This window comes from Triturus cristatus, chromosome 7 (assembly GCF_964204655.1).
Source record: "Triturus cristatus chromosome 7, aTriCri1.1, whole genome shotgun sequence".
NCBI classification, from domain to species: Eukaryota; Metazoa; Chordata; class Amphibia; order Caudata; family Salamandridae; genus Triturus; species Triturus cristatus.
In genome coordinates, this window is record NC_140590.1 from 1,401,819,909 (window position 1) to 1,402,396,624 (window position 576,716).

General features: G+C 44.0%; 1 protein-coding gene across 9 annotated transcripts; it reads left to right on the plus strand.

Moving 5' to 3' along the window:
- Nucleotides 1–12,324: 12,324 nt before the first annotated feature.
- On the plus strand, nucleotides 12,325–465,002 carry BCAS1 (brain enriched myelin associated protein 1). Of its 9 annotated transcripts, XM_085619120.1 has the most exons (14): nucleotides 12,727–12,879; nucleotides 97,840–97,921; nucleotides 106,903–106,987; nucleotides 195,355–195,926; nucleotides 289,090–289,245; nucleotides 290,240–290,302; nucleotides 329,508–329,702; nucleotides 350,968–351,003; nucleotides 364,223–364,429; nucleotides 396,872–396,913; nucleotides 404,031–404,201; nucleotides 440,470–440,535; nucleotides 443,621–443,923; nucleotides 463,963–465,002. In XM_085619120.1, the coding sequence occupies exons 2-14, from the start codon at nucleotides 97,850–97,852 to the stop codon at nucleotides 464,035–464,037; spliced, it is 2,043 nt and encodes a 680-aa protein (XP_085475246.1). In that variant the 5' UTR covers nucleotides 12,727–12,879; nucleotides 97,840–97,849; the 3' UTR covers nucleotides 464,038–465,002. The 9 variants fall into 9 exon arrangements, with proteins under 9 accessions (XP_085475250.1, XP_085475246.1, XP_085475248.1 ...); XM_085619124.1 differs by lacking the exon at nucleotides 329,508–329,702 and having other exon boundaries at nucleotides 12,325–12,879; XM_085619122.1 differs by lacking the exon at nucleotides 440,470–440,535.
- The last annotated feature ends 111,714 nt before the right edge of the window (nucleotides 465,003–576,716 follow it).

The window sequence follows — 576,716 nt, forward strand, 5'->3', positions numbered from 1 at the left end:
CCTTTCTTCAGCCAACTTTCTCATCATTTCATCTAGTTGCGTAACAAACAACTTATCCTCCAAAAATGGCATATGAAGGGTTAAGCACTTTTGAAACTCTTCAAATTTCCAGAGCGTGATCAGCAATAGGCCCCTCTCAACTAGTGGTGCCCAGGTGAAAATTGCTGCTTGCCACAATGAGTCCAAAATTGTATCCAACTGGAATTGGGCAAGAAGTTGCCGCAGCCAAGCACATAGTGTGATGGGCTCTGCTTTGCCGGGGAGGCCGCTAGCCTCTATAGCAGTGGTTAAAGTGGGTGAGTTATGAGGGGTATGATGTGCCCATACTTTTTTAATTTAAGGAAAACAGTGCCTCTACTTTTTGTGAAAAGATAACCATCCCGGGATATTAATTCCGAGAGCTGAAATGCCTCATCTACAGTGTAAAGCAGCGATTCTCCTGTGCTGTGAAACAGAGGGAGGGGAAAACAGCTAAACAAGACTTCTTGCCAGGGTGTCTGCTGTCTAAAAGAAATGTAAATGTGCACAACTGGTCAATCTGCAAATGTAAAGGGTGATTAGAAGCCAATGATGGCTTTAACTAATGGAATCACTTGACACTTCATGATGACACAGATTTATTATTTTTTAATGGTATTGGAAAGGAGCTACAAGCTGAGCTGTGAAGTGTGTGCTTTTTAAAGGGGCGTAACACAAGCCCCTGTGCCACAGGGGCCTCTGTTATGCCCCTAACTATTCTCCACTGCAACAACAAGATTTAAATTCTGCTGCTCTCTGGTTCCAGACACAGACCTTTGCAGTGCATTATCTAATAGAGGTTTCATGAAGTACGATAGTGCATTACCAACTGATTAACTTAACTTGCATTTATTTAACACTTAAGCTGTATGTTTTTTATGTACCTACCTGAAGGTGAAAGACTGAAAAAAGTTACAGATTTTTTTTAGCCTATCTTTGACCCTGCCCCCACACTTACTCTGCTGCCCACATTGTGCACAGTATCACCGTTCCCTTACTTTTTTTATACACTTTGAACGCTGCTCTATAGCCTTAGATATAAAAACACCATAATATTACTTTCAAACATACTTCAAAATCCCTGCAGGCATCAATTAAGATTACGTTTTTGGGGACAAGCTGCAGGAAGTGCAAAGGGGAAGGCGGGCCTTTACCTGGAGTATAAAATAGAAGTTGGACTAATTCTTGGGGAAGCCAAACATACATGGGTAAATGCTGTTGGTTGGTAAAACCTCATTCTCCAGGACTGGGACAAGGAGCGATGTTGAGGAGGTAATGAAGCGATTACAAACCTTAAAAATGCTAAATCAATGCATCTGAAATGTAGTGGTAAGCTTATCTTTGACCTCTTAAATTACTTCTCCACTGTAGAACATCTGGACACATTTTATTGAGCTCCAAGGAATAGTACATTACTTTCAAGACATTAGCTAAGTTATTTACAACAAAACATGCTGTTTTACCATGTTACACCCTATTTTGAGCTGTGGAACTTAGAAACGGAAGGTAAAAGAGTTCTAAGACAAAAATTGAACTCTCTGGGATCGGTAATACCCCCGGAGGAATTATCCCCTAGGACAGTCATAGGAATGAGTACCTTATTTCTGACATAGGCACTCGAAGTAGGAGTGCAGGGTGCTGCAGCACCCCCAAAATAACTATGCTGGAGCTCAGAAGCTGAATGAGAAATAAAGATGACTTTAAATTTTGTGTTTATCCTGTCACTAATTGCTGTGCATTCAAGGACATGGGTCAAATATCAAGCCATGTCTTCTGAAAAATTGCTGCTTATTTGGAACCTGATGTTTACATTTATTTCTGTGACAGGGAAGTCAGAGGAAATCGTAAAAGTGACCTAGGTGACAATCTTGTGGGAGTACATCAAGTGAAAAGAAAGGCTGTAAGATGTCAGTGTTTTTCTAACACACAACATTTAAATACCTGTACATTAACAATACACATATTTCAAGATATATCAGTGATGGACCTGGTACCATTGGCGTGAGTTACTCTTCCACTTTTTACCTGATTGCCTCCACTGCTATTCAGTGCCACAGTGCAAGTGCTCCCTATGTTAAATTGATGTATTGATTAGTGACTCCATGATTGGGTTATTTGATTTACTTGTCAGACCCTAGTATAGTGGACCATGTGTGCCCAGGGCTTGTAAATCAAATGCTGCTGGTGGGCTTGCAGCACTGGTTGTGCCACCCACAGAAGCAGCTTGTAAAGTGTGTCTAAGGCCTGCCATTGCAGAGCCTGTGTGCAGTCTAGTACTGCCACGCTGACTTGGTAAGTGCACCCACTTGCCAGTCCCTAAACCTTCCCTTTTCTTCATTTCAGACACCCCTAAGGTAGGCCCAAGGGCAGGGTGCATTGTAAGTATAAGGTAGCACATGCCCTGGTGTGTGTGGCATGTCCTAATAGTGAATTACAGCCATTTTCGTTTTTCACTATTGCAAGGCTACCAGTCCCCATAGGCCAGAATGGACAGTTTGATTATAACATATTATAATCCTATTTGACCCAGGGAACATGGTAGAAATTCAAGTTTAGTATGCCTGAACTCAGAATGATAAAATACATCTTTTAGTGAAGTTGGATTTAACATTATGTGTTTGAAAATACCACTTTTACAAAGTAGGTATTTTCTTACCTAACCATCCAGCCTGCCTCTGCTAGCTTGTGTATTTTGTATCTGGTTTTGTGAGTGACAGTGGCTGGGGGACTCCAGGTGACAGGGTGAGTCAGCACAGGGCTGAATAGACCTATCTGCATGTGGAGTGGTAGGAGGAGTCAGCACCTGGGTCAGAATAGGGCTGCGCCTGCCTTCCACAATGCTGGCTCCACCTCCTATGGTGCGTCTGATGTCCCTGGCCCACCCTGCCAAAGGAAAGAAGGAGTCCTGTAAACAAAGTGCTCCAGGACTTGTTTGCTGGTTTGGACTAGGTACAGGCCCCTCTGCCTTCAGAGGACAAAGCATTTAGTAGCATAAATATGGGGACCCAGACCCCAAGACTTTAGATCACTTCTGGAACAACAAGACGAACCTCTGCCAAGGAAGCTGCAGGAGTAGGACTACCCCCCTGCCAGTGTGCTGTGTTTCTGGGTTGGCCTACAGTGGTGTCTTCAGTGCCAAGGAGAGGAGAAGGAACTTTCATCATCTTGCAGAATATTACTCCAAGGGCTTGAACTTGTGCTTGCCTCCTGCTGACGTCTCAGGGACAAAAGACTTCACCACCAGCTCCCCTGTGAATTTTCCCTGCTGGGAATTCTGTCTGCAGAAGCCTGCGTGTCGCTGGGAGCTGGAAGCGCAACTCAACGAAGAAGAAGCGAAGTTGCAGTCACAGCTGTTGCCGTCGCATTGCCGGAGAAGTGAGCCGCGGCTGCAGAGGTCGCCGCCGCATCACCAGAGAAGCTTGCCTTCGTCAAAGCTGTTACCCGAGGCATCACCGGAGAAACGTGTCGCCGCCGCAGAGGTCGCCATCGCATCACCGGAGAAGCTTGTCGCAGGGCCTGTTGTGGCTACAAAGTTACAGAGTTCGCTGCACGGCCGCCGGGCGTGGAGGCATCGTGTTCATGTCGTCCCATCAAGGGCACCATCTTATCGCATCGCACCGGATCGTCGCATCGCATCGAGGCCCCATCTTGTCGCATCGTAACCGGAACGCATTATGAGAACCAACGCATCACCTCCTCTCCGGTAAGGGCCAAGACACATCCCCTACTCTACTCAAGCACTGAGGCACGACACATCGTCTCCCCCGAAGCAAGGAACAGATGCATCTCCATCCCTGCAAACCTTTTGTTTGTTTTACGTTACGCATCCAGGTACTTTTGTGAGAACTTTGTCGCATTTATCATCAACTTGAATTAAGTGACTTCTACCATACTTAAATCTATTTTGAGTACAGTATTGTGGATTTTTGTCATTGTGGTCTTGTGTTAAGTCTATATAAAGAATACTGTGCGGTGTCCATCTGTAGTGTTTTTACTATATTACTGTATGTGTTCACAAATGCTTAACACACTGCCTCTGAGATAAGCCTGTCTGCTCGTGCCAAGCTACCAAGGGGGTGAGCAGGGGTTATCCAGTAGTGTAATCCCCTTTCCCTGACTTAGAAGCAAGGGTCCGTATTTGGTCAAAGGTACCTACCTCTGTTAACTAGAGATCCCCAGTTCTAACATTGGTGGTCAGCGGTGAGGATTTGGACTTGCATTTGTGACTCATATACAGTAATTGGTGTACACTACTAGTGAGTGCAGACCGAATGCAACCACATACTTTTAGGTAGAATTTTTTTTTTCCCTGGACTGTTATTTTCCCTGAGAACTGCCAATTCTTACTGCCATGAGCAGACCAGCATCTGTTGCATCTATGGATCTAGATTTTGAGGAAGAGAGGTTGAAACCTAAAATTTGAAACAGATCAAGCTTCTCTGCAGAAAATTGAAGTTGCTACCCCAGGCATTTCCAAAAAAGGTGACTACCAAAAGGCGCTGAAGGCCTGGGTAGAAGCAAGAAATGCCCCTGAGATGGTGGTGGAGCCAGCTGGGGGTGCAGATGGGCAGCTGGATAGGCCAGTGTTTCCAGCTAGGGAAGGTATACTGTCCCTGCCTAGCAGTAGCGTCTCTTCCAAGGACCTGTCCCCCAGAGAGCTGGAAGACAGGGAGAGAAATAGGGTGCACAAGCTGGAGATGGCTAAGCTTAAGATGGAGGGTCAGAGGGAAATAGCGAATAACAGGTTGTCCTTGGAGAAATAGAGAATGAGAATGGAGCATGAGATGATGTTGAGGGAGCTAGAGACCAAGGCAAAGGGCTTAGAGATCAATCCCTCTGGTGGCAGTGCACCATCTGTGTCTTCAGAAGGCAGGGTATATATCCCCAAGGATGTCATCAAAGATTTCCATAAGCATGAAGATATTAGGCAGTGGTTTGCAGCCTATGAGATAGCAATGTTGGCCCACCGGGTCCCTGAGAAGGATTGGGGAGCTGGGTTGTGGGGCCGCTTTGTGAGTGAAGGGAGGGATACCTTGCTAGACCTACCCAGTGAGAATAGGATGTCTTATGCCCACATGGGGGAAGCCCTGATGACAAGGTATAGTTTGACCCCAGAACTCTATAGACAGAGGTTCAGGAATTGTAAGAAGCTAGAGGCAACCACTTGGGTAGAATATGTATCTTTCTTTTGCAGAGTTATGGACGGTTGGGTGAAGGGTAGCAAAGTGGATACTTTTGAAGCGCTCTATGATTTGTTTGCATGGGAGCACTTTTCTGCTAATTGTTTTCCAGAGCTACACCTGTGGATTGTCTGTTGGGCAATGATTTAGAGAGCTCCCCTTGGGCTAAGGTGGAGACGAAGTCTCATTTGGAAATGTTGGGTCTACCTGAGAGGGCGTGTGCGACCACTCGGTCTATGGCAGCCAGTAAGATTGTTTTTCAAGAGATTCTGGAGCCTGAAAGTATGGCCCAGGAACCTGCCTTAAAGAGAAGAGGTAGGGGCTGCGGGAAACCAGCCCTCATTGTTCCCACGGTCCAGGAGGAGGCAGACCTTGAAGGGATGCCCTAGTACCTACAGGGGAGCAAGTTGCTGAACTGGGGGACCTGCCTGAGCTGACCCATTGGCAGCAAAAATGAGGCCCCTTCAGGGAGGAATATTGTGCAGAGAAGAGGAAGTGCCCTTCCCTTGAGGGTTTGCGGCAACAGGCCACAAACCAGGCAGCAGGTGATCAGTCTGGATCACATTGGATCTACTGGGAGAACGACCTCCTGTATAGCAAGCCCAAGGTTGCTGAGCCTGGGTCAGCCCGTGTGCTGGTGGTACCCCAGAGTTTCAGAGCCTTCCTACTGGGTTTGGCTCATGATGTGCCTTTAGCTGGACATCTGGGGCAGGACAAGACCTTTGAAAGGCTTGTCACCCACTTTTATTAGCCCCAGATGCGGAAGAGTTCAGATACTCATTGTAGGACTTGTCAAACTTGCCAGGCAAGTGGGAGAAGTGGAAGGAAGCAAAAGGCTCCTCTCCAACCTTTCCCTGTAGTCAGTACCCCCTTTGAACGGGTGGGCATTGACATTGTGGGGCCACTAGACCCCAAGACAGCTATGGGCAACAGGTTTATCCTGGTCTTGGTGGACCATGCTACCAGGTTCCCGGAAGCCATTCCGCTCAGGACAGTGACGGCCCCCGTGGTAGGACGTGTACTGATGGGGATTTTCTCCCATGTGGGGTTCCCCAGAGAGGTGGTGTCAGACCATGGTACAATCTTCTTAACTAATTATATGAAGTCCCTGTGGCAGGAGTGCAGTGTTACATACAAGTTCACCACTCCTTACCACCCTCAAGGTATTGGGCTGGTTGAGAGATTCAACCGGACCCTTAAGGGCATGATTATGGGTCTTGAGGAACCTATTAGTCTTAAGTGGGATGTCCTCTTGCCATGCCTTCTTTTTGCTTACTGTGAGGTGCCACCGAAGTCCTTAGTGTTCAGCCCCTTTGAACTGCTGTATGAACACCCGGTAAGAGGACCTTTGAGTCTGGTCAAGGAAGGCTGAGAGCAATATCCCAGGAAACCTCCCCAGGATGTATACAGTTACATGCTGGTCTTCAGGAACCAGACTAGTCATTTCAGACAACACGCTCAGGAGAATCTGGAAGCCAGCCAGGAGGAAATGAAGCAGTGGTACGATCAGAATGCCACTCTGATTGAGCTTCAACCTGGTCAGAAAGTTTGGGTCATGGCCCCTGTAGAGCCCTGTGCACTCCAGGACAGGTGGACCGGACCATTTGAGGTGGTGGAGCGCAAGAGTGATGTCACCTACCTGGTGAAGTTGCGGTCTCCTAGGAACCCTTAGCGGGTCCTGCATGTTAACTGCCTAAAGCCCCACTTAGAAAGGTCCGAAGTGGGCATGCTCCTAGTGACAGATGATGGAATGGAGGAGGCGACCGAGCCTCTTAATGACCTCCTGTCTGCAACAGAGCAAGATGGGGCAGTGGATGGTGTTATCCTCTTTGCCACACTGACCCGCAGAATGATTGTCATCAACTGTTGGGACAATTCACTGATTTGTTCTCCCTGGTTCCTGGTGTCACTGAGTGGTGCGTCCATGATGTGGACACTGGGAACAGTCCTCCTGTGAAGCACAAGGCTTACAGAGTGACTGACAGGGTCAGAGCTTACATCAAGGAGGAGGTCTCCAAGATGTTTGCCTTAGGGGTGATTGAGTCCTCTAACAGCCCTTGGGCCAGCCCAGTGGTCTTGGTCCCAAAGGCTACCACTCCTGGTGCCACACCCGAACTCCGGTTCTGTGTGGACTACCGAGGACTCAATTCAGTCACCAGGACTGACGCACACCCCATCCCCAGAGCTGATAAGCTCATTGATAGGTTAGAGGCTGCCCGGTACCTCAGCATGTTTGATTTAACATCTGGGTACTGGCAGATCGCCTTGACTGATGGGGACAAAGAGAGGTCAGCATTCTCCACACCAGTTGGGCACTACCAATTCCGGGTTATGCCCTTTGGGATGAAGAATGCCCCTGCCACCTTTCAGAAGTTGGTCAAACAGGTGTTGGCTGGACTGGAGGATTTCAGTGCCGCCTACCTGGATGACATTGCGGTGTTCAGCGCCAGTTGGGAAGAACATCTGCGACACCTCTGGGAAGTGTTGATGGCACTGCAGAAGGCAGGCCTCACAATTAAGGTGAGTAAGTGCCAGATCGGGCAGGGTTCCGTGGTGTACTTGGGGCACCAGGTAGGGAGCGGCCAGGTGGCGCCCCTACAACCCAAGATTGATACCATCCTGGCATGGGAATCCCCCCCAAGACTCAGACACAGTTGAGAGCCTTTTTAGGACGCACGGGGTACTACAGGAGGTTTGTCAAGGGGTATGGCAACATTGTTGCACCCCTGACTGAGCTGACTTCCAGGAAGCAGCCCAAGAAAGTGAACTAGACTGACACCTGTCAGAAGGCTTTTGACGCCCTGAAGACTGCCATGTGCACAGCTCTCGTGCTTCAGGCACCCAGCTTCTCAAAGGAATTCATTGTCCAAACAGATGCTTCAGAGCATGGTGTAGGGGCTGTTCTGTCACAGATTAATGAGGAGGGCCTAGAACAACCTGTAGCCTTCATCAGTAGGAGGTTAATTCCACGGGAACAGAGGTGGAGTGCAATTGAGCATGAGGCATTTGCTGTGGTCTCGGCACTGAAGAAGTTGAGACCATACCTGTTTGGGACTCACTTCTGGGTTCAGACAGACCACAGACCCCTCAGATGGTTGATGCAGATGAGGGTTGAGAACCCAAAGTTGTTGAGGTGGTCTATTTCCCTACAGGGGATGGACTTTACGGTGGAACACCGCCCTGGTACAGAACACGCCAATGCTGATGGTCTGTCCAGATTTTTCCGCTTTAGTGAAGAGAACTCCCAAGGGGAACTGTAGTTCTCCCCACGTTTCAGCTGGAGGGGACACGTGTTATACCTGTTACCATTGGCGTGATTCTCCCTTCCATTTTTTACTGATTGCATCCTCTGTTTTTTATATGTTTGCTGGATTAGAAACTTTGGGCACTGTGCCACTGCTATTCAGTGCCACAGTGCAAGTGTTCCCTATGTTAAATTGATGTATTGATTAGTGACTCCATGATTGGATTATTTGGTTTACTTGTCAGACCCTAGTATAGTGCACCATGGGTGCCCAGGGCTTGTAAATCAAATGCTGCTGGTGGGCTTGAAGCACTGGTTGTGCCACCCACAGAAGCAGCTTGTAAAGTGTGTCTCAGGCCTGCCATTGCAGACTTGGTAAGTGCACCCACTTGGCAGTCCTTAAAACTTCCCTTTCCTTCATATCAGACACCCCTAAGGTAGGCCCAAGGGCAGGGTGCATTGTAAGTGTAAGGTAGGACATGCCCTGGTGTGTGTGGCATGTCCTAGTAGTAATTTACAGCCATTTTCGTTTTTCACTATAGCAAGGCTACCAGTCCCCATAGGGCAGAATGGGCAGTTTGATTATAACATCTTATAATCCTAACTGACCCATGGAACAAGGTGGAAATTCAAGTTTAGTATGCCTGAACTCAGAATGATAAAATACATCTTTTAGTGAAGTTGGTTTTAACATTCTGTGTTTGAAAATACCACCTTTAGAAATAAGTTATTTTCTTACCTAACCATCCAGCCTGCCTCTGCTAGCTTGTGTATTGTGTGTCTGGTTTTGTGAGTGACAGGCGCTGGGGGATTCCAGGAGACAGGGTGAGTCAGCACAGGGCTGAATAGACCTATCTGCATCTAGAGTGGTGGAAGGAGTCAGCTCCTGAGTCTGAATAGGGCTGTGCCTGCCTTCCACAATGCTGGCACCACCTCCTGTGGTGAGTCTGATTTCCCTGGCCCACCCTGCCAAAGGAAAGAATGAGTCCTGTAAACAAAGTGCTCCAGGACTACACAGAACTGATTTGGACTAGGTGCAGGCCCCTCTGCCTTCAGAGGACAAAGGATTTAGTAGTATAAATATGGGGACCCAGACCCCAAGACTTTAGATCACTTCTGGAACAACAAGACAAACCTCTGCCAAGGAGAAGAACCAAGGAAGCTGTATGAGTTGGACTACCCCTCTCCCAGTGTGCTCTGTTGCTGGGTTGGCCTACAGTGCCAAGGAGAGGAGAAGGATCTTTCAAATAACTTTCATCTTGCAGAATATTACTCCAAGGGCTTGAACTTGTGCTTGCCTCCTGCCGAAGTCTCGGGGACAAAAGACTTCACCACCAGCTCCCCTCTGAATTTCCTTGCTGGGAATTCTGTCTGCAGAAGCCTACGTGTCGCTGGGAGCTGGAAGCACGACTCAACGAAGAAGAAGCGTGTCGCAGTTGTTGTTGTCGCATCGCCGGAGAAGCGTGTTGCCGCCGCAGAGGTCGCCACCGCATCACCATAGAAGCGTGCCTTCATCAAAGCTGTTACCCGATGAATCACCGGAGAAGCGTGTCGTCGCATCACCGGAGAAGCGTGTCGCAGTGCCTGTCGCGGGTCCAAAGTTACAGAGTGCACCGCACGGCCGCCGGACGTGCACGCATCGTCTTCACGTGGTCGCATCAAGGGCGCCATCTTATTGCATCACACTGGATCATCGCATCATATCGAGGCGCCATCCTGTCGCATCATAACTGGAATGCAGTACAAGAATCAACGCATCACCTTCTCTCTGGTAAGGACCAAGACACATCCACTACTCTGCGCAAGCATTGAGGCGCGACACATCGTCTCCCCCGAAGCAAGGAACCAACGCATCTCCATCCCTGAGAACCTTTTGTTTGTTTTGCATTACGAATCCAGGTACTTTAGTGAGAACTTTGTGGCATTTATCATCAACTTCAATTAAGTGACTTCTACCCATCTTTAAGTCTATTTTGCGTACAGTATTGTGGATGTTTGTCGTCTGTGGTCTTGTGTTAAGTCTCTGTAAAGAATACTTATTTTTATAAAAACCTGTGTGGTGCCCATCTGTAGTGTTTTTACTATATTACTGTATGTGTTCACAAATGCTTAACACACTGCCTCTGAGATAAGCCTGTCTGCTCGTGCCAAGCTACCAAGGGAGTGAGCAGGGATTATCCAATAGTGTAATCCCCTTTCCCTGATTTAGAAGCAAGGGTCCCTATTTGGTCAAAGGCACCTACCTCTGCCAACTAGAGACCCCCAGTTATAACAATCAGCAATTAGAAAAGGATTAATCAAGCACTTTTTATTGTAATTACGAAGTGTGACATAAACAAAGATTTTAATAGCATCAAAATAAATCAAGACACTACTTGGTGATAAATTATAAATAGTTGCTGAAACACAATTTCCACACATTATCATTTGTGAGCTGAATAGTTTTACTTGTAAACTACATGTCTATGCAGATTCTGTTGCCATTTTAACAGAAAATGTGCCGTCTGTAAATGAGAGTGCGTTAAATGCACCGCTGGCTACATAGCACACCCTTATCACCAGGAGCCTGGCTTGAGTGGAGTGTTTGGGGTGTTATGCCCCTCTAGTAAATGTATTTTGTGATAAATGGTTGAGTTCAGGTGCTTTCAGTTGGGTATGATGAGGGGTCTGTCGGATTTCACCAGGATTTTTGCTCACACAGACAAAAACGCACACACTCACTCCCGCTCTGTTTGGAAAGACTTAAAAAATGTATGGTATAATCACAAAATAATGTAGACACAATGGATTAATGTCCTGAGCAAAGGTTATCCAATATTCTTATGAAAAAGAGATCCACATCAGAGTTTGTGACAAGCTTCTTATCTTCTTTATTTTCTCTTGAGAAAATTCAACAGACTTCTAGCGGTACTTGACGTTTCCAGATTACTCGGCTAGCGTGATCTTATCTGTCTTATATGCGCTTGGCGTAACGTTTATGCCCTGAAGAAGTCTTTGGTTGACACCATTATAAGATGAAACACGTGTTGGCTAGAAGTCTGTTGAATTTTATCAAGAGAAAATAAAGAAGCTTGTCACAAACTCTGATGTGGATCTCTTTTGCATAAGAATTTGAACAACCTTTGCTCAGGACATTAATCCATTGTGTCTATTGAATGTAGAATTTTTGTTCAACACAAGTAGTGAAGGTGGATGGCCTTCACTTATGTCCTTCTGAGCATTCTATATTGAGAATTTTCACTATACGCAACTCAGCGCAAAACCTTTCCCAACGATCCTCCTGCTTTAGTGTCACAAAATAATGTGTTTTTTTCCACTTAGTACCCCTACCAATCCGCATTCCTCTCCCTTTCAGCTGCCCCTGAAGCCCCTAACATGCGCCCTGCTTGTATAACGTATTTTAACAGTATGTGCCAGCGTGAATTTTAGGGAATCTGAAGCTTACTCCCTCACAATCTTACTTACCAAGCTACACCCCCGCTTACCACTCTCCTTCTAAATGGGAGTGGCATATTTGCTGCAGTTGTGTTTTTTGTGAGATGCTTGAATTTTTCACAGTCCCTATGACTTCAGTGATGTAACATTAAAGGAAGCACCTTCCCTCTGATAATTGTTCCAGCACCACTGATTCCTGAAAGGAGAAACATGTAATGTAATAAGATTGTAATGCATATGAATACACCCAATGCCTGTATTATTACCCTTTCAATAAACAGGTCACATTTCAGATATATCAGCCTCATATCATTTACTTTAGGAAGGAAGTGTGACATTGATTATAAAGAGAGCACACAAAGGAACATTTGCATAAACAGAACTATGACTATTTTATGACAGAGAACGACCGTCAGCGAATAAAACCAATACCACAGTGAGCCATTTAGCATTGATTGGTGTGTTCTGAGCTGTCAGGTGACAAGGGAAAACATTGTAATGCTTCATTACAGTTTTTTACACATTGTTGTATTAGTGTAAAACACTAAAAATAAATACCACACTCAAATTCCACGGTAATCGACTTGGTAGAACAACTGGAACGTTTTCACTTAACGCTAGAAACACCGTTCATTTTGTAAAAAAAAGTTAACAGGACTAACCCAGGAACGGATACAAACTGGCTGTTTTTTTTCACGCCTTATAGTAAGCATTGGTGTGATAAGTTGAAACGCACCACCAGACCAAGAGAAAGTGTTTCTGTTTCAGCTGTAATTTCTGCCCGGCGAGCCCGTGCCCCACCCCTCAGTGTTTAGCGAACTACACCCAGTGCCTGGCTGGCCAGCAGGTACACACTGAGTTCCACTGACTCCCCAGACAGCCAAGACTGAACCTGACCGGGAAAGCGCTCTGCACTGCTCCTCGGACTTCTCGTCGCTGTAGCGCCTGTAGGTGGCCACAGCTCTCGAAAGAATCTCTCCCTCCTTGGAAAACACCTGAAAGGTGAGGTGCGCCGTGCGCGTTCTCTCTTATAGCGCCTCTCTTCCGGGAACGTAGTCTGCGTGGTGGGTCGTAAATGCGTTCATGTTACTTCTTACAGGAATTTAAAGTCATTACCAGTTTCTATCAATGCTTTTAAGGACAGGTTGGGTGAGTTTTTCCAGCGGTTTGGCGCAGTCAGTGAGCGATTCAAAACGTATGCGTAGCAAGAGCTGAAAAAAGAGCCAGACGTTAGTGTACATATGGCTCATGCATGAGTATCAGCGCATGTGTACAAAAGACTTTGACACCAGTGTTAATGTACAAATGGAGTGTGCATTTCGCGGCCAAGATGTACTATTGATGAGTGCAGGTGCTCGCGCGATGTAAATGTGATGCAAACAGTTGGGCCAATCACCTCAGTCATGCAGAAGAATTTTTTGCACCGAAATTTGATGCAAGTACAACTCCAAATGCCTTTGTGTAACACCAAGCCCCTACAAATCTATGCAAGCTGGGAGAAACGTAATACTGCAAGAATTTCCGTGTGTAGCGATTAATATTGCTCAAATAACACAGTTAAGATGGTGGATATGGAACGGTGTACTGAAGGGTGTGCCTCAAGTACAAAATTCACACAAGACACCAAGTGCTCACGTGCTCATCGTGGCACAAAGCTCAGCGTTGTCCTGAAATTGCATTTTTGCGAACACAGCTGATATTGTTATTGGGGCGCGACTCTTCGTAAATATTTCGTGGTGCCTTTTTTTCATTTTCCTTGTTGTGCTGTCGGATATTTTGTAAAATCTGATCCAGCATTCATACTATCTCTTAAACATATAGCTCACTTGTTTTAAGATAAGCCAAAAACATTTTGCCATGCACACATTTCCATGGCGTGTCCCCTCATTCCAGATTCCATTGATTGCGCTTTTGCAATTTTCCTCCAACATTTGGGCCGAGACATATCAAATGGATATGTTGCCCTTTCCTCACGCAGAGTGACGCAATCGTTAAGCCAGATTTACCAAGCCACGCAAAGCCACCTTGCATGGTCCTTCTTGGCCAGGGACGTAGCTTATTCAGTATGATTAGGGGCAGTGTGAGCTTCAGATTTTCCAACAATCAAGCTGGGACATCTTATTAAAATACATTGTATGAGAAGCAGGACTTGAGGGGTGCTTAAGAGACAGTGGAAAGAGAGAGGAGTGTGGATTGTTAGGAAGTACACAATATACTCAAAACATAGACAAGAGAGAATGTGTGTGTATTTGTCAGTGTGAGCATGTAAAAGTCCCAGGTGAAATCCGACACTTAACTTCACCCCACTGAAAGCGTTTGTACCCAACTATTTACTACAGAATAATATTTTTTTTTGGGGGGGTAACACCTCAAACAACCCCCCTGGAACTTCGCCCCTGTTCGTGGCTTGGTAAATCTGGAGTAATGCAAGGCAGCACAAATAACTGCCTTGCTGTACTCTGCGTCGGGAAGGCATTACGTGGGTGAAAAGTGGGTGTCGCCACACAACCATCCATGGTTTTTGCCTCATAATCATATTTTCCAAGAGCAGTAAACCCTGGGAACATATCAAAATTGTATGCCTTCCAGATCGAGGCGCAACAAGGAGAAATGTCTTTTGTTTTAAAATATATTTTCTAAGGATTGTTTTTGGGCAGGAAGGTGTCCCTTTCTGCCCAAAAACAATCCTGCCTGCTATGCAGGTACCCTTGCACCATTGCGCAAAGGTGCTGCTGTGGCAGCACACAGTGCACCAGCGCAGTGAGACAGCAGGACTGCTTCATATATTAGTAAATATGGCACATTGCTGCCCTCTCCATTTGATGCAGCACAGTGCAGAAAGTTGTTTTGCTGCGTTGCGCTCTGTCAAGTAATGAAAAAGCTGGTCCTCAGTGCTTACATTGCTGCAGTTTTGCACTGAGATTTCTACAGATGTGTGGATTGATAATTTGGTGCAAAATGGTGCTTTTGTACCTAACTGTCAGTGAAAACATTACATGCACACTCTTCAGGTCCCACAGATATCCATGCAAAACAGAATCTCAGCCACAGCGCTATATGTTATCAGGAAACAGTATTGCAAAATTGCCCTCACACTGGTGCAATCTATGTAATGGAGCCACCATTGGGTTCTCATTCGGAAACCCGTGGACTGGATGCAAAGTTTGCACTTTTTGTTGGAGGAACACATATGTGGTATATAAGTATGTGTTATTTGTGTTGTGCAAAGCTAGGCAAAGGGCAGAGTAGTGCTGTAGAGGAGCAGGAGTAAAGATACAGCACCCTTTCTATTAGTGAAAGTGGACTGTGGATGTAGTGTTCTTTAAAGGGGTGTGTCTTAAAGTCTTTCCTATACTGGAGCAGGGTTCAGTCAATACTAATTGATACAGAGATGTTGTTCACGATCCTGGGTGCATAGATGGAAAAGGCCTGTGGCCTTGTTTATTCTTTTTTTGCATTCCTTCATCTCCAATCTTTTGGCAACGTGGCTGCAAATGTGGCAAGAGCCACAAGAGGTGTTGAGGGTATCTGCCAAATAGGCGGAGGTGCCGGTCATGATAGCTTTGTAAATGATACAGTTGGTTTTGAACATCATGTATGGCTGGCAAGAGAAGCCAGTGGAGTTCCATCAGGCTAAGTATGATGTCATATTGTTGTAATCTCAGAGGATAGCTGTTCTTTCCTTGCTTGGTACAATCCTTTCCCCCCCCCCCCCCTCCCTCTCCCTTGGTACATTCCTATAGAGTTCACGATAGAATGTTGACATCTCTGTTGTGGAGAGTGGATGATTGGAATAAACAGTCTAGCATCTTACCTTCGTGTAATTTGCCTTCTTTCTTTGGACTACAACACTGGCGACGAACTGTGAAGGGGGCAGCCGATCATCTCCCCTTTGTGTACTCTCTCCTGCTTAAGAAAGATTCATCTTGAGAGGACTTTTCTTGTTCCCCCTATATAAGGAGATGTGTTGTAATCTCAAAGGATAGCTGTTCTTTCCTTACTTGGTACAATCCTTTCCCCCCCACCCCTCCTCCCTCTCCCTACGTACATTCCTATAGAGTTCACAATAGAATGTTGACATCTCTGTTGTGGAGAGTGGATGACTGGAATAAACAGTCTCTTACCTTCGTGTAATTTGCCTTCTTTCTTTGGACTACAACACATGTTTTTTCAAGCCCATGATGGTGAGTGCTGCAGCATGTACGATGCCCTGAAGAGGGCCAGTGTGCGGTCTGGGAGGCCTTGGGTTAGAGCATTGCCGCCATCAAGATGTGAGAGTTTGAAGAATTGAATCAGTTTTGAAACCCCTATTTCAAAGGATAATTTCACTATTTTTAGTAGATAGTGCTGGTACACATCTGTCTTGGTTTCCTTGGCAATATCTTTCTTGAGGATGAGGTTGGTGTCTAGAGTCATTCCAAGTGACTTAGAAGTGGTTGAAAGTTTGTGTTCAGACCCGTCCAGGGTCATGTCGTTGAGCCTGATTTGGACCAGTCATTAATTGTCATTCCTGGCAAATAGTAGGAATCCTTTTTTGTTGGTGTTGAGGTAGCTGCTGGACATCCAAGTCTGGATCAGCTGCACACTGTGGTCCCGATTCACTAAGGTAAACTTACACTTTTGTGTAAATTTCTGATTATTTGCTATTCACAAAGGGATTTGCGAGTAGTATCTTTACGAGTGTGGAGTCTCCATGCAGAATAAGATAAATCTTTTTATGTGTGGAGACTTCACACTCATAGATATACTACTCGTAAATCCCTTTGTGAATCGCAAACAATCATAAACTTACATGAAAATATAAGTTTACGTTTGTCAGAAAGGCTCTGCATTTTCAATATCTTGCGAAAGATCATGCACATAGATTCTGAAAGTTTTTATTGATGTGACAAAATAACCCCATATTTGACATTGTGGTGACCACTGATGCCTCCACCTGATGGCACCATCGTGATAAGAAAGCCAAACCGAACTTGGGTCACAACCTCTTGGGGTTCCGAAGGCATGCCACAGATAGGGAAAAATAAAAATCAGTTTGAATGTGTGCCTATTTTCCACACTACCTGCTATGTTCAATCATAACAAAAAGATTGCTAATGACAACTGAAGAAATATGGTCACTTGGCTATGGCTAAATTGCTGACTTTGGATCTGGGAATCTTGTTTCTAATCAATATTTATCCGCTTTGCTGAATATTTTTTGCCCCTGGGCAAATCAATAGTCTCTGTGTGCCCAAAACTGCACATGTGCAAAATGTAATGCTATTGCTAATATAAACATGTGTTATGTGGTTCAAAAGTGTTAATCCTTTCTTGATGTTCAAAATCATGTATTGTCTCCCATTAATATGCAGGTCCTTGCCTCCAGTTAGGTTCCTGAGATACATATCCCAAAGCAAACATTTTATTTTGTGATTGCATTTGAATTCATACTTGCATCCGATTAAATTAAATACTAGTTAAAATCTGGGGATGGAAGTTTTTATGCACTCTTTTTAACTTTCATGTATTTACAGGCCGATCGATAGATTAATTCCACTGAATTTCTGAAATGACATAATTCCATGTCTCTCGGGGGCAAAATAACTGTCTCACCCCAAATGAATGTGGTTTGAATGAGGAGTAACTTGTGCTGCTGAAGTTTCTGCATCCATTTATTACAGATGTCCTCTCTTTCGCACCTCTTTTCCCTATGTGCAAAATTTGCCGGCGATTACAAGTAAAAGAAATTGCACTATTTGTAATGCTGATTTGTGTACAAAACCTTGTTTTGTCTGAGTTGCCATTTCTGGCCACTCAGAATGAACCTCCTGGAATTTTGAGAGCCAGTGAGGGTTCAAACTTTGTAATATTAATGGTGCTGTATGTAAACACATTCAGGCTCTATAGCTGCAGTAGGACACAGCCTTCCTAAAACAGATATATTTATGGAAGAACATTAGTCATATGGGGGTATTCTGATGATGACCAGGGGTGCAGGGTGACCAAGTTGTTTAAGTAGGTAGAGGATGTGGTCTGAGGGCTAGAACTGCCAACTTTAGTGCTGGATACCAAGGTTCGAGCCTCGGGGTTGGGTCCACATCCTGTGATTTTGGGCAAATCACTTAATCTCCCTGTGCCTAATAAAAAAAAAACAATTTAATGAATGTGTCCTTGTGTAACGTAACCGGTGCGCATGTAAAGCGCTTCAATACCTTTGGGTTGAGTTCCCGCTATATAAATCAGCAAAACAAAAAATAAAGTAGCAGCTTCAGGTTGACTGAATGTTCTGAAATGCTGAATGCAGCTCAAATTTTACTAGTAGTGCGGTTGGCGAGGGTAATGTAAGCAGCCTAAAAAGTTAATGATTTTAGCCCTGTAACAAAGGCTGTTAAGGAGGCTGGTTTCCTTAGATCCTAGGACAGAGAGTTCCAAAACTTTGGGCCCTGGTAAGGAGAGAGCCCTCCCACCCATGCCTTTAGGGTGAACTCAAGGAACAACTTTCAAAAGTTGATCAGAGCTGCTGAGCTTTCTGGTGGTTTGTACATAGTGAGTATTTCCAGGCTATAGCTGGGAGCTCAATTCTTGGCACATGTGTAAGTACAACAACCTAGTCTCCGCTTCATTCTCTTAGACTGGAAGCCAGTGTAGGTGTTTCCTGGCCCCGGACACATGGTACTTTTCGGCGCCTTCCTGGATAAGTCTGACAGCAGAGAAAAGTTTGCTTTGTAAATGCTGAATTTGATACTGAGGTAGACCAGTGGAAAGACCATGTGAGTGCTGGAGCTATAAATGTATTATGGACTGACAATCATGGCTCTGCCGAAGTGAGACATTGATGGTGGAGCGGCCCAAGTTCATTTAGATGCTTGCAACCACTGGTAGTAAATAAACTGATTTGGGGGCCGGATTCACAAAGGGCCTCCGCACTCTTGTCGTGGCAGGGCATCCGTACTGCAATTACCCATTGCGGAGCCTGCGCCATGACTGCGGGGCCTCATCCACACTGCAGAGGATGGGACCCAAAGGGCCTTATTTATGAGGCCTTGCAACAGTTTTGCGCTTCCGTTGCGTCACTTTTTGTGACGCATCGGTGGCGTAAAACATGCCTCCTTTTGCGCCCTATTTACTAAGTGACGCATCTAAGCAGATGCGTCATTTTGTAAACCTCTGTGCTACATCATACCTGCCTCAGGTATAATGTATGCAGGGTAGGCGTTCCCACGTATGTAAACCTCGTAGAAGTGACGCAGTGAAATCTACTGGATTTCACTGCGCCACTTCTAGGGTGCAAATGAGTCAATATCTTACGCCTCACAGCAGGCGTAAGACTGACGCAGGCCCTTTCAAATGGGGCTTGCCCCATGTGAAAGTACACATTGCTGGAGGTGCGTCACTTTTGTGACACACTCCAGCAATGCGTCACTTTTGCGCCTACAGATACGTCAGAAATACTGACGTATCTGTAACTCCTTGCGACATGATGCGTCATACTGTAAATATGAAGCATCCATCATTTCGCAAGGAGAGCGCGCCGAGAAGTGAAGCATTGCTGCTTTCACGCAGCGATGCGTCACTTCTCATAAATGAGGCCCTTTTGTTTAAAGTCATGTCGGTATTGCACTCAAAAATCAGTTTTTTAGTTAAAAAGCCTGTCGCCACTCTGTCTTCTTCATTCTGAATTTTAAAATGTCTGTTGAAAGCTAAAGGAAGTCTCATTGCGCTATTTCTGAAGCTGGAATGCCCCCACACTTGTGCAGATAAAGTAGTCGACGCCGAATTTCAATGTGATAAAAAAAATCTGAGATGAGTCTTGTATTGTATGAAACCCTATTTTGTCAGTTAACGAGAACATGAGTGCCATGCGAAAGGGCTAGAGTTTGCCCCTGTCTCAAAATAAAAATACCGGCCATATGGGCATGTTTATAAATTCTGGAAGGGACAGGAGCTGGGCACTTTATTATTTTTTAATGTCACAACTCTTTCTCTGTTAGCTGTTATAATCCTGCCGGAATAGTTTAGACAGCTCTAAAAGAAAGTTATTCATACATTTTCCATTTTAAATTTACTTTTCAAAATAGAAACATGTCACCTTTTGATGATTTTCCTAATATTTTTACCAGCCGAGATATAAAAGCACTGGCTACGCAAGTAAAATATTGGATACGTACTCGCCCAAAGAAAAGGCACAAACAAGGACATGAAATTGCTCTGCACCGCCAGATCAACGGCGTGGCAAGCGCAGTTGCACTGGGGCCGACACGCCTGGGGGGGCCCATTGACCCCCTAATTAGTCTGAATATTACAGTTCAGCAGCCACGGAGCCCATTTTCTTCCTTGCACTGGGCCATATGGCACACTGGCTACGCCACTCTGCATCCTCTAATCGTTTGCTCAATTTCTCATACTGGCCACTTTGACAAACTAATTCTGGGCATTACATTAACCTAAACCGGCCTCTGTTTTTAGCGAGCAAAAACCAAAGGAAATGATGGACGGAGTATTGAACATTGCAAGCACTCACCCCCAGTCAACTGATCTGGGTGTGATCCATCACCGTGCTTTAGCCCACTCTGCCACCCCAGTTCAGACATGGCCATATGCAAATCAGTCTGACCCTGTGCCTCATGGGAACAGTCCAGCCCGAACTGCCAAGCCATGTCTTTCCTGGACCGGAAACAAGCTTCCTAGGACCGGTTTCTGGCATTTCAGCCGTCTTCAGCCAGGCTTGCTTGAATCCAGTGGCAAAGTGAGCAAGGGACTCACGTCTGAGCATACCCTGCCAACTTATGGCGAACAAAGCAAAAACCAAAGGAAATGATGGACGGAGTGTTGAACATTGCAAGCACTCACCCCCAGTCAACTGATCTGGGTTTAATCCATCACCGTTCTTTAGCCTACTCTGCCACCCCAGTTCAGACATGGCCATATGCAAATCAGTCTGACCCTGTGCCTCAAGGGAACAGTCCAGCCCGAACTGCCAAGCCATGTCTTCCCTCGTCCGGAAATAAGCTTCCTAGGACTGGTTTCTGGCATTTCAGACGTCTTCAGCCAGGCTTGCTTGAATCCAGTGGCAAAGTGAGCAAGGGACTCACGTCTGAGCATACCCTGCCAACTTTATTTATTTAGTTATTCATTTATAGAGCGCATGGTTATACCTATCGGTGTGTCCCCGCGCTGAGACATCCAGGAGAGTAGATCAAATAAAGACGGAACAATCGCTCAGAGGTTTTTATTCAGAAATAGCCATGTCTTCAGTTGACTGCGAAAAATGTGTTCGCTGGGTTCAATTCTCATGGTCATAGGTAGCGTATTCCATAATTTTGCCGCCAGGTACCTAAAGGAGCGAGCTCCAATTCTGGCTCTGAAAATTCTAGGGATAGTCAGTAAGGCCATATCCCTAGATCGTAGATCCCGACCTGGGGTGTATCTTGACACCAGTGACTGGAGGTAAAGGGGGCTTTTACCTGTCAGAATGCGATGTACATAACACATAGCCTTGAACAGAATTCTCTTTCCTATGGGTAGCCAGTGTAGGGTATCCAAAGCTTTTTTAGTATTTGTTCTCCTAGGGAGGCTGAGGACTAGGCGTGCGGCCGCATTTTGTATTCTCTGTAGTTTCATAAGTCCTCTCTTGGAGGCCCCCAGATACAGTACATTCCCATAGTCTAATTGTGATGTAATCATAGCATGGACTACGGTTCTCCTGGCTTTTACAGGGAGCAGGTCAATGACTTTCCTCAGGGTTTTCATTGCTCCATAACATTTTCCAGCAACTTTCCGTATCTGGCTGTCGAACGATAATTTGGAGTCGACCCAGATACCTAGATTCTTCACTTCTTCTTTAGGGAGAGGGACCTGTACCAATGTATCTGGCCACCAAGCCGAGGACCAGATGTTAGGTGTTTTACCGACTACCAGTACCTCTGTTTTGTTTCCATTCAATTTGAGGCAATGGTCAGTCATCCAGACTGCCACTTCTTCCAGGCATTCAGAAAAACGAATAGCAGCATGATCTCTATTTTGAGATAGTAGCAGAATTAGTTGTGTATCGTCAGCATAGGATACAATCGATACCTCATGCTTTTGTACACATTCAGCCAGCGGTCCCACATATATGTTAAACAGGGTTGGGCTTAGAGTAGAGCCCTGAGGGACTCCCTGTCTTAAAGGATGGCTGTCGGATATGTGTGCGAGTTGTGCTACTTGAAAGCTCTGTTGGGCTAAGAAGGAGGTCAGCCACTGAAGGGCGCATCTCCGTATGCCACAAGCCTCTAATATTTGTAGTAATAGGGGATGTGAGACAGTGTCAACAGCTGCGCTCAGGTCCAGCAGGATGAGCGCAGCTGTATTCCCCTCCTCCGCAAATTTTCTTAGGGCCTCGGTAGCCATCAGCAAGGCAGACTCTGTGGAGTGTGCCTTTCTAAAACCTGACTGCGAGGGATGAAGGATTGCGTTAGCATCAATGTGATCCACTAATTGTTTATTTACGATTTTTTCTGCTATCTTTGCAGTCAGCGGTAATAGTAAAATGGGACGCAAGTTCTCCAATACGGAGAAGTCCAGAGAGGGTTTCTTCCTCAGAGGTTTGACAATGGCCCGTTTCCAACTTAAAGGAACTATCCCAGTCTTAAAAGAACAGTGGATAAGTTCAGATATATATGGTAGGATCATATTGATTCCCATCATTATTTTATCAGGCCTTGCTGGGTCACGGGGGGATCCCGATTTTATTCCCTTAATCGTGACTATCAGTTCCTCCTGTATTGTGAATTCATTTATTGTCGTCCCCATAAACTCATCCTGGCTGCAAAGGTGCTGATTACATACCATTTGGGCCTCAGTCGGGAAGGACTCATATATCTTAGTGACTTTATCAGCGAAGAAACCTGCTATTTTATTGCAGATCTCTTTGGAGGAGGTTATAACTTCTTCCTCCTCCTTGTTTTTGAGGGATTTTAATATAGAGAATAATTCCTTATGGGAGTTTTCTGCACTATCAATTTTGTCCGTGTAGAAATCACGTCTAGTTTTCTTTATTAGTGCGTGGTAAGCTTTTAAATCCTTATTGTATTTATCTTTGGACACAGTACAATAGGTTTTCCTCCAAGTTCGTTCTGCTTTTTTACATCCTTTTTTAGCCGTGCGTAGTTCCTCGTTGAACCAAGGTGCCGTTGCTTTTATTCTCTGAGGGGTTCTAGTGCTCCAAGGAGCAGCTTTTTCTAAAGCCCCTGAAATCCAGGTTTCAAACTGCTCATTCGCTAGATCCATGTTATTGTCTAGTGTAGGCATCGTCTCCTTCAATGCGTGTCCAAAGAATGAGGAGTCAAAGTTTTTCCACTTTCTAGTAGTAATTGCCTCCTTAGCGGGTAGCGCTCTCATTCTGTGTGCTGGCACTGTAAACGGGACCACGAAATGATCTGACCATGGCACCGGCCAGGGTGCTCCTATTTCAATCTCCTTCGAGTTGGTAAAGATAGGATCTAATATGTGGCCTCCTTGGTGAGTATGAGATTCTACTTTCTGAATTAGGTTCAGAGTCAGCATATCTTTGCAGATATCTTTTTTTTCTTTATTGTCCATATCGTCAAAACTTATGGCGAACAAAGCAAAAACCAAAGGAAATGATGGACGGAGTGTTGAACATTGCAAGCACTCACCCCCAGTCAACTGATCTGGGTTTAATCCATCACCGTTCTTTAGCCCACTCTGCCACCCCAGTTCAGACATGGCCATATGCAAATCAGTCTGACCCTGTGCCTCATGGGAACAGTCCAGCCCGAACTGCCAAGCCATGTCTTCCCTGGACCGGAAACAAGCTTCCTAGGACCGGTTTCTGGCATTTCAGCCATCTTCAGCCAGGCTTGCTTGAATCCAGTGGCAAAGTGAGCAAGGGACTCACGTCTGAGCATACCCTGCCAACTTATGGCGAACAAAGCGGAACAAAAGGGGGTGGTGATGGACGGAGCATCAGAACCAAATGAAACACTCACACCCAGTCAACAGATCCGGGTTTGATCCATCACCGTTCTTTAGCCCACTCTGCCACCCCAGTTCAGACATGGCCATATGCAAATCAGTCTGACCCTGTGCCTCATGGGAACAGTCCATCCCGAACTGCCAAGCCATGTCTTCCCTGGACCGGAAACAAGCTTCCTAGGACCGGTTTCTGGCCATCACCACCCCCTTTTTTACCGCTTTGTTCTCCATAAGTTGGCAGGGTATGCTCAGACGTGAGTCCCTTGCTCACTTTGCCACTGGATTCAAGCAAGCCTGGCTGAAGATGGCTGAAATGCCAGAAACCGGTCCTAGGAAGCTTGTTTCCGGTCTAGGGAAGGCATGGCTTGGCAGTTCGGGCTGGACTGTTCCCATGAGGCACAGGGTCAGACTGATTTGCATATGGCCATGTCTGAACTGGGGTGGCAGAGTGGGCTAAAGAACGGTGATGGATCAAACCCGGATCTGTTGACTGGGTGTGAGTGTTTCATTTGGTTCTGATGCTCCGTCCATCACCACCCCCTTTTGTTCCGCTTTGTTCGCCATAAGTTGGCAGGGTATGCTCAGACGTGAGTCCCTTGCTCACTTTGCCACTGGATTCAAGCAAGCCTGGCTGAAGACAGCTGAATTGGCAGAAACCAGTCCTAAGAAGCTTGTTACCGGTCCAGGGAAGGCATGGCTTGGCAGTTCTGGCTGGACTGTTCCCATGAGGCACAGGGTTAGACTGATTTGTATATGGCCATGTCTGAACTGGGGTGGCAGAGTGGGCTAAAGAACGGTGATGGATCGAACCCGGATCTGTTGACTGGGTGTGAGTGTTTCATTTGGTTCTGATGCTCCGTCCATCACCACCTCTTTTTGGTCCGCTTTGTTCGCCATAAGTTGGCAGGGTATGCTCAGACGGGAGTCCCTTGCTCACTTTGCCACTGGATTCAAGCAAGCCTGGCTGAAGATGGCTGAAATGCCAGAAACCGGTCCTAGGAAGCTTGTTTCCGGTCCAGGGAAGGCATGGCTTGGCAGTTCGGGCTGGACTGTTCCCATGAGGCACAGGGTCAGACTGATTTGCATATGGCCATGTCTGAACTGGGGTGGCAGAGTGGGCTAAAGAACGGTGATGGATCAAACCCGGATCTGTTGACTGGGTGTGAGTGTTTGATTGGTTCTGATGCTCCGTCCATCACCACCCCCTTTTGTACCGCTCTGTTTTTAGTGAGGCATTTTAGTTAACACGTAGGACTCACACTGCGGATATATTTGGTAATTCGTCTTTCTGCATATACGCAAGAGTTTCCTGGTAGTACTGGCGCAGCAAAGTTACATTCTTACAACTGGTGCAAAAATGCGGATACGCCAGTCTCACGAGGTGTGACTGCGACGTCGGCAAGTATTAACTTACTCCACCTCAGAACAAGCGATCTTCTTTAAAATGCGTGGTTTGCAGCTACTGTCTGATGATACCGAATAGGCGTGTCATGCCGGGAGGATCCTGTGAAGGTAATCTGTCCTGGAAGCATAGACGGCCTTCTGCGCACCTGTCAAACTTGTTTTTCGAAGCGGAAATCATTATAAAAAGCTACCCTGCTGCGAAAGGTTCGCACCCTTTTTTCGCCTACGAACAGTCAAAGTCAGGCACTTGCTAAAAGCAGTTGTGAACTGCTAAATAGCAAGTTCTGAGATATGGACGCGTTTTGTGTATTAAATCACATGATTTAAATTTGAACATTTCGCCAAAGGTAGGGACGCTTCCCTTAAAATACATTCCTATTTGGCAGTGGTTAAGCAAGAAACAAAGGTTTATTATTATTGAAGATGTGGCCGGCCCAGTCACATGGCCTTTCAGCTTTTGAATGCATATGAAATTCTATATCATGTTAATAGTGACTTGATGGCAAAAACCGTATATGGGGTTTCATTGGCCCATATAAAAATCTGGGTTACTGCACACGTTACTACAAAACCTGCATTTGCACAATATTATAATTAAATGAATGTGCAGCATTTATACAGCACTTACTACCACAAAGAGGGGAGCAGAAAAACTCAATGATTCGTGTTTAGCTGCACAGGGAAAATAGACGTCTGTGTTTGAAAGGGCTTCAAATTGGCGCTCTAGTCTGGCAGTGTCATCCATCCCTCATTGTCTTGTGTGGCCCAAAATGCACTTGTTCCGCAGCAGCTTGCAGAATCTACTTGGTCAGGGCCTGTATGACCTATTCATGGGCGTTATATTTTCCATACTCAGAAGAACAGAAAAAGTAAAATACGTGTTTGCGGGTGGTGATGGCAAAGTGCCTTGGGCTTTTAGACTTCACTGACTGACTGATTACCAGGGCCGGATAGGCCATTTATTCCACTTGGGATTTCCCTGTGGGCTGGAGCCCTTGGTTGTCGGATTTTAGGGCCTCCTCAGTCATAACACACCAACATTTGCATGTTGGCACAATCTTTGATTAAAAAAGGCAGCAATGGTTGCAGGTCCGGGTTAGGGACAACGTATATAATTATTGATATTCTGCTGCAGGCCTGGATCGAATGGCACCATCATCTACAAACTGACCCAATCTTGAGTGAAACAACAAAAGTACTCACATGCTGGCCCCAACTCGAGCCAGAAACATCCTTGTTTGCATGGTGCTCCCATTTTTGGTCACAGGCCATTGGTACTCGCATGGTGGCTCAACCTTAATTCAAAAGGCATCCTTGTTTAAACACTGGTCCAATCTTGAGTCAGAGATCATCAGTGACTGCATGCTGCTTTAATTCAAGGGTCAAAAAAGATACGTATATATATCCAGTCCCAATATTGGGTGAAACGACATCATTATTCACATGCCCGCTCACCTTATGAGTAATCACACGCTAGCAGGGCCATTGGTCAACCGATAGCAGTATACGTACATATGCTGGTCTAAACTTGGATTAAAAGGCATTTTTATTCCTATACTGAAAGTTAAAACCTCATTTTGCAGAATTCAGAAGCGTTGACATAATTTTTGTGATTATTAAACAGAGCCTGAGCTCAGTCAAGTGTCACTGGGAACCAGGTGCAGCCCATGACACATTTGTAGTTTTGGCTTCTTTCTATTTTCAACCTCATATCTTCAGATACAGACCTGAGGTACGCCCTGATTTCATTTACATTCCATAAGTGTGACAGTTCTGTTGACTTTGGCCCAGATGTGTAGAATGCCTTCTGTGGCGGGACACACCTTATGATTAATTCCTATCCCTCTCATCAAGCTGTGGACTCTGCAGTTTTTCATAGGTACCTGCAGTACCTTTGAATTCAGAAATTGTTTATTTGGGTCAATTAAGACAACATATAAAATGATAACATCAAATTGAAACATTTTAACACAAATTATTCAAAATCTTACCTTACCTTTTTCACAATTTTATCAAAAAGTTTTTTAAAACTCTGCCATCATCAAGCACATTTACCAAAGCCTGTCATACAAAGATCGCGGGCTTGTTTCTTACTAAAACATTCCTATCTTTAAACAATGAAAACGAAATGCAGGCATAGGGTTTTTCCCGAGCTAAGCTATCTCTCATTCTAAGCACCGAGAGCTGAAGACATCAGTTTTTGCATGGTCAATGGGCACTTGGTTCCTGCAGGCTCACTTGCCAAAAACACTTACCTTCACACATATGCAGTTGAAGAAATCTGAATTAGGCACACTATTCATACAAGCACATGGGAGAGAACCAACATGTTTATATTTTGTATATTTTTGTGCCATCCATAATGGACGATTAATTCTCTCCTGCAACCACCAATGGTCACGTTTGATGTATGCTTTGTGTAAAATGTTATTCCGAAGTCTAGTTCTTGTTTTACATGGCTATTCTTCAGAAATCAGAAAAGGTTGATTGGGATGTGGCTCAAACGATTGCCAGTGGCTGTATTTAATGTAATCATTTCATCTATCACTTTGTTTATGATGGCCTAAGTGGGACTCGTATGTCCAGACATGGGTCCCATCCTCAATGTGCCACTGGAACCAAGCTGTACCTGGCTGATGAGTTCTAATAAGTGCAACACCAGTCCTCGGTTTCTTGTGTTCTGGTTCAGGGAGTACCTAGCCTGGCAGTTTGGGCTTGACTGTTCACATTGGGGTAGGGTCAAGACTGATTTGCATTTGGCTGGGTCCAAATTGAGGTGGCATGGTGGGCAAAAAACAATGGATTGGGATGCAGCTGAGCAATTGCAAGTGGCAGGAATAATTCAAGCATTCATCCATCACATTGTCTTTGATGTCCTAAGTGTGTCGGTTATGCCTAAACATGGGTCCTGTGCCCACTGTGCCACAGGAACCCAGCTATACCAGGCTGATAATTCCAAAGAAGAGAAAAAATGGTCCTGGGTTGCTTGTGTTCCAGTTCAGGGAGGATCTGGCCAGGCAGTTCAGGGTGAACTGATCCCATTGGAGGAGGGTCAAGAATGTTGTGCATAAGACTGGGTCCAAACTGAGGTGGCTTGATTGTCAAAAAAGAATAGATTGGGAAGCAGCCCGAGCGATTGCCAGTAGCTAAGATTAATTCAAGTATTCCATCCATCACTTTATTTTTGATGCTCTAGTGTGACGGGTATGCCCGGATGTGTGTTCCATGCTCACTGTGCCCCTGGAGCCAAGCTATACCTGACTGATGAGTCCTAATAAGGGCAAAATTGTTCCTGGGTTGTTTGAGTTCCCATTCAGGGAAGACCTGGCCTGGCAGTTTGGGCTGGACTGTTCCAATTGGAGCTGGTTCTAGACTTATTTGCATATAGCTGAGTGGAAACTGCGGTAGCATAATAGTAAAAAATGAAGATTGTGATGCGGCCCGAGTGATTGCCAGTGCCTGAGAATAATTCAAGCATTTCATCCATCACTTTGTTTTTGCTCCGTCAGACATCACTTGTGTCTTACTGAGAACTTGAGTGTCTTTTTCCAAGCAATTCAAAAAATGTTCTTTACATTCGAGAATTGTGATCTCAAAACCTCATTTAGAGTGTGGCAGAGCTGTAGCCAAATTTCATTTTTATTAGGGGTAAACATCAGGTTTACACTGGCCGTGCCTTCACTGGATATGCCACTTTAAATCCTTGTTCTCCTGGTGCATCCACCAAGTGGCTGCAAGGCCACAGTGAAGTTTGTCATGACAGAAGGACTATCATCACTCATCTTCCCTGCCCATTTCCACCATGCGAGGAATGGCTGATAACTGGGAGGGAAAATACAGATTGGCATCTACATGCAAGGAGAAACATCTCTGCACATTTGAATCATTTAATAATTGCCCAGCATCAGCAAAGTCCTGTTTTGAGAGTTTGTTTTCTCTGACTAAAGAAAATTGCCAACCCAGTGTTTTCAACATGGTGCCCTCTCAGTCTTTCTTCAGTGTTGTAAAGGAAGCTACCATTGCGGTAGCTACGTTTACATCATCTTGGACCTTGCTGCTCAGACAGGGGTTACTAAATAAGTTGGAAAATCGTACTCCTCCGTGGTAGGCCAGTACACTTCCACCAAGGTCACAAGTGAGTCCCTCAGTTTCTGGAACCTCTGTCCGCCTCTGACCATTTGGAATACTTTTGAAGTCCTTATTCTGATATTAGATGCTGATGTTCAACCGTTCACATAATAAGTCTATATTTTGCCTATGTTGAAAGTTGCATGTGTGAAGTGAAGCCTTCTAAGAAGAGTTGGCCATCGTGCATGAGGGCCAGAGGTGGGTACAGTACTTCACGTCAGTGACTATGAAATTGGCATTAAGACAACAGAAGTAGCAACATGAATTTATAATATGTAAGATGTTCACTTCAGCAAACCAAGGTGAAAACGACCACAGTTAATTAAAAAGAAACATTAACAATGTTATGAAGTTATGGCACATCTCAAGTATAGTTATTTTACCAAAAACACTAAACGATATTTACTCAAGAATGGTTGTATAAAGATATATTGGTGTTCACAATATCTACCTACAACAATCTTGCATCCACTGTATTGTCTACCACTATAACATCCTGGTTAAGTATATATCAGTAAGTGCAGATACACTATTGTCATCTCCATATCTACGTAACTTGACAATGTGTTGGGAGTCGATATACTGGATGTGATAATTTTATCACGTGATATATTGCATGTGATACAGTGACCTCCACTCCCATCATTAAGATTGACACTAAATAATTCTTACAGAGAAAGATATTGAAGTCACCTGAAGGTGCCATAAACTCAAATGCAAAGAGTTGTTTCAAAAAATGCATTAATCAACTAAAGAGAACCCTTTTGTTATAATTTTACATCCCTTTTACTTACTCATTAGATTTCGCCTGCACAGTGCTTTCACTGTGCTTGTGGAATCTCTTGTATTTAATATATTTTAAAAGGAGACTCTTATCGGTTGTCATAACCCAATTACTGGGAAGCACACTTTAACGATACTTCTACTAAAGCTGTTCACAAAGTTTAAGCCCCATTCACTGTCAAGATAAGATCTCTTCCCACGAAAAGGTAGACAGCGTCTAACAGCATGTCGGAATGCTTGCTTTTTACTACTTAGTTGAGTAAAGCAGAAGCTTTCGCCTTAGAACCTTTGTGACATTTCCTTTTCATGCCTCAGTACCTTTCTTTGCACTTTGCAGGCATTATTGGATTGAGTTTTTCAACTTAACCTATTTGGTCATTGTGATAAAATTCTAAATATTATAATAATCATTGTAGGTTAAAGTAAAGTTAATATACAAGGCCTATGCTATATTATACTACTAAACAGGCAGCCACAAGTACAGTTACCTTGCAGACAACAGGATCATGATTTGAATGGTGCAGCAGGTGCAGCAGCACCGGGCCCAAATGCTATCAGAACTCCACTAAACATATAATATTTCTATATTTGACTACTAAACAGGCAGTCACAATCGCAGTTACCTTGAAGTGAAAAGGGATTTGATTTGAATGGTGCAGCAGGTGCAGTAGCACTGGGGCCAAAAGCTCTAGGGACTTCACTAAACTGGATAATGGCTTAAATTAAAAACTAAACAAGCAGTCACAAGTGCACTTATCATGCAGACAACAGGGTCATGATTTCAATGGTGCAGCAGGTGCAGTGGCACCTGGACCAAAAGCTGTAGGCACCCCACCAAAACACCTAAAATTGCTATCTTTTTTTCCTAACGCGGTGCATTGGCTCCGGGCCCAAAAGTTGTCAGAACTCCTCTAAACATCTAATATTGCTATATTTTGCTGCTATTCAGGCAGACACAATCACACTTATCTTTCAGTTAAAAAGGGCTTGATTTGAATGGTGCAGTATTTGCAGTGGCACTGGGGCCAATAGCTCTAGGGACCCCACTAAATGCAGAATATTGCTACATTTTACTTCTAAACAGGCAGTCACAAGTCCAGTTATCTAGCAGGCACTGGGACCATGATTTCAGTCGTGGTGCTGGTGCAGTTACACCACGGCCAAAAGTTTTTGTACCTCCTCTGAACAACAAATATTGCTATATTTAACTACTAAATAGGCAGTCACAAGTGCAGTTACCTTGCAGGGACTAGAGTCTTGATTTCAATGGTGCAGCAGGTGCAGTGATACCGGGGCCCAAAGGTCTAAAAAAACCCTCTAAACACCAAACATTGCAATATTTTACTACTAAACAGGTAGTCACAAATGCAGTTATCTTGCAGATAAAAAGTAAAGCTATATTAAGAATAAAATATAAAGGAGGGCATTGACGAAGAGAGCAGAGAAGGATGAAGAATGGCAGACCAGACCAGACTGAATTTAAAGAAATATGTCCTTTTTAAAATGATAATCAAGAGGTTGATTCTCACAGAAAAATATTCTGACAGTCACTCTTTCATAAAAAACTGACCTTGTTTGCAAAACAAGGCAGATATACTTACATGGTTTGTACATACAATTTTCAAGAATAACTCTGTATGCAAAAGTTTATAAGATGACAAACTTTGCTTTTGCAATTATTGCATTCTGTCACCGCACATTTCTACCTTTTTACAGCAGTGATAACACTGAAAGCACTGCATTATATTTACTGTTTATCAGTTAAAGAACACCCTCCTAATAAATAAGGATATTAATTTATGTCTTAAATTCCAATAGCCTAGCTTGAAGGAGTGCTGGTAGAGAAAGTAATATTCACAAGCACTCTCATATGAATTAATATTTCAGCACCTTTGTTTGGTCCCAAACAACAACATAAAACATCAATTCCATAAAAGCAACTACTATCAAAGTTTTTAAGTGGTTGATTCCAAATGAAATTATAATGTTTCTTTGTGTTTTTTTGAGCAGAGGAAGTTCGGGGAAAATACCTGTACTGGATGGAGCAAAGCATCAGTGCTCTTCTCTTCTCCTTTGTAATATCTTTAAAAACACAGGAAAGTAACTACAACCATGAATAAGACATGAGGACAGGAGCGGCTGCTACTTGACCAGGGTGGTTGGGCGGGGCAGGGGTAGCAGGATGGGGGGGGGACGAAAAAGAAAAAAAAAGCACTTGCTCGTGACGGCCGGTCTGCCGCCGCCTTTCCCCCATCCTCTTCTTTGTCTCTCCATTCCCCCTGCAGGATGCAGGAAGTAGCAGAGAGCACCTGCCTCCCAGGCTCCCCGATAGCCAATCATAACGCTGCAATGCAGCATTGTGATTGGTCTGAGCGCCGTGAATTGACGCTGAGCCATGGAATTGGGCCCTGGACATGTTCTCCATGCAGGCACTAATGCAGCCTGCATGGAAAAGATGTGAAGTGCGCATGAATGTTTGGCCGGACCAAGAGGGCAGGCCAAACAGTCAAGTGCACTTAGGAGTGGGCACACCACTCCTTCCCCGCTACTCTGTCATCAGAGCAGCCCTGCCCCAAGTGCAAAGCTCCAGCCGAAGCAAACATAAAATAATAATATCACCAGTTATTATCATTTTATGTTTCCTTTACTTCACTACTGCACTGCAGAGGGGCAACGCTCCTCCACCTTAGCGGAGGAGCCGCCCCTGCATGAGGAACGCACAGATTGTAGGTGTATGTGTGTGGTTCACTGCATCCATGAACAAGACACGTCCAGGTGATTGGTGACTGGAGAGCATTAATATTATGTTGCTGAGTTTCTTTGGTGTCAAGCATGGAGGAACATGTCAGGATTTGCTTTATGGTATAGTGCTGAGTCCCTCTAAAATTCAGGACACAGAAAAACATTATTGACTCAGCCATTCAGGCATCACTTGAGCTATGACCACAGGTGCCCTGGCTTACTACAGCATTTGTTACTACTGGGTGTGAGGGCTAAAGCATTGACTGACTGGTAGCCAATATGAAAACTCAGGGTCATTTTTATGACAAAGTAACCCAGCGCAGTGCAGGAAGTAACCTTGCTGCACTCCGTTACAGGGCAGAAATTCGCCATATTTATCCCAATATTGTCCATTCCTGTAATTTCCCTAGCACTGGCACACAATGGGCTGCCTCGCACCAATGCAGTCACCCTGGCACCTTGGTGCTTGTGTTTGGGCCAAGGGGCCCGCATAAATATGCCCGAGAATTTAGATCCAGGCCGTAAGGAGGTGGGCATGAATGGAGATTTCATTGGGGCCATTGGAGCCGATCATAGGACGAATACTTTAGAGAACACCATACCGTATTTTCCACTTCCTTACTCACAAAATTAAGAATGCCCTTTGTCAACATTTACTTTGGATTTGGGTTTGGCAGGGAAGGAACTGGCAATGCCTGAGAGTCTAATGACAAGTCACTTCGGAGAGGGCACTGTCACTAAATTATATGGCATGTATCCAAAGTGAAGTTCTAACCACACAGTGTCATTATGTTATAACAGTAGGATTTATTTTCCAAATCACTGTTATAGCATCCCAAATCATGCTGATTGGGCTTCTTATGCTGTATGGCGTGTTAGGTGGACAGGGTGCGTAAAGCTCTGGCTAGCCAGCCAAGGTGAATGTTCACCAAAACCTTTCACTTGAGAGCAATAGAGAGCTCTCTGGATTCTGGTGAAAATCTAGAATGTCAAACAAATGGAAAACATTCCCTGCCTGTCATTCTCTTCTTCCTGTGATACTCTCTCCGTATAGTCAAAGGTCTATCTATAGAATGAATAGGTTCAGTAGAATAAGGATAGTAATTGTTAATACATGATACAGGTGGAATCGTGTCTCACAGGACAGATTATTACATAGGTGTTCTCTACATTAATTTAGGAGTAAATACCAACGTCAATCAAGCCTGTGACCTGCCAACAGCTCAGCTCTCATTCCAAATATATGAAAAGCGGAAATGAGTAAAAATTCCAGCCTCAATGTTGTCATTTACTCTTTATTGGTAGAAGAATGTTGTTATTTGCCACCACTTTATTCAAATGCTCCTGAGGGGAAAGCCAAGAAAATTGTCTTGTTAGACCATCTTGTTATTGAAAAGGTTTTCATATAGCAAAACAAGTCCAGGAGCTGGTGTCACAAGAATCTGGATGGCAAAATTAATGAAAAGTAGATACACAAAAAAAATTGAAAACATAAAGTCGCAAAGATTATGTTCCAAACTTACCGCTATGCATCCAACACCACAAAAGACTGCTAATGTGAACTTATCTTATCAGTAGAAAGGAACGGCAACAAACAATGAACAGGGCGAAATGCCATTTGTGTGCGCGCACACAAACATATACACCCCATTGAAACTAATGCTACCAGCAATGCCCCTCTTGCAGGGCTAAACTGGCACAAAGTGTACTTGCACCAAAGTAAACGCAACCTTGTGCATGCATATGCACAGAATCGCACAAAGCCATCATATCTGACACAGTCAGTCACATTTTTGCGTATGGTTTAGTTTGCATTACTATAGTTGTAAGAAATTGCTTTCTTGGTTGAGAAGGTTGGAAGCCTTACTTAAGCCACAACCACAATTCTTGTCAGGTTGAACCACAAAAGTAGTGATGTTTTATCTGGTGATTAACCCTCTGGTAGCTTGGCACACAGCTGTCAGGCTTAACTGATAAGTAATGTGTAAATTATTTCAAACAGTAACAAAGTAAAAACCCAACACAAGTAAAATCCCACATAAATTCAGAAAGATAGAGTACATTTTAATGAATAAAATGATAGCAGAACAACAAAAAACCCAACCAGTACAGCTGAAAATGATCGATTTTGTAGTTTTCAGTGAAAGTGGCACCTAACAGCACAAAGCGCCACATACGGTTATCTGGTCGCACTAGGCCATGGAAAAGTCACAAGTTCAGGCTGACTGTGATAGAGCGTGAGTCGGATACAGGAACCAAGTTAGTACGGCTGATGAGTTACCTTCAAAGTCTAGCGCGAAGAGTTCCATTTGTTTTGGATGAGGCCACAAGGAGCAGGCTAAGCTTTGCAGCCAGCCGTCGCTGTAGCATGAAGAGCAGGATGGACATTGCAGATGGTTGTCACATGAGGTTTGCGTAGGTTGCTGTCGCAGGTGCCAGAATCTTTGCACTAATGAGCCCATTCGCTTTCGCAAGGAGCCCAAGTTTCAGGATTTTCTCCTTTTCCTGCAGAAGAATACACGCTGATGCCAGCCAAGGGTCCAGTGCCTGGTGAAGCTACTGTTGGGGATCACTGACGCACTCCCACAGAAACCAGCAGGGCTCAGGCAGATCCAGTTACAGCAGGTCAGCTGGACAGTGGCAGGGAGACATCTGAAGCTTGTTGTGTCCCTGTAGATCACACAGGAAGTAAGTCAACTGATCATTGGAGTCACTCTGGTTAGCATGGGATGAACGCAAGCAGGCCCACTCTTCCTTCTCAGAGAGCAAGGCAACCCTTCAAGCAACAAGGCACTACTTCTTCAGTAACTTCCACAAGTCCAGGAATGTTCTGAAGAGTGTTTCTGGAGGTCCAGTATTTATACCTGGTAGTAGCCTTCATGTGTTTGGGGAGGACTCCCAGTCCAGCCCCACATCTGGCTCTGGAAAGGCATCCGCTGAACCTGTTAAGGCTCTAAACTGCCTCAGGATGACAAAATGCAGGGCAGGCCTGGTGTCAGATTCCTTTGTGTGTGCAGGAGGCAAAACTTTTGAAGTGTAAACAGGCTGTGTACAGCTTCTCCCAGACATCCTGCCAGGATGGCCCATCGTGTCCACATCTAAGCCCCCTTTGTATTACTGTCTGGAAGCTAAACACAAACCCAAAGCAGAGCCATTCACAGTCATGTGACCGTGGACACTGACAAAAGGCACAAATGGTTGAAACAAGAAAATGGCAACTTACTAAAAGTATCCTTTTCAGTATTCTAACTTAAAATCCGGCTTTACAATTAATGAGGATTTAAAATTACAATTCATTTGAGTGTAAACAAGTTACCAGTGCAAAAGCGGCTATCTGCCTGCATTCCCACCTAAAATCCTGGGCTGACGGGGTGGGACTTCACCCTCCAACATGCTTGTGGCCTTGGAGGAGGCGAGACAGCTAGTGCACTTCATAGAATTAGCCACATCCAGCAGAGAGGCTCCCAGTGCAGAAATGGTTCCCTGCCAACATTTCCACCTACAATTCTCTGCCCCCGGGATGGGACTCCCCAGCTTGCTTGTGGCCCTGGAAGGGGCAGAGACGGCCGGTGTGCTTGATAGCACGAGCCTCTGCCTGAGCGAAAACCAGGTCAAGACTGGGTCCGTCTTAGCCTGTCATTACCCTGAAGAGGCTGGGTTGGGAAACCACTTTTTCGTCTGGGCTCTAAAGTATTTATACATCCTTTTACCTTTTTGTGCGGCTTCCTAGTTGAGTGTAAATTGGTTTGTTTAAATTAATGAAAAATAAAAACTGAGAAACAACATTGGGGGAAACCAAATCACAGAAAACTAATTTTAAGGAAACACAGAAAAATCAAAAATTAAAGGAAATATCTTACAGGAACATTAATTTTAAGGAAAAACTAAAATTAAATTAAACTTGGGTGGGGTTTAGGACTACTGTTGGGTGTTTGGGTTCAGGGATGGGTAATGTTTAGGTTGATGAAGGGTTTTAGGGGTCAGGAATAATTGGCATTTAGGCATAGAAAGAGTTTTTTAGGGTTCAGAGATGGGTGGAGTATAGGGGCGGTGCGGGGGTTTTAGGGTTCATGGATGAGTGGTGTCTAGATGTTGTTACGTTCCAGGGATGGATGGAGTGTAAGGGTCTTGAGGTGTTTTATGGTTCATGGATGGGTGGATATTAGGGCTGGTGAGAGTTTTAGAAGTTCAATTATGGGTTAGCGGCTGGGGTGGTGAAGAGTTTTTAAGGTTCAGAATAGATGGAGTTTAGGGTGTTTTAAGGATTCAGGAATGGGTGAAGTTTAGATAAAAAGGGATTTTTAGGGTTCAGGGATGAGTAGTTTAGAGTGAGGAGGAGCTCTTATTGGTCATGGATGGCTGGTGTTTTAGGGCGGACATGGTATTTTATTGTTCAGGGAAGGGTGGAGCTTGGGTGTGCTGAGGTGTTTTATGGGGTAGGGTATGGTTGGGGTTTAGGCATAGAAAGGATTTGTTAGTGTTCGGGAATAAGTGGAGATTGTGGTAGTGAGTGACTTTATGGTGCAGGGATGCTGGATTTTAGAGGTAAAAAGGGCTTTTAGGCTTCAGGCAGAATTCTAATTTAGATATGGAGAGGGGTTTTAGGGGGCAGGGACTGATGGTTTTATGGGTTCTGAGGGGTCGGCAAAGGATGGCGTTTGCAGGTGGTGATGGTCAGCGAACTAAAAGCACCTGAAGTAATTATTTGACAATGTAAAAGACATAAATATAAAATATTGATCCCTGAAGTAAAGCACTGAAATAAATATCTCCAACAAAAGTTTCTGAAACAAAGACCTGCAAGCATTTCATTCATGCGTAAAAAGTAAGTATTCTAAAGCCAAGTTTGACCAAAAAGACATTCTATGGATTGATTTCCCTGAAAAGGCAAATGCCATTCATTCTGAAAATGTCCATTAAACAGTTTAGATGAAATGGTTTCTCAGTAATGGTATCCCATGAAATCATTTTTACAACAACGTAGCTAGACCTTTGGCATCCTATGGCGGTCTGTGTGTTTGCCGCCATGCCGCGGCTGCATGTAAAAGCGGAGGGGGGGTGCTGGCAATTCCTGCATTTGACACCCCGCGATGGCCACATGTAAGAGCGGGAGGGCAGCCTCCACCAAAACTCATGCCGGCTACCCACCCCCCCTTTGTTACGCGACTGCGTATTTCTATGAAGTCATATATAACCATGTAAACATCAAGTACTTGTCTGCTCCCAATACAAGTTATCACTTCTTAAATATATCAAGGTAACCCAGAATGAGTCAATGGGAGAGACGGCCTTACCATTCTGAAAAACAACTTTAGGAACTTTTCAATGGCAGGACATCTCAAACGTAAGCATACTTGTCCTATTTTTTAAATAGAATTCCCCCATGCTCTGTGACACGTTAGGGCTTACTTCAAGGGAGACTTATAAATACTGAAAAGGAGGTTTAGGCTTGGCAAACGGTTTATCATGCCAGGTCAAAATGGCAATGTAAGACTGCACTACAGGCTGCAGTGGCAGGCCTGAGACATGTTTTAAACGGCTGCTTTAGCATTTAATTTACAGGCCTGGGTACATGTAGTACCATTAACTAGTGACTTGCAAGTATTTTGTATGTACCAATTAGGTGTAGGCCAATTAGACCATGTTTGTAGGAGAGAGCACAATGTATTTAGCACTGATTAGCAGTGGTAACATGCACAGTGTCCTAATGCGAGCAAATACCATGTGGTAGGTTACAACGCGGTTGTTACAATGACCGCGTTGTTACCACGCGTGGCTTTACAACGCAAGTCGTTTCTACGACTTGCGCTAGATGGTGCGCAGGACTTAGGAATAGTATAAATTACTATTCCTACTCCATTTAGCGCAACAGCAGGGAATGTGTTGGGCTTAAAATCCAACACATTCCCTGGTGTTGCACGCTACCTAGCGCAAGTCGTAGAAACCACTTGCGATGTAAAGCCACGCGTGGTAACAACGCGGTCGTTGTAACGACTGCGTTGTTACCTACATTCATGGTAACAGCAGTGTTGTAAACGCTGTTTCCCCCTCGCACCATGGTCTGTGTCATCGCCACATTGCTGCCCTTTTCTTTTGACGCAGGGCAAAACAGCAAAGTGACTTGCTGCTCTGTGCTGCTCTGCGTCAAAAACTTGTAAATGAGACCCATAGTATTTTGTACTTGAATTATACCGTTTCAGAACAAAATATATGCTGGGCATTATGCACAGATCTTTGCACTATGCATGGCCTCAGGCAGCCTGATTGTGCACCAGACCTGCGAGAGAGAGCAGCAGTGCTCTATGAGAGTAGAGTAAATTATGCTCTGTGGTGCTCTATTCTTCTAGCGCAATGCAGCTCAGCAACTTTGGTCCACGCATTGTGTTGCACTAGATGTTAGTAAACGTGCTGCTTACAAGCTTGAAAATCTCTCACTCAAAGAAATCTTCAGAGACTTCTCCAAAGCCCATTCCTTGTCACTTTTCTCCTCTTCATATTAGTTTTTTGCTCCATGATAATATTTCTCCTGCTTTTTCTTCATGGTCTCTTTTCCTCATAGACTGGAACAAGCTTTGGTGCAAATGTATTACATACCATTTCTGCCCACCAGCTACTTTACTCCTTGGTCTTCCGAATCTTGTCCTCCTGCATACTGCAATGCACTGTTTTCATTATGTGCATTTTTCTGTGTTTTTTAAATAGTTTACAATAAGTTAATAAAAGTGGGAATGCTTAATTGGTGAGATGGTTGTAAGTGGTGGTCACCAAAGGTTTTCTGTGGACTGGGATTTATTTTTCATCATCAGACTTTGACCCTGACCAAAAGAGCGAAAGGAAGCAAATGGAGAAAGAAGGAGGAAGAGAAAGATGGGATACAGTGGTGAAGAATATCCTACAAGCAGCTAAAGATAGATAGCCATGAAGAATGGTGTATGAAAGAAGCATGAGATGGAATCAGGAAGACTAGGCAGTCTTGGTATCTGGCAACCCAAGCATTTGATAGTGCTCATGAGGGCTTTAAAAAAAACTTGGAGCCCTGCACTTATTTCTTTTACATATTAAGCACCGAAGGCACTCTATCTAAAAAGAAACTCTTATACTGAAAATGTTAGCTGATAAACAGTGAGTTGTATCCAGGGCTAGACAGAGGAACTAAAAGCAACCCTGGCAAAAATGCTAAGACCTGCCCGCTGTTTGTCACATTGCGATATCTCTCTCTTTCCATCCATCCATTCCCTCTTTCCCCTCTCATCTCCCTTTCTGATAACTTTCTCTTTACCTTTCTCATCCCTCCTTTTCTCTTTTTGTCTCTCCTGAAGTCGCCCTTTGCTTCCTACAATTAACCATGGGAGCTGGGAGTGACCCAGGACACAGGTTCAGCCCCTGCCCTAGAAACCGACTTCCAAGCTCTCAGTGGAATAAAAGACTTGGGGGCATATTATTTATGGCCAGCGATAATTATCGCTGGCCGTGCTTAGCGATAATTTAGTTATTGCAGGCTATCTCTGGAATTTATCGCCGCGGTAGCGCGTCATTACCAACGCGTTTCTCCAGGGCGATTCCAGAGATAGCGAGGTTATCGCCGTTTTGCAGGGAACATCGCTGGTTTTCCAGCGATGTTCCCTGCAAATCGGCGATAAACTTGCTGATACGATCCACAGGGTCGTATCAGCATAATCCACCCCAATGTTAGGGGTAGGTAAGTCTGCATTAGCAGACGTTAGTTTTTGGAGAAAACAGCGGTTTTCTTCAAAAACTAACGTGTGCTAAAATGCTGGGGCAGCCTTTTAAATATCGCGATGTGAACATCAGTGATATTTACAAGGTTGTCCTGTCCAGTGACGCTCACTTTGCATCTCATTAGAGATGCAAAGGGAGGCATTGGGTAAAAGGGTGCTAACATGCGCTAATGCATGTTAGCACCCTCTTGTTAATAGGGCGATAGTTTTATCTTCGCTTTTTTTGGCTTTAAAAGCCATAAAAGCGGAGTTAAAGCCCTTGTAAATATGCCCCTTGGCTGTACCCGTCTCTCACAGTGCCGATTCCACACAGGCAATCCAAGCGAGAATGTATTTCCAACAGAAAAGGAAATCAGGGAGCAGGTGCTTTAGAGCAAGGTACAGTGTGTACATTTTATGGGCTTGTGCTGCACCTAAACTGGACTATAACTCTCCACAAAAGTCAATACTGTGCATACTTCTGTGCGACTATTTGTAAGCTCTCTCTGAAGAGGGATGAGTACAGTGTCATTGTCAAACTTTCTTCATTGCTGGGTAAAAAACAATGCACGAGATGAGTGCTGCAAACATCCTTCCACAATTTGCACTATAGTGCACAAAAATGCTGCGTCAAGGACCTTTTTTGACAGCTAGATCAAAGAATGCAGCCCATTAGTATTGTGTATTTCCTCATCAAAATTGATAAAATGTTTTTCACTCGAGGCCTTTAGGGCCAGGTGTACAAACAGCAAGCCGCAAACAGTGGGTGCAATTTTTGCACCAAGGGCCAGATGTACGACCCTTACATGTTGACTAATAAATTGCATCGCTTTGCGGCTCGTAATTTGTGACTCGCAAAATGCAATTTACAACAGTATTGTATTGTATTGTATTGTATAATCTCTTGTAAAGCGCTATCTGCCACCCCACGGGTATCCTGGCAGTGTCTCAGACACTGTTGGCAATTCCTACTGGGGTTGCAAATTGCTGGCCTCATTAATATTCATGAGGCAGGTGCTATTTGCGACTCCAATAGGAATGGCTGGCACTCCCAGAGATGCTGGCCTGCTGGGGTCCGTAGGCCACCATGTCTTTGACTGTTTTTAATAAAGCAGTTTTTAAAAAAATGCATCCCGTGTTCCTTAAAGGAAAACGGGATGCATTTCAAAAAGAAAAATTTAACTTTTCTGTTTAATTTTTTAAGAGTAGGCAGTGGTCCCTAGGGCCACAGCCTGCTCTTAAAAAATATTTTCGCACACACCCACAAAGCGGGAGAGAGTCCCCTGGGGACCCCTTCTCATTTGCGAGTGGCTTACCACCTACTTGAAGTAGGTGGTAAACTGTGAGTGTTTTGCGGGTGCAAATGCTTTGTATATTCCATTGTGACTCGCTATGAGGAAGGGACGCCCCTTCCTAATAGCGAGAGCTGCAAACGCTATTTTGCGAGTCACCGACTCGCAAAATAGCGTTTGAACATGCCAGGGACCTTTTTTGCAGTTGCAAACATGCCGATTTCTTGTTTGCAACCGCAAAAAACGGCGGTACATCTGGCCCCAATCCTTTTCTTCCTGACTGTCATTTAATTTTGTGATATAACCTTTCTACTAATAAGTTACTTCATCGATTAACATTCACAAGGAGTTGTAGATCAACCAGCTTAACAAATAATAATCAGGAAGGCTGCTGTTTAGAAACACATATGGAAACAAATACAGGGATGGTGTGTGCAAGGAACTGTGGACCACCATCTCTGCTTTCACATTTCAAAAGTAAAAGTATTTTTGAAGCATCCCTTACTGCTTGTAGGTGCAGGTGCCACTTTAAAAAACTTAGTTCTAATTTGTGAAGACATGAAAGGGAGCAGACAAGTGTCCTCTGTCCCTGGGCCACTGGCTACTTCCCTTGCAGCCACCTAACATGTATCCCAAATGGGAAGCAGACCAACAGGGACAGATTTCCTGTTGCAAATCATTTGCCACCTCCTATGAGTTGTTGATAATTTCTCAATGATTTGTGAGTGCAATCACAGTCACAAAACCATTGACGCATACAATTTCAAATCAATAGAGACGATGCCAGCCTCCTCCCAACTACTATTGAACATTAGTCACAAAACCCATTTTGCGATTCTAAAGACCTTTCACAGTTGGAAAAGGGGTTTAGTTCAGAGCCAAAAACCATTTTGCATTTACAAACCATGTGATTTTGTGACCCGCAAGGTTTGCAACCACAAAATGGTTTTGTACATTTGTCTCTTAGTTCCTGATTTAGAGATAGGCGGACAGGGTACTCTGTTACAACAGTGACAGAGTAACCTGTCTGCCAAACCCTCAGTCCTCTTGTGCTATTTAGAGTTGGGCGGAAGCTAGGTTTAGGTCAAAGGAGTAAAATTTACTCCAATGGCATAAGCCTTCTTCCAACCACCCAAGGGAATGCTGGCCATCAGAGGGGAGTCATCTGATTGTCCACCCTATTTACCGCAGCAATCGGATGACTTTCTGTCACCACCAGAAATATCCTGGCAGGGAAGGGCAGTAAAAAACAGACCTCCACACCACAGGATCAAACTCCTATGGTGCCGGGGCCATTAGTTTTTCCAACAACAATCTTCTACTTCGGCAATATGTTTTTGGAAATGTAAAAACTTTACAAAGTTCGGTGTAAGTGCAGTCATCAATGATGGACAAACACCAAACTTAAAATTGACTTTACTAGAAACCGCTGTGATGGTGGTTTGTAAAAAACCCAGAGAGTTCATCTCAAGCTAGTGCCAAATTCTAAATTTGGCAGGCAGAGGAAAGGCAGGGTGGTGGATGTAAAGTTCTCCACCAACGTGACTGCTTTTACTCCGTCTCCCAAAGTCTAAATCAAGCCCTTAGTTCCAAAAGTACAGTCCCTTCACTGAACATTTTCCATAAGGCCGAGATTGAAAGCTTTATTATCTGGTATTTACGCGCTCATCATTTACACTGAGAGAATAACAGCATACTGTCTAGGGATGGATAAAGGTTTAACTACAGCTTCGTAGTTGGGCGAATTTGGGGAACTTCATATTTAATAACCACTTTTCCAGACTTAATCACTGAAGAACAATCCCGTTCACAATTAGTGACCCTGTCAATTTTTTTAAAGAAATGCACAGAGTTGTCAACCCCTAAGGCACTTAAGCTTTGCACGGTTTGAGGGAATATATTCTAGATGACTGACCTAGACCTGATGAAGAGAATATTTTTTTTGAAACAAAATATATTACAAACTGAATAATATTAGTTTGTTTCCCAGTTTACGATTATAAGTAATTTGTATTATTTTTCAGGTATCATGAATAAATCTGGTATATCAAATTGTGCAACAAGTGAACTATAAGATCCATTCAATTGCAAAAATAGAATTGTGGGCCAGATATACAAATCATTTATGCGGTAGTAAACCAAAAATCAGCGATTCTACAAAATTGAAACTAGGGTTTTCTAATCGATATTTGAAAGAGGTGTATTTAGGGCCTGCCTTCCAAATACCCAGTTGCAGTGATATGTATTAATGTTTGGCGACTGAGTTCCGGTCTTAAAACATCAGTATTTTACCACCATTATAAAATTGGTGGTAAATATTCACAGATGGCAAGGTGTCCTGATGTAACTTCTTCCCCTTTGATGATGTTAAAAAAATGTTTATTGCAGGCAGTGGTCCCACTCTTAAAAAATTAAAGCTAAGCATTTCATTTTTCCCTTAAACTCATCCTTTTTTCCTTTAAGGAAAACAGGCTGCATTAAGAAAAATAAAGATTGCTTTATAAAAAAAAGCATTCACAGACACTGTGGTCTGCTGACCCCAACAAGCCCCCATCCCTATAATGGCTATCAATCCTAATTACCTCATTATTATTCATGAAGTAAGGCGATTTGCATCTCAGTGGTAATCCGTAATTAAAAAACATAAATTTCATACATTAGAAATAGTGATTTCCTGATCCCAATACGAAAAAAATCATAATTTGGAAGTCACTATTCCCTAGTTTACTACATCTGGCTCTGTATATCTTTATTGTAACTCCCACATATGCAAGAACTTTAAAGGTGTGGCTATGAAGGATTTCTTTGACATACAATTTAAAGATATCCCATGACTCATGTTCCCAAGACAGTTTTAATGTAACATTTTTTCATTAAGTTAAGGTGTAGAATTACAGGTCTAAGAAACTAGTGTCTTGGTGGCACACCTGTTCTAATTTATGAATCACCTCTTCCAACATTCAATTGGTTCACCTCAGGCATTTATCTTACGCTCTAGGGTTCAGGCAGCGCTGCGTGAATATTAGCTAAGACGCACAGATTGCCAACAATTGTGCTGCATCCTATCAACAATTCAGTCCCCAAAACTAAATTTAATGTCACGCTATGGTTCAAAGCCTAAGGGGTTGGATGTATGTGTTATGTGGCCACGGCCTGGAACAGGGCAGCAATGTCCCGAGCGACCTCCGCCCGTTTATTTAAGGTCTCTGGCCACACCTGGCCAGAGAGTGATACAAAGTATGCGGGCCCTTCCGGGCCAAGGGGTTAGGTTCACTTCACGATGCAGCCACTAGACCGCTACAGTATGTACTTGAGGCATACATTCAAGTGAAACTTTCTTCTGATAGGTGACAGTCCAAGGATAAGTTGCATGATATGGGTAATGTTTGCGATGGTTAAATATGTTCCACTTTGAAAAACCACGCAATATCTCTCACAACCAACTTCTGTCCACTCCTGCACCTGTTTTTATTTGGCATTAGTAGTCTATGAAACATGAGTTCTCCTTACAGTGTCAGGTTTCAATGGTTAGGGGTGTCCGTCGATTCCTGTGTGTGTCTTTTATTGTGCTTGCAACTTAATGTACCCTTTGCATTGCTAGGGGTTGTGGCCACTTGGCACAATGTCATTTAGTACAGAGGTGGCTGGCACTTTCGGTGCAAATAATCTTTGGCAAGCGAAAGTGAGCCACTTCACTCGCCGATAAGAGATGTCTGGGCAGTCCATGGGACCCCATTTAGATTTTGTTTTGTGTTGAGCATTCCAGGCTTTGTCTGGTGGCCCCAAAGTGAAAATATTAAACTTCAGACTGCATGCTTGAAATAGGGAGTGCGGTCTTATGTATCTACACTTACGGCTCCCGCTTGGGCTTACGCGTAGAGTTTCCAACAGCAGAGCCAGGGATGCCACCGCTGAAACATGGCAATCCATCTGAATCAAAACAGAGGGAGCAATTTATCCATTTGATGGATATGGTATTCCACCATGTTTGCAGCAGAGCACCAAACTCTAGCTCAGGCCCTCTATATGACAACCAGTTAAATGCTATTTAAGGTAGCGTTACCATCAACCAATGGCAAAGCCAGTAGAGTTTTCACAGTCAGTCTCGTTAGACTTGTGGAGTCTAGTAATAGGGTGAGGGACAACCGAGTACAGAGGATGGGGCTCCCACTTTTTCTTATTGAAACACAATCCTGTTTGGTTAAACCGACTGACAGCTAAGTTGAGTTCAGTCAAGAGGGAAGGTAGGTTCTTGGTCGGATTTTCTATTATTACTTTGTTCTGCATTCTAAGTGTGCACCTGCAGCTTGTTTGCAACTGTAGATTGTGATTTTAATCCACATGCATTTTTTTCTTATCTCACTGAGGACCATTAAGCCGGCCAACGGTCAGTTATTAGTAGCAGATTTGAAGGAAGGCAAGAATCTTTCAGAGCATAAAGTGCTCCAAATTGGTGCCCCATTTACTTCAGGGAAAGAACATGGGATTTGAGCCAATGAGTACACTTAGAATTTTGCTTTGATGTTATTGCTGAGTAGGCCCAAGGGTTGAGGAACCCTTATAAGCAGTAGCACCATTTAAATTAATTCTGTTTTAATAACTTTCGGATAGAGATAATTCCTTTTTATCCATTAGCAATTGAGGCCCAGATATATTCTAATGTTTGATTAGCTGCCTAATTTCAATAAATCAATCAATCAAATGATCTTTATTTCATGAAGTGCATATTATCTATGAAAGATGCATGCAAAAAAAGCAATCACAATAAAAATACAATAGATCACATATTACAAATCCTCAGCCAAGTAATTTCATAAAACCTTTCCATAAGCAGCAGAAGCGGACATTAATAAAATCAAGTATAGCCCGTATATGCAAAATGTTTTTTGGCGCTGAACTAAACCACTATAAAGACGATAAAAACATAATTTTACATTACTTTACCTTAAAATAAAAAAAAAAAACGAATTTGGTATCAGAGAATAATACCAAATTTAATCAATTAAGGAACCTCTAAGTTGAAAAGCCGCAGATAAGAAGTAATATAATTCTCAGTACATTCCGCACTTCATTGTGTCTTCTGCCCTGCCTGGAGGCATGCTGTCCCTTGCCTGACCACTTCTCTGTCCTGCACGCCAGGTCTAGACACCACCCCTTATATATGCTGCTCTGTAGTTTCATTTATGTTGCCCCACTTTGGTGGCTGGGGATCCCCCACCTTCACCACCACAGGAGTATTCGACACAACTTAAACCTGTTAACTTTTTCAAAGGCTGAGGTTAGGTCCATTAATGCCAGATGGAGTGACCCAGGCCTGGCAAAAGCGGACTCACTAATTCTAAGATGTAAATTTAAACATTGATCGCTAGTGCAAGTCTGAGTCTAAAAATATACTGTAGATCGGACAACATACCGTTACTTTTGAACCAGAGAGAGAGCCTATTAAGAATGACCCTATCAAACCCCTTCACGGTTGAATCAATTAAAGAGATAGGTCATTAGCACTGTGGTGCTATTTTGTCCCCTTTAAAATACTGGAATGAATATGAATGTGAAACATGAGTGAGGGATTCAACCAGAAACTGCAGGATTAATATTCCATCAGATCCAGCATATGGTGGTCTACAAGGTTTCAGAGATCACGTTCCAAATTGTAAGACCCCTTAAAGTGATTCACACAGATGCCCAGATGAATATGAGAAAGAGCAAAACCACTGTCTATACAGTGAAAAAAGGACAGTTGACAATATCTTGAATTTAGTACTATTTCTCAATCAGCTCACCCTCAATAACTCAGCGCATGCCTCCTCCTTTATAGCAGATTCTCGCTAGTTAATCTCCATTTTATAAATGGCACTGCAGTTGGAAATCAAAGATGTATCACTGGGAAAAGTGCTGAAGTGCTGTTACTAAGTTTCTATGAGTGGTGAAACAGCGTCTATCAAACCACGTAAATTGATTTGAAATAGGGGACTGGCTACATTCTGATAGCATCATGTGATCAGTCTTTGGAAGTTTGGAATCTGCACTTAAAATGACTTGTACTGCTCAGAGCTCATCTAAACAGAGATCAAGTTCTGAGGGACACCTCAGAAAACGTTTATCCGTAAAATCCTCAGGGTCTATCTTTGACCAACTCAGTCTTCTGTCCTATTCTGCACATTTCTGACCTCTTTTGTCTAACTTACTACCCTACCCTGTTGAAACCCTGCTGAGCACTGGATGTGGTGGCTGCCATAGAAGGGGATGACATGGCTTGAGGACCTTAGAAATGCTTAGAAGTGCTAGGTAATTTCATCTTCTCACACTAAACATGTCATATTTGAAGCAATCCTCAAGGAGCAGATTCTCACTTACTCATGCTCTCTTGAGCGCAGCCAAGGTTGGAGAAAAAGTAAAGGGTGCTTTAGGGGATTATCTTTTCGGAAGTACGTCTTTTAAATGATCATGGAAATGGACAAGGAAAAGAAAAGTTTTAATCAAGAAAGGGATATGAATCCTTTCTTCCTCTCCCTTGTGTTAAATTATCATGGTTGTGTCTACTTCCCATGAACCCTCCAACTAAAGCAACAACACACTTTCAAGTTCAGCCTAATATTCTGATTACCTCACAGAGGCGTAACTTAGTTGACCAAGTACAATTTGATCCAGACTAGGATTCCCTGATACACAGGAGGAAACTATAGGTGAAGCCCACATTGACAGTGACCTTGATACCACTGTTATAAACATTCCCCTTATGGAAGAAAGTGAAGAGAGCCCTAACACCTCGATTATATTTAAGCAATTACGATTTACATGATGGTGTGTACAACCAACCTACAAGAGTCTTCATTCTTTCTTAATCAGGACCATCTGTCCTCTTAATTGATTAACACGATTGTTTCTCCATCAGCTAACTTCTACTCTGACATATCGATGTGCAGGCCAAAGGAAAGGCTGGAATCTGAGTTCAATAAATATATGATGGTGCAGGGAGCATGGACCAGGTGCAAAAGAAACAATTGATGGACAGAATGCTGGACAATGCAAACATTCCCTCCCAGTCACAAGGATCGGGATTTAATCCATCATTCTTTTGCTCACCACACCACCCCAGTTTGGACCCAGCCATATGCAAATCAGTCTTGACCCTGTTCCTTGTGGGAACAGTCCAGTCCGAACTGCCAAGCCAGGTCCTCCCTGGACCGGAAACAAGCATCCAGGGACCGGTTTCTGGGCATCACCCGTCATCAGCCAGGTTAGCCTGAATCCTGTGGTGTAGTGAGCACAGGACCCACGTCTGGGCATACCCTTCCCACTTAGGGTGACATATGCAAAAGAAACAATTGATGGGCGGAATGCAGGACAATGCAAACATTCACCCCTAGTCACAAGAATCTGGGTTAAATCCATCATTTTTTTGCTCACCACAGCACCCCAGTTTGGACCCAGCCATATGCAAGTCAGTCTTGACCCTGTTCCTTGTGGGAACAGTCCAGCCCGAACTGCCAAGCCAGGTCCTCCCTGGACCGGAAACAAGCATCCTGGGACCGGTTTCTGGGCATCACCCATCATCAGCCAGGTTAGCCTGAATCCTGTGGTGTAGTGAGCACAGGACCCACGTCTGGGCATACCCTTCCCACTTAGGGCGACATATGCAATATGGCATACACATACATGACCCCAGCTCTGGTTCAATACTACTTATAATGCTTGTAACTCTCATTATTGGCCCAACCAGAATTCGATAGGTTCTGAAGGAACAAAACATTTGCTGTGTGTACAGTACCATAAATCTATACAACATTTTTGGGATCTCAAATTAAACCAAGTGAAAGTGTCACCATTTATTATGTATGCCACAAGCATCACCATAAAAGTTTCACTCCAGCTTAGCCACTTTGTTTGGGACTTCATGACTTTAGGACACTATGTCACAAATAGTCCACTATTATGTTTCCGATAGTCGGAATGTCCCTATGAATAACATTCCCACAGTGTGTTAAAGATGGCCTCTGCTATGCCTGTGATAGCCAGAAAGACACTATAAGTGTCCACCGCAAGACATAGATGGGCCTCAATTATGCCTGGTATAGCTGTAATGTTGCCCTTTTATGCCCACATTATGTCGATGATGCCCCAATTTCAGGACTCTACTAGCCAGGACTTCACCCTAAATGCCCAGAGTATGCATGCATAGGCCCATGTTGTGTGAACAATAACCAAACTGCCACTTTGAGTGCCCTCAATCTATCATGGATGGGTCTCTTTGTATGTGTGATGTTGCCGAGATTGCCCACAAATAACAGAAATGGCTCCTAATATGCCTGTGATAGCCAGAATGCTGTCCAGTACATGGTCAGATTATGCCAGGGTTGACATGCCATATAGCAGTGTACTGTTGAACTGCAGCCACCCTTTTAGCTCACTGCACGGACATATGTTATGTACACACATAAATACAAATGCACACACTTGTACACTCACAAGGACATGTTAATGCATATTCCAAGCTGTGAATCTAGACTCCTGGTGAGTTTGTATATCCTGATCTATAGCCTCTTGGCTCCATGTCATCCTTAGGTTCTGAACGTTGTGGCAGAAGGTATTTGGAGCAGGAAGTTGCGGATGTCTGCAACAGCAAACATGTGGCGCTAGGCATCATTAGGCAGAGGAGGCAGAAAAGCCATGACTGTGGCTCACTGCCTCATCAGCCTGGAGGAGTCCAACAACCAACATTAAGTAGGCTGGCTGCTCAGAGGCCTAGGACAGTAAGGTCTGGGGGCAGCAGAAGACACAGAAGCACAGAGTAGCTGTGAACAGTGGTGCCTGGGATTTGTAGCAGCATCATTGTTTGCCTTGCGTGCCGTCTCTCGCAGATCCTTCCTCTTCCTCTCATTATCTTACCAGCTGAAGAATCAGCAAACTAGTGGATTAGGTAGAATCTGGAAATCTAAATTTAGTATGTATCAGGGCTGAGGGTGGAATTATAATTCCCAAGGGCCCGGTAAAAAGATTGGGACAAAATCATTAGAGTTTATCCAACGGGTGTCGATTCACCAAAATGCCAGAGGTAGCGAAGTGACATCATATTCCCTTTGACCTTCATGAAATCACAGAAAGTGATGTCATTGGACTCTTGACCCTTATTTTCACCAGGAAGTCATGTCACATCACCTTGACCCTGAGGACATCACGATAATTGACATTGTTGAAGTTCCATAAAAGCTGCATGATTAATATAACACATCCCAGGCAAATGTCTATTTTGAATACCACCTATATTATGATGCTGACATAATCTTTGAAAGTTCTGGCATGTGATATTTGCCCTGAAATTTAGTGAGTGACAAAGCACAGCCTCTGCTCTGGAGGTTCTCTCCCACGAGAAAATTTGAAAAGAATGGGGTCAAATACTGCCTTTTATAGCACAATTTCCAGATACATTTCCTAAAAGCTATAGGCTCTAAAAGAGCATTAATTACATTTTCAAATTCTTTCATGGTGTGCTGCAACACTCTCTCAAAGAGTTGACCCATTTTCTAAAATGTGTTATGAATACCATCATATATAATTTTTTTTAGCTCTGCTGTACCAGGGGTAGCATTTTATCATGGTGCTCCCAAATTCCATGGATGCCCCAAATATGGCAGATGAAGAATTTTCCCAGATATGCCATCCATATAGCATGAATGTGTGATGTTACTACACATACATTTACAACACGGTACTTTACATCGCATTTGTTTCAACGCAAGTCGTTACAACGACTTGCGCTGGAGGGTGCTGGACTTAGGAATAGTATGATTTACTATTCCAACTCCAGTCTACATACAGTAGGGAAGGTGTTGGAATAGTAAATCATACTATTCGTTAGGTTAGAGTGTCATCCAGCGCAAGTCGTTGTAACAACTTGCGTTGTAATGCCCACGATGTAAAGGCATTGCGTTGCAATGCCCGCGTTGTGAAGGATGTTTCCCATATATCATAGGTTACCCTTATATCAATAGTTGCCTCAGTATATGAGGGCCATATTTTGTTATGTTTTCCATACTCCTAGACCTCAGGTGGTCCTCCTTTATGCCAATTATTAACCCCATAGTGCTAGCACCAGCATTTTTCCACAGGTGCCCCATCTGCCAAGAATTACCTCTAGCATGCCATCACCAGTATTTTTCCATAGGTGCATATTCTGTCGAGAATTACCTCCAGTATGCTATATCGTCACAGATGGCCTCCATGCTAAGAATTGCCCCAAGTATTCCAGCACCAATATTTTACTATGGCTGTCTCTATAAGACAAGAAACACCTTCAGAATGCCGAGGACAACAACAGACTTGCAAGCTTAATGCCACATTCTCACTCACACCATCTCACTCTCACTCACTCACTCTCCCACTCCTTCTCACTTACTCTTAACCTCACTCACACTCTCTAATACTCCCTTGCACCCATTCTTATTCATTCTCACTCACTCACTTGCTGGCACTCATTCTTACTAATTATGACTCACTCATACTTACTGACACTCAATCTCACACATTCTCACTCATTACCTGTCACTGCTTTTCACTCACACACACATGATCACAAATGCATTCACAGTTGCTCATAAATCCACATGCTCTCTCACATAAACACACTCACCCTCAAGCACACACACAACATTCATTTAAAAGCATGTTTTGCTTACCTTGCCTGCTTCCAAAGGTCCCATTTCCATTACTTTTTAAATCTCTAATCTAATCATCACAACAAATGACCTTGTTATATTGGGAATGAGATACAGGTTCATTGACATCATTAATAATTGCTGTAAAGCATGAGACACCATACAGCACAATCAATACAGTACATTCCATTAAATGGTATGTAGTTATAAGCAGTCTTACAATAAATCATTATGGGTACAATAAATGTAGAATATTTTTGTATCATCATTAAGAACCTTGAAATGAGAACCTGGTCAATCTGTCATCTTCTCTGAGCATTTATATTCTGTGTTATCCATTCACAGTTAGTATAACACAAAATGGACAGGAAATAAATAGAGGGAAGTCCCTGTGTTGTTGGCACTGATTTTATCGCTTCTGGTTAAGACTGAGTCAGGGGTCGCATGTTGCAAGCCAGGGGCTGTACTGGGTGTAGTTTGTGGAGTTTCGCTACGTGGAACTCCACAAAGTGACAAGAGAACTCCGCAGAGTTATGCAAATGGCGGAGTGTAGTGCGAACTGCCCTTTGTGCTGGTCTTCCTGCCGCTCAGGTAGAAATTCTATGTGAGCAGCAGCTCGCACTCGAGAACTTATCCTTCGCGAGCGGGGAAAACACTCTGCTGCAGTACGCGGAGCGGAGTTTTCTGCACTCCACGAGCTCCTCGATGCGCAGAGTGCAGAAAACTCCACGAATTCCACAAATGGAGCGGAGTTTACCGCCCAGGCCCAGTCGTCGCAACAGTGTCACCTAAATGATCACCATGGCTTACCCATGCCTGCTCTGCTCCTGTTCTATTGGCCACACGGGACAAGTAGGCCAAATTTGTCACTCTCTTCCACTTTCCTTCTCTGATTCTGGGGGAACATTATCTCAAAGTCCTACAACTACGGCCCCCCTTGAGCATAACATTTTCACAGTTACTTTCACACAAAATGCTTTCCTGTTAGACAGTTGGAGGGTTATGTTTTACAACAATTCTGTCACGTTTTGTAAATTGTATAACTCCAAATTCAAAATCCTATAGAATGGAATTGAATTATTAAAGTTTAAATGGAGTGCGAATTTAAATAATATGTTTGTCTAACTTCATTGCAAAACATACTTAATCGATTTGTACATTTCACTGTAATAAAAAAATAGTCGTTTTTTTCCTAATTGGTTTGGTTGAAAATACATTGAATTCCTAAGTTATCCATCAGTTACACATAAAGTCGAGGCCAGTGCCTTCCTTCACAGCTGAATTCAAGCTGGCCTAACCTCAAAATGCATGCTATGTTAAATTTCTGATTATATTTCCACTAAAATCTATTCACAATATTTTTCTTATGTTCCTTGATAAACGATCAGCTGTTTAATGCAGATTGTCATGTATTGTATTGCGAGCAAGTCCTTTACTTTAATACAATGGCATATTTCATGATGGAAAGTCTTGCAATTTGAAGTGGAAGTCTAACATATGTTCAGCATACAGTAGAAAAAGTCTAACCTGTTCTTAACAGACAATGAAAGGGCATTGCCTTTTTCTTCTCTCAATGCATAAGATTTGATATTTTGAATAGTTTTGGGATCAATGAAGGAGATTCTTCATTCTAAAAAATTGTTATTCTTGAACAAAAAACCTATTTGCTCCAGGATCACAATCTGAACCTTTCGTTGTGCTCCGCATAAGGGCGCATGACTAATAATACTACTATTTTTCATGCAACGCAGCAAGACAATTTACTGTAATGCACTGCATGAAAGGGAGTTGTCAGGAACGCGACAATGTTTGTTGGTACCCACAATGACCTCCTTCGCCACAGATTCTTTCAGTACTGCCCTTTAACAGTGCTCCTCCAGTCTCAATAACCACTGTCCATCACATGCATTTCTTTTGTGTTATACAGTAGCAGCTGGCACTGAATGAGGCTGGACGGGCGGGGGGACAAAATAAATATGTAAAAATCACTTACCTCTTCCGCTGGCTGCATCACGTCGAGTCCGGAACCAGGAAGCACCCAGGCTTCCCATAGACAATCTCAAAGCTGCAATGCAGCATTGTGATTCGCTCCCCTAAGCCAATAAAAACGCTGCAATGTAGCGTTTTGATTGGTCTGAGTGCTGTGGATCGGCGCTCAGATAGGGACTGGGGGCCTGGGCACGTTTCCCACCAGACTGTGTAATGCAGCCTGGTGGGGAACATGTAAAGTGCACATGACTGTATGGCAGGCCCGAGAGGGCCCGTCAAACATTAATACACACTTGGAGTGGGTAAACCACTCCTCCCCTGTGCCTCCAGCCTCGCCCCACCCTAACTGAGCCCCGAAACTGCGAAAAAATAAAATGATAATAACTTTGTTATTATCATTTTATTTTTCCTGCTCAAAGAACAGTGGGGCGTTGCTCCTCTGCTTTAGCGGAGGAGCCGCCCTTAGCTTTAGAGCACCCCTCATACCATTGTAAGGAGTTAGAGCACTTTACATCAAACACACATTACACAGAGACAATGAATCATAAGTGCGTGAAGCAGTGTACATGAAATGTTACATCAGACAGAGGACTATATTGTGTAGGAGTCAAATGTCATCCATACTTTTAGCTAGTATAGTTTAAGAGTTCTTTGTCTGGAGAAGCCCAAACTCAGAATTTCTAACGTAACACAATGTTTGGAGGTTAGATTTAGTAATAAGAATTGAATTCTACCCAAATAAACCCTATTTTAAACACTACCATAATGAAAGACTAGAGGTAAAAAACACATAATGCTCTAACCTATACCTTGCAGCTTTCTTGTAGCACTTTGATGACAATTAATTACTCACTGTTCTATATCAGCATTTAAACTTATAAACTGGCGCTTTTAAAATTATGATATACAAGGTGCCCCACTGCCAAAAGTCTGTGCCCACTATGGTGGCACCGATCGCACCACTCTAATGCCGGCCCTGGCCATATCTACCAATATATGGAGTATTCTTGTCCTCTCCTTGTGCTGGAGTATTCAGTTCAGCCTGGTGCAAGGGTCACTGCAGTGCAGGCAGGATTATGTTTGTGTAGGAAGGGACACATTCCTGCACAAAAATAATCCTTAGAAGCAATTTCCACAGCACATTTAGAAAGAGGAAATAACAAAGAGAAATAAAGATATTTCTCTGCTTGCATCTCTGGTAGGAAGGCGTACAATTCGCACACATTTCCAGATCTCCCTGTGTTGGCAAATATGGGAATGCATCAGAATGCATGGGTGGATGTCTGGGAACACACACTCTCCACCCATGTAATGCTTCCACCACACAGTATAAGGCAAGGCAGTGACATGCGTTGCCTTGTGTTACACCAGATTTACCAAACCGCACAGGGCAATGCAGTGTGGCCCTGCGTGGCTTCGTAAATCTGATATTAGGTCTTATGTCACCATACGTCACCTTTCATGGCGCAAACGTGATGCAAAGCAATGATAAATCTGCCCTGAGATTTTTTATAGGTGTAATAAATGTTGCACCCCTGCAATTTTTCCCTTGTCGCTTTTGGTAGATTATAACTGATGAAATTTACGGGTGTGGTGCAGGGGAGTCTGGTCATTTCTAAGTCTTGTCGAATTAACAGTGGCAGGCACTGTTTTCCATATGAAATACCTTTCCTGACGATGAAGGTATTTACCACGTTCAATATATAAATCAAATTTATAACTGGGTCTCAAATGTCTTCTTTTTAGGTCGAGCATTCGAGACCTCTTATATATACTTTAGTATATACTTATTATATACTTATATGTTTATGTACTTTGTGAGCTCTGGAGATCAGCCCTAGGACTTGTCTGCTTCTGCTTTTTTTCTGTTCAACTGCCTCCATAGGAAACGGCCAGTAGAGGTCAGTAGAATACCAGGATTGCTTTCCGCTTGTTCAACTGCCTCGATAGAAAACGACCAGTAGAGGTCATTAAAATACCAGAATTGCTTTCTGCTTAGGGACTTTCTTTTTAAAAATTTTCTGGCAACTGCCTCTATTTAACTTTCTTGACAGAAAACGACCCGCAGAGGTCAGTAAAATGCCAGAATCAATTTAGCATTCTCTAGATTCCAGTCCATAGAAATTGTCTTCCACGAGCACCTGTAGACAATAATATCCTGATTGGCAGTCAGAAGTCACACTTACCAATGTTAGGTCACCTGAAAACTTCTAAGAAATACTGTCAAGACATTTCAGTACATTGGAAAGTTGTTTAAAGGGCAGTCTGCCATGAAAAATGTGCTTGGTAGCATCAGCAGCACCTGCTGGTGAGCCGTGGAACAATGTTTTGATTTTTTATGTTGAGATTTTCTGGACACCTGTGTTCTGCCACTGGGAAAATTATGCTACTGTCGCCCTGGGACACTTTTGGACTTATTAACCCCTTCAGCACGGCGCGGATTTCCGCGCCACGCTGAAGGTTCCGTGCGCGGGCGGGGCCGTGACGGAGCGGTTCCGTCATGCGCAGAGCGCGACCGTCGCGCATGACGGAACCGCTCCGTCACAAGCACGGAAAGGGTTAAACGAGGCTGCCCTGCAATGAGTGGAAGCACTGGTTTGTGATAGATGGGAATGTACTGCAAAATGAAAAATCAAACTGTGTTTTATTCTCTATTGGCTCTAGTGTTCTGCTAAGTGAAGTTTCTGTGGCTGTTGTCTGATGATCTGTCAGGAGATTGTATGACAATTGTAAGTTTACATTTCAGTTGTGCATTCTTTGTACGCTTTTATTTGCATGGGCGTGTGCTGAAGTATTTCTTTGGAGGTGCTCTTGAGTACCATTTCATACCCTTCTTTCATTTACATGTTGACGTTTTGTGAACCATTGCATCATTTTGTGTTGAATGTTTGTTAAATACTACAAATGGTACCAGTTCCTAAAAAAAGATAGAGGGACAGCAGCCTGTGTATCGTTGCAAGAAAGGGTAGGTATCTCCAAATGAGGAATGCGTGTGTAAGAGTGGAGAGTGGTACTCCTGTATGTGTTGTGCCCTCACACACCCTTTCAGGTGTAAAGCATCATCATGGGCACTGCTCCTCGTGGGGGTGGCGCTGCAGTCCCTCACGGGCCCTACAAGAGGGCTCTCCGTTGGAGATCTTTTAGGAGTTGCCGCAGTTGTGCATGTGGGTGTGTGGGCCAAGTGGTGATTGTGAGTGTTGTTAAAATAACCCATTGGTACCCTGATAGATTTATTGGCGAGTCCTCTGGGTTAGGTTAGAAACAGGACAGGGATGGAGATGCACTTTATGCTAATGGAGAGGGGATAGAGCAGATATAATCCCACTACTCTCAGTCCGTATAACAGTGTTCTTGTGATGTTTAAAAGTGAAGAGTGGTCGACATGTTTTGCGCTGTCATTGGCTCCCTAATAGATCCCGAAGCGCTTCATCAGGACTGTAAATAATAGTGGGGAGAGGGTAGAATCAGGGAAAGACGCCCTATATTGCTACCAAACCTTCATTGAGGTTGTGTGAACACGATGTGTTTTTGAGACACAAATTATGCGTGTACTCTGGTTCAAACCAAATGGAGACACAAAGGAGGGGAAGAGAAACAAAACAAAACATGCGTCATGGTGATGTAGGAAAATACGGTTGAGTACAGAAAATAATGATCATCGTATGGAAAATATCGACATCATACCATGCGGTGGCTATCGACGTACAAGACTGTCTGACGCGGCATGAGGATTGGGTAGAGTAGCTCAATATCTAAAAGTACTAAGGCTTAGGGCTTAGACTAGTACTAGTGTTAATAATGGCAGAGAGTTCAATGGTGGGCTAAGGCTAGGAAAAAATGGTGCTGAAGAGGTGTGGTGCTCTTGATAAGACCTTAAATGGGTGTACCTCTCGGAATCAGCGGTGAGGGATAGTGATGATACAGTTGTAGAAAAAGTATCAGCACATTTGCACTGTACATATGCTATGTCTTAAGGGGAAGATGCGTGGTGCAGTAGCACTGGCGTTGCCTAAATAAAAACATGTAGATAAAACATGACAGGGATTAGTACAAATCATGGGAGTAAGCAGTATGGCGTGGCTTCATTGTGGGTAAGAGCAGCTAATTATCTCAAAGTGCTGAGGTTATGGATCCTGACTCATGCTAGCATACATGATGACAGAGAGATATTGTAAGGAAAAAACGCAACTGTCGAGACGTAGTGCTGCTGATAAACCTATGTTGTAAAACGAGTGCGCCGTTCGGTATCAGCGGTGGGAACTATTGATGATACAGTAATTGATAAAATAGGAGCAATGTGGCATCGCACAAGTACTGTGTATTAAGGGTTGTATGCGTGAAGCAGCGGCGCTGGCGCAGTCTAGATACAGTGATGTGACTGCGATGTGAAACGGATTCATACAAGTCCTGATAGTGAGCGTGAGTGTTTGTTAATCATTTTGAAGACATCACTTAATAAACCAAAGGTAGTGGTGGAAAATGTGCTACTTTAGGGGGTTTAAAGTGATGTTCTGGTTTGTTTCCGAGACGGATTTACTGTTGATTGGTGTCCTTTGAGAGTTACTTAGGCTTAGTATGGTTCTCTGCTTCATGTTTGTATTTCTTGTTTTGCTGTGTTTGCATGTGTGGGTCAGCCCCTGTACTGGGGTGGTGGCAGTATGTGTAGACCATTTGCCTCCCACAGAATAGGAGACGTCTATGATAGCATTGCCTTTTGGGTGTCCTTCTACTCTATGAGGATTTCGGGCAAAGAGGCCTCTTTCTATTGCGGAGTGAGAGAGTCTGCTACAATGTTTTCTTTGTTTATGCATTGCTTCTCAAAGTGTGGCATGGTCTGATGCGTTTAAGAATTCCTGCCACCTCCACGATTTAAGTTGCTTGTTTGTTGTTGAAGTTCTAGAATGGTGGTAGAGATGATGGGTATAGTCAGTTTATGGCTCTCATAGTTGTAGGCAGACAGGTGTGTGGTATCTGTGTGTAGTATTTGATTTGTACATCAATGCTGTTCACATTACTGAGAAAGGGGGGATGTGTCTTGCTTCATTGTGTAAAGTGTCTAAGCTGTGTTGGGGTTGTCACCCCTTGGTGTGCAGTACATGGGATGAAGGTCCTTTGAGTGTTCTTTATTTGGGATTCCTGCTCCTGTGACAATAGAGTATCTTAGGAGTTGGTCTGAGTGAATACCTTCTGGAGGTGCTGTCAAGATGTGTAAGAAAGTCATCCTTTTTGCCCTGATCACCCCCATTTTTAGGTTGCGCATTCGAGACCTCTTGTATATACTTTAGTATATACTTTTATGTGTATGTACTTTGTGGGCTCTGGATATCAGCCCTAGGACATGTCTGCTTCTGTTAGGGGACTTTTTTCTGTTCAACTGCCTCTATTTAACTGTCTTGATAGAAAACGACCAGCAGAGATCAGTAAGATACCAGAATCACTTTAGCATTCTCTAGATTCCAGTCCATAGAAATTGTCTTCCACGAGCACCCGTAGACAATAATATTTTTTTCAAATCTTATATTTTCAGTGATATGACCACCGAAGACCTTGATTTTATATTAAAAACATAGCTTTGGACTATACCATTTCCTGGTGAAAGGCACCATTCCTCTCCATATGTTCCCATACCTGGCGTGTCATGCAGTTTGGTGCTTACTTTCCCTCCATTTTAAAGAACAGTAGATGTTTCAGAACCCAGGCTAATGTGCTGCATTGCTAAATACATATAAGGTCCCAAAGGCGAGACCGATTGCATTGCAAATGCTTGTTTTCTTACCAGCATTTCTCACTAGGTAATTACTTTAAACAAATCACACCCTCAGCCTCCTCAAACGAGTTTCACGCATTCTCATCTCTTTTACTGTTATTTACCTGTAGAATCCACACATTTAACTCTGCCTTCAAATCGTAAGTGAAGGCACAGTTCCTTGGATAATATTCCACTGCCATTCCTTGGTTTCTTGCTCTGCTACACCATTCCTGGCCATCCTAGCATTCTTCCAACTTCTTCCGATATGCTCATGCTGCTACCTACCTTTGTACTTTCTTTCTGAGAGGGGTATGCTATCCTTGGTGTCACAGATGTATTGAGTCCTGATTTAATTGGAAGCAGGAACATCTTCTCAAGATATACACAGTCAGCTTCATTGCTCGTCTTCCATACACTTTAAACATATAATATAAGTCAAGAATAATTACCCTATTTGACAATAAGACTATTTAGTTAACTTGAAAGGTTGTCTCTAGCAGTCCACTGCTGTATGGTGTGCTGCGCTATGACCCATATATCATTTGAAGCACGTTTAGGTAGTGCATGAATCACTAATCAATTATCAGACAGGCTGTGAAGAACACATACAAAAACTGGGCAGGGAGAGGGTTTGTCTCAGGGTGCGGGTCCATTCTACCATCACTGCCTTGCGTTAGTGTTTCCTACGTTTCATGAAAACGCAAACATGATTTGCTGCTGCAGAGAAATAATACTCCTCGGTACCGTGTCAGATTATGAAGTACTGCTGACGCTACTTGTAGACCTCCTCTTCCTCGTCACAGTCATTACTAACGAGTTGGGGAATCCACCCCGAGACACAACAAAAACTAAGAAGCAAGCTGTAAAGGCACACTCCCTCCCCCCAACCCCCCCCCCCTCCCCCGGCTGGGCGATACATAGGCTAGCATTCACAGCATTCCTCCTGGCCACTTCAAGCCACCCAGAGGCCGGATTAACATGGGGGGGGGGCAGATATTCATAGTGGCAGTGAGGAAGAAGAGAAGGACTAAGAGTAGTGAACATTAACAGTAAGTCATCAGGTAATGTGTGCAAAAGGTAAAGGGGTGGCCACCCTACAAATTTCAGCTAGAGCGATGACCTGCATTGAGCCCTGGACAGGGCTAAAACCATAAGCCACTTCCTCTGAATGTATTCAGGAAGGAGAACAGAGGCAACAGAATAGGTAAGTCCTATGGTGGACTTACGTTACGTTATCTGCTTTTTAAAGCTATCAGTTACCCTGAAGGGTGTCCTGGCGCTGGAAGGGAAAACGAGAAGTGAAACTGAAAAGGCTCAGATGTAGCCAAGGTTCTTAAAGGCTGATCATGCAATCCAATTGCATTGGTCTCCCACAGTATGTAATATAAAAATTAAAAAGGTGTAAGAATGCTAAATCGAATGGCACAACGGTCTGCGGAGTGCCTGAGGGCCACCAAACCCTTCTCACAGTTAAAGCTATAAAGTGAGGTGAGGAAGACCAGGTGGCTGCTCTTTACTGACTCCTCTTCTAGCACCTTAGGCCAGGACAAATATCAGGATAACCAAATATAATCATGCAGTTTTTAAAAGATAGCTTCTCCTGCACTCATTTCTTTTAAACCAGCTCTTTTGGGTTTTATGTTTTACATGAATCACATATCAGCACAAGAAAGGACATTGTGTGATTATCAGTACGTCATTAAGTACATCAATGAGGAACAAATAATGCATAAGAGTACAAAACACAAATACAAAATTAGCAAGCCTGATCTTGTCTTATGGATCGTGAGAGTAGAACGTGTTAGTGTTGGTGTTTGGGGGCACTCGTCAGCTAGTAATTTGCCTCCAGTCATGAGCATCTGCTTGGGATGGCTGGGGTCATGTAGTAGGGGTCCCTAGAAGGAGGAGCACAGTGGTAATGTGGTACAGTATATAACCGAGGCTGGGTTTTGGGGGGGGGCTGGTATCATTATTAGTGTTTGTTTTAAATGTAAGGAGCAGGTCAACTCATGAATGAATGAATGAATATTACATTTATAAAGCGCTAACTTAGCCCAAGGGCGTCAAGGCGCTACAGTGGACTGATGTGCAACAGAATACCAGTGCTCATACTGAAGTCTGTGGAAAGAGCCAGGTTTTCAAGGCCTTGCGGAAAAGAGAGTGTAACACAAGACCAGATAAACCATCAGGTAGAGAGTTCCACAGCCTAGCAGCGGCAGTGGAGAAGACCCTGTCTCCCCATCTAACCTTTTTATACCTGGGAACTACTAGAAAATTCTTGCTAGCAGACCTAAGCTGCTTGGTCGGAACATAGCGCTGAAACATCGCTTTAATGGCATCAGGGCCTAAGCCGTAGTAGGCATTATGGGTCAGGCATAGAGTCTTGAAGAGAATTCTTCGATCCAGAGGTAGCCAGTGCAACGAGATGAGGGAAGCTGAGACTGAGTGGTACTTCAGCAAATCCATCACAAGCCTCGCTGCAGCATTCTGCACTAACTGTAACCATCAAACCAAGCCCTTGTTAATGCCCAGATAGAGTGCATAACAATAATCAAGTCTGGACATTATCAAGGCAATCACTGCCTGCTTTCACGATGCAAACAAAAGGAACTGGGAGATTGTTCTAAGAAACCTGATTATCCCAAAATAGGTGGACACTGTTCTGCTAATCTGTAGGTTCAGGGATAGCGATGTGTCCACTATAACCCCCAGATTTTTTCCATGGGATACAGGTGATGGGCAGCTGCCCAAAATGTCAGGCCACCAGTCATTCGGCCATATGCCGTTTTGGTTACCAAAAATCAAGATCTCAGTTTTTTACCCATTCAGTTTAAGATAGTTTTCAACCATCCAGGATGAGACTGCCTGCATGCAATTTTTGAAATTTGCGGCAGATTCCCTAGTGCGATTGGTGATGGACACCATAATTTGTGTGTTGTCAGCATGAGACAACACCTCAAATCCAAAGGATTTCACGACCTTAGCCAATGGGGCAACATAGATATAAAAAAGTGTAGGGCTTAGGGAAGAGCCCTGTGGAACTCCACATATCAAAGGATTAGAAGCCGAGTAGAATTGGCCCATTTTCACTATCTGTGCCCGCTCACTAAGAAAGGAGGCAAGAAGCCCAAGGGCCATGCCCCCGATCCCTATCTCCTTGAGGCGTTTCACCAGCCTCAAAGGAGTCAGGGTATCAAAAGCTGCGGTAAGGTCAAGAAGAACCAGCAGGGTAGTATACCCTGCGTCAACCTGGACCCAGATGTTGTCAAAAACTGCCGTTAGCGCTGACTCAGTGCTATGATGGTAGTCCAGTAGATAGGAGCTAAGGTGAGAGTTCAAATATCTTTCCATAATCTTGGCTGGAAAGGGTATCAGAGAAATGGGGCGATAGTTTTTTAATTCCATAGGATCCAGCAATGGCTTTTTTAAAAGCGGTTTAACCACAGCGGTTTTCCAAGGGGTAGGATACTGCCCCTCTGAAATAGCTATATTTAGTACTGAGGTGAGGTGGGCAACAATGACTTCACTTCCTATTTTTAAAACCTTTAGGGGGCAAGCATCCAAGGGAGACCCAGAGGTAACTCCTTCTAGCAGGTGGTCTGTCATTTCAACTGAGATGCAAGGGAAGGTGAGTAGCCTCGGTTCATCTTCCATGGCTAATGAAACATTAGAGTCGATTTTAGGAAGAACAGATGTATCAATTTCAGCATTATAGTCCTCCAAGGTGGAATATATATCTGTGATCTTAGTGCGGAAAAAATCTGCCATTCTATCACAGAGTTCTTGAGAGAGATCAGATGATTCAGCAACAGGAGGGGAAATGAGAGAGTTGATAACATTAAAAAACTCTCTAGATGATTTATTTGATTCAGTAACCTTAGAATAGTACAGACTTTTTTCCTCAGCAATGGCCGCTTTGTATTCCTATTTATCTCTCTGCCCGCCGGCGCCAAATCTGTACGCCAAATCCTTTCCTGTTTGCGGCAGGATTGTCCCAGCCTTCTGAGTCTGTCAGAATACCATGAAGCGGAGGGTTTTGTTCTCCCTACATAATGTTTTGTAACGGGTGCCAAAGTATCCATGGCTCCTAGCAACCGTCTAGAAAGTTCATCTGCTACTAAATTAGCACCCAAGTGCTCAGAAAGATGAAAATTCTTAAAATAATTAGCAAGAGCATCCTTACTGATACGGCTCAGATTTCTCTTTTCCTCCCTCATCCTTTTGCCAGCTAAAACAGTGCTTGATGCTGAGGTCTGAAGTTTAAAGGGGATGGCATAATGATCTGACCATGAGAGAGGTATAGGCACTCCCACCTCGATCTGTGGATCGTTGGTAAATATGCCATCCAATATATGTCCAGCAGTATGGGTGGGGCTAGTGACCAGCTGCGAAAAGCCACAGCATCCTAAAGTTTCCAGAAGGGTTTGAGTGTCTTTACATAAAGATTTGTCTAAAATAAAATTAAAATCACTAAAAAATGTAAAATTAGGTCATGGAGCCCCAAACCTTTTCTTGGCTAGGGACACAGACTCAGCCTCTGCCCAGTGAACAACCATATTTTGGCACTATATAATTCCTGGCAGCAACAGGATTTTCCATTTCATTGTGACTGTATGCCAGCCCAATAGCAGAGCCATATCAATTAACTGGTTTACCGTATGCGGGTTTCTGGTGCTTATAGAGCTCTAGTATGCTGCTCTCCACATGATTTACTTCGTGGTGACCAGTAACCTGCGTGAGAATTGTGCAGACCTTGACCCAAAAGGTCTGTGCCAGGGGGAAATTCCAGAACATTTGTAAGATGCCAGCCTGTGGAGCGTGGCTACAAGGGAAATCTGGTGTATGCCCCCGAAGCCGTGCCCGTGGGGAGATTTTGTGAATCTGAGCCAGGGTCTAGTAGGCTCTATGTTATATTGTATGTACTGAAAGCACGCATTGTGAAGATATGCAAGTATTTTATTCCCCTTTTTAGGAGTTAGGGTACACCCTATGTCAAGTTCCCACTTCTGCTAGTGTTAATAAAGGATCTGCCATCAGCAAAATCCTTCATTGTGATCCCTACAGAACCTGCTGTGTATACACAGCAGGTCTCCATCTTGGGCATTCACCAGTCCCCGCAGCGGGGTCCCAGCCATGCTGGAAAGGTCCTCTGCGTCAAACAGTATGTGTGGGCCTCAATGCACAATAACTGCCCACGGCAATGCAAGTGAACTGTCCACCAGACTCACTGCATCACCGCTGGAGGGACAGCCACCTTTGCATTTCCTCAGGGGCCCAAGCAGTCTACAACCAACGTTGCCGACAGGCAGCCATTCAACAGCTGCAGCTGCAGGCCACATCCACTGAATGGCAACGGGGCCCACCTGCAGCCTCTCTAGCACCTCTTCAGAGCCGTTTCTTCATCCCTGTGCGTCACTTGGCACAAGAAGTCATCCCTAGAGCATGTTGCTGATGAAAAAAAGTTTGATGCTTTGCGGATTATAAAGGATTACGGGCCCCAGTAAGGAACACCACTAAATTGAGTCCACCATCTTGCGATACCCAGCCACCAACAACCTTCTCCATCACTCATACTGATAGCAATGGGACATTGACCTTTCCTGAGGGTTACGTCACACAATTCTGGAACTAGATATTGTCTTCAATACGTTGTAATTCATGGATTCTTGTAATATCAGCTCTTTTGTGGGATTTATCAGTTACTTTGGGGCCTCAGATGCTGGCTGATTGCCTGACAATTTGCCTAAGGCACACTCTTTGCTTTACTTCAACCTCAACTTTAAAAGTGATGTTGTTGTGGTCGGTCTGTGCATGTTATAGTGGTGGATCATGTAAGCATGCTATTGTACCCACATAGACGTCATGCATGCTGGATCTCTTAAACATATAACTTTACCTGTTTGTCATGGAGAGTGCATTAGTAGGAGTTCTGGAGCAGAAGCACCAAGAATGAATCTGTAGCCTATTGTAGTGCATTCAGGGCAGCTGAATGCCATTGGAAATTGACCCACCTCATGAACAATGAGGTGATCTCATTGAGCAGCCGGCAGAAAGGAAGCTTTTAGATTTTCAGATCTTCAGCAATGACTGCATGCCTGCCTGATTGCTTAATCTCCTGGCAGCTCATTCAGTACCTGCTCTTCTCTCTCTAGGGAAGGCTGAGCCTAATGCTCTGGGGAAAGCTGAGGCCGGCAATGCATCACAAGCCGAGGCTCTAGTTAAGGTGGTTTCCTGAAGTCTACCACCTCCTTTGTACCCTGGCCTTATACTTTGAGCCAGATGTGGTAGGAGGAGATCTTTTGTTCAGCATGGCTGGTCAAGATTTCCAGCCTCTCCTTAGAAAGCTGCAAGCACACATTTCCTACAATTCTTCTCCTTGGGCCATGGGAACCCTCGCATCTTACCATATATTTTCAGAGAGCCTGATCCATCCACTCGCTCGTCAGAGAATCCAGTAACTAACAGTCAAAGAGATAGGTGTGCAACCCTGCCCAACCACCCCAAAAATAACAAACAGTTGAACAGAACGGAAGGTTTCAATAATTCCAAATTAATCAAATTCTCCAAAGATCCAAGGAGTGTAAAGATTCCTCCTCCTAGACAATCACCTGATCACTAAGTTGTAATAGCTACCTTTGACAAAAATACAGGATCAGTACGAAGATCTAATCCATCCTTAAGGGTCCTGCATAACAAAATGCTCCGCTCTACTATCTGAAGAGCTATGGTAACAGCAACAAGGAAAAAAACCTTGAAGGTCAAATATTTAAAGCCAACAGAGTGAAAAAGTTCAAAATGCAGAAACTGCGGAACCTGCAGGACTAAAGGTAAGACCCAACGAAGAACAAGAGGTCAAGCTTCCTGTAGGGAACAAATCAAACCTTTAAGAAGAGGAGCCGAAGGAAGCTTTAACTCTTTAAGATTCCCCAAAGTACCACACAAAAAACTTTAATCACTGTGCGTTGGACACAGAAATTAGATGGAAAAAGATGCAACTTAATGCATTCAACAGGGAAATAAAAATGATGAATAATCAGACTACAGAAGATAGAGAATAGGAAGTGCACCACTTCTGAAAAAACACCAGTGATGATGACAAGATGTCAGAATAGCGGGACATTGAGATTTCAAACTGCCCTCACCAAAGGTGTTTCAGGAGACCCTGACTTTGCAAGTCACTCTCAACCACAAAACTGAAAGTGTAAACTCAGCCTTCTGGAAGGTACCTGGGAGGGGGGAAGGGGGAACCTCCAAGCTGGATATGTGGCTATGGATTAAAGGAGGGGGAACCAAGATCATCAAGGACAAAAATACACTACTACAATCACCTCAGCCGCCTCTTCTAGAATCTAGAATGGAACTTGAGGAATGAAGGAGAAAGGAGAAAATGCATAGGGTTGGTTATGTGGCCAGGGAAGATTCAGAATACCCTCCCAAGTCCCTTAGTTTGGAAGGTGAGAAGTAATCTGGGGATTTGAGCTTCATCTGTCTGGGGAGACAAAGTGTCCACAAATGGTTTCCCAAAGTATCAGCAGAGCACTGTGAATATGGCAGGACAGAAGAATAGGTCTTGATAAGTGTGATCACCTGTCAAGTTTTGACTGGTGTGTATGGTCACAAGTGTGACAGGTTGTCCACCTGGACATCATCCAAAGTTCTAAGGCAGGAAACCTTAGGTGACAATAGGTGATGTTTTGCCCAAATTCTAGCAAAGGAGCCACCAGGTTAAAATACCAAATACTGGTTCCTCCATTGACTGCTATATGCCACTCTCTCCTTGTTGTCTGACTGTACTAAAGCATGATGACACCTGAGCTGAAGCTGGAAATTCTGGTGACCAAGAAGCAGAGCTGAAGGTTCTTTATATCTTGAAGAATGTGATTTGTCCATCAGAGATCAGTGTCGCAGGGTCAAGAGGGACCAAAAGGTGTCACCCCAACATATGGAACTAGCATCTGTAGAGACCACCAGAAGCACCCTGAATGGAGAGGAAGCCCCAAACCAAGGCAGCAGGATCCATCCACTATTGCAAAGGAAACAGGATCCTTCCACCAGTACACCTGAAGATGAAGAGTCTGATGAATTGGGATTAGTGCCTCAACATCCTGTATTGCCATGTCCAAGTGATGATGGTGATGCAGCAGAAGTGGGCAATGAAGCAGGAGGACCAATGAAGTGGTGAAAATGCAAGAGGACACATGGCTCTAGACCTATAAGCATAGATGAGCTGGAACATGAGAACAGCTCAGCAAGGAATACATAGTTAATCTTATTATTTCCATCCGAAAAACAAACATATCCAGTACGATCTAGAAGTGAACTTCATTGAATATCTTGGCCTTGAATGAATGAGCTGACATAAAGGGCCAGGCATACATGAAGAACAATCAATCCCCTGAAGACCTCTACCAGGGACAGAGCCTGAAAAGGCAATTGCCTAGATAAGAGAACAGTGACAAACCATGAAGAAGAAGGGTCGCAATGGGCATCACCAGCTCCATAAAGACACACGGGGCCAATTCAAGGCCAAAATTCAAGACACAAAAGTCAGAATACATCTTCTGAATACGGAAACAGAGGTACCTCTGATGACAAGCTACCATCAAAACATGAATATTGTCATGTCTAGAGCTATCTATCTGGAAGTTCGATGGTGACCCCGTAAAATCCCTTCATATTCATAAAAATGGCCCATTGGGAGTTTCCATTATGAGCTCAGTGTCCGACTCTCTGCAAATCAAATATTCATAGAAATCCCTCTGTCTCCTAGAATAGAATTAAAAATGATTAGCTCTGTTTCCATGTTTATTCATTGGAAGTGGTGACACTGTTTGCTTCAGCAACAAAAATTGGACTGCATGATCCATGGTCAAACTTGATAGGTATCCCCCTTCATCAACTGAAAAACTTATGAGTCCAAAGTGGATCTCTATCATGCTTTTGCAAAATCATTACTGTCCTCCAACTGCCCAATTGTGGCCACTAATATAATATTCAGAACTGCTAGAATTGTTTTGGCAAGTAAGGCTTGTGTTTCTGAATAGAGCATCCTAACTCTACCTCCCTCTCTGTCACTTGGCAGGTGTTGGACTTGGCCCTTCTGGCAGGTTCACCCCTAAACTTTTTGCTTTTACTAGGTGACCTGGTGGTAGTGATTTTTGGTTTCTGCGCACTTTCCCTGTGTCTCAGAGTAAAGTGCCTGCGCACTCTGAGTGCATGTGGTGAGATAGGCCTGCCCTCCCATAGGAATGGCTGGTGAGCCTGGCTCCAGGAGTCTGGTTGGGTCTGCCCCAGTGGTGAGTGTGAGATTAGCCTGCTGATGGCTTGGGAGGAGTGCACCTTGGACCTGAATAGGGCAGGGCTTTCCCCACACAATGCTGGCTCCGCCCCCTGTGGTGCGACTGATGACCCTAGCCCTGCCAGTGAATAGAGTGAGGGGCTGAGCACATCAAGGGTGCTCCCCAACCAGCTGTGACTGGTTTTCCCCCTCACCCTGAACCAAGAACAAAGGGTTTTACAGTATAAGAAGGGGCTGTGTCCCCTTACAATTTGTTCTCTGCTGATCCTAACTGAGGGGGCCTGCTGCTGCTGCTGGGCGCCAGGAGAGACCGCCACTGGGGACTGCATCCCTGCCTGGAGGGTACTGTGAGCTGGCCCCTGGGCCCAGCCCTCGCCCCCTGCCTACCTAGGACTTTTCCTGGACTTTTCACCTGCAGCATCTGGGAAGCGCTGTATTTCTCATCCTACTGAGTGCTGTGTTTGTGCCCCAGGAGGCCTGCTGGGGGCCTGCAGCGCGAAGCTGCACAGTGTAGGGACCCCCCTGATCGGGATTGCTTTAAAGCGGGTGCCCACCCCGCGTTTTCACCCCATCGCGAATTTTATTAATAGCGGGTGCCCACCCCGCATTGTTGTGCTCGTTGGCGGGTGCCCACCCCACTTATTCCTGTATTTTAATTACGGGAGCCTACCCCGTATTCCTGCCACTGAGAACACAGGGCCGCCGCGCTGCCTGCGGCGACCCGGAAGCAGTCAGGGAAACCCTGATCGTGGGCGGGGCTTTTTGATGCGCCCCCGGAAGTAGCCGAGCCTCCCGTGAGCCGGGGGAGACCCGGGTCACTGCTACAAGAGAGGCGGGAGCCCACCCCGCTCTCACGACCGGAGAAGAATCCAGGCGGGGCTCCTGTGAGAAAGGTGGAGCCCCGCGTGGTCAAGTGCCGCATCGGAGGAGTACGGGAGCCCACCTCTTCTCCCACAGCAGGAACGAGAAAGTCCCGGGTCCCAGGAGGGGGCCCGGGCGAAGTGAAGTGCGTGCGGTGACTGCCCCACCGCCTTAGAGGAGAGCCCGCGTGCAGCTGCAGGAGTCCGGTGAGTGGGGCTCCACTCTGACCTTGTTGGGGGCGTTGGTAGTGAAGAGTCTACTGAGCGGCCCCCCGCCTGATAGGGGGGGTGCTCCAACGAAGGGGCAGTATTGGTTTAGAGCGCCTGTGGCGCTCCAACGTAGGGGGGCATTTTCTCTGGTGAGGAGAGCGGCCCCGGAAGGCAGCGGGCCGCTCCCACGTGACTGAGCTAATATTTGTTAAAGAGCCCCCGAGGCTCCAACGACGGGGGCAGTATTTCGTAGAGTCCAGAGGGACTCCCACGAGGCGCATTCGTGTAGAGCTCAGTGTAGCTCCAACGCTGGGGGCAAATTATTTGTTAAAGAGCCCCGAGAAGGCTCCCACGCAGTTTTGGGGGCATTCCTTGTGGTTAGAGCCCAGAGAGGCTCCAAGTGTGACAGATTGGTTCTAAAGGCACAGTGGTGCCCACGCTCATTTTCCCAGCTGCCCAGCACTTAGTGGGCAGCTGCCACGTGTAGGTTGTGCTCAGTTGCTCCTGGGCGCTTGGTGCTTTGCCTTGACTGCGTGCGCAGTCCGGCCCTGACATTGGGACACAGGGCGTCCTAGCCCCGACAAGGCCAGTTGGCCTAGGGACTGCCACAGGTGGTGGCTAATGTGAGTTTTGCGCTATTGTTCCTAACCTGCACCTCTGAATGTGTTTTTATGCGTCATGTGTAATGTGCTTATGCCCCTACAGGTATTGAGATACTTAGGTGGTTGTTTTTCTCCTAGTACAGGTGGTGCTAGCGAGGTCCTGATTCCCTGCGTGACATTTTCCTAAGGTGGTTAGGGTTGCGTAGGTGGTACTTACCTGTTACCAGTAGTTACTGGTTGTGTGCTACATGTGTAATTTTGTGCTACAGTAATTTTATATCCTATGTTCTAAGTGCTAATTTCTAAAAGTGCTAATTCCTGACAGTGGTCCATGTGGCCCTGTCCCCTGTACATATAATCCCTTGTAAATTCTGCCCGTGCCTGTTGGCACATTGTGAAGTGTGTGTTTTTATCTAATGTGTTTTGGTATAATACAAAGGCTATTTTTATATAATACCTTGTGTGGAGTTTCCTTTGTGGTGGGCCTTGGGTGTTGTTGCTGGGTGCGTGCGCAAACGCTTTACACATTGCCTCCGGGATAAGCCTGTCTGCTCGTGCCAAGCTACCAAGGGGGTGAGCAGGGGTTATCTTGGCGTGTAACTTCCTTGCCCTGACTAGAGTGGTGGTTTCTGCCTGGCTTTGGCGCAAGCCCTAGCCAACCAGAAATCCCATTTCTAACAGCAGGCAGTTGGCTAGTCTTCTCGAAAGCCACTCAATGGAGGATCCAGCTAGAATAGCCCGAGATAGAGGTCCATGGTGTTGAAGTAAAGGAGTGGAATGTTTATGCTCCTTGAACAAAACTGATGTATCTTTCCCTCCAGCTCCACACTAAATGCGATACCAAAGGGGATGATGAACAGAGCACTTGAGCAAATCAAACACTCACCCCCAGTCAACTGATCTGGGTTTAATCCATCATCATTCTTTAGCTCACTCCACCACCCCAGTTCAGACATGGCCATATGCAAATCAGTCTGACCCTGTGCCTCATGGGAACAGTCCAGCCCCAACTGGCAAGCCATGTCTTCCCTGGACCGGAAACTAGCATCCTGGAACCGGTTTTGGGTTCATAACCCTCATCAGCCAGGCTATCTTGAACCCAGTGGCAAAGTGAGCAAGGGAAACCGGTCCTAGGATGCTTGTTTGCGGTCCAGGGAGGACCTGGCATGGCAGTTCGGGCTGGACTGTTCCCATGAGGCACAGGGTCAAGAATGATTTGCATATGGCCAGGTCTAAACTGGGGTGGCATGGTGAGCAAAAAGAATGATGCATTTAACCCAGATCTCTTGACTGGGGGTGAATGTTTTGATTTGTTCTGCATTCCGTCCATCAATTGTATGTCAACACTAAATGGGCACATAACTTCAAATGGAGGACAAAAGACAGATGATTTATGGGCAGCGTCAGCATACCAATCTTTCAAAAGCAAATAATGACAAGCTACAACTGACACACCCTAAGTCAAAGCAGCACCCTTCTAGACATTTAAAAAAATGTCAGACAGAAACTACGCCTAATATTCCAAGGTCTATAACAGCATAAAACATTCCTTCCTTGAAATCAGACCGGTAAGATTGAAAGTGGTAATCCCAATTACTACCAGCCACAAGACCAAATTGAAGCCAGTGTACTCTTTCTTTGAGGACGAGTATTAGTTTTTCTTTAGTTTTTTTCCAAGAACAGAATCATCTGCCATGGGTGTATATCCCACCTGACCTGCTGTCAGCAAATGCACAGGTAATCCAGAAAAGAGTTCTCCGTGCATTTAGTAGGAAAGAGTTGTGCCATGAACCAGGGTAAATAAATCAGATCAGTGCCTTTCCTTTCACGACAGGCAACATTAGAGATAAAGAATAAATAAATAAATCCAACTTAGGATAGCTCTGGGATTGATACAGCAGAGGAGCTAAAGAAACACCTGGTTCATCAGGTAAAGAAACCCTATGTTATTCAGAATGCTGGACTATATAGTAAGAAGTAGATCTTTAAAAATATATTCACCCATCTAGTCATCAAGGGTAATTTCTCCTCCCTCTGAGAAAAGGACACAATAGGGGGGCAGTTTGAGTGCTACTCTCAGTCTTGAGTCAGGAATATACCAGGGGCCGAATTACAGAAGTGCCCCCGGAGGCGCAGTGGGCGTTAGGGCCCGCTTTGCATGCCCCCGAAGCACGTTGGTTTTACACAAGGTGACGCAGATGCTTGTGCATCCCCTTCTGTAACACAGATAGCGCTAGTGCACATAAAGCTCAAGTGCTATCACCAGAGGGTGTTCCCTATTTTAGAGAACCCCTTTCCCTATCCGCCTGTTCCATATTATAGAAGCGTGGGGCAGAGACAAAGAAGCTGTCAGGAGGTGCACTGCCAGTGTGCCATCTAAAAGCTGGCGCACTGTGAGTAAGCCCCCTGATGGCAGCCCTCTGGATGTGGAATAGGGAGTCCTATGGATCCCCTAGACATCCCCATGCAGGCAGGTGCAGTCATTCACTGCACCCGCCTGTAAGGAGATCTCTAATCCTTCTTAAAAGTGCAGGTGGGTTGGCACCTGCACAGTGAAATACAGAGCGGCTGCTTCAAAGTCGCTGCATTTTTCACTTGAATGCACTGCCCTAGGGGCAGCACAAGTTCGCAGCTTTCCTTGGGGCATTGCATTCAATATAATGGGGGGCACTTTCCCTGTTTGCACCTGTTTTCAGGTGCGCTGTGGCACAAACAGGGAAAGCGTGCCCTATCCATAATACGTCCCCAGGAGGTGTAATGGAAATTCTAGACTCTATAGCACCCAGCAAGATGAATGCGGATTGCATACACAACATGGGTCTAAGATTTCTCCTGTCTCGAGGTAGAATCACTACACTACATGAGCAGTGACTGGCTGAGGACGAGGGACGTCAAGGTAATAAAACATTTCCACAACTTCTTTTAACTCTTAGCCCATTTATGAAGAATTATTTTTGAATTTAATAATATTATATCCGAATCATTTAAATATGTCCACCTTGCTTATTATTATTTTGAAAATGGTTCAATTTAACACAGACTAAAACATTGTAAACAGCATTATAATTTTGGCCAGAGTTTAAATGTATCAATCTGCAGCGTCCTTGAAAGACGGTACGTTCTCAAAGTTGACCATGAAAATGGAAATTATTGCATTCTTTTCATGGTTAGAAAGAGCATAGTATACAAAGAAGCAACACAATGTTCCCCAGCAGTTGCCAAAAATATAATGAACACGAATGGGTGCTACAAATGTATTCTTTTCTGCTGTGTTTTTGCCAAAGCAGAAAGTATAAGCAAAATTAGGAAAACATATATTTAGTCAACTCGTTGCAAAAGTCACAGGACAGCTTCCCGAATGTCTTGAATACGCGACTTGTTAAGCCCGAAATTCAGAGCGTCCTTCATTTACACAAGGGCCCACAACACATTGTGACTTTGGGTACACTGTTAGCCAAGTGTACCTTTCTGCAGCTATGGTTTTTTCATATAAGTATTCCAGTATTATTGAGTCATGGTAAACCTGCGGATTGTCATTCATTAAAGCATTTTTATTATGTTGCATATTTTTTTTATTTTGGTTGCACCAAATTACTGTATGGTATTATGTATGTCTCTAATACCATTAAAACGTGTTATGCAGAGGATACAAAATGTACGTTATCTTATGGAAAAAAAATAAATCGTGTAGCTGGGCTTCAATAATGTGTCAAAAACTCAAAGTATAACAAAGACTCTAATTGAAAGAAACCTGTAAAAAGACACCGATCAGTAAAAAATGTCATCAAAAGCATCTAGAGATGAGTTTGCCTTTTAGGTAATTGATGGGCAACCACTGTTTACCTAGTGAATGTCTAGTACCTTATTTTGGGGTATTTTTTTTTTATAAAGAAATGCGTAATGTGTAATATGCTATTAATTACCATTATTAAGTGTGCGAAGGGCTCATGACTCACGAAAGCAAAGCCTCAAATGTGTCATGTCACTCCCCTCCTTCATCAATAGTAATAAATGGCATATTGCACTCTGTGGATCTCCCTGTATGGTTTATGGCTTGGCAGTTTTTATTCGAATACATGGTGTTTAATCTAAATCACGATGCAAGGGTTTAACTCTGTGCAGTTAGGAAAACAACAGCATAGCTATAGTTAGGTCAGTGTTCCAGTAGAAAAGTTTGTTTGTCTTTACTTTTGGCACCGTTCGATGTATCTGCACAAAACGTTCCCTAAAACACAGAACTTTCACTTTGAGCTCTTTATGGCAGGTGTTGTGCGCATCCGTCAAGCAGGGGGCAAGTAAATGGAGTGACCCAAAAGAGTTATTTCCCATTTTGATTCTCATGCGAATTTTTGATTTTCAATACAAAAAAATGGCTTAATGGAATGACAGCAAATTTGGCACAATGGTAGAATTTTACTAAAGAGTATTGCTTTTGTTGATCTAGTGTAAATCTGCTTATAGGATTTAAGGAATTAGCATGTCAGAAGATGCCTGGGTTGGCCATAAAAAGGTTACATTTTGGTGCAATCTGGAAAGTTAATTTACAGATCCTCTGTGAATTTGTGGATCCGTGGAAGATTTGTGACTCCACTTTAGAAAATAAAGGCTCTGTGTGCATTGCAGATTTCAGAATCCACAGATCCATTTCAGTTGCAGCCGCCATTGCCCAACATGGTGCACTGAGCATCATGTTGGATAAAAGAAAAAGGCCATAAGGGTATAGGGCAAGTCTATCCTGACCGCCTACTCCATGTGGAGTTGGGGCAATGGGACCCTCCTGGGATTAAATAAGAAATCAAAACATGATTTTAGTGGGTTTCACAAATGCTAGCCTCAACTTGTGGAATCTGGACATTCCTCGGGTCCCGCGGGCACTCCTGGGCATCAGGATTTGTGACGTTAGATTAGCATTCACTAACCTTGTAAAAAAATTGGAAACAATTAAGTATTTACAACACGAATTATGTGCTCTGTCAACAGCAGAGATGGGTGTTGGTTGCACAGGGTAGGGTGGGGCTTATGGTTTACATGGCTGTTATAGAAATGATTAATTATGCTCCTAAGCATAACCTGGACATTTCAGTTGTTTTTCGGTTTTAATTCATAACCTTTAGTACACATTAACAGCATTGTTTGGTAACTATATGTGTGTGTGTGTGTGTGTGCATGTGTAGGATAGATAGATAGATAGATAGATAGATAGATAGATAGATAGATAGATAGATAGATAGATAGATAGATAGATAGATAGACAGACAGACAGACAGACAGATAGATAGATAGATAGATAGATAGATAGATAGATAGATAGATAGATAGATAGATAGATAGATAGATAGATAGATAGATAGATAGATAGATAGATAGATAGATAGATAGATAGATAGATAGATAGATAGATAGATAGATAGATAGATAGATAGATAGATAGATAGATAGATAGATAGATAGATAGATAGATAGATCCGGCTTTATACCGGGACACAGCACTTTCTTGAATATCCGCCGGCTACTGCGCCTCATGCACAGTGCATTGTCCGATGCATTAGAACAAGTAGCGGTATCACTGGACGTGGAGAAGGCGTTCAAAACCTTGGGCTGGGACTAGCTCTTGATAGTCCTTGCTGAGAAAGGGTTCGGACCGGGATTTCTGGGATCAGTTCACACCCTCTATGCCATCTTCACAGCACAAGTGAAGACAGGACGGGTCATCTCAGATAGATTTGTAATTCGTAGAGGAACAAAACAGGGATGCCCGCTGTCCTCCCTCATTTTGGATTCTTTTGGTGAGATTTTTGGACTCCGCAAGAACTGGCATAAGTCCTGTGTGTTCCCCCTGTGCATAGACTGAATGAAGACCGAATGGACCACCCAGGAGTCCACCTACCATGGTGCTATGATACATTTAAATATCTAGGTATACAAATATAAAACAATGAAAGGGACCTCCGGGAGGGGAATCTAGATAAGGCTGTGTGTTTAATAACCCATCCTTACCTTACTAGTCCCGCTAGATCGGGTGGCAATGTCTAAAATGTTGGTCCTCCCCGACTGTTATATTACTTTGTGGCTCTTCTATCATGCTCCATAGGAGCTTCTTATGGGAGTTAAAAAGGCTGTTGCTTGAATTGATTTGTGGCTCGGGTGTCGTTGGGTTGCCCTAACAACAATCCAAAGCCCACTCGCTGAAGGCGGTTTAGAGGCTTCTCATTTTGAACTTTACTATGCTGCCGTGCAGAGGCCAATGACATGATTGTGCACACAGCAACATCCTGAGACTGTCCTGGTGTGCGCAGTGTTGCGAAGGGCGAGCACCTACACCTACCTGTCCGATCCTACCTCTCGCTCACTACATAAGCTTAGGCAGACGGTAATAGCTCGTACCTGCGGGCTCAGGTATGTACACTCCAAGGGTCCCATGCTTCCATATTCCCCAGTAATCATCATCTGTGATCTGCCTCTACTACACAGGGTGGCATAACACCTCAACTCGGCTCCTTGGAGCGACATGGAGCTCACACGGATAGGCGATCTCTATAATGAGGACACGCTCATGTCGTTTGAGAATTTAGTGGAGGCACACAGCTGGAACAATAGCCAGTTCCTAAGTCACTGGGTTCTTCAGAGAGTATTCCAAGAGACATGGAATGCAGATGACTCTGAGCCCCCCATTTCCCCAAAGTTACATACCCTCCTGTCTGCCACATGCACTCGTCGTGCCATCACGACCTTATGCACTGCGCTTCACACTCCCTCTGTTGATCACGCTGTGAAGGCACATACCAGAAGGAATGAGGTGCTCCAACAACCACTTACAGATGGGGCCTAGACTCATGCTCTCCAGATGACGAGAAGTGTGTCCCACAACCCTAGGTTCTGCTGTACACAGATTAGTTACATTCACCACACATATCTCACCACCCTATATTCAGCGCATGTTCCCGGCACTCTCTCCAGAGTGTCCCAGGCGCAAACTATCGAATGCAGACTTCTTCCACATGGCCTGGGCATGCCCCTCCCTACCACCCTCTTCTGCAAAGATAACAGCAATAGTGTTGGACATGGCAGCACATACTCTCACCCCCATCCCTGAATCATGCCTTCTGGGACTGCGCCCGAATGTAAAAGGTGATAAACATACACATTGTTTTATAGCCCTGGCATTTGTTTTATTTAAGCGTGGTATGGCCATGGCTTGGAAATCTCCTGCTCCTCGAGACAATGGTGGTTAGACTTTTTTCTGACTTGGACTAGACCTGAGGCACACACTCTTAGATTACTTCTCATGAGGGCCGACTCCCGCTTGGGAGGCGAGTTCTAGGAGACTTTCCTCAGCACAGTGGAAGCCGAATCTGACGGACATCCACCATAAATGACAGACACATTTGCCATATCTGTCAGCATGAGCTCACTGAGCACTATCATGTCCGCTCCATCAGGGCCAGGTTGGCGGGCACTGTTTCACACTTACATATCCTTCATATGCACCAACTCTACACAACACTCCGAGAGGGTACTACCCCACCCCCTGGCTGGAAACGATAACAAAACCAACACCTCCATAAGACACTCACTTCTGTTCCAACCTTCTGAGACGCCCAGGCAGGGTATAGATTTACCACACCCCACACCGACACATCCCTCTACGCATATGTGGCACGCATTCCTAGAGACCCACCTTGCACGGCGGGATATTGATGTGAGGAACACCCACACACCATGGATAGCTGATTAGGAAACTGAGAGATCTTGAACTGTTTTATTGTTTACGGTTATTTGTTTACTGTCTTTATGACCTGTTTTTCCCGACTATTGGCGTAACCAGAAAAGGGATCATCGATTGTGTTGCCCCAGTCTGGTATTTACTGATCGTGATGTGTCTATCCAATATACCCCTATCCTAGTCTTACAGAACTGTAAAGATGTGACAGGAGCACTGCAAATGACTACTGTATCAAACTAGATAAGCTGTCAATAAAAATATTTGAGAAAAAAATGTTTAGGACTGGGTTTCCATTCAAAATGCCTTTTTTGGTTCGCTAACAACTTTGGCGCAGTTTGAGGAATCTTCTTGAAACTTTCCACAAAGAAAGTTAATCCAACGCAGCTGCTTCCTGGATAGTTTTGGGGTTATCTGTCCAGAGGGAGTCCCAAAACACGTTTTTCCCATGCAATTTCCCATAGGAAGATTGAACAGTGCTATAGCCAGAATGGCTGACTGGGATTACACCAAACCTAGCAGATTGCTAGATGTTTTACCCAGATCCGCAAAAAATCCATGTTAATCCGGCAGTTCAAAAGATAAGATCTGATTAGCTGCCACACATCAATAAAGATACTTGCCAGACATTTTGGACTCGAGGACTCAGTTCCGGTGTCCTGAAAAAAATGGAAAAAAACATAGAGTTGGTGACAGGGTGGGGATACCATAATCTAATTGGCCTTGTGGGAGGGCAGGGCGCAGCCAAGAGGAAGTACTGCAGCAAAATATTTAAGAAAGGGAGGGTCACTACCCTTTTCTATTTGAATCCCTCGACGGTAGGCCAGAGCCTAGGGGGTGGTTGATTTATTGTTTTTGGGGGATGTGACCCCTCTTACTGAGCCACTAAATAGCCCCGGGGACCCCATCCCAGGGGCCTGCCAGTATAATTCTTTTTTAGGGATGCTACAGTGTTTTTGTAGTTTTGGGAAGCGGGTCATCATCTCCCAGGGCCTAATTGCAGGCATTGCCCAGGGACCCCATCTCCTGGGATACTGTTTTGTTCCCTGCCTGGGAGAGTGCATGTAGAGAACAGAAAGATAACTCCTTTCCTGTACTTTCCCAGGCAGGGAACCAAGGCTTACTCCCGTCCACCAGGAGCAGAAGCAAAAGCTGTTCGCTCTGGCAGGAGCAAACCAATGCTGCTGGTTCTTACCAGCATCTAGGGTGGGTGCTGACAGGGGAGCCGGCAGGGGATCAAAAGTCTTGGGCATCCCTATGGGACCCTCATCAAGAGGAGCTTTGGGTACCCCGGGTGGGACCTGGGCACCCACCAAGAAAGGAATGGGCTCTCCGTGCGGCCATTGTGGAAAAACATAGTCTGTGGGACCGGCGCACCTAAGTATTAAAAGAAACGAAATGCTGTCCCACCACTTCACTATGAAGCAGCATGGCCCCTTATACAGTATTCACTGCTCCCTCCCGGAAGCACCCCATAATGCTCTGTATGGGCTTTGTTGTTAAAACTGTGGTTGTTGTGGTGCCCCAAGGAGGGGCAGGGGCACCAACAAAAATTTACAAAAGTGTTGTGGGGGCTGCAAGAAGCACAGCAGGATCCCAGAAAGTTTTTTTTTAAACTGTAGGTTCCCTGGCTCATTGAATGTATGACCCCAGGAGAGCTCACCAATGTTTTTAAACCAGTACGAGTTAGACCTCTATGTTCTTCAGATGGAGTACAGGGACACCTTGTGGTGGGTTCTTTGGCTGCAATTTGTGGCCATAACAGTGTTAACGAAAGACTGAAATACACCTATATGGTTGTTTTGATTAAAAATGCTATATTTAAAATATTTCAGTGATGATAATTATTATTAGAATTGTCATGGGTGTACCTTGTAATTCTTTGGATTATAGTTATTGATAAAGTATTGTTGTGATTACTGACAAAGTCAACAGGTCTGCCTTTTATTTGTTGAGGGGCTGACCCTCTGATAAAGACAATAGGCCTGCCTTTTATTTTTTCGTGGTCCGACCCTCTGACAAAGCCAGTAGATGAGCCTTACTTAAAGTGAGATGCAAATATTGTAACTTTAGGTAAAAAAAAATGTAAGAAATTTACTGAAAAAAACGAATGTTAGAGTGATGTTATAGATATGTCTAGTGGCAAAATCTTACTTTACATTTTTTATAAACTCAGAAATTCACAGAAAAAACAAAGATTAAAATGACGTTATTGTTAGGTAAACATGTCTGTAAAAATGGAAAATTTTAACGTAGGTAACTATAACTCGTGCCCTTGTCATGCTCTGCTTATGAACGCACATATTATATCACTCATAAGATTTTCTATGACATCATTGATAACATCACTTATGGCATTTGAAATTGATGACAACACTGTGCAAATCTAATCTCTCAGACTAAAATTCTCTCTACATGAATGATCATTACTATAGCTCTACTACCTTCCCCCCACCAGTTGAGCCTCTTCGTCACTGTTACTTTCTGGTATGGTACATATGAACGCCTCTTCTCTTTATTATATGTCCTGCTAATTGTAATGTGTTTTACAGCCATGTGTCTAGGTCTGCAATATATAAATGTTTAGTAAATAAATACTTTATTAATTAATTAATCAATTCATTAATGAGAAATGCAGATAGTGCTGCTCAATCAGCTTAGCCAGCTCCAAAAGACAGACGTCTAACAGTAATCAATAAGTTCAAAATAATTAGACATTAAAGTGAGACGAACAGCACTTCAATTTTATGACTTTCACTAGGGTCATAGTCTGATTCTACCTAATGCAGAAACAGTTCTGGACTTTCGTGCACTATCAGAAAAGAAGAGAAGACGTGGAACAGAGATGAACGAAGAAATCTTTACAGTGAAATATAGTAAGCCCTGATGAAGCAAGATATTATTGTGAAAGAATGATTGTTTTTAAAATAAAAAGTAGCTTATCACAAAATTGAATGGTATTCTGAGTCTTTAAAACACAAAGAGCCACAAGACTTATTGGGATGTTATGAGCAAATAAACCAAAATCCTACACAGCGGAAGCTGCCTTGTAGAAAAGTACCTCATGAAGGGCCAGATGTATGACCCTAAATTGCGGTCGCAAACGGGCAATCGGCCCGTTTGCGACCGCAATTTAGGGCATGGCCATGCACAAACCTCATTTTGTAAATAGGTAAATTTTACCAATTTGCAAAATGAGGTTTGCGACTCGCTATTAGGAAGGGACTTGCCAAGGGTGTCCCTTCCTAATATCGACCCGTATTTGTATGTATGAATGTTTTGCGACCCCTTCCCCTTTCTGAATGGGTAAAAAAATTATTTTTAAGGGCAGACAGTGGTCCCAGGGACCACTGCCTGCCCTTAGAAAATGAAACTGAAAAGTTTTGTTTTTCTTTTTTTTAAATGCATACCGTTTTCCTTTAAGGAAAACAGGATGAATTTTTTAAAAACTGCTTTATTCATAAGCAGTCACAGACATGGTGGTCTGCTGACCCTAGTTGGCCACCATCCCTGTGAGTGCTAGCCATTCCTAATGGGGTCACATATTGCGCCTGCCTCATTAATATTAATGAGGCATACAATTTGCGACCCCATTAGGAGTCGCAAACAGTGTCTCAGACACTGTTGTACATCCCAATTTGCGAGTCGCAAATGCGACGCAATTTGCGAGTCGCAAATTGGTGGGTCATACATCCGGCCCAAAATCTTGCACAATACACTTTTTGACAAAAATAAGTATCATATGCATACTTTCTCCACAAGACCCACAAACAATGAGCCGAGTTTGTCCTGGGCATGTATGGTTGTTTCCACTCATTCTTGTAGGTATTTGATTAGAATAGCGTGGCCCATCATAATATTCACTGCAGGGAAGTCTAGAAGGATGAATGTTGCAGGGAGCTCCTTTTCTGGAGGGAGCAGTAGATAACCTCTGGCTATTGCCATTGTGGTTCATGGTATCCACAATGGTTAGACATCTAATTTGAAGTTATTGAGCAGTGTTATGGTTTCCTCATACTCCTGTTGTTAGTTTGTTGGAAAGTGGGTTATTAACAGTGGAAAATGTATATCTACCACTGGCAATAAGACCACCATCACAATTTAGGGTTCATTACAGGTCTTAGAAAAATATTCCCATGCTCAACCCTTGGTAGCCTGGCTGCGAGCAGGCAGGCTTAACTTCAAAGACAGGTACGTGAAGCATTTAAAAACACCAATTCAGTAACCAATTAAGACACAACACACAATAAAAATCCAACACCTATTTATAAAAATAGGAAATATTTTAATCTTTAAAATTCCACCACAATAAAAAAAAATCCAATGTAGTGAACTAGAGTTGGGAATTTTTAACGATTTAGCACTAGAATGCTTGAGACTTCTCTCTGACTCAAACAGCTACACCATACACAGGTCTGACCCTACTGGTCCTTTGACGACAAAGATTAAGATCATGGTCACAGAAGCACTCGGCAATGATTGGATAACCAAACAAGAGGCAGACTTCCTCGTGAATGAAGAACCAAGAATGCCTAAATTTTATACACTCCCGAAAATCCACAAAAACAGGACGCCTCCTCCTGGGAGACCAATAGTGTCCGGGATAGGGTCAGTATTAGAACCATTGTCACAATTCTGTGACTGGTTCCTTCGCCCTATCGTCCAGAAATCTGCATCCTACCTCAGAGATACGAAGGACGTCCTGTGCCTCCTCAGAGACCTCACGGTAGATTCGACCAACGACTGGCTAATAACCATGGACATAGAAGCTCTCTACACGAGCATACCACAGAGGCGCACATTGGAAGTAGTGGAAAACATCATCATAAATAGGGAGTGGGATTTCTTAACACCACAGCAGTTCGTGATGGAATGTGCGGAACTAGCGTTAATGGAAAACTACTTCGAATTCGAGAAAGTCATCTACCACCAGATCTCTGGGACTTCAATGGGGAGCACTTTTGCCCCTAGTATGGCTTGCCTGTACGTACAACAGTTTGAAGACGACTTCATATACAACCCACATAATCCATTCCTACAGAACCTGAGACTTTGGAAGCGCTACATAGATGATGTTCTGATAATATGGAATGGATCAGAGGAAGAAGCGATGAACTTTGTCCAGTGGGTGAACAGTAAAGATGTACACCTCAGGTTCACCCACACTATCAGCAAGAACCACGCTATCTTCCTCGACCTGGACATCACTATGGACAATGATGGTTTCTCAACAAAAGTGCACAATAAGCCAACGGATAGGAATAGCCTTTTACTGTACGAAAGCTACCACCCCAAGGCCCTTCGACAGAATCTCCCAGTTGGACAGTTCCTTCGGGTTAGGAGAAATTGCTCAGACACCCCTACCTTTGAGGAACAGGCATCCCACCTTGAAGAAAAACTTGCTGCCCGCCACTATCCCCAAAAAATGATACGCAAGGCCAGGAAACGAGCTAGGAACAATCCTAGAGAAGCACTTTTGGAGAATGTAACAAAGGAGAACACCAAAAGAACAGTATGTGTTACGACATTTACCCCTGCCTCTAATGCTGTACAAAAAATAATTAAGAAAAGATGGAATATTCTTAATAGCGCCGGAAAGCAGTGGGATCCTCCGCTTTTTGCCTTCAAACGGAACAAAAATCTGCGAGATCAACTCGTTCATGCCACTATGCCAACCGCAGAGGGCACGGAACAACAGAGGCTCTGGGATCAACCACGAGTAGTGGGACACTTCACATGCGGGGGTTGTATTTCATGCAAACTCACTTCTAACACCAAAGAAGTCGACATTGGCACAGATAGACCATGGCAACTCCGCAAGTTTAGCAACTGCAATACTGAGAATGTGGTTTACCTACTCAAATGCCCCTGCCAACTCCAGTACGTTGGCATGACAACCAGAAAGGTCAGGGTACGTATCAATGAACATTGCAGCACCATAAGATGCAAGAAAACAAACACTAAGCTCACACGCCATTTCTTGGAGAAGAACCACAAAGACACTGATTTGCGATGGACAGTCCTAGAGGTCATGAACAAAACCAAAGCTGATCTCTCAAGAGCTCTCCACATCAGAGAACAACGCTGGGTGTTCCGTCTGCGGTCCCACGAAAAGGGACTTAACGACGATATACCGTGGCTTCATCTGACAAGATGACCGCTCCACCTACCCATGAACACCTGGGCATCCCTTCTAGCACGTGGCAGTTTCCCTAACACACCATTTACTCCTCCTGTCCCTCTTCCTGCCTACCCTTTGGTTTTTGTGACCTTCATCGCAGGGATATCCAGCAAATGAGCATAGTGACAGGAGCACTTGGGCAACACACCATTTTTTCTGTGACCCCCTGGCTTGTCTGGAGCTGACTGACTCTCCATTTATACTGGGATATTTTCCATTATATACAGAGAGCAACGCAGAGGGCATGGTGTTTACTGTTTACTTTTTCTGTTGCCGTCAGCAACCGCCACACCCCCTCACGAACCCTCTTAATCAACGCACTCATCGAACGCTGCATGAATGACCTCTCACCTTTTATCAGGGTCTTAACGGCATACGGCGATAATTTCTCCCCTATCATGCCCCTCACGACTTGGGACGCGCACACGTGCCTGTGAACATTTTTACCACACCCCCCGGGGCACCTTAGCACATGTTGCTTTCATCCCCGGGTTTCACGCCGAACGCGTGCACCGCGTTCCCCGGACAACCTTGGACGCGCACGCCCACACGGGACCGCCTTCCCTGGGCGGATCCCCTGACTCGTTCCTTATTTGGGCATAAGACTCAGCCTGGACACTCCAATAGGCCCTCACAATCGGCCATTACCCAACCAGGCACTGCACTGCATGCGCCGCCACTACGATTATTCCGGACCCCGGATGCACCACAGCCGGAACTGCCGCACAGCCGTGATCACTCCAGGCTGTTTCCTATTTTTCCATTAAGCACGCTATTTAAACGCGCTTTGCGGTCTCACTCCCATTTTCGGGCGGACGAGGAGCAACACCGTAGGCTGAACACGGGACACCCTGCCTCAGATAGTAAGAGTACGAATGGTGGTTTCGCGCTGTTTTAACCCCTTTGTGGGTTCATTGTGGAATGATTGTGGTTCCATCCTGATTCCAGGCTCTGCAAGGGTCCACGTTCTGGGCATTTTAAGTTTGCTGACTGTTACGTTATTCTTCTTCTCTCCCTGTAGACTGAACAGGAGTGTCTCCTCCTTTATCCCCCCATGTGGCAAGTAGTCTTTCTGACTAGGGTAAGCCTCATGAGAGCACTTTTGACTCTCAAACATATTAGTGTACTCACGTAGAGTGGCACATGTCACGTGATTAGTCACTCACTTTAAGATAATTACGCATGCGTTTTTCTTGATACTTTTGTTTTTCACCTTTGACCTTTCTTCTACAGTTGTGTATACAGATACATTTGTTTGTTTTGCTTGTTTTCTATAGGCTTTACAGTTGGAGGCCATCTTTGTAGTGGAGTGTGGCCCTCGCCACACCTGCGCAGTGGTATTCTCTTGCCACGAGTTGGTAAGAACGGAGCCCTCTTCTTGTAAACCTAGGTCCTGATGAATGCCCTGGACCCGCTCGGGCCAAGAAGGCAGAAACATGTCGACCTAACACTAGACGGCTAGGGGACACCTAAAATACCCCACCTGCCGCTATTTGTTTTTAGCATCATATAGTTACTGATCACATTAAAAATATTTTTTAGTAACTATAATGATTTTTAACTTCACGTTCTACCCCATGGGCCCCCACTCTTTAGTTTAGAAGTGCATCCCTGTCTCCAGGTGTATGCCCGCCCTCCATCAAACGAAGGTTTTGGAGGGCGAGGACTGGCCGATGATGAAGCATGACACCAGGTGGTGTGTGAGGCCAGTCCGTCACTTTTTGTGAGATGTCCACACTTTACTCACAACTGTAGTAAGGTCACATCACACTAGGAGCAGCTTCTTGTGGTCAATAGTAGTATTGGAGGCCGCTAGCTCCTAGTACCCCGTGCCTCCTGTTCCCCCCCTCCACACTTTGTGGAGTTCTTCTAGTGATTGCTATTTATGTACAGCTGCCGGCTGTGGGAACACTATTGGGGTACCACTCCTTTAAAATAGGGTGATGTTCTGAGTCACGTATTCTTACGACCGGAACGAGCAGACAGACACTTCTACGTCTGCCTTTTGAACCAATACAGTTCATTCTAAAGTGTGAGATAACCTTTCACACTCTCCTTACCCACCTTGCACCATGGATACCGAACTCTCCTTCGGGGATGAGATCCTAGCGGAGATTCTTAACACCCCATCTCTCCTAGCAGAAACCATAGTCACCAACACGGTAAAAAACTCAGATGAATGGGAAGCCCTTTCTTCTAAGAAAAAAGAACAGATACGCACTGCACTACATGGTGCGTTTATGACGGAGTACCTCCGGAAAAACACAGCCCCGAGAGGTCTCATCGTCACCAACGAACCACGACTGTTCCTCAACAATAGAGAGTTCAGAATTAACTGGTCGAGCATTGCCTGGAAGTGCACCAAGGACTGGCTCATCCTCATTATAAACACCGCCAGACAGCTGGCAGATGCACTCCTGATTGAGATCCAACAGAGTGAGGGTAGACTCAAGGCAACGGTACAGCTTTCAGCCTTTAAAAAGAAACTGGAGGAGATCAACAAAGATCACTCCGATTATAAAGAATACCTCACACAGTCGAAACTTACTAAACTCCGTAAGGATGTACAAAAATTTAGTAAGGAAACTGTCTACCCGTACGTCACAGACGAACACTATGATAAACCAGCCCCTCAACCAACAGGGAGAAAACAACGGTTTAGACCAACACCCCAGAACTGGACGTTCAGCTCTGGAGAGGAAAGGAGTGACAGTAGCGGCGATGAGGGCCAAGGACCACAATTCCGGAAACCTATGGGTTATCACCATCCGATGATGCAGGGTCCACAACCTCAACCTCCACCATTCGGGTTTTGGCCACAACCATTTTACCAACCAGGATTTGGTTTTCCACATGGCCAACCGCCTTTTTTGTTCCAGGGCCGTGGCAGAGGGAGAGGACGCCAAAAACGAAGAAATACGAGGGTCCAGTGGGAAGATCAACCAGAGCCACAGCATGGTGTAGTAACCAGGAGCAGAGGGAGAGGAGAGATGCCCTCGACGAGCAGGGAGTAACCAACATAGTGAATATCAGTAAACACACACTCTCACAAGACGAAACAACCGTCCTTTCTAAAGGGCTGGGATTTGTACCCACACCCCGAAATGACCCCTTTGCTCTTCACACAGAATTGGCCCAATTCTTCAGGAAAATCAAACTCCGCGATTATTTCGGAGATGCTGAAGATACTACAGACGAGAACGGGAAGAAGTCCACAGGGCTAAGGAGAAAATCCACCTTCCAACCCCCGAACCAGAACATTTCATGTAACATACTTGCTTTCGAACAGGCCGTACTAAAAGATATTGAGAAGATTGATTTCCAGAATACTCGTGGGTTCGACAACCTTACGGGAAAGGAGCGCACGGCCCTCGCGAAATTGAGCAGTAATAAAAACCTAACAATAAAACCAGCTGACAAAGGGGGCGCCATTGTGGTCATGGATAGTGATATGTACAGAGAAGAATGCTTGAGACTTCTCTCTGACTCAAACAGCTACACCATACACAGGTCTGACCCTACTGGTCCTTTGACGACAAAGATTAAGATCATGGTCACAGAAGCACTCGGCAATGATTGGATAACCAAACAAGAGGCAGACTTCCTCGTGAATGAAGAACCAAGAATGCCTAAATTTTATACACTCCCGAAAATCCACAAAAACAGGACGCCTCCTCCTGGGAGACCAATAGTGTCCGGGATAGGGTCAGTATTAGAACCATTGTCACAATTCTGTGACTGGTTCCTTCGCCCTATCGTCCAGAAATCTGCATCCTACCTCAGAGATACGAAGGACGTCCTGTGCCTCCTCAGAGACCTCACGGTAGATTCGACCAACGACTGGCTAATAACCATGGACATAGAAGCTCTCTACACGAGCATACCACAGAGGCGCACATTGGAAGTAGTGGAAAACATCATCATAAATAGGGAGTGGGATTTCTTAACACCACAGCAGTTCGTGATGGAATGTGCGGAACTAGCGTTAATGGAAAACTACTTCGAATTCGAGAAAGTCATCTACCACCAGATCTCTGGGACTTCAATGGGGAGCACTTTTGCCCCTAGTATGGCTTGCCTGTACGTACAACAGTTTGAAGACGACTTCATATACAACCCACATAATCCATTCCTACAGAACCTGAGACTTTGGAAGCGCTACATAGATGATGTTCTGATAATATGGAATGGATCAGAGGAAGAAGCGATGAACTTTGTCCAGTGGGTGAACAGTAAAGATGTACACCTCAGGTTCACCCACACTATCAGCAAGAACCACGCTATCTTCCTCGACCTGGACATCACTATGGACAATGATGGTTTCTCAACAAAAGTGCACAATAAGCCAACGGATAGGAATAGCCTTTTACTGTACGAAAGCTACCACCCCAAGGCCCTTCGACAGAATCTCCCAGTTGGACAGTTCCTTCGGGTTAGGAGAAATTGCTCAGACACCCCTACCTTTGAGGAACAGGCATCCCACCTTGAAGAAAAACTTGCTGCCCGCCACTATCCCCAAAAAATGATACGCAAGGCCAGGAAACGAGCTAGGAACAATCCTAGAGAAGCACTTTTGGAGAATGTAACAAAGGAGAACACCAAAAGAACAGTATGTGTTACGACATTTACCCCTGCCTCTAATGCTGTACAAAAAATAATTAAGAAAAGATGGAATATTCTTAATAGCGCCGGAAAGCAGTGGGATCCTCCGCTTTTTGCCTTCAAACGGAACAAAAATCTGCGAGATCAACTCGTTCATGCCACTATGCCAACCGCAGAGGGCACGGAACAACAGAGGCTCTGGGATCAACCACGAGTAGTGGGACACTTCACATGCGGGGGTTGTATTTCATGCAAACTCACTTCTAACACCAAAGAAGTCGACATTGGCACAGATAGACCATGGCAACTCCGCAAGTTTAGCAACTGCAATACTGAGAATGTGGTTTACCTACTCAAATGCCCCTGCCAACTCCAGTACGTTGGCATGACAACCAGAAAGGTCAGGGTACGTATCAATGAACATTGCAGCACCATAAGATGCAAGAAAACAAACACTAAGCTCACACGCCATTTCTTGGAGAAGAACCACAAAGACACTGATTTGCGATGGACAGTCCTAGAGGTCATGAACAAAACCAAAGCTGATCTCTCAAGAGCTCTCCACATCAGAGAACAACGCTGGGTGTTCCGTCTGCGGTCCCACGAAAAGGGACTTAACGACGATATACCGTGGCTTCATCTGACAAGATGACCGCTCCACCTACCCATGAACACCTGGGCATCCCTTCTAGCACGTGGCAGTTTCCCTAACACACCATTTACTCCTCCTGTCCCTCTTCCTGCCTACCCTTTGGTTTTTGTGACCTTCATCGCAGGGATATCCAGCAAATGAGCATAGTGACAGGAGCACTTGGGCAACACACCATTTTTTCTGTGACCCCCTGGCTTGTCTGGAGCTGACTGACTCTCCATTTAGACTGGGATATTTTCCATTATATACAGAGAGCAACGCAGAGGGCATGGTGTTTACTGTTTACTTTTTCTGTTGCCGTCAGCAACCGCCACACCCCCTCACGAACCCTCTTAATCAACGCACTCATCGAACGCTGCATGAATGACCTCTCACCTTTTATCAGGGTCTTAACGGCATACGGCGATAATTTCTCCCCTATCATGCCCCTCACGACTTGGGACGCGCACACGTGCCTGTGAACATTTTTACCACACCCCCCGGGGCACCTTAGCACATGTTGCTTTCATCCCCGGGTTTCACGCCGAACGCGTGCACCGCGTTCCCCGGACAACCTTGGACGCGCACGCCCACACGGGACCGCCTTCCCTGGGCGGATCCCCTGACTCGTTCCTTATTTGGGCATAAGACTCAGCCTGGACACTCCAATAGGCCCTCACAATCGGCCATTACCCAACCAGGCACTGCACTGCATGCGCCGCCACTACGATTATTCCGGACCCCGGATGCACCACAGCCGGAACTGCCGCACAGCCGTGATCACTCCAGGCTGTTTCCTATTTTTCCATTAAGCACGCTATTTAAACGCGCTTTGCGGTCTCACTCCCATTTTCGGGCGGACGAGGAGCAACACCGTAGGCTGAACACGGGACACCCTGCCTCAGATAGTAAGAGTACGAATGGTGGTTTCGCGCTGTTTTAACCCCTTTGTGGGTTCATTGTGGAATGATTGTGGTTCCATCCTGATTCCAGGCTCTGCAAGGGTCCACGTTCTGGGCATTTTAAGTTTGCTGACTGTTACGTTATTCTTCTTCTCTCCCTGTAGACTGAACAGGAGTGTCTCCTCCTTTATCCCCCCATGTGGCAAGTAGTCTTTCTGACTAGGGTAAGCCTCATGAGAGCACTTTTGACTCTCAAACATATTAGTGTACTCACGTAGAGTGGCACATGTCACGTGATTAGTCACTCACTTTAAGATAATTACGCATGCGTTTTTCTTGATACTTTTGTTTTTCACCTTTGACCTTTCTTCTACAGTTGTGTATACAGATACATTTGTTTGTTTTGCTTGTTTTCTATAGGCTTTACAGTTGGAGGCCATCTTTGTAGTGGAGTGTGGCCCTCGCCACACCTGCGCAGTGGTATTCTCTTGCCACGAGTTGGTAAGAACGGAGCCCTCTTCTTGTAAACCTAGGTCCTGATGAATGCCCTGGACCCGCTCGGGCCAAGAAGGCAGAAACATGTCGACCTAACACTAGACGGCTAGGGGACACCTAAAATACCCCACCTGCCGCTATTTGTTTTTAGCATCATATAGTTACTGATCACATTAAAAATATTTTTTAGTAACTATAATGATTTTTAACTTCACGTTCTACCCCATGGGCCCCCACTCTTTAGTTTAGAAGTGCATCCCTGTCTCCAGGTGTATGCCCGCCCTCCATCAAACGAAGGTTTTGGAGGGCGAGGACTGGCCGATGATGAAGCATGACACCAGGTGGTGTGTGAGGCCAGTCCGTCACTTTTTGTGAGATGTCCACACTTTACTCACAACTGTAGTAAGGTCACATCACACTAGGAGCAGCTTCTTGTGGTCAATAGTAGTATTGGAGGCCGCTAGCTCCTAGTACCCCGTGCCTCCTGTTCCCCCCCTCCACACTTTGTGGAGTTCTTCTAGTGATTGCTATCCACAATGGTTAGACATCTAATTTGAAGTTATTGAGCAGTGTTATGGTTTCCTCATACTCCTGTTGTTAGTTTGTTGGAAAGTGGGTTATTAACAGTGGAAAATGTATATCTACCACTGGCAATAAGACCACCATCACAATTTAGGGTTCATTACAGGTCTTAGAAAAATATTCCCATGCTCAACCCTTGGTAGCCTGGCTGCGAGCAGGCAGGCTTAACTTCAAAGACAGGTACGTGAAGCATTTAAAAACACCAATTCAGTAACCAATTAAGACACAACACACAATAAAAATCCAACACCTATTTATAAAAATAGGAAATATTTTAATCTTTAAAATTCCACCACAATAAAAAAAAATCCAATGTAGTGAACTAGAGTTGGGAATTTTTAACGATTTAGCACTATATAGCACATAGAAACCTATAAAGCATGTTGGGACATCTGGTTGCGCTAGACCGGGTCAATGTCAAAGTTTAAGGCTGACCATGATGGATTCCTGTGCAGCTACCCCTCATGGTAGGTCTCGGTCATCAAAGTTTTTACCTTCTGACTTTGAAAATTTTCTGGAGCTTTACTTCCGGGAGACCCTCGAAGCTCTCAGCCAGTCTGGATTCGGTGAGGGTTCGCTGGCTTGCCTTGCGATGAGCTCTCAGTCAAACATTTGGAAATCCGACCTCCCGAGCACTCCAGTGGGACCAACCAGGGATCCAGGCCAGCTCGCGATTGAAGGTGGGCAGCTTGGCTCTTGCGGTGGGTCCCGGTCACCTTTTCTACGTTCGGACTTAGAAACTTTTACAGAGCTTATTCTGGCAGTGTCCATCAATGCTCTTCACCAGACCAGATTTGCTGAGGGTATCTAAATTCTCTGGGTCAAGCAGAAGGGCACTCCTGTCCAATGAGGTGCAGAGAAACACTCCAGGGTATGACCACATCCTCCAAAGTGTGGCACTATATCTTCCAAGAGAGTACTATTGTTCCAAAATTCATCATGGCTGATTTTCCAGCAGGGAGAGAAGAGCTGGCTAAACACACCTCCAGGATGGCTCATCTGCTCATTCCTTCCTTCATTCTACCATCTGGCTGGGTTCAAAGAGGAAAGGTGTAAATGAAACTGGTTTCTTCTGCCTGTCTCCTCCTTCTATTTAAGAATATTGTGTATGACCCCTCCTCCTGCTCTGGCATTCCTATATAGCGGAACCCTGCCCTCCCAAGAGAGCTGGCTAACCCCAGGGGCTATTTATCACCTCGTCAAAGTAGCCTGGCTAATTCACTTAACTCTGATCAATCAGGACAGACCACTGGCAGGTTTAATTTGGGCTTAGAGACAAGAAAGACTTATAACTGGTTGTCTGTAAATTTTAGGAGAAATTTAACAATACCATATTGTTGGATGGATCAATACCATTCTAGGAAGTCTTTGAATGGCATTTTTATGATTCTCCTAGTGAGATGTATTAGCTAGTAACTTATTGCCATGTTAACCCATGTGGCAGGGGATTTTCAATGAGAAAATGACTTGGGCCATTTTTCCAACACCAGGGTTTATCAAAACATCTTTCATAGGACTGTTTGTGTCTACAAGACCCCCCAACTGTGGAACACATGGGGAGACTTTAGGGGTTCTGAATACCTAAGAATATTTCAGATCCTCACTCCAAGGTGCTCTTAGCACAAAAGTCAGTTTTGTGAAACACTTTTTACACAATGTGGGGAGTGAAATGTACAATGTCACTATACCCAAGGCATTTAAAAGTCCTTTTTTGAGGGTCCTCCTTATAAATACCTGAACCCCCCCCCCCCATCTCTTGGAACACCTAGGGGAAACCCTGGGGTACCTAATATTTCCAAACATTGTACTTTATCAATTTGTGAGTGCCCCAAACCCCAACGTCGAGTTTGGGAAAAATGTGCTTTTTAACAGCAGTCCTGCAACACAGGGCTGCTTTTAACCTGACCTCAGGCTTCAGCAGTGCCCACATGTATGTGCAGAAAGGGCTGCTGGCTTCTAAACTGCCATGCCCTATTATATACCAGGGACTTAAAGGTAGTTTCAATCCCCCTGCCCTATTATGTAGTAGGGCCTTATAGGGGAGCTCATGCCAATCATAGAAGTACCCTAACTCACAGTGTACCCTAGTGTACGTAGGTGTTTTCACTGTATTCTAAGTGTCTCTTTCAGCATAGCACTGGCCCGGGTCCTGGTTAGGCAGAGCCCAGGGTCAGATCAGAGTCAGTTACCACTAGTACCAGTCAGCAAAAAAGTTGGGTGTGGCCAGGGCACAGGATGACTTTGCAACAGAGTTACATTTTATAATATGGACTCCTGGGGAATGCTACTTCTGCAAACAATATTTTGGGCACAATAGTCATGTCAGACAATATTCTGCTGAGGATATTCTGGTACCACACCCTCTGTCCAGGAATTTAAAGTAGGTTTGAGATTGTTCTGAAAGACAGGTTACTCTGTCACAAACGTGACGGATATCCCATCTGCTGTATTAGAGGTGCATCATATCCAATGGCACTTGTAATATGTCAGACGGGATATCAGTCATGTTTGTGATGGAGTAACCCATCTGCCAATCTCTAAATTAGGCCCATAGTCCGTTGGGGGTCTGTATTGGCTATTCACCAATTGTTTACAAATGCTAATGATATTTGGTGATGGAGGCTTGCATGAGGTATTATTCAGAATCTCTGTCAGGTCCAGTTCAATGCTTCAGATACATTTTGTTTCATCAGGCTATTGAACATGTTTCTGTTGAGCATGGCTCTGCCAACAGCATGGGCACATTTGTCTTGATTGGTACCTCAAGGATGAGGCTAAGTATAAATGTGGCTGTGTGTTTGGATCAAGAAAGGAACGGCAAAATGAGCTCCTGGCTGCTTGTGGTCAATACGAAGCATTTGATAATTTTGGCTTCAAAGAAGATTATCAGATCATTGCATGACTGTTGGGAAGTACCTAAAGTGTCTTTGGGGAATAATTTGTCCGAGATTGGACGATGTGAATCCATTCACTTATTACATTGTGCACCTCATAAATGTAGTTGGAATAGCAGAGTTTCTATGCCCTTTACTTGGACCTATGGTATTTTCTGATTTCAGTTGCACAGCAGATTTTGTAATCCTATGTAAGAACCTTTCCCATCTGCTTTCTAATTTCCTATTCAATATTTTATGTTTGGCATATCAGTGTTTATTTATTTACTGCATTTGTGATCTGTATCAACTGGCATTATTGTAATGGTGTTACTGTATGGAATAAGCTGGTGATTTTAAAATGGAGGCTTCCAACAATAAGCTTAGTATCCTCAAAGTAAAAATCAGTTGTACCATGCGACAGCATAACATACCAGCATGGCACTCCATGCCATACCACAAAGCAGCATAACATAACTTATAACATAACAGAACATAATTCATGTGTACTGATTTGCACTGGGGTATCAAAAGAGTTGAAGGTTATTTAGAAATATTCTCATGAGTAGCTTTTGAAAGGTTCTTACTGAACAGATATTTCCTATGTTTTGTCTTCAGCTGTTGGTAGAGATTAGGATCTTTATTTATAAAGAAATCATGCAAGTGCCGCAAATAAAGTTGGTGCATTGCATTGCATGAATGGGAGAGAGCACTTGCCTAAAAAGGTGCAGTGCTTTTTTGTTCACTCCTGACGCTGGCACACTTTAAACTGCATAGCACCAAAACAGACACCCTTGCACCACAGTGTAAGGGTGTCTGCATTTTGGTAAGCATCATTGTTGTGCATGAAGGGGTCCCTTTCTGTACAAAAACTATGCTTTAAGACATTTCCCTCTTTGTATATGTGTTGTACAATGCAGCACACATGCAAAGAGGGTCAATCAAGGAGAAATAAAAATATTTCTCCTTGTTACGCCCACATCGGGAGGTTGATTTTGGAGCAAATCCCTGCCCACAATTCTTTGTAGATAGGGATTTGCATCAAAATCTGTGTGCGGTTGCACAAGAGTGCTAATGCACCAACCATGAAATGCAAAGTAACACAAGGAAGTGTATCACTCAGCAACGTCAAACCGCTATACAGTTAGGATTGTATATAGCAAAGCACTTTGCATTGAGTTTACTATATATTAAGAAAGTAATGCAAACCTAATGCAAAGTCTGTGCAAATATGGGCTCTGCAGGTCTAGGGTCTGACCATCATTGAGTCAGAGAATGTCATTGAACTTCTACCTTGCACATCTGCTGCCTTTCTGTTGTCTGCTTTGTTGATCCAGATGTTCTTTTCTTTCAGCAACAGGAGTGAAATGTGTTTCTGTGAGGCTGTTAATATGAAGCTGTCCTTCAAAAAGTAGATTTTTGACGTGCAATTGACCACTGAGTGGTTGTTATTAAGACCGATGGATAGTGGGGTGAGGTTTTCTGGATAGTCCATTATATTAGGAACAGATGACCAGAAACATGGAAGTACAGCTATCTTTGTAATGCTGTAGACAACTATTTCTTGAAGCAATAATTAGTAGAATTGAGTTAGGTGTAACTCGTTGCATGGAGCATTCAGTTTAAATGTTGAGGCTTGGTAGTGGATGGGGTGTGCCTGCAGTGCAGGGCCTTAGTGATTTAACTGGAGCTGGTGGCTTAGTGGGCTAATGTGTCCATTATAGGGGTCTGTCTTCGTCCTCATGGTCACAGGTTAAAATCCCAGCAAGTCCACTCGGACTCTCATCCATCTCAGGTCAATAAAATGAGTACCATTGAGGTGGGTATCAATAAACATCTGTTACTCAGCGCATTGATATCTACTTGGGTGATACGTGCGCTTTACAAATACTCATGTTATTTTGCACATGTGAGCCCTTGGTTGGAGTGCAGCTTTGTCCAAACTGTGTACATTTGTTAATGTTGGAGAAAGGCAGGATCCACTAGGCAATCCGCTATTTTCTTAACAAAACGTCTTGGTCATGCAACTAGGAGAAGGCTTCTTTCTCTGGTTGGTTTGGTCCAGGAGACAGCATTCCAACCTTCTGCTGTAGCAACTCTTGGGGGTTCCTCACCTATGTCTGTAGCACAGATGGCCAGTGGTTTAGAAGCAGGCACACAGGAGAGGCCTCGCTCTGCTGCCTGCTCTAGTGAACTCAGAAAAGCAAAAATTAGTCAAAAGAGTCACTAGCAGATAGTCAAAATCCTTAGAATCGACTTTTTAGACCTGCCAATGCTCATTTGTTAATTGGAGGGAAGGTCGCCTGCCTCAACGGCATACATGAGTGAAAGGATGATGTCCAGCAGGAAACTATTTGAAACAAGTTACCTATTTAAAAAATAAATAAATGCAGTTTTCATTGATATTATAATATAAATATGGGGCTCAATGATCTACCTACATATTCTTTTTTCTTTTTTGTATTCCGCAATACTCATCTATGTAGTTATATGTGTCGACCAAGGATGATTCAGTCTGATGTTTGCCTTTATATTCGACAAGGCTTTGCCTCAGATTCACATTAAATGTAATTGTTTTCTCTTCATAGCTAAACGAATATGGGGAATGTGGAAAGCGTCCAAGAAAATACAGAGGACAAACATAACGCGGTGAATACAGACGATTATGAGGTATGCTAGCAGTGACTTTGCTTATTTATCTTCATGATGTTTAACATTGATGCAGACACGAAGAGAACCTGTTACTCTCTCAAGGAAAAGTCACATGGAGCATTAGTGCCTCAACTAACAGCATCTTTGATGTAAGCTTTCCAAGCCTTGAGTACAGCTAGGTTTTTGATTAAAAAGATATTCGATTTTATATCTATGTGTCCCAGGGAAACATTTCAGCACCCTCCATTAACCAGTGAAAATGATGCTTCCAAAATCAAATAAATACTATTTGTATACATTAAACAAGAGAAGGGACTGACCTAGTTTTCACACTAGTCATGGTGCTATTGGGTAAGGGTGTTTATTTGTGGTTTTCATGCAAATACAACTATCTTAGCACCTCTGTGGGACAAAAATGCACAAATTGGCTCGTATTTGGATATAATGGCTTGAAAGTCAAGAGACCTTATAGGTTACAAACATCCCTTCTAAGTTAATTAAAATTTCTGATCCAAATCTCTGTTATGAAAATATATGTTTAATATGACCGCATTTACAAATATTTGCTGGTGCCTTGAACATGCTGAAATTAAAAAGACTCAATGAGATGTGTTGGGAAATATCATGCATGTGGCTGTTGTAAAAATTATTTGAAGAGTATAAACTGGTTCTCTTAAAATATTACAAAAAAGTGTAAAATGTAATGAATTTTCTGCTGTGAAAATGTGAGTTAACGTTGTGTCACATTATGTAAAAATAAATCAATTTCTATCTGTAATAGATTTTAGTAAATTAGGGCTTTGTGGGAACATTTTCAGGAGTCCTAGGATTAGACCTACTATTAGACTCAAACTTGATCAACAAGTGCCCCCCCTCTAGCGCTTGACCCTCAGTGTAGCAATGTCAACTCCCGAACATTTAATCAGACAGGTAGCAACGGAAAAGATATCAGAATACAGGTCAAATCAGTGCAAATCGCACTATGCAGCATGCCACAGATCGCTGCTTATTTTTGCCGCTCGAGTAGATTTTCAAGCTGCAGCTTTCTCAATGTGAGCGTCAACTTTCTCAATGCGAGCAGTAGTGACCTGCCGCAACCTCCTGCATTGGGAAATCTTGTTGGGAGGCTGTCTAGCACACATTCTTTCTCGCTCATGCTCGCCAACTTAACACTGGTGAGCTGCGCTTGAGAACAACTTTGCCATGTGGTGGTTGTGGAGTTTTTGCCGAATCCCATGCTCCAAGGGGACACGGAGACAGCAAAACTCTGTAAACTCCTAGGGCAACTTCAACAGTGACAATAACTAAAACCATCATCCACACTCAACATTCAGAATATATACATATACAGATATATTCAATATTTGAGACCTTGTTTCTCAACATATTCTGTACATTTCCTGATTCATTCGATTTTTATAATGGCACTTGATTATTTTGAAAATTTTTCATGACTGAGCCTTGTCGTGTGACTTTCCTTTTGAGAGCAAAACGCTCGTTTTTCTGCATCTGGTCCGGCTGGACTTTTTTCAGAATCATAGGGCCCGATTCACAGAATTAACTTAAGACAAAATCCTAAACTTACTACTTTTGGTATTCACAGAATGCACTTACTACTTTTGGTATTCACAGGATGCACTTACTACTTTTGGTATCCACAGAATGGATTTACGACTACTAACTTTACGTCTGCACTCGTGCCGGAAATTCCGGCCCGGAGGCGGAGCTTTTGGGCCGGAGGCGGAGCTTCCGGCCTAGAGGCGGAGCTTCCGGCCCGGAGGTGGAGATTTCGGCCATGGCTAAATCTCCGCCACTGGCCGGAATCCCCACCTCCGGACCAGAAGCTCCGCCTCCGGGCCGGAAGCTCCGCCTCGGGCTGGAATTTCTGGCCCGAGTGCGGACGTAAAGTTAGTAGTCGTAAATCCATTCTGTGAATACCAAAAGTAGTAAGTGCATTCTGTGAATACCAAAAGTAGTAAGTTTAGGATTTTGTCTTAAGTTATTTCTGTGAATCGGGCCCATAGATAGTACCTGTATCTGAGGTGGCTTTTCCTGAAGAAGGCATTCCCATGCGGAAACGTGTGTAGAAACCACCCAGGAACTGCAATCGCTTCATGACACAGATACATGTTTTATATCAAAAGCCTAAAGACAAGGCCCAGTCATGAAAAATGTTAAAAATAATGAAGTGCCATTACAATAATCAAATCATTCAGGAAATGTACAGAATATGTTGACAAACAAGGTCTTAAATATTGAATATACCTGTATATGTATATATTCTGAATGTTGAGTGGGGGTGATTAGATGATTCTGGCGTGTATGTAGGTTGTTTACTTTTTATATTTGGAAAAAAGAATATAAGACTATCCATAAACACCTATTTTTGCATTTTTTCATCACACCTGTCTCTCTTAGTATTTACTTGCTGGTTTTGGATATTGTCATTGTTGAGGTTGCCCTAGGAATTTATAGTATGTATTATTTCCCTGCCTAGAGGAACTACCTATCAGTAGCAGGGGGCATTTATCTTTACACTCAAAACTCTGTAAACTACACTGGCGGATCAGAATATACCACCCACTCATATTGTTAAGGTGCTTTGGCACATGGTGCTCCAAAAAGGTATCTCAGTGTGCCTTGTTGGGAGAGCTTGTGTTTTTCTATGTACTGTTAGCCATAATGGAGTAAGTATTCATTCTCCACTCAAGTGTTTATTCTTCACTTCCTTCAGGCAGCCAGGTCTCAGTAACTTTGCAGTGCAAGTTTTATAATTTGCACTGTCCTTCCAAGTGCAACACCTTAGGGTATATCTGTCAGCCAATCCAAAATCGCTCCTCAAATGTGTGTACGGTATAGCCTACCAAGCACAGATGCTATAGCTCACCCCAGCTGATAGAGGTCATGCTTCATGCATCTGTGCCAGCAACCTCAGGTATGTCACAGCATCCCAGCACTAGTCAGTCAGTAATGCGTTGGGGTCTTCTTCGGGTGCAATCACAAAACCTTCCTCATAAACAAGCGGGTTGCAGTTGTGACAATCAACTAATGATATTGGTCTTCTTGTGGTACTTGAAGTTGCTTGTGAATCTGACCGCATTTAGGAGTAGTGGTCTTCCTAACACTTTGGCACTTCTTAGAACTAGATCACTGAATGGAATTCACATCCTGTTAAATTCTGTGGCACCCTCAGTCACAGATGTCAAGGCTACCTTGGGAAGATACATCTGGACCTCTGGACTTCAATCACCATATCTTAGGGCAGGTTGGGACACAGTAGGGGCATTACATTGCCTTATCTGTGCTTATCTGTTTCTTTTGAGCATCATTCTCCTCATGCAAGAGAATCTCCAAAGCCCCACCTGAACAGCTAGACAGCTCTTTTACTTAGAGAGGGATTTAGGCAGCCCATTTTGTTAGGCAAGTTGAATCATCCCAAGATTATAGCTATCGAACCAAGCAAGGGCAGTTGGCAGTCAGTCCCCCAACCCTGGAGTTCAAAGGTATCTCCCGGTCACCACTGGTGTGAGACTCCAGTCTTCTGGTCACGCAGTCTTGGCACACTGACTGGAAGTTTCAGACCCATCATTACTCAAGTAGAAGATAGTCATATTGTATTCCAGCAGTTCAGCTCTGTGACTAGTTCTGTCAAGTTCTGCACTTGTGTGGTTTCTGCTCAGACTGGACCAGCTATGGTCATTGATACAAGCATGAGCAGGGAGACAGGGGGAGCTGGGAGTCTCCTCTCAAGAGCAACCAAAATCAAAAGCACAAGAGCAAGTGAGACCTATTAGCCTGTGGAGGGTAGCCTCTCTCATAGAGTAACATGTCAAGAAGAGTCAGCGGGACTTCCGAGCTTCAAAGGGACCCTATGTCTCCATTCCTAACACCAGCAACACTCCTCTGCTTGATCCCTGGAATGTTCTGGTGAAATCCCTGCAATATAAACTGTTGTGTGTGCTTTTCGTCCAATGCTTCAAATAAGATACCACCTAGGTATACCTGATCCAAAAAATGACCCACTGTTGGCCACAGCGACATGTATCATTTGCACTTCAGATGTATCCTCTGCCCATAAGTAGTACAGACACATGCAATACCCTACATCATAGGTCCTCTCAAACATTTGCCCAGGGGCCTAATGTTTGGTCCGTGAGGAGACCGAGGGCCGTATTGTTGCCAGGAGGATGGCAGTTGAATGGCAGTAAGCCGGGTGTAGGGGAAGTGAAGCATATACATCTAGTGGCTGAACTGCACAATATGAAACCAGAAACCCTGAGAATAATCCTCGTGTCCCGCTTTACCAAATTGTGTGATCCTAGGCAATTGTTTTATTTCACTTTTCCTCCCTTTTCTTCATTATCGCATATAAGAGGATCTTGAAATACATGACTTCGGGATTTGCGCTGTACAAAACCTTCTCATGTTTTTGATTTAATAAAGTATAATACTGTTTATGTATAATAGGAACCCAGGCCACTCAAAGAGTACACATAACTACTGTTTTGCCTCTTAGTTCACTATTGCCATTGGTGTCAGGGTGGGGGGAAGAATGAATGCTTCTATATTCATGTTTGAAAACTATCACTTAAAAAAAAATACTTCTCACTGTACTCGTGTAATCTGATGTACTAAGGTGAAACAGTTTTACATGCTAATGAAATACACTTTTTGATTAGAAGAGACATCATATTTTTACACTTTTGCAGCAAAATATCTTAAAAATTACGGTATTCCTTTTTTTTAACAAGTATTTTTAGATGATTTTACCAAGAGTCAGAACGATTGATACATTAAATCATCTATATATCCAAACATTTGTAAGGCATCACCATACAGGTACACAAAGAAGAGGGGAAAAAAGAAAAGCAAGAAATAGAACAATGACAAAGCTAGGGATATGATAGAAAGAGAAAAATAGGTTTAAAGACAGGGATACATCTATACCATTCCAGATTAGAACTATGACAATTCGGTGAGACAAGCTATACACAGTGGAGGCGAAACCAGGTCCTTTCCACCTTTTTGATTGATCGAGGGACCCTGGCCTTAGCAACCGCTGCTTCACATTCATAAGTTTGATGAAGCATTGGCCCAGTGTTCTGTTATTTTTGGCGGTACAGGGTCGATCCATACCCTAGCAATACATAAGTGAGCACTGACTATTATAATCAAAATCAGAAAGCGAAGTCTGACATCCATTCCTAGCTTATAACACAATTTCCTTATTGTTCAAATTGATTTCGAGCCTCAGATGTGCTGATATCTATTGAAATAGGCTATCCTAAATTTCTTTGAGCTCGGGACATTCAACAAACATATGGACTATATCGGCCTCATAGACGTGACACTTGGGGCAGTATGACCGTCGAGGATTTGCAGATGATGCCCATTTAGAAATATGATCAGGTGTATGGTAAAGCATCCAAATTGCCCTAAATTGCTGTAGCTTAAGGCTAATGGAGAGCGATGACTGATCTAGTGTTGCAAGAGCAGTCTGAATCTCAGTAGCCGTGATTACGGTTGCAAGACGCTGACTCCACCTCAAAGCTAATTGCATACTGTTATCCTGGGCATGAGACACATGTTTCTGGTACAGTGTGCTTAAATTTATTGGAACTGTCTCCCATGAGGGCTGGTATTGACAGGTGAGGATTTCAGATATTTCTTGATCATTACTAAACTCACAACTGTGGAAGAGAAAGTTCCTCACCTGTAGATACTTAAAAAGATACCATTGTTGGAGCCCATGTGTCTCCTGAAGTGAGGCAAAAGTCCAGAATCCCTGTATCTCATACAGTTCCCCCAAGTTATGTACGTTCAAATGACCCCAAGCTTGCCCAATACTATCATTAAATATGTCCGGAATTGATGATTTACCCCATAATGGAGTATAAGAGTGAACTGCCGGTATGGAAAATTTTGTACAGATTTCACGCCAGATCCGAACAACATCTCTAATCAGCTAGAATCTGACATTCTTAAAATAGTTAAGCTCCACTAATTTGTGCATCGATTACCTGATCTCCAAACCAAGTCCAAGCTGATATCCGAGTGTGATCAGCCCAGATTTATTCCCAATCAATAAACTTGGAATCCGCACAGTGAATGAGGAAGTGGTATAGATCAGAATAAATAAAGAAACTTCGGCAGTATATTCATTTTGAGGATGTTACAGCACCCAAGGATACTTAGTTGAAGCTGATGCCATTGCCGAAGTTTGGCAATTAATGTTTTCAAAAGAACTCATAATTAAGCATGATAAAAGTTTCCACGTGACTGCTTAGCCATAAGCCAAGAAATGTAGCTGTGACTGTGGCTCCTATTAATGGGTTAAGTGATTTAAAAATAAGAATGATCTGTGTTTTTGATAAATTCAGTTTGCACCCAGAGAAGACAAAATGAAGGTGTTCCTAAAGTTAAGTTGTGCAAGACTCCCTGGTTACTTCCTTTCTTTAACATCAATTAACCTTTAAATACATGCTTGTCTTTTTATTTAACATCTTTTCAATGTTAGTGCTGAGTCAAGTAAACAGCAGCCCAGTGATGCTGTTGACCAGTGGGCTGCATAGAAGGGCTGCATGCACCCCCTGGGCCATACTTTGATGATCAGTGCTCTACATGGATGAACAAAGGAGCCAGGAGAAGATCAATTAGAAAAATGCAAGAGATGTCAGTAGCATGCTCTCTCAAACAGGTGATACGGAAATAAGCATGCCTGACAATTGTACTCACTTTGCTGCCACCTCTGTCAGTCCTCTGCAGCCTAATGAGATGACAGTAGTGACTGTCTTAATAAGAAAAGTGCACTTGATGTACCCTTCCAACTACAGATTCCCACTCTGAGTCTGACTTCATATCAATGGAAGGCCTCAGCGCACATGCACTGCTGAGGTCGGGGTCAAAAATATTGCAGCTTACTATGAGTACTTGAAGGCATGGGTGCAGTCCTCCAGAACCATGTAATGGACTTTTTGTATCTCAATAGGCCTTATTTAGATCCTGGCAGAGCAGGAACACCACTGTACATTGGCATTGCTCCTGCCTTGCTAAACTTATAGGGGCATATTTACTAACAAATCACGCAGTGCAGCAAGCCATTTTGCTGCGCTACACTGCGTGATAGGGAAAGGCAGGAATGTGCCATACTTAACATTGTATGACCAGTGGTGGCTGCTCCCAGGAAGCAATAGTGGGGTGGAAAGGGGGGGCCTAAACTATTTTTTTTTTTTAAAGATCAGTTACCTGCCGGCTGGCCGGCCGCTGCCTCTCTTCTATCCTCTCCAACCTCTTCCTGGCTTATGTATGAGCAGAAAACACCCAGGCTCCCCTACGCCAATCACAACTCTGAAATGCAGTGTTGTGATTGGTCAGAGCCCCGAATCAAATGGGGAATGGGAGTCTGGACACATTCTCCACCCGGACTGTAATGCAGCCTGGGTGAAGAACATGCAAAGTGCGCATGACTTTTTGGCTGGCCCAAGACGGCCGGCTAAACATTCATTCTCACTCAGGAGGGTGCCCACCATTCCTTCCCCCTGCGCTTCCCAGCCCTGCCCCACAAAACTGCCGCAGCACGGAAGAATAAAATGACAATAAAAGCGTGTTATTATCATTTTATTTTTCCTTTTTTGCAGTGCTGAAAGACATTGGGGCGACGCTCCTTCGCCTGTGTATGGCACATTCCAGTCTTTTCCCCGCACTGGTGCACAATATGCTGCCTAGCGCTAACCCAGGCACCCTTTTACCATGGTGCAAGGGTGCCTGCGTTGTAGGCAGGATTGTTTTTGTGCTGGAAGTGGCACCTTACTGCACAAAAACAATTCTCAGAGGTATTTTCCTCTTTCTAATTGTGATGCAGAACGCAGCACACGTAGAAGGAGGAAACAAGTAGGGAAATAAACATATTTCTCCCTGTTGCACCTCTTTGTGGAAGGCATACAATTCTGATACATTCCCAGGTGTACCACTTTTGATAAATCTGGGAAATCGTCAGAATACATGGGTGAATGCGTGGGAACACCTACTCTCCACCCATGTAATGCCCTCACCATGCAGTTTAACGTGAGGCGGACACTTGCGCTGCCTTGCGTTACACTAGATTTACCAAACCATGCAGGGCCCAAAGGTTGTCCATGCATGGCTTGATACATCTAATTGTAGGATTTGCGCCACCCTGCATTACCTTGCGTGGCACAGGGCAATGCCAAACCTATAATAAATATTTCACATAATTTCCCTGCGGTGCTTAGCGTCGGGGAACACCAGGTTTATGTAGCAGTATACCTCTAACCTGGTGGTCCACCTACTAAAGGGCAACCAGGTCACAGTGTCAGTCATGCCACTCTCTTGAATTTGGGGGCTACGGTAACTCATTGCCCCTGCCAATGTTCACCATGTGATGTGTGTTGTACATAAGCAGGGAAAATGCTAAATGGCCCCACGTGTAGGAACAAAACTCTCTACTTGTCGGGTCACTTGCTTTTTGTTTAGATGAAAAATGTTTGAGGAGTTGACACTTCAAACATGGTGCCCGCTGAGCAAACCTTCAGGGATGTAAAGGGAGCCACCTTTGTGTGACTTGCTTCAGAGCACAGATATCCCGGTCAGGCAGGCAGAGTCTGTAAATAGGGTGCATGCTCCTCTTATGTAGTGGTAGAGGCCGTAGTCTGTGCCCTCGGAGGACCAATGGACCACCCTCTAGGGTCTAAACAATGATCATAGTTATTTTTATGGCATTGGTGCCTTTCACATGTATTCCACATGACTTTAATTGGCAAACTGACCTCTGAACCATGACTAATTTTCTGAAAAAATACCCTGTTAATAATTTCAATGTTAAGGGATATAATAAGAATTGTGAAAACATGCACATCACTATTCTAATAAAATGTGCCTTTATTCTACATTACAAATATGTTCTCTATATATACTTATGGTATACATTACAAACATAAGCCAGACTAAAATGTATGATGCAATTTATCTTTCCCATTTAGATTTTATCTGAACCTGTTTGTGTTCAAAATGGACCTGCAACTCTCCAAAGTGCACCACCCAGCAGCTTTCAAAAAAATGACATAGGTATGTAACAAGACAAAGTTTTGCCTTCTTTCTTGACTTAGTTCACTGTAGGGAACAGCAAGAGTACAGAGGAAGTGAGGCAGAGATAAAGTGAGCAAGGGATGTGGGGAAGTAGAGCAAGGCTGAAATGAAAGGGGTGGATGAAGGGTGTATGGAAGGGAGGTTTGTGACTGGATGAATAAATACAAAATTGAGTTACATCCATAAACAGTACCCTCTACCGCTGAATATTTGATATACAGGATCATGATAGCCTGGCTGTGAAATGAGTTAAATGCAAAACTCAGAGCAATAAACAAGAAGCCTTAATAGAGGTGTCAAAATATGTCAGAATGGCATAGCTTGAATTGAATAAAACAATGGAACTGATTTATAATGATTGAATGTGCTCAGGCAAACATTCCATACAGAAAGACTCTCTACTAGAAATAGGAAACTGAACAGAATCAGAAACCTCTGGGCATATTTACAAACAAATGTTGGAGAACGGAGCTGCGCCAAATTTGGCAGCTCCACGCACCGAGATTTTGAAAACGCAGGGTTGCCCCATATTCACATGACTACGTTGCACCCCTGTGTTTCCCCCAGCACTGACATAAAAAAAAGCTGGCTAGCGGCAGCGCAGGCCCCCTGCCGCCATGTTGCAAGAGTGCCTGCAATGCAGGTACAATTGTTTGAGTGCAGGAACGGACAGTACACATGGAAAGAGCAAAAAACGAGTATAAATAATAATTTCTCCTCATATCGTCATTCTAGTGCCTGGCATTCAATGGCATTAGTTTTTAGTGCTGCCTCAACCTTGTAAATCTGGGGCAGCATAAAAAATAATGGGTGTTGCAGTGGAATGCCCACAGCAACATCCGTTAAGCACCACTTTGCCGCAGAGGATGACAACGGAAAGGGGCATATTTACAAGGTGGCATTAAGCCATGCTAAGTGGCTTCTAGCCACCTTGTAATTACGGTAAATGGCACTACGCCACCGGAGCATCAAAAAAGGTGACGCTCCAATGGCGATAGGGGCTTGTAAATATGCATCCTAGTGTTCTAGGTACTGTAAAGATGGATTGCATATGTTTGTGCCACACTTCTACTTCTTCTCTCCCAAGGAAATTCACATTTTAAATATGCAGGTTGCTGAAGTCAAGAACTACTCTTTATGTAGCGGTTTTGCATAACTTATCTGAATATAGTTTGGGTAAAGTATACTGTATAAAATATCCTACTATTGTTCTAATAGCTGAGAATATCTCAGTGTGTTCCTTTTTCCTTTATACCAGTTTGGCTCAAAACCAGGTTCATATGTAATGTCCAAAGTTCCATGTTGTCCTTTTGTTTTGGCCACTCTTATTTTACAAAACACACAAATAACCTCTCGGGTCTGAGCAACCTTGAACCATAGGCATGGATAGGAAAAATTTTGTGATTAAACTGTGTCTTAAATGACAGTGCCCTAATAAGGAAAGGAATCCCTTTTAAGGATGAATGCCCTCACTCACCAAAAGGTGACATGCTTCATCATTTGGGCTTTCTCCTCTCAGTGGGAAAACCTAGTCCCACTGAGGGCTACAACCACCGCACTGAGAGGTGGGAGCTCAGTGATGTTTTACAATTGTGTGGAGAATAAGGATGCTAAAATCCCAAAGAAGAGCACTTTAGTGATGTGAGGGCGCAGCGCAAAAAAAATATTTAGAAGATAGGTGAATGTGATCTAAAACTGGCTAGTGCTAGTGAACAACAATTTTTATTAGCTCGTTAGCCCTGCCAGAGATAAAAAACAGTGCAAAGCAGTAACTATTGAAAACTGCTTGATGACAAAGGTCAACATGTTTCAGCCAATAATCATCTCAAAAGTATGTGTGGCTTTCGTCAGGACCAAAAACAAAGGTGCTGCTAAGTGTAAAAAACGTGCACAAAAGTTGGAAAAAAGGAACCAAACCAGTTTATGCTCTTGCGGATAAAATCTCGCTGGAACTTGTCCAATCTGTGGGACAAATAAGCCCACCTCAACCTGGTTACAACTCAGGAAAGGGAGCCCCGCTCTTTCCGTCGGTACTCCGTCGTAGTACAGAAATTACATCTTTTGTGACAAAACCAATGTGACCCTTACTATTACAGAGACCATAGAAGCAGTTTATCTGGATTCCATATGTCCACACCATGGGGGCAATCCATAAAGGCATTTACAAATATTTAACTAAACAGAAACTGTTTCAGGGATTATTCAACTGTAGTAATGCAGTATAAATCAACATAAAGAAGTACAATATCTCATATGAAACAAACTTTCTTATCCCATGAGTCACCTTTTACATAATTCATTTAGAAAGTATAAGTAAGACAGTTAATATACCAAACTGTACTTGAGCAAATTTAAAACATGACATCAAAAGAGAAAATGAATGATAGTATTTGTATATAAGATCACAAGACGTAGACCTTAGATTTATAATGGAGAACAATTCAGTTCAGTTGTGACAGGTGGGGTATTTCTTGTCTATTTCAGGTAGAGGATCTCAGGGTCCTTGTAGCTGGCCCAAAACCTCAACTCAAAGCTATTCATGAATATGTGTATAGGTACTCATGTTGAACAACTTCATGTGCTCGTAAATGCAATTCTCAAAGGTATAGGAGTAGATCTTTGTCTATGCTGGTCCTATCTCTTAATGTCAGCTATGTAGACACACTGAAAGCCCCACGCAGTCCCTGAAAACAAATGCAGGTAAGCAAAGATGAAATCTCTCCCAATGATAGAAATCGGGGGAAAACATGGAAGATCAGTGCAGGAGAGAAACACCGGACTGAAGCTCAATCTCCAGTCCAGCATTGTCTCAGTTGAGGGAAGGCTCAACTATGTCTTGATATTGCAGACACAGGTTTGACTAACCCGACTGCAGGGAGGAAAGAGACAACTGGGCAGTATAGTTTACCAGTCAGTTGGAAATTCTTAATGCAGATACCTTCAAATACGTTACTGGTTTCAGCAGCGGGTGTTGCTTTGATGAGCATTACCAGACCTAGATTTCAGCTGACATGCCCAGAGACCCACAGTAAACAAAACAGTTAGAAGTATAGGGGTGAGTGTGAGAAGTTGGCCTGGTATATGCTGTTCACTAGTTAAAGTGTACACCTTGCACCAGTACAATTCGACTCTTATGGTAGTAGGTTTAAGACAACCTTTTAAAGAAAGATATCCTAGTGGTAGCTGTGGAGAGCAGCCTTCAGGCTAAGTCTTTAGAGGAATGTAAAGCAGCTTGTTTTACCTTATAATCTCTTGAATTACTAAATAAAAGGACACCACACAGGTATATATATATAAGGATATATATATATATTTATTACTAAACACACTCTACTAATCTCTTTATGAGATTAGAAGTCAAGGACATATGCACAAATCAACATTTCACAACAAGTTAAGCACAAAAATGGCTGGGGCCCTAGGGGTGTACCAGACCATATACTAAAAAAGAGACTTAGAGATAACGACTTGCAAGGGGACAAGGCCTAGGGCCTTCAGAAGTGCTGGGGCCTCACTAATCCACCCAAGGCAGGTAAGTAAAGGACCCACGAGAGACGCATGCAGTGTGAGAACACAGCCGCGGATCCCAATTGACTTCAATGGAGCAAGTCGCGATTGGAAATTTAGAGTTTTAGGATACTTCGGGAGAGTCTACAAGCAAGTCACTTACAGGGTAAGTAGTTCTAGAGCCAACACCCACAAGAGCACCGTAGTTACCTCACCCAGGGAAGCCGGGTGAATATGTGTCTTTTGGTGTCGGGTCGCGGCGTCGCTTTCAATGGGAGCCAAAGAAGACTTGCTGCTTGTGAAGACAGGAGAAGTGTCCGGTGGAATCCAAGGCTGGATTCAGAAGAAGGAAGACCTAAAAGCAGAGGGGACAGTGTTCAAAGGCACTTGGCAGTGACCCGGGGCAAGGAAGATGGATGCCCACAGTCGTCGGGTGATTTCAGGTGATCCATGGGTGTCTTGACTCTTCAGCCACGAGATCCAGGAGGCATCGACGACAACCAGGATCTGGATTCGGCGTGTCCCACAAAGTCTGCAGCTTACTGCAGTGTCGGTGACCAGATTGGAGCTAACAAGCCTTGGCAACAACATGTCTCGTGGAAAGTGTAAAAAGTCAGCGGTGCAGACCAGCAAGATCTGAGGGACTCACCCAGCAAGGGTAAGTCAGAGCAGGCCTGGAGAAACCAGGGGAGCCCTTTGGATTTGTAGAAAAGTCTTCTGGGGACCCACAAGCCAACCGGCAAGGGATTGCAAAGACGCCTTGGGAGGATTCACTCAACAGGGGCGCATGGTCACTCGGGACGGGGTAGGCCTCTGATGTTCGGTTGAAATCCTGCTGGAGCCTTGGACCACATGTGGCACGAAGCACAAGTTCGTAGAATGTCGTGAAGGGGTTGCACTCGAAAATAGTGCACGGTACCCAGGGATTGTGGTTCCTCGTCACTCGTGGGGTTCACTTGCCTCAGCGTCGCTGGGGACTCACGATGGCCTTGGAGAAGTCAGGAAATCCTCTTCTTGGGATGCAGGGACTTCAAACTCCAGTGGGAGCGGGAAAGTTTGTGACCGTTGATTGCAAGATTGGGTGCCTGCCAAGCAGGGGAGTCACTCCTTGACTCCAAGGGAGATTCTTCAGTCTTCCAGAGGTAGTGGAACGTCAAAGGTCCAGGATTCTTCTTCAGAGCGTCATCCAGGGATATCTAGTTTGCAATGGCAATGGTTCCCTAACTTATACTAGAAGGAAGGGAGGGACTAGCTCTATGACCCCATCTATGGGAGGGTCAGGGGAGTGGGTGGCTACACCCACTTCCCTTTGTCCAGTTTCGTGCCAGAGCAGGGGCATGTAGTCCCTGAGCCGGTTTGAACTGGTGTGTGCACAGAGAAGCCTACTGCTCCCCCAGTGCAGGACTTCAAAGCACTCTAGGAGTGCACCCACCCAGCCCCAATACACTAAATCATGTCTGGGAGGTGACCACACCTCCCTGTGACAGGATGCCTATTGTTGGGCCTCCTCCACTGTGAGTTTCGGTCATCAGTGTCTGTGACTGGTGGCATCTATTTTGTGATGCCAGGGCTCTTCAGGATTCTACCGCGTTTCCACAGTAGGTACATGTCTATCCCTCTAGAAGGGTGGGATCATACTCCCACACCAGTTACTGGTGTGGGGGTATGATTCCAAAGCATTTGACACCAAACACGACATGTTTCGATGCAGCCATCCCAGAGTTAGCATTTACCGCAAGGTTATAATGCACTTAAGAGTATATGGTTTGCCGCATTCACAAACAGCCCCAGAGAATAGACTCTGAGAGGTGCAGAGGGGCCCTGATCAGGCAGAGGCACCCCCTCACATGGAAACCAAGCACCCTTCCCTCAGGATTGATAGGGCCTGCCTTAGGGGTGACCGATAGGTTTAAATGTGTGTGCAGGGAGAGATATAGGGAACCTATATCTCAGTGAGGCGTGCTAACACTACCTCACCCAGGCTGCAGTAGCAGGCCTGTGGTGTCAGATTTAGTCTGCTTCCCAGGGGTGGCATAATACATGCTTCAGCCCCTGGTAGGCCTGTGAAGTACCTATGCCCTTGGTACCTAAGGTACCATATACTAAGGGCTCATAAGGTACAACAGTATCCAATCACTAGTGTACCTAATATGCACTCCAAGTTGTTTAGAGAGAACAGAGAGGCTGGGGCCCTGATTAGCAGGGTCCCAGCCAGACTATAGCCAGAAACCAGTGTAAACATCAGAAAAAAAGTGGGGGCAACATACGGTGCAGATCCTACTCTCCTACAGTGAGCAAAAAAGGAATCACACAAAATATTAAGCTCAGTTTTGGGTGGACTTACAGGAAAACCAAGGGGAACTTAAAGAAAGGAATACAATAAAAAGTGCAGAAAGGATAATGAGTGTAAATTGATACAGAAGCGAAAAGCCAATGCAACTAAAAATACGTTGAGAGTGGTCTTAAACATGGATCTGCCACCGTTAGGCCACAACAGATCCTAATTCAGTAAATGAGTAAATGAATGTCCATCAGTTAGCAGTCTAGTGTTCAAAATCAGACACGTCTTCCCTCATCTTCAACCCCATGTACTTTATACTGAATTGTGTGTCTTCATTTCGCCTGAATTCTGACATCTTATGCACAGAGTATTCTAACAAGAGTGCACAGAACTACTGTGGCAGGGATTCTGCTCAGGAACAGAACTATGCTTGGGACCATAGAACATCAGTACGTAGGGACTGAGTCACCATACCACCTCAGTATCCATGAGCCCGAGCCCGACTAGCTATAATGCCTCACTTGCCCTCCTCACCTTACCATGGAAACAATTGAATTGACACCCCAAAACACAACACTCTCGACCCTCTCAGGGATCACGTTAACAGGACACACCCTTTCGCTCTCTGACTCGTACTTCCACAATAAAATAATCAGGAGACACATAGGAAGTGTAGAAAATTTATTTAAACTATTGTGTTCTGAAATGCAGTATTTGTGCCACAATTAGATAACAAATACATACTAAAAATACTGTTAGCATGGTTAATAAACCATATGCCATGAAAAGCCCTGTCATGTTATAAGACAGAGTAGCCTAAACCTCCCTCTCCTTCTACTGAAGCTAAATGATTATATATCAAAGATCTCTGGGATTAGAGGCAAAACCCATACCTAAGCATACATAGATAAACGTTCTACATGTCAGCAGATGCAGTGATCTTGTTCTAGAACTCTCGCTCCATGTGTGTGTTTTTGGCTCCTGTGCTCATCTATATGACAAGACATATGTACACATAAACAACAGCAGCATTCTTGTGTTATGTCTAGGTGCTAGTGCCTGGCCAGAAAGAATAGCAAGGTAAATTGTTTGTTTAACCTTGTCTGTGGTGTTAGAACTAAACCCAAGAAAAGAATTGAACACAAGAAAATATGTGCAAGTTCTGTGTGAAAATACAATGTGGCACAAAAGAAAGCATGTTTATATAGTAAAGTGTGCAAAATGAAATGAGGCCTACAACATGCACAATTCAGCTAACATAGGGAAAACTACAATGGGCCACGGGGAAACCATTGACACTACTCCCGTGTAGTTTTATATTTAGGTGTAAATATAGGAGAGGTTGGAAAATGAAAGGGATATCAAGGTTGTCACAAGGCGCGGTATGCAAATACAAGAACACACCTACAAATGTGCAAGTCAGTCACAGTTCACAAACTTTACACCCACATCATCTCCAGTAGTAGTAGTGCCCAAACAGGCAAGCCTTGGTGTAATTCACACACCATGGTCAGCCTCAGGGACTGCAAGGGAATCAATCACCTGATACAGTGGAGTCAGAGAATAGGAATACCAGAACAAAAACATACACTGAAAAAATGTAAACAAATTAGCAGAAAAAATAGTCACATATTTTTAGACATTGCAAAAACAAGCTTCTTTACAAAAATTAAAACATAGAATTAGAAAGTTTAAAATATGTAAATTGTTAAAGAGCTTACAAAACCACAAGATTCATCTTAATTGGAACACTCTGTCAAAAGAGTGCACCAAATGCGATTTGCAATAAACTGGGCACCCTCCAAAATCATTTCATTTGTTGAGGTCTCAACAAATGAATGAAGAACATACATAACGAAAGTCATTAGTACATATCAATTATACTCAAATGCAAAGCATTGTATATCATGGAAATGGTGAACAAACAGTTGAAATTACACAGAAAACTATTTGTAGAAAGATAAGCATCTGCAACAGCCAGTAAAATGATGCAGAGAGCCTCACAGTAGAAATCACATACAGCAGGGCTTCCCAAACGTTTTAGTCTAATGACCCAATTTTAGAACGACCATCTTTTGCGACCTACCTAGCTTTAATGGAGATGATACAGGCATTTTTTAAATTGTAATTAAAGCATCATTTGGTAGCATACTGTCATTTACAGACAGAACAATTTTCATTAAAATGTCCAATTAAAATGTAAATTAGCAGAGACATACAGTTTTACTGATAATTTGTGAAAATCTGGTTTCAGTGAATATGCATTATTTGTGCACCTTCATTTGTTTTGCGCCTATTAAAACCATTGTTTCTATCACACGTTAGAATTACAAATCAATTTGCAAAGTTTTTGCTTTCCTAACTGTTGAATGTGTGCTGTTCATTTACAGGTATTTACATTATTCTGTGCGTTACAAAGAAATGGCATCCTACAACCTTTGCTTTCACACTGTCTGTATCCCAGCAATGTTGTCACTTAATTCACTTTACTTTTCTTTCTCTGACTGCAAAGTGAGGATTTTGTGAGCACCCATCCTAATTTTAAAAACATATAAGCCGCAATTTTTCACAGGACAATGCCTGACATTTGGCACCTTGTCTTTGAAGCTCAGCAAATGTGACGAGATAAACCCAAAATTGTAAGGAATCTGTATTTATTGCATGAACATTTGCGACCCCACAAAATCGTCTTGAGACCCCACAGTTTGGAAAACGCAAAATGGATACTAAAGAAACCAAGCTATATGACTCGAGATGTAACAACAGCTGTGGCATCGACCCAATATAATTGCATGAAAAACAAAAGGCATTAAAAATTGAATAAGAGAAATTTAATGATTAGAGGTGATGAAGAGCAAATTACAGTAATTTGAAGGCAGATATATATAAAGGTGATAGTCCACAAATATAAGCTAGCCATAAATACACTACTCAACTTTTACCCACAGAGAATTTTTGGTGGCAAAGATTTTATCCTGTTTGTAACCTGTCTCCAATGGTAAAGAAACATTTTAATAAAAGGCAGCATTTTGTCATGGTCCTCCCATTATTCTATTTGTATTGCTGGCTTTAGCACTCTGTGTGCTATTCCACTGACAACAGTAGTATATCATCTAAGCTGTGTCCCTAAACTCTATACTGTACAATGGATTTATCAATTTGGCTTATTTAACTCTCCGGTAACATTGTAGATGGCATAGAACATGCACTGATGACATAGCAGTTAAATGACAAATGGGGGCTTCAATGTATATTTAAATCTCCTGAACATGACACACCTATATGGGTGCCAGGATGGTCTGGATGGGCTGAATTTTAAAAGTATTGCAATGGCACATGAAAATGAAAAGTTTCTTGGAAATATAGCAAAACCTATTTTAAAATGTTAAGTCACCCTGAATGTGTGTCTTGCATGCCTAAAGTTCAAGGGGGTTGATATATGAAAACTGTGACACTACATATTGGAACTAGTTTGCAGTCGTAGTGACTAAATATCCTAAAACTGTTTTCACTGTGTAGGTCAAGTCAGACTCTGCATGATCGTAACAAGGTTTGTGCTGCACATTTTATGTTCCTTGTAGGCATGCTTGTATCATTTTGGAGGTGCCTGGCTCCGTTTCTGTGGGCGCCATCTTACACAGGGCTTAGTCCCTTTTTAATAATTTTATGTGTTCTCTGTCTTCCCCCTTGATTTGCCTTAATCTTGTGTCACCAGTACTCTCTTGCATCAGGGAAGCCTGAGGCTAAAGAGAGTGGTTGCTGGACCCAATTTCGAAATTTCTTTTACCCAACCTGTTTTAATTCTCCTTGTGCTGCAAGCTCTTCAAGCGCTGTGGTTGGGACAGGCCCCTCTCCATTATGGGCTACTTATTCCCCTGCACAGTGCATCCGCGCAGATCGTAACAAGGTTTGTGCTGCCCATTTTATGTTCCTTATAGGCACGCTTATGTCATTTTGGAGGTGCCTGGCTCCGTTCTTGTGGGTGCCATGTTGCACAATGCTCAGGACCTTTTAAATAATTGTATGTGTTTTCATTCTTTCCCCTTGATTTGCCTTAATGTTGTGTTATCAGTAGTCTCTAGCCTCAGGGGAGCCTGAGGCTAGAGAGAAATTTTGCTGGACTCCAGTTCGACATTTCTTTTACCCTACCTGTTTTAAATCTCCTGGTGCTGTAAGTGCCATGATTGGGACACGCCCCTCTCTAGAACGGGCTACTTATTCAACCACACAGCGCATCCGTGCAGATCTTAACAAGGTTGATGCTGTCCATTTAATGTTCCTTGTATGCATGCTCCTGTCACTTTGGAGGTGCTGGCTCCGTTCTTGTGGGTGCCATCTTGCACAGGGCTCAGTCCCTTTTTAATAATGTTATGTGTTCTCGTTCTTTATCCTTGAATTACCTTAATTTTGTGTTACCAGTACTCTCTTCCTTCATGGGATACTGAGGCAAGAAAGAAGGGTTGCTGGACCCCAGTTTGACAATTCTTTTACCCTTCCTGCTTTAAACCTCCTCATGCTGCAAGCATCGTGGTTGAGACACGCCCCACTCTATGACAGGCTACATTTTCAACTGCGCAGCTTGTCTGCGCAAATTGCAGCAAGGTTTGTGCTGCCCACTTTTATGTTCCTTGTAGGCAGGCATGGAGATAATTTAATGTGTTCTCATTCTTTCCCCTTGATCTGCCTTAAGCTTGTGTCACCAGTACTCTCTTGCCTCAGGGGAACCTGAGGCTAGAGAGAGGGCTTGCTGGACCCAGTTCAATACTTCTTTTACCCTACTTGTTTTAAAACTCCTTGGGCTGTGACTTCCATGGTTGGGACATGCCCCTCTCTATGACGGGCTACCTATTCAACCGCATAGCAGGGAGGCATGCAGCAGGTGCGCTGCTGGCATGCCTAAAATGTTTAAGCTACTCTAGGGACGACCTCCTGGCCATCAACATTTCAGGTAAGGCCTCTGTTTGCCCTTTGTTAAACGCATGCCTTGCATCTAATTTCTGCCAGTTTGCTTGTCAAACATGTAGCTTTAAGCTTTCATACTGTACTATGCAGAGCAAGGACTAGCCCTTAGCCTTGACAATTGCGGCAAAGAAAAGTGTTTGCCTTTCGATGGGCTCCAAAGCGACCTGTGCATTGATTAATGCCAGTTTGCTGGTAAAGCACAGCTTTAAATCTGCTGAACTCTTAGACACTTATCAGTTTGATATAGTATTTGTAATGGAAACTTGAGCTGATACTGGACCTGGACCACATTTAGTTGCGGGAGTGCCACCAGGCTAAACTACCTACAACCTGGATACACCAGCTAGGAAAGGAGGAGGCCTTGCAGCAGTCTATCCCGACTCGTATGCCGAACATTTTTCCTCAGCTTCCGTAGAGGAGTTTGAAGCATGCTGTTTCGACATTGAACTAACTAAAACTCTATCATTCAATGGACTCGTTGTTTATCATCCTCCTGGGACCAGATCTACCATTGTTCAAGCTATAAATCTTATCCTAGAATTCTTCACTCTTAAATCCGATTTTTCCTTACTTGGTGATTTTAACTTTCATCTAGAGATTCAGGTGAATTATGATTCCGGAAAATTAATTGATGCTATGTCCGGATTTGGACTCACTCAGATAGTAGATATTCCCATGCATGTGGCATGGCATACACTTGATGGTATTTTTTACTAAAAACTCTTTTATCTCTGGTCCTTCAACACTTCAGCTGACTTGGACCAATCACAGAGCGGTGAAATACAAAATTGAACATCCCGCCATTAACCCCCACAACTCTCCATAAGTCATCGGTCTATCATGCCTGGCATAAAATTCAGGAGTCGGATTTTAGCCGAATTCTAATGGGGTTCCACTTAGATGGGTCAGATGATATTGCTCCACAATCTTTGAACTATTCAAATTGGCTGAAATCTGTAGTCATTATCCTTGCACCTCCTAAATGCAGAACTCATCAAAGAAGCAAACCAACAGCGTCTTGGTTTAATGAAGAACTAAGGGCCATCAAATAAAATTGTTGATGTCAAGAGAGGAAATGGAAGAAGGAGTAAGACATGAAGGAAAAGGGAAAATACAGGCTTTATAAAGACCTGTTACTAAAAGTCAAAACTAAATTCTTCATCAAAGATTTTTAATCTGCCACTAACTCTACTAGAGAGCTTTTTCAAACAGCAGAGTGTAGCCAGGCCTTCTGCAACTCTCCTGAAGAAAGTGGAGGATTTCTTCAACAGATTTGCCACAAACAACTCTACAGGCCCCACGAGCGAGGCTACTCCATCTGCTTCCATAAAAAAAATATTTGTTAGAGAATTAAGGCATCTTACAGTAGAACAAGTAAAACAGGCCATTCTGTCCACTAAATCCAGATCTCCATTGGATCCTGGCCTACCATCTATCGTCCAGTTAGCTCCCAATATCGTTGCCCACCACTTGACCAAGATTCTTAATACCATGTTCTCTTCTGGACTTTTCCCTAAACAATGGAATGTGGCATCAGTCCTTCCTCTTATGAAAAAGCACAGCCTGAATCCAGAAAATCCGAATAGCTATTAGCCTATCTCCTGCATTCTTTTCCTGGCTAAGCTGGCTGAGAAGGCCATGAATTCCCAGCTTACCACCTTCATAGAAAACAACCAGTTGTTAAATGACATCCAATATAGATTTAGAAGTGGCGACAGCAGCGAGATAATGCTTTTTGTGGCCACTGGGGAAATCAGGATTATATTAGCTTGGGGAGGCAGTGCAGCCCTTATTTTGCTTGACCTGCCCGCGGCATTCAATATGGTCAATGATACTTTATTGATTGACCTTTCACAGGCTATTCGAATTAAGGATCCTGCCTTGGCACTGCTGCCTTCCTTGCTACCCTATTGTGTCCAATGAGTCTTCCTTAAAGAGTTTGCCTCTCACCCTTTTCAACTGCCTTGTGGGGTCTCTCAGGGCTCATCGTTAAGCCCAACCTTATTTAACATAAATGTTACCCCCCCCTGGCTAGCCTGATTAAGTCCTTTGGCCTTTCATTACTATCCTATGCTGATGACACACAGATAGTGGTTTCACTGTCCGACCGCAGCTAGAATAGAGGGGAGTCTTTTTGTTCCTGCTTGATTGCAGTTGGCAAGTGGATGGATGGAAAATTGCCTCAACTTGAACTCCTTTATTCAGCAACAATGCCTCCTTCTGGTCCCCGTCATGGTGGCTTCAGGAGCTAGGGCTGACCCTTTTGCCCATTAAAAAGGTTAAACATCTAGGCCTTGTAGTTGATGACAGACTGATTTTTAAAGACCAAGTCAGTTCAGTTACCTCTGCTTCCTATTACATGCTGAGAATTATAAAACAAATTGTTCAATTCATTTTCCCACTCCTATTAAAATTGTTTGTTACTGCACTGATACTTTCCAGGTAAGATTATTGCAATGGTCTCTTCCAGAACCTGCAAAAAAGAGATTTGAATAAACTTCAGGTTTTGCAAAATCCTGCAACATGGATGCTTCTGAATTTACTCAGATCTCATTCTGCCTCTCAGGCCGTAAGCAGGCAACACTGGCTTCCTATGAAACAACAAATAATTTTCAGGTCCCTCTGTACTTCTTTTAAAGCACTTCATGGTCAGGGTCCAGAATACCTAAAAAACAGCTTCAAACACTATGTAGCCAGCAGAACTCTGTGGTCTAGCTCACCGAACAACCTAGTCATCCCCTCTTTCGAATGCTCCTCTTGCGGGGGCAGGAGTTTTGACAGGTGCACTGCTGAAAACTGGAACAGTCTTCCAGAGTTGATATCCATGCCATCTCTATTGGCATTTAGGAAATCCCTAAAAACCTGGCTGTTCATAAAATAGTAGGTGCTTTCCAATCCTTATGCACTTTCAGTGCCAAGACGCATTCATGCACTCTACAAGTTTTCCATCATCATGAACAAGGCAAGGAAAAGTTAAAAACCCTAATTTATATCGTCAGCTGGAAATATGCTATCAAGCAGATTCAAAGATATTTTTCACTTACTTTTCAAATGTTAATTATATTGTCAAAGTCGATTTTTGATAAATTTACAGTAAAAGTAAATGTATAAACATGTACCTTTTTGTTACCTGTGCCAAAACTAGCTTAGAGTGCCTGGGCTGGCAATAGGTAGGAGATGATGTCAATCCATTACTGACATATTATCAGTGCATACAGTTTTGAAACACAAAATATTAGAAAATATATATTGTTAACAAAATTCTAGCCTTACCATACTTAACTAATAAAACCACAAATATTAAAAATACAAATATCATTATTAAAAATATAATATGTGAAAAATATTGATTCACAAATATCAACTACAATAATATCATCAGAATAATTACATTATTATCAATAAATATAAAAAAAACACTTTTTACATAAAACAATTATTTCAAATAAACATAAAACATTGACATTGTATACACATATTTGAATTTAAAATAAATATATTACATCACCAAAATATTTATAATTCACCACAGTAAAATAAATAAGCAGAAAATATTTGCGTTAACTACAAACATTTATACAACAATCTAAATAGTAATAAATATATATAAATATAACTATATTCAAAACTATCAAACTATATATCGAACATTATAAATAAAACCTAAATTAGCATTTAATTTTTAATTAGCAGATAACTTACTAAAACTAATCCATTGTCAAACCTGAAGGATCGATGGTAACTTTGAAATGTGTTCCAAACCATTTACTCTGATGTACACCATACATGGTGAATATCAAAACACATAAATCCCTTTTATAGAAGCCTACCACCATGTAAACAAAGCAGTACTTATTATAAACTCTTAAACTACATTAAACATAAAAAATAAATACTACCCACAATAAACAATCATAGACTCCGAACAAGCCAATATTAAAACCATTTTAAAAATGTACCCCCGCAAAGCCATACAAGGCAGTTACTACCATTTCAATCAAAGCATACGGAGACACCTTTAACAATCTACACTGAGGGCCTGATTCCCAGTAAGGCAGTCCTACCATGCGATTACAATGGTGGTTGGAGTGATCCTGGATCCCGCAGCAGTGGGGAAGGTGGCTGGGAATGGAGGTGGTGTGGATGCTGGCACCACCGTGCCTATTCCAACATGTTTTTTTGCCAACTTCTTCCTGGTGGGATCCTGCCATGAAAAGTTAGGCGGAAAAGCTGGGAAGGAGCCCCAAACAGGGCCCCTGCATGCCTATTCAGCTTTGGGGCTGGGAGCACATATTCTGCACCTCTATGTCTGCACTGTCATGCGTGCACTGTGGGCCATGCACGACATAGTACTTGACAACAGTGCGTGCATGACAGTGCAGCCACTGCAGTGCAGTGGCATTGCCTTCAGGCTCACTCCGTGAGATGAAGCATGCCCCTACCACAAGTATGTGGCTGACCCACTACTGGCCCGATGATAAACTCAAAATTCAGTGGTCGGGATGCCGCCAGCTTTGCAGCTTTTTCCTGACCACTGACACTGCTGCCTGGAGGTTTGACAGCTGAGGTTGGAATCAGCCCCTAAGTCTTGAATATTCTACCAACAGCCAATTTGCCTTTGAAAGGAAAAATAATGATAGCACTAGCCTGTGTTCCTTTTACAAAAGTAGCTAACTACTACAAGTTACTAATAGAAAGCACTTTCTACCAACAAAATGAAGACAAACTAAGCATCCAAATGGATTATTTCGAAGACACTTGGGTTGGCAGGTTGCATTGTTTCAGACACAGACACCAACCTAAATTCCAAGTACCATAGTGGAATGTCTATGACAGCACATTGCCACCGGAAGTCAAAACAAACAACGCAGTGGAAGTATGGCACAATGCCAAACCACACTAGAACAGACCCCGACCTGCAATCCATAAATTTATTTCAAAATCGGTTTTATTGAATTTTTGTCACAGGGTGTACAATAAATGCCATATTAGAACCACAAACGCCTTAAATACATTTCACCTCAGTATACAGATAGCTATTGACGGATACAGCTTTCCCATTAGGTCCATGGCGACTTAACGTTTACAAATGGCACAACTTCGTCATGGTCCGCTGGTGTCACATTCTTGTGAGGCTTTACAGTTAACCTTCCCGTGATAGATACAGAAAAAAAGGAAACTTAAATAGTCCTTAGAAAAATGTAATAACCCAACCTAAACTAAGATGTCATGGTGCTATCTCGAAAAGAAAAATTAGAAGGAGGAAGGCGAGCCCATGGGGGAAGCCCCCAGGACCCCACTCGGGTGAAATCTGCGCCAAGAGGAGAAATGGTCTAAGTGGAGTTGTTAAATGAGGAACAGATTGAGGGCCCTGAGCCGCGGATTACAAGCCAGCAAAGGAAGCCCCTCTGATAAATAGGAAACCAACGGGGACCAATTGTAATCAAAACCTTTCCTGGTATCTTCAATGATATCAGTCATGCGTTCCAGGGCTAAAGCCCTCCAGAGCCTCGAATCCATACATTTATACAAGCATTACCAAAAAAGTAAAGCTACCGACAACTACGAATGAAGCAATCTGTTAGCCAAACTGCACTCAAATTTAGCAAACAAAATAAAAGAATGTGCGGCCTGCTACAATTTACAGTCAAACTCTTCATAAATAAAATCAGTCTAAACATTGAGACTGAGAAAATAAAATAATATATAAATTATTTACATGAAAAATGTAAACCTCACCAATGAAAAAGTGCATAAAACAAACTCAATCCATCACGTTAAATGAAAACAACACATAAATCACACATTTCCAAATAGCAATCACATAATATTTACACAAATAATAAAATATAACATTACTCACCCAAAACAAATAGGAAAAATATTACTTACTGTTCTTTAGCTGCAGATCTTCCTCTGTATCAACGGAGAAAAAATCATAAACTCACCAAACAAAAAAGAAAAGATTTTCCACAAAGCACCCCCAAAAAATGCAAAAATGAATTGAATCCAATAGAGATGCCTCAAAACAATCCAAAGTATCTAGGAACCATTAAAATGTTTACATTTGTTTAAAAACAAAACGTTCCTGGAAACTCAAAAAAGAAGGAAATCAAAGTTAAACATATTTGTTTAATATAAATAGGGCTACCAGTTTTATGGTATTTATTTTTTTAACAATTCAGTCTGAATTTATCCATATTTGTCTTTTGGCCATCTTTTTGGTATTGATCCATATTTATTTAGTATTTTGAGAATAAATGGAGTCGTAAAATAGTATATTTCCACATTTATTTAACTGATAAACATGCTCTCATACTTTGATGCATATTGTGTTTTAGCAAATAAAGCAGCTAAATATAACAAAACACTACACCCATAGGTAAGTATTACCATTATATACAAATATATTTTAATATATGTCTGCATTTAAAGAAATCGCTTCCTATTTTTTAACTGCCCATATTGTCTTGTTGCTCAGCTGTTGGCCTGGAATTCATGAAGAACAAAATCAAGGGTTGCTCACAAGGAGCAAAGTTTTCTGTATTTTTCTGCTTTTAAAAATAAATACAGTGAGGAAACACATAGGGGCATAATTACAAGAAACTGAAGGAGCGCAGTGTAGCTCCAAATTTGCTAAACCTGCACTCCGTCAGTTCCCCTAGCGCTAGCGCTAAACCTAGCTGCCTATCTCCAACGCAGGCACCTTTGCACCATAGTGCAAGGATGTCTGCGTTGCAGGTAATGATTGTTCATGTTCACAAAGGTGTCCCTTCCTGCACATAAATATTCACTAATGGCGATTTGTAACTTCAATGTGTGCTGCTTTGTGCGGCACACATAGAAGTTGCAACTCATCATTATTTAATGATTGTTTATGTGCAGGAAGGGAAACCTTCCTGCACATGAACAATCTCTAGTGGCGATCTAGTCTTTCTATGTGTGCTGCATAATGCAGTAAATAAGGCAAAGGGCTTATCGCCACTATAACGCCGTAAAAAGTGGCGTTCTGGTGGTGATAAGTGCATGTAAACATGCGCCATTGTTTTCTGGCTGTATTTATCTTTAAAAATCTGTAAATTGGAAAAAGGGGAACCTTAATTATAAACCAAAATTGCTTTCCTTGAAAAAACACTGAAACTCGAAAGGCCTATAAGCCACATTCATAGACAAAAGCCTGTAAATTAAATAAGAAAAACAACTTGCAAAACACATTACAGTCCCACAAATATGTATTCTTTGCACTTAATCAAAATTAAAAAGGAATCATGACATAATGATACATTACTAAAACAGTGTATGAAACCCCAAAACTATACACTAGTGAAAACCACTATTATTAATACAACAAAATAGGCAAACAGCCCAAATAAAACACCCTAACTAACCTCTAGAACTCCCTCTACATCCACTTACTCTTCAAAACCCTTTAAAAATAAAATAAAAGGGAGTTACCTGTGCTGACGAACAGCAGCACCTTACTGCGGCAAGGATCCCAGAAAATAGACTCAAAATGACACAAATAGACCTCAAAATTGAAGGCAGCAATACAAAATATGGCTCCTAAATGAACTTTTCAAAAAGACCATCTCCCAATAGAAATGAATGGGAAAAAATTAAAAATTGGGGACTAAGGGGTCTATTAGTATGTCGGGCGGATCGCCACCGCCCGCATGGCGGTGGCGATCTGCCCAACATAATCCCCCGCCCACCTCCCATTCCCCCCCGCCATATTAAGATGGCGGGGGGTACCGCGGCAGACGAGAAGACCGTCTGCCGCAAATGGTTGAATATGGTGGCGGTGTCTGCTAGACACCGCCATCCATATTACGATGGGAGCGGGAAGCAGCCTTTCCGTTGCGGCGTTGCACAGTGCCTGCCACGTTCTGCATGCAAATGCGCGACATGCATATATTGCATTGTGGCGGGTGCTGCTTCCAGCACCGCCAGCCACAATGCAATGTATGTGGGATGCCACCGGTGCAGGACCGCCGCACCACTGACGGCCAGCCTAATAGGCCCCCAGATGTATTAAAAAAATTAAAAAACTTATGAAACTAATAGTATAAATTATTTACTATTATTTATTATATACTGAAAAAGCTTATGTTAAAATGATGCAAGTAAGAAATATTAAACAATGGAAAAAAAGTGGAAAATGTACAGCATACAATACTATTTAGATATGATTTACATTATTTATGAAATAATAAAATTGTATTACAGATGCTTTATTTGTCTATATATAAAAGTTTAATTTCAAGTTGAAATATATATGTTCAAAATTTAAAAATAAACATTAAATAAACTTTAAAAGCATAACTAAAATTAAAAAAATGTGTTACCTTTCCGTTCTAAGGAAGTATATATTTAATAATATCATTTCTTTCAAACATACAACTGTTTTTTTATTATACTTCTAAACACCAACAATACTAATTAAATAACATAAACTATTTCTACTACATACAAATACAAACAAAACAAAGGATTTCACACAAAAATGACAACATTTAATAACCACACTCCAATTTAAACCATTTTTAAGAAAGTATTGGACACTAAGGGCCTGATTATACGTTTGGAGGTCCACAGACAGCCAGCCTCATGGTGGCACGGCGGTGGCAGTCCAGCCACTGCCACACCGGCGGTCCAAACACCCCATTATAAGTTGGGTGGTCGGACCGCAATTGAACCACCACAACTGCCAAGGATCAGACATCCGTGGCTCTGGTGCGGTGGTCTTGACGCAGCAATATGCAGTGGTCCCGCCAGGCATATTACAAGTTTCCTCTCCAGTGCGGTTTTCATGGTGGTTCCTCCTCCATGAAAACCATGGACGAGAGGAAGCAAAGGGGGCCCAGTTGCCTCTGTACCATAGGGTGCATTCAGGGGGCACATGTTGTGCCTTCTTGTGTGCATGCCCCTCAGTACCTGCACGGCATGGACTGCACCAGTCCATGCCATGCAGGTACTGCCTTTGACATTCCCATTGTAGCAGCTATTTCATAGGCGCCACAATGGGAATGCTAAAGAACCACACACCAGAGACTTAAACAGTCAAGTTTCTGGCGGGTGGTGCGCACACAGGTTTGGTGATGCAGGAGCAGGGCGGCAGTGGGGCGGTCCCGCTCCTGCACCTCCAAACACAGAATCAGGCCTTAAAGGGATGACATTTTCTATTACCACTTCAATCTAAACCAATTTGGGGAAGGTGTTAGACACCAAAAGGGTAACATTTACTGTCCCCACTCCAATCTAAACAAATTTGGGAAAAGTGTTGGACATTAAAGTGTCAAATTTAGTATTGCAACTCCAATCTAAACCAATTTGGGGAAGGTGATGGACACTAAAGGGATGACATTTACAATTCCAACTCCAATAAATGCCAATTTGGAGAAGGTATTGCACACTAAAGGGGTGACATTTACAATTTCTAATTCAATCTAAACCAATTTAAAGAAGGTGTTGGGCACTAAAGGGTTGACATTTGCTATTCCCCCTCCAATCTAAGCCAATTTGGAGAAGGTGTTGAACACTTAAGGGGTGACATTTGGTATTTCCACTGCAATCTAAAAGATGTTATGCAAGGTGCTACACACCAAACATTTTAAATACACAATCAGTACTCCATACGCACACTTAGAGCCTCATTACAATGTCAGGCGGAAAGCCTTCTCCAGAATCTCCGAGGCCGTGTCGGAACGCTTCCAACCGACTTAGTCGGTTTAAAATCTGCCCAGCGGATTACCATGTTCGCGGTCGGATTGTAAATCGCACGGTCTTTCTGAATCTGTTCCGACGGCTCTTGGAGTATTTGTGTCGGTCGAACCGCATTGTCAGCACTACGGACAGCGTTTCCGACCGAGCAATTACGATGCGGATTTCCAACAGCCTTTCCGACTCAGCCTGTCTGACATGAAAAGGCTCTTGGAAAGTGACTTTTGGGGTCCCTGGCAGACCCCCCTTTATCCTGAGGCCTCTGGTTTAGGCCAGAGGAGGTACCTAAGGGACCCCTCCCAGTAAAACCCAGCATTGTGTGGCAGGCACAATGGGGTGCCTGCGACAGGGTGCAGGGTTTTCCGCACGCACCCGATTTCTCCATAGGAGCTTGTGTTGTCGGGCAGAACACAGGCTCCCATAGAAGTCAATGGGACTCTGACTAAACAGTGTTCGGTCGCATTGTAATCGGTCGGGGGGAACCGCCAACCGCGAGTCGGGTGGTCCCGATTCCGAGACGGTGTCGTGCGTAAAGTTTCTACCTGACATCATAATGAGGCCCATAGTTTTTAAAAAAACACACTAACCAAAACTATAAGGCTATATATTCATAATGAAACATTAACATATAAAATAATATTTTTAGATCTATTGATAATTAATATTTTTTTAATATACCATTTACTACCCTAATCTTTGAACCATTAAATAACATCATAATTCAAAATTAACAGTTATAAAATGTTAAGAAAATGAAAAAATATTTTACAATTACATTATAATTGAATTTTCAATATAAAAAATAAGAAATATTTTAATTTTGATAAAAACTATTTTTCCCAAAAATTATCAAGTTAGAATTTTTTATTTAAAAAATCATTACATTATCTTACTTTGTTAAATTTAATTTGAATATTTTTGTAATTTTTAAAATAGTTTTTGTAATTCAAATATTTATTTTATTGTTTAGAATAAAATATGGTATTTAATTTAATAAAATGTATATGTATTCGAATTTATTATAAATAATTATTAATTAACATTATTAATTTAACAAAATGCAATATAAAACTTTACAATATTAATGTACATATCATTAAAATAATGAACATTATATTTACACAAAAATTCCCACTTAAAATAAAATTCACCACCCTTTTCTCCTAGGAATCAATTATCCTGCTGCTAACAAATTATGAATCCATTATTTTTAGACATTGATAGAACTAAAATGACACAATTCAAATATGTCATAATTAATAAATTACCTTAGTAAAAACACAAATAAAAATGTTTATAAACATTTAGGACCCGATTACGCTGTCGGGCAGATCACAACCGACTGTCGGTTGCAGTCCGCACAACATCTGACATTGCGGTCCGCCCACTGCATTATGATGTGGTGGGCAGTGGCATCGGGCAAGGGGACTGTCCGCTGCGCTTCTGAAGGGCTCAAGGAGCCTATTGATGGGTCGGAACAGACCACAATTCCCTAATGATGGCAGAGCAAAGCTCGGCCCCGCCATCAGGATTATGATGACAGTTTCCAACAGCTCTTCCATGTAAGCCTTTTAGACATGGAAAGGCTGCCAGAAAGTGTTTTGGGGGGCCCCCATGGCCCGCAGCAATGGGGGGCTGGGTGCTACCAACTTCCTTGCACTGTGTGGCAGGCACTGTGACACACGGTGCAGAGATGTTTGCAAACATGCATTTTAGAATGGAAGATTGTGCTGTGGACCTTTTCCGCCCACCACACAAGTTTCCATTGTAAAATTCATGTTTGCGACCACCCTATGGGTGGTTGCATCATAATACCCAGGTCCGAACCGCCGACCTTATATCGGGCAGTTTCCATACACCTACGGCCCAATATCGTAAACAGGGCTGTAGAATCAAGCAAACTACAATAAATGACATACAAAATAAAACAAGCGATATGACATACAACGATATTGTCTAAGTTAATATTCATACAGCAATATTAAAAACAGCACTTAAAATATTATTTTCACCTTTGATATTCCTGTTGACGATATTTTTGACATCCCGATATTCTTGACACAATATTTTTGTACCACAATATTATTATTCAATATTTTGTCCATACAACAGGGACAGCGCCTCCGCACTGCCTACTAGCCTGTGTTCTCCTGTGTAATTTAGTCCACCTACCTGCCATAGGAACCCGAGAGGGGAGGATCATACGCCAGGCTCCCATCAAGGTCCATACAGTAATTGCAGAGATAAACAAACTGAAGATTTTGTCTTGGGAGCTTTGTAGGAAGAATCCAAGAAAATGTCCCACCGAGGATTGTTGCTTTACCCCTAGTACAGAACAGACTGACAGGAACTACTGAGACTTGGAACTGACCCTGTGGTCAAATGTGCTGCTGGAGAGCTGTAGGTTTGCCTGGACGTTTGGAAAGATGTAGGATGGCGGCATTGTAGGAAGGAATCAGCATTTATTTTCCCAACAGTCACAAGAGCTGTGAGTTGGAAATGAGAGAGGATCTTAGAGACGAACATCAGGCAGAGAGACTGGCAGCCATAAACAAATAAGTCACACGGTAGATGCGTTCTTCAACAGTAAGTACGTTAGCACAGGGCACCACTGATTAACCTCAATTAGCCTAAATTAAAAGACTGTATAAAATATGAGATGGGGGTTGAGTAAGACTAGACGAGGCCTTCTCTGTCAATTTTTGAGAGTGCTCAGAACCAAGTTAGAAAATTAATTCATTCAATGAAAAAAGAGACCCAGGGCACAATTATGTCAAGCTGCATTTGTTAGGGCAAGGAACAGAGGCACCTGATACCCACGTCATTGAGGTGTTTGGATAAAATATCAAGTTTTTAATATTGTGGAGAATAAATATTGTTAAAAAAGTATTTTAACTACCAGAATATCATGGGGTAGAATCCAAGCTGCCACAATATAATTGTTTGGGGTATATCAATATCTTTTTCAAGAATAGTGCTGTTTTTGATACTGTTTTCTTTAATTTAGTTGTAAAAAAATATTGATTTTTAACTAATTTAATATGTTTTAGCTCATATAAGTTAAAATATAGTTTGTAATTTTAAGTATTTTAGAAATTTATTTTAAAATATAATTTATTATTGATAGTGTAGTATTGGGTTGTTGGATTTGAAGTGAAATTAGGAGGGAAGTGGAATACATTTTGAATAATTTATATGCAATGCCAATTAGTTTTGTTTTGTAAATTAGTTATTTAATTGTTTTTTAAATATGGTTATATTTTTTATTTGTTATGGTCCTTATTTTAATGTGTTAATTTTAACATATGTTTTATTTTTATTATTAATAATAGTAAGTTACATTTTAGTAGCTGGCTATAGGGATTGTAGAGGAATTGGGTGGACTTTAATTAGATTATAAGTAATAAAATGTTAATGGTGATTCGTTTTTATTGTACATTAATCATTACATTTATTATTAATTTTGCAAATTATTTAATTTTTATGTTATATTCTTACTTTAACTTATTATTGTAATGTATATTTTTAATTTATTGTTAGCAGTAGTAAGTTATATATGGTAGAGCGTTGATGGATTTGTGGGCGAATAGCATGGGAAGTTAATTAAGTTATACATAATTTAAATGTAATAGTAATAATTTTTTACTGTCAATTAATTATATAATCTATTATGAATCATGCAATTTGTTTAATTGTTATATTATATTTTAATATTAATGTGTTAATTTTAAAGTATATTTTGATTGTATTATTAGTTATATTGTAATAGGTGGTTGTTGGGTTTGTAGGGGAATAGGTAGGAAGGTTAATTAAAATAAAATGTTTTTATGTTTATAAATATTTAATTGAATATGTATTACGTAAATGACTTATATTTTAAAATGTTGTTCAATTTTTTTAATATTCTTTAATGTTTACATTAATTTGTATCTGTTTACTATGCATGCATGTTTTAACACTGTGTATTTTGTGTTGTAGGGGAATAGGATGTGACTATATTAAAGTTATAATATTTTGTGTATTCTGCAGGGTCACTGTGCATACAAATCTCCCAGCACACTCTCCCTTCTCTCCTTCATGTGTACAACCTAAATGATTACTTGGAGACCATTAACTTTGCCTTCATTTCCAATTTCAGTACAGACTAAAGTTATGCAGCTATGATGTAGCACAGTAGCCCCACAAATTGATAGTGAAGGATACATTGCACTGGCTGTAGATATATGTAATATTTCCATTATTTACTTGTACCCTATCAGATTTGGGATTCTGGATACATGGGTGCACCAAAATATTGCAGTTGCTTCTACAATCAATACCAGCAAAGGAAAATGCTTTTAGACATTATTATTTCAACAATATAATAAGTTTGCAAAGGCGCCACCGAAATGAGCCCGCCATGTATTACAAAGCATAGTCCAATTGCATGCTTATGCTCATGCCTGAATATATCGTGCTGTATTCCCAAGAGCTCTGCCTATGAAAAAAAGAAACAAGTCATTTACTGCACAGTTTGAACTTCTCTTAGGGCCTGATTGCGAGTTTGGCAGTGTGGGAGCAGGACTGCCCTACTCCCGCACACCAAACCCATGGTTGAACCACCAGTCAGATTAGGAGTTATCTCCTGGTCTAGCGGATGGTTCTTTGGCGTTCCCATGGTGGTGCCTAAGAAATAGGCACTGAATTGGGAACGTCAAAATCAGGAGCTACACGGCATGGACTGCTACTGTCCATGCCATGCAGATACTGGGTGCATGCACACAGGGGGGCACAACATGTGCCACCCTGCATGCACCCCATGGCCCAGAGGCAACAGGGGACCCTCTAGAGCCCCCTTTGTTTCTTCTCCGCCACGGTTTTCATGGTAGTGGAACTGCCATGAAAACTGTGGCAGAGAGGAAATGTGGAATATGCGTGGTGGGATCGCAGCAGTACCACCAAGCATATTGCTGCTTTAAGACCGCTGCACCACCAGCAGAAATCTCTGATCCCTGGCAATTTCAGCGGTCCCAAGATGGCATGACTGCCCTAGTTGTAATAGGGTGGTCAGAAGAATGCCGCTGTCACGGTCCGTGAGTCTGGTGGTCCATGGACAGCCAGACAAGTAATTAGCCCCTTCTTCTTTCCTTCTCACTCATTTCTCACCTATGTCAATCTTACTGCAAGACATTGTCATTAGAGACAGGTGTAAAGCACATTCCCAGCTAGAACGCCATGAGGTCTTACAGAGTATAACAAGACTGACTCAAGCTAGAAGACATATAAAAAGACAAGAGGAGGCACCTTTGGTTTAAGGATGTTGACTAGAGGAAAGGGATGCGTGGAATCGACGGGGGACCAAAAGCAGCTGTGGCAAAATTTCTCATACCAGTCCTGCTCCGTTCCTCTCCCCGCTATTTCTCTCTTTTTGAATCAATGCATTGTCTCTCTCATATTCTTGCTGTCTGCACCCTCTCTGATTGCTTTCTCACTACCTCCTGCAATCCCTCTCTTTTGTCTCTCTTGAAGTCACCCCCTACACCCTCCAGCCACATTCAATAAATCTTGCAGAGCAAAGGAAAGATACAGAGGGATCAGCAGCCTTCTTGATTTTACACATCCAGCCCCCAATGACTCCAGGCCACCTGATGGATTAGAAAACCAGTCCAGTCCGATGGGATGAAGAGTTCTTAAAGAGGTGCTCTTATAAAATAGATTGGAAATTTATTTTTCTATCCTGGGCCCTGAACTTCTAAATCGCAGTTACAGACCAGGGGCCATATTCCAAAAAGTGTGCTGGGTTGCAAGGGGCATGTGTACCCATTTTGTGTGGCACTTTGATATTACAGAAGAGGCTGCAGATGCTTGTGTGGGCCCCTCTGTAATACTGATAGTGCTGATTCACATGGAGCACCAGTACTATCATAAGAGGGAATTCCCTCATTTGCATGGGGGCAAGGCAAGAAACTGTCAGGAGGCATACTGAAAGTGTGCCCCCAATGGCAGACCTCTGGAGGGGTGAAAAGGTGTCCCCTGTAACCCTCCAGACATCCCCTGGCAGTCGGGTCCATCCACTCACTGCACCCACCTACAAAGAGATCTCTAATCCCTCCTCAAAGCGACGGCAGAATCCTGCCTGCACTGTTAAACACCGAGCAGCTTTGTAATGTTATGTTATGTTAATCCAGCTTATAAAGCGCACGGTTACCCGGAGGTGTCCTGGCGCTGGTAGCAAATTCTTCTAAGAGCACAGATGGGCCAGGAAGATAGGTGACTGAGGAATACCTTATAGATTAAAAAGCCATGTTTTAAGTTGTTTCCTAAAAGCAAGTAGGTTAGTAGAGTTCCTCAGATTCCAAGGGAGGGCATTCCACGCCTTGGCTGCACCTGTTATGAATCTTCTTCCCCCCCATGAGGCTTTATTCGTGGAAGGTATATTCACCAGTTTAGCTCCTGAAGAGCGCAGGGTTCTCTTGGGGGCATACCATTTAAACTGGTTAGCAAAGAAGTCAGGCCCCTGACCATGCAAAGCTTTGAAGACCAAGCATATTGACTTAAATTGCACCCTTTTTCTGATGGACAGCCAGTGTAATCTTCGTATTTCTTTGGCTACCGATACAAATTTGGGGATGCCTGTCACCAACCTTGCTGCCACATTTTGCAAAATCTGCAATCTGTTTAAATGCCACTCTAAGATGTTTAAATAGAGCCCATTGCAGTAATCCAGCCGCAATAATACCATAGAGGATACAACAGTTCGCAGGCTGTCTTCTGGCAAAAACGGTTTGATCTTTTTTATCGTCTTGAGGGATTGAAAAGTGGCTGAGGACGTAGCCTTTATCTGATCCTCAAAGTTCAATTTGTCATCCACCATTATACCGAGATTCTTAGCCTTTCTTGTGGGTATGGGGAGACTGCCCATATCCGGTGGCCACCAGTCAGGGGTCCAGAAGTTGGCTTTGTTACCAAACATGAGGACCTCAGTTTTGGCTCCGTTCAGTTTTAAATAATTCTGTGACATCCAGGATTTGACTGTTGCTACAGTCTTGACATTTCTTACTCATGCCCATTTCTTGTCCTGGTAGTAGAGGCACTACAATTTGTGTGTCATCTGCGTATGATGTTAAACTAAAACCATGTGATCTAATCAAAGGAGCCAGGGGTGCCACATAAATATTAAAAAGGGTTGGACTGAGGGCCGATCCCTGTGGAAACTCCACATGGAAGCATAAAAGCCTTGGAATAGAAATTTCTTAAGGACACTATTTGTTTCCTATTTGTTAGGAATGCTTTTAGCAGCTTCCAGGCCTTTCCTTTTACCCCTACCTCCGACAAACGGTCCATCAACAGATCATGATGGACCGTGTCAAAGGCCACAGATAGATCCAGCATAATGAGGGCTGCATTACCTCCTTGATCCAGGGCTTTCCTAATTTCTTCCGTCGACTTGATTAAAGCGGTCTCCGTACTATGCCCTGCTCTGAAACCATATTGTGTAGGGTCCAATAACTTATTTTTAAAAAGAAATGTGCTCAACTGAGCTTTTATTTCTTTTTCTACTATTTTTGCAGGTAGTGGGAGGCGAGTAATGGGCCTGTAGCTAATCGGATCTTTTGTGTCCAGATTATTTTTTTTAGAAGGGGGAGTATTGAGCCCAACTTCCAGATGCTGGAAAAGTCACCTGAGTCAAACATGTTATTAAATAGTGGTGTCAGTATCGTAGCAATCGGTTCCAAGGCTAATTTGGCCACTGTCACCAGGCAAGGATTATACGCAGCCGCTCTCTAATTCACTCAAATGCACTGCCGCAGGGCAGCACAAGTTTGCAGTTGTCATGAGGGAAGTGCCTTCTCTGTTATATGGTGCACTCTCCCTGTTCATGCACATACCACCTATTTAAGGGTGCACCATGCGCAAACAGGAAAAGTGTGCCCTATGTATAATAAACGCCAAAATGTCTTCTTTTTTTCAAAACTTCCCTTATCTAAAACCCTCATCATTGTTTTCAGTAGGGTTACTCAGAATAATTTGTTTATAAACACTGCTCAATGGGTTGGTGTTTTTCTCCACCCACAGGTTTCTTTTTTATAAGTACATTTTTGATCTAACCTGTATGCGAGCTATCAAACTAATGTGTGTTTCAGTAGCACACATGTGCATCCAACGGTTCTTGGTGTATGTACAAAGATCTTGTTTTTTAACGTAATTGGATAGAGGCAGAAAATTCTGATGTTGTTGCTCGAATACAAATTCAAATCAGCTTTGAGCACAGAATCAAATTACTTCTACAAACCTAAAACCTCCTCACCAAACTACTCCCAATGTCAATGTTCACTCATGAAAACGACACACATGGGTACAGGTTGGTTTGTCCTTGTGTTTGATGTTATAGGTGTAAAGTAGATAGCTTTCAGGAAAACATCTTGTTAAAAGGTAATTTATTAGTAGGTACAAGTAGAGACCTACCACTAGCAATAAGGCCACCCACGCATTATACGGTCGGGTCAAGGTCTCAAAACATTAGCCCCTGGCTCAACCTTTGGTTGCTGGCTGTGAACAGGCAGGCTTAACTTAGGAGACAGGTATGTAAAGCCTTTAAAAAGACCAATACAATACCACACCAATTTATACAAAATAGGAAATATTTTTACCTTTAAAGTGACACCAAAATGACTGAAATCCAAAATAGTGACAACCGTAAATATGAATTTTTAAAGATTAAACACTTTCTAGTGCTTAAACACATATAGCACCAACTTGGGACGTCTGGACGCACTTGACCGGGACAAAGTCAAAGTTTGAGGATAACCTCATAGAGCCCTGATTGGATATACTAAGCGGAAGGCCTTGGTCAAAATGTAACCTTCAGACTTAAAAGACTTTTGTGGAGGATTTTCTTTCGACATCGTGCAGTCCCCTCGAGCAAGCCGATTAGGATGCAACAACACAGGATTGCTTTTTTTGAGGCCCCATCCAAATCCTGGAAGTATGGAGCTCTGGAGCTTTCAGCGCTATGAACCTGAAATCCAGGCCAGGTTGCGGCTGAAGGTAGTCGGCTTGACTCTAGACGTCGTTTTGGTCCCCTTATGGAGATTTTTCCAAACGTTACTCCAAACGTCTGGCACTTCTTTCTGAAGTTGACCTTGAGGGTTCAAAGTGTCCAAACCATAAATCCAAGGGTTTAGAAGCTCTGAGATGGTCCTTGGAAGTTTGGAGCTACAATTCCCACAATACACCTGTGTAATTCATTAAAAGTCTACTGGATGCACTCCCTTCCTGAGGAATTCTTGAGAGAGATGGTGCAGCGAAGCTCTGTTAAACTTTTGCTTTCAGGGAGTACATTCCATAATCCTTTTTGAAACAAGGAAAAGTCCTCAGGGATGTTGTTCAAAGTGTGCAGCAGGAGCAGCCCTTCAGATTACAATCCATTTGGGTGCAGACCAGGGTTCCAACAGGCCAGACCTTCTTCTCTTTGCAGTTTCAGGCACTAAATCTGAGTTGCTATGCTTCTCTCACATATTTATTCAATGATCTGGGATGACAAGCACGGGGTGCCCCTGTCCAATGAGGTCCGGGGTGCTACCCAAAAGCATGATAACTTCCTCCAAAGTGTAGCATATTCTTCTCTCACAAACCACTGAGCTTTAAAATTCAAGATGGAGATTTTCCTGGCTAATCCAACCTACTGGTGTGCCTCATTTCCATTAACACTCCCCTTCCAGACCTTCTGCAAATTCCATTTCTGGGCCTGCCATCTGGTTGGGTGTACAGAGTGAGAGGGGAAAGGCCTGGCTGGCATTCCTTACTGTCCTGCTGTTTTTGAAGCCCAGTGTGATTTCCTCAGCTCCCTTTCAGGCCTCTTCTGTGCCGAGTTCCCCTCACCAGATAACCTCTGTCACCATGCAGGCCACTTATCACCTCATCAAATCAGCTTGGCTAAGGCTGTTAAGGCTGGCCAATGAGGAGAGACTGCTAGAAGGCTGCCGTTTGGCTCACAGAAAAGAAAGTCCTATAACTTCACTTCTGTATTTGTTATGATAAATCCAACAATGGCAAGTTGTTAGATTTATCATTACCAATCTTTTAATGAGATTTGTAGCTCCTGTATAGCAATACTTATACTTAAATAAAATATTCCTATGTTAGCATCTGGAACATTGGGCCAGATGTGTCAAGCCTTTTTGCGTTCGCAAACGGGCCGATTCACAGAATTGGACCGTTTGCGAACGCAAAAATGCCTTTAGCGATGTATGAAACTTTTGGCGTTCACAATATGGGTAATTGCAATTTTTTGCGATTACCTAGATTGCGAATGCAGTTAGGGAATCGCAATTTGCCATTAGGGAATGGGAATGCGTTCCCTAAAAGCGAATCGCAATTTGCGATTCGCTATTAGGGAATGTTAAGGAATCGCAAAAAATGTTGTGATTCCTACATACATTGCATTTTGCCATTCCAAAATAACGAATTGGTAAAATTCGCTATTTCAGAATCTCAAAACCATTTCTTGATACATCTGGCCCTAAGTATTTACAATAAGCAGTTTTTCCCTCACCAAGACATATAAAGCATATTATGCCTCTGCTTATAGTTACCCCTGGGGCACCCAGAGGACACCTCAGGGGAGACCATACTGGTGACTTATATGCAGGGGTGGGCAGAAGTCGCAGAGTCTGCAGAATTGTTTAAAAACTTTGTGTGATTCCGCAGAGTTCTGCCCCCCTCTACTTAACATCTAAGTGAATGTTGAATGGCGGTCCATGCTTTGTATGCAAGACAATTGAAGCTTCTCTCAATGGAATGTAAATCTACCAAGGCTCTTCAAACCAATTAGTCAAGCATAATGATTGATGTAAATCAGTTTACAATAACATGTTATTTGCAAGGCTCACAGGCTTTACTAGCCAGAGTGCCCAGCATAGAATGTGCAACAGGTTCATATAATGATTTAGGCGTGTGTGAGGCTTGTGCCTGTTCTCTGGTAAAGGGTGCCAGGCGCTTGGCAGAACTTCACGAACTCCACCCAGGCCTACTCTTATTCTCAGCGGCAAGCAGCACTTGCTAATTAAATTTCCTTGCTGTAGCTGGTGCCTGACAACTGAATCATACCTTGCTCAAAATATGAATAAGTATCAGCTAATAAATACAGTTTAACACACACTACTAGACAGCCAAACTCACACCAGAAAATACTTTTTTTACACAACAAAAATTTAAACTTACTATTCTCATACAATGCCAAGTGGCATGTCATCAGACAACAGCCACAGAAACTTCACTTTAGCAGAGCACTAGAGCCAATGGAGTGTAAAACACAGTTTAATTTTTCATTTTGCAGGACATTCCCATCTATTACAAATTAGTGGTTCCACTTTTTACACGGCAGCCTTGTTTAATACGTCCAAAAGTGTCCCAGGGTAACAGTAGCATAATTTTCCCAGTGGCAGAACACAGGTGTCAAGAAAATCTCAACATTAACCCCTTCAGCGCGGCGCGGATTTCCGCGCCACGCTGAAGGTTCTGTGCGCGGGCGGGGCCATGACGGAGTGGTTCCGGCATGCGCACAGCGCAACCGACGTGCATGACGGACCCGCTCCGTCATGCGCGTCGAAGGGGTTAAACATCAAAACATTGTTTCACAGCTCATTAACAAGTGCTAATGCTACCAAGCACATTGTTCATGTCAAACTGCCCTTTAAAACAATGCTGAATATACTGAAATGTCATGACAGTATTTCTTAGAAGTTTTCAGGTGATCTAACATTGGTGGGTGTGACTTCTGACTGTCAATCAGAAAAATGCAAGTTATGCAGCACTGGCCTAAAATGTAGCAAGAAACTGTGAGCTACATAACTCCTGCAGACACATCAATTTCAGTATAACAATTACTGTCAAAAGTATGATGTTACAAAAAAAAGCATTCAAGCTGTAAATAATGAATCTCTTCAGAAACTCAGTGTGCATATTTTTTTTATGAGTATAGAAACAGTAGAACATTTTTCTACGGGTCTGATCAAGAGTTTGGCTGGAGGGGAAGGCCACTTACCATGAATTTCCAGTGCTTTCAACCCTTTAAATCTTGCCTATCTCACTACACATCCTTTCTCCATATCGTTCTGAAAACAGCTCAATGCCAATAGACTTTAAATCTCTATGTTTCATTACTTCCAAAATAGCCCAATCTTAGAAAGCTTCCACGATATCACTCTACAACCATGGCCCATAAAAACTCTCTATAGCCATGCTTCCCCAATGTATCACTGCTGCAATGCTCTCTAAAGGCACATATAACCATGCTCCCTCTCTGAAAATGGGTGATTAGTTTGGGAGGGGGGAAGTACTACCAACTAAATTAACACACCCTGGTTAGGTCACAAGACAGTTCTAGGTTAATCTCTGCTGAACCCCAGTTAGCAAGAGCACAAGCTGCAGGCACTTCTCCACAGAAATGTGTGGTAACTTAATCACCATAAGAGTTATGGACACAACACAAACAATTTACCAAATCAAATTTTAGAAAGCAAGCTAACTGTAATATGCAAAAAGGCGCAAACCTAGTTCCAGTCAGATATTGGATCTCTCAATTTTTAAGAAAGCAAAATGCAACAAAAAATCACAAAGAACCTATTGAAAGTCTGTCTTGTTTGTAGACAAGGACCTTGGCATGATTTTAGAGTGAATAGGATAAAGCGGGGCTCGGGTAAGCCTAGCCAGTCACATCAGTAAAGTGCTTGCTTCGAACCTTGACATGTTCTGGTTCTCAATGTCCTCGGGAGATGCCAAAGCTGGTGACAATCACTTAAGGCTAGACACGTTGTAGTTAAACTCACTAAAGTCTTCCATCTTTGTGCCTAAAACTCGAACTGGGACAAAGCAGGGTTTTCTAGTCTCCACTTTCGTTTCACTGCTGGGAAACTTTGCTGCCTCACCAGGATCTCAAGCTGTACCTTTGATTGGAGTCACTTCTTCTTACTTAGAATCCTCCAGTAGGCAATGCTTGATGTTGTAGCTGGGCGGGGGTCCAAGAGACTGATACCTTCCTGCTTAAGCATTTGCCTTTGTAGAAAAAATCTCAGAGTTGGGCAAACCTGGAAATCGTGCCTGCTAAAGATACACTCTCTATGATATCCCATGGAGGTAAGAAAAATTACTAAATCCCAAAAATTTCTTGAGGCTGGTAAAATGCAAACCTGGTTTTGCCTACATCCCCAGGTCCTCAAGGCAGTCTTCAAGACACCAGATCTCTCTCCAGATAGGGCTTTCTCAGGGTCCGCACCAAATTGATCATCTGGGCCATCTCCAGAACAAGGAGCCCTTCTGCATTTTGTGCCCTTGTAGCAGAAATGGTAATCTAATTACCTCTTGGAAAGCAGTTCTAGTCCATTGTAGTTAGAGTGAGGAGTCCTTCAATCTTCTTCACAAAGTAGTCAATTAGAATTTTCTTTCTTCTTGATGTTCTTCCTAATTGCAGGAAGGTTCAGAAGAGTTTGTAGTGATGCAATTGCCATATCCTGTGGTTGCCCCTGTGATTGCAGAATGCCATAAACCCAGTAATGGCAAGTTTACCACGGTACACCCATCTTCTTTTGCATCATTTCCTTTCACAGCTACAGCAAACCATCCCAAAGCTCCTCATGTAGGATAGCCCTAGCAGTCTACCTTTGCCAGAAGGGGTGGTCTCTTTCATGCAAATCCTTATTAAAATTAGGTAACATCCCATTTACATGACCTGCTAGTGTTTTTCCATCCTCCTGGGTGCTCATAAGGAATGCTTGAATTACCTCTGGGAGTGATTGGGTTTAGTCCACTAGCATGGCATTTCAACGACGAGATGTTGTGATGAGCCTTTGTGTTGCCAACTGTTGCTGTTCTACCCTGATGAATCATCCCTGCTAAGTGGTCACTGTTGACACCACATCAGCCTTCCTGCTCCCATAGGCAGGCCATTGTCCTCCAGCAGCCCAGTCATTAACACATATTCAGAGATGAGTAATGCAATCTCTGGAATGGAGTTACAAGACAAACTTGTTTTAAAACAGTTTGCTCTTAGGTAGTACAAACAAAATACTTATCAGAAATCTACTTTCATCATTGAAGTAGATTTTGTAATAATGCATGAAAAAGATTTATTTTTCTATCATTTTCTTAGGTCAATTTAGTACACTCCATTTCTTCACAATCAGGTCTGATCATGGAAAATGAAGTTTATTTTTATGTATTTTATTTATAGCCAATAAATAACACAATTATATAAAAGATCAGTCAGGTTGGAGCAATAACAACTCATCAAAATTACATTAGAGCAACAATTCTTACAAATTCATACATTACAAAATTAAAGCAGTCATCAAGGCATGAGAATAAATAAGAATAAAGAGGCTAAAATGTCATTAAGAATTCAGATGGTCTAACACTGACCCCCAAATCCTTACACCTAATTTGTGTTTACTTGTTCCTTTGAGAGAGTATAGGCTATGCTCAAGATTACAAATGGTGTACAGTCTTGCTCTCCATACTTCGAAGGACGGGGGTTCCTTCTGTAACCAGAATGAGGCTACGCATAACTGAGCCACAGCAGTTGCATACAAATCAGATACCTGCTGTGCTGCACAATTAGTCAGAGACTCATCTATCAGAAACAGTAACATCGCAGGGGGTGTAATAATCATTTCTGCACCAATTATATCAGTCAAAGAAAACTCCATTCCCCCGACTAATTGTCTTAACTAAGGGCACCTAAAAAACATATGGAGAATGTCAGCTTGATCGGCCCCACAGAGAAATCATTTATCATAATTTATTCCCCCCCCCCCCCCATTTAAACATTTTGGCTGGAGTATAACAGAGATTTAAAACTATTTTAAAATTCTATTCCTTCAAATTAGAAGGAATCAAAATCTTCCCTGCCATAGCAATAGATTACTGCAAGATTTCACCGCCTTGACTCAATCTGACATTCCAATTAAGATTTTTAGCCTCCAGATCATCCATATGAGTTTCAACAAGGCAGTTATAAAGGCTACCAATCCTCTCTCTCCATCTAATTACCTGGATCAAATCATTTTTGGCTAATGTGGCCTGATTTAGCTTTTGCCTGCAAAAAATCCCGGATATGTAAAAAACTTGAAAAAAATCAGTTTTAGGCAGCGAGTTTTTCCTGCCAATGTGGAGAATGGGAAAATATCATCTTTATCAAACAAATCCCCTACTATTGCTATCCCTTTTCATCTCCATCAAGCCATAATGATGTCCAAAAAAATAGAAGGTAATAAAGATGATGTAGAAGTGGGTGTATAATATCAAATCCAACCGAGCTGGAGGCATCTTCGATCCTGCTTCCAGGCCTTATTGGCCACCAAGAGAACCTTAAATTGAGTCTTCTTATAATAACTTGGTTCAACCATCTTAAATAAATATCTCTCTGCCTCCGGACCCAGCAACATTTGACATATGGATGTAGCCTCTGCCACCTCACTATTATCTTCACCTATAAGTAAGACCTGCATGTGCTGTAGGAAACACGCCCAGTAGTAAAATGTAAAATTGGGGACCACCCAGCCCACCCGGTTTCTGGGTAGAGTCAAAAATGTCATTGCCCTACGGCGTTTACTCTGACCCAAAATAAACCTAATAATTAGCCAGTCCTGTGGGTTTGTAAGGCTTAATTAGTTGTGACTTAGCTGATTTGTAAAAGTAGATTTCATACATGGCAACGCACTTTCATTGTCAAGCATCACTTGACATGTTTTAATACTGTAGAACATTCAGAGCACAATGGTGTTCTCTAAAGACATACAATTTAAACCAATCTGGGTGGTTCAACTATATGCCACAGATCACATATGACATTTATCATTTATGCCACTGGTACATTAGCTCTGCTAACATTTTCTTACTGAAAATTTAAATACACCAATTGGGAGTAGCCAATTTAAAAGTTCAGCTTTAGTGGACATTATACACTCATTGAAATCCGGAGTCAACGTGAAGAAAATCCAAGTAAGGCAAAAATTGAAAGGAGATCAAATAGAACAATGGAAATTTCTACAAAATCCCCTCTGCACCCAGAACCTGCAAGGCTTCACCCTGTGGTCCCTCTATCTAAAGAGGATGGGGAATTAGGTGTCTGGTAGATGGGGACACTATTGTCAGGTGCCCTATTTCTGTCCATCTTTAAGTGAGACTTTATTTTGAAGTATTTCAAATATTGACTCTGTGTACCAAATGAAAATCATTTTGAGCCATTCATACTTTTTGTGTTGTAATAATTACCACATCAAACAGGATTACATTAGTGGCTACCATATGCAAGAATACCAGCAGAAATGTAAAAAAAACTACAGCTTCAATGCCCTTAACACTAATGTATTCATATTATTAATAGGTAACCTAATCAACACATGATTTATCACTGAAATAGCAGCTTTACATATGTTTTGTTAATCCATATGGTTTGTTAATCCAACCATTTTTTCTAAACATCAGTTTATGAGGTGTAAAAAGGTATACATTTTCAACTCAAATACTTTTCAATTTTGATATTATTCCAACCAAGCAAAAGCTTCTAATTTAGTAATTGAGTTGGCTGGCCTGCACAGAGGATCTACTCATTGGAGAAGCCCAACTATAATTCATTATTTAATTTTTTTGTGGTGGTTCACATAGAGACTGGAGAAGCTGAAAGTAGGTGGAGTTTCCAGTTGTAATACCAGGGTGGGAATCACCAGTGAAATATGGACCAGAATTTCTGATTTCCTCTTGCAATTCCTCATTGAAAGGGACCACCAGGGTCCCACTTGCAATACACAGCATCTCCGCCCTCCCATCACTGTGCCAGTGCCACAGAGTTACACCACTGGGGGAATTGTCCGGCATTTCTCCTGGCTACTTGTTATGGTCCCCTGGGTGGTTATGTGTACTTATTGAGCAAATAATGACACCATTATACTGAATACTGTTCCCATTAACCTCACTTTTAAATATTTATCACACTTAGGATTTGATTTAGAATTTGGCGGACGGGTTACTCCATCACAAACCTGATGGCTATCCAGTCCACTGTATTTCAAATGCCATAGGATATAATGGACTCCTAATAAGAGACAGGATATCCATCACATTTGTGATGCAGTAACCCGGTGCGCCAAATTCTAAATCAGGCCCTTAATATTTTAATTTCTCATTAATAAAATTGGTCGTCTTTCCTTAATGTTTGGACTTGCTGCAACAGAGTAAATTGGTTAATTGGATAAAGCACGTAATATACATATTTACAAAAATATATAACGCACCTATGGATAAAAAGATGTAAATTATGGAAACAACAGCATCCCAGAGCAAATCGATTTTACATCAGTGTGTAAAAATAGGGAGTAAGGTCCACAAATTATATTTTCAATCATAGAACTTGGAGACAACACCCTTCTCCCTCGCACCTTGCCCTCCTCAGAACTGCTAGATCCACCTATAGGAAACACATTTTTAACGAAAAGGCAGCCTTTTTCCGTGCTTAACTTGATAGGACCAAAAACAGGCCTAGAGAACTTTTTAACATTGTTAGAAAACAAACATCTTCGGCCCCCATAGAGATGAAGGCGTCAATCTCGAGATGTGAGGAAATTGCCAGCTTCTTCTCAGAAAAAAATGCTAAAATTGATCAATCCTTCCTTCAAATCCAGGACCCGCCCAACCCCCAACTTACCTGCAACACTGCCTTCTACCTCATTCTTCCAACTTCCTGCCCATTCAATCCTCGCCAACTTCTATACCTCCTACCATACAACAACAAAAAAACACCTCCTGGCACAACTTCCGCCCCATGACCGAGCTCGAAGTCTCTACTATTATAGCCAAGCTTAAACCATCTTCACATACCAAAGATCCTCTCCCTTCGTCCCTAGTTCACAACCTTAACCATATCATCGCCCCTTATTGGACCAAGATCATTAATACCTCCCTTGCCTCTGGATGTGTCCCCGACTCCCTCCAACTCGGACAAATCACACCCATTCCTTAAAGCCTCACTGCGGACCCCAACGATCTTAACAACCTCTGGCCAATCTCTAACCTCCCACTTCTTGCTAAAGCCCTGGAAAAATTTGCTTTGTTCCAAATGAACAATCACATAAGTAATTTCAACCTACTTGACTCCCTTCAATCTGGCTTCAGGAAAGGCTACAGCACAGAATCCACAATGCTGAACATTGTTGACGACATCCACAAATACCTTGACAATGGTGAACCGTGCCTTCTCATTCTCCTTGACCTCTCAGCGGCATTTGACACAGTCAATCATGCCGACTGTCTCCTTGGGCGGACCTCATGGCCCTATCCTTTTCCCCTCCCTCTTCAACCTCTTTATGGAACCCCTCATCCTGAAACAAGCGGGAATCAACTATCACCTTTATGCCGACGACACCCAAATCTATTACAAAATTAAATCACACTCTGATATTCTCCACTTAAACAATACCTTGAATAAGATCCAATCCTGGTTCTACGCCAATCATCTTAAACTAAACCCTAAAAAAACAGAAATTATTCTCTTCTCACAAAAAAACAATCGGCTTCCCAGGTTTCACGCTTGATAAAAAGCTTGACCTTAAAGACCACATAAAAAACTCGGCCAAAGGAGCACTCTGCACTCTCCGTCACTTCAAGAATATCAAGCCCTTTATTCACTCTGATGACTTCAAATCAGTTGTCCAATCTTTAGTCCTCTCTAGATTAGACTACGGCAACGCTATCCTCACAGGAACCCCGAAAGTTCACCTGGCCCCCCTTAGAGCTGTTCTCAACCTGGCGGCCAGACTCATCATGGATTGTAAAAAATTTGACAACATCTCCCCAGCCCTGAAAGCCCTTAACTTGCTCCCTATTGGAGGAAGATGCTTCTACAAGACCGACTGCATCATGCACAAAGCCCTTCACCAACAAACCCCGCTTTACTTAACAAACAAACTCAAAAAGGCAGGCTGCACCAGACTGATGAGAAGCTCAAATTTGCTTGTCCTAGTCCCCTCACTTCTAAAAAAGAAATCCACCCAATCGCTCTGAGCATCTGGAATTCCCTCCCACTGGACCTGTGCTGCAGCCCCACCTACCTCAACTTTAAAAAAGACCTCAAACTCCACCTTCTCAACTTATACTGGGGTCCTTAATCCCCACATGGACTGAACTTTCTTCTTCCCCCTGAATCAATTTTGTCATTTTCTTTCCTTACTATCTTTGCACTCACCCACTGCTCATAACATTTCTCCCTTCTCAGACACTGACGTATACCCCCATGTATATTATGTTCATGTTTCTCTTCCTCTACATTGTTTGAAATAGCACGTTTTTTACCCTAATTCCTCATCTCGCTTATTTTTATATGTAATGTATTCGCATGCTTCATTTGCTATTCTGCTCAACTGTATTGCTCTGTTTGCCTGTGTTCATGTAAAGCGCTCTGATACCCCCCGGGTCTAACCAGCGCTATATAAAACCTTTCAAATAAATAAATGGTGCATGCATTAATATCCCTTGCACAGTGTTTTACATGAACATTTATCGCTAGGTACAAACACATTGCAAGTTCCCATGGAAACAGCGGAGTGAAGTGATGTTTGCACATATCTCCTAATGAGTGCAAGTGCTTAACAGTCACAAACAATATTTGAGGCTATTTAACCCTTTTGTCGAGGTCTCAATGACCCTGTAAATCTTTTTTTACTGCCTAAGATATTGGTAAATAAATGGCAGGGATTTTAAAGACGTGAACTACCGGTTTGTCTAGCAAATGTCGATAATGTCACGGTTTTCATGTGCCTTCTGCTCGGTTTTCTTCTTTTTTGTGCAAGCTCATGTTCAAGGGGGTAGCCAGAAAAATAAAAATGCCCCCCACTTTGAACCACACGGCCCAAAACTGCTAGCAAACTGAGGGCCAGATGTATCAAGCGTTTTGCCGTTCGCAAACGGGCCGATTCTGCGAATCGGCCCATTTGCTAACGGGAAAAAGCCTTTTGGGATGTATCATCCAAAGGGCATTTGCAAAATAGGTCATCACAAATTTTGCAAATGCATTTAGGGAATCACAATTTGCGATTCCTTAACTGCAATGCAGGAAGCAAGAAAAAATTGCGACATGGCTTTAAGGAATCGCAAATTACCACCAACTTCTAGTTGGTGGTAATTTGCAAATTCTTTTAAAAATGCACTTTTTGGCATTTTTTTAAGTGGCATGTGGCGCACCTACATGCCCTTAGGGCATGTAGGTGAGCCACGTGTACACATGGATATTTCAGGGGTGCAACAGGGTGTCCTTTTGGCACCTTGCACCCTTGAAATTGCATGCGCAATTTGCAAGTACCTATTTGGTACTCGCAAATTGCTAATTCAATCCCATTCATTCCTACTGGCCTCTGGGCCCATAGGAAAGAATGGGAAGGTATTCCTTAATAGCAATTCACAATTTGCTATTCGCTAGTAAGGACTATGTAGGATTCGCAATTTTTTTTGCAAATCCTACATACATTGTATTTTGCAATTCTTAAATAGCAAATCGGTAAAATTCGCTATTTAACAATCCCAAAAGCAATTCTTGATACATTGGGCCCTGAGAGATCTCAGCCATTTTGAAGCAGGCCTGTGAAAACTGTACCCACTCACCCATGGAAACAATAGTGTAAAATTATGATTTTACGCAGGATTTTAAAATAATTTGGCCAAACAGCTGCATGCTTATGAGCCTTTCTTTCTTTGTTTCTTCTTTTCTCCCTTCCTTCTTACATTTATGCTATCCTTTCTTCGGTGGCCTTTCTTTCCTTTAATTCTTCATTGATTTTTGCTCTTCTCTATATCTCTCTGTCATTTTTTCATACCTTCTATCTTGTTACTATCCTTCTTCATATCAAAATGTTGGTATTCTTTCTGTCTCTCTTCCCACTCTCTTTTCATTCTTTCTTTCTATCCTGCTTTGCTTCTGTTCATTCTTCTTTCCTTCCCCCTCTCCTAGTTACCTTTCTGCCCTTCTTTATTACTTTTGTTTTACTTCTCTTTCATGTACTCTTTTCATTCCTTAAATGTCATCTTTCTGCCCTTTCTACTTTCCTTCTTTTCATTGTGTCCTTCCTTCTTTAAATTTTCCTTTCTCTTTTTCCTTTGTATTGCCTCTCTTTCTTGTTTCTACCCATCTCTCATTAATAATTTCCATATTTATTTTTCAGTATTTCACTTTACTTTCCTGGTTTCCTTCTTTCATTCCCTTCTTTTAATTTTCTTTCATAATTTGGTTCCTTCCTTTCCTTCCTGCCACCCTTCTTTATTGTTCTTACTTTATTTAACTCTATTTTTATCTTCCTTTCCTTCCAAGTTGCCTCTCACTTATTTCTGTCACTGCCATCATTTATTTCCTTTTGTCACTTGTTTGGCCCCTTTGGCATTCCATTGCCCCACCCTACTGATTTGCAATGTATCTTTTTTGCTGCAATATTTAATAGCTTCGACTTTTATCTTGTAACTTGCAAATAACAGATAAAAGACAGTAACGGGCAATAAAAAACACGTTAAAATGGCCCACGCTGAAGCTGCTACTAGGCCCTTGCCCACGTTGTATACCACAACCTGCAACTGTGAGCCTCAGCTTTGCTGCACTCGTCTACTCATCACAATACCTTCAACAGAGCCATACTTTACACTCATGTGACATCTCAACTAATTCGAGAAAGTATCCATCCGACTTCTTTATTTTATTTCTTATTTTTATTTTTATGTGACCCACTCCTCCTGTCTTTATGCCAATATGTTTTCTAACAAGAGCCACAAATTACCCATAACGGGTAGGTAAGCAAGAAAAATCTCGACTTGGTACTCACTCCACATTTGCGTCTCTGGAGAGAGAGCACATGATTAATTAGAGTGTGTTTAATGTCTGTCATTATGAAAATTGGCAGATTTTCGAAGATATCCAAATAAGATTATCAATGTTTCTACATATACAAAATATAAAGTCACCACAACAGATCTTCTAAATAGATGCGAATAAACAACAAACAATTAAGTGACTATATAAAATTGTGATTGAGTACATGGGCTATGAGCATCGCTTAGTGGACACAAATAAACCTGCAACAAAAAAGGTGTAAAGTAACCATAATCATTGTAATGCCGCCATCATTTTAGTGCAACAATTCTTAACACTTATATGGCGTTAGTAAATAGCTACAAAGCAATGGGAGATTTACACCATGAGCTTGTGCCCTAAAGATTCAGTTGGCACCATTGCATGGAACAAAGATGATTTTCAACAGGGTGTGTGCCCTATGGGTCCTGTGGTAGGCGATGTAGGGGGAGAACTGTTCTGATGTCCTCACCCTGTCCCAAGATCCTCATGAGATGAGGACATGGTAAAGCTTTGTAGGTTCTGAGTGCAGAGGGTATAGTTGCCATGGTGTGTGCATACAGGCTCTCTAAATTGTCATTGTGGGGCAGATTTATTAAAGTTTTGCATAACCCTTGCTCCGCCCAGTGTAACGCAAGGGTGACACAAAGCCTAGATGAGATTTTTCAAGCCTCGCAAGGCCACCTTGCGTAGCCCTGTGGTGCTTGGTAAATCTGGAGTAACGCAGTGCAAGTCGTTGCCTTGTGTTACTCTGCTCTAGGGAGGCGTTCCATGTGTGGAGCGTGGGTGTTCCCATGCATCCCCCATGGATTTGGGCATATTCCAAGATTTACCATGAGTAGTTGACCTGGAAAGGCATCAAAATACTTTGCATTCCCAGGGGAGGTATAACAAGGAGAACGATCTTTATTTCTCCATGTCTTTTCCGCTTTCTGTGTGTGTGTGGCATTCTGGAGTACATGCAGAAGGAGAAAAAAGCCTCAAATGATTGTTTTTGTGCAGATGCACAAAGGTGTCCCTTTCTTTACATAAACAATACTGCCTGCAGCGTAGGCACCCTTGCACCACGTAGGCACCTCTGTACCATGGTGCTTGTATTTGCGCTTGACAGCCAAAAGCACGCCAGCCAAGGAGTGCGCATGGGTGTGCTATATCTTGATAGATATGGTGCATTTCTGCCCTCTCCTTTTCACGTTGTGCAGCACAACAAAATCCTACTCTTTGGAAACAACACCAACTTTTGGACCCTGGACTGGCAGCCACCAGATATGGGTCCAGCCCCATCCCCAGTGGAAAAGATGAGAAACCTGGGGGTCAATATTGTCCAAAAACTCTCCTTTGAGAAACAGATCAATCAAATAGCTTCCCTAGTTTTCTTTCTTTTGAAGATCCTGAGAAACTTTTTTATTTACATCCCTTCAAAAACTGATTATGTCTGCACTAATCTTGTCTAAATTGGATTGTTGTAATGGATTATATATCGGCTTACAACAAAAAATGGTATCTAAAGCTTCAGACCCTACAAAATGCTGCAGGCTGTCTCCTTTTTAGTCTCCCCAAAATTCATTCAGCATCCATGAAAATGAACAATATGCACTGGCTACCTATGAAGAAAAGGATTCCATTCAAGGCCTTGTGCACTGATGTTAGAAATGGGATCTCTGGTTGGCTAAGGCTTGCGCCAAAGCCAGGCAGAGACCACCACCCTAGTCAGGGTAAGGGAGTTACACTCCAAAGATAACCCCTGCTCACTCCCTTGGTAGCTTGGCACGAGCAGTCAGGCTTATCCTGGCGGCAATGTGTAAAGCGTTTGCGCATGCGCACAGCAACAACACCCCAGGTACAAACTGGCACTAGGCAATATTCACAGGGATATTATATACAGGACCAGGCCAATCTGGCCCTGGTCATAACCATTGGAACAGGTAAGTGAAACACAACTAATGAAACACCCAATAACTACTGTTATAATAATGACCTTAGGCATCACATTAGCATAACCACACTATGCATAAATACCATGGGCAATAATTAGCATAAACACAGTGTGCCTCAAACGGGAACACAACGCACTGAACCTGACTGGCCTCTCACAGTGCTCAAAATGCCCAATGTCCAGAATGTCCGGGCTGGCTGCACAGGCAGCAAAAGCAAAAGTGCGCAATGCACTGGCCTACACATAGCAGCTGCCCACTACTTGCTGAGCAGCTGTGCAGGTAAAAATGGGGGCACTGGCACTCCGGCGCCCTTAGTCCCCCACTGGGGCTCGTCCCAACAAATTGCGCACACGTGGCAGCTGCCCACTGCCAAACGGGGCAACTGGAGAAAAATTAGCCTTGGCACCACTGTGCCTTATGAGCCCCACTGGGCTCTTTATCCAAATACACCCATGTTGCAGCTGGCCACTGCCAAACGGCGCAGCTGGAGAAGAATGCGTGGGCACCCCTTGTGTCCTTAGAGCAACCACAATGGGGGGGTGGCCACTGAAAATGTGCCCTGACACACCCTCCAACCCAAAAGTAAAACACTGGGCCCCACTCACCGGCAGTCTCCTCGCGCTGGGCTACGGTCTTCCTCTGGTGCCGTCTCTGGCATCCGCACAGCGTTGTGAAGTTCCCCCATCACTGGGGCTCCTTTCTCGCAACGACGCTGAGGCCTTAGGAGGGCACCAGCAGTGTGCCTTGGTCGGCCCGCCTCTCCTCCGCCCTGGGGACACCTCCTTCTGCAGGTGCAGGTGCATTACAACACGTAGGCGGGGTGGGCTCCCGCCGAACTCAGGCTCTCCTTGTCAGCATACGCAGGGCTCTCCACGAGCACAGGAGCCCCGCTGGACCACACGCCAGTTCCGGCTGCACGCGGCAGGCCCCGCCCACAGTCAGGCGGCGCGGGCCTGACTTCCTGGCAGCGTTCTCCTTCTCTGCAGCACGGTGCCAGCCCAGTGATGTCTTAAAGGTGGAGGCAATACGGGGTAGGCTCCCGTTGTAAGTAAATATAGAAGCGGGGTGGGCACCCGCATCAAGCATACACAAACATGCGGAGTGGGCACCCGCTACATCGGACAGAAAGAAACCGCGATGCGGGGTGGGCACCCGCCTTCTAGGTACCGATGCGGGGTGGGCTCCTGCACGGTTTCCCGCATAAATTAGCGGGGTGGGCTCCCGCTTTGTTTTCTGTATAGATCAGCAGGGTGGGCTCCCTTTCGGATTCCAAAGCACACAGATGCAGGGTGGGCACCTGCTTGATGAATGGCAATTGCGGGGGAATCCCTATTTAAAATTCTTGCACCTCCGTGCTGCAATCAAAAATAGTCCAGGTCTGCATAAAAGCGCTCCCAGGCGCTAGGGGCCACAAAGTCTTTACAAATGCAAAAAGGAAGAGTCCTTGGTGCTTGGGAGACCCCAGCAAAGCGCAGCCAGGCAGGCCAGCATGCAGGGACCCTCAGGAAGCAGCAGCTGGGTCCCACGGCGGTTCCTCATGGCAGCGTGTCCCCTCAAGAACACAAGCACCACAAACACTGGGGTCACAGCCCCTACATTTATACACCCCTTTCCCTTTGTCTCACAGCACAGGGCTGGGGGAAAACGAGATGCAACTGGTTTGGGGGGAGCTTTAGAACACTTTGTTGTGCTCAGCTCCTCTCTCCATTATCAGGTGGGGGCTAGGTGCTCAGACGCACCGCAGGGGGTGGAGCCAGCATTGTGGAGGGAAGGCACAGCCCTATTCAGGTCCCAGGTGCAACTCCTCCCTCCCATCTACATGCAGATCTCCCTATTTACCACTGGGCAGACTCATCCTGGCTCCTGGAGCCAAGCACACCATCCAGCCCCTGTCAATCACAAGCCAGACATGCACTCCACATCAGGCAGGCAGACACACTGCGCACAGAAGTGCCAACTTCTAAAAGTGGCACTTCTCCACTAGTCACAATAAATCTGCGCACACCATTGCGCAGCATTTATTCTCACGAGTTCGCAAATACTAAACTCGACCCTGCACTCCTCTCACCCCAGGAATTACCATGGACACACATATCCCCCATGCATTCCTATGGGAGGGCAGGCCAATCTCACCACACGCACTCAGAGTGCGCACGCACTTTACACTGGGCCACAGTGCTAAAGTGTGCAGAGGCCAAAAACAACTAATATTAGGTCACATTAAAAGGCAAAAAGTTTAGGGGTGAACCTGCCAAAAGGGCCAAGTCCAACACAACTCCCTTCCAGCCAAAACGCAGGGCAGACCAATCACCACTGTGATGGGCTTCCCTGCTTGGGGCGATAGAACACGGACGCGGGCTCGCAACTGCAGGGACACCCTCCTGTTCTATGCCATGGTGAACCCATGTGGTCCCTTCTGTAAAAGCTGTCTGGAGCAACTGGGCTACCCCACTGGTACTCCCTAGCTGTCCGTGGCCAGGACCAGGCCCTGGGCCATCCAGATGTATCTGGTCCCTGCCATCTCACAGAGTGGGGGACAGTAACCCCTAGCACATAGTGACCATTCTCCACTCTACCCCTCATCAGGACAGTTCTAGACTGCCACCGATCCTCCAGCCGAGGGTCCGTACCCACAGGCTGACCAGAAGTCACGGGCGAGGCTCTCCTTCCCCTACCTCTTCTTCTACGGTTCCGCCCTCTCCTCCTCTGAGGGGCACCCTTATAACACAACTCTCCCACCAGTTCAGGACCTCTTTCCAAGAACTGGTCTCCCAACCCAGGGTTTAACCCCTCAGGTTGCACCGGGGTCAGAGGCGAGGACTCCCTCCCAATATTCACAGGGGAATTATATACAGGACCAGGCCAATCGGGCCCTGGTCATAACCATCGTAACAGGTAAGTGAAACACAAATAATGAAACACCCAATAACTACTGTTAGGCATCACATTAGCACAACCACACTATGCATAAATACCATGGGCAATAATTAGCAGGAACACAGTGTGCCCCAATCGAGGACACAATGCACTGAACCTGGCCCCCAGGCCAACTGGCTTCTCACAGGGCTCAAAATGCCCAATGTCCAGAATGTACAGGCTGGCTGTACAGGCTGGCTGCACAGACAGCAAAAGCAAAAGTGTGCAATGCACTGGCCTACACGTAGCAGCTGCCCACTATTTGCTGGGCAGCTGTGTGGGTAAAAATGGAGGCACTGGCACTCCAGCGCCCTTAGTCCCCCACTGGGACTCGTCCCAACAAATTGTGCACACGTGGCAGCTGCCCACTCCAATGCTTACGGAACTCCTCCTTGATGTAGAGTAAGGCATGCAGTGACTTGCGCTGCTTTGTCTTACTCCATATCTATGAGGACATGCAGAGTCATGCAGGGTGACTTTACAATGCCTTATAGGTATGGTTGAGACACTTGCACCACCAGAGCATCACAAATAGTGATGCTCTGGCAGTGCAAGCCTCTCATAAATAATCCCCAAAATATTCTGTACGTTTTTTAGGTCTATCACCATCAGGTCCTTACAAAATAAAGGGCAGCGTAAATGAAAATATATAATAAAAGTTGTTACTCAGTGAGAAATGCACTGTAGTACATTATGAAACCTCTGTTAGTTAATGCACTGCAGAGGTCTGTGTGTAACCAGAGAGCCACAGAATGAAATCTTGGTTGGTGCAGTGGATAATGGTGGCTTGTGTATGGTTGGAAAATGGGTTATTAGTAGTGGCAAATGTATATGTTCCACTGGCAATAAGACCACTAACACATTATAGAGCTCCATAAAGGTCTAAGAAAATTATTCCCATGCTGAACCCTTTGTCGCTTGACAGTAAGCAGGCAGGCTTAACTTCAAAGACAGGTATGTAAAGCATTTAAAAGCACCAATACAGTAAATAATTAAGACACTTCACACAATAAAAATCCAACTCCAAATTATAAAAATAGGAAATATTTTTATCTTTAAAATGATAACAAAATGAAACAAATCCAATTAGGGAACTGGGGGTATGAACGTTTAAAGATATAGCACATAGAAATATATAGCGCCTATTGGGACATCTGCAAAAGATATACAATTGATGGACGGAATGCAGAACAAATCAAAACATTCTCCCCCAGTCAAGAGATCTGGGCTAAATCCATCATTCTTTTGCTCACAATGCCACCCCAGTTTAGACCTGGCCATATGCAAATCAGTCTTGACCCTGTGCCTCATGGGAACAGTCCAGCCCGAACTGTCAAGACAGGGACATTTGGTCACGCTAGACTGGTCACAGTCATAGTTTTAGGCTGACCGCGATGGAGCCCTGCGTGACTACCCCGACCCCCTCGCAGTAGGCCTTGGTCAAAGTTTTTACTTTCTGACTTAGAAACTCTTATCGAGCTTTTCTTCCCGGGGTCCCTCGAAGCTCTCAGCCAGACTAGATTCGGTGAGGGTTCACCAGCTTGAAATGCAATGAGCTCCGGGTCAAACTTGTGGAAGTCCGACCTCCGGAGCTTTCCAGTGGAACACACCAGGGATCCAGGTCAGCTCACGGTTGAAGGTGGGCGGCTTGGCTCTCATGGTTGGTCCCGGTCACCTTTTCTACGTTCTGACTTAGGAACTTTTACATAGCTTTTTCTTGTGTGGTCCCTCGATGCTCTTCACCAGCCTAGATTCGGTGAGTGGTTGCCGGCTTGGGTTTCAGCTTACTCTAACTCTGGAGGTCGGATCTCTGGAGCTTTTCAGCGGAACAAACCTAGACAGCAGTCTGGCTCGCGGTTGAGGGACGCCGGCTTGGGTGGCTAGGTCGAGTTGGTCCACTTCTGGAGCTTTATTCCAAAGTTGCTCCAAACTGCTCCAAACTTCTGGAACCTCTTCCTGGTGTTCACCTGAAGGTCCAAATGGCTAAAAACGCACTCCAGGGGTCTGTTAGCTCCAAGATGGTCCTTGAAAGTTTGGGACTTCAGTTCTCACAATCCACTTGGACAAAACCCTTACAAATCCACTGGCAGTACTCCAAGCTGAAGATGTTCCAGATGAGCTCTGTTAACGTGTAGCTTGCAGGGAGTCCACTCTTTAGTCCTTTTTAAGCAAGGTAGTCCACAGGGCTGTTGTTCTGGATTGTGCAGTAGGCGCAGCCTTCAGAGTGCAGGGCCTGGTTGGTGCAAATCAAACTTCTCAACATGGACCCTTCTTCTTTCTTAAGTTTCAAGCAGCAGATCTGAGAGGTTCTGGCCCTCTCAGATACTGATTCCAAGTTCTCTGGGTCAAGCAGAAGGGCACTCTTGTTCAATGAGGTGCAGGGCAACACCCAAAATGTGTCACTATTTCCTCCAAGAGAACACCATTTCTCCAAAATTCATCCTGGCTGATTTTCCATCAGGGAGAGAAGAGCTGGCTAAGCATACCTCATGGATCGCTAATCTCCATAGTCTACCATCTGACTGGGTTCAAAGAGGAGAGATGTAAATGAAGCTGGTTTCTTCTGCCCGTCTCCTCCTTCTATTGAAGAATATTGTTTATGACCCCCCTCCCCCTTTTCTGGCATTCCTATGTAGCAGAACCCTGCCTTCCCAGAAGAGCTGGATAACCCTAGGGGCTATTCATCAACTCATCAAAAGAGCCTTGCTAATAAACTTAACTCTGAGCAATCAGAGCAGACCACTGGAAGGTTGAATTTTGGCTTACAGACACAAAACTCGTATAAATTATTGTCTGTACACTTTAGGAGAAATTCAACAATACCATATTGTTGGAAGTATCAATACCATTCTAAGAAGTCTGTGAATGGAATTTTTATGATTCTTCTAGCGGGAATTATTAGCTAATAACTTCTTGCCATGTTAACGTATGTGGCAGTGGATTTGCAATCGGAAAAATAATTACTTAGGCCATTTTTTCAACACCTTGTTTTATAAAAAACATATTTTATAAGAACCCTGCTTATATCTACAGGACCCAACCCTGGAACACCTAGGGGAGACTTTAGGGGTTCTGAATATGTAAACATATTGCAGATCCTCATTCCACAGTGCTCCTAGCACAAAAGTCGGTTTTGTGAAGCACTTTATCACAATGGGGGTAGTAAAATGTGCAATTTTACTTAACCCAGGGCATAAACAACCCATTTTATAAAGGTGCTGCTTATAAATACCTGACCCTCAATCCTTGGGACACCTAGGGGAGTCCCTTGGGGTACCTAATATGCAAGATTGTAGTTTGTCAGTTTTTAAGTGCCCTAAACACCAAAGTCGGGTTTGGACACAATTTATATTCTAAAAGCAGTTCTGCAACTCGGACTGCTTTTAAGCTGAACTCAGGCTTCAGCAGTGCACACATGCAAATGCAGAAAGGGCTGTCGGCCTCTAAACTGCCATGTGCTATTATATACTAGGGACTTAAAGATAGTTTTAATCCCCCTGCCCTATTAGGTACTAGTGCCTTACAGGGGAGGTCATGCCAATCATAGGGGTACCCTACCCCATAGTGTACCCGAGTGTATGTAGGTGTTTTCACTATATTCTAAATGTCTCTTTCAGCATAGCACTAGCCCTGAGCCGGGTTAGGCATGGACCAGGGTCAGTCAGAGTCAGTTACCACCAGTAGCAGTCAGAAAAAAAAGGTGGGCGGTGCCTTTGCCACATGTATTTTAGTGCTATAAGGTGACATCCTGTAACAAAAAGCACAGTGAATATGTAAGTCATTACTTTATAATTGCATTGCATTACACACAGTATAAGATAGACTGATACAAAATGTGCAAATAGTTTTATGATAAAATTGTACTTCCAAAATGTAGATTTTAGTAATACCAGGGCGTATGTAATGTTTTTTTTTTTTTGCTTAACTGTCTCTTTAATACCTCCTTAGGCGTATTAAAGCTGTGTAAATACAGTTATGATTAAAAGCAAGCACTTCACAGCCCAGTTGTTAACTCTTTGCACTACCACTCAAAACAAGCATTTGTAATGATATCGGTCTCGTCTTTGGGACCTTATAAGTATTTAGCTATGCACCATATTATCCATGGGACCACCTGCACTCAATTTTTAGTTAAAGCCCATTGCTATCAAATACCCCGTCTTGTCAAACACTAACTCCGGCCATCAGGCCAACCTATCGCCCACTTTTGCTACTATTGTCCACCTCACCACTGTATCTCCCACAAAACATTAGGCCAACCGTCTCTCCTGCTTACAGTCCCTTCCCTACCACCATCACCATTTACTAATCCCACACTAAATACTTTGTCAACAGTCTCTCCTGTTCAAATCACACTTCTGCCGCATCCACACCCTATGCACTAGGCCAACAGCCTTTCATGCGGATGCCACTCCCCTGTCTTCAATATTCCTCATCATGCTAAATCCATAGCAATAGCAACTTTGCTCATGTTACTTCCTTGACATCAGTAATGCCCAAGTTCCTCCATACCAACAATCTATTCTGATGACGTCACTCCCTGCCATGGCCACTGCCACCCTGCATGCTACTACACCTTCTAGCCACTTCCCTTACTTCCCTCCTAGCCCTCCGTACTGTGCAGGTTAGTATCATTGAACCCATGAAGGCAGCATACAGACCCCAGCCCTCACATTTTATACCTCAGTTCACGTTTGTAAAGAACTGCTGTTCCTGGGATCGGCTGATACCTGATATCACAATATCACCCAATTTCACAATGATGGAGAAAGCTTGCAATCCTGGGGGAATCTCCCACATTGCTAGGGGACCTCAGGCTACTGGAAGAAGCTAACACTGCCGGAAATTTTTTGCAATGCTAGGGGAATCTCACACTTATCTACTGGAGCAAGTTCAGAATGCCTTGGACAGCTCATACAGCCAAGAGAATCTTACACTTATGGGGAAATCTTAAACTCATGGGGGAATCATACACTCATGGAGGGAATCTCAAGTAACTGGAGGAAGCTTACACTGCCTAAGGAAGCTTGCACTGCTGGAGAAGCTTGCACTGCTGGGGGAAGCTCGCAATGCTGGGAGAATCTCACACACTGCTGGAGGAAGCTTGCAATGCTTATGGAATCTCACATTGCTCTGCTAGAGGACGTTCATTCTGCTGGGGAAGCTCATACTGCTAGAAGAAGCTTGCCATGCTCACAATTTCTCTCAGTGCTGCAGGAAAAGGACCATGCTGGAGAAACTCCCATTGTGGGAGCCCAAAAGATATGACAGAGGGAACTCGCGCTGCTGGATGACGCTTGCGCTGCTGGTGGAAGCTCTCATTATTGGAGTCCAAGAGCAATGGCAGACGAAACTCGCACTGCTGAAGGAATCCCACACTGATAGTGGAAGCTTGCAATACTGTGGGAATCTCACACATTGCTAGGGATGCTCAGGCTACCAAAGGAAGCTGGCACTGCTGGAGAAATCTCGCAATGCAGGAGGAATCTACTATTGCGCAAGAGAAAGTTCAAACACCTTGGGAATATCGCAGTGCCGAAGGATGCTGGCATTGCTTGGGGGTGCTCACACTGCTCTGCTAGAGTGAGTTCAGATCGCTGTGGGTAGCTCATGCAGCCGGGGTCTCACACAGTTTGGGGATTCACACACTATTGGGGGATTCACACACTGTTGGATCTCTTTAGCACTAATTGTAAACTTTTAGATGAATCGGAAATAGCTGGAGAAAGCTGCCACCTTTTAAGTCTTGTCTGGCCGTACGGATATTATGTTGGCATAAACATGTGGGTGAGGCACTCTCCGTAGCACACACCACACTTTTCAATAGCTCTGGAGGCCACAGTCCCACCTCGAACCCTTCTCTCGGCACCTGGGCTCTAGCGCTGCCGATAGCTTCTGTGCGCCTCGAAAGCCCGCCCCTTCACCGAACCTCCGACCTGGGCCTGTAAGATGTATGATGCTGCCACGCTTCTAAAGTGGATTCGCCTTGGGTTGGACAAACTGCTCCGAGGTCCATAAATTAGAAGCCGGCACAGTTTAATAAAAATGTGTTGACTTACAAGTGATTATTAATCAAAAGGCCAATAACAGCAGTGGGCGCTACCGAGGGGTGCGTGAGAGTGATGGGAAATCCATGGCAGCTGCTGGACGCATGCGTAAGATAGCTGTCTGTATCGTGCATGTGTTCTGGACAGGTCAGGCAAAATAGAGTGCGAATTCACCTAGCCAATCCCAGGACAAACAAGCATTTAAAATGCAATAGGACTCGTATTTACACGAGACCTTTTGCATTCGAAACGGAAGTGTGGGCTTTGAAGACGGCACGAACGGGAGGGGGGGTGGTGGGACCAGAAGTCACGGACTGCGGGAGCAAATAGGGGGAGGCAGGGGAACAAAACAGTTTTTAAAGTAAAGGGGCTGATAGCCACGGAAGGACAAAAATGACGACATGGCCGTCAGGAGGCGGGAGTAACAAGCCGAAAACCAATCAGAATGCAGCATTTAGGATTTCGACCAATCAAAAAGATAGGCGGAATGTGGATGGAGCTTCCCCGGCTATACTGTATACTGCATGCCTCGCAAAGTGAGCAACGCCTGCACTGCAACGCAACACTAGGCGAGACTAAAAGTTTGGAGTGATTCACCGGCTCCCAAGCACCCTTTATACTTGCAAATTAACTAATAGCGCACATTTACAGTTCATTCAGGCAAGCAGGCACCCTGTCACCAAAGCACAGTAGACTCAGCTGAAGTTTTTTAACGATCAAAATCGTCCACCCCAGAATGGCTGTCTTTTTCCAAAACAAAAGCAAAGGTTTTGGATTCCAGGCAAAAGTGAGGCTGGGGAATGCATTTCCCCCTTCCCAGCACTCCACAGCCAGTTTGAAGACCTCTGTACTATATCCTTATGTTCCTCAGCCTTGAAAAATATTGAGGTTCCCAAGTTCAGACTCACCTATTTGGGAGGCAAAAGCTTTGTGACCTGTACCGCTAAACTGTGGAATTCCCTTCCCTTTGAATTGAAAAATCCCCAGACCCTTTTACGTTTCAGGAAAGCATTGAAAACATGGTTCTTCTAACCTAGAGGCCACACTGTACCCATCCTGCCTTGCTGATCACCCCTACGCATCGCAGTGCCAAGATACCTTCAGGTATACGAGCACTATACAAAACTTTATAACATAACATAATAACAAGGTGGCTTGCTGAGGTGCATTGTGTGAACCAATAATAAATGTGGCCCTGAGTGTCTCCAATATAACTTTCCTTAATAGAGGTTACCTTTTTTATGCTGATGTGTGTAATTGACCTTGGAAAGTGTTACTGCACTTTATAAAGCGCTTTCCTGTGCCCAATACCTGACCCCATATGGCGAACATTGCAATTTATATCCATATCAATGATTTTGAAGAGGAAATTTATGATGTGTAATGCTATGCGTGAGATCAGGGACAATGCATGGCAGGGGTGAAAATTAAGATTTCATTGCTACTTTAATTTGCATAATTCAAGGGTAGTTATTTTATGTAATAGCAGTACGTCTTCAAAAGGTTTTGCCTGATAACAATGCCTTCTATTACAGCATTATCCTAACTGAATTTTAATGTATGCCTTCTAGTGTGCGAATGTATAAATGTTTGCTCAATTCAGTCTTCCTCAAACAGTAGATAATGGGTCCAATGCTTTCATTGTCCATTTTTTACTCCGCAGCATAGAATACCCTACACCATGCCCACATGTATTGAGAACATATCCTACAATATCTAAGGTTAAAGGAATACTTTGCGCATTGTTGAGCTGTCTAACATAAAGTCATTCATATGTAATATTAAATGCTTATTAAGAATCCTTTGAAAATACCTTCAAGTATGTTGCACCTTATGAAGAAAAGAGACGAAGTCCAAAGTTTAGAATGGAATTTATTTGTCTGTGGTCATGTCTTTTTGGTGGCACATGGTTCATATATTCCAATGTAGAAGGCAAGACATTTTACTATTAAAACACACATAAGCTTTGCAGGTTGTGTTCCTGGAGCACAGTTTCCATATGTGTGTGTTTGTGTTACTATCCTTGTGGGGACTTGAGTATGATAACACACTCACGCTGTGGGGACTTGATTGCACTGTGGGGACCTGAACCCAGGTCCCCACAAGGCAATGTCTTCTAAATGATAAAAAATGACTTCAAGAACACCTGTGCCAATTTTTACAACTTTTAAAAAAATGACCTTGTGGGGACCTGTGTTTCATCAAGTGTGTTTATATTTTTGCTCAGCTCTGCCCCTGTAGACAGGTAGCGGTACTGCAGTCTTAAACACACTTTGCATTTAAACACACTTTGCTCTGCAGAATCACATACTAGCAGCAGATAGGATAGACATTTGGGAAAGCTCAATTGCTTGTGTCTATCCAAGTATTTTTCATGCATATTAACCTTTCCTCTATTTATTAAAATAAAACTTTATTAATATGAAGCTATTGAATTTAGACATTTTGTGTCTGAAAATTGTTAGTGGTTTTATGAACATTGCTAAAGCAATTTGAATCAGTTTCAAATCCGAAAACATTTCACTATTGCCATTAGATGCAAATCTGCAATTAAACAATGATGGTGCTTAACACTGTAATTCAATTTAAACTTATATGATCTTGTTTTGCACATAACTAACAGGCATCAATGCCTATTGTTACATTTTACTGCTTTTACCAGGAATTCAGAGTCTTTATTTTGCTTTTTCTTTGTTTGGATATGAATATACACAATAGAATATGTTATTTTAAATGATGGCTGGATGAGTGAGTGATTTGGAGTTGCATTTCACAAAGGGCTACGTTCTTGCAGGCAGGGAACTGAAGCAATGTTATGTCAGGAGTACTGCAAAGTTAATTTTTACCAGAAAAGGCATGCTCTTATAACATTACTGAACTTCTTGGAATATATATTCAAATATTGTCATAATATGTGACTACATTTAAATCATTTGAATTTTTTTATTTAAAACTGTTCCTAAGGCTTTACAAATTAAAACAGTTTTTTGACATTCCAAAGGGTGGTCGAAGAACAATCAAATGAAATGGAGGATGGACCAAAATAGTTTTTTTCTCTCCTGAATTGGTGAGAAGCGAGGATTTATGTGACACCACATATGCTAACTTTGTATTGGAAATGGGTGAAGTGCAGTTATCTAGCAAGCACTAGGGTTTCTGATTTCAATAGTGCAGCAGGTGTAGTGGCACTGGGACCAAAAGCTCCAGGCACCCCACTAAACATCTAATATTGCTATATGTTATTCCTAAACTGGCAAACCAAAGTGCAGTTACCTTAAAGACAACAGGGTCATGGTTTGAATGGTGCAGGAGGTGCAGTAGCACCAGGCCCAAAAGTTGTCAGAACTCCTCTAAACACATAATATTGTTATATTCAACTACTAAACAGGCAGTTAAAATTGCAGTTAAGGGGCCTGCTTTGAATGGTGCAGCAGGTGCAGTGGGGTCAAAATCTCTAGGGACCCCACTAAACACCAAATATTGCTATATTTAACTACTAAATAAGCAGTTCCCTTGCAGGCACTAGGGTCATGATCTCAATGGTGCAGCAGGTGCAGTGACACCAGTGCCCAAAGCTCTAGGAACCCCTTTAAACACCAAACATTGCAATATTTTACCACTACACGGGCAGTCACAAGTGCAATTACTTTACAGGCAATAGGGTAATTTGAATGGTGCAGCAGGTGCAGTGGCACTAGGGCCAAAAGTTGTCACAACTCCTCTAAACACATAGAATTGCAATTACATCAATTAATTCAATTATTTCCCACTTTAATTTCATTTTTAAAAATGTTACTTTTAATTGCCCGCACTATACGACTAGTAAGAGCACAATATATTGTCTTTTTGTACACAAACAAGTCATAACACTTTAACAGACTTTCTGTAACTTATATTGTACAACTACTCAGCAAGCTACATCTTACAACGAAAAAACAGCTTATTATTAATCACATAGGTGAAACCTAATGCATTTACCAATGCTTGTTTGTTTTGTTTACATGTGTTTTCTTTCTTTCCACCTCTGAATTGTGTTCTGCTTCTTTTTCAAATCCATGCCCTCATCTGCTCTGTGTTTTTGTCATCCCTCTTCTTTCTGTTGCTTCTCATCCCTTCCCTTGCCACTGGTTAATTTCAATCACTGCTGACAGCAAAGTTGACTTCCTACCCCTGCCACTCTGCTCCTCTGTTGGTGTCCTGTCCCTCCTCATCCTGTTTTTAGGAGATCTTGGCAGCTGCGATTTCCTACCAGGCCACTCCTTTTCTTAAGTGTGCTTTCATTCACTTTTTAAAAATGTACCGCTCCATGGTGCAAATCTGCCAACCATGAATGGAAAGTTAAAAAAGAAATTGCTTATGCATGCGTTGTGACACATGCACACACATACATCATCACGTTGGGGCTGCCATAGCGTCATGATGCATAAATGCACGTGTGGTGATTTGGGCGCACACATCATAGCACTAGGTTTTTTGCCCCAAAAGAGGAGACCTATTGCTTTGCTTGTATTTGTTGTTTTTTATTTTTTTTTATTCTGGTGCTTGTGGGCCTGTAGTTGTACAGGAAAAAGGAAAGATAAAAGTTTCAGATGTGTTTGTGCGCTAATCTTAAATCAAGTTAAAGGTTCAAACTCATACAAAGTAGCTTACATTGTGTGAATTTCAAAAACAACCAACCGTTAATACAGGAGTTTAAATCGGCTTGTTTTTGAGCAACGGTTTACAGACTTTATAGGAAAGATGTTTCTTTCACTAGGGATATGCAATTAATTTTGTTAGGTGAATTCTATTATATTCGTAAACGTGGCTTGCAGATGGTAGTCGATTTTTGAATTGGGTTTCCAAGTCAAGCGATTAAGGTACCGAAATGTCTATTTCCTCTTTACTGGGAATGAAAGTTACCGCTCTGTCTTGGCTAGCTCTGCAACCTGAAACATGCAGGCAGTTGTATCCTGTTTGCAGCCCTCCAAGTGTACCTGTTGATGTGCAAGTTGAGAGCCTCGCCCTGGCCTCCGTTGTCATGACTATGGCCGAGGAGAGGTGTGAATGTGCTCTACCCCAGGATCAGCATAACAAAGGGCCGTGAGCTTGACTTCGCCAGCAGTGAGCGCCTTCCCGGGAAACACCTGCAGCAGGCAGCAGGCTCTAGTTGGGAGGGAAGAGATCCAGGGGCTGGTGTGTTGTCACACGAAGCTGTCTGCACACGAGCTTAGCATATAAAACACTGGCTTTTAGGTAAAGGTAATAGCCTTGAATTAAGTACGGCATATATGTTTGCAACATGCTTTTCTTTGAAAAACTAACTTGCTCAGAACTTTGACTCTCCAATGTCCAAGTAAAGCAAGGTATAGCTACATATATAACAACTTGTGATGGCTATTTTCAGTTTAGTTCCAAAACACAATTCTCAAATTTTAGTGCGTTCTCCACATGCAAAATGCTTTGATGTTGCAAGCTGCTCTTATCAAAATTCTAATTTTACACTAAATCGCTTTAAGTTTTAAAATGTTTAATGGTGCAATGACGGGCACAATGACAAGAGCAATCTGAACTTGATAAACCTAAATCAGAGTGCTACAAGAAAGGTGAGTGTTCACAAGCGTGGCGTAAGTAAAGATTTAGCACAAAAAACGATTTATTTTGCATTTCTATATGTCTTTAGATAGTTTATATACAAATGAGCATTCATAGCTGAAAGTATAGCAGGTGAAGAAAGAATGAATTATGAATTTTCTTAGAAGAATTTAAAGTAACAGTTTGGCCCTTGACACTTCAGTTTTAACAGTGTCTCCTGCGCTAAATATTTTTTTTTTGCACATTTGAGGAAGTCGCTTAATCTCCACTCTTGACTGCCTCTATATTCTACAAGTTCCTATCATATCCTTGTATCTGTAATTCTCTCTACTGGTGCTGCATGCATTTTTCCGTGTACAGCACCTCGTGTTTGGGAAGCTCCTTCTAAATAAAATTCTTCCCTGTACATTGTCCCGCAGTTCCTGGAAATTATAGGTCTGCTCTATTTACCGCAGACTTTAATTTTGCTGATGTTTTGCAATCAGCCATTGGATATAGACACATGTGACGTCATGGACACAGGGGAAGACTGACAACGAGAGACAGTGGAAGGTAGACATGGGAAGATATGGAAACAGACAGATGTAGGAAGACAGAAATACACAGATAAAAAGAGAGATTAATATAGGATGCTTGGACTCGAGTAGACATGGGAAAAAAAAAATTATGAAAAAAAAATCAGATAGGCACAAGAAGAAACAGACTTGAGTACTCACTGCCACAGGCATTGGACAGGAAGACACAGAATGAACACTATGGGAGGACGAATCACGAGGCAGTGACATGGGGAGATATAGACACAGAAAGCAAAAATGGTACGGTAAAAGCAGGAAAGCACACTGAAATGGGCATTCACTGCTAATGAGACAGGCTTACATTGACTCTGATATAGGGAGACACAAATATAGGCACAGAAAGAAATTAGCACTAACACAGGGACACTGTATCAGTGAAAAATAAACTATGAGATATGGCCGTAGGAGAGAGCAATGGAAGAGGGAGATGTAGCGAGGTCCGAAAAAAGATAGAGGTATGCGTTAAGACTTTCCTGGAGTTAATCGAAGAAGTTACAGCACCAAATGAGGAAGGCTGTTTCCCTGGTAAGTCTGACCATCAACTGTCACCCACAATTTCCTGCCATTTAATCTCACGCACACATCAGACTTGCACAGACTCCAGAACAAACCATACATTCCAGACTCTCAGCCATTATGTACCATTCCACTGCCAGCTCTACCACAGCAGATACCAGTGGCAGCTCCTTTGCTAAGGCGGAGGAGCGTCACCCCACTGCTCTGCAGCAGTTAAAGAAAGGATAACGTAATGTTATCATTTTATTTTGTCCTCCTGCTGTGGCAGCTTTGCGTGAGGGGGCGGGGCTGCAGAGCAGGTGAGGAGTGGTAGTACCCTCCTAAGTGTGCAATGCGTGTTTGGCCGGCCCTCTCGGGCCGCCCAAAACAGTAATGCACACTTTCCCTGTTCTCCAAGCAGGCTGCATTACATCCTGCTTGGAGAACATGCCCACCTCTCCAGCCCCTGGCTGAGCGCCATGTCACGGCGCTCAGACCAATCTGTGATTAGTCAGGGGAGTCCAGCTGTGCTTCCTGTTCCCGGAGTTGGACGCAGGAGAGCAGGAGCAGAGACACAGGACCCAGCGGCAAGGTAAATGTTTATTTTATTTTTAAAATTACATTACGACCTGCGACCCCCCCCACACGCCCACCCCACCCCACCTCCCGTGAGCCATGCCGGCCACCACTGGGAGATACAGACAAGACAAAGATATATTACTATAGGAGAACAATCGGTCATGGATATCAGTTTAGGGAGTCAAAAACTTTAACAGGGTTATTCACAAAGGTAAATAACACATGTAATTTACTTTTTCACTTTTGAGTTAGAACTTTTGGTTATTCACTAAATCTGAGTGTAAAGCTACTCTAAAGGGTAGTCCTATATTTCTTCACTTCCCAAAGAAGGGAGAGGAGCCATATTTACAAGTGTAAGGTGAGTTACTACTACTAAAAGAGAAATAGTAAGTCCAGCACCACACATGTTTAACTACTGATACTGCACTCACTCATTAGGACTGGTCTTCGTAGGAGGGACAGCTCTTGCACTTCACAACTGGCGTTATATAACAGTAATGGACAATACCAGCACTTGTCATGATGGCTGATATATTTGTGAACAGGATTTTCTCACAGTATTTGGGACTTTACAAGCACTTCTCTTCTGGAATTCCGTCCCATTTATGGGGTGTACCCATGGGACATGGCACCTAGTGGCACAACCAAACAGCAAAGCACAAATATGCCTTATAACCTTCCGTTATTCCACTCCCAACAGTACTTCCCAACAAAATTCATCACACATATAGATCCATTATAATGCATTAGACAGAACACTTCACATACATCCCAGACAGACGTGTCATATTGTCTGTTATGCAGTTACTTCTGTGAGACTACCTTTTTTCAGCTTTACCCCCACCTTTTTCCCCCAATTGTTTGACTGTTAGGTGCTGGAGTAATGACTCTGCAGTGCCCTGGATCCTGCTGATGAGGCCTTAGTGCATGTGATCTGATACATTTAATTGACTTATCCCCAAATGACATGAGGCAACTTAGTATAAATCCATAGTATATAATACCAGATGTACCCAGGGCCTGTAAGCTAAGTGTCCAACATAGTTGCCGCACTGATTGTGCCACCACAAGTGTGCAAAGCCCCAAACTTCCTTTTAATATATATGTTATCCCTAGTGCAGGGTTAATTAGCCCTAAGACTGGGTGGCTCATATTAGAAAGAAAGACATGGGTTGTGTTTTTACATGTCCTGACAGTAAACACCATGCATTGTCATTTTTACTGTGGAGAGGCTACTGGCCCTCTTGGCGAGTATGGAGTTACATGCGGATAACTCGGGAGCGCTAACTTCTAAATGCTACAACTAAATATGGTACTTCCATGGTATCGAAAGAAGAAGTGTATTAAACCCATGTTGTTGCTCAAGTCGAAATTAATGTCGCTAGTTCGCAAATGGCAAATTTAGAAAGTTACCACTTTGTTGCCCAAAGTTGTCCATAACCATTTTCTGCTGCAAATAGCTGTTGTCCTCAAGACAGATTCTGTTTTTATGTAAAGAGGTGTGAATGGCTCTCAGGAAGAGGAACAAAGGACCTGCCTAGGGAACCGGTGCGTCGTCCTCCTGGCAGGATGGCCAGAGTGGGTGTGAGCCCAAAATGACGAGCTTCAAAGGGGACGCCGCCTTTGAAGGTCAAATGGCAATCACTGTGAAGAGGCTGTTCTTTTGTTTTAGCAGACAGGCTGGCATCTCGTACATAATTCTCCCATATCTCACAAATATTAATTGTCTTTGTGCTGAATTGGCACCCCTGAAGGGTTGGGGAGACCCTGAGAGGGTTGAGAGCCTCCTGCTCCACAAAGGCTGCAGGACCCTGCGTTACGCCCCGGTTTACCAGCAGTACTAGTTTGGAGAATACAGAAGTGATGTTAGTAACATACGCACAAACGCATTTACCACCAACATATTGAGTCTAAAATAGTGTTGCAAAAAAAGTGGGGGGGAAATATTGTCAAGACAAAGCCATAATATAGTTTCATCATCAGGTTACCAGTAAAATCAGTATTATGTATTTAGGACAAGGGTTAGATTCAAGGTTATTCCAAGGCTTATGTTCAGGGCTAAGGGTTGGCTCAAGGGCTGCAATTAGGCTCCTGGCTTTGGCAAGATTCAGAGCTAGCTTTAGGTTCAGGGCTAGGATTAGATTCAGGATTAGTGTAAGATTCAGGGTTAGGTAGTGTGGTTATGTGTGGCAAGGAGGTCCTATATGTCTTCTGCATGCACGACGACAGCATGAACACTGCTCACTGTGAAGTGACTTTAGTTTGGTCTCCAAAAGGTAATTGAGATATGTTAAGATTCATTCTGTAATGTATAGGCTAATGTAATTTTCACGTACCAATTTAAAGAATGGTTGCTCAAACAATACTAGGAATGGCCTCTCTACCACACACTCCTTGTTCTGCATGGGAAAGATAAGCATATCTTATCCTTATGAGTATAATCCTTGTACTGTGCAAAATATGATTTTCTAAAACATATTCAAAATTCTTAGTCTAAGAAACAGATTCATATTTTGTTTATTCAGAATAGGTCTGGGCTTAAAATTCGGCTCCGCTCATAGAGTTTGTGGAGTTTTTCCCACTCCCCACTCCACAGTTCCAAAAAAACTCAGCGGAGTGGCATAGAGTAGAGTGGTATAGAGTGGCATAGTGCAGAGTGTTGTAGAGTGGAGTGGCACAGTGGCATAGTGCAGAGTGTTGTGGAGTGGCATAGAGTAGAGTGGCATAGAGTAGAGTGGCATAGAGTGGCATAGTGCAGAGTGTTGTAGAGTGGAGTGGCATAGAGTGCAGTGTGCAGAAAACTCCACAAACGCCGCGAACGGAGTGAAGTTCACCTCCCAGGTCCACTGATTTTACAGCACCGGACAAACACCCGGTGCTAAAAATCAGCACAGGCAGTGCGACGCATTGCACACGGGCGCTTGCGGAACTCCACGTAGCACCCCAGAGTTTTTTGGGCACTACCGCGAAACTCTGTGAACTCCGCCCATGCCTAATTCATAACAGCCTTTTATTCTGATATTTGTCAGTTCTAAATATATATTTTGTCTTCTGGTTTCATCTTAATTTATGAGCACAATCCTAATTTGAAAATTTTGTGCATCCACACAAATTGTAGGTAAATCCAGACTTTTTTTATTTATATAGTAGTGTTTAAGATTATTGAGAGCAAAAAAGTAATGAATGGAATGCTTAGGTTAACCTCAGTTTCTGTAAACTCCCCTGGATGGAGTGGAGTGGAGTGGCGTGGCGTGGCGTAGAGTGGCATGGAGTGGAGTGGCATAGTGCAGAGTGGCATGGAGTGGAGTGGCATGGAGTAGAGTGGCATAGTGCGGCATAGTGCAGAGTGGCATGGAGCGAAGTGGCATGGAGTAGAGGGGCATAGTGCAGCATAGTGCAGAGTGGCATGGCGTGGAGTAGAGTGGCATGGAGTAGAGTGGCATGGAGTAGAGTGGCATAGTGCGGCATAGTGCAGAGTGGCATGGAGTGGCATGGAGTAAAGTGGCATAGTGCAGAGTGGCATGGAGTGGAGTGGCAAGGTGGAGCAGAGTGGCATGGAGTGGAGTGGAGTGGCATAGTGCGGCATAGTGTAGAGTGGCATGGAGTGGAGTGGCATGGAATAGAGTGGCATAGTGCAGCATAAGGCAGAGTGGCATGGAGTGGAGTGGCATGGAGTAGAGTGGCATAGTGCGGCATGGAGTGGAGTGGCATAGTGCGGCATAGTGCAGAGTTGCATGGAGTGGAGTGGCATGGAGTAGAGTGGCATAGTGTGCCATAGAGCAGAGTGGCATGGAGTGGAGTGGCATAGTGTGGCATTGTGCAGAGTGGCATGAGTGGAGTGGCATAGTGCAACATAGTGAAGAGTGGCATGGAGTGGCATGGAGTAGAGTGGCATAGAATGACATGGAGTAGAGTGGCATAGTGCAGCATAGTGCAGAGTGGCGTGGCAGAGTGGCATGGAGTGGAGTGGCATGGAGTAGAGTGGCATAGTGCAGAGTGGCGTGGAGTGACATGGAGTAGAGTGGCATAGTGTGGCATAGTGCAGAGTGGCATGGCATAGTGCGGCATAGTGCAGGGTGGCATAGTGCGGAGTGGCATAGTGCGGAGTGGCATAGAGTGGAGTGGCATAGTGCAGCAGAGTGGAGTGGAGTGGCGTGGAGTGGCGTGGAGTGGAGTGGCATGGAGTGGAGTGGCATGGAGTGGAGTGGCGTGGAGTGGAGTGGCATGGAGTAGAGTGGCATGGAGTAGAGTGGCATGGAGTAGAGTGGCATGGAGTAGAGTGGCATGGAGTGGAGTGGCATAGTGCGGCATAGTGCAGAGTGGCATGGAGTGGCATAGTGTGGCATAGTGCAGAGTGGCATGGAGTAGAGTGGCATAGTGCGGCATAGAGCAGAGTGGCATGGAGGGAGTGGCATAGTGCGGCATAATGCAGAGTGGCATGGAGTGGAGTGGCATGGAGTGAAGTGGTGTGGAGTTTCATGGAGTAGAGTGGCATAGTGCAGAGTGTTGTGGAGTGGAGTGGCATGGAGTGGCATGGAGTGGAGTAGAGTGGCATAGCGCAGAGTGGAGTGGAGTGGCATGGAGTGGAGTAGAGTAGAGTGGCATAGTGCAGAGTGTTGTAGAGTGAAGTGGAGTGGCATGGAGTGGAGTTGCATGGAGTGGAGTAGAGTGGCATAGTGCAGAGTGTTGTGGAGTGGAGAGGCATGGAGTTGAGTGGCATGGAGTGGAGTAGAGTGGCATAGTGTAGAGTGTTGTGGAGTGGAGTGGCATGGAGTGGAGTGGCATGGAGTGGAGTAGAGTGGCATAGTGCAGAGTGGAGTGTTGTGGAGTGGAGTGTTGTGGAGTGGAGTGTTGTGGAGTGGCATGGAGTGGAATAGAGTAGAGTGGCATAGTGCAGAGTGTTGTAGAGTGGAGTGGCATAGAGTGGCATAGTGCAGAGTGTTGTAGAACGGCATGGCATAGAGTGGCATAGAGTGACAGAGTAGAGCGACATAGAGTAGAATGGCATATTGTGGCATAGTGCAGAGTGTTGTAGAGTGGAGTGGCATGGAGTGGAGTGGAGTAGAGTGGCATAGTGCAGAGTGTTGTAGAGTGGAGTGGAGTGGAGTGGAGTGGAGTAGAGTGGCATAGTGCAGAGTGTTGTAGAGTGGAGTGGAGTGGCGTGGAGTGAGTGGCATAGTGCAGAGTGTTGTAGAGTGGAGTGGAGTGGAGTGGCGTGGCATGGCATAGTGCAGTGTGTTGTGGAGTAGAGTGGAGTGGCATGGTGCAGAGTGGAGTAGAGTGGAGTGGCATGGTGCAGAGTGGTGCAGAGTGGAGTGGCATGGTGCAAAGTGGAGTGGCATGGTGCAGAGTGGAGTAGAGTGGAGTGGTATGGTGCAGAGTGGAGTGGAATGGTGCAGAGTGGAGTGGAATGGTGCAGAGTGGAGTGGCATGGTGTAGAGTGGTGCAGAGTGGTGCAGAGTGGTGCAGAGTGGTGCAGAGTGGTGCAGAGTGGTGCAGAGTGGTGCAGAGTGGTGCAGAGTGGAGTGGCATGGTGCAGAGTGGTGCAGAGTGGAGTGGCATGGTGCAGAGTGTTGCAGAGTAGAGTGGCATGGTGCAGGGTGTTGTAGAGTTGCATGGTGCAGAGTGGTGCAGAGTGGAGTGGCATGGTGCAGAGTGTTGCAGAGTGGAGTGGCATGGTGCAGAGCGGAGTAGAGTGGAGTGGCATGGTGCAGAGCGGAGTAGAGTGGAGTGGCATGGTGCAGAGTGGTGTAGAGTGGTGCAGAGTGGAGTGGCATGGTGCAGAGTGGAGTGGCATGGTGCAGAGTGGAGTAGAGTGGAGTGGCATGGTGCAGAGTGGAGTGGAATGGTGCAGAGTGGAGTGGCATAGTGTAGAGTGGTGCAAAGTGGTGCAGAGTGGTGCAGAGTGGAGTGGCATGGTGCAGAGTGGAGTGGAATGGTGCAGAGTGGTGCAGAGTGTTGCAGAGTAGAGTGGCATGGTGCAGAGTGGTGCAGAGTGTTGCAGAGTAGAGTGGCATGGTGTAGAGTGGTGCAGAGTGGAGTGGCATGGTGCAGAGTGGAGTAGAGTGGTATACAGTGGAGTGATGTAGAGTGGAGTGGCATTGAGTGGAGTGGTGCCACATGGAGGTTCGTAGAGTGGAGTAAAGTGGCATACTGTGAGGTAGAGAGGAATAGCATAGCGATAAGTGTCACAGAGCGGACTAAAGTGGTATAGACTATAGTAGAGTGGAGTGGCATAGAGTGGAGTGTCATAGAGTGAAGTGTTATAGAGTGGAGTGGTGTAGTGTAGAGGGGAGTAAAGTGTCAGAATGGAGCGGACTAGAGCAGAGTAGACTTGTATAGTGGAACAGAGTGTAGTTGAGTGGCAGAGAAATAAGTTGCATAGCGTGGTGTAGCTTAGAGTGGCATAGAGTGGGGTAAAGTGGGTTAGAGTGGAGTGGCGAAGAGTGGCATAGAGTGGAGTGGAATAGAGTGTCTTAGAATGGAGTGATGTAGAGTGGAGGGGTGTAGAATAGTGTTGTAGAGCAACATAGTGTAGTGTTGTAAAGTAATGTAGGAGCTATATCTTCCTCCGAGTCCTACGTTTTCCACCTCGACAACCTCAACACTGCCATCCTCCTCAAAAGCATGAACAATATCAGCCTAACCCAACTAGTTACCAGCCACACTCACAACCCATAACACATACATGACCCCATCTTCACGGCCAGTGACAGTCAAGTACAGTCATGTCACAAGCTCACCTAGACAGACCACACCATTATCCCCTTCGTCATCAAAAGACCCTCCCAGCACTTCCACCAAGCAGTGGACCGATGCCCTTAACACTTCCCACCCTGATACCACAGCAAACCCGGAACAGTCAAGAACCTCTTTGTCTAAATCACTGACTGTACCGACAGAGTCGCCCCCACCAAGCCCAGCAAATGCAAAAGATCCACCAAGCCGAAACGTTGGTACACCATGGAACTAAGAACCATGAAACGCAACAACAAGCAACTAGAAAGGAAATGGCGCACTAGCAAGGATTCCGCAGACAGAGCCACCTTCAAGACAGCCTTCAACCACTACCACCAGCTCCTCAAGGAGATGAAGAACAACACCCTGGCAGACCGCATTAAAGCCAGCCCAAACCACGGCAAAGAACTCTTAAACAACATAAGAGGGTTATCCAACCCCTCAGCCACCGAAATCATCATCACCCCTTCCCAGGAAATTTGTGACACCCTGCAAACTTCTTCCATGACAAGATCTCCACCATCTACAAAAACTTAGAACCCCAACTTGCCCCCTCTGACCTCATCAGCCACCTCGCTCCTACAAATGTGACCCCTGACCACCTACTCACTTCCTGGGACCAGCATACCACACAGAACACTGCAGCCCCCATGGACTACTAACCCTACCACATCTGAAACCGCGGGAGCAAGTAAATCAGCAGTAAGCTTACTACCATTTTCAATGCATCCATTGCCAACACCACCTTCCCCGAATAATGGAAGCACGCATAAGTCAAACCCCTTCTGAAGAAACCATCTGTCGACCTCACCAAACTCAAGAACTACCATCCCATCTCTGTGCTACCCTTTTCCCGCCCGAGTCCTCAAAAAAGCCATCAACCCCCAACTGGCAGAACACCTGGAGAATAACAATCTTATGGACACCTCCCAATCTGGATTTCACACAAACCACAGCACTGAAACTGCCCTGATCGCTGCCTTCTCCAACATCAGAACCCTCCTTGACCGGGGAGGAATGGCAACCTTGATCTTCCTCGACCTCTCTGCAGCATTCAACACTGTATCCCACTACACCCTAATCAAAAGACGTCATCCCATCAGAATCCAAGGAGATGCCCTTCAATGGATTGCCTCCTTCCTCACTGGAAGAACCCAGAGAATCTGCCTAGATTCGTTCACCTCGGAACTCAAGAACATCATCGGCGGGATCCTTCGGGGCACATCCCTCAGCCGCACACTGCTCAGCACTTACATGGCCCCTTTGGTCAATATCAGAACCCATGGACTAAACATCATATCCTATGAAGACGAGACCCAGCTCATCCACTCGTTCTAAGAAGACCTCACCACCACGAGGGCCAACATCTGCAGTTGTATGATGAGTGTCACAGACTGGCTGAAAAACAACTGCCTGAAATTCAACACAGACAAAGCAGAAGATCTGCTCTTCAGCAACACCACCTCCCCATGGAATGACTCCTCATGACCGTTCAAACTAGGACCGCACAAACTCCAACTGATCGTGCACACAACCTCGGCATCACCCTGGACAGTAAACTCACCATCAAAAGCCAGATCAATGCAGTTTCATCCACCTGCTTCCTCACTCTTTGCATGCTCCAGAAAATCTTCAAATGGCTCCCCATCAGTACCAGATGAACCATCACTCAAGTCCTAGTTATCAGCCGCCTGGACTACGGCAACTCACTCTACGCAGGAATCACCACTAACCTCCTGAAGAGACTGCAAACCATACAGAACGCGGATGTCAGACTCATCCTTGACCTCCCCAAATAGACCACATCAACCCTCACCTCCACTGGCTCCCAGTACAGAAGAGAAGTCAATTCAAAATGCTGATCCACGCCTACAAATCCCTACACAACTAAGGACTAGCATACATCAACCACCACCTGAACGTCCACCAACTCTGCAGACACCTGCGCTACTAATCCCTCTATCTTACACACAACCCCTGCATCTGCTGAAGCAACATTGAAGGGTGCTCCTTCTCCTACCTTGCTCCTAAATCATGGAATGACCTCCAGTTTCACTTCCGGACCTCAATCTCTCTCCTAGAATTCCCGAAGGCAGTTAAGACCTGACTGTTCAACTGAACCCACCCGAAGCAGCAAGTCCCTTTAGCACCTTGATACCCTCACAGGTGATTAACCACGCTTTATAATTCCTGCTTGATTGAGTGATTCATTGGCGTTGATTAGCTAGAACACCTCAGAAAAGTGTGTAGGAAATGGGAGCCACTTTAAATTATTGTCTCATTCACCTACATATCAAGAGAGAACCTGATTCTGAAAAATCTGATTAGTCACAAGAAATTAAATACAGTGATAAGGAACTGGAACACTATAGTGAACATGTTAGAGACTATAGGGGCACTAAAGGAATATAGGAATGAATCTGAAAAGACATTGGTGGAGCAATGTACTGTATCCAAGGAAGAGATCCTTCAAACCTTTTGGGTAGAATATGTAACTGAACTATTTAGTGTTCATAACAGCATAGCCCCTGTGCTCATATTTTACAGTTCTGTTTTTATTGCAATTAGGATAACACATTAAAAAGTGAGAGTGACTATGCTAATTGATTAAGGGAATTTTCTGATATCAGTAGGACCAGATGGCCAAAATAAAAAAGAATATAAAGCAAGCTCGTATTGGGTGCACCATGGTCTTAGCCTCACTTTTTCCGGTCATCGTAGAAGGGCTCCCTTGCACTGCAAGTGTGAAAGGGAGCACTATTGGTGCCTATATTTAAGAGGATCAATAGTTTAATACTTTGTATTAAAGACTTCTTGTCCTGCTATGTCCACCTAACAAAATATTCTCCAAGATACTCTATTATGAATTACATACTTGGATAGCCGTGAAGGAAATATTACCTTATAAATAGAAGACCATGTTGGCAATAGCACTCATGGTTAGCCAGAGCTTTACAGAGAATGTTGTTCCATTGCATAGTGTGTTTGTTAACTTTTCTAGGATGTGTGATTCAATATGGTCGCACATAGCCCATATCCTGGAGTTCTGAAAGGTGCCAATGCTTGTTTGCATTCTATGGCCTGTAGTCGTTTTTTGAAATCGGAAAATTGATACACTGCTAATTCTATAATCTAAATAATAAAACCATGATTTCATAGCATGCTCTTAGAGAGCCCAGCGTTTTTGCACTAAACTTCAGCTTTAAGGAGAAGCTTGCTACGATCTAGTGCTGAAATCGTACATGTAGCACTTAGTGCAACACATTTAAAGCGAGGTCGAAGTAATGCTAATAAAATTCATATTACAGTAGAAGTGCACGCATATTTTAGACCGTTCCCAGTGTGCATGTTTCGCAGGAATGCAAAATTAGTTTGTTTTAAAAAATATTAACAGATTTAAAGTAGCATGTCTTTTCTTTTCAATTTAAATTGTTCTCCGTTTCTTTCCCAAATTGACCTGATGACTGTGTTTAAAAGCAATTTGCCAGGTCAGTATATGCGCCCTCTCACAGGCCTAAGACTAGAAGTTCCTAGTCCCGTCACTGCAAACCCTTTAACATTACACTCGAAGGAGAACAGCTCTGTCTGATCCCTGCTCCATCCTCTGTGGCAACCCATCCCCCTCCTGTTGATGTGCAAGGTAAGGGCTTCCATTGTCATTCTTGTGGCCCAGGAAGAGGTGCGAACGAGCGCTGTCCCTGCAGCTGTGAATGGCAAAGGCGACCTTGACACTCCCGGCTCTAGCGGAGCCGCTTTAACCCCCTGACCCTAGTGTCTGTAGATGTCTCCCAAATGCAGTAACATCTCAGACTGGAGTCACCTTACATTAGCTAATAGCACAATTTTAAAAGCGAGTCATACTTTGCTGTGAAAAATATCTTCAAACCAGCAACTTGTGACATTCTTTACCTTATGTGATGAGGCTTAGCCCCACAGAAGTAAATCCCCCCCAAAACAAATGCATATTGCAATTCGATATGGTAATTTTTTTGCCATGGATAGCTCAGATTTAAACATTAATTTACGCACAAATGTTGACAATGTGCCAATATCTGTGTGTGTTTTTTAAACATGTCCTTTACAGTCTATTGGTCATTTATTCCATATAATATACCTTTTACACGAACACCCTATGAGTAGCACTTGTTTAAATCAAAAATCTTTCACATCTTGTGGTGTTCTGCTCCAAGGTCAATGACATAACTACATTTGTAGATGGTATCCCTGCCTTTGATAAAACGTTGGAAGACTACTGCTCAGATCATAACTTCTATTCTTGCCCATCTGGCATAATTTTTAGGTCTGGGCGAAACTGAAAACACACCATCGTAATTTGTGCAATTTTGGGAATTTCTTGTTACTCGAAATTCCTGAAACTATGCCATTTCTCAATGTTGCGTAAGTATGTGCTTTTGACAGCAAAATGTTACCATAAACATATGGAGATAACGCATATGGCCAGAACAAAAGCTGCTGTTGCTCTCTCCACCCGTGTTTTTATGTGATATTTTTCCATCGAAATATGTCCTTGCATCAAAATTGTTATGAGGACACATTTCACGCTAAAATATAGCGTTAAATGATGGATTCGCATTTGGCATTGTTATGCATTCATTTTTCTAAAATGTAATGTAATAACACAAAAGCAAATTTCGCATACCCCTCTCATTTTTCTCATTTGACAAGCTCTTTGCCCTGTGCATGCTGCCAATTGGATATCTAGGCTTCTCTGATTGTCCCCTTTCTTTGGTGTACATGAGCACAGAAAGCCATTGTCCTTCTGATTAGGCTAGCACTGTGTTGCTGACCATAGATATGTTGTATTCCTACCAATATTGTAATTTGTGTGCCTATTTCTCACAGCTCGTGCTCCATCCATAGGTACTACTCCCCAGAACAAAATAAAAGCACCTCTCTTGTGACTCACAAATGACAAAAATCACTTCCCACATAGTGTGATAAATACAACATTCTGCAAGCCATGCACTCCCTGATGGTGTATCATGCTACCCATCCAAAAATGTGCTTCAGAATCACACATGGGGTATGAAGCACTAATTAAGAGCTATAGTACCACACAATTCAATGATAGCAGCACCCCAGTCCTTACTACTGGGAGCAGGCTGCTATTCGCTCTTAACCCCGCCTGTGCCTGATACCACTGCACCTGCTGCGCTTGTGCTCCGTGCTCGGACTAGGATTTGGCTACAGTGAGCTCTTCTCCTCCAGTACTGGTGCCACTGTATCTACTGCACTAATGATAGCTGTGACCCGTGCTCTAACCTGGCAACTGTTTGCACTGTGATCCTAAGCTATCTGGGCAATGGAAGTGAGTTGCACTGGGCTCCTTACATCGTTATCCCTGGATTGACTCTACCTGCAGCATTAAGGTTAGCTCCATTCCTGTGCAGAAAGCATGCTGCAGACGGCCCCTCAAAGGTCTACGCCCCGCAGCCACTGCACCTGCTGCAAAAAGGCTGGCTGCATTCCTGTGCTGAAAGCATACTGCACTGGGCTCCTCAAACGTCTTATCCCCAGTGCCATTGCACCTGCTCAATCACCATCTCTGGGTTTTCCCAGCAGTTCTCTCAAACAAACAAACTTCAATAAAAGTGGTGATTGGTTATCCCATTCACATCAGTCACCATATAGATCTCTTTCGAACACTTACATGGAAAATCTTGAGGTGGCTCCACTAGGGAGCTTGTCTGTGTAGAGCGGAGTGGCATATAGTGGCCTAGAGTGTTTTAGAGTTGAGTGGTGCAGAGTGGCATGGAGTAGAGTGTAATGGAGTGTTGTGGAGTGGAATAAAGTGGAGTGTCATAGAGCGGAGTAGGGGGGCATAGTGTGAAGTGGCATAGTGTAGAACAGAGTGTCGTAGAGTGAAGTGGCGCAGAGTGGAGTAGCGCAGAGTGGAGTACAGTTGCAGAGTGTCATAGAGTGGAGTAGAGTGGAGTGGCATAGAGTGGAATGCCATAGAGTGCAGTGGAGTAGAGTGGGGCAGAGTGGCCTAGAGTGGCATAGAGTGGAGTGGTATAGAGTGTGATAGAGTGGCATGTGGCAGAGTGAAGTGTTGTAAAGTGGAGTAGAGTGCCCTACAGTTAAGTGGCAGAGAATGTCGTAGAGCGGAGTGGCCTACAATGAAGAAGCTCAAGTTTGACATCCTTGATGCCTTGCAGAATTCTTAAGTCCCGCTGCCGTCATTTACGCTAAGCAGGACTTGCAGAAAAACCCTTCATTCAACACAGGCATTAAAGTGCCAGAACAATCCATTTGGGGATGATGCTCAGCAGTGGGAAACAAACTTTGCAACGCAGCTGTTTCCATGCATGCCATTACAATGCAAGCGTTACAATGCATGCGTCATTACAACGTGTAGACTTTATTATGCATTTTTTTACTAGACATATGCTTTTACCACGCATGCCTTTACAACGAATAATGTGGTAAAGGTATGTATGGTAAAGGCATATGTGTAGTAAAAAATGGATACAAATGCGTAGAAACAGCCCTGTTGGTAGGCAATCCATGTTGATAGAGACGGAGAGACTCTTCCTCATTATAATGTGCACCACCCCCTCTGATGAGCTGCCTGCACGAGTCACGAGGAGAGAGGTGAGTGGGATTGGTCCTGGGGCAGAGGGCTATTATTTAGGGGCTGGGGTACAGGGGAGGTCACGCATAGGTAGTGTTTTAGGGTTTAGGTTTAGGAAAGGACTCAGGGCCGGGGGGGTCATGCAGGGGTAGTGGTTTAGGGTAGGCAAAGGGCTGGGGCCGGGGGGGGGGGGACAAGCAGGGGTAGGGATTTAGGGTTTGTGGTAGGGAAAGGGCTGGGGGCCGGAGGGCAGCGCAGGCATAGGGTTTTAGGGCAGGGAAAGGGCTGGGGGCCAGGGAGAGTTCTGTTGGGGTAGAATTTCAGGGTTTAGGGAAGGGTATTTTCTTTGGCAAGGTTGGGGGCCGGTGGTGGGGTGTGCCAGGGACAGGGTTTAGGGTTTAAGGTAGCGGTCAGGGAAATCTTTACTATGTGCATGCTTTTATCATACATGCTTTTACAACATATTTTGTTGTAAAGGCATGCGTGGTGAAGGCATATTGTTTGAAAAAATATGTGTGATAAAGGTTCAGGTTGTAATGGCATTTGCATTGTATCGCGTATGTGGTAAAGGCATGCGTTACAATGGAATGTGATGTAGCGTCATACATCCCTCAGCTGTAGTATAAGTGGCAGTTGACAATATGCTGATGTACAATCTATGAAATGCTTCTTCTCATTCTAATCTCTGAGGACTGATGCATCACTAGTAATATGTAATCTTTGGACTTTATACAATAATTCCATGACTCCTTATCCTAGAGGGACAAATATCACATCCCTGATTGAGAAACAAGTTAGTCAGATGCAAGGTGCCCATGGCATCATGTGCTAATTAATATCACCAGGTAAGAGCAGAGATGCCCCAGGTGGTAATGGAATTAAGGACACATGAGTGACAGAGTAAGGGCATTGCAGTCACAGCGATCCATACATATATTGCCATGCCAGCTGCAGGATTGAAGGTGGAAAGCCAGGTGTGGGTGATTTGTTTTTTTCTATAGTATATACCAAATGGTGGGTTTTAGATTGGAGGTGTTGGGTTTCTGCAGCTCTTGAATTTAGAATAGAGTTAACCCAGCATGTTTCAGCAGTGGTGCGGTGATCAATTCAGGAGCCACAGGAGTGGCCGCCCACCTTGGCTGTCAACCGAGAAGTGTGAGATGGCCTGCTCAGCAGCAATCAGCTTGGTGTGGCTGGTAAAGAAATGTCTAATGGTAGTCAGGTGTATGGGAAGTAGAGAAGTATCTCTATGAAAAGAAACTCCCACCACTTCACCAAACCTTCAGGTTAATTATGATATGGCTTTCTATTTACATACTTCTCTGACACCTTGTTGCCTTTGACACCCAGCAAATCTGTCTATTCTGTCTTCTCCCATTTTTCCAAACCCATGACCCAGGCCAGCCGGTCAGCTCCCAACTTTGGGCTGAACCTACAAGCCCTTGAACATGTGATACACCTTCCAAGCCCACCATGTGGTTGAAATTTGCTTGCCCTTAGCAGTTCCAGGTGTACTGAATGGAAAGATGGACAATTGTGGATTAGGATGGCATACCATTTTCTTTCTCTGGTGCTCCTTTGAAGCCTTAATTCTGAAGGCCATGTACCTGGTATTGATGAAAAGGCTTCGAAAGGCAAGCATGCATTTCAAACCAGACCTAGAGGCCTTTTTCAATGCATGTTTAAATTATAATTGTGTGCCTCTGAAGTGAAAAAAGCCAAGTTCCTGAAAAATGTGCAAAAGGTTTTAATCTACTCATCAACCTCTAATGTGCCAGTAGTACCTTTCCTATCAACCACTGAGGATCATAGGCAGGGCCACTGGAATTTTGCTATTCTGTGCCTTTTACCATAATTATAGATTTGCTGCTCTTGCCACATAATCCATCAACCTGGAGGATTTACTAAAAAAACAATACGTTTCCAGCACGAATAGGACAAAAGTTAATAAAAACACTGCCACGTCTCTTGCTGCGCAGTAGCAAGCCCTTTTTTGTGCAGTCACCTTTGTTTGCTGACTGCTGTATTTAAGTATTAATCAGACACTATTGAGGTGAAACCTTTGTCCACACAGTGTTACAATGTGTAAAAATAATAAAATAGTGATTTAATACTGCCACAACATATGCAACATTATGTCATATAATTTTCCCTTTCATGCTGTATAATTTATTCAACCTTGCTGCTCAATTTGGTCCGGATGCATTATTCCAGTGGCCCTGGTCACAGATGATGCAAAAGCAATGCAAGCAGGTGTAAACTACAGTGAGGATCAAATTTAGTGTGCCGAAATTCCTTTGAATGCTACATTTTATGCTACATTTTACATGAGTTTAACTGTTAAATCCCACTTCTATTTCATGTAAAGGCAGGCCTACTAAACTTACATGATCAGGCTTTGGGTGAAATCCTAGCAGCAAATGAACCCCAATGCAAACAATGGGCAAGCAGACTGTGGCATGAAACTCCATAAACGTAACTTGTAATTTGTGCTTTCGATGGCTGTTTGTCTTCACATAGCCATTTACTTGATGGTGTACTTTAAGTACGAATTTCATGTAAGAGACTGCTGTCTGACCTTTGTGCGTGACAATGCCCAGCATCCTTGGATGAGGTCGGTGGACATAAATATTGTTTTACTGTTTGCACAATGTAGCACTGTACACTTTCACGTAGTGTTCTACAGTCCATCTTTTTGGTACATTTGGGCTGAAAAGTAATAGAATGATTTGAATAATCAGTTCCTTTTTGGGGTTTTTAACAACAATTACAAACAAACTGAACTTTTTTTAACCTTTAGTAAATACTGTGCGCCTTTTACCCCAGGCATTTCTTACAGACTAGCCTTGCTGTTTCCTCCTTCGAGGTTTCCAATTTCTCCAGAATGTATTTGGGACAGCAGGATATGCAGGTGCTCCCAGGCTCAGTATCTGGACTTTAACCTCTGTGTCCTAGCCAGGGACTTTGAAACACAAAGAACGCAATCTGCATACATTAACACCTTCAAGAGCACGGCCTAGAAAGCTTTGAGTTGTTAATACAGGGATTCCTCCCTGCCTGAAAAGAGTGGAGGTTTTCATTTATTTTATTTTGTAAACAACTGCTTTGCAGTGCCTCTGCTTTCAGCGGGGGAACAACCTTTACAACGCAACTTTTACAACGCACTACCATTACAACGAAACTGTTACAACGCAAGTGGATTTACAACGCATGCCATTACAACGCAAGTCTTTACATCGACTTGCGCTAGATGGCGTGCTAACATTACAAATAGTGTAGTTTACTATCCCAACACCTTCCCTACTGTTAAGTGGACTGGAGTTGGAATAGTAAATTACACTTTTCTAATGTTAGCACGCCATCTAGCGCAAGTCGATGTAAAGACTTGCGTTGTAATGGCATACGTTGTAAATCCACTTGCGTTGTAACAGTTGTGTTGTAACAGCATGCGTTGTAACGTCATACATCCCTTTCAGCGTGACCCTGCAGTAATAGTATTTTTATAAGGAGCTTCATGGCACATTTTTGCAGCTTTTTAAAATTCTGTAAATAACAGGTTCGCATAATTTAATGATGAGAGAGGAAAATGAGGGAAACAACATTTAAGGTCTCGTTTTTCCCAGACGATTGCCATCTAATGTCCATTGTCCATTATTCATTTAATAACGGACAGCACTTGCCCGTACTTTCACAACTGTTGTACTTTTAAAAGTTAGCACGCTTTGGTGCATGCTCATGTGTCTCCGCTGTCCGTGTCATGTTACAGAATTTGATGCTCCGTAGTCGTAATACATGAAATAATACATATAGATATTTTACCCAGTGATTGTTCATTGGGATGGGTAGTTTCCCACATTTTTGCATTTTTGGTTATCAACAGCATTTGTGACTGAGCATCTTTGTTTCTATTCTTTGTGTCTCATTTTCAGCGGGGAGGGCTGAGTGCACTGGACTGAGTGCACTCACTTTGCAAATCTAAGTGGAAAAACAGCAGCCATTGAATTCTGTGATGAAGCCTTGCTGTTTGTTCAAACTTCATACACCATGAACTGCGAGTTTCCTTGCCATCCAATGACAAGGCAGGCTGGCATTAGAGTTCTGGGTTTTTCAGATAGCACTCACAGTTTCATCTTTAAACCAATGGCATTTTTGTCTACTTCAGGATGCACAGACAATGCTGGTATTGATTAGCAGCTCCGTAGTAGCTCAGATCATGAAAGGGAGAGGCTAGCCTATGATATTTTTTCACTGCTTGTCAATGGTGCGAGCTACTGTTTGGTTAGCAGAAGTTTAGTGGTTATCTAGTGGTGTTGTGTACAAAGTTATACCCATGATCCTCTTTATTTCTCATATTGACCCAGCTGCAGCCCTCCCACTGCCATGTTCTGACAACAGTAATAAGTTAGCCATTTGTAAACCAGGAGCCAACTGGCAATGCTGTCAGCAGGATCCATATCCTTTCAGTACAAGAATCAATCATGGTCTTATGGTCTTATCTAAGCCAACTAGAGAGTTTCACTGTGGATCCCTTCAGGCCAGAAAATGCAAGTTCTCCAATCCACAGCTGGAGGTGTTGACCAATGAGATTGTAAAGCACCACACACCAGGTGGACCACATTATCATGCTGCAAGATGTTGTTGTTGAGCATTAACAGGAGATCATGGCCAAAGTGGAGGACCCACAACCACATGTATCTGAAACTGTGAGAAGAGAAGGTGCATGCTAACCTCCATATACCAATAGCCCATAATGAAAGATTGGGATGCCAATACTTGAAACATGGAACATATGTACAATTAGCAAGAACTCTGGAAAGGGAAAATCAGTTTATGACTCATTACTTTATACTGCAATCCACGTTCCACAACACCTGTGATTAGTGCTTCAGGATACCCAGGAGGCAGCGTCTGTGTAATTTGTCAGTGGTAAAATATGTTAGAAGATGCCAGAGAACAGATACCTGGTCTCTAAGTGAACTGGCATGCAGGTTTCTGTTTCATAACAGGCATTGACAAAATCTTACAGGTTTCACAGTAAAATCACACAATCCAACATTGGTATGCAACAGATTGCCACTGGTGTTGTGCAGAACAACAGTATAAAGGAATGTTAGACATATTAAAAGATCTGCTCGTCAGCACAGGCCCTAGGCATCCCTATATGCACACCCTTTCAATGAATTTCATATAATGCTTGTTCCCGAGTACCACTAGCCATAGGTGCCAACATTACATGATGTGTAGATGTGCACTACTGTGCCAATTGAAATTGCTCCATCAGTGCTAACCATCAGGACCACACCTATGGCAAGCACCACTGCTGCCTCTGTACCTACCATCACTCATACCTTAGAGGCCATCAATCCACCACCTCCATGACTTCCACCATATTCAACTCAGCAACACCTACGAGTGTTGTACCAACAGAAACCACACAGCCTAAGCCACTGTTCAGAGCTCTGCCTTTGCTGGTAGCGGCCTCTCTACAGCAAACAATACAGTGCCCATTGAAACATCTGTAGAGGTTCAAGTTCAGATTCATCATGGGCATATAATCCCATTTCTACATGAAGGTATGGGGGAGGTGAAGGAGAGTGTTGAGGCAGTGGGGTTGTCAGATGCTCAGGAAAACTGGAGGTCACAACACCTCACAGCAGAGGAGCATACAGCTGTCACTTCTCAGGACGAGGCCCAATAACCTGCTAACTGAATGCAGGAGCTGACCAAATAACACTCCTACCTACCTTTGGTACACAATTTAAAAGCACATTTGCACTCATTATGATCAGGGACAACTTGTAGGGGCTGCTACATCACACACATAAGGTAGACTAGTAAGCTCAATGACACAGCACGCTAGAGGCACTTCACATTCTCCTAGACATGCTCTCTGTAATGACTGAGTGCATTCGTAATGACATAGAGTCAGCAGATATGCAAGTGAAACATCCACTGGCTCAGCTTTGAACAGTTTAACCAACCTTTTAGATATGAAGGAGATGGGCGTACAATGTATGATGCGCTTTACAGTAAGCAAAGCAGCATCCACCAAATTGCCAACATTCTCCTCACAGGCCTCACCATAGAGAGGAATTAAAAATTTGGCCTTTACGGCAAAACGTTCAGTAAATCATGGGAAGGCTACTCACAGCAAGATGGAATAGGCATGATTTATTTTTATAACTTTTGGTTTGCTGCAGTTACAGATCTTTAAACTTCAGAGGTGTTCATATGTTTTTTTGAGTGCACTCTTTATGATTTGTGTTGCAGGATATAGTTTGACCATTAAACCTTTATGCACCAGTGCACCTCTCTGCTGTTTAAAGGGAACAAATGTTATGCAAGCCTAATCTAGGTTAATTACCAAATATAGGAATAACACATTTTGCAGATTGTATTTTTTGGGTGGTTATCCATTTTAAGTAACTTTTGTCTCACCGGATATGCCAACTTGGTTCGGGCTAAGAGTACACCAGTGGACTGATGACGTGACCGAGTCAAGCCCCTGCCAGTCCTCTACAGGCACCACTCTCTACAGTCCCCATCACCTGTGCTAAATCCTGAGGCATCATCACAGAGTGTTAGAGCGGCACTTGTGAGAGAAGCCTGTCACAGGCAGAACAGGCAAAGACCCTGCACACCATCACCCAAAAAGAATGGCGATGTTCCTGTCCATTGGAACCCTGTGCTCTTTTCATACATTGCAGGTGGTAAGAAAACCTGCTCCAAATCAATTAATGCTCTGAATCCCACGTTTTATTTTATAGCAGGCTCTAAATCTCAGTTTTTTTATTTACAGCAGATGGGAAATCAGCGGCTGCTCCTCATAGTGGTTAGGTGATTCACACTCCAGATGCATGGTGAAGGCCCTTCCATCAGCTCTGTAGGAGGGTATGGATCCCTCCTTGCTATTTCTGAAGAGTTGGTAAAGAAGTCTTCTGGTTCTTAAGTACCATCCCTCCATCACCTGAGGTATCAGAAGATGGCAAGTGCAAACTCATGGTTTGTTGCAGATGGTATATACCCCTCTGTGTGCTCCAATGTGTCTCTTGTTTCATGGCTTGTTGTAAACCCCTATTGCCCCTTTTGTGGTATAGTGGCACAACAGACGCCCACAGTATAACAAACATTATCTTCATTCTGCAATGGCTAGCATGGCTTCCTACAATACGCCGTGGACCAAAACCATTATTGTAGGGTCTGATGCATCACTCAAGAAAATAAACACACCACCCTGCTCTTAGCCCATCACCCACCACACACCCACCACCAAACAGTCGGTACATTTATGAGAGAGCTGTCCATCAAAATTAGTGAAGAATGCTCTTAAGCACTGGATAGTCTTTTTATCAAAATCATATGATTCAGATCTAGCTGGACTATTTTCATTTCAGTTTAGTGAAGGACTCCTATCTTTAACAGGGTCACATGTTATGTTTTAATTTCCCACAAAAACGTCTATTTGCCTTTATCTGTTCCTGAAGAGAGGATTTACTATCCCCTTTGAGGAAGTCTAGTTGTATGCCCTACACACACTGACATATAACATTTGGACTCCTTAAACATGTTTATGCTGACATTGTGGAAGACTCCTATAATTAAGGGGGCATATTTTGAGATGTTTAGTCACACGAAAAAGACAGCTGTATGTAGGCTAAGGTGAAATTATCTACTCTTACACAACGATACCAGCTCAGTTTAGGAACTCAATTTGTTTGACTCATCAATGCTGTTGAAGACTCTTGTAGTTAACATGGGCAATTCTGGGAATGTGCTTTTTTTCATGAAGGCAGTGTTTAAGAACTCCTGTATTGCACCCAAATATGAAACTTGGCTCCCAAATTGATTTTTCAACTTTATTAAAGGGCACATTTTGATTTTGTCTCTATTCCCATTAAAAGGCAGTCATACTATGCCACTGTCAATGTGGTTGTTTTATAGTCTTGCACAAAATGACAATCAGGCTCGCTCTGGAAATACAGCTGTATGTTCCACTTATAGAACTTGTGCTCCCAAACACAGCAAATGTTTTAATCTTTTTGAATAAAATGTATGTCTGTACATACAATAGTTTATGGAGTGTGAGCCAAGGTAGCTCGAAGGAGCCCCAAGCGCAGGTAGAAGAAACACTCTGAAAGGAGAAAGAGCTTTGGGAGGAGATGCCCATTATGTTCCCGAATTCTAGACACAAAAATAACAAAGATGTGCCAGTCCTTAAAGCTATTTCTACAATGTAATATAACCAACAGGGTCAGAAAGAATTAGTGCTGGGAGGTTGTTACAATCAGAAATGTAGTTTTGTCTTCAATATGGAGACTAGTAGATAAGGTGGTGACTAGAAAAGAGAATGAGAACTCAGATGTTTAGATTTATAGGGAAGTTTGGACCTTCAGGGATGAAAACAGTTCAATTCAGTTATTGCTGCATTTGAAGTGGGATTATTCCAATCTAGCTCCCACAGGGACTTGAATACCACTATTATCACATCACATCATCCGATGTATATTTATAAAGCACACACTCATGCCTGGGGGTGTCTTGGTGCTGAATAACAATAGATTTTTGTTACCCAAGTCAAGGGTACTCATTTTATCAACCGTTGAAGAATGAAAGTCTAAGTGTGACACTAGGATTCAAACGTGTGTGTGTGTGTTCAAACACAAATCCCTTAAGTGGATATATTAGTTTACTAAGCCACCAGACTAATACTATCTATTTCTTCTGGGTCTTCAAAATAACTATAATCACACACATCACTGTGGAGACTTGAATAGGACTATAATCACACAATCACTGTATGTACTTGAACATCACTGTGTTCACACACTATCTCTGTGGGGACTTGAACATGACTATAATTACACACTATCTCTGTGGTGTCCTCTGCATCACTATAATCAATCGAATACTATCTTTGTGGGGTAGTGAACAAGACTATCATCACACACTATTTCTGCAGAGACTGTGGGAACACTGTAAACATACACCAACTCCGTGGGGAACTGAACATCTCTACAATTACACACTATCTCCGTGGGGACCTGGGAATTCATATAATCACACACTATCGATGTGGGGACCAGGGTATGTCTATAATTTCACACTATCTTTGTGGGGACCTGGGCATCAATATACATTCACTTTGTGGAGACTTAAATAAGACTGTCATCTCATACCATCTCTGCAGGCACAGCATCATATCTATCATAAAAGACTGTCTCTAGAGGGACTAGAACTCGACAGTTATCACACACTTTCTCTACAGGTCTACAATCACTATTTCTGTGGGGCATGTGGACATCCCTATTATCACACACTATCGCTTTGGGGACCTGGGCTTCACTAAAATCACACAATATCTTTGCATCAGAAGAGCATGAATTTAATCACAAACTATCTGTGCAGGCACCTGGACATCACTCTAATCACATACTACTCTGTAGGGACCTGTGCATTACAATTATAATACACCTTCTCCCCAGGAACTTCAACATTACTATCATAACACTATCAATATGGGGACTTGAACATGACTGTAATCACTCACGATCTCTGCAGAGATGTGAACAAAAATAATCGCACACCATCTGTGAAGGGACTTGCACATGAATATAATCACATACTGTGTCTATGGGGCCTTGAGAGTGACTATAATTAAATGCTATATCTGTGGAGATACTGTAATGCCACTATTTCTGAATGAATATTTGAATAACACTATCATAATACTTTCAATGTGGGGCTTGAATCTGATTATAATCCCACACTATCTGTGTGGGGATCTGGGCATCCAAGTAATCACACACTATCTCTGTGGGGATATGGGCATCCTTATACTCACACACTATCTCTCTGGGGACCTGGGCATCCCTATAATCACACACTATCTCTGTGGGGACCTGCGCATCCTTATACTCACACACTACCTCTGTGAGGACCTGGGCCTCCATATACTCACACACTATCTCTGTGGGGACCTGGGCATCTTTATACTCACACACTATCTCTGTGAGGACCTGGGCCTCCCTCTACTCACACACTATCTCTGTGGGGACCTGGGGATCCCTATAATCACACACTACCTCTGTGGGGACCTGGGCAACCATATAATCACACACAATATCTGTGGGGACCTAGGCATCAATATAATCATCTAATCAATCAAATACTATCTTTGAACTTAACTATAATCACAAACTATCTCTGTGGGACCAGGGCATTACTCTAATAGCACTATTTCTGCATGAACTGCAGAATGACTATCATCATACACCAAAACCAAACACAATATCTGTGGAGACCTGGGCATGACTATAATCAGACACAATATTTTGGAGGATTTGAACAAGACTATAATCACACACTATCTGTGTGGCAATTTGGGAATCCCCTTAGTGACATACTATGTCATATGACTTCAACATAACCATCATTACGCACTACGTTTATGGGGACTTGAAAGTAACAGTAATTCAACACTAGAGCTGTGACGAGCTGGCATCAATATAATCATGTAGTGAATATGATTATCATCACACACTATCTCTGTCAGCTCCCTAACATTACTATATTCTTGTGTCATATCTTTGGGAACTATTAACGCACAGACATACGAACATGATGCTAATTGGTGAAGTTGATCAAAAAGATCTAGGTGGTCAGATGGCAACTTGGCCACATTGCAGGATCTTCGACCTCTAAATTAATTTAACTGTGTTGTTTTCATAGTCCTTAAAGTTTGTGAGCACTCAGTAATAGGCTAGGTATCTGTGAATACCTTTCCATGCACTTGATATGCTATTGTTTTCTGCTGAAAAATGCGTTATCATCAAAATCCATACTCTCTGTGCTCCTAGAACACAATGAGCGACTCATATTTGAGTAAACTATCATCTAATTTAGGTACAGCACTGAAAAATAACATTTAGCCATTTGATTACGAATGTATTCAATCACAAATGATAATTATTAAGTAGGTCCCCGCAAGGATGGTAACACGTGTTCAAGTCCCCACAAAGATGGTTCTGTGCGCGTGATTAAATAACAACATATTTGCAGAATTGAAGCAGGATCCAGTACTATGAATTTTTTCTCAACATTTTTCTGTTATTGGTGTATTTTTAAAACATTGGGAAGTATTAGTCCCCACAAGGCAGGTGTTCACACATAGTCCCCGCAAGGATGGTAACACGTGTATGTGTGTGTGTGTGTGTGTGTGTGCATGCGTGCGTGCGTGTGTGTGTGGTGTTAACCGAAGACAGTCTGTTGTTCCGCCATTGCTTTTGACATAACTTTGTTGTCTGTGGAAACCTCAGGGCGTGAGGTGGAGTTCGCTGACAGCGTGGAGGTTGCTGTGTAAATACCTTTGTGTGAACTGTGGGTGTCACCTGGCTTGATGAATGATTCACTCTATTGGTTTTGGTTTAACTTATCTCAGATTACCTCCTTTCTAAAGTAAATGTGTCTGGTACAGTACAATATACATGATAAAGGTGTGTGAAATGTGCTGTCTGCTCTGAAACCAGGCATTACGAGGACAGCAGGCAAGTGAAAAAAATGCTTTTTAGCACTATGCATTGGTGGACGCCGCTGGAAACTGATATACAGCATAGGTTTTTTGCATTATATACCATTGCGTGCAAGCAGGTTCCTTTTTTAAAACTCAGTCCTTCAGAGCATTGAGCAGCACTCGAGGACATATCTTAAATAGAGCATTCATTAATATAGACCTCCTACTGTACAGATAGATCTACACCAGCCACCCAGTAACTTGAGCTGCTCGGGATGCACCCTGAATATTGACACTACAATATCGATCAGACAGAATATCAAGGTCAAAATATCGAAAATAAAGAAAAACAAGAATTTCTATACCTAACTCCACATATTAATCTTCAATGTACGTAGATGTGGAGTTAGGAATAGTAAATATACCCGTCCCTATCTATGCTTATTTTTTAATATTTTTTCACTCTATATTCTCTCACAGATCTGGGTCAAATCCATTCTTTCTGCATGCCATGCCATTCCAGTTTAGACCCAGCCATTTGCAAATCAGTTGTGACCCAGCTCCCTATACTAACACTTCAGCCCGAACTGCCTGGCCAGATCCTCCCTGGACTAGAAACAAGCATGCTGGGACCGGTTTCAGGATATCACCTCATATCAGCCAGGCTAGTTTGAATCTGGTGTGGTAGCGAGCACATGACCCACTTCTGGGCGTACCCTTCCCACTTAGGGTGACAAATTCAAAAAGAACAGATGATGGATGGAATGCTGATCAAATCAAACATCCACCCATCACAGATCAGGGTTAAATCGCCACACAATATTCCACAATATTTTGGGGTCCCCGTTCAGTAGTAGAAGCGTGCATCTGCTTATTCAGAGTCCTTCAGAAGAAGTTCCTGGAACAGAGGTCTTGACTGTTGCATAAATGGCACTGGTATAAGGGTCCATGCTGATGCACAGAAAGTAAGGGAAAAGATATGCTAAATGGCTTGACCAGTGAAGAGACAACACACCTTCCAAGGAGGCACCCTGCATAAGAATTACGCAAGGCCTCAGCACCAGTAGTCATGGCACAGTCAATTGAGAGGATGTTTTCAAATCTTCCAACTTTCATTGTTTATGGCCGCATTGTAAGTGTGAAATTGAGATCGGTCATAAATGCAGCACAGGGGAATATACTGTTACTGCAAACTAATGTTTTTGGCGCCTGATTCCAGAATTTACCACTGAAAATGGCGAATTACATGTGCAACACTCCTTGTGATAAGTTTAACTGCACAATATTTGCATTTCAGCATGTTTCACCAGGTGTTACGTAATGGGGGGCATGTGCACATGTTCGCAAAATCTGTGATCTCAAATCAGGTGCAGAATTCTGTGGGATTGGGTACAGGGTGATTTGAATATTCGGCAGTGGCGGGAACCACAAACAAAGGGCGGTAGGCTGGTGGAGGGAGTGCGGGAAGGGGAGCACGTGTGGGCAGCACAGGGATTTTACTAATAATTTTAAAAAAATAAGAACTTACCTTAAGCTGTGTCCGCCTCCCGAATCGTGTTTCATTGCCTCACGCCTCCTTCGCTCCTCCTGCTCCAGCAGACACTGGGACAGACTCCCTGTGCAATCCCCACCCTGCTCTCATGCTATGAGAGCAGCAAGGGGATTGGCCTGAGCAGGCTTAAAAGATGCTCCGCTCAGGTCAGGGAGTCTGTGGGGTTTCTACAACCTGTCTGTTTAATGCATCTGGGTTGCAGAAAGGTAAGTGTGCATGTGTGTTTGGCCAGCCTGACACGGCCGGCCAAAAACACATGTGCACTTAGAAAAGCACATAGCACTCCTACTCCCCCCTGTCATGCTCTTGCCCCGCCCCTCCCTGCATACGCTCCCTCAGAGCCGGAAAATGAAAAATAAAACGATGATAGAACATCATTTTATTTATCATCTGCTGGCTCAGAGCCAGTGGGTCGATGCTCCTACGCCATTGCGGAGAAGCTGCCCCTGATATTCGGGCTAGTTGATGGCGGGTTGATCACGGATATATGATTGCAATGTGAAAGAAAAGATGGTTGGCTGAGATGATGTGGTGGAGGATGTTTTCTTCTTATGTTCAACAAAATATTAAATGCTCCTACAGTTTAGGCTTTAATTTGGCCGGGTCCCTGCGTGTGTAACACCCGCCAGTAATTAAAAGCAGACATTGAAACAGGTGCTTAATAGATCCTATATTTATGTCTTTAACTTTGCAAGCATAAAAGCTGGTTGATTTCTGAAAAATGAATATGAGAAATGTTAGGAGAATCCATGTCAGTGCTAAAGGCCTGTGTACAGTCTATGTAGGCCCCAACTATTGTAGAGACCAAGAAATTCAACCTCAACCAAGAATCCAAAAGCTGTGGAAGTGATAATGTCCACACAAAGGATTGGGCAGGTGAGAGTTCACTGTAAGAGGAAGTGGGTAAGCGAAAGTGCAGGGTAAGCCAGTGACAATAAGATAAGGAAAGAATTGAGCTTCAAGTTAAAGAATGAGAAAAGGGATGTAAAGATGTGGGTGTAATGAACATACGGGTGAAGGAAGAAGCGTGCCAAGGGTGTCACTTCCTAATAGCGAGTCACAGGGGGATGCTGGGACCGGTTTCAGATTAAAGAAAGTGCGGGTACTCGGTACCGGACAGTACCTGCCCATTTAAAGCTCTGCTCTTGGTGTACTATTTTTCGTTCTTATATGTGCAAGAATTGTGTTCTGCTCTTCTGCTTACAATGTGTATCAAAGTGGTGCATAATGTACCAGTGGTAAATAGTGCTGCCATATTTTGTTCACCTTTTTAAACTGGCTCCCCTGCCAAGAGTTTTTACTACTTAGTTCGCTAAAAGTCTCACTTTAAGGCTAAATTACGTATACATAATTGTGTAAATTGTCCACTGATAACGCTGAACCCTCCTAGGCTGCTCCTATATGTGCACGTTTGTTTAGAACAGCCCCTTATGCTATATGTAATAAATGATTTAATTTTCGATTAACTATCATTTCTCATCTATGCGTTTCTTCCTGCAGTCGACGCCAGGACAACTGATAGACAGAATAACGCCACAATTTCTTCACAAAAGACAATGGAGATCAGCTCTATTTCTGAGGAAAACAGAAAGAATCTTGGGCCGGAAGCCAAGGCCGAGGCGCCACCTGCCAGATCGCGTTTCAAAATGTCCATCTCTCGGCCTGTACCAGGGCGTACAGCAGCTCAAGCTAAAGATACATCAGCTGTGTCAGAGAATCTTGATGTCACCCCAGAAAAACCTCCGGTGAACAATGTCCCCAGTGAAGGCATCACACTTCCGGCAACAGTCGAGCTCAAAGGAAGCTCTGATAAAACCCAACAGCAAGCCCAGCTCGCAGCATCACTGGCAGCAGCTGAGGTGGCAAACACAGAGGCATCCGAGGCAGAAACCACACCGGCCAAACCCAAGGAAACCAGCCTCTTTGACAAACTGTTCAAACCCGAGAAGGCAAAGGAGAAGAAGAGCCCCTCCAATGAGGATTCTCGGGAAATTCCTCCCCCAGCAGAACAGCAGCCAATCATCGTGGTGAATGCGACTTCGGGATTGCAGAACACAGCCCCGCCTCAACAGGTAGGTAGTTTTATTATTAGTACATCGAATTATGCGGCAATTTATTATTTTCCATTAATGTCAGAAAGTAACTTTTGAACTATTTATTAATAAAATGTAGGTTGCAGTGCGATGCCTATGGGATGATTTGACACCATCACAAGCTCCGTTTTGAGTGGAGCGGTAAATATAAAATCAATTTGCATCCACAGGTTCACACAAATAGGGCTTGATCCTGAGTACAAATCCTTCCAGGTGCTTCCTGGAGGAATTTGTGCAAGCAACACACTCTGGAAAGAGATAATATTATGATAGAAGGAGCTCAAAGACCATTTTGTACTACATCGTCCCGTTGCACTGCGTGCATGTCGGAAGAGATTGGAAAAACTGCCCCTGTACAATGAGCAAACAGTATTTCTCCCTCAGAATGAAACCATGAATGTACGACAACTATATAATCATAATATATGAAGTTTTTTCATTTAATAAATCATAAGGAAAAAACGAGACTGAAGTCAGGGAAAATCCTGATGCTTGCGATACTCACCTGCATCAGTCATTTTGAATTATTATTTCAGTCTTTGGTTTATAAAATGTAATTTTTCAATATTTTTAAAGACAGAATACTAGACCAATAAACCTTATTAAAATGAGAAAAATGTGTTTGGGAGATGTATATGCACAATATGTGCAAATAATGTAAGAATTGTAAGATCTATATGTCTGGCTAATCAAGCTAACTCATGACTGCCAGCAGCGAGCAAATGTTTGCAAATAGGTGCTGCTGTTTACACAGTCTAAATCTACAAGGGTTTGTCTTACTTTGAACTTGCTCAGTTCCCTCCAATGAGAGAAAGAGTGGGAAATGCAATACATCACATCAGAAATGTAAATACACTCAATAAATGGTGATATTGATTAGATGATTGAGAAGGACAATAATCTATTTCTGCTACATTGCCAACTAAGAATACCTATAGAAAGTGTAAAACAACACTTATGTTTACTAATTCTTACGTGTGGAATGCAATGCATTTGAGACAACCTATCGAGCACCAACTCAGAGCACAGAACACCGATAATAGCCCTTGTCGTTTTTGCCAATCTATGGTGCTTCCAACAAATGTTTCACAAACCTCTTTCTGTTGATCTAGCTGGATAGCTAGGTGATTACAGAACTTAGGAGCATGAAGTAGTAGGTGATGGAAGACCCAACTAATATGACAAACCTTGTCATAAAAATCTGCAGTGGCCTTATACAACACAATCGCTCTGATTATAAGTGGGACGGTACATTTTGGCCCCTGCTCAAACTCGTTTGCACAGGAATTGGAATTTATTTATATATTTATGTTATTTGCAGAGTTTTATATAGCGCTGGCTAGACCCGGAGGTATCAGAGCGATTTACATGAGGATCAGCGAGATACAAGTTACAAAATTACATCAGTAACACAGTGATTACACAGTAAATATGAGTTATTAGAGAATAGCAGAACAAAGACACATATGAAAACTGCGTTATTCGGTGGCATGAATTACTAGAGCATAGCATAAACAGGGACAAACGTGCTATGGGGCAAAGAAGGTGATGGGGAAAAGTAAAAGTGGATAAGGAATGCAGATCAAGTTAGGAAGACCATCAAGTGTGGAGAACTTCGGGGAGATAAAGTAGTCAAAGAGGAAGAAAAACAAACCGGTTGATGACCAGCAATCTCAACATCCAAGGACTCGGAGACTGTAATAGATGAGAGGAGTGTAGGAGACCTAAGAGGGGGGTGGACTTTAAGAAAAGGTTAGTTTGGTGAACAGGGTGCAGTCCAGCGGCAAAGAAAACGGTTGTGGGCCCTGAAAGCATTTTTCCAAAATGGAGGGCTACAGATAAAATCCGAACCAAAGAAACAACAAGTGAGCTGACTCAAAGGAGTAGGTCTGGAAGGGGGATGCAGCCAGGGAGGGGAGCTGGAGATCATCGATCATTATCGGGTCATCAGCGTGCACAGGATTCAGGGCTGCGGGGGCAGCAGTGTTGTCGTTCCGTAAGCCGCAAAGTCAGGGGAAATCTGCTCGGGCGCCAGTGCAGCAGCCCTGGAAAAAGGGAGGCAGCAGCGGGGACCAGGAGGGCGCTCCTCCCCTAACTCGGAAAGTGAAAACAAGCTTGGGGGCACCAGACTGCAGTGCCGTGGTACTCACCGCTGCTGTAACCCCATCATGGGAAGCAAGACTTGTGCGTCCCAGTGGTTTTACAGGAGGCGAAGCAAGAGGTCAAGCAGCAGGGCAAGCAGCAGCGGTCGGAGCACTTCTGTAAGCACATCACCCTACAATTTTCCCCTTGTACATTTTGCTAGATCAAATCTGCCAAAATGTCCTAGAGGTAAAATGTGCTCAAAAGTTCTGATATACTTAGTATTCTGTGCCGAATGCACCAATTCCGCATGTAATTCCTTATTTTTCTGAGACAAACTCAGAATAGGAGGTATTTACTGCTCCTGGTAAATTCCGCAACCTTGGTATGAGTTTTCGCCCTGTGGCATAACAAACTTTCTGTTTCCGACACCCATCAAGGTTTGCTTAACTAGTCAAAGTTTATTAGGCAAGTCAATACCTATAAATACATGAAAATGTGTCATAAGCATCAATCTATTCAGCTTCAATTATTGGTAGGGTAATAAAAAAAATTGCAATATGAATATGAGAGACAGCCCAACATACATTCTAACCCACCAATAAAAAACACTTCATAAAATTCTAGATCAAACTAGACAGTGTTAAAAGTAAATCATCTTTCTCTGTAGACCATGTGTAGTTGGCATTAGCAAAGAGCACTCCTCTCAGACCCATGCAATAGGAGCCAATCTTTACTGTAATTCTATACATTATAGAAAACAAAAATCAGGGCTTTAAATGGCAGATTGTGCCAGATCTGAAACTACGCCCTTGAACAGCTAGTTCATAGGGATTTTAGATCAGTGTATCCTATGAGATGAAATTCTTTGAAGTAAGCAGTTTGGACTCAATGCATGTCTGGCTATGGCAAATGATGTTGGTTTGCTCCATTTGGATTATGCAAGGTGCAGGAACTTCAGAAGTCTAGTCAAAAGCTGTAGGTCAGTTCCTTGTAGACAAACGTCTAATGCTGGTTTGGTGGATCTAATTACTAGGCGAATGAAACAGGGACACAAGGGTTTCTGTCTGAGGTCTAAGAGGAGGGTGCAGAGGCAGACACTCACCAAGGTCAATGTATATATGCACATAATTTTACTATTATTGAAGGGGAACTTGCCAGTGATGAGTAGTTTTCCCAGGGTCAGGCTGGCTTGCATGGTACCGAGGCCAATGGTAGCGCCCTTCACTCCCTTTCAGCCACAGAAAATGTAACCAATTTTAGGTTTACGTTAAGAGCTTGCCACCAAAAGGGATACACAGTTTAGGACATCCCATGGGTACTCTTAAAATTGCACTCTGGTGTTGGAAAATATGGAGGAGTGTTTGGGCTAGCAATTAAGAGTTTTGAGGTCTTAGGGGTCCTGTCCAGATAGAGTGTACAAACCTCAAAACGGAGGCTTCATGCCACCTGTTAAAATTGAGGGATCGCAAAATCTTCTATAGTGCGGTGCACATATGATGATAACCACACATGGCGAAAAATGGTTTTAGCAATCAGTTTTTAATAGTTAATATTTGTGTAATGACACAAAGGAAATTGTGGTTGTGTCCAGCTTATAGTTCTCACCTACACAAGTTATATGGTAGGGTCCATGAGAGTTAATTAATAAAGTAATCTACTCTGTACCCCAGATCATAAAATGTATTTCAAGCTTTTCTGAGACTTTTCATATTTGATTATGGCCATCGTTTGTTTTTTGGGGAAAGACCATGAGAGCTGATTGTTGACAGACTGCTTCAGTAAATCTGTATCTATTTAGTATGTGCAGCATCTCTGCTGGATAACTTATCACCATACTTGGTAATGTGAAAAGTATTGGAGAATAAAGAGGAGTTAGCTATATTTTATCCATACTCACTGGGTACTGTAAACGTTTACACTATCGCTAGAAAATCATAAGCTCTAATGTAAATGCCACATTCACTTCAACATATGGAGGCGTTCTACTATGCTCTTCCCAACCCCACTGATTTAAAGCAGTGTGATCTGCACAGGGCCGTACTGGCCGTAGAGGACATTGGGCGTTTCCAGGGAGGCTGAAAGGATGGGGGCCGGTTATGGAGCAGTGGGGGGCAGTTTTGTTACTGAGGCTGGTTTTGCAGTGATGCTGCAATATCTGCCCCCATTAATAAAAGCAGCAGTGCTGGGGGGCCGGTTCTGTTAAGCAGCAGGGGTCAATTTTGTCTGACTGCCCCCCCACTCACCACAGGGGGTGGGACCCGGTCAGGCAAAATTGCCAGGGCTGCTTTGGGTTCCCAGTCCTGCCCTCGATCTGCATGTGGCCCGGAGATAACAATGATCCACTTCAGTTGGTGCAGCCATCTGGTGTAGATAATTATTCACAGGGCCAGACTGGAAACCAAAACTGGCCCTGACAAAGAGCTCGGCCGGACACCCTGGGAGCTGCCGAGCTGTTTACCAGGGCCAGGTTCGGCCGATTTTGTTACAGGGGCCGATTTTGCAGCTATGCTTCAAAAACGGCCCCTGTAACAGAAATGGCCCTCAGGGGCCCAAAATCAGCACCCACCCTGGCGGCCCACCCGGGAAACGCCTGGTGTACGCTACGGCCAGTCTGGCCATGATTATTCAACAGGTAGGCCGCGATGCTAGAAGTCTTGTCAGATTTAGAGAATACCATATGCTACTAACATGTGGAGATACAGATGAACCAAGCCTTTCTATTACAGAATGGACACAAAAATAATGTTATTATTTTGGGGTCAAGGAAGAGTTTAAAATATACGTAAAGATCATCAAGATAAGGATAAAGAAACTAGGCTTTTTAGGTGATGCTTGCAGACAGCTTTAGTTTTGATTTGGGTAAGCACTTTACTCTTGTTTGTATGATTTTGTTGTCCATGATTTTTTGCTTTTTGACCAAATGGTATGAGACCTGTTTACTGTGTGTAAGTCTCACCACTGCTGGCTCACCCACAGTGAATACATGGTAAATGGACAGTGTATGTTCACAGTCAGTGTCTGCCTCTTCAGATATGGCAGCTGTGATACAGTAAGGGTAAGGGGCACCTGGCTGGTTACATGTGAACATATGTGCACACATGTGGAAATGTGGGGGGAAGCTGCATGTGTGAGACTCCTGTCCTGTGATGCCCAGTAACTGTGAACAGGTAACCTGGTGCAAAAGGGACTGTGCAGGATTGGATATTGGCCTGGGGTATGTATCATAATCTTAGTGTACACTCATAGGGAAAGTCAGTGTGCTTTACTGTCTTGTCTACAATGGCACTCCATTATACACCCAAGCCGTAGACTGCCTTAGAGAACAGCTTTGATTCCCTTTGGCCTACAGAGACCACTGATGTATAAAACTGGGGTGGAATCTGTGTGCCAAACCCAAATTTGAAGATATCTGTTCAGCTTATGGGCCATCCAGGGTTGTCATATTTCTCTGGCTCAGCTCAGGATCAGAGTCAAGGCCTTTTGTCACCCTCATGTGTCAAGTTAATTACATTTCTCTCCAGCAGCAGTAACAAAGGCCACCCCACACAAAGGGAGAAATGAACAGTGCTTCACTCAGCTCCTGAGCAGAACATGAGTGGGGCTGAAGGATCTGCATCCATCAATTAACTGTCACACTGTATGAGGGATGGGCCAGCCCAAACCCACTGAACAAAGGAGGAAGCCAATCCAACTGGACCCAACACAATAGGGGGCTTCCCTTAGAGAGTTCAGTGGGAAAGGCCCTGGTAGTAGTGTCAGCGAGGGGCGGAGTTGAGATTCCCAGAGCAGATGTGAGTAGTGAAACCTGGGTGATGCCATTTTGACATGTCCCAGGGGCGGAGAGGTGATTTAGTACCCCAGAATAGCCCAGAAGTGCCTTGCTTCTAAAACAGTCCACCCCAATTAAAGGTCTTGTCCAATGGGGAGAGCTCTCTCTTGGTTGTGATTTTCTGCTGGACACGTGGACTATAGGCGGCAACCATGGAGAGTTGCAATGAGGAAATCCCTGATAACCATCTGGAGTGAGGACTCTGACTACAGTTTCTCCCAGGACCAGTGAGGCTCTCCCCAGGACCAGGAAAGTTGATCCCCGTATGCCCCCTGAGGACTAGATGGCATAAAAACTGCACTTCTGCATCAAGGAGGAGTGAAGCTCCAGAGGACACAAAGGAGAAAGTCTGGTGCAGGGAGGCATTGGAACCAGCTCACTGCACAGTTCCCCACAGTAGAGGCCAGATGGCCTAGAGGAAGTGCTTCAGATTGCCTGGACTCAGGACCAGGAGCAAAAGGAGCCCAAGATGGAACAAAATGGCCCAATGGAGCCCGAGATGGGAGCAGAAGGATTCTACTTTTAATACCCCAGTACGATCACGGTGTGCGTGGAGCGCTGCTGGCCAGCTGCTCAATCCCCCAGGGTTGGCCGGGGCCAGGGGTTGCCGCAAGGAGTACTACTCATTTTTTAAACCTTGGAGGGGAATGCATGGGGCACCCTCCCAGAGTTAAGCGGGCCTTGTGTTCCCAACCCTCAAGCTGGAGTTCGGGTCCTAGGTCTCCAGTGCTCAAAAAGGATGGGGAAGCATCATCGTGGTCTCCTGAAGGAGAAAGGGAGAGAGGTGAGTCGGAATCCCAACCCTGGGACCCCCAGCTGCCAAGAAAGGACAGGAGAGTCCTTTCACACTCTCCCCATCTCTGGTGGGCCTACTCTGCTCCCCCGTGCCCATGTCTGGGAGGAGCAGGCGGCCACCACCGGAAAGGAGATCCTTGCCCTCTAGGAGGACTGTTGCCTCCGGTGGCAGCACAGTGATGTGTTCTCACCCCAGAAAGGTGGTGGAGCAGCCAGGGGTGGGCTCCCTTGGCTGCTCCCACCATTGGCAGCTTGTGGGGTGCCCGGATAGGACTGGGTAACTCGAATAAGGAAATAAATGTAAATTTAAAAAACAAAATGGACACTGCGTGTGGCATGAGGCCGCATGGCACAACGGAAACCAGCAGCTGGAGCTGCTCATCAATTATATAAGCTTCACAATGGGGTGTCCCTTAATGCGCTGCAGGGTCTTTTGCCAGCCCTAAAAGTGAAATGTGGTGTCCCTGGATGGCAGGAACACCGCCAATGATTACCAAAAGAACATGGGGGCTGCAGGAGGGAAACAACTCCCCCAAAAAGGAATCCCACAAGGCTATGACCCTAAGTGTAAAGGGATCACAGGAAGAAAGACCACCCTCGGCTTCTTTGTTGGTTCATGCACTTGCCCGTCTGAAGCATGTGCTCTACACCCAGGAGTGCAGTGCCCTCTAGAGGTTTTTTCTATGGCTGCAGTTTTTATGGTCTGAGGGTACTTGATGTAAATTATTCTTTAGGGGCTGTTTTCATAATTGTATTTTCTTGGTTTGAAAGTATATAAAAAGCACACAGATACCGGGGATGTTAATTTTTAAATGCTTTATTAAAATAATAATAATTTTGACAGTGATAACGGATAACGGATGTAAGCGCATATGCTTTATTAACATTATTAAGAGCATTTGCCCATGGTTATAATTTATCATTACATTTACTCCTTGTATGATGGTTTTTTGACATGTGGTTTGTTGATCTTCATTCTATGGCCAAGCCAATAGACTTACCTGATGTGTTTGTATGATCCTTCAGGGGGTCAAAGGTGATTACGCAATGTGATCTATGATATTTTACATCTGCCTGAAGTATATATTTTCAAATTAATATGTACTTTTGAGAAGGGTGTGTGTTTAATAAATGTACTTTTACTTTTCCAGAGTAAACATAGACTGGGCAAGTATTTATTCAGTGTTATTACTGCATGCCAGCGAATGGTGATTACTAGCCCAGAGCACCTCCCTTGAGTAGGCCTTGGACTGCTCTGCTTCGCTACACTGAGGGAGTAAATTACTACAATGGGGTGTTTGGTTCCCAGTGGAGGGCAAATGTTGACCCATTACTTGTGCAGGTCACACAATTAATGGCCCATTTCCTTATATGCTCAAATGGGAAGGTGCATCTTCTTTGACGGAATGAAATTGGGCATGCCAGATTACAGTTAACGTTGGTGAAAATCTGTCTACTGGGGCTACAGTTATGGGAAAATCAAAAAATGCTTTTCATTGGCGAGTGTGGTTGAACCATAACTACACAGTAGTGACTGCCACTGTGTCATATGTCTATATATATCACTATATGTCTATATATATATGCATTTATTACACAGCAGCGGTTGTCACTCTGTAGTTATAATTAGATTAGACTTTCAATAAGAAGAGTGTTTTTTTGTTCCGCTAATAAGCTTGCCACCATTTGACAAATCTTCACAAACGTTAGGAAAAAAGTTCATCCACCTCAGCTTCTTCCTGGAAAGTTTCAGGGTGATCTGTCAAGCTAGAGTAGAGAAGAAGGAGGGGGTCCCACAGCACATGTTCCCCATTCATTTTCCTTAGGGAATTATAGACAGTGCTAAAGCCAAAAGAACTGACCAGAATTACACTATATTTGGCAGGAAACTAGTGGCCAGATTTATCACAGTACTGTGTTGCCCTTGCATCACGCAAGGTAACGCAAGGACAATGCAACACTAAAGTTAGATTTACCAAATCACGCAAGACCACCTTGTGTGGCCTTGTTGTGCTTAGTAAATCTGAAGTAACGCAAGGCATTGGAAGTTGCTGCCTTGCGTTACTTTGCCACAGGGAAGTATTTCATGCATTAACCATACGTCCATAGAAAGAGGAAAAAGCCTCAGAGAATTGTTTTTGTGCAGGAAGGTGTCCCTTACTGCACAAAAACAATCCTGCCTATAACACAGACACCCTTGCACCATAGTGCAAGGGTGCCTACATTGGTGCTAGGGAGCAGTTTGTGCTCCAGTGCAAGCAGAGAGCAGGAATACGAATATAATGTTAAATACGTCTCATTCCTGCACTCTCGCTTTCATGTTGTGCAGCAAGGTGGCTTGCTGAGTTGCATGAATATTTGAAAAATCTGCTTACTAGATATTTACCTTGGGAGTGTGTTTTTATGATTTGGTGTAAATCTGTTCAGTGTTTTTTGAGAAATTAAATAAAAAAATGTACAGATGTCTTAACAGTTGTGCTAATTGGTTGAGGGAGCTTTTATAGGGTGAGCACTCTGATTTGCTGGTTGCTACATGGACAAAAATGTTGCGTCAGCCATTATCAGACTCAGGGAATTGGTCCCCTGTCTTGAAAATGTTTTACAAAAAGGTCAAATGGGCAGGATAGGGATACCCTGACACCCTAGCCTGTGCTTGTGAGGTTAGGGGTTATCCAGGAGGAACTGCCTCCTCAGGTCTAAAATGTTAAATATATATATATTTTGGGTTTTGCTGTCCAGCTGGAGTACCACACAAAATAAAAGCAATAAGGTGAGCGCTTAATTTCTTTGAATTTCCCCTGTGATGGGACAGGGCTCAGAATCCGGCCATCGTTTCGTCATGGAGACCCCATTCCTTGGGGCCTGATGCAGGACTCTCTGTGGGAACCCATTCCCTTAGAAACAGTGACGAAAAGGACAGCACGGTGAAACTGTGTTTTGTTACCACCAGTGTTACCACCAGCCAGCAACAAGAGAAAGACAGCTCCCTTCCAGAGGGAGTACATAGGAGATGTTTGCCTGCTCCTACTCGGCCCTAGAGGATAGAGGCTGCATGCGGGAATCTGGTGGGACCATGGGGGTGTTTGGTCTCCCCTTGGAGGCCTTCAACAATTGGGAAAGCTATGGGTGTCCCAGGTGGGAACGGGGCACCTTAAAATAAAATGAAAGGATGGACTGCAAAAAGCAATAATAAAATGACTGAATGTTGCTTTCTTGTTCACTGCTCCCATCAAGGATCAACCAACAATGCCTTTTGTGGGCTAACTTCCATATTTGTGTATGGTTTGTGGATCCGAATCTGGGCAGGAGCACTACCTAAATGTTCAGAGTGTTTTGGGGGGCTGCAGAGAGTGCAGCAGCTGCTTCAGAAATTATTTATTAAATCTGACCCTATATTTCCTGGGGCTTGTAAGTGAGTGACCCCAATACATTTTTGTGATTTTTGAAAGCTTTTCTAGAGCTCTATAGTGGGATTTTTAGCTGAGGATTGCAGATGCTCCTTTCAGTTGGTTTTATGGCTGCATTATATGGCCTGCGCAGTGTTGCAGCATATCAAATGCTTAATTAAAAGTTTTTTGACACGCAATGCAATTAAGCCTGGGCAAAGCACTATGCTACGCTTGCGTAGTTTGCAAAGTTCGCGCTACTTCGCACTACGCGAATTGCACGTAGCACAGTGCGAACACGCATAGCGTAGTGCTGCGGTCATTTTTTGCTTGCTCGCGGTCCTCAATGTCAAGTTGGCGACCGCAAGCAAGGAAAATGACATCCTGGCGAGACTTTTTCCTTGTTTGCGATCAGCAACATCAAGTTGGCGATCGCGAGCATGGAAAATAAACCTCCCGGCGAGATTCCCAACGCGAGGAGGTCAGGTTTCTCATTGCGAGTGATCACGTATGTTCGCGACCGCTTGCGATGAGAAACTACTAGTTCGCGTTGAGAAAGCTGCCGCTCGAGAAAAAATGTACTCGAGCAGCAGAAAACTACAGGTCGCACCGTGCAAGATGCCATTTTCAATGATTGCACAGTGCCGGTTGCTTGTCCGCACTGTGCAATCATTGAAAACGACATCTGGCACAGTGCGAACAAGGTACTACGCAGTTCGCGAAGTGCTATGCGTAGCTCGCGTAGTGCGAAGTGCACTTTGCGTAGCTTCCCGAAGTGCTACTTCGCGAACTACGCCCAGGGTTGATTGCAATGCCTTCTACTAATAAATGTCTTTGGCTTTGAATTTTATTGGTTTTAATGTTGCATTCTGACATGTGATTATTGTTTAATTTAGGTGGTAATTTCTTGACACAGCCAGTAGGCTTGCCTGCATATATTGATGTGGTGACACCTTGACAGAGCCAATAGGCTTATCTTGTTTTTTGATGTGGTCACCCCTTGACAAATAAATAGGCTTGCCTTCATATATTGATGTAGTGACCCCGTGACAAAGCTAATAGGCCTGCCTTTTATATATTGTTGAGGTGACCCCTTGACAAAGTCAGTAGACTTGCCTTATTTAAAGTGATTCCCCTTTATGTTGTGATGTTGCATCTGGTATAGTTGGGGGTTGGTATTATGGGGTCATGACCCACTTGAGGTCAAATGTGATCTGAGGGAGTCACTAATGGTATTTACATGTACCAGGATGTACATATTTGTAACTGAGTGCTTAGTGTGTGCAATAAATGTACCTTTCCTTTTTAAATGGAAAAGCACTGACTGAACAATAATTTCTTGAGTGTTGATTTTGTGTATCAGTGAATGGAGATTACTAGCATACACCAACTCCCCAGAATAGACCTTGAGCTGCTCTGCTTCACTACCCTAAGACAGTCAAGTGCTACAATGGGGTTCCCAGCAAGGAGAGTATTGGGGTCCTAATACTTGAAAGAAGATCTTACTTTACATTAAGAAACTGCTACACACATCTTTCACTATGTGAGCAGCTCTTAACAGAGAGTGAATGTCAATGTATAAAGCGACAGGTTTGTTGAAAAGATCTTAACTTACTTAAAAAAGGCTTAGAAATTCACTGACAAAAACAAAAGTTAAAGTGACATAATAATTAAGTGGAAATGTTACACAAAACATTCCATTTTAAATTCAAAAGAACATTGAAACTTTGTGCATGGGGCCATGGCTGTTCGCAGCAGGTGCTCAGCAAAATAGTAGGGTTTGGGTGTCTGCAGGGACTGGCTTCTTCATGAAGAGTTGTGCACATGAAAGTGGCTGTCTGCATTAGGTCTTTACCCACCCAAAGGGGCTTGGGTGTCTGAAGGGTGTGAGCTCACTGTGAAGAGCTGTGCACAGTGTGAAGGCTATGCATAGTAGGGGGTTGACCACATTATGGGTCTTGGGTGTCGGGAAGAGCGGGCTTTCCTTGAAGAGTTTATTTTGTATAGTGTGAAGGCTGTTTGTAGTAGTAGCTTGGGCCCAAAATGGCCCATGTGTGTCTGGAAGTAGTGGACTTTCCATGAAAAGGTGTGCACATTCAAAGGATGAGCACAGTAGGGACCACCTAAGGGTGCTTTTGTGTCTAGACTACAGTCTAATTATTTTATATAACCACCCACGTTTATGTAATTTATGTTTTACATGATTCTGTGCCATTAGTACGTATTTACATATTTCATAGGCTATACTGGTTTGCACAGTAAATTGAATAGCAGTATAGTGGATGATGTCATCAGTTATGTCATCAATGATGTCTTTGAACATGTCATGACTGATGTAATATGTGAGGTCATAATCAATGCGTTGTGGGGTTGCAAGTCATAATTAGATCAGATAAATATAACAGGTGAATTTCAGTGATTTGGGGGTTTAAAATGGTAGGGCACATTTACTATTATTGTATGCAATGTGGTGCAGCAAGGGAATTTGCTGAACTGTGTTGTATTAAACGAAGAGAACAGAAATGCCCCATATTTAAAAAGATATGGAGCATTTCTGTTCTCTCCTGAACTAATGCACTGTGTTTAGCCTAATATCAATACCTACAAGTTTGCACCATAGTGTGTGAAGAGACACCTTCCTTCACAAAATCAATCCTTAGAGGCATATTCCTCTTTTCATATGTGCTGCATAAAGATATTTCTCCTAATTACACCTCTATCGGGTAATTGCACCCAGGTTTAAAAGTAAATCTGGATTGTGTCAAAATATATGGGTGGATGCATGGAAACACCCATGTAATGCCTACCTGATGCAAAGTAACGCATGGCTTTGGCATGCACTGCATTGCTTTACTCTGTATTTATTAAACCATGCAAAGTCATGCAAAGTGTCTTTGTGTCTTAGTAAATGCCAAAAATTATTTTGCTTTGGGGCTGCACCACAAACGTTATGCTACCTAAAAATCGTAGGTAATTGTTCTGGTATGTTTTAAGTGATATTTTCACCCAACTATAATGTCACTTTAACCTTTGTGTTTGTTCGTTGAATTTCTGAGGTTATCTTTAACATAATATAAAATGTTGTTGCCCTACGTAACTATAATGTCAGTTTGTTTTTTTCAGTGAACTCCTAGTGTTTTTTAATACAAAGTAAGATCTTACTACCATACCTAACTGTAACTTCACTGGCCTATGGCCAACAAACCCAGCACCCAATCACAATGGGGGGCACCCAAACACACCCCGCACAGCCAGCGACTACGAGTAGTCATCACACTATAAAGAGGGGTCATTTAAAAAGATTCAAGTCTACCGGCTCACTCAAAGGGTCATCACATATATAAATTGCAAGCCTATTGGCTTTGTCAAGGGGTCACCACATCACTATATGAAGGCAAGCCTATTAGCTTTGTCAAGAGTTCACCACATCAGTACATAAAGGCAAATCTATTGGCTTGGTCAAGCAGTGACTACATCAAAATACATTTAAAACATATTGGCTTTGTCAAGTGGTCACTACATTGTTATACGTTGACAACTTCAATATACAATGCAAGTCTATTGGCTTTGTTAGTGAATCAGTACACCATTACATGAAAACAAGCCAATTGGCTTTGTCAAATGATCAATCTATCAATATACAAAGACAAACCTATTTGTTTTGTCAACAACAATAAATACTATCAGAGCTGCTCCTTTACACTTCTCAGACTACATATTGCTTTCATAAGATCAACAACAAAGGAGCCCTGTAATACTCACTTGAAGGACAAAAGCTCCAAATCAAGGGACATTTTGAAACATGATAAACCTTTCCTGGGGTCATGCAGTATATGCCCCAGGAAAAATAGGGTTACTTTTGATAAATTATTTCTGGGAGGCACCTGCAGTCTCTGCAGCCACCCCCAACATGGGGACAATTACGATGTCAGTCGGAAAGTCTCCGAACGGCATCCAGGTTGTCCGAATCCGTGTCGGACCCCGCATTTCCGACTGAATCGGAAACATATCCGAGTGACCGATTATGATAGTCAGAAACCATTTGGTCGTTCCAACTCTGTTCTGATTGGCATTCAGGGAAACCGAGTTGGTCGTAGTCGAATCGTCCAAGCCTATGGATTGCGTTTCTGACCGATGCATTAAGATGACGGATTCGGACAGCTTTTATGACTCGGTTTGTCGTACATGGATTGGCTGTCGGAATCTGACTTTGGGGGCCCGTAGCAGGCCCCCGTTCACCTGGAGGGCTCTGGTTCGGGCCCTTAGGGGTACCCATGGGTCCCCTCTTTACAACCATGCACTCTGTGGCAGGCCCCATGGGGTGCCCGCCACAGGGTGCAAGGTTTTCTGCAACCACCCCCTTTTTTAATGGGAGCCGTTGTTGGAACACAGGCTCCCATTGAGGTCAATGGGAGTCCGACTCAACGGTGTTCGGAAACATCGTAATCGGTCGGTCGGACTCCCTGAATCCGATTTGGTCGGAAACCATTCCGACACTGAGTCGGTCGGAATGCTTTCCGACCGACATCGTAATGAGACCCATATTTGTAACATGTTGATGGTGCACCTGCCAGATGGGAGCAATAGGAAGCAAGAAAAAAGATGCAAATTAGTCCATGAAGGGCTATTATTGGGCACTCCTGGCCAGGAGCAGTGAATAGTAGGAAGTGTATCTACTATTATTTCATGCAATGCAGCACAGCAAGGGATCTTACTGAATTGTGTTGCGTGGAAGGGAGAGAGCAGAATAGCTCCATATTTACAAAGATATGGAGCATTTCTCCTCTCTCCATGTGCTGAATGTTGCCTAGTACCAACACTGGCATTCTTGCACTATAGTGCATTACGGGCAGGATTGCTTTGAGTTTTCAGGGTAGGCAGTGCACTCTGTGGCCTGCCACAGGGTTGTGGGAGGAGATAACATGCTGCCCATTACTGGGATACCAAAATGTAAAATATAAACGGGTATTGGGTCTCGGGGGCTATAAAGTGGTATTGGGAGTAGGCCTGGGCGAAAATTCCATTCTTCTTGCGGAAATTGCGATAAGTTGACATTTTCGCGTTCAGCGGAGAGCGTGAAAATGTCAAAATTTCCGCAATCCGCATCTTACTGGAAATATTTTTCTTGCTCGCGCTGTAAAAAAATATATTCTCGCGTGCACGCGATCGCCTTACCTGTATCCCCGCGTCCGCTGACAAGTTTTCCCAATCCGGTCGCATTCTCCACGAGATGTTGGATTGCTGGTAGCCATTTGCGCTGTCTCTTGACAGTTCACGCCCGCATTAACGTCATTCGCTGCGTGATCACGTCTTTCTTCTCGCGATCATGCACCGCGAGACAAGTGAAAATAAGATGGCCGCGCCCGTGAGCAACCACATGGGTAAGTTGGCGAGCCGCGATCACGCAGAAAATACCGCGAACGGGTGGGGAAAAAACGTCCGCGTCTTCGCGATATTTCCGCGTGTTTGCGGAGATTTTTTACATTTTCTCGATAATTTGCGAAAGTGAATTTCGCAAATTCCGCCCACCCCTAATTGGGAGGGGGGCCTCATGCCCATGTCCCCAAAATAAAATAAGTGTGTGTCGACCCCTGGGCCTTGGCCCACCCAGGGTAATAATAAATTAAATGTGTGTTTCTGTGGGACCGTGCAACAGATTTTAAAAAATGTTTGGAATGAGTGGTCCCTCTGGACACTTCCTTTCACAGACTAGGGAGCCCATTGTGTCCTTTTTCAACAATTCTTCGGGACAGGTGAACTAAGCCCCCAAGTCCTGTAGTAGCCACTGCAGCATCTCTTTTCATGTTGCGGCCTGCCAATCAGAGTTCTCGCTCTGAAAACACCTCCTTGACCAATCAGAAGGCTTCAACTAATGAATATCAGCCCTACGGTCCTGATATCTGAACATTTTCAACCATCACTTCTTGAAAGCTATTTAACAGATTTACAGCAAATGTCAATAAAGCTTTCTCGTTAAAGAGGTAGCTTTCTTCCAAATTTGGTGTAATTCCTTTCAGCCATTTTAGATGTAGTGGTGTCTACAATTCCTTAAGAAAATTGCATGGGCAAATTGTGTTTTAAGATGCCCTTCTTTCTCTGCCCCACTTGATGGATCAGCTTAAAACTTCCAAGTAGTGAGCTGACATAGACAAATCTCTTTTTTGAAACGTTTTGTGAAGATTCGTCAAAATATGCGAGAGCGTGAATTAAAAAATGGAGACCTGTGATTGGTCAAGAGGCCTATTTTTCCCATGAGCCTTCACACTCTTGCGGGATGCTCCTGTGACTCTCGCGAGAACGAGACCTCTGAATGGCTGGTTGTCGGAATGTTAGAAATCAAACAGCTGCCATTACTATTTATAATTGGAGGTGTTGTGGAAATGAAGTAAAAAAGCTATATGAGGCGTCAGCGAAAAGGTATGTTGCCCCTTTAGATTTAGAGAGGAGGTGTCTAAGGGATAACTACTATCAAGTAAAAAGGAGTAGATGAGTTCTCAATGCACTCTATTAGTAGGAATACATATTGTGGTCCTTGTTTTGAGAAGTGTGGAACAGATAGTTACTGTGATGAGTGGAAGCTTCAATCTTTTTTTAAAAAGTAATGATACTGGGATACTCTTGCAGGGGGTGTGAAAAGTAGGAAGGAGTAGGAGATGTTTGAATACACTCTGGTATGCACACTTGTTGCAGGAGGAAGGAGACATCCTGGAGATGGTGTTTATCAGAGTCTACTATTTATGCCCATTGGCTTGGGAATAGTTGTGAGTAGAGTTACGTTTCTTCCCATACCCTTCTACACAGACAGAGGTCTGAAAGGAGAAGCCAGTCCCTCCCCACACCAAACTACGCATACCTGTCATCTGAGAGAGGGGTCTGAAAGAAGAGGTCAGTCCCTCCACACACCAAACTACATAAACCCATCATCTTAGAGTTAGAGAGGGGTCTGAAAGACTGGTTACTCCCTCCGCACACACTACTACGCACACCCATCAGCTGAGAGAGAGGTCTGAAAGGAGAGGCTAGTCCCTCCCCACAGACTACTACACACATCCATCAATCCTGCACAGCTTATTAAAGGCCTGCCTCTTTTCTCAACCACTCTGCAGATGTGCCTCCTGGCGCACTACAGGTTGAAGGATGAAGTACCTCAGCTGCTGAGGGTCATTGGGGACCAAGAACGTCTATTGTTGCCACAAGTAAGTACCCCACAGTGAGATTGCCGAGACCTCATCGGAGGCCGCGCCCCTTTCTCCACCACTCTGCAGATGTGCCTTCTGGTGCACTACTGTTTGGGGTATGAAGTCCCATCAGCTGCTGAGGGACATTGGGGACCAAGAACGTCTTTTGTTGCCAGACGTCAGTTCCCCACAGTGGGATTGCTGAGACCTTGACAAAGGTCATGACCCATTTCTTAACCACTCTGCGGGGCACTATTGGTTTGGGAATGAAGTCCCCTTGGCTGATGAGGGTCATTGGGGGCCAGTAACACCTATTGTTGCCACAGGTAAGTCCCCCACAGTGGGATTGCTAAGACCTCATTGAAAGCCCTCCCCCTTTCTCAAACCACTATGCAAACACGCCTCCTGGCATATTACAGGTTGGGGATGAATTCCTCTTGGCTGCTGAGGGTCATTGGAGGCCAAGAACCCCTATTGTTGCCAAAAGTACCCCACAGCGGGATTGCTGAGACCTCATCGGAGTTCCACCCATTTCTCAACTACTCTGCAAAGGGGTCTCCTGATGCACTTCTGGTTGGGAGATGAAGTACCATTGGCTGCTGATGGTTGGTGGGGGCCAAGAACCCCTATTGTTGCCACTAGTAAGTTCACCACAGGAGGATTGCTGAAACCTCATTGGCGACCCATCCCCCTTTCTTAACCACTCTGCATAGGGTCCACCTGACACGCTTCTGGTTGGGGGATGAAATCCCCTTCAATGCACAGGGTCCTTGGGGGCCAAGCACCCCTACTGTTAGCTTCAGTAAGTCCCACTCAGGATTTCTGAGAGCCCATCGGAAGTCCTGCCCCCTTTCTCAATCACTCTTCAAACGCGTCTCCTGGCACACTATTGGTAGGGGATAAAGTCTCCTAGGATGCTGAGGGTCCTTGGGGGCCAAGAACCCCTCCTGTTACCTCCATTAGTCCCACTCAGCTGGATTGCTTAGAGCTTATCAGAGGCCCTGCTTTCTATCTCTGCCACTCTGCAAACACGCCTCCTGGGGCACTACTGGTTGGGGAATGAATTTCGTTTGGCTGCTGAGGGTCACTAGGGGCCAAGAACCCCTATTGTTGCCACAAGTAAGTACCCCACAGCAGGATTGCTGAGACCTCATCAGAGGCTTTGCCTCCTTTCTCAACCACTCTGCTAAGGGGACTCCTGGTGCACTACGGTATGAAGTACCTTTGGCTGCTGAGGGTCGTTGGGAGACAAAAACCCTTCCTGTTACCTACAGTAACTCCCACGCAGCAGGGATTGCTGAAAGCTCATCGGAGTCCCCACCCCCTGTATACACTACTCTGCAAAAGTGCCTCCTGGAGCGCTACTGGTTAGGGGATGTAGTCCCCTTGGATGCTAATGGGCCTTGGGGGTCAATAACCCCTCCTGTTACTTCCAGTAAGTCCCACACAGCGGGGTTGCTGAAAGCTCATTCGAGGCCCTGCCCCCCTTTCTCCATCACTCTGCAACTTTGGAAATTCACCTCATGACACACTACTGGTTGGGAAATGAAGTCCCCTTCAAGGCTGAGGGTCCCTGAGAGCCAAGAACCCCTTCTGTTAGCATCAGTATGTCCCATACAACAGGATTGGTGAGAAGTCATTAGAGACCCTGACCCCTTTGTCCAGCACTCTGCAAACATGCCTCCTGGTGCACTACTGTTTGAGGGATGAAGTTCCCTTGCATGCTGCGGATCATTGGGGGCCAAGAAGCCCTCCTGTTACCACCAGTAAGTCTCACACTGTGGGTTTGCTGAGAGCCTGATGCAGTGGGTAGACCTTTTTTCCACCCATTGTACAGACCCATACAGCCGCTCACACACCCACTCGCAGATCCATAAAGCCACTCACAAACCCATTCACACACCCACTAAGCTACTTACTGACCCCTAAAGCAACGCACACACCCACTCACGTGCGTGTGTCAGCTACCCTCACTCAGCGCTAGCTACTAGACGCTTCTAACTGCTGCCACTATGTTAATGTCTTTTAACAAAACTTGTTTGCACTGATTAATTGTTTTAAGCGTGTCTTGTATTTTAAAAGCGTGCCTTAAACCTGTGACTAAATCAGTTGGGAGGATACAGTTGACCGGCAAATACCTTTTTTCACTTCTGTGGCCATTGCTTGAGGTTGCTCTCCCTGGTCCACCGCTGGTCTCTGTATCGTTTGAGTGGAGGGAAGCAACTTCCGGTTGATCAGCGGTTGGCGGTCTAGTCTGCCAATCTCCCACATAAAAACCGATGCAGAACGGAGCGCGCAGCCGACGCGTATGAGTCAGCTACCTTCACTCAGCGCTAGCTGCTAGATGCTTCTAACCGCTGCCACTATTTTATTGTCTTTTAACAAAACTTGTTTGCACTGATTATTTGTTTTAAGTGTGTCTTGTATTTTAATAGCATGCCTTAAACCTGTGACTAAATTAGTTGGGAGGATACAGTTGACCGGTAAATACCTTTTTTCACTTCTGTGGCCATTGCTTGAGGTTGCTCTCCCTGGTCCACCGTGGGTCTCTGTCCCGTTTGAGTGCAGGGAGGCAACTTCCGATGGATCGGAGGTTGGCGGTCTAGTCTGACAATCTCCCACACAAAAACCGATGCAGAACGGAGTACGCAGCGGGCACGCCAGCGGTGCGCCAAAGGCAAGGCCGTCTGCGTCTGTCGACGCATGACCGTCGCCAGGATCCAGGCCCCCTGCTCCACCTAGAACAAGGTATTGCTCTCAGGCGAAAATATTCAAGCAATGAGCTATTGCACCTCAGGGAAAACTCTCAATGTTGGTGCTACTCACACCCAGCGAAGAGGGTGAGGCACCTCGATTGTTTGGAAGGCCCTTTCTCGCATATAATGTAGATACCAGAGTATAGGAGCCAATCAAGAGACATACAACCCAGATCACCCAGCATTGATGGGTCAATCTGGGAGAAATATGAGTAATCTCTCTGTGGTGAAAACTATAAGACAGGACCCAAAGCTTGAACACGTAGGTTTGATGCAGAGTTGGAAGGGTTTCCTGGGTAATGTCAGATCGCTCCTCAAACACGCTATTGAAATATGGGACCTTCTTGACTCAGAGAAACCTGACCTAGTCTTCCTTACAGAGACCTGGTTAAAACCGAGCTCCACCCTGGCCATCACCATAGCAATCCTGGAGGGTTATAGGATTCTGAGATTAGATAGGCAGACGAAAGTAGGTGGTGGGGTAGCTATACTCCATAATGATAAGGTGAAGGTTACGGTACTGGAGCAACACTGTAACGAGAAAATTGAAATTCTGATATTCAGGATAGACCTTCTACCACAGTATTGCTGGAAAGGGGCATTCGGTTATCGGCCTCCAGGTCCCATAGCCGAATTCCCACCTCAGTTAATGGAACTGATTGCACCCCATTGTGATTTCCTCCAATAAATTTATGCTGTTGGGAGATTTTAATGTACACAGCGAGTGTCAAGATAATGCAGAGACGGCGACGCTCTTGGCTGATTTAGCCACATTGAACCTAATTAAAACTAATGACGGTCCTACCCATAAAGCGGGACATATTCTAGACATCATTTTTTCTAACTCACCCCACCTCTCTTGCAAAGCCCCACGACCACTTAATTGGTCAGATCGTTCACTCATCGACATAGAGGACTAGACCACCAGCTTCTGTATAGGCAATGGCAAAAAGTCAGCCCTGACTCCTTCTCAGCAGTTTTCACCTCTCTATGGGATACTGAACCCAGAAATGTGGAGGAGGGCCTTGCTCATTTCAATGAGGCAGTTAAGGCCCCTATTGACCAGATTGCCCCATTGAAAACTCGAATGAGTAAATCCAGGAGAACACAGGCAGCCTGGTTTACTCCCGAACTTCATGATGAAAAAAAGCATTGTAAAAATTTGGAGTGGCGATGGCAACGCACTCATCTTACCGATGACAAAGAAAAATATAAGACAGCCCTCACCCAGTATCATAAAAATTTAAAGCTGGCCCGAAAATCCTATATTACCCAACAGCTAAGTCAGGCTGAGAATACACCTAAAATATTGTTCCAGATTCTGAAAACCTTTACAAAACCCAAAGCCTGTGATCTAGAAGAAGCTCCTTCGCAAATCCTTTGTGATAAAATAGCAGACTATTTTGTACAGAAAATAGTTACCATCTATAATAAGATCTCTTCTACTGGCAGTTCACAGCTGATGGCCACTACCATTGAATGCAGAGATGGAAAGCTTAATGGGCAATGTGAAATCAGGCTCGCCACTTGATACTATACCTGCTAGAATCTCTTCCTCTCTGGTCAAATAGCTGTCACCCCCAATTTTCTCCTTACTTAATCTATCACTGAAAGAAGGACATCTGCCTCTGGCAAGGAAGGCAACACATATTATCCCGATATGGAAAAACACCAAAGCATCCATGGAAGACCTCTCCAATCTACGTTCAATTTTTCTCCTACCTCTCAGGAGCAAACTGCTGGAAAAGCACATTAACAAACATTTGTCAGACCATATCGAAGCAGCAGGCTGTCTTGACCCTTCACAATCAGGCTTTTGACCAAACCATAGCACCGAAACAGCCTTGGTGGCTGTTACAGATAACCTCAGGCTAGCACTAAACAGCGGTCAATCCACTCTCCTGGTGTTATTAGTTCTTTCGGCCGCTTTCGATACGGTCGACCATCAGATTCTGCTGAGGAGACTGGAGGAATCTGGTATTGGTGGTGTAGCACTGCAATGGATGACGAGTGACCTTACAAATCACTCCCAGACCGTGAACCTGGGACCGTATCGTACTACGTCTAAAGAACTGAACAATGGTCTTGCTTAAGCCCCACTTTATTCAACATCTATATTGCGCCGCACTTCTAAGGAACCATGGGTTCATCCCGATATCATATGCAGATGACACCCAACTTACTTTTTCTTCCAAGAACTACCCCCAGACTTCTCAAGACACCTTCTCCTATGGCATGCTGGCAATCTCTCAATGGATGCGTAACAACTTTTTACAGCTAAATACCGGAAAGACTGAGATCATGCTGTTTGGAAAGGCTCCACTGTTGTGAACCCCAGAGTGGTGGCCTAGAGAGCTGGGGACTGTTCCAATAACAAAGACAAAGGTAAAAAATCTAGGGGTTCTTATTGATCAGACCCTAACCATGAAGGAGCATGTGACCCATATGGTGGGTTCCTGTTTCCATGAGCTTAGCCTGTTAAGAAGAGTCTTCCCTTTCCTTCCTGACTCTATAAGGAAGTCTTTCATTTAGGCTCTAGTGTTGAGCAGATTGAACTATTGCAATGCTATGCTGATTGCAACTAATGAACCTTCTCTGGATCGCCTATAGGTGGTACAGAATACGGCGGCCCGTTTAACATTGAATGCCCCTTATCGTACCTCATCACTTCCTCTTCTCTAAAAGCTCCACTGGCTGAATGTACGCAAACGAATACAATTCAAAGTTTGTTGTATCATTCACAAAGCAGTTTGGGGTAAAGGGCCTATTTATCTGGCAGAGAACCTCAACCGGTACATTCCTGAGGGATGTCATTTGAGATGTGATCAGTGACATCATCAGTTATGTTACTGACCATGTCATGAGTGATGTAATATGTGAGATCATAAGCAGTGCATTGCGTGATCATAGGTCATATTTAGCTCAGATAAATATAACTGCGAAATGTCACTGGTTTTGTACAAGTGAAATCTGAGCCTAACTATCACGTCCATGTAACCTTCGTTTTTTTCAGTTAATTTCTAAGGTTTTTCAAATTCTATTTCCTAACTATTACGTCCCTGTAACCTTTGGTTTTTTCAATGAATTTCTAAGGTTTTAACATTTTATTTCCTAACTGTAACCTTTGAGAATGTTTGTGTGAGTGGCTGTATAAGTCAGAGAGTGGGTGTATGATTCTGTGAGTGGGAGTGTGAGTGGTTTTGTGAATGTGAGGGGCTGTATTGGTCTGTAAGTGGTTGTGTGAGTGACTGTATGGGTCTGTGAGTGGGTGTTTGAGTGGCTCTATGGGTTGGTGACTGAATGTGTAAGTGTTTTATGGATGTGTTTTGTGGGTGTGTGAGTGGCTGTATGAATGTGTGAGTTGTATACTACTAAGGAAGATGGGGCAGGGCCAAATGGGTAATGGCTCCAGTATATTTTGCCCTTTTGCATATTCACAGTCATTTAAAGGGAGAACAATGGATTCTGCTCTCACCAGGAGAGGCCAAGAAATAACCAATTTGTCACAGTCACTACAGATTACACTCCGATAGATCGACAATGCATTTGCCTTTGCCAAGGATTTCAGATTGATTTTAAATGTGAAATTGCCAAGAAAATACATTTGCTTTGCCTTTGCCAAGCCCAGGAAGTTAGGATAATTTGTCCTTCACAGAAGTGGAGCTTGAACAGAGCCACCTGCTAGCAAGTGCTTTCGGTTGAGGATTAATTTCTGTGAAATGAGCATCAGGGCCAGAAAGGAACATCACCTACCCATTTATCCAACAAGAGTCTACAGTTTTGCACAAAATGTCTACCCAGCTGCAGTAGTTTAGACTAGTTAATTAATAAGTGCTATCTCATTTGGGAAATGCCAGGTGTGTACTATACACTATAATTGCATAATTGAGCATGAGGAAATGTCTCCAGTGACCTTCTGAGCATTTTTGGCACTGGGATTGTTCCCCATGTGTCTTCATCAAGGAATCTGTGATAATATGAATCCTCCTATAGGGAAGACAACGGGACTACAAAGAGGTGAATATCTACCAAACACGGTTACTTTCTCATAATTATATGAAGAAAGGTCTTCATTGTTTGGTGGAGATGTCCTCATATTTATGGGCATTAAGAACACAGAAACATTTTCTTCTGCATCAAGAAAAAGATATGCCCAGAAGGCTTTTATTGTTTTATTTTTTTTCATATTAGCAAATTTGTCACGAAAAGTTCTGATACATATATTCTGCTACTGCCAATATTCACAAAATCAAAGTGATTTTTAGAAAGTCTTTTTTTTTTTTACAAATATTTTTATTGTCTAGAAGAAGTACAGTCATACAGAAAGACATAATAAAGAAAACAGAAAGATAGGAATTCTCCTGAAAAAATTCACAACCATATATACATATGACAGTCAATAAGCTTTTAACATATAATTACGGCTCTTCTAAACAGCCCCATATGGACCTATACTTTCGCAGAGCCTGAATACCCCTTGTTTTAACAAGTGCCTTTTCCCTCTCCCCACTTTCTTTAACAATTAGACACCATTCCATCTCGGTGGGGGATTTGGGAGAGATCCAAGCTCTAGCTATCGCCAGTCGGGCAGCAATCAGCATAATTGCCAATATAGACCTATTCCGACTACAATCTTCCTTATATCCTAACATCTTTTCCGTTGTCGAGAACATAAAGTCACCCCCAAGTCTGATTTTGATTGCTTCAGATATCTTATCCCAAAAAGGGTCTAAGGCAGGACACGTAACAAACATATGAATAATGCCAGCCGCATATAGGCCGCATTTGGGGCAGTTCTGGCGCGTCCCTCCATGGATCCCTCCCCATCCAGCCCCACCTTGAGACCATCTAGCGATCCTCTCCGGGGTATAATAAAGTAAACAAAGTGTTTGAAATTGCTGCAGTCGTAAATTCACTGAGTGTACAGAGCGGGCAATAGTATCAAAGGATATTTTCATATTTTCTATAGTAATATTTCCCCCCAGAATCTCGCTCCATCTGGAGACTAATTTCTCACAGCCTTCTACTCTACCCTGGCAGAGAATTTGATATGTGTTACTAATGATGGCTCGCCGGTTCTGGGCATACAAACACTCCCACATATCTGACCCAGAAACGCTCCGAACAGCTAAGTTTCTAACAAAATAATCCCTTACCTGTATATATTTAAAAAACAACCGTTGAGGGATATCAAACATCAGTTGGAGATTCTCAAATGTCTTAAAACCATTACAGTCATATAGTTGCCCAAGAAAGTACAACCCGTAGCTAGCCCATTGACAGGTCATACCATCCTGAAATATTCCGGGAAGCATTGGATTACCCCAAAGAGGAAGTTTACTATGTACAAGAGGTAAAGAAAATCTGGTTTCAATGCCCTGCCAAATATGTGCACAGTCTCTAATGGTCTTAAACTGCACATGTTTAAAATAATTAGGATCGTTAACTCGGTATAAAAACATCTGGCTTTGCCCCAAGAACCAGCCAATGCCAGAAATCCGTAGACGGCCAACAAAAGTGGCCCAAAATAAAGTTTAAAATCAGGGAGGTCTAAACCGCCCTGGTTATATGGAGTAAAAAAACAATGGTTCGGGTGTGGCTAAAAGGTCCAATAATAAAGTGATCCTAAGGAGAGCACTTATGGTTAGAGAGTTGAAGATTAATTATTTTAAGGGAGCAAAAAAATAATAATAATGTACATAGGGACATAAGTCAAAGAGCAAAAAGAAGGGGGGAAAGAGGACAGCCCTGTCTTGTATCGCAGTGAATGGAAAAGGGAGTGGTTTGAACATTAGAATACTGTAATCTGGACATAGGGTTGTGATACATAGCCCTGACCAGCTTCTGAAATTTTTCCTTAACCCCAAATGCGATGAGTGTTGCCCAGAGATACTCCCAGGCCACCCGGTCAAATGCTTTTTCTGCATCCAATAAGACCATGCCTAGGTTCGTTTTTAACTTCCCCGCAACGTCAAAAGCCACTATTGCCATATTAACATGAGCAGTGGTGTTTCTCCCATGAATAAACCCATGCTGCTGGGGAGAAACCAGGCTGGCCATCATTGGAGCTAACCGGGTGGCCAATATCTTAGCAAACACCTTTGCATCTGCATTTATTAAAGAGATTGGGCGGTACGATGCCCGTTCCTCTGGAGCTTTATCTTTTTTTAGAAAGAAAATTATGTTAGCCATATTCCATGAATCTGGAACTCGCCCTGTAACCCCAACTTTGGAGATAACATCTCTGAGCACGGGGGCTAGGAGGCTTTTACAGTACTTATAAAACTCTGCCGGAAGGTCGCTCTTTTACCTTTCCACGTTATTTGGTTATGGACTCTGAATATTTGGCCTTTGTTCTAAAAAAAATCTCAGAAAATCTTACAGATAATATAGGGTCTGCCCGCTATGGGTGGTATGGGATGCTATAAAAGCATTTATTAGGGGAGTCACTCAGCAGTTCGTTCGGCAATAAAATAGAGAACGGAAGAGACAAACTAAGGATGCTTATCAAAGGCTTATCATTTGTGAGTTTCAGCACGCGAGGCTGTTCGACTTCGAAAGCTAGACCAAGATTCTCTGTATGCTTCTCTTTTGGAGCAGAGGGCTGCGATAACTAGGGTACTTAAAGAAAAGGTAGCGGCTTGTTTTACTAAGCATAAGACACTGCAATATGAATATGGGGACAGGATGGGGAAAGTTTTAGCGCATCAGCTTATGGATAGTCACCTTAAAACTAAGATTAAGGCTATTAAAGGCGAGAGTGGTGTTATATACAGATGCCCCCAGGAGATTGCTGATCAGTTTTCCATTTTTTATCAGCAATTATATTCCTCAGACCCAGCACATGATTTCACGGATATGCAGAGCTATTTAAAAGGTAGCAATTTGCCGACTCTGGCAGAAGAAGATTCCCTGTTACTAGAGCAGGAGATTACAGTCGAAGAAGTTTTGGAAGCGATCGCAGGGCTTTTGCCAGGGAAGGCAGCTGGGGATGATGCCCTTCCGGCAGAGTTTTACAAGTGATTTTTAGAAAGTCTGCAAAACATTTAGAAACATATTGTAATTAATGTTTGTGTTCAGTAGTTTACTAATATAGCATATAAAGTGAGATTTACAGAAGTAATTTTATGGTTCAACACTGCTTTATTCTATTTGCCGTAGTTGTAAATACTTCTCAGTTCGCGATTACGTCAGCTGTCGTGAATATGACTATGGAAGAAATGGATTTCATTGGGCAAACATTTTCATTATTCTAGAAAGGAAGTCCCCATTCAGTTTTCTTTTCTTTAGATTTCCAGTGCTGAGATTGAAAGATCACACACCTGCTCTTTTCAATTTGAATATTGATTTGGCTTATTTTTGGGAAATAATTTCCAAATAAAATGGCATCTGGTGGCCCAGAAGATCAGCAGCCACACCCTGTTGAAGACAGATCTTTGGAGGTGGAACCACCAGCAAAGCAAGAATCCATTAAGTAGGAATTTTTCGCCATCCTCTCTGGGGAGAAGAAAATGGTGGCAATATTTGTGACGTGTTCTTTGTGTGAGAAGACCCTCTCCAGGGGTACATCAAAGAAATACTCATGTGGCACAAATATGTTGACCCACCTGAAGGCATACCATTCCAACCACTTGGCCAGAGCCCAGAGGGAGCACGGTGCAAAAGACGCATCAGTGTCAAGTGTGATACCCATTGCACCAGGGTACTGAGGTTCAGCAACATCTGACATCTCCCTGAGAAGTCCCAAAAGCTGCTAAGATTAGGGACATTGGGCCTTATTTAGATCTCAGTACAAAAAATATTGGTCAGGCAGTGTGCAACAAATCTGGATATACAGAGTCATTCACATCCACGATATAAAATTTTACAAAAATGATAAATCATCGATTTATTTTACTGTTGTTGCAAATCACAACAGTGCAAATCAACTGGTATTTGTTATTTATATAATTATATATACATTAATGGTGCTCAGGATGGAGGAGAAGGGAAAGGAGTGTTTGGGACCATTGTGGGTTGGTGGGGGTGATGCTGGACACGGATAGAGTGGTGTGACATAGATACATCACATTAACATTGTAGTAACAATCTGGCCTAATCAATAAAACATTTGTTCCACATCTTGTACATAGCTCAAAAAAGGACACTCTTGGTTTAACACAATTGTCCTAGCTTGTAGTGTCATGGATATTTGTCGACGTTTCGACCCTTGTAACTAGAACTAGGTGAGTCCAGCCTTAGGTTAGGGTCTTCATCAGGACTGGGGTGGAGCACCTATTTGGACTTCCAGCTAAGTGCTTTATGCTGAGCAAAGTAGGGAGTGGGCTTGGTCGAGCTCTCTAGTTAAGAAACGGCCTTGCGTGCACGTAGTCATGGAAAAATGGCAGGTCGTCAGATCACTGTCGTCTTTTAAATGAATCTGCTATGTGTTGTAGCCTAAACGTCTCGGTATCCGGCGGTTATTTAGATCTCAGCAGATGGAATACTTCGTCACAAACATTACAGATATCCCATATGTCATATTACGATCTCCATGGGATATAATGAGATCGTAACATTCGAGGCTGGATCTCTGTCATGTTTGCGGGTGAGTATTCACTTTTTCCAAGATCTAAATGAGGCCCATTTTGGTAGGACTACACAAAAGTCCTCGTTGTAGGGGAACAATCAGTTGCTGCAGTTCTGGAGGTAGCAAAACACCACAAGTGTAAATTATTATTTTTTTGAATGGCACTTGTATCCCCAGTTTTCAGCTTTTCAGTTAATACTTTTTTCAGTTGCCATTTTGTTTGTAAAAAAAAAAAGTGCTAAATATATTTTTTTTAATTCTGAAAAATCACAACAAAGTTTCTTGTTAGAACCACCTTTACTGGTATAAAAAAGATAAACTGTATGTGTATGTATAAGAAAGAGTATGAGTGTGTAAATTTCTGTGTTAGTGAGTGAGTGGCTGAATGAGTGAGTAGTTGGATATGTAAGTGTTTGAGTGAGTGGATGTGTGGGTGAGTGAGTGGAAGTGACAGTGGCTGTATGGGTTTGTGAATGAGTATGTGAGTCTTCATATGGGTAAGTGGTTGAGTGCATGAGTTGCTATATTGGTGAGTGAGTGGGTATATGAGGAGGTGCATGGGTGCATGAATGGGTGCATGAGTGGCTGTATGGGTGAGTGAGTGAGTGGATGAGTTTATGGCTGTATGAGCGACTGGGTATGCAATTGGCTATATGGTTGACTGACTGACTGTATGAGTGTTTGTATGAGTGAGTGAATGACTGTGAGTGGGTGTACGGGTATGTGAGTGGGTATGTGAGTGGATGTATGGGTGAGTTAATAGCTGTGTCAGTGACTGCATGAGTGAGCAAGTGGGTGTGTTAGTAGATGTAGGCATGAGTGATTCTGTGTGTCACTGGTTACATGGGACAGTGACTGGGTGTATTAATGATTGTATGAGTGACTGAGTGGATGTATGAGTGTCTGTTTAGGTGAGTCAGTGGGTGCATGAGTAACTGTATGGGTGAGTCTGTGGGTGTATGAGTACCTATGCCAGTCCAGTGAGTAAGTGACTGTGGCAGTGACTGGATGAGAGACTCAATGTGTGTGTTACTAGCTGTATGGGTGACTGACTGGCTGTGTTAGTAGCTGTAGAGATGACTGCATGGGAGTATGAGAGACTGTTTGAGTGTGTAAGTGGATGTGTTTGTAATTGTAAGGGTGAGTGATTGGCAGTGTCAGAGGTTACATGGGAGAGTCACTGAGTGTATTAGTTATTGTATGAGTGACTTAGCAGATCTGTCAGTGACTGTGTGGGTGAGTGAGTTGGTGCATGAGTGTCTGTATGGGTGATTGAGTGGGTATGTCAGTAACTGTATGGGTGAGTGAGTGGGTGTGTAAGTGCCTGTACAGGCGAGTGACTGACTGTGTCAGTGGCTGGATAAGAGACTGAGTGTGTGTGTATATCACTAGATGTATGAGTGACTGACTGGCTTTGTTAGTAGCTGTATTGTTGACAAACTGGATGTATGAGTAACTGTTGTGGTGAGTGAGTGGATGTGTTTATAACTATATGGGTGAGTGATTGGGTGTGACAGTGACTGGGTGTGTTAGTGATTGTGTGGGTGAGTGAGTGGATGTATGAGTTACCGTATGGGTGAGAGAGTGGGTGTGTGAGTGTCTATATGGATGAGTCAGTGGGTGTGTGAGTACATAAAGGGGTGAGTGAGTGACTGTCAGTGATTGGATGAGGAACTGAATGTGTGTGTCACTAGCTATGGGTGACTTACTGGCTGTGTAGGTAGCTATATAGGTGACTGAGTGGGTGTATGAGTCACTGTTTGGATGGGTGAGTGGATGTGTTTGTAACTGCATAGGTGAGTGATTGGATGTTTTTATTGGTTACATGGTAGAGTGACTAGGTGTGTGATTGTATGAATGACTGAGTGTGTGTATTAGTGGATGTATGGGTGAGTGAATTTGCGTGTTTGTGGCTGTATGACCTAGTGAGTGGGTGTGTAAGTATCTGTATGGGTAAGTGAGTGCATGTGGTAGGACCTGTATTAGTTAGTGAATCGGTGTATTACTGACTGTGTAGATGAGTGAGTAGGTATGTGATTGGTTGTTTGGGAGAGTGACTGTGTGTTGAGAGGCTGTAGGACAGTCTCTCCTGGTGCACAGTTTCACCCCAATAGATGGTCTGATTCATCTGTTTCAAAACAAAAAGAACATAGATATAAGTTGGCATTACTTCTTACAAAAATCTTCAATAATCTTTTAGTTTCTGCAATGTATAAGTTTGTAGTATAAACAAAACAGTTGCCATTTATATGCTGCAGTAGTATTGCACACTATAGAAAACCATATCTGTTTTTACCATTCTCAGCTTTTGTACTTGTACACTATAATTAATGTACTGTATAAAGATTCATCCTTGAACAGTGGTGAAAAAACAATCATAAAGATTGTAAAAGAAACCCGTATTCTCAATTCAGCACCTGCTCTTTTCTTTGTCTAAATTCAATTCAAATGCTTTTTACATATTTTACAAATAAAACATCATCTGGTAGCAGTGAGGATCAGTTGCCACACCCTGTTGAACACAATTCTTTGGAGGAGCATCTCCAGGAAAGCGGGGGTTAAGTGCATGGGAGTTTTACACCATCCCCTCCATGCAATAGACATTGGTGGCAAAGCATATCACATGTTCTTTTTGCATCAAGACCCTCTCCAGAGGTACATCAAAGAAATATTTGTGTGGCACTGAGAGTATGTTGACGCAAAGATGTGTAACTCCAACCACTGTTGAAAAAAAAGAACATAAATATAAGTTAGTATTATATTTACAACATTTCAGAAACAAAACTACTCATTGCTTATGCATTAACAATATATCACATTAGAGTAAAACATTTCATTTTCCCTTTTTTACTGTTCTCAGCATTCATACATGTGCACCATAAATGATGTACTGTACAAAGAGATATCCTTGAACAGTGGGAAAAACAATCACATAGATTATAGAAAAAAAAGTGCACAGTATATCTCTACAAATCAGTGCCACAAGGCATTGTACTCACTACACTTATCTAATCAATTCTTTTAACCTACAGTTACTGAACTAATCTAAACAAACATATTAAAAATCACTGATTTATTAATATAACTGGTACAATACTAGTAATAAATACAAAGCACACTTGAATTTTTTAGATCCTTTTGAAAACATCACCCTTGGTTGGCCAAATGATGTATTAAACACTGACGATCCACGTAGAAGAAATACCTTACACCACTTTTTTTTAATCAGAAATACACCTTAGAACTTTGATTGAAGGAACAAGTGGTAGTTTTTGTTTGAATTTAAGGTTGCTGTGATTGCATTCCGTTAATCCAGTTTCACTCTTGAAATAGACAATATAGTGTCCAGATGTTACTGTTAGAAATGGGATTTCTGGTTGGCTAGGACATGCGCCTAAGCCAGGCAGAAACTACCACTCTCGTCAGGGCGAGGGAATTACACGCTGAAGATAACCCCTGCTCACCCCCTTGGTAGCTTGGCACGAGTCAGGCTTATCTCAGATGCAATGTGGAAAGCGTTTGCGCAGCACACACACACACAGCAGTGACACGCTAGGCACACTACAAAAGAAACTCCACACAAGGTTATATCAAAAATAGCCTTTGTATTATCATAAAAACTTTAGATCATAACCACACATATACACTGTGCCAACTGGCACGAGGTAGTAATTTACAGGGGATTATATACACGACAGGGCCAATTGGGCCACTGTCAGAACCAAAAGAACAGGTAACTACTGGCAAAATACTGTACTCAGCATTATCACAAGCAACAGAAATGCATTATGTCTGCATCACATTAGGCAAAAACATCATAGCATGACATTTAGCACAAACCCATTCTGCATTAGCATTAGGCATCACCTTGGGACCCTGCGCCCTGCCAACACTATAAGAATGACGCAGTCCAATTGGCCTTCCTTGAGGCCCAAATGATCTCTGTCCAATAATCAGGGCTCCACCGGGGCGAGCTGCAACCCACCCTGGTCTCTCCTGAGACCCAAAACAATGCCCCCACATTGCAGCTGCCCACGCTCTCATGGTAGAGCTGGAGAAATTTAGCCTCGGCACCAACTGTGCCTGGGGAGCCCTGATCACCGGGCTCCTCCTGGTGCCACAAAGAAATGCCCCCTTTGTTGTAGCTGCCCGCCCTTTGGCGGTGCAGCTATGCTCTTCAAAAATCGGTACCAACAGTACCTGACGAGCATCCGCCTCACCGGGGCTCTTCTGGTGCCGCTCATGGCACAGAGAAAAATGCTCAAGTGTAGCCCCACTCACTGGGGCTTCTTCTGCGGAGCAGACGCCAGTTGCCGAATCAGACCCCAGCAGGGTGCCTTGCAGGCCCCACTCACGGGACCTCTCTTTACTTCTCCCGGTCTCCTCTGGATACGGCCACAAAGGGTGGGCTCCCATCAGAATGTAAGCTCTCCGGCCTCCTCCGCTTGCACTCACGAAGGCAGGTGGGCTCCCGCCCTCCTTCAGGCACAACTCTACCTGTCTTCCGGCCGGCACTTCCTCTTCCTGGCCCCACCTACAACCAGGCAGCTTGCCTGGCTTCTGGGTCGCCGCTCATGGTGCGGCGGCCTCTTTCAGCAACGCAGAGATGCGGGGTGGGGTCCCGCTCTGTCTTTAGGGACCATGGGGGAATTCCATGCCGGGATTCCCTTCAGGATATTTCGCAGCCCAGCACTGCAGGGCACCAGCACTCCTCCTGTCCTGGAATGCACCAAAATGCAGGTTAGGCTCCCGCTCTGCTTCTAAGGATCACGGGGAGTTCCCACGCCGGGATTCCCTTCAGGATACTTCACAGCCCAGCGCTGCAGGGCACAAGCACTCCTCCTGTCCTGGCATGGTTGCAGTCCCCCTCTCTGGGGCTCCAGCAATAAAGATATAGCACTCACGAGGCGCTAGGACCAGAGTCCAGAAAGCAAATCTGGGTCCAGGCATGCCAGTTCACAGGGCCCTTCAGCAGGGTGGGCAGTCCCTCGTGGCGGTTCCTCCTGGGGCCGAACAGGTCCAAACAGCGCCGAAGGACAGCACACAAAGATGGGGTCACAGCACCAATATTTATACAGGGTTTCTCTTTGTTCTGCCCTGGCACAGGGCTTAGGAAACCAGTCTCAACTGGTTCTGGGGGGTACTGGAGCACTTTGTTTACAGTGCTTCTACCCCCTTTGTCAGGTGGGGGCTAAGTCCTCAGACACACCACAGGGGGGTGGAGCCAGCATTCACCCAGGCAAGCACAGACCTATTCAGGGTCAGGGGCTACTCCTCCCACTACTCCAAATGTAGATCTGCCCATTCAACCTAGCGCTGACTCACCCTGCCCTGCCTGGAGCCAGACACTTCACCAGCCTCTGTCACTCCAGAGCCAGACATGCAATACACATCAGGCAGGCAGAAACATAGCACACAGAAACGCCATCTTCTAAAAGTGGCATTTCTAAAATAGTGAGCATAAAACTGTGCACACCATTACATAGCATTTATTATCACTATTCCAAACATATCAAACTTGACCACTCTGCTCCTCTCATATCACAAATTATCATTGAAACACTTATCAGGGAATCCCCAATGCAATCCTATGAGAAGGCAGCCTCACAGCAGTGAGAAACGAAAATGGCTGTTTGTCACTACCAGGACATGTCACACACTTAAGGTACATGTCCTACCTTTTCCCTACAATGCACCCTGCCCATAGATCTAGCTAGGGCCTACCTCAGGGGTGACTGACATGCAGCAAAAGGGGGTCACAGACGGGGCACACACTTTAGGTGCCACGTAACAGCGGCAGTAGTACTGCGTGCACAGGCCCTGCAATGGCAGAGACCTGAGGCAGGTTTGAAAGGCTACTTTGGTGGGTGGCGCAAGCAGCTCTGCAAGCCCAGCAGTAGCATTTAATTTGCTGGCCCTGGTATATTAGATACCACATTACTGGGGACTGATAGGTAAATGCAGCGATACTCCGGTACGACGCCCAAGCCCCGGTCCGCACGCACAACCATACGACTTATTGCTCTCATGGACACAGGTGAGAGAAGTGCAAATGCCTGCCGCACTACATTTCCCACAAGGCCAAGGGGCCCTGCCAAGACAAACGCGGGAAACGAAGGCATCCCGCCCCTATATAAGCTCCGCCTCCACAACAGGTGAGTGCTTGACAATCAGAACCAGACCCTGACCTGTAGCGGAAGTTGCCTTGCCGCTATCCCTGTTACAGAATCGTCGAACTCCAGTTTCCGCGGACGCTTTCCTTACCGCTAAAAGACTGGATTTATATGCTGTATCTTGTTCAACGCTACCACCGTGCGCGGACGCTTTCCTTCCCGCTGGAGAGGTGGGCGGCGTTGCTACGGTATCCCGAGGGCGGACGCTTTCCTTCCCGCCTCGAGATATGGAATCTTGCCCGTGACTCTCTGCGTGGACCCTTGCCAGGGACGCAGGTAAGGAGCGCGAAGAGCGTGACTGACGATGCTCTTCAGGCGCTCATGACCACAATCCCTTCCTGTAATTAATAGCGATCTGTCGCTTCACTGTTTACCTTTCGCATTTTGCCCCGTATTAGGTGATTAGGTCTCAGAGCCCATTGAGTAGAGGCGGAACCTGTGACATCTCGTTGGACTACACATTGGGCTGACTGTGGTGTTTAACAGTCACGAGACTTTCCTGCACTTAAGACACGTACCCTGTGAGGATCTCCCTGCTCCCTCGACTCTCGCATCCAGGTTCTTTGTGAGTGGGGTTCCTTGCCCAGTCTTACATATTCTGGCCATTGTTTCTTTTGTTTTCCTTGCCTAGTACTGATCCATGTCCTTTATTCCTTGCAGTCTGACCATCCAGGAAAGGTGCCTGGGCCATCTCCCTACGATTCTACAGCTGCACCTGACGGGCTTCTCTCTTCCCTGTTCCCCGGGGTTCTGCCTCCCATACGATTGTTCAAGGTTCTGTGGGAGATAGGATCTCGGCGAATAGGGAGGCCTCTCTACAGGTTGTCGTCCCCGCTGGCTGTTACGTAAGGTTAGTGGCAGGTCCGTTTGTCTTGAGCTGCTGACATCCTGACAGTAAATTAAATACCCCAAACAGGTGTAGACCAATCTTACCATGTTTACCACAGTGAGCACACACACTTTACACTTAACAGCAGTGCTAAAGTGCCCAGAGTCCTAAAACCACCAACACCATATCAGTTAAAAGGCTATGATGAAGGCAAAAAGTTCAGGCATGTCCCTGCAAAAAGGGCCAATTCCAACACAACCCCCTTCCAGCCAAAAGCCAGGGTAGGCCAATCATTGCCATGATGAGCTTCCCTGCTTGGGGCGATAGAACACTTATGCAGGCCCGCAACTGCAAGGGCACACTCCAGTTCTATGCCAAACTGAACCCAGGTGGTTCCCTCTGTTAAAGTTCCCAGGACCAACTAGGCTACCTCATTGGTACTCCCTAGCTGTCCGCGGCCAGGACCAGGCCCTAAGCCATCCAGATGTCTCTGGTCATTGCCGTTCCACAGAGTGTGGGGAAGTAGCCCCAGGTACATAATACCCATTCTCCACTCTACCTCTCATCAGTGCAGTTCTAAACTGCCACTGATCCTCCAACATAGGGTCCGCACCCTCAGCCTGACCAGAGGTCATGGCGAGGTACTCCTTCCCCTACCTCTCCTTCTGGGGTTCCGCACTGTCCTCCTTGGAGAGGCACCCTTAGAACACAACTCTCCCACCAGTTCAGGACCTCTCTCCGGCAACTGGTCTCCCAACCTAGGGTCTAAATCCTCAGTTTGCACCAGGGTCAGAGGCAAGGAATCCCTCCCTCTGCACCCCCTTCCAGAGTTCTGCACCCTCCCGCCTGGAGTGGTACCCCTAGAAGACAAACCGGTCAGGACACTGCTTACAGATGTCCTTCCCTCCAGGTCATGTAGAACCTTAACCTGGCCTCCCAACCCAGGGACTAAACCCTGCGGCTGAGCACTTGCCTGGGACACCAGGACATCCAGGGTGCACACAGCTTCCCCCGAGGGTAACACATACCTCATGTGTTGCATGACAGGCGGTCTGGCTCTGATCTCCAGACCCCTGTCCATCTGACAGTCTCTGAAGACCCCCCACGACAGAAGTGGTGTCACCATGGTTACTCCTAGGAGACTCAGCCCTTCTGGTTGGCCCCTGACCCACTGGTTATTCCACTGGAGACTCTCTCTCCCTCTCACCCCTCTATCTGGACTTCTGCACCCTCCACTTAGGAGCGGCACCGCCAGACACCAGAACCTCTGGAGCTCCGTTTACAGATGCTCCAGGTTCTCCTGATACTAGAAGATCCCTCAAATGGCCTACTAGTACAGCCTAGGCTGCCCACCTGGTATTTCCTTAGGGAACCCTCCAGGCCCTGAGACTGGGTTTAAGGCACCTTGGAACACAACCCAGTCTCACTCCTTCTCCGTGGAGACAGGACATGAGTCTCTACACCGTGCTACCCATCACCCAACCTTCCAGTGCATCACAACACACATCCACAAACTCCCCCAAAGACTGGTGAGACAGTTCTCTACTACCCCTGAACTTCAACCTGAACCCCTCTTCCTAAGAACCAGGCACAATACTCTGGGACCTGGGAGTGGGACTTCCTACACTGGATTCTCTTTTGCTGCCACCACTGGACCCCACCCTCACTGGTGAATCCAGACCACTGAAACTACACTGAGGAGATATATCCTCACGAGTTAGCTTTTCTTTGGCGAAGGCCTTCTCTGCCTCCGCCATCCTCTCCTGTGCTAAAAACCTCTTAGTCTCTAGCTTTTTCTCCTCACAAACCAGCTCCTTGAGACTCAACTCCTAAGCCCACAAGGCCGTCTTCTCCTCCACACCCAGCTGCGCTATCTCCTTGACATGCTCTAACTTGAGCTTCTCCAAAGCCAGCCGATTCTCCCTTTCTTCCCTCCTATCTACCCACTCCTCTGGGGACAGGTCAAGGGATGGAGCACTGCCCCCGGCACTGGACCCAGCAAGGGACTCCCTCTCTATGGGGTCCTCACTATCTACTGGCGTCCCTGCCCTGACATTTTCTTCCTCCTCTTCAGACTTATCAGGGCCACCGCCCCTCAGGGGAATGGACTGGGAACCCTCACTCTCAGTGTTCTCCCCAGAACCACCACCCACCTGTATCTCTGTGGGCGCCTTTTCAGGGAACTGTTGAGCATAGTACAGGGCCCTATGATAGTCTTTTTCCCACCTGTCCTTTTGCCACATGAGCAGGAGTTTCTGAAGCTGTAGTGGAGTTGTTGCCCAACTCACTGCCATCTTCCTCTTCCAGCAGAACCCCTCTAACTCCTCCATACTGTAGTTAAACAGATCATGTATGTTAAAGGCAGATTTCATTTTGGCAAGGCACTAAATACACAGGTGAAAGACAAACTGTCTGAACTGAAACAGGAGTACACATTTCATAAATGACACTTTTAGGAAGAAAACAAAGTCAGGAAAAATAATCCCCAAACCTGTGATTATCTAAATGCAGAGCTTGTAGTGCAACCAGTTGTTGCTGTGGTACTGCGCAAATGCAAGTCCTATCCTCACCGCTGACAACCAATGTTAGAAATGGGATTTCTGGTTGGCTAGGGCTTGCGCCTAAGCCAGGCAGAAACCACCACTCTAGTCAGGGCAAGGGAGTTACACACTGATGATAACCCCTGCTCTCCCCCTTGGTAGCCTGGCACGAGCAGTCAGGCTTATCCCAGAGGCAATGTGTAAAGCGTTTGCACAATACACACACACAGCAGTGACACCCTAGTCGCACTACAAAAGAAATTCCACACAAGGTTATATAAAAAAAGCCTTTGTATTATCATAAACACATTAGATCATAACCACACATATACACTGTGCCAACTGGCACCAGGTAGCAATTTACAGGGGATTATATACACGACAGGGCCAATCGGGCCACTGTCAGAAACATAAGAACAGGTAATAACACGACCAGTAACTACTGGCAAAATACTGTACTCAGCATTATCCCAAGCAACAGAAATGCATTAGGTCTGCATCACATTAGGCATAAACATCATAGCATGACATTTGGCACAAACCCATTCTGCATTAGCATTAGGCATCACATTAGGGCCTTGCGCCCTGCCAACACTAAAAGAATGACCCCAGGCCAACTGGCCTTCTTTGGGCCCAAATGCCCTCTGTCCAATAGGCAGGGCTCCACTGGGGCGAGGGTGCAAACCACCCTGGTCTCTCCTGAGACCCAAAACAATGCCCCCACGTTGCAGCTGCCCGTGCTCTCACAGTGCAGCTGGAAAATTTAAGCCTCGGCACCAACCGTGCCTGGCTCCTCCTGGTGTCACAAAGAAATGCCCCCTTTGTTGTAGCTGCCCGCACTCTGGTGGTGCAGCTATGCTCTTCAAAAATCAGCACCAACCATGCCTGACGAGCGCCTCCCCTCACCAGGCCTCTTCCGGTGCCGCTCACGGCACAGAGAAAATGCTCAAGTGTAGCCCCACTCACCAGGGCTTCTTCAGGGCAGACGCCGGTTACCGAATCAGTCCCCAACACCAACAGGGTGCCTGGCAGGCACCGCTCATGGGACCTCTCTTCACTTCTCCCAGACTCCTGTGGATATGGCCAGGAGGGGTGGGCTCCCATCGGAATTTGAGCTCTCCGGCAACCTCCGCTTGTGCTCATGGAGACGGAGGCTCCCGCCCTCCTTCAGGCACAACTCTGCCTGTCTTCCGGCCTGCACTTCCTCTTCCTGGCCCTGCCCAACCAGGCAGCTTGCCTGGCTTCCAGGTCGCCGCTCGTGATGCGGCGGCCTCTTTCAGCAACGCAAAGATGTGAGGTGGGCTCCCGCTCTGCTTCCACGGATCACGGGGGAGTTCCCACGGCGAGATTCCCTTCATGACTCCTCCTGTCCTGGCAAGGTTGGAGTCCCCCTCCCTGGGGCTCCAGCAATAAAGATATAGCGCTCACGAGCCGCTAGGACCAGAGTCCAGAAAGCAAATCTGGGTCCAGGCATGCCAGCTCACAGGGCCCTCCAGCAGGGTGGGCAGTCCCTCGTGGCGGTTCCTCCTGGGGCCCAACAGGTCCAAACAGCACCCAAGAACAGCACACAAAGATGGGGTCACAGCACCAATATTTATACAGGGTTTCTTTTTGTTCTGCCCTGGCACAGGGCTTGGGAAACCAGTCTCAACTGGTTCTGGGGGGTACTGGAGCACTTTGTTTACAGTGCTTCTACCCCCTTTGTCAGGTGGGGGCTAAGTCCTCAGACACACCACAGGGGGGTGGAGCCAGCATTCACCCAGGCAAGCACAGCCCTATTCAGGGTCAGGGGCTACTCCTCCCACTACTCTAAATGCAGATCTGCCCATTCAGCCTAGCTCTGACTCACCCTGCCCTGCCTGTAGCCACACACCTCACCAGCCCGTCACTCCAGAGTCAGACGTGCAACACACATCAGGCAGGCAGACACATAGCACACAGAAATGCCATGTTCTAAAAGTGGCATTCCTAAAAGAGTGATCATAAATATGTGCACACCATTATGCAGCATTTATTATTATCACTATTCCAAACATACCAAACTTGACCACCCTGCTCCTCTCATATCAGGAATTACCACTGAAACACTTATCGGGAAATCCCCAATACATTCCTATGGGAGGGCAGCCTCACAGCAGTGAGAAACCAATATGGCTGTTTATCACTACCAGGACATGTCACACACTTAAGGTACATGTCCTACCTTTACCCCACAATGCACCCTGCCCATAGGGATAGCTAGGGCCTACCTTAGGGGTGACTGATATTCAGTAAAAGGGGGGTCACAGATGGGGCACACACTTTAGGTGCCACGTCACAGTGGCAGTAACACTGCGCGCATATGCCCTGCAATGGCAGAGGCCTGAGACAGGTTTGAAAGGCTACTTTGGTGGGTGGGGCAAGCAGCGCTGCAAGCCCACCAGTAGCATTTAATTTACTGGCCTGGGTATATTAGATACCACATTACTGGGGACTGATAGGTACATTAAATACACCAAACAGGTGTAGACCAATCCTCCTATGTTTACCACAGAGAGCACACACACTTTACACTGGACAGCAGTGCTAAAGTGCCCAGAGTCCTAAAACCACCAACACCATGTCAGAAAAAAGGCTAGGAAGAAGGGAAAAGGTTCAGGGATGACCCTGCAAAAAGGGCCAATTCCAACAGTTACATTTAATCCTTCATGAAGGATGATAGCCATTTTAGTATAAGTTTTTATGGAGCATTATTCTTATTAGGTGCCTTTTTTCTTTATGTTTTTTGAGTGGTGTGGCTTGGTGTCCACCCTGGGCACCCCACAGCTGCTCCCTCGTTGGAGGCTGCAGGGAGAGTCCCAGGGCCCACGCAGACCTGCCAGCTCCCTACATGCACACATTCCGGGTGCAGAAGGAGCCAGCACCCCACAGGAGCAGTTTTCTTTTGCTCCTGCTTGGCAGAAGTCATTCTGTTTATTTTCACTACCTGAGAGCGCAGTGTGTAAAAAGTGTTGTGCTCCTACCTGGCAGCAGCAGCTTTGTGCTACTGCTGAGTGGAAACATATTACTCTTTCCTTGCCTGCACTCTCATGCAAGGAAAAGACGGTGCCATGGTATGGCTCTGGGAGGAGGTCTGCATGCACCCCTCCTCATCTATTGACTTGTGGCCACCAGGAGTGGGGTCCGTGGGGCCAATCCAGGGTCAGGGAAGGAAGGACACACCCCTCTCCCCCTAAATATTTTGTATGGTTCAGGTGATGGGGTCCCCTGCATAGTTTTATGCTCAGGGAGGGGGTGTGGTGCACCCTGCGCCCCATTTCAATAAAATATCAGCCTTGGGGCATGGAGTCCCCAGGGCCTCTTAGAGGCTTGGGGAGGGGGCTCATGCACCTCCTCCCCCTTAATTATCAATGCACCACCCCTGTGCCCTGGCCTACTCAAAGGGGTGTTTTTTGAAGCGCTCTGAGCCCACACTTGTTACAACTAAATTTACAGAGTATCCACTGATCTTTGCAAACTTATTGCAACATTGTTTTAAAAAACATATTTGTCCCTCAGCGGGTCCTTATGGGGCTCTACCACAAGGTATAGGGGCCTAGGGTATTCCTACCTTGCCCCCTTATGCGTTTTTTTCTAGGACTCTGGACTGGGTCCCAAGTCCAAGATTGGCTGCTGCCTCATTGTTTTTGATGTGGTGAAAGCCAATCAGATTTCTCTGTGAAATCTTTTGGCACTACGGTCCTCGGCGGTATGATATATACAACATTATTTAGCCGGATGCCACACCCTGCCCCCCACCCCCCAGAGACACCAGCCAGCTGACCAACTCCAACAGGACACCGATCACGACCAAAGATACCGCCTCGACCATGAAAGACATCCACTCGGGGGCCCCCACCGATCCCTGCCCCCTCACATCTACCACAGTGCCGCAGCCGCCATTGCGCCCGAGCAACAACACACTATCAACACCACCATCAAAACCGGCACCTTCCCAGATGACTGGAAGCACGCAGAAGTTAGGCCCCTGCTCAATAAGCGCACAGCTGACCCCACCGACCTCAAGAAGTAAAGCTGCAGAGAAAGCAGTCAACAGGGAGCTGACACGATTCGTCGAAGAGAACGCCATCCTCGACCCGTCCCAATCCGGATTCCGAAGCAACCACAGCACCGAGACCGCCCTACTTGCCGCCACAGACGACATCTACACCCTCTTGGACCAAGGCCACTCCGCAGCCCTCCTCCTACTCGACCTATCTGCAGCCTTCGACACTGTCTCCCACCGCACACTGGTAGCCAGACTGCATGATGCCGGCATACAAGGGACAGCACTAGGCTGGATCCAATCATTCCTCACCGGAAGGAGCCAAAGGATCAGGCTGCCACCTTTCCTCTCCGATATGTGGAAATGTGGATTTTCCTGATCAGTTATGTCCCCTATCTTGGACCCCAACGGTTCTATATGCATGTTACAAGTACATGTATGTTCCCTCCAGTTCCAGTTTCTAAGACGCAAACATATGTGTGTCTACCGTCAACATGTTCTCTGTCAGATCCGCCATCAATGGGCTGGATATTCGATTCCTAAATATGAAAGGCCACCGACTTTATATGGCTAAGTTACTTCATTTTTACAGTTCAGGCAAGTAGGCCCGATTCTGTCCTCAAGCCTTTCCCTGCTCTCTGTCTCTGACAGCTTCAGCTTGAGCTCGCATCTGTATCCATGAACTTTGTCCTACTCCCTGTGCAGCTAACGGTGCCTGCCTCGGCCAGTTTTCGCCTGTCTGCCAAGAAGTTGTATTTCACCTTCGAATTATCTATTTTGCTCTCCAGCCGATGCATTCCTGTCCAGTGATTTAGGTAAACATTTCCTTTAGCTCACAAGCAAGGGACTCAGCCTTTCCGTCCTCCTGCAAGTGATTCATAGCCCTGTTACCATGGAAAGTTTTCTGCCCCTCGCATCTCATATAGACACTTAGACGCTTGTACACGTACACAGTCAGTATAGAATAGATTCTGTCCGAGAGTCTCTTCCTTGTGGATAACATAGTTCTTTAAACATAGGATGTTAGATATGATTTGGGATTAGGTTGACTTGACCCCAGACTTCTCGTCTCCACATGTAGAGCTAAATGTCAAGTCCCCTTCACCCCCTAGTTGCACGTCAATTACACGTCATGCTGCCGCGCGCGCATCTGTGCCAAGTATTATCTTATAGATCCACCTATGTCTGATAATTCTAACCAATCATGTTTCTTTTATTCCTTATTTACGCCTAGTTTCGAGTATGTCACTGTTTTGTCACTTCTCTTATCAAATGTTACGCCTTCTACATTCGTTTCATTGTAATGAACTTATTATAAAAATACATGTCTGTTAATAAATTATTGTACTTCACTTCCTGAACCCTCGTGGTGACGGAACCTGAGGGCCGCGACTCGAGTCGGCCATTTTGAATGGAATAAAGCCCATTAGAAAACCTCTTATACCACGGATTCTGCCTCTTGTTATTTTGAGCTATTTACTTTATTTTAAGATTCCGTATGAAATTCAGTCCGGTAATATTTATTTTATTTACCACATAATGGCGCCCGAACAGGGACACTTTCTCATCTCACGCGCCGGCGGTGCGTTGCAGGCCCGGTCTCCTGCCACAGCTGGACGGACCATAAACGCGTACCAGCAGGATTTCCTGTAAGCTCCCTCCGGTCAAGCGGGGGCGACTGAGGCTGCGATCAACCCAGACGAGGCGGTGAGAAGTGCGAAGTATCCCGACCAGAGCCTAGCTGAGAGAGCAAGATCCGAGGTATACAGAGGCCCACCAGGTTTTCCGAAATCCCGACGTCCAGAGGGTCCGATGTCCGCAGTTATCGAGTCCTGTCCATTCTCTGAGGCCTTCCGTTTCAAGGAGCTACTCGGTGAGTACCATCGCCGGGGAGGCGTGTTGACGCGCACATGGGTTGTGCCGGTCAAGACGGATTTGGGTACACAAATCCGGTCTGCACTGTTTAGCAGTGTATATGTACTGTTTAGCAGTATATCAAGTATTCCGAAGTATTCAGTTATTGTCAAGAATTCAGCGTGGTGATTAGTTAGGCAGACTGTCATCATTGTCGATCATTGTTATAATGTTTAATGTTTAATGTTTAAAGTATTCAGAAATGTCTTGCATATTGTGGTATGAATGACTGTTCATTGTTCACTGTTCATTATTGTGTTTTTCTCGTATTAAGCAAGTTCAAGAGTAAGTATCAGATCAGTTGTCAATATGCCGCTCTTCTCGAAGTTAAGACAGATTACTACCAGAAAAGGGGTGCTTGAAGAAGCAGTTCCTATTCCTCCTAGGGACACCCCAGGGCATTTCATGTACCATAAGCATGGCTTAGATGCCATATTGTTTCTTGATCTATGGGTAGATTATACCAAAGGATTACCGGAAAGTCAAAGGTGGCCCATAGCGGGAACCTGGGATGCAGAGTGCATCATGAAAGTGGAGGAAGAGTTATGGAAAAGAAAGGTCAGACAGTCACAGAAAGACGCTGTTGAGTTATGGCGTAAAGAATCTCATAGACGAACAGAAAAAGCACGTAGACAAGAAGAGAGGAGTAAAGAAAGTTCAAATAAAGTTCAAGAAAATCTATTAATTGAGGAAGGTATCCGAGTGAAATCAGAACAAGTGAATAGACAAAGAAATGCTCTTATGAATGGTATGTATCCCCTTCTAGCCGAAGGACTACCTAAGGCTGTTACAGAGATGCCAAAAGACTTGCCACCCCCATTATTTCCAATTAAGGTACATCCAAAGGGGCATCCCAGAACCGCAGAAGATGTTTTTCTTTCCTCATATCTAGACGATGCAGCTCCCGAGTATGCTAACGCCACACCACATAGACCGTCTGGCGGAGGGGTTCAACGTCAGGATCAGGTATCTGTCCCCGTGCAACAGCAAGTTCCGATACAAGCTTCGGCAAGCACATCTGTTTCCGCATCTGTCTCCGCAGTCGATCCTATAGGGGTATCGACACCCATAGTTGCTGTGTCACGTTCAACGAATCCATTCACACCCGACGCCCCAGATGGGGCCACGGGAGGTGCTAGCAGTACCTTTACACCACCCAGAATAAATAAACTTGTTTTTCAAGAGTCAGCGCATTCACGTACACCTAAATTCGTAAATGAACGTACGCTTAAGGAACTCCTTGTAAATTGTAGATATGACCCAGTGGTTGGTAAAGAGGACGAAATGGTCCTGGCATCATTACGTATCAGGCGAGCCGCAGAGTATTTAGCAAGGTTACCAGGGATGACTACGCATCTAGATAACATATATCATTTTGTTCAAACAGGACGAGATCCAGGATGTATTAACAGAGCTATGGAATTCCAGAAAGTAGAGATACAGGGGGAACTGTTACGTTTCCTCATAAACTGTGTGATCAGAAATCAAGATCGTCCGGGGGTAGACCCGAATGCAATGCTTATTCTTACAAGATGGAGTCAGAATATATCAGAAGGGAGACACGATAAGCAAAATTGTATAATAGCCATGTGCCGAAAAATCCGTAAAGAAATAGAGCGTATTCATGAAGAAAGATTGGGAACAGACGAGTATGAGCAAGATGAAGTGTCCGAATCAGGGAACTCTGCAAGACAGTCAGAGACCATAGCCTATGTAGGCAAAGGAAGATACTGTGAAAATACTAGATGTTTTTCTGATCCCATACACTCTGTATGTCCAAATAATAGCAGAACGTATCCGACGCCTGTAATAAATCTGAAATCTCCTGAACATTTGTTTCAAACCGCAGATAAAATACTACGAGAACGAAGAGGTTACCACCTCCTCGATTCCATGGATGAGCAAGAATTAGCCAGATCAGCCGTTCACTGGATTGTTAGTCCTGAAAAATACGGTGATGAGACCGTAGCACACACGTTCTTTAACCTCAGTACAGATGAACAACGTTTAGCTGGAATATATATGATTCAGCAACTCCTCATATTATATAAGAGCCAACATGCTGACCCTGGTCCTTTACCTGATATATTAACGGAACTACTCACGAACAGATGGAGAGGTTCTAGTAACAAGCTAATTAAAGAGATATTAGTGTCACGTAAGCAGTATGTCCTTTTTGTAAGTCCGGATTCTCTCTCGCTGCCCCACAGAGAGAGAGCGCCGTACTATATGGATAGACAAAATCCCCTACGAGAAGTGCACCCAATAAAAGGCGAAGACAATGAGTTTCACCGTGTATTTGTTTACACACCCATATCAAAAATGGAATTATTAGAAATGAAGAAAGTAGTACCTAGTCATGACAAAGACCCAGCGGGTTTCCACCGAGAAATTAAAGACATGTTACTGATGGGAGAGTACACCTTTCCTGATATTATGACGATATTAAAGGTGCTTTTGCCTGCTGGCATATATGAAAAACTGAAAGAAAAAGAGTGGGAAGTGGGAGACCAAAAGATAGACTGGACAGCATTAGCAGAGGAAGAAAGGGGCCGAGCTGCAGGTTCAGGGCTCGGGGATAAAGTTAAACTATTACCAGGTTTACTAGTACAGGTACTGCCACGTTTATTAACTACAAAAAAAGAAGATTGGGGTGCAATCACAGCCTGTAAACAAAAGCAAGATGAAGACACAAGCGATTATTATGCTCGATTTGAAAAATGTTTTGGTATAAATAGTGGTATAAAAGCAAGTAGTGATTCATATCCACATTTATTTGTGACAAAATTAGTGGAAAATGCATTACCTCCAGTAAAGAATAGAATATTGAAATTCGAGAGTACCTGGCAAAGTAACACTCCGTCGCAAATGCTACAAATGTTACAGTATCATCACAATAGAATTAGGGATGAACAAGAACACGAGCATAGACGCATGAAGGATACAAAAATGAAAATGCTAGTTTCTCAGACAGTACCAGCAGATGGTCACAAAAAGGGTGTGACACATTCTGGTGATTCTGCAGTTCCTGTAAAAGGAACCTGCAATTACTGTAAACAACTAGGCCATTATGTACATGATTGTCAAGTCCTGAAACGTAATATAGCTACAGGTATTGCAAAAGAGAGACCACGATTAGTTAGACAAGATCAGAATGAACAAGGAGCTATGCAGCATGGACAGTCCATGCCAGTTCAGCAACAGTCTATGCCAGCCTCACAGCAACCCATACAGTTTGTGCCAGCTGCACCACCGTTGCCTGCTACTGCCACACAAACCACAACACGACAAATGTATCAGACTGCACAGTATGAATACCCTGAGTATCAGCGTTACGCATGAACCAGCCTAGAGAGGGAAGTTGACTTACCGCTTATCGAGATTCCGGTAGATCAAGAAGGACCTTATGTACATAGTGAATTATTAGGTCAAGATAGAAAATTCTTACTCGATACAGGGGCAAGTCGAACAACCATAAAACGTAGTGAAGTTCCAGGGGCACCCCTCTCAGGCTCTCAAAATGTTTCCCTTGGTTTTTCAGGAAAACCTATTGTTAATGAAGTATCACAGCCTCTACCACTTACGTTAGGACCTTTGACACGAACTACAGATTTATTGCTTACTAAATCATGCCCAGAAAATCTGTTAGGAATTAAGACTCTGAAAGCACTAGGAGCCATAATATGTTGTTCTCCGGAAGGAGTAAGGTTGTTTTTGCGTGATTTTAAAGGTCACTATGTGTCTAGAGACATGGATCCCCGACTACAGACTTTACCAGTACATCTATGGGCACAAGGCCCTACGGATGTTGGCTGCATGAACATTACACCCTATCGAGTTACATTGAAAGCAGGAGTGGTACTACCACGAATGCGACAATACAAGTTACCGCATGATGCTGTAGTGGCTTTGTTGAAAATCATTGATGAGCTAATTGCCCAGGGAGTAGTTGTAGAAACAGACTCCAATGTATGTAATTCACCGATAATTCCGATTCTTAAACGAACTGATCCTACTGCTCCACCAGTGTACCGATTGGTTATTGATTTGCGTGAACTAAACAAGTGTATTGTACCACAATTCCCTGTGGTCCCTGATATATCATCATTGTTGACAGCAATTGATTCCGAAGCAACATTCTTTACTGTAATTGATCTCAAGAATGCCTTTTTCAGCGTCCCAATAGATCCGGAAAGCCAATACTTGTTCGGATTCAGTTTAAATGGGCGCAGCTTTAAATTCTCACGCGCTCCCCAAGGATTTACAGAAAGCCCCAGCATCTACAGCCAAGCACTGAAACGAGAACTTGACAGTATCCACATGCCAGTCAATACTGCACTGCTTCAATATGTCGATGATCTGCTGATCACCGCGAGAAGCGAGCCAGAATGTGAAAAAGCTTCTCTGACAGTTTTACATTTCCTAGCCGACAAGGGGCACAAGGTGTCCCCTTCTAAGCTGCAATTCTGTGTTCAGCGAGTTATTTATCTTGGTCACTCGCTGTCCAAGGAGGGAAGGCAGCTTACACCAGATCGCATCCAGTTAATTGCTAACATGTCAATACCCCAGACACAAAAGGAGGTGCGGGCTTTCATAGGCCTCACTTCATATTGTAGGCAGTGGATCCCTCAGTACGCATTTCTAGCAAAACCACTCATTCAGTTAACCACCCAGGAGGCAGCCACATCGACTGTTCTCCCTTGGACTCAGGAACATACACAAGCTTTTGACAGCCTAAAAGAAGCTTTATGTCAAGCACCTGTTTTAGCAACACCATGTTATAGCAAACCTTTTACACTCTTTGTTACAGAACGCGAAGGTACTGCCTTGTCAGTACTCACTCAGGATCAAGCAGGATCACGCAAGCCATGTGCTTATTTTTCCAGTACATTAGATCCCGTAGCTCAGGCTTTGCCTGCATGCCTGAAATCAGTGGCAGCGACAGCTTTAGCAATCAGACAAAGCGATGCCATAGTATTAGGACACCCATTGACAGTTCAAGTACCACATGCAGTAGAGGTTCTTGTGAACCGAACACAAACACAACACTTGACCATAGCAAGACTTACCGGTTATGAACTGACATTGTTTCAACCACACATAGAGATCCGACGGTGTAATACATTGAATCCTGCTACACTATTACCTGTAATAGGAACAGACCCACTAGCTCATGATTGTGTTGAAATCGTTGAAATAAAGACGAAACCTAGACAAGACTTGACAGACGTTCCATTGTTAGATCCAGACCTGACGTTGTATGTAGACGGATCATGCATGAGAGCAAGTACAGGAGATTTAGTGGCCGCGTATGCAGTCACAACAGACACTGAAGTTATTGAGACACATTGTATAGATACTCTGTCAGCCCAAGCAGCAGAACTTATTGCTCTAACGCAAGCCTGTATTCAAGCCACAAATAAGAAAGTTAATGTATACACTGACTCACGTTATGCATTCGGAGTTGTACACGACTTCGGCGTGCTGTGGCGAGAGAGAGGTTATCTAACGTCCCATGGTGCCCACATTCAGCACGGGCCCCTCATTCATGCCTTGTTAGACGCGATACATCTACCCACTGCTATATCGATTATGAAATGTAAAGCACACACGAAGGTTACTGATACCATTTCTCAAGGCAATGATTTAGCTGACAGAACAGCTAAACAGACTGCTCAGAATCGCACATTAGACATGACAAAGCCAATAGTTCAGACACCAACACAGTGTATGACAATTAAGGATCCCGCACTTGACGTAATTGACATACAGACACATGCCACAGCAGAAGAAATAAAGAAGTGGACTGAACTAGGAGGGATCCAGACAGATCAAGGGTGGATGACGAAGGAGAAATCTGTATGGTTTCTCCCTGATTCCATGGTTCAAGCTATTATAGCTACAGTTCACAGTCCAGCACATTTAGGAGAGAAGGCTATGCTAGACAGCATTCAGCACATTTGGTTCAACAAACATTTACGAGCAGCAGCTAAACAAAAAGTTCGTACCTGTATGATATGTTGTCAGTTTAATCCAGGAAAGAGTGTTCCCGTAGAGCAGGGTGGATTTCAGCCTCCTGACCATCCTTTTGAAGTCCTCCAGATGGATTATATTCAGATGGAACGTTGTCGAGGATTCAAATATGTCCTCGTAGTTGTCTGCGCTCTCTCCCGTTGGACAGAGGCGTATCCCGTATCAGATTACACTGCCCCGACTACTGCCAAGCAGCTAGTTCGAGAATTCTTCCCACGGTACGGTTTACCACGTGTTGTATATTCAGATAACGGTCAGCCTTTCTCATCCGAATTAATGAAACATGTCTCACTCTTGTTGGGATATCAGTGGAAATTTCACTGTGTCCGACACCCCGAGGCAGCAGGTCTCGTAGAAAGACATAACCAGACACTGAAAATCAGACTGTCCAAAATATGTAGAGAGAAAGGTGTCGACTGGATAGTAGCATTACCAGTTGCACTCTTTTACATGAGAATGGTAGCACACTCTAGAACAGGGCTATCCCCGTATGAGGTGATCTTCGGTAGACCGCCGAATATGTGGGGGACGCCTATACCACGTAAAATAACTGATGTCGACTGTAATATGCTGACAGATTACTTGGCTTCCTTGATGTCTGCACTACAATCTTCTCGTTCACAGGTAGCTGCAGCCTTTCCCGACAACACTGAGGCGAAACCCCATGACGTTGTTCCGGGTAATCTTGTCTTTGTGAGAAACTTCGACAGGAAAAGTCAATTGGAGCCCAGGTGGAAAGCACCCAAGTTGGTCCTGTTGACCACAAGAACAGCCGTGAAGATCGAGGGACGAAAAGGGTGGATTCATTCAAGTCACGTCAAAAAATTTCATGGACTTCCTCCTGACACAGACAGTACTGCCCGTGTGTCTTCCCCCATTGACTCAAAGCTACCTTTGGCTGAGGCCAGTAGCACCGAACTCTATAAACAGAAACTCAGGTCCAGATCTAAACTGTCGGACGATTTGATTGTTTAAGTCCTCTCCAAGGTGAAGCGGTTGAATCTGTCCCGACATGTACCCCTTAGGTCTGAATCATGTAGAGTCCAGAATCATACCACGTAAAATAACTGATGTCGACTGTAATATGCTGACAGATTACTTGGCTTCCTTGATGTCTGCACTACAATCTTCTCGTTCACAGGTAGCTGCAGCCTTTCCCGACAACACTGAGGCGAAACCCCATGACGTTGTTCCGGGTAATCTTGTCTTTGTGAGAAACTTCGACAGGAAAAGTCAATTGGAGCCCAGGTGGAAAGCACCCAAGTTGGTCCTGTTGACCACAAGAACAGCCGTGAAGATCGAGGGACGAAAAGGGTGGATTCATTCAAGTCACGTCAAAAAATTTCATGGACTTCCTCCTGACACAGACAGTACTGCCCGTGTGTCTTCCCCCATTGACTCAAAGCTACCTTTGGCTGAGGCCAGTAGCACCGAACTCTATAAACAGAAACTCAGGTCCAGATCTAAACTGTCGGACGATTTGATTGTTTAAGTCCTCTCCAAGGTGAAGCGGTTGAATCTGTCCCGACATGTACCCCTTAGGTCTGAATCATGTAGAGTCCAGAATCATAATGAAACGACATGCGTATTGTAAATTACTGCGTAACCACTGTATTGTGACTTTATTAATTTTGTCTTCCTTGAGTTTTTTAATAGTTACTGCAAGTATATTGTTGCATATGTATTATCCTGTTTCTAAACGTGTTTTCAATATAACTGATGAACATTCTTTTAGTGACCTACCGCCACATGAATTATCTTATAGACTTGCGCTGCGCAATAACACATTCATTAGTATGTTACATCATTCCCATCAGACTAGTAATGCGACCAATTGTTGGGTGTGTGGCCGACTTCCTCCCTATCAGAATAACAAAGGAGTTCTGCCTTTCTTTCCACATCCGTTCACACACAATGGCTCCTGTGGAGCATGGTTTAGTTTATTAAATTCCATAGACCCAGACACAGCAGTTTATCAACAACATTGGATATGGGGAAATCTGAATCTAGTTTTATTCAAAGTCTGTCACCCTAATAAGGAGGGTCACCCCAGTAGAACAGGAACTGATTTAGAAAATGAAGTGTATAAATTAGGTAATTTTACGCCTAATCTTATGATTTTGAATGTCAAATCCGAAGTTGAACTAATTCTGCCCACTATGTCAGTATTTCCAGTTAAGGGTGAATTATGTGTAAGAAAAGTTGGTTCCATACATATGGGCCATAGCCAATGCGTTACTACAGTAGAATATAGTGATCAAGGTAAATCTTCATTTAGAGCTTCTCGCCATTCTTACTTCATATGTGGTCAGACGGCATATATGCGTCTGCCTCTAGATTGGGATGGTACCTGTTACATAGCATTCCTTTTGCCACCTGTTTTCCTAGCTCCCCCTGATTATTATCGAAATGTTCATTTAGTACACAATAGAGAGCAAAGAGATCTCCCAGTTGTCGATTATACTGAGACGGCATGGGACAAGTATGTAGATTTCAATAAAGGTATCTTTCCCTATATAGGTACAATATCAAATAGTAAGCTGATACGCAGACTCACCAAGACTCTTGAAGCTGTAGTAAACGAGACTATAGCCGCCCTAGGCAATCTGACAGAGGAACAATCAGTGATGAGAATTGTTGTTCTCCAGAATCGTCTTGTCCTTGACGTCATCCTGGCCGATAGGGGCGGAGCTTGCAGGGTCATCGGATCCAGCTGCTGCATATTCATACCAGAAAATTCGCCATCTGTATATAAAGCTATAACACGCCTTCATAAGATTGTAAGCCAGATACACGAGAATCCAGGCACTTGGACGTGGTCCGGGTGGTTTTGGAGTGTGATATCAGCCTGGGGATGGAGAGTTCTATCCTTCCTAGGTATTGGCCTTCTTATGCTCTTCAGTTGTTGTTTATGCCTGCAAGGTGGACCAGCGATTTGTGGTCTGTGTGCCACATCATGCATTCCACATCACAGTTCTCGTTCAAAATGCCGGAAGGAAGAAGAAATGATGCTCCATGAGCAAATCAAAGGAATGATGAAGATTGATGTCTCGTGAAGGGCAAGAAGGGGACAAGGAGGGAATGTGGAAATGTGGATTTTCCTGATCAGTTATGTCCCCTATCTTGGACCCCAACGGTTCTATATGCATGTTACAAGTACATGTATGTTCCCTCCAGTTCCAGTTTCTAAGACGCAAACATATGTGTGTCTACCGTCAACATGTTCTCTGTCAGATCCGCCATCAATGGGCTGGATATTCGATTCCTAAATATGAAAGGCCACCGACTTTATATGGCTAAGTTACTTCATTTTTACAGTTCAGGCAAGTAGGCCCGATTCTGTCCTCAAGCCTTTCCCTGCTCTCTGTCTCTGACAGCTTCAGCTTGAGCTCGCATCTGTATCCATGAACTTTGTCCTACTCCCTGTGCAGCTAACGGTGCCTGCCTCGGCCAGTTTTCGCCTGTCTGCCAAGAAGTTGTATTTCACCTTCGAATTATCTATTTTGCTCTCCAGCCGATGCATTCCTGTCCAGTGATTTAGGTAAACATTTCCTTTAGCTCACAAGCAAGGGACTCAGCCTTTCCGTCCTCCTGCAAGTGATTCATAGCCCTGTTACCATGGAAAGTTTTCTGCCCCTCGCATCTCATATAGACACTTAGACGCTTGTACACGTACACAGTCAGTATAGAATAGATTCTGTCCGAGAGTCTCTTCCTTGTGGATAACATAGTTCTTTAAACATAGGATGTTAGATATGATTTGGGATTAGGTTGACTTGACCCCAGACTTCTCGTCTCCACATGTAGAGCTAAATGTCAAGTCCCCTTCACCCCCTAGTTGCACGTCAATTACACGTCATGCTGCCGCGCGCGCATCTGTGCCAAGTATTATCTTATAGATCCACCTATGTCTGATAATTCTAACCAATCATGTTTCTTTTATTCCTTATTTACGCCTAGTTTCGAGTATGTCACTGTTTTGTCACTTCTCTTATCAAATGTTACGCCTTCTACATTCGTTTCATTGTAATGAACTTATTATAAAAATACATGTCTGTTAATAAATTATTGTACTTCACTTCCTGAACCCTCGTGGTGACGGAACCTGAGGGCCGCGACTCGAGTCGGCCATTTTGAATGGAATAAAGCCCATTAGAAAACCTCTTATACCACGGATTCTGCCTCTTGTTATTTTGAGCTATTTACTTTATTTTAAGATTCCGTATGAAATTCAGTCCGGTAATATTTATTTTATTTACCACAGATACCACAAAAATCACCTGCGGAGTCCCACAGGGGTCATCATTGACCCCGACCCTCTTCAACATCTACATGGCCCTCCTCGCAGCCATCGCCCGACAACACGGCCTCAACATCGTATCCTGCGTTGACGACACCCAGCTCATTCTCTCCCTCACCAAAGAACCCACCAATACCAAACTCACCTTCCAGAAAGGTATGCAAGACGTCGCCGTTTGGATGACCAATTGCTACCTGAAGCTCAATGCAGAGAAAATGGAAATACTCGTCCTCGGAACCACCCCTCCAGCATGGGACAACACCTGGTGGCCGCCCACCCTTGGAAGCCCACCCACCCCCGCAGACCACGCCAAAAACCTCGGCAGCATACTCGATGCAGCACTCACCCTGAACCGTCAGGTCAAAGCCGTTACCTCCAGCTGCTTCAACACCCTCCGCATCCTCCGCAAGACCTTCAAATGGATCCCCCTGGAGTCAAGGAAGACAGTTACCCACACACTCATCACCAGCAGACTGGACTATGGAAACGCACTCTATGCCGGCATCAACAAGTCCCTGCTCCGCAAACTCCAGACAATACAGAACACCGCCACCAGACTCGTCCTAGGCATCCCCCGGCACAAACACATCAGCCACCACCTACGAAGTCTCCACTGGCTCCCCGTGGAGGAAAGACTCACCTTCAAAATCCTCGCTCACACCTAAAAATGCCTACACAACTGCGGACCCAAATACCTCATTGACAGAATCAACTTCCACGCACCCCAAACAAAAACCTCCGATCTGCCAACCTCGCACTGGCCAAAACCCCCCGCATCTACAGAGCCAGAGTCACATTGCAGCCAAGACCTGGAACAAACTACCAGCAGACATCAGACTTGCCCCCTCCTACACAAAAATGAATGGGGAAAACATGTTTTGGGATCCACTCTTTTTCATGGCTACTGCAGGATGAATATTAGGAGCTGAGGTGAAAGAAAATTGTTTTGGAAACTTTCATGAAGATTCATCAAACCGCACAAAAGATATAAGTTGACCAAAAATGCATTTTCTATGGAAACACAATCCTAGCTATAACTACAACTACCCAGTGGTGGCCGGCACAGGGTAATATACACACCCACACACCCACCCACACACACTACACACACACACAAACACACACACATAGCCATGCAAACCATTACACAGCTATTTTAGTATGTATGATTGGGCATGCTTTCTGTGGACTATGTTTTATAGTGTGGCAACGGTGAGTTGTTCCCATAAAGGAAACGGTTGAAGTGAATCTTGTAATAATGATTTGAGAATCCACCCACCTTCTCCTGTATAGATAAAGATGTTGTTGATGTCTCCATACCCTGATTTAAAGCAGCATCATATATTGAACTTAAGACATCATTGCACAGTGAAGCCAATGCACCTCAGTCCTGGTCTGACACTCTTCTTTAATTCTGAAATTAAGAGCCACATAATTTAGTGCTGTCATCCATATAGATATAGTGTTGTAATGTAGCTCAGTCCTGAAGTGCTTAGCCACCAGCTATTCCAGTAGTGGTACTCACAAAATGCTTGGTCAATACTCTTCAGTGCTGAGTCTGACCTGCAGCACCCCTTCTATTTCTCTGCTATGGGTATATCTGATCTCAGTATCTCAGTCCTTACTTTCAGAGCCCCAAGTTACACAAAACGTTGCTGATGTACTCTTATCTTTACCTACAGTGTCCCAATATCTCTCAGCTACTTGCAAGGTATTAGATAGTGACTGGGAATGGAAGAGTTATAGGGATGCAAAGTGTGACATGGATTCAGATTAGGAACGAGGTCTGGATTGGATTCTCACAGCATATAGGAGTGTGTGAGAGACTGGGATCGTGATAAAGAGTCGGAGTGTGACAAGGATGAGGAGTGTGATAGGGATTGAGACCATGAGAGGAAATGGGGAAGTGACAGGGACTGGGAGAGTGACACAGGACTGTATGTGTGTCAAAAAAACTGAAAGGTGATAGGAATTGTGACGTAACTGTGAACGGGAATGTGCTAGGTATGTAGTAGGGATGGGGGTCATGAAAGGAAATGAGACAGTGACAGGGAAACAAAATGTTAAATGGGATGGGGAGTGACAAGGAATGGGAGTGTGACAGAGAATGGGAGTGTGAAAGGAATTGGGATCATGGTGAGGAATATGTGTGTAGCGGATTGAGAAGGTGGAAGAAACTGCTGAAGAAAAACTTGGATTATGAGTGGATAGTGTCATTCTGGGCTGCCTCTTACCTGATTTCTACACTTGCTAAATGTCAAATTGAGCTAGTAAGCAAAGTCAGGCATATGTTGCCCTAGCTTTACCTCATTCTGAAGGTCACAAAATATGTAAGATTGAAGTCTATATAAAAGATATGAGATAACATGTCTTTACTATTTTCCTTTATCCTTTTCCCATCAGCTGCTCCTCTCAACATCCATCATTCTGTATCCTTATGACAATTGTCCTTCTCCTCCCCTCTACCAGTTCTGCTTACTTGTCTCACTGTCCTTTATTTTCTAACCCCTACTCATTTGCTTCTCTCTAGGCATGTTGCCTTTTTTTCTATTTCAAATCCTTTTTGTCCTCTCCCTACATGGTTCCTCCCCACCCCTGCTTACTAAAGTATTTTATATGTAGTGCTCACTTTTGCAGATTTGCTGTTTCATATAACCACAAACAGATTTCACTATACACATTTTAAGCATAATTAAGTGCTGTAAAGTGGCAATAAAGTGGCAAGTGTGGCGCTAGAAAACATCTAATCAGACCTCTACTATAAGTTACTGTAAGTAATAATGAGTGTTTTGATCCTAGAAGGATTAAGGGCCAGGAAGGCCCTGTTGAGATTCTTTAATAAATCTTTTTATTGATTTTCTCATAAACATGAAGAGATGAAAAAGAAGAGACAGACATCTTCATACACAACCAAGTAGTAAACGTTCTGTATATTACCTAACACAAGTTGTGCATAATAGTGGTTTTAATATTCCTGCTTCTGCATTCTTTAAATAGCTGTATTATTATTGAAGTTGGTGACCCAAGGTTCCCAAATTTTCTCACGCTTCTGTGGGGACTTCCTGCTCATGGACTACATCCTCTGTCTGGGCACAAGTGCCCGTTCCACTTTCCCACTCTGCTATCGAGAGGGCAACATTAGATTTTAGGACAGTATACCATGTACAACGTCTGCAAAACTGTAACCTATTCATTTGCCCATTGCCTTTCAAGTATACCCCAAAATATTTTACTAACTACTACACAATTCAATCCAGTATGCTTGACAATTATCCTGGTTACGATTCTTTCTTGCAGTGCTACTGTTTCTGATTAACCTTGTGCTATTCACCATGGGACCTGCAGGCCTGATTGGGCTCACACAGTCACCACAGCGTTTGCAGCCCAGATTGATAGAGCTCAGTTACCACTGCAGTTGTGCCCACAATCTGGCCGGGACAGTCATTGCAGCAGTTCCAGCCCTTATAGGGCTGACACAGCCACAAAGGATTGTATTAGTTTCTGAGAGACCAGAGGACCTTAGGCAGCATGGGCTACTGCTGGCTTTGCTCTCAGTCAATCTGCGTTCTCTCTGTGTCACTCAGTCCCAGAGAAATGCTGGGCTTCTCGTGAATGCTCTTAATTCTACGTGGCCAGTCGACTCTTTCCTTATATCAGCAGGCAAGCAGGTTCCAAGGCAATAGGCAGACCTTTACATCCTCCAGTATATAATGCAGATCTTTGAGACTGGATGTCATACAAATTACAGCCATGATCATACCATAGCCCTTTGAGTACTCTGCAGAGCACTCTCTTTGTTCGTCATGATGGACTGTAAAAATGTGGGGTAGTTTGGGTCCCACTTTTATGCGCTTTTCCTAAACAGGGGATTTGGTTCTACCATCTCAGACTTCAGACCCTGCTTGGAGCGATTCTCTTTTCAAGTGTCTTTTTGAGGCTGCTCTTCAGACATATCTTTGTTCAGACACAGCCTTTGTGTAGAGTGATGCTTCCCATAGACACTGTCAGTGGAAGCTGTCCTATCCTCCATCTTGTGCAATGTCAAACCAGGAACATCGAAAATGGATCCAACTGGTCCAGTATGCAGACCTTTACACACACACAGAGACCTACCACTGCACACGTGCTACACTCCCACTATATATGTACCTGACATACACACAGGATGTCAGCGCAAAGTTCCGGGCACTCATATAACAATGAAACTGTATACAAGAGGGACCTGTAGGCCACATTCTTAGTGAAACAGATAAAAAGATTTGGTCACACTATCAATTGCATAATTCAGCATGCCGCCACCACTGTTTCAAGTGCCAAGACAGTGACGTCCTCTATGAGGGCCCGATTGGTGCTCTCTATCAGGTCACAGGCAAAGTCCAGGACCTCTCCTAGTTGGAGACAAGTCTGGGCATTTGTGCACCTGCTTAGATTAACTGGATGCTAAGAACAAAATAAAATTCAGGATACGAGGTACAAAGATAGTTGGGCACTCAGCTGAGTGAAACACACCTGTAAACCATGCATGGGACATTTTATCCCCTTTTCCCTATTTTCAAAAATATGGAAGACACGTTTTCATTTGGTCTCAATTGAAAGCATGTGCTTTTTAATGTGCATAATGACATTCATTTTCTATTGAAGTTCTCTCACACAAAGGAAATGGGGTTGTTATCCTATTTTTTCTTGTTCCCATTGCAATCTGTTATATTGGCCCTTCTTGGTGGCCTGTAGTCTCAAATGCTGCATTTTAATCTAAACGTTTGTTTCTGGTTTATTATCTAAGTGAGAAATATGGCTACTGTCATAAAAACAAACTACAACGCAAAACACCATATGCTGAAACTTTGCAAAAAGTGCAATGAACAACAAAGATGTTTGTCTTTTAATTAAATTCTGGAAGCAAGGCACAACAAGTAAAGCGTTTGGCTGAATGCACTACTTTTAAGAACAAAAAGAACATTCAGGCCTCAAAATCATTGACACAAAAATAGATTTATAACTTGACCATGTTAGGATCATTTTTCAGAAAAGGAAGAGTGCGTTCCAAAACATTTTCTTGAAAGCGTCATTAATTTGATAATGTTTTGACAGCATCTCAATGTAGCCCTTTGATACACTGGGGGAGTAGCAAGGTTTAATCAAAAAGCGAAACATTTTAAAGAAATAACACTGGAAGTATTGTACATGTGCACCTTCAAGATTCTTTTAAAAATCTCATTGTGCAATTATTCATCATCATCATCATGTATAACTTTATTTCAATCACAGAGATCTTAAAAAGTACATAACACAAGAGGAATTAAAAACAGATTACTTCAATTATTTCCAGCTCACCCTCCATACTTTTTTACATGTCATTTATTGATTTCACAATGATCAGGATGTCATGATGTTAAACACAAATGCTTTTTATTCACAAGTATTTCTATTTTCTTTTTTTGTTTAAGAATGTTATTGAGTTTTCAAGAGAAACAAAAAAAAAAAGAATACAATCCTTCACAAAATAAAAACCATATTTACAAATTGTAAAAAGTCAATTAATATAGAAATACCATAAATGAGAAAACAGTAAAAGGAAAAAGAAAAGAAAAAGAACTAGGAAAAGGGAAAGAAAAATAAAGGAGGAGAGAGACAAGAAAAATAAATAAATAAATAGGTAAATAGAGAGTGTCCTAAGACCACATAAGGTAATAATAAAAAAGCAATTTAGGGCATAGGAGCATGTGTAGAAAGATAAGATGTAAAAGGTAACCAGAGAAGATCAGATTTTGTTTTTTGAGAAAGAATAGAAGAAGAGACATTGGCAATCCTATGTTCATCGCAAATAAAATTCCACCACATCAATGAAGATATTTTAGAATTGTCTTTCCAAGATGATAAAATAACTTTGAATGCCAATGCAATAAAAAGATCGAACAATAAAGAAATAGAAGTGGAGTTATCTGCATCCGGTGAAGAGGAACCTAGAAAAACATTATGTAATGATAATGTAAGATTACATTTAAAAATACTCATGCAAGTAGACCAAACAGATTCCCAAAAGGTCAAAACATTGGAACAATCATAAATTAGATGTCTCAAAGTGCCGGTATGATTAGAACAAGACCAGCATAGTGGAGACGAGGAAGGGGAGAACTTGGATATACAAACAGGGGTAATAACAGCTCTATTGTAAATAAAATACAGAGAATGGGTTATACGAGCAGCAGCAGAAATTTTAAATAACTTAGACCATAATTTATCCCACACAGAGATAGAGAATGAAAGGGACAAATCTATTTCCCATGCAAGTTCAATAGGGGATTTAGGTCTTTCAGTTATATGCAACAACAATAGTTTATAAACAAAAGCGGCTTTAGGTCTGTGCACTGGAAATAGACTGTATAAAGGTGTTGGAGGAGTAAGAGACGGTAAGGTAGCAGGAAGGTCAAAAGAAGCTAACTGTGATTGTAAAGCAGCTGAAATTAAAAGATATTCATTAAGAGAGGTATTAGGTAGATGAAAACGTGTTTGCAAATCAAGGAAGGGAGTAACATAGTGTTGGAAAATTAATTGATGCACAAAAATAATACCCTTCTCCTTCCAATGTTTATAATAGAATGATTTACCCTTATATTTGAGAAATTTATTATACCAGATAGTAGAGGATAAAAAGCAATGAAATGGAGTTAGACCATTGGTGAATGTATTATACAGTAAATTTTGGGAATATTTTAAAATAGGGTTATTAGAGATGAAAGTACAATTAGACATATAAATTACATTCTGAAAAGAAAAATCCTTTAAAGAGGAGCGTTCAAAAACAATCCATCTAGGTATAGGGGTATCAGCAAAATCAAAAGATAAAGCAGAGTATTGTTTAATTAAAAAGGCTTAGTGATAAGCTTTAAAATCGGGAAAACGTACTCCACCTTCAGATTTAGGGCGTTTACGTTTTTTTTTTTGTTTGTTTTTTTTGTCCTCATATGCCACCAAGGTATTGTATATGAAATCCATAGGTTAACAAGCGATATGCTGTCTCAGTACATTTAAACTGGAAGGGGCAGACCTGAAGCAAGGGCCTCGTCCCTCAGCAATATGGCTTGACATACCAGCGATCACCATACTATAACCTTTAGGGGGATTCAGTAGTACAGCCAGAGTACTAAAAGAAGTATCGGAGCTCGGCTTTTGCCCAAAAATGGGAAAGATGGCTTAATCATTGGACCTGGGAAAAAAAAAAAACCCAGTCTCTCAATGATCCCATTTCAGGAGGTGCCAGAAGGATCTTTTATCTGGATTCCCTACTCTAGCCAAGTCCAGCTTGGAGACCTGCAAGGCAGAAGCATACCATTCATTAATAGAAGGAGGTGAAGGGTCCTTCCACTTCCGCCATATCTCCCTTCTAGCGAGTAGTATAGCATAAAAAATTAGCTTCTTCTTCAAGGTGGAGACCCCCTCCAAGATACCGAAGATCACAAATGGAAGATATAATACTATATTGAAATCTATTGAAGACAACAGGGTCTTACAAATGGCTTCCCAGAACTAAGATAAGAGAGGGCACTCATAGAACATGTGAATGTCCGAGGCTGCCAGGAGCCCACACCTAGCACACACCACCATATTCCCCTGCATGAATTTAGAAAGACGAAGGGGAGAGTAGTAGGCTCTGTGGATAGTAAAAAGGTGATTCCTGCGCAACCACGCCAGTTTCGCAACATCCCACATCATTCTACATGATGTATTCCATAGCTCTTGCAAATTAGAGTTGCTTATATCTAACCTCCAAAGCTCATCTGGTAACAAAAAAGCTCCATCCATCTCTTCCAAAAATCAGGTTATACCAGGATGAAATCTCCTTCTTAGCCGGGGGTTTGTCGATTAAGAAAGTTATAAGGGTACTGTAACCTCCCAATGGAAACTTGCTTCTTCGAGAGGGCTGTGCAGTGTAAGAGCGAGACCAGCTGGACATCTGCAGATATTTTAGCCTGGCTAGGCATGGGCCTATCTTCCTACTCAAACACTCCCAGGAGAGCAATACCCCCTCGACAAATAGGTCTCCCCAAACCTCCACCCCTGCCTCTTTAATAGGTACCGCCAGTGAATCTCCCAACCAGGGCGGATTATCGGGCAGACCCCATAAGGGAGTCCTACAACTATAGTACCCTATTTTAATAGATTTCAATACCTGGGCCCATGTCCTTGCCATTCCCAATAGAATCTTCAATTTAATTTTTTTAAAGAATTTGGGATCTCCAAACTTTAGTAGGAATCCAAACTGGCTAACCCCCTCTCCCATAAGCAAAGTGTTGTATAGAATTCCCACCCCATACTCGAATGGTGTCTTTAACAGCATCCTGGCATGAGATAACTGGAACGCCCAGGCATACACCTGGATGTCCGGAGCAGCCAACCCCCCCTTTTCCCCGCGCCTCCTTAATTTTTTCCATGAAATTCTAGGAAGATGTTTATTCCAGATAAAGGTGTTAATCTCGGCCTGAAATGTTTTAATAAAAATTGGATCAAAATACAAGATGAATAGAAAAGAAATCTTTGGTAAAACAAACATCTTGACCAAGTTAACCCTTCCTAGTAATGACAATGGAAGATGGAACCAGGATTGAAGTAACTTACGACAGACCTTAGCTATCCTAGAAAAATTAGTATTGACAATCTGGTCTATATCCTCTTCTATATCAAGGCCCAGATATCTCAACTTTTTTCCCGGGCGAGTACCAGCAATACTAAAGTTCTGGTCCATGCCCCAGGTCATCATCTCGGTTTTTGTGGCATTAATCTCATACCCAGACACTTCTCCAAATTCCGAGGCTAGCTTGAATATTTCCGGGAGTGCCATATGGGCATCAGATGTATAGATGAGAATATCATCAGCGTACAGGGCCACTTTTTTCTCCCAACCCCTGTACGCGAACGCCTTGATGTCAACATTATCTCTCAGACTTTGGGCGAATGGTTCAGCGTATAGATCGAAAAGAAGCGGGGAGAGGGGGCAGCCCTGCCGTGTACCCCTCGAGATGTCAAAGGGATCAGATAGACCGCCATTAACCAGTACACAGGCACTTGGGTTCCGATATAGAAGACATATTGCCCGACGAAATCCTCCTCCCACGTTGTACTTAGCCAGGGCCTCCGACAGATACAACCAATTGACTCTGTCGAAGGCCTTGGTGGCATCCAAGGTAAGGACAGCCAGGGGGAGAGACTCCAGGACTGCCAAGTCAATAGCCCCTATTAAGTCAAAGGTTAGTTCGTATAGCTGCCGCCCCTTGACGAACCCCTTCTGATCCGGGTGTAGAATGTTGGGGGCAACAAGAGCAAGTCTGTTGGCCAAAATTGAGGCAAATATTTTATAATCTACATTTAGTATAGAGATTGGCCTATATGAACCACATGCAGTGGATGGTTTTCCCGGTTTTAGAATTACTGTTATAGAAGCACTGTCCCATGACGCCGGAGGACGACTCCCATCCAGTAAAATACTATTAAATAGTACTACCAGGAAGGACACAAGTTCCGACTCCAGTGCTTTATATATTTCAGCCGGTAGGCCATCTGTACCAGACGCCTTCCCATTTTTGGCATTGCGTATGGCCTAAATAACTTCCTCCTCCGAGATTTTACTATCCAACATCTCGCTTTGCTCAGCAGAAAGTGCTGGAAGGGTAATCTTACTGAGCCAATCTTTAATGATGACTGGGCTGATGTTCTTGTCCTCATAATAAATATTTTGAAAGAATTCTCTGAAGGCAGATCTAATATCATCATCCCGGGAGAGTGGGAAGCCATTAACATGAATCATCTCGATATTATTACGGACATGGTCCGTTTTAGTTTTCCATGCCAATAGCTTCCCCGCCCCTTCTCCATACTGGAAGTGTGCGAGTTTGCTGGCCTCCCACCTTTCTTGTATCCGCTGATTTAGGATCGAAGCTAGATGGTTCTTTAAAGAAAGTAATCTTTCAGACAAGGAAGAGCGGACCGCTTATGTATTGGAATCAACGACTAGATCTAACTGAGTCTTAGCAATATTTGCTTCCACTGATGTCACGGCCTCCCTATATTCCTTCCTCCTAAAAGCCGTTTTGTTTGTAATAAGGCCTCTCAAAAATGCGTTAAGGGAGTCCCACACCACTCCGATGCCTGCTGATCCTACATTTATCTTTAAAAAGTGACACACCTCAGACTTGAGGAAAAGAACATCATCTGGGTGGGAAAGTAAGGAACGATCAAACGACCATCTCCTAGCCGGCATATTTAACAGCAATCTAAGCTCCATAACTACTGCAGAGTGATCAGATAGGTGAAGTGGAAGGTACTTTATATCTTTAACACAATCCACTAAAGTATGGTTAATTAATACAAAATCTATTCTAGATTGATGATGGTATTTATAGTTCCTATAGGAGACACCCTGCTGTTCACTTACCCTTAACCTCCAAATGTCTACGTTACCATACTGCTTCATTGCGTTTAACAAAAGGGACCTTGATTTTGATGGAATTCGGGACCGACTATTATGAGATTTATCTAAAGTGGGGTCTAAGACAATATTAAAGTCACCTGCAAAAATTACAGGTTCTGGGAAAGACAGAAGATGCGAAAAAATTGTCTCCAAAGATGACGGATCGTCCTGATTAGGACCATAGTACCCCGCGATAGTAAACTGAGTACCCAAAATGGAAAGGGAGGCGGTAACCCATCTACCGGCTGGGTCAACCCTAGAATCTAACACCCTAGCCCTGAGTTGTTTTTTAAAGATAAGCAATACCCCTCTACAGGTCAATAACTGAGAAGTAGAAATTGCAAAGTCGATCCATTTATTCCCTTTAACTAACGCATCAATTTCATCCTGAACCAAATGCGTCTCTTGTAGGATGATAACCTGTGCCTCTGAGTCTCGAAGATATTGTAAAATTCTCCTGGCCCTAGGTTTAGTACGCAGGCCATTTACGTTCCAGGATATTATCTTTAGATTAGTCATAGCCATATCGCTTATCCTGACTACTGACCCCAACACTTCCCAACCTTACTCGGGGACTTGGAAAATCTTTCGTCTGACCTACCTTTATTCTAAATAGCAGCATATCTAAGGATGTCATGCACCAAACATAGTAGATTAGGACACAAAATTGGCACATGAGGAATTTTATAAAACATTTCACTGCGTGACCCCCCCAACCCTCCTCCCTCCCATGGAGAACCCTTGGTGTATCTAACCGGATCAAGTCCAGTAGATGGCACCCCATCTCAAGCTCCTGTGAACCACCCAAATCCCTAAACCAAGTTCCCCGCCAAAGTGACCAACATGACCCTTTATGCTATTACAATGCATATATGTACATATGTACATAAGTACATATGCAGGTTATGGTATATGCAAAAAAAAAAAAAGGGATCATATGTATGTGTGTACGTAGCTTTCCCCTTTTTCTTCCTTCCTACCCTTCTTCTATTCTTTTTTTTTCTTTTTCTTTTTTCTCTTCTCTAATATTTATGTTGTAACCATAGATACATTTGTTAGGTAGTAGAGATTATTTATTTTATTTTTCAATACCTGCAATTATTAAAATATGCAATTATACTCTAACCTTCATAGCCCTTTCTTGGTCCGTAGAGTTATGGAGCGTATATGTTAACCTGCCGCCTTATTACCCAAATCTAAAACGAGCTTGTCAGCAGCTTGCACTGACCTGATATTAATCATCTTATTGTTAAACATCACTTTCAAGGCGGCAGGGAACACCAACTGTGCAGTTGCCCCCATTTTTCTAAATGCATCAAGCCGCCTGCCAAACTCCCACTGTTTCTCTAACGTAACCCTTGAGAGATCAGATCTAATATGAAAAGTGAATCCCTTGCCAGGAAGAGATTTTTGTTTCAAAGCTAAATTGAGAATCTGCTCTTTAAGGGCATAGGTATGGAAATTGACAAGGATTTTACGAGGCTTAGATCTTTGTTGATTTCTCCTGAACGGATCTCTATGGACCCTTTGAATGTCGATGGTCAACTCCTCCTTGATCTAAACACAACGATTCCTTCAATAATTGCACTACAAATAATTTGACATGAGAACCTTCGGAACCTTCCGGTACATTAAGTATGTGGATATTAGATCTTCTGGCATTGTTCTCCAAAACCTCCATCCTATCTAATAGGGCCTGATCCTCCTTCTGCAATTTAACTATATCCTCCTCAACTTTATCCAAATGTAAAGACATCACAGCGACCGTCTCTTCTAACTTCCCCGTCCTGGAGGTTAGCCCATCGATATTTTTGTCCAGAGATTCGCAAAAATTCCGGATATCCATCTGATTGGCAGAAGACTCTTCAAACCCTTTTTTAATGTCTCGAGATAGAGTTGAAAACATTGCCAGTAAAGAGGCCGCAGAAATTGTACCCCCTGTATCAGGTTTTGGTAGAGAAACTTGCTGCTGATCAAAATCAAAAAGGTGGTCTCCCATCCCCTCCCTACTCCACACTGTGCCCTCAGTTTCCACTTGGGTTACCAGATTGAAAGCAACTTCTCTTGCACAAATGGGGCTTCCACCTCCTGGAGACTCACATACTGATGGTCCTATCAAGCTGCTGGTTAATAGGTCGCCCTTGGATGGATTCAATGACCAAGGCTGAACTGACCCCACCTCAGAGGAAACATTCACAGAAGTGAGCAAAGGACCCGAATCTCCTCCGGAGGGGCCGCAAGGAGCAGGGACAGAATCTGAAACTGGGATATCTAAAACATCAAAGGCATCAGGAGCAGGCAGATCTGCAGCAGCAGATTCTATTACTGTCAGGGGGGCAGACATGCCCTGAGCCTCTGTCAAGCGGAGCACCTGTGGTGTTGCTTTAAAATATGAGCGCAGAGATGGCGTAATCTTAGAACCCAAATCTAATGCCACGTTCAGATCTCTTTTGTGTTTAACTTTACCTCTAGCTCCGTTTGATCTAACACACTTCGACTTCACTTCCGCAGACAAATAAGATGAGGCTTTCTTACCTTCAGGGGGTATAGATCCATTGAACACCGGTTTAACCGACTTTACCTCGCGTAGATTTGGGGCAGGCTCCTTCCACTGTATCTTTGTAGGCGCCTTGCCTCTTCTACGAATACCTCTACCCCTGTTTTTGGGCTGCTGCTGGAGTAACTGTAGACCCTCCTCTGCGGGCTCCTTCGAGATCCTCTCCACACAGCCTTCCTCCTTCTCCGTCCCCTCGGGACACTCCCCAACCACTTTGCCCTCCACTGCTCCTCGAGGAGTGAACTCGAGCTTTTGCGCCTGGGATTTAACCTGGACGCTGCATACAGCAAGCGCCAAACAGCATGCCTTCCTCCCCCGTCGCAGCTCCAGGGCGGCCGCGGACCACAGCCTCAGAACAGCCGGTACTTCGATGAGGCCAGAGTGGGTAGCGCACAAAGCACCCCTGCTGCCTCCACCTTCAGAAATGCAAGATTCGCCGCCTGAAACTCCCGTCATAGAGAGGGAGGACAGACAGCCCGCACCGAGCCGAACCGTGTCGGACGTCAGGAGGGGATCAGAAGGGATACTCCGTTTTTTGTTTTCCTCTTTCTTCTTTTATGAAACCAAAGTTCCGATCACCAACAAATGCAGCAAGTATAATCCAGGTTTTGAAGGAATCATTTTTAGGCAGAACCCATTAACTCCCTTTCAGGCATCAGGCATCTAGGCGGATACACCGGAAGCTTGATCGCGGAGCACCGCAGCGAGTCAGCCGACCACCGCCATGTTCTCCCAGCTTTCAGGGCGTTTAAGTTTTGTAAGAGCAATACGTGGGTGCTTCTTATTCCATAAAAATTTTAGACAAAGGGAATTAATTTGTGAAAAATATGAAATGGGAATTTGAATAGGCAGCATAGACAATGTATAGAGGACATGGGGTACAATCATCATTTTGATAGTATCTAACCTACCCCACCAGGAGAGATAGAGGGGGTCCAAGTAAGAAGGAGAGATTGAATTTTAGTGATTAATGCATTAAACGTATATCCAATTGTGGTAGGTAGAGTAGCAGAGAACCAAATACCAAGGTATTTAATTTTTGTGGGGCACCAATTAAAGTTAGTGTCATTAAACATATATTGATAACATAAAGAGTTCAGAGATAAAACTTCTGTCTTAGAGAGGTTTAACTTATATCCAGAAATACTGGAGTATAACCGAACCTCATCCAAGAAAGGGGGAAGGGAAGTAAGAGGATTAGACATATATACTAATATATCATCAGCATATGCTGATAATTTAGTTTCTAAAGAATTAAGGGTGAAGCCACATATATGAGCATTAACACGAATGCGCTCAAGGAAGGGTTCTAGGCAAAGAACAAATAACAAAGGGGAAAGAGGACAACCCTGACGTGTACCTCGAGATAAAGAAAAAAATGTGGAAAAGTGATTATTTACAAAAATACTGCCCCGTGGACAGGAATATAATAATTTAATATCGGAAATGAAAGTCGGACCAAAACCAAACCATTGGAGGGTTCTAAACATAAATTGCCAATTAATACGGTCAAAAGCCTTTTTGGCATCTAGAGACAAGAGGAGATTTGAATTTTTCCGCATGAGAGATAATATTTGCAAACATTCAAGCATTATCTGCAGCCAATCTACCTTTAACAAATCCAACTTGGTCAGTCTTAACCAATAATGGAACAAGACTTTCAAGACGAGTAGCAAGAATCTTAGCAAATATCTTACAGTCATAGTTAATTAATGATATAGGGCGATAATGTTTACAAAGAGAATGATCTTTATCAGGTTTAGGAATAAGAATTATTAAGGCATCCATAAAAGATCCAGAGGCCTTAGCATCATCAATAAAGGAATTGAAAAGTGTCAAAAGTTTAGGAACAAAAATGGATGCAAAGGTAGAATAGAATTCAACCGAAAAGCCCTCTGGCCCTGGTGCTTTTGATTTTTTTTAAAGATTTGATGGCATTAGTTATCTCTTGGGCAGTGACCTCACCCTCCAATGCGTTAAATTCATTAGGCAAAGATGGAGGAGAGGGAAGGCCTGTAAAAAAAATATCTAAATTTTGATAAGAAGGATTCGTGTCATCAGAGTAAAGTGATTCATAATATTCATGAAAAATATTTGCAATGTCTTCATCTGAGGACACAAAGCGTTTAGTAGATTCATTTAAGATGGGTCCAATATTTTTACGTTCAGATTGGATTTTTAAGTAATTGGCTAACATCTTACCAGCTTTATTTTGGCCACCATGATATTTAGATTTAATTTTAAGGAGGATATTGCAGACTTCTACTGTCGCAAGTTTGTTAAGTTCAGATTTGGCCTTAATCAACTCATGAAGTACCGAGGGTGATTTGGAAGTGAAATAATTATGTTCCAATAATTTAAGCTGTTGTAGTAAAGCTGAATATTTATTTCGAGCAATATTCTTTTTTTTAGAAACATAAGAAATAGTAAATACCCGAAAAGAGGCCTTAAAGGCATCCCAATTATTGGAAATAGAGGTTTCTATGGGATTGTTAAACATGAAAAACTCATTAATAAAGGTAGTGGCTTCTGTAATGAAAATAGTATCTGATAATAAAATATTATTAAGCTTCCAGCGGCTGAATTTTGGGGTGCTTAACGAAAGATTCAAAACAGTAAGGACTGGTGCATGATCGGAGATAAAAATTGACCCAATCTCCAGTGATTGAATAGATGGGAGTAGGGGTTTACTAAATAGCATATAATCAATCCTGAACCGTGTTTGGTGGACATTGGAAAAAAAAGTAAACTCAAGAGAGTCAGGGTTACAAGTCTTCCAAACATCAAATAGTGGACGAGAGGCAATGGCCGATTGGAAAGCTTTGTGGGATTTATCTGGATCAAACTTGCACTTAGATTGTCTGTTAGAAAAGGGGTCAATCCATTGATTAAAATCACCAGCAATGATAATATTAGGACAGTCAATGGAGGAAAGTAAAATCTTAATGTTATGCCAAAATTTGGGATCTGGTTTGACCGGACCATAAATATTCAATAAGACCAAATCCCTGCCTTGCACAACAACCCTGTCCATTACCCATCGTCCATCAGCATCACTTTGCGTAGATACAATTTGTACAGACAATGACTTATAAAACAAAATAGCAACACCCCCTTTTTTACTAGAAGCAGGAGAGTACACAACTTGACCCACCCATTGTCTTTTTAACTTAAGTGATTCTGCTTCAGTGCAATGTGTTTCTTGAATGAAAGATATTTGAGAATTTAACTTGGATAAATGAGAAAGTACCTTCTGTCTTTTGACGGGGTTTCCAAGACCACGAACATTCCACGTGACAAAATTACACATGATGTAGGGACGGAGGGGCAATACATGTAAGGAGGAGGTGATACACTTCAGGGATACAGCTAAAAATAAAAAAACGCCTTAAATGAGAAGAATAGAAAAAATATACTATACAACAACAAACAATACTAATGGACACATGCAGCGAATAGCACATTATCGAGTAGAAGAAGAGACATATAAAAGGAAAAAACAAAAAAGCGAAAAAAAAAAGGGAATAGAAATAGAAGAAAAAGAAGATAGATCAAGGAAAGATATCCAGATCTAAAAGAAAGCAACAATAACTGATGCATGGTGCGTAACAGCACCGACGAGAGATGAAACGACAGAGAGAAAGATAGAAATAGAAAAATTATAAACAGCCATTCTAAATAAGGTAGTTAAAAGATACAAGAACATTAAGGATGATAGGAAGAACCATTTGCAGAAATTGTAGAAAGGTTCTGAAGAAACGATTTCAGTTTAAGAGGGTCATCAAAAGAACATGTGGATCCTTCATGAGTAATTTTACACAGACAAGGATGGAGGATACCATAACGAATATTCAACTGTCTCATTTGAGGACAAAGAGCCAAAAATTCCTTCCTTCTTGCATTGGTAGCATTAGACAAGTCTTGTGATATGAAGATGTTATGACCTGACCATTTAAGGTGACGCTTTGATTTGGCTGCAGAGAGGAATCGCATTAAATCAGTAAATTCCAAAAACAACATGATGATACCTCTAGGTTTGGAAGCATTAGGTTGAATACGTCCAAGTCTATGAGCACGTTGAATATTTAATGCAGGTTCAGGTGAAAGGCCTAAAAGTTCTGTCAGGAATTTCTTTAGAAAGAGAAGCATATCCGTACCTTCAAGATTTTCTGGCAGACCATAAAGGCGCAGGTTGTTGCGTCTATTACGATTTTCAAGGTCCTCAGTGTGAAGCTTGAGACGTTGAATTTCCTGTTCCAAAATCGGGATTTTAGTAGCAACATCATTTACATCACTGATGCGTTGCTCCATATCTAACACCTTAGCTTCCATATTAATCCATCTATCCTCAATTTGTTGGAGCTTCTCGTTAGTCGTGGTCATGAAAGATTTAAGACCCCTCACCTCATCCAAGATAGTATCAAGAACAGGATTTTGAGAGGATAATATGGGTGAGGGAGGGTCATTTTTGGCTCTCTTGGGTTTGTTACCTGAGGACGAGGCTCTGACCGAAATTGGAGCTTCATTAGCCATCTTGAAATGATGTGGAGGTCGAGAAGTGATTTTCAATAAAGACTTTTGTCTGCCCATATGCCTAATGAAAACACTTCACTACTCAACGAGGCTCCAGAAAACAAAGACAAAAAAAAAAAAAGAAAGCATGTGCAGTAAAAAAAAAAAAAAAAAGAAAGAGCGTCACACTCCTTCAGCACTCCGATATTAATTGACAGATATCCGTGAGAAAACAGCGTAACAATTTTAAGGAAAAAAATGTCAAGTTATCAAGAGGCTAGGAAGTGTGACAGGAATGTGATAAAAAGATTAAAGTAGGCACATGCTAAGTATAAAAGTCAGAGAATCTGAAAAAGGGAAGAAAAAAAATGCAAATATCAGCCCCTCTGAGGCAAATCCATATTTAAATTAAAGAGTACATGTTGAGACTTGAGGTCGAGGTGAGGAAAAGCAAAGCATAAGCTGTTGCAGGGCATATTGTAGTCAGCAATTATACTTGCAGGTAAAGATTTGCCATACTACATGTGGATAGAGATGAAAAAAAAGAAGAAAAACATTGCAGCGCGTTTATAATGAAAAACGCCGGATTACCTCACAGCTGGTAATAGTATGTTTCGATGAAGGGAAATCACCGGCACTGCCGCCGGCTCCGAAAATGTATTAAACGTGGTCAGAATGACCTCAATCGTCGCTCCAACCCTTCACCAGCAAGATTCCGGTATCCAAAGGTCTCCGAGGGCCGACAACAGGCTGTACCTCTGAGAAAAGCTCCGCGTTCGAGCGGAGCTCAACGACAAGCCGCCATCTTCTTGCGGCGCGAGACCACGCCCCCAAGTATTTCTATTTTCTAAAATAAAATTGTGACTAGATGAACAAACTGTTACGGTTATGGGAAATGGGATACACGAAGACATGGAGGACAGGCACAGCTGGACAAGCAGACCACCCGAAAGTGAGACTCGAGAAAAAAAGAGATACAGGAAAGAGGCATAGGGAGATGCAGAGAAAGATAAAACAGAGACCGAGAACGATAAGAATGGATAATGGGAGTTATGAACATGGAAATGAGGCACCCATGCCATCTTAAAGATTTTGGGGGCTGGGGACATATTTGGAGGCCCTAGACGAAACACTTATACTTCATAACTGGTCTAAATTGCAAATTTTAATGACACCATGTCTCATGCAAATTATGGGTTAGAGAATAAGGATTCCACTTTCAGAGATCCCAGAGGAATAAAAGGCTATAAACACAGTTCAGCATGCGTAGAAGGATTTGAATGGTAGTTATGTAGGAATGTTGTTTAACTTGTGTCGCTTTTCCCTAAATGTTGTTGATTTGAAAGGTACCCAGAGTTTGTGATTCACCATGGAAATTTCTGAGAAAATACCCAAAATAGGCCACAATTTCACATGTTGACCTTGTAGTGAAATGGGTTCCATCCATTTAATGCACCCGGATTTTTCTCTTTTTGATCACCCTTTTTGGACCTTTAGTGTGGGTGAGTCTCACGACTGGAGTCTTGCTCACTGTAATTGGGCGTATGTTTACTGCCAGTGTCTGCCTTTTAATTTAAGGCCACTGTGACTCAGCTAGGGTAAGTGGCACTGAGCTGATTACACATAAACAAGTGTGCACACATTTGTTCACACATGTGTGCTGCACATGTGAGACTACTGTTGTGCATAGCACAGTCATTGCGCGCAGGTAGCCTGACACAGAAAGGACTCTGAAAGGATAAATGTTGACCAGGGGTAGGCCTTAAATCATTAGTAGGCACTCATAGGTAAGGTTAGTAGGGTTTCTGGATTTTTTCAGTGTCACTGTATTATGCACATAGGAGGAAATCCACCTTAAATTGCAATTGTGCTCTACTTAGTCATACAATGTCCATTGAGGTATTAAACAGGGATGGAACATGCATGTCAATTTTGAAAAAGAAGGTCTCAAAAATTTAAATTTACATCCTATGGGTCATCTAGAATTGTCATATGTCTCTGGCTATGCTCAGAATCAGATTCCAGGCCTTTTGTCACCCTCATAAGCCAACTATTACTCTCCTCCCCAGCAGAGAGAACACAGGATTCCCCACACAAAAGAAGCAATTATACATATTTCACTCTGCTCCTGAGGAGGATGGATGGGGAGGAAAATCTGCCCCTGGTAATTAGCTGTCACTCTGTAATGGGGTTCGGACATTCCAGGCCCACTTAACAAAGGAAGTGGCCCAAACATTTGGAGTCAACACATTCGGACATGTAGAGGCCCTACTTTGTTGGGATGAGTCTTGGGTAGGTCTAAGTAGCAGTTCCAGAAGTGGGTAATTCAGTGACAAGACAGGGGCAACAAGGAATCCAACAAAGGCCCCAGGAAAGCTTCTGGACACACTCAGGGAAGACTCTAAAAAAAAAAAAGAAAGCAAGAGACAAACAGCCAAGAGTCAAATGATAAAGAGGGTACTAACTTAGGAAACAAGGGAACCAAGAGGTACAAAACAACAAACAGACCTGTACGGAAAACAGTTGCAACTATAAAGAGGATCGGAAAAGGCAATGAAACCATGTGATTACTTGCCAGGAACAGAGATGAGTTCCCAGAAAATCTAAATTGTGTTCTACACCTCTTGACCTAGAAAATACGCCAGCTCATAAAGTGAGTAGTTTGCATTTCCAGGATGTTAGAGGTCTAGGGTTTCCACCCACCTAATCTTCCTCAGTGCTGTTTTTGAGTGCTTCCGGCTTCTACGTGCCTGTCCTCTAACCTAATTCCTTGACTGTGCCCCAAAGTATGCCACCACTGTCCTGTTCACCCCCGTTAAAGGGGGGGGAGACAAGGATTCCCATGACTTTTCTGAAATATCATTCCTTTCCAGGCCACAAGTTATTGTAACCAGCCTCTGAAGATATAGGCATCTATATTGTCTTAGTTTGTAACCTTGTGGCCTATGTTACATGATTGTAGGAGTCTTGCTGACTACACATGCAACTGCGGGTTGAACCTGGTTCATGTGAAACACACACAGTAAATGTGGTGGTGAAAAGGGAGTGTTGAATGTAAAGCTGTCTTATCAATCTTTCTTATGACAGGAAATGGTCCCACAAATCGAGGGGTTAACATAGAGTGTGGTAGACCTTTTAATGAAAAACCCGACCTTACTTTCAAGATCATAATCAGGTGCTTTCCTTCTGTGCCGATCTGCTAAATGCTTACAATCTGCTTTCAGTAACTGCTGATGGGAGACTTTCTGTATGGCTTACTGATGGGACTGTGGATATGGACACTTTCTGAAGAATGATCTATGGGTGGAATCCTCATAAGCACAAAAAGTGATCTTCCCAGGGAGCAGTGTAAAGAGTTGTGTATAAGCAAACTCAGCTAATGGACACTATCCATACCAAGCACTGGGTTGGTCCATCAAAATCCATGCAGGTAGAGTTCCATGGACTGATCCATCTGTTTGCTGTTGGTAACTAGCAGACATGACGTGCTTGGTCCCAACCCATTTCACCAACTCTGCCCTGAAAAGGGATCTGAACTGTGTTCCTCTATCTGTAACTTTGACCTCCACAGACCATAAAGGCGAAATATATTTTTTGTGGCACGAGGCAGCCGGCCAATGTTTTCTGCCTCGAGCTGCTCACGTGGCACAGCTTCTCACTTGCGCTGTGTGTGGCGTGCTTCGTGTCTCGATATGGGGTCCGTTGTTAAGGTTGATGGATTGCGAGACGGAGCCAGGTGGCTGACGCAGCAGGAGTGATTTCACCGGGTTATCGCTCTCCCCAGGGATTTGAATAAATGTTTGAACTTACCTGCATGTCCCTTCGTCTTTAAGACACAGCAACATTCTTGGGGAAGATTCTCTGTCATTTTAGTAAATGTCAAAATGAATGCTGCATTCCACAAGTGACATTTAACTTTCCATGCCATGGGTGTATTTTGGCACAACACACTATGGCTTTTTAGGAAAGTGAATTATGCCAATAAGGGTAAAGTTAATTTTGACATGTTGAAAGTGGGAGAGCAGGCAATTTAATCTTGTTTTGCAGTAGTAACAGTGCACAGAGTTCTAAGTGTAGCAAAAATTTAATCCTGAAAAAAGGCAAAAACATCTGGGGTAACAATGCAGAAAATACACATTTCTTACATGTACCTTCTTAGTAGGTCAATGACTAATAATACTGCTGTGTACCCTTGTGATGGAGGTAGATCCACAATCCACGATGAAGTTCATGAAGATCATGTTCCAAGGGTGATGAGTTTTGGGCAAAATTTGTAACATTTCTACAGCTAGATAGTGAGAAGCTTTGGCCTTTACACCTATAGCACACTTAATAGTATAATTTTAGATGTTCTTCCTTATACCAGGCCACCAGAGAGTCTGGTGAGAAGTTCTGTCATCTTTTTCTGACCTGGGTGACCTGTTGCAGGAGAGTTGTGGTAGCATCTAAGACACTTGGACTGCATTGCTTTGGTGGGAAGATACAGGGCTTGATCTTCCTGCAATAGACACTGTGGACTTATCTTTTTAGAGGTTCCTTTTTATTCCATGGAGTTGTGAGAATGACTTTTATGTTCTGTCTAAAGTAGTCATGAAAGTTGTAATGTGGGAGGTAAAGAGGGCTAGAATAAAGGGTGGCCCTACTTTAACCACAGATTCAGCATCTTTCTGATGTGAAAGTATGTCTGCTTTTCCATGCAAGTTTGATACGCAGTGACATAATCAAAACAGGGAAAAAACAAAGTCCATCTAGGATGGTGAGGGGGAGCGTATGTCACAGTGGTAATATATACAAGTTCTTGTGATCTATCTGTTCTGTAATTTTATCTTGAGCTCCTTCCAAATAATGTCTCCAATGAGAAAATGTGTCTTTGATCTCGAGGAACTCTCAAACATAGTGTATTTATTTTCCTTATCTTTTAAGGTTTATGAGTAGTATGCTACTGCATGAAGTTCATTGATTTCTGTACACAGTTGTGATAACGGGACTCTGATAGCAAAAAACAAGGTTTCTACTGTAAAGGGCAGTAAGTCATTGTGATGTTTCAATACGGAGTAGATATAAAGTTTGTATTGTGTTGGTTAAAGGATTGTTTCTTCTCTTTTCCCCACTCATACTTCACTCCCATCTTGGTTAAATTAACTATTGTGTAAATGATTGTCTAGAAATTCTGTATGGTTGTCGGAAAAGTTGTGGAACCAATAAACCTCTGAGTTACGTTTATGTTTCTTGGAGAATAGCATTCTAATTCTGCCTCCATCTAGCTGAGCCCATTCCTATTACCTGTTCAGAGATCTTGAAGAAAAGAAAGGCAATGTAGAAACTTCAAAGAGCCACTTCTCTGCTTTGGCATATAGGAATGCGTCTTTTAGCTCAATAGCACTTCTCAAACCTATTTATGTTCTTCCAAGGAACACAAGTATCATTGAGATACACCACAATGTACACATCCAAGATGTTTCTGAAAATGTGTCATTTATGAACTGCTGGCAGGTGATAGAGCAATTACAGAGACAAAATGGCATTACCAGATATTCGAAATGCCCATACCTGGTATTGAATGCCATCTTCTATTCATCCCTTCCAGGTATCCATACTAGGTCATACGCTCCACAGACATCTAATTTAGAGAATATTTTGATCGATCTATCTTGAGCAAGAAGTATGGATATGAGGGGCAGAGGATATCGCTTTTTATGGTAATAGCGTTCAGTTCTCAATAGTCAGTATATATACCTGTATTATCCATTTGCCTTTGCGAGCAAGAAGATTTGTACCCCTGCTGGGGATGTGGAGTGCTGAAAGAACCTTTTGTCCAATTTTTCATGAAGGTATTGCCATACAACCCCATCCTCCTTCATAGTCTGTGGATAATTCTCTCAGTGTGGAACACGCTATCCAGTCAATTCGGTACTCATACTCTTAATGTGGCAGAAGAGCATATGTACCCTTTTTGTTAAATATGTCTATAAACTCTCCTATCTCTGCACCAAAGCTTTCTGCACTCTGAAGGTCAAGAACCAGTTTAAGACTTCAGATTAGATGGCATATTTGGGTCTTTTCCCTTTATTTCTAGTGTTACATGCAGAAGAAAACGGTTCTCTATTTCACCTTCCCAACCACATAACTATCATTATTACACTGAAATCATACTGGCTTGATTTGGGCAAGAGCCTTTCTTGTATCCTTATCCTTCTGCTTCTGAGAATCAAAAATGGCATTGCCCTCCTTTTAATGTTACAGAAGCATGACTGTTGGAGAGTAGGATCTGCACCTTATGTTGCCCCCACATTTGTTCTGATTTTTACACTGGTTTCTGGCTATAGTCTGGCTGGGACCCTGCTAATCAGGGCCCCAGCCTCTCTGTTCTCTCTAAACAACTTGGAGTGCAAATTAGATGCATTAGTGATTGGATACTGTAGTACCTTATGAGCCCCTAGTATATGGTACCTTAGGTACCAAGGGCATAGGTACTTCACAGGCCTACCAGGGGCTGAAGCATGTATTATGCCACCCCTGGGAAGCAGACTAAATCTGACACCACAGGCCTGGTACTGCAGCCTGGGTGAGGTAGTGTTAGCACTCCTCACTGAGATATAGGTTCACTATATCTCTCCCTGCACACACATTTTAACCTATCAGTCACCCCTAAGGCAGACCCTATCAATCCTGAGGGCAAGGTGCTTGGTTTCCATGTGAAGGGGTGCCTCTGCCTGAGCAGGGCCCCTCGGCAGCTCTCAGAGTCCATTCTCTGGGGCTGTTTGTGAATGCGGACAAACCATATACTCTTAACTGCATTATAACCTCGCGGTAAATGCTAACTCTGTGATGGCTTCATCAAAACATGTTGTGTTTGGTGGCAAACACTTTGGAATCATACCCCCACACCAGTAACTGGTGTGGGAGTATGATCCCACCCTTCTAGAGGGCTAGACATGTACCTACTGTGGAAACACAGTAGAATCCTGAAGAGCCCTGGCATCACAAAATGGATGCCACCAGTCACAGACACTGGGCTGCCCTCCTGCTGATGACCGAAACTCGCAGTGGAGGAGGCCCAACAATAGGCATCCTGTCACAGGGCGGTGTGGTCACCTGGGGGAGCAGTAGGCTCCTCTGTGCATATGCCAGCTCAAACCGGTTCAGGGGCTACCTGCCCCTGCTCTGGAGCGAAACTGGACAAAGGGAAGTGGGTGTAGCCACCCACTCCCCTGACCCTCCTATAGGTGGGGTCATAGAGCTAGTCCCTCCCTTCCTTCTAGTGTAAGTTAGGGAACCCTTGCCATTGCAAACTAGATATCCCTGGACGACCCTCTGAAGAAGAATCCTGGACCTTCGACGTTCCCCTACCTCTGGAAGACTGAAGAATCTCCCTTGGAGTCAAGGAGGGACTCCCCTGTTTGGCAGGCACCAAACTTTGCAATCAACGGTCGAAAACTTTCCAGATCCCACCGGAGTTCGAAGTCCCTGCATCCTAGGAAGAGGATTTCCTGACTTCTCCAAGGCCATCGTGAGTCCCCAGTGACGCTGAGGCAAGTGGACCCCACGAGTGACAAGGAACCGCAATCCCTGGGTACCGTGCACTATTTTCAAGTGCAACCCCTTCACGACGTTCTACGACCTGGGTCCCCAGAAGACTTTTCTACAAAACCAAAGGGCTCCCCTAATTGCTCCAGGCCTGCCCTGACTTACCCTCGCTGGGTGAGTCCCTCAGTCCTTTCTGGTCTGCACCGCTGCCTTTTTATACTTTCCACGAGACTTGCTGTTGCCAAGGCTTGTTGGCTCCAATCTGTTTGCCGATACGGCAGTAAGCTGCAGACTTCATGGGACACGCCAAATCCAGCTCCTGGTTGTCGCCGACACCTCCTGGACCGCGTGGCTAAAGAGTCAAGACACCCGTGGATCACCTGAAATCACCCGACGACTGTGGGCATCCATCTTCCTTGCCCCGGGTCACTGCCAAGTGACTTTGAACACTGTCCCCTCTGCTTTCAGGTCTTCCTTCTTCTGAATCCAGGCTTGGATTCCACCGGACACTTCTCCTGTCTTCACAAGTAGCAAGTCTTCTTTGGCTCCCATTGAAAACGACGCAGCGACCCGACACCAAAAGACACATATGCACCCGGCTTCCCGGGGTGAGGTAACTCCAGCACTACGGTGTTCCTGTGGGTGTTGGCTCTAGAACTACTTACCCTGTAAGTGACTTGCTTTTAGACTCTCCCGAAGTATCCTAAAACTCTAAATTTCCAATCGCGACTTTGAAGTCAATTGGGATCCGCGGCTGTGTTCTCACACTACATGTGTCTCCCGTGGGTCCTTTACTTACCTGCCTTGGGTGGATTAGTGAGGCCCCAACACTTCTGAAGGCACTAGGCCTTGTCCCCTTGCAAGTCGTTATCTCTAAGTCTCTTTTTAGGGTATATGGTCTGGTACGCCCCTAGGGCCCCAGCCATATTTGTGCTTAACTTGTTGTGAAATGTTGATTTGTGCATATGTCCTTGACTTCTAATCTCATAAACAGATTAGTAGAGTGTGTCCAGTAATAAATACATACATATTTTATATATATACCTGTGTGGTGTCCTTTCATTTAGTAATTCAAGAGATTATAGGGTAAAACAAGCTGCTTTACATTCCTCTAAAGACTTAGCCTGAATGCTGCTCTCCACAGCTACCACTAGGATAGCTTTCTTTAAAAGGTTGTCTTAAACCTACTACCATAAGAGTCGAATTGTATTGGTGCAAGGTGTCCACTTTAACTAGTGAACAGCATATACCAGGCCAACTTCTCACAATGACCATATCACGTAAGCTTGTGAATCCATTCATTAGCGTTGTTTCGCAGGTCTTTCACCAACAAGGAATCTTGCTCTTCATCCAATTATCTAAAGATTACTCTCAGGCCACAATTGTTTGCTTTTCCATGACCAAACTCTTTGAAATTCCTCAAGGTCAAAAGACTTGGGCCAAGAACCATTCCATCCCCATCCTTATGGGGCACAGAAGAAAAAATATTCTCTTCATCCAGTTCTGCATTACCAAGGGTAGCCATTCTATAATACTTATTTGTTCAAGGATGTCCGCTTTGGTTTTGAGACATTCTTTGACAACATTCTCTGGACGGACCCTTTAAGGCCAGACTGCTGACTCTGTAATCTCTCTTAACCATGTCAGCCATGCACTTCCAAATGCCTTTGATTGATTGACTCTGCCTTCTGTAGGTTCTGCCCTCCCAAGTGGTGCCATCCCACTCCTGGACTGCTAGAAGTGGGCCTGATGGTGCTCTGCCATCTGCAACTGTGGTCCCAGCAGAACCGATGCATTAGAGCTGCAGCACAACACATCGCCGGCCAGAAACTCTGCATCAGAGCCACAGTGCCACATATTGCCTCTCCAGACTCCACATTGTGTCTACTGCATGGTTCATTTTCAGTGCACGACTTCACATGGGCGCCCACAGTCTTCCAGGAACTGCCACTGCCCAATACATTGTTGATGCAGGCCTTCGCATCACAAGTCACTCATCGATGGCATCCTCGACAACTAAGTAGGACCTCATTTCGTAGCTTTGCAGCTATTCTGGATCGCAGCTGTGCAATGCATCCTCGACACAGGATTCCACAATGCTTCGCAACCAGGAATTAATATACTCTTGTGACTCTGGCTTAACTGGGTCCCTGTAGCAGGCCTGCACTCCATTATGGCTGGCCTGAACTTCTGACTTTGTCCCAGTCTGGCGAGACAATATAATCACAGTTGGTGCTTTGTACTTCTTGGCGCTTTTTTATTTTCTTTAAAATAACATATCTCTTGGTAGGATTTTTTTTTTGCTCTTTATTCATTTTTTTCAATGTACTCTATTTTATTAAAATTGGTCTGAGATTTTCCTTGTTTTGTGTTTTCACTTTTTACTGTTTGAAGTGCTGCATAAATACTTTACACATTGCCTCTAAGTTATGCCTGACTGCTCTGTGCAAAGCTACCAGAGGGTTGAGCAAGGTTAATTTGGGGTTTGCTGCTGACTTCATCCTGACAAGGTTTGTGGTACCTCTCCTGCACCTCCTCTATGCCCCTAGCCTTACAATCGCATTTTTTTCGAGATCGTGTCGCACTACAGATTGAACTCATTTGGCACACCGGTAGAAAAAGGTGGCTCTTGCCAAGGTCCGGCTTCTCAGAAAGGCAGGCACGACACTCTTGGGGCGCCCCACTACGAATTGTATTATCTCACTGCATAACTCCAATGGCTGGGTATATGGCTTTCAGGCCTCTACCTTGAGGAGACAGCCTTAGTGAGAACCGTGTTACTTTTAAAGATTCTCCTGCTTACTACTATCTGATGACAACAATCACAGCTAAGCAACTTTGGGTAGCCCTGTGATGTTATACATGCACCTTAACGCTTACAAAGCTGACAGTTCCATATGCTCCACCTATCCCTCCACTGGGTCTACCAACTCTTGTTGCTTCGCAGAGATGGCTGACTTCACACATATGCTCTAGTCCTGCCCCTCCTGAGACCCTTGATTCTGGACCTATATAATAAATATGCTTTCTTCTATCGCAGCCACATCAATATCATTCAGCCCCTAATATCGCTGGGAGTCTAGAAGCGCTCTCAAAATGATTGAGCAGCTTCACGACTTTCTAACTTAGCCCTAATCCTTGCTAAGAGAGCAGTCACTTCTCACTGGAAATCCAAAGCCCCTCCCCCTCTAACAAGCTGGTTTTGAACCCTCCTTACCTGGTGTACTGCAAAGAGCTTTCTACTGCAAAGAAAAGAGTCCAGATGGCTTAGAAAACGTCCTTTGGTGGCGACTGGAATCCCATGTAGCACGTTTGACAGCCATTATGACTGAGAGCGCGTCCCCCTAAAGGTTCTCCCCTTGCAGCATAACTGAGTGAGACGATTTCTCCTGCCTCCTATAGGCAGATAGGAGCTTGTGATCCTACTCACATAGGCTTGGTGCTACAGTACTTTCTCTTTGTTACTATTTCAATACTGTGCTGGAGCCTCTGTTTGCTCTTCCTGGTAACTAAATAGCATTATCAGAATCCCTCCAGGATTGCCCACACCCGCTTCCTATTCCCCGCCCCGTTCGCTGTTCCACCATTGTTTACCTTTGCTAGTTCTAAAGTATTTGTTCTGCCCAGGTAGTCACGGCGAGCCTCGCACATCTCATAATGCGAACTTGTCACTGACATTAACTTGGACACAGTATTGTCTGTATTGATAAGCTACAATTCCCACATTGCTCATCGAATATGACCATCAGTAATGTGTATACTAATCTGTTAAACTCACGAAAAGTCAATGCATTTAAAAAAAAACCAAAGAACAAACGTGGTTAAAACTCATTTTATGCATTTTGATCCACGGGAAATGCTCTCAATTCCACAGCATATACCCCGGCACTGTGGCGCCCATGGGAATCTCACTATATACTTTCCCCTGAGTTGAGACAGCACATGCAAATATTTCGTACCCTTACACACCCGTCCCAGATGATTCATTTTCCGGAAAGCACATACAATTATACATTATTATTTATTGATCTAAAATGTACCTTTCAGACAAATGTATAGCATAGGAATTCTCCAGTGCTCTTCTTTCAAACAGTAGATGGACACCCACACCTTGTGAAGTGCCCTCAACTTCGCCAGGAAGTTACAATTTGTTTCTTACACGATGCCATTTTTTCTACTAAAACAGTTAAGAGTCTCATTTGTGGAAACACTCTGGGCCTCATTATGAAAAGTGGTGTATCGCTGCTGTAAAACAACGATGCAGCACTTTTCAGGGCGCCCTCCTTGCGACACCATGGATGCGCCGTATTTACTGTATGAGGCTCCATTTCGCAAGGATTGACAGATATGTCAGGAATCCTGACGTATTTGTTGGCGCAAAAATGACACATTGCTGGAGTGTGTCTGGAAACAGACGCAACTCCAGCAATGTGGCATTTCACATGGGGCATGCCCATTGTGAAAAGGATTGCATCACCCATTATGCCTGCTTCAAGCAGGCGTAAGGATTTGACGCAGTGAGGCCGTAGAAGGCCGTAGAATGAGGCCTTAGTGAGGCCTCATTGAGGCAGTGAGGCCGTAGTGAGGCCGTAGAATCTCATAGATTTCAATGCAACACTTCTACAAGCCATTTCTGCGCCGGAACGTCCACCCTGCATACATTATACTTGTCCCAGGTATAATGTAGTACAGGGGCTTACAAAGTTATGCATCTGCCTAGATACGTCACTATGTAAATATGGTGCAGTGTGGCGCATTTTTTACGCCGCCACAGCATCACAAAAAGTGATGCAACGGTGGCATAAGAGCCTCATAAATAAGGCCCTGTATCTTAAATATTACGTTAAAATGATTGTGCAGCTGCATTTCACGGGTGAATACTATTCTAGAGTTTAATAATTATTGTCACATCAATAGTTCTTCTTTTAGAAAGGCAATTCATTCACTTAATATTCCACAAACCCACAATTGTGACCATTTTCTCAATGATCTTGGCCATATGAAATATATATGTTTCTGTTTTAGTTTTGTAATTGTAATCAACTGCTCCTGGATTAATATTATGCTTTGATGTTCAGACACTCATATTAGGGTGTAAAACAAGCCACATTACACCATAGTTGACCCTTTTTTCCAAACACTTTTAAACCAGATTTTCCCCATAATTACTCCAGAATTGCTGTTACCTCTGTTATTGGCAACTATGTGCCGGAGATACCAGAAGAATTTGTGGGCCACACAGAATGAGGGCCTTACTGTTGTCTTTTAAAGGACAAATGGACATGTATTTCAGTGCGTGAAACTACCTGAAATGCATATGGGAACACTAACAAAGAGATAGGAAAAGCTGAAATGACCACCTACTAAACCAAGGGGCCTATTTCCATTGCTCTTGCACCATGCAATGTGTGGTACAAGTGTGACGCAAACCGTATGGCAGATATTTAAAGTTACACAAAGCCATTATTTGTGGCTCTGAGTGGCTCCAAAAATCTGGAGTAAAGCAGAGCAGCGCAAATCGTTGCATTGGATTACGCTGCACTGGGAGGCCATTCCATTGGTGTTGCATGAGAACAACAATGCAACTACCATGGTTTCTGATGCATTCCCAGATTTACAAGAACTTATAAACTTGGGAATACGTAAGAATCTTACCCTTTCCCAGGGGAGGAGGAACGAGGAGAAATATCACTATTTCTCTTCTTTTCTTCTTCTTTTTATTTGTACTCTAAACAATCCCCTTAACGTGAGTGGATCATTTCTGCTACATTGGCAGTTTTTCTGTATTCTACAATTTGCAAAATTAAAGCGCCTCCAGTCATGATTCTTTGATTCACGATTTAGAATATCTGTCTAACAAGTGCTGCATTTTTGTGCACTTTAGAGTTCATAAAATGGTGTTGCGTACATTTTATTTATAAATCTGCATGGGACTCGACCATGTCACTTGTCTATACCATCGTCATGCTTTGATCCACCACTTTCTTCCTTATGAATGGAGAAGAAACCAAATATTTACAAAATGCGATCAGTACTTGGGCTTAGGATACCAAGCACTGACAGGTAATCAATTGATACTTACAAGCTTAGCTGTTATGATATGGAGGCCTGATGTCAAGGTTTGTCTACAGTATGACGCTCCATTTCTTCAACATCATCACAATTGTTGCCCCTCACACCTATGCCTTTTCTATTTCTACTCACTCAATCCTAACATCTTTCTATCATTTTATTCCTCTATTCCATGCATCTGTCAATGCCAGATCTAGATAATCTGAATAGTCCAGGTTTGACCTAAAATGATCATCATCTGTAATGAAGACTGTAGATCATCTAGCCACTGAGGGGCACACCACAAATGTCTACAGAGGCAGCAGTAATGTACAAACAAATAAAATACAGTTTTAATCAAAAGAATCGCTGAGACATGACAGCATGTAAAATGCATTTAGTGCTTTATATGTCATAGAATAAGCATCGCCACCAATCAGGTCTATTCCATGGCAGTTTCGATTGACAGCCGGATCACAGCAAGGAATGGTGGTGGACCAAAGTGCCACCCTGATGATGCATCTGATTCAGTTTGTGGCACTTCTGTGTCTCCTGGTGGAATTCACACTTGATGAGGCATTAAGGTCCTGGGGAATTCCCAGGATTAATGTCCACATTGGTCAACTATATATCACTTCTAGGCAGGGAGTGATATTAATCTGGAAGTGTTGTACCTTTCCTCAGGTGTACAAACAAACTTGCCTGGCCAAAAGGAGAGTCACAGGCTTCCATCACTGGTACAGCAAAACTGCATGTATGATACCAGCCGAAAAATCCCAGAATCTAATTTTTGTGTGATAGTGTTTGTTCATTGCTGGGATGGTAATTGTAAGGATTAATTAGTGCTCAGAGTTAAGGAGAGACAGGAACTCTGTCCCATGGTCAGTGGCTCAGTGTTCTCCTTATTTGTGAGAGCACCAGTAGAATCCTTCTTCCATGCTACTGCTAGACACTGAGGTACATAGAATGACATATCTGTTTGTGCAGGGAAGACCTTGCACCACTGACTACATTACACATTCGGTGGTAATAATACAACCTGTATTCCTCAAATCTTTATTTTTTCATGTCTAAAAGACTGTAAGAGGCGTAGCGAGAAAGAAGAGAAGGAAGTCTTTCCACCCAGTTTCTAATCATCCTCTCCCAAACCTTGGAAGGACTTATGTTCAACCTTCTCTCTAACTGCCTGAGATTCCGTAACCAGCTGCACTTTCGTATTTGCCAGTTCACACTTTTTCTCTATTGAGAATCCCCTTCCCCAGACCCCCCCATCCCCCACAAAGTTTAGGAGTGTTTCATTCCCTTTCCTGTCCTGTAAAGGGACTTCAGCCTTTGCAGAAGCAAATCTCTGACCATTTACAGGATGGGAAAGGTCGGTGAGGTGTTTGTGAAAACCAGTAAGCTCACACATTTGTCAATCTTCACTTACTCTCGAGGTAAACCGCACCTTGTTTTGCTCACTCACAAACCCTTGCTTGGTATTCACTACTGTGTGCCTGTACACAAAGGTGGGGGTGTGCGAAGGGGAGTAGAGTAAGACAGTAGTAAAACCATTTACGTCCACCAGGTATCCTTTTGTAAACTTAGGTCTACAGACATACTTGGCTTTGTTAATGGGGTCCGTTAACTCTTCAAAAAGTTTCTCAGAATTCAGAAACAATATTAGAAATAGTTCATCATCATCAACATACTTTATTTGGTTTTATAAGTAAAACCATAAAGGTCAAACAAACATGATTTAAAACGTATTCCACAATACAGGTTAACAACTGTTAATACATCAAATTACACTGGGTTTTTAATTAAAAAGACATATATTACAGTGTAGAAATTAATCACAACTTGACCTGAGTCTTAGGGCTGCCCTTAAAAAATTAAGAGTGTACAAAACAGTATCTGTAGAAAGATGTAAAAAGATAAAAGAAATTGTTATTTCTGGAGGTCGAATAATATGGTACCTGATCCTAGTACACTGTCACCTTCACTAGATACTGCCATGTTAGACTCTCAGCAAACAACAACCTCAAAGAAGAATTTAAACAACTGGTCATTACAATTTAAATTAAGAGAATGTGAAAAAGGAAGGAGTCCGGCTATATGAAATGCATTTGCGATCTAAAGTTATGATTTTGAATTTTACCATCCCCAGTGACAGCTTTCTTTAAAGCAGTCAGTGAAGCATGAAGCAGGACTATTGTTGGGCTGTCAGAAGCAGACGACTTTCTGAACTTGATCAACCAAACCGGCAAAATACACCTTCATTTTAACAGGATTTGCAATCAGAATGCATTTAATTCTGAGTGTATGTAAGGGCATGGAAAATGAAAAGAAAACATGCCCAGCGGTTGGCAAACCAATCGTGCTGAAATGTTACGTTTGTGCTCCTCCTCCTGGCATCTGGAAGGTGGCTGAAATTGTGCTGTTATCATTTTCTGCGCTTGTCCTGGATTATGGAAGAATAAACAGCAAAGACACAGAAGCCAATGAGCGCCAAAGCCTGCTGTGATAGTCTGGAACTAAGTCAATACACGTGATGGCAGTATTTAAAAGGGACCTCAATACTGTGCGGCTTTTCTTACCAGAGACTCTTTACAACGTGGCAGCTCATACTTGAGAGATGAGATATGCTCAGAGGAGCTTAACAATTGGTGCATTATCAAGGACTGAAAGTGGGTGCGACCAGAGAGGTGGGTGTTTTCTTCGCACTGGTATTTAAATTGTCGTCTTGTGGGTAGTTGAGGATTATGGTAACACTATGTTAATTTTATTTTTATTGTATGACAGTTTGTCAATTCAAGCTATTATTTTTTAATTTTTCAAATCACTGTCTTTAGTTAATGAGGTGTTTTTGTTCAAAGCATCAGTTATAAAAGCTGCTCTCCAGATGTTGGGTTTTGTCAGTATCATATTAAATAATTCTGAGTTTACTAAAATAACTATAGGTATAATGATGCAGCTTCTCCTGGGGAACTGCGCAAAACATAAACATAATCAAAATTAGATGGAGCATAATTTAGTTATATTATTGTTTTTGAATATGTTGTCCCCCTGTTATTGTTGTACAAAATAACTTATGTAGAAATTCTTTATAATGTTTATGATCAACATAACCTAATTACACTCATATAGGCATATAAATTGCTCATTTTGATATAAAAAAGTGTAACAATTTAATATACTCAAGTACCATGAACATATAGACTTTCGGTACAGCAAAAATGGCCTGTGTGATTCACAGCACTCTTTATATTTCAAAATTGTTCAATGAACGAACACAGGATGTGCAAGACAGGGAAATGAGTGAAAATAACTTAAGTCAGAAGAACAGTAGTTCACCACAAAGCAAATGTAGTAAGCACCGCAAACCACTTTGCAATAATTACACATTAAATGCGGGCTTTACATTTGTCGGCAAGAAACTCTCCATTGACATACTCATGTGATGGTGGAATACAATATGTTGCTTATGTCAGCTCTGTTACTGGGTATCCCCTACGTCGTTCATCTCACATATGTTGTGAAGTTTGTTTTGTTGTTATATTTTATGTTTTTTATCAGATAGTACATTCAGCAATTAACACATATGTGCTTTTTAGCTGTTGTAGTACACGTGCAAAATTGTTAACACCAGTGTAAGTCGTTTTGAAATTGACAACATATGCCAAGTGCCTTTTTAGGTGCACCTAAAAGATTAGACATTCGGAATGATGTCATCTATGATAGGCTTGCAATCCCATAATCGAATGTGATTTAATTTACAAAATAATATGATTTGCCAATGGAGGCAAACTCCTTGAAGCAGTCATGTGTTTGGCGGAGGACCTGCAATACCAGGAGATGTAATTATTTCTACAGTAAATAATTTAAGTTCTGACACATAAAATACACCCGAACAGAGGCAGTTAATAATAATTACTGTAAACACAGGATTGTAATATCTTCATCCACGCGCAGTGATATTCATCACATGCTAAATGTTGCCAGTGGCTGCTGGACAGCTGTGGTGAAGCAGTGCTTAGTAAGGGCAACTGAACGTGGAAAGTACACGTATAGTGTACATTATAGAAATAGTCTTGCATCCATCATTTAAATAAACCTCTGCCTAACTTACAAAGTTCCCAAGAGTTGTGCTTGCTCGTCTCAGACATTTTTTGTACAGAATAATTATCTTTATTTAAGCATGCAGACATATAAGGAGCAAGCTTTATTAAAACATTACATTTTGGAACAAGCGGATGAAACATTAAAGACAAAAATTCAATAATGTCCTTGTTAGTTGCACAATATTTTGTAATTTAAAGCAAGTATTCAAATAATGCTATTTGTGTCTGGATTTGCCCAATAATCAATTCTATGAACTTTAGAGTTTCTGTCTGACTTTCATGCGTTTTTCTTTTTGTGATTTGAGCACAGTAAGTGGCATTAGGAGAGTGACAGAAATAGAAAGACTCCCTTCACAGTTTGAAAAATGCAGTTATTATAGTTGTGTACAATTTATGAGATGACTAAATGACCTGTAATTATCTAAGTTGTTTCAGAAAAATCATGTTTGTTTTCACGCATCTAATTTGGGCGTTATATTACATTTTATTATGATATTAGCATTCATGTTGTACAGAGGTTTAGGTTATCTAGATGGTTTTATTGACTTTGCAGTAAGCCATGTCTCAGCTTATGTTCAAAGAAGCCGAACAAGGAGTCTCGGCTGATGATTTTTGAGCTTTGGCGGCAAACATTTATTCTAATGTATGCATGGTCATCATATGGAGTTAGTCAGTGGTCGCAGCTGTGACCTCTAGCTTGCTCCCTGCGACTCCTGGTACTTTCTTTGCATACCCTGGCCTCAGAGGAGGCAAACGTGTTGCCCTCTCTGAGGCCAGGGGTCTCAAAGGAAGTGCCAGGAGTAGCAGGGAGCAAGCTGGAGGTCACAGCTGCGACCCCTGACTACCTCCAAATGATGTCCATGAATATATGGTGAGAAGATTCTAGTACTTTTGGCATCAAACTGGTATTCTGTCCTTTTGGATGATCATGAGTCCCTGAACTGGTGGTAGGGCCACATCTCATGAACATGTGTGTCAGTAGCATTTGAATTTTTGTTGGTAAAAGCCTCCACTGACATTTTTGGTTGTGAGTAGCAAATTGTGCAGTGCTTGAAGTGGGCACCTTTTGCCACTATAAGTTGTAGGGCAGATTCATCAAGCATTTCTCAGACCCCAAACTTGTAATCTAGTCTTTAAAGTAGCGTCCAATAATAATCATGCCTGAGGTTTCTTACAACATATAGGCTTCAATTTCCAAAGCCAACAAAGCGGAGTAGATGGTTATGGTCTTAAATTGACATACACCTTTTATTATATAACCCAATTGCTGACCATTTCCATGTGCGTCACTGTACTGTGATGTATTGTTTACAATCTCATAAATAGAAATTGTGATATTACCGCAGACATTTGGCATTTTGTTATCTGTTTTATTCTATAAAGAGGTATTTACCAATTCACAGGTTTTATACGTTGTTTCATTTTTGTCTCATTATAACACTTCATTCTGAGAAGGAGCTTCTTCATTTCAGAAAAATGTAATGACTCTTAGGGCTTGTGTTTGTAATATAGTTTCCTCTATTCTATCTTATTATCAAGAATAAATAATATGACATAGAGAAGGTTACTACTTTGAATTTTTGAATTGTTTCAAGGGTTAGAATTACAGAGCCTCATTTATGAGCAATTGGCGTAGGGCAGCGCTGCAAGCTTCTTGCTGGGCTGGCCCATGCCAATGTGAAAGGGCAGGAATGCACCATATTTATGAAATAGGGGCACCTTCCTGCACAAAATCAATCTCGAGAGGCGCTTTCCTCGTTCTATGTGTGCTGCAAAATGCTGCATACATGGAAAGATGAAAAAACGAGGAGAAATGTAAATATTTCTCCTCATTACGCCCGCTCTGTGGTGGCATAAGATTTTGGCGCTGCCCCAGGTTCACTTGATTTTGTAAACCTTGGACAGCTTCAAAATCTATGGGTGTTGCGTGGGAACATCCATCACAATGATCAAGGAACGCCTCCTTGACACAGAGCCTTACTCTATATCTATGAAGCCATGCAAATCCATGCAGAGTGGCTTAGAACCGCCTCATAGCTATGATTGAGAGCCCTGCACCACCAGAGCATCAAAAAACGTACGCTTCAGTGGCGCAGGCTTCTTGTAAATAAGCCCCATCATTATTACATCACTGAATAACATGCTAGCTGTGATTGCCGCAAAAATGCTAGTAAAAATGAAGGGTATCATTTGAAATGATTTGGCGTAGGACAGCTCCGCAAGTGTTTTTGCTGTGCTGAACTATGCCCAATCAAAAGAGCTGAAATGCACTGCATTAATGAGATGCGGTGCATTCCTGTCCATTCAGTCAGCGCCGGCACACATTAGGGTGCCTAGCACCAACGCAGGCACCCTTTCACCATGGTGCAAGGGTGTTTGTGTTGTTGGCAGGATTATTTTTGTGCAGGAAAGGATACCTTCCTGCTCAATAATATTCCATGGAGGCATTTTCCTCTTTCTATGTGTTTTTCAGAATGCAGCACACATAGAAAGAGCAAAAATTGGGAGAAATAGACATATTTCTCCTTGTTAGGTCTGCCCTGGGGAGGCATGCAGTTTTTATGCCTACCCAGTTTTACAGATCCTTGTAAATCTTGGAATGCATCAAAACCCATTGTTTTGCTTGGGAACACCCACCGCAGCGTCCATGGAATGCCTCCCTGACGCAGTGCAAGGCAACGCAGTGACTTGCGCTGTGTTGCCTTACACCTCATCTATGAGGCCATGAAAAGCCACACAAAGTGGCTTTCCATGGCCTCGTAAATATGTGTCTGCACATTGCATCTACGGAGTGTCAAAAAAAAGTGCTGCGCCAGCGAAGCAAGGGGCTTGTAAATAAGCCCCAAAGAGTCAAAAAGAGAATTAGCCAAGCAGTTATGAAATATTCTCTCTCAGTATGAACATTGTCACCCCAGAAATTAAAAAGAACACACAGGGGTGCTCAGAAAAGCCAAAACCTTTTTTGCTTTCTGTTTTTAAACAAATAATAAAAAGTGTTTGTAATATGGAGAATTACACTATTAGTGCTGTTCCAAACCTCATGGTCGTGTGACCTTTTTGAAAAGTAAATAGTCTATGCTTGGGCTTTAAGACATTTATATTTCATTTCCATTATTTCTGGCAAAAGCAGTTTCTATAGCTCTAAATGCCTCCTTTGTGCGGGCATAGTTAGTCACTGAAGCCCCTGATAACACTGCTATGTGTTATCTTTCACAACTGTTTTGCAATTTTGAAAGAAAGAGGGATTGTTTTGAATGTAACATGCAAGTTTAATGCCTGTGTTGTGTTCCGCAGCTGAGCACAAAATGTTACTCCATCCGCAGCAGCGTTGAATATATTAAACCAAAGAACAGAAAAAAACCAACACTGATTCATAAGAGCTTAATTGTTCCCGCTATGTAGGCCGAAGTATGGCTGGAATTGGCGCATGAGAGCCGAGTGATGCAAATGAAAAGCAGAAATGTTACTTTTACATTCCTGGGGCAAACAAGAATTGACTGTTGGTGCCTCTTGCAGAACGTAGCGGATTGCAACCAAAACACTGTCAACCTGCCGAGCTCAGCCAGTGTTGAATTTGCAGAGGACCCCCAAGTGTTTGGAGAGAACCAAGAAAGTGACAAGACTGCTGCCCCACCCGAAGAGCATCCAGTCATGAGTTTCTTCAAAACGCTGGTACGTATCTGCATAGGAACTTGTAGTATGCATGGAAACGTCATGGTACAGCTCCCCCTAAAACTACATAGAGTGACAAAGAGTGAAAAAGGATTGTATTGTAGCTTTTCCGTTTTTGATACTGTCGTTGACTACAATGCAAGGGATGAAAACTGAATGAAAAATTGACAAATGATAAATTGATGGATGTAAACATCCTTGTACGATTCAGAAAGCTGTAACTTGTTTGTTGGTGATCTGTAGCTAACTAGCTAAAAATCTAAAGCATTTCTAACTACAGCAGATAAATATTTTCTGTGGCAAACAGCATTACCTACATAGCTAAATTAAATATTTGTATGTAACATACAATATAGGTGAACGTTAAATGTCTTTGACTATATTCTATGCATTGCAAATATTATCTCTCAGCTAGTCGATGTTGGGTTAAGCATATTCCATTAGCAGCCACATTTGAAAGTCTTATTTTCTACAATTAAAGCTTCTGTCAATTTCACATGTTAAGTCTAGATTTCAATGATCAAACAACACACATGCACATCTTCATACCCATTTTGCACACTGTTTGTTTAAATACTCCCAGAAAAGAACAAACGTGTGCTCTTATTAAGAGGCATTTGATGAGCATTGAAAGGTCTGTAGGATTTTTTTGACGTTAGGTTCTAACTCGAAATTTTGTTTCTAGTTTTTTCTGTCTCGGAGTTTGATCATGCTTTGCCAATAGAATTTGCCTCTCTAGTAATAGCAACAGTATTGCTAGAATATCCGTAACTGGATTGTGAACATCTGGAGTATTACTTCTGAAATGACAGATTATATTTTTACACCCTAGGATGGTAATTTGAGGTCGAGAATATTTCACATCACTGCTTTTCTGCACAGCGTATTGCACTATTCTTTGTTCTATTGATATTAATGATTGTGTTGCACTATGCAACATGTTGTCAAGAGATTATTTCTCATAACACTAATTTTGTTTTCTGTGGAATTGCAGGTTTCTACAAATAAACCTCCAACGAAGACAGAGGAAGAGCAAAAACGGGAACCAGATGAGAAAGTAAGTCTTTTCTTATATTTGCATGATTGTTTTCTCCGCATATATGAGCAAAATAGTTTTTTTTGCTCTTGACAAGTGGAAGAACCCTTCTTTATTAATTTTCAAACCTTTGTAAATATACTATATTGCACTTGCATAACATTTACCCCTAGAATCCAAGTAAAAAAGCATAACAACAATGGCCGCAACTTTTCAGTTAATTTTATTTGGCTCATTAAGAAATTCGAAAAAATTATTTGATTGAAAAGACTAGTTAACAATCTGGACACAAAAATAAAGCCATTGATTTTTTGCAAGTCTGGACTTCATAATCAGGCTGTAATTAGGGATATCCACGGTGGTTCCTTCAATCTAGTATTGTCTGTAAAGGTAATTAGACATCCAAGACAACTCTAAGTTGAGGGGACTTCATCTGAACTGTTGACTAACGAGAACATGTATGACACCATTGTCTCAAACTAGACCCTCTGCCTATTGGTTAAACTCAATGGTTATCCAGATGGAAAGGTCTCTCTTTTGTTCATGAAAGGCCTCAAAACAGATGCAGTTCACTATCCCGCTCTGTGTTGCAATGCATCCTTATGTGGGTGCGACAGGTGAAGAGTGGACCGTACAAGTATCAATGCAAATGGGCTGTTTCCCAGTAGTGATGAGAACACACGAATGCAGTGGTGACATCACTTTAATGAATGGCAGACAGCATTTACCATGTGTTTGCTTCACTGAACTTTGGTGAAATTATTTCTTGAAACCTTTAGTTAAAGACCTGATCTAACTTGACTGCAAAATATTAATATGTAACTTACCTCACCAGAGAAGTGGTTGCCAGGCCTCATTTATCAGTGGTACATAGCAAACATCCCTCTGTCCCGTGTAAACTAGTTAATTTAACTACCTAGTCATCATGGACAATCTGGAAAAAACTCCTTTATGCTTATTAATATCTCTTATTCTCATCATTATGACCTATTTTAGCAACAAAATAGACACTTTTAGGCCCCACCTGCTGCTCATAACACACACACTTACTAGACAAATATGCCCTGTAATTGCTCCATTACAAACGGTGCTCCCCTGGTTAGATAATTAGGAGCAGTGTAAGGTGCCAATCTAATAGAGTGCTTTACAACTAGTATTTGTATGACTAAAGTAAGCCATGCTAAAATTAAAATGGCCAGTGGAAAACCCAATGCAAGGTGGTTTGGTTCAGGAAAGAAGGACCCAGGCTAATATGGTTCAAATTTCTTTCTCAGACCATGGGCAAAGTAGTTGGGAAATGTACAGACACATAAGAGCAAACAGTTTCCATTCACATTAAACATAGGTGTCAGTTTCCCATGTGATCACACCACTCTCCTCTCAGTTGTGGATAATTTACATTTTGTCTACCCTTCCTGAACTCCTTTGGTCTGTGTATTAATATATGTGAGGTTAGATGACAATTTAGGATAAAGTTAATAATTCCCTGGTTTGAATTTCTCAATTTTATTTATTTTTTCTTTTATTGTATAGTATAGACAATTTACTTCATTTTGTTGTTCTTGAATTAAGTGTGTGGCTTTTTGGGCAGATGCCATCTCTAAAATAGGAATACTCTCTGTTCACTTGTCACTGAACAGAAGAACTGAGACACGTGGACAGGGAACTTGAAGGTTTCTAGGTGTGCTGTTAGAGCAATCGTATAAAGAGGCCACCTATAGTTGTTGGTCAAGCACGTCAGATTGCAGATAGGTAGAGGTTTTCTCTAGAGTTAGGGGAAATACTGGGTTTACACCAAAGGATACTCCTTTGGTTCCATCACTGTTAACCTTTGCCCTGATGTCTGTCCACCACAGGGTATTCAGGTCAAAGTAATGGTCACTCCATAATATTTAGAACCCACCCTTTTTATGACAGGAAAATGTCACTTGTTTTTCCTACTTGGGACTGCCTTGCATGACAAGGAGCTTCCAAGTAGGGAAAAAGAAGAATGTTCCCTGTGTGTCAGGAGGGTGTATTTTTGTTTCCAAGAAACAATCTACCACTTTGGATGGCTGTATTTTGAAAACACAAAAATCATTTCCAAGCTGGCACATCAAACATGGCTTGCGCTCTGTAAAGTTTCATGCCTTCAATGAAGCCACTGCACTTCCACCTCTACCGAAGGCATAGAGATGCTCTCCTGTGTGGGGTGGATCTTTAAAATCGGCAGTCAGGCCTCCAGCCGGGAAGAGGAGACCAGAGCCTCTGTGACTTGGTGCACCCACATACCGCCCACGAGAAATAAACTGACCATGCAAGTTTGAAATTGGGATCTCCTGAAGTTGTGGAAAGGAGGTCTCACATACCATGATACACTTAGCTTCAATTGGTTTTATTTTCTGTATGAGACATATTAGAGGCCAATCAGTGCTCTGAGAGTGTCGAATACAATATGTAAAAGAGACCAACCATCCCAGATGGATCTAAACTTCTTTATTGGTTATAGGTCTATTCATTGTTTTATGTTTTTTAACTTTATCAAGTTGGTCTATTTAAGTTGTCTTCCTAGGGATGATTACAAGCGATGGACTTGTGTGGCCAATACACATTTTTAGGTTTTTCTACAGACAACTTTAGCTCTCTAAGAGACCTTAATACTTTTTAAAAAGTGGTCTGTAGATAGAGTGAGCTGTGGATAGTCTCATTTAGCCATTGGCTGTTGTGTGATTTTCATGGTTTTCACTGCAATTGTTGAAGTTGCATTGTCTCATTAATGTTACAGGTTTTGGCAATGGTCTTCAAAAAGTAGTCCAACTCCATGTTCAAACACCGCCACTTGCCTGCTTCCATCATTGCTTTCCCACTGTGCTCACCTTCTATCTTCCCTGTCCCCTTCCACATTACCATCTCTTCTTCATTCATCACTGTCACTTCTCACTTGACATTGCCAACTCTGTTTTCACTTATGTTCTCTTGCAAGCAATACTCCACGTCAATACTTTAAACAGAAGCACCATCCAGAAAACAGCTTAAGAGATGTTCTTGATACGGAATGATGTTAGGATTTTCCTCATACAAGTCACTGGTAATACCTATCAATATGAGGTTGACCTTTTCCACAGCATATAGAAGTTGCACTCGGGCCATGATAATGACTATCACCATGCCAGTGTTTCCTTCACTTTCATCAAACATTCAAGGGCACCTGCTTTGATCATAATTCACTGGAGATTGAGTGGCATTGATGTATGCCTCTGGGACATCACTTAACTATCTAAGGTACTGTAGCCATCTTATAGCAAGGACGTGTATCTGACTCGAGGGACCACTATAGCAAGGACGTGTATCTGACTTGAGGGACCACTATAGCAAGGACGTGTATCTGACTTGAGGGACCACTAGTGCCACCTCTAGTAACACCCAAGGTACTGTAGTCTACTGCAGAAAGGACTGTGTCTCACTTGAGAGACCTCTAGTAGTCGGCTCCATTACAACAGCCTGCTGTGGTAAGGACCTTTGTCTGGCTCGAGAGATGTCTAATCATAGCCTAATGTACTTATGCTTTCATCAGTTGAGTACCAATTGCAGCTTCTCAAAATGACATTGGCATGCAAATGCGAAATGTATCTGAGTGTTGATTTTGTATGCTTTCTGATTATTTAAAACTTGTTTCTTAGGCAGATGCAGAGTAAAAAACAGCAGTTAGTTGGGCTTAGCATTAGAAATGAGCAATCAGTGCTAAATCGAATAGATTATGATATAAGCCATGTACGCTATTAATTGCACCTGATGTTCCATTAGGAGATAGACAGGGAAATATGGCGCAGTGTGGCGCTACACACAATTTAACAGCACAGCGCTGCGTCATTACAAGAGTACAGCACACATCAGTGTTTTCCCTTGCACTGGCACTAAAAAAAGCTGCCTACCACCAACACATACACTCTAGTGCCTTAGTGCAAGGGTGTCTCTGTTGCAGGGACACCTTCCTGCACTTAAACAATCTTTAAAGGTGATTTGCACTTCTTCTGAATGCAGCACACATAGAAAGAGCAAAAACGAGGAGAAATAAAGTATTTCTCCTTGTTGCGCCAATCTAACGCCTGCTATTCAAAGGCATTAGTTTTTGACACTGCCTCAGATTCACAGATGCTTGTAAGTCTGGGGCAGCATAAAAAAATCAATGGTTGTTGTGGTGGAGCACCCACAGCAATATCCATTGCACGCCCCTTTAAAGCAGATACCTGTATGAAAAGGGACGATATTTATAAAGCGGTGTCAAGCCATACAAAGTAACTTAACGCCACTTTTTAGATATGGAGCAGGGCACTCACTGCGCCAACGGAACATCTGAAAAGATTACGTTGCGGTGGCGCAAAGCCCTTGTAAATATGGCCCACAATGCCTGAAATGTGACCTGAGCTTCATGCATTCTAAAGGGCAAGATTTTAATTTGGGTATAGATGCTATTTTATGTTGTTTGGAAAACTGATAAAAGATTTTTCAATAGCATTTGGTTAGCTCCTGATGTATAGAGATGGTTGCAGTAATTCAGTCAATTCGACCATTCATGGCAGGGCTGCATGTCCAATGCTGAGATTCAATTTATGTATCTGAAATCTATGGGAAAAAAAAATTGGCCTGTAATGCTTTGGTATCAGCTCTGCCCCAGAACGCAATTTATTTTAACCATGGTGCAGTGATATTCATCTTTCACATTTCCTCTGCTTTATGGTAAAGGAGGAATGTTCTTGCCTTATGATTTCAACATGGATTCAAATACACGTGATCAAATGACGCTATCTGTAATGCAAGTTGTATCACAGTGGCATATCCAAGATTGGAGAAGAATTCATCACACTGTAGTCAAAAGATTTTCAGCTCTCTATAAAAAGTTTCTTTTGTTTCAATGTTGCCAACACCAGGTTCCATAGTACAGATTTGTTGTTAGCTCAAGGCCTTTATTCTCTAGTGAAGAAGCAGGAAGGTCCAAGCGCCCCCAGTTCTGCCCATATTTTATTTTTACAAGAATACAGAACACCCTAGTTTTGTTGCTACGATCAGTTTTCTTTATCCAATTTTCTTCTGTGCCTACTGCTTTCACCATAGTGTCTGGCCCCTGCCACTGGACCAACATACTATTGTCAACAGTGGTCAGTCCTGAGATAAAACAACCAGTTTCTTGTTCATTGAATGTAAAATGTTTCCCCTTGTCTTAGGCTGCTTGTAGTTTGGCTGGGACAGCCAGCACATGATCTTCAGAGTTCCTTGGACTCCTTGAACCTATTCTGCTAGGGTTCATTGTAAGTGATGGTATTCCGCCCACTATTGTGGTTTCACAAGGAAATAAATAGAGAAATTACTTTCTCCTGTGACAGCACAGTTTTTTCTTTTGTTTTATGTTGGAAAGTGGATAGTGGTAGGTAGGCAGCTACGAGCAGAAACAAGGCTACAGACATGGTACTGGGTCCTAAATAGGGTCTCTATAAATGAGTCCTTTGCGCAACCCTTGGTAGCTGAAACAGAGGAACAAAGCTTAACTTAGGAGACCGGCATGTAAAGCATTTAAAAACTACCAAAATCCAAACTAGTGGAATTGGAGATATGAAGTTTTCAAGAATAAACATGTTTTAGTGCTTAGAAACCAATAGCACCACTTCTGGACATCTGGTTGTGCTTGACCTTGGCAAAGTCAATGTTTGAGGCCAACCGCAATAGAGCCTTGCGAGTATACTCCACGAGAGGTCTCAGTCACAATTTTACCTTCGCACTTAGAAACCTTTATGGAGCTTATTCTGCTGAGGGCCCTCGCTGCTCATCTCCAGTCCAGATTCAGTGAGGGTTTGTTGGCTTGAATTTCGGGGAGCTCTTGGTCAAACTCTGGCAGTAGGACCTCCGGAGCTCTCCAGCAGGACAAACCTGGAATCCAGGCCAGGTCGTGGTTGAAGATGGCCAGCTTAGCTCTCGCTGTCTGGCGAGTCTTTCCCAAACTTCTAGACGTTCTTCCAGAAGGTCTCTTGGTGGATTCCAAGTGCCCAAAACACAAATCCAAGGGTCTGGAATCTCCTAGATGGTCATTGGCAGGACTGGACTGGACTTTACTTCCCACAGTGCGCTTGGTCAACCCCTGAAAACTACACTGGATGCACTCCATGGAGGGGGACTCTGGCTGTAGAAGGGTCATTTTGCCTCTGTTAACCTGTAGCTGCAGGGAGTCCACTCCTTACTCCTTCTTGAAGCAAGGCAAAGTGCTCAGAACTGTAGTCCCAGATAGTGCAACAGGTGCACTCTGCACCAGGCAGCCCCTTGGGTGCAGATCAGGATTCCAGCAGGACAATCCTCCTTCTTGTAGTTTCAGGCAGCAGAACGGAGAGGCTATGCACCTCTCACATATTTATTCAGAGTTCTATGGAAGACAAGCAGGGGCAACCTCTGTCCAATGAGATGATGGGTGCCACTCAAAAGCATGACAACTTCCTCCAAAGTCTGGCATCTTTTTGTCCTACAAAGCACTAGTCTTTCAAATTCCTTCATGGTGGCTGAAATTTCAGCAGTGCAGTAACAGCTAATTAAACCAGCTCTCAGAGTGGCTCAATTCCGTAGCTCTCCTCCCCCTAATATCTGCAAATTCCTTCCTTATGCCCGATATCTGGCTGGGGCACAGGGAACTAGGGGTAGGTGGACCTGCCATTCCCTGCCTGCCCTTTCCTCCTTTGAAGCATCATGCTTTAAGACCCCTCTTCCCTGCCCTGGCATTTCTGTATAGCTGCAGAGCTCTCTCCAACAGATAGCCTCTCCCCTGAATAGCCACTTATCACCTAATCAAGGCAGCCTTGCTAATCCTGTTAGCACTGACCAATCGGGGAAGACTGCAGGAAAGCTGGATTTTGGCTAACAACTTATTTTCTGTAAAAGTTATATTAAGTTCAACCAGGACAATCTGGTGGATTTATCAATACCATTCTTCCGAGCACTTGAATAAAATTGTATTCCCTTCCTAGCAATAATTATGCATATATAAAATATTGCAATGTTAGCCTTTGGGGCCAACTATCTACAACGGGGAAAATGAAATGCACAATTTCTTCCTCCCCAGGGTTAAAAAAAAAACAACCTCTTCTATAAAGCCCCTGCTCACAATTAGAGGACCCCCACCCCATGGGACACCAAGGGAAGACCTGGGGGTTTCTAATTTTGAAAAACGATTTAGATTATTACTTCACAGTGCCCACAGCACCAAATTCGACTTTGTAGTGAATTTCCTACACTAGGGAGAAATGAAATAGGCAGCTTTCACTCTCCAGGGTTCATAAAACATAATTTAGAGGAACCCTGCTTCTAGTTACAGGATCCCCACCCCTGGAACACCTAGGAGAGACGGTGGCGGTACCCAATATCTAAATTCTCATTTTCAAGTGCCCATGCCACCAAAGTAGAGTTTGCAGTGAATTTACTTTTAAGGAAGTACTGCAACACAGGGCTGCTTTTAAAATGACTCTCAGCAGTTCACACATGCATGTGCAACAAAGGCTACTGGCCTCTAAACTGCTATGTCCTACTATATACTAGGGACTTAGAGGTAGTGAGGCCATGAAAAGACAGGCAAAGTGGCTTTGCGTGGACTCGGAGATATGCGCTCATAAAAAGTGACACATGGGTAGTGCAAGGGGCTTGTAAATAAGCCCTTTAAAAAATACAACAAAGATGAGTAAATTTTTCAGACTTCACCCAACTCACAGTTTAGCAGTAATTAGCACATAATCTGCAACTTGAAGTCCTACAGAATCTCTGGGTGTATGGACTTGGTTTCCATGTTGTTACTACGGGCTGCCCTTAGGCCTGAGTGGCACAAGAGAACCACACCCCCGGCATCACGGCAAGTCGTATATGTCCCATTCCTTGCTTCAGGCAGTCTTGCACTCGGAGTTCCATTGGAAGGGAAGTACTCTGCTCATCAAGATCCTTGCGATGCCAAGCTATGGGTGACTCCCATCAAGTTTTCTATCTCTGAGCAGCAACACAAATTGTCGTCATTTTCTTTGCTAGTTTTGAAAGACACAAACGTATCTGTGAGCGTTGTAAGTCAAAATATCAAGGTTGACAATATCAACCTACTCTTATATCAACTCAAGAACTTCAACAATCATCATATGTCATCAAGGGAAGCATACACAGAAAAGGGTAGGTTTACTACTCTTAAATTCACATCTACATATCTTAACAATATAATGGTAGTCAAAATTCTGCAGTCGATTTAATCACAGGTAGATATAAAAAGCTCTGTATTTTGGCACAAGTCTATATAAGAGTGCAGTTAATATATGAATTGTAGCTGTATTTTTATAGCCCTTACTATCCAGGAGGAGGCATTCAAGCTCTTTATGGCTGGCATTATTTTACTCCTGAACTTAAAGTCTAAGGTTGCATAGGCTATTAGTTATTGTTGGTTATTTTTGATCATTGGGAGTAGTTCTGTGCTTTCAGAAGACTGTTCCCATACATTTCCTGCAGTTTGTTTGTGGTAGAAGTGTGATAATCCCCAGTGTAAGTTCCTGCTAAATGAAAGTGGGATGAGTAGATAGGTTCCAGGATTTTAGATGCTATTAATTGCATGGAATGGTCACACAGAAGGAGAGTTTGTGACTGGTGAGGAGAGGTATGGCCAGTTTGCAGAAACATAGAATATGATTTATGGCACACGTCCCGTGCACTGTCAGAGTGCACAGACAAAGCAGCGCGGTGGAAAAATTCTGAGTTCGTCCCTGCACACTGCGAGGCCTGCCTCTGAAGTATTTCTGTGGGCGTAAGCAGCCATTGGCACATTTTTCCTCAGCCTACGACGGCCTATAGTTCTTTCGCTGCTTTGATGAATTCAGCCGCTCCTATAACTGCTAGCTTTGTTGATTATGTCCATTTCTTGCCCCACCCTAAAATACTACTTTACAGGCTTTCAAAAAGTGAGGTAGTGAACGAGCAGCGCTATTCGTAGAAAGAGCACCTGCTGCTTTGAGTATGTTTGCTTCATGGAGGATATGTATATCCTGGTAATTTGACTGTTTACTTTCTCATGGATGTTTCCAGCGTAGCCAAACCCAACAAGCATATTTGCTTTTAGTCATGTTTTGTCGCTGCAAAGTCCTGGGAGCTGAGTTATGCTTCTACGTTTAAGTTGTTCATCGTATATTTTTATTGACTGGGAGATTTCACCATTTCATTAGGTTCTGTGGTGAAAAGATCATCTTCGTTTTTAATGTGATAGAATTTGCGAGTCATAGTTAATTAAGATCGCTTTTCTTTTTAAACTGTGTGTATGTTAGCGCAATTAAGTTAGTTTGCTTTATTAATGTTCTTATATGTATTAAAAGAAGATGCGCCAAAGCGTGCATACATTTTATTCTGTGAATCCACGTAGAAAAATAGTTCCTGTTTTTGTATTATTAAGCGCCAGAGTGACAGAGTCTCTAAAAATACTTGAATTGACTCTCTAGTAAATCAACCTGCTTTCGATCCTGTAGAACCAGCAATTAACTCCTGAAATTCTGGGGGTTCTTCCCTCTTCCCCTTTCACCACGACTCAGTCCTGTTTTTTTTAAATTTCGGGAAGATTGTGGAAACCTTAATAATAGTTTTTTTGCACAGTAGAATGCAGGCCAAAGTTGTGTCCTTATTTTCCTAATGCTGTTAAGGTACCCTGGGTTCGCGATGTCTATCGAAGGGAGAAAAGAAAATCGTCATAATGTGGCAAATATATCAATTTTGCAGAAAACAGAGAAAAATGTGCTATGCAAGAACGTGTGTGCATTTTTTCTAAAAATACCATCAACAAAAGTTTTGCAGGGCTAAGATCTCACGCATTCCAGTTTTCTGGAACACGGAGAGCATGAATTTTTTTCACCACCGTTTTTGCAATTCTACTAGGCGGTTGTTCCTTATTTCGTATTTGAGATGTTCCTCCCTGCTTGCAAATAGTGGAATAAGTGTGAAAACCATAGATGAACCCAGAAAAAAACTGCCTTTCAGGAAACTAGAAAATATTCAAATTCTGCAAGGTATTATTAAATCGTCCTTCTTTCCCTGTCCCCACTGCTTCTCAACATTTACAAGCTTGCAAACACAATTAATTTATCAGCACAATCTAAATTTCCAATGAACTCTACTCCACTCTGCATTGAGAGGCATCAGCCATATTCCAGTATAATGGAGTGTTTTTGACACACTTACAGCTGTATGAAGGAGAAATGTCTCTTCTCAGTGGGGTACAAACCGAAGCATCACTCCAAATAATTTACCCCATTTATGTGGCTCGTTTCTCAGATCACATCAGCCCTAGTTGATCAATGTACAAATGTGGGCACAATATTTTTTTCAGACCTATAATTTCCATAACAAATTATTTTGTCTATTTATGTTAATTACACTATGGTACTGTCATATTTCTCCTGGAAAGTTTGAGTGCTGAAATCAGCCAAGATATCTAGGGTAAACTGCAGAGAAGAAATTGGAGTTAACGTGGAAATCAGACCTAGAATTGTAGAGTCTCCATTACATTCCTCAATATTCAGGCTTTCCCAGTGCTCAATTTGTAATCACTGACACTTCTCCACCCCAGTGACTTAACAGAATCTTCCTTGTTTTTACTTCTGGGGTTCCTTAGTTTACACCCCCCACACTGGGACACTCTGATTGGCCCTTATGTGTCAAAAAGTCATTACACTTTTGCCTGTTTATAAACAATGTCAAATTCAAGATTCTGCACATGTCCCTTAGGTAAAAACCAAACACACGTACAACAATTTGCCACACATTACACTTCTGGTAAGGTATCTAACTGTTGAACACATTGGATTCAGACCAAAGCTAAATGAACGAAACCACTATTTACGAAATTGTTGAAACCCCGTCCTTTATAAATGACCTCTCAAATCCTTAGGGCTGAACACTAAGGCATTTTAAGCCCTGACTGAATTTTCACTTCCTAGGTACTAAATAAAGAATACCAAGCAGGTTTAAATAAATTCTAGGAATGATCAAGGCTTTGCTCTTGCAAAGGGGTGAAGTTGGACAACAGCAGAACAACCTCATAATTTGTGGTTATGTTGCAACTGCTGATAATCCGTAATTATGTGGGAATACTGCATGCGCAGATTTGCACAATCTCAGTGCTCCTGGACATAACTAAAAGCCTATTTGAAGACTTTAATTTTCATGAGGTTCCTATAATGAAAGCAACTGGGTTTGTAGAAGGTCAAGGATCAAGCTATTTCAAATTGGTTCTTTCAGGCTGCTACTTTATAGTCTGCGTTACAACAAACAAATGATGGACGGAATGCTGACAATGCATACATTCTCCCCCAGTCAAAAGATCTGGGTTAAATCCATCATTCTTTTGCCCACTACACCACCCCAGTTCAGACATGGCCATATGCAAATCAGTCTTGACCCTGTGCCTCATGGGAACAGTCCAGCCTGAACTGCCAAGCCATGTCTTCCCTGGACCGGAATCAAGCATCCTAGGACCGGTTTCTGGCTATCAGCCGTCATCAGCCAGGATAGCTTGACTCCAGTGGTGTAGTGAGCACGGGTCCCACGTCTGGGAATACCCATCCCACTTAGGGCGAAAAGCGTTACAACAAACAAATGATGGACGGAATGCTGACAATGCATACATTCTCCCCCAGTCAAAAGATCTGGGTTAAATCCATCGTTCTTTTGCCCACTACACCACCCCAGTTCAGACATGGCCATATGCAAATCAGTCTTGACCCTGTGCCTCATGGGAACAGTCCAGCCCGAACTGCCAAGCCATGTCTTTCCTGGACCGGAATCAAGCATCCTAGGACCGGTTTCTGGCTATCAGCCATCATCAGCCAGGATAGCTTGACTCCAGTGGTGTAGTGAGCACGGGTCCCACGTCTGGGAATACCCATCCCACTTAGGGCGAAAAGCGGTACAACAAACAAATGATGGACGGAATGCTGACAATGCATACATTCTCCCCCAGTCAAAAGATCTGGGTTAAATCCATCGTTCTTTTGCCCACTACACCACCCCAGTTCAGACATGGCCATATGCAAATCAGTCTTGACCCTGTGCCTCATGGGAACAGTCCAGCCCGAACTGCCAAGCCATGTCTTCCCTGGACCGGAATCAAGCATCCTAGGACCGGTTTCTGGCTATCAGCCGTCATCAGCCAGGATAGCTTGACTCCAGTGGTGTAGTGAGCACGGGTCCCACGTCTGGGAATACCCATCCCACTTAGGGCGAAAAGCGTTACAACAAACAAATGATGGACGGAATGCTGACAATGCATACATTCTCCCCCAGTCAAAAGATCTGGGTTAAATCCATCGTTCTTTTGCCCACTACACCACCCCAGTTCAGACATGGCCATATGCAAATCAGTCTTGACCCTGTGCCTCATGGGAACAGTCCAGCCCGAACTGCCAAGCCATGTCTTCCCTGGACCGGAATCAAGCATCCTAGGACCGGTTTCTGGCTATCAGCCGTCATCAGCCAGGATAGCTTGACTCCAGTGGTGTAGTGAGCACGGGTCCCACGTCTGGGAATACCCATCCCACTTAGGGCGAAAAGCGTTACAACAAACAAATGATGGACGGAATGCTGACAATGCATACATTCTCCCCCAGTCAAAAGATCTGGGTTAAATCCATCCTTCTTTTGCCCACTACACCACCCCAGTTCAGACATGGCCATATGCAAATCAGTCTTGACCCTGTGCCTCATGGGAACAGTCCAGCCCGAACTGCCAAGCCATGTCTTCCCTGGACCGGAATCAAGCATCCTAGGACCGGTTTCTGGCTATCAGCCGTCATCAGCCAGGATAGCTTGACTCCAGTGGTGTAGTGAGCACGGGTCCCACGTCTGGGAATACCCATCCCACTTAGGGCGAAAAGCGTTACAACAAACAAATGATGGACGGAATGCTGACAATGCATACATTCTCCCCAGTCAAAAGATCTGGGTTAAATCCATCGTTCTTTTGCCCACTACACCACCCCAGTTCAGACATGGCCATATGCAAATCAGTCTTGACCCTGTGCCTCATGGGAACAGTCCAGCCCGAACTACCAAGCCATGTCTTCCCTGGACCGGAATCAAGCATCATAGGACCGGTTTCTGGCTATCAGCCGTCATCAGCAAGGATAGCTTGACTCCAGTGGTGTAGTGAGCACGGGTCCCACGTCTGGGAATACCCATCCCACTTAGGGCGAAAAGCGTTACAACAAACAAATGATGGACGGAATGCTGACAATGCATACATTCTCCCCCAGTCAAAAGATCTGGGTTAAATCCATCGTTCTTTTGCCCACTACACCACCCCAGTTCAGACATGGCCATATGCAAATCAGTCTTGACCCTGTGCCTCATGGGAACAGTCCAGCCCGAACTGCCAAGCCATGTCTTCCCTGGACCGGAATCAAGCATCCTAGGACCGGTTTCTGGCTATCAGCCGTCATCAGCCAGGATAGCTTGACTCCTTTGGTGTAGTGAGCACGGGTCCCACGTCTGGGAATACCCATCCCACTTAGGGCGAAAAGCGTTACAACAAACAAATGATGGACGGAATGCTGACAATGCATACATTCTCCCCCAGTCAAAAGATCTGGGTTAAATCCATCGTTCTTTTGCCCACTACACCACCCCAGTTCAGACATGGCCATATGCAAATCAGTCTTGACCCTGTGCCTCATGGGAACAGTCCAGCCCGAACTGCCAAGCCATGTCTTCCCTGGACCGGAATCAAGCATCCTAGGACCGGTTTCTGGCTATCAGCCGTCATCAGCCAGGATAGCTTGACTCCAGTGGTGTAGTGAGCACGGGTCCCACGTCTGGGAATACCCATCCCACTTAGGGCAAAAAGCGTTACAACAAACAAATGATGGACGGAATGCTGACAATGCATACATTCTCCCCCAGTCAAAAGATCTGGGTTAAATCCATCGTTATTTTGCCCACTACACCACCCCAGTTCAGACATGGCCATATGCAAATCAGTCTTGACCCTGTGCCTCATGGGAACAGTCCAGCCCGAACTGCCAAGCCACGTCTTCCCTGGACCGGAATCAAGCATCCTAGGACCGGTTTCCGGCTATCAGCCGTCATCAGCCAGGATAGCTTGACTCCAGTGGTGTAGTGAGCGCGGGTCCCACGTCTGGGAATACCCATCCCACTTAGGGCGAAAAGCGTTACAACAAACAAATGATGGACGGAATGCTGACAATGCATACATTCTCCCCCAGTCAAAAGATCTGGGTTAAATCCATCCTTCTTTTGCCCACTACACCACCCCAGTTCAGACATGGCCATATGCAAATCAGTCTTGACCCTGTGCCTCATGGGAACAGTCCAGCCCGAACTGCCAAGCCATGTCTTCCCTGGACCGGAATCAAGCATCCTAGGACCGGTTTCTGGCTATCAGCCGTCATCAGCCAGGATAGCTTGACTCCAGTGGTGTAGTGAGCACGGGTCCCACGTCTGGGAATACCCATCCCACTTAGGGCGAAAAGCGTTACAACAAACAAATGATGGACGGAATGCTGACAATGCATACATTCTCCCCCAGTCAAAAGATCTGGGTTAAATCCATCGTTCTTTTGCCCACTACAGCACCCCAGTTCAGACATGGCCATGTATGACATTGTTCTGCATTCTGTCCATCAATTGTTGTTTTTGCATTTGTCACCCCGAGTGGGAAGGGTATGCTCAGACGTGAGTCCCTTGCTCTCCATGCCACTGGAATCAAGCTATCCTGGCTGACGAGGGCTGAAAGCCCGAAACCGGTCCTAGGATGCTTGTTTCCAGTCCAGGGAGGACCTGGCTTGGCAGTTCGGGCTGGAGTGTTCCCATGGGGCACAGGGTCAAGACTGATTTGCATATGGCTGGGTTCAAACTGGAATGGCATGGTGAGCAAAAAAACGATGGATTTAGGCCCAGATCTCTGTACTGGGGTGAATGTATGACATTGTTCTGCATTCTGTCCATCAATTGTTGTTTTTGCATTTGTCACCCCGAGTGGGAAGGGTATGCTCAGACGTGAGTCCCTTGCTCTCCATGCCACTGGAGTCAAGCTATCCTGGCTGACGAGGGCTGAAAGCCCGAAACCGGTCCTAGGATGCTTGTTTCCAGTCCAGGGAGGACCTGGCTTGGCAGTTCGGGCTGGACTGTTCCCATGGGGCACAGGGTCAAGACTGATTTGCATATGGCTGGCTGCAAACTGGAATGGCATGGTGAGCAAAAAAACGATGGATTTAGGCCCAGATCTCTGTACTGGGGTAAATGTATGACATTGTTCTGCATTCTGTCCATCAATTGTTGTTTTTGCACTTTATAGTCTGAGCAACACTTCTGAAAATAATTATTTAAAAAATCTATGATCCTTAATTGGAATCTGTTTATCATAATATATTAACATTTTTTAAAGGAGCAACAAAAAGCAAGCCTTGCACAAATGGAGTATTTATAAACTGTGGGGTATATTTATTATAGGTTTTGCATCACCCAGCCATGCAAGGTGTCGCAGGGCCATGCAAAACCTATAATATGATTTATCAAGCCACGTAAGTCCACCCTGCGTGGCTCTGCATGGCTTGGCAAATCTAGTGTAACGCAAGGCAGCACAAGTCACTTCATGGTGAGGTCATTACATGGGTGGAGCGTGGGTGTTCCCATGCATCCACCCATGTATTCTAACAAATTCCCAGATTTACCAAGAGTGGTCGACCTGGGAATGCATCAGAATTGTATGCCTCGCCACCAGAGGTGCAAAGAGGAGAAATTTCTTTATTTCTCCTCGTTGTTTCCTCTTTCCACATGTGCTGCATTATGAAACACACATAGAAAGAGGAACATGCCTCTTAGGATTGTTTATGTGCAGGAAGGTGTCCCTTCCTGCTCAAAAACAACCCTGCTTACAACAGCGGCATCCGTGCACCATGATGCAAGAGTGCCTGGGTTGGCGCTAGGCAGAACATTGTGTGCCAGCTCAGGGAAAAGACAGGAATGCACCATACAATGTTAAGCATTCCTGCGCTTTCCTTATCAAGCAGCGTAGCTAGGTGCTTTGCTTTGCTGCATGATTTGTTAATAAACATGCCCCTTTGTCTCCATCTCAGATCTCCCTCGCATTAAATGCACCTCGGAATCCTTGCCCTCCATCTTTGTTCACATATAAAACTGAAGCTTACCCTTGGTGTCTTCCATTTTTGCGTCAATGCCTACAAAAGTGATAAAACAATCTAACAGAGCATAAGGCAGGACTACTCATTGCTAGGGATTAAGGAAATATTTGTGCCTCGATGCTTCTTAGTCTCCCTGAATTAACCAAAAAGTGATGGATGGAATGCTGGAATCAATTTCAGCCACCGGTAATTACTCTGGCTGCATCCCAGTCCATTGTGTTTCCCCTCCATGCCATCTTAGACAAAAAGCTGATTTTCCCATAGGCTGTCAAGACTATCCACCACAAGGTTGTTCTAAAGGGACTGAAGGAGGTAGCAGATAAACAGACAAAATCCTGCTATGGTACATTTACAAAATTTGTTCATGGCCTCAACCGTCGAGTTGAGCTTCCCTCATTGTTCTCCAAAGTCACAGAAATGACTTCTCACATGCCTGAGGGATTTAACTGCATTGTAATGTAATAGTCTTTATATTGTTCCTCATACACCTGCCAAGGCTATAAAGTGCTTTACGGGGGAGGAGGGGAAGAGAAGGAGGAGGCTATCGCATTTCTTCATTGTGCTTCATTAAGGGTGTAAACCTTAGCTAAAGAGTTTTTGGGTCATTTGTATGTGTTAGAACTGGGATTTCTGGTGCGCTAAGGCTTGCGCCAAAGCCAGGCAGAAATCACCACTCTAGTCAGGGTAAGGGGGAAATACTCTGTTGATAAGCTCTGCTCACCCCCTTGATAGCTTGGCATGAACAGACATGCTTATCCCAAGGCAATGTGTAAAGTATTTGCACCACCACTCACAGTAACACAGTGAAACACCACAAATGGACACTACACCAGTTTTTATAAAAATATAATATCTTTATATAGTTTAGGTCAGATCAAAAACGTCCAAAAATGCACATACATAAATTACTCCATCTTTAAAAATGTCTCTTGATAGGTTTTTTTAGGCAAAATAAACTGGTAGGGTTCAAAGTCCACTTCAGGAATGCTCGTAGTGCTCACACAGTACCCTTCAGTAATAATGAAACTGGTGCTCTGCAACAAAACAGTAATGCTGCCTTCTCAGCGTGAGATGTGCGCCGCTGGTTGACTCAGGGATTAACAATGCAGAATCACCAACTCCCCCGTGTCACAAATGCGCGAGTGCGCGCTGATGTCGGATCACCCCATGTCACAAATGCGCATTGCACGCTGATGCTGTCAGTTCAAGACTCAGATCACACCCGTGTCACAAATGCGTGAGTTACCTTCGTTACGGCGGAGGGAAGAGGGCTCGGAAGTCCGCGCGGTCCCTCACAGATGCAGCTTCCTCCGTGCGCGGCTCTCCCGGCTTCCGGGGCAGTCCCGTCGACGTCAGAGGAGCGTGGGAGGCTCATTCCTAGGAGACGCCCTGCGCCTCCTCCAGTCCCTGCGCAGCTCTACCCAGTCGAGCCCCTCGGTTGCTAGGGGACGCCCAGCGATGCGGCTAATCCCAGCATGGCGGTTCCCTGATGTCAGCCACGAGGGGAAGCAGCGTTTACGAGACTCCAGGGCCGCAGGCGGTGACTCCTGATACAGCAATCTCGTGCCTCCCGGGCGGCAGCAGTGAACGTAGCCCTCACAAAGCAGCAACACCAGAGGGCGGGGGCCGCTTCAGAGCTCCCAATTCGGCGGCAGTGACAGCAAACCTTGTCATGACACCTCAGGCAAGACGGGGACAGGCGAGGACAAAGTGCCGGTCCTCCGATAGTCACACTGGGCACAATAATTACCGTGCACGTCAGGCAGGCGGCAGAAAGGATTCATGAGGCCACAACCCAGGCACAGGGACACGCACCCAGTGCTAGCAGGATAGTTTTCTTGTGGAAACTTTTATAACCCTGTGTTTCATAAACAGGAGGCCAGCTCTTCTATGGCCCTTGGAGACACTTGTTCCTGGACACAGCACACAACAAAGTCCTTCCTTCAAGCAGGTGGGGGGAACACAGCACACAGAAAAGTCCCTTGTCCCCTTCCTTAGTAGTAACAGCAAACTGTAGGTCAGCCCCAGAACACACAGCAAGGGCAGTCTTCCTTTCCAGTCTCTTCAGCTGATCTTCTTTGGCAGGGATTCCTCTTGTTGGCAAAAGTAGTCTAATTTTACTGGGGTTTCAGCTCTTACTTTTATACCCCAAAAGTCTTTGTTCTTACAGGTGTGAGGGGCCCAGGATCCAGTCCAAACCAGTTCTAGATGCCCTCTGCCAGGGCATGTCTTCTTCCTTTGTGAGTGTGGGCCACGGCCATCAGATGCACCGCAGGAGGTGGAGCCAGCATTGTGGAAGGCAGGCACAGCCCTATTCAGACCCAGGTGCTACTCCTCCCCACCACTCTACATGCCGATGGGTCTATTCAGCCTAGTGCTGACTCACCCAGTCTCCTGGAGCCACCCCCAGCCCCTGTCACTCACAAACCAGACAGTCAATACACAAATAGGCAGAGGCACGCAGAAAGGTTGAACAGGAAATTAGCCTTAAAAGTGCTATTTTGAAACACAGAATTTAAAAAACATCTTTCCTAAAAGATGCGTTATCAAATTCTGAGTTCAGGGATACCAAACTTCATATGTCTATCTTGCCGCTATGGGAAGATATGCAGGTAAACATTATATACAGCATTCCCCATTCTAGCCTATGGGCAAGATAGCCTTTCAATAGTGAAAAACGAAAATGGCAGTATTTCACTATCAGGACATGTCATCGACACTAGTACATGTCCTACCTTTTACATACACTGCAACCTGCCCAGGAGGGTACTTTGGGCCTACCATAGGGGTGCCTAATGTGCAAGAAAAGGGAAGCGTCAGGCCTGGCAAGTGTGTACACTGGCCAGGACAACATGGCAGTTAGCAAGTGCCCACAGGCACTGCGGTGGCAGGCCTGAGACACCATTTTAGGGCTACTCATGTGGGTGGCACAATCAGTGCTGCAGGCCCACTAGTAGTATTTGAATTACCAGCCTTGGCACACTCAGTGCACTTTACTAGGGACCTACTGGTAAAACAAATATGCCAATCATGGATAACTAATCACAATAACAATTTACCGGGAGAGCATATGCACTTTAGCACTGATTAGCAGTGGTAAAGTGCCCAGAGTCTTATAGCCAACAATCACAGGTCAGGAAAAACAAAGGAGGAAGAAGCAAAAAGTTTGGGGATAACCCTGCAAAAAGGGCCATTTCCAACACAACCCCCTTCCAGCCTAAAGCCAGGGTAGACCATACGATACCTCGATGGGATTCCCTGCTTGGGGCGATAGAACATGGTACCTGGCCCGAACAGCAGGGGTCTATTCCTGTTCTATGCCTTCCTGAACCCAGTTGGATCCCTCTATCTATACTCTCAGGGCCCACTAGGCTAAGCCATGGGGGACCCTTCTCCTCACCTGGGGACCCCATCTGTGCAGCACCTAACCTTACTTCGCTCACAGATGTGTCCGCACTGGTAGACAGTACCCACCTGGCCAGCACAACAGTGTGGTCCAGCCCACCCACAGGGTGTGACTCATGCCCCCTCCCAGGGGCAACTCTGTCCACCAAGACAACCAGCCACAGTGGCCACTGACAGCTGTCAGTGATGAGAGCCAGGCCTCATGCCTGTCAGGCCTCTCTAACCTCTGTGGCGTCAGAAAGTGGGGGTCAGTAGCCCCAGGTGCCTGGCACCTTTTCTTCACTCTCCCTCCTGCCAAGCCAGTTATGACATCCTGACACTGGCCCGCCAGCCCAGGGTCTGTACCCTCAGGCTGACCAGAGGTCACAGGCGAGGCTCTCCTCTTCCTACCCCTCCTTCTGGGGTCCCGCACTCTCCTCCCAGGAGAGGCACCCTCAGAACACAACTCTCTCACCAGTTCAGGCCCTCTCCCCTGCAACTGGTCTAATAACCTAGGGTCTAAACCCTCGGGTTGACCCGGGGTCAGAGGCGAGGACTCCCCCCCTCTGCATCCCCTTCCAGAGAACTGCACCCCACCAACTGCGGTGGTCCCCCTGGAAGCCAAACCGGTCAGGCCACTAGTTACAGGCGCCCTTCCCTCCAGGTCAGGCAGATCCTGAACCTGGCCTCCCAACCCAGGGACTAAACCCTGCGGTTGAACACTTGCCTGGCACACCAGGACTTCTGGGGACCCACACAGTATCACCCCGAGGGTGACACATGACTCCTGTGTCATGTGACAGTCTGCCTGGTGCAGATCTCCCGACCCCTGTCCACCTGACAGTGCACAAAGATCCCCTAGGACAGCAGTGGTGTCACCATAGTCACTTCTAGGAGACTCAGCCCTTATGGCTGGCCTCTGACCCACTGGTTCTCCCACTGGGGAACACATCCCCCTCTCACCCCTCACTCTGGACTTCTGTACCCTCCCAACTGGAGCGGCACCACCAGACACCAGAACCACGGGAGCTCTGTTTAGAGACGCTCCAGGCTCTCCTGGCACTAGGAGATTCCCTCAGATGGTCTACTAGTACAGCCTAGGCCCCCAACCTAGTGTTCCCTTAGGGAACCCTCCAGGCCCTGAGACTGGGGTTCGGGCACCTTGGGACACACAGTCCCACACTCACTCCTTCTCCACTGAGACAGGACGTGAGCCCCTACACCCCTCCCACTACACTGGGACCTAGCTGGGCTACTCTGAACCTCTTCCACCACACACGACTGGAAGATACCTGAGCCGCTTCTTTTGGGATCACCCCCCAATGCTTCTTCAGACCCTCTGGAATCCACCAAAAGGTCTTCCTCAAGCGCAAGTTCTCTGGAATCTGAGAACTCGCACTCAACCGGGCATTGGCATAGCTCTGGAAAACAGGGACTTAAAACATGCTCTCCAACAAATGAATCACACAGCCCCCCACAGTTGTTAACCAAGTTACCCTTTGCCCTGGCATCCAGTGCCACACACAAGTACTCCACACCACTCTCCTGAGATTGGCAAGACAGTGTCTGACTGTCTTTGTCACTCAACCCACACTCTTCTGGGCGGTCTGCACACCCACACACCAAGGTTTCTACCATGGGGGAACCCCTCTCCCTGCACCTCTCAACTAGAGTCAGTAGAGCGTCCCTCCCATCACTAGGAATCTGATCCCTTGTGTCAGTTCCCCAACCTACTTCAGGGACACTGCACATCACTGGAGCTACCTCATAAACCTGAACCCCCTGGTGTATGTCAACCCCCTCCCTCAAGTCAGGCGCCACATCTCTGTGTGTGTGGGCTTCTTCCTCAGCACCAGATAATACTATTTTGCTGCCACCATCTGAGCTGGATTCCACCACCAACTCAGCAAAGCTCCCTTCCTGAGCTCCACAGATCTCTTTTTGCTGACCTGAGACACTCATAGCCTCAAGCCTTTCGAGCTCCAACTCAAGCTCCCTCATTTTTAACTTATGAGCCAAAAGCAATTTCCTCAAGAGCCTAGTTGTTCTCTCCAGCTCTCTTTTCGCGTTCCAAGCGCTCCTTCTCCATCCGGCTCTTGAGCTTCAAAACTTCTAGCTCATGTTCTCTGATTCTTTGGTTCTCCTGTAAGTCCTCTGGAGAGAGTCCCCTACCGGAATGGCTTCTGCCAGCCCTTGAGGCCGGTCTGCCCACTGGCAGATCGTGTGATCCAAATCCCTCCCTTCTAGGATTCTCCTCTCAATTCTCAGCATCTGCCTTCTCCGCCTCTTTAGCCTCCCACCAGGCCATCAAGGCTTCCTGCAGCTTCTCCTTCCTGGAGCTGCTTCTCAGGGCGCAACCAAAATCTTTGCAAAATTGTTTGAGCACATCCTTTTTGTAAGAATGCAGATCCTCAATATGAAATTCCAATCCTGCCTTTTCATTTGCTGCACTCCCCTTCTGTGACATGACGCTTCCTGGGCGTTACGCAAAAATAGAACCAAAAACAAAAAGTTCAGTATGTGGTTGCGTAGTGATCTGCGCTAAACTAGTGATGTTCACCAATCACTGTGGGTCAAGTGCAAACACAAGTTCAAATCCTCACCGCTGACCACCAATGTTAGAACTGGGATTTCTGGTTGGCTAAGGCTTGCACCAAAGACAGGCAGAAATCACCACTCTAGTCAGGGTAAGGGTGAAATACTCTGTTGATAACCCCTGCTCACCCCCTTGGTAGTTTGGCATGAGCAGAAAGGCTTTTCCCCAAGGCAATGTGTAAAGTATTTGCACCACCACTCACAGTAACACAGTGAAACACCACAAATGGACACTACACCAGTTATTATAAAAATATAATATCTTTATATAGTTTAGGTCAGATCAAAAACGTCGCAAATGCACATACATAAATTACTCCCTCTTTAGAAATGTCTCTTGATAGATTTCTTTAGGCAAAATAAACTGGTAGGGTTCAAAGTCCACTTTAGGAATGCTCGTTGTGCCCACACAGTACCTTTCAGTAATAATGAAACTGGTGCTCTGCAACAAAACAGTAATTCCGCCTTTTCAGCGTGAGATGTGGGCCGTTGGTTGACTCAGGGGTAAACAATGCGGAAATCACCAACTCCCCCCGTGTCACAAATGCACAAGTGCGCGCTGATGCTGCCAGTCCAAGACTCAGATCACCCCCGTGTCACAAATGCGCGAGTGCGCGCTGATGCTGTCAGTTCAAGACTCAGATTACACCCGTGTCACAAATGCGCGAGTTACCTTCGTTACAGTGGAGGGAAGAGGGCTCGACAGTCCGCTCGGCCCCTCACAGATGCAGCTTCCTCCTTGCGTAGCTCTCCCTGCTTCCGAATCCATCCTGTCGACGTCAGAGGAGCGTGGGAGCCTCGTTGCTAGGAGACGCGCCGTGCCTCCTCCAGTCCCTGCACAGCTCTGCCCAGTCAAGCCCCTCGGTTGCTAGGGGACGCCCAGCGCTGCAGCCAATCCCAGCGCGGCGGTTCCCTGACATCAGCAACGAGGGGAAGCGGCGTTTACGAGACTCCCGGGCCACTGGCGGTGACTCCTGTTACAGCGATCTCGTGCCTCCCGGGCGGCGGCGGTGAACGTAGCCCCCACAAAGCAGCAACGCCAGAGGGCGGGGGCCACTTCCGAGCTCCCGATCCAGCGGCGGCAACGGCAAACCTTGTCACGACAACTCAGGCAAGACGGGGGCAGGCGAGGACAAAGTGCCGGTCCTCCGATAGTCACACTGGGCACAATAATTACCGTGCACATCAGGCGGCACGAAAGATTCACGAGGCCACAGCCCAGGCACAGGGACACGCACCCAGTTCTAGCAGGATAGTTTTCTTGTGGTAACTTTTATAGCCCTGTGTTTCATAAACAGGAGACAGCTCTTCTCTGGCCCTTGGAGACACTTATTCCTGGACACAGCACACAGCAAAGTCCTTCCTTCAAGCAGATGGGGGGAACACAGCACACAGCAAAGTCTCCTGTCCCCTTTCTTAGTAGTAACAGCAAACTGTAGGTCAGCCCCAGAACACACAGCAAGGGCAGTCTTCCTTTCCAGTCTCTTCAGCTGATCTTCAATGGCATAGATTCCTCTTGTTGGCAAAAGTAGTCTAATTTTACTGGGTTTTCAGCTCTTACTTTTATACCCCAAAAGTCTTTGTTCTTACAGGTGTGAGGGGTCCAGGATCCAGTCCAAACTAGTTCTAGGTGCCCTCTGCCAGGGCATGTCTTCTTCCTTTGTGAGTGTGGGTCAGGGCCATCAGACGCTCCGCAGGAGGTGGAGCCAGCATTGTGGAAGGCAGGCACAGCCCTATTCAGACCCAGGTGCTACTCCTCCCCACCACTATACATGCAGATGGGTCTATTCAGCCTAGTACTGACTCACCCAGTCTCCTGGAGCCACCCCAGCCCCTGTCACTCACAAACCAGACAGTCAATACACAAACAGGCAGAGGCACACAGAAAGGTTGAACAGGAAACTCGCCACTTTCTAAAAGTGCTATTTTCAAACACAGAATTTAAAAAAATATCTTTCCTAAAAGATGCGTTATCAAATTCTGAGTTCAGGGATACCAGGCTTCATATGTCTATCTTTCCGCGATGGGAAGATATGCAGGTAAACATTATACACAGCATTCCCCATTCTAGCCTATGGGCAAGATAGCCTTTCATTAGTGAAAAACAAAAATGGCAGTATTTCACTATCAGGACATGTCACCCACACTCGTACATGTCCTACCTTTCACAAACACTGCACCCTGCCCAGGGGGGTACCTTGGGCCTACCATAGGGGTGTCTAATGTGTAAGAAAAGGGAAGGGTCAGGCCTGGCAAGTGTGTACACTGGCCAGGACAACATGGAAGTTAGCAACTGCCCACAGGCACTGTGGTGGCAGGCCTGAGACACCATTTTAGGGCTACTCATGTGGGTGGAACAATCAGTGCTGCAGGCCCACTAGTAGTATTTGAATTACCAGCCCTGGCACACTCAGTGCACTTTACTAGGGACCTACTGGTAAAACAAATATGCCAATCATGGATAACCAATCACAATAACAATTTACAGGGAGAGCATATGCACTTTAGCACTGATTAGCAGTGGTAAAGTGCCCAGAGTCATATAGCCAACAGCCACAGGTCAGGAAAAACAAAGGAGGAAGAAGCAAAAAGTGTGGGGATAACCCTGCAAAAAGGGCCATTTCCAACAGTATGGGCCTGAAGGATGCTCCTTTCATGTCATGGTGGACTTTTAGCTGTAATAGTGCTTGATGAGAAACGAAGAGAAGAGTTAATGGTGCATATTCAATATAGCTTTATCATCTCAGTATGTGCACCTAATTTTGCCCCCTTCTTGTGGCAGTTCACTGGATCTAGTGTTCCTTTTGTTCTTCTCACAGTAGAGCAATGATCAGCTTGGGAATAGCCAGGTCTTAAATACCAGGTTTAACTATCCTGAGAACTTTATATTTGGTGGTATTCACCCAGATCTGAGCCCGATACAGGAGAGTGTTTCACACATATGCCAATACCACTGGATCCACATCCTTACACAAACAACTGCTATAAACTTGCAAATGTTTGCATTGTTACCTTCACTGTAACCACTCTCTACCCTTTCCATAAGATAGCAACTACCAGCCAAGAGCTGTGCTCAATCACTTCCTGATCCAGAATGCAGTTTCTGAAAAAATCTAAACATTTGCTCCAGCATCTGGTCAGGCTGTTCCAGGCCCACATTCCTCTGTCATACTGGATATCTTTGACCATGTGGTAGTCCGCATTCTGCCCTATAGACATTGCACCTCAAATATTTAGCCCACCTTCCTATGTATGATCTACTCATCCTCCACCTGCTATTAAGTGTTAAGCTCTGTATTTTCACATAAGTCGCATATGCCTTCCAAACTCTAGACACAAGAAAAGAAATTGGTCAAGTTGTCACAAACTTGACTTGGCAAGAGAGAGCGGGAAAGTTATTGGCTGCAGCAGTGGTGAGAAATATGCCATATAGGAGAGAGAAACTGTGAATGTGGTAGTGGGGATACTGATGTAACCCACAGCACTGACTCAAATACCAGAATGTTGTAGTAAGCTCCTCTCATGCTATACTTGAACACTATATGGGCCCTGTATGTACAGCACGCTCCACCTTCCTTTGTTCATTAGCATCAGCTTCTCATCTTTTCCTTATTGTCTCCCCAGTCCTTGGTCTTTTGCACCTGTTCCTTCCTGTGCTTTCCCTATTGCGGCTGAAAAGAGTGCACATGGCTGGTGAGGTGTGTGTGTGTGTGTTTTTGCAAAATCCCTAGAATTCAAAATACTTATTGGGCCCCATTGCAGCCATTTTCTGGGGATGTGGCAGAAATATATCACAGGGCTGGTCCTGCCCTTGTGTTCCCCAGTGCCCAGATTATGTTTTGGTAGCAGTTAACCTGACAGCTTCATAGATGACGAGTGCTCATAATTTCTTTCAGAAGTTGCCCGTGGTCACTGACAACTGTTAGATGCCTCTTGATGGCCATGCTTTGAAGAATGAGTGAGACTGATAGAAGCGCTCTAATTTTAGTGGAGTGGCTTAGACATATGCCTTGAAGCAGCCATGTTTATCTGTGTTTGAGCTCCCTAATGTCTCAATCCATAGTTCATCATGTCCAGTCATATGCCATGTATTACCTCTGCTTGAGGGTGGCTAGGTTATTGTAGAGAGGCGTTAGGCATACCTTCAGGGTTTAGCAATTGTCAACTGTCAGGGGAAGTTGGGTAACAGTACTAATAGAAATAGAGTGTGGAGGTGCACTGTCAAGCATGAATGCTTGAACTCAGGGCCTCAAAAAACTGAGTTCCGTAGATGCCAGTTGGTGGGCAGAAATGTCTTGCAGCTTCTGGGTGTTTCTCCAGAATCACTCATTACTTCATTTACCTGTGTTGTGAAATTCATATCTATATGATCCCTTTCTCAAATCAGGTAGGGGACGGGTTAAAGCTTTGCAGACACTATATTCAGGTGTTTAGCTGCCATTAGTGCAGCAGCTGCAGTGGCACCAGGGCCCAGATCCTTGCAGGGCCAATTTTACCCTGTAAATAGTTGTCGTTTACTATTCAACCAGCAATCAAAGGGGCCATGTTCCTTCCTTGCACCAAAGTTCTCTCAGGAGCTGATTTCCTGCTAATTCAAGGCAGTTGTCCTGTTGCCAAATGGGACACCCATAGTACTACATTGGGAGCTGGGAGGAAGACCCATAGCCTTGCGGTTTCACGGGCTCTCCCCACTCAGCCAAGCTGTTTCAGTAGCGGGCGAGGAAACCAGAGGAGAAAAGCTGGGGTACCACAATTTCAGGTTCGGGATCGGGGGAAATTGTATCACCAAAACTGCAAATAATCCTGCTTAACATATGTCTATTTTTCAATCAGAATAAATCCAGAGTGGACAGACCCATACAGACATACTTACGTATCTTTATAAATGTTTTTTTTTTTTAGGCTGTCATTCTCCAAAAACTTTTCATTAGTTCATATTATTAGTTTGTTTTTTTCATTTCTATATTATATCATAAAACATTAGCACATATACAAAATATTTAAAATAAAATCCTTAATTTGTTACATCTCACACAAAAATTACAAAATATATAAAAAAAACTATACAAAACCCACAACCATTAAAATATCACCTCCACTTATTTCTGTCTCACACTCATACCAACTGACCCATACATATAATTTCCCATATCCAGAGCTCTTCGTACAGCAATACAACTGAGCCCATTCCTCCTTTGCCTTCCATTGTTGTGTACCAAACTGGGATAAAATTGTCCTGTCAATGAACGTTTCGGTGGGTTTATTTACTTTGTAGCACCTTTTCCAATAGCAAGCACGCATATAGATAACTTTCTGTCCACCCAGCAAGGCAAATGGGGATATAAAATTGTCATTTTTTAAAATTGTTTTGGAAGGTAAGGTATATAAAACCTCATTTCCAACCCTGTCAAACTCCCACTTCTTATAATATTCTGGGTCACTTCTTCTGATATCTCGGATCACTCCTCCAGTGTCTCTACATATTCCTGCTTTGTGCAGAATGAAGCCTTAATCTTAGTGTACTTACTCGCCACCGGCACTCCAAATGCAAATGGATGTAATTGCTCCCGCTTCCCATTTATAAAGAGATGTAAGTATTTCTGAATGGGCAGTCCAATTGGGATTTATTCCCATATAAAAATAGATACAGGATAAGCTGGATTATTTGTAGTTTTGCAGGAATGGAAGCCTGCATCGCAAGCCCTCTCCCACCCACATCTTCTTGGGTGGGGCTCAACACAGTTGGTGTCTCCGGCTCCCTCCAGACACTAGAACCGGGAGCCGGTGAGGTCACCCAACAATGGTCCTGGGGCTCTTGTCCATCCTGGAAGTTACTAATGATTGAGCTCAGTGGCGATCATATGTTCTTCGATCACTCGGGAACTAGGCCTCCTAGAGGCAATGGGTGAGTTGAGAGTACAATGGCACAAGTTTCTTTTTTTCTTGCTTCGCCTCACTGGAGGAACCCAGGGAAAAAAAGGATCAATGGAGTAGGACATGCTGTGTGTGCCCCGGGACAATGTTCTTTTCGAGGCACTGGCCCACCTCAGAGAATATCAAAATCTTGACCAAGGTTATGCCTAGCACACAAGAGCAGTTGGTCCACTGGGGGAGCCACACTGCTCTAGGCTCCCTGGGAGGTGGAGTTTCTCTCCTTTCTTGGCATGTTGACCTCAGGGACTGTTGGAACACGAGACAGTATCTGTGCGACCCGCACAAATAACATGTCTACATTTGTCCTTTACTGGGAACCAAACACCCCATTGTATCACTTGACTCTCAGAGGGTAGCGTTGCAGAGCAGTCTAAGGCTTACCCCAGGGAGGTGGTGTGGGCTAGTAATCCCCATTTACCAGTACGCAGAAATAACACTCAGTAATTGAATGTCTAATCTATACTTTCCTTTATAAAAAAGGAAGAGTATATTTATTAAACACACACACTACTCAATACCATGCAACAATTTACAAATATTCATAAGCTGTTGAAATTACTTTGTGATATTGCATAACATTCCCACCCCTCCCACAGGAGGGTGGGTTCTAGTACAACCACTCCCATGTATGCACATCATCTTGCCCCCTAATGCAGTTGGTTGACAATAACTTGGAGATAGGGCTCTGCCCACTGGCACCATCTCAGTGGCGACCCATCCCAGTATCTCAACAAGCATTTATAATGGGAACAGCTGCCATAGTGACACATAAACCTGACTGAGCATCCCATACTGACCATACAGTATACACCCCTGAATCACAGTGGCTAACACTCTGGGTTGTTCATCACTTAATGCATTAGCAATAATACATGTCTAGCATCCCTTTAGAATGGCAGGTACTTATCATATATGATAACAGTTATAATGCATTGCAATTAATGCCCCAAAAGGCGTCACAATTATAATCACAGGATTAAGAATGTACAGCCAGACACCCTAGCAGGAATGTCCAGCAACATAACCCCAATTTGCTTATCATTTCATATTACACGTGATTTTCAGTCCCCAAAAGGAACACCATTCGTAAATTCACCACCTGTGCAATTACACCTTCCCAATATCACCTCAGTGATAATCCATGTTTGACTCTGAACACTTCAGTGCAGCCCTAAGCTTCAGCTCCTGGCAGTAGAAAAAAGTTCCAGCATGAGGTAGTTTTAAAAACACAGATGAACCCTTGAGGGGTAGTCTCCTTTAAGTCCCCCAGAGGCTGAGGGTGGGCACTTTCCATTTTCATGCTAGGGGAGTCTGCGTTGCTCCTGCAGCTCCCCCTGCACTGTTGCAACCAATTAGTGGTGACCTCAACTTCTTGGGGCCACCACGCACTTAAAACTGGCAAGTTTTCTTGCAGGCCTTCTAAGGCCCTGCAAAGCATAATGGGGCGCTCGTCCCCATCTCGTGCATATTAGATTAGCAGCTCTCCCGCTGCTCCAGGGAGAGCCGAGTTGCCCGTGATGGTGGCATTGCGCCGCATTAGCCCTTCGTTGGGGGCCCGGTTCCACCCGGACCCCTTCTGTACAGGTGAGGAGGAGAGCAGCCCAGGAAGCCTACTCTCGTCAGCTCCCCGACTAGCCAGTACCCTCGCGTGCTGCTGCTGGAGCCGGCACTGCCATTCTGGTCTACCCGAAGGCTGCCGCTAGTCGAGCAGGGCCTCGGGGGAGTGTGATGGCATCTCCCCCACCTTCCTCCTGCCATGAGGGCCCTCCTTGCCCCAGATACGGAGTTGGGGGACCCAGGCCCCATGGAGCTCTTCACGGGGATCTCGATAGTGCTCTCCGGCTTCATCTTCTTCTTCTGGGGGAAATGTGGCAGCACTCCTCTCCTCTTCACTGTAGCCACCGGGGCCCGGAGTTGAGGATCCTGGACCCCAGAGATCCTCAAGGGACTTGCGACTGTACTCCCCGGCATCAGCTGTGGCGGGGCCCGGAGTTGGGGATCCCAGGCCCCAGGAACCTCTTGGTGCGGGCGCGATGGCGCTCCCCGTCCTCCAGTTTTATCGAGGGCTCCTGGCACCCCCTGGGGGCACCTTCATGGGGAGAGCGATGGTGCTCGCTGACTTCACGTCATGGGGGGCCCATGGGAAGCATGGGCCTTGCGGGCACCTTTCAGGGGGCAGACCCTGGGACCTGACCCACCCTGGGGGCACATCTAAGACCGGCGGCGGAGCACCATTCACTTCGTCGTCGGTCCCATTAGAGGTCAAAAGTCGCCTACCTTCCTGGAGGCATATCTGAGCCCTAAGGGGACCTATTTGCACCATTTTGGCCTCTTCTTGCTCCTGATGGCCAGCCCCAGCCACCTGGAGCACTTTTCACCACCCTCCTAGGGCTCGGCAAGGAGCTGTCTTCACTGGCTCTCTGTGCCAGCCTTCCACCTGGCTCTCCCTCTAGGCCACTCTTCTCCTTGCGCAGAGGCCCAAGCTTCTATTCACTGGCCCTGGACTCTCTCCAAGGTGCAGTCCAGGGTCCTGGGACAGTCAGGCGGTTCCTCCTTCCAACTGTCCAGAGCACCAGGCTTCAGCACCAGTCTTCCTCAGCAAGACCACACCTCAGAGAGAGCTCCTCTTCCTGTGCAAGACCTTTTAAAAGCATTTGGAGGGGGCTGGCAGGAAGGCCCTTCTGCCCTATCCTTCAGCGACACATCACCTCTCTGCCCCTGCTCCCTCCTTCCTACACAGGCCTCTGGGATACTTCAAGATGGCATCGTCCAGGGGTCTCATGCCACAAGGTTTCTGAGAAGCCCCCTTTCCCCCTTGCTGACTTCATGCCCGGAGCAGGCCTGGTGCCTGGCACCAGGTGACAGCTGCTGATGGATAACCTGCAGCTCCACCCCCATCCCTCCCTCTTGGAGAGAAAACCTTCACCCTTGGAATTCTTGCAGTGAAGGGCTAGGCCTCTGATGCTACAGCTTGGGGAGGAAGGTAATTAATCCAGCCTGGCAGGGTCACACCCAGCCAGGCTCTGGGTATGAGCTGAGTCAGAGGAATATGACATATCTGGATGACCCATAAGCAGTACAGATATGGCTTTGGACTCAGCAGAATACTTCTTTTTACACAACTTACAGTGTACTGTGGTGCGTATCTGGAATTTGTAGGCCCTAGGGAAGTGAAACTACCCCATGGGGTCCCCATCTTCATAGTAGAGTAATGGGGTGTTCCTGCAGTGAAAACAGTAAAGCACACTGACTTTTCCTTACATGTGTCTCCCCACATTATAAAGCCTATTCCATGTCAGCACCCAACTCTGCATAATTCCTGCCACACCATTCTATCTGTACCTGCTCCTGGGCGGCACACCACAAGAATATCCCTTACACGGGTGCACACGTGTGCGCACGTGTCTATATGTAACCAGTCCGTACCCCTTACCCCGGCGGCAGCGCAGCGGCCTTCTCTCACAAGGGGGACACAGGTACAATCCACATGCAGTCGGGTTCATCATGAGTTCACTGTGGGTGAGTCTCAGCTTATGAGGCTCTCCCACAGTAAAAGCAAAAAATACGGGCAGCTCAGATTGTCAGAATCACCTTCTAACAGGGACCCACTAGACAGCTCCAGAATGAAGGTGCAACACAAATGAAGATTTCTCCAGCTCCTTGGGCCAATTTTGATGGTTTTTTTTTTTTTAAATCTTTGCTTTAATCCGAGTGTTGCTCTCCAGCCACCAGAGATATTGGTTTCAGGCCTCCTGGCCTCTAAAACATTCCCAGTTTCCTGAAGTTGATTTTTCAATGCTCTCCCTCTAATGAGGGAGAACTCGGGACCTGCCCCATTTGCTCCCTGTCTAAGACCTACCCTCTGTCTGACTCCTGGTTCTTTTTATAGCCCTGGATCTCCTTCAACAGCACCTGCAGCCCTCAAACAGATTATCCACCCTGACTGCATGCCCCAGGTCTCACAACCTCCCTTGGCCACTCTCAGGGCACCTATGTGTCAGCAAGTGTCAAGGCGACCATCCTGATAAGGGTTACCCACAATGGTGGCCACTGCACTACGAAGGTGGGGGGGAGCAGAGTGGGGAGGATTGGTGGTGGGTTGACTGAGGGTAAAAATAAAATATTTTAAAAACTTATCTCTCGCTGCCCCAACCCTGATGGCCGCCTCGGTGCTTCACTCCTTGCAGTCTTTGGGAAGTCACAGGCTGCCCAGCCAAGCCAGACTCTGCTCTCATGCTATGAGAGCAGCACCAGGGTTTGTCAGAGCAGCCTGCCTGGGAGCCTGCGTCTTTTCTCCAACCCAGCTATGAACCCAGCCGGGTTCGAGAACAGCCGGCCACACTTACATGCACACTTCTAAGTGCCTGCTCCTGCCTGTTATGGCCCAGCCCTGCCCTGTATACATGAATGGTCAGTCAGAGCCCCTCACAGAAAAAAAAATTATATTATTGTTTAAATATCATTTTATTTTTCTGTGATGGGCTCTGGCCAGTGGTGCGATGTGCCTCTGCCATTGCGAGGAGCCACCCCTGGTTACCCAACTACAGGCCTTGTCCTCAATAGTTCCAGGGGAACCTAATCCTCAGGAGACCCCAGAGGATATGAGGAAGTCAGTGCCACTCTCCCTGGAGAGAGAAGTCCACAAAGTCAAAGTATGAATTCATTCATCAGGGTTCAGCCATCAGAGGTCCATCCATCAGGGGTCCATCCATCAGGGATCCAGCATTCATTAGGGTCCTGCGAAATCCATGCTGCTCTCTCCCTGTCTCTCCCATGTTCAGAGGATTTTAAGTGGGGGTGGTAAGTTTCAGAAAGTAAGCAACTGTGCTTAATAGCCAACCTGCTCACTCAATCCACACATACATGTGCAAACATGTGTGAACAATTGTTCATGTGCAACATGTTCAGAGGTCAAGAGCCTCTTACCCCAGCAGAATAGCTGCGGGCCTTATCTTAAAATGTGGACACTGGGAATTGGCACTGAAATCCAATTAGGAATTGTTTACAGTGAGTGAGACTCTGCGATACTCGCTCACAGCAAAGATCTAAACACAAGTTTGCCCAGAATGCAAAAAACTAGGTGGACTACATCGGTCAGACTCCAATATTATTACAGTGGATGGTGGGTTAAAAAGGGATCTGTTTGTTATTTGTTTCTGAGGCTAAGGTTTGTAGTTGTGCCTCTTCAAAGCTTTCATGAGTTTTGGGACTATTTCTGGATTATATTTTATTGAAGTATATACTATCCTGTGTGGATCAGTCACGCAAATCAATTAATTATAATCTTGCATGTGATTTGAGTACAGAATAACCATACACTTCAGGGCAGTATGATTAATGTGGTATTTCCTTTCCTTCTCATTTACACTGTCTTTTGGAATAATTTGAACTAGGTGAATCTGTAGTCTTGTTTTAATTCAGTAAGAGGAACTGAGGTTGTAGCCTAGGACTACATATCCCCCCACCTCCAACCCAGAACAACAAGTTTGCAAAAGTGCTTTTGGGACCGAAATTGGTATCTGAAAAACATTTCTGCTCTTTCCTGCACACAAATGCTGATGTTTTTGAGTTTGTATTTTTAGTGAATTAGGCCCTGATTACAAGTGCCCTGGAGGAGTAGACTGTATTTATCAAACCAAATATAATCTGATGCCCATGGGTTATCGAGTGTGATAAATTCTGCCTAGGACAAACATTTTCACGATATTTGTTTTCTGCCATTTTTCCCCTCATTACAATTTATCATGTTTGACCTGCTGAAATAGGTGCAGACTTTATTGACCCCAGTATTTATCAGGGTGGCAAACTTCTCACCACTTTTAATTGTTACACCTGCCCAGAAAGGTGTTTGAACAAGTATCACAAATATCTGGCCATCTGTCCTTAGGATCTATGTGTAAAATGAGGATAGCAAATCCAAAGATACACCAGGTTATACGTACTATGTTAAGCCAACAAGCCCTCGGAGATCACTCTGGATTAAAGGCAGTGTTCAGCTCTCCCTCAGCAGTGTCAGAAAGCAGCAGGCAGCAGGGCAGCACAGCAGAAAAGCAGTTCTTCTGGAGCAACAGTCCAGCAGAGTAACAGTCTTTGTAGCAACACAACAGTTCTTCTGACAGATGTTCTTTGCAGTTCCAGAAGTGTTTGACTTGGTGGGGTCAGAGACGCAGTACTTATACCCAGTTGAGCCTTTGAAGTGGAGGTGACTTCAAAGAGGGGCCATTGAAGCACACAGAGGTACTTGCTTCCTAACCCTGGCTCCAGACTCACTGCTGGGGGATAATCGGACGTTTGTGTGGGGATAGGACACTGCCCATTCAAGTGCAAGTGTCAGCTCCTCCCTCCTATCTTACCCAGGATGAGTCATCAAGATGCAGATGTGCACTCAGACACACCTAACCTTCCTGTGTGTGTGGCTGTCTAGAGGGAATACACAAAATCAAGCTGTCACCCACCCCAGACGTGTATTGGAGACAGGCTACAGGCACATAGAGCTTTAAGAGCAGTCACATGGCAACTTTCTAGAAGTGGCATTTCTAAAATAGTAATGTTAAATCCAACATTGCCAGCAAAGAGGATTTGTTATTACAATTCCAATTATATGAAACATCATAGAGTTACTCATTCTTAGTCAGGAATTACATCTTTAGAGCATAATAAGGAATTCCCAATGTTAACCTATGAGAGGAGTAGGACTGACAGTAGTGAGGAACAAATGTAGGTGTTTTTCGCTACCAGGAAATGCAAAACTTAAAGGTATATGTCCTACCTTTTAGAAATACAGCACCCTGCCCTCTGCGCTACCTAGGGCCTACCATAGGGGAGTGTAAGGCTTGTCAATGTAAACTGCTCACACACATTCTGCAGTGGCAGACCTGAGACATGTTTAAGGGGCTACTTGTGTGGGTGGTACAATGAATGCGGCAGGCCCACATTTAATTTACAGGCCCTGGGCACAGGTAATGAACTCTACTAGGTACTTACTGCTAAATTAAATATACCAATCGCGGATAAATCAATAAAATCATGCTGAGAGGAGAAGCACATGCACTTTGGCACTTGTCAGCAGTGGTAAAGTGCTCAGAGTCTTGAGATCAACAAAAAGAATCAGCAAAAAGAAGAGGTAAACAGACAAGAGGTTTGGGGGAAGACCACCCTAAGGCTCACAGGTCTAACACTAATGAGTGAAACATTCTTGGCAATGTTGCTTGGTGTATTATTCCCATAGTCATTTTACAATTTTAGCCCAAAATGCTTTGTGCTGTGGCTTTAAAAAGGATACATTTGAAGGTCTTAAGTAGCTACGTTATTTATTGTAGTTAAACCAATGTTTGCTCTTAAGATCCTCATGGTCAGTGTAATCATAAGTTTTTAAAAGTTTAAAAAATGTACATTTTTTATAATTTTTAGTCTTTGGATAGTAATATTTATTTGTCCTATAAAGGGGGTTATTTTCCTGTAAATCTTTTGTAACAATAAAAGATTGTACAGTGTTGCTGTCTTTTCAAAGTTCAAAAGCTTCTTTCAAACGCAATTTCATTTCAATTGCGTTATCCTCATTTTACTTGATTAACTGAATAAAATAATAAATTGACTTTCTAGATTTTTAGATGTTACTCATTGGTCAACATTTACTAAAGTCTTTCTGGATCCTTCTGCGATGCAATGACATTTAGCGCAGCAAAGGCGGGCCTTTTGAATGGTAAATAAATAGAGGCAATCTTTTGAGTCTTATTTAGTAGCACAAGTGCTATTGCAAACTTTCAGTAAATGGCAACATTTATTGTGACATGTCCTTCAGTGAGTGTGTTCACCAAATGCACTATTGAACCTATCCAACATTTGAAACTAAAGTCTTTGAATTAGTCTTATGTCTTGAAAGCCTTCAGGAGCCAGATCACATAACATTTTTGACTCTCACTATTTCATGCCCTTGGTGGTATCTTAAGGTATTATTTGGTGCAAACACCATTTACTACCATATTAATTAACCACATTTCTATAGGTAGTAATGTGTGCTAAAATTGTTTGTGCATATTCCTTTTGTGGAATTTGGTTGTGGTGATCTGTTATGTTTTGGTGCTGTTGCACTTCTTCTGTACTGCATTATTGCATTGTGATGCTGTTATGATATACTCTGTTTGTTGTGCTGTGTTCACATTTTGACTGTTTTGTTGTGTTATGCCCTATAATGTTTTATTGTATTTTATATTTCTTATTGTGATCTGTTCTGTTGTTTACTTTAGCTATGTTAATAATTGCTGGTATATTTCCAGCCAAAAGCAGCACATACCTTTAAAGTTTCAGTGACATTCAATCATTTACCACTGTCTACAGTGATAAATAGCGCCACTTTAACCCCTTCGCCGCGGCACAAATTCCGCTGCGGCGCTTGGGGGGTTTGGGGGCAGTGCGGCACCGCCGTGCTCGTGACGGAACCACTCCGTCATGAGTCACGGGCGAGCTGTGCTCATGACGGAGTGGTTCCGTCACGACTCTGCCCACTGCACTAATCGCCCACACAGGCAGGGAATTAGCGCCGCGTGGGCGGAGCGGCCGCCAACGGCCGCAGCATGACGCAACCACTCCGTCATGAGCACACGGCACCCCTGGCTCATGACGGAGTGGTTCCGTCATGAGCACGGAACGGGTTAACTCTGTTTAAGAAATGTATCAGCCCACTACTCTGGCTGAGATCGGTATTATATTAGCACATGCAGTGATCATTTTATGTGATATGTCCCATCTTTAGTACAATTGCCATAAACCTTAAGCAAGACTATATGGAAGTGGATATGGGGGAATATTTACAAATAAAGTGGCGGAGCGTGGCGTTATGCCAAGAAGGCTAACACCCCTCTCCATCACTTTAGAAACACCAGGTTGCCCTGTATTTACAACAATACTGTGCAGCCCTGTGTTTCTCCCTGCGCTGGTGCTAAATGTAGCTGCCTAACGCCAATGCTGACACCCTTACACCATAGTGCAAGGGTGCCTGCATTGTGGGAAATGAATGTTTATGTGCAGGAAGGCCCTTCCTGTACATAAACAACCATACATGGCGATTTGTAACTTTTATGTGTGCTGCTTGTGCAGTATACATAGAAATTGCAACTCGTCATTTTTAAAATGATTTGTTTATATTCTGGCACATAAACAGTTATACATGGCATTTTGCTGTTTCTGTGCAGCATGCATAGAAACAGCAAAAACGAGGAGAAATAAAGCATTTCTCCTCGTTTCACCTGTTTAAGACCAGGTTTTCCCTGGTCTTAATTTTGGCACTGCCCCATATTTATGCCACCTTTGTAAACATGGGGCAGCATCAAAATAAATAGGTGTTGCAGCGGAACGCCCACTGCAACACCCATTGCCCACCCCTTTCATGCTCTCTGTGTAGCATGCTAAGTGGTTTAACGCCGTCTTGTGAATAAAGCAAAGCCCCTATTGCCACAGAAAAGTCGGGAAAAAGTGACGTTCCTGTGACGATAGGTGCTCGCCTAAATATTTTCATCTAATAAGTTTACTCTAATATCAGGTCCAAAATGTGCTTAGGAACAACAATAAACTGTTTTGGGAAATACTTGGAAAATCCATGATGAGTCAAACCGAGAAATCATACTTTTTATTATATTTTTGGTTGTGACATTTCAGTATTTCAAGCGTTTTAAGTCCACTCATATTTAATTCACGTCCCACCCGCCTACTGAAGTGTGGAATAAGGCTTGATTTTTACATTATCAATGCTGCTGTTCATGATGTTTACTTGTTGATGCCTAACCCCATATTAAATGTTTTTTATGGGAAGACCCATAACATTCTTTCCATGCTCGCCAGCACTCAGTGCCCTTGCCTCATTTTATCTCTCTTGTCCTAACTTATTGCCTTTGCACCTCTTGCAAAAAGTCACTCTGTTCTCCCAGCTGCACTAAGGGGCATATTTATAAGCCCATTGCACTGCTGTAGCATCACTTTTTGTGACGCAATGGCAGCGCAAACCACCAAATCATATTTATGAGGCCACACAAAACCACTTTGTGTGATTTTTGAATGGCCTCATAGATATGGAGTAAGGCAAAACAGCCATAGATATGAAGTAAGTCAAGGCATCGCAAATCGCTGCTTTGCCTAACTTTGTGCGAGGGAGGTGTTCCATGGGCTTTGCGGTGGGTGTTCCCATGCAACTCCCATGGCTTTTGACGCATTCCTAGGTTTACAAGGATTTTTAAACCTAGGAATACCTAAAAATATTACAGCTCCCCAGTGGAGGTGTTATGTGAATAAATATATTTTTTTCTCCTTGATTTTTCGCAGCAGACACAAAAAGAAGAAATCGCCCCTGTGGATTGTTTTTTGCAAGAAGGCGCTCTTTCCTGCACAAAAACAATCCTGTACAATAGTGCAAGGGTGCCTGCGTTGGCACTAGGCAGCCAAAACGGCACCAGCATAGGGGGAAAGAACAGGAATGCACCGTATTGGATAAATGCGGTGCATTCCTGCCCTTTCCCTGTGTCTCAGGGCAGTGCAGCACGGAAACTTGCTGCGCTGCGCAACTAATCCCATATATATGCCCCTAAATTAGTACCTATATCCTTTTCCACCCCCCTTTCCCTCAATGGTCTCCTCTACAGGAGAAACTCTTTTTTGCATTCCTACATTTTTGTTGCTTTTTTATGTTTTAATATTCTATATTTGTCTAGACTTTTTAGCCAATATCTATTTTGCACCACTCATGTTACCAACTATTCGATGATGGTTTGTGTCTGGTAAAATAAAGTACATATGTTTTTTCGAATATGCAACCCTTACTGAATTCATAGTGAAGGACTCCAGTTATGCTTACTTTCTTAATGACTTTATATGCATAATTTGGCTTCAAGTTATGTGCACATTCATTTTCCACCGTTCTCACTTTTACAAGCATTTGTAACAGGTCTGATATAAACATATGGAGTCGGGACTGAACTCGAATAACTTTCAGATATACCCAGGGCTAACCAGACAAGTTCAAATACCTGTTTCTCAGAATGATAAATGATGATTCCTGGTGTAATACTAAGTGCTGCAGAAAAAGTGTTCTTACACAGCAGTGAGTGATATCTAATATGTATGTCTCACTATGTCCTTTAAAGAAAAAAGAAAATGGACTATGTAAGAAATCTCCAAAAATTGGCTTTACAAAAAAGTCATCAAAATCGGAGAAGGCCAAAGGTGGGCAACCGGCTTTGCAGCTGAAGACAGAAACCGCGGTGGGAGGATCCAGCGTACAGACATCTGAGAGCCCCCAAACAAGAAAGGGCACTTTAAGCAGGCTGTTTAGGCACAAGGTCTGTATGATGCCCCCCAAAGGAGCATAACCTCCTAACTAGCATCAGATGGCTCAATTCTTCACAAAACACTGAGACAATGTTTGAGAAAATCAGGTTGAAATCTTCATGATTCTTCATCAGAAGCACCTGAACAGTTTGCTGATTGCTGATCAGCCTTTCTAAATATGTAGCATACGTTTCATTGTGTTTATGAAGATGTGCCATCTGTGAGCTTGTTTTTAAGAGTGTCACTAACCAATTAGTAATACATCGACTTGATAGTTTCATCTAATAAGTTTACTCTAATATTCACTAAACACTAATCTACCCTAATATTTACTAAAAGCTGACTGTATTTTAAACTCCAGAATGTATTCCTTTTGGAGAATACTTTTTGACAATAGTTTTGATAAATGGTGGTGTGTGTGCCGTATGACAGACTTAGGCCTGATTTATAGTTGGCGGATGGATTACTCCATCAGAAACGTGACAGATATCCTGTCCACCATATTACAAGTTCCATTGGATATAATGAAATACGGGATATCCTCCATGTTGACGACAAAGTAACCCAACCGCCAAATGCTAAATCAGGCCCCTTATTATTTTTAGTGGTTTCCAAACCTATTCATTGCGACATCGCTGTCAATATGATGTACCTAAACAAGGTGTAACATATTTTAAATGCATAGACATTTGTAGCACCTGAGAACAACAAGTCGACCAAGTCTGTTCATTTGCCTTATTGCTTTACCCATGTTAGTCTTACTTAGGGACTTATTTTGCAACTGGTTGCTGCCCACTTGTGAGGCAGAGGGTTGGCACATTTAAAGTTCAACAGCGGTGATGGTTTGCCGTAAGTGCTCCCACTGACACAACACCACTTTCTTCAAAACGGTCAGTGAAGGACCCATTCCAGTCTGCATTTTTCTGTTTTTCTTAAACAAACACAAGAAGCAGTGTTTGTTTATGACTAACACAACATAATTATTCTAATATGCTGGACATTTGGTCCCAGTGGGTGGTACACTATGCCTTGGATGGTGTTCCTGGAGAGGAAACAAATGTGTTAGAAGCCGGGATAATTTAGGAAGGGCCTTACTACCTTATGGACCCAGACCACCTGAACCACCAGTGGAGGTCAATCAATCAATCAATCAATCTGTATTTATATAGTGCGGCTTATCACCCAAGGGTATGCAGGCACTGGGCTGTGGATATCAGTTGAAAAGCCAGATCTTGATTCCCTTCCTAAAATGAGTCAGTGATGGTGAAGTACAGAGCTGAAGGGGAAGGGGATTCCAGGACTTGGCGGCGAGCTGGGAGAAGTAGCATTGTCCTGCGTGGCAGCTTCGGATGCAAGATATTTGTGCGATGGCAAGGTGAGTGGAGTGGAGGTTCTTGGGAGGTAGATGGAAGTTCAGGCGGTGGTTCATGTAGGCAGGTCCTAGGTCGTGGAGGACTTTGTAGACATGGGTCAGTAGCTTAAAATGGCATCTTTTCTGGATGGGGAGCCAGTAGAGGGCTTTGAGTTTGTATCTTAACTGCATGACTGGAACATAAAAGGCCATTGCACTGACATCACTTTCACTTGAATCTTCTGCCCCCACCACCTCAGAAAGTTACCATACTAGCAGTCTCCTTTTTCACTCTGGTTTTAGTTGCAGGAAGCACCTACAGTCATTAAGAGAGGTAGTGGAGTGATGACAGTGCAGGGAGTGGTGAGACACAGCCCAGTGAGCTGCCAGAAGGCTATTCAAGTGAGTCAGCATAACATAGGAAATATAATAACGGCCTAAGGAAATGCTCAGTGTTCACCCAGGGCAAGTATGAAACAGATGGGAGGCAAAGAAAGGCACATGTAAAGAAAAGGCTGGCACAACGAGGGAATGACTAGAAGAAAGGAGACAATTGGGTGGACACAGGCAGCCATGAGTGGCACAAGCTGCAGTTTTCAACTTGGGAGTTGCCGTGGGTTGGCTGACTAGAGATAGAGGTGGGCCAATGGTAAGATACAGAGAAGGCAAAGCTGTGCACATAGCATAGAAAAGCCAATTGGTGTTAAAGCTTGGACATAGAAGTGACAATAGGCATGGTGAAAGAAAATGTGGCACCAAGGTGGCACATAAAGAGTGAAGAAGTAAAAAAGCTGAGGGGCAGGTGATGAAGATGGTAAGTGGGAAGTTGGGACTCGCTTGAATGAGACAAATTAGGGTGTCACAGTGGAGGTCTGTGGTGGCTCAGGGAAAGCATGGGAAAAGAGAGGGGAAGATGATTTGCTGGTAGTGACTACTGGAGGCACATGGGAGGCATTTATGTACAACTGGAGCAATAGGTGGTGACATAAAAGTAGCATGGAAGGTCTAGGGGATGCAAAATTGAGCACAACTTAGCATAGAGGTGGAAATGAAGCACGGGGTAGAAAGAGAAAAAAAGAGGTGTGGTCTGTCACATCCCATTATCTGGTTTCCAGTGCAGCAGCTCATGATTTCTGTTCTCAGAAAGGCAAGTTTCGTAAAAGTTCTGGCCCTTCTGCTGCTTTAAGTGTCACATTTTTTGTGGCTATACTGCAGTCTTTACAGATGCTGAGACAGTATTTCTTTAACAAGAATGACAATCTTTGTGCCATGCAGATGAAAGCTAGAAGGGATCTCCAGGGATTCAGTGCCCATGACTGGATGGTAATGCAGTACAGGAGTGATAACAAGGCTCCTAAGTGTTAGTTGAGCATTTGTACCTACTCGCAGTCCTGTGCTCCTGAAGGCTCTGCTCTCTGGATCTACTCCTTCCTCTACACAGAGTTAACCTGTCCAAGTTATGAAGTTATTTCTGCTGCCTCTTAAACCATAGCTCCAGCTCAGGCAATCTCAAAACAGCCATTCTCTGATGATCTTGGTAAATGGACCATCTGGGGAAGTGACAGGCTAACTAACAAAAACAAGGCTGTCTCATATCTGACCCAAAGGCCTTTGAAAATGGCCCAGACCCCTTCCTCAAGGGTCATGCTAACCACTCATCCACCAAGACTATAGAGAGAGCACAGGAAGACTGGCCCTCTCTTTTTCCCTACAACACGTCCTGACTTTTTTCTCATGCTATGCAGACTAAGGAGACATTCTCCTCTGATATATTCTTGACTCAACTTCTGGCTTGATGTCCTCTCTTAGATGTCCCCTTCGCTAGTGTGGGAGGAAAGCTGGAGGATTGACACCTCCTCCCATATCAGTGGTAGCAATAGGGAGTAGTCATCAATGTCTCGATGTTAGGACATCAAAGTGCACTGTCCGAGTGCAATGGATGTAAGCTGATTATTCATGTGACAGCCATCATGCACGAGTACTCAGTAGCTGATGCACATCTGCAAACAGAGTTCCGCTCTGGTGAGTGTTTAACCAGCCAGCATACCATGGAATGTGACCTGTTGTCTCCAGGGCTTTCAGCAATACAGGCTTGCTAGTCCCAGATGCTGCACCACCCGTCCTACTTTAAGTGGACAAAACTACCTTAAAATTAAACTTTGCATGCAGGGTGACACCACTGTTGTCACCTGATACATAGAACAGGCCAACAGCCAGGCCCTGAGTTATTGTGACTATGAATCAGGAATGTCTAAGACAGAGAATTAAAAAACTCCCAGTCCTGAGTGAGAAGTGCTAATGCACCTACCATCAACCATCAGCATAAGTTAAGTACTGCACAGACGACCTGTAGCAGATTTGTAGCAAGTGAATACATTACCCTGAACTCTTGGAATGCAACCACATCACATATTTTACACTTCTGGGTGAAGAATTGACTACCTGTGCTGTCTTACTTATAGTAGGTAGGCACATTATTGCACACAACATATCATTCAACTGGCTACATGAATTGGGGTCACACACAACACCAGTGAAGAAAGTGAATGCCAAGGGCAAATGTTTTAAAGCCTTCCTGTTCATTTTCTATTACATCACAGATATTAAGCAAGCATGGACTATAAAGTCATAATGCTTACAAGGCTCTTGCTGAGCGACAGTGAATTTATCAAGAGGATCTCTCAAGGGTTCTGTTTCTGCCCAGATGAAACTATTGAAATATAGTTTATTGTGTGTACAAAGGTAAAGATACAAAAGTACAGGTCTTTCTTCGAAATGCCCTCACACACCCCAAAGGATGTCATGCTTCATCATTTGGGCATTTGCCCCTCGTCTGGCCGGCGCTGCAATGCCTGACGGGCTCCCGAAGCCGGGGCTCTTTATCGGGGATCTTTTGAAGAAGCCGTATGGGTGCGTGTGGGTGTGAGGGCCAGGTAGTGCACAAGGAGTGGGATGGTTAAAAAAGGTTTTAGAGCAGTCCTACTAAATTCAAGTTTTAATTATTGAGGTAGCTCCAACCTTATTAAAATTGTGTAGAAGCCCTGTGTAGGAAATAATGTTCCCTAAGGGCTAATCTTGCGTGCGTGTGGTCAACATGTTTCGTGCCCCAACTGCCCCAGAAGGGGTCAATGGCACTTCGTCAGGACCAAGTGAGTGTGAATTAAGTGCACCACCGTATAGCACTAGTTGCTGATTACGGCAGGGGGTAGTTAATGGAGAACTGGTACTGGGGTGTACCTAGACCTGTAAGAGAAGGGAGAGAAGACCGAAGGAAAAAAAGGGGGGGACAAAACCAGCGGTTAGACCTGCCAGGAGGCATACAATACAGGTACTGGTGGGTGGTAAGGTGAGAAGCACACTTGTGATTCGTAAAATAAGCTTCAATTTACTGTATAACATCCAAACCCGGCCACAGAGTGCAGGTTGACTAAGTGGATGCGGCATGTTTATTTTAAAAAACAGTGCTCGGGTGCCAGAAGTGGTTAATTGGCTGGAGGTCAAGTGAACGGAGAATATGCGGTAGCGTGTGACTTGGTGGAGGAGCCAATCTAAACTAGTCATTAATAGATAGAATCTCTCTCGACGTTCATCGCTTGCGCACATGTATTGGCAACATAAATTTTAGCAAGATTAAAAGGTCGGAAGTAGACCGGGACCTGCAGGATATTGACAATTGAAACCAAGGGGCTTAAACAGACACACAACAACAAAATCCAAGGCAACTAAAGTTAAAATTGCAGTGGTGGTAACTAACGTCAAAACATGCAAGCTCAATGCGCTGGTGTCAGAGAAGTAAAAATACGAGTAACGGACATACGCTGAGGACTCACCCCCAATGACCTAATTCCGGCTGACGGGGAGGAACAGAGCACATTAGTTGCTCCGGAGTCTAAGAGGATGATTAAAAGAACATGAAAGGTCCGGTTACATAAACCTAGTGGCAACACTTCGGCGTAAATTTGAGAGCTTACCGTTTAGGTTCAGACAACCCATTGAGTACTCACGGCGGTAGACGAGCAACTTGCCGATGTCCTACCCTCGCTCTGGGCCCCGTAAAGGAACCTTACGGTGGGCGTTCTTAAATAACGCTGTTCGAGGAACGTCCCCGAACGTGGCGGCCATCTTGGATCGGGCTATCATTGCGTGTTCAAAGTGGAACTCATCCGGGAAGTTCTGGTGTCCACCGTAGTTTCATAGCAGCCATATTGTGACGGGGAGAGGGGTAGTGTGAAAGTTAAAAGGGAGGATTGAATCCTTTCTGAAAGGAGGCTACACAACATTAGTGTGATGGTGTATTCTTGAAATTGCGAGAAATATTTCTCAGAATTTATGCGAATCGTGATGTTACAATGGGGGAATAGTAAACAAGGAACACTTACAGGAGTACTCATAAGGAACGTGCCTACAGTGTCCACTATGGAATGTATTACTGACCTCATACTGAGTGTACATAACGGGCATGCTAATTGAATTCAATTCAGCCCAGGATGTGTTATCATTGAACCCTTAGGAGTAGTACCACTAAAAACCCAACGTGGTCAGGTAATAGGGTGAAATATGGGTTGAAGATTTTAAGGAATTGAAGGTGACATCATACCAAGTTAGCCCGGATGTGCTAGTTGTTTGAGTTTAGTTCTGCCCAGGGTATGTCGTCATTCAAGCCCCTTAAGTGAGACCCCAACTTGAACACCCAGCATTGTTCTTTCCTAAGCAGGGCTTCTTTTGTGATGGTGGGAAAAGCCTCTAGAATAGTCCAGTTAAGGTCATTAGGCATGTGATTTTTTTCCGTCAGGCATTGCAGCGCCGGCCAGACGAGGGGCACATGCCCAAATGATGAAGCATGACATCCTTTGGGGTGTGTGAGGGCATTTCGAAGAAAGACCTGTGCTTTCCCTTCCTTCCTCTCCCCCTGTCCTAGACAGTAACCCCTAGGAACTGCTCATTCCTTATATACTACTTCCTTGGGGCCTACGAGCAGGACCTAAAAAAACTTGGCTCCGCGTCCCTCCTTTGGCTCAAAAAAAGATACAAAAGTCCCAATGGATTCAAAATCAGGCATTCAAATTATCATTGAATCTGAAGAAATGTGATTACATCACCTATTTGTGAAAGAAAGCAAAAGAATGTGAGAAAAGTTATATGAGCACAAGGCGTTTAAAACCGCGAAATCTCTGGTCTGCCATCTTGGAGCCCCGCCAAGCTCCATTCCTTAAAGAAGACATTTAAACTACCATGTTCAGGAAAACGTTGTCAACCTGCTGGTGTTGTGGCTTTCTGAATATCTTTAGTGAAGTACTTAACCCATCTTTAGACCCCCTGAACCACACCTTCCCCAGAATTAACAATGCATGCTACTCAAGAGGCAACCTAGACTATCTGTAAGTAAGAAGGAAAATGTCCATCCGGCCCATTGCTGCAATGTTCCTAATGATGTCAAGTGGTTAAAAAATCAGATGCGTTGCAATAAAGAGCTGTATCTTCAATTGCATACTCTTTCCCATATCATAGATAACAGCATTGAAAATGAATGGGGTTTTTGCAGCACTACATTATTTTCCTTTCAATCAAATATAACCCCACTCGGTAGTACACTTCATCACAGGTCACATTACTACTTTGTAGTCCAATCTAGAATTCTGTGACCTTTGCCAAGGCACTTTCGGTTGCTTTTCCCTGGAGTCATATTGCTTGTTATTTGAAATTCTAGTAGAAGATAACAATCTCTCTTTGTTCACCTGGTTCTATAAATGCACTGTAAAAAATATGTTCTATCTATGGCCTTCCTGTGATACTATGCCACTATGGGCTCTGTGAACTGGTGCCATCTAAATATTCCAATCATCTATCTTTCAAAAGAGTTTCAATAAATTTCCAATATAACAGGCTTGTTTTAATGGTGATAAGGGATTTAGCTTTCAAAAACAGATCATTAATATGAACCTAGACATGTGACAGCTGGGACAGACTGTTTATTGGAGCAAATATCTAATGTACACCAAGTGCAAAAGGGTTAGAAATGAGGGTCTCTAGTTTACAAGGGTTTGCACCTTTGTCCAAGTAGAGACCCTTCTTCCTAGTCAGGGTAAGGGGGATACACTTCTAAAATAGCCCCTGCTCACACCCTTGGTAGCTTGGCACGAGCAGACAGGCTTATCTCAGAGGCAGTGTGTAAAGCATTTTTGCACACATACAGTAATACAGTGAAAATATTACAAATGGACACCACACCAGTGTAGAAAAATAGGTAATCTTTATCTAAACCAAACAAGATCAAAAACGCCAAAAATCCACAATACAGTATTTAAAAATAGGCAGTTTGCAAGAATCAAAATGCAGTTCCTTGAAGTCGGTAGCACTGTTCGGTGCTACAGCGATGTTGAAAACAACAGAATCCAACAGTTCCGTTCAAGCGCGTTGGTCATGACGTCGATAGACTCGTAAACAGTGCCTTTGTGTTGCGGCCGCCACGTTGGTGTGGGCCGGTTGTGACAACCGTCACGGTGTAGCGGTGCGATGCCCTCAAGCCGTGTGCATGCGGTGAGTTGGTGACGGTCGTCCAGCGGCATCAGTGAGAACAGGGCTGCAGTGTGGAGTGAGTCGGTGCTAGTTACTGGGAGTTGGCGTCGGTCGGTCCATCTGCGGTGTGGGACAGGGTGGTGCATCGTGCGGCTCACGAGCAGTGCCTCTAAGCCACGATGCGGTCACGGGTGTCAAAGTCAGCTGGAAGCGACAGTGTCAGTGAGACCATGGCGGCAGAGTGAAGTGAGATGATGCGGAGTGCAGTGCTCACAGGTCACGGTGCAAGCAGAGACCGTTTCGTCGGTGAGACCAGGGTTGTGGTGCTGGATGCGGCGGGGCTCTCTGCGGTAACACAACAGGAACAAGCTCTACTTGAAACCCAATGTGTCACAAACCGAGACCTACCTCATTAATATTTATGAGGTAGACCTGTTTGCAACCTACTGGGAATTGCAAAATGTGTAAAGCACACCTTTGTACATGGGTGTTTGCGATTACCAAAAATCGCAAATGATTACCTACATACATCTGGCCCAATGGGCCATCATCGCCCATTCCATTACTTTCTTCAGGTATCAAGAGATTGTAGACAGCACTATACCAATGTGTGCCCATCCTCTGCTTCCCTTTTGAGACAATAAAGACCAAAGTTAAATGGGAGAAGCATCTGTTTCTTCACTCTGATAAAAGTTGAAGTTGAGTTCAAAAGAAATGTATTATACGTGCTAAACGTTTTCTCATATAGGTCAATTTATTCAACTGAACCGTTGCTTTGAATTCAATAAATGTGCTGTGCATGTGTTTTATGCAAGGGTTGCTTCACTCTATGTCAATTTCTGCTAGACTTGAAGCCATTCTTCTCAGCCATTATAACAGAATCTTAATGTAGTACAGATAACTGTGTTGGATAAAGAAAATGAGGTGCTCTTTCAAGGTTTTACTTCACTGCCGTCCATCAGTGCTTAACTAGTGGCGGCTGGCACGGATCGGGGTGGCTCGCTGAGGAGGGTGTGGGGGGGGGTTTGTAGAAAGAAAAAAATCACTCACCTCTTCGGCTGGCCACGTCTCTCCTCTGCTTCCCTTCCGACAAGTCCCGGAATGGAAGCAGGAAGCATACACAGGCTCCCCTTGGCCAATCACAATGCTGCTGTCACCATGACAGCAGCATCGAGATTGGTCTGAGCGCCGTGGTTCGGCGCTCAGATTGAGACTATGAGCCTGTGAAAGTTCTCCACCCAGGCTGTAATAAAGCCTGGTGGAGAACATACAGAGTGCACATGACTGTTTGGGTGGCCCTAGATGCCCTCCAAACCGTCATGCATACTTAGAAAGTGCCCCAACCACTCCTCCCCCGAATCTATGAACATCGTATCCCCGCCCTGCAAAACTGCCTCAGCAGGGAAAAATAAAATTATAACAACATTGTGCTATTATTATTTTATTTTTCCTTTTTTTTGCACTCCTGAAAGCAGTGGGGCGATGCTTCTCTGCCTTACTGGAGGAGCCTCCCCTGTACTTAACTGAACCGGTTTTAGTTAATTAAAGTGTACAGTGAAAGTAAGTATTACTTTTATTCATCACCAACATCTAAAATAAAATGAAACATGCTCCCTAAATTGTCTACAAAGCTTTTGTCCTAATTTGTCTATCCAGAATGCAAAACTAACAGTAGCAGAAACAAACAAATAAAAGAACAGCATATTAACCAAGTGTTATTGTCTTCTACTGAGGTACCAGCAGCTGAGGATGTGATTGTGATTGTTAATTGCTCGCCCCATAATTATAGGCTGAGTCAAATGTGAGGGCACATTATGAGGGAAAATGGCACTTAAAATAGGGAAGTTTGGGTCTGTTGTCACACTCCCAGTTTACAGAGATGTTCCAGTCACCACTTCTTCTGTGCCCTGGCTTCAGACTTTTACAGAACATAAAACTCAGGCAAGCAACAGTAGTTTGTGTCTTTATTCCATAATAAAGGCTAACGGCAGAAAAAACAAACATTTGATACATTACCCTCCTTGCAACTTGTACATACAGCCAAACCTTCAACTGGTGCCATCATAACCCTTGTTTATGGTTTTCTGCACCTCCACAAACATTAAAGGTGCATAAAACCAAAGCTAATGGATGATACTGACTTACGTGGAGAAGAAGGTGTACTCAAACTTCTCCCAAGACAGCAAAAATCATTTTCATGTCGTTTAGTGTTGGGATATCAGGATTGCCTTCTTTGTGCAGTTAAATCCTGCCCTGTAATCAGACACCAAGCAGATAAAATGTTCATGCTACTCGAAAAAAGACCTTCTGTATGCATGAAAGAAATATAACAAAGCTCAATGCCTGGAGCAAGACCAAAAACTGGTTTACAATATCCTCTTTAACAATTTGAGCTCCTCGGCACATATGTACTTTTCTTGGTCTGTACAAACACTGTGATATTAAAAGAGGCTAACAGGAAGCAACACAGATATTCAGCACGCTGAAGCAGGCGAACACATTGTCTTTATGTTCTGTATGTTGGTAGATCCACTAAATCAAAAATTTACATTTGTTCCTCGTCGTAAGGCTATTTTAATTTGAGAAACAAATCCTATGTGGAACTGAGTTAATGTAACTGAACAAATATTGTTGTTATGTAGAACACTTTATTGCAATTGAATGATTGAGAGGCATCTGTTTTCCTAAAATACGTGTACTTGTTTACTACTGATATTTGATAAATTATATAAACATTTACCTTTACTTCAGAGAAGTAATTCAGATAGACAGCTTTTTTTAAATGGATAGTGCTATCATTGTTTCTTGGAGTTGTTTTCAAGACAACTACCGATGTCAGGGTGTTGCATTTTCTTCTATATAGAATGTTAATAGTCTACAATATGACAATAGGGACATTATAATACTGTCAAGATTTTCCTTTTAGAACTTCAGAGCCTAGTAGGCTTGGGATGCTATAGTGTGCTCATCCGAATCTGGCGGCTCAGTGGATTAATGCATCCACTGCATTGACCTGTGTTTGACCTCATGGTCACAGGTTCAAATCCTGGCGGGTCCACTCAGCCTTTCATCCATTTGTGGTCGATAAAATGAGTACCATTGAGTTGGGTAACAATATACATCTGTTATTCAGCACCAAGATCCCCTGTTGCTGGGTGAATGTGTGCTTTACAAATACGTATATTAAGTGCTAACCGATACTTATAGCAGCAGTCGCAACCTAGACCATTACTCTGTTTTTAGGTCTCGGCTACAGACTGCTTTAGCCTCTGTTGGCAGACGTATTTTGCCAATATAGTTAGAGTGAGATATGAGTCAGCTGTTTTTACACTATCAGCTGACTTTGTTGTCTGTCTCAGTTGTGCGCTCCTGATACTCTGTCTTCCCTCTCTATTTCTTTGTTTGTCCTGCCCAGGAGCAGTTTGTCTCACAGTGTTCTGACTGGATGAGTTGTATCCTTCCACTCATTGCTTGAGGAGACTCCTTTAAAGTATACCCTAACGACATCTTGATCTGACTCATTGTGTTTGCTAAAAAATCATAATAAAAAAACATATTTGCATATATAGAAAAAGACTGTAGGGCCTCTTTGTCCATTCGTCTGCTCAAATGACAATCATGTTTTGCTTTCTCCAACCACACAAGTCAGTCTGATTAAGACTTTCCCTGCCTTCACTTGGATTAGCAGCCATCTGCTGGTGTGCCCACCCCTTAAAAGGTAGTCTGCTAGGACTAGAAGATTGAAGGCACTTGTATTTACCAGTGACTGATAGTACATATGTATATCAGGGTATGATCAAAGTCTATCAAAACAATCAGGATTTTTTCCTCAAGCTACAATATTGACTCATCAATTTAATATTGTAGATTGTCGATTTAATCTGCAGCATCTAGATCATATGGCAACACTTACCTGGAGATCTAAGTTGGAGGTACCCATTACTCTTGGGAGGTTAATGATACCAGTAGTTCTCTGGCCAAGAGAAAGGCATCTGGTCCTTATCAGATACATTTGGGGGTAGATTCTCAAGAACGTGTGATAATCGTTGCCAAAATAGGTTAACGCAATTTCACATATTGCTGTCGATCGCGGTAAAACAACTCCGTGTCAACGTCACATTCTCAACACGGTGGTAACATGCGATAGTTTACCCATAACTCGTCAAATGTCTGCGATAACATTACCGGGACGGCGATACAAATCCAAACCCGAACGCCAAAAAAGTTGATTTGGGCCCAACTGCGATAAAAAAAAAGTCAGCGAGAAGCAGCACCAGGCCTACAAGTCCCACAAGTCAGGCTGCAAAAATCAGTATAAAAGCGGCAACAAAAAACACAAACAAAACACAAACAACTGCGAAGCACCATGGAGGTAGCCGGAGCAAGTACAGAGGACAACCAGAACCCCACAAGCCCCACTGAGGACCAGCCTGGGACCCAGGGGTCAGGGAAGGGCAAGAAGAAGAAGAGGAAGACGTGGTTCAGTCCGCAGGAAAGCAGGATCCAGATAACGGAGGTGACACTGCCACCATCTAATTGCCATTGGTGAAATTGTCAGCACTAGATGTTGCACTTACACTTGTCAGAGTGTTGTGCTAATGCAGAGGAGTGACATGCACACAGGGAATGTGTCTTGGAATTAATTTATTTGCACATGCTGTGCCTGTGGCCATTTTGTCCTGTCCCATGATTGCTAAGGACAGTCCCAATGTGACGTGATCATGTGAAGAAATTGTTAATGATAGTGTCCCTTCAGGCTATTCCTGCTGCTGCACTGGGGTGTGGTCCACCTGCCTCATCCTCATCATCATTGTCCAGTGCATCTGGCACATGGATCCATGGGGCATTAAGCGTACACATATGTTGTGCAACACACAACATGCAATGATCATCTTGCACACTATTTGCTGGCTGTACAGGAGTCTTCCACCTGTGATGTCCAGGCACCTGAAACGTGACTTTAACACGTCAAATGAGCGCTCCACAATGCCCCTGGTGCGTTTGTGGGCCGCGTTGTACTGCCTCTGGGCCTGGGTGTTCGAGACTCGGAGGGGTGTCATCATCCACAAGCAGAGTGCATATCCTTGATCACCTGTGATAGGGTAGAGAGATGTGTCAATCGGTGGTTCTGCATTCTGTGTTGGCAGGCTTATTAGTATATTGATGTGTGGGGCTTTGGGATTCATGTTTGACATGTCTTGCATGTGGCAAATGAGCGGCATCCATATGTATTACGTTGCCTCACAGCTGCTCCTCACTCCCCCCGAGCATATTTACTTGTGTGCTCCGTGCAGTAACATCACTTGCACTCCTAAGACACACCATTGTCATGACTGTCTGCGCATGTCCACAAGCCTGACGACGACACTGTGATATTGGCTGTTGAAGGTGGTCAGCCACGTGTCGGAAGTGAACCATGCCCTGAGCCCCGGGCTATCAATTTCCACTCCTATGCTGGCCCACCCCACACCACTTATACCTACAGGGGGGGACGACATTGCTACATGTCCAAGGTCTACACCACTGCCTGAGGTAACATGGTTGAGTTCACTGTCAATGACACCACATACACCAGCAGTATAAGTCTGAATGGACATGTCTGAGTCTATCCAGCACATCACCGTCTCACTTGGCATTGTGTTCATTCTGATTCATGGGTCACTTGCCTCCTTCACACACATTTGGTTCCCACTGTGGCAGAGGTGCCATGACGTGGATGGTTTGTCCACATGGCTGGCCCCTCTTACCACAGTTCCTTGTGTTGTCGTGTCTGGTAGGTGGGCATGTTGTTTGGTATGTTGTATGTGATGTTGTGACGTGTGCATTCCCACAGTTGTGAGTTGCATTATTGTGGATTTGAGGTGTGTGCTGTGTTCATTTGGTGCTCACCAACGAGCAGTGCATTTCCGTAGGTGCCATCCTCGAAGCACTGGTTGATGATGGACTGTCAGAAGATGTAGGAATCATGCACACTGCTTGGGCAGTTGGCGACGACGATGGTGACGAGTCCCTGGTGGTCCACTATTGCCTGCACATTAATGGAATGCGTGTGCTTTCTGTTGTGGTAATTGTGTGCAGTGTCAGCAGGGGGCACAAGTAGGACATGTGTGCAGTCAATTGCCCCCAACATGTACGGGAAGCCAGCTATAGCGTAGAAGCCTTGCTTAGTCTCCAGCTGTTCCTGCACAGTGTGGGGGAAGTGAAGGTGCTGGGGTATCAAGCTGATGATGGCATCCAAGACAGGTGTGAGGAACTTTGATAGGGCTGGCTGTGAGACTCCTCTGACTCTGGCGGTTGTTGGTTGGAAGGTACCCGAGGCCAACAGGTGCAGCACAGCCAGCAGCTTTGTCTGCAGAGGGATGTTGGTTGTCCGCTGTGTTGGTACCGTCAGCCTGTGGACAATGTGGGTCAGGATGCGGAGGATGGCTGTCCTTTTGAGCCTGTAGTGGGCAATGACTTCCTCTAGCATTAAGTCTGTGAGGCTGGTGCATTTTCGGAAGGACTGCTGTCTTATTCTGCGATGCCTTGGTGGTAGTCCGGGGGGGTGCGGTCCGGGGGACGGGGTCCGCGAGGGGGGTCGCCTGGGGGTGGTGGCGGTGGGTGTTGTGGGCCTCTTGGGTCTCCGAGCCGCATGATCAGTAGCTCCATGACATGTGTTAATCTGCCAATGTGGCTCTGGGCTGGGATCCCTTTTATACTGCAGGTTGTCGTTCTGCTTAACACCAGTAAAAGGCAGATGTTCATTCCCTGCTGCTAACACGCCTTATTGCCTGTTTTTGGATCACTTCACCGATCTGGCTGATCGTTGAGAATATCGCGAAGTGGTGTTTTTGTGTGTTTTTGCACGGGAACGCCTACTCTGCATATCATTAGCGTTAGTTGTTGCTCTCATCCATGGCGATGTTTTTTGCGGAAGCTATCACTGGCGATTTCGGCAGTTTGCACCAGCTTGAGAATGGGACGATAAATATTTCACCACTTTTGCGGCGCTAAAGTGCTGATAACTCGGCGATAAATCCTTGAGAATATGCCCCTTGGAGTTCTGTGCTACCCTCTTGCAGCATTTGGTGCCAGTGCTGAGGATAGTGCTGGATAATTCTCTCGATCTGTTGGATAGGGCTCCTGAGTCATGGAAGGAGACAAACATTGTTATCTTTCTTAAAAAGGGGAACGATTCTACACTTTGTGGGTCATATTGCCCAAATTTCTCAATCAATGCTGACGCAAAGATCTACATTTGCATTCTTGCTAATCAGCTGTCTGTAATTATTGTGGAATTGGTTGCCGACTAACCAGCATGGTTTTATCCAAGGCCGCGACACAAGATTGCATGTCAATACTGCTATTAGGACTCTGGAGGTAGCCTTTCTCGGGAGTGGTTCAAACAGGATGATATGTTTGGACGCAGAGAAGGCCTTTGGTAGGGACTCCTGGCCCTTACTTTGGGGGGTTATGGAGGCATAGGCTTAGGTCCAGACTTTATCTCTAGAGACTGGTGTCTCTACTCAGGCCTTAAGGCTAGGATATTCAGCACAGGGGAACTAACAGATCCCATTTCCATTGTTTGTGGTACCAGGCAGGGGTGTCCTCTTTCCCCTCAGTTTTTTGCTCTCTCCATCAAACCGTTTATCCAGTTCCTCAAACAGACAGTAGAAATACAGCCCCTGAGACTACATCACTTTGAAGGGAAGATTGTAGCATAAGCGGATGGCATAGCCATTTTGACCCATGTCCCGATTAGTGATCTACGTGTGGTAGTAGCAGAGGCCCAGTCTTTTACAAAAGTGTCTGGCTATAAGTTAAACCAGGAGAAAACTCACATTCTATCCAATGTGGCCTCTCCTGGCCAGGACAGGAGGTGGGTGCAGTCTCTGGTTTATCTTGCAGTTACCATAACGATTGATACTCTTGAGATTTTAAAAAACAACTACGGCAAGTTGTTTCAACATTCATCAAAAGTGTTTCTTAAATGGAACCGCTTGCATTTGGGGTTCATTGGCTGCTGAAATCTTATTAAGATGATTATCTTTCCTAGATATATATTTTTTTTCCTTAGTATCCCACTTTTTCTTCTGATTGACTTTTTTTTTACGAATGTGGAGGCATCAGGGCAGAAGTCAATTTGATCTTATCGGAAGCCTTGGTGGAAGATCCAGCTCTTACAGCAATCTAAGGAAGGGGGTGGTTCACTCTCGGTCTTCAGGTTCCATTATCTAGCGTCTTTCGTTTCAAGACTTCAGTTGGTATTAGGATGGGGCAATGACCTCTGGGTCACATGTTTAGTGAGTTCCTTCTCAATCAATTAATCAGGGAATTGTTAGCGCGCTACTCACCCTTGAGGGTCTCATGGCGCTGAGGGGGGGTCCGCAGATCTGTTTAGCTGAAGAGCCAGGTCTTGAGGGTCTTCCTGAAGGTGTTCAGGGAGGGGGCGCGTCTGATGTCTGCAGCGAGCTCGTTCCAGGTCTTGGCTGCAATGTGAGAGAAGGATCTTCCGCCTGCTCTGGCTCTGTGGATGTGCGGGGTTTCGGTCAGTGCGAGGTTGGAAGATCGGAGGTTTCTTTTGGGTACGTGGAAGCTGATTCTGTCGTTGAGGTATTTAGGTATGTTGTGGTGTAGGCATTTTTAGGCGTGAGTGAGGATTTTGAAAGTGACTTTTTTCTCCACGGAGGGCCAGTGGAGACTTCGTAGGTGTTGGCTGATGTGTTTATGTCGGGGTCTGCCGAGGACGAGTCTGGCGGTGGTGTTCTGTGTTGTCTGGAGTTTGCGGAGAAGGGACTTGTTGATGCCGGTGTAGAGTCCGTTTCCATTGTCCAGTCTGCTGGTGATGAGTGCGTGGGTGACTGTCTTCCTTGACTCAGGGGGGATCCACTTGAAGGTCTTGCAGAGGATGTGGAGGGTGTTGAAGCAGCTGGAGGTGACAGCGTTGACCTGTCGGTTCGTGGTGAGTGATGAGTCGAGTACGATGCCGAGGTTCTTGGCGTGGTCTGAGGGAGTAGGTGGGCTTCCGAGGGCGGTTGGCCACCAGGTGCTGTCCCATGCAGAAGGGGTGGTACAGAGGATGAGGACTTCTGTCTTCTCGCAGTTGAGCTTTAGGCAGCTGTTGGTCATCCAGACTGCAAAGGCTTGCATTCCTTTCTGGAAGTTAAGTTTGACAGTGGTGGGGTCTTTGGTGAGGGAGAGGATGAGCTGGGTGTCGTCCGTGTAGGATATGATGTTGAGGCCGTGTTGTCGGACGATGGCTGCGAGGGGAGCCTTGTAGATGTTGAAGAGGGTGGGGCTCAGGGATGAACCCTGTGGGTCTCCGCAGGTGATTTTTGTGGGGTTGGAGAGGAAGGGTGAGAGTCTGATCCTTTGGCTTCTTCCGTTGCGGAATGATCAGATCCAGTCCAGGGCTGTTCCTTTTATGCCTGCGTCGTGTAGTCTGGCGACAAGTGTGTGGTGGCAGATGGTGTCGAAGGCCGCTGATAGGTCAAGTAGGATGAGGGCTGTGGAGTGGCCTTGGTCCAGGAGGGTGCGGATGTCGTCTGTGGTGGCGTGTAGGGCAGTCTCTGTGCTGTACTTGCTTCGGAATCCGTATTGGGACGGGTCGAGGATGGTGTTCGCTTCAATGAATCGTGTCAGTTTCCTGTTGACTATTTTCTCTGCAACTTTGGCTGCGAAGGGGAGGAGTGCGATGGGCTGATAGTTCTTGAAGTCGGTGGGGTCAGCTGTGGGCTTGTTGAGCAGGGGTCTGACTTCTGCTCACTTCCAGTCGTCTGGGAAGGTGCCTGTTTTGAAGGTGGTGCTGATGGTGCATTGTAGTTCGGGTACGATGGCTCTGTGGTAGATGTGAGGGGGGCAGGGGTCGGTGGGGGACCCCAAGTGGATGCTTTTCATGGCCGAGGTGGTGTCTTTGGCCATGATTGGTGTCCATTTGGAGATGGTGGGCTGGCTGGTGTTTCTGAAGGGTGGGGTGCCGTCTGTGGCACATGGTGGATGGTCGATGAAGTTGTCGTAGAGGTTTTTGATCTTGAGGTGGAAATAGGTTCCAAGCTTGTCGCAGAGGTCTTGGGATGGGGTGAGGTCTGTGGCTTTGCTGCGTGGGTCAGTGAATTCTTGAATGACACTGAAAAGTTCCTTGGAGTTGGCCAGGATTTTGTTGTGGATTAAGTTCCTCTTGGTGGCTCTGATCTGGTTGTGGTAGTCCATCATGGCGTCCTTGCAGGTGGTGTGGTTTTTGGTTGTCTTGGTGTTTCTCCAGTTCTTCTCCAGGCATCTACAGGTGCATCTGGCTTCTTGGAGAGTGGTGGTGAACCAGGCGGCTTTCCTGGGGTGTTGTCTGTCGGGGTTGTGTAGCGGGGCGAGCTCGTCTGCGCAGTTGATGATCCAGGTGTGGAGGTCTCTGGCTGCATCGTTGCGTCGGGTGCCCAGGAGTGGTTGTCTCGTGAGGGTGAAGTTAAGTTGCTCGTCGGTAACCTTGCTCCAGTTCCTTCGTGGTGGGCGTGGGGCTGGTTTGGGTGCCTTGGGTTTGTTGATGGCAAAATGTACGCAGTGGTGGTCGGTCCATGGCGGCTGCATTGTGTGGCTGAATTGGATGCTGTTTCCTGCCGCGAAGATGGGGTTGAGGGTGTGTCCTGCTCTCTGGGTCAGTGTGTTGATGAGTTGTTTAAGTCTGATGCTGGCGAGGTTGTCACAAAGGATAGTGGAGTTGGGGTCACTGGGGATCTCGGGGTGGAAGTTCAGGTCTCCAATGAGTATGTAGTATGTTGAGGCGATGGCGTGGGGTGCGATGAAGTTGGTGATGGTGATGGCGAAGGGTGTTCGGGGGCCGGGGGGTGTGTAGACGAGGGTTCCTCGGAGTGTGGCTTTGGGGGTGGCCTGGATATGGAAGTGCAGGTATTCTGCGGAGGAGAAGGTTTAGCTGGAGGTGGTGAGGCGGAGGGTGCTCTTGTGGGTGATGGCGAGGCCCCCTCCTGGGTGGTTGGGGCGGTCTTTCCTCTGGATCTTGTATCCATCTGGGATGGCAGTGCTGATGTCGGGGGCGGAGAATGCGTTGGTCCAGGTCTCTGTGAAGAAGGCGATGTCGGGCGAGAAGGAGTTAAGTAGGTTCCAGATTTCCATGGCGTGTTTGTGTACAGAGCGTACATTGAGGAGGATGCATTGTAGGGTTTCGCCGGTGCTGGCGTTGGCGGTGTTGGAGGCCGGGGTGGCGGTGAGGGTCTGGTGGCAGTGGAGGCAGGAGAACAGGCCTTGGGTCGTGTTTGGCGAGGCCTATTGGCATTCTCTAAGTCTTCCCGGGTTGAGTGCGAGGAGGGTGGTGGTGTTGTAGCGATGGGTAGTGGGAGATCCAGGGTTCTTGGTGCTGGCCGCGGTCGGGTCGCAGACGGGCACAGACGGGCTTGCCTTTGGCGCGCCCGCTGGCGGCCATGCAGTGGCCTTCATTAAGTAGGGGAGGAGGGAGAGGCTGGGACGGCGGGGGAATTCCAGGGAGAAATTCTGGAGAGGAATTCCTGGGGGGAATTCTGGGGGGGGGAGGGGCCGCAGGGGCAGCAGCAGCGATAGGAACAGGCAGGCACGAGAAAATAAAAACAGTGGTGGAATAAGAGCAAGATACAGATGGGCACAATAACAGTGGGACAAAAGGCAAAAATTAAGAAAAGGAAATAACGGCTGAGAAAGGTTACGGTGGTTGCAGGCAGTCTGGTCCCAGTTGGAGCAGGCAGCAGGCACAGGAGCGGGCAGCAGTCTCGAACCTTCCAAGGAGGAGGTCGGGGTCTGGAAGTAAGAGACGGCATAGCAGAGCTGCGGGGAGAGTGGACCTAGACCAAGGGTCGGAGGTGTTTTTTTGGGGAAATCGATAGCCCCCGGTATGGGGATAGTAGACACAATATTTTGCAAGCAACCCTGTTCAAGACTTTGAAAGTTTTCCATCTTATCCGGGTTTCCATTAAGAGAATATTCAACTGCATTATCCAGTTCAACCAGCTTATATACTTGGGCTACTACACCAATCCCTATTAAATTCATGAAGAAAGGCTAATCTCCTGATTTTAGGCCAACTATTTGATGGTAGAGTTTACTCCTCATTTGATAATGTACAGTAACAGGTTCCTCTTCCATCAACAGTCTTTTTTAGACATCTGCATATGCATAATTTTATCTTTATCTTCAGCCTTAAGGGATAGGATCTGAGTTGTATGGACAAGGTTGCCTCGACCGTATTAGGAATGCCCAGGCAAAAGAGATATCAGGCTGCTCTATAAGTCAGTCTAGCTGTTATTTTATAATTAGGTGGCTGACCAGTGTTAGATGAGGGCCAGTAAGTGGAGTGCCCTGCTTAACATGTAAGTCACTTGTGCTGACCTTCGTTATAGTAATCTGTTGTTTCATTCAGCCTCGAATGTATCCCGTATCAAGGTACATCATCTCAAATGTATTAATGACTGGTATTACACCCTGCATTGGGTCTTCATTATGACACTTCGGCCGGAGGATCATTGTTTTTGTTGTAGACTTGTGGGAGCTGACGCGGTTCATGTCTTCACGTCTTGCTCAGCGCTACACTTACCTGGGAGATGGGGCCCTCAGGGCCTAAGAAGGCTTAGGGAGGGGGACATGTGGCTCCCTCCCTTTAATAAATAAAGGCCTTGGCAGTGGGGTCCCAGGGTCTAAAGAGACTCAGAGAGGGTGAGTTTTGCAGCTCCATCCCCGTTTTTGTTTGTTTTGGCCCGGGGTGGGTGTGGCTCCCTGGGGCCTATAATGGTTTGGGGAAGAGGGCCAGTCAATTTCCTACAGTGGTTTTCGGCAGTTAACCCATATATGCTGCATATGATATTTATGTGTAATTGTATGTTGCTCTTTGTGTCATGTTAAACAATTTCTCCTATTTATGTGTAGCGTATGTACACTCATGTACAGCGCTAGAACTCCTCAGGGCCTGGTTCTTACTGGAAAAAAACATTTTCAAGAGATTTAAATAAAATATAGGTCTAATGCAAATATAAAAGAGAAGATCGCTTGTGTTCCTTGCCAAGAAACCAAGCTACCTACTGAACGACCGTATTGTTTTTCTGTAGAAATTTAAAATGTGTGGATATTTGGCCAGCATTAATGACAAATCTTTCGGTACATTACGTATCAGTGGTAACCTTGACTCGCTAACTTTTTTAACATAACTGGAGACAAAACTGAGCTCTTAGTACAACATTGTTTCACAAACAAAGTCAATCACGTCAAGAAGGCCAAAGCAGATGCAACAAAAGAAGCTGTCTTGCATGACTTCTGTGTTTAATAAAGAAAAACAAGCAACTCAAGTAACAAACTGACTCAATTATATTGTACATGAAACAGGACAAAGTATGTATTGTCGGGAAGTCAATTTCTAATACCAGGTAGTAAACATAATATTTTCTGTCTTTTTTACCCTGTAGTCCACAAAGGAAACCCAGCAAACACCTGGTCCTAATGTGAGTATTATGAGTGCAAATAACAGATATGAATGTATTGCGAGATCCACCTCTTTTGAAGTGCTAAATTTGCTTGAATGATGCATGGCAAAAACATTGTTATCTGCAAATACTTCTTTGAGATCATCTTAACATCATAACATTTCAGAAACCTTGGATTTATAGCAGACTACCAGGGTCAACAATGCTAGTCTTTTAGAAGTCAATAAAACCAAATTAAAGAGAGACAATAAGATCTCACTAATGAAGATACATGAGATTGAATACTGGACAGGCGTTTTTATGAGGTGGATGCAGGTAAAAGGAGACTCCCCGCTAACATCTCATCATTTGTGTCTGTAGAATTCTCTCGTGTGTTGGTAAGTTGAGCGGAAAGTTTGTTTAGCTTCTCTGTAACTGTGCTTGTGTGTGTACTTCCTAAATGGGGAATAACACTTGTGTCCAACCTTTAAATATTAGGCAAATGCATCGCTCTTTAATAAGTGAATATTGCCACTTATTGCATAGGTCCTCACCATGAATACCCTGTTTTGCAAGGTATTCCTCTCCCATTCACACCCCTTCTACGAACATCCTCATATATTATGTGAATAGGGTGTAGTGATATGTGGATTGTGTCTGTGATTAGACTTTCTCACGTTCTCTCAGGTAGATATTTATTAATTAGAAGCCAATAAAAAGGAATCCTTTTTCATCTAATGCAGACATTTGAGTTACAATATGTTACACCAACCAATTGACTCATTCGTATAAACAACTGAGAGATTTCCATCATATCATATCTTATTTTATCTTATCGAATCATATCAATGTCTTTAAAGTGCCAAAGACTAAAGTGTATCAGGGCACTGGGCAGGTTGAAGAACGCAGATAATTATTTGAAACAATGAGTGTTTAGCAACTTCTTAAACAGATGTAGTTGCATTTATCCAAGACCGCCATGGTGTGAGTTGGATAGGGAGCGAGCAGTGGTGGAAAATACCTTCCCTACTGCTTTCTTCCTCATACTCTTTGGTGGAATTAAGAGCTGATTCAATGTATTCTGCAATACAAGGCATGTGCCTTAGAACATTTAGAAGATGAGAAACCCTGGACATGCATGATTGAGTCTGATATGTTTAAACCAAAATACTGTAAAGATAAATTGTAATAAAACCAAGTTTTCAATCATCAATGGGGTGTATAATAATCATTTGTCCTGCTCTGACTGGGTAAATAAGGTCAATATCCAAACTCATTTAAAGATGTCAGCAGCCAAGGTGCCATTTTTGATACTTACTTATATGGATTAAAGGAAGCTGAGTCAATGACGAAAGACTGTTTTTTTTATTATAGGTTTTGCCCGATGTTTGCTGTATTTAATCAGACTCCACCACATGATTATCGGCAATGCCTTTGTGCTGCAAGGCTTGAGTTCTTCCACTGAATATGTGTGAAGTGTTTAAGACACAAGTAAAATATCAATAATTTATAGAAATAGCAAACTTAAAGTTCTTTACTACGTTTAGGTGAAAGTGAAGTCAAAATATAGAAAAAAGGAGCATGGCCATTTGAAATCAAAGTTTAAAGTTGTTGCACCATTTATCATTTGAAAAGACAAAAGCAATCAAGAAATATCAGAGGGTCCTTAATACATCTGGACAGAATCTAGGTACCTCATGGCAACAACCCACATGAAAATGTAATGGGATTTTGAACTTAGTGATGCCAAGCAAGACTAGCTTGAAGCCTGTATCAAAGCATGGGTCCTTGGATATGTATTGTGGGAGCCCTTGATGAACATTTAGCATCTGGAAAAAAGCTCTGAGTGGGGAAGTGGATCATGCTCTCCTAGCTAGTTCAAATATAGCAGTTTGTTGCAGGTAGATTTACCTGTTTAGATGTAGCTATTTTTCACAGGGTCAGATTGGATTTGTGAGGGTAAAATTGATACCTTTATTGTTAAATGAAAGATCTAAGGCCAAGGAAGTGGTGTTGCATTCTGCTAGGTAGCACCTCTGTCAGATAGATACTACTGGTTTATCCTAGTCTTAAATGATTTAATGTATTTGGAGCTTTCAACCTGTGAAAAATAAAAGATGTTCAGCAACAGAAGGTTTACTAGTGAAATTATCTTTTAAAGCGGATTTTATGCTAATTTCCTTTCCTCCAGGTGAGTCATCTTAATGTCTTTCCTTTTGATCATGGTTATGGGTGTCAAATCATATCAAATAAAATCAAAATCGAATTTATAGAGCATGGCTAATCACCCACGAGGGTATCCAGGCGTGAGAGCAAAGCTACTTGGGGGCTCAGTTGAACAGCCAGGTCTTGAATCCTTGTCTGAATTTCAGAAGAGAAGAAGCAGTGCATTGGTGAAGGGGAGGTCATTCCAGGATTTAACCGTGAGGTAGGAGAATGAGCATGCCCCACTGTTTCTTCGGCGAATGCAGGGGGTGTGTGCGAGGAAGAGGGAAGAGAAGCACAGGTGTGTGATGTATGCTGGTCCTTGATTGTGAAGCGCTTTTGTAGGTGTGGATTAGAATCTTGAATTGACATATCTTCTGAATGGGAAGCAAGTGGAGCTTCTTGAGTTGGGGGGTGCAGTGGGTCTGTTTGAGGAAGTCGAGGATGAGTCTGGCCACTGAGTTCTGTATTGTCTGAAGTCTCTTCAGGAGGTGCATGGTGATTACTATGCAGAGTGCGTTGCGGTAGTCCAGCTGACTGGTGACTAGGGCTTGAGATACGGTTTGTCTGGTGTTGATAGGGAGCCATTTGACGAATTTATAGAGCATGCGAAGAGTGAAGAAGCAAGTCCAGGTCACCCCACGACTGACATAGCTCTCAACAGTATTCCCTGTAGCATTTGAGTAAACTTCAGTTTAACTGATGCAACAGCCTCTTAGGGTCCAAGACAGTTTCAGGGTTTAGCACTTCAATTTCTCAGGAAACAAATTGCCGAACAAGCAGGTACCTATTTCCAGGAGGGCAGGATCTAAAGATCTTGTAGGTCTTTTCATGGAACCGTTAGTCCTCATTCTTTAAAGCAAGTAATTTGGTCAGAAATGCACACAGATCATAGCAGCAGTTCTTCCACTATTCCGTTAATAGATGCATGAATTATTCTCAGCATAGCAAACAAGGAGCATTCCACCACTTTTGGCTACAAACTTGATTTGAATGTCACTGGGTTAAAAATGGGTTTTAAAAGTTTTTTAGATAATCATTGAAATGGTCATTAATATATTCCACAAAATGGCCCCAGAGTACCCAATCCCACTTTTGCTACTGCATGAGTTATTCTTTTTGACGCGCAGATTGTGTCAGGTGAATTCTTCAATGGTCACTTGCAGACCAAAATTCAACAGTGTAGATGGATTTCCATGGGGAAAGAGCTCCCTTTTGCTCTCTAACTCCACCAGTGTTTCGCCAGTTTACTGTAGTCCACGTCAAGGATATTCCAGCAGAGCACCTTCTGGTATTCCACCAGTAGAATGTCATACCATACAGAGCTGAGCAACCAGAATGCCCAAGTAGTAAACATCCTAGTTAAACAATCCTAAACAAATTGCGTCCAATGGCTGGGCAAACAGTGCAGTCCAGCTCCTTCCACCCATCACATGGATATTATATATAGTCACTTTGAAAGGCAAGCTGTGTATATGTTAATGACGCTGCTTAGCCCAGATGATTCAATTGGTTTGATGACTTTATCTATTCTAGCTTAAAAGTATGCAACACAGTATATTTCACATGGATTAAAAGGTAAAACTTATTTGAGCAACAAATTGCCAAATTATTCATTCAGAGAAATTCCGTCTGGCAAATCCATTAGCTATACATCAGGGTTTATGCATTTCACTGGAGTCACTTTTAGGTGGGGATACACATGAGAATCTGTTCCACTCACTGTTACTGCAACATATGTCGCTGTTTTTGGATAGTCCCGATCTGAATTCAGTAATCGTATCATAGCTTACACAATTTAATCTTATCATAATTTGCCTGGACAGCAGATCCTAGGCCAAAGACGTGGTCTAAAAGTCAGGCTTTTAAGCAGAAAAAATAGGGGAACCAGCAGCTGGCATTTATCAAGTAGCAAAGAAAAACTAAAATGTGCAACTAATTTGCTGCTAAGCGTGAGACGTTGTAAAAAGCTTCTATTGACTTTCATGAAGCTTCATTAGCTCAGAGTTGATCATCGAAACCACTTCAAGACTATTTGTTTTTCCCAATGAGCCTCTTGGAAGAATTTCCCTGAATTTGCTTGCCTGAAATGGAGTTGTTACCACACAAACCACCCTGTAAATCTCGGAGACCATTATGTGTTCAAAGTTTTGTGGATCTGCATGAGGCAAAGTTGGATACTCATTCGTCAACCTTTCATCAAAAGCATTATGCCAAATTCTTCAAAATCTCCATACCATTCAAAATCACCTTCAGTTCAGACGAGGCCTAAAGTCACAGCTATTCCCAAAGTGGCAGTCTCCCATCCCTGCACTTTTACCTTCTCATCACTTTGTGCCATGAAACTTTGAGGGAGAACGATTTTAACATTTCATACCAGCAGACATTTCATAGAAAAAGTAAAAATCTATTTGCATAAATGTAAAATTCTCTCCTCGTGTTAAAAGGAAAATCTGCAACAATGTAATAATGGATCCGTAATAAGCTCCTGTGCATTTCATGGTTGCTTCTTATGGGGTTGGAATGTTTGATGGATCATGCTAACAAAGAGGCCTGTGTGACTTGTCGAAAAAAGTGGCTCAGAAATCTTTGCATCAGCACCCTTGTAAATTCAGGTTATTTGAAGCTCAATCTTTGATTTTTGACTGTGGGTTACAAAAAAGCCACAAGAGTAGGAATGGCTTTGTGGAAGGAGTAGTGCATGTTAGCTGCTAGCTATGGTAGATTAGGGTTCAGAACTGAATGAGCAAACGTTCAAAGGGCAAACCCGACAGCTATGCCCAAGTAATGGAGCAGTAAGAGTACAACTGTCTGGTATCATAATGTTCTAGCAGCAGAGCTATTGTGCAATCTGCAGGTCACATGTTTCTATTCCAAAACGTTACCATGGTAAATTACATGTGGGATGTGAGTGTGCTTGTGTGTGCTTGTACTTTTTGTTATCAACAGTTAACTTAAATGCCATCTTATTAAAGTAGCTCATTCGCGTCACATATGCGTTGCCAACATCTGCTGCTTGCTATCTGTGGGTAACTCGCACAATAACCACTCCACGCCATTATTTAGCGTAAAAGGCCATTTATTCGGACAGGGTTGAACAACATATAACACAACATCAATCAACCCACCAACAATCCCCAACGTCGTGTCTCTCATTCTTCCATACGCTCCCATACACCAAATACTCACTCCTGCATCACCCAGCAACCTCCTCACTTATCCCATTCGCTTCATCACTTCTCTTCCAACCTCCTCCATCATCTTCAGCCATCGCACTCCTGCATGATGCACCCCCGCCTTGCACCCGTATCCCCCTCCCCGGAAGGGTGAGTATGCCCGTCATGGACTCCCCCGCCTCCCAAGTACCGCCAACCAGGAAACCCCCGGAGGGCGGTTACCTGCCCCACCCCCATCAAGTGCACCTTTCGTCCTCACTCCCTCCGGCACCAAATGGACTCTTTCCACAACCCACTGATGACATCCCTCAACTCCATCATATAATACGCATTGCCCATATACGAAAGGTGCACCCCGTCGTCCCTAAAAAGAAGGGGCTCCTCGAGCCGCAAATCAGTGTGAGCAATCAACTTGATTCCAGAGTTCCCACAAAAAGCTCGCATTGCCCTATTCAGTTTCCTCCTTGCTCTTTCGACAGCTGCGGGCTTCAATGTCCCCCTCCAAATCCGACGTGGAACGAATTCAGTCCATACAATGCAGGCGCCGGCCAGATTGCGTCTCATAGCCTCCAAGTCCCTTTGCATCAGATGAAGAAGAGACACCCCGGATTGCTTCACCAAATCATTGTCCCCACAATGGATAATGAGCATGTCCGGGCAACCCCTCTGCGATACTTTCTTTGTCAGCCAGGGCAACAGCGCTCCCCAGCGCATCCCACTCTTGCCCCACCAATGTACCTCGTGGTGACTAGCCAAGGCTACGACCATACACCTGCCTGTCCGTGTATTTGGATGCCCAATGCACAAAAGAATGTCCAACGATCCAGGTAACCGTCTTGGCTCCCGGACCCCCCACGCAACCTACGAAGAAAAAGGAGATTAGTACAAAGCCACAGATCCCCACCGCTCCAGCAGCCATCGCGCACCCCAGTGCCCACACCAACCCTTACTTTCGCACATACCGCTCGCAACAACGAGACCTCCACCTACTAATCCGCCTAATCTTCTCCCAAGACCACCCCAGCCGGGCTGCCGCCTACCAATCCGCCTAATCTTCTCCCAAGACCACCCCAGCCGGGCTGCCGCCGTTGCCGCGCCAATACGAAACGAATGAGTCCCATACAATGCAGGGTCCTTACCTAGGCACCTCAATGCCATCCGTAAATCCGCCAGCAGCTGAAACGCTGCAACCCGCCTGGTAGAAGCATAACAAAAAATCTCACCCCCCAGCCTACTAGCCTGCCGGCAAAACGCACTCCACTCCTGCACCGGGCAAGCCCCTGCCCATCCCGGCTCACACAACCATACCCACTTGCCCCTCCCTACCTGATCTGTTTTAGAATGCCCCAACCAGATACCCAACCGCGCCCCATCCACACGCACATCCTCAAAACACCTGCCAGGCGCACCTTTCGTACCCAACAACTCAGACACCCGAAATGCCCCAAAAAACATCCACGTCATGCACAAACGAAACAACGCCAACTCGCTAGCATCATACCAACAATGCTGCAATTCCGCCAATACTTCAACTAACAGATCAAACGTGATCGCTTCCCGCAAGTTCCCCCCCAACCCCCCCCTCACCCTACCCCAGCCTTTTAGCATTCTGCTCAACAACTCGCTCTTCGCTGGGTCGACTCCAAAATACACCATACCATAAAAAGAAATGCCCGCTAACTTCCCTGCAATCGTAACCTGTGACAGACCTCTGTCCATGCAGTCCAACACAAACTTTATCACACCCTGCTCACAGCTGCCCCGGGACATATGCCAATTCACACTTGTCCATCCCAAAAATGCTCCCAACTCAGACCAAGCCAACCGATACGCGCGCCTTGTGTAGTCCGCAATAGATTTCTCCACCAGGTCCACTACTCTCACTCCCCCCAGCTCCAGATACCCTCCTGCACCATGGTCTTACAAGCCTCTGCTCCCGGCGCCAGCCTCCTGAAGCGCTGCCACTGCGAACAAGACAATGCATCCGCAATGTCATTCCTGGCGCCCGGCACATGTTGCGCGTGAAACAGCACATTAAAACGCAGGCACAGCAGCATAAAACTTTGCAGCAAGCGCAGCACTCGCAGATCCCTTGCCTTCTGATTGTTCACCAAATCTACCACTGTCCTGTTGTCCACATGGAACAAGACCGACCTGTTCTGGAATACCCGTCCCCACAAATGAAGCGCAACCAACAACGGGAAAAACTCCAAAAACGCGATGCTCCTGCCTTGCTTCAACCAATGCTCCGGCCACTGTTCTGCACACCACCTCCCATCCCAGAAGACACCAAAACCTTTCGAGCCAGCCGCGTCTGAGAAAATCTGCACCTGCCACACCATCCTGTCATCCACAAAATCCAAGGATACACCATTGAAATCGCTCAGAAAGCAATGCCAGATCCGCAAATCTGCCCGCAACCCCATGGATATCCTGACTCTGTGATGGGGGAGCACCACCCCTGACATGGCCTTGCGTAGGCGTCTGCAAAAAGTCCTGCCAGCCCGCACAACTCGACATGCGAAATTCAACAAACCCAAAAGTCGCTGCACCGACCTCAAGTCAATCTTCCGTTCCCCCACCACCTGCACCAAAAATGCTTGTATTTCCCCCACCTTCTGCTGCGGCAACCTCGCCGCCCATGCCACAGAGTCCAGTTCGATACCCAAAAACGTCAAACAACAGCTAGGCCCAGCCATCTTTTCCGGCGCCAAGGGAACTCCAAAGTCACAGGCTAGTCGCTGAAACTGCCGTGGAGCCTCCCCACACTCCCCCGTCTGTCCCTGCCCCACAAACAAAAAATCATCCAAATAGTGGGACACCGACCGGTGGCCACTTCTGTCCGTGAAGGCCCACTGCAAGAAGGAGTTGAACGTTTCAAACAACGCACAAGACACGGCGCATCCCATCGGCAAAACCTTGTCCACAAAAATCGCCCCCCCAAACTGCATTCCTAAAAGCGCAAAACCAGCCGGATGAATGGGGAGGAGGCGAAACGCCGATTTGATGTCACACTTAGCCAATTCGCTCCCCGTCCACATGCCCTCACCAACCCGATCGCATCATCCACCGACGCGTACAACACTTTGGAATCCTCCACTGCAATGAAATCATTCACCGATGTCCCCTCAGGCCAAGACAAGTGATGAATCAAACGAAACTCCCCTTGCTCCTTCTTGGGTACCACCCCCAGCGGAGAGATAATGAGCTCAGGCATCGGCCATGTGGCAAAAGGAACCGCAATTCTACCCTCCAGCACCTCCTTACGCAGCTTGGACTCCACCACCCCCGGCAATTCTTTCGCGGACCGGAAGTTCTCCGCCCATCTCCTCTCCCTAGGACCCTGATAACCCACGCGAAAACCTTCTGCAAATCCCCAAAAAATCTTCAGCGCCGCTTCCCGGGTATCTAGAGAGCCACGGCCCCATGACCTCCACCTTAACCGGCGTAGGAGCCCTTCGGTCCAGCCTGTCCTCTCCCTTTTGTAATCCACCATTGCTCGGAGGTGGTGGCCAGCGTGAAGCACTGTGTGACCGGGTGGCGTCCTCCACATTTAGAGCACTCGTGCTTGAACTTGCAAGGATGGCGGGTGCAAAAACCTTTGTTAAAGTTCCAACATGCCCCTGTGGTAGCCCCCCCAATCTTATTGGACTGCCCTGATGCCGTGGAGGTGGAGACCTGTCCCCCTGTACCCCCTGCACCGCTTTGTCCCCCCGCCCCGGATTGGGCGGGACAGGACTGAAAGGACCGATATGCCACCGGAAGCCCACTGGCCGTGTGTGTAGAAGCGGACGACTGCTTGGAAGACATCCACTGTACCCAGAGCTCCTGATCCACTTCCCGCCATGGCTTGTCGGGGTTAACACTGATTCTGGCCCTAAACTCCTCGTCGTAGCTGAGCCATGCAAACCCACCAAAGTGCATCTGCGCCTTGCGTATGATATCCATATACTTCAATAACGCGATGGCCCTTTCCATGATGCTTCTCACAATATATGCTCGCATAGATCAAAAAGGCCGACCTCCAATTCTCCATGTTCACCGCCACCCATGGCCTTCTCGTCAACTCCCATTCCTCTTCCTTCGAACCTTCTTTGGCCTGAATCTCCCTATGCAACAACTTGAACACATCCACATATTCATGCTTCCAAATCCTAGCCCTTGTCTTCTCAAGTGTGACTCTAGGGGCATAGCCAACCCCATGTATGGCAACTTTTTCCGATGTTTCTCTCCCGCCTCTTCCTTCCCCTCGGCCTCCCCCAGCTTATCCGTCTGAACGCCAGCCCCCACTAACTGTATCCCCTCTCCTGCCGAGTCAGCCCTCTTGATCGGCGCTCCCACCTCCTGCACCAACCCCTCCCCAACACCTACCGACCTACATGCCTTCTTTCGTCCACTTCTGCCCCATCTTCCCACGCCTCCCACCAAGCACCCTCACCTGTAAGCTTCACTGGCACCGCCCGATCCCGTCAACTGCACCCTTGGGCTTTCTTGCTCTCCGTCTGGGTCCCACTGCTGGTGGCCTGCGGTGCCTGTAAAACACCAATCCGTCTCGTTGCCGCCTTCCCCTTCCCTCTGTGCACCTCACGCAACTCACCCTCTTCCAATTCCTCACTGTCAGACTCATAATCAAGTTCCTCCTCAAACTCATCCTCAAACTGCACCTTACGTACCTCACTCACCACTCTCTTCGCACCTTTTCCTTTCATACCAGGCACAAATTCACACTCCGGCGCCGACGATGCCCGCTCCCGCGACGGAGGGCAGGCCGCCGCGGACCCCCCTACTGCTTCGCCCCGGCGTTTGGAGGCCATCTTGCGCCCCGCCAGCCCTCCCTGGCCTCTACCAGCATCCACCGCTGGCTTACACCCCCCCCCCGGACCGTCACAGCCCGAGGGGGCCCCAGCGCCACCAGGTCTCTGAGACGTCAAGTCAGTCCCTGTCTTGTCCACCCAGACCCAATGGCCTCGAGCCTTAAGCTGGCCTCTGCCCCTGTCTCGTCCCGTCGCCAGCTCCGATAGCCAAGCCGGGGGGCAAACCCCCGGTGGCGCCAGCCCATCCCCTGCTGCCTTGCTGGCCGCGCACATCTCCTGCCACCTACGCTCCGTCTCTTCAATGACCCTACGTTGCTCGCGAATGCGCTCTTCTAATGACATCCCCTCCCACCGGTCTACTCCCCAGGCCTCCTCCTTCCCTCTGGGGCCCGACCCCTCGCCCCTGGAGGGGCCAAGGGCGTCCCGGCTGCAACCTACCGTCGTCCCCTGCGCCACTGCCGCCTTCAGGGGTCCTTTGCCCTTGTGCCCCCGCCCACCGGCGCCCCCTTTGCCCCCTTTAGAGAGATCAATGGGCTGCTCCCCCCAAGGCCCCTCCTCCCCCCACCGAGTCGCTGCCTGAAAGCTGGAGGGTGAATTCATCCCCCGCCTGGTCCTCACTCTCCTCTTCCCTCTCCTGATCGCTGCCTTCGCTGGATGTACCCATGCCCACCCCCTGCCTTGCTGAGCCCAGCCCCCAAATCACCTGTTGCCCCTTATTCCCTGCTTCCCCCAGGGGCCCTGCACTGCCTTGTACACCAGCCTGAACCCCCCCACCACTGCAATCTGCGTCGCCTCCTCCTGATGTACGTGCACGGGGAGGCTCAGACGCCGTCCCCCGTGCTCCTGTGCCTCCGTTTGCCGCCAGCCCCTCCCCGCGCTGTCGCTCCTGTCCTCGGCATGGTGGCTCCTCCTGGCATGCCACCAAAGCTGCCGCCACCCCTGCAGAAGCCGATCTAGGCGTCCGGGTCATTCCGACCCAAGCCTGATCGAGCACGCCGGGCCGAAGGAGATCGGACCTCCCGGCCCGGCCTAATACCTGTAACGCGGCCCGCACGGCCACCGCATCGTGCTGCCCTGCGCCTCCGCTGTCGTCGTACTCCGCTCACCTGCTCCAGCCGACAGACTGGTCCGCGCAACTCCTCCTCCGCACACTACCACCACCAAAGAAACCGCTACCTACACAAAGAAACCGCTACCTAACCAACCCTAGGGCGCTGGGGACAGGAAGAGGAAGAACTTCCTCTCCTGTCCCCTTTATCCCCTAACCTGACCCCACCCCTAAACTACCCCCTGTCCTGATATCGCGCAAACTCCCCAGGGGAAGACTGGTCTGTCGACCTCACTTCCCCTGGGGGCCGCATTGCAGGTCACAAGTTGAAATCCAGGCAGCAAAGCCTTCCTCATTTTGAAGTCATTTCCTCTTGCATCTTTCAAAAATCCTTATCCAACCCCACATGAAGTTCACAATGTTTAATGTCAAAAGCTCCCGGAGCTGGGGTTATCTAATGAAAAAATGCTTACTTAAGCTTTGACCAACCGGGACTGCCACAAATAATAACCTGACCTTCTGAAATGTTCGGAAAACTCAAGAAAGAATGAAAATCTGCAGAGCCGGCTTTAGGGCGGTGCGACCGGTGCCACTGCACAGGGCGTCAAGCCAGGGGAGGCGCCATGTGTGCTCATAAATCCACACCATTCGCATCGCCCAAAAGCTTGCAGTGCGCACCGTTATCCCTCTTTCATTTCCGCGACGTGGGTCCTCGTGGAAATAAAAGAAGGACAGCTGTGATCATGCGTGCCATCACAGATTACGTAGATGCGTTACTGCTCTGTATTCTCAGAACGAATGCTTGGAGCCGTCCGGGAGACAAAGGAAGTTGTGTTCCTTTTCGTGGATTAGCAGAGGTACAGAAAGTGAGCTTCGTTCTTTGTATTGCATTAGGAAGCAAACTTTCATTGGCGTTTGGCAGTTCATATTTATTGAAATGTTTTTGAAAGTAAGGAAGGCAAAACTTGATGTACCATTCATCACGACAGAAAAGTTAATGTTTTTAGTTCAATTATGTAATTGCAATCTTCCCGTTCTGTGTGACTTTAATTCATAGGTCTAAGCTTTTACAGCATGAAGCAAATGATCTCTGTGACAAGAGCAGTAACACACTGAGCTATCTACCTTAAATACAATTCAGGAATCTGCATAGTATGGTTTATTGCAGCAAGCATATTCTCCTGTCTTGAGTCTAGCGAAAATAAACTTTAAAGGTCAGTTTTCTCACATTCATTGTTCCACCAAAGTTTTATTCGTGACGTTCAGCTTTTTTCATTTTAAAAATTAGCAATTGGAATTCAGCTCGAAAATAGTCATATAGTATGTAACATTTTACACGGCATGGTGTTTAAAAGCTATACAGAAAGTAACATTCTGCTTGGTGCAGTGTTTCAGATTTGCTTCATGCTGTAAAAGGTTAGACCTATGAATTAAAGTCACACAGAACGGGAAGGTTCCAATTACATAATTGAACTAAAAACATTAACTTTTCTGTAGTGATGAATGGTGCATCAAGTTTTGCCTTCCTTACTTTCAAAAACATTTCAATAAATATGAACTACCAAACGCCAATGAAAGTTTGCTTCCTAAAGTTTATTTTCGCTATCCTCAAGACAGGAGAATATGCTTGCTGCAATAAACCATACTATGCAGATTCCTGAATTGTATTTAAGGTAGATAGCTCAGTGTGTTACTGCTCTTGTCACAGAGATCATTTTGTTACTTGCAGTTCATAGGTTACAATCCTAATAAAGCACAGTGACCAATGAACTGTCGTCCAAGAGCTGCATGGTATATATAGGTTAGAAGTTTGAGCAGTTTGAAGTTCTGTAGAGCAATTTTGCAAACACCTGCTCACACCCAACAGGAACTACACCTAACACAGTGTAAAGGCATGTGTGCTGACGTCTAATATATGAGCAACATATGAGCGACATTTTAAAGCGGCATACCCAAGTATTCATTGACTTTTACTCGTGTATTAACAATTTTCAGTCATGCATGTTTTATTTCAGGTTGTACCAGAGCCAGCTGTGGTGACTGTTACTGTGAAATCAGAAAAGCCATTGCCTGCCCAGACAGCAAAGCAAGACACTAAAATCTCAGAACCTGCAGGGCAACAGCAGCAACAGCTCAGTAAATCACCCGAGGCCCAGAAGGAGGATGCAAAGGACAAAGCAGGAAAAGAATCCACACCACGAACTAGGCTATTTTGGAAAAAGGTCTGCCTTCTTGATTATTTATTTGCAAATACAATTTAAATATTACTTGGTCATATAATTACATTGAATTGTGAAAGCGCAACATCAAATGATCTACGGGCGCACACATCTAAAGTTTGATAATGCAAGAGTAACTATAAGTGCAGAGATTTCTTCAAAATGTTGGAAAAGCAATCAAGTTAAAATTAATACAAAACTTGTGAGGCTGGGGTGATTTATTTTGACTTATAACTTTATGCTCTGTTAACATCTCAGACGCCCCAGTCAGTTTGCTAGGAAATCGCCACTCTCCCTACTGTTCCGTCAGTGCCTCTTGTTTTCACAAGAAATCACCAGGAGTCATATGTATAAGCCCATATCACCACGGGAACGTCACTTTTTTCGACGTGCTGTGGCGATAGGAGCTTTGCCTTATTTACAAGGCAGCGTTAAGCCACTTAAACTGGCTTAACGCTGCCTTGTAAATAAGGCCGCCTTTCACGCTATGCTTAGCGTGAAAGGGGAGGGCAATTGGTGTTGTTGTGGGCGTTTCACTGCAGCACCCATTGATTTTGACGCTGCCTCCTGTTTACAAGGGAGGTGTAAATAGGAGGCAGTGCCAGAATTAAGACCAGGGAAAATCTGGTCTTACCGTTGTGCAACGAGGAGAGAAGTTTAATTTCTACTCGTTTTTGCTGTTTTCATGTGTGCTGCGCTGTGCAGCACACATGAAAACAGCAAAAGGAGAATGATTGTTTATGTACAGGAAGGTCCCCCTTCCTGCACATAAGCAATAATTTAAAAAAAATCTGTTTTGCAACTTCTGTGTGTGCTGCATTAAGCAGCACACATAGAAGTTACAAAACAGCATTTCAAGATTGCTTATGTGCAGGAAGTGGGACCTTCCTGTACATAAACAATCTTCCCCTGCACGCAGATACCCTTGCACTATGGTGCAAGGGTGCCTGCATTGGCTGTAAGCTGCTAAACTTAGCGCCAGCGCAGTGGGAGACGCAGTGCTGCACCATATTCTTGTAAATGTGGCGCAGCCCTGCGTTTCAGAAGTGGCGGAGCGTGTTGTTAAGCCAAGGAGCCTACCGACACGCTCCGCCACTTTCCTTGTCATATGGCCCCGAAATGTTCACTCTTGTAACTGTCATTTTTCCCCAGCCTCTGCAAAATATTGAAAATGAGCATAATGAAAAGTCGGATGTGTGGGCAACGCAGCTTGGTTCTCTCTCCTGCATAATATACAGACAGTTTGATGTGGTTATCATGCCGTAAATCATTATTGGTGTTTCAATAAATCATCAGTGGGGTTGATTGAATGGGCTTATTCACTTGCAGATGTTACAAAGCAAGTCATTATTCTAGAGATTTTGCATTTGGAGTATGGGAGTTCGACCTGTGAATGTTCTAAAAAATAGATTCTCTTCCGAAAAGTGTAATCAATTTAATATCTGGCCATGATGAAGCGACATTATTGAGTCGTGAAACAAGTGTTAGTCTCTATTTCGATAAATGGGAGATTTTAAGTTTTGAATGAGGCCTCCTTTTCGGTAAATAAAAGATTTTGAGGGTCCGATTCACAAAAGTAAACTTAGACAAAAAGTCTAAGTTTAGACCTGAAGTCTAAGTTTAGAACTAAAGTCTAATTTTACTACTACTAAAGTTAGACTTTTGGTGTAAGTTTAGACCAAAAGTCTAACTTAGACCAAAAGTCTAAGTTTAGTAATAGTAAAGTTAGCTTTTAGGTCTAAGCTTAGACTTTTGGTCCAAGTTTACTTTTGTGAATCAGGCCCTTTGTTTTTAATGCATTTGTTTTATTACAATTTACAGAAGGTTCCAGGGTGATTTTTACTGAAAAGTAAGTGACCTCAAACTCTGTCTGTATATAATTTATAGCAGGTTGGTGCAGAGAGATTGGCATAGCCCTTTTTTTGAGGTCTGCTTAGTCTGAAACTTAGAGCCTTTTTCTCCTGATGATTGTCTGTGTGGTTATAGTAATGAGGTTGGAGACCAGAGTCCTCATAGCCAAATGTATCGCATTCTGTAGCTTTATAATCACTAACATGCAATTTTGGCATAAAATAATGTATACTGCCTGGTAGCCATCATAAAATTGCATTACAAAGCTTAATGTGATTTGTGTCTGAATTTAAAAAAGAGATTTCAAATATCATAGGTCACTTAAAAAAAGTTAGATGTTTAATGCTTAATGCTTTAAGACAACGTTTAATCCAGTTAAAACATATGTATTGGCCACCATGCACCATCTGTTCATATTGAAGCTTGAAATACTCCCTTCAAGGCGGAAAGGAATGAGTTTCTGTTAAAAGCACCATTTGCCCCTGAGGCCATTCTGGATTTTCTCTCAGCATCCTGTGGCATATTCTTGTCTCACATGACAATGTTGTTGTGTGGTGTGCTGAAGTTGTAACCAGGGGAGATGTTACTTGTCCAGTAGAACTCTTGTCCATCAATATACACATTCACCTTCTTTTATTTTCTACCCAGTGGTCTGTGAAATTTGCTTCATATTGCAGTTCTTAATGGAGCTGGGATAAAAATGCAACTATAAGGAAAGGAAGTGTGGGACACACTGTTTTACAGGTACCTGGCAAGGAAATGATTGCTGGCTGATTGTGAGAACCTGATACAGCTCCAATGTACCTCAGTAAAGAAGTAGAAAAGTGAGAGGAAGAAGGACAAGTATCTGTGTTGCTTTCGACAGGAAAACAACAAGAGCGTTGTATCATCCATAAACACCTTTGCAAAGACTTGTTCATGAACATCGAAGCCAGTCACCAGAGCCTACTTCCATGTATGTATGAGTCTTGTCCTGCCTTCTGAACATGAAGGTGTCTAGAACTGGCAGTTCCTGAACAGAAGGGTCTACAGACCTCTGTATGGACATTCTGTTCACTGGTATCTTGCTGCTAAAGAGTTCTGGAATGTTTGCATAACGTTTAGGAATACACTTCTAGAACAAGAATGACAATAAGGAAATTCAGTGAAATCAGTCCTAAAAGAAGGCAGGCCTAATAGACAATTGACGGTGTTACTGTGTGCTGTAAACTTGCTGGAGAAAATGTGGCCTGTATGCAAACATAATCTCCATATGGATGTTGATTAAGGTCCACTGTGAAAATATAAATTGGCCGCAAAGCAGGTAGATTATGTGAGGTTTATTCGAGGCACTTCATCCACTGACTTGCCAAAGACAAACTGATATTGTAGAAATAACAGGTTTGATTTATCACATCCAGTTCCGACTTGAATCCTTTCTACAGCATCGTAAAGCAGCTTCAATTCCTTTAATCAATTAAAACAGGAAGAAAAAGAAACAATCTATACACCATTCTATAAGGGAAATAAAACATCTGCACAAAAGTCACAAACTATGTAGACACAACGTTTCAGAAAAAAGTTCTAAAAGCATATAAAATGTAAACTTTTCGTCCCAAAATAAAATATAATTGTGTGAGTAAGCAAGTCTTTAAGATGTTCTTTATCCTACATCATTGTGATCTGTAAAATAGGTCCTGTTGGTTTTCCTGCCCATTCCACTGTCGGAGAAGTGTTTTGTTTTCATTCCACCCAACCCTAAGCTTTTAAAACACTGTCATCACCTGTTCCATCCTTCTAAAAGCCATTATTTGCCACTACCTCACTTTTACTTTTACCTAAATCTAACATGACCCAGATTCCAAATTTTATTCTAGTCTTCAAGCATGATAACTCAGTCTTAAAATCTTCCGGATAAATCCTTTCAAAATACAAACATCCCTCTCTTCTACCACATAAAACTAGATGTTTTTGATTGTCCCATCCTATATTCAGGGCCACTGGAAGTATGCGATTGTGCGGTTGCGGCGATTTTTGCATAATTATAGATTTCCACATTTGCCACCTAATCCATCATCTGCTATCTGCTCCATAATCTTCAGATTTAACCAAAAACTAAATTTTGTTTCTAGCTCAAATGTTTCAAAAGTTGCTAAAAACACAGTGACACATGTTGCTGCACAGTAGAAGGCCCTTTGCAAAAGTTAACTGGTTACCTTTCTGTTGCTTATTGCTATACTTTGGTGTTAAAAGGATGCTAATGAGGTTCGATCGATGCCCTTACAATCGTAGTAAGTGTAAAAATGACAAAATAATGAAGTAATACTATTGTACATTGGTCTGCATCACTCCACATAATTTGCCTTTTATTGTCTCATAATGTACTCAACCCTGCCACATAAACTAACCCTCATCTGCTGCATAATTCAAGTGGCCCTGCCTGCATCATCCATCTTAATAGAAACACTGAATTTTCTTACCTCTAATTTATTGGGAAATTCCAGACCAGCTTGAAAATGCCCTTTTTTAATCACCCACCTTAGCCACATAGTCTGATATCCATTCTGTGTATCTCAGATTTTACCTTGAAATTTAGATCAAAAACTTAATCTGAGATAAATAGAATATGAGCAGGAATCACCCATCATTTCAGCGTTACGCTCTATAAACAATTTTCAAGGCTCTTTTTTTCCAGTTGCAACACAATTTGCTTACACACTTCCTTTATAGCTTTCTGCCTGTTCTTCTTCTTCTTCAAAAACCTCTGCAACTCTACATATAATGTAATTTTCTACCACACTAGTTGCATGTTTCTTTTACTGCTGAACACTCCCTACTAACTCCCTACTATCTATTCCCCACGTGTCAAAACAACTCACAGTAGAAACAGTGGCCCTTTAAATTTCCATCTTTTTCTCTGCCAAGATCACATTTCCTCGTGCTCATGATATTCTGGTTTTGGCCACTGTTGCTCTCATATTATCTTTTTCCGTAACTTCCACACATCTAATCACCTTTTCCAACAGTTTTGCACTAATACCACTTTACTTCATGGTGGTCTGTCCTTCATCCATAATTCCTTCACACTCTCTCGCTGCAGTAGAAATTGATCCCTAATCCGATCATCAGCTAGCTCTTCAAAATTACAGGTTGGTGCATGCTTCCTGGAACTCACTATGTATTTCTCTATTGTCTCTTCCTATCCGTGTACACTCTTCCCAAAGTGAAATCTGTCATGAATTGTACTTACACATGATAAGTAGTGTAAGTCTATGATTCCACACATTTGCCAAATATTTTGAGATCTTATGTAGATTGTTATAGAAGTTCTGACATATTCTCCAAAGTTTTGAGCTTCCCCTCCCCAAACAGTGCATCAAAAGTGACAACTTTAGCTCCACTCTTATGTTTGTACTGCAAATCCTGGCATAGTTCAGGAACAACTTCTTCCATTTATTCCACTTTAAAGTGGTTCCCGAGGAAGATTTCGAAAGAAGGGGGTTGGAGAGACATATTCCATATTTCCTTCTAGAGTGAAGGTGTGACTCAAAAACTGGTCTGTAATCCTGGGTGATTTATAGATCAGAATATGACCTGCTGATCCGAAAGGTTGTACTACAAAGAGGCTCAGAGTATTACATTGAATCCAAAACAGGTCCTGACAATATTATGTACAGACGTCACAAGCACACACCCTGTCTCTAACTGTGAAACCAGTATTTTTTCTTATAATCTTATAATGGTGTGGCCATCACCATTTCTTCATATAAACATACACAGCTAATAGTTATTTGTGTCTGTTAAAGGTGTGGCATTCACTGCTTTCTGTGACTAACACTCTGTCTTTATTGTGTACCAATCACTGTTGCTCAGTTACAAAATAATAAACTCTTGTAATGAAACTAAACAGATGGGAAGCACTCTGGCTGATTAGAGTCCAATATCTAGCTATTCATATATCCCATTCAGTTATATTCCCAAGATCCAAGATGCTGAGACAATGTATTGTGCTATAAAATCTACATGATTAGATACAAATGTCCTGGGGCCGCATTACATTTGCAGGCGCACTTTCATTCATTTCGCCGGGCACACCTTTAAAAAGGTGCACCCGGCTCAATGAAGGACAGTGCACCGCATTAAGGGGAATGCACTGCCCCTAGAGCAGCCGAAAACTTGTGCTGCCCTGGGTCAGCACACTAACGTGAAATACGGAGCAGCTGTTGTACAGCCGCTCCGTGTTTCACTGTGCAGGTAGAAACCCGCCTGCACTTTCAAAGGGGATGTCTGGGGGTTCCATGGGACCCCTTTACTCCCTGCAGAGGACAGCTCTCAAGAGGCGCACTGACAGTCTGCCTCCTTTTAGATGGTGCACTGTCAGTGCACCTCCTGAGGGCTTCTTTGCCCCTGCGCCCGCGTCGGTAATACGGCACTAGTGAAGAGGCAAAGGGATTCCCTCATTTGCATGGGGAATGCCCCCTTGAAGATAGTGTTGGCACTTTATGTGCGCCAGCGCTATTTGTATTACAGAAGGGGTTGCACAAGCATCTTCAGCCCCTTCCGTAATACCACAGTGCCCCAGGGGGTGTGCAAAGTGGGTGCAAACACCCTTTAAGCCCCCGGGCAATTTACGTAATACGGCCCCTGGTGTATCAAATAACTCAGATCATTTTTATTCTTCACTCTTCATCAAAACAAGAAAGTGTCACCCCGCCAACACATTTCGGCTCCAAATGGGACTTTATCAGCGACAAAATCAGAGCATCTATTTATGAGTCAATCTTGAAGTCACTTCTATTCAACAATTCATAATGTCAGTACAGAATATCTGCTCGACACTCTCCACCGCGGAACCGTTGAGTTAGGTAACAATAAACATCTGTTCTTCAGCGCTAAGATGCCCATTTGGGGGTGAACATGCGCTTTACAAATACAGATGTTATGTTACCGTTCACCATCAAGTTCAACAGCATAGAAATCTCCTCTGGTGGCAGTTTATGGTGTTCCTATCACCATTTTCATTGACTTACCCTCACTAAATTGTCACTTCCACTGATATACATAGGAAATGTACACAAGAATTAGAACTGTTTACCGCACTTCCTCCACAACATCAGGTGATACCCCAAAAAATTACTTGTTGCACCAACCAAAATTCGTAATGAAATGGTGTCCACAATGATGCATGCGTTAATCAGCTAATTGTAGTTCCTGAAATCTCACAGGATTGTCAAGTTTTGTGACATTGACTGAGGCCTCTGACAAAGTAATGTGTCCAATTTTGACATCCGCATGAACCAATGCCTCTCATAACACAGCACCTTTTCCAATAGATGTCAGATAGTTCTTGATCAAGAAAGCAACTCTTCTGATCAGTTGGTGTATGTCTACAGAAAAATGCAACCTTCATATATTTAGGTTGTTAGAAATGGCGGTCTTTAGTTGGCAGAGGTAGGTACCTTTGTCCAAATAGGGTTGCGTCGATTCCGGCCTGTAGGGGGAGTGATGCGTCGATTCTTCGTGCCGGTTCCGGTCCGCAGTGATGCATCGAGAAAGCTTGCTGCACAGGTACGATGCGTGGATCTTCGGGATGCATCGGCGATCGATGCTGCGGTGTTGCACGGTGCTGCATCGGTCCTCGTCAGCCGCGATTCCTCAATGCATCGATTCTTGCCGCAACAACAGGCGCTTGAAGATGCATTGGAAAAACAGCTGCAAGAAGTTCTGTAGTTCTTTGAGTTTCTTCTCTCTTCCAGCTCCAGACAGCAGCAACAACCTCCAGAGGCCCAAAACTGGCAAAGGCACCTCAAGGCAGGTCAGAACTCACAACAGCAGAGTTCAGGGGAGCTGGGGGTGAAGTCTTTGTGTCCCTGAGACTTCAGAACAGGAAGCCAGCTCACTTCAGGACCTTGGATATCTCCTTCAAGCAGTGGGCACAGCACACAGCAAAGTCCTTCTCCTTTCCTTGGCAGAACAGGCTCTGCAGCCCAACTCCAGACACACAGCAAGGGCAGTACTTCTCAGTCTCTCCAGCTCTTCTCCTTGGCAAATGTTCCTCTTGAATTCCATGAATGATCTAAAGTTCAGGGGTTTTAGGTCTAATACTTATACCCTAAAATGTCTTTGTTCTCTTTGTGCAAGGGGCTCTGAGCCCAGTTCAAACCAGTTCTGGGGAGCACTCTGCAAGTGAACAACAACATCCATTGTCAGTGTGAGCCTTGGCTCCAGACACACCACAGGGGGGTGGAGCCAGCATTGTGGAAGGCAGACACAGTCCTATTCGTTTACAGGTGCTACTCCTCCCACTACTCCAAATGCAGATCAGGCCTATTCAGCCTAGTGCTGACTCATCCAGACTCCTGGAGTCACTGCAACTCCCCAGCCCCTTGTCACTCCAAAGCCAGACAGTCAATCCACAAACAGGCAGAGGCACACAGGAAAGTTGAGCAAGAAAATAGCCACTTTCCAAAAGTGGTATTTTCAAACACACAATTTAGAAACCATCTTCACTAAAAGATGTGTTATTTAATTCTGATTTTAGGGTTACCAAACTCGATTTTTCCATCTTATCCCTATGGGAAGATATGCTTGTAAAATGTTACAAAGCATTCCACATTCTGTCCTATGGGCAAGATAGCCTTTCAATAGTGAAAAACGAAATTGGCAGTATTTCACTATCAGGACATGTTACACACACCAGTACATGTCCTACCTTTCACATTCGCTGCACCCTGCCCAGGGGGGTACCTTGGGCCTACCTTAGGGGTGTCCTATGTGTAAGAAAAGGGAAGGGTAAGGCCTGGCAAGTGGGTCACTGGCCAGGTCGGCATGGCAGTTAACAAACTGCGCGCAGGCACTGCGGTGGCAGGCCTGAGACATCTTTTCAGGGCTACTCGTGTGGGTGGCACAATCAGTGCTGCAAGCCCACCAGTAGCATTTGATTTACCCACCCTGGCACACTTAGTGCACTTTACTAGGGACCTACTGGTAAAACAAATATGCCAATCAGGGAGAACCAATCACAATATCGATTTACCCAGGGAGCACTTACACTTCGACACTGATCAGCAGTGGCAAAGTGCCCAAAGCATCTAATCCAGCAAAAACGAAATGCAGCACAGCATCAAAAACAGAGGAGGTAGAGGCAAAAAGTCATGGAAAACCACGCCAAGGATGCCAGGTCTAAAATAGGTTTTAACAGTTTATACACTTTGGATATGGATAGATGAGCATTCCAAAGCAAAGGCAAATTGCAGTATTATTTTTTTTATTTTCATTTTCATATTACAAAAACATCATATACTCATCCTTTTTCTCCTTCTCAGCCCTTTATTTATATATCTCACTGCCTGGCATAGCTCATAGAGCCTAGTGCTTGTCTCCTGCCCAGAACCTTATAAAGATTGCTCTTTTCTTGCAGTAGATTCTTATATGAATCCTCCACCCTCAACATTTTTTGAAAGAATGTTTTCTAGCTTAACTCCACTTATGGCAATAATTGGATTAAAATGTTTGCCTTTGAGTTTCACCTAATATTTTTCTTTCTTCTTCACATTCTAGGCTTACTTGATTTAATTTCTAAGTACCAGGAAAGACACACCATACCTTAAGATATCTTCCTGTATGTTTTGTGGTGCACCAGGAATGGAGGACTAAGGGGCATATTTATGAGAGGCTTGCATCACGTTTTCACCACGCAAAGTGGTACATGCATGACGCAAAGCTCTAAGTCAGATTTATGCAGCCAAGCAAAGCCACATTGCTAGGCTTTGAATGGCTTCATAAATCTGAAATAAGGCAGCGCAACGCAAATCACTGTGTTGCCTTACTCTGCACAAAGGGGGCTGTTCCCATGCAAATGCCATGTTTTTTTTCCACACATTTCCAGATTTATCAAACCTTGTAAACCTTGGAATGAGTAAAAAAGATACCCCTCCAAGGTGAGGGGTCGCAAGGAGGAATATCTTTATTTCTCCTTTCTATGTGTGCTGCATTCTGCAAGGTGCCCCTTCCTGCACAAAAACAATCTTGTTTACATTCACAATATTCTGTCAAGCACGTGTCTTGACTGTGGTATCAAAAATAGTATAAAAATTAGCCTCTGCAGAAAGTAATTAAACAAAAGAGAGTATTCAGTATTGAAACCTGTCCCACTAATAGCTTTGTAATTCCCAAATGACTAATCAGAGTGCACTTACTGATTACTCATGGTGAGCTGCTTCTCTTACTATATAAAAATACATTAGATTGTTTAAACAGATGTCACAGAAAAGAAGTCTGAAAATGCACCCCAGATGAGCATGAAGTAGGAATACGTCTTGATCAATACAGTTTCTAGACATCTGACCATCTGTGAAAAACTAAGTGGATGGACTTACTTCACTTGCAAGATTTATGAGTATGGAGACTCATTAAAAGGAATTGGTCCTAATGAATTTACAAAGGTAAAGCAGTGAAACAGTTCACCATTTTTAACAGATTTTTTTCTCTTCATTTTTATTTTTGGTTGTTCAGGCATGCCAAGAATTACGTTTTTTAAAGTGATAGCCAGAGATACCAAAATAAACTTCTATCTACACAATGAGAGTAAACTAGGCCTCTTACTTCCAAATAAGCAAGTTAAGGCATGAGCACAAATTAAGGAACCTCAGTATAAGGGGCAACAGCAGTTGACACTGTTGGAACAGAGGCAGTGTCAGGCTTTAGCCCCGGGGACAGGGTAGAAACATGAATTGGATTCCACAGGTGATGTAGTTCTCTCTACTGAGCTTTTCACCAGCGTTGGGTCTGAGTTGGTTTTTAAACATCTGTTTGAGAGTATTTTTTACAAACTACAATAGAATTTCACATAGGTCAGTACTTTTTTGTTCGCTCCTAAAAGAAAGGAGACGATGCGTTCTCTGTGCCTGAAGCATCTGGTTCCATCTTCCTTTTAAATGTATTTGGCTATCCACAGAATCTTTGATATGATGAGTTTGTAGTCAGTTGCTCTTCTCTTTTTCTGAATGTTCATTAAGGTTTAGGTAGACCTTCTTGATCCATGTCCTATAAAATATATTTTGGATCTGAGACCAGCATTTTCTTTGCTGTGATCATCATTCTCATAGATAACATCCATGGGCTAATTGTCTTTTTTTGCCATCCATCCTCATTTCTTCTCTTTTTTGGACATGTATTTTAAATCTCCAGGAAGGAAATCTTCACCCGTTCACTTCTTGCCCAACTTTGGACATTTTTACCTTTCACTGAACTAAGGTAACTTAGCACACAGAGATATCCAGTGACTCTAGCTGATTCATCAGAGACTTTATTGGCCCTACTGAAATCATCATTTACATATAATATTAATTTAAGAGGAATCAAGACATGCACACTTGAAGAATTCTTTTGAACTATCAATCAATCAATCAATCAAATAATTTGTAAAGCCCACTACTTACCCGCAAGGGTTTCAAGGCGCTGTGGGTGGGGAGTGGGGGCGGTGCTGTTGCTACTGGTCGAACAGCCAGGTCTTGAGTCGTCTCCTGAAGGTTAGAAGGTCTTCGGTTTGTCGTAGGTTGAGGGGGAGGGTGTTCCAAGTCTGATTCAGGCCTAGATCACGTCTTCTCCCTAACCCTGACTCAAAGGACATATTCCTGTAGTTGTAATTGTATTTATCTTTCTTCCACAATACTTTTGAAAACATTTGTGGGTATTCAGGGACTGGCTAAGTAAATGATCCCTATTCTGAATGTAATGTGGTGGAGTCTGTACCGTATTTAACTAAATAGGTGTTACTGGTCAATGATGAATGCCTTTATATTTGTCTGGCTATCTCTTGTGATAAACTTGGGCTTCACTTTGTCCTTTCTGTGTTCTCAGCATGCTCTTTGTCGTGGTCTAGGTGCTGCAGAACCTGATTCTAAAGGCTGCACCAGATCCTCCTCTTGTGCTTTGCCAGGAGTAAATCTCTCAGTATATGGCTGTGATTGCCTGGGTATATGTGTGTATAGCCTGAAAAGGCTACTGGTGTGGTGGAAAGGATAAACATTGTACGACCTTAAACACAGTTTGTAACTTTGTGTCCCTGTTTCCTCTGAAATAGTGTTTCCTATAAAGGTGATTTCTGAGGTCAGGGAAGCAGGTGTGTCAGTTTATGTTAATCATGTTCATTCCCACCTGTGGTTGCAGAAACACTTTTGCACTACAACTGTAGATTTCGGGTATTGGCTTTGACTCATAGTACATGCCGCTGAGCTTTAGGTCCCTGTGGAACTTGCCTCTTCACATCCTGTCTTTAGCATCAGGATCACAGAGGTGGAATCAATGAGTGACATGGCAAGACAGACAGGTCTGCTTCTCCTCTTCTTCCTCAGGCCTTTAGCTTTGTTTCTCTTTCCCCATTCTTTGGTGTAGTTCTGACTCCAAGTACTTCAGCTACAAAGAATCTATCTGTCTAAATTCAATTCATTCTGGCCGAATTCTTAACATGTCTGTCATATTGGGCACAGGGGCATTCTTAGGAGCAGAAACCTGACACTTCTTTTGAAGAGCCATGTTCACTATCTGCCTTTTTTAGAGTAGTTTGTGTGTACAGAGAAGTTAGAGAAGATCTGTGAACTTTAATCATGCCTAATGAAGGTGAGTAAATTGGACGTGGTGAAGAGGAAAAAGAAGGGTTATTATTTGGGAAGGATAGAGGAAAGGATAAGGGAATGCAGTGGGAGCTTCAATAATGTGACATTTCATACAATGATTATCGCGAGATGTTAGTATGAGGAGATCACATTAACCCGTTCTTTATTTGACATTGTTTTTTGCCCTACAAAACAGCCTTTGAGAATTGTGGCCTTGAATATATGCAAAATGCATCCCAGATAGCTCAGTGGGCGTATCACCTGCTTTGCAGATCTCAATGCAGGATGTAGTTTCAGATTAAACCCCAGCGTTTTCATAGGTCCTGCTATTTTTCTAAGAACATTATTTCATCTGGTGCAAAGATCCAGTGGCTTCACTCCCTATAATATTAGCAGGGTGATAGGCCTATGATGTCATGACTGGTTCAAAGGATAAATGATTCTACACCTGCTAACCCAGGCATTTTAGTAAATCAATGTCCATGGCTTGGGGTTGCCTGAGCCATCCACAATGCATTAAATGAGCACTGGAGACATGGCTTCTCTGAGATATCAGGGATACAGGGAGAGGAATTTGATTTATGGCTAGAGCTGCTGTCTTCGGCGCTGGGGAACCAGGTTCGAGCCTCGGCGTCGGCTCAGCATCCTGTGATTCTAGGCAAATGACTCAATCTCCCCGTGCCTACCAAAAATGAATGTGTCCTTGGATAACATAACTGGTGCTCATGTGAAGCGCTCCAGACATGGTGACAGTCTTTCTCCAACCAGTGCCATCACAGTTAATGCCTGCAGGCCTTTTTCAGGCACGAGCTCCGCGAGACAGCCTCAGGGATGTTGGCAGCTGTGACACTCGTCAGCAGACTGCTTTGTTGATCAGTTCAGTATTTGTTTTCTAATAACGAGCGCCTCATTCTGGCACAGAACCCATAAATTACTCTGCTTACACAGAAGCCGACAGCAGGCTTTCTTCCGGTGGAGTCGTTTTGCCCTTTGACTTCTGAATTCTCTTGTCCCTGGCGTGCATTAAAAATCATGTGAAAAGTATGTGTAGTTAACACATCTTTCCTTTCGTTCTGAATTCAGTCCGACTGCTCAAGCAGATTTTATAGATGACATGAAGTTTACAACAAATCAGTCGTTTGTGTGACAGCTGCAGTGACCTATCCACACAACATCTGGATTACAAAGACGTGTCTTTGTTCCCTTTCCTCTTTGTTCCACACTGTGAGGGTGCTGTACACAGGCAACGCTGTGTGATCAGCTCAGATATTTCACAGCCACTGCTGTGTTCGGCGCCTTGTCTTAAGGAATGCCACCGTGTGAATTACATTCTTTCAGCACGTGTCAAACAATTCCTTTTGTGAGCATGGGCGACGTTGTATGTTTCTTCAACTACGCCTCCTATAGTTTGTGTGCACACAAGCAATGTATCAAACGGGAATTATCGTGCGTTTTACAGCAAAAAGGTGGGCAAATAATCACATTCATGTGTTAAAGGCATTACTAACTCTAGAGCCCGTCAATAATTCTGGTTATAGTCCCTTATAGTCCAAACACACTTTCATCACAGATGTGGCCCATACATCAACTGATGGCTGGAAACTCTTCACAGTCAGTAATGCTGCAATATGATGACATGTACGGTATCCCAAAAAGAACACATTGGTTATGGGACCAAACTAGGATAATTCTAGACTTTAAAATGCTACGAGGGCCCCTCAATATGCATTTCTTGCAGAAGACATCAGCACGCAGCATCCTGCGCTGTTTCTTAATTCTCCGCCTTTTTGTTTGGTCATTCAGCCAACTTATATTTATTGTTGCTATCCGCATGCTCAGTATGTTTTTCCACTCTGTTCTATCACTGCTTCCCTTCTTCGCCTTCCCTCCTTGGTTTCCTCATATGATGGTGTTTTTAGTTTTTAGTTTTTATACCCCCGTCCCATTCGTCGGGTGGCCCTCCTGCTACCCTGCCCCCTAACCCCCTTCCTACGGGACCCATCCCTTCCCCCTCCCCACCTACATTGTGAGACAAGCAGACCAGAGGTCTATGTGATGGAGCCTGTGAGTCAGCCCCCCCTTGCTGCCGTCTTGCAAAATTACCTTTATTTAAAAAAAAAATGCATCCCTCCCTTTTTTCCCTTTTAAATGGTGCTGCCCCCTTGTGAACCCTTCTAGACTAATGTTGACTCCCAGTGCCTTCTCCTTTAAATCAACCCAGACAGCCCCCTTACCACTTCAAAACTGTCAGGCCAGATAGATGGAGATTAACCACCGTCATTAGGTTTCAATTTATCAATATATTCTTTAGCTTGAATGTCTGAGGTGAAGACTCTTGTAGTGTTCTTATATATGATCTTCAGTTGAGCAGGGTTAATTAGGTAGGCTTCTTCCCCTAAAGGTTGGCATGGTTGATGCAGTGGCCTTAGTTTCCAATGTCTTTCCACCCAGACATGGCAAAAATCTGGTCTTGAGAAGAAGGACTGATCTTCATATCTAAGTCTGGTGTTTGGTCGAGCCTTTGCATATACTTCCTCCTGGAGTAAATAGTTCCAAAAGTAAAATAATATTCCCCTCGGCATAGCAGTACTTTCTCTACCAGGCTGACTTTGCTTCTTCAAGTTCAATGGGAAACGGTGAACCTGTTGTATTTCTGTATCCAAATTCCAGTGGTGGAGTTCGGGAAAGGCTCTCTTCATTAGCTTCAGCATATAGGCCCATATATCATTGCCCTCTGCACCTTCTTTTATGCCAAGAATCCGTAGGTTATTATGCCTTTGCCAGTTCTCGAAGTCTTCCATTTTCCATTGGAAATCAGCAAACTGAGCTTCTTGGGTTTCTGTCCGAGCCTGGGCTCTGGTCATACCATCTTTCAGTGTAGCAGTTCTCTCCTCGACCGTCGTTAGCCTCGAATTTGTCTGTGCAGGTTTTAGCCATTTTCCTTACAGCGCCCTGGAGCTTCTTCGTTGCCAAGTTATTTTTATTTCCCATCCATACGGGTCTCTTCTTGGAACTGCTTGATGGATTCATAAATTAGTTTCAAGGTGGGTTCTTCAGCTTGTGAAGCTCTTGTATTGGTGATAACTTCTTCCTGCCCTGGAAGGTCTGAGTATACTTTTTGTGTAGCAGAATAATCCCATTTTAGGCCAGAGTTTAAGTTAGATCTGGCGTATTCTTCTATCAACCATTCAGTTGGTTGAGAGTCTTTTAGTTTTTGAGAAAGCCTCTTTCTTCTTATCACTGTGCCTGGTCCCAACTGTTGGCTACTCGGGCTTGAGCTGGAAAGCTGAATGTTACTTCCATCTTCCGAGTCAGACGAGCTAATGTTAAAGCCATTGGTCAGAGAAAAAAATGTATCACAAACTCTTGAGTGTCCTCCAGCCCCTTAAGACCTATCGCTTCCTCGACTAACACACTGGTGTCTAGAGCTGTATTAACAGGGGCTTGTTCCTGTGCCAGTGAGGAGTAAGCTGCATCCTGATAGCGATCAGAGGTGGCTAGAACAAGTTGGCCAGGCATGGATAGTGGTATAGGTCTTTGATTGTCAAAATTTCCAGGCCTTGCGGTGGCAATTTCGTTGTGGATGACATCCACCTGTATCCTGTGTCACTCTAATTGTTTTTGGTTCACATCTGGGGTACTTCCCCCCCGGTTTTATCCAAGCTTGCTGACTGAATCTTCCCTTCTCTGTAAGTGACCCTCGCCTCATTAACATCAACAGTTGGAGGAGTAATTGCAGAAAAGAATTCAGTAATGATTTGCTGTTGCTGAGCCTGCACCTGCACTTGAGACTACAGTTGATTCTGTAGTGGTGATTGCGACTGCGGCATCGACTCTGTTTGGCAGTCTTTTTTTACTTGCCTCATTCGTGCTGTCTGGGGCTTCAGTTTGTCTTTCAACTTCTTTAATTCCTCCCTTTTTGATGCTATCCTGGGTTTGCTTTGCCTTGAGGGATATCCTGACTGTTAGACTTGGCATCTTTTGGCATGTTTCCGCTGAGTTTTTGCTTCCTGACCTCCCGGTTTTGACTCCTTTTTTGCTTGCTTAGTGTCTATGCGCACTTTTCTCACTGCTGATCAGTGGTAAAGTGCAAGTGCTCCTGTTGTAAACTGTGTTATGGATTGGTGTTTTGATGATTGCCATATTTGATTTACTTGTCAGTCCCTAGTAAAGTGCATTGAGTGTGCCACGGCCTGTAAATCAAATTCTGTTAGTGGGCTGCAGCACTGGATTGTGCCACCCACGCAAACAGCCTGTAAAAGTTACTGAGGCCTGCCATTGATGAGCCTGTGTGCAGTCTGAGACTATAATGTCGACTAGGCAAGTGTACGCACTTGCCAGTCCCTAACCTTCCCTTTTCTTACATGTCAGTCACCCCTAAGGTAGGCACAAGGTACCCCTGTGGGCAGGGTGCAGTGTATGTGAAAGGTAGGACATGCCCTGGTGTGTGTGGCATGTCGTGATAGTGAATTACTGCCAATTTCGTTTTTCATTATTGCAAGGCTACCAGTTCCCATAGGAGTTTGTTTATAACATCTTATGAACATAACTGGCCCTGGGAACTAGGTAGAAAAATAAAGTTTAGTATGCCTGAACTCAGGATCTAAAGATGCATATTTTAGTGAAGGTGATTTTTACATTCTGTGTTTGAATATTTCACTTTTAGAAAGTAGGAATTTTTTTGCTCAGCCATCCAGTAGGCCTTTGCTGGGGTAGTGAATTGACTGTCTGGGTTTTGGATGACAGGAGCTGGGGAGGAGCCGTGGCTCCAGATAGTCTAGGTGGGTCAGGAAAGGGATGAATGGACCCGGGCTGCCTTTAGAGTAGGGGGAGAAGATTTCCTTTCACCTGAATGGGCCTAGTCTGCCTCTGACAATGCTGTCTCCACCTCCTGCCTGGAAGCCACACCAGAGAGGGCAGAACTGGTTCTGGCTGGGCACAGACACTCTCTGTCTGAGAGGACAAAGAATTTTGGGCTAAAAAAAGTGGGGCCCAAACCCTTGAACTTTAGAACTCTTTAGGACCAAGACGACTGCCAAGAAGAAGAGCTGGAGAAGCTGTGTGGAGGAGCTACCACTATGCTGAGTGCTTTGCAGTGTTGGCCTGCAGTGGCTATTCCTGTCTTGGGCAGTGAAAGTACTGGACTGAACTTTCTGTAATTTATTTTTGTGAGTTTCTCCAAGGGCTTGAGGTAGAGCTTGCCTCCTGTTCAATAAGTCTCAGGAACAGCAAAGACTTCAATTTCTTGTGCCCTCAGCACTGGGGACTGTGTGTTTATTGCTGCAACGGAAGAAAAGCAACTTGACGCCGTCTATGACGCCGCTGCTGATTTCCGTGTCCTGAAGGCACCGCCGCACCGCGACCCTGGTCTCACCAACGATGCCTGGTGATGCCTCCACCAAGCCGCTGCTCGCACCGCGACCTGTGGGCCCCGCCTTACATTGCCTCGCGACGCCGACTTGGTATCCCTGATGACGCCGCTCCAAGCCGAAATTGCCGCCGATGCCTGCACCGTGGTTTGAGGGCACCGCTTGTAAAGTTACACAATGCACCACCCTCATCACGCACCACAGCCTTGGCCTAGCGATGCCGGCGCCATGGACTCCAGTTTGTCAACCGACGAAAGCGCTTCAGCAACGACAACGCTGCTGCTTGCACCGTGACCTGCCAGCGCTGCGACGAGCACCTCATCACTTCGCACTGTGACCCTGGTCCCACTGACGACGCCATCTGATGCCGCCACCGAGCCGCTGCTTGCACTGCAACCTGAGGGCATCGTAAGCCGCACCGCTGCACTTTGCACCGCAGCACCCGACACCAGCCGACGCCATAGCTCCTGACTTCCACCGCGAGGAGTTCGATCTGCAACGCTTGTGACTTCAAGGGCCCGCCGACTCCTGCACCGACCTCCGGAACCAATGCCTGCGGACGCCGTGCTTCCAGATGCTTAATGAGAGGTCGCCGACGCCCTGCATTTCTAAAGGTACTGTTTTGCGGGTCTTCCTGACACCGTAGCTGGCCCGCGATGCCGCGGTCAGCCAGAACTGTTTGGATTTGTTTGTTCACAACACCATGATAGCCCCAGAGGGAGCTATCGACTTACAGGAACTGTTTTTCAAGGTTATTGTGATAACTAAAGGTTTCTAAGTACTGCATTGTCGCTTTTGGTCTTGTCTTAAGCATATGAAAATATTGGATATTTTTCTAAACTGTTGTGGTGTCCTTTTGTAGTGCTTACACTGTTTTACTGTTGGTTATGTGCAAATGCTTTACACACTGCCTCTAAGATAAGCCTGACTGCTCATGCCAAGCTACAAAGGGGGTGAGCAGGGGTTATTTTAAGAGTGTAACTCGCTTATCCTGACTAGGAAGAAGGGTCCCTATTAGGACAAAGGTACCTACCTCTGCCAACTACAGACCCCCATTTCTAACATTTGTTGTCAGCAGTGAGGATAGGACTTGTGTTTGCACTTGACTTACAGTGATTGGTGTGCACTACTTCCCTATTTGGACAAAGGTACCTACCTCTGCCAACTAGAGACCCCTATTTCTAACACTGACGCTGAAGTTTGGGCAGCCCCCTGTCTTACCTCCCTTATATCGGTGTGCTGTGGTGCTGGTGTTTGCCTCTGCACTTGCCTGCACTTCAGGAGCCTTCAGGCGTGCCGCACAGCTTGGTTTGAGAGGCATCCTCCCGTCTGATTTTCCTTTGGTGCAACCCCACTCCGTGAGCCACCTGGTCCTGTCAGTTGCTCCAGCCCCTCCTCTCCTCCAGTCCGATGCAGCCACCGACGTGAGCCGCAGCGCTCTCTGCATCTCCTGTACTCCTGCCAAAATCACCCTTAGCGCTACCACGAGGATCCGCAAGATATCCGCGGTACGAGTCTCCAGTCGGTGAGTCTTTAACAGGAGCATATGTTTAGTCCGAAAAAGTTTGTTAAACCTATTAAACTTTCCAGTACATCAGGCAGCATGGGGCGAGCAGCACAGCCGTCTCAGTCAGGCATGATCTTGTCTCCAAATCTTTTAGAGCAATTGGGGTTTCAATTGAAGCACATACCACACAGGGGACTAGAACACGCGGGGTGGCTATATTGGCCAAGAAGGGAAGGATTATATTCAAAGCTCGCTCAGCTGATAGACTAGGTCGCTGGGTAATTGTTGAATGGCAATTGCAGGGATTTAACTTCACACTTTGCACAATTTATAGATCTACGGATGATGATCCTGAAGTGTTTGAGTTTCTTAACTTAGAACTGGTCAAGTGGCCTCTACCGATCGTTTTGTGTGGCGATTTAAAAATAAACAGTATGGGGGGCTATGGAAGGGGAACCCAAGTAATTATGTAGGTCGGAAAAAAAAGTACATCTGGCCCTTATTCAAATGATGTAAGACAATGGGCTTTCTGATGCTTGGGCACAACTTAAACCACAGGAGGTGGGTAGCACATACTTCTCTGCACCACATAAAGCTGTAGCATGACTGGATCCTTACAATGTGTACTATTAAGATGTTTCCCCGGGCTATGTCTGACCACAATCCCTTGGTCTTGGAGATAACAGGCATAGTGGTGAATGCGCCGGAAAGTTATTGGACATTTCAAGATCCTAACTATGTTCAACATATGAACAAATGGCTTGGGGAATTCTTGGAGGTTAATAGGGGCAGTGCGAGTTATGGTATGGTGTGGGATGCTCTTAATGCGGGGGTTAGAGGGGAAACCTTGAGCTACTCTCTAAATCAGAATAAAGAAGTTAAACAACGTTTAAATACCATGTACAACTCTATGCTGGATATAGAAGAGCTGGTTAGAGCTATTGCTATTGGGTAAAGCATAGAAAGGATTCTCCAGAAATTGGTGTTCGTAAAAGCTGCGGCTGGAGAAATTGTGGCAGAAAGATCAGCAAAAACTTTTTTGGCCTGAAGGCAGTCATGCTACAAATATAGCGAACAAGTTAGGCACATGCTTGTCACTAGGACAAGACAGAAAATTGCCAGGGGTGACATCATAGAGGTCAAAAACCAAAAGGGCGAAGAAGTCACAGAGATCAGGGAAATACTTAGGGTATTTCAAAGGTATTATGAACATTTATATGGGGAAGAGGGACATAAGTAGCTAAAATATATAAAGGAATATTTGGATTTGCTTACTACTGAGATATTCTCACAGGAAGATTCAGAGGCCTTAGAACTTATATTTACAGATGAGGAAATTCAAAGTGCCCTCAAAGAACTCCCTTCCGGCAAGGCTTTTCAGAACTCATCAAATCCCATTAGAATTTTATAAAGTATATTTTCCAGTTTTGCGGGATGACTTAAGACAGGTATTGCGCCAGACACAGAAAGGGGAGATACCCCCGGAGTCATGGGCAGAAGCTAACATAGTTAACTTCTTAAAGAAAGGGAAGCCCCCTAATGAGGCCGGATCTTATAGACCCATTAGTCTTATGAACAGTGACACAAAGATTTTTTCAAACATTTTAGCAAATTGATTGAGTATCATCATAGGGAAAGGCATCTCACCCCAGCTGTATGGGTTCATCCCTGGTAGAGGAACGGCCGAACATATTTTCAGAGTTATTACCATGTTTGATGGCACTGCAGTCACTGGAGGCCCTATGGCACTCATCCGACTTGACGCAGAGAAGGCATTAAGTAGGGTCTCATGGGATTACCTATGGGCCGTACTCGAGAATGTGGGGGTAGGAAATGGGTGTATAAAGGCCATACAGACACTGTATAGGCCAGACTCCAGAAAATGGGTGGACAGAGTGAACCTACTTTTATCACACGAGGGACAAGACAGGGGTGTCCATGTTCCCCCCTTCTATTTGCTTTTAATATAGATCCCCTAATTAGGAAAATTGAGGCAAACATAGGAATCCACCCTATCCGATTGAACAGATTTGAAACAAAAATTCTAGGGTATGCAGATGACCTGGCAATAACAGCCGCGAATCCGCATGCGGCTTTAATCGAAATAGAACACGAAGCAGAATGTTTTGGGTTGTTATCTGGCTATCGGCTTAACTGAGAAAAGACACAAATAGTAATCAATAGCAAACTTGCTTTGTCGGACTCACAGGTGACTGAATGTGCAACTTATCTCGGTGTCACGATAACCTCAGAGTTGGGCAAAGTTGTGGAAAAAACCTCACCCCAGTTATACAAAAAAGTAAAAAAGATCTGGAAAGGCTCAATAATTTGCATCTTTCGATTTTGGGACGATATAACATTATTAAAATGATACTTCTTCCAAAGATTTTATATCTATTTAGAACGATACCCCTAGCATTTGAGAACCACTGGTTTAAGAAAATGGAAAAGATGATTAACAGATTTGTTTAGGCAGAAGGAAAGACTGGAAGAGCCCTAAAATGTATTACTGGGCTGCAGCAATTCAATAATTTCGATGGCTGTTGGGAGGGAAGGTTGTGGACCAGTGGAGAAGAGATGCTCCTCCAGATGTATACGAACTGCTATGAGAGAGAGAGGCCCCTAACTGGCTTCTGAGATTCAGTGAAGCAAGTTGCTACAAAAAAGTTACATTTAAGACTCTTGGTGTAGCAGCAGTGGTTTGGACCAGTGTCAGGAACAAGCTTGGGCTCGGAAGGATGAATTATTATTCCTCTCTGTTTGGAAATCCATCACTCCCAGAGATATTTAATGATGGGGTTATGTTGCGCTGGGATGCACTGGGGGTGAGGAAGAGAGTGGATTTGCTTGATTCAGACGGTATAATTTCATTTTAGAAGGCTCAACTCCTTTTTAATATTGATCGGAGGGACTTTTTAAAATATCTCCAGATACATAGTTCCATCGCAAGGTAGAAAGGGGGGGAAGCCTTCTCTAAAGACCAAGTTATTAAGGCAATAAGAGATCCAGATGGCTGTACTGTTACCCTGATTTATGGTGGTCTGAGGTGATTACTGATGGATGATTTAGCTAAGTATGGTGAGAAATGGCAGCAGAAGATGAATATTGAAGGGGATGAGTTTATGGCCTCACTTAAGCTTGGCCGCAATGTATTGAGGGTAGCTGGTATACAAGCACAACATTTCAAAACAATTTATCACTATACTACACGTCAGCCAAGATTGCTCAATGGGGTGGTTGTAAGGGATTCTATGTCCCTGCTGCCATAGTGCAGATGCAGATATACTTCATATGTTTGCGTCATGCTTAGGGAGCAATAGAAGAATTCCTGGCGCAAACGTTAAAGATTCAAGTGAAACTCACAGCCGAGTTCATGTTACTAGGCGTCACCAAGAAAGGAACACAATTGGTACAACATGAGTTTGTCTTCTTAGCCATCGCTGTAGCAAGGATTTGCATCTCATCCACCTGGGTGGATCCTGGACGCCCCACTTTTCAACAGTGGCTTTCAAGTCTCTTAGCTATGTATAATCTGGAAAAAGGTTTATATGAGAGGAAAGGTTGGAAGGCTCAGAAGCTTGGGAAACTGATCTGTGCTCCTATAAAACATTGGAAAACCAGAGTCGAAATCAATATAGGCATTATTGAACAAACTTGGGTTCTCAGGGTGTCATATTTACCATGTGTAATTTATTGCACACTCTTATCTAATGAAAGATATGTATAATGCTTTTTGTTACATTATTTACTCTATTAATGATAGAGAATGTTTCCTCGTATGTGTATTCATTTACAAATGTATTTTGTCGATTGTGAAATAAAATAATTTTTTATCAAATAAAATGCTACGAGGGACTGTGAAGAAAAGCATATTCCTGCCATCCAGTTGCAGATTGTATGTTAGAATATCGTAGAAAGAATTATCGTCCGACATAAATGTTGTGTCCTAAATATTATTCCCAACTATGTCGTCTCAGTTTGTGTACATTGTTATTAACTCCAATGGGGCAATACTTTTGTATAAGATTTTTATAGCACAATATTCATGTCAGACAGCATTCTGGCAACACTATCCTGATGCCACCCCAGTGCCCATAACTGGCATCAGGTATTCACGCCCATAATGCTTGTGGATTGCACACCCATTGCATGCTACCCTTGTGCAATAGACTCCATATGGTCACCTACTTATGGTAAGGCATTAATGCTGCTGATTATATGAAGAGCAGTTAAAATATGGGTATCCACACACATGTGCACATTACTATGCAATGTATAACATTCAGTTATGAAAACTCACACATGGAGAAACTCTCTGACCTAAACCCACCAATGTTGGATGAGTTTCATCCTCATTTTCACCATGGAAACAGATCAAGTCCTTCCTTAGAAAAAAACAAAATCTGCAGAGGTTTAGACTGAGAAAGTCATCAGTTACAATTAAAAACATCACATATTGTCTTTGTCTGCTGATGCATGTTTTGAGCCCGAGCCTTCCTCGGGGTCACACAAAATAACATCGTGTCTATAGTCTTAACATTAACCTTGAGATCCATGTTTTTGATTCTAACTGCTGTTCTGATATTTTTATAGAAAACAAGACAAGCCAGCGCCACACTAACAAAATTAATTTCGTCAACACAGCAATTGTCCCAAGGGACTCATTAAGATTATTACCTCCTGTGCTACTCAAAGGTAATAAGACTATTGCTATGTATGTGGATCGCAAAGAATCCAAAACATACATAATCTAATTCAAGAAATACATCAGTTTTGGGCCTCTTTAAATAGGGTGCAATGTGTACAGTGAAAAAAGTGCAGTTGATGCAGTGCTCAAACAAAAGGTGATAGGTGGATGGATGGATGGATGGATGGATGGATGGATAGATAGATAGATAGATAGATAGATAGATAGATAGATAGATAGATAGACAGACAGACAGACAGATAGATAGATAGATAGATAGATAGATAGATAGATAGATAGATAGATAGATAGATAGATAGATAGATAGATAGATAGATAGATAGATAGATAGATAGATAGATAGATAGATAGATAGATAGATAGATAGATAGATAGATAGATAGATAGATAGATAGATAGATAGATAGATAGATAGATAGATAGATAGATGTTCTCTCCATAATCGTAAGTCAACCATGGGAAGGGGTATCGATATTTCGACCCACTGCTATTTGTTGGGTCTCATCAGGACCTGGGGCCAGATGTACATACGTTTGGCTTTGCGATTCGCAAATAGTGAATTTTTGTGTTTTGCTATTTTGGAATCCCAAACACCCATGTACTAATTTGTCTTTGACACATTTCGCGATTACCAGTGGGTTGCAAATAGACCTACCACAATATTCATGTTGTAGGTCGCAATTTGCGACCCATTGGGAAACACTAAAATCACAGAGATAGTGGTCTGCAGACAACCATGTCTGTGATTATTTTAAATAAAGTGGTTTTTGTTTTTACATTCCTTAAAGGAAAATGGGATGTGTTTCAAAAAGAGAAATGAAAAGTTTTCTTTTAATTTTTTAAGAGAAGGCAGCGGTCCGTGGGACCACTTCATGCACTTAAAAACGTTTTTACTACCATTCACAAATGGGAAGGGATCTCTTCGGAACCCCTTCCTGGGAGCGATTGGGTTACCACCTACTTGAAGTAGGCAGTAAATGCAAATATTTTGTGATCGCATTTCGGTCGCAAAACATTCATGCATACCACTGTGAGTCAGTATTAGAAAGGGACACCCTTAACATACCCCTTCCTAATGCCGAATCACAAAGCCATTTTGTTATTTAGTTAGATGTTATAGAATCACAAACTAGGGCTTTGTACATAGAAAGATGCTTTTTTCCAGTCCCAAACAGCCCGATTCTGTGAATTGGGCCATTTGTGACCTGAAAAAGCTTTACATATATATATATTCACTGGAAAAAAACCATAGGTTTCACACACGTTATAGTTACGAATTAGCATTTAAAAAACCTTGCAAATTCACTTAAAAAACCATAGGTTTCACACATGTTATAGTTAGCTGGACATTTCACTCGTAAAAAACCAATGAAATTCCCCCGTTATAGTTAGTGCAGGCAACTATAACTCACGCGACCGCAATCCTCTGCTGATGACGTCAGATATTACATCACTGTATTTAGACACTTATTTACCCATGTCTTCTTCCATTAATCTTTAGCTATACATATATTACAAATATTTATTTTTCATAAAGACACATATGTCATCAGTGATGTAATATCTGACGTCTTCAGCAGAGGATTGCGGTCGCGTGAGTTATAGTTGCCTGCACTAACTATAACGGGGGAATTTCATTGGTTTTTTACAAGTGAAATGTCCAGCTAACTATAACATGTGTGAAACCTATGGTTTTTTAAGTGAATTTGCAAGGTTTTTTAAATGCTAATTCGTAACTATAACGTGTGTGAAACCAATGGTTTTTTCAGTGAATTTGTACGTTTTTTTAAATGCTAAGTTATGTATTTATTAATGTATTTTTTTTTCAGGTTTTTCACCGTGCGCGCACCGTGCACACGCTGTGGGCGCTCGGTGCGCTTAGCGCACCGAGCACCCACGGTTCGCAGTACGTGCCGTGCGCGCACCGAGCGATTTAAAAAAAAAAAATCGTTTTTTTCTCCCTTGGGGGTCCTTCTGTGACCCCCTAACCAAGGCTAGGGGGTCAGGAACTGTCCACTCTGCCCCCTTTTCACATTCTCCACCTTTTTTTTTCACCCCCTCAGACTGCGAGAGACAAAATGGCGGCCGACACTTCCTGGTTTCGACCGATTCGAATGTTTACCGACATCTAACAACCAATCAGAATTGCGCTCGCGCACGGCAGGGTGCGCGCACAGTGCGCGCACGGTGCGCGCGTATAGATATTGATATGCTTTTAAATGCTATTTTCTCAGGAAAAACTGAACAGATTTACTCCAGACCTGCAAAAGGCACTTCCTTGACCTTATGGCTACCTCTCTGCCAAATTTCACGTAATTCTGTTCAGCCGTTCGGGCTGTAGCTGCGACTAAAGGTCCTATGGAAAAATGCATGGGGAAAATGCGTTTTGGGACCCCCCCTTTTTCTCGGCCCCCGCTTGATGAATCACCCCGAGACTTTCAGGGTAGGAGCTGAACGGAGGGCCCCATTTGTTTTGAAAATTTTGCGAGGTTTTGTCAACCGGCGCCAAAGTTATTCAAAATAGAATTTTGAGATTTCCTATGGAAACTAGGTTGTAACTATAACTATCTACTGGCGACTGCCAGTAGATAATATATATATATATATATATATATATATATATATGGCCCTAAGTCTTTCCAGTCATACTAGAAGTGACCTTCAGTTCACACAGATTGGTCAGTAGAGAATGCATAACTCGTTGGGACTTCTTTCATCTTCAAAACACATAAACCCTGGAGACTATCCATGGTAGGGAACCAGGAGGCTATAGGGCCTCAAGTGTGAGCTGGTCTCCAACCACAATCTGTTATACACAAAAAAAAAAGGTCATATTGGTGTACCACATTGGTTTTTATTTTATCATTATTTCACTGGTCTGTACTTAGTTAGAAGTGTTTCCCTGACTTTAGGGTATAGGCCTTCTCTTCATCAAACCAGGCTTTTGAAGAGCGAGGGGAGTCCTATGATGAAGCATGACACCTGGTGAAGTCTGTGGACATCCTGTCACATTTGTGTGTATGTCTAGAAGCAGACTGATGTAGCTTAGTGCATAATATGATAGATTAAATCTCAAGAGTTTCACTCGGTTGGCTTTTTTGTGTTTAACACATCTACTATGTTAACTTCTGTTACAATGAAGAACAATCAGTTGGCCCACGTTTTGATATCTTGTGGAAGAGGAAGAAGTAAGTTTTCTTATCTTGCAAAAACTATATAAATGCACACCTATGTTTATCTGTGTAGAAAATTATTATTTTTAGACAATCCATGAGAAGCTGTGACTTTCTTATGCAAACTTTTGATTATGTCACAAGCAATGTTTTATTTAGACTTAGCCCGACAGAGTGCCAAGTGGTTAGGGCAGAGGTTCCACAACCACAATCACAATCTGCTCCTCCAAATCTAGTGCTGGCTGCAGGGTTGGTAGAATTTCATTTTCCATTATTGGTTTAAGAAACATGGTGCTTTCAGTTTCTATGGATGATCTGCATCTACACCAGATGTGGAAGACAAACTTAAAAAGGAACATTTTGCCTACCTGCAGACATTTTCACTTGATTCTCATTGGAAACCAGTGTGAAAAGGGTGGAGAGGGAATTAACCATTAACCAGATTTGGCAGCTCTTAAAGAGTCCAACATTTTTAGGACTGACAAAATGTTGTTATGTAGTCTTTTCGGGAGGAAGCATATGTAAAAGTACAAGAACAGAATGTTGATGTAAGTGTGTTTCCACGGTGAGAAAGTGTGAAGGAACCAGCCTGAATCTTTATGGTAGTGTAAGGGAAAAAGTCGAAAAGGTAGCGTGTAAAAGCACAATTAATGCAAAAGAGACAGGTGACTGCAAGCAAGCCCCTTTAGCCTTCTGCTGCCTTATGAAATCAGAGGTTGGAATTTCATACTGCTGTAGGGTGGAATTTCACACTGCTGCAAAGGGCAGCGCAGATTGTCTCTTTTAAAAAAAATAAAAAAACTTTTTAGCTTTGCTGTTTGCAAAGCTCAAATCAAAAAAAAGAAATTGAATTTTTGTTACACTTACCAAGATTAATTGCCTCATTATGCAACCAGCAGGCCGCAGGATCACCTCCTAGCAAAATTCTCTTGTCTTTGTGATATTGTTTGCTACTTAAAACCTAATGAATTATTTTATTACTACTTTGTTTCTTTAAAAAAGGGATCCTATTTCAAATAGAGGCAAGTGAAAATATTCTCATATCTATGTTTTTAGATATTTGTATGTATGTGTGCCATTGAGTATCTTACAAGTAACTCCAATTGAACGTTCATTTGTCTATAGTATTATATTCCCATGATCCAGTCTACATTTAACTTCTCACTCTGGCAATATTTTTAAGTTCAGAAAGATTTCAATGGCTAGGATAATATAAATGGTAGCTGTATAGGAGATTATTGAAAAGCCCAATTTGGCTGCTGATGGGAATTAGTGGTTGAATTGGGATTGTGAGTGTTGCCTTAAATTCCTCAACTTCAACTGTTTCCCCAAACTCATTTCACAAGTGAAAACCAGCAGTACTGTATCCAGATAAAAGTCCTCGAGGGAAAATGTGTGCACATAGATCGATTTCTGTAGTTATTACTACTCAATAACCAAAACCCATAATAGGGTAATAATACTGCGCAAGGGAATTGTATTACCTCTTGATATCAGTAATTCCGAGTACAGTATTACTTCTACTGGTTTCAAGTAGAGCTCATAATGAGCCCCTCACAAGGTAAAGGGTGTTAATGGACCAATGTTAAAGTGTAAAAAGTCTGGTTGTACCAAGTTATTGAAATAATATAGAAGAACCGAGACTGAATACAGCAAAGGCTGGGACAGACAAACTTAAAAAGGATTATAAAAGTTTTAACAATGAATATAAAAGACGGACACTAGTTATGAAGATTGTCATGCCGTTAATCCCAAAGTGTGGTTTTTGTTTACAAGTTTCCATTTATATTATCTGCGCTTTAAGTCTGTTGAAGAATGATAAGGTTTGTGCCAAAGATTGTCAACCTGTCTGGCCACAATTTGTGATGTGAGTTCAATAAAAGCCCTAGGTCACTGCCTGCTGTTTTGTGCATGCTATTTACACCTTTAGTGTCACTGACTATACCCTTTACTATTGCATGAAAGCAACGCAGCCCTTCTGCATGGGAAACAGCCTTTACAACGCAGTCATTATATCGCACTACATTTACAACACAGTCATTACATTGCAACATCCTTTACAACGCATGTCACTACAACGCATCCATTACATTGCATGTCACTACAATGCATGACACTAGATCGCATGTAACTACAATGCAGGCATTACATCGCATGTCATTACAACGCATACCATTACAGTGCATAGTACGCCTACACTTTCCAACACTTACCCTACTATTGCACCCCCTGGAGTTAGAATAGTAATTTTTACTCCTACACTATCCAACACTTACCTTAAATGCAATGTAATGGTATGCATTGTAATGGTATGCATTGTACAGATATAATGCGATGTAATGGAATGCGTTGTAAATGTAGTTGTAAAAAATGTGTTGTAGTGGTATGTGATGTAAATGTATGCGTTGTAAAGGATGTTGCAACGTAAAAACTGCATTTTAAAGGTATGCGTTCTAAATGTATGCATTGTAACGTCATACATTCATTCTGCATGGTGTCCTATTGTTTTAGGGATCTGAGGACCTCACTACTGGCTCTATCTTCTTATCTGGTGGCTGCACTTGCCATTTGTTTCAGTGAAAGGGTGTAGTGGAGCGGGTAATCCCCTTATTGCTTCAAATTAACCCTTCCTGAACAACACCTACTTGCCACTGGTTTCAATGAATCCTAGTGTTGACAGTGTTGTTATTGTTTGTCAGGTTGGAATGCCAAATGTTGGGTGGATGGGGTTTTGAAGCAAACAGTGCTGCTTTCTATTCCAGGTGCTCCATCCAACAGTCTCCCACCCCAAGCACCCTCCCTAGTTTAGACCAGATGTAAAGTCTTTGGTTGCTTACACAACATTGGGTTAGTGTAACTTTGTCAGTTGATGACGATGTGGCACAATTCCACTTTAAGTTGCAAACATCTTTTTTGAGTACACTGCTTTCAGTGTTGGTACAATTATCATAATATTGGCTTACACCAGCTGTTCTTAATCTGTGGTTCAGGAACCATTAGGGGTCCTCCACGCCTCCTCATGGGGTCAGCAGCTGCTGAGAAACTTCAATAATGTTAACAGATTAACAAAGTATGAACAAATAAATAACTGAGAATGAAAATTGACAATTTAAAACATTATGTAAATGTGAAGGAATTTGAAATTGGAGGCTAAAAATTAAACTGGTATCTTCATACTGATTTGTGGGAGCAGTGCAAGTGTATCAAGCAGAATATAGTGCAGATAATGGGTGGTCACAAATTATGTTAAACAAGCCAGACTTGCCATTAAAATTAACATTTAGATTTTTATATATTTGCCAGTGAATTAAATAATATATTTCATCATCTGTGTATGTGTTTGATGAATGTTTGTTTCCATATTTTTGTGTATTCTTTTGAAGTTCAAATTATCTAAATTGCTTAGGCTAGGATCCCCAAATTCCAATAATGTCTCAGGTTAGGGGTACGCAAATTCCAATAGTGATTCAGTGGGGTTCCTGGGATTAAAGTAATGATTAAGTGGGGGTCCACAGAAGTCACAACTGACTTACATAAAGGCACATTACAATCTTTTTAAATTGTTATTTTTATTTCTATTAAAATGAAATTGAGGATTTTTTAGTATTTGTATCAGTTTTCATGGAGTAATCTGAATGAAATATAAATTGATGTCAAAGAATCTTCTGAATACAAAGAACAATAAAACAACAACTTGTATCATTTCAATACAAAGATGCAGTTCAACAACTAGTACATTTTTCAATGCCATGAACATGTCCAAAGAATGTACAAGCTGTTGCTAACTAAATCTGCCAAAACAATGTTTATGCTTTCAAACTTTGATTTTCCAGCTTTATAAGAGGTGGCTGGGTCACTACCTTTCTCTTGCTCAAACTACCTATGATCTTTTTTTTCTTCACTGTTGTCAGTAAAGCATCTCTGAGTGTGCCAGTCTGACAATGGTGCCTGTCTGTTGTTGTTGACCGTATCGAAGCACTAGTCTTTGTCACCTTTCCTCTTCACATTACTTCACACTAGAAAAATCTTCAATATCTTGAGAATATGTGTATACAGGTTCCTGAAGAGAACCTAGAGGTGATAGTTTCAAGATTTCCACTTTTCTGTGCCAAAGGGACATGTCAGCCAATACAAGCTTCAAGTCTGATCAGGACTAACCAAAGATTTAAAAAAATTAAAAACATGCCTGAGAAAAATTCTGGGTCAAGAATGAAGAAAACTAATTGTGATTAGAGTAAGACATATCATTAATCTCAAAGGAAATGCAGATAGAAAAAGGACAAGGCGCCTCTGCAAGAATTTTGATCCCCTGACATCAGATTTACAGCACTTATAAACAGATAAGGATCTATTTACATACGGCCTCTGCTACAAATCTACCCTCCAAGTCCATGTAAATATGTCTTGAGAATTGTATTAAACTTTAATCTGATCCTTACACTAAAAGGACACCTCCAGGCATTGTGGCAGTAAATTTACTTTTGTTTCTTTCAACTTTTGAAACAATTTTTCACAGGATGTTTGCGGACTAGCTGTGAGACATATCCTGTTCTTGCAAAGATTGCAATGCAGTCTGTGGTCTCTTTTAAAATTAGACGTGAAGCTTGAACATGCCAATTTTCAAATTTGGAAGCTTGACTATGGCATTTTTAAAACACATACACTCAAAATGGTAGTTGGGATGAAACCAAACCTGCCATTGGACAATTTTCCCCTGTTCACACCTCATTCTTTAAGTGTGTTCTGCTCTTGTATGTGATTCTTAGTTTTAAACCTTTAGTATCTTTATTTCCCAAAAATATCATCTTATTTCCATCTTATTTAAAATGAAAACAAGATATTAATTGCAAGGTACATGCATCTTTCTCTTAATCTGCCTCCTCTGTTTTTGAACTGGGCATCTTATGAAAAATCTTGAATCAATTAATTTTCTTCAGCATTCTTTGACTTTTGCTCTTTGCTGATCTTCTTTTACAATGCACACCCACCTTTCTAGTGTCTTCTTGCTACACTGGGTTGCATTTGGCAGCTTCACTTTTAAAACTGCATCATGTGCATGCAATAACTTCAAATTTGTCCTTCAAATTTCAATCATCCTCATTTTTCCTGACTCGAAAAAGAATGTATATGCACCCAGAAAAAACAGATATAAATCTCTTGAGTTAAAGCTATGGCACCTTTTTGTGATAATTCACAAAACAACCTATATTTCATCTGTGACTTAATTTATTCCCCTTTTTAGTCAATCAAAGAGGAGCCACAAGTGAGTGAACCAATGGAAAATGTAAGTTAACTATTGAAGAGTTTAAAGAGTGTTGCGCTTATGTCAATTTCAAAATATTTGCTTGACTGAACCAATGCCTCTGTCAGTACCACAAAACAAAATATTGTCCCAGAATCTTGATTTCTGTCAATCGCACATGGTAGAAAAGTGGGCTAGCTACCAAGACTATCTCTTGATTTCTGATCATGAGTATAGGATACCTATAATTAATTTTGGATGTGAAATTTATGTCTCAACTTGCACATTCCTCTTCAAACCAGTACTTAAAGAAAACATCAAAATTAATGCTGCATCTAAATTGTAATTAGCCACTTATCAGATTCTGATTCAACCATTTGGAGGGCCTACAACCTGCCATCCATATCTGCTATTCTTTTGTGCACAACAGGGTAGAGTGGAACATTTCATTTCCTCTCTGAGGTGTCCTCCGATCTTGGGAGGACACTCCCTCATTTACGCTTCTACCTTGTCCTCACAATGGTCCAGCCAGCATGCAGTGGGAGAAGAGTGGCCCAGACCTCCCATCTATGAATGTACACTGAAATCTGAAGGGGGCACACATACACACAAGCAGTGTGTGCGAGCATTTGGAGCCAGGCACTATTTTCGTGTGTGAGGTGTGTGTGTTATGGGTGTGATAGGTGCAGCACTCTTTGACATATAAAACCAATTGTTGACATGTAATCTGGAACACATATTCCCAAACTCAAAGTAAAAACCTGGGCTTTGTGTTGAGTGCACCCTGTCGTTTGACAGTCAGGTAAATGTTCTGGCCGGCACCTGCAACGGCAATCTAAAAATGCTCCAGAAGACTTTAGAATCCCTTCCCGAGTTGGCAAGAAAAGCAGTAGTTCAGGCCCTCCAAATGTCTAAACTAGACTACTCAAATGTGCTTTATCTTGGAGTTACCCAGGGCAGACTAAAAATGATCCAAAGGGTTTAAAATGCTGCAGCACGGATGCTTATAAGTATTCCTAGATATTCTCCCACTGGTGCAGCTCTTTTTAAGCTTCATTGGCTCTCTATTAAGGAATAATTTCTTTCAAGGCACTATGTATTTGCCATAAAAATTTTAATCAAAAAGGCTTGCGACTCCTCCTTTCCTTGATTGCATTTTACCACCTCACCAGATGCTACCTAACTACTAAGCTGTGGAACTCCCTCGCTCTTGATTTGAGACTAGAACGTTCAGAAACCATGTTCCAAAAAGAAAATTCAAAACTGGGTTCTTTAGACAGCTTTAAGTGAGTACTGGTGTGTTTTTAGAGACCCTTGTGACCTGTGGAAACCTAACGCGGGGACACTCTGAATGGAGTAACCTTGCGTTTTTCAAAATTCTTAACATAACATAATAGCATATACAAAATAATAGTGAATTGTAATTGAGTAGTGCTCTGGAAAGACTGGGTCATGGCCATTTTATAAAACTTGAACTGGAAGCGCATGTGCCATTTAGCATCCATTTTTGTTCTGGAATCAGTTAGCTTTTAGAGATTCTTATCACAAGTATTTGTGATTCTCCCATTGTAATAACCTTAGAATTGGCGGTAAGAGAGTATATTTGCAATGGAAATTGAGGCTTCCTTCCTATGCATGTTAAATTTTGGCTGTTTGTCTAACAAATGTTGTGGAATGCACTAGAGTGTATGTCACCTATGAAGTGACACTCAAATAGCGCTGCTTGACATATGATGTACAGCGCATAGATGGGGCCAGCAAAGTTCCTAGGACCCAAAATGGTGCACTTCAGTGCTGGAATAAACCTTCTTGGGAGCCCTGTTCTGAAGGGGAACTAGGGCCTGGGTTGATACAAACAATAACACTTGGACTTTAATTTTGTTATTTGACCAAATAGGCACTACATCCACTGGGATGCCCTTTGAGCACGCCCAGCACTACCTCATGGGATCCTCTATGGTTTTCCTCAATGGTCAGGGAACTTTTCCAAAGACAAAATTCTGTTTTTTCTGCCATTCTCTTAAGAGTATAGTCGCTAGCTCTAAAATATAACACATGCCCCGGAGAAACCCTTTTTCCAGTAATAGGGCTGACAGCCATGGTTGACACCAGTGGAAAAGCAAAGGTGCACACCAGCGCTAACCACAACCTTGCACCTCAATGATATTTTGAGACCTAAGGGGAGATTTACTAGGATTTTATGCCGTGTTTGCATCACAAAACTTATGCAAATTGGAGCAAAATCTTTTTTTTCGATTTACTTTCCAGCACAAAATTTGTTTGGGCTGAAAATACCTTGAAAGTAATGCAAAGCAGCGCATAGCGCTGCTTAGCCTTATTTAGAGCCAAGGGAACGTTCCCATGCAACCACCCTAGTTTTCTGGTGCCATAACCATATTTACTAAATAAAATAGACAAGGTTTAGCATGAGAAAACGTTGCCTTTTTGAATTAGGCACAAAGAAGGAAAAATGTTTTAATTTCTACTTCCTTTTCCAACTTTGTACGTGTGCTCACTTAATGGCACACATACAAAGAGGGAAAGGGTTAAAGTCAGTCTATGCATAGTATTTTGTACTGAAAAGGTACCCTTCCAGTACAAAACCTGTACTAGACTCACGGAGACATCCTTGCACCATGGCACAAAGGTGTCTCCGTGGTGCACTGCAACTGATTTCAGCGCCGGCACTAGGGAAAGGGGAGGAGAGTGCCATATTTCTATAAATATGGCGCTCTCCTGCTCTCTCCTTTTCACGCAGTGCAACAGCATTTGCACCTACTGCACTGCGCTGCGTGATTAAATAGTCCATCTTCCCCTAAGTGTCCAAAGTGGACGAAAGTACAACAGCATGGACAGACAAACATTATGACTTTGATCCTCTTGCGTAATGCAGCCAAGAGCAGGCTAACTATAACATTTGTTGATTGATTACTGTTGTCAGCTTTCTTTGTTATCCTTCCTCAAGATATTCGTTGCTTCCTAGCAGTGATTGTCAGAGAAATTAACATTGAAAATAGATCCCAATCAAAAACAACATAATTGGAAACCTGCGCTTATATTTCAGTCATTGCCTAACAGCTCAAAACAGACACAAGGTCGTGTGAGTTATCTGTGCCTCATTTAGTTGCCATATTATTTTGGAACAATCCATTTGTTCACACGTTATTGTAGAAAATACAACTTTAGCAATTCTCAAAAGTAATTTATTGTCCCCTTTCCTTATCAAGGACAACATTTATATCAATAGATAATTTCATTGTGGAAGACCCTCATTTAGATTATTGCTGGCAGGGCAGTCATTTGTTACTCAATCGTTTTGTGCCTGTTGGAAGGCCACTGCTGTGTTGGTCTGCCACTGAGCTGGCTCATTTTCAAAGCCATGACTTAGAAACAAGTAAATGTCAAATAGCTAGTTTATGTGACAAAGACCCAAAAGAAGTATCACAGGGAAAGCACACATTATTTGAACTTGTCTCTAATATAATTATTCATTCTTGTTTCACCACGTGAACATTTAACTAGAAAGAATTCTATTTTAAAGCTTTCTTTTAATGAAATCTTTTTTTGCCTAGTAACCCTCATTATATTTGTCCCGGAAAAAGAAAAAACTGCAGAAAAACAGCCAACGCGTTTTGTCCTAAACATTGGACTTCTTCAGGGCAAGCTAGAAAGATCCCGTTGGGGAGTGACAGTGGAACTCTTATCCCTACCATGAGGGTGATCCCTGCGCTGGCACGCTGTAGGGATTAGGGATGTCCCTTTCTGAATTCCTTTTCATGGCGGTCCCACCGCCATGGAAAGGCAGCCATTAAGGGACATTGGGGGCCTCAAGCAAGGCCCCCATCCCCCATGGGCCACTGGGCCACTAATAAGTGTCCTGAAAGGCACATGTAGTGCCTCCCCACACATCCATGCACCATGCGCCAGGCACCACATGGTGCCTGGCACACGGTGCATGGATGTGCACTAAGTGCCTTTTACTACTGCGGCTTGTGCTGCGGTCCTTTTCCTTGGCTGCATCGCAAGCCGCAGTAGAAAAAGGCACTTTCCGACTGCCTGCATGGCAGTCCTATCATAATAGGGTAGGTGGGGCCACTGACTCATTGTCGAGCGGTCACTTGCCTGTAAGGATGGCAGTCGGACACTCATCCGCCCGCCATCGGAATCAGGCGCTAAGTCTATGAAGACTGTCAAAAAGGAATATATGTAACTTTGTGGAGCCCTACTCTGCCACAGCTTTCAGCCTTGCCCTCCTCAATGAATTCAACCTTTAGATTTCTAGGAGCAAAGGTAAAACCTTTAACGAGATTGGACCACCACCTCCTACCTAATTTCACTATGTCTCAGTTCCCATGTCAGTGCCCAAGGTGCATATATCCCAAGGCCTTGGTGCTTGCCCTTAATTGTTGATAGGGAGTAAACCATCAACTTGTATCTACTCATCCTTCATCACCGGTCTGCAGTGGAGGGTGTCTAGGACTCTGTCTATCACACCCCATGGACCGCATTTAATTTATGAATTCCCATTGCTTACTTGGAATAGGTTTTTGTTTTCAGAATAACTCCTTAACCCTACATCCATTTGTATGTCACCTTACTAATTAAATGTTTCTTTTTTTAGTTACATTTGGTTGGAAAGTTTAAGTCATTTATTTCATAAGTTTAATATACTTTTGTGGTTGTGGCTCAGAACCACATGCCCTGTGCCAAACTACCAAAAGTGAGCCAAATAGTCATTGAACCCAGTTTATCTAACAGGAATTAGATTGCTCTTGATTCAAGGAAGTACAGTTGTAAATCTCACCAAAACTGCAAACTCTCTCCCTTACAATTGGCAATCCTGTTTTAGACTACGCCTTTTTAATGTCTCCACAGTAAGCTGTTACAATGTGCATTAAAACAGACTTATTATAATAGACAAAATGTTGTTAATACTGATAATAAGATTCTTGAAAATGCCAGAACTCTCCAGATTAATCTCGGAATTCGAACCTTAAGAGCATGGCAGCCAGTGCTTCAGCAAAGCATATAGGTAATGGAATCTGGCAAAAATACTATAGAAATTGTGCTACAGATGCCACATTGATAAGCCACTTAGTCCCTATGTCATTACATGATCAAACATTGGACCTTATAATCCGAAATCTCTGCCCCTGACTTTCCCTTGTCTTCTGACATGTCTATTTTGTTCCTAAGTAAGGATTTTCCTGGAATTTTCTCTGATCCTTGTTGGCTCCTGTTGAGATTTATCACTTTCATCCTCCTCTTACCATTGATGGTCAGCTATTCCATCTCCAAAAGAATAATGGCCAATAAGACCCACAGTGCTTTGCTGACAAGACAAGAAACACAATATAGGCAATGTTTCAACTTTGCAAATGCCATGTTCTGCTGGTACTCTTTATCATAATAACTATTACCCATCTTTCCTAACAACTCAGCCAGAAAAAAAGAAAGCTTTCTGTCTTCCTCTCTTTGTTATTCTTTGGTGGATTTTCAAGGACAAGAAACAAAATTAGGTTTGTGCTAATCATCTGATAGATACCAGCTGGAAATCCTTTCATCTACACCTTTGTTCTATTACTGCAGCCAATTCATGCAATATATATTACAATGTACAACATGTCTGGCGTCCATTTGTTTTTATTGTATGATTCTGTTTTTTTAGATGTGTGAAATCAATGAATGCTGCTGAGAGTACATTATTTGTCTATTGATTTGATGCTATACAGTTCATATTTTCAATCTAACCATAAATGCATATATCATCGTGTCTGATGGTGGTAAGAGTTGCTAATAGGGTTAAGCATTAGAAAGCGATTCAGCCCCTCACCTCTAGCATCTTTAATCTGATGGACTCACAAAAATGGACCGTCATCTCCCTAAAGCTCCATGGACAATTTGACGCTGACCTCATTTTGAAAATTCAATCTGTCTCTGATTCCAACTACTTATGGTTGCTAAGCCCACCACCACTGCTGACCATACTTCATGCCAGCCGTCCTCAAGCGCCTTGGCTAATGCAAAATAATCTAACTGCCTACTGCACAGTTCATGGATATCCCATAGCCCGTGGTCTTTGTGTTGCCTCCTACACAGGATTTTATCTGCTGCATTTATATTCTTTCCCCCATATAATTAAATATAAATCCTGTAGCAGCTATTTTTCATTGAAAAGTATTACTGTAGGGGCGCATTTGTAGATAGGATATCTTGTCATTACTGACATACTGGTATTAACAGATAATCCATATTTAGTTAAGTGCACCCTTTAGGGACAGTGCAAAGTAGAATTTAATAGATAGTGGCAACCCTATGGTTGCCTCTTTTAATGCCATTCAAACTGAATTTTTCCACCTCTAACAAGTAAAGACATAGGACTTATACATATTCTAAGTACCAAGCGAAGCAACACCTCAAAGCAAGCCTTATCAAATACAGACATAAACACAGAATCCACCTCTTCAGGTACAACCTATTGCTCCCACAAAATGACATTCTGAAATAAAATATCTTAATTATACTATTCTCAGACAATTTTACAGCTTCCTGGTCATTTGCCCTTCTCTTAAATTCATGATCATCATTGATTTTTTAGGTTTTATTAATACTAGTTGTCCTAGTGACAACCCAAAGTACTCCACAATAGCTAGGTTAGCAATGAATAAATTCCATTTTTTTTGTATTTCTTTATGCCTTTTGTGCTGTATTATTTTTGCCAAACTTGGAGCACTACATATCCCAATTCAATGGAAGAGCAGTAATGATAGCATAGTCAATATAGGTAATAGTTTAAAAACCTAATGTAAATTTAAGTAGTTTACAATGGTGGTGTGTGGAATCCGTGCAGCAGCTGATAGCATGTGAAGTGCTGGGTAGTGAAATAAGAAAAGATCCTGTTGTAAATGCTGATGAATATTTGAGTACATTTGTATATTTCTCTGCAGAGCAGTGATATACAATTTAATCTGCATTTCCAACAATTCAAAACATATTTAAGATCCACATCATCTTAACTTTTAGGTGGAACATTGCATATGCTTTATCATTGATTTAAATACACATTCATTTTAATAATTGTTTGAGTTTAATATATCTGTATCAGTGTAATGAAACTTACTTCAAACTGGAATCTAAAGTCTACTTTTTAACACATTAGAATGCAGCTGAGCCTGAAATGGAGGCCGCAAAGGTTGAATCTACTGTACAAGCGTGTGCTCCCAATAAAGATGAAACCAAAAGCCAAAGTATTGATGACAAAGCAAAGAAATCCAAAGCAGAAGACAGCAAGCCTCCCAAACCCAAGCTAATGACATTTTTCAAGCAACTGGTAAGCTAAGAACATCATCATCATCATCACATTATAAAAGTAAATGTTGAGCTACTGTCCAACAAACAGTGTCAGGAACAAATATGTGGCACTTTGGGTAGATTTACTAACACTTGCATGGACGCTCATGTGCTGCACAACAATTTTGCTATGCACTCACAAGCTTTTTATAACATATTGCTAATCACCATTATGTTTTGTGTTGTGTTGCGCTATGCCCCTTTTCCGGCCTGGGGGCAAATATACCATCACAATTCCATATGTCATCAGACCAACGGTTGACTTAATTGCCTTCATAGATCATATCTGAGCAGGTCATTATTGCAATCTTAGTCAGTCCTTAGCAAATATGTTTGAATGTCTAAGACTTATGCCTTCAATTCCCCTGATTCTTTTCAAGCCATCAGTCCTTTGGACTTGCATTATTCATCGATTCTTGTCTAAACACAATATAACAATATGCTTTTTGCTAAGTTCAATGGCTTTCTTGGTTTATATTCAGCTCAGTCCACTGCTCAAACACATAGCTCATATTTTGGCATATCTTTTTGTCCAAATTTCCTTAGTAATGCCTCAAGGAACAGAACCCTTGTCGCTCTTACGCAGACATGTACATGGTTCAGCTTTGGGAACTACAATAGACCACGTGTTGTTAAATTGAGGCTTAGTCAAAGGGCACATCATCTATTCAGGGGATGTATACCTATGATCTCACCTATGAGTTATTTTCCTCCAGGGGCCATTTGTGGGGCTTATGTGTGTACAACTAAATTTGTATTCTTCAAATGTGTGTTGGTATTTTAGAATTTCATTGCTCGTATGGGTGTAATGTAACAATATCATAGTCAGAAATATTGTTTGACATACCATGTCCTAAATGTCATTTACAAAAATATTGTCCTATTGAGTGTGGAATTTCTATTACTATTTTGAAGCGGGCAATATTTATGTTGACTATATTTAGTATACAATATTTATTTCAGACGATGTTCACACTACAATATTCTAGTCCTACACTCTTCAAATGTACGCATTAAAAGACTGTAGAACTCATTCTAAAATGTGTAAATCTACACTCTTATGTTTACAAGTACATTTGGAGTATATTGATGAATATTTATCTTTCTCAAAATACTATTTATGGGAAGCTATGACAGTAATAGCTTGAGGATTTACACATGGGTAAATATACATGGTTTACATTTATGCATGAGTAATTATACATGACTTTTCAAATATTTGTTATTTTTGGGAAAAATACTTTTCCCTGAAGGAACAGAACATCTTCCCCATGAACCCCCAAGTTTAGGGTATTCATGTTATTTCCACCCAATATATGTATTTCGCCCTGCCTTTGACAGAAGTAAACACTTGGCCTGATCCTGGTTGGGTATGGACAATTTAAATGTTGGTCTATATCCACAAACACGTGAAGCTGTGGGTAGGCACTGATTTTACATTGATTTTGCATCTATTCTGGAATTCTCACTTCTCAAACTTGTGAGTAGATTCAATCCCACTTACTATCATGTTATTTAGACATCAAACTACATACAGTTATTAAATTTGCAAGCGTACATTTATGTGTCATCAATTTCAAGCATAGGTGCACAAATAGTTTTGTGGATTGGGCCATATTCACCTCCCAGCACCCATCCCTCCTCCCAGGGCCTACTGAATGGAGGCTGCAGTGTTACCCATTAAACAGGTCCCAGGCTCCCGCTCTTCCCGTGCTGATAAAAAGCTTTAACTCCTGTTCTCCTGTTCTCTCCTTGCTTTTCTCTTGTTTTGATTGATTTCTCCTTGTCTCTTTTCCTATTTTCTGAGTGCCTTCTCCTTGATTTTCCTTCATTTTTCGTTGTTCTCCCCATGCTTTCCCCCGTTGTCATTGCTTTCTCCTTGCTTTTTCCCTCATTGTCTCTCCAGCCTGCCACCTATTTTTCCCGCCTCCGGCCTAGCCCCACTCGCCACCTCCCAGGACCTCTCCATCATCCCAGGACCTACTTAACAGAGGCTGCAGTGCGGCCCCACAGCAGGATCAATCAGCAGGCACATGCAGCTGGCATGTATCTCGGGCATGCCAAAGGCAAGTACGTTGGCACTCGTCCATGCCTGGACTGCGCCCAGCACCAGTAACCCTGGTCCCTAGCCCACCCGCAGATACAAAGCCACTGTCCTCCATGCCCTGAACACTGGACAGCCCAACTAATGCTCCTGCCACACCGCACTGCACTCTACGGTAGGACTGTTCTTTTGCACTAGTTGCACCTTCTCCTTCACCTGCACAACCACAATTATGCCACAAAGCACAACGCCAACCTCTCACCACACCACACCAGAAGTGACACATTGACTTTACTGCCTACTCCTCAACACACACTCCATGTGCAAGCATTCCACCAAACTATGGGACCTCATCGTCACCCTCACACCTGACATCGTTTTCCACACCAAGACCTTGCTGAACCCCATAACTGCGCCAGATATTGCAATCCCCCACTAATATAAAATCACTCACCAGGACCCCACCAACAAGCCAGGAGGAGGAATAACCATCGTCCAAATAGAGACCATACATTGCACCATCACCACCCAAAACACCACCACCCCCATGGAACACTTTGACTTCAAGCCCCACAGTGACAACAAGACAACCATCAGACGCATCCTTACATACTGACCTTCAGGCCAATGCTGCAGCTTCTGCTACACCATTGTGGACTTCATTGCACCCCTAGCCTTAGACTCCAAGGCTACATTTTTCCCAGCGACTTATATTTCCACATCAATGACCCCAATGACAACATCACGGCACACCTCCTCAACAGTATGAATAGCCTAATAGTGACCCAGATCATCCACTACCTAATGCACACTGCTGGACACACACTGGGCACCATCTTCACCTCCAGCAACAGCATCAAAAACAGCCAGGCCACAGAACTCACATGAACCGACCAGTCCATTGTCCACTTCAGCATCACCACTCCCCACACAGCCACCCCCACCATGGACAGCACCCCTCCCCCCCCCCCTTCGCAGGTGGAACAAAATTCAAAATTTCAGAGACCAGCTGGACGGACATCCTCAATACCTCCAACCTCACTACTGCTACCAACCTCAAACAAGGAATTAAGAACTTAAATGCCCGGATCACCAACCGCGCCAACAACATTGCCGCATGAGTGAGAAACAACCAGAGAAAATCCTCCAAAAAGAACTCAGAACAGTGAAACCAGACAGTAACAGGTGAAGAGGAAATAGTGCACCAGCAAGGACACCTCTGACAGGGAAGCTTTCAAGACCTCCCTCAACTTCTACCACTGCCTACTGAGGGCAACCGAGAAGACAGACCTAGCTGCACGCCTCAAAACCAGTATCTACAACAGCTAGAAACTATTCAACATTGTTAAGAAATTCTCTAACCTGGCGGCAAGACAAAAGAACATCACACCCTCACAAGAGCTGTGCGACAACCATGCTGACTTCTTCCATGACAAGATTGCAAATAAATACAGACACTTTAACCCCAACCTACACCTATGGTCTTTTTTGACAGATACACTACCACCGCAACTGACACAATCCACAAACTGACCACCTGGATTCTCCTGTCCACACACAACATCACCTCCATCATAAAATCCATCCACTCCACCGCCTTCCGAACCAGCTTCCGTAGCAATCACAGCACAGAGACTCTGATTGAAGCCACCAATGACATTTAAACCCTCCTCAACTGAGGAGAAACAGCAGCTCTGATACTCCTTGACTTCTCAGCAGCCTTCGAGACCGTATCCCACCACACACTCATCAAAAGACTCCACCATATTGGCATCCAAGGGGACAACCTTCAGATGGATCACCTCCTTCCTTACCCGAAGAACCCAAAGGCTCCACCTCCCACCTTTCACCTCTCAATCCAAAAATATCTTGTGTGGTGTTCCCCAGGGTACATCTCTGAGCCCCACTCACTTCAATGCATATATGAGCCCGCTGGCAACATCATCAAATCCCATGGTCTCAACATAATTTCCTAAGCAGACAACGCCCCACTCCTCCTCTCACTCTCCTACGACCCTACCACCACCAGGATCAATTTACACAGCTGACTGGATGAAGAATAACTGCTTGCAGTTGAACACTGACAAAATGAAAGAATTGATGCTTGGCAATAACAGCAACACATGGAACGGGACCAGCTCTCACTCGCTCCGATTATGCCAGGATCCTCGGAATCATCATTGACAACAAGCTCACCATGAAATCACAGATTAATGCTGTCTCCTCTGCTGGCTTCCTCACTCTGTCATGCTACATAAGATCTTCAAGTGGCTACCCCCGCACACAAGACACACCATGACACAGGTCCTCATCACCAGCCGACTGGACTATGGCAACTCTCTCTATTTAGAAATTGCCGCACACCTTCTACAGAGACTTCAACCATTCAGAACATCGCAGCCAGACTCGTCCTCAAACGTTCCCAATGAGCCCATATCACACCCCCTCAGGCAATTCCACTGGCTCCTGTACAGAAGAGATGCCAATTCAAGCTTCTTACCCATGCACACCAATCTCTACACAACCAAGGACCCGCCTACATTAACCACCACCTGAACGTCCACCAACCGTCAAGAAGAATACTCTCCGCCTTTCAGTTTCCCACATTCCCCGCATCTACCGAAGCAGAATTGGAGGACGCTCCATCTCCCACATCACAGGCAAAGACCCGGAACAGCCTCGCCATGTACCCCCTGACCATCACTTCACTTCGGAATTCTGAAGGGCCCTCAAGATTTGGCTGTGAGAATGAGCCTCCAGGACCTGCAAGCGCCTGGATACCCTACAGGTGATCAGCTGCGCTTTACAAACCCTGAGTGATTTATTGATATGTGTTCATAATGTAAAACTCATTTTGATGTCAGCGATGTAAGTGTATTTTTAGGTTGAACTGTGGACTTATTTTATGTGCTTGTAACACTGAGGTGAGCTTTTGAGCAGGTTGCTATTCATGTTTATGTAAAACAAAACAGCAGTGAATTTTCAGGCCAAACAATTCTTCAAAGTTATAAGACAGCGAATACTATATCACATTGAGAAATGAATTAATACATGGCACATGGTACGTTCACTAAATGTTATAAATACATAGGGATGTCTCATGTCTTTCATTATAAATACATAAAATTGTAGAACTCCGAGCCACCCTGAGGGCAAGAAGTAATTTGCCTCTCTTGAGTTCTTCTCTGGCCTTTCAGGTACAGAAGATTGATGTCAGACTGTCTTTGTTAGACCTGGCCTTTGCAATGGTGTGCTGAATGAAAACAACTCATCCTGGGATTTGCAGTCCCGCATATATAACTGACACTAAATTTAACTTTTTTTGTTTTTGCTGAACAGTTTGTGCATTTGGTTGTAAGATATTGAATTGTTTAATGGGTATAAACCCAACTTGAAAAATTCTCAGTGGTAGTGGTAGTGGGTTATTCAGAGTTTGTCAGATGCCAATATCAGCTGTGGGATTTTATCATATCCGGTAATTTCAACAACTCATGTACAGGGCTTTTACAAGGTGCTGATAGTGAATGAGTCAATCGTAATCGATGCCTATGTTTTTTTTAGCTTCACTCAGTATATATCAGAAGCAGCGATCATTGACTGCCTCTCCATGTTAATGAGCTCTGCTATCTACAGCCCATGCATTACCTGAGATATTTTCTTTGTTAATTTGCACACTGTTAACAATGCAATTTCAGGAAAACAAGGCCTGAACCCTTCTGTGTTTGTGATCTGCCCTGAACTGATGATGGTATAACTCAAAAAGCTGCTAATAGTGTCAGAATCATATCACAAATTCATTGCTATATAGGTTCTCCCACTTCCCTAAATCATTTGTTAACTTTTTTGGTAGATCTCCAAGGGTTCACCCAAGGATAACGGTAAACAGGAAATATAGACTCAAAAACTGTTACCACCTGCTCTGAAATTGTATCCCTGCGTTCACTTGGCCATGAATGTGCTTGGCACGAATTCTTCTATGCTTAGGTTGGTTAATGTTTTACAGCCTTGCACTATTCATATTACATTCCACAGCAAGAACAAGATGTATATCAGCTCATAGAAATTGTCAGCCACTTCACCAGATTTGTTTCAAAACATCCGGCCTGTTGAATTGCATTATTCATAGAATCCTTCTCTTAACAGAATATGCCAGCATTGTGATGGATTTGGGAAGACTTTTGCCAGGATTTCAATTTGTAGACTACCAATAATTTAAAAAATTCTGTGCACTACTAATAAAAATGAAAACATAATAGTTCGTTATTTTCACAGCGTTTTTCTCTAAATCGTTTTATAGAACATTTTTATGCACTATTATTATAGCCCAATCAAAATTAATTCTCTTCTTACTGACACAAGGAGTGTGGAAGGCTGAATCAACTGTGTAAGAAAACAGGCTTTGTTGCAGTTGCCCGCCACTATTTGCCCCCAGTTGGACTACTAGAAGTTGGTTTTCAACTGTCAGTGCACTGAAGCCTGCCAACTTACCCTCTGTGCCGGTGCGCTCTCCCTAAAACTGCTATTTGCGAACTCATATCTCCAGTTGGCACAGAATTGACCCCTCTATAAGTCCCTAGTATATGATACCAGTGGTACCGAGGGCATGGGTGGTATAGGGGTCCCCAGGGCTTGCAGTACTGTTTGTGCCACCCTGAGTGACCCAAAGAAACGACTGCAGGCTAGGAGGTAGGGTGCATTATATTAAAGGTGAGGACATGTAAGTGCAAGCTTATTTGTTTATATAGTGCCCTTTACCATTAAAAGACACTATAAGTGTCCATTGGATTACATGGACTTGCAAACAGGCAAACCCGAAATTGGCAGCTTCATTATGCTACCACCTAACTATGTGATGCATCTTGTGCCAGGTGCGATGTGGCAGGCACTCAGGTGGTACCTTAGAGTTTGCCCACATGGCTGCCCCAACCTTCCCTGTGGTCTGGCTGATAGCCCGTGTTTGCTACTGCCAAGACAGGATTCTGACCACCTGCCAGGAAGTGTGATCACTGCCAGGTGTCATGAACCAAGTCTCGGGCACGAAGCAGCTCACAACTCCCTCCTCCCAAGCAGGCTAGTGAAGTCGCACATCAAGGCAGTGAGCAGCAGCAGCCGATGCAGGTAAGTATGGTGGGGTGGTGGGGCCGGGTCGTAAAGTCAACAGATAACGGAATAGCATTTATTTCTTTATTTATTTTCCCTATTCTGTAGTCTGTCGACTGCCTCCACCTTCACCTCCTGCCCTACCCCACCCTGCCCCACTGCGCTCACCTGCACCGGCCGCTGCTAGCAGGAAGCTTCAAAGGCTGCACCACCTCTGATAAGCATTAAGGCTGACTCCCAGAGGAGGAAACAGCCTTCCCCTGGCGCATTTTCACCCAGACAGGCAAGATCACCCTCAAAAGTCTAGCCACACCTCAGGGTGAGCAGCCTGGTCTGTATGCTAAAATTTGATTTCTGCCATCTTCAGGAGTGGCAGAATACAGAGTTTTGGGTAGAAAAGGTGACCCCACCCCTGGATGTGATCACCTCAGGGGCAGACTAGCTGTAGGGACTAGCAGCCCATTGGCTACATGCGCCCACATCCTAACGCCCCTAAATCTAGGATTTAGTGGACAACCCTATAACCAGAACCTCAGTTATGATCCAACTTACATCAAAGAAGGGACTCATGTCTGCAACAACAGGACTTTGCACAAAGCAAAAGACTGATACTCTTCACCTGTGGCAACTGTCCTGGAACTGCATGAACAAGACTCGTCCTAGGCCAAAGGTAGGTTCCCCCAGACAGATGGACTACTGTGAGAGCCAGAAGGAACCTCATAATCTTGGACTAGTGGAGCTAGTCCCCTGCAAACTACTGCAGATAAATCAACACCACAAATCCAAAGAATCACTAGCCATCAGGTCCTCCGAGGAATTGCCCTAAAGCAGATGGTTCAGTGCATTGTGGGAACTGTAGTCCTGCCTTCCACGAAGTTTCGGGCCGCTATTGTGTTCCCCTCACGTCAAATAAGCTCCCTGCTGAGGTTACCACTACCAAGGTTTGATGGTCGCCCTTCACTCAATGCTGCACTGAGAGGAAAAACCGTAAAACATTCATCCAACATCATCAGTGACATGGTTGTCGTCATTTTGCACCCTGTTCTCCAGCAGCATTGTGTCAGCAGTAAAAGCAGCTCTCCCATGGCTCCTGCCCAGGACCAGGGACAGCCAGGACAACTCTACACCTGGGCTCCTCGGGCCAGGTAAAATTGAACTGACTTTCATGGCTTGGTCCTGGGACCCCCATCACCTTTACCCTGCAAGGGTATCATGTAACTTGACCTGCAAGTGACAGATTGTCACTAGTGGTTTTTCCCAATGACTGTAAAATTAAGTTTTCACTGTATTATTTGGCACTGATTTTATATTGCTTCCAAAATCTATAAGTCTGTTTATATGTATACTATTCTGCTAATTTTGGTTTCCAAATTAAGATAAAAATTCACACTATTTTTAAAAATTGGTATTGGATTTATCTTGAGTCATGCACATTACTTATGTCCCTGTTGGTACTTTGAAATGCTTAACATGGTCCTCTAGTAAAATCTGACTGCTCATTGCCACACAACCAGGACTGAGCTAAGGATTTATTAGTGTGAATCCAAGGACAATCTTTGGGGTATAGTGACAGTATTACATGGTGAGGCCTAACCCCTACACCACATAATACTCCACTTTCCTACACAATGTGCCAGGATTTGAACCTGCAGATCATCAACAGATCTATCATAAGGGCATCTGTCTCGTATTTAATAAAAAGCTACAGCTCTCAAACTCAATGTTGCATAATTATGCTATGATGTTATTTGAACATTTTGTATTCCTTGTCTTGTGGTGGACATGGAAAATAAAAGGATATTTTTTGCCTAGCGAAAGTTGTTCAAAGGAGTAGGATTTGCAAATATATCTGTTTTCATGTTTGAGATATAAATGATCATGTGAAATTACCTAATATTTTGAGATGTTTCTCATTTACAGAATCAGGGAAATGTTATCTTGAGTGACAGGAGTTGGGTAGCATAAACATTAACACATTTCAGGCCGGATGTACGACCATTCTATTTTCAGTTTCTATTATTAGTCAGGAATTGTGATGTTTTGCGACTCGCAGTTTGTGACTCGTAAAATGGAATGCACAACAGTGCATCAGACACTGGTTGTGATTCCTAATGTGGTCGCAAATTACCTGCCTCATCAATATTCATGACGCAGGTTGCAATTAGCGACCAACGGGAATAGCCAACACCCGCAAGGATGGTGGCCTGCTGAGGTCAGCAGACCACCATGCCTGTGACTGCTTTTTCAATAAAGCAGGTTTTTTTTTTTAAAATGCTGCCTGTTTCCTTTTAAGGAAAATGGAATGCATTAAAAAAAGAAAAATTAAACTTTTCTGTTACATTTTTTAAGAGCCGGCAGTGGCATTGATGCAGCGGAGTTTACCAGCTCTACAGATTCATTCACACAACACACATTTGGGCCCATATACATTCATACACATAATGAGCTGGCAAATATCCACTGGTCATCAATTTCATCTTACCCTAGGAAACCTTTACACCAGTCTTCTTACCATTCCTATCTCCTGAGTAAATGAATGTGCGATAAGATCTAGTAGTACTTTAGAATAGGGAGGAAAGACAATAATGCAATTAACTTTGATTTAAAGAACCAAAGTTTCAGAAGGCAGATTAAAAGTTTATCTGAATTAATAATTTTGTGAGTCAAACCAAAATACACATGAATATACCAGAAATCTCCATCAGGCAAATAGTACAGTTAGCTTATAATCAGTTTGCATTAATAACGTCTTGCAATGACAGCACCTGAGGAGAGAAAGGACAGAGAGCAAGTACGGAGCATTGACCCTACAGTTATATTTACCTAGAATGGTGTGAGGACCCAAACATCAAAGAGTCAAGGATTCAGGACAGGTTCGGGACAGGGTAAGGTGACCTCTTCTAGTACAACGGCAGCGTTACACCCCTCTCTGGTGCTACTCCCTCCGGTTCGGGTGCGTCCGGACCCCTGACTAGATGTGCCTCCTTCGTTTCTTTCGCGAATTTCCCTAGTGTTGGATTCTTCATTCAGATTGCAGCAAAATCGGGCAGCATCTCAGTATAGCTTCAGCATCTCAGCATCAAGTGTCTCTAACTATCTAGTACTTACCTCTGTTATACCAAATTCAAGTGTATGATCCACTCCCAAATGTTTAAATTCTATGTTCACCCGCAATTTGATTGGGCCAAGTAGTGGGGTGAGGACATCACACCATACCAAGTGCAAAATTTTTCTTTAGTCTATTGTCTAATCCCCCGTCCCTTAATTTTAATACCCACAAGCTTTATTCTCACAAGCATTTCATATGTGGATCGGAAAGTCTTTATACATTGTTGCCCCTTTTCTTCCTCTAGTAGGGTCAGAAGTTTGGGTTCTCATGTCCTTGTTGGCTTAGGGTTTGGCAGTCAGTCAACTTGCATCACTTGTTCCAGGGCAAGCAGTCGTTTTGCCAGTGCAAGCAGTCATGTTGCGCATGTGTAGAAATCACAAGGGAGCAGAGACGTGGTCACCTTCCAAGGACCAAATACGAACTATTAATAAAGTCAGAAAAGAACACATTGGAATGCAATCTTAAATGAATTCACTGTATACCACTTACTTCTACTCTTACCTCATTTACTTAAAAATTATTTTGCATTAATAGCTTAGTAGAATTTGCATGGGTTAGTTTCACCTCGACATGCGCAATAGTATGTTACCTTGAAGTGGCCATATTAGAAGCTGTTGCGCAGCTGCAAAGATTTCCCCCCAAGCGACAGAAGAACGTCACACCACATGATGTGGTAGACGCATACGCAGAAGATCTCCCGTGTTTTCGGCAGCCATTTTTAGCACACTCGGGTTACTTATTATGACAGCATATAGACAAGCTTCTCCTAGATATGATTAGGTAAAATGTGGTGCAAAATTAATACTCGTGGACAGATTGGTTATAGTATTACAGGTTATTTGAGAGGATTGCATTAGAGCAAGTTTCTTTAGATGTGAAACCTTGCTCCATCAGCATGGACCGCTTCTTAAAAAATCTTTTTGCATCCATTCTCAAAGGGAAAGGGGTCCCCTGGGTCATCTTCCTGTTTGCGAGTGGCTTACCACCTACTTGAAGTACGTGGTAAACTGCGAGTGTTTTGCGACCGCAAATGCATTGCACAACAATGGCACATACCATTCTGACATGCTATTAGGAAGGGACGCCCTTGGCACACCCGTTCCTAGTAGTGACCCGCAAACACTATTTTACGAGTCACTGACTCACAAAATAGCGTTTGTACATACCACTACCCTTTTTTGCCGTCACAGACTAGCTGATTTCCTGTGTGTGACTGCCAAAAAAAGTCAAACATGTGGCCCTTCATTTGGTAAATTATACCAATCATTGGAGAATAATGGGAAATCCATATGTATTTTGTGATTCTGCACACCTTTAGGATTCTGTTGTGGATTCTGAGAGAGAGTCTGACCTTTCTCTTAATTCATTTTCGAAGATCTCTTGCAGACGATACATGTTTTATTTTATTTTTTATGCTTCTTTCAAAAAGCTGAAACTTTTCTCCTGCACCTCACGAACCTTTCGAGCGAACGTGGCCCCATGGATCTTTTTTCATGAATTTGCTTAGTTTGGTGATATAAGGCCAGGTTTCCAGCAAGAATGGGTTCAATCTATTGAATTGAAGTACCTGTTTACATCATCCCTTATTTAGTGGCTCATATTAACCAATAGTCAGTGTCCCATTAGGAAGGAAAGGATGTTGCATAACAGTCAGAGCTGCTGACTTTGAGATGGGAGGACTAGGTTTGAGTCTTGGTGCCGGCTCAACATCCTGTGATTCTGGGCAAATTACTTAATCTCTCGGTGCCTACCAATAAATGTCCTTGTGTAATGTTATTGGTGCTCATGTAAAGCGCTCCAATATGTGCAGGTCAAGTTTGACTATATAAAACTGCGACAACAAAATGATTTGTGGGTGGCAGACATTCTTCATTCTAATATTGAGGACATCAAATCTCACAGTGTGTTATTTTTCAGATTTATTCCACCACACACATTAAAAACACTGCATTGTTCTACTCCAGCACACACAAAGAAATACATCACTTTCTAAATTGGACATGGATCCTTATTTTCCTAAGTATGCTCAGTGTAGGGACACTGGTTTTCAGTTCACAATACTTTTGGGTTCCCAATAGTTACCAAAGCAGAGGGAACCCAGGAATGCAGTTTGTCACAGATTTCCTTTCAGGGCATCCACCTGTGGACCTGTGAAAAAATAGAATAGGAATATATGTATTTATTCTACACTCCATTAAAAATAAATTGGTTGCCAGCAACCGTTTTTCTCCTTCATGGCTAACAGGTGTCCTTGAAGAATATGACCTATATGAGTTTTTCATAAAATATCCCAAACAATAATATTTCCCTTCTGTCTCCCTAAGCTTAAAACATGTTACTGTGGAAGGTGTAAAAAAATACCATAATTCCTCCCGGCCTTCAGAATGAAAAGCTTCCAATTATGTGATGGATATTAATCAATTTAAGATCATAACATGTGCTAAAAAACAAAATGCACATGTGTAAGAAATTGGATTTTGGTTAAAGTGAATGAGAAACTACTTCAAATAATGATCACAGTCATTGTCAGGGTGAACCATAAAAGTCATTAAATATTCATGGCTTAACTCTCTGGTAGCTTGGCACAGAAGCAGTCAGGCTTAACTTGGAGGCACTGTGAAAACTATTATGCAGCACTCAAAGAGTCGGTTCGGTTCAAAAATCTTTATTCGATTCATACAATGAATCATAAAAGCACAAAGTTAAAAAACATAATACACAAATAAGGTGATCCATCCGTAAAACAAAAATTACAATTCAAAAAATCCATCATACAGCATAAATACAAATCCAATGGCAAAGCACAGTTCTACAGCTAATTTATCCATAGCGTTTCCTAATCTGAAGTGAAACTCTTATAAAATTTAACATGGCACAGCAAGTATCAACAGAAGATAATGACAGCAAATAATCATAGCCTTCTTTATAAGTGCATGGTTGCCGCCCCTTCAGGACAGGTTTAATAAATCTAATCCTTGGATCTTGATATAAGGAGCAAAACAGGACAACATGTATAGTACTTTGGCTAACTCTGTCATTACAGGGACAAGGGGGTAGCTGCTCACACCAACCCCCTTGTTTAGGAAAGGCAAAAAGAAAATGAAGGGTATTTAGCCTAAACCTCGTGAGATAAAACCGCCATTGGACATTAGTTGTAAAAGTTAAATAAAATTGATGCTGTAACTTAGGTACATAGCCAATAGGGCCTCCCAGACAAGGTGAGCCTAAAAATTTCCAGTAATTTGACTTAATTTGGGTTTTTATGTTTCCCTGGATATTTGCAGGATTTTCATAAACATGACCCAAACCTATCTTATTCAACATGTCCCTGACGTATGACAACCAGGGGATCTTGTTTGCATTATCCAGGCTCAAGCAGTCTGAGAGAATTTCTCTCGAGAGCTGCAAATCGTCAGATAACCATATTTTGCCCCATAATAATAGGGGTGACAGTCGAATGATGTCAGTCACTTTGGTCATTCCCATTTCATTATGACAGAAGCTATTCGATGAACCCGATGGGATCAGTAATACCCGTTTTAGGAATTTATTTTCCATCACTTGTACCACTGAGGGGTTTTCGGTCCCCCATACTCCTGCCCCGTAGGTAGCCACAGATAAACATTTAGATGTGTAAAGAGTTTTAAGGTGCGCAACAGGTTTTTGACCCAACTTACCACAGAAGCGAAAAAGACCTTCTATGGAGCGGGTAGCACTCTGGACTCGAGCCTTCATTAAAGGGGCCCAACTTAATTTGCTATTGAAAAGATTTCCAAGGTAATTAACATTTTCCACCCTTTCAATAGTAGAGTGATTCACCACAAATTTTCTTGGTTTTGTTCCTTTTGGACCACAGACCATTGCAAAAGATTTTCCAAAATTTACCTTCAGGTCAAGATCCAGCATGAAGGTGTTAAAGGCATCTTGGCACAACTGCAAACTGTTTCCAGTGAGGGTCATTAAAACAGTATCGTCTGCATATGAGAGTATAGGAATACTCCTACCGTTTACCTTTGGAAAATCACAACAGTGGTCCAACAAGTACTTCTCTAGTCCATTTGTGTATACTAGGAACAAGAAAGGCGCCAAAATGCAACCTTGACGCACCCCCTCAGTTGAGGGAATAGGTTTAGTTGTTTCTCCCCCAGGTCCGAATCTTATAGCCACGGACGTTGCTGCGTGTAGTCTGCGGAGAAGTGTCACCAGGGGTTCTTCGAAGCCCATATCGTCCATCATCTGCCACAGCCTGCTTCTACAAACAGTGTCAAAGGCGCTTGACAAGTCCATGAAGGCAAGGTAAATTGCAGAACTCCTTGCCTTCATGTACTTGCCAATAATTAGCGCCAAATTCAGGCACTGCTCAACTGTCCCCTTCCCACTTCTGAATCCATACTGGGAGTTCACAATTAGACCAACAGAGTCAGCCCATGTTTCTAATCTGGCCAAAATAACCCTCCCCAATAATTTACATGATGCATCGATCAAGGATATAGGGCGATAGCATCGGGGGTCACACCTATCGCCCTTCTTGAAAATCGGCACCACCACTGCCACCTTCCACGATACAGGGATGCGACCAAGAACAACAGCCCTAAAAACATTCAGTAATAAAGGTGCCCAAGCTTCAATATTATGTTTAAAAAAGTCCAAAGGGACAGCATCAGGGCCCGGGGCTTTTAATGATATGCCCTTCCTCAAAGCTTCTTCAACCTCTTCCAATGTAAGTGAAGAGCTAAGAAGCAAAGCTGAAGATGGTACCACCAAATCCCCTACATCATCCAACAAATCCGAAAGTAATAATGCTTTGGGATTAAAGATTTTACCAAAGTGAACTTCCCAAGATTCACCAGTAATCTGCGTCAGTATACTTTCTTTGGTGTCATTTTTAAACAAGGGACGATTTACTACTTCCCAGAAGAGCCTACTATCTTTTAGCTCAGAGGCCTTCTCTAGATCGTCCCAGGCTCGATTTTTCAATTCCTGCTTCCTCTTTGTGATGGCCTCTTTATAAGCCCTTCTGGTCGATCTTATCAGTTCCTTATTTCTTGGTTTTTGTATAAGGGCAGCTTTTAAGGATTTATGTGAGGCAGAGCATGCGGAGTCAAACCATTTAAAACACCTTAAATTCTTTTTCCCCACTGGTTTTCTAAGGTGCTCAGCCACGTGCCCACATAATTTTTCAAAACTCCCAATGACCTTGTCTGGATCAGACGTCAGAGACAGGCATGATTCGATCTCAGTTTTACAAACATTCAGAATCTCTACCTCAAGGCCTTCAGCATTTATTTTCCCCCACTTCATAGTGACTCCCTGATTTTTATTATATGTTATGGGTTGCTCCCAAACCAAATGTTTTCTACTAGCAGGGGCACTCAAGGATAGCATTAAAGGGTTATGATCGCTTACGGCACTTGCGATTACCTCAAGCTTATTAACATAATGAAGAAAGTTACTAGACACAAATACAAAATCAATAGTACTCATTGCACCTCTTGTTCCCTGAAAGGTTGGTATTGGCGATATATTTGGGGCAGCCCAGGGCTCTACCATACATAAATCATTTAAAATAATGATATTATTTAAAGCGTCCCCCTGGGGCGTGTGTTTAAAATGCATCAGGGGCTGTTCATTTAGATCATTGATACCACAGACATTGGAGCCACCAAATTTGCACAGTGTACAATTGAAATCACCAACCCAAATAACTACTAATAAAGCTCGATCACTACGAGCCTTACATATTGCTTCCTCCAAACTCTGAATTGTAGATACATCATTTCTATCAAAAACATTATGGTACCAATTAATTAACAACACGGGCTCTGGGAACAAATTTTCCAACAAGAGCAACTGGTACCAAGGAGTATCCACTATTTTTGAGGTTATCAGGTTCTTTAGTTTGATGGATAGAGCTGTCATTAACCCACCCCTTGCCCTCCCAGCTAGTGATGGGACCGCCAAAACATTAAAAGATTGAAAACCATCAATTTCCCCACCCGCTCTGCTCCATGTCTCCTGAAAGCACAGGATATCCTGACCACCCACATGCTCCAGCCAAGCTTCATCCTCCATTCTACCCGCAAGACCTGCAATATTCCATGAGATTAGACACAGCCCAGGTTCCCCTAGGCTATTGTCCACAGACTTTATTGGAGTTGCCAGGTCAGGCCCAGTAATTGGTGGGTTTAGCTCACAGGCTAAGTTGCTAACAGTTTGACTATCCGAAAGCATATTAGGTTGAGCATTGTGGTCGAAAGCGTCCACCACCTGGTTATCCTCCTGCCTTGTCCCCCCGTTTTCCCCCATGACCAAATCTGTGGTAAATAGAATGCTTTCCTTTTTCTTGTCTAATGGTCAATCTAAACCCTCCATTCCCACCAGTGGGTCAAATCGGTTTCTTAATGGAATATTGTTATTTGGCATCCACCCTAGGTATTCCTCCCCCTGGAATCTCCTTTTTGATTGGTCATAGGGGGTTTGCCCAAAATTTTTGAAACTTGTTGGCCCCATGAGAGATCCATCACCCTGGTACCACAAACCAGGATGATTTTGAGGGGGTCGAGATATAGTATTAATCTGAGTCCATCCAGAGTAATTATTACCCTGCATTCTCGACCCAGGAAAGCGAGGGTTAGGGGGAAGATGATGCAAGTTGGGATAGAAATATTCAAGACCTATACATTGAATATCCCCCATTCTAGCAAACCTTGCTTTGTTACAGATTAAGTCCTTGACCCACCTGTCCCTAAAATTAATTAGGATACAATCCCCCTCTAAATCCTTCTTGCTTGGGCCAACCCAAGGGACCCTTCGTACGTTTAATATTTTTGTACTAGAGGCTGGGGGGAGTGGTCTATTGTTGTTGAGCCAGAATGTGACTTTATTTGATAGGTTCTGATTTGATTCATGTTTATTTGGTGCGACCACCGGGACACCTGTCAGGATGGCCATAAAAGGTGCAGATTCGGGGGGTATATTCACACATATTGGTTTACTTGGAGGTGCCATTTCATCCAGAACTAATGGGCCGCTCAGTGGAGTTTGTTTAACTTGAGATGAGGCTACTGGCTTAGATGTAATTGAGCTCGGTGCTGCTGCTATAGCCATAATCGGTATTGACTGAGAGTCCCCATCAGCCACCAGTGCAGGTCTAGTTTGGACTGATCGTACAGGAGTTCGCTGGGAATCAACAGATGCAATAGGCTGGGGCGGATTACTTGGTTTTTGAATAGAGGTTTTGTGAGCCCCCTTCTTTATTTCAATACAATTCCCCTGGGCCTGTGGGAGTTTGCTGTTGTTAGCCAAAATTTCCAGCGAATGTGTGTTAACTGATATTAAGTGCTCTAATTGGTCCAATTTTAGGTTAACTATTTGTGTTCTCTCAATAAGGGGTAACAAGAGACTTTTTACCAGCTTCTCAATATGTGTTAACAAAGCTTTATTGTTGTTGTTTTGGCAGCAATGAGTCAGATCACCAGGGTCTCCCATACGTATTACCCTTCCCTTCAAGTGACCTCCCCCTCTTTTACGTTTACTAATTTTTGTGACTTCTGGAACAGAGGCCAAAACTTTGGGTTGTAGGGAAATGGGGCCCGACAGGGTCAAGTTAGGGTGTTGGATCCCATCCCCAATATTGCTCAATACAGAACAATCTTCTATTGGACCGTTCACTACATCGCCCATAGATATTTCTTGATTATCTGAAGTAATGGCTAAGTCTGGGCTGGCTTCCAAGTCGTTTATTATGCTCTTTTCAGGAGTGACCACAGATGCAAACCGACCCAAAGATGAACGCTTCCCCGTAACTAAGTCCAGAGACAAACGCTTTTCAGTAAGAGCAATTTCCTTATCTAATATCCCCGTGGCACGGGTGATAAAATCATCTAAGGTTCCAGTGGCTTTAACACTACTTGACTTTACTGTAACCCGCCTACCCTTTCTTAGTGATGAGGACATCATAAGACTAAAAATAAGAAATAATGTGTACAATTTAAAATATAAATTAGATAAAAGTTTAAAACTTCAATTACACATTATAACTACATTCAACATCTTATCACATTGATAACTAAAACATACTTTGAGTCCTCGAATCCCGAAAGTAAGAGAAAGGGCCCGGCCCGTCCCTGTACGTCCTTGGACGGCCTTAGACGGCCCGCCCTTTGCCCGGGCTTAGCCCCGGGCGCTCCCGCGCGCTCCCGCGCAGCGGATGAGTGGCTGCTTAAGTTTGAAAATTACGTAGGTGAGGGGGGCGTGTCGTGCAGGGAGAGCAGCCCAGGTGTAGGCAATGGGGCTCGCAGGGACTCCTGGGCAATGGAGTCCCCTGCTGCTCGCAGCCCTGTACAGATGCGCTCACCCCGGTGAAGGCAACCCCGTCCAGGCGCTCTTACGGTGTTCACTGGACGCTGCGGGACCCGCGCAGCGGGTCCGGCGAGTTGTTGGGCCGGGAAAGGCAAGAAAGTCAACTGGTTAGTCCCACGTCGATCCTGAAAGCAAAGATGAATCCCAGGGATGGGAGCTTGGTATTCCGCTTTTAATCACAGCTATGCAGGGGGGCGTGTCGTGCAGGGAGAGCAGCCCAGGTGTAGGCAATGGGGCTCGCAGGGACTCCTGGGCAATGGAGTCCCCTGCTGCTCGCAGCCCTGTACAGATGCGCTCACCCCGGTGAAGGCAACCCCGTCCAGGCGCTCTTACGGTGTTCACTGGACGCTGCGGGACCCGCGCAGCGGGTCCGGCGAGTTGTTGGGCCGGGAAAGGCAAGAAAGTCAACTGGTTAGTCCCACGTCGATCCTGAAAGCAAAGATGAATCCCAGGGATGGGAGCTTGGTATTCCGCTTTTAATCACAGCTATGCAGGGGGGCGTGTCGTGCAGGGAGAGCAGCCCAGGTGTAGGCAATGGGGCTCGCAGGGACTCCTGGGCAATGGAGTCCCCTGCTGCTCGCAGCCCTGTACAGATGCGCTCACCCCGGTGAAGGCAACCCCGTCCAGGCGCTCTTACGGTGTTCACTGGACGCTGCGGGACCCGCGCAGCGGGTCCGGCGAGTTGTTGGGCCGGGAAAGGCAAGAAAGTCAACTGGTTAGTCCCACGTCGATCCTGAAAGCAAAGATGAATCCCAGGGATGGGAGCTTGGTATTCCGCTTTTAATCACAGCTATGCAGGGGGGCGTGTCGTGCAGGGAGAGCAGCCCAGGTGTAGGCAATGGGGCTCGCAGGGACTCCTGGGCAATGGAGTCCCCTGCTGCTCGCAGCCCTGTACAGATGCGCTCACCCCGGTGAAGGCAACCCCGTCCAGGCGCTCTTACGGTGTTCACTGGACGCTGCGGGACCCGCGCAGCGGGTCCGGCGAGTTGTTGGGCCGGGAAAGGCAAGAAAGTCAACTGGTTAGTCCCACGTCGATCCTGAAAGCAAAGATGAATCCAGCACTCAAAGAGTCTTAAAGTGAACATCTAACACAAGTATAATCCTAAACAAAATTAGCAAAACTGAGTTAATTTTATTAAATAATAAAATGACACCAAAATAACAAAAACCCAATCAGTGGAACCAGAGTTCTGAGTTTTTAAGGTTTAAGGTTTGAAAATAGCACCAAAAGGTGCCTATCACTATGGCGGGTACCCGGACAAAGTTACAAATTCAGCCCAACCGCAATGGAGTGCAGGCCAGGTACGGGACCAGGGTCGGCCTGCTGAAAGTTGTGCATTCTGTCTTTGCTGGGCAGGCTACACAGTGCTGTGATGCGAGTTTCTAAGTTCCTCAGTGTGGGTTCGTTGAAGCCAGCCATCAGAAATTGGGCAGACACCCTTACACCCGGAGATTCAAACATTCACTATCAGCAACCTGTTCCTCCTCCTCCTCCTCCTCCTCCTCCTGTGCTTAGGAGTTTCTGATATTTTGCATCTACCTCCGAAATGTACCCCATAAACAATGGTTCTAGTGGGAGTTCCTCCTTTAGCTGAAGGAATTCAGGGGTCAAGTCTTATTAATAAAGATTCCCTTTGGTGTGGGAGAAATTCAGATTGCAATTCAGTTGACATTCAAAAAATAATAATGGCATGTAAAATGAGTTGGTCCCACCAGGACATCTGCTGAAGGACATTGTGTTGTTTTAAGTTTTAGGGACCCAGCGTGCGTAGGTTTTTTGCTGAATTCTGTTTCTCTACATTCTTCTAAAATAAGGGCTAGTCCCTTAGGGTTCTACTATTCACCACCACCCAGCCATACCTTTTATAGACAAGTAATCGAATATTTCAGCTCACCAGAATCAGCTCCCTTTAGTAAACTTTGCTCACCCCAATAGATTTGAATCACTATCAGGGCTCATAGAAAATGAATGACGTCTGAACCAGACCAACAAAGTGAAGGTAACCAACCTAACAGGGGATTGTTTATACCCTTCCTTTATAAATCCCATCAGTACACACCTCAAATAGAATAAAGATCAATGTTGTGTGTGGGCATGGTCTTCTCTTCCTTTCCTGGAACATTGCAGGAACTCGAGACAAATCTAATAATGAAGACTGGCAGGCATATCTTCAAAACTATAATGCTGTCTATTGTCAGGAAACTTGGGTCACTGACTCCATAAGTATAAACTGATATAAATCTTATTGCTCCCAAGCTACTCCTTCACCAGCGGGGAGAGGAAAGGGGGGTTTGGCCATTTTTGTGTCTAACTCCATGAAGAAGATAATGATGAAGGAAATAGAGTCAAGCCTGTATTATCATGTTGTGGGATTGCAAGTGATTCACATGGTAAACGTGGTTGTAGTAAAAAAAAATTCCATGCAACCAGTAGAGATTATTCATGAATTGGGAAGGCTACTGCTAGATATTGTGGTTAGACAGGGAAATGTTTACAGCTCAATCATATGGGCAGGAGATTGGAATATTACTAAATGCCCCTATAGTGGGAATCATATCTGTGGATTTTCTATTCTTTTGGGGGATGATATAAATCATTTTAAACACTCATCATATGGTGAATCTTTAAATCAGATAATCCAAACTCATAACCTGAGTTTTGCCTCAGACTATTGTCCTTATGACAAGCTATGCCATCCAACATTTACAGGCAGAGGTAGGGGGAGCATTATAGACTTTCTCCTTATACCAACTGATCTTGCTTAAAACCTTTTGCAACATGAGATGTGTCTCCTTCCCTTCAGTGATCATAATTCTATTTCTTTGAGTTTTGGTTTTAGCCTGTTAGCTAGAGCGGGTGTAACTAACAAGTTACCTGTTAATTATTCAATAAATAAAGGGGCCAGAAAAAAAATTGAGGAATATTGAACAAGAAAAGTTTTTATGTAACTCGATTAGTATGACTCCTGATGACATTACTTGTTGTCTCTCCCCTGCTATCACCTCCGAAACGATTTTGAAGGGTTTTAATAAAATTACTAAAATTGTGGTGTTGGAAATGGCCTTTTTGGAGGGTTATTCCCAAGATGTGTTTGCTTTTTCCTCCTATTTTTCTTGACCTGTTTTTGTTGGCTTTAGGGCTCTGAGCCCTTTACCACTGCTAATCAGTGCTAAAGTGCATATGTTCTCTGTGTAAATTATGATTATGATTGGTTGTCCATAATTGCAATATCTGATTTAATAGGTAAGCCCCTAGTACAGCGCACTGTGTGTGCTCAGGGCCTGTAAATCAAATGCTACTAGTGGGCCTGCAGCACTAATTGTGCCACCACACAAGTAGCCTTTTCAAATGTGACTCAGACCTGCCACTGCAGTCTCTGCACGTGCAGTTTTTGACTGCCATGTCGACCAGGCAAGTGCACCCACATGCCAGGCCACCACCTTCCCTTTTCTTACATGTAAGGCACCCCTTAGGTAGGTCCAAGGTACCCCAATGGGAAGGGTGCAGTTTATGAAAAAGGTGTGACATGTACTGGTGGGCTTTACATGTCCTGATAGTGAAATACTGCCTATTTTGTTTCTCTCTATTGAAATGTTTTCTGTCCAATAGGTTAACATGGAAATTACTTTGTAACATCTTACAAGTATGACTTTCCATTGGGACAAGATGGAGAAGTGGAGATTAGGCTCTCTGAACTCAAAATGTAATAACATCTTTTTAGGGAGATTTTTATTCAAATTGAGTGTTTGAAAATGACACTTTTAGAAAGTAGGCATTTTTCTTATTTAAACATTCTGTGTGCCTCTGCTATTGCGTGCATTGACTGTCTGGTTCAGGAGTGACAGGAGCTGGGGATATGCATTCACTGTAGACAGCCACAAGGGGGGTTGAGGTGTGCCCTGACATTCCTGGGTGACTCATAACTGAGCTGAATAGAACCTAGCTGCATTTGGAGTGGTGGAAGGATTTTCACTTGCAGCTGAAAAGGCAGTGTCTCCTTTGCACAATGATATCTCCACCTCCTGTAGTGATGCTGAACCAGAGAGACCAGAACTGGTTTGGACTTGGTTCAGACCACCTTGCCACAAAGAGAAGAAAGACAGAATGGTGTATAAGTACTGGACCTTAAACCCCAGAGAATTAGATCACTTATGGGCTCAAGAGGAGCCTTTGCCAAGGAGAAGAGCTGGTGAGCTGTAAGCAGGAGTACTGACCCTTTGATGTGTGTGCTTTGCTGGGTTAGCCTGAAGTTGCATCTTCTGCCAAGGAACTTTGCTGTGAACCTGCTTGAAGAAGAATCCCCAACGGCTTGTGTGTACTGGCCTCCTGTTCTGGAGTCTCAAAAGCACAAAGACTTTACCTGCAAGCCACTGATCAGCACCTAGCTTCCTTTGTGGACTCCTGTATCAAAATGGGCACCAGTTCTAGTTCCTGGTCCCTGAGAATTTTGTGGTTAGTGCTGTAAAGCAAGAAAAACAACCTCAATGCCATCAGCGTTGCCGTCAGTGATCCCATTACCTGCATCAAGGCCGGGGGCACCACTCGTGAAGTGCATGATGCATGCCCCGCCTGCGCCACAGCTCTGACACCCTTCAGCGCCTGCTGACGCCTGCAGTTATCGGCCTTCCCAACGCCAGTGCTCGCACCAACACTGCCAGTGCCTGCATCCTGTTATCATGGAGTCGATAAACAATGAGGTGACTTCACAAACTCTTCGACTTCACATCGCCTCAAGGGAACAGACCCCTCACCGCCAACACCGCCTAACTTCCCCTGTCCTGGACTCAACACTTTGCCTCACCCGTGGCAACCAGGGAAGCAGCCTAAACCTCGGCACCGACGTCTCACCTCAACAATGCCGTGCATCGTCCATAGACTTCGTGTTCCAAGGTACTCTTGTTGGGGGGCCTGTATGAGTCTGTGGCCACTATAATGCTAGAAATGGGGGTCTCTAATTGACAGAGGTATGCACCTTTGTCCAAGTAGGGACCCTTGCTTCTAGTCCCGGTATCGGAGATACACTCTTTAGATAACCCCTGCTCACCCCCTTAGTAGCTTGACATGAGCAAACAGTGGTTAACAGTAGCTGAGATTTCACTTTTTTGTATACTTTAGTGTCCTATCAAATATTGTGTGGCAGACTTAACTCCTTTAGTTTGTCTAGCCCGCACACCTCATATCAAGATTGATACATAGGACATACAGTTCTTAATCCAACTGCAATGGCCTAATTGGGCCGGTTCACTCATGTTTGAATCTCTAACAGGAAGATGTAGTTTCACCTCACATGTCATCAACATATGGCTTTTATGAAAGGTACCTACTGCCCAAACATTCAAGGGAATGCAAACACTGCCCTGCCAAAACATCTGTGTCTTATTAGCCTCAATCACACTTAGAAAATAAAGGTCCGTAGAAAACAAAGTGTCTACACTGACAGCATGATATGCTCAGTGTTGGTAGAATCTGCTGGAACCCCCTGAAGCAGTCTGGACTGCTTAGAATAGAGCAGAGAATTGAAGTAGGGAGAGGTCTTTAGTATTTAACTGCATGTTAGACCTGGCATCCTTGGCATGGTTTCCTCTAGATTTTTGCTTTCAGACCTCCTGTTTGTGCTGACTACGTTTTTGCTCACATTAGGACTTTACCACAACTAAAGAGTGCTAAATTGCTTGTGCTCTTTCCCTAAAACATGGTGACATTGGCTTATACCCAATCGACATATTCAATTCACTTGTAAGTCCCTAGTAAAGTGGCACTACATTTTGTCCATGGCCTTTAAATTAAATGCTACTAGTAGGCCTACTTCACTGGTTGTGCCACACACCTAAGATGCACTTTAAACATGTCTCTGTCCCGTCATTGCAGAGCCTAAGAGTGCAGTTTGAACCTCCATTTCGACCTGGCAAAGTAAACCTTTTGCCAGGCCCAAACCTTTCTTTTTAATACATATAAGTCACCCCTAGGCTAGGCCCTGGACAGACCAGAGGACAGGGTGCAATGCATTTAAAAGGCAGAGCATGTACTTTTACGTTTTACATATCCTAGTAGTGAACAACTCTTAAATTCATTTTTCAATACTGCAAGGCGTATCTCTCCCATGGGATAACATTGGAATTGCCTTGTTACATTTCTACATTGGAAGAGATAACCAGTTTATATTTGGTGTCTCTGGAATCACAATTGAAAATCCTAGTTAATGGTGAAGTCAGATTTGAAATTGCAATTCTGAAAATGCCACTTTTATAAATCTGGCATTTTCTTGCCTCAACCAGTTAGTGCCTGAAGCCTGCCTGGGGTACATGACTTTTGGGCTTTGTGTATTCCTCCTAGACAGCCACACACAATGGGGACCTTAGATGTGAGTGGATTTGCCATCACTGGCAGGATAGGTGAGTCAGTACACTTCTGAACCTGTGGATACTCTTCCAGGAAGAAGGATTGGCGTGCTGCTAAAATGGACTATCACTCTGCTGGACTCCAGCTCTAAAGGAACTGCTACCCTGATGTGCTAATCTGCTGCATGCTGTCCTCTTGCCTGGGGAAGAAGGACCCAGGACCCCAGAGTCACTCAAAAGGCTAGTCTGCTGGCCACCTGATTTGAACCTCCGGAACATAAAAGGCTCCCCAAGCAGCTCCTGGGCCCAGCTACAGCGAGTTCCTGATCCCAAGTGGTGTCTTTCAGGTCCTGAGCACTTGTTGTGACTTACAGCCTCTTGAAATCAAACTTTTGGGCTCTCTGTGACCGGCAATGTGCCAATTTGCACCAGAGCTCACCGCAAGCCACTGCAAACCCTTCTATATGCACAGTAAGTATCACTCACCTGCAGAGGACCGCCACCATGAAGTACAACCATCCACAGCCCCTGGCTGGCTCTTTGCACCTGTTCACCACCGGCAGCGACGCTTTCCTTGCTCCCTGCAACACTCTCCAAAGCAATTGAGACTCTTAGCACAAAACTTGAGAAGTTAACCTTTGCGGGACTAATCTCAATGAATCAATCAATAAGGATTTATAAAGCATTTCTAATCACCCTATATGGTATCAAGGCACCTGCATGTCCCGGAAAGTCTCAATTGAACAGCCAGGTCTTGACAGCCCTTCAGAATTCTGTAATTGAGGTGATAGTATGGAGCTGTGTAGGAAGGCTGATCCAGGTCTTTGCTGCAATGTGGGATTAGGAGCATCCTCCACTTCTGCTTCAGTAGATGTGTGAAGTGTGGGCAAGTCATAGGGAGGAGGAGCCTAGTCTACTTGACGGTTGGTGCAAGATGAAACGGTGGTTAATATAAGCTGGTCCTTGGTTGTGTAGAGTCTTGTGTGCGTGGGTCAGTAGCGTTAATTGGCATCTCCTCTGTACGGAAAGCCAGTAGAGTTGCCTTAGGTGGGGTGTGATGTAGGTTCATCGGAGAAGGTCGAGGATGAGCATGGCTGTGGCGTTCTGTATGGTTTGAAGTCTCTGTAGGAGGTGTTTGGCAATTCCTACATAGAGAGTGTTACATAATCCACTCGGCTGGTGATTAGGGCCTCTGTCACAGTGCATCTCGTGTGTAGGTGTAGTTACTTAAAGATATTACTTAGAATGTGTAGAGTGAGGTGGAGGAGATGGTGTTGATCTGCGATTTCATGGTGAGCTTGTTAACAGTGATGATTCTGAGGTTTCTGGCTTGTTCGATGGGTGTGGGTCCTAGGTCTGATGGCCACCATGAGTCATTCCATGGGTCTCTTTCTGACCCGCACTCCATGACGGGAGGCCTGAATGTTTGAATTTTACCCAGTTCAGCACAGCCAGATAGCTGTGGTTGGTGCTTTATGCTTTTAGGTGCTATTTTACAGTTTATTCTTTAAAAATGCATTACCTCAGTTCTTCTGATTGGATGTTTTTTCATTTTGGTCTTGTGTCACTTATTAAATTCAGCTCTACATTTTAAACTTGGTATGGCTTCTTTTTTGTGCGGTGTTTTCACTGTTTTACTGTTTAAAGTAATGCACAACAACTTTACACATTGCCTCTAAGTTAAGCCTGACTGATCTGTGCCAAGCTACCAGGGGATGAGCACAGGCTAATTTGGGGGTTGTTTGTGCTTTACTCTGACTAGGATTGTGGATGTAGCTTGACCATGCTCACAGCCCAGTCAACTAGTAACCCAATTTCTAACACTGTCCTTTGTCATCTTGGATTTTTCCACCCAAAAGAGCATAGGAGACTGACACCAGGCACAAGAAACTACATTACACTAAGGTGAAAGGGGAAGTGGATTATGTAGGAACTTTTTACCAGTTGGTTTGTGGTCACCAATTGATAATATGATTGTTCCACATCGACCCCCCCCCCTCCAAAATCCTATTTGAACTAAAAGGAAGAGTAAGACGTGATGCCGGATGCATGAATACTTATCTGTAGAGGTGGGCAATAAATTTCAGTCTGCCAGCGGAGTTGGTGGAGATTTGGCCACTGTGCATTATGCATGTAATGCAGAATTCAGCCAAATTCCGCCAACCGCCGACTGGTGGAGTTTTTTCTCATATACGGCTTGCCAAGACAGCAGCATACATTTGGGGCTGTGAGCTCTTTTAAACTATTCACCCTTGTACAAATGAGATGGCAGAGGAATTCTAACAAGGGGAATATTCACTGTAAAGCTGAGTGCTGGCCTCAGGAAATCTCTTTCACCCAGTCAGAGATTTCTCATCAAATGTGAAACAACTGACAAAAGAACTCCAAGATTCAGGTTCAACAAATTCGTACAAGAATTCCAGACTGAGTGGTGGTTTGGTTTTGGAAATGGATTAAGCAACTTAGAGTTGGAACTCCCTCCACCAGTAAGTCTGGGTCACACATACCAAAATTCACAGCCATCTTCGGTTGCCTCTCCCACTTGATGGTGAGTCAAATCAAAAGATACTGTAGGTTTAAGGCACTCACACCTTTATCCAGTGAAGACATACATCAATGCACTGTGCTGTTTCACATGGTTCACTGCTTTGCCCGCTCTACTCATTTTTGACTCATTTACTATTTGTATGTATGGACATTTCTACATTTTACAATAAGCAATTTTCAAATTTTGAGCACTCTTCCCCAGCCCATATTTTTCATAAATTTGAAGCTCGTTATCTGTTGCCTAATATATATTCTGTTATGTTGTGTTGTTTAATTGTACTACTATACACAACACCTCACATATTTATTTTTAGGAAATTGCTTTCTTATTTTTAATACCAACTAGGAATACCCCAGCACTAATTTAGAGCCACAAACAAACTCTTATCAGCACCATCGAAAGTTGTTTTAAACTCGATGAAACATGCCTGTAAAACATTGTTGCAAGAGGTGGTAGCAGAACCAAAACAGATCAGGTTAATATGTTATCCAAGAAAGAAGGGCAATGGAGATTTCATCCAACTGTTGAGTAGCATCATTTTTAGGGCCTTATTATAAGTTTGGCAGTGCGGTGTGGGAAGGAGAGCATGTACAAACCACCCACCAGATCAGGAGTTTTCTCCTGTCTTGCGGGTGGTTCTTTGGAGGTTCCCAGGGTGGTGCCTATGTGATAGCCACCGCAATGGGAATGTCAAAGGCAGTACCTGCACGGCATGGACTGCTGGAGTCACATGTTGTGCCCCCCTGTGTGAATTCCCATGATGTGAGGTGCACGTTTCCTCACATCACACTTTTAATGGTGGTCGCACCGCCATGAAAAGTGTGGTGGTGAGGAAACTTGTAATGTGCTTGGCTGGCCACAGCAGCCAGCCAATCATATCGTGGCCTTAATACCACTAGGCCACTGCCAGTGATTTGCAGTGGTCCCGGAGTGACCACACCGCCCTGGTCATAATGGGGCAGTAGGAAGACTGCCGCAACTGCACACCTACAAGTCTGGCGGTCCGTGGACTGCCAGACTCATAATAAAGGCCTTAGCCTCTATGTTGAGAAAAGCAATATGACTGTGATTATGGGAATCTGTCAGTGGCCCTGTTTTATGTTGAGGGCAAAGAATGGTACCTCTACACGAGTCAGATTAAACATTTGTCAACAGAAATTATAGAAAAGAGTCAATCAGGATTCCCAAAATAAGGAATCAAATGGAAAGAGTGACCTTTACAGCCCCTTAGTACCAGGACCGGGAGACATATGTTGGCTACCACATTCTCTCAAGTGATCCACATCGCTTCCTCAAGCATAAGGGCCAATGAAAACCTAACTGCTGTATCCTGGGTAGAAATATTCAATTTAATAATGTAGACTACTTAAACTCCCACTGGAATGTTGTTGCCATTAAGCGTTAGCTCATAAAGATTTCATTTGTTAATAAAGGCCCAGAAATTCAAGATATCCCTGTATTTTCAAATTAAGACCAAGATTATCAATTGGTTCGCTGTATAGGCACGCTTAGCATCCAATACATGTGCTAATATGACAACCACTGATCTCTAAATTAATGGACGTAACAACTATTTGCAAGCGAGTGTTTTGTCACTTGAAAAGCTTTTTAAAATGCTCTCATTTGTTGCTTAAGATAAATGTTGAGCCATCTCATGTGGAAATCGTCCAAAGAGGTAGATGAGTCTGTGAATGGCTGTGCTTCAACAGACAGACATATAATGATGTTACAGACTCTAAAAGAAAATGTTCAACAGCTTTCCTTTTAATTTTTTTGAATAGTTTTTACTCCATGAAGGAAATAATATTTACCCAACTTGCACTATTTTCCTAAATATTCATTTTTTTCTCTTCAATTAAACAACGTTTTCAATCTCCAACAATGTCTAATTTCAAAATGCATTTTATTCTTAAATATCTCTTATTTGCACAATGTCCAATTCGTACAGAGAGGGACTCAAATCTACTAATATGTGATGCAAAGCAGTACATCAAGAAACTTTGCTACAATGCCTTTATTCAAAGGGGGAGAGAAAAAATGTCCCACATCTATTACAATATGGCACCATTGCCACACTTTTGGCTGCCATGCACTAGCTCACAGACCCATCAGGCATAGTTCAAGGGAATATGCGTTCTCTAAAACATAGGATTTGTACTAGAACGGTACACTTCTACTACAAAAACGTTTGATTATGCTTTTCCCATTTCTAAGTGTGCTGTACAATGAAGCGCACATGCAAAATTGGGAAAAGAATGAAAAAATAAAATATTTCTCCTACTATGAGGAGGTATAAGGTTTTGACTAAAAACATGTATACGAATGTTAGTAAATAGGAATTAGCATCAAAACCCATGGGTGGTTGCAACGGGACACCCATATGCCACCCATGGAACTTCCACTTGGCACAAAGTAGTGCATAGCGCAACCTTGCATTACTTTGGAATACTTTCCAATGCAAATCCTGGTTTGTGTTGGATAGTAAGTCCCACCCCAACATTTTGTGCCAGGTTTGCATCTCAAAAACATCACAAAATCATTATTTAGTCTGAGCCAATATGTGTTAACTTCACATCTTTAGTAACATGATAGTTTTTTTTCTTAACTGTATGAGAACGTCACTAATCTTATGGCTAATGATAGCACAGAAATATGTTCTCCTATTTAATGTATTTGGCTTGCAGGAGTAAATGTAGTTTTTTTCTTAATTTGAAATGTAATTTTCTTTTCAAAACTCCTCTGTTTGACCCATCAAAATTATATTCACTATATTTCACCGCATTGTTTTTCATGCTATAGGTTCTCCTCCTCTTTCTGGCCTTCAGGATTGGGGAAATCTAGACTGTTTTGCACAGTCCACTGGTCCACTTGGAGGTCATCAACTCCACCGCCATCGTGGAAGACTTCCAGCTGTATTTTACCAATCTTCAGATAACTGGAAAGGATTTCTATGCTGTAAAAGGAGTCCCAGCCATAGGGGCTCCCTTCACAATACTTAAGGTTTGCTGAGAAGGTACTTTGTTTAAGTTCCTGCTCAGCAAACCTTTATTTTGGTTCAGAGAAAACAAATTCACAAAGTGTGAATTTGGTTTTTCAGAACAAATAATTGACATAGATGCACAGGGAGCTTTTTCTCTGTGCATGAGGCCATTTAACATATGCCCTGGCAATATCCACCATGTCTCCAATGGCAGAAACGGGTGGAGAAAATGGCTAAAGAAGTCCCAGCGACAACAGAGAGGGGTGACAGAGTGACTGTCACTGTGCCCCAGAGGTTCTGTGCTGGACGGATCCCTGGGTCAGAGTTTGTCACCGACGGAGCAAGTGGCGGATCCATTGATGGTATCCCTGTGGTTCTCACAACTCTAAATGGAGTAGGAAAGCTACTGGCTTGGCAGGGTGGCAGGGTGGGAGGACCACCATATCATGGCATTAATCCCGCTCCACAAAACCCTAAATAAGGAACTTTTGATGCTTACATTTGGAGTGTCATTGGAGTACACAAACAGAATACCTCTACAACTTTTTAATTTAAGAATATTCTACCAAGTCTTATGAGATCTGCAGCTGCTGATTCACCTCGGACATCTGTATTTTATTGTGTGATGAGGTATATTTCCAGAATTTACTTCACTGTCTGATTAACTCCGGGAGGCTTCTATCTTGACCCCTCCCGGTTTGAAGCTGGCTCTGTTCATGGTCTTAGGTTGACTGTATTTTATTCATGCGGTAATGGATCTCCAATGTTCCTTTAAATGCAAACGTGACATTTCTACACAGATTCCACAAATTATATTTAATATATAATATACTAACATCTTTCTATTTTTCTTTGTAACTAAATTTATACTGTAGACGTACAAAAATCACAGGATCGGAGCATTACGGGCCAGATGTACGACCCTTTTTTGCAGCCGCAAACGGGAGATCCTCCTGTTTGCGGCCGCAAAAAAGGGTATTAGCATGTACAAATGCTATTTTGTGAGTTACTGACTTGTAAAATAGCATTTGCTACTCTGGCTATTAGGAAGGGGTGTCCCTGCCTAATAGCGAGTGCACATGCTATGTACTAATGTTTTGCGGCCGCATTTGCGGCTGCAAAGCACTTGTAGTTTACCACCCACCTCAAGTAGATGGTAAACCGCTTTGTGAGTATGTGGGAAAATATTTTTTAAGAGAAGGCAGTGGGCCCAGAGACTACTGCCTGCCCTTAAAAAACATGAACCTGAAAAGTTTCATTTTTCTTTTTTAAATGCATCCCGTTTTCCTTTAAGGAAAACGAGCTGCATTTAAAAAAAAGAAACTGCTTTAATAAAAAAGCAGTCACAGACATGGTGGTCTGGTGACCGGCCGCGGTCGGTAGTGGGAGTAGCTGCCGGGCGGAGACTTGGGTAGGGGGAGGGGCAGGGTGGGGGGTAGTAAACTATGGATTACGGAGGTTTACAGGTAAGTAAACATATATAATAAAAAAAAACTAACATCTTTCTATTTTTCTTTGTAACCAAATTTATACTGTAGATGTACAAAAATCACAGAATCGGAGCATTACGGGCCAGATGTACGACCCTTTTTTGCAGCCGCAAACGGGAGATCCTCCTGTTTGCGGCCGTAAAAAAGGGTATTTAAATGCATCCCGTTTTCCTTAAAGAAACTGCTTTAATAAAAAAGCAGTCACAGACATGGTGGTCTGGTGACCGGCCGCGGTCGGTAGTGAGAGTAGCTGCCGGGCGGTGACTTGGGTAGGGGGAGGGGCAGGGTGGGGGGTAGTAAACTATGGATTACGGAAGTTTACAGGTAACTAAACATATAAATTAATATAACGTATTTCGTTGCGCGCGCTGCATCCCCAAATGCGATGCAGTACAAGCAATGAAATTTGTTTTATTAATTTATATGTTTACTTACATGTAAACCTCCGTAATCCATAGTTTACTACCCCCCACCCTGCCCCTCCCCCTCCCACGTCACCGCCCGGCAGCTACTCCCACTACCGACCGCGGCTGCTGCTGACCACAGCAGACCACCATCCCTGTGAATGCAAGCCATTCCTAAAGGGGTCACAAATTGCGCCTGGCTCATTAATATTAATGAGGAATGCAATTTGCGACCCCATTAGGAATCGCAAAAAGTTTCTCAGATACTGTTGTGCATTCCAATTAGCGAGTCGCAAATTGCGAGTTGCAATTTGCGACGCACTAATTGGCGGGTCGTACATCTTGCCCCTAGGTTCCTTAGATTTGTTATACTATGTTCATGTCAATCTTCAAGTTTAATCTAAGTTGTTTTATTTTTGGAGGGAAGAATATTTATATTTGTATCAGCTTGACCATATATTGTAAAATGCTAAGACGCAGTTTTAAATGTATGAAAACCTGAGCGTACCTTTTGTATTCATTTTACTGTGTAGTATTTTGCGAAACCAACTTTTCCTGTTGAGTAGTCCTATGAAAGAGGATGTAACTGCCACTGTGACTCTTGTGGTCGAACTTGTATGTGGTTGGTACTTGTATGTACTATATCCAAATATTTAGGCAACGACTACTGCAGTTCAGTAGCTTCTCACACATAAACCACATGCATATGCTAAGCCTTAACAGAAGTGTTATTTCAGAGCTGTTACACTCAGACACAGTGTAAGACTCGCTTGCCAGTATGTTATTGATGGAGCATCTTGTTATGGCACCATACTTGATAGAGGATATTTTTAGCTATTTTCTTCAGACAACTTTAACTGTCTCTTCCGAGCGCTAATGAGATCATTGTAAGGCCACAGCCTGTCACAAATGCTGAAACTGTGCCATTATGTTATTGGTGATATGAACACATAATTTAGTTCCTACAATCGTTTTCTGCTTTATAATGCCAAATGCTTGGAATAATGGCACCACACTGTGACTACTGGGTGTATTCAAGGCATTCATATATTTGAAGCTAATGTGACAGTAGCAGAATGGAAGCTAGACATACTGATATTGCCAATGCGATTTTAATGCAACTTTATAGGCCACAAAGAGGGTTTAGCTTCGAGAATAGCCAACTGAGAAAAGGTCACAATTATCATGTTTACTATGTGCTTTTGTAGTCACAGACAATGAAGCAAAACTGAAGAAAGAACTTACCTTAGTATACAAAGAAGTATTGTTGTTATTGGGTGATATAATAGAAACACATAAGATGTCACTAAAAGCATCTGGAGTTCAGTGACAGAAACTCAGTTTTGCAAACAACTAACAAGTGAAAAGAAGGATGCTAAGTACAAACCCTAAATATGCGTTTGTAGTTTATTTGCTGAATCAGTGTACATGAGCACCGAACTAACAATTGTAACAGAGAGATATCATCCATTGATATCTATTGTCTGAAAATATATGGTTGTAAAGACAATAGTATGAATACATTACACTAATTACCTACCTTGTTCATTTTGCTTTCAGTTTTTCCATCGTTTATACTTGGTATAGTGGTGCCATGAACCAACCCCCTTTGAAGGATAATGCACAGTTTTACCCTGCTCATACAAGCATGGGGACTTTATGCAAAGTCAAGTCCAACCTCGTAAATCAGCTAGGCTACGTACATTTACATCCACATATACTCGTGCAGCCTACTTATGAAGTGGCATGTGTTACAGAAAGTTTTGAGGACTACCCTACATCAAAAATACTAAAATCAAGACTTGATTTTATTGGAGGATTTGGCTAATTTCATATAATTCATTTTATTATTGCTTCACAGAGGTAGTACACAGTACACTAAATATTCAAAGCGTGGTAAGAGAAGATGCAACAATGCATCTCACAATTAGGTTGCAGTCCCACTGGCTGAAAGATGTTTTTAGGATTTAGAGGAAAGAGTGAATAGAGGACACATAGGATACACAATATTGAAGAACATACCAGTGTGTGGCGGATAACAGAGAGATATCTCAGAAGCCTGACTGTGCACAGGGTGGGCAAGGAGCAACGTGGAGTAAATAAGTGCCAGAGTGAAAGATAGGCATGGCAGTCTAAAGACAAACAGAAGCGCATAGCCTAGCTGCATGAATCATCAAAATGTTCAGTTTAACAGGGAGTCAGATGGAGGACTTATAGAAGTGCTTCCTATCTTTGCACAAAGCTCCTAAAGCCTTACTCGCTCAAGTTCATGCATCCATGTTATGAACTGCCGCGGCCCGCGCAGGTAAGCACGGTGCGGAGTTGGAGGCTGGGTGGGCGGGGATTTGGCAGACGGCCATGAGGGAAAATTAAATAAATAATACATTTTCCCTTGTCGTTGTCTGTCAAAATCCCCCCTCCACCCGGCCCCACCGCTCTTACATGCACAGGCCGTGGCTGGTTATGAACATTTTAGCCCAAGTACTGCCTTAAATGGGATTTAAAGCGGGCGATGGCGTATGTACAGGAGTCTTGCTTACAGTGCTGGAGACTCCTGTCAGTTGAGAAGCGGCAGCTGTAGTATGTATCGTTTTATAGAAAGGTTCTCCACATTGAATGATAGTAAGAAGGTAAGAGTGGATCTAGCAAGATTTACTTTCAAAGAGATGCCAGCAATTGAGACAGTCCTTGAGAGAAGCATGGCTCATGTCTTGTGAGATTTTTCTCATCTGAATACTTGTTTAACAATTATCCTGGATTATAAGTGAACACAGCTCAAATCCACCTACAAGCCCTTTAGTGGCCTTTATGAAATACTCCAATTGACCTCTTTTAGTTGTCTACTGTGCATTTCTGTATGTTAGTGAAAAAACATTATGGTTAGCGATAACTGGATAGGTTTTCGCAAAGAGGTTAAGGACATGCATGGAATGCGACTGAAGATTTCACTCACCGAAGCAGTCAAAATAGAATAGTGATGAGTGATATTTGTGGCACTTTATGGAGACACCTGTGTGCCTTGTGACTGCATGCTACCTGATCTTTGCATTCAGGGCTTTGGGTTCTACGGTTCGCAGCCCATCAATTTATGTGACAATACTTTTAAAAGAACATGGAATATTATAGTATAGATCCATTGAATGCAATTATATTTGCTCCCAAAAACAATCAAAGAAATATGTGTTTGCATGTTTCACTAATAAAACTGGCATTTGATCAATGCTTTTTCCAACGGTTGAGAAGACTTACACTTCTAAAATTCGAAAGGTGCCAAAAGTTGGTGGACTTGATGGTCTTACGGTCCTTCTGTGACAGCAAATTTCAAAAACCCCACAGTGCGTCCTGGATGGCATGGTGGAATACTTTGACACCACAATGTTAACCCTACTGGAAAAACACAACAAACTGGTACTAATTTGGAACTAACCTGAAAATTTCAGAGTGAAGACAACAAACTAAAAGTGGTCAGAAAATAAAGTGATGCCTCAAATTTTTCACTTTCCATTGGTCAACATAAAGGAAAACCGACTTGATAAAGAGTACATAGACACTTCCCCTGCAGTCCACTGGGGACAAGAGGCATACCATTCTCTGCTCTTTCTTTTGCCACTTTTCAGAATGACTCAAACACACACTGTAATCATTTTATTAATGTTTCATAAATTGTTGTGTTTTTGTTGCATTGTGCCTGGCTCTGACCGATGATTCTCATCTGAACAATTCTGCATGAATTGAAGTGATTCAACCACATAATACTGCACAATAATAACAATTACTGTACATCTAGAGGCACGCTTTAAAGTTCTTATACCCCTGTCTGATATTTTAACTTAAATGGGTTCAGCTGAAAAAAGTAACAATTTGTTATTTTAGTCAGTGATTGGAGATGGAGGTAATGCCAATTCCGAGGAGATTAACCAGAAAGACCCCAGTCAGCCAGTAAGTTCTCAGATTTATTTCTTGACTGGTGATAGGTGATGGGCTACACACTCTCTGGCCTGTAAATCTTGTCCTGCTTTAAACAAGCAAAGATCTATTTTCTATCCTTGTTCATCAGTTTTATCTCTGACTAAGAAGAAGGCTACATTTTTGCTTGGTAAATGCAAATTGCATGAGACACATAGATTACCCCAGATCAAGACGGGATCAAGAGTCACATTAAACAGCTAGATCAAACTCAGCAACGAAATGTGATCAAGTCTGCTCTAAGGTCCTTGATCCAACCTCCTAGCTGCAATTTGTCACATTCTGCTCTCCCAACTTTAGACTCTGTAAGACTTAAGTCTGCTACTACTTTTTCTTACCAATATTTCTCCTTTCAGATTGTGACGACATTCTTATATTCTTCTTCCTTTCTTCTCCTTGCATGATTTTGTCTGTGTGCATGTGCAAAACATTTGGATTCTCCATAAAACAGTTTATATCGCCCCACTCTCAGATGTGAAGCAAATAAAGCAATTTTTTGTCTTTTGAAACGTGTGTTGAGAAATTGATGCCTGATTTATTTTCAGGGGTTTGCCCATCAATGATCTATTAAATATGACCTGCATCCCTTGCTGAATGTGGCTTTCAAAGTATTCAAAGCATTCAGGTGCTCTATATTTACTTATGAGACAGGGATGTAAGGCTAACATAGTTTGCCAAAGATTATGCAGCCAGTGAGGCATCTTAAGTGCACGATAGTCCTAATTAAAAACACATGCTGGAATTATTATGCCAGACCTGATGCCATGCGTTTAAATTGAAAAACATCTATGATGGAACTTTATTCCACAATGAGGTGCTCAATCCAGAAAATGCGTAATCACGTGAAATTCAAATAGTCAGGCGACACACATACACAAACACTCACCTACACACACCCAGTCATATACGCCAAAGTAGCAGAAAATTAGAACAATCCTTAAGCTTCTAGTGCTCTCATGTATCTAAACAAAAACATAAAAACTTTGCAATTTTTAAATGCTCTGCCCAGTTTTGGAAATGCTGCTATGAAAGGAAAACCTCTTTGCATTGTACCCATTAGTCCTTTATTAATCCACAGAACAATCTCATAGCAATGTTGGATAAAGGAATATCAAAGTACCAGCTGTCATAGTTTAAGTGGAGTAGATAACAATATAGAAACCCCTTTTTAATTGGGAGAAAACATGTAAGGTATTCTACAGGCTTAAAGCTACTATAGAATGTTTGAATTAAACCCAATTTCCACAAAACATTGCATGTTCTATAAGGGCTAAGGAAGCTGGTCTATGTACTCTGCTGCTCATTTGTCTATAACAATGACTGTACTACTGCGACAACCTTCAAAGAATTGATTCTATTAGACTAAATCTCAAGCTTGATTCTTATAACTTACTGTTGTCGACTACTACTCCAATTCTTACATGATATGTGCTTCTGTCTTTTTGCATCTGAATTTATACGGGGTTTGAAATAAGACAGTATCTTTTAAGCTTATCAAAATCTTGAAATCAATGACCCAAAGTAATGGGAAGTCATTTGATTTATTATTAGTAATAATAACAACAGCAAATATTAATAATAAAGTAGGCATCCAAAGGGCCTCTGTTGGAATGTACTCACCAGCATTAAAGAAAAATATTTAAAAGGCTAGCCATCTGAAGAACCTACATTACCTAGTTATACAATTTAATTAAAACACAGTATTCATAATGTGCTCTCTTCACTGCTAATGTCATCAAACAATATGATTTGCATACCACCTAGGTAGAACCGAACGGTCAAAATGTACATGCAATACTTATCAGATAAATCACGTTGTCCGGCAAATCATTTTTCAGTAAACCATGAGTACAAATGTTTTGATATAACAGAACTGACCAACCCTTAATGGCATACAGAAGAGCAATCGTCCCTAAGTTATGTAGCAAATAATGAACATCTTGCAAGAGTCAAAAGATTGCCTCCGACTTTGAGCAAGGACTGCTAAGACTGAATTTGAAAGGCAATGTTGGCCAAGCTTGCCCTGGGTGTTACTGAGCACGTCCAATTCTCTTCAACTCTAAATAGGATCACATCCAATTTTGGTATGAAGTAATCGACATCATTGTTGTTAAAGAGAACATCTTTATGTACCAATACTTTTTACAAAGGTATTACAGTAAATTATTGCTTATACCAGTCTCCTACTTAGTTCACTGAAATGTGGCTTTCCCCAAAATAAATGATTACATTGGCATCAGCTGCGCGTGTAAACAAAATGTACAGTTGATCATAATTATGTGGTCTATAAAACTGGCAACATATAAAAAAATAGCCTTTGATAATTTGCGAAATGGTACATTAATCGATGAAGGAGCACAAAGTAAACCAACATGATGTTTTAATGAGTGGAACAAATATATTTAAAATTTAATTGAGTGGATTTTCACATGATTAAGTCACCTCAGCTCCTTTACAGACTTCATCTAATGCTGCTACAATTTCAAGCCTAGTGACATATAGTAATTTGTCCAGAACCAGACACTTTCGCATATCTTATGAAGTTTCCAAGGACAGTCCCATGGCATTTTGATATGGTGACTTAGTTGTTAACCTTTAATCCCAGATAATTGGGTTTGAGTCTTCCAGCACTATTTTACCACAATTCAATTCAAGCCTCACAACTCTGTATCTCCTAGTGGCTCGTACTGAAGTAAGGCAATTATGGTTGACAGTGGCTGGAGGAGTAAATATGCTATGTCCAGAAAATCCCTGTCATTTATGAATTACAACAATTTCTGAAACCCAAAGAAGATTGGGAATTTAACATAACTAGCCATCATACTGATCGAGATTCACACAATGCACGGTTAAGAGAGTTTCAAGAACACAACACCACATAATCGAACACCAGTACAGGGTGAGCATTTACCTCTGTCAAGGAAGCAGCACAGAATCATTGTGTAGACGATGTATTAAAATAGCACATCCCTCGCTCACTTTATGTGACCTGGCCCATTGTCTAATTTGGTATCTTTTTCTTTGCAAAATAAATAACAGTGATTTTAACTTGCTTCAGGCAGTAGATTCCACAGATGGCGTTGGTCCAAACCCACCTGAAAAATCAGTTGCTCCACCTGCAGTAGAAGCCCAACCTGCAGCCCAAAAGATCAAAGATGCCCCCAAGGAAAAGAAGACGACAGTCGACCCGAGCAAGCAGAAAACCATCAAGCAGGAAACAAAAGAAAACCAAGAAGTTCTTTCCTCCCCACCACAGCAAGCTCCCGAATCTAGCATTCTTCAGAATGGAAGTGGCAGCCCAAAGAATAGCCCAAAGAGGCTAGAGAAAAGGCAGTCAATTGGAGCTTTTTTCAAAGGCATTGTATGTTTAGTTTGGTATTTTTCATATTTTTTTTTTACTATAAGCTTTTACTATCTCATTATATTTTTTAAATATAGCCACCGTTTAACCATCTGTGTACCCATTAAGGTATGATTTAAAACACAAAATGACATATTTTATGGTTTAAACTGTAATTCTGGGGGATGTCTGTTTGCAAATAGGTTGTCAGAAACATACTATATTTTCGATCCAATTTGAGTATTCCAGATGTGAAAGATTTGCAGGATACATTCAAATATTCAGTGATAGAGGGAAGTTTTGTCTAATGAGACCGAGAAAAGATGATATACATTTTTTGTCGGTATTGACAAACAGTTCAGTAACACCTAACCAGATAGAACACACAAACTCAGTAGTCTGGGTTAAAACAAATGCATGGCTTGAAATCATCTCCTCTAATTCTCAGGGTTGGCACTTTCTTTTGATGTTCCCTGATGTTAGTAACATAGTTAGGTACCTTTTTCTTTCATTGGTTATAGTGAATAGATTGAGGATCCACTCTGGGCCCGATTCACAAAGATAAACTTACACGTTTGGTCTAAACTTACACCAGGCGTCTAAGTTTATGACTTTGGGATTTCACAAAGGGCATTTATGGATACTATCTTTATGTCCAAACTCGGGGGGATCTCTGCCTAGAGTGTTAAATGACCAGTTTTCCTCCTTATTAAGTGCAGCAGTGCTCCTCTTGGACCCTGGATGAGGGATAACTACCTACCACTTAATCGTTGCAAGAACGAAATCCTAGAATGTGCCTATAAATATGTGCAAAAGAATCCTCCTACTTTCAATTAGTTTTGAGAAGGTGATACCAATGAAAAGAGCTGTGAAAAACTTCAAATCAAATTTTATATGTATCTTATCCTCCGTTCTCACATTGGAGTTGTGGTAAATCTTTCCAGAAAGTGCAGGTTCTTTGCTGCATTGTACCATTTATTCTTGAAAACAAACTTGTTCAAAATGGTTTGTGCTGGCGATTTCAAGGTTGTCTGTGATCGATGTGAATTTTTTTTTGTAGGATTCCAATTATGAGGATACATTTTATCAAACCTTTTTCTTACCAAATGTTAGAAGGAATGTATTTCAGAGAAATGCCATTTATCTCAAAATTCTATTCTTTAAATTTGTTTTGTTGAATAAGTCCATCTTTTAATTTTCTCCCCTGCCGCATCAACTGAACTATTGTCCCCCATTTTGTTATTTTCTTTCTTGGAGGAAGAACGCTTCAACCATAGCCTCTACTTGCCTTTCCCCCAATTATTTTACTCCTTCTCCTTGCTACTCTATACAACCATTCATACTACTTCGCTATCCTGCCTTTCACTGTTCTTCCTTCTGTGCTTGTTTTCATGATGGACACTCCTCAAAACATCATCTTATGCTCAATATCCACCCCAGTTTTTTTCTTATCTTATTTCAATATGCCTTGCCACCAAAATCGATGTCCTATGAAAGATGACCTCCTAGTTGCATGTGGTTTTCAGTTGTAAGTTCCTCTTCATGTTTCCAGGTTCCCTTCCTTGTTCCAGCAAAAACCATGTAGTACGGATTGTACATATAGGTTCTAATTTTAAATTATAAAATGTTCCAAAGATTATTTTCATATAATAAAAATAGACTCAGTCTGCCAATTCAGTCTTACACTTCAAAAGATAAAATAACAGCATAGAACAATATGAATATGTTTCATTCACTTTAGAGAAAGCCATGTCGGAGAGAACAAACTCCCTCTTAAGGCCCTGTCTGGCACTAGGCGGTAAGCATAGGGTGAGGGGGCAGGGGGTTGGTTGCCCACATGAGGTGGGGGAAAGGCTTACCCAGAAGCCATCCCCGCTGCGCATGATTGAAGGCCATGCACATCAGGGGACTGGCTGCACGTGGAGGGGGTTGGGCTCAGGGCCTGTCCAGAGGTCAGACCCTATAGCCAATTTGCACAGCCATAGGTTGCAGTGGAGTTTGGGGAAAATGAGCACGAAAATTAGGTAAGGTAATAAAATCTTACCTTATGTTAAGAAAATCCCAGAAATTCACGGAAAAACTATGTTTAAAGTGATTATAGTTTATAGTTGTTGAAATACCATGAAAACTAATGTTTCAAAACAAGAAAACACTGAAATTCACCAGTTATATTTTACTAAGCCAACTATAATTTGCACCCCAACATGCACTGCTTATCACCTCACATATTACATCACTTGTGACATGTTAAATGGCACAATTAATGACAATGATTTCCTAGGAAAAAAAGAAAATTTAGATGAATATATTAAAAATGCAAACAGAAGACTGATATGTAAAACCTAAGATAAAACACATCCCATTCCACTGGTAAAGAGGTAGTGGTACTGATTTTTATCCAGCTAGGACCAGGAAATAAGAGCCAGATGCACTAAACTTTTTTTCCGCTTGCAAACTCTCCGAAGCTACAACCTCAAAAAGTTATTTCCCTGTACAAAATTTAGAAGATGTTAAAGTTTTACCGATTTCTAAAAAGGGATTGCAAATTGGTACCGAATATTAATTTCAAAGGTACATGTTGTGAGCGATCCTTCCAATTCGATACTAGAGGTGTCAATGGTTTGCGACCAGAATTCCCTTTTCAAACCATTGAAAAGTTTTGGTGCACCTTTTTTGCATTTGTGAATAGTCGTGCAAGTTTCAGAGGGAGTAGGCAGCGGTCCTGAGGACCACTGCCAACTCTCGCTGAACTTTTGAAAAACGTTTTTTCTTTTTTTTAAGTGGAAATTAGGTGCTTTAAAAAAAAAATCAATTTTCAAAAACAATCATTGCGATAGTGGATTATTGAGCCTTCCAGGCCACCATCTCTGTAATTAGGGCTAATTGGAGTGAGTAGTATTTTTGCCATATACCTGAAAAAATACTCATTATGTATGTCGAACTGTAACCTCTTCTTAATCAGAATCTTGCGAACCAGTTTATTAGTACACAGGTTGTTTCTCAAAACTGGACACTGGTTGCAAATTGTGACCATTTTGCAACCAGTATCTTGATACAACTAGCCCAAGTTACATTTTCATCACAGTAGGCTCTTGCTAATGGGATGAACTTAGGGTGACCAGACATCCCGGTTTTCCCCAGGCGGTCACGGTTTTCGGAGCAGTGTCCCGGTGTCCCGACACTTTGCTCCAAATTACAAAAATGTCATGGTTTTTGTGCAGTGCCCGGGTTAAACAGAGAAATGCCCCGGTTTTAAATAGGTTCTCGCACCGAGACACTATTTAAAAAGCGGGACATTTCTCTGCTTACTTCGCACAGGTGCTGAGATGGGTCCCTATCGGTAGGGTGACCAGATGTCCCGGTTTTCCCCGGACGGTCCCAGTTTTCAGATCAGTGTCTCGGTGTCCCAACAGTTTGCTCCAAATTACAGAAATGTCCTGGTTTTTGTGCAGTGCTGGAGTTAAACAGAGAAATGTCCCAGTCTTTAAATAGTGTCTCGCACCGAGACACTATTTAAAAAACGGGACATTTCTCTGCTTACTTCGCACAGGTGCTGAGACGGGTCTCTATTGGGCTCTCCATTTTTGCCCTCAGGATGGAAAAAATGTTTACTGCTGCAGCAATACCACCCTTCACTGCCTTCAAAGAGACCCGTTATATTTCTTTCACAGTCTCATCATTCCAGAACTGAAGCATTTTCAATGTTATGTACAATGAAGCCAAAGTTGTTGCTTATTTATCTTATGCAACTAGCAACAACTGACAAAGCTAATAGTCCTGGCTTGTCGTACGTGGAATGTTACTTGTTGTATTATTTATCTGACTACAATAACAGAAGCAGCAAATTTTTCGGGTGGAGCACTATGGTAAGCATAGATTTTTTAGCTTATGTGTTTTAAGCCACGCCCTTAATTACATCTGCCACATCCCTTTGAGAGATCCCCCCAGTTTGTTCATCTTACTTACAGCCTGGGTATTTCTGTCATGTCACCTGGTCTTTGTAGAACGCTGTATGGGACTTCAACCTGCTGCCCTGTTTGGGAGTGCTGGGAGGGCACAGGGTGCATAAATGGTTGAAGGGAGTGTTGGGGGAATCGTCGGGTGTCGTGCTCAAGTGGTAATGTGGTCAAGTTACTGCAGCCTCCAAGCCTGCTCGGGTAGTATTTCTACTACATCTGAAGGCCCTGTGTGATGTGAAAGCGGTGAGACGTCTGCATGTGCGGTTGTCTCATGGGACATCGTTGGGTGAGTTACACAGGGTCAGAGTCGATCTCTGCTTGCTGTGACCTACAACACGTCTGTGCTGTAGTACCCTTCTCCGCACTATCAGACCACCTACCTGGGAGGAAGCTGGGCGCTGCATGGTTCAACCAGATGACCAGAAATGCTGGCTTGTAATTGGACAGTAACTGCCCCCTGAAGAAAGGCACTCCCTAAAATGCACTCAGGGAAATGTTTTTGAGCACTATGCTGTCATGGGTTTTATCACAGCAAAGAATGGATACATACATAGTTCCCAGAGGTATTTTTTAAGCTGCTCAACAGGAGACATTTATGTATGACAGCAGCGTGCACAGAGCGGACATCACCAGTAACATACTGCATCTATTTTAGAGTTAGCCTTGTACCTGAGAAATGCCACCATCCCTGTCCCCCTCATTCATCTCAGAGACAGAGACAGGCCTATAGTCACAACCCATCCCACACCTCAGAGGCACAGACAGGCCTTCTCTCAGCCCTTCCCTCATTTCTAAGGCATAGACAGGCCTTCTCTCAACCCACCCCTCATCTCACAGACACAGGCAGGCCTACCTCCTCAGCCCTTCCAGATTCATAGTGCCTTTTGTCTCCCTTTCTCTTCCTTCTTCCCCTTCTACTTCTCAACTTCTGGCATGGGGCAAGGTTTTTGCCATTTTTGCAAGTTGCTAGTTTGGAGGCCGTTCTTGGCATTCTTAAAGCAAAAGCCCAACATCCTATAGTGCACATGCTGTTAGCTTAAAAATCCATTGCTGTCTGTGTCACACATCTGATTTGTCATCTGTAATTCTTTATCTGTGTGTGTGGAGGCGGCTGTCATTGTAGTCCTTTTTCTATGTCTATGACAGCTGTCAAATATTTCTACTTTTATGTAACAATCAGTATCGGGAAATAGGAATAACGCCCAGCGCTAGTAGTCTCAGTTACTGGTCCCCACCAGCATCTTATTTTTCAAAATATAAATTGTCATTTTTTGAGAATCAAAACACAAAAAGTGACTTTTAACTTGGTCTGTTTATATATTTATGGTTTTCTTTGGTCTCTATCTCTTGTTGCTATCAACTTTTTTCATTGGCCCTATTCCTCCATGTTCATTCATTGTTTGCTACCCCTTGATAAGGGTCGTAAAGCTTCTTTCAGCCTGCGTGATTCCTTATTGAAATGAATCATGCAAACGTAAGGAACCATGCAGACTGAAAGAAGCTTCATGACCCTTATCAAGGGTTAGCAAACACAGAATGAACATGGAGAAATATGACCAATGAAAAGGAGTTGATAGCAACAAGAGCTAGAGACCAAAGAAAACTATAAAGTTATAAACAAACAAGGTTAATTTACTTTAAGGCACCACTTAGGAAATTAACAAGGGAGAAAGACCAACTAAACTATCATCAAGAGCCCTGAAGAAGCGCAATTGAGCGTGAAACACGTGTTGGCTATTTTTGGCTATTCACAACTTTGGAGGCTGCATGCTGTGTTGAGAAAATATCTAAAGAAAGAATAAAGCAATATCGAAGAAATATTCAAGAAAAAGTAACTTTTTGTATTTTGATTCTCTGTAAATGACAATTTATATTCTTACTTTTATGTTGACGGTTAATGAAAACTGTAGTCCTACTTCTATGTCTATGAACTGTCCCGTTTTTTTTTTTGTTTTGAGAATCTGGTCGCCCTAGATGAACTGGAAAATTATACATTCTACAGTTGTTCTAAACGTTGTCCTGACTAGAGAGATAGTAACAGTTTTTCCAATCTTCATTTTAATGCGTTATAGCTTATTTAAAGTTGTTTTTTGGCAATTAGTGGTAATTGTGCACTAGAAAATAAATCTGGAAATTATAGGTGATGAGAAGGCATTAACCATAAATAGACTGATCACATTTTAATAATACAGGTGGCACAGTAACTCCAGATGTAGTATTACCATTACCGCATGGTATTTCCACCTACGTACTAGGCCATTCTGTGTTTTGCAGCTGGAGTTGTGAAAAACCTGCAGTAACCGGTGTTTACCTGTTGACTCACACAATTTATTCCCCATTTTCATTAGAATTTCCTTGGGGCACTTCAACTCCTTTCAGCTGGTGATATGTCCAGGTGAAACACTCAAACTCACAGAGTTTCTGCATGATTTGTAATCCCGATTCGTCTGTAACCCCCATTACTGGCTGAAGCGACATTACCGCCTGACTCATGATCAACCCTAAAATCATGGCTAGAAATAGAACGAAAGAGGAGGACAATTGGTTTCAATGGCTCATGCCCCTGTGTACATTTTGATACTTTGATATCTCACTGATGGACATTGACTTCAGAAAGAAAGAGCATGAGGCAGAGCATAGTGTTCGGCTGCTTTGTTTTATTTTGTACTGTTGTATTTTGCTGTGCTCCAATCGAATCATCAAGATAGTGATGTCCATGATGACGTGAGATTAGTATTTGCTTCAGGTAACAGACAATTCTGTATCTATCAGACGGTCCTTCTGTCTAGAACATGGTGGTCACTAAGGAGCCTGGAATGTGAGTGGATGTATCTTCCACATTCACAGAGGTGCAATAACGTATCACAGGGCTGCTAGTGACCACTGCTATTGGTCAGGGGGTACATTGGAAAAATAGTTTCATCCTCCAAGTGTACAGCCATTTCCAACTTCAACCTCTTTAAGACCCGCGGCGCTCTATGCAATGAAGGTGTGTCACCAACTTCCTATTAAGGCATTTTTTGTTAATATAGTGTTTAATTGGAAAGTAATTCTCATAGTATCACAAGTAGCAATGTGATCTATATAAAGACTTATTCCAACAAGTGTAATGCAGCTCTGTTGAAAATTGTGGCGTTCTGCCTTTTGTGTGTCTGGTGTTCTGCTTTACCACGAGTTTGTTGGAGGATGTATTTTAGTTTTTAGTGATCACTCTTATACCAAGTTGTCACTACCCCTTGTATTCCCAAACATATACAACACGTAATACAGACCACAGATGCTGGTATTTATCATAGGCCATAGCGTTCTCTACTTTATATCCAAACACCAAGCATGTCAAGTTTACAAAACATTTATTTGCAGAAATATGTATGACAAAACATTGTTATGTTTTGTCAGGTTAATATTTACACCCCCTCAGGGTAGACTCACACAGCTGACAAATGTCTTTGGTGCCACATGTAGAATGCTTTAAACAAGACATCATTATGCAACATATCAGCATCATTTATATACAACTGAATGCAACCAGGGAAATCCAAGACAGCAGCTCTTTGGGACCTTCATTGACTGTAGACATGGCCCAATAAACTGTCCATCCATGGGCAACCCAGGGGTAGGGTCAGAAGGTTTGGACCTCCTGCAGGCCAGTACTCCCTCTAACCAGCCACTTACCCACCAAGATCTCATAGCGAGAGTTGACAGGGAACTTGCAGGCACCTTTCCTGCTCGGGGGGACGTGTGATTCAAACATGCCACACCCCAATGAACTGTCCATCTGTGGGCAACACTGGCGCATGACCAGAAGGTCTGGTCCACCAGGAGGCTAGTCCCTCCTCCAGCCAGCCTCACACTCACCAAAAACTCTCCTAGCAAGAGGAGACATGAATAAACATATTGTGCCTTCAGGTGATAATGCATTGCTGCCACAGGGCGGGGAGCTCACTGGTGAACACACACTCCCTCTTGCTCAAGAATTCCAAACCTTTTGACAACAGCATCACCACAACATCTTAAGGTGTGTCCAAGATGACATCTCACTGGATTGATGCCAGTCGGATGACACTTTCTGTTGCATCCTGTGAATAACATCATCTTGCAAGCTGAGTCAGACTCCCATGAGGAGTAGGACTCAGTCCTACCAGAAGTCCTACCTCCCTTGTGGTCTGTTAAACTAGTGAATTCCATTGTTTGATCCCAGTGCTATTTTCACCATAAATTTAGTTGACAACAGTAACGCTCAAGGGTTTAAATCTCAGCACACTGAATACACCCTCCCATGGTTGTCCTAGCCACAGATTATTCAGTGTGTGCTGGTGTTCAATATCCATGGGTTTACAAGTGTAAAATTCCCAGGGATTGATCCTGATCACATCTGAAGATATTAATTCACCTCCCATTACTCCTCTGCCAGCCTCAAGGTAGAGTAGTAAATTATCACACAGTTATTCATCAGTGGACGATACTACTCTGTCTTATGTTAAACCAAAGATCCAAGTCACATTTTTTCATCAATGTCACCATCCCTCACTCCCTTTGCCGGGATCTGATCATTCCTTGACCTTCTGCCTACATCCTTGGAATTAACTTTGACTGTTCACCATCCATCACTACTTTTACCAGTTCCAACTTCTCAATGTCAATAGGTGTCTGCATACACTTCCCTTTTCCAACCTCAAAGAACACCATTGAATCACATTTTACTGATTAAACTGAAGTGTTCTTGTACCTTGCCAAGCTTCAAATAATTCTCCTTCCTAGATTTTGAGACCTTGTCCTCACCACTTTTTAAGTATTCAGCCATTAGAAATTATTGCTAAATTATAGTGGAGTCAGATTACAATCCTCATGTGAGCTGTAATGTCACACAGCCCAAACAATTGAATTTATAAATGTTAATTTCTTTTATGTGCAAATAAGTGGCTTGTAGCTTTTGCCCAATAAACATAGCAAGGTTTTCCTCAGAGATATATGCACGCAGCACACATGCAACAACCGCAAAGCAACAATAATTAAGAGCTAAAAACAGAGGTGCATATTTACAACTAAAGTGGTGGAGCTCGGCATTAAGCCAAGAAGGCTAACGCTAAGTTCTGTCACTTTAGAATGTTGGGCTGCACCGTATTCACGACAATACGGTGCAACCCTGCGTTTCTCCCTCACTGGCTCTAAATGTATCTGCCTAGCACCAATGCAGGTACTCGTGCGCCATAATGTAAGGGTGCGTCCATTATGGGAAATGATTGCTTATGTGCAGAAAGGAAGGGAAAACCTGGTCTTAAACAGGAGAAATGAGGAGAAATGCTTTATTACTCAACGTTTTTGCTGTTTCAATGTGTGCTGCATTGTGCAGCACAAATAGAAACTGCAAAATGCCATGTATGATTGTTAATGTGCAGGAAGGTGTTCCTTCCTGCACATAAACAATCCTAAATGGCGATTTGTAACTTCTATGTGTGCTGCTAGAGGAAAATTGTATCTGTGGGCAACTTTTCCAACTTCCTGCCTCTGGCTCCCATTTTATTGTGCACTCTGAGTTAAATCAACAGTACATATCCAACAAGGTAAAATTGGCCCCATTTTTTTTATGGTTCAAGGTCTGGGCTAATCCTAAAGCCAGCTCAATTAGGGGAAATATCACTGAGTGTCTCAAACTGAACAAGGGTCTCTCTATCCCCCAGTTGGACTATATCAGCACAACTCTAAAAGGACTGGGTTTACCCGCCATGTTTATTACCCTTCTTACCTTAAAAAAGGACGACAAGCTAAGTATAAGCTATGCCAAGAGCAGAGGGTGTGTAGCGAACTGAGCAAAAGCTCTGTCAGAGATTACTTTGTGTTCTGAGCACCCACTGAACCAGTACTGTATTTGACGCTGGATCGCACACGCTGGAAGAGGTCTCTTCTCTTCCTCTTAATGGCCGGTTCGGTGTGGCGGCTTTTGTGTTTTCCGGAAGTCTGTTGTCCATTGGGAGGCTCTGGCCTGGGCTTCCAATGTGAAGGTTCATTTGAGCAAACACTGTTGCACTTTATGTTTTTATAAAAAGAATGTGTATCCCTTTTGTGGCTTATTCTTAAGCCCAATTTTAAATTTTTATGACATCGGTAGTGTAGGGAATCGTTATTTCACCACTAGGTTCTAAGCAGCCCTGAATTTTTTTTCAGGGTCTGTACTTTCTTTGAAGCAGCTGTAAGGTGTAGGAAAGCTATAAAGGGTTAAGCTTCCCGTATGAGGTAAAGTCCCACGGCTTAAGGAATGTGTTGCATTTTCACCATAGCTTAGGCACCCTTTTGCCGTATACTGTTGCACTCTTATTTTAGAATGGTATTCTGCCATGGATTCCAGTAAAATTGGTGTTTCTATGTATTCTTACGTGGTTTAAATGATCTGGTCAGTGATGTATCTGGCAGCGGCATGAATGAAGCGTGCCCAGATTTGTCTGGTACATCCTTTTTATTCTTTCATGTTGAATACACTTTACTTCAGCTGTATTTCGTCTGCACTGCTTTGACTCTATGCTGCACTGCAAAATGTACTGTGTGTTTTTTTTTTTTACATGCCCAATCTTTTATGCAAACATTTTTATGTATCTTTTTTTCGCTGTTTCCCCTGAATAAAGCTAATTGAGGTTCCTTGTGCATTAGCCAACATGTTGAAGTTGGAACTCCATATCTGGTCAAGAGTGGATGATTTCCTTTCAAGTGATTCCAAGGATTGCTCTGCAGAGGCACCAGCTTCCTTTGTTTAGAGGACGTCATGCAGCCCTCTGGCAAAGGCAAGCAGCTTTACCCAAAGAGGGAGCAGAAGTTTTCCCGGCAGCTACAGCTACCTTTTTTTCCTGACTTTTATATAGCTCGAAATTGACCCAAAGTTATCGGGTATCAGAGCGCTTTATATGAGCACAGTTGTGTTACACAAGGACACATTCATTTTTGTTAGGCACTGGGAGATTAAGAGATTTGCCCAGAATCACATGATGTTGAGCATCATTGTGGAGACTCGAACCCGATTCCCCAGATTTGAGATAGATCGCCCTAGCTGTTAGGCTACATCCTCTCCCCTTTGTCTGCAAGAACTTATGCACTGCCCAGAGATAGGACAGACGTTCCACATGTTTCTCTATTTGAGCCTGGACCCCACTGTCCTTGGGTGTTAGTGAGAAGCCAGCACACTAATAATTACAGTTAAATTCAGAGATGGGACGAAATCTTTTCCAAGCCACTACCAGGTAGCTTAGAAATCTCCAATCCCCAAGTAGAGCGGTTCTTTTGTCTTTTTTGGTGCCAGTCGACTCACTGCAGGAAGTGGGTCTGGCAGAACAGTTTAAGGTACAACCTTTGGTTGATGACAAGTGGGAGATAGATGAATCAAACTAAAATTCATATTTTTACTCCCATTGGCCTGGAGTGGTATGATCTGGGGAATGTGTATGTTACTCCACACTAATCAGACATTTCCTTCATGTGCACTGACATGAAGTTTTTATTGCTGTTTGAAACTGCCCTCTATAAAAAAAAAAACATAGTAGGGTGCTGGATACCATATGTATAGGTACGTCCTCCGAGACATGGCTTCAGGGCACCATGTGATTTGATCCATGAACACCAAAATTAACAGATTTGCTAGGACGAACTTAGAGCCTAGGAGTCTGCTTATACCCATCCCGTACTATCAAAGGTGTCCCACCCATGGCAGTGAAATAAGGGCAGTCCTATGCTTTCCTTTTGCCTTGCATGACAAGTCATGCAGTAGCAACAGGTCTCATTTGCGCTGGCTACATTCTGGAGCAAATGAATGTGGCTCTCCTGTCCATCTTGGGGCGTGCTCATGCAAAGAGGTCCAGCCATGGGATGTCTTGCACAAAATCTAATAGAATATCCTGTAGCACAGAGTAACTACTAACCTCTAGGAGGCCTTTGATTTAGGGATCTTTGGCTTACTGCAGAACACTCCATGCTGTCACTAGATAGAAACAACCCACTGTGTTCTCATCTGGCTTGTGCTCATCCTGAAGCTGAATACATTCAGGAGTGGGGAATCCTCTCTGGGCTTAGCAAAAGTCTTCCTAGTTTAGTCTCCCTGTATTTTGCACGTTTGTCAGCTCTGCAACAAGCTTCTACAGGACTGACAGGTCATCCCCCTCAGTCTAGGAGGAATCCCTCAAGTAACAGGTTCTTTCTGAACTTTAAGCACATCCCTTGCAGAATCGCCTCCCTTCTGCCTACTCAGTTTTTGTGGTCGCTTGAATCAGTTTCCGCACTTTCTGAACGACCACAAAATGATTTGTGGACCCGAGTTGACTTTGCCCATGGAATTCGAACATAGTAGCACACAAACGTGCTTCACCTTCTGCTCTTTAAGATCTGTATTTTAGCCTTTTTCTTCCACTGAGAGTTAGCCTGGACTGGACATGTGTGTGTGTCCGTGTGTGTGTGTGTGGATACACGTGCAAGTGTGTGTGTGTGTGAGTGTGTACACGTTTGTGTGTGTCTGTGCTTGCATGTATTCTTTCGTACTTATGTATGACCCCTGTGCATGGCCTCTGCAGATGGCCAGAGGAGAATTTAATGAGGTCATGCAACAGGCTTTATATCATAATTAGGAAGGTTCCTAAATGTGTACTAATTTAAGACCATAACTAGATGATAGCAAACACAACAAGTTGATGGACGTGGTGCTGAAACGTTTCAACCACTCACCCCCAGGCACAAGATCTGGGTTTGATCCATTCTTCTTTTGCTCACTTTGCCACACTAGTTCCGACCTAGCCATTTGCAAGTCAGTCTTGACCCTGATCCTCATGGAAACGGTCCAACCCAAACTGCCAGGACAGGTCTTCCTTGGACCAGAAACAAGCATTCTGGGACGGGTTTCAGGGTATCAACCCTCATCAACTAGGCTAGCCTGAATCCAGTGGAACAATGAGCAAGGGACCCATGTCTGGGCATACCCTTGGCCACTTAGGGTGAACATAGCAAACACAACAAGATAACGGAGTGCTGAAACTTTTCAACCACTCACGCCCAGTCAAGAGATCTGGGTTTAATCCATTGTTTTTTGCTCACTATGCTACCCCAGTTTGGACCCAGCATTCCGTCCATCATCTTTTTGTGTTGCAATTTTGCCCTAAGTGGGAAGGGTATGCCCAGACATTTGTCCCATGCTCACTACACCACTGGTTTCAAGCTTGCCTGGCTGATGAGGGGTGATTCCCCGAACTGGTCCCAGGATGCTTGTTTTCTAGTCCAGGGTGGACCTGGTTTGGCAGTTCAGGCTGAACTGTTCCCATGAGTAGCAGGGTCAAGGCTTATTTGCATATGGCTGGGTCCAAACTAGAACGGCATGGCGAGCAAAATAATGATGGATTAAGCCCAGATCTGTAACTGGGATGAATGTTTGAGAATGTTCAGCATTCCGTCCATCATCTTTTTGTGTTGTCATAACAAGATGATGCCAATGTTTATCAGTTATTTAATATAGAAATGCAACACTCTAGGATTGCTTTTATTTAAAAAAGTTTTTTCTAGGCAGGCACCTGGATTATTTAAGATATATTTACTGAGAATGCTAAACAAAACATGTTCTATAATGTTCATCAGATAATACAATTCTTTTTCTTTGCTTACTTAATATCAAGTAAATGTCAGGTATAAAAACATGAACCAGGGTCCCCAAAAAAGAGAGTTCTTGGGCTATATTATATAATGTGGCTCAGTGGCACAACCAGGCCTTTCCACTGAAGTTTTTGCCCCCTTGCCACTTTGATATTACAACAAAGGCTGCAGATGTTTGTCAAACCCCTTCAGTAATGTGGATGACGCTGGTACAAAATGAGAACCAACACAATAAAAGTGGACCTCTTGAGCATTGCCCCGCTGGTGAGAGCAATTATCATGTACTGCACCTGCTTGCATGCAGATCTTATGCTTCCCTTGAATGGGAGCCTGTGTCCACTGCCTGCAGTGAAAGGCAGACTAGTGGTGTCAAACAGCTGTTCCACCTTTCACTAGTACACTGTTCTCAGTGCAGGTTCATGCACAATTGTTGGAATAGGGAGCGCTGTCCATCAGCAGCGGCCGGCACAGGTAAACGCGGTTGGCAGGGGCGGGACAGAGTCATCAGACGACGGAATAAGTATAATTAAATAAATAAATTTTAACTACGCCGTCGTTTGTCAGCTTCCCCCCTTGCCGTGCCCTACCAGGCCCTACTGCGCTTACCTGTGTCGTCCTCCGCTGCTGTCCATGTCTGCACCTGGCGCACCCAGTTAAAGGTGCCCCACGGTACAGCCCAGGCCAGTGTGCCTTGTGAGTAATACAGCCTCTGGAGCATTTTGCATTTTTCTTCTTCAGATATTTGTGCCAACACTTGTTGTTCACCTATCAGGGAGATTCTTACAATGCAGTTGAAAAATTGTCAAATGAGCACTTGCTGCTGAAATTAGGAGACTTCTTAGGAGGTATCTTGAAAATTCACCACTTTGATATGGTCCTGGGCTTTATAAGAATTTAAGTTTAACAGAAAAGCAACTAAATACAAAACAATACAGATTTGTCATTTGCATTTATCTTTCCATCGAATCCTGAAGGTTCCTAATTGAATGCTGAAGGCTGTGTGATGCAAAAACAACAATTGATGGACAGAATGCAGAACAATGTCATACATTCACCCCAGTACAGAGATCTGGGCCTAAATCCATCGTTTTTTTGCTCACCATGCCATTCCAGTTTGAACCCAGCCATTGGCAGCTCGGGCTGGACTGTTCCCATGAGGCACAGGGTCAAGACTGAATTGCATATGGCCATGTCTGAACTGGGGTGGTGTAGTGGGCAAAAGAACGATGGATTTAACCCAGATCTCTTGACTGGGGGAGAATGTATGCATTGTCAGCATTCCGTCCATCATTTGTTTGTTGTAACGCTTTTCGCCCTAAGTGGGATGGGTATTCCCAGACGTGGGACCCGTGCTCACTACGCCACTGGAGTCAAGCTATCCTGGCTGATGACGGCTGATAGCCAGAAACCGGTCCTAGGATGCTTGATTCCGGTCCAGGGAAGACATGGCTTGGCAGCTCGGGCTGGACTGTTCCCATGAGGCACAGGGTCAAGACTGATTTGCATATGGCCATGTCTGAACTGGGGTGGTGTAGTGGGCAAAAGAACGATGGATTTAACCCAGATCTCTTGACTGGGGGAGAATGTATGCATTGTCAGCATTCCGTCCATCATTTGTTTGTTGGAAGGCTGTGTGATGGCATTGGTAATTCAGGGAAAGATTACTTGGGAAGAGGCCTGGTCTGGTATCAAAGCTTCATACTGAGGAACTGGAAGTCTTAGGCGTCATTCAAGGCCCGGCTAGCCAGTTGTCAATCAAGTGGAGTGGTGAAGCCCGTCTCCACCGGTCCACCATATTTCTTGCAGTGTTCATAGAGATTATTCCCCAAATCGCTGCTAAAAACAAAACAGAAGCAGATTCAATGAAGATTAATGCAGGCAATTGTGTGTCATGGAGTCCCAGTCTGAGTGCTTCATTTGTTACAAAATAAATGCAGGGCCCTCGTCATGAGGTCAATTTAGCTTACACCAACCATTGTCTATGCCAGCTCAGCCAGTGACAGTGCCTACACAACTACTAATCATCACAGGACTACAAGTGTGACAGCTCAGACTATTCCAGGCCCCCAAAGCTATAAGAATGTCTTTGGCGGCAGCTATTAGTTGTTTTTAATGGATATTAAATTAACAAGTAGGTGCTGCTATGCTCATCTGTACGCTAGACAGAGTGCGCCATCATGGGGCAAAGTGTCATAAGTGCCGGTGTTGAGAATTAAGTGCCAGTGCAGAGCATCCTAAACCACCGGCTCAAATTGAACACTGTCCAGTAGGCATTCATTTTTTATCCTACAGACAAATAGCCAAAATGGGAAGTTATTTCTGTGAAACAAAAAAATATAGGGGCATATGTATCAACATCCCCATTTGCGATTCTCAAATAGCGATTTTTAAAGAATCGCTATTTGAGAATTGCAAAACGGGATGTATTTAAAAAATTGCAAACTTTTTGCGATTTCTTAAAATTCCTTAATTGCGATTAGCAAATTGCGAAATCGCAATTAAGGAATACCTGCCCATTCATTCCTATGGGCCAGGAGACCCATAGGAATGAATGGGAAGTAATTCTCAAATAGCGAATCGCAATTTGCTAATCGCAATTTGAGAATAATTTCAAAGGTGCAAGGGTGTCATGATGACACCCTGATGCACCCCTGAAATTAGCATGTGTGTGCATATGGCGCACATACATGCCCTAAGGGCATGTATGAGCGCCACGTGGCACTTTGTAAAATTCAAAAAAGTGCTTTTTGAAAGGAAATCGCAAATTACCACCAACTGGAAGTTGGTGGTAATTTGCGATTTCTTAAGGATAATTCGCACAACTTGGGTGCTTTTTACATATCATTTAAGAAATCGCAATCTGCGATTTCTTAAATGCTTACGCAAAATTAAGAAATCGCTAAATTAGCAATTCCTTAATTTTGCGATGGGATTTGCCTCATACATCCCGATTACCGATTTTTTAATCGCAAACGCTGTTATTTTGCGAATCGCAGCGTTTGCGATTAAAAAATCGTTTGATACATATGCCCCATAATGACGGGTTAGGAGTTTGGGCATATAGGGTTCATTGTTCCATTTTATTGAAGAGGCTGTCATGACCTACAGGGCTGTCGTGAAAAGAATAAACTCACCATACAGGGTGAGCCTTCCAATGCTAATGTTCAAGCTGCTGTGTGGTATGTGTGATACCACGTAGGATCGGGAACACTTTGGGTGAAAATATCATTGGTTTCTGGTCATATATTTTTTTTTAATTCAGAAGAAAAAAAAACACAAATCAACAAATCATTCAATCAGGGGTTTATAAGCGCGTTACTCACCCGTGAGGGTCTGAAGGCGCTGGGGGGGGGGGGGGGGCAGCTCCAGATCAGTTGAAGAGCCAGGTCTTGAGGTTCTTATTGAAGGTGTGCAGAGTGGGGGAGTGTCTGATGTTGACTGGGAGCTCGTTCTAGGTCTTTGCTGCGACGTAGGAGAAGGCTCTGCTGCCTGCTCTGGTTCTGCTGATGCATGGGGTCTCTGCCAGGGTGAGGTTGGTGGAGCAGTGGTCCCTTTTGGGTGCGTGGAAGGAGACTCTTTCTTTTAGGTATTTGGGTCCGATGTTGTGAAGGGATTTGTAGGCGTGGGTGAGTAGCTTTAAGATTACTCTCTTCTCGATGGGGAGCCAGTGGAGGTCTCGTAGGTGCAGGGTCATGTGCTTGTGTCGTGGGGTTCCGAGGACGAGTCTGGCTGCGGTGTTCTGGATGGTTTGGCTCTTGTTTAGCAGGGTTTTGTTGATTCCGGCGTAGAGGGTGTTACCATAGTCCAGTCTGCTAGTTACGAGAGCGTGGGTGATGGTCCTTCTGCATTCGTGGGGGATCCACTTGAAGGTCTTGCGGAGGATGCGGAGGGAGTTGAAGCAGGTCGAGAGGACGGGATTGATCTGGTGGGTTATGGTGAGGGAGGAGTCTAGGATGATGCCGAGGTTCCGGGTCCGTCGGGGTGGGTGGGTTCTTCCGAGGGCAGGGTGCCACCAGGAGCTGTCCCACGCCATGCGGGAGGGACCAGGATGAGGACCTTGGTCTTCTCTGAGTTCAGTTTTAGGCAGCTGTCGCTCGTCCAGGCTGCAACATCTTTCATTCCTTCTTGAAAGCTGAGTCTGGTGTCTTCAAGGTTCTTTGTGAGACAGAGGATGAGCTAGGTGTCGTCGGCATAAGATACTATGCTGAGCCCATGCTGTCTGACGATGGCGGCGAGGGAGGCCATGTAGATGTTAAAGAGCGTGGGGCTGAGCAAGGATGCTTGGGGTACTCCGCAGTTGATCTCTGTGGGTTCGGAGAGGAAGGTTGGGAGTCTGATCCTTTGGGTTCTGCCGGTGAGGAAGGGTCGGATCCAGTCAAGGACGGTTCCCCGTATGCCAGCGTCGTGGAGTCTAGCGGCAAGAGTGCGGTGGGAGATGGTGTCGAAGGCTGCGGAGAGGTCTAGTAGGATGAGGGCCGCAGTGTGGCCCTGGTCGAGTAGCATGTGGATGTCATCAGTGGCGGAGAGGAGGGCGGTCTCGGTGCTGTGGTTGCTGCGAAATCCAGACTGGGAGGAGTCGAGGATGACGTTCTCTTCGATGAAGGTGGTCAGTTGGGTGTTGACGAGTCTCTCTGTGACTTTGGCTGTGAAGGGAAGGAGGGAGATGGGCCGGTAGTTTTTCAGGTTCATCAATCAATCAATCAATCGATCAATTAAACATTTGTAGAGTACACTACTCACTCGTGAGGGTCTCAAGGCACTGAAGGGGGGGGTGCTGTTACTACTTGAACAGCCAGGTCTTGAGAAGTCTCCAGAAGGTCAGCAGGTCCTGGGTTTGTCGCAGGTGGATGGGGAGGCTGTTCCATGTCTTGGCAGCGAGGTGGGAGAATGATCTGTCGCCGGAGGTGGTTCGATGGATGCGTGGAATGGTGGCGAGGGCGAGGTCAGCAGAGCGAAGCTGGCGGTTCAGGGTGTAGAAGGTGAGTCGTTTGTTGAGGTATGTTGGTCCGGTGTTGTGGAGTGCTTTGGGAGCATGGGTGAGGAGCTTGAAGGTGATCCTCTTGTTGATGGGAAGCCAGTGCAGGTCTCTCAGGTGGGCAGTGATGTGGCTGTGGCGGGGTATGTCGAGGATGAGGCATGCGGAGGCGTTCTGTATTCGTTGAAGTCTATTCTGTAGTTTGTCCATGGTTACTGCGTAGATGGCATTGCCGTAGTCCAGCCTGCTGCTGACGAGGGCCTGAGTGACAGCCTTCTGGTTCCGGTGGGGATCCATCTGTAGATCTTGCGAAGCATGCGGAGGGTGTTGATGCAGGAGGAGAAGACGGTGTTGACTTGCTGGGTCATTGAAAGTGATGAGTCCAGGATGAACTCCAGGTTGCGTGCGTGGTCGGTGGGAGTCGGGGCAGCTCCAAGTGTGGCCGTCCCCCAGGAGTCATCCCAGGCAGAGGGGGTGGAGCCAGGGATGAAGGTCCGTCGGGTCTGCCGAGGGTTTTTTGAGGAGGGGCTTGACCTCTGCCCGCTTCCAGTCGTCGGGTAAGATGCCGGATTCTAGGGAGGTGTTGATGGTCTGGCCTAATTCGGGAGCTATGGTGGTGGTGGCTCTGTGGTAGATGTGGGGTGGGCAGAGGTCCGTGGGGCTCATGAGTGGGTGTTCTTCATGGTCTTGGTAGTGTCTTAGGTGGTAGAAGGTTTCCAGGTGGTGATGGTCGACCGGTTGTCAGTGGTGTAGAGGGGGGGGTGTCCTGCGTCTGTTCGCTGAACTTGTCATAGAGGGCCTTGATTTTCAGGTGGAAGTTTGAGCTGATCTTGTTGCAGAGGTCCTGGGATGGGGTGACGTCCGAGGCTTCGCTGGGGGGTTTGGTGAACTCCTGTATGACGTTGAAGAGTTCCTTTGCGTTACTTGCATTAGAGTGGATTTTGTTCTTGAGAAAGGTCCTCTTGGACCTTTATCAAGGTCAAGAAGCAGAAATCATTCCTGTAAAACAAAACAAAATCAATGATAGGCTGGGATTTTGGGGCCATTGTTACATTTTCCTGTTCACGAAGTTCGTAGCTTCCAAGGTCTAAGGTTCTAAGGAACATAAAAAAAGAATCTATACGGTGAGGCTTTCAGTGCTGGTGTGCTAGCTGCCCCGTGGTATATGTGCTGGCGACTGACAGTTTCCATTGGCGAGCTGGCTGAGGCTCCAGTGTCAAAAACCCTGTTGTTCTCTCAACTCTAAATGAGGCCGAGGAACCGAAGGTAGACATCTTCCTGTTCACGGTAGAAGTTCTGTTCTTCACACCACACAATTACCTCCTAGTTTTAAATCCTAGCTTCATCACTTTATCCAATTTTGTGCTCCTCTGCAGTTTAATGTTTGTACCCATCGACTTGTCTGGAAAATGTTTCCTTGTCCGAGGTTTTAGTCTGAGTCCCACAAAAACCTCAGACAACGTTCTTCCAAAGGCCTCAATTAATTTTGTTCCTTCTTTCTTAATTTGTAGGGACCAAAACGAACATGTGATGCTGAAGCGCAGACCGACCCTGTGTCTATTCTACCCGTCGAAAAGAACAAATAGAGATCTGCAAGCCAGCGAAGAGTGCAGCGAATGTTGCCAATTTCTTTGACAGTGAAAGTAATTCGTCGTAATATTTCACAGCTGTCATTAAAAAGCAAGGGTAAATGCTAATGTATATTTGTGGTCTATTATGTACAGTACAGCTCGGAGACAGTTCTTTCTATAATAAATTATATCAATGAAGGAATGAAGAGGCTTTCAAAATATTGGGATCACAGGTGTAAGATTCTAGAACAGCAATATCTTTGTTTTCCTTCACCCAGTAGATTGCAGTGACGCGTTTCTGTTAGAATGTGATTAATGGTGGTACAATGTTTCACCTGTTTGAAGGAAATTGAGGGAATCTTCGCTTCAGATAACTGTTACCAACATCAACTGGAATCTTCAATCTCATCTTGCTAAATATTTATATGTAACAGTCGAAAGAACATGTTGTCAGGATATTATTTCTGCTGTAGCTGCATAGGTTTGCATTATCAGCGAATCGGTGATTTAAGGTTTTGCTTCACAGCTCTTTGTACAGTGTGCAAAACGTAAAAAGATGTAATGATTCCAAATGTGAACTGCATGTTTTGCGCTTGGCAAAACTGTGTAAAAAGCACAATGCTGTCATCACTTCAATTAAGCAGCAGGTGGCGCCAGCGACCACCTTACACTAATCTAGTTTTTCTTTGTAATTGTACACTACTTGCAATAATTATGTGTTAGAGACGATTTTCAATTTATTTTGTCCGCAGTTTACATCTAATTATGTCTATTTTTCTAATGAACATCTAAAAAAATTAGGTTAGCATCTGTTTGTTACATTAACCAGCTTTTAATATTATGAATATTTTTATATTTATTGGACCTGTTCACGAGCCGGGAAAATGATGCATTGTAATTGTGCATGGCATTTATGTTACACACATTACTGGAAGGTGTATTGTATGCTCTAATTGATTTTAATAAACATTTCCCCTCTATGTCAGTATTTTAAACTCATCTGGTGCAGGTATTAATCTTTCCGTCTTTCAGACACAACCTTGTGATCGTGGGCAGATTCATATCTCAGAGCAAGGAGCAGAAATGATTGAACTGCGAGCAAAAAAACGTTATTACAGGCGTGTTATGCTACGGTGTTTGAAATGTTTTGCATGACGCCATCACTCGTCATCGCACAGGTCAAACTGATGCGGCAAAGAGTGTTTTGACTTTTTTATGTAATAAAAGCCAGGTTTGTAGACTAACGTATTATCTGTGGTACGAAAGCAGGGCTGTGCCTAAGGAGGAAAAAAAAGACTGTCGTGGTGACTTCTTAGGGGCAGATTTACAAGCCCCTTACGTCACTTTTGCTCCGTCTTTGCGTCACCTTTGTGACGCAGCGGCAGCGTAAAAGCTGCGGCCCATTTACAACGTGACGCATCTAGAGAGATGCGTCACGTTGTGAAGACCTGCGCCACATTAAACCTGCGTCAGGTTTAATATATGCAGGGTGGGCATTCCGTCGCAGGAAGCCCCATAAAAGTGACTCAGTGAAATCTACAAGATTTCACTGAGTCACTTTTACATTCATGCTGCGTCAAAACCCTGCGCCTGCTTGAAGCAGGCGTAAGGAGTGACGCAGCATGTTAGGCATAGGGCGGCCCTGAACATTGCTGGAGTTGCGTCGTGCTTGCGACACGACTCCAGCAATGCGTGACTTTTCCGTCAACAGATGTGTCAGAATTTCTGACGCATCTGTCAATCCTTGCGCCATGGTGCGCCGTATTGTAAATACGACGCATCCATGGTGACGCAAGGATTAGGAATGTTGGCGCAGGGAAAGTGACGCATCTCTACAGATGCGTGACTTTCTTGTAAATCTGCCCCTTAGTCTTTTGGGTCAGTGACCTAAATAAATGGATACGCCAAGGGAACAGGAAGTCAAAAAGACGCGTGTCTATCACTTATGCGTTTAGTAATGTACAAAGGACGTGACTTTTTTGGTCTTCCGGCCTAACCACAGTTTTCAACTGCGTGCTCTGGTGCTTTGTGACAGGTACAGAATACCACAGTGTAAGGAATGATTTACGTGCTGCAGTAGACTGTTGATGGAGATTTAACGAAATGCGTGATTGGCCCAGCTGTCTCCGTGCCTCACCACAACTGTGGGTCACATGGTTACGCTTTTGTTTAACTCCAGGGCTTCAGGCAGATTGAGGACGGCAAATACACAATGCACCGAGTCAGCCAACGAGGCATAAGAAGCGAGAAGACCAGGGCAAGAAAAGGCTAACAGGCCTCAGGAAGAGGACGAAGGGTGGGAGAGGTGGAGACAGTGCTGACCTGGCAGCGGAGGCCGAATTATAGGAGATAGGTGTGCCGTCAAAACAGCGAAGAAGGCACTTAAATAATACATATCGAAAATGTAAAGTCTAAGGGGCATATTTACAATAACTGGCGCATCCCTGCATATCAGCAGGGATGCGCCAGTTATTGTGCGCCACAGCTCCGCCACCATAGATGCGCCGCATTTATAATGCGGCGCACCATGGGGCAAAAACGGCACAGATGCGTGACGCATCTGTGCCGTAAAAGTGGCGCAATGCTGGAGTTGCGTCGCAAGCGCGACGCAGCTCAGCAATGATCTGGGGGGCCCTGGGGCAGATTTATGTTTCCTGGCGCATCCCTGCAAATCAGCAGGGATGCGCCAGGAAAGATGCGTCACGCAAGTTTACCCTTGCGCCACCACAGATGCGCCGCATTTACAATGCAGCGCATCGTGGCGCAAGGATAAACAGATGCGTGACGCATCTGATGGCGTAAGGGCGGCGCATTGCTGGAGTCGTGTCGCAAGCACAACGCAACTCCAGCAATGTTTAGGGGCTGCCCATACCTAACATGCTGCGTCATGCCTTACGCCTGCTTCAAGCAGGCGCAAGGTTTTGACGCAGCAGCGTCGGAAAAGTGACTGAGTGAAATCTTGTACATTTCACTGCGTCACTTTTCCGAGGTTTTTTCCGATGGAACGCCCACCCTGCATACATTAAACCTGACGCAGGTTTAATGTGGCGCAGGGCTTTACACCGTGACGCATCTCCATAGATGCGTCACGATGTAAATGGGGCGCAACGTGGCGCAGGGTTTACGCCGCCGCTGCGTCACAAAAGTGACGCAACGGCGGCATAAAAGTGGCGCAAGTCTAACATAAATCTGCCCCCCTATCTTTACAATGCTGCGTCAATCCTTACGCCTGCTTCAGGCAGGCGCAGGGTTTTGACGCAGCATGGGCCTAAAAGTGACTGAGTGAAATCTTGTAGATTTCACTCAGCCACTTATAGGAGGCGTACCTGCGCCGGAACGCCCACCCCTGCACAGGAACGCCTACATGTGGCGCAGGGCTTTACAACGTGATGCATCTCGCAGATGCGTCACGATGTAAGTACCCCGCACCATGGCGCAGGATTTGCGTCGCCGCTGTGTCACAAAAGTGATGCAACGGCGGCGTAAATGAGGCGCAAGGGGCTTGTAAATCTGCCCCTAAGTATTCGTAGAAAAACCCTTTGAGGCAGATTTATGTTTCCTGGCGCATCCCTGCAAATCAGCAGGGATGCGCCAGGAAAGATGCGTCACGCAAGTTTACCCTTGCGCCACCACAGATGCGCCGCATTTACAATGCAGCGTATCGTGGCGCAAGGATAAACAGATGTGTGACGCATCTGATGGCGTAAGGGCGGCGCATTGCTGGAGTCGCGTCGCAAGCACAACACAACTCCAGTAATGTTTAGGGGCTGCCCATACCTAACATGCTGCGTCATGCCTTACGTCTGCTTCAAGCAGGCGCAAGGTTTTGACGCAGCAGCATCGGAAAAGTGACTGAGAGAAATCTTGTAGATTTCACTGCGTCACTTTTCCGAGGCTTTTTCCGATGGAACGCCCACCCTGCATACATTAAACCTGACGCAGGTTTAATGTAGCGCAGGGCTTTACAACGTGACACATCTCCCTAGATGCGTCACGTTGTAAATAAGGCGCAACATGGCGCATGGTTTACGCCGCTGCTGCGTCACAAAAGTGACGCAACGGTGGCGTAAAAGTGGCGCAAGTCTAACATAAATCTGCCCCATTGTCTTTTACTAAAATGCGGACATTGGAAACAGAACGTTAGCATTATGTGTGCGTGCATAACCCCCTCACTTGGCCCACTCCAATTCATATACATCCCACATAAACATTTATAAATGAACTTACACCAGCAATTATCTGTGGGAACACGTGGCCGCAGTTTTATGACGTGCATGGACTCTATGTTACATCATTGACCTCGTGGTCAGTCCTTAATTCAGGATGACAAGGCTATAAAACGTTATTACAATGTCAATACTCATTCTGAGTGGCACAATTCATTCTGACAGGATCATAAATCACAATTGCTAGACAGGTCATAAATCACAGTTGACATGTCATAAATCATGTGTGTCCTGCATAAATCCTGTAGCCAGGATCATAAAACCTTGTTGCATGGCAGGTCAGAAATCATCAACAGTTGACATGTCCCACATCATCTCTTCCATATATCAATCAAGTCCTCGTCATTTGCTTGTCATCATTCTGCCACTTTTTAGGTCTCGCCTGACCCAGCGCATGCGCTGGTCTGGCGAGACTTATTGAGAGGGCTCCAAAAAGTGCTACCAGGCCAGCCTAGAGCTACAGTGCATGTGCGCGGGCGCGCGCGCCGCACTTGACCGCGATTACTTTCACTTTCGCGGCGGCACTGCCGCTTGGCATAGCCAATAGGTCTCGCTTTTGGGACCTTATAAGTATTTAGTTATTCAACTGTTGCATGGCTAAACACTTATAAGGTCCCAAAGGCGAGACCTATTGGCTATGCCAATGCTTGTTGTTGTTGAGGCCATCCTCCATGCCGCTTTTGGGGTCATAAAGTTTGTTGGTCTATTGGGTCTTTCTCTGATCGTGAAGGATGTCGCCTCTTACTGCTGTTAAGCTTCAACTCGCTACCTTGTCTTTCCTCTTTGTGCCCTGGCAACCGGCGGATCTGGGCTGCGAGTGCCGTGATCTGTTCAATCCCACATCAGCCTACTTACTCTGCTGTAAGGTATCCCAAGGTAAGTGGCCTTCCTCTGGCACACTGCTGTCTGGTGTGCCTCCTTTACCAACAAATGTACCTCTGTCACCGCTCACCTGCCCTCAGCTCTGTGACAATTCTGCTGTTCTGGTGTGGGTCTCGAATTTGCTGTGCCTTGCCCCTTCCTCATGAATGTGCCTTCTGTAGGGGAAGCGCAGTCCTTTAAATCCCCTGTGCCCCAGCTGAGGGTGAGGTGGTGTGCTCCCCATGGGTTTAAAAAACAAACAAACATTACTTGTCCTTCCAGGGCCCTCATTGGCTAGTTGTCTTCGCGCCAGCCTTAGCACGCTTTCTTTCCCTGAGGTTGGGGGGTGGAACGCCCTTCCCCTCATTGGCTGCTAAGGTGACTTGGACTGGTTATTTCTGGGTCCTGGCAGCCATTATTGTGCCGGCCCATGATATCCCCTTCGAGGACAGCCTCTGCCAGCAGGAGATGAGCAAAGTCTCAGAAACCGGAGTAAGATTAGTTTTGTTGTTATCGCAGCCTTGGACTCAAGTCTAGCATTAGGCATAGGGCTTAGGTTCACTATTAATGTTAGGTTTAGCTTTAAGGTCAGCAGTGAGTTTAGCTTCAGGTTTAGGGTTATTGGCACACAGACCTAGGGTTATTTATAAGGGTAGCATGCTTAGGATGGAGAAACTGTAAAGATGCTTCAGCAAAACACTGAGGGGCAGATTTATGACGTCTGGCGCATATCTGCTAATCAGCAGAGATGCGCCAGAAGAGTTGCAACGCATCTGCCCACCCGTGTGCCACCATTGATGCACCGCATTTACAATGCGGCGCACCGTGGCACTCGGATGGGCAGATGCGTGACGCATCTCCTGTCGGAAAGGCGGCGCATTGCTGTAGTTGCGACGCAGCTCCAGCAAGGCTCGGGGGTGCCCTATCATTACAATGCTGCGTCAATCCTTACGTCTGCTTCAAGCAGGCGCAGGGTTTTGACGCAGCATAGGCTCAAAAGTGACTGAGTGAAATCTTGTAGATTTCACTCAGCCACTTTTAGGAGGCGTTCCTGCACCGGAACGCCGCCCCCTGCACAGGTACGCCTACTGCTGGCGAAGGGCTTTACAACGTGACGCATCTCCCAGATGCGTCACGTTGTAAATACCCCGCAGCATGGCGCAGGATTTGTGCCACCGCTGCGTCACAAAAGTGACGCAACGGCGGCGTAAATGAGGTGCAAGGGGCTCATAAATCTGCCCCTGAATGCCTAGCTAGATGCTGATGGTGACACTAGCATCCTGCGTCGTAAGTAGCCATCCTTGCAGAGTCAGCTTTTGCCAGGATAGCGCCCTGGGCGGAAATATATTTGGGTGCCCTCGCTGCTACTGGTGAATGAAACAGGGCTGTAGCAGCTCATTTTTTGTGTTCAGAAGTAAGTCCCTGGCTGATTACTTCAGAACTGTGACTGGCATCTGAACACATACATCTCTGCACCTCCCCCAACTCACATGAATCACTCACAGGCTAGCTCCTCACGACAGTGCCAAGTTATTTGTTGGTGTTGGGTGGGGGCCAATAGTGGGTGATAGCAGGTCGTGTGAGGGAGATTAGAGGTCAAGAAAGCAAGTTGATGGGGTGTTTGCAGGACTGGAGCCCGGTGACGGGGACTCTGCTGTCTGCAGGAGCTTAGCACAGACAGCTCCTTACTCCTCTCTGAAGATTACATTTAATGTAAATAACAAAGATAACATTTGTCAAATAAATTAAAAAAACTTTCTCTTTGAGGTGAGGGACACCATAACTATGTATGTGTCATCAGTAAGGTTAGAAGGTGAGTTTCTGTACTATACAGGGTAGAATGAACCATAAATGGCACCAATTTACTGGCACTGAGAGAGACACATCAGTATGGAGGCCCTGTATCAGCAGTTCCCTGAGGTTCTATGCCGATCTATCGACCATCTACTCATGCTCGCATAGGGTGTCCAACTTTCCATTATCACTTCGGAGAACACTATGCGTGCATGGAGACACATTGCATACAAGGAGATGCTTTACACATTCTTAGAAATCAGAGGACATTTGTTGCTGAGCAGGGTGGCCGTGAGTCACATAACACATCCCTTGGGTTTCTTTCTAAATTCCCTTCTACATAAGGCTATCCTAAAAGATAAAACTCAGCCATGGATTGAGCATATCAAGTGTGATTACTATTCATTTAAATTCTTATCGCGTGGAGTAAGATTGACTACTCACTGTTGCAGCGTTTGAAAAACAAAATAGAAATGGAACAACTCTGGTATCCAAATGGAATGAGAGTCTTAAACTTTGAAATAGCGATTGTAAAAATATTACTGTCTACCAAACATACTTCCCAGTAACCACCCACTGCTAGAGGACCAGGTTCAGTGGGGGGGGGCTTTAGCCTTTGTACTAGGATACTTGAAATCTAATGTCAGCTTTACCACTTCACCTACTTATGCAGGAAATAATCTCTGTATTGTAAAGCTGGCAGGGTTGGCAACACAGTGGCATTCCTGTTGGAATGGCAGCCCCTTGGCATGGCATCAGAATCACTGCCACCCCAGTGAGTGTGATCTATAGGACCAGTGGGAAATAAAGAGGCAAGTGGCACAGTTTCTAATCCCACTGCCTCATGTTACCATATTGTGTGCTTGTGGGCAATCACATTTTTAATGTATGTCTCTGCTCCCCATTTGGTATGATTTAGAGAATTTAGAATCAATGTAAAAGCTGCTAATAAGTGTGTGGTTAAATCAGGGCATTTGGTCTCTGTAGGCGGTCTGCAAGCCTACATGCCCAGCTTTCTCTCACTCTGCTACATTTCACACCATGTATAAGTAGATCTACTCGACTGAGTGGAAGAGGGGAGTGCAGTCTAGATTTCATCATTCAAGACAGCAAAGCACTTCCCACACATGCTGCACTCCTAAGCCACATCCTTTCAACCAGAAATATATTTTTGTAAGGCACATGCATTCTGTCTCTCACTCATCTTGGCGCGCAATCACTATAGTCAACCATTTGCAATGCCAAAATGCTACCTGTAGGAAAGTGGAATGTTATGTGGTATGTCTGGGTAGCATTACCATGTAATATTATCAGTCAGTCAATAGCTTTATTTCGATATAAATATCATAAAAGCATCACAATACAAAAAGGTTTCAAGATAAAATCACATCATAATGGTTAGGGTAAAACAATGCAATTTTCCCAGATGATTAGAAATTAAAGCTATTTGCTGCATATAAGAATTCATTTTGATTAATACAATTAAAAAAAATAAAACATGGTTAACGTTAAAATATATAGAATTCATTATCGCCGACAAGGTATGGCGTTACAGATTTCAGATGACCTATGTTCATACTCTATAGTAATCTGTATCAGTTTCGTGAAGCCCTTCGTATAGCCCTATGCCTGGTTAGCCAGGCTCGGCCCAGAAACTTGGCAACTCTGCAAACATATAGGGTTCTCGAGTCAGTTCTTAGTATACGTAGGGCAACCCGATGGTCTAGAGTGCCTGATTGTTTGCAAATTGGCACAAGCCAGCAGGACCTAGCACTAGTGTAAGCAGGGCAAGCAAACATAAAATGTGCAATACTTTCTTTAGAGATCCCACAGGATGGGAATTCTACAGTGGTCTGGTTGAAGGGGCGCTACTTCACGGTGAATTCATTGACTGGAAGTGTGCCAAATCTGAGTTAAGTATATAATGCCCTCTCCCTTGGGGTCTGGATTACATCCAAATAAGGTTCAAGGCCTCTAGATGGTTTGTGTTGGAAGAACTCTTACGTAAGCATTCCTAAATTTGGGTTGCTAAGGTCTCTGGCATCTATCCAATTCCAGTGGATGCGTTTGAGCTCTGCTTTGCTCGGTGGGCTTTGGGTATTCCATGACTCTTCGAGGCCCAGGGTTGTCATCAATGCCTTGACATTTGAGATCCATTTTATTTTCTTGCCAGTGTCCAACCCCATTACTTCAGTGAACGCCTCAGCATAGTTGGCGACTTCGGGGGTGCGCCTAAGGCGTGCCCCGTACAACAGGGGGCGAAGTTTGGCCAGATCTTTGATGTGGCGGTTAACCCTGTTCATATATCAAAGGGGTTCAGGGTGTACCCTGTGGTAGCATGATCAGGTCACTGAAGAACTTGTTTTCTGATCTACTGATCTCATCAAGGTTATCAAAACCCCACAGCTCGGCTCCGTAAAGGGCCGAGCTAACTGCCTTGGGTCCGTCTTCAATGAGTGCCGGGGCAATAGGTCTACTGAATGATGAGCGGTGCTCTTTGCTCAGTGCCCCGGCCACACGTTTGTGACTCAGGAGCATTTTATCATGGTGACGTTTCCATTGTACTTTTTCTGAAAGGTGTATCCCAAGATAGACAAAGGCGGTGACTCTCTCGAGATAAGTTCCATCTAAAGTAATATTATTCCTAAAGGATTTGAGGGGATTAAAAGTAATGAATTTTGTTTTAGATGTATTTATGACTAAGCCTCGAGTGTTACAGAAAAGTTGGAACCTGTTCAGGAGCTTTTGGAGGTCTGCCGGGTCTTTGAGATCAGCAGTGTGTCATCAGCGAACAGGAGAGTTGGTACCTTATTACCTGCCAGGGCCGGGGCGTCAGCTGGTACCTCTTGCAGAAATCTGACCACCCCGTTCACGTATAACAAGAACAGGGTGGGTGCCATCACACATCCCTGGCGTACTCCCCTATTTACTGGGATCTTATCAGTAAGCTGTCCCTGGGACCCCCATCTTATCTGAGCATAATTGCCCTCATGTAGTCTTACTAAGAGGTTAAGGATCATTGGAGGGATACCCATGGCTTGCAATGTTTGCCATAACTTATCCCTGGGGACCAGGTCAAAGGCAGTCTTTAGGTCGATAAAAGCGAGGTAAAGACTGCCCTTGCCAATCACCACCACATTCCAGTGGATCAGGAGAAGCCTAAAGACCTGGTCCACCATTCCTGTATTGGTCCGGAAGCCCACCTGGTATTGAGAAAGGATGTCCTCCTCCTCAGCCCACAATTGGATTCTCTGTAATATGACCCTGCCAACTATCTTCTGCATTGCATCTATGAGGCTAATTGGCCTGTAGTTGGAAGGGTCCTCTCTAGCCCCCTTCTTGTAGATTGGAACTACCTCCGCTCCCTTCCATGAGTCCGGGACTGGGCATCCTCCAGAGACGGAGTTGATAAGAAGGAGGACATACTCAGCCCTATTGGCCCGATCGGCGATGAACAGGTCCCCAGGGAGACCATCAGGTCCCGGGGCTTTGGCGGGCACTATCTTTCTTATGGCTGACTCGACTTCTTTTAATGTAAATGGGACGTGGTCCCCCTTCCCAAGACTTAATGGGAATTGACCACATTGTCCTTCTACATTTTGATTATTAGTCCCAGAATATAAGTCACAAAAGTGGTCATGCCAGACCTGAGGTGGTATGTGATTGGGGATTTGATCTGCCTCGCCCTTGTTTGTATGTCTGACCAATGACCAAAAAAGATTAGTGTCCCTTTCTAGACTGGCGTTTTTAAGATTGTGCCATCGGGTTTCGTCCCAGTCTAGCTTTGCTTGATGCTGAGCCTCTCTGTATTCCTGTCTTGCAACTTTGATGACTGTTCTTAGCTCTAATTGCTGTTATCAAAGCCTTCCTCTTAAGTCTGCACTCTTTTGTGTACCATGTTTGGCCTCTTCTATTTTGTGGGACAGATTTAGTGGACCTTTTCGGTGCTTGGAAGTGAGTACAGATTTGTTCAATGGTGCGTAAGTGTATACCGAGAGCATGAGTAGGCCCCTCTGCTATTCCTTCTCTTAACTCTTAACTCTTAACTCTATTTTTATAAAGAACTTGCCTAATGGCCTCCATTTTTCCTTCTTCAAAAGCAACCTTGTGCCATTTCAGGGCTCTTCTCGAGTTTGAGGCTATCACCTCTTTAGTCACAAAGTGCATACGATTGGTTGGTTTAGAGCAAGGGGGTGACCATGGGAACCTCAGTGACATGCAAAGAGGGTTATCGTCACTGTTGGTTGTGTTGCCCACCTCCTTATCTAGGACATACTCCCAAAATCTAACATCTACTAGAATGTAATCAATGCGAGATGGACTAGTTACTCTGTTATAGGTGAAGGCTCCCTGGGCATCAGATCTGGTCCTGCCATTCACTGCCCTTAACCTAAATTCCAAGGGGAGTGCGTGTAGTTGGATAGCCACCTGTGTCCATCGTTTTACCGGGGGTATGGTTAATGAGGGCACTCCCCATTTGTTGTCTTCCTCCTCTATCCCAGTTATGTCTTCTGTGCTGAGAGGCTCAAAAGTGCTGTTAAAATTGCCAGCAACTACTACTCTAGAATGGGACAAACAATTTGATAGACCTTGTTCAAGCAGCATGAGAACGGGAGAGGTTTTGCCCCCGATTGTCCCCCTTATGTAAACGTTAAACAAGTCCAGCATTATCCCCCCTCCTGGGCCCTTGATAGTGAGCCTCATGATGTCTGGGCTCAAAGTTTTGCAACTAAAAGTTCTACAATTGAGGGCAATGTTGACCCATATGATCAGCCCTCCCGAGGGGCGAGCCCTCCCTTTGGTGGTGGCAGGTATGTGGTAGCAGCTATAGCCCAGTTTATGTAGAGGAGCCACGCTCCATGTTTCTTGAAAAACACAGATGCCATAGCCCTCTACCAGATCGTTCCAATGGGGTAATGATAGCTTGCTACTGAGGCCAGCGACGTTCCACGAGATAACTTTTAGCTGGCGGGAAGTGGATAAGCCTTGGGTTGGGGCTGTGATTGATGCCAATTGAGGGGTTGGGTCAGTTGGGGGGGTTTGAGTAATAAGGGGAGGGCTTGTGATAGCTGCGCTGCCTGGATCTTATTTACTGGTTAATCATTAGTTTCAAGTGATGAGGAGTCTCTTGTCATCCCTGTCTGATGTTTATCGCTTGATCTTTCCGGGAGCAAGGATACTGGAAATCGCCTGAGCTGTATTGATGATGAGTCAGGGGAGCAGGTACGGAACGCAGGTGAAACAAGATTTTCTACCAAATTGATACTAGTCAGGGTAAGCTCAATATGGTCCTGTGGATGTATGCGTGCCATGCATCTCCTAGCCCTGACAATGTCCTCCTGAATAACAGAGTGGCATCCCCTGACATGACGAATCCAGTGTATTGATTTATTTATTAATGAGTCCTCGCTTTCGTGACCAGCCGCGATATCTAGTTTGGGGACATTGACCATGTAAACTTTTCTCCCTTCTAGATGAGAGGTTTGCGGAAGATAATTCCCCTTTGGTGTATTAGTAACCATTCGATTTGTTGTTACCGGTGCATTTTTAGGTGTAGTACAATAAGCAGGGGTTTGTGTTGGAACTAAATTCTGGGAACAAGGATTTGGGGTCTTGGACTGTCCGCTATTAGGTTGAAAAGAAGCTATATCGTCCTTTGTAGAGAATAGTGCGTATGGTCAGCCGCCTATTTGATTTCCTTCGGCCTGAGTGGGAAAAGAAGTACGCTGTGGGCGTAGGTGCTCATCTGCTGCAGAGCATGGGGGCTGTTTATGGGAGGTATTACTAGGGGTCAAGATTTTAACCATGTCGACTAGTTCGTCGATCTTAGCTCTCAAAGTTCCTATGTCTTGTCTAAGCAAGGCGACGAGCTGGTATAGCCCTTGCAATGATGTATCCGCCTCCTCACTACACGCAGTTTGGGGTCGAGGCAGTGTTGTAGTGATCTGAGTCACTGGGATATCAGTAATGTCTGCCAAGACTGCAAACCTATTTGCACAATGGATTAAAGGTTCTGGTGGACTGATTTTAAGTGGCGAGTTTATGGGAGGGGAAAATGTATCTTTAGTCCTGTGGTCTATCATCTGTGCCCCTGTAGGTTCTTGTGATGTTTCGTTATTGTGCTTCGATACTTTGCCCATAGGCTGTTTACAAAACATTGAGGGAATGGTAGGTATGGAGGATAAATTAGAACTATGGGGTGATGGTTGCACATTACTATTTGATGTTAGTGTTTCTGTGCCTAGGATGTCTTCGCCCTCATGAATGAGGGTATCTATCCTATCCATCACGCAATTGTTCGTAACACGTTTGTTTGACCTTTTGGCTTTTTTCCCCATCCTTGCCCCCCCATGCTGGCCATTATTTGCCCCCAGTCCCTCCATTGATTTCCTCTTGCCAATGCTATTGTCAAGTTAAATTAATGCGACACACAAAGACAAAGTGTTACGGTATGTCCCTTAATTATACTGGCCGCAAAATGTAAAATTAAGTAATCATTTGGATCAGTTTTTTCACAAAATTCCCCGGACACATATACAACACTACGGGGGAATAAGGAAATAAGATAAACCCAGGAGGATATGGCACAGTACCCTTGGTTTGTTAAGGGTATACAGCCCAATCCAACCGATAGGTAAAAGGGGGGTGACCCTGCCCTGCCTCTTCCTGGCAATGACGGGCAAGGACGGGCCTGCCCTTGGCCCGGGCACGGCCCGCGCGCGTCCCGTGCTGCAGGAGGCTGGGGACGCAGATAAGGGCCCTCCTGACGATATGCACAGCATCAGAGGCAGGCGACAGACAAAGGATGCTGGGTGTAGTAGTTCCGGTGAGCCGTTCCCCTCACGGCTGGTGAAACCGGGTGACTATGCTGTCGCTGTTGCCCTCACGGAGGGAGTGCGATGATGCCTGGAGAGAGTGTCCCCCTCTCTTGAAGGTAGCCCCAGGTAGGTGAAGCTGCAGCAAGCATAATATTATCACAATACCCCAAAGCTTGTCCTTGAATACAAACAAATAAATCCTTAGCTCAGTTGTGATAGAGTTGCAAAGAGCAGTCAGGCTTTACTAGAGGAACATGTGTTAAGCATTTCAGAGTACTAACATGGATAATAACTAATTGACATGACTCGAGAGAAAGGCAACACTAATTTATACAAATAGAGCATATTTTTAGCTTAATTTAGACACCAAATTAATATAATAGCATACATACAACCAGAGTTATAGATTTTTGAAGCAAAACGAAATCAGTGTGGTAAAATACATAAACAAACTAACATTGTGGTCAATCGCAAAATCCACTAGTGACAATCGGTCACTTGCAGGTCAAGTTACTTGGAACCCTGATAGGTATTTGATTGCATAAGTTACTTAAAACCATTGCATTACCACAGAGCATTAAAAAAGTAAGAACATCACAATTCATAGAATTAAAACAGGATCTGAGAAAGTGCAATAATTAAAATGCCAGCATTTGTTTTAGCTAGACCCGTAAGCAAGTGTCACCCTGCTGGCTCCTTCAAATCACCAAGGCTGCTTTGGTTTCTTTACTTTTTGCTGATACTCTTTTTCTTATCAATTGGTTATACTTGGAGACTGTGTTGGTGAATGGACTTTCGCAGGCCTGTATTTGAAATAGTCCGGTATCAGCATTTGTACAGTTCGAGAACTGGATCGGGGGACCGAGCCAGAGCACATAGCGCCCCTGATAGTTTGAACGAATCTTCCACAGCGAGCCAGAATATAAGGTTCATTTTGTGTAAAGCATAGGGCAGAGGCTCCCTGGCAGGTGGTTACTTTTTCTTTCAAGCAAAGGTCTCTAAGGAGAAGCCTCCTTTCTGTTGTTAAAGTCGGGCAGCAGCGCAGAAGGTGTAGCCATGATTCTCGTTTATATTCACATAGACGGCATGCTCCTCCTGTGTTCTGATCAGCCCAAGCTCGACTGAAATCCGTAATTGGGAGTGCCAGCAATCGCATATACATAATCTCTCTTCTGGCTTTAGGGTTGAGTAGGGCTGAAAAATAGGGCTGAGGTTTATTTGTTAAGTATGAATCATTTAGCGGTATCTGGAAGGGTAGTGTTTTTAATGCTGCCCGGTGTTGCTGGTAAGAAACTTGTTGTACTTGTTTGTTGATACGCGTTTTCCAGATGGTATAGGAAATACAAGTCAGAGCAAGTGCTGATTTATTTATTTCAAGGGAATCTATGGCTTTCATAAGCTGCTTGTTCCATGGCGAGCCAGTTTTTTCAAATGTGTCTTTGAGGCAGCTTTTTAGAGTATCCCCTGGAGATTGATAGGAATGAGGTAATGCGAGCCCCAGGACCAGCCCACCTTCAGAACACCCACCATACACAGACACCAGCACCTGCCCCACATAGAAATTGGACCAGAATCACCGACGACCAGCTAACCTCATCACTCAGCAACTACACCCCTACTGTCGCGGAAAACGACGACCTCAATGCCGCAGCCTGAACCCTGCACAGATGGATCACCGACAGCGTCAACACCTTAGCCCCCGCAAGAAAAACAACAACACCCACGCCAAGAAAGTAGATGGTTCATCACTGAACTTTGAGAGTCCAGACGCACCTGCCGCCGCCTCGAAAAGGACTGGAGGAACACCAAATCCACAGAAGGCCTCAATAACTTCAGAGCCGCCACTAGAGTCCACCACCAACTCATCAGAAAAACGAGAAAAAAAGCGATCAAAGACAGAATCTCCACCCATGCACACAACAGCAAAGAACTCTTCAACATCATCAAGGAGTTCGCCCAACCTACCAGCGAGTCCACTGACTTCCCACCCTCACAAGATCTCTGCGACAAACTCAGCACCCTTTTCCACCACAAAATCAAGAGCATCTACGACAACTTCGATGAAGACAACCAACACACTGAACCCTCACCAACCACCCCTGACACCATAAAGCCAACGATCGACAACTGGGCAGCCCTCACCACCGAAGACACACTGAAGACGATGAACTCAATCCACTACGGGACCCCCATGGACCCCTGCCCCGACCACAGTTTCAACAGAGCCGCCGAGACTATCGCACCCATACTCCGCCACACCATCAACCGCTCCCTGGCAACCGCATCATTCCCCGACGACTGGAAACAAGCCGAGATCAACCCCCTCCTTAAGAAACCCTCGGCGGACCCCACCAACCTCAAAAACTACAGACCCATCTCCCTGCTCCCCTTCCCAGGGAAAGTCATCGAGAAAGCCATCAACAGCCAACTTGCCACATTCATCGAAGAGCACAACATCCTCGACTCCTCCCAATCCAGCTTCAGAAAAAAACACAACACGGAAACCGCCCTCCTCGCCACAACAGATAACATCCGCACCATACTGGGCAAAGGAGAAACTGCAGCCCTCATCCTCCTCAACCTCTCAGCGGCGTTCGACAAAGTCTCTCACCGCACCCTAATGCACAGACTCCACGACGCAGGGATTCAAGACAAGGCCCTCGACTGGATCTGCTCCTTTCTCTCCGGCAGAATGCAGCGGGTCAGACTCCCCCCTTTCCTTTCGGACCCTACACCAACTACCTGCGGAGTCCCCCATGGGTCATCCCTCAGCCCCACGCTCTTCATAATCTACATGACTCCACTCGCCCCCATCGTCAGAACCTACAGACTCAACATTGTGTCATATGCAGACGACACACAACTCATCCTCTCCCTATCCAACAAACTCCACACCACAAGACACAATTTTCGAGAAGGCATGGAAGCCGTCGCCAAATGGATGAAAAACAGCTGCCTTCAACTAAACACCAACAAAACGGAAGTACTCATCATGGGCCCACACCCTGATGCCTGGAACGACACCTGGTGGCCCCCTGCCCTCGGAAGTCTGCCCGCCCCTATGGACCACACACACAGCCTGGGAATCATCCTGGACTCCAAACTCAGAATGGACCGCCAGATCAACGCCATCTCGTCCTCCTGCTTCCACACCCTCCTCCTCCTACGCAAAACCTTCAAATGGATCGCCCTCGAACACAGAAAGACCGTCACTCACGCCCTGGTCACCAGTAGACTCGACTACGGGAATGCACTCCATGCCGGAATAAACAAAAACCTCACACGCAAGCTACAGAACATCCAGAATGCTGCCTCAAGACTGGTCCTCAACCTGCCAAGACACTGCCACTTCTCCCAACACCTGTGCACACTCAACTGGCTCCCCATCGAAGCTAGAGTCACCTTCAAGATGCTCACCCACGCTCACAAGGCCCTCCACGACACCGGACCAGCATACCTGAACTGCCGACTCAAATTCCATGCACCCTAAAGGACCCTACGATCAGCCCAGCTCTCCTACCCCATGGTCCCCCACACAAGAAAGACCAGATCAGGCGGCCGCACCTTCTCCTTCGTCGCGGCCAGAGCATGGAGCGCCCTCCCTCTCCACCTCAGACAGATAACATCTCTCCCCATCTTCACAAGAAACCTCAAAACCTGTCTCTTCGACAGACCTCCTCCTTGATGGACTGGAACCTGCGAACCCCCCTCCCCAGCGCCTTGCGACCCTCACGGGTGAGTAGTGGCGCTTAACAAACACGTGATTGATTGATTGAGCCTTTGTTTCTGACACCTGGGAGTGATCACACTCCTAGGCAGGAGGTCAGATTCCTGTCTTGGCAGCAGCAGGCACTGAGAAGAAAAAACTGGTCAGCCAGAGCACAGTAAAGCTGGTGGCAGTCAGGGGGCACACTCTAAGGTGACCTCTGGGTGCATGCCACATCAAACAGGGCACAAGAATCATGCCAGAGGTCAAAAGGGACGTTGTTTGATACCAAACAAGACTTATTTTAGTGCTACTTGAATGGAGCTGCCAATATAGAGAGTGCCCAGTTGGCAACCCATGTTATCCTATGGACCGCTAACACCAATGGGGAACACTACTATAGGGAGATATAGGCTTGCACTTATATGTCCACACCTTTATTATAATGCTCCCTGCCTCCTGGACTTAGGAGGCCTACTTTAGGGCTGCCTTACATACATTAAAGGCAGTGACTGTGCCACACATGTTGAGGGCACAGTCGAGTTCGAGCAGTTTACACTGCTCCTGCAGTCTGCAATGGCAGGCCCGCTGTCAGTAGTTTGCATGGGTCACCCAGGGTGTCACAAAACCATGCTGCAGCCCTGGGAACCCCTTTACCACCAATACACTCGGCATCCCTGGCACCATATACCAAGGACTTATAAGGGGTAAAGCTTTTGCCAATTTGGGATTGCCAAGTCGAACACAACAGTTTTAGGAGAGAGCACAGGCACCGGGGCCTGGGCAGCAGACTCAGGTGCACTAACAGAGTCATAACTTTCAGCATTTGAAGCAAGAATTGGGGGATGGCTGTACAAAAAGATGCACTTTCCTACACTGCTCACACATGCAACATTACAGCTCAACACTCTTCCAATCATGCACTTCTTCAACGTGTAGCCTGCGAGCCATCCGCCACCATGGTGTGTTGCCCTGTTAGGTGTTTGGAGCATTAAGTAATCGCAACTAGTACACAATACAGTTCATGGACAATATTGAGATAAGAGGACAACAGCCGGTTACAGTGAGTTCAATGGAGATACAAGAAAGGGACAAAATAGGAGGGGCATATTTTCAAGAGATATAGTGGGAGGAAAGAACAGGAAGAACCTTAATGAACTAAGAAACTGAATAGGATGACAGTGACTCTCTCATTAAACTCAAGAATTCTAACTGGCGCTTTGCCCATTACCTTCTCCTCATTTAAACATTGGTGAATTTCACTTGTATTATTCAGTCATATTGGAGAATTTAACCTTTTTCCACTTTCTCCCTTTCCATAATTCATTGCCTGTTTCAGGGAAATAGTCAACATTCAGTCAGGTCCCTCCAAAATTCTTCTGATTTGACCCATATGGCACATGTGCATATGTTCTGAAACAATAAATGTTCTTTCTAAACATGCATGTTCTCAGATAAAATATGGTGGGCCTCATTTATGAAAAGTGACGCATCACTGCGTGAAAACAGTGATGCGCCACTTTTCACTGCGCCCTCCCTGCGACTCCAGTGATGCGTCATATTTACAGTATGACGCATCATGTCGCAAGGAGTCACAGATACGTCAGTATTTCTGACGTATCTGTAGGCGCAAAAGTGACGCATCGCTGGAGTGTGTCACAAAAGTGGCGCAACTCCAGCAATGTGTCCTTTCACATGGGGCAAGCCCCATGTGAAAGGGCCTGCGTCAGTCTTACGCCTGCTGTGAGGCAGGAGCAAGAAATTGGCGCATTTGCACACTAGAAGTGGCGCAGTGAAATCTCGTAGATTTCACTGCGTCACTTCTACGACCCTTTGTTGCGTCAAAACGCCCCCCTTGCATACATTATACCTGGCGCAGGTATAATGTGGCGCAGGGGTTTACAAAGTGACGCATCTACCTAGATGCGTCACTTTGTAAATATGGCGCAACATGGCGCATGTTTTCTGCCACTGGTGCGTCACAAAAAGTGACGCACCGGCGGCGCAAAAGTGACGCAGGGGCTCATAAATGAGCCCCGGTGTTTCTGCACATATGTACCAATGAGGTAAGAGCAAACATGAACATCTGTGAAAGTTAACGAATCACTCCAAAAATGGGCCTGCTAAATCTTCAAAATCCACATAATCTAGGATTCATTTCTGTAAAGATTTAGGGCCTCATTTATGAAAAGTGACGCATCACTGCGTGAAAACAGTGATGCGCCACTTTTCACTGCGCCATCCCTGCGACTCCATTGATGCGTCATATTTACAGTATGACGCATCATGTCGCAAGGAGTCACAGATACGTCAGTATTTCTGACGTATCTGTAGGCGCAAAAGTGACGCATCGCTGGAGTGTGTCACAAAAGTGACGCAACTCCAGCAATGTGTCCTTTCACATGGGGCAAGCCCCATGTGAAAGGGCCTGCGTCAGTCTTACGCCTGCTGTGAGGCAGGCGCAAGAAAGTGACGCATTTGCACACTAGAAGTGGCGCAGTGAAATCTCGTAGATTTCACTGCGTCACTTCTACGACCCTTTGTTGCGTCAAAACGCCCCCCTTGCATACATTATACCTGGCGCAGGTATAATGTGGCGCAGGGGTTTACAGAGTGACGCATCTACCTAGATGCGTCAGTTTGTAAATATGGCGCAACATGGCGCATGTTTTCTGCCACTGGTGCGTCACAAAAAGTGACGCACCGGCGGCGCAAAAGTGACGCAGGGGCTCATAAATGAGCCCCTTAATGATTTATTTAGGCTAACTTTATCCACTCCTAATTACAGCTCTATACTTTTGCTGAAACATTTATTTTTCGATATCAATGCTTCATTTTTATATTACAATAAAAAGGCAACAAGATGCATGGAAATGGAAGGGAGAAATAGATGAAAAGATAACATTATGGCAGTGAATCAGAAACACAGTATCAAACAGTCCTAATGGAGCACAAGAGAGCAGGACAGCACAGCAGAAATAGAGAGCTTTGGTAGGAAAAAGACCAGTATGGAACATTAATAAGTGAAACAATTTGTAATTTTATTTAAAAATGTGGGTGTCAGAGGGGCTCACAGCCATAGATAAAGCTCAAAGTATATCACACCACTTTTCCACAAGCAAATTTTGGTGCATTATGTTATAACTGTGTTAAAACGCAGATTAGCAGTGCGAAGCAACAGTACCGTAGGCAGTGAGGTCCAAGCTAAGGGGTGAATCACGCTTGTTAAAAAACAAAAACACTTACTAGAAATGTTGCGTGAACATTTTGTTTTGGAGAACAGTTTGTGCCTTAGGAAGGGAAAGAAGTTGTGGCCTTGTATAGGCCATCTCAAGATTGAGAATTAGTAAAGGAGATTGAGGAAATATATTTTGGATTCAATCACATTCTAACACATATACAGCTACACAGCAAGTCTCTTTTAACCACCACTCATCTATTGGACTATTTAGAACCTTGTAACATAACCCACATGCTGCACCTTCACCCCTAACTCATACATCTTCCACCCTAAACAGACGCAAACAAAGCTAACAATATGCACTCTTCACAACTTTGCATCTCCGTGTCTACTGCACAACAAGGCTAATCTACAAAAACAACACAGCTCCCCAACTACAAACGTAGACCCATCAAAATGCTTTCTTAGGCTGCTGGACGAAGAATACAATACAGAACATCGACACTATTGCTATCCTCATACAGCTAATACCAGCACTAAGGACACACCTGCTACAAGTCCACAAAACACCACTCACTCTTCTACAAAACTATCCACACCATCACCAAAAACACATTCCATAAACTGCCTATCAATGCATACTCAGTCACTCTAAAAACAACAAGCATCACATCTAGGACCTTCTCACTGACACACAACTAACCTGACTTACTCTTAATAACTGATTCATGGTTGGGAGATGATATGGCTCCAGTGTTGCATGAAGCTGTTCCTCTAGGCTATCAAACTATCACATAAAATCGTATAGGTAAAAGAGGAGGTTGCTTAGCTGTGTATTCTATAAACATTAAATATCATCATCATCTCAATCTTTATTTCGACACATAGTCATAAAAGTACAAACGATTTAGCAACAAGTACGATAAATAGTCCACATACACATACATCAGAATTAAAAAATTAATAACATAAACTAGATGCCTAGGACTTCAAGCTATAGTTACACAAGATCTTCTCTTCCTCCACATAGACACAAGAAATGAGGATACAGCAAAAACTATTGGAGTAGATAGATCTGTTTTGAAGACCCGATAGGCAGGCATGCATCGGGTAAACCCCAAATTCCTATATACAGACAGAATCCAACATTTCCTGATTATTTTGTAAGCAAGACAAAAGAATATTACGTGTAAATCAGTTTCAGATTCTGCGTCGCAGCCTGCACAGTTTTTAGGGGAGAGCGGTATCCATTTGCTAGTGAAAGCTCTTATGGGCAGTGTGCCGTACCTCCACTGTATATATAGTTTTCTAGCAAGGTGGGGTCTAATCTCGCTCACAGCCTCCTCGAAGTGATAAAAATCTTTGAAGTTTAAAAAAGCATGTGTTAAGATGGAAGATTGAGATTTGCGAATAAGGGCTACTAACTTAACTTCATAATAAGAGTTAATAAGAAGCTTCCGGGGGACAATAGAACATGTTATCAGCAGGTCCGACCATAGTTGTGGGAAGCCTAGCGATCCTAGTTCCTTCTTCACATAGCTAAGCCAAGGGTGTCTCCCTGCATTTAGTAGGTTCAAAATTTCCATGAGTTCGTTTCTATATACCTGAAGCTCTGGAGTAGTCCAGATCCTCCGCCAGAATATTAGGGGCTTGAGGCCAGAACTTCATCAATTGGTCGCAGACCCAGATCGAGTCTCAGTGTGAGTAAGGGAGTACTTGAGGGGAGGGCAAGCAATTGCCTTAGAAACCTAGTTTCTATGGATGTAATCTCCGGGGAACATTTAGTCCCCCAGAGTTCACCTCCATAGATCACTCGACCTCTGGCCTGAGCTTTATAAATTTCAAGGGATGGGGCGATCGGTTTTACACTTGATGTGTTGAAAAATTTTCTAATCCCCCCGATTGCTTGGACCAATTTCAGTCAGGCCTTAATTTGATGCGGGGCCCATGTCATTGTTTCATTTAAGGTAAGCCCCAAATACTCAAAAGTATGGACCCTTTCCAAAGCAATTCCACCTATACATGGGTTTGAGCGTGTCGTAGTTGATGGATTAAAAATCATAAATTTTGTTTTAAGGGTATTGATTTCTAGACCCTGCTCCAAACAGAATGATTCAAAGCCATTCAGCACTCGCCCATCGGGGATTTAGAAAGTAATAGGGTATCATCTGCGAACATTATCGCTGGGACCCTATTACCCGCAAGTTTGGGGGCGTCGTTATCTGTCACCTTCTTTAGGTGTGAGAAAGCTCCATTGACATATAGACAAAAAAGGGTTGGAGCCAAAACACATCCCTGTCTGACTCCCTTGTCAACAGAGAATCTAGATGTTAGTGCCCCATTCTTCCCACACCTAACTTGCGCAAAGTTCCCCGTATGAAGACGAATTATCATATTCAGTAAAGAGGCAGGGATACCCAACTGAGATAATACGAACCATAGTTTTGATCTAGGTACCAGATCAAAGGCCGCACGTAAATCCACAAATACGATATACAAAGAGCCACCCTCGACCTTTACAGTTTTCCAATATAACATCATAAGGCGGAAGATTTGGTCCAGAGTTGAAACATTCTTCCTAAACCCTGCCTGGTAGGGACTCAGGATAGAGAACTCCTCTATCCAGTAACCAAGGCGCTCTAAAATCAGCTTTGCAAAGATCTTTTGAGGCACATCTATAAGGTTTATAGGCCTATAGTTTGCCGGGAGTAATGGAGAGCCCTTCTTGAAGATCGGAACTATTTCAGCTCCCAGCCAAGTACTGGGTATTGCCATACCCTTCTGAACTGCGTTGAATAACGCCATTAGATAAGGTGCCCAAATCGTTGGTTAATTTTTAAAAAGATCACCAGGAAGTTTGTCCAAGCCTGGCGCTTTACCTGCTTGAAGACTAGAAATTATGTCAAAAACTTCCTGTTCCCGAAAATCGTCCCCATATTGGACTAGGGTAGGTTTGGACATTTTTTCCCCCTGGACAATACCGTTGATGGAGGGCTCGCTACCATAGAGGGAGGAGAAATGGGCTTCCCACACGCTAGCAGCGATGTTAGGAGCTATAGCCGATATGGGTTCGGATGAGCCCGTATTGACAATTTGCCAAAACTTACGAGAGTCTTTTTTATGAAGAGCCTCACTTAAGTTATCCCATTTATCACTATCCCACTCAGATTTAGCATGTTCAATTAATTGCTTGTATTCCCAGCGTTTTTATCTAACTAATGCCTTATTATTGTTAGATTTAACAGCTTCAAGGAGTTAAATATCACAAAAGCTGATGACGTCCCCATACAAGGTTGTGAGGCCCTCTTCACCAGATGCAACCCTACACCATCTTCCTCCTGTGACTTCTTACTCCATTACAGACCTCTACCTGTCAATGCAACATTCCCAGTTACATTTCTAGACACAGTTTCAAACCTTATGAAACAACACTCCAACCTATGCATTATTGGCAACCTAAACATTTTGTTTGACAAACCCAATGTGGCCCTTCTAAAAACATTCATCACTGGCCTAGATGCAGTCAACCCACATCAGACCGCCCACAAACCCACAGACATTGCAGGACACATCCAATATTTAATTTTTGCAAATTCAGAGCTAGTTACCTTTCAAAGAATTGCTTCAGTCACGTGGTCAGACCACCATTTGCTGACTTTCCAACTTAAAACATCACAAAGCAAAACACCTAAAATCACCTTACATGCATCCACCTATCGATCGTGGAACAAATTAAATTGTGAATACTTAGAAACACCACTAACATCCAGTATACATCTAGGCACAATACATTTCGTTAAAAAAACTATATAAGTGGCTGCAGGAAGCTTTTGATATCCTAATACCATTAAGAACAACACAGCAGAACAAAAGAAAACAGGGACCTTCGTGAAGTAGAGAGTTAAAAGAGATAAAAAAGCAAATTAGAAAGCTGCAACGCACCTGACTCAAAACAAACACCAAGCTACACCCACAGAGACATAACAGATTATACAAGTCAGAAATCAAAAAAGGTAAGAAAAATGCTATTCAGACAGAATTCAAAATGTTAAATGTGCACATAATGAAATCTATAAAATGTTCCCGAATTTCATAATCCAAATTGCCTATAAGTAGCTCATCCCATTACTCAAGATTTCACAGACAAACTGGCAAATCATTAGGCGACCAAAGCAGACACATTGGACTACTATTTAAAACAAAGAAAAACCACCAGCACTGACCCTTTTCCCCAAAAAACCCTCCAAGAGTAGGCTAACCCAGCCTCTGCATTCCTTCCAACAAATATCACACAATGAATTTCTGGACTTGGTCAAAGCAAGCAGGCCTGCCAGCAGCCCTTCTGACCCATGTCCACCACAAACCTTCAAGAAAATTCTTCTAACTACCTCTGCTGCACACCAGTAAGAAGAATCGTCAACAATTCCTTAACTACAAGAATATCTCCAGAATATCTAACAAAAAGTCATACATATGCCCATTATTAAACCTGGCCCCACTTAACCCCGACAACTACAACCCGATTACAAATAGATTTTTCCTGGGCAAACTGATCGAAAGAACAGCATTTGCCCAGATGTCACAATTCATTGAAGACAATTCCATATTTTCAGACTTCCAAACAGGATTCCATCCAGGTAGAGGCACAGAATCTGCCCTCGTTGGCATCTAGGCTGACCTTAAGAGCACACTTGACTGGAACAGGGTTGCTGCATTACTTCTGTTGGACCTCTACACTGCCTTTGACTCGCTTGACCATGAAACTTGTTAGAAATGGGGGTCTCTAGTTGGCAGGTTGTTACCCTGTCCAAGTAGGGACCCTTCTTCCTAGTCGGGATAAGGGCGTTACACTACTGTAATAACCCTTGCTCACCCCCTTGGTAGCTTGGCACAAGCAGTCAGGCTTATCTCAGAGGCAGTGTCTAAAGCATTTGCATATAACCAACAGTAATACATTGAAAACACTACAAATGGACACCACACCAGTTTTAAAAAAATAACCAATATTTTATTCGTGTAAACAAGACCAAAAATGATAAAAATCCACCAAACAGTTCTCAGGAATCTCAATAGTCAAAAATAGACTTAAAATACTGTTCCTTGAAGTTGAAAGGTCTGTCCGGTGCTAGCTCGGCACCGTGAACAACAAATACAAACAGTTTTGGCTGACCACGCCATCTCGGGCCAGCTACGGTGTCGGGAAGACCCGCAAAACAGTACCATTAAAAATTCAGGGCATTGGCGACCACTCGTTTAGCTCCCAAGAGCCAACATCACCAGGCATCTGTTCAGGGGGTTGGTGCAGGAGTGGTCGGGCCCTTGAAGTCACACGCATTGCAGATTGAACCCCTCGCGGTTGAAGTGGGGAGTGCAGGTGTCGGCAGGTGTTGGGGCTGTGGTGTGAAGTGCTGTGGTGCAGCGTGCAGTGCCCTCAGGTCACAGTGCAGGCAGCGGCTCAGTGACTATGGTCCAGTGGTGTCTGTGAGACCAGGGCTGTGATGCGAGGTGATGCGGTGCTTGTCATGGTGCTGGCAGGTCATGGCTCAAGCAGGCGCATTGTCGTTGCTGAAGCGCTGTCATCGGCTGAAAGCTGGAGTCGATGGCGCCAGAGTCAGTCGGGCAAGGCTGCGGTGCGGGATGAGGACGGTGCTTCGCGTCACTTACAAGCAGTGCCCTTGAACCACAGTGCAAGCAGCGGCGTAGATGTCAGCGTGGAGGGGCATTTGCATGCTATGCTAACCCTGCTTCAAACAGGGACAGCAAGGTTAGGTCGGTGCTACCTTCAAAACTTCCAGGAATCAAAACTTCTACTAAGACAAAAAACTCCGATCTTGCCTGGAAGAACATTAATCACTGGAGTTTTCTTGACATTTTAATTGTTGACTGAAAATTGCTTGAGGCCAGGAACGCAGCAGCAGGTGCTTTTAAGCAAACAAGCGCCCCCATGTGAAATCAGCACCCGGTGCGGTGGCACCGGTCGCACCGCCCTAAAGCCGGCCCTGTTGGAGAGTCACTCTAGCATTTTCTGAGGCCAAGATAGGAAAAGGTTATTTCATTATTAACTAGGCAGGTTCATGTGAAATGTAGCTTTTACCTACACAGTCACTACAGCTTTTTGCAATTGTTCACAGTGTAGGCATACTTTAGCAATCGTCTAGCATGCTCTGCTTTTAAATCCTAAGTCTCAAGCTCTGTTGACTTACAAAGCACAGTTTAGATGAGATATATCTACTACACAAAATTAGGGACATTTTATCAATGAAACGCGACAAATATCGCATTTCCCGCTTTGCGCGATTCTGGTTAACGCCGGATATTGCAGGATTTAATCGCCGAGATATCGCGCTATTATGAACGCATATCTCCACGGCGAAAAAATCCTGCAATAGCGGCGTCAAACAGAATTGCGCAAAGTGGGAAATGCAATATTCATCGCGTTTCATTTATAATATGCCCCGTTGCCTCAGCCGTACAACCCACCTGCCATTATAAGTATGGCAAAGTCAGTTTCTAACCAGGCGTAACAAACCCGCGATAACCACGGTTATCACGGTTTATTTTATCGCATCGCGGGTTTGCTCGAGGCTTCCTGATCGTACACTGCCATGTTAGCGCGGATTTCCACGGAGTAATGTAAGGAAACGCCTACTTTGCATGTCATTAGCGATATTCATCTCTGACATGCAAAGTGGCGTTTAAAGGGCTGCTTACTCAAGGAAACACGCGTTAGCGTGTCCTTGATGATTGAGCGTTTAAAAAATCTCCGCTTTTCGGCTGAAAAAGGCCGCTAAAGCGACGGAATTCTCCTTGATAATATGCCCCTTAGTCTTTCCCTACAAAACAAAGGTACTCTTTATTGCCATGAAATATCAAATTAATTTTAAACTGCAATCCAACCAGAGCTGCAGCTATACATTTGGGTCATATATATGTGTGGTGTGCATACACATTGTAGCCCACATATAGCGTTTACCTTTCATGCCAGAGGTGTAATTGCTGCTGCAACATACAGTGGCCTAATGGAAAGTTAAATACACCAAATTAATTAAACTAATTTTAAAGAACAAATTTAGGGACAGAGCACATGCACTGTGGCACCTAATGACAGTGTCATAAAACCAGCAAAAACAAGGTCCATAAAAAAACGAGGTGACCATGCAGAAAGAGTGGATATTATATAACTGAAATGCTTTCCTTGAATTTAGCTAGTCACAAAAAAGGCAAACCAAAGAAGGTTTTGACATTTTTCTGATGAGGCTAGGCTTGCAGTGCCAATTCAATACATTTTAGTTGAAGTGGCTACACAACTTAAAAATATTGGCGAGTGGAATTTAAAATTGCGGACTCTTGAGAAAGCGCTATTCCTTACAAGATGTTCTAAAAGTGCTTAGAGTGATCATGAAGCAGAGATACATGTAAAAGGATTGATGCAGGAACAAAAAGACCAGAGACACCCAATTCTGGCAACAGCAGCAAGTGGGGGAGAAGTCTTTCATAAGTAGCGGAGGACTTGCGTAGTGAAAAGATCCCTGGAGCCCTGAAGCACAAGAACCTTTGGTGCGAGTGTCGCCACTCTTTTACACAGCTTTCACAAGAAGGATGTTTATAGTAAAGTGCTGTACCTACTTTCAAATCGAATATTAGCTTGCTAGTGTTCTCCTTCAATGTTCACTGGAAATCACTGCTGTTGAGAGCCATTTCTGTTTGTTTTTCGTCACTATTTCTCCATGAAACAACTCTTTCTTTCTGACCCCATGACAGTGGATTCAATATGGAACATGGAAGATATTTATGCACATATAGATGAGAATCCAACAGCCTCACATTTCTAATTTTCAATCAGGACTTTAGATCTTCCACAAGTTCTGTTGCTATTGCATCATAATCCCAGGGCCCCTGCTGCAGAGTTTTTTTGCCTTTATTCCTTTATTGTAGTCTAATTGCATGTATATAGTGCTTATTACCCTTTACGAGTAAATGAAGTGCTTTGAGGTGAGTAGTACTCTACTCCGGAACCCAAGAGTAGTGTTTTACACAGTGGTATTAGTTATTGTTGATTATATGGATTTGATCTTTGCTCTCAATGAAACCATTCCATTAATTTACTCCAGTTTCTTTGTTGTAAATTAGGTTAATAGTAGTTAATAGTATTCATTAGTAGGGGTTTGTGAGTTCATGGAAATAACTGGTGGGATGAATAGTGCAGATAACATATTGTTATATTGCAGGAAAATGAGTTCAAACAAGGAGAGGTTGTGATCTTATGACATGAGGTATGGGCAATGCAGAGATATAGTAATAAAGAATGAGACAAACATTCGTGCAATGTAGATTAGGCTATACTCAGAGAGAGGGGGCAAGCATAGGATGGGTGGTAAGGAGATGGATGTTAAATAGAAAGAAACAAGAGAGAAATAATTGATAGTTTTAAGTCAAAGTCAATTTTTCATGCAGAGTTTCAGGAGTATAGTGGGTGAAGGCTTTCTGAGATAGCATGAATGTTGATTTAGGAGATTTTCCAAGAGGCATTATAGGATGTTGATGTTCAGGGTATGTTATTCTTTGGGACCTGTATGGTGGATTATGTTAGAGTCCTCTGGTGACCATCATTGTGTGGTAGAACTCTCTAGTGTTCATACACCTTTTTTGTTCATGTAGAGTAGTTAGTCACGTGGGCTGGCAATGCCTATATCTGTGCCCTGCTGGTGACAAGAAGGTTTCACAGTGGAGAGGTGTGGCTCACTGGTTAGAGGCGGCAGACCCGTAAGCAGAGAATCGGCCAGGGACCAGGGTTCAATTCCCGACGCGGCAGGGTCGTGGACCAGGGTCAAAACGGACTCGATAATTCTCGCCTCGGTACCTACTCTAACCAGGAACACACTCGGCAACTCTGGGCATTAAGCTTGCCTCATCTCTACAACGGCCCCCCACAGACGCCGGAGATGCCTGGTTTCACCTTGGAGATACCCAGAAAGGGACCATCTCACAGGGATAGCCAGGACGGGTTCCCCAGCGGTCTACAGCGCCGGGACGCTCCGTTGCTGGGGCAGCTGTGCGCTTTACAAGTCTACAACATTTACATTTACATTTACATTTCATTCATTATATACGGTAACTAGACATAATATCAAGAAAATAATATCGAATGGACATAATATCGAAGTAAAAATATAGAATGGACAAAATATCGAATGGACATAATATAGTGGTTAAAAATATCGATTTGAAGGTAAGTAATATCGATTGTCAATAATATCGAATTTTTTAAAGTGTTTAGTATGTTAGTATATGTGTTGAAAGTGTATATTATTTTTGTAGTGTATGTTTAATTTTTTTTAAGTAATGAATTTTATGTTTTTTCATATTTGCGTAATTTAATTCCGTAGCGGGTTGTGGGTTTATCGGGGAATAGGGTGGGAAGTAATTTAAATATAGTAAATTAAATATTAATTTTTAAGAATTATTAATTGTTTTTAATTTAATTTTGCGTTTTAGTTCTGTAGCGGGTTGTGGGTTTATAGGGGAATAGGGTGGGAAGTAATTTAATTGTAATAATGTAAATTATTGTTTTTATTTATTGCATTGATTTCTAATTTATTGTTAATTAATTTTCAATTGGTAATTATTTTTTTTAATTGGTAATTAATTTTTATTAATTGATTAATTGATAATTATGTTAATTTTATTAATTTATTTTCCGTAGCGGGTTGAGTGTTTATAGGGGAATAGGGAGGGAAGTAATTTAATTGTAATTAATTACATATTACCATTATTTGTGTGTATTTTTTTTTCTCCATCATATAACCTCCGTAGCCATAGCAACCTCTCGACCTGATCCACCACTAATGCTGCGTCTCAGCTGTTATTTCTTCTTTGGGGACCGCCCAAAGTACACATCATGAGCTGACCAAGAGGTTTTAATCATTGGAATTTAGCCTTAACCTACTCTAATCTGCTATCCATTATATTTCCATCCAACAAATTCCAAAATAACCCAGTATCAGGCCTACCTCTATAGATGTTCGCCCTTTGATCCAGGGCTCTAAAATAAATAACTGAATTCCACCAGGCATTCCAAGACGGTAGAGCCATCTGACGCCAAAGTTTACATATCACTCTCCTAGCCAGAAGGATCATATAGAACACCAGCTTATATTGCAATATGTTCATATCTTGCCTCCCCCCAGGTTCAAGCGACGATCGAGTTATCCCAAAAAGTATAAGAGATGGGCTTACCTCTACATCTGAACCAAGCACCTTCGAGATACTCTTACCCACATTTTTCCAATATTCCTGTATCTTGGGGCAGGAGGCGAATATATGAACATCATCCGCATTCAGGGAGCCACACTTAATGCATCTTGCTTCTCCCCCGCTTCTCATTCTTGAAATTTTCAAAGGGGACCAATATAGCCTGTAGATTGTATAAAAATGGTTCTTTCTGAGTGGAGCAGATTTGACTATCGAATAAAGAGTATCTACTGATACTTGCCATAATTGATTTAACTCCTCTCTCGGCAAGTAGTTTTCCCAGACTCGCGTTGGGTTGTCGATCTTCCTGTCGGCTGCGGCTAGGAGATACCCGTACCAGAGAGCCACCTCCTTTTTCCTGGGAGCCACATCTTGTAGATCACTTTCCATTTCACACTCCTCAGAGGGCGGCCAGGATTGATTCTTGCACCAGGAAACCATCTGATAGTATTTAAACCTGGACAAAGTGCCTCTAGTAATGGAATTCCCATACTCCCATGAAAAGCACTCATTGTTTAGGACAATATCCTTCCAGGTCGTGACACCAGCTTCAAACAAAGGGCGTGCTAAAGCGTCAAGGAGGCACTCCGGAGTTCCTGGGGATCCCCACACAGGCGCCCACTCGCTATAATATGAGAGGCCGAGACACTCACGACAGTTCAACCATGGCTTTACCGCCATTTGTAGAGTCTTCAAACGCACTTTTTTGAAGAATTTAGCAGAGCCAAATTTATACATAAATCCGAATGCATCTATGCCCGTTAACATGGCAGAAAACATGCTCCCTATTAATGAATTGTCTGGGAAGAGCAGTAGCATCCTACAGTTCTTTAACTGGTAGGCCCAACAATAGAGTTGTAGGTCAGGTAAACCCATACCCCCTTGCTTCAGTTTACGCCTTAGTTTTTTCCAGGATAGACGGACCCCCTTACTTGCACATATAAAAGACGAAATCTTGCCCTGGATGTTAAGCAGATCCGCTTTTGCAAATGCTAAAGGGATGTTATTAAACAGATAGGTACATTTTGGTAGTATGGACATTTTTATGAGGTTCACCCTTCCATAGTGTGAGAGAGGTATACTCTGCCACCTTTTCAACAAAACGTCGACCTCTTTAGAAACCCTATCTAAATTTGTTTTTGGGAGTCTCTCCAGGTCATGGGTAATGGTGATTCCTAAGTATCTAAGCTCCCTGACCGGCTTGCTCTCATGGTCTTGGACATTCCATGCCATAACCTCCGTTTTATCTTCATTCACTTCGTACCCTGAAAATTTCCCAAACGCCTGTGCTTCAGCCATAAGCTCCGGAAGTGCAGTAGTAACATTAGGGGACATTAACACCAAGTCATCTGCATAAAGGGCGACTTTCCTCTCAAATCCATTTATAGAAAAGGGAATTATTTTCTGGTTCTGACGGAGACTTTGGGCAAGAGGCTCAATATATAAGTCAAACAAAATAGGTGACAGAGGACAACCCTGCCTGGTTCCTCTACTTATTTTGACAATTGAGGAAGGGCTTCCATTAACTAGTATCTGGGCATAAGGTGACCTGTATATTTTTTTGAGTACGTCCCTGAACTCATTCCCGAGTCCAAATGCCTTCAAGACCCTATCTAGAAAATGCCAATTTACACGGTCAAAGCATCCACAGTGATGATGGAGAAAGGCATATTCTGTGACACTGCCAAATCAGCTGCCCCAATTAGAGTGTATACCAGTTCTGACATCTGCCGACCAGGAATGAAACCCTTCTGGTCCTCGTGCATAATGGGACTTATAATGTTAGACAAGCGGTTGTTCAATATCCCTGCAAATACTTTATAATCAGTATTTAATAAAGAAATCGGCCGATATGACTGGCATTGAGTCGGGTCTTTCCCTGATTTTAAAATAAGAGATATGAGTGCTCCATTCCAAGAGTCTGGCAGGGGGGAGAGACCACCTAGAATATCATTAAATAGGTTCAACCAAACTGGAATAATCTGATCTCTTAATAGGGAGCAGACTTCAATTGGGATCGAATCTGGGCCGGGTGCCTTTCCCCTCTTAGATTTATCTAATACCGCCAGAATCTCACTTCCAGTTATTTTTGACTTTAGGAAGTTCTGAATATCCTCTGATATTTTCAGGAGTAATTTCTCAGTAAGCCAGTAATCTATATGTTCTTCTACTACAAAAGAATCTTCCTTATATAGCTCTTGAAAGAACTGCACAAAAGACTGTTCTATCTCATCTTTATCCTCCGTAATATGTGCATGAAATTTTATCCTACTGATGTAGTTATAGGATCTATCAATTCGGCTCTTTATTGCCAAAAGTTTACCGCAGTTCTCCCCCTGCTCAAAGTCAAACATCTTACTCGCTTCCCATTTTTGAAGTATGATCTCCTCAGATTTAAGCCTAAAATTCAGCCTGTACTTCCTCAAGTCTCGTTACTAAGTCTTCCCTCACTGTAGCAGTTATATTTCTAGACTTAAGCTCTACCTCTACTTTTTTTATTTGTGACTCTAGGCCGGCCAACTCAGTCTTCTCTGCCCTAGACCAACCCGCTACTGCCCCCTTTAGAGTTCCCCTCAGCCAAGCTTTGTAGGTATCCCAAACATTATGCAGGGAGGTTGATCCGAGATTATCTTGTAAAAAACAGGCGGTTTTAGATTTCAAGAGATCAGGGGTGGAAGGCTGCAGTAGAAATCTCCTGTTTAGAGTCCATCTCCTCACAGGAGATTTTTGAGGGAGCTCCAAATTGAAAACTATAGCCCCGTGATCAGAAATATGGATGGGCATGTACTCTATGTGGCTTACTTTGTCCATCTTAGAACGCTCCATAAATATATAATCTAACCTAGAAAAGTGTGAATTCTTTTTACTGAAAAAGGAGTACACTCTTGCCTCACCATTTTTTTCCGCCATACGTCACATAAATTTAGATTTTTTAGAGTAGTCCTAAGATGAGCTTTGACGCGGGGAGCCGCTATCTGTTTCCGAAAGGAAGATCTATTCAGCCCGTTATCCATAAGGACATTAAAATCACCACCCATTATAAGTGGCGAATCAAAATCAGCCAGGGCAAGACAGAGATTATTTAATGGTCCTATGTCATCTTCATTCGGGCCATAGTAACTAACTATAGTGTATTTAGACGCCTGTGATTTTATTTCGGCTATGACCCAGCGCCCCATTGTGTCTACCTGAGATCTAATGAGTTCAATCCCCGCATTTGGCTTCAAAATAATAGCTACCCCTTTCGAACAGCACTGTTGATCTGAAGCAATGATCTTATCTACCCATCTTTCCTTATCAAATAGTGCCCTGCACTCTGATTGTAAAAGATGAGTTTCCTGAATCAAACAGATTGAAGCCAAACTATTTTTTAGATGTTGAAGGATCAGACGCTGTCTTCTCTTAATTCTCAGCCCATTGACATTCCAACATATAAAACCCAAATCCCGTCTTGATCCCTGTAGAGGTCTATCCACCATTGTTATCATTGTCCTGGTCTTCTCCCCTGCTAAGGCTACTGAGGGTTAGTATATCCAAAAGGTTTAACAATTTTATTATTTTTTTATTTTTTCCCAATGCTCCCCACCAACACATGTGCAAACCCCCCCCCCCACACCATCCCTTCTCCCTATTTACTAGTGCACCCACCCCCGGGAACCCTCCCAGTCTAGCCATGGCAATAATTATTGCCCTATGAGTCGTAGCTCTCCCGTCTCACACAAAAAAAAGAAAAGTGAGATATAAAGGTATATATGGTACCAACATTCCTTAACCTTTAACTTAATTTCTAGTTTTAGCCTGTTCTAAAAATGTGTCTACTTCTTCCGGGAACCTGAAATTAAACATCTTATTAGCCCAGAGAACTTTCAGAAAGGCTGGAAATCTCAACTGCACCTGAGCCCCCACCTCTCTTAAAGCATCCATCCGTTTCCCTAATTCCCATCTCCTGTCTTCTGTTACCCTAGAGATGTCAGACCTAATCTTAAAGGAGATGTCATTAACCTCAATCAACTTAAGTTTAAGGGCTGCCCCTAATAGCTGCTCTTTTAGCGGATAGGATTGGATGCATATTAAGATCTTCCTTGGCTTCTTTCTTGCAGGATTTAGCCTGAAAGGGTCTCTATGGATGCGCTGTATTTCTTTCTCCCATATTGGTGCTGAAGCAATTTGGGGAAATGCTTTAACAAGCATATCTATAACATATGCTTTCAGATTGTCCCCTTCCAGTCCTTCTTTTAAATCTAATACTCTTATGTTGTTTCTTCTAGATACATTTTCAAGTCTCTCCAGCCTCTCATCAACATTGCGCTCTCTCTCTTTTAGCCTGAGCACTTCCTGAGCATTATCCTTGACCCCCTGCCCAAGTTCTCCCACCTTATTTCCCAATGCCTCCAGCCTTTGTGTTAGTGCATCCAAATTCTCTTCTAGGCTGGTGCATGTGTCCTGTACCCTCCTCTGATTAACCTCCGAGGTAGAAAAACGAGTACTCATCTCTGCAGATATCTGTCTCAGCATCCCTTGTATTTAGTCTATAGCGGGACTTAACGCCACCCCTTCTGCACTCTGCCTCAGGCCTTCCAAGTTGCGTTCTGTGTCTTCCACCATCGCATCTCCAAGTTCAGTTGGATTTTCATGTCGAACTTCCATAGTGGTAGGGGTAGTGGGTGTGCCATTAATCTTATCTAATACAGAATATCTGTTTGACAGAGGAATGACAGGATTCAGAACTAAAGCCGTGTCTGCCACTGGGCTCCCCTTACTTAGGTCCCTTTTCCCCTGTGGATTAGACATAAAGTAGGTCTTTAAAGAGGGCGTTATTTTTGTAAGAGGTTGGATTTTATCTCTTTTCCTGCCTTTCGCAAGCACTGGCTTCCCTGTCCTAAAGACCGGCTTTTTACCCTTATGGCCAGTTATTAAGGCCTCTGTGGGGTGAGGAAGCTGTGTAGGCTGTATATGCTGTATTGCCTGCGCTGGCTTTTGTACGAGGGGCTCTATCCCAAGAAAGTTTCCTGATCTTAATTTGTACCTCCTTCCCTGAGAAGTAGCAGTACTGAGCGTCTGTATGGTTAAGTTTGGGTCTACCCCTTTGTTCGACTGTTGCCTTCTCGCTCTCTGTAAAGCTGGGTCCTGCTCAGGCTGCTCAGGCTGCAGTTTATCTGCCTCCATGTAGTAGCAAATATCCTCGTTATTTATTTTAACCGCCTCAGAGAATATAATATAGGGCTTGCGCTGTTTATATGAAGATTGGACCCTATATAAGCACTGCCCGGAATGAATTTCGCCTCTGCCGCAATCTCTGTATATTTGGGGCAGCTTTTCAGGGGATATGCATAGCCCACGTAGCACTCCGAGTGTAGAACAACTGACAAACTGTGCTTGATTATAACACTGCGCGCGTCTGCTGATCGATAGCACCCCTGCTGCCCTGAAGAGGGGAAATGTAAGTCTTGCACACATTCAGGCTACCGCCTCAGTCTCTCAAGTGCCCCCCCGGATCTTTACCTGCCTAAGATTGCTTCAACTCTTGAGCTGTTAGTCTTTTGTTTTCCACCGCAGCCATTAAGCTCCGGGTGATGCTCCTGGTGATACCTTGGAGGCGAACAGTGGAGCTCTCAGAAACCCAGCAGTTTCAATCCCGAACCACCAGCTCCGACGATGCTCCGATGGCAGAGGACGAGCCCCAGGCTAGAGCAATCGATCCCAAATGCAGAAGGCAGCCCCAGGCCAACCACGGGGAGAGAGAACGGGCGGGGCCGCAAAAGCAGCTGGAGCCGCCCGGTCTGAGCGATCTGAACGGGAACAAACCCGGATGCGGCAGCACCACTCCCGCAGGAGGCAGCCCCGGACCAACCACGGGGAGAGAGAACGGGCGAGCGGAGCCGCTAGACAGCTGAAGCCGCCTGACCCCAAGCCGCACGCGAAGTGCGCAGAGACCCAAGCACGGGAGCGGCACCGGACCGGAGCGGCAAAGTCACTAACGAGAATGCGGCGGTGTCGCTCCCACAGTCGGACACACTAGGTGAGCGTTTCTGGCATTGGTGTTGGCGTTAGTCGTACCAAGAGTGAGGACAGGAGAGCGGACGACTCGCGACCTGCTGATTAGCTGGCCGCCATGTTCCCCAAATGTGTAAAGTCATTATTTGTGTGTATTGATAATTAATTTACTGCTAATTAATTATTAATTGGTATATTTTTTATTATTAATTAATTTTTGTTATTGAGAAATAATTAGTTGTTAATTAATTATGAATAGGTAATTAATTTGTAATCAATAATATGTAATTGGAAATTAATTTTAATTCATATTTTATTGGTATTGATATTTAATTTATTTTTATTAATACATTAAATCATTCCTTTCTCTACTGTTGCATTCACTGGAGTGGGAATAGTCATTTTTACCCTCCCGCTATCCAACGCTTTCCCTACTGTTGCACTCTCTGGAGTGGGAATAGTAATGTTTACCCCTACGCTATCCAACGCTTTCCCTACTGTTGCACTCAATGGAGTGGGAATAGTAATTTTTACCCCTACGCTATCCAACGCTTTCCCTACTGTTGCACTCACTGGAGTGGGAATAGTAATTTTTACCCCTACGCTATCCAATGCTTTCCCTACTGTTGCACTCTCTGGAGTGGGAATAGTAATTTTTATCCCTACGCTATCCAACGCTTTCACTACTGTTGCACTCTATGGAGTGGGAATAGTAATTTTTACCCTCCCGCTATCCAACTCTTTCCCTACTGTTACACTCTCTGGAGTGGGAATAGTAATGTTTACCCCTACGCTATCCAACGCTTTCCCTACTGTTGCACTCTCTGGAGTGGGAATAGTAATTTTTACCCTCCCGCTATCCAATGCTTTCCCTACTGTTGCACTCTCTGGAGTGGGAATAGTAATGTTTACCCCTACGCTATCCAATGCTTCCCTACTGTTGCACTCAATGGAGTGGGAATAGTAATTTTTACCCCTACGCTATCCAACGCTTTCCCTACTGTTGCACTCACTGGAGTGGGAATAGTAATTTTTACCCCTACGCTATCCAACGCTTTACCTACTGTTGCACTCTCTGGAGTGGGAATAGTAATTTTTACCCCTACGCTATCCAACGCTTTCCCTACTGTTGCACTCTGGAGTGGGAATAGTTATTTGTACCCCTACGCTATCCAACGCTTTCCCTACTGTTGCACTCTATGGAGTGGGAATAGTAATTTTTACCCTCCCGCTATCCAACTCTTTCCCTACTGTTGCACTCTCTGGAGTGGGAATAGTAATGTTTACCCCTACGCTATCCAACGCTTTCCCTACTGTTGCACTCACTGGAGTGGGAATAGTAATTTTTACCATTACGCTATCCAACGCTTTCCCTACTGTTGTACTCTCTGGAGTGGGAATAGTAATTGTTACCCCTACGCTATCCAACGCTTTCCCTACTGTTGCACTCTCTGAAGTGGGAATAGTAATTTTTACCCCTATGCTATCCAACTCTTTCCCTACTGTTGCACTCTCTGGAGTGGGAATAGTAATGTTTACCCCTACGCTATCCAACGCTTTCCCTACTGTTGCACTCACTGGAGTGGGAATAGTAATTTTTACCCCTATGCTATCCAACTCTTTCCCTACTGTTGCACTCTCTGGAGTGGGAATAGTAATGTTTACCCCTACGCTATCCAACGCTTTCCCTACTGTTGCACTCACTGGAGTGGGAATAGTAATTTTTACCCCTACGCTTTCCAACGCTTTCCCTACTGTTGCACTCACTGGAGTGGGAATAGTAATTGTTACCCCTACGCTATCCAACGCTTTCCCTACTGTTGCACTCTCTGAAGTGGGAATAGTAATTTTTACCCCTATGCTATCCAACGCTTTCCCTACTGTTGCACTCTCTGGAGTGGGAATAGTAATTTTTACCCTTCCGCTATCCAATGCTTTCCCTACTGTTGCACTTTCTGGAGTGGGAATAATAATTTTTACTCCTATGCTATCCAACGCTTTCCCTACTGTTGCACTCTCTGGAGTGGTAATAGTAATTGTTACCTCTACGCCATCCAACGCTTTCTCTACTGTTGCACTCTCTGGAGTGGGAATAGTAATTGTTACCCTGCCGCTATCCAAAGCTTTCCCTACTGTTGCACTCTCTGGAGTGGGAATAGTAAATTTTACCCTGCCGCTATCCAACGCTTTCCCTACTGTTGCACTCTCTAGAATGGGAATAGTAGTTTTTACCCTCCCGTTATCCAACGCTTTCCCCACTGTTGCACTCTCTGGAGTGGAAATAGTATTTTATACCCCTACGCTATCCAACGCTTTCCCTACTATTGCATTCTCTGGAGTGGGAATAGTAATTTTTACTCCTACGCTATCCAATGCTTTCCCTACTGTTGCACTCTCTGGAGTGGGGATAGTAATTGTTACCCCTATGCTCTACAACGCTTTCCCTACTGTATTAAAAAATAAAAATGTATGTTTATTTCTTTTACTTACATTAATTATTTATTAATTTTAAGGTAATTTAAGTATTTTTAAGTATGTTTTATTTAATTATATTTATTAATTTGTTAATTTGAAATTACTTTTAAGACATTTTTAAAAATTCGATATTTTGACTAACTATATTTTTTACAACGATATTTTTGATTCAATATTTTTGTACTTACCTGTTTGAAGATAGGAATTCGAGATTTTTGTATTCGATATTTTGACCTCGATATTTTGTCAGGCCGATATTTTCAGCATCGATATTCTGTAAGTGATCCATTATATACCTGTCTTGTTAACAATGAGAGATCGGGTAATGAACTAGTATATGGTAACATATGGTGCCTCAGATTATATCACATTGAGACTGGGAGAACTGACAGAAATATTGGTGGTCTAGAGGTGGAAAAGCAGATTTTCTGGGAGCTGGACCTTTCCAGGCCCTATGAGGTCCACACAGACACCGTCCTTAACCTGGCACCCTTCTCTGGATTCCCTAAGAGTACTGGTTAAATAGAAGAGAAAGTCTTAGTTGCCAAGTGAGTAGATCCAATGGGATTCAAAAACCTAATAGTCAAGTGAACTAGATATAATGGAAGCCCTAACTCTCACAAACGAGTGATCTAGATCCAATTGGAGTCCTTATCCTGATAGGGAGGTTTCCTAGACCAATGGAAGGACTACCCCTGACAATAAAGTAACGAGGTCCAATGGGACACTTCATCTAACCGTCAGGTGATGTAGATCCAAAGTGAGCACTAACCTTGTTAATTAGGTAATGTTGCTCCAATGGGAGCTCTAAGAGTTACAGACTAGGAGAGATACTGCTAAGACAAATAGGCACCCCAATACACACATTTACCTAGTGAAACCCTGTTGCTAGGAACCCCTATTTGCCTTGGAAGGGACAAAGAAAAAGAGGTGGTAAATTGGTTCAAATATGTATCAAATGATCAAACAAAATGTAAACAGAATGCAATCAATACAATCTTATTGTCAAAGTAAACCGCAAATAGTTTAACAGAGAAACGCGAGACAGTAAATGAAAAAAAGTTTGGTTCAGGTATTCCTGAATTCTCAAAATCGAGTATGCAAAGGTATTAAACTGCAGCACAACACAACTTCAAAAAATGGGGCCTGCAGAATACGCACTTTTGGGCTGCCTGGGGGGGTGGGCATTTGGGAGAGGTCCCTGGTGATTAGGTGACATGGATTCAATGGAGCCTAAGAGTCACAGACTGAGAAGGCCACTGCTAGGCCACATTTAAACCCGAAATGCTCATGTGAACCAAGTGCAACCATTTTGCTAGGAATCTGTACTTGGCTCAATAGGAGCAGAGGGAAAAGAGTTGATTCTAATGTGTACCAAATGATCAAATACCATACAATCAATACACACTTTTTTTTGGTAAAAATATCATTGGGGCATCAGGAAGGAGACTTAATTTCTTCCAAATTTGTTTTAGAAATCTCAGAGGACCAATAGTATTGGGCAGATCATGCATAGAGCTGTTTAGTAGGAAGAGCCAAGAAATGCAGGGCCGGATTCACAAAGGCAATCTGAGACAAAAGTCTAACTTTACAACTATTGGTATTCACAGAGGTAATTTATGAGTCGCATCTTTACGTTCGCAGTCGGGCAAGAATCTCTTTACCCAGATCGTACTCGCCGCACCCGGGCCGTACTCTCCGGCTCAGGTTGAAGTGTAATCAATGGACCAGAATATAATGTTTTACAAAAAGGAACATTAGGAACATGTGATAAATGGTAGAAGAGGTCATGAAAATCAGTTTTGACATGGAAAAGATTGTGGCCGGACACTACATCATATCCCAGAAAAGTTTGCTCCTTTGCATCATGGTACATGCAGTCCATGATTTGCGCTCCCCTCCGTGTTGACTGTAGTGTCACACTACAGTCAACACTGAGGGGAGCGCAAATCATGGACTACTCAACACTGAAGGGAGCGCAGATCATGGACTGCATGTGCCATGATGCAAAGGAACTGGGATATGATGTTGTGTCCGGCCACACCCCTTTCCCTGCTCAAACTGATTTTCATGACCTCCTTTACCATTTATCATATGTTCCTAGTGTTCCTTTTTGTAATAAATTGTATTCCGGCCCATTGATTACACTTCATCCGGCCCGAGCCGGTGAGTATGGCTAGAGCTAGGAGAGTACAGCTGGAGCAGGAGAGAACGGCCCGGGTGCAGAGTGTACAGTCCGGGTGCGGAGGTTCGGGCCTGACTGCGGACGTAAAGAAACGACTTGTAAATTACCTCTGTGAATACCAAAAGTTATAAAGTTAGACTTTTGTCTCAGATTGCCTTTGTGAATCGGGCCCGCAGTGTCTGGTGGATGAGTGGGCTAATGCGTCCACTGTAAGGGCCTGTGTTTGACCACATGGTCCCAGGTTCAAATCCTGGCGGGTCCACTCAGTCTTTCATCCTTCTGAGGTTGATAAAATGAGTACCGTTGGGTAACATTAAACATCTGTTATTCAGTGCCAGGATACCCTTGGGTGAATGTGTGCTTTACAAATGTATGTTATGGTATAGATTTTTATATCAATTAACTGGCCAGCTACGTCCATTTCTCATTTTTCAAAGCGTCTCAATAAGCAGACCGCAAATTACTGCCTCGGGAATAGTTTTGAATTTAGTTAATTTTAAACTGATATTGGGCATTCTGTTAACTGTACTGTCTCCATCATTTCGATTGCGCAAATCTCCCAGCTCAAATAGAATTTCATCTTCAATTATGTATCACATTTTAAATTGTTCAAACACCTTTAAAACTCGTTAAGCTACTATTTCAAACACCCTTAACTTCCAGGACAATGTGTCCATGAAATGCCACATCCAAAAGAAGTAGCGTATCCTTTCTATTTAATAATTTATTGACCATCCATTGGAATACTCGTGCTTTCATTATACAAAAATGTTGCTCCTGCTAATATCATCTTAAATAGTGATAATTAATTGCCAGATGTGCATGCCAACACAGCTGTAGAATCAGTAAGGTTCAAAATACCTCAGCAAGAACAAACTGATGGACCACAGTCAGCATATATGTGGTCCACAACGAATCTGCAACTCTTAATTCAAAACAAAATAAGTAAAAATATTAGGCGCAGGAGGCCCCAAGTTTTTTTTTAGGACTCTGCCTTTGTTGCTGCTGAATGTTGGGGCTGCGGAATACGAAGGCTGGTTAGTTTTGATTGCCCCTAATTTCTCTTTCTTGCATCACCTTACACTTCTTATCTCTTTAGCTTAATCTTGCAGGTTCTTTTTCATAATTGCATCCTTTAGTTGTCACTGTTTTACTATCTTTCACTTCTTCCTCCTTTCTCCTTTTTCTTACTTTTGATCTCTTGCCCTGGGCCAAAGTCTGAAAAAGAAAACAAGTCCTGGTCCCCAAAACATGAGTGCTGATGCCACTCACCTATAACCACTTCCCCAAATTAAGCACTACAAATCTGGATCATAAGATTGGTATGAGGTAGTTGAACTGTACTCAGACTACTGAAATCAGCGTGCGTCCTGCCACCCAAATAGTGCCACCCTAGTCCTGGACCCTTGGACGTGAGCTTAAGGGTGTATGGACAGCCTAGCAGTGTTCCTGTGGTTACAAACGCTGCAGCACAAGCTCCTAGTCGATGGGATCCTTGGTGCAAAGCAGGACTTGCTTCACATCGCAGCCCCTCAGCTACTTCGGAACCGCCACTGTGCGACGCATCCTCAATGCTGGATCTCGCAATGCTCAGCAAACCAAGATTTCAGGTACTTTGTTCCACGGGCCTAATTTGGTCCTTGTATCCACCCCACACTCCATCATGGTCGGCCTGAAATTGTCAATTGGCGCTTTGTACTTCTAAGAACTATTTTATCTTAAATATTTAAAATTGCATATCTCCTGTTCTAATGATTGGATTTTTGTCATTTGTGTCTCAAATAATTGATTACATTTTACTCTATTTTGCAAAGTTGGTGTGGAATACTTTTGTGTTGTGTTTTCATCTCATTACTGTTTGAAGTGATGCATAGATTCTTTACATAATGCCTATAAGTTAAGCTTGACTGCGTTTGTGCCAAGCTACTAAACAGTTGAGCACCGGTTAATTTGGGGTTTGCTTATGTGTCACCCTGACAGATTGAGTAGGGTTTTACCCCTCTCAACCAGTAAACCAAATTCCTATGAGGTAGAAGGCAAAAAATACAAGAATGTCATACAGAACATGGTGAGATGGCAAAAAACAACAATCCAGGTAAAACCTAGTGGAGAATAAAGATCAGTCTTGGAAAGTGTACAATACAAGGTAGTCATTTATGGACTGTAATGAAAGTGGAGCCTAAAGATGTGAGAAATAGCAGAAGAAAGAACCATAAATGTGGATTAGCCAAGCGAAATGTCAGACAGTATGGCTCTCTAAAAGTGTTGAAAGAATGAGCAGCCACAGAGCATATGGATGATGTCTGCTTTAGGTGCATGGGAGTGGGGGCCAGGGCCCATCGATGTAGAGTATATAGGATGTAACTTATGTGGAGTTAGGTATGCTGTATGCAGAATATGAAACAATATGCAAATGGGCATTCCTGGGGATTCTGAGGTGATGGTCAAGAATTGTTACCCAAACTAAGTCATTGAATGCCTATCCCAGAGAGTCTTCCCACGTATTTCTCAGCTGTGCAAGGTCCACTGTTGGATGCTGTTGGAATGTCTTATAATGCCATGTAACAAGGCACGTACCCTGGCCAATGGCGAGCAGGGTATGGAGGAGAGGGCCGGTGTCTCTTTTCCTAATCTAGTATGATCCATGCTTTCAATGTATACTGCCTTTTCAACGCAGGAAAGTTGGCAAAAAATGTTTTTTAATCACCCAGTAAAATGTTTTGACTAACTAATATTTTAAACAATTTAATGAAAAGCACCTTCAAAACTGGATGTAAGTTATATACTTATTTACTTACTTAAGGATTTTGAAAAATACTACTTGTAGCATTTGGAATAATGTAGAACACTGAAGACGATGAAAAACAAGTACAGCTCAAAAAGAATGAAAGGGAAGTTAGAGTCTGATCCGGTGGAGAGCAGTTGCTTCTTAGGTTCTTCACTCGCATCCCTTGATGAGTGAACTTCAATTGAAAGCAATTTTCTATTATTTGTATTTTGGACGTGGTGCGTTCACACCTCAGAGTGTGTTTGAGGGTGATGCATATTCTCTGGCCTTTAACTCCCTGAGGTCTGCCTACTTGTAATCTCCTTGAGGTGTGTGGACAAAATATTGAGTTAAAAATGTTGTGTGGACAAAATATCATGTCAAGAACATCGAGGACAAAAATATTGTGAAGTTAAGTTTCTATGGGTAAGCAAAATGTTCTTATATTTAACTCCACACAGATACCTTCAAGGTACATAGATGTGGAGTTAATAATAGTAAATCTATACTTACTATTTGTACTTACCTTCTCTTTATTTTTGTTGTCGATATTTTTGACACAATATTCTGTTCACACGATATTTTTTGCTTCATTATTTCGTCAGACAACTCTTCTTGAGGGATCATGTGTTGATCAAGTGAACGCTGAACAGAGCTTTTCAGTTTCAAGTAGTGTGGAAGAAGAAATAAAGGAAATGCGGTAACATAAAGGTGTAATACTGTTTTCCTGTAATGAGCACCACAATGCAGAAAGAAAAAATAATAATAAACATAATGTTTTGAAAAATCTTTTGTTGTTGAAACAATAGTTTGAATTCTGGTCAGTAAACTGCCTCTCACACTTTGGTCTCTTCGCTCTGTCGTGGGACATGTAAGATCACATATCACCTGTAATAAATGGGTACAGTCATATAGTGAGGCCATTACTAAACGGTAAAAAGTAAAGAAGATGCTTATGTTAGTGGTGGTAATGAGCATCATAACAGAAAAGATGATGATGATGATAATAACAATAACAGCCAAAAAATGATAATAATCAATTAATTCAAGTTTTTTATGTGAAAACAAATGCATCGGCATACAATATTAGGTGTTGTTCGTAAGCTAGCTGTATGATTGGCAAATGTTTGAGAATGTTTGTCATGGTGTAAGGATTGGTTATATTATGAATATATTTATTTTAAAAAGGGTCAACACTGTCTGACATTATGGGGGATATTCTCAAGAACGTGTGATAATTATTGCAAAATTAGCTTAACGCAACTTTGCATATCGCAGTCTGTTGCGGGAAAACAACGCCGTGTCAACGGTTTATTCTCAACAAGGCTGTAGCATGCAATAGTCTCACGATAATGCGTTAAATGACCGCATTAACATTAATGCGATGCTGAAAAATTCCGAAACGCGAAAAAAGTTGCGATGTGGCTAATCGCGATACAAAAATCATCGATAACCAGCGACAGGCCTGCAATTCCCACACGTCATGTGGGAAAATGCACTATGAAAGCAGAACAAAAATAAATAAACTGCGTAGCACCATGGATGCACCCGGACCAAGTGCAGAAGACAACGCAAACCCCACAAGCCCCACAGACCACCAGCAAGGAACCTCGGGGTCGGGGAAGGCCAAGTAGAAGAGAAAAAGGAAGACGCGGTTCAGTCCGCAGGAAAACAGGATCATCGTTATGGAGGTGATAGAACACTACCAACAACTGTTCGTCACCTTTAACGTGTAATTGGCAACAAAGACACAAATATGGCAGACCATCTTGGACTATGTGAATGCAGTTGCAGCGTTGAGGAGGACAATGAAAGAGGTCAAGAGGCGCTGGATTGGTGTGAAGGGCAAAACCAAGAAGAAACTCAATGCTAACATGAAAGCAGCAACGCTCATTGGAGGTGGGGGTCCAGCGGCCCACCAGGAGCTGGATGACATGGTGAAAATGGTGGCCACAGTCATCAGTCGGGATATGGTGCCAGGAGTTGAGGATGCGGACAATGCTCAACATGACCTGACACAACATCAACAGGGTGAGTACCGACCAGGGACTGGGGGGACGGGGGGAGATGGGCACAATGGCACACATGCACAATTAAGTAGAGCACACTGCACACCCACAATGACTCTGGATCATATCCCTGATCCCCGTGGCACACTGCAGCACACATACAAAAACCAAGTAGGCCCCGTACCCCATGTCCCCAAAGGGGTCCCACACCACACATCACCAATCTCACCACCAACACATGCACATGTGCGAAACCCAGCAAAGATGCCTATTTGTGAGCCACACTGACACTGCAAGTGACACCACATGACGATTAGCATGGCTGTAGTCCAATCATCATGACATTGTTCATGCCACGATACTGAGATGGCTGAGGGTGGACCACATCCAGAAAGTAGCAGGTCATACTCTGACACATACACGTGCACAAACAACCCCTGACGTCAACAAAACATCTGTGGACAAACAATGCCCAAGAGTCGCAACTCGACCAAGAACCCAATTCACCCAAGTCCGCTACATCTCAGCACTGTAGAAGCACATAAGTCAAAGGCACACGTCCTGAAAGGGATGAGGGGCAGCCAAATCATAGCTGCAGGGGTGACTCACCCACAATGCTGCACACACACATAAGAATAAGAGCACCTCAACATTGGCAACAATGTGGTACAAACTGCAACACTTTCACAACAGAACACAGGACACAACTGGTGCCGCATGTGTGTACAAAATGGCCAATCACATCTGGCATTGCAGGAAACTGTGAGATGACAATGTATGAGCACAACCTCACATCTGTGATACAGTACCAATGTCCACTCTCCCGCATCAAATAGGCATCACCTCACAAACAGTCACAATGTACATTGTCATGCAGTCTGTATGTAAACTTCACCAATGCGTCAACATACATGGAACACACTGTGAAACTGCATCTCCCCTTTACATTGCAGAGGGACAATCAACACCTCCTGCAGAGCAGACCCTACATCACGTCAGTGATGATGAAGATGACCCCCAGGACATCGACCTACACAAACTCCAACGGTTCATGGACACCCTCTGCACCCCACCTCCAGTAGCAGGGCCGCCCAGCACCATCAAGGTGAGCCAACCCCCTGCACAGACCACACAGCAGGAAGCACCCACAACCATGTCTGGCTCCCAGCACCTCACCGAAGAACACATGGCGTTCTAACGCTGTGTGTTAGACTGCCAGAAGGAGCTGGCTGAACAGGTGGGGGTTCGAACTCATGGCAGCCAAACTAGATGCCATACGTGGGTGTCTAAGTCCCATCAGGGACCACTTACACTCCCTAACGGACACCCACAGTCCACCCCATGCCCTCCAACAATCCATGGCTGGTGTCGCTGGAGTCATGACTCGGAGACAACAACAACTGTCTAGTCAGAGTGGCTACAGCCATGTCATCCGTGATTTAGGAAACATAAGGAGGGTCATGGAGAACATGGAGCGGATGCAGGCGCAAAGAATGGCTACCACGGCTGCACACAAGAAAGATGTAGATGGGATCTTCCATGCCCTGCAAATCCTCATCATGGGAGTGATGCCACAACAGATTGTGCAGATGAATGCTGCTGCTACTTCTACATTAAACATCTCCGGCCCCTGATGTGTCAGTGTCACACAGTGCTGCAGACCAAACACCACCACCCACATGTGAGGCACATGAAACGTCAGAGGCCGAAGATGAGGATGAATCTACCTTAGTGGTAAGAAGGAAGCAGTAGCATTCATCTCCGCCATATGGCTCCTTTCTGCTTGGTGCTGACCTCTGCATCATGCCCTGGAATAACACCTTCCCTGTCCTCAGATACGCCCTGCGACACTAACCTTGCACCTCGACATGGACCACCATATATTGTTTGCAAAACAATGACACAGCAATCAGCCTGCGCACTGGACTCTTTCCCTTCTGAGTAACTTGTCAATCCCTCAAGAACTCTGGCTGGCCCTCACGTGGCAACATTGTAAAGTGTTGTTTGCATGGCCCAGTACTAAGACAGCTTCAACACTCCACTGAACGTCAATAATACATTCTAATACACACAGATGTGTCATGTCTATGATTAATTAAGTATGAACGCATGGACGAATGTAGGGGCAGTGATTCCCCCTTACGTCCATGTTGCTCATGTTGTGGGACTTGAGTCACAGGGTGCATCCCTGCACCATGGTGGTACATATCTGACCCCAAAAGAAGCCCTGTTGTCTATTGTAGGTCACAAATAACAGCCTATATGTAATTATTTGGGACACATGTGAATGCTGATGAGTGGGATTCCATACTATCTTTGACATACAGAAATGGCATTTCAAATACGTGACACTTCAAACAGCCTCTCTGTACAGAGGTGACACACCCAACATCTATTCTCGATTTCCGAGATTGTTAGCACTACATGTTGCAGTTACACTTGTCAGAGTGATGTGCTTGTACAGAGGAGTGACATGCACTCAGGGAATGTGTGTTGGAATGAATTTATTTGCACATGCTGTGCCTGTGGTCATTTTGTAGTGTCCCATGATTGCTAAGAACTGTGTCAATGTGACGTGCTCATGTGAAGAAATTGTCAATGATGGTGTTCCTATGGGCTATTCCTGCTACAGCTGCAGTGGGGTGTGGTACACCTGCCTCATCTTCCTCATCATCGTCTGGTGCATCTGGCACTTGTAGACATGGGGCATTGGGGCGTACACATATGTTGTGCAACACACAACATGCAACGATCATTTTGCACACAATGTCTGGGCTGTGCAGGATCCTTCCACCTATGATGTCCAGGCACCTGAAACGTGACTTCAACATGCCAAATGTGTGTTCCACGATGCCCCTGGTGCGTTTGTGGGCCGCATTGTACTGCCTCTGAGACTGTGTGTTCAGGGCTCGGAGGGGTGTCATCATCCAAGGGCAGAGTGCATATCCTTGGTCACCTGTGACAGTGCAGAGAGACATGAGTCAATAGTTGGTTGTGCATGATGTGTTGGCATGCTCAGTGGTTCATTGGTGTGTGATATGTGTGACTTAGTGATTCCTGTTTGACGTGTCTTGCATGTGGCAAATGAGCAGCATCAATGTGTATTATGTAGCCTCACTGCTGCTCCACCCTCCCCCCAAGCCTATTTACTATTGTGCGCCGTGCGGTTGCATCACTTGCACTCCTACAGCACACCATTGTCATGCCTGTCTGCGCATGTCCACAAGCCTGAGAACGACACTGTGATGTTGTGCGTTGAAGGTGGGCAGACACATGTATGTAGGCCTATGGTAAGGATGGGGCGGACACAGATATAGAGTTCATGGCTGGCTGAACTCGCGTTGCGGTTGGGGGTAGACCTTAGGCTTATGCTCCCGGACCACGAGCAGGCTTGCGCTCCCTCATTTACCCCTTCAGCCGAGCCCGCACTCCGGGGGCATGCTACATTGCAACATTGTCCATTGTGGTACGGGTGGTGCGGACACTACAACAGAGACACACACATTAGTTACTGCCTTGGCAAGGCCAACACTTAACCATGCCCAGAGCCCCGGGTTGATGAACCACAACCCTACGCTGGACTGTCATACACCAGTCCATTCCGCTTACGCTCACAGAGGGGTATTACACAGCTACATGTCCCAGGTCTACCCTACTGCCTGAGGTGACATGGTTGCGTCCGCTGTACACAGCACAATGTCATGTGGTAGGGCCTGGGGCCCTCATGCATACATAATGACCACACCGACACACTCAGATAGTTTGTGGAACTGGCTGCGGGCACGTGCGCCCGGCCCCTTTTATTGCCAGGGTCACATATCCAGTGACGCCTGGGCTGGATTGGTGTGGGGTGAGTGTAAGCCAGCCCTCAGGGAGTGGTTGGTGCTGGCAACAACTACAACAGTGATCAGACAATCAGAAGTTCAAAGTTCAAACAGCAAGGGTCCATGCCTTGAGCTGCATAAAGTTAGAGGCCCCGGATGCACTGCGGCCGGCACAGGCACACTGCCACAGGACAGTGTCTTGCGGAGCACTAAGGTAGGGCCACGAGAGCTGAGTGGGTCCTCGTCGAGGCTCAGTTTCAAATATGTGATCTACTCGACCGCAGTGTAGGCCGGAGGCAGCGGTCAGAGTTAGTGGTACCAGAGCAGTTGTTGGTAGTGTTTAATCACCTCCGTAACAATGATCCTTTTTTCCTCCGCACTAAACTGCATCTTCCTCTTACTCCTCTCCTTGCGTACAATGATATGAACTCTGCCATGAAGAAATCAAGACTCAGTTCCAAATGTGTGACCTACTCGACCACAGTGTAGGCTGAAGGCAGTAGTCATCAAGGGACCACAGACAGTTGTTGTTTGAATGCTATGCTCAGAGTTGATGGCACCACATCAAAGGGAGTACAGTGATATAAAACGTCCCATTGACATATGAACTCGGCCATCAGGATATCAAGACTTAGTTCCAAATGCGTGACCTACTAGACCGCAGTGTAGGCCGGAGGCAGTGGTGAAGTACATCAACGAGAAAAGAATGCTAGGGGCCTGTGTCACGGAGGCCAGCAATGGTCTTAGGAGGCTGCCAAGGTCGCCGGCCTCGGGCTTGGAGCTTGCATCGACACGTGGTGGGCCCTCTTTGACACACGCTGGTGTCAGCAGGTGAGCAGTGAGGCCTGGGTGCGCAGGGGCAGGCAGGATGGGTCTGGGGACCAGCGGCCTGGGGTGCAGCAGACGCACAGGATCGCAGTCAACACCGCTCACGGTGTCGGCCTCGTGGCGGGGTGAGAGGCCCTGCCCTGGCAGACACATTGGCCATTCCGGAAGAGAACCATGCCCAGACCTACGTGCTTTTTATTCAGACCCCTATGCTAGCCTGGTGTACGCCGGGCCAGCCCACTCCACTCACGCTTACAGGGGGGGACGTAACAAGCTACATTTCCGTGATCTTCCCCACTGGCTGAGGTGACATGGTTGCATCCACTGTCCACTACACTCAAAACACCAGCAGTGTATGTCGACATGGATATGTCTGTAGTCTGCATACTGCAGTCTGTCCAGCACATCCACGCCACACTTGGCATTGTGTACATTCTCTTTCAGGGGTCACTTGCCTCCTTCGCACATGCCTGGTTCCCACCTCTCCCCCACAATATGCTATTGTGTGGCTGAGGTGCCATGCCGGTGATGGCTTATGTACATGACTAGCCCAGGTTACAACAGTAAGTTGTGCTGTCGTGTCTGGTATGTGGGCATGTTGTTTGTCATGTTGTATGTGAGTTTGTAATGTGTGCATTCCCAGAGTTGTGAGTTGCATGATTGTGGAGTTGAGGTGTAGTGTGTTCATTTGGTACTTACCAATGAGCAACGCATTTGTGTAGGTGCCAGCCTCAAAACGCTGGTTGATGATGGACTGTCAGAAGTAGAAGGAATCATGCACACTGCCTGGGTAGTTGGCGATGACATTGGTGAAGAGTCCTCGGTGGTCCACTATTGCCTGCACATTGATGGAATGCGTGTGCTTTCTGTTGCGGTAATTGTGTGCAGTGTCGGCAGGGGCCACAAGTAGGACATGTGTGCAGTCGATTGTCCCCAACACTTGCGGGAAGCCAGCTTGGTCTCCAGCTGTTCCTGCGCAGTGTGGGGGAAGTGAAGGTGCTGGGGTACCAAGCTGATGATGGCATCCAAGACACCGGTGTGAGAGACTTTGATAGGGCTAGTTGTGAGACTCCTCTGCAGTTTTTGTTTGGAAGGTACCAGAGGCCAGCAGGTGCAGCACAGCCAGCAGCTTGGTTGTCTGTTGTCTGCTGTGTTGGTACCGTCAGCCTGTGGGCAATGATGGTCAGGATGCGGAGGATGGTTGTCCTTTTGAGCCTACAGTGGACAATACCATCCTCTGGTGTCAAGTCTGTGAGGCTGGTGCGTTTTCTGAAGGTCCGCTGTCTTTTTCTGCGCTGCCTCTATGGTAGTCAGGGGGGCGGGGCGGGTCCGGGGGGATTGGCAGGCCTGGTGGGTGTTGTGACTCTCTTAGGTGTCCGAGCTGCATGATCAGTAGCTCCACGGCATCTGTTGTTCTTCAGGTGTGGCTCTGGGCTGGGCTCCCTTTCATACTGCAGGTAGTCATCCAACTTAACACCAGGGAGAAGCAGGTGTTAAATCTCTGCTTCTAACGCACCTTATCACATGTTTTGTGATCTTATCGCCGATATGGCTGGTCATTGAGAATTTTGCGAGGTGGTGTTGTCGTGGCTTTTTGCACGGGAACGCCTACTCTGCATCTCATTAGCGTTAGTTGCCGGTGTCATCTGTGGCAGTGTTTTTTGCGGCTGCTATCGCAGGAAAACTGGTGATATCAGCTGCTAGCACCAACTTGTGAATAGGGCGATAGTTTATCGCCACTTTGGCTGCGATAAAGTGCCGCTAACTCGGCGATAAATCCTTGATAATATGCCCCTATGTGTTATAACCCCAGAGGTTTTTGTGCACACAATGATAGTTCAACATACACAATGCCTACTCAGAACCTATATGCTATATGTCCTATTTGGACGGTTTTAGTTTTCATGCAGTGGTTTTAGTTTTCATGCAGCGTCCGTGCTACACAATGAAAGAAAAAAATGAATATTCAGCTGATTTAGTATCTTCTTGTACTTAGGAATTAAAAAATAGATTTAACTTGAATATTCTTGGCTTGAGAGGCTGTGTGAATGGTAACTGTTGGTTCTATTTTTTGTAAACTTATTCTCAAACATGTAAAGCGCTCTAATACCCTTGGGTCTAGCAGCGTTAATTAAAACTCAAATAAATCACTACTGTGTGTGTGCCTCTTGAAGGCTGTCTGTAATTGCACAATAATAAGGCTCATAGTGACAACTATGTAAGCTAGAAAGAGCTGGAATAGTTTCTCCATCAATGTACATTATATAAAATAAAGGAAACTTTAGTCAAGAGGAGTTATTACTTGTTTCTTCATTTATGTGTTTACTTACACAGCGCTTCACTGCCACAGGGAACCTACTGTGAGACAGGATCAGAGTACACACAGAACAAGACATTGAAAACGTAGGTGTGTAAATAACACTCTATGCTTTAAAGTGAAGAGAAGTTTTAAAGTGATTCAAAGCATTTTCATGCCTATTACTATTGTGCGAAAAGTCATCAAACAAAACCATTTTCAATACCAGCAAATGTACCGAAGAAAGCAATGTTAAGTCACACAACATAAATTCTAATTGGGTAAAGGTTTATCTAGATTTCCTAGGAGACTATAAGGTAGGCACTTGGCACAGCATCTCCCGTTATTGGTAGTATTTTTCATGCCATCTGAGAAAATATCTCATCTAAAAACATCACATAAACGAAAGTACCCGGACATCATGCAGCAAACCCTTTCTGTTCCCATTATCACAATGGCTGGTACGGGTTTAAAAAAAAAACATGGCCGCTTCTTTAACTAATTTATTTTGACAACTTTAGCTCGTGCCGTGCCTCGGGCTATGCCTTGCATTAACCACTGACCCTCTACCCGCCAAAAAGAGTAATACATTCAAATATGCACTGCTCGGCCTTGTTGCTTCAAAGGGAACAAAAACATGCATTGCATTCTGGTCAAAAAGAGCACTATTAATCAAGCCAACACTGCCATCAGACAAAGTAAATTAAGGGAATGAGGTAAGATGAGTGGAAAAAGGAGAAAAAGCAGGAAGCGTGTTCTGCCTTCAAACCTGGATATCCTGTCTGAGGTTACAACTTAAAATCACAACAGGTTTAGTGTGAAGCGGAGACTGAATCTACCAGAAGAAAGGCGTCTTGTTGTGTGGCTTAGTGCTCTGAAGCAAACTCCCACTGAATAAGCAATGTTCGGAGGAGAAAATGCACTCATGTGCTGCGCAACCTCGAGCCTCGAGTCATGCAATGTAAACCAAATGAACTCTGAGAGAAGACGGCAGGAAGCAAAAGGAAACGGCATCGCGGAGCATTACAGTAGAAAAGTAAAGCGACCATCGAAGACAGGTTTTTGCATCTGTGTGACTGTGGTAATCAAAGTACGACTCGAAGAGAAAAGTAGAAGAGGTATATTAACAGGTCACCAGCTCCAACTGTCGGTATTGAACTCGTAGGGACATATGTACGAGAGCCTTACCTCACGTTTGCACCACGCATGTGTGACACAAGGCTCTGAGTCAGATTAATGAAGCCACACAGAGTCACCCTGCGTGGCTTTAATTTCCCTTATAAATCTTGAGTAAGACAACACAGCGCAAATCGCTGTGTCGCCTTACTCTGCGCAAGGGAGGCATTCCATGGGCTTTGCAGTCAGTGTTCCTACGCAACTCCCATGGGTTTTAATGTATTTCCAGATTTACAATGACTTGTGAAGCTGGGTATGCGTCAACATCTTACACTACCCCAGGGCAGGTGTAACGAGGAGCAATATCTTTATTTCTCCTTGTTTTTTCTTCTATGTGTGCTGCATTCTGCATCACTTATAGAAGGAGTAAAATGCCTCAATGGATTGTTTTCAAGCAGGCAGGTGCCCCTTCCTACACAAAAACAATCCTGCCTACAAAACAGGCACCCTTGCATTATAATGCAAAGGTGCCTTCATTGGTGCTAGGCTGCCGAAATGGTGTCAGCGTAGTGGGAAAGGACAGGAATGAACCATATTGGGAAAATATAGTGCATTTCTGCCCTTTCACTTTGATGTAGAGCTGCACAGGAAGGTGACTTGCTGTGCTGGCCTACTTCTAAACCCCATAAATAAGGCCCTGGCCATACAACATTTAAAAGGCTGAAAGGAAAAGACAATGGGGCAGATTTATGGGGACTTGGTTTAGGGCAGTGCAGCAAGCCACCTTGCTGCACTGCCCTACATCAAAGTGAAATGGCCTGGAATGCACTGTATTGATCCTATATGGTGCATTCCTGTCCCTTACCACTGTGCTGGTGGCGTTGCATAAGCTTAGCACCAACGCAAGCACCATAGTGCAAGGTTGCCTGTGTTTAAATGTGATGCAGCGGAGTTTACCAGCTCAAGTCACACACATACAACTCTCGCTTTGGGCCCATATACATTCATAAATTCAATGAGCTAGCAAATATCCGCTGGTCATCAATATTGATTTACCTTAGAGACCTGTTACACCAATATCATTACCATTCCCTGTCTCCTTATGTAAATGTACTATGTCGATAGACCTAGTTGTAGATTAGAATAGGGAGGAAATAATAATACATTTAACTTTTAATTTAAAGAAACCACAGACTCTGTAGGAGTTTTAAAGATTTCTCTGAATTAATGATTTTGTGAGTCAAATCAAAATACACGTAGATACACCAACATTCTCCAATCAGGAAAAAATAGTACAGTTAGCTTATATTCAATTCACAGTAATCAAATTCTTGTGATGACAGTACATGAGGAGAGAGAGAACAGAGAGCAAATATGGAGCATTAGGTTCAGGACCAGGTTGGTGACCTCTTCTAATGCAACGCCAGCGTTGCACCCCTCTCTGGTGCTACTCTCTCCGGCTTGGGCTCGTCCAGACCCCTTCCTAGATGTGCCTCCTCGGTTCTTCCGCGATTCTTCCCTAGTGTTGGATTCTTCAATCAGCTTGCAGCAATTCGGCAGCATCTCAGCATAGCATCAGCATCAAGTGGGTCAAGTGTGTCTAACTAACTAAAACTTACCTCTGTTATACCAATTCGAATGTATGATCCACCCCCAAATGTTTCAATTCTATGTACACCCCTCAATTTGATTGGGCCAGCCAGTGGGGTGAGGACATCACACCATACTAAGTGCAATAACTTTCTTTAGTTCTATTGTCTAATTCCCCGCCCCTTAATTTTAATACCCACAAGCTTTATTCCCACAAGCATTTCATATGTGGATCGATAAATCTGTAATACATTGTTTCGGCTTCTTCATTTCGCAGGTTCAAGAGTTTAGCTTTCCATGTCCTTGCTGTTCTTGGCAGTGGTTCAATGATATCATTAGTCTCAGGACAAGGATGCAATACGCATGCGTAGTTGTCGCAAAGGAATAGGGACATCAGTCACCCTCCAAGGGCCAAATACGAACTATTAATATAGTCAGAGAAAACATGTTAGAATATGAAATTAAATGAATTCACTGTATCCAACTTCCTTCTACTCTAACCCGATTTACTTAATATCTCTTTTGCATTAATAGCTTAGTAAAACTTGCATGGGTTAGTTTCAGCATGGCATGTGCGTTAATGCGAGGTTTTCGAGCAGCCATGTTAAAAGCTATGGCGCAGCTGCAAAGATTTCCCACCAAGCGACAGAGACATCATTACTACGTAGATGCAGTAGACACATGCGCAGAAGAGTTCCCGCGTTTTCGGCAGCCATTTTAAGGACACTCGGGTTACTGGTTAGTAAAGTACATAGAAAAGCTTCCCCTAGATACAATATGTAAAATGTGGTGCAACGTTAGTACTCACAAACACGTTGGTTACAGTACTACAGGTTATTTGAGAAGATTGCATACGAGCAAGTTTCTTTTTATACGAAACCTTGCTCCAGCAATCCCCTCTGTTGGCATTTTATGCCATCAATAGCTTCTATTAAATCAGATGCCAACTTTAGCATTTTACCATTTCAATTTCTACAATTCTTTCATTTCTTCCTTTATCCTTTTTAAATTGTGATCCCTTCATTCTTTTGTAGATATTTCCCTTCAATTCTTCAAGTCGTATTTCATCTAATTTTCTTTTCCTACACTTGTCATTCACTTCGTACCTCTTTCTCCTCCCACTACATTTGTGGCAATACATTATTACCATAACTAACAAAGTTATGCCCATAATTGGAAATAATATTTGACCTAAGATACTTTTACCTATGTTAGAAAACCAACCACTTATAGTGGAAAAACTATTAGTTATTTTCTTCCATACACTGTCAACCTCCAGTGGTTTCAGTTCCTCTTCCAAATGTGTAATATTCTTAATATACCCTCCAATTTCTAAACTTTTATCAGGAATATAAGTGCAACAATGTTGCGCTTTCAACATTTTACAGACTCAACCTTCTTTTGCTAATAAGAAATCAAGGGCAAGTCGATTTTATAAAACCATGGATCTAACAGCAACTAATTCTGTATTGATCAATAAGAATCCTCCGGCAGTGTCAGTAGATAACCGACAATTGACAGATTTTTAGAGAATTCAGCAGAACCCCCACTGAAGGTATCAATGCACCAAATATGTCACCTACTATTTCAGAAAAACTAGCTCTTTTATATCGGGTTAGTCCATTACTGTCATTATTGCTTCCAGTGATTCTTTTAACATGATAGACTTTAGGGAATACTATTCCAAAATAGCAACTCCTCTGCCAATGATCAGGCAGCCTAAAATAGGCTTTGTTTCCACAAATATAATAGATTCCAGGAAATACTGGATCAGTTCCTCCTTTTAGTCCCCAGCCCCCATTTACTAAGAAGCTATGTTCACACTCACTGGAACCAATAAATGCTTTGTTTTATTATGTTTTTAGTCTATGGAGACAGATTTTCCCTTTCTTTTCAAAATCCAGAGACATAGCAGAATGAGTCTTGCCAGTTACCGAAAGGTCTTCCTTCTCAGCCCATTTAGGTATCTGAGGTTTCGGTTCAGAGGCCATGCTTTGGAAATCCTGTCTCCTCTGTTCTACTAAATTCAAAAATATCTTTTCTTCTTCATGTAATTTACATGTTAAGTTGTGTTTGTGTACATCGGCTCTATCTATTGCTTTCATTGTTAGAAAATATTCACCCATGAATTGTGAGTCTCTAGTCCCTATGCTTTTTCGCATAGGGACCTCTGAAAATATTACATCTACATTTGAATAGTAATACTGTAGTTTTCCAGTTCAATAAAATAAACTAGCCAGTACACTACATGAAATGCCTTATGTCAAGGGTAAGTGATGACAAGTTACCCCTTCAGCTACTGAGGTTGGCAATTTCATGCAAACGTTAACAATCACTAATTTCCATTGTTTCTACATAATGTACTAATAGATTTGCAAATACATTTTAATCAGTTTTGTTTTCATTCACAGTATGGTGTATGTTAGACTTCGGGGTCTCTAGTTGGCACAGGTATGTACTTGTGACAAATAGGGACCCTCGCCACTAGTCAGGGTAAGGGGGTACACTCCTAAAATAAGCCCTGCTCACCCCCTTGGTAGCTTGGCACGAGCAGACAGGCTTATCTCAGAGGCAGTGTGTAAAGCATTTGTGAACACATACAGTAATCAAGTGACACACTACAGATGGACACCACACAAGGTTTATATAAAAAATAAGTATTCTTTATAAAGATTTACCATAAATGACAAAAATCCACAATACTGTTACTTTAAATGGTAGTTTTAGCTTAGTTCTCTTTAGTTCTTAAATGCGACACGTTAAGTCAATGTACCTGTAGATGCGACACGCAGGGCAACGAAAGTGTTGCAACGATGTTGCTGCGATGAAAGTTTGGTGCAAAGAAATAAAGACGTTAAGATCTTCCTGATGCGGCTCGCTTCTCCGATGTTGCGAGAGATCTCGGCTCGATGCGTCAGCTGCAGCGGCGACACCATTGTCCAGTGATGCGACGACAGCGGCTTTGGCGGCGACACTCTTCTCCAGCGATGCAAGACGCTTCCGCTCAATGCAGCAGTTACAGCGGCGACACCCTTGTTCAGTGATGCGACGGCAGCAGCTCTGACGGCGGCACGCTTCTCCGTGGATGCGAGGCACTTTTCTTGATGCGGTGCAATGCGTCAGCTACGATGGCTGCGATGGCGACACGCTTCTTCGGTGTTGCGGGGCACTTCTCGTGATGCGGTGCAATGCGACAGCTACAGTGGTGACACCCTTGTTCAGTGATGCGACGGCAGCAGCTGCGACACACTTCTTCTCCGTGAGTCACGCTTCCAGCTCCTTGCAACACGCAGTCCCTCAGAAGGCCCAAAACAGCAGCAGGCACTTCCAAAGAATTCTGGGGAGCTGGGGCTTGAAGTCTGTTGTCCCTGAGACTTCAGCAGGATGCAAGCTCTTTTCCAAGCCCTTGGAGATCCTTCACAAGTTGAGCAAAAGTACACACAAAGTTCCTTTCTCCTCTCTTTGGCAGTAGGCAACCCCTGCAGGCCAGTCCCCCAGTTTCAGGGATAGTTTCTCCTCAGTTTCTTCTTGGTTCCTCTCCTCAGCAGAGGTTTCTTCTTGTTTCCCAAAGTGATCTAAAGTTCCTGGGTTGGGGTCCCAATATTTATACTAAGTTGTCCTTTGTTCTCTGAAGGCAGAGAGGCCTTTGTCTTGTCCAAACCAGCTCTGGTCAGTCCTGGAGCACTTTGTTTACCTGACTCCTTCTTTCCTTTCAGAGTGCAGGGCAGAGATATCAAAGGCACCACAGGAGGTGGAGCCAGCATTGTGGAGGGAAGGCACATCCCTATTCAGGTCGCAGGTGCAACTCCTCCCTTCCATCTAGATGCAGATCTCTCTATTCACCACTGGGCTACCTCACCCTGTCTCCTGGAATTCCCCAGCCCTGTCACTCAAACTCCAGACAAGGAATACACAGCCTAGCAGAGGCAGGTTTGAATGGTTAGACAATAAAATACCTACTTTCTAAAAGTGGTATTTCCAAACACAGAATGTTAAAACCAACTTCATTAAATGATGTATTTTATCATTCTGAGTTCAGGCATACTAAATTCGAATTTCTACCATGTTCCCTGAGTCAGTTAGGATTATAAGATGTAATAATCAAACTGCCCATTCTGGCCTATGGAGAACAGGTAGCCTTGCAATAGTGAAAAACAAAAATGGCTCTAATTCACTATTAGATCATGCCACACACACCAGGACATGTCCTACCTTATCCTTACAATGCACCCTGTCCTTGGGCCTACCATAGGGGTGTCTGATATGAAGAAAAGGGAAGGTTTAGGGACTGGCAAGTGGGTGCACTTGCCCAGGCAGCATGACAGTACCAGACTGCACGCAGGTTCTGCAACGGCAGACCTTAGACACACTTTTACAGGCTGCTTCTGTGGGTGGCACAACCAGTGCTGCAGGCCAACCAGCAGTATTTGGATTACAAGCTCTGGGCACTCCTGGTGCACTGTACTAGGGTCTGACAGGTAAACCAAACCAACCAATCATGGATTCACAAATTCATACATCAATTTACAATAGGGAGCACTTGCACTATGGCACTGGACAGCAGTGGCACAGTGCCCTGAGCATCTAACACCAGCAAAAACATGAGGCAACAGCAAAAATTGTAGGGAGACCCACACAAAGGTGCCAGGTCTAACACGTGTACCCTCCAGCTGAAATGTGGGGAGAACTACCCTACCTCCTGGGAGTTCTCATCAGTAAGGCGGAAAAATCTGGACAGACCATCAGCGTTGGCGTGTTCTGTACCAGGGCGGTGTTCCACCGTGAAATCCATCCCCTGTAGGGAAATGGACCACCTCAACAGCTTTGGATTCTCACCCCTCATCTACATCAACCATCTGAGGGGCCTGTGGTCTGTCTGAACCCGGAAGTGAGTCCCAAACAGGTATGGTCTCAGCTTCTTCAGTGCCCAGACCACAGCAAATGCCTCACGCTCAATAGCACTCCACCTCTGTTCCCGGGAAAGTAACCTCCTACTGATGAAGGCTATGGGTTGATCTAGGCCCTCCTCATTCATCTGTGCCAGAGCAGCCCCCACACCATGCTCTGAAGCGTCTGTTTGTATTATGAACTCTCTGGAGAAGTTGGGTACCAAGAGCATGGGCGCCATGCACATAGCAGTTTTAGGGCCTCAAAAGCTTTCTGACAGGTGTCAGTCTAAATCACTCTCTTTGGCTGCTTCCTGGAAGTCGACACTGTCAAGGGTGCAACAATGTTGCCATACCCCTTGACAAACCTCCTGTAGTAACCCGTGAGTCCTAAGAAGGCTCTCACCTCTGTCTGGGTTTTGGGCGGCTCCCAAACCAGGATGGTTTCAATCTTGGGCTGCAGGGGCACCACCTGGCCACTCCCTACCTGGTGTCCCAAGTACACCACGGAACCCTGCCCGATCTGGCACTTACTCGCCTTGATCGTGAGGCCTGCCCTCCGCAGCGCTATCAACACTTGCCAGAGGTGGCGAAGATATTCTTCCCAACTGGCGCTAAACACTGCGATGTCATCCAGGTAGGCGGCGCTGAATGAGTCCAGTCCAGCCAACACCTTGTTGACCAACCTCTGAAAGGTGGCAGGGGCATTCTTCATCCAAAGTTCATCACCCGGAACTGGTAGTGCCCATCTGGTGTGGAGAATGCTGACCTCTCCTTTGCCCCATCAGTCAAGGCGATCTGCCAGTACCCAGACATTAAGTCAAACATGCTGAGGTACCGTGCAGCCCCTAGCCGATCTATGAGCTCATCAGCTCTGTGGATGTGGTGCGCGTCAGTCCTGGTGACTGAATTGAGCCCTCGGTGGTCCACACAGAACCGGAGTTCTGGCGTGGCACCCGGTGTGGCAGTCTTTGGGACCAAGATCACTGGGCTGGCCCAAGGACTGTTAGAGGACACAATCACCCCTAACGCAAACATCTTGGAGACCTCCTCTTTGATGCAAGCTCTCACCCTGTCAGTCACACTGTAGGTTTTGTGCCTCACAGGTGTACTATCCCCAGTGTCGACATCATGGACGCACCAATCAGTGACACCGGAAACCAGGGAGAACAGATCAGAAAACTGTCCCAGTAACTGTCGGCAGTCATTCTGTTGCTCAGGGTGGAAGAGAGGTTGACACCATCCAGTGACCGATCTTGCGCTGTCGCCTACAGGAGGTATGGCAGAGGCTTGGTCTCCTCCTCCATTCCACCATCTGTCGCTAAGAGCATGCCCACTTGGGACCTCTCCAAGTGGGGCTTCAGGCGGTTGACATGCAGGACCCTCAAGGGGTTCCTGGGAGACCGCAAGTCCACCAAGTAGGTAACTGGACTTTTGCGCTCCACAACCTCAAATGGTCCAGTCCACTTATCCTGGAGCGCGCAGGGCTCCACTGGGGCCATGACCCACGCATTCTGGTCGTACCACCGCTTCACCGCCTCCTGGCTGGCTTCCAGATTCACCTCAGCGAGTTGCCTGAAATGCCGAGTTTGGTTCCTAAAGGCCAGCATGTAGCTATATACATCGTGGGGAGGTTTCCTGGGAGATTGCTCCCAGCCTTCTTTAACAAAACTCAGAGGTCCTCTCAATGGGTGTCCATAGAGAAGCTCAAAGGGGCTGAACCCTAGAGATTTCTTTGGCACCTCACGGTAAGCAAAGAGTAGGCATGGTAAGAGGACGTCCCACTTACTCCTCATGGGTTTCTCAAGACCCATAATCATGCCCTTCAGGGTTCGGTTGAACCTTTCAACCAACCCATTTCCTTGGGGGTGGTAAGGAGTGGTAAACTTGTAGGTTACCCCACACTCCTGCCACAGGGACTTCATATATTTGGAAATGAAGTTGGTATCTCGGTCAGACACTACCTCGCGAGGGAATCCCACTCTGGAGAAAATTTCCATCAATGCTCGTCCCACCACGGGGGCCGTCACTGTCCTCAGAGGTATGGCTTCCGGGTACCGGGTGGCATGGTTCACCAAGACCAGGATGAACCTGTTGCCCATGGCTGTCTTGGGGTCCAGTGGCCCAACAATGTCAAAACCCACCAGTTCAAAGGGGGTGCCGACTACAGGGAATGGCTTGAGAGGAGCCTTGCGCTTCTTCCCACTTTTTCCACTTGCCTGGCAAGTCTGACATGTCCTGTAGTGAGTGTCTGAACTCCTGCGCATTTGGGGCCAATAAAAGTGGGTGACAAGCCTTTCAAATATCTTGTCCTGCCCCAAGTGTCCTGCCAATGGACCATCATGAGCCAGCCCCAGTAGGAAGGCTCTGAAGTGCTGGGGTACCACCAGCACACGGGCTGACCCAGACTCAGCAACCTTAGGCTCAGTATAAAGGAGGTCATTCTCCCAGTAAATCCAATGTGACCCAGACTGATCACCTGCTGCCTGGTCTGCAGCCTGTTGCCACAGACCCACAAGAGAGGGGCCTTCTTTCTGCTCCTTGCAGAATTCCTCCCTGGAGGGTCCTCCTTCTTGCTGCCAATGGGTCAGCTCAGGCAGGTCCCCCAGTTTGGCTACCTGTTCCCCTGTAGGTTCCAGGGCATCCCCCTAAGGGTCTGCTCTCTCCTGGACCGTGGGAACTTCAGCGGCCGGTTTCCCGCACCCCCTGCCTCTACTCTTGACGACAGGTACCTGGACCTCCCTCTCAGGCTCCAGGTCCTCTTGAGCACCTTTACTTGCTGCCATGGACCGGGTGGTCACACACGCCCAGTCAGGCAAACCCAACATTTCTAAATGAGCACTCCGCTCCACCTTCGCCCAAGGGGAGCTCTCCAGATCGTTCCCTAACAAACAGTCAACAGATATGGCGAGCCTCACAGCCACCTGAAGAGTACCAGAGACCCCCCCCCACTCAAAGGTAGCCTGAGCCACCTCGCAGTGACTCTCTGTGTTGTCAGCGGCAACAACTGGGTAGAATGCACCAGGGACAACCTACTCTTGAGACACCAGGTGACACTTGACAGCTGTCACACTGGCTCCTGTATCCCTAAGAGCCTCCACTCTATGGCCATTGATGGTCACCCACTGCCTGTATTTTTTAGTGTTATTAGGCAGCTAGGTCCTGGGGACCCTCTCACAATCTCCTAAAGAGACAAGGGACATCTCTGCAGGACCCCACCCACCTTGGGAACCTATCTCCTCACCCTGGGCTACACTAGCCATCTGCCGGGGGGCTGCACCAGGGGGTGCTGGTTTTCCAAACAGGCGACACTTGGGATCATTCGCTAAATGACCAAGGTCTCCACATTTGTAGCATTTTGGGGGCCCTCTTTGAACAGGTAGACCTGTCGAGGCCCCTGAAGGTTTCTGGGGGGAGGCTGAGAACCATTCCCTTGGTTCCCTTGGGGACTACTTTGGGGCCTTCTATAGAGCTCCCTCTGTTTACCCTTGTCCCTCCCACTCTTCTGCTGGGGACCCTGCCCACTCTTGGCTGAGTCTCCCATGTGACCCTTGTGGACCCTGGTACTGACCCAGCGGTCCGCCTCTTCAGCAAGCTTCCTAGAATTAGTCAGCCCACTATCAATCAGGTGCTGGCGTAGCTCAGGAAAACAGTTACTTGACAAGTGCTCCCATACAATCAAATCAAGAAGTCCCTGAAAATCATCAACTTTGCTACCCTTCACTCAACCATCCAATGCTCTGCAGAAAAAAGTGGCATATTCCACCCAGGTACTGTTCTCTACCTTTTTGCAACCCCTGAACCTCTGTCTGTACAATTCAGGAGTTAAACTATACCCGGACATTAATGCATCTTTAATGTGGGGATAAGAATTATAGACATCAGCAGGCAAATCTAATAGTGTGTCCCGCCCCTCACTAAGGAACCGTCCCCACAACCCCGCTCCCCAATCCTTCTCAGGGACCCGGTGGGAAGACATGGCTACCTCATAGGCCTTGAACCACTGCCCAATATCATCATTTAAAAAAAATTATTTCACCACATCCTTAGGAATATACACTCTAGATTCAACAGGCAATGGCGGTGTGCTGCCACGAGAGGGAGCAATATCTAAGCTCTTGGCCTTCAACTCCAACTCCCTCAAAACCTTTTCATGTTCAAACTGCATTTCTTCTCTTCTAGGGATAACTTTCTAGTTTGCATTTCAAATTCTAACTGCCCATTTAACTTGAGCTTGGTCAGCATCATCTCATGCACCCTACATCTCTCCCTGTCCTCCAACTCCTCTGGAAACAGGAAGAAACACTGCTACTTGCTGGGGAGACTACTTTCCTTCCCCCTGGGCCCAATGGCCCTTCCAGCTGCTCCTCTGCATTCTCATTATCAAGGGCATTTCTTGATTCTACCCAGGCCCTCAGCGCCTTGTAGAGCTCTGGCTTATTTTTGCACCCAGCAGTGGAAACATTGAATTTCTTGCAGAAGTACTTCAGCTGTGTAACTTTGTAGCTTTCTAGTTTCTCTTCCTCCCATTCAAGATCAAGAGATGCTATCGATGCTGTTTCCTCCATGATGGTTAAACTTGGCAAAAATGGAAAGTCCCAAAAAGAAACCTACCAAAAGTATATCTTTGGAATGGGGTCTGCACTCACTAGTAGTGTTCACCAATCACTGTACATGAGTCACAAGTGCAAGTCCAGAATCCTCACCGCTGACCACCAATGTTAGACTTGGCGGTCACTAGTTGGCACAGGTATGTACTTGTGACAAATAGGGACCCTCTAGTCAGGGTAAGCGGTTACACTCCTAAAATAACCCCTGCTCACCTCTTGGTAGCTTGGTACGAGCAGACAGGCTTATCTCAGAGGCAGTGTGTAAAGCATTTGTGAACACATACAGTAATCAAGTGACACACTACAGATGGACACCACACAAGGTTTATATCAAAAATAAGTATTCTTTATATAGATTTACCACAAGACCATAAACGACAAAAATCCACAATACTGTTACTTTAAATGGTAGTTTTAGCTTAGTTCTCTTTAGTTCTTAAATGCGACACTTTAAGTCAATGTACCTGTAGATGCGACACGCAGGGCAACGAATGTGTTGCAACGATGTTGCTGCGATGAAAGTTTGGTGCAAAGAAATAAAGACGTTAAGATCTTCCTGATGCGGCTCGCTTCTCCGATGTTGCGAGAGATCTCGGCTCGATGCGTCAGCTGCAGTGGTGACACCCTTGTCCAGTGATGCGACGACAGCGGCTTTGGCAGCGAGACTCTTCTCCAGCGATGCTAGATGCTTCCGCTCGATGCGACAGTTACAGCGGCGACACCCTTGTTCAGTGATGCGACGGCAGCAGCTTCAACGGCGGCACGCTTCTCCGTGGATGCGAGGTGCTTTTCTTGATGCGGTGCAATGCGACAGCTGCCACGGCGACATCCAAGATGCGACGGCAGCAGCTGCGACACGCTTCTTCCTCGATGCGAGACTCTTCTCGTGATGCGGTGCAATGCGTCAGCTACGATGGCTGCGATGGCGACACGCTTCTTCGGTGTTGCGGGACGCTTCTCATGATGCAGTGCAATGCGACAGCTACAACGGCGACACCCTTGTTCAGTGATGCAATGGCAGCGGCTGCGACGGCGAAACGCTTCTTCTCCGTGAGTCGAGCCTCCAGCTCCTTGCGACACGCAGTCCCTCAGAAGGCCCAAGAGAGCAGCAGGCACTTCCAAAGAACTCTGGGGAGCTGGGGGTTGAAGTCTGTTGTCCCTGAGACTTCAGCAGGAGGCAAGCTCTTTTCCAAGCCCTTGGAGATCCTTCACAAGTTGAGCAAAAGTACACACAAAGTTCCTTTCTCCTCTCTTTGGCAGTAGGCAACCCCTGCAGGCCAATCCCCCAGTTTCAGAGATAGTCTCTCCTCAGTTTCTTCTTGGTTCCTCTCCTCAGCAGAGGTTTCTTCTTGTTTCCCAATGTGATCTAAAGTTCTTGGGTTGGGGTCCCAATATTTATACTAAGTTTTCCTTTGTTCTCTGAAGGCAGAAAGGCCTTTACCTTGTCAAAACCAGTTCTGGTCAGTCCTGGAGCACTTTGTTTACCTGACTCCCTCTTTCCTTTCAGAGTGCAGGGCAGAGACATCAGACGCACCACAGGAGGTGAAGCCAGCATTGTGGAGGGAAGGCACAGTCCTATTTAGGTCCCAGGTGCAACTCCTCCCTCCCATCTAGATGCAGATCTCTCTATTCACCACTGGACTACCTAATCCTGTCTCCTGGAATTCCCCAGCCCTGTCACTCAAACTCCAGACAAGTAATACACAGCCTAGCAGAGGCAGGTTTGAATGGTTAGACTAGAAAATGCCTACACGGAGAAGTGTGGCTCAATGATTAGAGTGGCAGACCCTGATGCAGAGATCTAGCCTGGGACCAGGGTTCAATTCCCCGCCTCAGCGAGTCTTGGGCTCAAAAATTCCACGGACCTGATAATTCTCGCCTCGGTGCCTATTCCAATCATGGAGTCCCACTCTGCAACTCTGGGCCATAGCTTGCTTAATCTCCACAACGGCCCTCACAACGCTAAGGATGCCTGGCCTTCACCTTGGGGGTGCCCAGGAGTGGACGCCTCACAGGGAAAGCCAGGATGGGTTCCACAGCGGTATTCGTACAAGCGCCTTGAGACCCTTGCGGGTGAGTAGTGCGCTATACAAGTATCACATTTACAATTTACTTTCTAAAAGTGGTATTTTCAAACACAGAATGTTAAAACCAACTTCACTAAAAGATGTATTTTATCATTCTGAGTTCAGGCATACTAAATTCGAATTTCTACCATGTTTCCTAAGTCAGTTAGGATTATAAGATGTAATAATCAAACTGCCCATTCAGGCCTATGGAGAACAGGTAGCCTTGCAATAGTGAAAAACGAAAATGGCTTTAATTCACTATTAGAATATGTCACACACACCAGGGCATGTCCTACCTTATTCTTACAATGCACCCTGCCCTTGGGCCTACCATAGGGGTGTCTGATATGAAGAAAAGGGAAGATTAGGGACTGGCAAGTGGGTGCACTTGCCCAGTCAGCATGACAGTACCAGACTGCACGCAGGCTCTGCAATGGCAGACCTTAGACACACTTTTACAGGCTGCTTCTGTGGGTGGCACAACCAGTGCTGCAGGCCCACCAGCAGTATTTGGATTACCAGCCCTGGGCACTCCCGGTGCACTGTACTAGGGTCTGACAGGTAAACCAAACCAACCAATCATGGAATCACAAATTCATACATCAATTTACAATAGGGAGCACTTGCACTGTGGCACTGGACAGCAGTGGCACAGTGCCCTGAGCATCTAACACCAGCAAAAACACATGAGGCAACAGCAAAAATTGTAGGGAAATCCACGCCAAGGTGCCAGGTCTAACAGTGTAAATCTAACTCATTTGGTGTTTATAAGTCTACTCTATCTCCTTCAATGTTTGCTACCTTTGTATGTGTATTAGTACTATTCTGTTTGTTTGTAACCATCAAATAAGGTATAGCTATTGGTAATATTACCCACATTATGAAGACTAATAATGGGCTACATATACAGATCCTCCTGCACTTCTTTATACAGCTCTGTTTTGATTTTCCAGTAACTTTATTATCAGACATTTTTGGACAAGAAGATTGTCTCTTCTTTAATTCTGAAATTTGGTATGAGATAACACCTTAAGTGTCTTCTTTTCTTTCAAGTTGGTCTCACTTCTTCATCAATTCGTTCAATATTCAGTTCTTCGTCACTTTCTTCATTTAAGTCGAGATTTTCAAAATCTTCAAGGATGACATATGTCCACTCAGGATCCTTGAACTTGTTATTCAATGTTTTCAATCTTTGGCTCCTTCGTTTTGGAATTGCAGTAGAAGGTCTAGATTGGCTGGATACTTCATTTACTTGATGAGGTTCTTACTGATTGTCTTAAGGCAGTATTTCAGTCTCTTGATAATCCTTGGCCAATTATCACCCTTTTGACTTTTCTTAGTTCTCACTGCACAATCAGTTTCTTCAAGGCTTCTTTTATTTTCCTTTATTGTGGCACAATTTGATCATCTTCATCTTCAGACTTCCTCTCTATCTGACCTTGTCCAGGGCTTATTGTTTTGGCCTGTTCTGCCTTGATATGTTCATCTACCTCAATCTGACTCTGTTCAGGATTGTTTGTTTTTTCTTCTATATCCTGAACCTGTGTTTCTATGCCTGTCTGGTCCTGTTCAGGTCTTCTTACCCTTTGACCTTCTTCTGCCTGAACGTTTTCTCTAAAACCTACCTGTCCCTCCTCAGAATCCGGAATGAGGCTTTGCTTTTCTTCTATCTGAGTATATTGTTCTCTCCTTAACTGCTCCTGCTCAGGTTCCCTAATAGTTGTATCCCTATTTTCCTGAGCAAGTCCTTCTACACCTGTCTGATTCTCATTATTTTCCTGTCCATCTAACTGTGTTTGGCTTCTAGTTCTTTAAAATACTTCAGGTATGTCCACCACTGGGATCAAGTCATCCTGATAGGTGCATGGTTGCTCTTGGGCAGCTACTTCAGGATCTTCTATGGGAAGTTCTTCAGCTGCGCAACCTTCAGCAACTTCAATTGCTTGAGTCAATTGAAACTCTTCTTCTTCTTCAGGAGCTGGTACCCTTTTTGTATGACTTGCATGAATCCAATTAGGCAATCCTGAGGTAGTTAGTATAACCTGATGTGGTTTGTCCCACCTTGATGCTAGGCACGAATCTCGAGTGTGATTCTTCACAACTACCCAGTCACCGGGATTCAGATCATGCGCTTGGCTCAGCTGTCTGTTGGTTGCATCTTCCCCAACCTGATGAGAGATAGAACGCACTCTGTCAGCCAACTCTTCCAATACTCCAAAACAAGTCATCAGTTATATTCAACAGCTTGTGTCCTGGTACACATGCTTGTCTCATTGCTCTTCCCATGAGTATTTCATGGGGACTCAATCCAGTATTCATGTCTGGAATACTTCTGAGTCCCATCAGAACAAGGGGTAAAGCATCAGGCCATTCCAGTGGGGTGGATGCACACACCTCTCCGAGTCTTGACTTGATTGTGCCATTCAATTGTTTTACCACTCCAGAAGCCTCTGGGCGGTAAGCGCAGTGCAATTTTTGTTCGACTTTGAATGCTTCACATATTAGTCGAATGATTTCATTATTAATATGAGACCCTCTATCTGATTCAATTGCTACTGGAAAACCAAATCTAGGGATGAGTTCTCTTAATAAGAGTTTGGCCACTGTCAAGCTGTCATTTCTTTGGGTTGGATATGTTTCCACCCACTTTGAGAATAAACAAACTATGACAAGTACGTATTTCAACCCGCGACAAGCAGGCAATTGAATAAAATCTAGCTAAAGTCTTACAAAGGGATCTTCTGCCTTTCCAATCTTTCCCATACTAACCATGGTTTTCCTGCCAGGATTAATTTGTTGGCATGTTAAGCATCTTTGACAAAGACTCTCTGCTACATTCCTGAATTTTGTGTTAAACCAATCTTGTCTGAAAAGTCGAATCATAGCATCTCTGCCTACATGTGTGTCTCCATGATACATTCTAGCCATAGGTGCAAGCATATTGTCTGGCATTACTGGTCTGCCATCATAACAAACCCACACACCATCTTCTGCTCTTCTTTGACATCCTATTTTTACCCACTCTTCCCTTTCTCTCATTTCTACTGCATCCTGCAGATCTTTTACCTCCTCACATGTTCCCACTACTGCAAGTAGCATAAGTTGACAGCTGATTCCACAAGTTTCGATTTTCCTATTTAATGCAATTTTATGTCTTGCACAGTGCTGGGCAACCTGGTCAGCATATCGGTTACCGGCTGTCACATAGTCATCTCCTGATTGGTGAGCAGCACACTTAACCACGGCTGCCTCTTTTGGTAATTGAATTGCCTGAATTAATTCTCTCACAAAATTTCAATTTTTAATGGGAGTTCCTGAGGAAGTCAGGAAATCCCTCTGCAGCCATAGCTGGCCAAAATCATGCACAACCCCATAACCATATTGACTATCAGATAATATGGTTATTCTCCAATTTTTCCCAATTTTGCATGCTTTAATTAAAGCAATTTATTCTGCTACTTGTGCAGATGTGACTTCTGATAAACAGGATGCTTCGACTATTCCAGTTAAGGTACACACAGCGTAAGCAGCACTCAATCTTCCCTCCTCGTGTCGCATGCATGAGCCATCTACAAATAACTCATGATCTGCATTTTTCAGGGGTTCCTCTTGTATGTCAGGACGCGGTTTGGTGCTAAGTTCAGTCACGTCAAGACATTCATGTTCGGCCTCATCTTTCACCTCTTCTTGGTATGGATCAGATAGTAAGGTGGCTGGATTAAGAACAGTACACCTCACTATAGTCACGTTTTCAGCCCCCAGTATTATTCTCTCCTATTTGGTTAACCTACTGGGAGTGAGGTACTGTGTTCGTGTTTTGGTCAGCAAAATCACAACTGAATGGGGAACATACACCTTTACAGGGTGTCCCATCATGATTGACTCACTTTGTTCTATGCTCACGCAAGTTGCAGCTACAGCTTTCAGACAACCTGGCAATGCACATGCCTCAGGGTCTAGGGCAGCAGAAAAATATGCCACTGGCCTTCGCATTAATCCATGTCTCTGTGTCAGAACTGAGAGTGCACAATTACCTCTCTCATAGCAGAACAATGCAAATTATTTTGAGTAGTCTGGCATTCCCTAAGCAGGTGCTTTGCACATACAATTTTGTAACTTTATAAATTATTCCATGCTTTCATCATCCCACTCTATGGGGTCCTTTGCTCTCGTTTTGGTCATCTGTATCAGGGGTTTAGCCAGTAAAGCAAACCCTACAATCCACTGGCTACAATATCCTACAACCCCAAGAAATTCTTATTTCTTTTTGGGTTTGTGGCAACTGCATTTGTCTTATTATTATGATCCTTTCTGAGGTCACCTTTCTAATTCCTCTCTCTATTTGGTGTCCCAGGTATTTGACTGAATTTTTACAAAACTGTAATTTCTCGGGGGACACCTTTTGCCAAGTGATTTAGCAATGCAATTGAAACAGTGACACAGTCATCCCGTTTGTTCGACGCCACCAATAGGTCGTCAATATACTGCACCAGGACTGACTCTCTAGGCAACACAAGAGATTCAAGACTTCTTTTGAAAATCTGATTAAAGATTTAAGGACTTTCAGTGTACCCTTGAGGCACACGATTCCACATGTAAACATGTTCTTCGAATTTAAATGAAAATAAAAACTGACTATCTGGATGCAATGGAATAGAAAAGAATGCACGAGATAAATCAATTACTGTGAACCAACCTGCTTTCCATGGTATCTGATGAAAAATCACAGCTGGGTTGGGCACTACTGGACAACATGGTACAACAATCTTATTAATTTTTCTCAGGTCTTGAACCACCCTATATTTCCCGTTTGGTTTCTTGATGCCAACTATAGGTGAGTTACAAGGGCTATTCATTATTTCTTTCAATATGCCTTGTTCAACTAATCGCTCAATCTCTGCCGCAACACCTGCCTTTATTTCAGGACTCATTTTGTATTGTCGAGTATTCGGATAAACAGCACCTTCTTTCACTGTCACTTTTACGTGATCTACATTTGCCATTAATCCTATTTCTTTTCCAGTAAAATCCCATATCTCTGCATTTACAGTCAGGTAGTTCATCTTTGGTTATCATTGAATACATTTCATTCACTTCTGTCCCTTGTTTAGCTAACATGAACTTGTAAACTCCATCTTCATCTGGGGTTTGTATTGCAACACCATCCGGTGTGCAGAATATGGTGCAATTCATTTTGCACAACAAGTTCCTTCCAAGCAAGTTTACAGGACTTGAGTCACAGACCACGTATTTATGCATTTCTTTAAAATTTCCAATTCGCACCTCCATTGGTTCTGTGATTTGGGTTCTAATCTGTTTGTTTGAGACACCTACTACTTGGATGGCTTCACCCGAGAGGGGCAGGTTAGGAATGTCTGCTGTTCTCACAGTAGACCTTGTAGCACTAGTGTTCAACAAGAAAGCTATATCATTTCCTTCTACTTTACCTTTTACGTATGGACCTGACTGATCTACCGGTAGGGATGCACCAAGTACGCACTCCCCTTCCTCCCCCCTCAGGCACCGTCATTCCTGCTCATAATTGACAATTGGGTCTTGCAAAAGAAACTGCGATGTTACAAAAATGTTCTTACCACTTCCTTCTGAGAATCCGGTGTCCACACTGCACTTGGCTTGACTCACAAAATTTGGCTTTGGGGCAGGTAGCAAGTGACTCTGAAGATCTATACCCTGTTGCGGTTGACTCATTAACACCTCATTCTGCGTCTGTGGATTTAAATTTTGATTGGGGCCATTATTAACTTGTACGAATTTACACTTGTTCTTCCAATGCCCCAACTTCCCGCACCCGTGACAGGGAAACCTTTTCTTTGCCTCTTCCCGGTTCAATCTTCCCCATGGCTTACCCCCAATATTTTCATTTTGACCTTGTACCCTTCCTTGATTTTCTGAATGTATTCAATTGAAGCTCTTGCTGTTCAGCTAATTTTACTTGAGCCCACATTACTTTTTCTTCTAAGGCTTTTCGTCTGTTATCAATTTCATCCCCACAATATTTAGCATACTTTAAAATGTTGTCTATGCCTACATAACATGTGCTGTTTAATCATTTGCAATATATCCAATCTCAACCCTGTCACAAATCGATACACAAAATGAGTCATGTCCTTGTTCTCTACACTTTCAAAACCACTCTATTGTTTGAACACCTGTAAAAGACATTCGCAATATGCATGTACAGACTAATTTTTCTCTTGAGTTGTTCTATCTATTTTTACCCAATCAGTTTCTTTCGGGGGAATTTTACTTTTCAGAAAAGTGATCACCTGGTGATATTTTTTCATTACATCTTCTGACGGGGCTCCTGTCTTTGAATCTCTTGGATACTCTTCACTAGGCCAATCTACAGTGATTTTACACTCTGTCCACAAATCCGCGGGTACTACTATGTCAAACAGACCATCCAGATCTTTTAACAAAACCTTTGAAACTTTCACAAACCTCTCAACTTGTTTATAACACTCCACTGGTTTCTCTCTCAGTTTAGGAAAATCATTTGTAAACCACAAAATATCCTGACTAGTCCATGGTATATGTACGTACCCCCCTCCGGGTACTTCCCTCATCGGATACAATCTCTCAGCATTTTCGGTTTCTCTCATTGTATATTCAGATGTCGTTCGATTTACCTGTGCTTCTTCCTTTTTCTTTGCCCACCTAACTTTCCATTTTTCAAGATCTCCCCATTTTTGTAATAAAAATAATAACTCCCTAATCTGCAGCTTTCTTCCGGACATATTCATGTTTTCCAAATCTTTATCGGAACATTCTGCTCTATATGGTTTTTGCAACACCTTTGACTTCCCTATATCAATTCCTATTTCAGATGCTAGATTTGTCAACTTTTCATGGAATGTTTTCGTGTTTCGTGTGATGCTTCTGCAAATAAACAGTAACTCTTCCTCACTGTATGTGTTTAATCTGTCTAGACCCACATTTCCGGCTACCATTTCTTCCAATTCTACTCGCAATTTGAAAATGTCTATTATTTTTGGAGTGGCTTTGGCTTCTCTATTTCTTGAGTCCATCTCTCTATATCTTCTGGGGTTACTATTGTGGCACTTCTGGTTCCGGTTGAGGTTTCTAGTCTAACGTCCTTTGAACAACTGGGCAAATTTCTCCTTGGGGTTTCCATTATTGGTTCTCTTATGGGTAAATCCATTAATGATATTACTGATTCACATTCACTTGCTTGATCATCTACTATTGCCTTTTCTTTTCTAGGTTCTATGCTTGGGGTAGGCATTACAGGAACTTTGGGACAGTTTGATTTTTCGCCATACAATGGGATTACTGGACCTATTGTCACTGGAATGGTCAATGCTTCAAGATGTGCATTTATCTGAGCTATTTCCTGGATTAATTCATCTCTATTCTTATTTATTGCTTCCTTTTCTTTTTCTTGAAGTACCCTGTCTGCTGTGTCATGTACTATTTGTGGAACCAAAGGTGTTCCTATCATCGGGGCACTAGGGGTCATTCTATTAAATCCATCAGTATAAGGTGGAGGACTTTTCATCAATATGTCTTCTAAGTATCCTTCTTCTACTTTCACCGCTACCTGTCATGATTAAATGCTTGGTTTTCTCTGTACATGTGCCTCCAGTCTGCTCTTCTGATGTTAACACAGGATATAAGCCTTCTGCTACCATGGTCTGTCTCCATTGCTTCATTTGACTATCTCTAGTTTCTCAGGGAAATTTTGGATAATATTTGCTTAGGGTCCTGTTACTTCATGGTCTATCACGTTCAAAGGCTTCCATTTCCCATTCTTCTAAAGCCTCATACTGGGTCAATCTAGGTCTGGGTTCTAATTCATTCATCTGAGTTCTTAAGTTATACATAGGCTTTCCTGTTTTCAGTTTCTATTTTTGGGAAATTCTGGTGGTGTTTTTTCAGTGTTTTCCAGTGATTTCAATACATCAAAAAAACAGTGCTTTTCAGTGGTTATTCACTTTCGCGCCATAAAAAACAACTGAAACAGTGTTTTACCGGTGTTTATGGAACGCTTTGCTTTTATTATTGCTTTTTCCATGTTTCTTCAGAAATTGTATACTGCTCTACATTTCAGAAGCTTAATACAGTCATGAAATACTTTCCATTGTCCTTTGAGTCTTCAGCTCAGATTTAACAAGCATTTGCAATGCAATAGGTATTCACATTGTAAATGACAAAGCCTTTTATTTATGTTTTAAAAACAAAAACAAAAATACAAGGCATTGTTATTTGCAATGTCAATAGCTCAAACTCGCATAAATGCGAGACTTATTGCATTACAAATGCTTGTTTTAAATGAAAGCGTGAATTGGTCACTCAGCAAGTTGGAAGTTACAGTCTGTGTTCCAGTGTTGCTACCCCTCTCCTGCTCAAACAGTGTTGCATTGCATTGTATCATCGATATAGCGCCCTTACACGTGTTGTGTGCGCGAAGCGCTGTTTGGCACTTCATTTGGTGTCTTTCAAAGGAATGGCTGACTGCGCATATATTGCATTTTCTGCGTTGTTCAATAATCTCTAATACAACATAGAGGATAGCTTATTGCTGTCAGAAACCTGTTTCAAATAACCCCCGGCAGTTTCGAGAAATAAACCCCAAACTTAAAGAAAGGCACAAAAACACACACTTGGTCACAGCTATTATCATTCTTTTAGCACTAAAGTGACAGTGGGAGTGCATACCATATTGCATACTGCATACATGCTGTTTTGAACATGTCCGATTTTTAACATGCTGTAGAATACAGGCTGTTCATTAAGACATCACAAGACATTCACTGTAGACTATGTATGTAAACATTTCTAAGAGGTGGAGGTAAAGGATGAGAAGGAAAAAGACAACAAGCATTGGAAATGCAATAGGTCTCGCATTTGCTTTAGTTAGAACTATTTGGCATTGTAAATGACCATGTTTTTTACCTGTGTGTTATGGAGTGTATGTATGTGGTGTGTGGTGGAATTATATGGGTTGGTTTGGAATTGTTGTGAAATTATGTGCCATGGAATTGTGTGGTGTGGAGTAGATTTGTGTGGTCGAATTATGTGGCATGGGTTGCAGTGGAATTGTGTGGATAACAATTATGTGGTATTGAGTGTACTGGAATTATGAGCAGTTGGATTGTGTTTTATGGAGTGTAATTAAGTTGAATGGTATTTTGTATTGTGGAGTGGTATGTAGCAGAGTTTAATTATGTGGTGTGCTTTTGAATTTTGTGGCATGATGTGCAATTCTGTGGTGCGGATTGGATGTATGTGGTGCGATGTGTGATTGTGTTGTTAAGCTGAATTATGTGGCTTGGTGTCAAATTATGTGGTGTGAAAAGGAAATGTTTCGAGTTGAATTGTGTGGCGTGGAACTGTGTGGCATTGAGTGAAATTATGCTGATTGGAAGTATTTGGCATGGTGTGGAGTGTATTTATGTGGATTACTGCTATGTGACAGAGTGGTTTTATGTGGGGTGTATTTATGTGGCGCCGAGTAGAGGGTAATTATGTGAAATTGAATTATGTTGTGTTGAGTGATATTATGTGGAGTGTAATTATTTTGGGTGGTGTTGAGCTGTGTGGTGGTGACATTGTGTAGTGTGGAATTGTGTGTCACACTAAATATCCAGGTTAGCGAATAGAATGAATATCTGTGAAGACGCGCTCCTATACCATTGAGGTGGGCGAGCCACTATGAGCTTGAAAGCTACTAAAAGCTCTAAAGCCACGGAAAAGCTCGAGCTGGTATCAGCTAGCGCTTCTTACTTAATGTCAAGCCCAAAACAAGCTGATTTTTATGTGGCTTCTTCTGATATTCATGCCCTACCCTCACCAGAAAAGAGTTAAAAGCAATACATTAGCATTTGAGATACAATGGAGAGGCACATAGCTACCCATTTAGTGAATGGCTTGTGCAGAGTTAAACCAGAATAAGCCCCTTGTTCAACACAATATCTCTTGCAAGTGAGAGCGCATGCGCTGACGCAGGTGAGATCGAAAAATGTGCAAAATCAAATGGCAACTACGTTAAAGTCTCTTGTGCCTTATTTTCCAGCAAAAAAAGCTAAACTGAAAACTAATGTCCAACATGATCAGGAAATTAACGGTGGGTTTTGCCAGTTAGTTTTGAAACAACACCTTGAATGTTTATGAATACCTAAAAAGTTACAATGTTGCCCCATCAACTACATTCTTTTGCACCTTTGAGAACACCCATTTCCACAGCCTTAATTTCAAAATGTGTCGCTGTTAAACATCGTTCTTACTTTCGGAGTATGCAAAGTGTTGAGTTACATTTACAAATGCCAGTGTTTACAGAAACTGATTACTTGAATTGGATTATGTAAATTGCACATAGAGATCACTCATTTTGGGCTGCAAGATTAACCTTGGTGCAAATAAGATAAAAAATGGTTGAACTTAAAGGGCGATTTAAAAAATAAACCTGTAACAGGAGGGTATTCCTTCAATGGAGTTAAATGGAGCCCGGGTGCCAGGTTTAGACTATGCAGAGCATGTTATGTTATTCATGTCTTTACAACATGCCACTCCAAACATTGTCATGATTTGTGCGGTGCAGAAATGTTTTGTGGAGTCCATGTCATTTCGAAGGGACCCTGGCTGGGACTGGCAGTTACAACAAATAGGCTGTATGAGTGTTGGAACTGAGGAATGGGAGTGGGGTAACCAATGGCAAGTCCTGAAACCCCTGACACACTCCTCACTCGTGGTTCTTCTTGTGTATTCAGAGACATGAAATCTGAGCTCCAGATGAATTCTCCACAATCGAAGTGCCACAAAACAAGTGAAGGGTACATTAAGGATACAGGGAAAAGAAGGATGAGGCTGGAGTAACAGAGGGATATTGGATTGAGCTGGAGAAAGGGCATTGGGGATTTAAGGGACGTGAGGAAAATGTACACAGAAGGAAACAGGGGCTAAGAGGGGTGAGAAAGGTGTGAAGCTGAGGGGAAAGGGTGGCAAGGAGTGTGGCAAAGATAAAACATAGGTAAAGAGAAAGTACTAGGGGGCCGATAGGAGGCAAACAAAATGGTGGGAAGGAGGAAACCAATGGTGCCTCAGAGAATGGCAAAATGAGGGCAGAAAAATATCTAAGAGGGGAGGCGGAAGAAAAAGGGAGTGAGCAGCGAGGAGGAAAAGGGTTCAGAGGAAAGAAGAGGCAAAAAAAGGCAGGAGGTAAAAGACACTGAAAGAATTGGGCTTTTGAAGATGAGGGAAATAGAGAATGGTCATAAGAGGCAGAAATGGGGCAAAGAAGGCAGAGAGGAGAAAACATGGGTGCAGCTTCAGCAAACAGGGGCAGGGTGGGCAGCGGGGCAGAGAGGCAGGCAAATGGGGCATTAAGACGGAAGAGAGGACAGAGATAAGGTAACATAGAAAGTTCAAGAGGAATAGATGAGGACGCGGAAATTGCAGCAACGTGAGATGCCAAGAAATTGTTTACAGCAAATGTTAAGAAGAGAAGAGCAAGGAAACCATGGACAAGAAAAGCAAAAACAAGCATTTGCAATGCAGTAGGTCTCGCATTCGTTAAATGCATAGTTATTGGCTTTGCAAATAGAAAAATAATACAGCCTGCAAACGATTATATATTTTTTTACTTTATTTTTTATTTATTGACTTTTGTAGTAAGGGCGGCACAGCGCACAGTGTGCCGCCATTGTTACAAAAGCAAATACATAGAACAACAAGTTGTTTGTCTGCCATATTACTTTTACATTTGCAAAGCTAATAGCTCTACATCCAATTAATGCGAGACCTATTGCATTGCCAATGTGTGTTGTTTCGGTCACTGAATCCAAGTAAAGAACACATGAAAAGCAACCTCCAGGACTGGACGCACACTGATGCATGTTGCAAACCTTGTGTTGCTTTGCTCTGCAGTCTAGCGCCTCCTGACCCCTATCGCGGAAATGGCGCTTTGAGGAAAGGAGTCCAAAATTGGTCACCATACCTTAGCATATGTAAAAGGAGTGGCAACACCATTTGTCCAGTACACTGGAGGTCAAAGGTTATTCCGAATGAGGAAGAGAAAAAACTTCAAGACAAAATCCGGACAAGTCAGCAAACATCTGATTTGAACAGCAAAGTGAGCAAGGGACTCACGTCTGAGCATACCCTGCCAACTTGTGGCGAACAAAGCGGTACAAAAGGGGGTGGTGATGGACGGAGCATCAGAACCAATCAAACACTCACACCCAGTCAACAGATCTGGGTTTGATCCATCACCGTCCATCACCACCCCCTTTTGTTCCGCTTTGTTCACCATAAGTTAGCAGGGTATGCTCAGACGTGAGTCCCTTGCTCACTTTCCCACTGGATTCAAGCAAGCCTGGCTGAAGACGGCTGAAATGCCAGAAACCGGTCCTAGGAAGCTTGTTTCCGGTCCAGGGAAGGCATGGCTTGGCAGTTGGGGCTGGACTGTTCCCATGAGGCACAGGGTCAGACTGATTTGCATATGGCCATGTCTGAACTGGGGTGGCAGAGTGGGCTAAAGAACGGTGATGGATCAAACCCAGATCTGTTGACTGGGTGTGAGTGTTTGATTGGTTCTGATGCTCCGTCCATCACCACCCCCTTTTGTTCCGCTTTGTTTGCCATAAGTTGGCAGGGTATGCTCAGACGTGAGTCCCTTGCTCACTTTGCCACTGGATTCAAGCAAGCCTGGCTGAAGACGGCTGAAATGCCAGAAACCGGTCCTAGGAAGCTTGTTTCCGGTCCAGGGAAGGCATGGCTTGGCAGTTCGGGCTGGACTGTTCCCATGAGGCACAGGGTCAAACTGATTTGCATATGGCCATGTCTGAACTGGGGTGGCAGGGTGGGCTAAAGAACGGTGATGGATCAAACCCAGATCTGTTGACTGGGTGTGAGTGTTTGATTGGTTCTGATGCTCCGTCCATCACCACCCCCTTTTGTTCCGCTTTGTTCGCCATAAGTTGGCAGGGTATGCTCAGACGTGAGTCCCTTGCTCACTTTGCCACTGGATTCAAGCAAGCCTGGCTGAAGACGGCTGAAATGCCAGAAACCGGTCCTAGGAAGCTTGTTTCCGGTCCAGGGAAGGCATGGCTTGGCAGTTCGGGCTGGACTGTTCCCATGAGGCACAGGGTCAGACTGATTTGCATATGGCCATGTATGAACTGGGGTGGCAGAGTGGGCTAAATAACGGTGATGGATCAAACCCAGATCTGTTGACTGGGTGTGAGTGTTTGATTGGTTCTGATGCTCCGTCCATCACCACCCCCTTTTGTTCCGCTTTGTTCGCCATAAGTTGGCAGGGTATGCTCAGACGTGAGTTCCTTGCTCACTTTGTCACTGGATTCAAGCAAGCCAGCTGAAGACGGCTGAAATGCCAGAAACCGGTCCTAGGAAGCTTGTTTCCGGTCCAGGCGAAGGCATGGCTTGGCAGTTCGGGCTGGACTGTTCCCATGAGGCACAGGGTCAGACTGATTTGCATATGGCCATGTCTGAACTGGGGTGGCAGAGTGGGCTAAAGAACGGTGATGGATCAAACCCAGATCTGTTGACTGGGTGTGAGTGTTTGATTGGTTCTGATGCTCCGTCCATCACCACCCCCTTTTGTTCCGCTTTGTTCGCCATAAGTTGGCAGGGTATGCTCAGACGTGAGTCCCTTGCTCACTTTGCCACTGGATTCAAGGAAGCCTGGCTGAAGACGGCTAAAATGCCAGAAACTGGTCCTAGGAAGCTTGTTTCCGGTCCAGGGAAGGCATGGCTTGGCAGTTCGGGCTGGACTGTTCCCATGAGGCACAGGGTCAGACTGATTTGCATATGGCCATGTCTGAACTGGGGTGGCAGAGTGGGCTAAAGAACGGTGATGGATCAAACCCAGATCTGTTGACTGGGTGTGAGTGTTTGATTGGTTCTGATGCTCCGTCCATCACCACCCCCTTTTGTTCCACTTTGTTCGCCATAAGTTGGCAGGGTATGCTCAGACGTGAGTCCCTTGCTCACTTTGCCACTGGATTCAAGCAAGCCTGGCTGAAGACGGCTTAAATGCCAGAAACCGGTCCTAGGAAGCTTGTTTCCGGTCCAGGGAAGGCATGGCTTGGCAGTTCGGGCTGGACTTTTCCCATGAGGCACAGGGTCAGACTGATTTGCATATGGCCATGTCTGAACTGGGGAGGCAGAGTGGGCTAAAGAACGGTGATGGATCAAACCCAGATCTGTTGACTGGGTGTGAGTGTTTGATTGGTTCTGATGCTCCGTCCATCACCACCCCCTTTTGTTCTGCTTTGTTCGCCATAAGTTGGCAGGGTATGCTCAGACGTGAGTCCCTTGCTCACTTTGCCACTGGATTCAAGCAAGCCTGGCTGAAGACGGCTGAAATGCCAGAAACCGGTCCTAGGAAGCTTGTTTGCGGTCCAGGGAAGGCATGGCTTGGCAGTTCGGGCTGGACTGTTCCCATGAGGCACAGGGTCAGACTGATTTGCATATGGCCATGTCTGAACTGGGATGGCAGAGTGGGCTAAAGAACGGTGATGGATCAAACCCAGATCTGTTGACTGGGTGTGAGTGTTTGATTGGTTCTGATGCTCCGTCCATCACCACCCCCTTTTGTTCCGCTTTGTTTGCCATAAGTTGGCAGGGTATGCTCAGACGTGAGTCCCTTGCTCACTTTGCCACTGGATTCAAGCAAGCCTGGCTGAAGACGGCTGAAAAGCCAGAAACCGGTCCTAGGAAGCTTGTTTCCGGTCCAGGGAAGGCATGGCTTGGCAGTTCGGGCTGGACTGTTCCCATGAGGCACAGGGTCAGACTGATTTGCATATGGCCATGTCTGAACTGGGGTGGCAGAGTGGGCTAAAGAACGGTGATGGATCAAACCCAGATCTGTTGACTGGGTGTGAGTGTTTGATTGGTTCTGATGCTCCGTCCATCACCACCCCCTTTTGTACCACGCCGAACTGGCCCCCAGCAACAGAACCAGCCCCAAGCAATAAAACCAGCCCCCACCATCCTAGCCTCTGGGGGAAATGTCCAATGCCCGATAAGACCATTTCGGGCCTGCAAATATATCTCTGAACATACATTCTTCTTTTATCTAATAGGCTATAGGGACTTGAGGCAAACTTAATCTGAAGTTACAGATAACAAAGTCTAGACACATCTGGAGCCTTTATCTCAAAATGTGCACTGTTAGACTAAAGCCACCACAAACATATAGATCCGAATGTTGCTGTGGGAACTACTAGGACCTGACCAGCTTCCTTCCTGTGGGATCTTCAAATCTTGCAGGTGTTCCTTGAATTCTGTGATTCTTGAATCCTGCAGTAGATCATCAAATCCTGTTATGACCTGCCACTCAGATAAGGCATATATTCATGGTTTTTGGGGTGGCCGCATAAGGACATCATTGACTGTGCTGGTGATGGTGAGTAACAACTGGTTAACACATATGTGACAGCCTTAATACTCAACAGCATGACCCTTGTCATGCACCACAGATTACATCGTGAGTGGAAATGCCTTAAGCAAAGAATGAACGGGGATGGCCAATAAAGTCCAGGATCAGATGTGAATGGAAGTGGGGGAGAGTACCTGTAACAAGCCATAACATGCAGTACCCTAGAAGTTGTAGGTACAAGAGAGTTACCTTAGTTACAGTAGGACATGGAGAAAGGGTGCAGGGAACCATAGTATTTTAAGGGGTTCTGGTATGATAGGATGGAGATTCAGGAGTGAATTGTGCGGGGTGTGGCTTGGCGAACGAGCTGAATAGCAGCGTGTGGGTGAGGCTCCCAACTCGCCCGGAGGATTCGGCGTTCCGCGGCACTTTTGCCGCTCGTCTGGAGACATGCGAGGGCATAGTAAGCTGAGAAGTCTACAGGGAGAGGCTTGAGGACCCTGTAGCGTCGTCCGAATATGCTTTCAGAGACAGTGAGTCCCCGTTGCGGCTATTTTTGAAGCGCAGCCGCCATTTTGTTCTTTCGCGCGCGTTGCGCATCTCCTCACACAATATTGCAAACTTGCTCTTTTGCTCCTACAAGTCCTCACGCTTCTATACAAATGTTTTAGAGGCTGTTTTTGAGCAGTATCTCTTTCATATACCCAATTTTCTGGTGAAGTCTCTATGGGCAACGCTCCTGTCAGGTGTCAGTGACGTGTGTTTCTTCCAGGACTGAGATGGGGCTTGTTTGTGGTGTGAAGGGCACTGCCTTGATAGCCTTTGTCATAATTTCATTAAGCAACGTTGTCACGGGTGACACTATGGCAATGCAGCCATGCTCCGTTCTCAGAAGCCGATGTCAGCTGTGCAGACCCTGACATTTCATCATAGCTGATACACACTTGTTTTGAGGAGAGAGGTTAGCTGGCAGTTTTTCTAGAGGATTCCAGATGGATGGTTTTTACAGATGACTGCTTTCACCTACTTTAAAATTCTTTTGCTGTTGTCGCTGTACTCTGGACTGTGACACTTTGAGAGCGCCTCGTTTCATCAGCTGACAGGTTTTCTCTCTTCACATCCCTTGTTCTATGACTCCTTAACAGGCACGAGGCTGGCTTGGCGAATGACTGGCATTCTTTCCATTATTTGAAAAGGTGGGGTTTTTTTTATCCTCACCGGTGTTGGCCTGCCTCACTGCCCAGCGTATTACTTCGTATAGTTGTGAGTTTACTTTCCTCTGTGACATTTTATATCGTTACGCCTGTTTGTTGCAAAGCCTGCTTTAATACGGAGTGTGTGGAGCGGCTTTATGGGCAGAACGAAGATACCCCACTCCATAAATTCCAAGCCAAAACACGTTTTTATTAAAAATTCGAAAATATTCTCTGAATTCTCTAGGCTAACAGACTCCTCAGACCTCTCTTCTCAAGAATTAGATAATGCGATGGAGCCCCCGTCAACAGCTCAAGGGAAATCTAACACCAAACGCCTAAAGTCACCACCCAAGTCAATTTCGCCTGTATCGATGGAGCTACTTTTGGAGGAGATAAGAGCTCTTCGACCTTTCATGGAAGAAACTAACACAAAACTGCAAACTTTAACAGACAATTGGTCCCAGCTGGAGGCAAGAGTCTTTTCTGTTGAACAAAATGTATCCTCATTTAAAGAAACGTCAGTCAAGGTCTCTCATCTCCACTCTCAAGTATCCGTTCTCCAGAAACAGGTCGAGGATTTGGAAAATCGCAATAGAAGAAATAACCTCCGCATTTACGGCCTGGGAGAAGGTCTTGAGGGGTCGGACTCTATCTCCTTTTTCAAATCATTACTCCCGAAGCTGTTCCACATGCCAGACGGAACGACCCTTAATATCCAGCGGGCGCATCGTTTAGGCCGTATTCCATCGCAGACCTCGTCCACATCAAGACCAAGAGGTGTTATTTTATACTTTTTGGAATACACAGATTTGTTTAAAGTCCTCTCAGCAGTAAGAGCTTCGCCAAAGATTACATGGTTTGGTTCGTCTTTGTTTTTCGCACAGGACTATGCCAAAGCTACTGCAAATCGTCGCAAGGCCTTCTTAAACATGCAAGCTGAGCTCCGTTCCTTAGGAGCCAGATATGGCCTTTTTCATCCCTGTCACTTCAAAGTTACACACAATAATAAAACAATTACTTATGAGGATCCTCTGCGGCTGCAGAGCTATATCAATTCATGTAGACCGACTGCTATGGATTTCTCTGGTTTTGTTCCATCTCTTAATGTTTGATGTGACAACGCATTGTATTTGCTAGTTATATTGCTGTTATCCATAATATGCTTTCTTATATTTTGGAATGTGCCCTTTGAAGGGTTAAGGTTTCTGATTTCACTGTTGCTGACCTTATATCAGTCTCTCCTTTGGTTGCTTATTTTCTTCTACTCTCCCTATTGCCATTTTCGCCTCATTCTGTCATATTTATTCTAAAGATTTTCTTTTTTTGCCTCCGCAGATGCTCCTTCTGTGCTTCATGATGTCCTCCCGGCTGTCCGTTTAGCCGATCCCTGGATGTGTCGTCCATTCCATGTGGTTCCGCCCTCCCCCTCGTGTTCACTTGGTCCCTTCTCGTGTAGGTATGTTGTCCCCTCATTGTTTTCATTTTTTATATGTTTCTATTTTTCTTCTTTTTCCTACTCTTTTTGCACTTCCGATTACCCTCTTATCCTGTGTGATGTTTAACCTCCTATTCTTCGCATTTCACTTTTCAATTCTTCTCATGATTCACTTTCTTTCATTCTTAAGGTGGCTTAATCCTAAATTTTGGATTACTTATTTTCCTTACTATCCATTTGCTCCTATCTTTTCTTACTAGATCACAGCTTTGGCTCCGGCTTTCTCTGCTCTTTTTGCTCTCGTTTCAGACTTCTGATATTATTTCTTTTATTATTTTGTATCTATATTGTTTCTTCTACCTGGCTCCCTATAACTTAGCCTTCGTTTTGCTACTCTTCTCTATTCTTTTTTATGATTATTCTTCAAGTTAACATTATTGTTCTGTCATGTCTGTGAGAAGTTGGCCTGATGTATGATGTCACTAGTTCTAGTGTACACCTCATATCAGTCCAAACAACCCTTATGGTGATTGGTTGTAAAGTCAACCTTATAGACCAGCTATCCTAGTGGTAGCATGGACAAGAGCAGTCTTAGGCTAAACTCTGAATGGCATGTGAAGCCAGCTGTGATACCATATATAATCCCTTGAATACCAAATGAAAGGACACCACAACGGATATATATATAAAATAAAGTGTATTTATTCTAGTCAAACCCTCAGCACTCTTTATGAGATTAGAGGTAAGTACAACACAGTCTTATTTAAGCATACATTAAGTCACACAGGTAAGTAATACAGTTAGGCCCTAGGGGCCATGCAAACCATATACTAAGTAAGTGGTATAAGGACCACTGTCACGGAAATAGGATAGGCCTAGGCCTAGGGAATCACTGGGGCTACACTACACTAGCAACAGTTAGGAAGTGGGAGGCCCACGGGATTCAGGTGCAGAGTGGAAACACTCACGCGTAATGCGTAAAAGTCGATAGAATTACTAGCAGTTAGAAATTAACAGTTTTAGGACACTTCTGGTATAGCTAGAAAGTCGAGACTCGGAAACTAGACCCTAGGATAGTCAATACCCTTGTGAGCACCGAAGTACCCAAGTTACCTAGCCTACGGGCTGCGGGTGCATAGGTGTGAACTTGCGTCGGGTTTCGTCGTGGACTTCTATGGATGCCTGAAGGAAAGTTGCTGACAGGCAGTCAGTGAAGAGTGTCCGGTGGATCCCAAGGCTGGGATCAAGAAGAGAGGAGACCTGCAAGCAGAAGGGACAGAGTCAAGGTCACTAGCCAGTGACCACGTGGAACCAGGAAGGAACCAGGCGATGTCGTGAAGATTGCAGGTGAAGGTGCAGCTTGTCGCTGCAGCCACGAGGACCAGGGAATGTCGAGGACGACCAGGACCAGGAGGCAAGCTGTCCCAAAAAGGCTTTTGCTGTCGGCGGCGTCGAAGTTGGACTAGGACTCACCAAGCCTTGGCAAGCGGAACCCACGAAGAACGGAGGACTTGCTTCTGGTGCAGACCAGGAAGGTCTGGGGTGCTTCTCTTTTTCAAAGAAGCAGGAGCCAGTCTGGAGGAGCCAAACCAGTGGTGAAGATTTCAGGATGCGTCGTCACAAAGGCCACTAGCCAGCGGGCAAGCAACCGGACATACGCGGCAAGCAGGAAAATGCAGAAGGGCCCCACGCAGGACTCGTGGAGTGTGGGGGGCTGATCTTCGGTGCAGATGGTGCTTGGGGTTGGGGCTTCTCAATCCCCGGTGCACAACTTCGAGGGTGCCTCAGAAGCTGCGCTTGAAGATACTAGCCACATTTCCCAGGTAGCCGGTCCCATGTCTCTCGTCGCCTCCACGGATCTCAGCTCGGCTGTGGATGTGGATCAGGGTCGGAGAAGTCTGGAAGTCAAGGCTCTGGTCGGGCTCTGCAGTCGGTCCCTCGTAGAACTTCAGCAAAGCAAAGGGTAGTCTCTTGATGGTGCCTGTTTGCACAGGGTAGCCACTCCTTGGCCACAAGGGAGATTCTTCAGTCTTCTTCTTTCGTCGAATGTCGAAGGTCCAGAGTTTCTGTTCAAGTTGCAGGTTCAGGATAATCTAATCTCCTGGGGCCCAGCTACCACTCTTATCCAAATCTGGGGGGCTGGGTTACCTGCTAGGTCACGCCTTATGGGTGGGACCTGGGAGGGGGGTGGTTACACCCCCTTCCCTTTGTCCAGTTTCGCGCCAGGACTGGGGCTGGAGTGCCCCAGCACCGGTTTGAACTGGACTATGCATGGGACACCTTGTGTGCCCCAGGCATGTCTTATTCCTTTCAGCCCTCCCTGCCCCAATACACTAAAGTCTGTCTGGGGAGGTGATAGCACCTCCCCAAGCAGGAAACCTATTGTCCAAGCCTCCCTTGCCGGGATCACTACCAGCAGCAGGAGGTCAGACTTGTGTCTGTGGCAGCAGCATCCATTTTGTGATGCTGAGGCTTTGGTTAGAGTTAAACAGCAAAGTAGGATTTTAACATGTATCTCCCTCTAGAAGGGAGGAATAATATCCTCATCACCAGAAATGGTATGGGGGTATTATTCCAAAGTGTTAGACACCTTACACGACATGTTTTGATAAAGCCAAACCATAGTTACCATAACCGTTTAAGATTATAAGGCACTTTAAGCGTATATGGTAGGCTATATCATAGAACAGCTATAAGGACATGGTTCCGAAAGCTGCAGACAGGCTCAGCTCATGCTAGAGCACCATCTCACATGTTACCAAGCACTCTGCCTCCAGGATTGTTAAGGCCTGCCATAGGAGTGACTGATAGGTACACATGTGTCTATATATAAGGGTAGATATAGGCATACTATATCTAAGCAAGGGGTGATTACACGACCTTGCCCCAGCTGAGTGATCAGCCAGTTGTGTCTGATTGGAAGGCCAGACCAGGGGTGGCATAATACATGCTGCAGCCCCTGGGAGGCCTAGGGTACACCTATGCCCTGGGTACCTAGGGTACACTGTACAGGGTCCAATAAGGTGATCCTTACCAATTGGGAATGTACCTAGGGCACATGGAGTCCATTTTAAAGAGAGAGCAGACAGCCTGAGACCCTGAATGGCAGGATCTCAGGCCAACTAAGTCGAAAAACCAGCTAGACACTAGGCAAAAAGTTGGGGGTAACCATAGTCAGATATCCACCTTCCTACAATGTCATTGAAGTTAATTTCATGGAATTTTAGGGGATTGAATTCTCCCATTAAAAAAAGACAAAGAGTTCTGTCTCATTTAGCTAAGTTAAATGCAGACATAATATTCTTGCAAGAGACTCATCTCACGGAGAATGAATCGTTGAAACTAAAAAAAGGTTGGGTAGGAGAAGTTTTCTTTTCCAAAGGTGACGGTAAACGTAATGGAGTCATGATACTATGTCGCAAATCGCTCAAATTTACGCTCATTTCACAGGAGTCTGATGTTGATGGTCGTTGGCTTTATGTTAAGTTGATGTTGAAGGATGTTCCAGTCTCTTTTTTTAACGTTTATGGTCCAACTGGTGGTGATGCATCTTTTTGGTCCTCAATTAATCAACAGCTTACTCTCTGTATGGAGGACAATTTCATACTAGCTGGAGATTGCAATCAGGTTTTTGATCCTTTTGTGGATAGAAACTCCAAAGTCTCATTTATCCCCAATAAATCTCATAAATCCTTTGTACATGCCATTACCCAGCATAAACTCTTAGATGCTTGGAGACTGTGTAACTCAACCACTAGAGAATATACTTTTTTCTCCCCGGTGCACCACTCTCAAACACGTATTGATCATTTTTTTATATCCCATACTTTATCACAAGTACTTACAAAGGCAGATATCGGACCATGCACCCATTCTAATTGATTTAGATGTTTTGCCCAAAGTTAATACCCCTAGAAGATGGAGATTTAATAACTCCCTCTTGATGGAGGAGTACTTCTCCACAAATGATACTAATTCTTTGTCCTTCTCCATCATATGGGATGCCTTTAAGGCTTCAGCAAGAGATTGTATTCTACAGTTTGCGGCCTGTAGGCGTAATATTGCTCGCAAGCGTTCAAACTCTCTTTTACAGCATATCAAGAGACTGGAGCATTCTTTTTACACATCTAATTCGAAAGCTGTTCTTGATACCCTTATAAAAGCAAAATTACTTTTTAACAAGGAATCAACTGAAAATGCTTCATTATATTTACTAAAATCTAGCGCTAAATATTATGGTGGGAAGAATAAAGCAGGGAAAATTTTAGCTAGTTATCTGAAAACAAAACATAACAAATTGAATATTGACTCTATTTATGATAGTAATTCCATTTTAAAACTTAAAGATGTAGATATTTTGGAAGAATTTGCTCTTTTTTATCAGTCATTATATGCCTCTGAAACAAACCCTTCTAATCGCACGCTCTCAACTTTCTTTTCCTCGCTGCATACACCCCAGCAACACCCCCCTGCTTTGTCTTCATTAGAAACAGACATCACACAACAAGAACTTATGCTTGCACTCCAGCATTTAAAGAAGGATAAAACACCAGGACCTGACGGTTTCACTGTTGAATTTTATTTTCATTTCTGTAAGCTGTTGCTGCCTAAACTGTACTTTTTGATTAATTCTTTTATCTCTTTGGGAAAGTCGGTGGGTTCCTTTTCAGATGCTCACATATGCCTAATCCCCAAAGAAGGCAAAGATTTACGGTTCTGTAAAAATTACAGGCCTATTTCATTTGTCAACATACACTATAAAACCTTTTCCAAAGCACTTGCCCTACGCCTAGATCCTATCCTGCCATCCATTTTAGGCAAAGAACAATCTGGTTTCGTGAAAGGACGAGTTATCAGTGATAATACAAGATTATTTTTTAATATCTTGTCTAAGGCCCCGCTCTTAAAACATTCTTTTGCAGCTATAGCACTAGATGCTGAGAAAGCATTCGATAGAGTTGAATGGCACTACCTCTTTTATACCCTTAGATGGTTTGGCTTTGGCCCTAAATTTATTTCTTTAATTTCTCTTTTATACTCCAATCCACATGCCGCTGTTTGTGCAAATGGCCTCATCTCTTCCTATTTCAATCTTGGTAGAGGAGTACGTCAGGGCTGTCCCCTATCCCCTTTTCTTTTTAACCTAGCTCTTGAGCCTTTCCTTTCGAAAATTCGCCAAAACCCACATATACATGGTTTTCAGACACCTAATGCTAACGTCAAACTAGCAGCTTATGCTGATGATATTTTACTCTTCATTTCCAATCCCATTGAATCCATTCCCGCTTTTCTACTAGAAGTTCAGGACTTTTCTTTGATTTCAGGATATAAATTAAATAGTGATAAATGTGAAATTTTACCGTTGATTAAATTTACTTTCAAAACCGACTTTATCTCCACTAATTTTGCTTGGAAGTCATCACATATCAAATATCTAGGTCTATATTTTAAATCGACAATAAAGGATACTGTAACCCTGTGTTTGAATAATTGCTTTAAAAAAATCTCCGAACTTACTTCTAAATGGCACCCCCTTTAGCTTTCCTGGTGGGGTCGTTTAGATACTATAAAAATGATGCTTTCCCCCATAATCTTGTACACTATCTCCAATATCCCGGTCCCAATTCATGCTAAATTTTTTAAATCTATTAATTCGGTGGTATCCTCTTTTCTATGGAATGATAAAAAGCCCAGATTACCAGCTTCCAAGTTGTCGCGTCCTAAAACCGAAGGAGGCGTTAACTTTCCTAATTGTCCTTCTTATCACAAAGCATTCTTACTACGACAAGCCTCATATTGGTTACTTGACTCCACAGCAGACTGTCCTTTATGGACATCTGTAGAACGTTCGCTACTATCCCCATTTTCTTTTATTGAATATCTTTCTTTCTCTCGTAAGCCCCAAACACTATCCACTCCCCTATTTAAATTCACTTCCAAACTTCTCCATCCTTTATATCCTTTGACTTCTGATACTCTTGATTCTTTTTTGGCCTCAATTTTCTGGCATAGCAAAACTTTACTAATACGTAATAGACCCTTCTATTGGAAAACATGGAGACAACGTGGTTTATTATGGGTCCATCAATTGTTTTCAGAGGATGGCTTTATCTCATTTTTGTCCCTTCAGAAATCCTATGGTTTACCTGCCTCTTGTATAACTAAATATCATACTCTTCGCACTATAACACTTGACATATACAATCAGCTTATCGGTAATTCCGCTGTCTCTCCCATTAATGCCTCCCCCACTGGCTTATCCACTATCCTACGCACTAAACCCAAAGCTTCTGTCCTTTATTCATTTCTTCAATCGACAGGAATATCGAGGCAAAAGTCCAAAATTGAAATTGCTTGGGAGACGGATTTCAATGTCGTCTGGTCCTTACAAACGTGGACCAAGATCTGGATTAAAATTCGCAAAACCTCACGAACAGCAAGGTTAACACAAACATTATTTTATGTATACAATAGGATTTTGCTCTCTCCCCATTCTCTAAACATTAGATTTCCCGCAGTACAAAATACCTGCTGGTCTTGTAGGTCTTCTGATGCCACTCTTTTTCATATGCTTTTCCTTTGCCCTTCTGTGCATAAGTTCTGGACCCAGGTCTGGTCTCAAATTAACTCAATATTTGGCACGAATTTCCCATTTTTTATAGGTGACATTTTCTTGGGGAGCATCTCCCCGGTATGGGATGATTATGACATCAATGTTCAAATTGTAGATTTGTTGATAGCCGTTGCTTTTCAGCATATTACGAGGAATTGGAAAGACTTTGCAAAAATTTCATACAAAGCTTGGCGGTATGATGTTTGTTATCATCATAGACTGGACACGTTTTTGCTTTTTCCTTTCCGCATGGCTGCAAAGAGAATCCAGCGATGGTCACCTGTCACTACCTTTTTTGATAAGTGTGCGTTGAAATGTGCTCTACAACTCCCATCTCAGCAAGAAGTTCTTAAACCTCCATGACTTGTACCATGATTTCTTCTGTTATTCTCCTAGCTCTTTCAGAATTTTGTAAGTTATACCAGTTATAATTTTCTTTTGCTGTGCTCTTAATGTTTTTTTCGCTTGTATATTTATATTGATTACCTTTGTATTATATTGCTTTTTGCTTAAAATTATGTATTGTTTTATGCCACCTTTTACACCTTTTTCTTCAATAAATATTTTTCTGAACTAAAAAAAAAAGGAGTGAATTGTGCCTCCTCAAACACATTCCCATATACCACCAAACAAAAGCCCAGATTGCCATATCCCAAACTGCGAGAAGCAGATGTACAAACACACAAAAACATCAGAACTGGGGAGATGGCATACAAACCAGTCACTTACTTCTACTGCTAATTCCTTTGTCATGATCATTAGAGTTCTTGCTTTTGAGTAACATTGGTCAGCTGTGCTGACAGTCCTCTGGTCTTGGGAGGCTCTTTCTCCTTAAGCATATCCTCGGCAAATGTCTCTGTTGGCTCAACCTCAAGTCAAGTGCATAAAGGGACAAACTCCTCTCTCTGCTCAGGGCATTCTTCTCCCCTATTTCCTCTCCTGTATAAAAGTTAGGACAGGACTGCTGTTATTGGTTTAGTCCTAGACTTCCGTTTTACAGCAACACATTGTACTTCAGCTGCTTCATGCCTAGCTCAAGGAAACAGCAGACAGCTGCTTCAGAAACTGAAGGACATTCAAAGTATTGACTTTTCATTCCCTGTACTGCTGGTAGCATGGCCTAACTGCCAAACATGGCGTCTATGTAGAGAAGCAGTTCCCCAGCCTTGTGAAAATCCCAATACACACACTGGGGTGGAGGCAACATTCTAAGGCAGATTGCGGAGCCGCTGCGCCTGGCCCCTCTGAACGCTGTGGACAGTGCCCGAAATCCTGGAGGAGCACTTTGCTTGGTCTGGATCTCTAAGCTAAAGCTGTGCAGCTGCTCGGCCTTGCGGCATGGCTTTCCCACTTGGCCTGGGCTGGCCTGCGGTGGCTGCCACTTGTATTGGCTTGGTTGTTGGCAGTCCCTTGGGAACTGGAGGGCCTGGGGCTGCAGGGTGAGTGTGGTCCTCTGCAGCACATTGAATGCCACGCATAGTCTGACTTTGTTCATATAATTTTCATTACACCGGCTGTTAACTATTCCATAGTCCTGAGGAAGACTCGTTGTGCATGAACACATACGTCCAGGGTCGAAAATCTTTTGTATAATGAATGAAGTATGAATGAAGTAGCACTTATTGAGCGCGTAGCTACCCGAATGCATCCCAGCGCTAAGCAATTAAAAGCCTAAGGCAATGGGGGAGTCATTTAGGGGAAGAGCCACGTTTTTAGCAGTTTACGAAAGGCCTGATGGTTGGGTTCCTTTTTTAAGTGCAAAGGAAGGGAGTTCCATAGTTTTGTGGCATTGTAGGAAAAAAGCCGACCACCACTTCTGGCCTTCTTAATCCTGGATACAACGGCCAGATGCAGTTCATCTCAGTGCAGCCGCCTATTAGCCCGATAGGGCTGAACCATGGAGTGATTGATAGCTGGTCCATTCCCTCCTAACATCTCGTGAGTGATGCACAAAGCCTTGAAATGAACCCTATCCCGTACAGGGAGCCAGTTGAGGGACTTCAGGGCAGGTTTTGCCGAGTGCCGATTCGGGATCCCCACGAGCATCCTTGCAGTGCAATTCTGCACTGTTTGGAGTTTTTCAAGTGATGAGCTTGGCACACCTAGATATAGGGCATTACCGTAATCCGTGATAGGATGAGTGCCTGGACCATCAGCTTCCTAGTCTGAAAGGGGAGAAGGGGAAGTACTTTGCGAATCATCCTGAGGATGCCATAACAGGAAGCCACGACTTTAACTGGTCTGTGTCTTGAAGCTAAGGTTCTGATCGAGCCAGATGCCCAAACTCTTTATCTCGGTTTTAGGGGCGGGAGCAGGGCTCAAACAAGCTGGCCACATTATGTCAACTTTAAAGAGGGAGGGATTGCCAAGAATCATTATCTCAGTCTTGTCGCCATTCAGCTTTAGATACGAGTGATTCATCCACTTGGCGACTTCTTCAAGGCAGGGGCTGAGGCCATTGGAGGCCTGTTCAGTGTAATTCAATGCTACGACCAGTTGGGTGTCATCCGCATAGGTCACTATATGGACCCCGAAAGGAAGGACGGTGTCCACAAGCGGAGCTATTGAAACAATAAAAAGGGTGGGGCTCAGGGACGATCCCTGAGGGACTCCGCAGTGAAGGGGTAAAGATTTTGAAGTGACCTCATCCTCAGACACCTGGAAATATCTTTCTTCCAGGAAAGATTGCAGCCATGTTAAGGCTGTTCCGGTCACCCCCAAATCTCTAAGCCGGTGGACCAGGATTTGGTGGTTGACCATGTCGAAGGCTGCACTAAGGTCCAAGAGAGTCACAGCTGAGGAGCCATCTTCATCTTGAATTTTTCTGGATTCTTCGACAACTGCCAGCAGAGCAGTTTCGGTTCATTGGCGAGGGCGGAAGCCGGTTTGAGAGAGATGGAGAAGGCTATGGGATTCCAGGAACGTGGAGAATGTAGAGTTGACATGCTTCTCCGCTATTTTGCTGATCCCTGGAAGAAGGGAGATGGGGTGATAATTACCCAGCAAGTACGGGTCAAGGCTTGGGGCCCGATTCACAGAACTAACTTAAGACAAAATCCTAAACTTACTACTTTTGGTATTCACAGAAGTTAGGATTTTGTCTTAAGTTTGTCTTAAGACAACCTTAAGACAAACTTAAGACAGTCTTAAGACAGACTTAAGACAGTCTTAAGACAGACTTAAGACAAACTTAAGACAAACTTAAGACAGACTTAAGACAGACTTAAGTTAGGATTTTGTCTTAAGTCTGTCTTAAGTCTGTCTTAAGTCTGTCTTAAGTCTGTCTTAAGTTTGTCTTAAGTCTGTCTTAAGACTGTCTTAAGTCTGTCTTAAGATTGTCTTAAGACAAACTTAAGACAAAATCCTAACTTCTGTGAATACCAAAAGTAGTAAATTTAGGATTTTGTCTTAAGTTAGTTCTGTGAATCGGCCCCAGCGTTTCTTTAGGAGGGATTTCACCATAGCTCTTTTCCACTGTGGGGGAACCACACCCGTGGAGATTGAGGCATTGATCAAATCCACCATGATCGGGGCGACTGATTCAGCCAACTGCTTCAAGATCTTGGGTGGGGCTGGGTCTCTGAGCGACCCGCTGTTGATGAGTGCCGAGATGGCCTGGAGCAATTCCAGGTTCATCAGGGGAAAGGTCTCCAAGGAGTGTTCCCTATTATGTGGGCCAATGTCCTCTGAGTAAGGGTTATTGTCGCTATCAACCGCGGGTGAAGGATGAGTACATTTTTTGAATTTTATTGTAAGAATAATCTGCAGGTTCGTTGCAGCGGCGACCTGTGACATCCGGTATGTCTGAAGGTGGGGGGACTTTAAGTACATTTTTCACAATATGAAAGGTTTCCTGGGGGGAATTGGAGGCCAAGGAAATTCTTTCCTCAAAGTGAGAGGCCTGGGCCCTTTTGATTTCGGTCTTATCAGTTCTGATGGCTTCCCTGTAACCCAATTTCTTGCTAGGGGAGAAGTCCTTTCTCCAGGCTCTTTAGATTTTTTTACAAATCTGTTTTAATTCCCGGAGCTTGGGGGAATACCAAGCTGCCCTATTGAACCCTCCTTTCGTCTGAATCAGTTTCTTCGGAAGGACCTGGTCTAAAGAGCCCTCAATCCAATTGTTGCATTTCTCATTAGCAGCAATTGGATTGGTAACAGGGAGTGGCTTGGACTTTTCCAATCCTGACACCCACCTCTCTAAAGGGAGTTTGGGCCAAATACGGGACAATGATCGCATTGGCCTAGTTAGGGAGATGGCACATGTGGGGGTCCAAGAAAATGGCATCAGAAAATGATCAGTCCAGGGTAAAGGGGTGGGTTCCTTTCCCGCTATTTCCTCCAGATTGGAGAATATAGGGTCTAGAAGTTGTCCTTTGGAATGGGTCCCATGCATAACCTTCTGTGTAAGCTGAAAGGCCGCAAGATCCTGTGACATTTCAGATGCAACTATGGATGCATGTTCATCAAAATGTATATTAAAATCCCCCAGGAGAGTAAGATTAGCAGCAGTACTAGCAAGATTCACAGCCATCTCCACTAGTGATTTGCAAAACTGGCCCATGGGCCGGGCGGGCGACTGATGAGAATACCTGAAAGGGAGAGCGTAGGAGCAAATCCTATAGTAAAATGGAGGTTTTCACAATCTGGTAAAAGGCTATCGAACAAGCGGCAGCTAAGGTGTTTTTTATAAATAATAGCGATGCCACCACCTTTGCCTGTCGTCCTATCCAGCCTTTGCATTAAATAACCAGAAGGGAGAGTTTGAACAATATCAGGCTCTGAGCCTGATTTAAGCCAGGTTACTGTAAGAAACAGTACTTCTGGACATTCCTCCTTTAAAAGAATGGAGATCTCCGCTGTGTGTTTAGGTAGCAATCTACACTTTCGCAGAAACATAATTAAAAGTTTCAAGGCGGGCAAAAAGGTGGAGGGGGATGACAAAAGCATAAATGGACAGTGTGCGCAGCTGGGATCAGGGTTGCTAGGGGAGAGGGAACGGGCACAGTTCACCCCTGGAGCTATATTTAGCTGTCTGAGCTGCTCACCATTATAGTGATAGGTATTTGAAGAAAACTGACCAGGGGTTATGACCCCTGGCCCTGGCTGGATGTGGACGGGCGCAGACGGACTTGCCTGTGGCATGCCTTCGGTGAGCCAGTGGCGTGCCCGCTGCCAACGTGCGTTGTGCAGTCGCGTCATCCGTGCCTTAAGTAGCCTGAGCAGGGTCCAGCCACTAGAGCGCAGACTCAAAATGGCTGCCAAAGTGCGAGTGCAAGTGTAAGTAAAGAACAATTCGCCCCCCTGAGCTATAACACAGCTCAACAACAATAAAAACATACTCAAAGTACAATTTTTAAAAAGATGCTCCAAGATTTTTTTTTATTAAATGCCCCCAATTCTAAAAATCTTCACTGGTGGTGCTTCGAGCATAGTGACTGCTCGTAATTGCCTCTGCTAATCGCTGCACAGTCGCGTCATCCGTGCCTTAAGTAGCCTGAGCAGGGTCCAGCCACTAGAGCGCTGACCCAAGATGGCTGCCAAAGTGCAAGTGCAGTATAACATCCATTTATGAGGGTGGTTGTCTCATTTTCTTGTATAACTAGGATATATGAACATGAATATATCAAGTGATTACAGACTTATGTGTTTTGTGTTACATTACTGATTGATCTCTCCAAGAGTGAATATTGACCACAGTGGTGGTATTGACCAGTTAATGGTCTAGATGAAGGTGTATGGCTGGAACACTTATATCTGCAAAGGAATTGTATTTTCTGACAGAACTCATTGTAGATTTATAAGATTGTCCACCCAGGTTCTGAGGGATGCAGGGCTGCCCCATTATCATTAATGGGATAAAGGTGAAGGCGAATGCCTGTTAGGCTATTTTTCCTTCATTCATTTTAATATCCACTGAGACATTGTTATACAGTAAAGATTACATAAATAAACTTATACAGCGCCAGGGTGATTAATGAATATGAACAACAGAGGTGCACCACATTTACAACAAATAAAGTAAAGAAATGTGTCTTCTCTTTTATTGTCATTTTCTTAAGGTTGCTTCACATGTACACAGCAAAAAACCCAACCAACGCGTTTCTCCACGTAAACAATTAACTTCTTCTGGGCAAGGTGTCTAGAGAAATAGCAACATCTCCTCCATCACATATTCCAAAGTGACTAGTCGATATATTTTTTCTCAAATGGATGGAAAGAAAAGGGCAGATCCACCCAACATCAAGCAGTTCAATTGGTGCCAAGCAGGAAACCGAAAAAGCACCCCTATCAGACCCAGTGTGAGGAGCAATGCTCTTTACTGATTTTGAAATGATAAATGATTGGTTTTTTTGGTAAATGTGGTGCACCTCTGTTGTTCATATTCATTCATTTCCCCTAGCTTAGGGTGGCATCTTTTGACAGAGGGTGCTTACAGGGAGTGCAGACAGTGGAAGGTATACTCTAGGGACTACAACCAAATACTTTGGGAGATAACTGTAGAGGTGCAGCACTTTTTTGTGTCCACTGCCACCTTTCTTATAACAGAGCCAGGGTGCGACTGTTTTTTAGGTACAATAGCCGCACCCTTGGACACTACACTAAATGCAAAATTGTCAAAGTTTGAGAAGCTTGAGAAAAAATTGGTACAAGCCAGCTCACATGGACATCTATTAGCAAAATATTTACAGTCCAACATTATCCCTGAAAGCCTCCAGGTGAGGAATGAACCTGAAACTTTTATGCTGTTCCAAAATTCTTTAAAGGTTTTAATTTTGTTGCTAATGATTGTTCGAGGCACTGGATGGTGTAAGGGTGGAGACAGCACTTGAGTGCATCAGGAAATTAAATGAGGAGATAGCGGGTCTCAAGAAAGAAATCCTTGAGGATGGAGAATTGAACAATGCTAAATCCCGAAATCCTGGAGGAGCACTTCACTCAGCCCGTAGCTCTAAGCCGGGGCTGTGCAGCTGCTCGGCCTTGAGACATGGCGTTCCCTCTCTGCCTGGGCCAGCCCGCGGCTATTGCCGCTTGTATTTGCTTGGGTGTTGGCAGTCCCTCGGCGACTGGAGGACCTGGGTCTGCAGGATGAGTGTGCTCCTCTCCATTCCCCATGGCCAGTAACTGGGATTGGGAAGCAAGTTCTACATAAGGCGTGGTCACTCCTAGCGCTGCCCGCATGCCCCTTGGCTACATGATTGGGGGCACTGGAGAGAGCGGGCCAGACCGGGTCTGAAGACTTCATCGACCTGCAAGTGTATGCCCCTATCAAGCGACTGTGGCCCCTATTGCTTGGGGGGCCCACACATTTTGACACTGAGGCGCTGTGCACCAAGGACACTTGGGGCTGACTGGAGACCTTGACCCATCACCTCGGCGGATCGCAAGTCCTGCCCACCAAGTTTTGCCTGGCCCTGGTGCATCCAGCTCTGAATTTGGGGTCACATTCAAGCCGGACTTTACTTCTGGGGGTGCCACGTTCAAACTTCCCCAGTTCTCAGTCTGCTGTGGTGGTAGCCCTCGACCTGGCTACTGTTGAACCCTGAGACTGCTTGTGCCCCTATTGTCCCGTGGTGTGCTGGCACTAGGTGTAGCAGCTCACTGATTACATTGGCCTCGTTGGCTCTTTGTAGACCCTTCCCTTCCCTCTTGTGAAGCACAGCACTGACACGGGCCTTGGAAGGTCTATGGGAGGAGGGAGAGATTGCGTGGGAATTGTACTGGCCCTCATATGGAGACCCTGACTGGGGACCTGCATCTTCCGCCTTAGAGTGGCTGGTAGCCACCCATTCAGGTGGCTTCTGACTCAGCACCCCCCCCCCACCGGGGATGGATTTAGGTGTCACCACCTGCCCCAATAAACTGGAAAACATTTGTGCTGCCATTACTGATTCTCATGTGGTGTTTGAAGCTCAGTTTGACTTGTTTACCAATAAACTGGCGATCCTTTGTGAAAATCAGCACAAGCTGTCTGAAAAGATCACCACAAATACACAGGCACTGGGAGATCTGTGGCCGGATGCCCGGGCTGTTGCTGAGCAGGCTCGAGACATTGCAGAGAGACTGCAAATTGACGAAAGCTAGAAGATGCAGAGGGTCAGTCACACTGCAATAACTTTCATCCTAATGGCCTCCCGGAGTTTGCAAAGGGAGTGGACATGGTGCAGTTCCCAGAATGATGGATTTAGCAGGAAGTGACTCCTGCTAAGCTTTCACCTTATTTAGTGATGGAACGTGTGTACAGAGTGCTGGCCCATCACCCCCCTGGCCTGTGGTGGGAGACTTTTGTACTATTTTGACCGGTACACTGTGTTGAATGCGGTTAGAGATAAAAGTACTGCTCAGTTCGAAAATGATACGGTAATGTTTTTCCTGAATTACACACTGGTAGTCCTGCACCAGAGGGCTTCCTTTCTTCAGGTCAAGTGGCAGCTGCATGAGATGGGCCTCAGGTATGCTCTTCTTTTCCCCTGTAAACTACAGATTTCCAATGGTTCACGTGCACTCTTACACAGGCCTCTACCGTAGCTGCTCGCCATTGCCTCTCCCAGCATAGCCAAGGATGATCCACGTTATAAACACTGTCCGCTGACTGCACCGCCGGCACTCAAAAGGGGAGACACCTATGCCTGGGCAATGCTGAAAGGATATGCACAGTGCTGCTTCTCTTCAGGGGCTTTCATTGATGCCTCACCTCTTAACATCAGATTTGGCTGCCTCTGGTGATGACATCTGAGAACTCCAGTTCCGATGTTACTACCCCTACCGGGGTTCATAGCTCATTCTATAGAGGATTTGACGTAAACCTGTGTACTGCGATGCTCCAAATGGGTCTGCTCCATTGCTGCCTTTCCATTGCTGTACTCATTGCCTTTGGTACTGTTGACTTTATATATGGATATACTCAGGGTTATACCCCCTGTGGATCTTTTGACCATGACTGAGACCCCTGGCCTCCTTATGACTATTGTCTTATCCTCCTATGCACGGCTAGAGGCACACTGACTCCTGTGCCTACTCAATATCAGTTTCTCTTGGGAGTTATGATGGTTATTGTGCCTTTTCCCTCACCCTGTTGGGGTCCTTTTTTTTTTCTTTTGTCGTTTGAGTTGTTTGCTGTTTTTGGACTATTGCAAGGTTAACTGTCCTATCAATGCCTTTCTCATCCATTTTGGGTTTCGATGGTGCCCACCTGCTCATTTCCCTTTCCACCCTACCATTGATTCTTCTCTATTGGAGCCTCCCATAGTGCCTGTTGCTTGGCGGGGACTGCCTCTACTCTTTTTCCCTCCCACACTATGGTGGTTACCAGTTATAATTTATCTGGAATGTCCGGGGAATCAACTTGGTGCATAAACGGTATAAAGTTCATGCTGCCTTGCTCTGCTGGGGGTGCATGAGGCCCTTTTCCAGAAGACACATTTTTTGTATAATGAGGTGGTTAAATTGCAGTCCAAATATAGAAGTTGGGTGCTTGGTTCAGGCTATTCGGCCTACTCCCAGGGAGTAGAGGTCTGGATTAGGGTGGGGACACCCTTCAGGGTAGACAGGACATTTGTGGCCATGGACGGCCAGTTCCGGCTAGTTTTAGCAGCCCTTAAAGGGCGGTCTCTGAATCTCGGGGTGGTGTATGCACTACACTCGCACCATTGGCCCTTTTGATCCCTACTTACCTCTACCATAGCAGACTGGCCGACTACTCCATGGATCATCAGTGGAGATTTTATTACCATTCTCGATGCTTCCTTGGATCAGACTACGCCGCTGCTACCTCAATCCCCCGTGTTGTTAAATGCTATTCATTTCTGCAGTTGGCTCACCCACTGGTCCCTGGATGACACTTGGTGCATAAAATACCTGGCATGCTGAGATTTTTCTTTTAATTCTTCAGTTCACAAACTACACTCTTGCCTGGACTATTTTATTTGTTCTGCATCTGTCCATATGACTGTGCCCTTCATCAGTTATCATCCCTGGGTTTTCATTCCTGGCTGCTCTCTACCCATAACTTGTTACTGATTAAATTGTTTGGGGGCCCCCTCCCTCTCTAATACCAACTTGACAACTATTGCCCACGATGCTAGAGGACGCGGTCCTCCAGCAGACTCCGCTCGAACACTTCAACACCTTCATCAGGGTTAGTACGGGGATGGCTTCCTCGCCGTTGGTCAAATGGGACTCCTTTAAGGTGGTTACCAGAGGGATTTGTATCAAAACTATGGTCGGTGTGTGGTATTTGGTCACAAGAGGTTCGGTAGCTGGAGGCGGCTCTAGGCATGGCAGAATGGATGGTGGTGGTTGACATGGGGACACTGGATGCCCTGAAAGGAGTGCAGGCTGCTGTGTTTGAGAAACTCAAAATACTTCACTTTCATGATCATGTCGCAAGAAAATAAAGGTGACAAATTCAGTCACCTACTGGCAAACTGCTCTTGACCTGTTACCTTGAACCTACTCCACTACTTATTCGTCTTCAGTTTTGCAAAGTTGCTCCCACTCAATATTCGATAATGTCACTTTCCATGATTATTAACAGGCATTATATTTGTCCCCGGCCCCGATTTCTCCTCCAGGCCTTCTTCACTGAGGCTCCTGTGACTCGGCTTACGCCCATTGAATGGCTAGCCAGGAGATTGTCTCTTGTTGTCATAAGACACCTACCTGGATCCCAGATAATTCCAATGGGGAAGCAATGCCAGTTCCCAAATCCTCCCGAGACTTGCCCTCGGTTTACAGGAAGAGACTCTGCTGCGGTGGCAACTCCCAGGGGGAAGGGGGTTGGGATGGAGAGAGTATGTAGAGTCAAAGATGCATTGGCTTGTCTACTTAACAGCGACACTGCAGCAGGCATTCACACCAGTCTAATGAATGGTTCCGGCAGATATGGTTTCTATAAATAAACAAATAATAAGGTTTTATTTAGTCTAGTATTAACTCTATCTCTTAAGGTATCACCTCAGGAAAACTTTTCAAATCTCAACCAAACTATAGTTTTCTTGTTCTTTTGTTTTTATTTAGATTGTCCATAGAGGCGCCTTCATCAAAGTTCTTGAAACTATAGTGAGTATGATTTCAGCATCAAACCCACAAGCTAATTTGGACGGGGTTAGCTTTCCCAAGTCCTCGCTGGCAGAGCCCTGCCAACGGTATGTACAAGTTGAACAAAAACACTGGTTACCTTTGTTTACAGCACGATGATGCGACTGAGCTCAGTGAGTGGTAATATCAAGTCTGTTAATGCTTCTCTCCTCTTCTTCTTGTTCTCTTTTCCATCCAGGTGCTAGAATAATGCGGGATTTTCTTCGTGGTGATGTTGAAGTGGGGAGGATCAAGGGAGCTTGCAAGACAGAGTCCTGGAAGCTGGGAAAGAAATACGTGGCAGGCGAAGAGGCTAAGTGAAGGGGAGGAGTGCGGACAGTCTTTATATAAGACTGCTTTAGAACATTCCTAAAGCTCACATTCTAATTATTTGTAACATAGAACAGATGCAGATAATTAAATTTATGAGGCTACCTTCTAGAAGTTGCATTAGAATGTTCACAAAGGTCGCATTCTAATTGCTTAAAGCAAGGAACAGGTGCAGATGATTAATTTGATGAGGCTGTCTACTAGAAGGCGTTTTAGAATGTCCACTAAGTTTGTTGTCTAATTGCTTATAGCAAGGAAGAGGTGCAGATGATTAATTTGATGAGGCTGTCTTCTAGAAGGTGTTTTAGAATGTTCACAAAGATCGCGTTCTAATTGCTTTTAGCAAGGAACAGGTGCAGGGGATTAGTTTGAAGAGGGCTGTTTTCCGGAAGGTTCATGTTGAGGTCCTCTCTGCCGGTTGCTTGATGCTCATTCTGTTGGTTTTTCTGAATGTTTCTAAGGCGCCAGACAGCAGACCTTGCATATGCATGGTAAAACATTTGTAAGAACTATTAAGCCTTTTTAAATAAACCGGGGAACACCAGCTGAAGCTAGCTATTACCAACAGAATGTAATATGGTCAAAAGTCAGGGTGCATGACGTTTGTTCACTCATAAGTGTTGGGAGGAATTATATGAGTCATGCTGGTATATTGTGATAGTCAAGAGAGGTGAGCTGTGGCAGGAATCCTGACACTTGTTTGAAGGACTTGTCATGGGTCAAGGTGCCAGGCTCCGATGGCTTGCCTGCCGAATTTTATATACACTTTGCTATGGCACTAGCGCCCAAGTTGCAATCTTTGTTCCAGACCTGTTACAATGAGGGTTCTCTCCCTCCGTCTCTTAATGCCATGCTCATTACCACCTTATTGAAACCTCATAAAGACCTGAGGACTTTGACTCCTATCATCCTTCTATTCTCAACATCAATTATAAGATCTTGACTAAGATTCTGGCTACAGAGCTGCTTCCACATTTGCCTATACTCCTACATGAGGACCAGGTGGACTTTGTTTCGGCTCGTGACAACTCATGTAATCCTCTTCATTTATGACATGTTAAAGAGGAATCAGCCTCTTATTTCTTGCCATAGTGTGTATTGTGCTGGCTGGACCTGGAAAAGGATTTTGATTCCATTGGCGATGTGTATGCATCAGCGTGGGGTGGAGTGGGGTATTCCAATCCATGACTGGATACACACAAGTGCATTTCATGCCGACAATTTACTGTTGTACATGCAAGATGTCTCTGTGGACTTGTCTTCTGTAATGCATATACTTACTGATTTTGCACGTGTTTCCAGCCTCCAGGTCAACTGGGTTAAATCCTGTATTTTACTGCTCCAATCCCCTTGTCCACACCTTTTGCTACACCCTCTTGATCGCCACCTGTCATTTGAAGATATGAGGTTCCGCTTCCTTGGGATTCAGATCTATCACTCACCAGTGAATCTATTAGAAGGCAACCTAGGGAAAACTACATGTGCCCTCCGGTCCCAGATAGTGTTCTGGGAATCTATGCCTCTGTCAGTGAGTGGGAGGGTGGACTTGGAGAAGATAATGGTCCTGCCTTCTACTATTTTGTTATCCTTCCTCTTTTCATTCCTCGTTCCATTTTTTTGGTGGGGTGCTGGTCCCCACCGTGTTGCGCTTTAGACTGTGGGTGGAGGCGGGTGAGCTTACTCTCCTGGATTTTGAATGCTATTACTTAGTGGCTCAGCAGCAGTGGCCTAATAACTGGTGGGCAGCTCTCCCCATGAGACGGGGATGTCTACTAGGGGCTTCTGGAATGGCCTATTGCATTATGCTCTTTACCCCTCCACATGAATTACGGTTCCATCTATGGGCCTGTTTTGAGTGGCCACGGTGAGTTTGGCTAAGGCGGTGAAACTGACAGCAGGATACACCCCTTTTGCTCTGGCTATCGCTTTTGTAGGCCACCCGACCGTCGCAGGTCAGTTATGGCTCAGACACCTGCGGACCTGGCATGAGGGGGAACCTCCACGGTGGGGGAACCTCCTCAGAACAGGGAACTGATTATCTTCGTTAACTTAGTATCTGAGTGGTGACCTCCCGCGTGGGCAATTCATGACATACCATTACATATGTATTTGTAGAGCACGCATCCACCAAGAAGAGGGGAGAGGATGTAGACTCACAGCTAGGGCGGTCAATATCAAATCTGTGGAACCGGGGTCAAGTCTCGGCAATGATGCCCAAGATCCTGTGATTCTGGGCAAATCCCTTAATCTCCCCGTGCCTAGCAAAAATAAATGTGTCCTTGTGTAACGCAACTGGTGCTCATGTAAAGCGCTCTGATACCTGATACATTCAGGTGAAGTTCGCACTATATGAAACTAGGAAACAAAAAAAAAGAAGGGTATCTTGGCGCTGAATGGCAGATGCTTGTTGTTACCCAACACAATAGTACTCATTTTATTGATCTCAGAAGGATGAAAGGCTGAGTAGACCCACCGGGATTTAAACCTGTGGCCATGAGGTCGAACACAGGACCCTACAGTGGACGCATTAGTCCACTAAGCCACCAGATCCACCATATGAATTTGTTATTTGTTCTTTATGGCAGTTGTTTCTCCTCCAGGATGTAGCGCCATCCACACACAAAGGTTTCCAAATCCTCCACACGGCACATACATTAGGCAAGCTCATATGATGGCTCTACAGAGCCTTCTTGCGACAGTGGGACCAGACACATGTGGCGCTCTGGATGGGTATAGAGGGAGACCTCACCTGTGCTTTCCACGACTCTGATTGGAATCAGATACTTGCATATTGCCACAGGGAGTCTCGTGGGGCCCAGTTCCAATATATACAGTTTAACATCCCCAAAAGGACCTATCTCATGTCAGCTACACTCTGTAGGATTTTCCCGAAATCAGCCAGACTTGTCCTCACTGTGCGCTGCCCGGGTAAACCTTCTTCACATGGTATGGGTTTGCCCCTCCCTGCAATCTTCCTGGGCCAAGATTCTAAAAGTTCTGACTACAATGACTGGCCTTGTCATTTCCGACTCCCCAACAGGCTTGCTTCTTGGCCTTTTCCCTCGCCCATTTTTGATTGGCCTGCTACTAGATTCCTGGACCTAGCCCTCCTTTTATTCAAGCCCGGCGGTCACTATGAAGTGGAAACAGTCCACCACCCCCTCCATTGCTGCTTGGTGCCAGGCATTTATTCTGTGGGCCACACGAAGAGTACTCTTTTGCATAAAGAGGAAGGCAGGGGTCTCCGGAAGTATAACATATCACAAGCCTGGGATATATTGTAGGAATAGTTTAAAATTAATATTCAGGATGACACCCACCTGCCAATGGGGCTCTTTGAGGATTTTATCGCTCACAATTTGCCCACTGGGTTTTGAAGGCTTTGGTTGTATAGTCAACCCTGAGCTGGGCTTTGACATGTCAATGCCATGGCTGTCCCTGAGCTCTGTGGGGAGTGTACCACAGTGTGACCCTTCCGTCCGTTTTTCTGCAGGGCAGACTCAGTACTATTATGTGATCGGTTGTTACCGGTGAGGTGGTGAGCTGGGTTTAGACAGGTGGGGTAGGGAGGGTGGTTGTATGATGTTTTCTTATACCTAAAATGTGTAGGTGCCCTCTCATGGTAAAATGTGGATGCATCCTGGCTGGTCCTTTGTATTGATCTGTTTTCATATTCTACTGTCTGTGGTAATCGATACTGTGTATAATGCTTACACCTGTACAGCAATAAAAACTTGCTAAGAAAATAAATCTGCTTCATAAAGGTTTGAATAGGAATTGCCAGTGAATTTTATCGAAGGCTTTTCCAGCCTCTAAAGCCATAAGTCCCAAGGAGATTGCATAACATTAGCTAGGGCATGGCAAACAATCCTACTGAAATACTAGGAGAATCTAACCTTCATAAAACCAGTTTGACCATTATGAATAAGAGAAGGGAGAATTATAGACAATCTTTTTGCAAGTATTTCGATATAAATGTTATAATCACGATTAAGAAGAGAGATAGGTCTGTAATCAACAACATATAGAAGATCTTGGTGTGGTTTGGGGAGAACGACTATCAACGCATTTTCAATTGACCTATCTATTGCAGCTTTGTGAGAGTAGTCCTGATACAACTGAATTAAAATGGGAGCTAAAATGTTCAAAACGTCTTCATAAAATTCACATGGAATGCCTTCTGTGCCTTGGGATTTACTCGAATTTCGGGATTTGATAGCCATATTAGATTCTTGTTGAGAAAAAAAAAATTTTATGCCAATTTGTGTGGTGGAGAATTTTTTGGTAAACCAGAGGATGGTATTAAATCATCAATAGTTTGGTAAGACATCATTGAATTATTAGTGAATAGATTTTTATAAAACGATACAAATTAATTGGCAATTTTCTTTGATCTGGTAAGCAGTTTTCGACTGGAGGATCTAATTGCATGGACTTAGGTTTTTGTTTTTGAATTCTCAAATAATTAGCCAGTAATTTACCCAATTTATTAGAGGTGTAGTACAGTTTATCCTTATCAATTCAGTTAAATTCAAAAACTTTATTCGGTTGTGAAGCAGCCATAAAAGTGCAAATAAAAAATAAAAACATACATTACAATCCAGTTTCATTAATACTTTTTAGTTGACAAACAAGACTGCATAAAAAGTAGCAAACAATCATTATATATACTAATATTCAAAAAGAGATAAATTATGACACTTTGAAAACATTAATCTGGGTGCCTTGTACCCCGTGATCGACGTCGTGTAGCTGCTGTAAAAAATGGTAAGCCTGAATACAATGTCTCAGTTTTCTGGACTTCATAAAAGAGATTAAGAACACTTTAGTAAATATTTAAAATAAAACAACAACAACAAAAAATGGAGCATGGTTTGTTCTGAGGTAACAAAGGCCATGGTACTAAGATTATAGCTGAAGGTCATAACAGGTGCAGAAGAGATGGCATTCTGATTTTCTGTTGTTCTCTGGGAGCAAATTAGCCCCCTCTTTTTCTGTTGATCGAAACAGCAGTCATGCGCGTCGTTGCGACCTTTAGTTTTATTATGGTTAATAGCAGGGTAAGTTTAGTTAAACTAGCTATTTGGCCCTCCAAGGTGGTCAATGGCTCCTTAATTGGGCTGAGTTGCTGGTGCAGAAGGGTGGAGAACTTTTTACTTATTTCCTCAATACTGGGGAAACCCGTCTTAAAATGATCTGTCCTCTTACCGGGTTTCCTTCTGGCTTAGTTGAGACTTGGGCCGAGGTGCGCAGCTGCTGGTCTTTTTGCACTTCACAGCCTTTCAGGAGGGAAGTTTTCACTCAGAGGCAGATTTATGTTCCATGGCGCATCCCTGCAAATCAGCAGGGATGTCAGGGAAGATGCATCACGCAAGTTTGCCCTTGCACCACCGCAGATGCGCCGCATTTACAATGTGGTGATTGTGGGGCAAGGACAAGCAGATGCGTGACGCATCTGCCGGCGTAAGGTTGGCGCAGTGCTGAAGTTGTGTCGCAAGCGCGACGCAACTCCAGCACTGTTCCAACCTGCCCTATCCCTGACATGGTGAGTCACGCCTTACGCCTGCTTGAAGCAGGAGTAAGGATTTGACACACCAGCGTCGGAAAAGTGACTGCGTGAAATCTTGTAGATTTCACTGCATCACTTTTCCGAGGCTTTTTCCGACGTAACGCCCACCCTGCATACATTAAACCTGACGCGGGTTTAATGTGGCACAGGGCTTTACAACGTGACGCATCTCCCCAGATGCGTCACGTTGTAAATCTGTCGCAGCATGGCGCTAGCTTTGCACCTCAGCTGCGTCACAAAAGTGATGCAACGGCGGCGCAAAAGTGGCGCACGGGGCTTGTAAATCTGCCCCTCATTGTGCTAGGTGACACCGAGCTCAGACTCACATTGGGGCAGATTTACAAGCCCCTTGCGACATTTTTGCGCCGCAGTTGCATCACGTTTTGTGATGCAGCAGCAGCGTAAAAATGCGTCCCATTTACAACGTGACGCATCTAGTGAGATGCATCATGTTGTAAAGCCCTGCGTAGCTGAGTAGTGTCTTGCAGAGATCTGCAAGTACATCCCCTGGGTAGGCACTCCAATGGGTAATCAAACTAAGTTGATTCATGCAAAAGTAAATCCTTTTAAGATGCGTGTTTTTAAATGCTTTTATTCAGCAAGTTAGTTCAATTCGATATTGTTTGGCATATCAAATGTTTATTTGTACTCCATACTAGCAGATCTATGAATCTTGATCTCCTATGCATTTCGGGCTGGGACGCCCTTGGTCACGGAGCACTGTTGAGGAAGGGAGGGAGGGATGAGTCAGTGAGGGTATACCGCCTGGATTTACACGTGCTTAATGTGACTAAGTGCAACAATGACTAAAACGGGTGTGTTTGCTAACGTTTTAGTGACTAAGTGAAGGTACTGGGTAGTGCAATGGAAATTACTGCGTGTGTTGGTTGAACGCGCGCTGCGCAATGACATGCTGGGTTCTGTAGCGCTGTGGGCGAAGAACACTTACTTCATAGATACCGGTGGCAGAGCGTGCCGTCCATCGCTTAGTCGAGGGGTCTGCGTGTGGTGCGGGCGGGTGCTCATTATGTTTAAACACTCGGTGATGTGACGTGAAGAAACGTAAACATAAACAAAGGACTACTTGGAAGTATGCACGGTGGCGGCCATCTTGGAATGTGGGGAGATAGAGTACAGGTAATGCAAACTGGGGAGAATGCAGAGAGACAATGTAAAAAACAGAAGTAGTATTACATGAATAAACAGTAACATAATAAGCAATGCATCATATTAGTATTACAGGTAACAACTATACTCAATACGGTCATTAAGACCATGCGGCTTCAGAGTCTGTAACAGATAAATCCATTCAAGTTCTCTTTTTAACAAGAGTTTATGATTGTCAATCCCTTCTCGTTTGGTGAGGGTTTCAAGTACTAGGAATTTTAATTGGGCGATGGAATGCCGAGCCTCAGCAAAATGCATGGCGATGTTGGATTTCTCAACTTTCAGCCTGATGTTAGATTTGTGCTCGTTAAGGCGAGTTTTAATTTTCCGTTCGGTTTTACCGATGTACAGCTTTCCACAGGGACATTTCAAAGCATATATCAAATTCATCGAGTCACAGGTAGCATCAACTTGAAGTTTAATGTTGTGACCTTTCATTGGGTGCTGGATACTGTTGCCTTTGATGACACTATTGCAGTGATTGCAATTGAAGCAAGGTATGGTGCCACGGTGTTGTGTGTGGGTTTCAGTGGGTTTAGACAAAATTTCCTTGAAATTTCTGCTTCTTGTGTGTGCAAAAATTGGTGGTTTCTCAAAAATGCCCTTGAAGTCGGGTTCACTTTGTAAGATGGGCCAGTGCTTCCGTATAATCTTCTTGTATGTAGGGCTGGCTGTAGAGTATTTGGATACTATCGCCATACGTTGTTCTTGCACTCTATTGCTTTTCAAAAGGCTATCTTCTCTGGTGATGAGATCAACTCTAGATTGTGCTTCATTCAGAGTATGTTCAGGATATCCTCTAGCACGGAATCGTTCACACATCTCATTAATGCGCATGATGTATATCTGTTCGTCTGAAACGATGCGTTTAACACGCAACATTTGCGAATATGGCAGGTGTTGCTTCAGGGACCCTTGGTGGAAGCTGGAAAAATGTAAGGTATTGTTTCTGTCTGTGTTTTTTCTGTGTAAGTCGGTAATGAATCCCTCTGGTGTGATCTTGATATTGACGTCAAGGAAGGAGATATCTGTTAGCGCGACGCAACTCCAGCACTGTTCCAACCTGCCCTATCCCTGACATGGTGAGTCACGCCTTACGCCTGCTTGAAGCAGGAGTAAGGATTTGACACACCAGCGTCGGAAAAGTGACTGCGTGAAATCTTGTAGATTTCACTGCATCACTTTTCCGAGGCTTTTTCCGACGTAACGCCCACCCTGCATACATTAAACCTGACGCGGGTTTAATGTGGCACAGGGCTTTACAACGTGACGCATCTCCCCAGATGCGTCACGTTGTAAATCTGTCGCAGCATGGCGCTAGCTTTGCACCTCAGCTGCGTCACAAAAGTGATGCAACGGCGGCGCAAAAGTGGCGCACGGGGCTTGTAAATCTGCCCCTGATTGTGCTAGGTGACACCGAGCTCAGACTCACATTGGGGCAGATTTACAAGCCCCTTGCGACATTTTTGCGCCGCAGTTGCATCACGTTTTGTGATGCAGCAGCAGCGTAAAAATGCGTCCCATTTACAACGTGACGCATCTAGTGAGATGCATCATGTTGTAAAGCCCTGCGTCACATTATACCTGCGTCAGGTATAATGTATGCAGGGTGGGCGTTCCAACGCAAAAAAGCCTCGCAGAAGTGACGCAGTGAAATCTACAAGATTTCACTGCTCCACTTCTAGGACGCCACTGCGTAAATTCTTAGGCCTGCTTGAAGCAGGCGTAAGGAGTGAAGCAGCACAATGAGGATAGGCATCCTCCTGCATTGCTGGAGTTGCGTCGTGCTTGCGACACGACTCCAGCAATGGGTGACTTTTGCGTCAACAGATGCGTCAGAATTTCTGACGCATCTGTCAATCCTTGCGCCATGGTGTGCCGTATTGTAAATACGGCGCATCCATTGTGGCGCAAGGGTTTCTCAAAGTGGCGCAGGGAAAGTGACGCATCTTCACAGATGCGTCACTTTCTTGTAAATCTGCCCCATTGTCCTGAGCAACTAACAAGGTGCAGTCTGCAATGTTACTGCTGGCCATGCATACCTCAGTGTCAGCCCTAAGAATTCCTACCTTCTCAGAGTCTTGCAAATCACCCTTTATATGCCAGAGCCACTAGCCAGGTCAACTAGCTCCCTCCCTTCTTCCATAGATAATCGGCACTCCGTTAGGGCAATTTCATTTGAGACAACACCCAGGGATTGTTCGTGCATTGTATCTATGCTAGTTGTCCTGCAGGGAACAGTGGTGCTTCCAATAGCTTTTAATTTACCCATGCTGTGTATGGAAATTGAAGCACTCACTCATGGCACTCGGGCTGCAGATAATCGCGGGTCCTCGTCAGAGGGTGGGCCCAGCCGAGCCTTGGTCAGTCAAGAGCATGGCGCCCAGGCTCAGGAGCGTCCCACGCGTATCCCGCACCGTGGGAAATGTTGAGCGATTTT

Bases quoted from the DNA above. Each gene is read 5' to 3' on its own strand.
- BCAS1 (XM_085619120.1), top strand. From the start codon at position 97,850: ATGGGGAATGTGGAAAGCGTCCAAGAAAATACAGAGGACAAACATAAC. The intron at 289,246-290,239 runs GTACGTATCTGC...GTGGAATTGCAG, and splicing joins TGAGTTTCTTCAAAACGCTG to GTTTCTACAAATAAACCTCC. The intron at 351,004-364,222 runs GTGAGTATTATG...GTTTTATTTCAG, and splicing joins AGCAAACACCTGGTCCTAAT to GTTGTACCAGAGCCAGCTGT.